The sequence below is a fragment of the Spermophilus citellus genome, assembly GCF_964194105.1.
Source record: "Spermophilus citellus genome assembly, chromosome: 9".
Classification (NCBI taxonomy): domain Eukaryota; kingdom Metazoa; phylum Chordata; class Mammalia; order Rodentia; family Sciuridae; genus Spermophilus; species Spermophilus citellus.
In genome coordinates, this window is record NC_138191.1 from 89,390,789 (window position 1) to 89,865,710 (window position 474,922).

Sequence of the window (474,922 nt, forward strand, 5' to 3'; positions counted from 1 at the left end):
TTTTTGGAATCCATAAGAGGGCTCTGAGCCAGGTGCCTAGGTCCACACCTGTATTCCCAGCAGTTCATAAGCTTGAATTAGGAGGATTGTGAGTTCAATGCCAGCCTAAGCAATTTAGCAATTTCTTGAAGCCCTGTCTGGAGATGTAGCTCATTGTTTAAATGCTCCTGGCTTCAATCCCCAGTACCAAACAAACAAATAAACAAAACAAAACAAAAGGCTGGGGATATAGCTCAGCTGGTCAGTGCTTGCCTCACATGAACAAGGCCATGGTTTTGACCCTGAACACCACACACACATGCACAAACCCAAAGAGGGTGCTGACTTTAGAGGAACATGGAATTTTGCACAGATATGGCTGCTGCACTCCCACAACTACTTACCTCTTCCTCAGCATTGGTGCACATACACACACAGTGTCAATGAAAAATCTCCTGAGGAAGTAGGTTAAAATGCAGATTCTACTTTTTGGTACTGAAGATTAAACCCAGGGGAACTCTACCCCTGAGCTGCAACCCACTTTTAATTTATTTATTTTGAGACAAGGTCCTTATACATTGCTGATCCTGGCCTGAACCTGCAATCCTCCTGTCTCAGCTTCCTGAGTTGTTAGAATTATAGGTGTGCGCCATCACGCTAGGCGAGGTTCTGTCTAAATATGTACCTGCCCCTATCCAGGATCCTAATGGGAACTGCTTATGAAACAGGCTCTGAGAAAAAAAAATGATACCACAATGGCTGAGGGTTTAGATCAGAGGTAGAGTGGTAGGAGTCTCACCTATCATGCCCATGACCCTGTTTAATTCCTAGCACCAAAACCAATCAATCAATAACCATCCCAAAACAACAACCACAAAACAATGCTATGAAGGCCAAACCTTCATTGCTTTAAAGGGCAAATCTGACTGAAACTCCCCACATGAAGACACCTCAGTGACCCCGTCATGCTGCAGGGGTGAACTGCAGGCTCCTCATGAGGACCTGCTTCTCACATCTCATGCTGGAGGCACATATGACTTTGGGTGGTTTGTGGAACCTGCTCTTCTCAAATGCTGCTGTTTTCCAGGGACACCATGTGGAAGCACACCCCCATCACTTCTCTGGCCACCTGGTTAACTCCTACTGCTCTGCAGCCTCTGCAGGTGGCTTTCCTGACCCTTGCTCCATAGGCATGCTCCCTAGTGCTGCTTCTTTGTATTCCAGCCTCTTCTGTAATAGCATTGTCTTTCTCTCCTGCAATCCCTGTTTCCCATCTGCCTCTGCAGATGACTCAGCAAGCTGAGCCCAGGAATTTTGTATCTCCTGAAGTTGACACATTGTCAACCTTTAATAAATTACTTAAGGCATGAAAAAACTGTGTTGTACTTCCTATGTGTTTTAAGCTTTTTAAGTGGGGGGCACTGGGGATTGAACTCAGGGACACTGTACCGCTGAGTCACATCCCCAGGCCTTTTTATTTTGAGACAGGGTCTTTTGCCAAGTTGCTCATGACCACACTAAATTGCTGAGGCTGGCCTGGAAGTTGTGATCCTACCTCTTCAGCCTCCCAAGATGTGAAGATTATAGACAAGGATCACCAAACCCAGAATTGAGTGTCTTTTTGGTTGTTTTTTTGGTTGATTGGCTGGGGTGGAAGGGATACAGATGGTGGTAGTACTGGGGATTGAACTCAGGGGTACTTGGCCACTGAGCCAAGTCCCCAGCCCTATTTTGTGTTTTAGAGACTGGGTCTCACAAACCTGCTTCTTGCCTGGCTGTTGCTGAGACTGGCTTTGAACTCAAGATTCTCCTGTCTCAGCCTTCAGAGTCTCTGGGATTACAGCCATGCCACACCACGCCCCACAGGAGTCTCTGGATTTTAAAGATCAGTTTTAATTACTGTTCAATTGTTAGTATTGGAGATCAAACCCTGGGGAACTTTGCCAATGAGCTACATCCCTGTCTTCTTCTCTTTCTCCCTCTCCTCCTCTCCCTCTCCTCATCCTTTTCTCCCTCATCCTCCTTCTTCTCCTCAGTGCACCTACAATTGCACTTAGTGCTATAAATACACAACAAAATAATAAGTTCTTTCAGGTCTTGGAAGGGGACAAGAGAAGGGTAGGGATGGGGACACCTGAGGACTGAAATCCATGCCCAAGCCCCGAAGCCTCACATTTGTATCCTAGTGCTCAGTGTCAAGGGCCAGACAAATGGATCTGAATGGCTAATGGAGAAATAGAGATGGAAGGCAATGGAACCCCACAAGTATGAAGATCATGGCCACCTTCCTGTACTGTCATTTAATGACTTGGCTGGGCAACTTGGCGGCACGGGAGGTCGAGAAGCCTTTCTTTACAGCCGGGGCTCTGGGCCATTCCTTTCTCTTCTCTATGTACTTTTACTACACATATATGCTGCCCTCTCTCCCCCTCCTTTCCAGTTCCCATTTGTTGTAGGGACAAATGAGGCAAGGCACCAAAGATAGCAGGAAACAGTTTTATTTGGCTGCAGCCAGGTTCAGAGGGCACAGCTTTTGGTGTAATCAATTAATCCCCTGAACCTCAAGTTCAGGAGTTTCAGAGTTTTATAGCCAGCATGCAAGGGGAGGGGCTCAGAAATTCACAGTCTGCAGAAGTTCACATAAAAGCAGCTTCTTCTTTCACTGTTTTGGGCAAGTTAACCCTTCAAGGACAACATCCGAGAAACGGAGAGCTTCTTCTCCCTTTTTCTTTCCTCCCCCTGCCAGCTGTTACCATGGAGCCCATTTGTAACTTATCTTCAAAATGTAGACATCTCTGTGAAGCCCAGCTCAAGGCCAGAAGCCTTGTTTGCACATTTGTACAAAGTACTATACTGGATATGTTTGTGAAAAACTAGTAAGGGGTGTCCAGCACCTGGAGTGCTGGTATCTTCCTGGCCAGTGGCCAAGTAAAACATGGCCACATGAAAATTGGAAGTTTATCTACATTGAACTATTTTTCAGAGACTCTTTTGCTGATGGCCGTCGTGAAGAGGGCTTTTCTGTGAAGAAAGGGGACGCCACTTCACATTGAGGACTCAGCTAAAAGCACTTTTTATTCTCCAACTGGAGGGTTAGAGTCCAGGGACCCAGAATTGCAGTGCCTCTCGTGTGCCCCCACGTGGCCATATAAAGCATCTCTGGCTGCAGCTGGAGGTCTTGGAGAAGTTTGTGGGAATTTGTGGCTCCGGTCTGGTTTCTATTCTACCCTGTGAAGATGCTTGAACTGGCACAAAGGAACCAAAAATCTTCATGATCTGAAACCCTCAGTTCTGCATTTCTTCTCCCAAAGGCCCACATCATCCTACCTGATTGAATAGAAAATACTGTTGCAATTGCCTGCAAGTCTTTAAGCAAAGTGTTTGTGGGATGCTCTAAAATAGTTATTTCCAACTCTGGCTGCACCTGAGCATCCTCTGAGGAGCTTCAAAGAAAACAAAACAAAAATTCTCAGAATCTTCCTCTATCTAGTTCCCATTTGAGTAGTCTGGGTTGTAGTCTGGGCATGGGAATTTAAAATATCCCCAAGTGATTTTAATGCATGGCTAAGGCTATGAATCACTGTCCTTCCAGGTGTGGTGGCACAGACTCCAGCTACTTGGAAGCTGAAGCAGGATCACAAGTTCAAGGTCAATCTAGACAACTTAGTGAGACCCTACCTCAAAAAAAAAAAAAAAAAGTCTGGGGATTCAGCTCAGTGGTAGAGTTCTTGCTTAGCATACAGGAGCCCCTGGGTTCAATACCCAGTACTGGGGAAAAAAATCTGCCTTAAACAAACAGGGTGGGTAGTTTACTGGGCTTTCTGAATAGGTGGGGGCTGTATGTTGTTCCTGCTGCTAATAGATGTTGATATAGTTGGCAGACTCAATGTGAAGCTGGCTCTCCAGTGTGACATACCCCTCAAGTAGGCCTGTGTTTCTATCTGCTTCTATAATTGATGTCCACTGGCACTTCTCAAAAGTGTGCACTTGCTGGCAATTGTGAATGGCCACAAACTGGAAGTAGAAGGGCAATGGGGGCCTAAAGTACTCAAACTTAGATGATCCTCAGAGCACCTGTTAACACCTGTCTGTTAACGACCTGGTTGGCGGGGTCGCCAACATCCTGAGGCTTGGTGGCAGCGGTGGTTGAGAAGCTTTTCTTTACAGCCTGGGCTCTGCGGTCATTCCTTTCTCCTCTCTGTATACTTTTACTACATGTGTGCTCCCCTCCCTCACTCCTCCTTTCCAGTTCCCACTCTAGAGGTTGTGACCCAGTAGTTTTAAAGTAGGGCATACATGTACTTGTCTCCCAAAGACACTATGATGGTGGTCCATGCTATGCCTGGAGAACTGCCATCAGTGCTCAGGGATAGTGCTCGCAAAGGCCTATGGTGAGAGAGCTCAGCTTGTCCTGGGTTGTGTTTTGTGAGACAAGAGTTAACCTACTGCTGGAGACTCCCATGGAAGTGAAATCATGGAGGGCCCCTCAACTATGCTGTGTTTACACATTGCCCCAACTGTCTGACAAGCCACCTGATTAGTATCTAAGGGTGTATAGGATCCCTGGCTGGAGGGATGGCAGAGGCCAGGTCTCCAGCTGTCTGCTCTGGGGTTCTGAGGAGGTAGAAGAAGTGATCATATCCTACAATTGTGGATAGTAGAGAGGCAGGGATTGAATGGGGGTGGAATATAAGAATACACAATACTTCCATGCTTACCTAAGGCAAGGCCATTCCTAAGGGGGTCTGTTCTAGGTTCCATGATGTTGTGGGAGAGTTCATTTGATGTGTCAACTTGGAGGGTTGTTTTTGGATGAGATTTTACTTTAAATCAGTGGAATTCTATTGCCTTCCATGATGTGGATAGGGCTTCTCCAACTAGTTTAAAGCCTGAATAGAAAAAGAGTAGTAGAAAAAAAATGGAATGGAGTGGAGAGTCTCCTATTAATAAGCTACTTTCTTGTCTGCGAATTTCAAGGGTCAGTGCAGAGCCCGGTGACCAGTAGGACTCTGTAAATGACCACTGAATTAAAGTGTATTGAGCTGGACCAGAAGGACAGTGAGGGAAGAAGGGACCCTGCGTCAAGCAGAGGGGCAGATGGGAAGGCAAGCTGCAATGCCATTTGGCATAACTGTCAGTTGGGGAGAGGGGTCTGTATGGAAATTCATGGTTGGTTTCATCCAGTGAACAGCCATTACCTTGGGGCTGATGAAAACACACCAAAAATGCATACAGGCTTCTCTGGAAAGATATTTCTGGGTTCCAGAGAAGTGGGGACTAGGACATCTAGTAATGAACACCACAAACTGGACAATTGCCATACACCATCTCCAACCCACATGAAGACCCTGACAGATAACACATGCCCAGGGCTTGCTGAGGGCCCCATTCTCACCACAAGTCCACCAGACCAAGAATTCTTGTCATTCCTGTCTTCCCTGATCAGGGAGAGATATGGATGATATTTCGCACACACTCATGTGGGTCTTAAGTGGCAGAACCCAGATTTTTCTGATTCCAAGTCCCCTTTCTTTTTTCAAAGCCCTAGGGTGCTGAACAGGGTAGCAGAATGCACAGGGACTGCAGATTGGAGTTGTAATCAGCCAGCACAGCAGCAAACTCGTCCTCAGCACTTTTTAGACATGGCATTCAGAGCCACAAGGTATCTGCAAGGAAAGAAAACACAGTCTTTGCCTTATTCTTGCCATCTTACAAAGCCCAGTATCCCATCAGAGAGAAAGCACTGACCTGCATGGAACTCAGGAGAACCACAGGGGCAAAATATGATCAATTCCTGTAAGAGGAAAATATTGAGTGTAAATAGTATATAAAAGGGGGATGGGAATGGGAAAGAGTAGAATGAATCAGACATAAGTTGCCTACATTCACATATGAATACACAACCAGTGTAACTCCACGTCATGTACAACCACAAGAATGGGAAGTTATACTCTGTATATGTATAATATGTCAAAATACTCTCTGCTGTCATGAGAAACTAAAAAGAACAAATAAAAAAATAAATAGTGTATACAAAAAAATCTATGGAAAATAAGAAAATGTCTGTTTTTAATCAGAAAAATTACCACCACACATTACTCTATTTACATCCTTTATCTTATGTGATTCCCTCAAAAGTCCTGTGAGATACACACAGAAAGGCCATTCATTTGTAAACGAAGTTAGGATTCAGGGAAGGCAGCAAGGCAGCCATAGTCCCAGCTTGTGGCTGGCAGAGCTGGAGATGGGACTTTCTTTCTGATTCTCTTGCTGTGTCCGCTGGTGATCACGGGATGTCAAGGACTACAAGTTAGAAATAGCCACAGGAACATGAGATCTTATTGAATCAAAGGCTTCTATGTAAAAAGACCAGAGGCATGGAGCAGACCAAGGCTTCCTGGGGAAGGCTGGGCCAGGGCGGTGATAGGAAGGCAGGCCACTGAAGCACTCAACCTTCATCTCCCCCATGGCTCCACATGTATCAGTACTGGGTGCCAGGTACTGTGGAGATAGAGACAAGATGACAGTCCCTGCCAACAACTGTACAGTCCTTGAGAGCAGGAGAGATTGACAAGCTGTGATGCCCAGTGTCATGAATCCCACCTGGGTGGTGGTGGCAGGTTGGAAAGCCTTTAGAGCAGATGGAGTACCTGACTAGCACCCTGGGGAAGTAGAATTCTGCCAGACAGAGAAGGAAAACCACGTTGGAAGGAATGGTCACTTTCTTGAGGAGTCCCTGCTGAGCACCCCAGCACCTGCAGCAGCCTCATCATATCCCCATTGCCCTGTGTGCAGGGAGGACAGACCACCCTGATGCTGGGGGTCAGCCATGACCGGGAGGACATGGTCCAAGTGCTACTGAGCTGCCAGGCAGAGGTCAACCTGCAGGACCATGATGGATTGTCGGCTCTCATGGTGGCTGTCACCATGGCAACACCGACCTGGTTCACCTGCTCCTGGCCCACCAGACCTGCAACAGCAGCCTGACTGATAAGGTGAGACTTATGGACAGTTAATAAGTAGGCTAGTGTTTAACTTCTGGTCCCGAAAAGTGCCACAATGGCCAGCAGAATCCAATGAACCATATGGTGGTAGCAAAAAATAAATAAATAAAAAAAAAGTCAACCTCACAAGGCTGTTGTAGATTTAAATGAGGCAATACAATGCTTAGAGCCTGACTACTGAGAAACCCACGGCTCTGGACAACTGGATGAAGGAGCAAACTTTACAAAGTCATCTCTCCTTGTTAAACTGGAAATAGCTCTCTCATATTGATCTACTCTGCAAACTGGCCCATTCCACCAAGCCAGCCTGCCAAGTAGCCCTGCTAGACCCAGGCTTCTTAAATAAAGATCTCAGTAATGTGAGGACATCCACGACAATGATAATGATGATGATGATAACTGACCTGTTGCAAAATTATTTAAACCCCACGATGAACTTCTGAGGTTGATATAGCTACTGCCATTTTGCTAGAGGAAACTGACGTCCTAAATAGAAAAGTGCATTGGGTAAAGTACCCAAGATCACACAACTGGTGGAACTCACCTCCCTTGAACTCCCGAGCCCAACATCCAGCTCTTCCATCATCCTCATTGTTGTCCCATGGAAGCAGCATGTCTCTAGTTTTCACAAGTGAATCTTTGCACCTTTCAGAGAGCTTACCACATATCAGCAAATGCATCAACAATTGAATAAGTGAACCCCAATGCTTGGAGACCAATCTTCAGAAACTACAGGAGGTGTAGCTAGGAGGTTCAATATCCTTGAGCTCAAGCCCAGTACAAGAAAAAAAAAACTGCTTTGGGCAGTGGGAGCCAATGAAAAATTTCTGAATAATGGGGGCCATTTGATCAGATTTGCTTCTTCTGATGATCACAGGGGGAGACTGGAAGAAAAGGGATCAGTTGGAAATTTCTTATGAGACACTGGATATAGAGCAATTTGGGTGGGGATGAAGACAGAGCCCTGCAGGAAAAGAATCAGGAACTGGGGCATGCCAAGATGGGGTGACATACTAAATGGTGGAAAGGCATCATAAAAGGGTGACAGGAGAATGGTGGTACCATTTTGCTTATATCTATGTTCTCTTCCTCCTTAGTAACACAACTCCCAAATTTTAGCTGGGCACATAACCACCCACAGGACGGAATCCAATTCCTAGCCCCCCCTTGCTCTTTGGTGTGGCCAAGCAACTAAGATCTGGCTAATGAGCTATTAGCAAGGCAAAGGGTACAAACTCTGGCTCCTGCATTTAAAGTGAAGGGGATGCTTTTTCCCCCTCCCACTGTCTGGAATATGGTGACCAGAGACTTGATCCATGAAGATGACGCCCACACCTGAGGGATGATGGAACAGTGAGTCAGAGCAGCTCGTCCCCATCCAATCTGCTCTGGACTACTCATTCCCTATTTGATATTTGAGCAAGGAATAATATTCTAACTTGTTTAAGACACTGTACATTTGGATCTCTGTTGAGTTGAACAAATGTCCTCAGCACCCTATGGCAATCTCAAGGATCTAATGCGATACCATAAGTGGACTTCAGAATAGAAAAGCTTAGGAAAGCCTTTTGGAAGGAGCATCATGGCAAAGCTAGGTACGGTGGATGTCTCCTCCTGGTACCCTCCCCTGTTCATGCCCACAGTGGAAGCACTCAGCCCAGAGACCTACAGAAATGGGTCACCCAGCAGATGCCTGAACACAAACTAGGTCCCTAAGGCAGCCAGTCCTTAAGCCAATCAGTGAGTTTGAAATAACCTGGTGTGGAAATCTATGCAAAGCCATTGAATTATCTGAGCATTTTGAATACAAAAACATGTAGAGTTTCAGGCAATAGTGGTGGATTATTGTCAGAGACTGCAACCACAGAGTGCAAGAGACATGAGGACAGAAGCTGAATTTGCATTAGTAGAGGTCAAGACAAATTGAAGGTAGGAGCAAGAAGGAACTATGAGTAGGGATCAGATCAAGAGTAAAGAATAAGCTTATGGACTAGCTGCCTCCTGGACTACCTACCAAGTTCCCCTGGCCTGGAAACCTCCCTTTCTAGACCCATCACTCATCCCAGGACTGCACCAGTAAGCTGCCATGTTCCTGCAAGAGAACTAACTTGGCCTCTGGCTCCCAAAAGACAGGGACCACACACTACCTGTGCCAACCAGGAACTTAGGAGCTGGGATTTAGAAGAGGGCTTCAGCTCCCTTCTGGTGTCCAGGTTGTAACATGTGGATCTCAGAAGCTACTGGTGCCAGGGTCAGTCATTTGGGCTGAGGACCAAAAGGAACTCTTCAGATGGAAAGACTGGAGCAGATGCTCAGAGCAGAGCAGCAGTGAGAGACTACTTTCTGATATGACCAGGGCAAACCTTGCTCCATGAAGGCTCCAATGCATACCTCCCTTGCCTTCAGTAACTGCCCTAGGTGATTGTCTTTCCCATGCCTCCTCTGGGTATGCAGCCTGCGGAAGCCAACCAAGGCCTGGTATCTACTCAGATGTCTCAGGGTTTGGATCCCAGTGGGCCACTTGGGCATTCAGGCTCTTGATCTAAAAACTGGGATGGCAGTTCCTCCTCTGTTCTTGCAAGCATTTAATTAGCTAGAGCCCTCAGCACAGTGCTTGGCTCAGGGCAGAGCTCTGCAGAGAGCTTCCCCTTCCCCTAGACCTGGCCATGTGCTTAGCAGCTTGACTTCCCCAGGTCTGCCAGCCCTCCACATCTGAGGGCTTCACATCTGTGGATTCAATCAACTGTGAATTGACAAATGTTTAGAAAAACGTATTTCATCTGTAGTAAACACATAGGCTTTTGTTCTTTTCATGAGTCCCTCCACAATACAGTAAAACAACTACTTACATAGCATTTAAATTGCATTAGGTATAAGTAATATAGAGACAATTTAAAATATATGGGAGCTTGGTGCTGTGGCACATGCCTGTAATCCCAGAGGCCCAGGAGCCAAGAGGATCATGAGTTCAAAGTCAGACTAAGCAACTCAGTGAGGCACTAAGCAACTCAAGCAACTAATAAGATCCTGTATCTCTCAGTTGTTAAGAGCCCCTGAGGTCAATCCTTGGTGCCAAAAAATGGATAAATAAATACAAAGTATATGAGAGGTTCAATCTCCAGCATTTCAAAATAAATAAATTAAGAAAGTGTCCAGGGAGATCCAACATGGCGGTGGGCGCAGAGAGATCAAGTCTCTGACCTCTTTAGCTGCACGGGCATAGGGAGTCATAAACTGTCTAAATGCTGTTTGCTCAGGATCACTAGGCAATGCTGAGCTGACGTGGATCTGGGTCGAACAGTCTGGGCCTGTAGAACACACACCGAGCCCGGATCGGCTGCATTCAAACTCCCATTCGTCTGCTTCTCCTGACTCAGCACTAACGATCCCGCTGAAATAACTGGTCAGCCCTTCTGAAATTACAGAGGTAAAAGCCAACAGAGCCTTGATAGGCTGTGGCCACAGGATTGAAACAGGGCTTGGGAGAGACAGTCAGGACCCACCCGTTGCATTGGGCACCCAGCAAAGGGAATGAACGGTCACCGTTTGCATGGGATACCACCATGGCAGAGAACTGACGTCACGGGCGGAGGAGATAACTTCATTGAAACCAGCGGCCACAGGTGTGTAATCCCCTAGCCATCCATCTCCACACAGCGGGGAAACCTTAAGGGCCCCTCCCAGCTCTCCCGTGAGTGCGATAGCCAGACCGAAGGAATCAGGAGCGGCGTGGGACTCGTGGTGCGGAACTCCCGGCTACCGCTCCCACCAGGGCTAACAACTGAGGTCTCTTGCACCAGCTACCGGGGGCATGGCTACCAGAGGGCAAGCAAATTCGCTGGGGGTTCTCAGCCCCAAGCTCTACAAACTTAGGGTCTGAGGGAGGCAAACAGGGAGAGTGTGCCCAGGCGTTCATGAAAACAGGGCTCCCAGGAGCAGCAGACCTGGCGTGTAGCCAATATTGTGGTGAGCGTCACCAGTGAGCGGGGCCTGGCTTGAGGAAACACAAGAGAAGGCCCTGGGCACTCAGGATTGGAGACATGCCCAGTCTGGGAGGAAGAGCTGCTGCACAGTGATTGGTTCCCACCTATTGAGAGGAGAAGCTTGGCCCAGTGGGCACAGCTCCACCTACTGGAAGAGAAGTTAATCAAACTCTATGACTGCATTTATTATTATTATTATTATTATTATTATTTTAAAATTTGGGTTTTTTTCTTTCATTTTCATTTTTTTGTTATTCTTTAACTTTTTTAATGCTTTTATTTTTTTAATATTTTAATTTTATTATTATTATTCGTTTTTAAATTTTAATTTTCATTTTTTTATTATCATTATTATTTTTTAATTTTTTTTCTTTCTTTCTTTATTTTCTATTTTTTTCTTTTGTCTTTTCATTTCTTTTCAATTTTCTTATTCCCCCTTCCTTGAATTCTACCTGCCTAATCTCATTCTCTTTAGTGACTTCTTCCCTTCCCTTCTAATATCTTTCCTCCCAAGCATCAAATAAATCTATAAGAGTAAACAGTAACTCAGCAGTCAAACAGAACAAGAAGTAACATGAGCAGCATAAAAAATCAAGGAAGAAAAGGAGTACAAACAATGAAGGACAGCCTAAATATTCAGGAGGACCTAGAGTCATCAGAAAAATGGTCGTATAAAGAACTCAAGGAATACCTTAGACAGATGGAGTGGAACCTTAAAGAGGATACGAGACAGCAAATCCAAACAGCGAAAAAACACATTGAAAATGAATTACATAAACAGATAAAAGAAGAAGTTAAGCATCTTTGTCAGGAGATAGAGATTATTTTAAAAAAATCAAACAATAATTGTAGAAATGAAGGAAACGATAAACCAAATTAAAAACTCAATTGAGAGTATCACTAACAGAGTGGAGCAAGTAGAAGCCAGAACGTCAGATAATGAAGACAAAATATATCATCTTGAAAAGAGTCTGGCCAACACAGAAAGGCTGGTAAAAAATCACGAGAAAAACATCCAAGAGATATGGGATAACATAAAAAAAAAACAAACTTATGAGTCATCGGGATAGAGGAAGGTATAGAGATTCAAACCAAGGGAATGAGTAACCTGCTGAATGAAATAATTACAGAAAACTTTCCAGAAATAAAAAAAGGAAACAGATATACAAATTGTAGATGCATACAGGACACCGAGCACACAAAATCACAGTAGACCAACGCCAAGACACATTGTTATGAAGATATCCAATATACAGAACAAAGAGAAAATATTAAAAGCTACAAGAGAAAGGAGGCAGATTACATTCAGGGGTAAACCAATAAGGTTAACAACGGATTTTTCATCACAGACGCTGAAAGCGAGAAGATCCTGGAACAACGTATTTCAAACACTGAAAGACAATGGATGTCAACCAAGAATTCTGTATCCAGCAAAATTAAGCTTCAGGTACGACAACAAAATAAAAATCTTTCATGATAAACAAAAGCTTAAAGAATTTGCAGCCAGAAAACCAGCATTGCAAAGCATCTTGAGCAAAACACTACCTGAGGAAGAAATGAAAAACAACAACCAAAACCATCAGTGGGAAGCGCCTTGGTAATGACAGAGGGCTGGGGAAAAGCTAATCATGGAGAAACAAACTAAATTTTAAAAAAAGATAAATAATCAAACATGGCTGGCAGTACAAACCATATATCAATAGTAACTCTAAACGTTAATGGCTTAAACTCTCCAATAAAGCGACATAGGCTGGTAACATGGATTAAAAAAACAAATCCAACAATATGCTGCCTCCAGGAGATACATCTGATTGGAAAAGACATACACAGGCTGAAGGTGAAAGGTTGGGAAAAAATATACCACACACACGGTCCTCGAAAGCAAGCAGGGATGGCCATCCTCATATCGAATAAAATCGACTTCAAGACTAAGTTAATCAAAAGGGATAAGGAAGGACATTATATACTGTTAAAAGGAACCATTCACGAATAAGACATAACAATTATCAATATTTATGCACCAAATAATGGTGCTGCAACATGCATAAAACAAATTCTCCTCAAGTTCAAGAATCAAATAGACCACAACACAATAATTATGGGTGACTTCAACACACCTCTCTCACCATTGGACAAATCCTCCAAACAAAAGTTGAATAAAGAAACTATAGAACTCAATATCACAATCAATAACCTAGACTTAACTGACATATATAGAATATATCAACCATCATCAAGTGGATATACTTTTTTCTCAGCAGCACATGGATCCTTCTCAAAAATAGACCATATATAATGCCATAGGGCAACCCTCAGTAAATATAAAGGGGTGGAGATAATACCATGCATTTTATCTGATCATAATGGAATGAAACTGGAAATCAATGATAAAAGAAGGAAGGAAAAATCCTACATCACATGGAAAATGAACAATATGTTACTGAATGATCAATGGGTTACAGAAGACATAAAGGAGGACCGGATGGGTATACAGCGGAGTTTTACAAAACATTTAAAGAAGAATCAATACCAATACTTTTCAAGTTATTTCAGGAAATAGAAAAAGAGGGAGCTCTACCAAATTCATTCTATGAGGCCAACATCACCCTGATTCTGAAACCAGACAAAGACACCTCAAAGAAAGAAAACTACAGACCAATATCTCTGATGAAACTAGATGCAAAAATCCTCAATAAAATTCTGGCGAATCGGATACAAAGGCACATCAAAAAAATTGTGCACCATGATCAAGTAGGATTCATCCCTGGGATGCAAGGATGGTTCAATATACGGAAATCAATAAATGTTATTCACCACATCAATAGACTTAAAGATAAGAACCAGGGGCTGGAGATGTGTCTCAAGCGGTAGTGCACTCGCCTGGCATGTGTGCGGCCCGGGTTCGATCCTCAGCACCACATACAAACAAAGATTTTGTGTCCGCCAAAAACTAAAAAAAATAAATATTAAAATTCTCTCTCTCTCTCTCTCTCTCTCCCTCTCTCTCTCACTCTATCTTTAAAAAAAAAAAGATAAGAACCATATGATCATCTCGAGAGACGCAGAAAAAGCATTCGACAAAGTACAGCATCCCTTTATGTTCAAAACTTTAGAAAAACTAGGGATAACAGGAATTTACCTGGACATTGTAAAAGCTATCTATGCTAAGCCTCAGGCTAGCACCATTCTGAATGGAGAAAAATTGAAGGCATTCCCTCTAAAATCTGGAACAAGACATGGATGCCCTCTATCACCACTTCTATTCAATATAGTTCTCAAAACACTGGCCAGAGCAATTAGACAGACGAAAGAAATTAAAGGCATAAAAATAGGAAAAGAAGAACTTAAATCATCACTATTTGTGGATGACATGATTCTATATCTAGAAGACCCAAAAGGGTCTACAAAAAAACTACTAGAACTAATAAATGAATTCAGCAAAGTGGCAGGATATAAAATCAACACGCATAAATCAAAGGCATTTCTGTATATCAGCGACAAAACTTCTGAAACTGAAATGAGGAAAAAGACTCCATTCACAATATCCTCAAAAAAATAAAATAAAATACTTGGGAATCAATCTAACAAAAGAGGTGAAAGATTTATACAATGAAAACTACAGAACCCTAAAAAGAGAAGTAGAAGATCTTAGAAGATGGAAAAATATACCCTGTTCATGGATAGGCAAAACTAACATCATCAAAATGATGATATTACCAAAAGTTCTCTATAGGTTTAAAGCAATGCCAATCAAAATCCCAATGGCATTTCTTGTAGAAATAGATAAAGCAATCATGAAATCCATATGGGAAAATAAAAGACCCAGAATAGTAAAAGCAATTCTAAGCAGGAAGTGTGAATCAGGCGGTATAGCGATACCAGATTTCGAACTATATTACAGAGCAATAGTAACAAAAACAGCATGGTACTGGTACCAAAACAGGCAGGTTGACCAATGGTACAGAATAGAGGACACAGAGACTAATCCACAAAGCTACAACTATCTTATATTTGATAAAGGAGCTAAAAACATGCAATGGAGGAAGGATAGCATCTTCAACAAATGGTGTTGGGAAAACTGGAAATCCATATGCAACAAAATGAAACTGAATCCCTTTCTCTCCCCATGCACAAAAGTTAACTCAAAGTGGATCAAGGAGCTAGATATCAAATCAGAGACTGTGCGTCTGATAGAAGAAAATGTTGGCTCCGATCTACATATTGTGGGGTCACGCTCAAAATCCTTAATAGGACACCCATAGCACTAGAGTTAATAACAAGGATCAACAAATGGGACTTATTTAAACTGAAAAGTTTTTTCTCATCAAGAGAAACAGTAAGAGAGGTAAATAGGGAGCCTACATTATGGGAACAAGTTTTTACTCCTCACACTTCAGATAGAGCCCTAATATCCAGAGTATACAAAGAACTCAAAAAATTAGACAATAAGATAACAAATAACCCAATCAACAAATGGGCCAAGGACCTGAACAGACACTTCTCAGAGGAGGACATACAATCAATCAACAAGTACATGAAAAAATGCTCACCATCTCTAGCAGTCAGAGAAATGCAAATCAAAACCACCCTAAGATACCATCTCACTCCAGTAAGATTGGCAGCCACTATGAAGTCAAACAACAACAAGTGCTGGCGAGGATGTGGGGAAAAGGGTACACTTGTACATTGCTGGTGGGACTGCAAACTGGTGGGGCCAATTGGAAAAGCAGTATGGAGATTCCTGGGAAAGCTGGGAATGGAACCACCATTTGACCCAGCTATTGCCCTTCTTGGACTATTCCCTGAAGGCCTTAAAAGAGCACACTACAGGGATACTGCCACATTGATGTTCATAGCAGCACAATTCACAATTGCTAGACTGTGGAACCAACCCAGATGCCCTTCAATAGATGAATGGATAAAAAAAATGTGGCATTTATACACCATGGAGTATTACGCAGCACTAAAAAATGACAAAGTCATGGAATTCGCAGGGAAATGGATGGCACTAGAGCAGATTATGCTTAGTGAAGCTAGCCAATCCCTAAAAACAAATACCAAATGTCTTCTTTGATATAATAAGAGCAACTAAGAACAGAGCAGGGAGGAAGAGCAGGAAGAAAAGATTAACATTAAACAGAGACATGAGGTGGGAGGGGAAAGGGAGAGGAAAGGGAAATTGCATTGAAATGGAGGGAGACCTTCATTGTTATACAAAATTACATATAAGAGGTTGTGAGGGGAATGGGAAAATAAACAAGGAGAGAAATGAATTACAGTAGATGGGCTAGAGAGAGAAGATGGGAGGGGAGGGGAGGGGGGATAGTAGAGGATAGGAAAGGTAGCAGAATACAACAGTTACTAATATGGCATTATGTAAAAATGTGGATGTGTAAACGATGTGATTCTGCAATCTGTATTTGGGGTAAAAATGGGAGTTCATAACCCACTTGAATCTAATGTAGGAAATATGATATGTCAAGAGGTTTGTAATGTTTTGAACAACCAATAAAAAAACCTTCATCTTAAACATCCAGTAAATAAATTTTAACAGCCTTATATTAAGAGTACTGGGCTTTAATGTCTATACCTTTATAATTATTTATCTTTTTTATTAATTAAGGTCTGTATTATCCTATCTGTCTTGTAGGTGATGGCTTATTTTCTTAAATTAACCCAGGTTGTGTGTTTTTAATGCAGTACCTCTGTAAAATATGTGAAGAAGGGCTTTGCAAATGTGGGACCCAAGGAGAATCAGGTAGAGAGAAGGACACAGTTCACTCATTACTGCTAGTCCAGAGGGGTCAGGGTACAGGGAATAAAACATGGGAGAAATTGCTTAGTGTCTTTAGAAATCTCTCTTGCCTTGTAGCACAAATCTGCAATGCCAAGTACTCAGGGGAGGTTGAGGCAGGAGGACTGCAAGTCAGAGCCCAGCCTGGACAATTAAGGGAGACCTTGTCCACAAATACAAAGAGCTGGTGATGTAGCTCAGGGCTAGAGTGTCCCTGGCTTCACTTCTTGCCTGGACTTAATTTTGAAATTTGCTTTAACTGTCTTTTGAATATATACATCTTTTAAAATACAAATTTTCTAAATTAGAACTCAAATTCTAGAATAACAGAGTGTAACACTTGCCTATCTTTCCAGCACAGTCTTAGTCTGGAGAGACCTACTGTAGGGCAGCCATACCCAAATTTGGAATTAGATTACAAACAGATTACAGTTAAAACTCATTAGTCTTTTGCCCCTGGTGCACCTGGGCTATGCTCTGAACAGAGGCCTCCACTTTTTGTTTTTTTTCTTTTTTCATATACTAGGGGTTTCAACCCAGAGAGGCTTAAGCACTGAGCCATATCCCCAGCCCTTTTTTAAATATTTCCTTTAGAAACAGGGTCTCACTGAGTTACTTAGGGCCTCTCTAAACTGCTGAGGCTGGCTTTGAGCTCAAAATCCTCCTGCCTCAGCCTCTTAGCTGCTGGGACTACAGGCATGCACCACTGCGCCCAACCCAGAGGTCTCCACTTGTAAGGCTCTGGACCTGGAGATAGAGTGTAGGAATAAAGAAGAGGATTTGTTGAGGCAGATCCCAACCCCCTTCATCTTAAGGGATCTAGCACATTTTGCTGGAGGACTTAGGAGTTTTGCATCAGGTAATTGCATGTTAATTTCTCAACAATTTGCTAGCAAAGCCCAAAATGTTTCAATAGATTGAGTCCATGTGTTCATGGAGAGGTGGAGAAAAGAACTTGCTGTCAGCCCCATCTAGGTCACTGTCCCCCCACTGCCAATACCTGAAGGTTCTGTTGACACTGGGGGAAATGAAGGTTTCTATTGATTTCAAGAGAGAAATCCTTACCAAACTCTGAACTCAAAAGGTATGCAAAATTCAAAAGTGACTGTTCTGCAGTGGTTAGGAATAATCACACTGTGAGCAGCTACTAAATTCCATCGTGGATAAGATTATATTAATGCTTTTGATTTTATTTCCTCATAGCTTCCTTTGTGGTTCAGTGTTGAGTCTGTGTGTTTTACACTTGTTTTATAAGAGTTTTAAGTCCAAGGAGTGTAAACTTGCATCAAGCTTGGTAAACACTGAAGGATCCCATCAGCAGCTAGTAATTCAATCAACAGGTCTGAGGGGTGTAGGTCAGTGGTAGAGTATCTGCCTGCATGTATGAGGCCCAGATCTAATCCCTGCACTGAGAGAGAGGGAGAAGAAGGAGGAGGAGGAGGAGGAGGGGGGGGAGGGAGGGAGGGAGGAAGGAAAAATGTTGTGGAGAGAAAATGTGATCAGCAGTGAGATTCCCCTCTTGCACTGCACTATCCCAAGAAGATGCATGCAGATTACTTGGAGGCAGGTATTCAGGTCTTTTTATTTAGTAGAGCAGTGGGCTTTCCAACCAGAACCTGCTTTCATACGAAACTTGCTTGCTTTTGATGGAGGTGACTCTTGGAGGCCCACTACGTTAGCCTCCTTGGGACAGGATGAAAAAGGAGATCAAAGAAGCAGTCTCCAGGCTCAGGAAGGCACGGACCAGGTACCCCACTCCTGCTGGCCCCAACTTGTGGGGCACATGTGAAGTCAAGGTATGTGCATGGGTGCAGCAGTGGTGCTGGTTGCAAATGACATGGGCAGGCCAGGTGGCCAGGCCTGGTTGCAGTCTGAGCCAGAATCTAGAGCCTCAGGGGGCTCCAGCAGCAGCATGTGAACCTCCACGAAGGAGAAGGAAAAAATTACTCATCAAAATCTTCTTTAAGCCAGGCATAGTGGTGCATGCCTGTAATACCAGTGACTTTGGAGGCTGAGGAGGCTCTCAAGTTGGAGACCAGCCTGGGAAACTTAGCAAATCCTTGAGAAACTTATCAAGACCCTGTGTCAAAATAAAAACCCAGAGGCAGTTGCAAATGTAAAAAAATACAGCTACTATGGAAAATGATAAGGAAATTCCTCAAAAAACAAAATAAACAAAAGTAAAACTAAAATCTGAATTATCATATGACCCAACAACTCTACTTCTAGGTATATATAGACAGCAGGACCTCAAAGGGAGTTTTACACACTCATAATGTTGGCAGCATTATTCACCATAGCCAAGACATGAAAGAAACAGAAATGCCCATCTATGGATGGATGAATGAAGCTGCAGTACATCTGTACAATGGAATATTCCACAGCCTTTTTCAAGGAGATGCTGACACCTACTACATCACAGATGAGCCTCAGGGATATTATGGAAGTGAAATGTCAGTCACAAGAGAACTAATATTCTATGATCCCACTCCCATGGGGTATCTAGAATAGTCTGAATAATAAAAACAAGAAGTTGGCATTTCTGGCGAGTGGGAGGGAAGTTGTGTTTAACAGGCAGAGTTTCAAATTGGCAAAATGAAAACTCTGCGGCTCTGGACATCATGGTACATGCCTGTAATCTACCAATTCAGGATGCTGAGGCAGGAGGATTGCAAGTTTGAGGCCAGCTTCTTTATCAAAGAGGCAATTTAATGAGACCCTATCTTTTTTTTAATATTTATTTATTTTTTTAGTTATCGGCAGACACAACATCTTTGTTGGTATGTGGTGCTTAGGATCAAACCCGGCCGCATGCATGCCAGACGAGCACGCTACTGCTTGAGCCACATCCCCAGCCCGAGACCCTATCTTAAAAAAAAAAAAAGCTAAGGCTGTGCTAGCTTAGTGGTATAGCGCTTACCTCAAATGCAGAATCTTATATTCCATACCCAGCACAAGAAAAATAAAATAATAAGTACTTGGAGGAATTTTACAGAAATGCAAATAGCAGATGTTGGCCTTTCTGAATCTATCCTCCCTCTCCCTTAGTGTTTATTTTCTATGTGATAGGCCAAAATATAGGCCGTTTCCTCATCTAGATTGCAAAATCTTTCTTCAAGCTTTTCTATACTACTCCACAGATCATCTATTGAATTCTTAGTTTCCAAGATATCTGGAAGGCATTTTTTAATTTTTCCAATCTCTTCTCCCATCTCTCTGAGGACACCGATCACAGTTGTTCTATAGTTTGTTTCTGTTTCCTGGATTAGGTCTGCCTCTTTGGATGTTTGTGTTTGAAGATTCTTCCGCATAGAAAACCCTCCTACTTCCTCTTCCTCCTCTTTCTCAGAATTCTGTACCTTACTGAACACCGTAATCTCTTCATCAGCTCCCATCTTTCCCATCACACTTGTCCTTGTTGCAGGAACAAGGCGACAGGTTGAGTCCTGTTTCTCACATAATATTGAGTCATCTTCGCCCTCCTCCTCCTCCTCCCACCACTCCTCCTCCTCTTCCATGGCACAGGCCCCTTCTTCCTCTTTTGCCCTCACATAAAAGATGTTTTCCTTGTGGGTCCCTGATTCTTCTCCTGTCACCTCAAAGGTAGGGATTCCTTTATCCTTCCACTCTGAAAACTCTTCCTCCCGAGTCTCTAAGTTCTTCACTTCTGGCATAGTGACTTTTACCTCTTTGGTGAATAAGAAATGCAAGCCATCACTTGCTGTTCCTCCAGCTTCATGTTTTGAATTCACAAGAGCTTTACCCTGAAAGTAAAAAAAAAAAAAAAAAAAAAAAAACAATTTTTTTTTTTGTAAATTGTATGTCTCTAATAGAATTAAACATTTTCACTTCACTCTCTAAATTTAATATGACTACCACTTTGACAATGAGCAAGTACTAGGAGAACTGCTTCAATTTTTTTTTCTTTCTTTCTATTTTTTTTTTTTTTTTTTGGTGTGTGTGTGTGTGGTGCTGGGGATCAAACCTGGGGCCTTGAAGTAATTACATGCTTATGAAGCACTAGTCCCAAAGCAAGGCAAGTGTCTCTATGATTATTCCAACACACTCATAGCTACTTTATAGTACTCGCAACAAACTTTCATGATGTCTTTATCCCTACCTTGGTCCTTCTACATTCCTAACCCTTGATGCTTTGTACATAACAGACTCTAAATGACAATTTTCATCAGTTGTCTGTTTCTTGCAATAAGTCCTTGTAACCAGGCACAGTGGTGCTTGCCTATAATCCTAGCAGCTCATGAGACTGAGGCAGGAGGATCAAAACCAGCCTCAGCAAAAGCAGAGGCCTAAGCAACTCATGGAGAAGCTGCCTCTAAATATCTACAAAAAAGGGCTGGGGATGGGGCTCAGTTGTGGAGCACTCACCTGGCAGGTGTGAGACACTGAGTTTGATCCTCAGCACCACACACACACACACAAAGAATTTAAGAACTTAAAGACAAAAACAGGGGTGGGATGTAATTCGGTAGTAAGGTACCCCTGGGCTCAGTTCTCATCACCCCAAATAAGTAAATGTAAATAAAAATTGTAAAGAAATGTCAAAGTAATTATTTTTAATGTCATGCTTTTTCTTTAATGAGATTGTTTCATAAATACTGATTTTCTAGGCTGGGGATACAGCTCAGATGGAAGAGTGTTAACCTCACCTGTGCAAGGCCCTGGGTTCAGAGCCCAGCACCAAAAAAACAAAAACACAAAAACCCCACAAAACTAATTTTTTCCAGAATAACTGCACCAACTACTATTTCCGCTTTGCATATAACTTGACATATTAATATACTTACCCCTTTTACGGGGAGCCCATATCTTCCTCCATGATTTGGTTCTTCCTTCTGTGGGAGCACATGGTTCAGTAATTCTTCTAAGACAGGTTTTTGGCTGGTAAATTGTCGTAAACTCTGCAGGTCTGAAAATGTCTTCATCTCATCATCACATTTAAATGCTAATTGGACCTCACACTGAAACTCAGGTTCAAAGTCATTTTCTCTCAAAATGTTGAAGATGTCACCCCACTGCTTACAGACTTCCAAGGTGGCTGATGCCAGAGGGTCTGCAGCCAGGGTGAGCACGGCTCCTTCCTCCATCAGAGTTTCTTCTTTTGATGCTTTGACGGTCTTCTCTTTGTTACTGAGGCTCTGGTGGTTTTCTTTCTCCATTGCTTTTACTGCTCCACCCTCCCTGTGCTTTGGCTTCTCTTTGTCGGGCATTCGTATGTGGTGACTGCCATTTCTACATGTGTCGTCGTTCATATCTGAGGCTTCTGCCATCCCTCCAATGGCTTGGTAACTTTGGGGCTCATTCTGGGATAATTCCTTCCCTTGATTGCTAGTGGACATCTTGGCTTTGTCCAATTTACAACTTGGCTCGTCTATTTCCTCTTTTCTAAAAGATAAGTTTTCAGTACACTTAGCGAATTTAGAATTTTTTTCTTCTTGTTTCCCAAACTCTGTTTTTTGTGAAGCTAAATCTTTCGCTTCCTGCCACTCTTCCCTGCTACTACAGTGCTCTTTATCTTTTGTTTCAGATATCTTACTTTTTACCAGCATTTCCTTTAGGTCATTTTTCAGGGTTTCCCTCATCTCAAAAAACATCAGGTCCTGCATTTCCATGAAGACCTTAAATTTCTCCACAATAGTTGTTGATATATAATCTTTGTACTTGAAATCTAACATCTGAGGTATCTCCTCATCAGTTCTTCTTAGCTGAGTTCTTTTCACACAGGTGGTTTGCTCCTGTTCCCTTGCATATCTAGACATTTTTGACTGTACAGTTGACAGGGTGTCTATATTGTCCAGATCGTATTGTTTTCGATTTTGAAGAGTAATTTTAGTTCTTGCACAGTGGCTAGGCTCCAGAAATCTAAAATCCTTAAAAATAAAATCCTGAAATATAAAGAAATTAAAAAATTATTTACCAATGAATTTCACTGAGAAACTCAGTAATATGAGCTTCATTAACAATATGTACTCCATAAAAATAAGTAGAGGACAACTAATGAGATGGGCATGTGAACACTAGAATGAGAAGTCAGTATTCACAATTTGCATGATCATTAAAACCTATTGACACGCTGTGTGGTGGCATATACTGTAATTTCAGTTACTCAGGAAGCTGGGGAACTTGAGGCTCCTCAGGAACTTGAAGATCACAAGTTTAAGGTCAGCCTGATCCATTTCACAAGATCCTGTCTCACAAAAATATATATAAAAAGTGTAGGGGATGTAGCTCAGTGGCACATTACATGTGTAGCATAGGAAGGCCCTGGGTTCATTTCCCAGCACAGGAAGAAAAACAGATGAGCCTGACAGCTGATAACTAAAACTAATGGAATTAGTTTATTTCCCATAATATTAATTTTTCAGTTCACATTCTGCATAACGAGCAAACAAATTAACCAAAACAATCATTTTTTTTTAACAAGGTACCATACCAACCTGGATGGAATCCTGCACAAAACCAAGGAAGAGAAGTCTTTTTAATTACAGAGATTGGTAGCATTAGGACCATTCCTCAAAATCAGCTGACAAACTGTATGTGGTGATGTCAACCTCAAATCTCAGCTACTTTGGAAGCTGAGGCAGGACGCTCATAAGTTCAAGGCCATTATAAAGGGAAAGGGGGTTGGGGTTGTGGCTCAGTTATAGAATACTAGATTAGGATGTAAGGCACTGAATTTGATCCTCAGCATCATGAAAAAAAATAAAGATATTGTGTCCACCTACCAGTATAATTTAAATGTCAAAAAGAGGAGGGGAGGGGAGGGGGGATAGTAGGGGTTAGGAAAGGTAGCAGAATACAACAGACACTAATATGGCATTATGTAAAAATGTGAATATGTAACAGATGTGATTCTGCAATCTATATTTGGGGTGAAAATGGGAGTTCAAAACACAATTTGAGTCTAATGTATGAAAGATGATATATCATGAGCTATGTAATGCTTTAAATAATCAATAAAAAATTTAAAAAAAAGATGTTGTGTCCACCGAAAACTAAAATAAATAAATAAATATTAAAAATTTTCTCTCTCGTAGTATTCTGCAGAATACAACAGACACTAATATGGCATTATGTAAAAATGTGAATATGTAACAGATGTGATTCTGCAATCTATATTTGGGGTGAAAATGGGAGTTCAAAACACAATCTGAGTCTAATGTATGAAAGATGATATATCATGAGCTATGTAATGCTTTAAATAATCAATAAAAAAATTAAAAAAAAAAAGAAAAAAGAAAAGGATAGTGATATGGCTTAGTGGGTCTATGCCCTTGAGTTCAACCCAGAGCACCAAAAAAAAAAAAATTAATTAATTAATTAAAAATAAAAAAATTAAAATTAGCTGTCAAGTCAATGAAGAATATTATTTTTCCAGAGTACAAATATTAAAATATCAATGCAGAAGTAAACCACTCCCCTCTTCCCACCTCCTGCAGGACCCATCTTTGCTTAAGGAGCCTCAGTTAAATTGAATATACATATATATTCTTAGTTGTTCATAGAACTTTATTTATTTATATGTGATGCTCAGAATCAAACCCAGTGCCTCACACATGCTAGCAAGTGCTCTACCACTGAACCACAGCCTCAGCCCCTCCCCTTTGGTTTTAATCATTATATACACTGTATTGTGCAAGTGCCTGACCTCAGCAACAGGCCACTCCATTTCTGAATTGGCAGCTAACAGGCACAAGGGAGGAAAAGCACAGAACAACTGGATTGATTGACAGCAGAGATGTGTCCCACCCTCTTCCTGTTTGTGGCCTGGGTTGGTACTCAGGTCTTATCAGTCCAGTTCACCACTGCCAACAATCCCCAAGCTGTTAAAAAATCATATCCTTGGGCTGGGGAAATAGCTAAGATGGTAGAGTGCTTGCCTAGCATGCACACAGCCCTGGTTCAATCCTCACACAACCAAAACAAAACAAAAAACAAAAAACACACCACCTTGCAGGGGTTCAGTGGTTCTTGGAATGGAGATCAGGGTAAATTATCAAAAGGAGTAGGAATTAACTAGGTATGTAGCCCTTCGTGCTTGTGATCCCAGCTGCTAGGGAGGTTGAGGTGGGATGAATATTTGATCCCACAGGTTCCAGAAATACCTGGGCAACAGAGACCCCCATCTTAAAACAAATAGCTGGGTGCCATGACACACCCCTATAATCCCAGCTGTGTGGGAGGCTGAGGCAAGAGGACCACAAGTCTGAGGCCAGTCTGGGAAATTTAGCAAGACCCTGCCTCAAAATAAAACCAAAATGCCGGGGAAATTGGGCATGGTGCACATGCCTATATGTTTTCCCTCAGGTGGAAGCTAGAGAGAAAGAAAGAAGAATTATCAAAAGATCTCACTAAATTAGAAGGGAGACCACCAATAGAGGAAGGAAAACAGGAGGGGAAGGGGGAGGCATGGGTAAGTACCAGGGAGCAAAACTGACCAAAGTATGCAAGGCCCATGTGCATAATTGTCACAATACACCCCACTTTCCTATATAATCATCATATACTAATTAGTAATAATGGAAGGTAGCTCAGTAGAAAAAACAAGAGCATGGGGAAGGGAGAACAGGGAAGGTACTGGGGGATGAGATTAATCACAATGTTATGTGCATATACAAATATGGAATGATGCATCGCACTACTACGTATAATTATGTCCCTGTAAATATAGTTACTGTAAAAAAAAATAGTTACTTTAAGAGCCATCAATTCTGCTTCTGTGTATATGCCCAGAAGAAGAAAAGCAGGGACTCACAGGTATTTGTTCATTCATGTTCATTGCAGCATAATTTTTTTTGGCGGGGGAGGCATATACACACTGAAGATTGAACCCAGGAGTGCTCTATCATCCCAAGCCCTTTTCAAATTTCATTTTACTTAATTTTTTTGCAGGACAATGGTGGGAGGTGGATACAAAGGTTTCATTAGATTGCTTATGGCCTAAGTTGGTAAGGCGGACCTCAAACTTGGAATCCTACAGCCTCAGCCTCCTGAGTTGCTGGTAATACAAGTAGGTTCCACTGTTCCTGGCTCCCAGTCCACAGCATAACATCATTATTTATAGCAGCCAGAGGTAAATAACCTAAATACGTAACCATGGGTTAATAGGTGAATAAGGCTCAGCGTATACATGCTGCGGAACATCACCCAGCCTTAAAGGAAATTCTGACACCGAATACAACAGAGAAACCTTGAATACAGCCAACAAAAGCAGACTGGAACTAAGAAATAGTCCATTGTAGCTAGGCTCCCTTAGTAGTCAAATTCATAGACAAGTGATTGCTAGGAGCTGGGGGACAAAGGGAATGTGGAGTTGTTGGGCAAATCTAAAACAAACGAACTGGTTGCAAAAAAAAAAAAAAATCACCTTCTTAATGAAATAAACTAAGGACAACCCAGCACCAGGAGTGGTGTACGAATGAGGAAGCAGCCACACAACCCACAACACAGAGCCTTTTATAGGACTTAAATTCACACCCAGGCAAGAGAGGGGCCTTCTCTAGCTCACAATAACAGAACTTTCTATATGCAACATGTGTGCCTTATTTGGATACTAATTGGAATAGACCAATTTTTTTGTGTGTGTGTATGGCTTACTTTTAAAAATTATCTTCAGTTTGATGAACTCTCAGGCTTAAAAATCTTATCAAAAAATCTGTTGAAAAAGAACAACAGTTTTTACATGTGGCTTGTGACAGCCATATACTTAGACTTACCAGAATGTTCCAAATGCATTGTAATATTTGTTTATTCTTCAGAATAGATTAATTATAAAGCAGCAGAGATTTTGGATGTACAGAGTATTAACTGATATCAAGGAATATTAATTTCACTAGTTGAGTAATAGTCTAATTGTTTAAGAATGTGTAGCTCAATGGCAGAGCACTTGCCTAGCACTTGTGAGGCACTAGGTTTGATCCTCAGCACCACATAAAAAATAAAAAGCATTGTGTCCATCTACAACAACAACAAAAGAATGTCTTGTAGGGCCTAGTGGCATGCACCTACTACCCAAGAGTCACCAGGGTATAGCAGGCTTCCAAGTTCAAGGCCAGCCTCAGTAACTTAGTGATTAAGCACTCCTAGGTTCAATCCCCAGTACTAAAAAAATAAAATAAAAAACAAAAAACAACAACAAAAAAAACCCCACAAACAAGGTTTTGAATACTGAGGGTGTTGTGACTAGAAAACAATGACCTCTGATAAGACAAAAGTTGATCCAATGACAGTTTGTACACATCATGTAATTCTATATAATATCTATGACACACCAATTATATAACTAAAACTTGCACATTATTTTGTATATATGTAGTTTGAGCATTCCATAATCAAGATCCTAAATCTGAGATGCTCCAAAATACATATTTTATAGAACACCAACCCAAAACCAGTAAAATCCTTCACATCATTATACTTTGTCATCTCATTTTATACACACATAGACAAACACGCTTTATTCCAAAATCTGAAAATAAATCTGAAACACTTCTACCCCCCTCCAAATTTAAGATAAATAATATGAAATCTGTTCGTATATATACATAGATTTACACACAAACAAATGACTATGCCAGAACAGCATGCCTGTAATCCCAGCTAAAGCTGAGGCAGGAGGGCTGAAGGTTCAAGGCCAGCCATGGTAACTCAGGGAGACCCTCAGCACCTCGGAGAGACCTGTTCTCAAAAGAAAAAAAGGGCTGGGGATGTAGCTTGGTGGTAAAAGGAACCTAGGTTCAATCCTCAGCTTAAAAAAAAAAAAGTGGCAGAAAAAATATATACTGCAGTCGTGTTCTTTGTAAGCATATACACAAAAGTCACAGAGCGTAAATACAAAGATGCTCAATTTTATTATTTGGGAATGCAAATCAAAAGTTTCCTAGAGCTGGGCGCAGGGCACTTGGCTGTCATTCTGGGCATTCTGGAATTCAAAGCCAGCCTCAGAACTTACCCAGGCTGTCTCAGAGTAAAAAATACAAAGGGGTAGGGATGTGGTTCAGTGCTTAAGCGCCTCTGAGTTTGGGTTCAAACTCTGGTACCAAAAAATAAGTTCCCTAGAGTCAGGGCTCAGTGGTAGAGTACTTGCCTAGCATGCCCAAGGCCCTGGGTTCAATTCCCTAAACTCCCCCAAATAACACACAAAAACCCATATCCCTGTATTTGAAAGACCCTACAGCCAGTACTAGGGCAAAAGTCCACTGTTCCTGCAATTAAAGGGACCCCAGGAATTGTTAGATCTTGGAGTAAATAACCTGGCAGAGGCCCTGTCACCCAACACTCACTTTTTAGGGTAATGTATCCTGAAAAAGCCACAGGTACCATGAGAAAAAAACTGGAAATTACCCACATTCCCACTTCTGACTTGGAACAAAGACACCAAAATGTCCAAAATATGGAAGAGTGCACAGTAAAGAGAAGAGATCTGTGGAGAATAAAAGGTTTTCAACCACCTGGCCTCAGAATCAGAACCAAAGGAGAAAATCATAACAAAAATGTGAAGTCATTAAAAAATGAGAAAGGCCCCTGACCCAAGGAAGCATACTCATTAACTAGAACTGAACTTGGCACTCTACCTTATTCTCTTACCCTGCACCCCCTAAGTAATAGCCCACCAAACTGAGTGGCTAAGGAGGCCAGAGCCTATACTAAATGAAGTGGAATTTGGTGTTTTGTGAGACACTGGGGATGCAATGGAGGGCCTCAAATACAGAGCCTGACCCTCTAGGCTCCTACCCCCAACCTGGAGTGGGAAGTTCATTAGTACTGTCAGGAAAAAAAAAAAAAGGCCTCTTTTTAAGTCATTTAACTTAATGACTTATTGCAGATAGCTAATAAACCTATTGGAAAGAGGGAGGCCATAAGCCAAGAAACACAAATCAATCTTTTCTTTTCCCATTCCTAAAACTAGGGAAGGGGCCAGGCTGTGGCTCAGCAGTGGAGCCCTGGCCTGCAACCAGTACAGCCTTGGACCTTGGCTTCCATTCTCAACTCTTCATATAAATAAATAAATGAAAATAAAGGTTCATCAACATCTAAAAATAAAGACTAGGGAGAATTCACCTACCCACCCAGCCCTAAGGCCCCTGGCCTGTGAATTGCTCAACAGTCTCACTTCTTTCTAAGGATACTGCCTCCTATTGCATAGTTACTAAGAAAATGAGCTTAAAAATAAAGCTCAGTTTTTCAGTTCCTTAGGTCTATAATGCTAACCAGAAATTTTGCTCAACCTGTTTTACCTTGCTTTCCTAGGGACTCTCCACCCAGAGTGCCTGTGGGTTGAATTCAGAGTAGCTAGCATCTTGAGTGGGAAATTGATCACTGATCACATTTATTTTCATTAATTAAACTGGAATTTATATTTAATTGTTATAAACTCGGTATCTAGACTGAGTTTTTAGAGGTGGACAGAATATCTTTATGTGGTGCTAAGGTCTAAGGATTGAACTCAGTGCCTCAAGAAAGCCAGGTGAGCTCTCTCCCTCTGAGCCACAATCCCAGCCCCAAGCTAAACTCCTTTTATTTATTTTGGCAAGGAGGTTGGCATTGATCCTTGGGGGAGAGCTCTATAACTGAGACACATCCTCAGTGCCCCCTCCCAACCTTTTTTTTTTTTTTTTTTTTTTGGTACCAAGGGATTGAACTCAGGGGCACTAGACAGCTGAGCCACATCCCCAGCCCTATTTTGTATTTGATTTAGAGACAGGGTCTCACCCAGTTGCTTAATGCCTCACCTTTGCTGAGGCTGGCTTTGAACTTGCCATTCTCCTGTCTCAGCTTCCCTAGATGCTGGAATTACAGGCTTGCGCCACCGCAAATGGCCCCTTTTCGTTTTTTGAGACAGGATCAAACTAAATGTCTGAGGCTGGCCTCAAACTTTTGATTCCCTGGCTTTAGCCTTCCAAATCACAGGGATTACAGTGTGTGCCATGGAGCTAGGCACTAAAGTTCTAATCTAGAACTCCTGAGATTGTAAAGGGTCACTTCACCTGATTCACTCTAAGATACTCTTCCCCCACCGTGGGCTCCCCTAAACCTGTAGACCTGCCCGCCACTGTCCAGTCCCCAAACCCTTGGCCAAGCCTCAACTACTCACCCACTTGGGTGCCTCTGCCAGGAACAGACCAGTTTCACAGAGCAGATGTGGTCTACAGGATGTGTGCAGCAGTCTCTACCTAGAAGTCAAGGCCATGATATTGAAGACAAGATTTAAGTTTATGCAGGAAATCACCATCTTATCAACAAGGAAAAGAGCAGTTACTTGTCTACTTATGTTTCCTTAAAAAGACAGGAGCCGAGCGCGGTGTCACATGCCTTTAATCCCAGAGGCATAGAAGACTGAGGCAGGAGGATGGAGAGTTCAAAGCCAGCCTCAGCAATATCGAGGTACTAAGCAGCTCAGGGAAACCCTGCCTCTAAATTAAATATAAAACAGGTTGGGGATAGTTGGGTGCTCCTTGGTTCAATTCTCAGTGGAAAAAAAAAAAAAAAGAGTTCAAGTTCCCCCATGGGCAATGGAGAAAATGGTAAACCAGGTGCCTGCTCCACAGCTCTGGCTATTACACTGCTCCTGAAAAAGACACTATTAATTTCTCACCCCCCCACCAACTTTTTACAGATAGGACCTGTATGAACCTCTTCACATGCTTCATTTTCTTCCTGCTAGTTAACTACCCCCACTTTGAAATTAGAGATTTAAAAAATGCTGTTTCCTAGCACCCCACAACCCACAGGGAACTAAGCAAGGCAAGACGCAAGAGGGCCCAACTGCAGGGCCTACTCCTGGGCCAGGCTTACCTGAGAGGAGATCACTACAGCAGCACTGTGCAGTGAACAAAGGTGGGAGACTGTCTCAGCCAAGGCTATTTCACTGCTCACCTCTTCCTTGGCTCCTCCCCTCCTGAGAATTTTGAGATTTTAGGTCCAATCCCCTCTAGATCTGCATTCCTCCCCTCCCTGGAATCCCATCCCAGCCAAGGCCCCTCCCTAGAGTCTCACCCTAAGCCTGCCACCGAGATCTCCACCCCACCTATCCTGCCTGCAGACTTGTGTCTCTGCAAAGGTACCTGTTCACGTGGCTGCACACCTGTAGTCCCAGCAACTCTGGAGGCTGAGGCAGGAAGATGATGAGTTTTAGGCCAGCCTAGGGATTTAGTGAGACCCTGCCTCAAAATAAATAAATAGATAGATAGATAGATAGATAGATAGATAGATAGATAGATAAGTAAATAAATAAATGGGTCAGGGGATGCAGCACAGTGGTAAAGTGCCCCTTGGGTCAATCTCTGGTATCAATAAAATAAAAATAATAATTTAAAAAAGCAACTCCCAGTGCCTAACTGCTCAGCTCACTCAGGATTTCTATCTTCTTTAATCCCATAGTTCATCCATTCCTATATCCACTTCCATCCCTCTCCTATGCACCAACTCTGTGCAAGCCCGTCTTCCCTTGATCACTGAAATAACCCCCAACTGGTCTGGCTCCACTCAGCCCCTCTACAAAGATTAAGGCAGCCTCTCAGCTTTAATCAGCCTGTTTATGGTGCACCTCCCATATAGCCAGCTGTCTGGGGGGTAGGCTGCCATTGGGGTGAGGGCTCCTTAGAGCAGAGGTTTCAAATTGCAGTGTGCTGTCTGTGGGGCACACTGACCCCTCCAGAAGGAAAGGACCTGAATAGCTTTGTAACAGGGGTTCACTTGGTGCTTTGACTATATCCCTTGTGGCTTTGAAACAATTTTTCTTTTCCCCAGTCTTCATCTCCCTGATCTTCTCCTCCCTGATCTTCTTTCCCCTAAACTTCTTCCTGATGTTCTCACCCCTGATCTTCTTTTCCTTGAACTTCTCTGATCTTCTCTTTCCTAACCCCTCACCTCCTTCCTGATCTCTCCTCCCTAATCTCCTTTTCTCTGAATCCCCTCTGTAAAAGTCTCTTATTCTTGCTGATGGGCAGAAGCACAGCCTTTGGGACAGCAGCCCCCTGTGTTTATCTTTTGCTGGTAAAGCAATCAAACTTTTTTTTTCCTTTTTCTCAAAACTGTGTCTTTGTTATTGGATTGGAATCAATGGGGACAAGGAGTAAGCTTTTGGCAACAGATTTTTGAATACTTTGTCCATTGAAATATTTTGTTTTGCCAGGCACAGTGACACAGGTCTGTAATTCCAATGGCTCAGGAAGGTCAATATTTCTAGGCCAGCTGGGCCTGGTGGAACATGACCTCTAATTCCAGTGGCTAAGAAGGCAGACACAGGAGGACCAAGATTTCCAAGCCAGCCTCAGCAATAACGAGGCCCTAAGCAATTTTGCGAGACCCTTTCTCTAAATAAAATACAAAAAAGTCTAGAGATGGAGCTCAGTGTTTGAATGCCCCTAGGTCCAATCCCCAGTACCAAAAACAACAACAACAACAACAAAAAAAAAAAAAACAGGAAATGCTTTGGTTTGGTATATATTGCATCCCTAGAAAGAGTCCAGGGTTTCCCCCTCTTATGTTTTCCTTTTGCTTCTTCATGTTTCCCCTGAAATTATCAGTACAGTGAAGCCAACCTGACAGGATGGGACACATTATTCTGTTTTTCTAGATCTTTGAGTTGCACATCAAATCTGGAGTTGAGGACTCCCCAACTGTTTAACCTGCTTGTGAATTCACAATTTTCCCAGCTCTGTGATCATCAGTGATTTCAAATTCCTTGATGCTATACCTCATCATCACAGAAACCAGGCAACAACCTCTGATCAAGCCCCCAAAGAACCTGATGTTGGGACCTGGAGGTGCAGCTCACTGCTAGAGCATATGCTTAGCATGTGCAAGGCCCTGAATTCACCCAAGATCCAAAATGGGAATAACTAACTAACTAACTAACTAAATAAATAAATAAATAAATAAATTTTTTAGAAAATTAAAAACAGAATGGGGGTTGTGGTTCAGAGGGAGTATGCTTGCCTATCACATGAAAGGCCCTGGGTTTGATCCTCAGCAACACATAAAAATCAATAAATAAAATAAAGGAATTGTGTCCAACTACATCTAGGAAAGAAAAAAAACCTGGTGTTTGCTTTTCATCTTCGCATCATTGATTTGTTTTTTGTTTTTTTTTTTTGTTTTTTTTGTACTAGGGGTTGAACCCAAGGGTACTTTACTACTGAACTATATCCTCAGTCTTTTTTATTTTTACTTTTTCTTTTGAGACAGGGTCTTCCCAAATTGCCCAGGCTGACCTCAAACTTGGGGCTCTCTTGCCTCAGCCTTCTGAGATCCTGATGTGTCTGAATATTTGGCCCATGTCCCCAAAGATGATACACTTTTGAGAAAAAGGAAAAAGAAATTTTGTTGCTTTGGTAGCAAAGACAAGCACAGAGGACTCTGGTCCTAGAGGATTCTGCCAATCAAGGGGAACAGGGGGCTTTTAAAGAGGTGATTCAGGCGTTGGGCCTGGGGCTCAGTGGTAGAGTGCTCACCTAGCATGCATGAAGCACTGGGTCCATCCTCAGCACTGCATAAGAATAAATAAATAAAATAAAGATGTTGTGTCTGTCAGGTCAGAGGCAGTGACTTAGAACAAAGCAGCAAGCTTAGGAAAGAAACAATCAGGGGACCATAGAAACTCCTGTCAATCAGCGGGACCCCTGGTCAATCCTGGAGCATAGCCAGCTCCACCAACCAACTCCAGTGAGACAAGGGACAGTAAAAACACCTTTTCCTGTCCCAACCCCTTCCCTTCCTGCTGTAAGCCTCATAAAAGTCCAGTCCTGTCAAGCTCCCACATTTTTTCTTCTCAGACCCTTCTTCTGTCCACTCTGTGGGTCTGATGAGTTCTAGCTTACATAGTATCTTCACGAAGATTAGTATATTTTATTTATTTATTTGTAATATTTATTTATGTTTTAGTTGTAGTTGCACACAATACCTTTATTTATATGCGGAACTCATGATGGAACCCAGACCCTCACACATGCTAGGCGAGCTCTCTACCATTGAGCCACAACTCCAGCCCCAAGAACAGTACATTTTATTTTATTGTGTTTTTTTGAATGCATACTTTTGTTTATATGATTTCAATTGTGTGTTAACAGGAAAAAAAATAAGTTGAAAATTTCTGCATATCGTTCACTACAGAAGCCACAATCCACTGATCCCTGCCATTTTCATCAGGTACACAGGCAAACAAGCCTCCATCCCCAGAGTGAAGCAGGTGGCATTACTATCCCAGAACTTAAATGATAGTACAGAGCAATAGTAACAAGAACAGCATGGTATTGGCACCAAAATAGACTGGTAGATCAATGGTACAGAAGAGAGGACACAGAAACTACTCCAAAAAACTACAATTATCTTATAGTAGACAAAGGTGCCAAGAACATGCGTTAGAGAAAAGATAGGCTCTTCTACAAATGATGCTGGGAAAAGTGGAAATCCATATGCAACAAAATGACATTAAAGCCCTTTCTCTCACCATGCACAAAACTCAATAGATTGAGGACTTAGGAATACAACCAGAGACCCTACGTCTAATAGAAGAAAAAGTAGGCCCTAATCTCCTTCATATGGGATTAGGCCCCCACTTCCTTAATAAGACTCCTGTGGCACAAGAATGAAAATCAAGAAGCAATAAATGGGATGGACTGCTGGGTTTTGTTCTCGGGACTAAAAGGCTCAGGGGTCACTCTACATAAACTGGACTAACTGGGCTGCACAAAATAACCACACAGGAGCCACAAATACCTTTTTCTTTGGGGTAGCTGTGATGCCTCATCTGACCTTAAGGGTCAGCAGGAAGAGAGAGAGAGAGCATAAGCTGACCCCTTTCATTGAAGAGATGCTATTCAAATGAGGCAAGGGATCAGGTTTCAGAGGACTGAGTCTATCTTCTTGATGTCCACTGTCAGCAGGTTGACTGACATCTGGGTAGGCCACACCCAAGGGCCAGTAAGAGAAGGGGACACACACAAGGCACTTCCATGGAAGATAAGATCCTGAATAGGGCAAGGGATTACATTACAAAGAAAAAGGTGAGTGTAGCTTCATCTATGGAGCTATAGCAAGACACACTCATGCACTAGACACCATCCCTCCAACCCAGGAAGGGTGGTGATAGCTCTGCCACATTTCTGTGACTGAGAACCTCAGTACCTAGCCGGGGAGTATGACTCAGTCACATACAAGTATGGTCGCCAGCAATGGACTCAATCTAAAAAGTTTCTTCTCAGCAAAAGAAACAATCTGTGAGGGGAATAGACAGCCTACATCTTGGGAGCAAATCTTTACCCCTCACACATCAGATAGAACACTAATCACTGGGGTATATAAAGAAATCAAAAAGCTAGATATCAAAAATAATAAATAAATAACCCAATCAATAAATGAGCCAAGGATCAGAGGGACACTTCTCAGAAGATTATGTTCAATCAATCAAGAAACACTTGAAAAAATGTTCATCATCACTTGCCGGGGTCCAGCCCCAGCGGGGTCCAGGGAGTCCTGAAGGATGAGTGGCATCGGCGAAAAGATGAGACAGGAATCGTTCTGTTCCAACAATCTCCAGAGCTTTCTCTGGGTCCCCTTTTTATTACAATTTTTCTCATCATTATAGATTCACAATACATCATTAATTATTTAATTTAAAACTTTGCCAAGACATGACATTCCCTTAACCATGATTGAGGGCACACCAATCTACATCCTTCCAGGATATGACCCCCAGCCATACAATCATCAAAAGTACAGAATCATCAATAAAACATGTCACCAATTTACACCCTTCAGATTTTCCCAAGGTTTACTATTTTTCCCAAGATATGTTATTTTCTTATTAACTAATGCCAAACTACGTAACCAGACTCTAAGTCTCCTAACCAATCATTAACCTAAAGTACACTTGTACTTTATTTTTAATCTAAAACTCCCATCTAAAAAAGTCCCTTTAAATCTTATATTTAAATATCCTAAAGTTTATGAATCATCCTTAAAACATATCAGAAACCTATACAACTAAAGACTTAAGAATTTCTAAACTTAAGAATCTAAATAAAATAATATTTCTAACATTATTCTAAAACTGTGTCTTATAAAGCTATTTTAATTAATTCCTAAATTTATTCTCATAAAACTGGTTGAGCTGCTTTCTCAAAGAGTTTCTTTGTTTTTCAGTCAAGGTACACTAGTTCTCAAAGAGTTTGTTTCTCAGTCAAGGTGCACTAGTTCTCATGTCCTTTCAGAGGATGACTGTTGTCCGTTATTAGGTTTGTCCACAATGTACTAAGATAGAAGAATAGCCTTCTGTGGAGATGAATGGCTGTTCCCACCTATTATGAAAGAGTCTTTCTGAGGCTGGGGTGCAGCTCAGGGGCAGGATATGTGTTTAGCGCTCAGGTAGACCTGAGTTGAATCCCCAGCACACCCCACCCAAATACCCACAGTCTTTCCGGTTTCTTGTCTGTCATCACAATTTCTGGGGGGCCCTCTGCTGGATTTAGGCAGGGAGATCAAGCAATGTCTTTTGAACAAGATTTCCATCTTTATAGCCACTCATGAAATCAGTAAATGGAAAATCTGAGCCATCTTCTGGTCATGATGATGTGAGATTTTCTGTAGATTTCTGGTTCTTCAATTATTAGATGCAGGGTTTCCTCTGCTTTTCCAGTTGCTAAATCTGAGGTTCTTTAATAATTTGGTGTTTGTATGTATGTGTGTATGCTGTCAATGAAGAATGACCTGAGAAACTAGGTTAAAATGCAGATTCTACTTTTTGGTACTGGGAATTAAACTTAGGGGAACTCTACCACTGAGCTTTTAATTTATTTAGTTTGAAACGAGGTTCCTACAAATTTCTGATCCTGGCCTGAACCTGCAATCCTCTTGCCTTTGCTTCCTGAGTTGCTAGAATTACAGGAGTGTGCCATCACGCTAGGTGAGATTCTGATGTCTAAATGTGCACCTGCCCTTATCCAGGATCTTAATGGGAACTGTTTATGGAACACACTCTCAGGAAAAAATGATACCATTAGGGCTGAGGGTGTAAATCAGTGGTAGAGTGGTAGAAGGCTTGCCTATCATGCCCAAGACCCTGGGTTTAATTCCCAGCAACAAAATCAATAAATAAACAAATAACCATTCCAAAACAAGAACCACAAAACAATGCTATGAAGGCCAAACCTTCATTGCTTTAAAAGGCAAATCTGACTAAAACTCCCCACATGAAGACACCTCAGTGACCCGATCATGCCAGGGGTGAACTGCAGGCTCCTCATGAGGACCCACTTCTCACATCTCATGCTGGAGGCACATATGACTTTGGGTGGTTTGTGGAACCTGCTCTTCTCCAATGCTGCTGTTTTCCAGGGACACCATGTGGAAGCACACCCCCATCACTTCTCTGGCCACCTGGTTAACTTCTACTGCTCTGCAGCCTCTGCAGCTGGCTCTTCTAGCTCCATGCTCCTTAGTCCTGCTTCTTTGTAGGAATAGCATTGTCTTTCTCTCCTACAATCACTATTTCCTCATCTGCCTCCCCAGATGACTCAGCAAGCTGAGCCCAGGAAATGGGTCTTATTCAGTTTTGTATCCCTTGAAGTTGACACATGGTCAACCTGAAATGCATTACTTAAGGCATGAAATAATTGTGTTGTACCTCCTATGTGTTTTTACTTTTTTTAGAGAGGAGCACTGGGAATTGAACCCAGGGACCCTTTACCACTGAGATACATCCCCAGGCCTTTTATTGTGAGACAGGGACTTTTGCCAAGTTGCTCATGGCCTCACTAAGTTGCTAAGGCTGGCCTGGAAGATGTGAGCCTACCGACTCAGCCCCTCAAGATGTGAAGGGACAGGCATGGGCCACCAAACCCGGAATTGAGTCTCTATTTTGGGTTGTTTTTTTGTATGGTGGTGGTGGTGGTACTGGGGATTGAACTCAGGTGAACTGGGCCACTGAGCCAAGTCCCCAGCCCTATTTTGTGTTTTAAAGGCAGGGTCTCACAGAGCTGTTTTGCGCCTGGCTGTTGCTGAGACTGGCTTTGAACTCATGATTTTCCTGTCTCAACCTCTAGAGTCTCAGGGATTACAGACATGCCCCACCAAACCCCACAGGAGTCTCTGGATTTTAAAGATCAGTTTTAATTACTGTTCAATTGTTAGTATTCGGGGTCGTATCCTGCGGCACTTTACCAATAAGCTGCATCCCCAGTCTTCTTCTCTTTCTCCCTCTCCTCCTCTCCCCCTCCTCATCCATTTGAAAAACAATAGTATAAGAAAAGGAGATGTTTGAAAACCACAATGTAGCCTCCCAGTGTCTCCCTGGGTCCCAGCTGAGGGGGCAGCTGGATCCTGCTGAGAGATGCTCTCTTTTCTCTGGGTCTTCTGGCCACAGCAGCTTCCAGACATGGTGATCCAGGGGGACCTGGAAGCAGTTTTATCCTCTCACTGGCCTCACAGGAGTATCCCATGTCCACTCTCCAGAACCTCCAATCTTTCCACACCATTGCTGATGCAACTAAGGGTTCTGACTTACTCCAGGCAGGGACTGAGGATTACTTTCTTATTGGAATCCAGCAACCTGCAGCAGGAAGGGAATTGCAGGTGATTAGAGCAAAAATAAACTGAATCTGGCTAGGTTATTCAGCTTTAAGGTGACCAAAAAAAAAAAAAAACAACAACAACAACAACAACAACAACAAAAAACCATTTGCCAGTGTCTCTCAGAGGTTGGTGTTGTCAAGAAAGAGCAGCTTAAAGCTCATGGATTCTAACAAGAAACTAAACACTTAAAATATTTGAAGAATTCCTCTCCTTCTTGTTGAACATAAACACCTAAATATGTGGAGAATTTCTTCTTCTTCTCATTTCTTCCTCCTCCTCCTCCTCCTTCTTTACCAGAGATTGAACCCAGGTTGCTTAAGCACTGAGCCATATCCCCAGCCCTTTTTTGTGTTTTATTTAGAGACAGGGTCTCACACAGTTTCTTAGGGCTTAGCTAAATTGCTGAAACTGGCTTCAAACTGCATCCTCCTGTATCAGCCTCCTGAGCTACAGGGTTTACAGGCCTGGGCCATGGTGCCAGTCTCCAGCTTTATTATAATGCTCTCTGAGCCCATGACCTGCAATGTCAGGAACCCTATGCTCTTCTCAAGCAGCCTGTCTGTTACACCAAGCAACTCTGATAAATGTGTAAAGTGACCCAAAATCGGTAAGGTAGAAGTTGTTTGGAGTTCACAGCAAGAGAGATCTTGTGAACAGCAAAGATATTCAAGACAATCAGAGCCTTGGAGCCTAGAATCCTTCTCTTGAGAACACAGGGAGGGATGTGGTCTTTCCTAGTAGGGTTTGAGTTGGACAATGTTCTGCATAGAACAGCGAGGACCCCTGGAAATGTCACTTGCTTTTCTGGTTGTATTTGGGCACAATAGCTTTGTTTTATTTATTTATCTTTATGTTGTGCTAAGGATCGAACCCAGGGCCTTGCATGCACTAGGCCAGCACTCTACCACTGAGCACAACCCCAGCCCCTTTCCTGTCTTTTTGGAGTGAGCATAGATGATGGCATAACTGTCAAGGACTTTGAAGTACCTCGGATTTCATCTTTTTTTTTTTTGAACCAGGCATTGACTCAGGGGTGCTTAACCATTAAGCCATATAGCAGACGTTTCTTCTTTTTTAAAATTTTAGTTTTAGATGCAAACAATCTTTATTTTATTTATTTATGTGATGCTGAGGATTAAACCCAGTGCCCCACATGTGCAAAGCAAGTGCTCTACCACTGAGCCACAACCCCAGCCCCTCTCCAGCCCTTTTTTCTTTTTTATTTTGAGACAGGGTCCTGTGAAGTTGAGGAGGCTGACCTCAAATTTGAGATCATCCTGCCTCAGCCTTTTATCTCTTGTAATGGGCAGTAGGAGAGTCTGACCCTGGTTTAGGAGAAGATACCACCTCTATCTTCCAGGGCTGTTTGCTATACAAATGCCCTAAACTGGGTGCACATGCCTGTCATCCCAGCAACTCAGGAGACTGAGTGAGGCAGGGGGATGACAATCTGAGGCCATCCTGGATAACTTAGTGAGAGTCTCAAAATAAAATAAGGAAAAGGATTGGGGATGTAGCTCAGTGGCAGAATGCTCCTGAGCTCATGGGTTCAATCCCTAGTGCCAGAAAAAGAAAAAGAAAAAAGAGAATAAGCAGATAATATTGAGTCTAGATATGCAGAAAGGTAAGAAACCCCATGGAAAACTGACTCCCAACAATATTCTCAGATGCACTGTTCCACACTCCCCCAATGCAACTGCGGACAGGGACCTAACCTGATGGCAAAGCCACTTTGGACACTTTGTCCATCCAGTAGTCATCCTCCTAATAGCCACACACAGATATTTGTAGATCACTTTCTGGTTTTCAAAGTATTTTCACTCACCTACAACTCCTATTCCACAAGACTCCCTATAGCTATTTTCATTTTAAATAATATTCTTCCCATAAATGTGATTTTTTCTCTAACCTGGCCTCTATTCTTATTCCAGAGGAAATATGTGTGCTCTAGGATAGAAAGGGAGTTACCCCAGCTCCCCCAACAAGGGATGGGAATTCATAGCTGCAGCTGTCCCCTGTGGCTATTATGGAACCTCTGAATATGAGGACAGGTGGAGAGGCTATGTAAAATGGAATGAAGTGGAGAGTCTCCTAGGAATAGGGTACTGTGGGAAGCCATTCTGACATGTGATTGGGTGGCTCCCATTAAGGGTCTGAGGCATTCTGGCTGTGTCGGAACTTTCCTGGCCCTTACCTGATGAGAGAACCCATCCGTGTGGGGGTGTGCCTGACCACTGACCCCGGGGGCCCAATCACTGACCTTGACCTTGGAGTACAGTCCCTCCTCAACCTTCATTGGATGGAATTCTCCCCTGAATCTCTTGTTCCCCAATAAAAAGCTACTCCCAGGCTGTTCACTCTCTCTCTCTCTCCTGCTAGACCTGAGTAATCCTTGCTGCCCTGCTGGGCGGTTAGAGGATGGAACCAGAGAGGGGAGCCGTCTCGGACCTGGCAATATAAATAAGGTAACTGGGATTCCAACATGGCGGCGGGCGCGGAGAGATCAAGTCTCTGACCTCTTCAGCTGTGCGGGCATAGGGAGTCGTAAACAACCTAAATCTGTTTGCTCAGGATCACTAGGCAATGCTGAGCTGACGTGGATCTGGGGCGAACAGTCTGGGCCTCTCAGAACACACACTGAGCCCGGATGGGCTGAATTAAAGCTCCTGTTCACCTGCTTCCCGCAGACAAACAGCTGTGACTCAGCACTAATCCATCTGGCTAAAACAACTGGTCAGCCCTTCTCATCCTACGGAGGTAAATGCCTACCGAGCCTTCATAAGTAGTGGCCACAGGTTTGAAACGGGGCTTGGGAGAGACAGTAAGGACGCACCCGTTGCATTGGTCACCCGGCAAAGGGAAACGAACTGTCGCCATTTGCAAGAGACACCACTATGGCAGAGAACTGACGTCATCAGACTGCGGCGGAGGAGATAACTTCATTGAAACCTGCGGCTACAGCATCAAATAAATTTATAGGAGTAAACAGTAACTCAGCAGTCAAACAGAACAAGAAGTAACATGAGCAGCTTCAAAAAGCAAGGAAGAAAAGGAGTACAAACAATGCAGGACAGCCTAAATATTCAGGAGGACCTAGAGTCATCAGAAAAATGGTCATATAAAGAACTCAAGGAACACCTTAGACAGATGGAATGGAACCTTAAAGAGGATACAAGACAGCAAATTCAAGCAGCGAAAGAACACATTGAGAATGAATTTCATAAACAGAAAAGAAGAAGTTAAGCATCTTTATCAGGAGATAGAGATTATAAAAAATAATCAAACAATAATTCTAGAAATGAAGGAAACGATAAACCAAATTAAAAACTCAATTGAGAGTATCACTAACAGAGTGGAGCAAGTAGAAGCCAGACGTCAGATAATGAAGACAAAATATATCATCTTGAAAAGAGTCTAGCCAACTCAGAAAGGCTGGTAAAAAATCACAAGAAAAACATCCAAGAGTTATGGGATAACATAAAAAAACCAAACTTACGAGTCATTGGGATAGAAGAAGGTACAGAGATTCAAACCAAGGGAATGAGTAACCTGCTGAATGAAATAATTACAGAAAACTTTCCAGAAATAAAAAAGGAAACAGATATACAAATTGTAGATGCATACAGGACACCGAGCACACAAAATCACAGTAGACCAATGCCAAGACACATTGTTATGAAGATATCCAATATACAGAACAAAGAGAAAATATTAAAAGCTACAAGAGAAAGGAGACAGATTACATTCAGGGGTAAACCAATAAGGTTAACAACGGATTTTTCTTCACAGACACTGAAAGCGAGAAGGTCATGGAACAATGTATTTCAAACACTGAAAAACAATGGATGCCAACCAAGAATTCTGTATCCAGCAAAATTAAGCTTCAGGTATGACAACGAAATAAAAATCTTTCATGATAAACAAAAGTTAAAAGAATTTGCAGCCAGAAAACCAGCATTGCAAAGCATTTTGAGCAAAACACTACACGAGGAAGAAATGAAAAACAATAACCAAAACCATCAGTGGGAAGTGCCTCAGTAAAGACAGAGTTTTACAAAACCTTTAAAGAAGAATTAATACCAATACTTTTCAAGTTATTTCAGGAAATAGAAAAAGAGGGAGCTCTTCCAAATTCATTCTATGAGGCCAACATCACCCTGATTCCAAAACCAGACAAAGACACCTCAAAGAAAGAAAACTACAGACCAATATCTCTAATGAACCTAGATGCAAAAATCCTCAATAAAATTCTGGCGAATCGAATACAAAAACACATAAAAAAAAAATTGTGCACCATGATCAAGTAGGATTCATCCCTGGGATGCAAGGATGGTTCAACATACGGAAATGAATAAATGTTATTCACCACATCAATAGACTTAAAGATAAGAACAATATGATCATCTCGATAGATGCAGAGAAAGCATTCGACAAAGTACAGCATCCCTTTATGTTCAAAACATTAGAAAAACTAGGGATAACAGGAACTTACCTTGACATTGTAAAAGCTATCTATGCTAAGCCTCAGGCTAGCATCATTCTGGATGGACAAAAATTGAAGGCATTCCCTCTAAAATCCGGAACAAGACAGGGATGCCCTCTATCACCACTTCTATTCAATATAGTTCTCGAAACACTGGCCAGAGCAATTAGACAGACGAAAGAAATTAAAGGCATAAAAATTGGAAAAAAAGAACTTAAATTATCACTATTTGCAGATGACATGATTCTATACCTAGAAGACCCAAAAGGGTCTACAAAGAAACTACTAGAACTAATAAATGAATTCAGCAAAGTGGCAGGATATAAAATCAACACGCATAAATCAAAGTCATTTCTGTATATCAGCGACAAAACTTCTGAAATGAAAATGAGGAAAAACACTCCATTCACAATATCCTCAAAAAAAATAAAATACTTGGGAATCAACCTAACAAAAGAGGTGAAAGATTTATACAATGAAAACTACAGAACCCTAAGGAGAGAAGTAGAAGAAGATCTTAGAAGATGGAAAAATATACCCTGTTCATGGATAGGCAGAACTAACATCATCAAAATGGCGATATTACCAAAAGTTCTCTATAGGTTTAATGCAATGCCAATCAAAATCCCAACGGCATTTCTTGTAGAAATAGATAAAGCAATCATGAAATTCATATGGAAAAATAAAAGACCCAGAATAGCAAAAGCAATTCTAAGCAGGAAGTGTGAATCAGACGGTATAGCGATACCAGAATTCAAACTATATTACAGAGCAATAGTGACAAAAACAGCATGGTACTGGTTCCAAAACAGGCGGGCGGACCAATGGTATAGAATAGAGGACACAGAGACTAATCCACAAAGTTACAACTATCTTATATTTGATAAAGGGGCTAAAAGCATGCAATGGAGGAAGGATAGCATCTTCAACAAATGGTGTTGGGAAAACTGGAAATCCATATGCAACAAAATGAAACTGAATCCCTTTCTCTCGCCATGCACAAAACTTAACTCAAAATGGATCAAGGAGCTTGATATCAAATCAGAGACTCTGCATCTGATAGAAGAAAAAGTTGGCTCCGATCTACATATTGTGGGGTCGGGCTCCAAATTCCTTAATAGGACACCCATAGCACAAGAGTTAATAACAAGAATCAACAAGTGGGACTTTCTTAAACTGAAAAGTTTTTTCTCAGCAAGAGAAACAATAAGAGAGGTAAATAGGGAGCCTACATCCTGGGAACAAATTTTTACTCCTCACACTTCAGATAGAGCCCTAATATCCAGAGTATACAAAGAACTCAAAAAATTAGACAATAAGATAACAAATAACCCAATCAACAAATGGGCCAAGGACCTGAACAGACACTTCTCAGAGGAGGACATACAATCAATAAACAAGTACATGAAAAAATGCTCACCATCTCTAGCAGTCAGAGAAATGCAAATCAAAACCACCCTAAGATACCATCTCACTCCAGTAAGATTGGCAGCCACTATGAAGTCAAACAACAACAAGTGCTGGTGAGGATGTGGAGAAAAGGGTACACTTGTACATTGCTGGTGGGACTGCAAATTGGTGCGGCCAATTTGGAAAGCAGTTTGGAGATTCCTGGGAAAGCTGGGAATGGAACCACCATTTGACCCTGCTATTGCCCTTCTCGGACTATTCCCTGAAGACCTTAAAAGAGCATGCTACAGGGATACTGCCACATTGATGTTCATAGCAGCACAATTCACAATAGCTAGACTGTGGAACCAACCCAGATGCCCTTCAATAGATGAATGGATAAAAAAAATGTGGCATCTATACACAATGGAGTACTATGCAGCAATAAGAAATGACAAAATCATAGAATTTGCAGGGAAATGGATGGCACTAGAGCAGATTATGCTTAGTGAAGCTAGCCAATCCCTAAAAAACAAATACCAAATGTCTTCTTTGATATAATGAGAGCAACTATGAACAGAGCAGTGAGGAAGAGTAGGAAGAAAAGAGTAACATTAAACAGAGACATGAGATGGGAGGGAAAGGGAGAGAAAAGGGAAATTGCATGGAAATGAAGGGAGACCCTCATTGCTATACAAAATTACATATAAGAGGTTGTGAGGGGAATGGGAAAATAAACAAGGAGAGAAATGAATTACAGTAGATGGTGTAGAGAGAGAAGATGGGAGGGGAGGGGAGGGAGGATAGTAGGGGATAGGAAAGGTAGCAGAATACAACAATTACCAATAGGGCATTATGTAAAATTCTGGATGTGTAACTGATGTGATTCTGCAATCTGCATTTGGGGTAAAATTGGGGGTTCATAACCCACTTCAATCTAATGTATGAAATAAGATATGTCAAGAGCTTTGTAATGTTGTGAACAACCAATAAAAAAATAAATAAAAAAAATTCCCCCCCCCAAAAAAAAAGAAAATAAATTATTCCATCCAAGAAAAAATAAATAAATAAATAAGGTAACTGAGTCTGTGTGTTTTATTTTGATCTCCTCTAGCTAACTTTATGCCTAGAACCTCATTAATGAAACCATTGCGCTGGCTGCATGGTGGAAGGTACTTTTTTGTCTTTGTATCTCTATGGTCAGTGCAGAGCCTGGCGACCAGTAGGACTCTGTAAATGACTACTGAATTGTGTGTGGAGTGTATTGATCTAGACCACAAAGACCGTGAGGGAAGAAGGGACCCAGAGTCAAGCAGAGGGGCAGATGGGAGGGCAAGCTGCAAATGCCATTTGAATTAAAAAACAGTTGGGGAGAGGGGTCTGGATGGAAACTCACAGTTGGGTTCATCCAGTGAACAACCATTACCTTGGGGCTGAGTAAAACACACCAAAAATTCATACAAGCTTCTCTGGAAAGATGTGTCTGGGTTTCAGAGAAGTGGGGGACCAGGACATGTAGTAATTCACACCACAAACTGGGCAATTGCCATACACGATCTCCAACCTGCATGAAGACCCTGACAGGTAACACATGCCCAGGGCTTGCTGAGGACCCCATTCTCACCACAAGTCCACCAGACCAAGAATGCTGGTCATTCCTGTCTTCCCGGATCAGGGAGAGATATGGAGGATATCTTATACACATTCATGTGGTCCTAAGTGGCAGAGCCTGGATTTTTCTGATTCCAAGCACCCTTTCTTTTTTCAAAGCCCTAGGCACTGAACAGGGCAGCAGAATGCACAGGGACTGCAGATTGGAGTTGTAATCAGCCAGCATAGCAGCACTTTTTAGACATGGCATTCAGAGCCACAAGGAATCTGAAAGGAAGGAAAACACAGATTTGGCCTGATTCTTGCCACCTTACAAAGCCCAGTATCCTATCAGAGAGAAAGAGCTGACCTGCCCGGAATGCAGGAGAACCACAGGGGCAAAATATAATCAATTCAGGCTGGGGTTGTGGCTCAGTGGTAGAGCACTCACCTAGCATGTGTGACATACTGAGTTCAATCCTCAGCACCCCATAGAAATAAAATAAAGATATTGTGTCCACCAATATCTAAAAAATAAAATATTAAAATACATATTATATATAATAAATTCTTGTAAGAGGACTATAGGAAAATATCAACATGTAAATAGTGTATACAAGGAAGATGGGAACGGAAAGAGTAAAATGAATCAGACATAACTTTCCTTCCTTCACATATGAATACACAACCGGTGTAACTCCCCGTCATGTACAACCACAAGAATGGAAAGGCACACTCCTTATATGAATAATATGTCAAAATATGCTCTAGTGTCATGAGAAATAAAAAGAACAAATAAAAAATTTTTAAATAGTATGTACAAGAAAATATAAGGGAAATAAGATATTGTTCATTTTTAATCAGAAAAATTACCACCACACGTTACTCTATTTACATCCTTTGTCTTATGTGATTCCCACAAAAGTCCTGTGAGATACACATAGAAAGGCCATTATTGGTAAACAAAGTTAGGATACAGGGAAGGCAGGGAGGCAGCCAGGGTCCCATGTTGGTGGCTGGCAGAGCTGGAGATGGGACTCTCATTCTGATTCTCTTGCTGTGTCCACCCGTAATCACAGGGATGTCAAGGGCTACAGATTAGAAAAGCCACAGGGACATGAGATCTTCTTGAACCTAAGGCTTCTGGGTATCATTAATCTAAAAAGACCAGAGGCGTGGAGCAGACCAAGGCTTCCTGGGGAAGGCTGGGCCAGGGTGGTGATAGGAAGGCAGGCCGCTGAAGCACTCAACCTTCATCTCCCCCATGGCTCCACATGTATCAGTGCTGGGTGCTAGGTCCTGTGGAGACAGAGACAAAGATGACAGTCCCTGCCAACAACTGTACAGTCCTTGAGGATAGAAGAGATTGACAAACTGTGATGCCCAGTGTGATGAGTCCCACCTGGGTGGTGGTGGTGGGTTGGAAAATCTTTAGAGCAGATGGAGTACCTGACTAGCACCCTGGGGAAGGAGAATTCTGCCAGACAGAGAAGAAAAGCCACGATGGAAGGAATGGTCATTTTCTTGAGGAGACCCTGCCAAGCACCCTGGCACCAGCTGCAGCCTCACTATATCCCTGTTGCCCCGTGTGCAGGGAGGCCAGACAGCCCTGATGCTGGGGGTCACCCACAACCGGGAGGACATGGTCCAAGCGCTACTGAGCTGCCAGGTAGAGGTCAACCTGCAGGACCATGATGGATTGTGGGCTCTCATGCTGGCCTGTCACCGTGGCAACACCGACCTGGTGCATCTGCTTCTGGCCCACCCAGCCTGTGACAGCAGCCTGACTGATAAGGTGAGACTTATGGGCAGTTAACCAGTAGGTTAGTGTTTAACTTCTGGTCCTGAAAAATGCCTTGATGGCCAGCAGAATCCGAGGAACCATATGGTGGTAGGAAGAAAAAATCAACCTCACAAGGCTATTGTAGATTTAATGAGGCAATACAGTGCTTGGAGCCTGACGGTTGGGAAACCCATGGCTATAGACAACTGGATGAAGGAGCAAACTTGACAGAGTCATCTCTAGTTGTGAAACTGGAAATACCTCTCTGATATTGATCCACTCTGCCCATTCCACCAAGCCAGCCTGCAAAGTAGCCCTGCCAGACCCAGGTTTCTTAAACAAAGATCTCGGTAAGGTGAGGACATCGACAATGACGACGATGACGATGATGATGATGATGATGATGATAACTAACCTGTGCCAAAATCATTTAAACCCCTCGATGACGTTCTAAGGTTGATAGAGTTGCTGCCATTTTGCTAGAGGAAACTGAGGTCCCAAATGGTAAGGTGCATAGGGTAAGGTACCCAAGACCACACAGCTGGTGGAACCCACCTCCCTTGAACTCCTGAGCCCAACATCCAGCTCTCCCATCATCCTCGTTGTTGTCCCACGGAAGCAGCGTGTCTCTAGGTCTCAGATGAATCTTTGCACTTTTCAGAGAACCTACAGCTTTTCAGCAAATTAATCAACAATTGAATAAACGAACCCCTAAGTTTGGAGACCAATCATCAGAAACTATAGGTAGTGTAGCTTGGAGGTTCAGTAGCCTTGAGCTCAAGCCCAGTACAGGGGAAAAAAAAAGCAAATTGCTTTGGGCAGTGGGAGCCAATGAAAAATTTCTGAATAGTGGGGCCATTTTATCAGATTTGCTTCTTCTGATGATCACAGGGGGAGACTAGAAGAAAAGGGATCAGTTAGAAGGTTCTTATGAGACACTGGATATAGAGCAATTTGGGTGGGGTGAAGACAGAGCCCAGCAGGAAAGGAATCAGGAACTGGGGCATGCCAAGATGGGGTGACATACTGAATGGTGGAGAGGCATCAGAAATGGGTGACAGGAGAATGGTGGTACCATTGTCCCCATATCTATGTTCTCTTCCTCCTTAGTAACACAACTCCCAAATTTTAGCTGGGCACCTAATGACCCAGGGTCAGACTCCATTTCCTAGCCCCTCTTGCAGTCTGGTGTGGCCAATCAACTAAGTTCTGGCTAATGAGCTATTAGCAAGGCAAAGGATGCAAACTCTGTCTCCTGCATTGAAAGTGAAGGGGATGCATTTTCCCACTCCCACTGGCTGGAAAGTGGTAACCAAAGAGTTTGATCCTTGAAGATGAGGCCCACACCTGAGGGATGATGGAACAGCGAGTCAGAAGCAGCCTCGTCCCCATGCAATCTGCTCTGGACTACTCATTCCCTATTTGATATTTGAGCAAGGAATAATATTCTAACTTGTTTAAGACACTGTACATTTGGAACTCTGTTGAGTTGGACAAATGTCCTCAGCACCCTGTGGCAATCTCAAGGGTCTAATGTTATACCATAAGTGGACTTCATCATTGAAAAGCTTAGGAAGCCTTTTGGAAGGAGCATAATGGCAAAGCTAGGTATGGTGGATGTCTCCTCCTGGTACCAGCCTCTGTTCATTCCCACAGTGGAAGAACTCAATCCAAAGACCTGTAGATAGGGGTCACTTGGCAGATGTCTAAATAGAAACCGGGATCCCTAAGGCAGCCAGTTCTTAAACCAATCAGCGAATTTTAAATGACCTGGTGTAGAAATCAATGCAAAGTCATTGAATTATCTGAGCATTTCAAATATAAACACATGTGGAGTTTCAGACAATAGCGGTGGATTATTGTCAGAGAGTGCCACCACAGAGTGCAAGAGACATGAGGACACAAGCTGAATTTGCATGAGTAGAAGTCAAGACAAATTGAAGGTAGGAGTAAGAAGGAACTAGGAATGGGCCCCAGATCAAGAGCAAAGAATAAGCTTATGGAGTAGCTGCCTCCTGGACTACCTACCAAGTTCCCCTGGCCTGGAAACCTCCCTTTCTAGACCCATCTCTCATCCCAGGACTGCACCAGTAAGCTACCATATTCCTGTAAGAGAACTAACTTGGCTTCTGGCCCCCAAACGACAGGCACCACACACTACCTGTGCCAACCAGGAACTTAGGAGCTGGGATTTAGAAGAGGGCTTCAACCCCCTTCTGGTGTCCAGGTTGTAACATGTGGATCTCAGAAGCTACTGGTGTCAGGGTCAGCCATGTGGGCTGAGGACCAAAAGGAACTCTTCAGATGGAAAGAATGGAGCAGATGCTCAGGGCAGAGCAGTGGTGAGAGACTACTTTCTGATGTGACCAGGGCAACCCTTGCTCCATGAAGGCTCCAATGCATACCTCCCTTGCCTTCAGTAACTGCCCAAGGTGATTGTCTTTCCCATGCCTCCTCTGGGTATGCAGCCTGCAGAAGCCAACCAAGGCCTGGTGTCTACTCAGACGCCTCAGGGGTTGGATCCCAGTGGGCCACTTGGCCATTCAGGCTCTTGATATAAAAACTGGGATGACAGTTCCTCCTACCTTTTTCTTTCGGGTTGCTATGACGGCTCCTCTGACCTTAAGGGTCTGCAGAAAGAGAGAGAGAGCGAGAGCACGCGCTGACCCCTTTTATTGAGGAAAAGCTATTCAAACAAGGCAAGGGGTCAGGTTTCAGGGGGCTGAGTCTATCTTCATGATGTCCACTGTCAGCAGGTTGACTGACACCTGGGTAGGCCACATCGAAGGGCACAGTAAGAGGAGGGGACACACACAAGTCACTTCCATGGAAGATTCTATCCTAAACAGGGCAAGGGTTATATTACAAAGGAACAGGTGAGCATAGCTTCACCCATGGAGCTGTAGCAAGACACACCCATTTCTGTGACTGAGCGCCTCAGCACCCAGCTGGGGAGTGTAACTCAGTCACCCGTAAGGTTGGCCTCCCACACTCCTCTGTTCTTGCAAGCATTTAATTAGCTAGACCTCTGCAGAGAGATTTCCCTTCCCCTAGACCTGGCCATGTGCTTAGCAGCTTGACTTCCCCGGGTCCGCCAGCCCTCCACATCTGAGGGCTTCACATCTGTGGATTCAACCAACTGTGAATTGAAAGATGTATTTCATGTGTACTAAACACATACAGGCTATTTTTCTTCTCATGAATCCCTCCACAATATAGTAGAACAACTACTTACATAGCACTTACATTGCATTAGGTATAAGTAATGTAGAGACAATTTAAAATATATGAGAGCCTGGTCTGGTGGTATATGCCTATAATCCCAGAGGCCCAGGAAGCTGAGGCAAGAGGATCATGAGTTCAAAGTCAGCCTCAACAACTCAGCGAGGTACTAAGCCACTTAAGCAACTAAGCAAATCTTGTCTCCTAGTGGTTAAGAACCCCTGGGTTCAATCACTGGTAAAAGAAAAAGAGAGAGAGAGAGAGAGAGAGAGAGAGAATGAATGAATATGGGAAGTTCAATCCCTAGCACTTCAAAATAAATAAATTAAGAAAGTGTCCAGGAGAGTGGGGGGGAGGGGGAGAGGTTATTTGCAAATACTATACCTTTTTGTTTGTTCATTTGTCTTTCTTTTCTGGTGTTGGGGGTTTATCCTAGGGCTTCAAACATGTGAGATAAATGCTGTACCACTACTGAGCCACATCCCAGCCCTGACATTTTTTTTTTTAAAGAGAGAGAGAGAGAGAGAATTTTAATATTTTTTTTTAGTTTTCGGCGGACACAACATCGTTGTTTGTATGTGGTGCTGAGGATTGAACCTGGGCCACACGCATGCCAGGCGAGTGCGCTACTGCTTGAGCCACATCCCCAGCACCCAGCACTGACATTTTTAAAAACTAATATTTATTTATTTATTCTTTTTTTTTTTTTTTACAAAAACACAAATTTTCATTTCTCTGCTTGTACATGAGGTAGAGTTAAATAATTTGTGCATTCATACCCATACATAGGGGTAATAATGTCCATATCGTTCTACCATCTCCCCCCCCCCCCGACTCACCCTCCTCTTCCCTCCCTCCCTTCCTTCCCCTCTGCTCAATCCAGAGTTCCTCCCTTCTTCCCTTGGCCCCTGACCATTATGGATCAGCATCCACTCAGAGAAAACATTTCACCTTTGGTTTTTGGGGATTGGCTTACTTCACTTCGCATGATATTCTCTATTTCCATCCATTTACCTGTAAATACCATAATTTCAGTCTTCTTTAAAGCCAAGCAATAATTCATTGTGTATATATGCCACAGTATCATTATCCATTCATCTACTGAAGGGCATCTAGGCTATTTCCACAGTTTAGCTCTTGTGAATTGAGCTGCTATAAACAGTGAGGTGCCAACCCTGCCATTTTAAATTAGGCACTTGAGCATCCACAGATATTGGTTTCCTCAGGAATTCTTAGAACCAAGACCCCTCCAACACCAAGGACAACTGTACTTAGAACTGCCCAGGCATTGATTCTAATGACTTCATACACAGCCATGTACTTCTCACAATAACCTTATAGAGTAAGTACTGATATTATTTCTGTTTTCTATATGAAGAAACTCAAGCACAGAGAGGTTGAGTAACTCATCTGAGGCCACTTGCCTAGTAAAGAGCAGGTCTGGAATTTCAAGCCAGCTGATCAGGCTTGGAGACTACACCCCACAGTCATGCACCAGAGCACTTCTTGCTCCCTTCTCAGTGCCCCAGGCTGGGGAAGGAGCACCTGACAGCAGGGGGCAAACACTGCTGAAAGAACAAAGCTGCTTCAGGGACCCAACATTAAGTCAGTTACTGACCTGCAGGTCCTGCTGGGTGGCCACTGGACAGAGAGGACAAAGAGGGAGAGTGTTTAAGACTGGAACTGTTGAGATGTTGAAAGCCCCATATGCTCAGTGTTTCTAGAAAGAAAGGGGCCTCTATCCAGAGCACAAACGTTTGAACCCACATTTCCTCAATCGCTCCTAAGGAAGAAATTCCCAATACAGTAGTTTAGATCAGTTTTTTTTTTACCACCACCCCCCATCCTGGAGAGAGATGGACCTAGAGATCCAGGGAGCCCAGCTGGTGTTCCGGGGGGTCCCTGACATCCTCTCTGTCTCTACCTTTGGTCTCCATCCCACTTCCATGCTTGGGGAAGGCTGAAAACAGGTCCTAGGCCTCTGATCCAAGGAAGTCCACTATCTTGTTGGGTAGGGGGTGACTGGGCAGCACCACATACCCTGTGAGACTCACACCATCAGAATCCCTTCAGCCCTGGCCAGGGCAGTGGTGTATCCCTTGATCTCAGTGATGCAGGAGGCTGAGGCAGGAGGAGAGTGATTCAAGGTCAGTCTCACAAGATCCTGACTCAAAATAAAGAATGTAAAAAAGGACTGAGGATGTAGCTCAGTGGTGTAGCACCCTGGTTCAATCCCCACTACCCACTCACCCTCCAAAATCAATCCAGTCTCCTTGAATGCCTCCAGGCTCCTGAAGGTAGGCCAGGGAGAAGAGAGGGAAATCCATGGGGATGGCACCCACCTTCATAGGAAGTCCAGAAAAGTGTCAGTTGGCTCTCCAAAGCATGGGCCAGTTTTGAGCTAGGTTCTCAGATTAAGGGCTCTCGCCAATTCCAAGGTATAAGAAAAGCCTCACCCAATGCCGTTCCCCCTGTATTAATTCTCCCCATAACCCTATAAGGCTCAAAGCCACACGGCCAATACATGCTGGAACCAGGATTGACAGAGATTGACATTCACACCTGGATGAAAGGCCATGAAGCTACCACACCACCCCTGTTCAGCCTCACTTCCCTCTGACTAGCCCACTGGAAAGTCAAATGCAGCATGTCCCAAACCAACATCAAGAGATCAACACAGGGGACCCCCTGAAACCAACCCCTCCTCTAGTATTTTTCTCTCCCAAGAGCCTATTCAAAACCTGCACAATCAACATAGAGCACTCTGATGTGTAGAAGTCATTCCCCCGCCCACCAAGCAATTCTCCAGGAGCTACCAATGGTGCCCATCTACCTGGAGTTGAGTCAGATCCCACAGGTTAAGGGCTCAGTGCCAAAGGCCTACAATCTGTGGGCTTCTCTGGTGTCTGATTTTCATTTTATTTTCCTATTAACTCATTTTTACTGGGTCAGTGGGTTGAATGGTGGCCTTTAAAAAGATGTGTTCACATCTTATTTCAAATTCACTGTGAATATGATCTCATTTGAAAAACGGTCTTTGCAGATGTAATAAAGGATCTCAGAATGAATGACCCTAGATTATCCAGATGAAGCTTAAGTCCAATGACAAATTCATATAAAAGACTTTCAAAGGAGAGGTACTTGGAGGCCATCTGAGGATAGAGGCAGAATTGAAACAAAGCAGCCACATTGCATGGGAAACCTGGAGCCAGGAGCTAGTGTAGACAGAGACCTAGAACTATGAGAGTAAATTGTGTGGCTTTAAGCCCAAAGGTGTGTGATAATTTGACATGGCTGTCCAAGAGAGCTCATAAAATGGTATTTATGAAAGTATTGATTTGCCACATATTTTGAGGGGAAGCATTTTTTTTCTTTGCATATATGGTAGTAGAGATTGAACCCAGGGGTGCTTCACGAATGAACTAAGTTCCCAGCACATTTTATGTTAAATTTTGAGATGAGTTCTTGCTAAATTTCCCAGACTGGTCTTAAACTTACAATCATCCTGCTTCAGACTCCCAAGTTGCTGGGATTAAGGTTTGTGCCATTTTGCCTGACAGCATTAGTCTTATTTATTTATTTATTTATTTATTAATTATTGTGCCAGGAATTGAACCCAGGGGCGCTTAATCATATCCCCCTTGCTTTTTTTTTTTTTTTTTTTTTTGCGGTGCTGAGGATTGAACCCAGGGCCTATGCATGCAAAGTAAGCACTCTACCAATTGAGCTATATCCCCAGCCCCACATCCCCAGCCCTTTTTATTTTTTGAGACAGGGTCTCCCTAAGTTGCTCAGGGGCTTGCTAAATTTCTGAGATTGATGATTGACTTTGAATTTGTGATCCTCGTGCCTCAGCCTCCCACTCTCTGGGACTACAGGTATGTGCCATGGTAACTGGCTAGATTTGTTCTTAATGCAATTTGAGAAGCTGTACTCTACATAGTTTCCTTGGGTGTGATGAATCATATTTTATGGACATAGATGTATCTCCATCACTAAACTCTGGAGGGAGAGCAGGCATGGAGATTTCATGGTTTTTTTTTTTTTTTTTCCAGCTCTTAACTCCCATTACCTAGCTCTTGACCTCATACAGAGCAGACAGGAATAAACCTCATTAACCTGTAGGTCCAAGCTAGATTTCCTACACTTATATTGAACATAAGACTAAAACCTTCCCCTGTGACCAGAGTTCCTCTAACCTAGACCCCATCTGTCTGAGTTAGAATGGGTTCCAGAACCTGGAGAGAGGCTGAGGTGAAACTGTTGAATGATGACCTCTCAAAAGTGCTACCAGAAAAATATATTGATAAGACACAGTTGAGTTCATTTTTGTCTCAATGAGATAGCTAGTGGCTTCTTACTGGGGGAAAGTTGTGATATACAAAAGGCTTTGGAACCTGGTCTCATGAGGATTGGGCATGATTAGGATTAAGAAAGTCTAATAGTGAGACATGGAGCATGCTGGTGACCCCGACTACTTGGGAAGCTGAGGCAGGAGGATCACAGGTTAGGGCCAGGCTGGGCAACTTAAAGAGACCCTGTCTCTAAATAAAATTTTAAAAGGTCTGGGGGTGTCTTTCAGTCATACAGTGCCTATGGGCATGCCCAAAGTCCCCAGTTCAATGTCCAGGTACAGTGAAGAAGACAAAAAGAAAAAAATATATGATATAATAGTTTAGAACTGGTGAACACAGCAAGGGGAGCATTTTTGAGGTGAGAGATAACAAGAGTATAAAGAAGTAAACAATTTTTATTTTTATTTTTTTTATTTTTTTTCTATGGAAATATGTTATTTTATTGCATGTTTATGAATACTAATTCCAAGCTGGATGATAGCAGAAAACAAGCAAAAATAACTACATTAATGACTATATTTGATAGCTCCCAACATCAACATCTTGCTTAAAAATCATCTGTAGTAGTTTTTCTTTTTTTTTTATTGTTGGTCGTTCAAAACATTACATAGTTCTTAATATATCATATTTCACAGTTTGATTCAAGTGAGTTATGAACTCCCATTTTTACCCCGTATACCGATTGCTGTATCACATCAGTTACACTTCCATTGATTTACATATTGCCATTCTAGTGACTGATGTATTCTGCTGTCTATCCTATTCTCTACTATCCCGCTTCCCCTCCCCTCCCCTCCCCTCCCCTTTTCTCTCTCTACCCCTCTACTGTGAATCATTTCTTCCACTTGTATTATTTTTCTCTTACCCCTCCTTTCCTCTTATATGTAATTATGTATAACCCTGAGGATCACCTTCCAATTCCATGCAATTTCCCTTCTCTCTCCCTTTCCCTCCCACCTATCATCCCTGTTTAATGTTAATCTTCTTCTCAAGCTCTTCCTCCCTACCCTGTCCTTGGTTACTCCCCTTATATCAAAGAAGTCATTTGGCATTTGTTTTTTAAGGATTGGCTAGCTTCGCTTAGCATAATCTGCTCTAATGCCATCCATTTCCCTCTAAATTCTATGATTTTGTCATTTCTTAATGCAGAGTAGTACTCCATTGTGTATAAATGCCACATTTTTTTTATCCATTCATCTATTGAAGGGCATCTAGGATGGTTCCACAATCTTGCTATCGTGAATTGTGCTGCTATGAACTTCGATGTAGCAGTGTCCCTGTAGCATGCTCTTATTAGGTCTTTAGGGAATAGACCGAGAAGGGGAATAGCTGGGTCAAATGGTGGTTCCATTCCCTGCTTTCCAGGAAATCTCCATACTGCTTTCCAAATTGGCTGCACCAATTTGCAGTCCCACCAACAATGATTCTGTTGAAGAATCAAATACATTGAAATTTGCTTACTTTTTTTGGGAAAATTCCTAAAATAAATTATAGTTATTTGCAATTTTTATCTTCCATGGGAAAAGTTTCCTGAAATAACACAAACTGAGCATCCTGAATCTAAAAATCTAAAGCCCTAATTGCTCCAAAGTCAGAAACATTTTGAGTTCTGACATGATGATACAAGTAGAAAATTCCATAACATGAAACTTGGATTCATGCAAGAAATCATTTAAAATGTTATGTAAAATTCCCTTTGATCTATGGGTATAAGGTGTTTATGGAACATTAATGAATTTTGCCAGGCATCATGGCACACTTTTGTAATCCCAGGTACTCAGAACTTTGAGGAAGGAGGATTACAAGTTCAAGGCCAAACTTGGCAATTTAATGAGAGCATATCTCAGAATAAAAATAGCTGGGAATGGAGCTCAGTGTTAAAGCATCCCTGTGTTCAATGTCCAGGACCCCCCCGCCCCCTGCTGCAACACATATACACAAATTAAAATTTCATGTTTAGACTTGGTTCCCATTCCAAAAACATCATGTGTATGTTATTATTCCAAAATCTGAAAGAATCCCAAATATTTTTAGTCCTAGGCATTTCAGGTAAGTATCAGAATAGCCAAGTACCATGTCTATTCAGGGTACTCAACCTGAACACCTTTCAGTCATTTATCAACACAGTAAAAATAATCCTGAAAACCAGAAACTGATCCCTCACACCACACAACATGGTGATGCCTTTGAATTCATGTTCCATCAAGGGCTAGGAGAGTTGTTCAAGACCTGGACAGACTTTTATCTACTAGAATCAACCATGGTTTGGATGAGTGTTCGTTGAAAGACAAGTCACAATTGATGACACAATGACCTTTCCACATGCCTCCTGGTCTATGCACAGTCTGGAAGCAAGAGGACTGTTGCAGACAGGCAAAGTGAGCCAGGCACCCTGGAGCACACCTGGAATCCTGGAAGCTGAGGCAGGAGGATCACAAGTTCAAAACCAGCCTCAGCAACTTAGTGAGGCCCTAAGCAACTCGATGAGACCCTGTCTCTCAATAAAATATAATAAAGTATGGCTCAGTGGACAAGTGCCCATGGGTTCAATCCCTGATACCAAAAAAAAAAAAAAAAAAAGGACACAAAGAAGAGAGCAGGCTTAGCAGAGGTAAATGCTGATGTGCCTGGAAAGGTCAACCCAGGCTGGCAAGCACACAGCCTGGAACTGGAAGAGAAGCAAACACGTCTGGCCCCCAGGAGCACACTTGATCTCCTTCCTAATCAGGAATAACCTACCTCTTTAGAGTGGAACACTGAGCCTAATTTACCTAGAAAGTACTTGGAGAGAAAGGTGGGGTGAGTAACATTTATTGAGAGTCCACAGGTATTTGTTAGACCTCAGTTGCATGGAAAAGTTCAACATATCCACAATCTTTATAAATCAAATATTCCAAATACCTTTAGAGAGACCTCTTATTTATAGGAAACTTGAAGCAAATCTCTAACATGAAGGAAATACTCCTTGGTTTTGATTTTTTCATCTACTTGACTTCTCTTTGCCAAAATTAATTATCTAAAAGAAAGCACCAGGGGATGGGGCTATAGCTCAGTTGGTACAGTGCTTGCTTAGCATGCACAGGGCTCTGAGTTCAATCCCCAGCACCACACACACACAAAAAAAAAAAAAAAAAAAGAAAGAAAAGAAAACAGTCAATATTTTCACCAAGTGTGTGCTACCCAGCCAGACAAGGAAAATTCTGACCTCCCAACAACAGTAAGAACCCCCTTTTTCTAGAATCTACTTCCCATCAGTGTTTCCATTTGGCTCCTTAACACTCCTTTGCAGGTTTTGTGCCAGAATGAGGGAGCCCTCTACCAGGAACAGTCCCTCCCATTCTCTCTTCCTCTGTTTTGTCACTCCTCCACCATGTGCAGTGCTAATGCAGTGACTTCCTGAGCTTAGTGCTGCTCTGTCCTGGGCTTCTGCCATGCTGCTCTCCCTGGCTCTCCTCCCCAGGGCTCCATCTCAGATCCTCTCTCCTCCTACCCATTGAAAAGTTTTCATTCTCTTTTCTTTTCTTCCCTCCTTTCCCTTAGGGACCCAGAGCCTCTCCAAATACTTTCATCCCAAGGACATCTGTACCTAGGACTCATCCAAAGTGCTCCTGAGTTCCAGCACACCCTGACTTTGAGAACTGACCTGGCAGGAGTGCCCACCACCCAGCTGTCCACTGCATCTGGTGAACCCCTCTCAGCTCATGGCATCCTGCCCTCAATAGACCCATCAATAGCTCCCTGCTGCCTACAGAAGTTCTCTAAACTCCAGCCTTGGATTCACACTCCAGTGTGGTCTGGCCCAGCTTCCTCACTTCCAAACACCCACCACTCCCAAGTGGGTCACTCCCTCCTGCTAGACTCCTTTTCTCCTCCTCTAAGAATTTCCCATATGGTGTCTTCTGCCTCTTTGAGGTCTCCATGCCCAGTATCTGCATGTCCTCATCTTGCCCAGGATTCTCTAGTCTTTTGAACATAGGTTCCAAAATACCTTGAAAAGTAGTCAAGTTTCAAAAGGACTTCTCCAGTGGGCATGCTGTCCCAGAAGGTCAACAGATGGCGCAGTTGAGCCCAGAGAAAGTCATTAACTGCCACTAGAAAAAAAATCAAAAAAGTATAAAAAAAAAAAACCCAAAACAACAATTTCCCCCCTTCCCCCCTACAAAAAAAAAAAATCACCTATTTGAAGAAGTTAAAAAAAAAAAAAAAAAACAGCTGGGCGAAGTTGTGCACATCTGTTATCCCAGTGGCTCAGGAGTCTGAGGAACAAGGATCATGAGTTCAAAGTCAGCCTCAACAATTTAGGGAGGCCCTAAGGGACTCTGTCTCTAAATAAAATATTAAAAAGGGCTAGAGATATGACTCGGTGGTGAAGTTCCCCGAAGTTCTATCCCTAGTACCAAAACAGAATGAAACAAACAAAAAAAACCACAATACATTATGAGCCATGCTTGGTGGTGAATTCCTGTAATCCCAGTAATTCTCAAGGCTTCGGCAGGACAATTGCCAGTGGAGGCCAGTCTTAGCAACTGAGTGAGATACTAACCAATTTAGCAACACCCTGTCTCAAAAAATTTTTTTAAAGGACTGGGGAAATGCTTCAGGGGTTAAGTGCTTCTGGGTTCAATCAATCCCTAGTTCCACAAAATAAATAAATCCCCCCAAGAATAGAAGAAAGAAGATAAAAGTGTTATAAGTCAGAAGTTAATGATTAAGAAAATTTGAAAATTTAATTTGTAAATATAAAATCTGCATCACTGAACAAGGTGAGGATTGGTAACTAGCCTAAGAAAGAAAGGGTAGAAGAAGAAAAAGGAGAGAGCAAAAACACAAAATTAGGAATAATAAATGGAAACTTTCTCCATATGTAGAGGAAATATAAATAGACTTGAGAGTGTTACGTATTACTTTAATAAATTTGAAACACTACATATGGATGATCTTTTATAAGCAGGTGTATTAGTAAAATTAGATTAGAAAAAGATATAAAACATAAAGATTATGAAAGAAAATTTTAGAATTCTCGGGATGGGGAAGTGTCTCAAGTGGGACTACAGGCATGTACCACTGCACTCAACCCAGAGGCCTCCCCTTATGAGATCTTGGTCTGGGGATAGAGTGTAGGAATAAAGAAGAGGATTTGTTGAGGCATATTCCAACCCTCTTCATCTTAAGGGACCTACCACATCTGTTGGGGGACTTAGGAGTTTTGCATCAGGTAATTGCATGTTAATTTCTCAACAGTTTGCTAGCAAAGCCCAAAATGTTTCAATAGATTGAGTTCACATGTTCTCAGGAACAACTGATTTGTGTTTCAACTTGGAGGGCGGAGAAAGGAGCTCCCTGTCAGCACCATCTAGGTCATTGTCTCCCCACTGCCAATACCAGCAGCTTCTGTTGACACTGGGGAAAGGAATGTTTCTATTGGTTTCAAGAGAGAAATCCCTACCAAACTCTGATTTCAAAAAGGTATGCAAAATTCAAAAGTGCATGTTCTGCAGTGGTTCGGAATAATCACACTGTGAGCAGCTACTAAATTCCAGCAAAGACAGCCTCATGGATAAGATTATATTAATGCTTTTGATTTCATTCCCTCATAGCTTCCTTTGTGGTTCAGTGTTGAGTCTGTCTGTTTTACAGTTGTTTTATAAGAGTTTTAAGCCCAAGGAGTGTAAATTTGCATCAAGCTTGGTAAACACCAGAGGATCCCATCAGGAGTTAGTAATTCAATCAGCAGGTCTGGGGGTATTGCTCAGTGGTACATATCCTGCATATGAGGCCTGGATCTAATCCCCAGCACAGAGAGAGAGAGGAGAGAGAGGGAGAGGGAGAGGGAGAGGGAGAGAGAGGGGGGGGAGGGGGAGAGGGAGAGAGAGAGAGAAAGGAGGGAGGGAGGAAAGAAGGAAAAATGTTGTGGAGAGAAAATGTGATCAGCAATGATATTCCCCTCTTGCACTGCACTATCCAAAGAAGATGCACGCAGATTACTTGGAGGCAGGTATTCAGGTCTTTTTATTTAGTAGAGCAGTGGGCTTTCCAACCAGAACATACTTTCATATGAAACTTGCTTGCTTTTGATGGAAGCAACTGTTGGCAGTTCACTAAGTTAGCCTCCTTGGGACAGGATGAAAAAGAAGGAGGTCGAAGCAGCTGTCTCCAGGCACAGAAAGGCACTGGCCAGATACCCCAGTCCTTCTGGCCCTAACTTGTGGGGCGCACATGAAGTCAAGGTGTGTGCACAGGTGCAGCAGTGGTACTGGTTGCAAATGACATGGGCAGGCCAGATGGCCAGGCCTGGTTGCAGTCTGAGCCAGAAGCTAGAGCCTCAGGGGGCTCCAGCAGCAGCATATGAACCTCCACGAAGGAGAAGGAAAAAATTTTAGTCTACACGTCCAGTAAGCAAAAATTATGTGTGGCTGGGCTCATGGGTGCACACCTGTAATCCCAGCAGCTTGGAAGGCTGAGGCAGGAGGATCACAGGCTGGCCTCAGTGACTTAGCAAGACCTAAGCATCTTATTGAGAATGTCTCAAAATAAAAGTACAAAGTGCTGGGTGTTGCTCAGTGGTAAAGCACCCCTAGGTTCAATTCCCAGTAACTCAACCCCCTAAATAAATTATGGATGAGAAATGGAAAGTTTGGCTTTTATCTTATGTCCCAGGGTGGAGCCATTTGCATGTGTGCAGGCTAAGTGGATGTTCTACCACTGTTACTCCCCCAGCCACTGTGTATACTTTTTTTTTTTTTTAAAGAAGGGCATTGTAATTAAACCCATAATTTGCTAAGCTCTGAAGGTAACAGTAAGTATGAGTCTCCACACACGTCACCCCACACCTTCACAGAGAGGTTGGGATACCCAGTTGCCTGAATGTTCAGCCTGGAGGGCGGTCAGAGTACTTGCTTATTGATCATGCTCACAGAGTAACACAAGAATCCTTCCTCGCCCTTTAGATTTGCTGGTTGCTGGGCATACAGGGTGTCCCTTGGCTTGTGGAGCTATCACTCCAAGCAACCCCACCTTGACATACTCTTGTGTATCTTTCAAAGACACCAGTGATTGGCTTAAGGACAATTAATCTAGTATGACCTCATCTCAATTAACTGAATCACACCAACTTTCAATGTTTCCTTGAGATTCCAAGGGACTTAGAGTTGGGAGGAGGGATACTATTTTATCTATAACCACCCACCCCTTCAGCTTTCACAGAGGATGACTAGAGATGTGTGAAGAGTGGCTTTGTCAGCATTTTGTCACCTCCCACAGCCTGTAGGTCCCCAAGCCATATTCTTCTTCAAAATACCCAGCGGGGAGACTGAGGCAGGAGGCTCAAAAACTGAGGCCAGTTTCAGCAACTTAAATAAAATAAAAAAGAACTGGAGGTGTAGCTCAGTCAGAGAATCCCATAGTTCAATCCATAGTATTGGAGGGGGAGGAATCCAGCCCCCATTTTGAGACCCTGGACTTACTACTTATGTGGCAAAAGGGACTTTGCAAACTTGACCAAATTATCTTTTGGACAAGAGAAGATGATACTGAATCATCTGCATAGGTTCTAAATGCAATTGCAAGTATCCTTATGAGAGGGACAGAGTTCCTGCCTCTGGGAAGAATAGCCTTGGGGTGACAAGGGTAAACAGCAGTAACTTGGCACCTGACCAAAATCCAAGGGATGCCAGCAGCCACCTGAAGATGGAAGAGTAAGAACACATTCTCCCTGAAGCCTGTAATAGTGATTTCAGTCACATGATAGTGATGCTGCACTTCTGGCCCTCAAACCTGAGAGTCAATTTCTATTTTCAATTTTATTAATTTCTTATAGTGGCCTTAGAAACCTAATCATCTAGTTAACAATGTCACACTCAATATTAAAGATGTTACTATGAGAAGCAGGCTGAGTAGTATGCAGGACATTTGTTTTTCAAAACTTCCCATAAGAAGTTTTTTAAGTGTGGGAATTCTGTAAAACTGTCAAGGCAAAGTGCAAAGATAATGGGGCAACTCTGACTAAGGGTCCCATCTTCCCAACTGTTTACCAGGACCAAATGCCTTAACCCTTGGTGGTTTCTCATTTTCTAAGATCTGCATCAGGAGTGGGGCTGCAACTTCAATGGTAGAGGGATTTTCTCGCATGGGCAAGATCCTGGCTTCAACCACCAGTACTGCAAACAACAAAAGCACAACTATTGAAAACACAGGGAAGAGAGTTGATCTGTATGGAGTTAAGCAGTAAAATTCAAAAACTATTCAACTACATACAGTAAGGACAAAGTACGTTGGAAAAGGTAAAACTTTTAATAGCAAATTGAGTATATTCAAATGGAAAAAGCAGATTCGCTACAGAATGATAAAATTATGAAATATTCTTCCCCATACATTCAGCATTTGCAATTTTTCTTTCTAATACACCCTGCAACTTTTCTCCTATACATTTCTATTACTTTCCCCATCTGTTCCATGGACAGATTCCTTCCTCCCCTCCCCCCCTCAGTAATACAGAAACTTCCCTAGGAAAACTACAATGACTATCATTAAATTTTTTAAATATGCCCTTTAACCTTCCTAACATCTGGGTAATACCACTCCTTTCCCCTCATCCCCAGTTAGCTCCCAGTCTTCTGGACAGACATGATGTTGTATTCGTCAACTTTCTAGATCTATGTTGGGGTGATGAGAGTGTAAGTTGCAGCTACCTATGTTGTTTTCTCCAATAATTCTTTCAAAGTGGGTACACAAGAAACAAACTTCCTAAATTCTTCCATATCAAAAAATATCTTTGTTTGACCCTGAAAATCAAATGCAATTTGGCTGGATACAGGATTCTAGGGTGAAAGCCTTTCTCCTGAAGCACTTTTATGATATTGTTCCATTGACTTCTTGCATCCAGGGTGCCCAGTGATAAATCGGCTGTCAGTCAGATTCTTGTGCCTCTGTAGGTGATTTCTTTTTTCTCTCTACAAGCCTTTAGGATTTTCTCTTTATCACTACAATTCAAAAACTTCACTAAGATGTGCCTAGGAGTGAGTCTGTTTTTGTCAATCATGCTGGGGATCCGGTGTGCCCTTACTATCCCCAAACAAGAATCCCAAAGCTCTGGAAAATTTTCTTCAATTATTTCCTGTACTATGTCCTCTGCTTCATTCTCTTCACTCTCTTTTTCTGGGATTCCAGTCAAATGGAGGTTGGCACTTCTGAATCGATCCTCCCTCTCCCTTAGAGTTTATTAATTATCTGCTTGGCCATCTGTATGGTATTCTTAGACAATTTTTTCATCTCATCATCTAGATTGCAAAGTCTTTCTTCAAGGATGTCTATTCTACTCCTCAGATCATCTATTGAATTCTTAGTTTCCAAGATATCTGGAAGGCATTTTTTCATTTTTCCAATCTCTTCTCCCATCTCTCTGAGGACACTGATCACAGTTGTTCTATAGTTTGTTTCCGTTTCCTGGATTAGGTCTGCCTCTTTGGATGTTTATGTTTGAAGAGTCTTCCCCATAAAAAACCCTCCTACTTCCTCTTTCTCCTCATTCTCAGAATTCCATACCTTACTGAACACCATAATCTCTTCAGCTCCCATCTTTCCCATCACACTTGTCGCAGGAACAAGGCGACAGGTTGAGTCCCGTTTCTCACATAATATTGAGTCATCTTCACCCTCCTCCTCCTCCTCCCACCACTCCTCCTCCTCCTCCCACCACTCCTCCTCCTCCTCCCACCATTCCTCCTCCTCTTCCATGGCACAGGCCCCTTTTTCCTCTTCTGCCCTCACATAAGAGATGTAGTCCTCTTCAGTCTCTGAGTCTTCTCCTGTCACCTCAAATATAAGGATTCCTTTATCCTTCCACTCGGAAAACTCTTCCTCTCGAGTCTCTAAGTTCTTCACTTCTGGCATAGTGACTTTTACCTCTTTGATGAATAAGGAATGCAAGCCATCACTTGCTGTTCCTCCAGCTTCATGTTTTGAATTTACTAGAGCTTTACCCTGAAAGTCAAAGGAAAAGTTTTGTAAAATGTATGTCTCTTACAGAATTAAAATTTTCACTTCACTCTCTAAATTTAATATGACTACCACTTTGAAAATGAGCAAGTACTGGAAGAACTGCTTCAATATTCTTTTTCTTATTCTTTTTTTTTTTTTTTTTTTTTTTTTGGTGCTGAGGATCAAAACCAGGGCCTTGTAGTAATTACATGTTTGTGAAGGTAGTTCCCGAGCAAGGCAAGTTTCTCTATGATTATTCCAACATTCATACATTCTTTAGTAGTACTGGCAACAAATTTTCATGATGTCTTTATGTATACCTTCGACCTTCTACATTTCTATCCCTTGATGATTTGTATATAAAGGACACTAATTGACAATTTATTTTCATCACTTGTCTGTTATTGTAATAAGATCTTGTAACCATAGTCATAGCAACTCAGGAGACTGACACAGGAGGATGTGAGTTCAAAGCCAGCATCAGCAAAAGCTGAGGCCTAAGCAACTCATGGAGAATCTGCCTCTAAAGAAAATACAAAAAGGGCTGGGAGGGCTCGGGCTGGGGCTTAATGGAAGAGCACTCACCTAGCATGCATGAGGCACTGGGTACAATCCTCAGCATCACATAAAAACAAAATAATATTTCCACCTAAAACTAAAAAAATACAAATATTAAAAAATAAAAGGGCTGGGGATGTGGCTCAGTTGTGGAGCGCTTGTCTAGCAAGTGTGAGGCACTGGGTTTGAGCCTCAGCACCACATAAAATAAAAATTAAAAACTTAATAAAAAAATGGTGGGGGCTGGGGATGTGGCTCAAGCAGTACTGTGCTCACCTGGCATGCGTGAGGCACTGAGTTAGATCCTCAGCACCACATAAAAATAAAAAAAATAAAAATAAAGATGTTGTGTCCACTGAAAACTAAAAAAAAATTATTAAAAAAAATCTCTCTCTCTCTCTCTCTCTTAAAAAAAAAATTGTGGGATGTAACTCGGTGGTAAAATACTCCTGGGCTCAATTCTCAGCACTCCAAATAAGTAAATGTAAATAAAATTTGTAAAGAAAATGACTAAGTCATTATTTTTAATGTCATGCTTTCTTTAATGGAATTGTCTCATAAAAACTGATTTTCCATGCTGGGGAATATAGCTCAATTGGTAGAGTGCTTACCTCGTCTGTGCAAGGCCCTGGGTTCACTGCCCAGTACCACAAAAACAAAACAAAAAACCCTACAACACTGATTTTCTCCAGAATAACTGCACCAACTACTACTTCCACTTTGCACATAACTTCACATATTAATATCCCCCTTTTTTGGGGATCCCACATCCTCCTCCTTGATTTGGTTTTTCCTTCTGTCGGAGAACAGGGTTCAGTAATTCTCCTAAGACAGGTTTTTGTCTGGTAAATTGTCGTAAGCTTTGCAGGTCTGAAAATGTCTTCATCTCATCATCATATTTAAATGCTAATTTGACCTCACACTGAAACTCAGGGCCAAAGCCATTTTCTCTCAAAATGTTGAAGATGTCACCCCACTGCTTACTGACTTCCAAGGTGGCTGATGCCAGAGGGTCTGCAGCCAGGGTGAGCACGGCTCCTTCCTCCATCAGAGTTTCTTCTTCTCTTGATGCTTTGATGGTCTTCTCTTTGTTACTGAGGCTCTGGTGGTTTTCTTTCTCCACTGCTTTTACTGCTCCACCCTCCCTGTGCTTTGGCTTCTCTTTGTTGGGCAGTCGTATGTGATGACTGCCATTTCTATGTGTGTCGTCGTTCATATCTGAGGCTTCTGCCATCCCTCCAATGGCTTGGTAACTTTGGGGCTCATTCTGGGATAATTTCTTCCCTTGATTGCTAGTGGACATCTTGGCTCTGTCCCATTTGCAACTCGGCTCATATATTTCCCCCTTTCTAAAAGTTAAGTTTTCAGTACACTCAGCGAATTTAGAATTTTTTTCTTCTTGTTTCCCAAACTGTTTTTTGTGAAGCTAAATCTTTCGCTTCCTGCCACTCTTCCCTGCTACCCTCATGCTCTGTATCTTTTCTTTCAGATATCTTACTTTTTACTAGCATTTCCTTTAGTTCTTTTCTCAGGGTTTCCCTCATCTTGAAAAACATCACGTTCTGCATTTGCAACAAGACGTTAAATTTCTCCACAATAGTTGTTGATAAAAGATCTTTGTACTTGAAATCTAACATCCAAGGTAGCTCCTCATCAGTTCCTCTTAGCTGATTTCTTTTGACACAGGTGGATTTTTCCTGTTCCTTTGCAAGTCTAGACATTTTTGACTGTACAGGCGACATTATGTCTATGTTGTCCAGATCGTATTGTTTTCCTTTTTGAAGAGGAATTTTGGTTCTTGCACGCTGGCTAGGCTCCAGGAATCTAGATTCCTCAAAAAACTCTCATCTTAAATATAAAGAAATGTGTTAGAGTCTGTGAACAAGTCAAGATGGCACCTGGCATTTTGCAGAGGGAGTGGTTTGTGAAGTAACGCCAGGGAGCCATTAAGTGTGGAGATTCCTTATTGGTTGACTGCTGTATCTAGTTTATGTTAATTAAGATAAACTGTGTGGAATGTACACATACCCCTCCGGTCCTACAATAAACAGCTCCCACTCCTGCTGTATCAATCTACACAAGTTGCTCGTCACCCCCCAGTTATTTTGCTGCCAGCCGGCCTGCGGCACAAATGAAAAATTATTTACCAATGAATTTCGCTGAGAAACTCAGTAATGTGAATTAGATGAAGCATGTGTACTCCATAAAAATTAGAAGAGTATGACTAATGAGATGGGCATATGAACAATAAAATGAGGAAAATCAGTATTCACAAATTGTGCATGATCATTAAAACCCATTTACACTTTGGGTGTGGTAGCATATACTATAATTTCAGTTACTCAGAAAGCTGGGGAACTTGAGGCTCCTCAGGAACTTGAAGATCACAAGTTTAAGGTCAGCCCGAGCAGTTTCACAAGATCCTGTCCCAAAAAATATATATATAGAAAGTGTAGGGGATGTAGCTCAGTGGCACCATACATGTGTAGCATATGCAAGGCCCTGGGTTCATTCCCCAGCACAGGAAGAAAAACAGATGAGCCTGAAAGCTGATAACTAAAAATAATGGAACTAGTTGATTTCCCATAGTATTAATTTTTCAGTTTACATTCTGCATAATGAGCATCAAACAAATTAACTAAAACAAACATTTTTAACAATGTACCATACCAACCTGAGTGGAATCTTGCACAAAACCAAGGAAGAGAAGTCTTTTTAATTGCAGAGATTGATAACATTAGGACCATTCCTCAAAAATCAACTGACAAATTGTATGTGGTGGTGTCAACCTCAAATCTCAGCTACTTAGGAAGATGAGGCAAGAGGCTCATAACATCATAGCCATTATAAAGGGATAGGGGGTTGGGGTTGTGGCTCAGAGGTAGAGCAATAGATTAGCATGCCTCAGGCACTGAGTTCCATCCTCAGCACCTCCTTAAAATAAAGGTATTGTGTCCACCTACCACTAAAAAATAAATGTCAAAAAGAAAAAAGGATAGGGATATGGCTTAGTGGTTCAATGCCCCTGGGTTCACCCCCAGCATCAATGAAGAATATTATTTTTTTCAGAGTACAAATATTAATATATTAATGCAAAAGTAAACCACACCCCTCTTCCTACCTCCTGCAGGACATATCTTTGCTTAAGGAGCCTCAGTTAGGTTGTGTATAGGTGCGTGTGTGTGTGTGTGTGTGTGTGTGTGTATATATATATATATATATATATATATATATATATATATATATATATATATATATAGTTGTGGATAGAACTTTATTTATTTATATATGGTGCTCAGAATCAAACCCAGTGCCTCACATATGCTAAGCAACCACTCCCCCACTGAGCTATACCCCAGCCCACCTTTCTGGTTTTAACCATTGTATACACCATATCATACAAGTGCCTGACTGAGCAAGAAGCCACTCCATTCCTGAATCAGGAGCTAACAGACACAAGGAAGGAAAAGCACAGTACAACTGCTGGCTCCATTGACAGCAGACATGTGTCCCACCCTCTTCCTCTCTGTGGCCTGGTGGGTACTCAGGTCTTATCAGTCTAGTTCACCACTGCCAACATTCCCCAAGCTGTTTAAGAATTATGTCCTTGGGCTGGGGAAATAGCTCAATTGGTAGAATGCTTGCCTAGCATGCACATTGCCCTGGTTCAATCCACTGCCTTGCAGGAATTCAGTGGTTTATGGAATGGAGAACAGAGTTAATTATCAAAAGTGATAGGAAGTAACTAGGTATGTAGCCCTTCATGCCTGTGACCCCAGCTGCTAGGGAGGCTGAGGTGGGATGAATATTTGTGCCCACAGGTTCCAGACAAACCTGGGCAACAGAGACCTGCCATCTCAAAACAAATAGTTGGGTGCCATGACACATCCCTATAATCCTAGCTATGTGGGAGGCTGAGGCAAGAGGATCACAAGTCTGAGGCCAGTCTGGGAAATTTAGCAAGACCCTGCCTCAAAATAAAACAAAAAGGCCAGGGAAATTGGGCATGGTGCACACGCCTGTATGTTTTCCCTCCGGTGGAAGCTAGAGAGAAAGAAAGAAGAATTAAAAGATCTCACTAAAATAGAAGCCAGGCCATCAATAGAGGAAGGGAATCAGGAGGAGAAGAGGGAGGCATGAGTAAGTACCAGGGAGCAAAACTGACCAAATTATGCCATGGCTATGTGCATATATGTCACAATAAACCCCACTTTCCTATAAATTATCATAAACTAATTAGTAATAGAAGAAGGGAGATCAGTAGAACAAGCAAGAGCATGGAGAAGGGAGGATAGGAAAGGTACTGGGGGATGAGATTAATCACAATGTTCTTGCATATACAAATATGGAATGATGCATCGCACTACTATGTATAATCATCATGTCCCAGTAAATATAATTACATAAGAGCCATCAATTCTACTTCTGTGTATATGCCCAAAGAAAACCAGGGACTCATATGGGTATTTGTACAGTCATGTTTGTTGGACCATAATTTTTTGTGTGTGGGGGGGGAATTGAACCCAGGAGTGCTCTATCACTGAGCTATATCACAAGCTCTTTTAAATTTTCATTTCATTTCATTTTTTTGCAGCAATGGATGGGAGGTGGATACAAGGGTTTTTTTAGATTTCTTACAACCTAAGTTGGTAAGGCTGGCCTCAAACTTGGAATCCTACTGCCTCAGCCTCCTGAGTTGCTGGTATTACAAGTATGTTCCACTGTTCCTGGCTCCCAGTCCACAGCATAACATCATTATTTATAGCAGCTAGAGGTAAAAACCTAAATACGTAACCATGGGTGAATAGGTGAATAAGGCTCGGCATATACATGCTGTGGAACATCACCCAGCCTTAAAGGAAATTCAGACACAGAATACAACATAGAGAAACCTGAATAGAAGCTAAGTAGGCCCAAACTAAGAAATAGTCCATTTGAGCTAGGCTTCATAGTAGTCAAATTCATAGACACACAGGTGATTGCTAGGAGCTGGGGGACAAAGGGAATGTGGAGTTGTCGGACAACCTAAAACAGACAAACTGGTTGCAAAACAAATCACCTTCTTAATGAAATAAACTAAGGACAACCCAGCACGAGGAGTGGTGCACGAGTGAGGAAGCAGCCACACAACCCACAACACAGAGCCTTGTACAGTACTTGAAAATTCACACCCAGGCCAGAGAGGGCCTTCTCTAGCTCACAATAACAGAACTCGCTATATGCAACGGGTATGCCTTATTTGGATATTAATTGGAATAGACCAATTTTTTGTGTGTGTCGCTTACTTTTTAAAAATTGTCTTCATTTTGATAAACTCCCAGGCTTAAAAAAACTTATCAAAAAATCTGTTGAAAAAGAACAATAGTTTTTACATGTGGCTTGTGACAGCCATACATTTGTGGACTTCTCAGAATGTTCCAAATGTATTGTAATATTTGTTTATTCTTCAGAATAGAAAAATTATAAAGCTGCAGAGATTTTGGATGGACAGAGTATTAACTGATATCAAGGAATATTAATTTCTCTAGCTGGAGAATAAAATTGTTTAGGAATATGTAGCTCAATGGCAGAGCACTTAGCTAGCACTTGTGAGGCACTGGGTTCTTCCTCAGCACCACAAAAAAATAAAAAGCATTGTGTCCATCTATAACAACAACAAAAGAATGTCTTGTAGGGCCTAGTGGCATGCACCTACTATGCCAGAGTCACCAAGGTATAGCAGGCTCCCAAGTTAAAGGCCAGACTCAGTAATGTAGTGATTATGTTAGACCAGGACACAAGAAAAGACCACTGATTCCAATTAAAATCAAATTAAAGCAAGCTTATTATTTCGACTGGCTGGGCTGCCTCTCCCTCCCAAAACGGCGGGAACAAGACAGCCCCCCACCTTTCCTACAGCCCAGCTTTATAGCCCAGAAAGTTACACAAAAAGGGGTGTTACAGATAACAGAACTCTGACAAGCATCACACTAATGGTAGTTTACATTTCTTTTTTTTTTTTTTTTTGCTGGCCCCAACATCAGAATTTATGAGGACCATTAGAGCCTCAGAGAGGGTCGTTGTCTGGCCAGGAAAGGCCAATATTTATGAGGTGTCACTAAGTTTCAGAGAGGGCTGCTATCTGGTCAGACAGCCAGGCATGGGTGAGTTCAAGGCACAGGCAGGCATTCCAAGCAGGTTCAGAATTTGCAGTAATTTATAGTAAAGCCGAAATTATCTTTTCATGGTTTTGTGGCGAGATGCCCAATTTTAAGAAAAGATCAGGTTGGGTCTATCAATTAAGCACTCCTAGGTTCAATCCCCAGTACTCAAACCCCAAAACAAGGTTTTGAATACTGAGGTTGTTGTGACTATAAAACAATGACCTCTGATAAGACAAAGCTTAATCCAATGACAGTTTGTACACATCACGTAATTCTATAAAATATCTGACACACCAGTTATATACCTAAAACTGGCACATTATTTTCTGCATATGTAGTTTGAGCATTCCATAATCAAAATCCTAAACCTGAGATGCTCCAAAATGCAGGTTATTGAGCACCAACCGGAAGCCAGTGAAAAAGTTCACATCATTACATTTTGTATCTCATTTTATACACACATACACACACGATTTATTCTAAAATCTGAAAAAAAAAACTGAAACACTTCTGCTCCCCTCCAAATTTAAGATAAATAATATGAAATCTGTGTGTATATATACATAGATTTACACACAAACAGATGACTATGCCAGAGGGGCATGCCTGTAATCCCAGCTGAAGCTGAGGCAGGAGGGCTGAAGGTTCAAGGCCAGCCTCAGTAACTCAGGGAGACCCTCAGCAACTCAGTGAGACCTGTTCTCAAAAGAAAAAAAAGGGCTGGAGATGTAGATTGGTGGTAAAAGGCACCTGGGTTCAATCCCAAGCTTAAAAAAAAGTGGCAGAAAAAAATACATACTGCAGTCATGTTCTTTGTAAGTGTTGGGAAAAGTATAAATGGCAGCCGTACCCCAGAGAAAAAACCCCAACATGGCGCCTAAGGACTTCTTCTTCCTACCTTCTTCTTCTCTGCAGTGGCGTGAAAAGTTCCTGCCCTTGTGAATTCTCCCGCCGGCGCCAATTTCAAATCTCCGTGGCAGGGAACCTTAGCCCCAATGAGAACTAATTCCTGGGCGCGGGAGCTGATATCTGGAAGAACTTGCCAATAAACGGGTGGCCCTGCCATTTATCTAAGCCCTACCATCTCCCCTTTAGTTCTATATAAGCACACAGCTTTTTGCAATAAAATTGGAATTCTCCTGGCGAAGTGTCTTTGCATGGGGAATTCTTTCATTCTGGTGCCCCGTGTGAGGATACAGGTGAGCTCTTTCCAACAAGAGCCCCGTCCCCTGCTCCGCCGAAGACACTCCGCCCTGGTCTGCTCTTTTCAGATGCCAGCTTTCCTGCACTCACCATTGATCCGACCGTAGGTAAGGTTCCCTTGACCCCAGCTCGCCAACTCCCTTCGGGCTAAAAGCTGGTACTGTGACCGTGATCGACCGGCACACTCCAGACGCCCGGTGGGGGAGGGAATTCACACCACTAAGACCTTTACTGGTTGCAGTGGACCCTCTGGTGATCCATTTCCCCTTGGGGCATGAGGCTTCTGAGTTTACAGGAGGTTCTATGGTTTTTTTCCTCCTCCGCTGCCGCTGCCACTGCTGCCAGCTAGAGTTGCTGTTTCCTGTGGGGCTCCTGTGTCTGGCTAAAGCTGCCTTTCTACACGGGAAAACTGAACTCCCGGCCTGGAACTTCGTTCCGCCAGAGCTGGAGTTCTGTTTTCATTACTGACTTTTTCTGCTGCGGTCGAAAACTTTCCTGATGTCAGGTTGCCCGTGGCTCCGACCCCATTGGGTCTCACAGATCGCACTTCACTGGTGACGACCGGGTAGTGCCCTCTGTAGTTCCTGGCCATGGCTGGTCATTTTGGGGACGCCCACCTGACCCCCATTCACCCTGGGCTTCCTGGAAGCCGTTCCAGCCCGGGTTTTCCCTTTGTCTCTCTCGCTTACGCTTATTTTCTCTATCTCTCTTTCTCTCTTCCATCTCTTCCTGTGACTATGGGCACCTCTTCGTCTGTACCTGAAGCCTTGCCTCTCAAATGTTTAATAAAAAATCTGGCCACACTCTCCCTCACACCAGACATCAAGCCCAAACTTTTAATCAAATTCTGTACCCAATATTGGCCTACATATCCACTGGATAATGGCAATCATTGGCCTCCAGAAGGCTCCTTAGATCCAAACCTACTTCGAGACCTTTTTAACTACTGCCAGTGTCTGAAAAAGTGGAGGGAGATTCCCTGCATTGAAGGTTTTAGCCCTCTCGCACAGCACCCTGCTCTCTGCTCCTCCTGCTCTCCTTCTCAAGTCCTCCTTGCTTGCAAACCCCTCCCTTCCCCTACTTCTACTCCTGACTTCACAGATTCTTCCTCATTCGACCCAGCAGATGAGCCCCCACTTTATCCCCCAGCCCCATCTGCTCCTTCTCTCCCGCTATACCCTCCTCTTCTTCCGCCTGGTTCCACGGATCCTCAGCCTTCCGTTTCATTCCCCTACCCTCCACCCTCTTCTGCCTGCTCCACCTCCTCCTCCGCAGAGACACCCCCTTCCCCTCCCTCTCCTTCCTGTCCGCCGCCTGCCTCTTTCAGTCCTCCTGTTACCAGGTCTAAGGGACTCCTTCCCACCCCCAAGACAATCGCACCCCTTCATGAGGTAGCTGGTCCCAGGGTGTCATCAGAGTCCATGTGCCCTTCTCCATGTCGGACATTACTCAGCTAGAGAGGAAGCTAGGCTCATTCACCACTGACCCCACCACTTACATTCGGGAATTTCAATGGGTCCTGCAAGCATATAGCCTCACTCATCATGACATCTACATGCTCTTGGCCAATACACTTCTCCCCGAGGAAAGGCGACGGGTCTGGGAGCTAGCCCAAGCCCATGCTGATGAAAATCATAGGACCAATCCCAACCACCCCACGGTCCCTCATGCTGTCCCAGAGCAGGATCCCCTATGGGATTACAACACCCCTGAAGGCTTGCAGTCTCATGACCTTTTTACATCCTGCCTCTTGGTGGGCCTGAAAAAGGCCACCCGAAAGGCTGTTAACTTTCAAAAGGTGCAGGAGGTCATTCAAAGAAAGGAAGAAACACCTTCAGAATTCTTGGATAGACTAACCAAGGCCCTTCAACAGTACACAAACCTCGACCCAGAAACCCCTGATGGCCGTCATGTCTTAATGACATATTTTCTGGCCCAAAGCTACCCTGACATTAAAGCCAAGCTTAAAAAGCTTGAACAGGGCCCTGCTACTCCTCAGACCGAAACCCTCACTGTCGCTTTCAAGGTTTTTCATGGTAGAGAGGATGAAAGCGAATGCCATAGGCAGAGGGCTAAAAATGCCAAGTTCCAAATGTTGGTCCAGGTCATTCAGAGAAGGTCATCACCACGCCGTCCTAATAAGACACCCCCTGGAGCTTGCTTCAAATGTGGTAAGGAGGGACATTGGGCCAAGGATTGTCCTTCGCCGAGGACACCCTCCCCCCCTGCCCAAAATGCCACCAAAGGGGACACTGGGGGGTGGACTGCCCAACAACCCGGAAGGGAGGTTGGTCAGCCACCCGGCAACCCCAGCCTCTCCTGAGCTTGGCAGAGGAGGATTGACGGAGCCCTGGGCCTTCCCTCCCGACTATTACCATCAAGAAGCAAGAGCCTAGGGTCACCTTCCTGGTAGATGGACGCTTCATTACCTTCCTCTTAGACACTGGTGCCGCTTTTTCGGTCTTGAGGGAGTATTGGGGTCCTACCACACCCTCAAAAACTCCTATTGTTGGGGTAGGAGGTAAACAGATTTTCCCTCGAAACCCCCCCCCCTTATCATGTTATATGCAGGGATCCCTTTTGTCCTTCACACACTCCTTTCTCGTTATGAGCCATTGCCCCACTCCCCTTCTGGGAAGGGACATACTCTCACTATTGAAAGTCACCATTCACATATCACCCCACATCTCTCCTACCTCTCATTTCCTCATGATGTTCCTAGGGGCAGATACACCTCCTTCACACACTCTTCCACAACTATCTAAACCAGTTAACCCTGAGGTTTGGGACACAACTACACCCTCTATGGCTAAATGCAGTCCTATTCATATTGTCTTATGGGACCCTTCAAGATATATTAGTCAAACACAATATTCACTCACAACCACAGCCCTCCTCGGATTAGAACCCATCATCCAAGATTTATTACGAAAGGGATATCTTAGGCCTACACACTCTCCTTTCAACACCCCCATTCTGGCAGTTAAAAAACCTAACGGGTCCTACAGGCTGGTTCAAGACCTTCACCTTGTCAACTCCTCTGTGGTCCCCATCCACCCGCTAGTGCCCAACCCTTACACCCTCCTTTCTCAGATCCCTGCCACTACTACCCACTTCTCGGTCCTAGATTTGAAAGATGCATTCTTTTCTATTCCCTTGTCCTCAGAATCTCAGGATATATTTGCTTTTATGTGGACTGACCCTCACACCCGCCATTCTCATCAGCTTACCTGGACTGTCCTCCCACAGGGATTCAGGGATAGCCCCCATCTCTTTGGCCAAGTTCTTGCCCAGGACCTCACATCCTTTCACCCCACCTTTCCTGACTCTACTCTCCTTCAATATGTCGATGACCTTCTTCTATGTAGTCCCTCTTGGGAACACTCTCAATCCCACACCGCCCAGCTTCTTAATTTCCTAGCAGACAAGGGATATAGGGTGTCTCCCTACAAGGCCCAGGTTTCCCAGTCTTCTGTCACCTATCTTGGTTTTCGCCTTACACCCAGGAAAAAGGAAATAACACTGGATAGGAGGCAACTCCTCTCTAATCTTCCAGTGCCCCATACAAAAGCCGAAATACTATCATTCCTAGGACTAGCAGGTTATTTTAGGGCCTGGATCCCAAATTATTCTCTTCTAGCCAAACCCCTGTATGACCTAGCAAAGGGACCCCCTAGTGAATCTCTTGCCTCCTCCCCCAACTACCACTTCCGCAGGCTTCAGCAACTCCTCTTAAAGGCACCTGCCCTTCACCTTCCTGATCTTTCAAGACCATTTCATCTATATGTTCATGAAAAAAGGGGGCAAGCACTTGGGGTCTTAGGTCAAAACTATGGGCCTACATTTGCACCTGTGGCATATTTGTCCAAGCAACTAGACCCTACCATCCGTGGGTGGGCCCCTTGCTTAAGAGCTCTGGCTGCTGGACAAATTTTACACAAAGAAGCCTCTAAGCTGACTTTTGGGGCCCCTTTAACTATCCACTCCCCACATCACTTGAAGGATCTTTTAGCTTATAAGGGCCTTCAAACCCTTCCTCCATCCAGAGTTCTGTCACTCCTCACTTCCTTTCTGGAAAACCCTAATATTACGTTCCTCCCCTGCTCTGCACTGAACCCTGCCTCACTGCTCCCAACGACTCCCACGTCTGACACACCAACTCATAATTGCTTGGAAACCTTAGATGATTTCCTCCCCTGTCATCCTTCCATTTCTGAGGGACCACTCACCAAGCGTGACCTTATCTGGTTCACTGACGGCAGTTCCTTTAGACAGAACGGCACTCATTACTCTGGATACACTGTAGTTTCAGCCACTGAGATTATAGAGGCCAAAGCTCTGCCTTCAGGAACTACCAACCAGCAGGCTGAACTCATAGCAGCCACTCGTGCCTGCATTCTAGCTCAAGGCAAATCCCTCACCCTTTATACTGACTCAAAATATGTCTTCCATATTCTATTATCCCATGCTGCAATATGGAAGGAGCGAGGCCTACTTACCACCAAAGGTAATGTGATCACTAATTCGGCTCTTATAACCAATCTGATAGAGGCCTCCCACTTACCCACCCAGTTGGGAGTTGTCCATTGTAGGTCCCATCAGAAGGACGGCTCTCTTATCACTGAGGGCCAAGGCTGACCAGGCGGCACGAATGGCTGCTACCACTTCCAATTATGGCCCCCCTGGGGGACATATAATGGCCACTTTAGACAGCTCATCTGAAGCCCCTACTTCTTCCAGTAAGAACAAGGATCTTTTCAAGTTCCTTCATACTCTATTCCATTCCAACTCTCAGTCTTTGACCCTCTTTTTACAGAGCTTCTTTTCCCTCACCCCCTCTGACAAAGCCATGCTACAGAATATAGCCTCTAATTGTCAGATCTGTCAGCGGACCAACCCTCATACTCCTTTAAGGCCTAAACCTTTCCCCTCCCACCAAGCTCGGGGACACAGTCCTGCTGCTGACTGGCAGGTAGACTTCACCAACATGCCCACAGTATGGCACACTAAATACCTCCTTGTCTTTGTGGACACCTTCTCTGGTTGGGTTGAGGCATTTCCCACTTCCAATAAAAAGGCTTCCACTGTAGCTTCAATCTTACTGACAGACATCATCCCTAGGTTTGGTATGCCCAATTCCTTACAATCTGACAATGGTCCTGAGTTTATTTCTAAGATCACACAAAAGGTCTCTCAAGCCCTCTCCTTCAAGTGGCATTTCCACTGTCCATATCACCCCCAGGCTTCAGGGAAAGTGGAAAGGGTAAATCGGACTCTAAAGGAAGTCCTTACCAAATTGACAATGGAATTAAACTTAGACTGGGTCAAACTCCTTCCCTTGGCTTTGCTTCGAATCAGAGCTCTCCCTAAGAAACCATCTTTACTGTCTCCCTTTGAGATAATGTATGGAAGACCTCTTATACCCCCTGGGTTGGTCTTTTCACAAGGACCTCTCACCCGAGATTTGTCTTTGCCTCTCTTGTTTCATCTCCGCTCGGAACTCTGGAAATATCAAGACTGGCTTCTTCCGGACCCAGTCTCCTCTCCAAACACTCCTCCCTTAACACCTGGAAGTTTAGTCTACTATAATACCCCAGAGGAGAAAGGGCCTCTTACCCCAAAATGGGAAGGCCCCTATCCTGTCATTCTCTGTACCCCCACCGCTGCCAAACTCTCCTTACCAGACAACCGTCTCACTCCCTGGATTCACATTTCTAGGTTGAAGCCATATCACCAGGAGGCCCCACCTGCTGATGACAGGACCACCCCAGAGGAACTCCAAGAATCACCTCCTGAACCTCCCCTTTACTCCTGCTCTCCACACCCATCTCACCCCTTTAAGTTGCGGCTCACACAGTGTTCCCCGCAGCCCAATTCCTCTTAAAGAAGGCACAATGAGCTTTCCCAACACTCAGTCTTCTCTCTCTGCTTGTTTTTTGTGCTCTGCTTCTTTTCTGTGCTCTGTCGGGACCGGTCTTTACCCTCCTCTCCTACCATGTATCTATTCACTCTCTGGGAACGATACTCAGAACATGGCATGCTGAAGGTCCGTGAAGTGGATGCAACTACTTGCTTCATCCACAACTGCACCTCTATTTCCCTAAAATTGTCACCTTCCAGGACCTTCGTCCCTGGTAGCTGGAACTGGCCTTTCATTTGCTTCCTTTTTGATCAAACCAAAGGCTATTGCCATTGGTGGTCTGAGATATATCATGGGTGCCCCTATTGGTCATGCAGGTTCCATGATGAACGTGGTAGCTATTCTTACCACTCACTTGGTTACCCTGTAGGATGGACTTCTAGTTATCTAAAATGGCATAAAGGCTCTTCATCCGATAACCATGGATGGTATACTTTAGACAAGGCCAAACGTTGGGACTATGTTGAGTTTGCTGTCTATGCTCGGACAACCTCAGCCAGACCCACAGGGTGGATGACTGTTGGCCACACCCTGATTACACCACCTAAGGCAACCATCCAGGTAGTCAAGCACATCAAGGAGTCAGAATCAAAACTTCAAGATCTTATCCATAGCCCATCCAAAGAGGATTCAGAGCCTTCAACTCCCTCAGGCCTCCCTCCCACATGGCTCAATTTGCTACACCAAACTCTTCGATTATTAAACTCCACCCCTCTTTCTGTGCCTACTTCTCAGTGCTTTTTCTGTGCTTCACTTAGTCATCCACTCCTAGCAGTGGTCCCATTAGCAGCAGGAAATATTTCAGCAAAAACCTACAATTTCTCTAAGAAAGGACAACCCCTACACGTGACACGTATCCCACTATGGGAAAGTTATTCCACCAATACTTCATTTCCTTTCATCTGTTTCCACCCACCAACAATGAATCCTTTACCCATTTGTTCCTTGAGCTATAGCACCCCATCGAGCCCTGCGTTTATGCAACCTGGACATTTCCTCTGATGTAACGGGTCTTTAAGTACCTCAACAATTAATGTCTCTGGCACCTGTTTCTTAGTTACTGTAGTTCCTCAGCTGTCTTTGTATACTCCCACCGAATTCCGACAGTTTGCCCTACCTTTCTGCACCCGTAGGGCAGTCTTTCTGCCAGTTCTGGTAGGCCTCACTTTAACAACCTCAGTGGCGAGTCTCAGACTCTTCGGTGGAGCTATAGGTCATGCTCTATGGGCATCCAATGACCTGCAACAAAAACTGCAGGAAGCACTCGATACCACTGCTGAGTCTCTGGGCTCCTTGCAGTGGCAGGTTACTTCATTGGCACAAGTGGCTTTACAGAACCGAAGAGCGATTGATCTTCTCACTGCAGAAAAAGGGGGTACATGCCTGTTCCTCAGAGAGGAATGTTGCTACTATGTTAATGAGTCTGGGCTAATAGAAAAAAATGTTGTTAAATTGCAGGAATTATCGACCCACTTGCTCAAACCCACCTCCTCTAATCCCATAACGGGGTTCTTCCAATCCTCTCTTGCCACGTACTTACTACCTATCTTGGGGCCCCTTATTGGGATGCTCCTTTTTTGTGCTCTCTTGCCCTGCATAATAAAGTTCCTTCAAACTCAATTGCAGAAAATTTCTAATCAAACTTTCAACCAGCTTCTGCTTAGGTACTACCAGCCTCTGATGACCGATGAACCCCCAACATCTCCAAGAGAACAGTTCACTCAGTGCTGAAGCTCCCTACCAGGCACGATGGAATGCAACGGACATCAGACAGTGGGAGACAATGAGCTCGGAGAACCTCTTAATCTGCCATCCTGGATTCATGAGTCTTTATGTCCTTTTAAGCCTCCTCATGGCCCTTGGCCTCTTCTCTGTCAGTCCCCCAACATGGAACTTCTGCCAAAAATTGACCTTTGCTTTAATTTTTATCTTCATTCTGTTTTTATTTGCTCTGATCTTCTTCAGGTGCTGGTGACGCCATGTCCAGGCAAGGCTTCCAGTATTTCCTAGAGTCTCTGTTACAGGACCAGTGGCTGATACCAACAATCTCCTCCATCCAGGACTGGTTCGATGCCATCGACGACTTGTGGCTTCAGGGAACTTTCATAGACTTCACCCCTACGGAAGTAGCTGTCTATAGCCACTGGGTTTTATTTCTGGCTGCCATGATATCCCCAGACCTGCCTCCCGAACATTCCTCCACTTCCCTTTCTAGGCCCTACGGTGCCCCCACACAGCAGGAAGCAGCCGGATCTGACTAACGATGCCCCAATTCCTAAGAAAACAAAAAGGGAGGAATGTTGGGAAAAGTATAAACGGCAGCCATACCCCAGAGAAAAAAAACCCCAACATGGCGCCTAAGGACTTCTTCTTCCTACCTTCTTCTTCTCTGCAGTGGCGCGAAAAGTTCCCGCCCTTGTGAATTCTCCTGCCGGCGCCAATTTCAAATCTCGCTGGCGGGGAACCTTAGCCCCAATGAGAACTAATTCCTGAGCACGGGAGCTGATATCTGGAAGAACTTGCCAATAAACGGGTGGCCTGCCATTTATCTAAGCCCTACCATCTCCCCTTTAGTTCTATATAAGCACACAGCTTTTTGCAATAAAATTGGAATTCTCCTGGCGAAGTGTCTTTGCGTGGGGAATTCTTTCAGTAAGCATATACACAAAAGCCACAGAGCGTAAATATGAAAAGATGCTCAATTTTATTATTCGGGGAATGCAAATCAAAAGTTTCTTGGAGCTGGGTGCAGGGCCCCTGGCTGTCATTCTGGGGATTCAGGAATTCAAAGCCAGACTCAGAACTTACCCAGGCTGTCTCAGAGTAAAAAATACAAAGGGGTAGGGATGTGGTTCAGTGGTTAAGCACCTCTGGGTTTGGGTTCAATCTCTGGTACCAAAAAAAAAATTTCCTGGAGCCAGGGTTCAGTGGTAGAGTACTTGCCTAGCATGTCCAAGGCCCTGGGTTCAATCACCTAAACTTACTCCCCCAAATAACACAGAAAAACCCACATCCCTGTATTTGAAAGCCCCTACAGCCAGTACTGGGGCAAAAGCCAGCCCTTGCTGCATTTAGAGGGACCCCAGGCATTGTTAGATCTTGGGGTAAATAACTTCACAGAGGCCCTGTCACCCAACACTCACTTTTTAGGGTCATGTGTCCTGCAAAAGCAACAAGTACCATGAGAGAAAAACTGGAAATCACCCACATACCAACTGCTGACTTGGAAAAAAGGCACCAAAATGTCCAAACTTGGAAGAGTGCACAGCAAGGAGCAGAGATCTATAGAGACTAAAAGGTTTCCAACTACCTGGCCTCAGAAACAGAACAAAACCCCAACTAGCAAGAAAGGAGAAAAACATAAGAAACATATGAAATCATTTAAAAATGTCAAAGGCCCCTGACCCAAGGAAGGAGACTCGTTAACTAGAACTGAAGTTGGCACCCTACCTTATTCTCTTACCCTGCACCCCATAAGTAATAGCCCACCAAACTGAGTGACTACTGAGGCCAGAGCCTAAAGGAATTTCATTGAAGAATCAGGGGGAAAAAAAGGCCTATTTTGATGTCTTTTACCTTAATGACAAGCAAATAGCTGATGAACATATGAAAAGAGGGAGGCCACAAGCCAAGGAAATGCAAATCATCAACATTTCCTTTTCCTATTCCTAAAACTAGGGGGAGGGGTGGGGCTTGTGGCTCACTGGTAGAGCTCTTGCCTAGCAGGTGTGTGGCCTTGGACTTTGGGTTTGATTCTCAGCACTGCATACATGAAAATAAAGGTTCATCAACATCTAAAAAAAGACTAGGGAGAATTCACCAACCCACCCAGCCCTAAGGCCCAGGCCTCTGAATTGCTAAATGGTCTGTGTTCTTCCTAAGCATACTGCCTCCTATTGCATAGTACTAAGAAAATTAGTTTAAAAATAAAGCTTAGTTTTTCAATCACTTAGGTCTACAATGCTAACCTCTTTTAAAGGCTATCATTGGGACCTGATAAGCAATTTTGTTTCAGCCTGTTTTACCTTGCTTTCTAGGGACTCTCCACCCAGAGTGCCTGTGGGTAGAATTCAGAGTACCTAGGATCTTGGGTGGGAAAATGATCACTGATCATGTTTATTTTCATTAATTGATCTGGAATTTACATTTAATAGTTATAAATTTGGTATCTAGACTGAGTTTTTATAAGTGGACAGAATATATTTATGTGGTACTGCCGATCAAAGCCCAGTGCCTCATGCTCTCCCTCTTAGCCACAATCCCAGCCCCAAGCTAAACTCCTTTTATATATTATTTTGGCTAGGAGCTTGGAGTGCTCCATTACTGACACACATCCTCAGCTCCCACCGCCCACCTTTTTTTAGGGTGAGGAAACCAAGGGATTAAACTCAGGGGCACTCGAACACTGAGCCATATCCTCAGCCTTATTTTGTATTTAATTTATAGACAGGGTCTCACTGAGTTGCTTAGTGCCTCAAGTTTCCTGAGCCTGGCTTTGAACTCAGGAGCCTCCTCTCTCAGCCTCCCCAGATGCTGGGATTACAGGCATGTACCACCGCAGGCCCCCCTTTCATTTTTTGAGACAGGATCTCACTAAATGCTTGAGGCTGGCCTCAACTTTTGATTCCCTTGCATCAGCCTTCCATATCCCAGGGATTACAAGTGTGTGCCACCATGCTCAGCACTAAAGATCTAATCTAGAACTCCTGAGATTGTAAAGGGTCACTTCACCTGATTCACTCTAAGATACCCTTCCCCCACCACGGACTCCCCCACCCTTCAGACCTGCCCACCACTGTCCAGTCCCCAAACCCTTGGCCAAGCCTCAGCAACTCACCCACTTGCGTGCCTCTGCCAGGAACAGACCAGTTTCACAGAGGACGATGTGGTCTACTGTGCAGCAGTCTCTACCTAGAAGTCAAGTCCATGATATTGAAGTCAAGATTTAAGTTTGACTGTGCTGGAAATCACCATCTTATCAACAGGGAAAAGAGCAGTTACTTGTTTACTTATGTTTCCTTAAAATGACAGGAGCCAGGTGCGGTGGTGCATACATGTAATCTCAGAGGCACAGAAGGCTGGAGCAGGAGGATAGAGAGTTCAAAGTCAGCCTCAGCAATAGTGAGATGCTAAGCAGCTCAGGGAAACCCTGTCTCAAAATATAAAATTGGGTTGGGGATAGTCGGGTGCCCAAAGGTTCAATCCCCAGTGCAAAAAAAGAAAAGTTCAAGTTCCCCCGTGGGCAAAGGAGAAGATGGTAAACCAGCTCTTGCTATTACACTGCTCCTGAAAAAGACACTATTAAGTTCTCAACCCCCACCGCACCAACTTTTTATAGATAGGACCTGTATAGACCTCTTCACATGCTTCACTTTCTTCTCAAGGCCCTGCTAGTTTACTATCCCCACTTTGGAAACGGAGGAGATTTAACAAAAGCTGTTTCCTAGCACCCCACAACCCACAGGGAACGAACCAGGGCGAGAAGTGAGAGGGCCCGACTGTGGGGCCTGCTCCTGGGCCAGGCTTACCTGGTAGGAGATAGCTAGCACAGTGGTGAGCAGGGAACAAAGGTGGGAGACTGTCTCAGCCAAGGCTATTTCACTGCTCACCTCTTCCTTGGCTCCTCCCCTCCTGAGGATTCTGAAATTTTTAGGTACAACCCCCTCTCGATCTGCATTCCCAGACCTCCCCCTGTAAGGGTAAAATTTCTAAGCTGATTCTAAGCTGCAAAAGTCTGAGTTAAAGTGTAAAAGACTAGGGCATTGTAAAGCTTCTAGATTACAAGGCCTGGGCTAAAAGGTAAAAGTTTATTGTTACAATTCCCCTGCTATCCCCGGAACCTGTAATGTCTGTAAAGTTGTTAGGACAATGCGAGAGCTGCTCAGTAAATATCTCCATTGATTCCCTGGTTGTTTAATAGCTAAGGGCTCCAGGTAACATGGCACGTACGCATATATGCCCCAGGACCAATCAGTTTGAATGTGTACCCCACTTAGAAGTGACCAATCACCCCTACCCAAACTGTTCCCGCCAATGAATGGACTAATCATGTATCAGAACTGTTGTTCAATTTCCCCGCGCCTCATGATGATTTGTTCTGATGTATGCAAAGCCCACCGCCCTCTCCAAAAAGTGTACTTAAGCTCTGCTTGACCTCTGCTCTGGGCTCTGGGCTGCTCTCCCTTCTTGAGTGAGCACAGAGCCCCAACGCGTTGGAACGGATCCCCCTAAAAAAATCCCCCTTGCCTTTGCATGAAGTTAGTCTTGTGTGGTCTCTTTCTCCGACCCTTACACCCCAAATCCCAGGCCAGCCAGGGCCCCTCCCTAGAGTCTCTCCCTAAACCTGCCACTGAGCATCTCCACCTCACCTATCCTGACTCCAGACAGGTGTCTTGGCAAAGGCACCTGTTCCTGTGGCCGCACACCTGTAGTCCCAGCGACTCTGGAGGCCAAGGCAGGAAGATGATGTGTTTTAGGCCAGCCTAGGGATTTAGTGAGACCCGGTCTCTAAATAAATAAATAAATGGGCCACAGGATGGAGCTCAGTGGTAAAGCGCCCCTTGGGTCAATCTCCAGTACCAATAAAATAAAAACAATAATTTAAAAAAGCATCTCCCTGTGCCTAATGCTCAGCCCACTCAAGATTTCTGTTTTCTTTAATCCCAGAGTTCATCCATTTCTAAATCCACTTCCATCCAGCTTCTATGCACCAACCATGTCCAAGCCCATCTTTCCTCTGATCACTGAAATAACCCCCAACTGGTCTGGCTTCCCCTCAGCCCCTCTATAAACATTAAGGCAACCTTTCTGGTTTAATAGAGGATTAGCCTGTTTATGGTGCACCTACCATACAGCCAACTGGCTGGGGGGTAGGCTGCAATTGCAATTGGGGTGATGGCTCCTTAGAGTAGAGGTCTTCAAATTAGAGTGTGCTGTCTGTGGGGCACACTGACCCCTCCAGAAGGAAAGGACCTGAATAGTTTTGTAACTTGGTGCTTTGACTATATCCCTTGTGGCTTTGAAACTTACTTTTTTTTTTCTTTTCCCCAACCTTCTCCTCTCTGAACTATTTTCCCTAAACTTCTTCCTGATGTTCTCACCCCCGATCTTCTTTTCCTTGAGCTTCTCTGATCTTCTCTTCTCTTTCCTAACACCTCACCTCCTTTCTGATCTCTCCTCCATAATTTCATTTTCTCTGAATCCCCTCTGTAAAAGCTTCCTGTTCCTGCTGATGGGCAGAAGCACAGCCTTTGGGACAGCAGTCCCCTGTGTTTCTCCTTTGCTAGTAAAACAATCAACCTTCTTTTTCCTTTTTCTCAAACTGTGTCTTTGTTATTGGATTGGCATCAATGGGGACAAGGACTGAGCTTTTGGCAACAGTTTTTTTTTTTTTTAATAGTTTGTCCATTGAAACCTTTGTTTTGCCAGGCACAGTGACAGAGGCCTGTAATTCCAATGGCTCAGGAGGATCAATAGTTCTAGGCCAGCTGGGCCTGGTCTCCCACATGCCTGTAATCCCAGTGGCTAAGAAGGCTGACACAGGAGGACCAAGAGTTCAAAGCCAGCCTCAGCAATAGTGAGGCCCTAACAAATTAGCAAGACCCTATCTCTAAATAAAATTTTAAAAAGTTCTGCAGATGAAGCTCCGTGGTTGAGTGCCCCTAGGTCCAATCCCAGTATATAAAAAAAAAAAAAAAAAAAAAAAAAAAACAGAGGAAATGTTTTGGTTTGGTATATATTGCATCCCTAGAAAGAGTCCAGGGTTTTCCCCTCTTATGTTTTCCTTTTGCTTCTTCATGTTTCCCCTGAAATTATCAGTAAAGTGAAGCCAACCTGACAGGATGGGAACACATTATTCTGTTTTTCTAGATCTTTGAGTTGCACATCAATGGAGCTGAGGAGTCCCCAACTGTTTAACCTGCTTGTGAATTCACAATTTTCCCAGCTCTGTGATCATCAGTGATTTCAAATTCCTTGATGCTATACCTCATCATCACAGAAACCAGGCAACAACCTCTGATCAAGCCCCAAAAGAACCTGATGTTGGGACCTGGAGGTGCAACTCACTGCTAGAGCATATGCTTAGCATGTGCAAGGCCCTGAATTCACCCAAGATCCAAAATGGGAATAAATAACTAAATAAATAAAATTTAAAAATAATTAAAACAGGGCAGCGGTTGTGGCTCAGAGGGAGAGTGCTTGCCTATCACATGCAAGGCCCTGGGTTCGATCCTCAGCGACACATAAAAATAAATAAATAAAATAAATGTATTGTGTCCCACTCCAACTAAGAAAAAAAAAACAAAACTGGTGTTTGCTTTTCATCTTAGCATCATTGATTTTTTTGTTTGTTTGTTTGTTTTGTACTAGGGGTTGAACCCAAGGGTACTTTACTACTGAGCTATATCCTCAATCTTTTTTATTTTTACTTTTTCTTTTGAGACAGGGTCTTCCCAAATTGCCCAGGCTGACCTCAAACTTGGGGCTCTCTCAGCCTTCTGAGATACTGATGTGACTGAAAGTTTTGCCCAAATCCCCGAAGAGGATACACTTTTGAGAAAAAGGAAAAAGAAGTTTTGTTGCTTTGGTAGCAAAAGAGAAGCACAAGGGACTCTTGTCCCAGAGGATTCTGCCCATTAAGGGGAGCAGGGGCTTTTAAAGAGGTGATTCAGGGGCTGGGGTTGGGGCTCAGTGGTGGAGTGCTCACCTAGCATGCATGAAGCACTGGTTCCATCCTCAGTACCACATAAGAATAAATGAATAAAATAAAGATGTTGTGTCCCTCAGGTCGGTGGCCATGACTTAAAGCAGCAGGCTCAGGAAAGAAACAATCAGGGGACCATGGAAACTCCTGTTGTAAGGGTCCGGCGGAGCGTCGGAGAAAGAGACCACACAAGAGACTGACTTCATGCAATTGGCAAGGGGGATTTATTAGGGATCTGTTCCAGTGTGCTGGGGCTCTGTGCTCACTCAAGAAGGGAGAGCAGCCCAGAGCCCAGAGCAGAGGTCAAGCAGAGCTTAAGTACACTTTTTGGAGAGGTCGGTAGGCTTTGCATACACCAGAACAAATCATCATGAGGCATGGGAAAATTGAACAACAACTCTGAGACAGGATTATACATTCATTGGCGGGAACAGTCAGGGTAGGGGTGATTGGTCATTCCTAAGCGGGGTACACATTTAAACTGATTGGTTTTGGAACCTAGATGCTTACGTGCCAAGCTACTTGGAGCCCTTATCTATTAAACAACCAGGAATCAATGGAGATATTTACTGGGCAGTTCCTGCATTGTCCTAACAACTACAGAGATTACAGGTTCTGGGGGTAGCAGAGGAGTTGTAACAATGCCTTGTCTTTTACTTTTTAGCCCAGGCCTTGTAATTTAGAAGCTTTACAATGCCCAGTCTTTTACACTTTAACTCAAGCTCTTGCAGCTTAGAATCAGCTTAGAAATTTTACCTTTACATTGTCAATCAGTAGGACCCCCTGGCCAATCATGGAGCATAGCCAGCTCCCCCAAACAACTCCAGCGGTTCAAGGGACAGTAAAAACACCTTTTCCTAGGGTACACTTGCTCATTGTTGGTGGGACTGCAAATTGATGCAGCCAATTTGGAAAGCAGTATGGAGATTTCTTGGAAAGCTGGGAATGGAACCACCATTTGACCCAGCTATTCCCCTTCTCGGTCTATTCCCTAAAGACCTAAAAAGAGCATGCTACAGGGACACTGCTACATCGATGTTCATAGCAGCACAATTCACAATAGCAAGACTGTGGAACCAACCTAGATGCCCTTCAATAGATGAATGGATAAAAAAAATGTGGCATCTATACACAATGGAGTATTACTCTGCATTAAAAAATGACAAAATCATAGAATTTGGAGGGAAATGGATGGCATTAGAGCAGATTATGCTAAGTGAAGCTAGCCAATCTCTAAAAAACAAATGCCAAATGTCTTCTTTGATATAAGGAGAGTAACTAATAACAGAGTAGGGATGAAGAGCATGAGAAGAAGATTAACATTAAACAGGGATAAGAGGTGGGAGGGAAAGTGAGAGGGAAGGGAAATTGCATGGAAATGGAAGGAGACCCTCATGGTTATACAAAATTACATACAAGAGGAAGTGAGGGGAAAGGGAAAAATAATACAAGGGGGAGAAATGAATTACAGTAGAGGGGGTAGAGAGAGAAGAGGGGAGGGGAGGGGAGGGGAGGGGGGATAGTAGAGGATAGGAAAGGCAGCAGAATACAACAGACACTAGTATGGCAATATGTAAATCAATGGAAGTGTAACTGATGTGATTCTGCAATCTGTATACGGGGTAAAAATGGGAGTTCATAACCCACTTGAATCAAAATGTGAAATATGATATGTCAAGAACTATGTAATGTTTTGAACAACCAACAATAAAAAAAAAAAAAAAAAACACCTTTTCCTGTCCCAAGCCCTTCCCTTACTGCTGTAAGCCCCATAAAAGTCCAGTCCTGTCAAGCTCCCAGGCTGTTTCTCCTCAGACCCTTCTCCTGTCCACTCTGTGGGTCTGATGGAGTTCCACCTGGGAGTGATATCTTGAATAAAGCCTCGTTCAGCGGCCTTTTTAAATCTGCCAACTTTGGTAGCTGCTCGCCTTTCCTGATGTCACAGTGTCCATCTACAACTGAAAAAAAGATTTAAAAAAGAAAAGAGGTGATTCAAAGTCTACATTCCAAGTCTTCTGTCTCGAATTGTAATCCACTAAAATTTGGGAGACAGTAATTTCTGAGATCTTCTGGTGCCATCCCCAAAGTCTGGATAACTTTGTTTCTGTGGTGGGTGTGTGCTCAGGGACAGAAAACTGTCCAGGAATCCTGTTTCCCTGAGAATAGGGAGGGGGATGAGATTAGGGAGGAGCAGAAAGAGAAAGAAAACATGTATGTCCATTTAAAACTAAATCAATAAATAAAAACCAGTCACAGTGGCAAAGCAGCAAGGCTGTATCCAAACCATCAATGGACCACTGTTACACTGGAATCACAGGTGTGAGTTACACACTGGCTCATTGATCAGCAGCCTGAGCAGGGCGTGGAGGTGCACATATCATCCCAATAAGGCTTGGGAAGCTGAGGCAGGAGGATTGCAAGTTCAAGGCCAGTCTCAGCAATTTACCAAGGCTCCATGCCATTAAATGAGACCCTATATCAAAATAAAAAGGACTGGGGATGTGACTCAGTGATTAAGCACCACTGGGTATGGAACTCAGTGGCAAAGCACCTTGAATTTCATCCCCAGTACCACTAAAAAAAAAAAAGAAAGAAAAGACCATCAGCTGGGACATTCATGAGAATCATTATGGAGGCTTAGAAGATGAAAAGTTGTTACTTTTTAAAAAATTTTTTGTTGTTAATGGGCCTTTATTTTATTTATTTATATGTGGTGCTGAGAATGGATCTCAGTGCTCCACCCATGCAAGGAAAGCACTCTACATTTGAAACACAATGCCAACCCAAGTTGTTACTTTTTAATGGTAAGACAATATTTTAAAATTATCTACATTTGAGAACATTTATATTATTCAGGAAACTTAATCAGAGCAATTCCATTTACAGTTTTGTGTTGCATCTCAATAGGAAAGCATCAAAATTATTCAGGTCAAAATTAAAATATCAAAAACATAAGACTGGACTGGTCTTGGTGGCATGCCTGTAATTCCAGAGGCTGGGGAGGCTGAGGCAGGAGGGACCAGAGGTCAAAAGTAGCCTCAGGAAAAGTGCTAAGCAACTCAGTGAGACCCTGTCTCTAAATAAAATACAAAATAGGGCTGAGGATGTGGCTTAGTGGTCAAGTGCCCATGAGTTCAATTCTGGTATTCCCCTGGTCCCCGCAAAAAAAAATAAAAAATAAAAAAATAAGATTCTCAGGTGAGATGGTGGAAGCTACCTGTGATCTCAGCAACTGGGGAGGCTGAGGCAGGAAGATCGTGACTTCAAAGCCAGTCTCAACAACTTAGCTAGGCCTTAAGCAACTTATTCAGATCCTGTCTCTAAACAAAATAAAACTTATGCAACTTATTTAGATTCTGTCTCTAAAACCAAACTACCCCCTAGGACTGGTGCCCAGTGGTAAAAACCTCATCTAGCATGGATGAAGATGTGCCTGGTTACAACCCTAGCACCCAACCAAGCAGACAAACCAACTTCCATTGTCTGTAGACATACAAACTCCAAATATTTATATATTTTTTTCTTTTTTCTGTTTTCTTTTTTTGTAGTGCTGAGCATTGAATCCAAGACCTCATGGCATGGTCGACAAACGCTATGCCTCTGAGCCATACCCCTAACCCTTTTAAAATTTAATTTAAAATTTTTGCAGGACTGGAAATTTAATCCTGGGCCTCACATAGGCTAGACAAGTAAGTGCTCCATTGCTGAGTTACATCCCCAGCCTACAACCGAATATTTGGCATAAAGAAATGGCATTTGATTTGCTTCACACATGGATTGTGTGTTTGTGCTGGCATGGTTCTTGGCATTTCTTTTGCTGTTGTTTGTAGCAGAGTTGCCTGTGATTTTATAACTGAAGTTGCATGGAGAGGTGCCTCTCACTTCAATTTTAAGGAAAGCACATAACTGATTACTGTAGTAATAAATACACACACAGGTAAACCACTGCTCAGGATTTTTTAGGCCAACAGTTTAAACCTGAAGATTTTAGCCAAGATTTAGGATTAAAAGCCCTCAAGAGATTTATAGCATGAAGCAAACTGGGAGTTGGAGAACTGAGCCATAAACCAGATGTGGTGGCCAGTTCTAGCTTACATAGTATGTTCCACAAAGAAAAGTACATTTTACTTATTTTTAAAAATGTTTATTTATTTTTTAGTTGTAGTTGCACACAATACTTTTATTTATATGTGGAGCTGAGGATGGAACCCAGGGCCTTGCTCATGCTAGGCATTCTACCACTGAGCCACAACTCCAGCCCCAAGAACAGTACATTTTAGCCATGAGAAGACAACAACAAAAAAGCTTTCAGTCTAGAGAGGCAGCAACTCTGTATGTGTGTGCAGGCAACAGTGGATGACTGGTAGATAACAGCTAGTTAATAAAGCTTATTAACATAGTCCTGGGTACTGTCTCCAGGCGGGCAAGAGTCCTAAATTGTGCACAGCAAGTTAACCTTTGTTCTGCCTGGTGCAAACAGGTGGGGGCAGCCAGGTGGGGTAGATATATTTGTCTTTGTAAATCTATGTTCTGTTTCTAAGCAGATAAGTGAGGAGCCTCCCACTTCTGCTTTTTTCTTTTCTTTTCTTTTAATATTTATTTTTTAGTTGTAGTTGGACACAATACCTTTATTTTATTTATTTATTTTTATGTGGTGCTGAGGATGGAACCCAGGGCCTTGTACATGCTAGGCGAGTGCTCTACCACTCAGCCACAACCCCAGTTTTTCTTAATTGCCTTCAGTTTAAGAGTCCTTCCTAATTTGGGGTGGCATATTTTGGACTCTCATATTTCCACTGGACTTAGAATCAGAAGTGAGATAGATGTGCCCAGGATGTACATATATTATTATTTCACTGAAATATGAAGCCCATCCTTTCCCCACAGAAAGTAGGGTTTTTCTGATATGACCGTCCACTGGGTGGGTTATATGATGACAATTTCCCAGAAATCCACTGGACTAAATCTGTTTTGACTAAAAAAAAAAAATACATTAAAGTGTGTTCATGACATAAAAAACACTAGAAAATTATATCCTTTGAAACTAAAAGTTATGAGAAAGAACATTTTTGAAACTGAGTTTGGTGCCATATACCTATAATCCTAGCAACTGAGGAGGCAGAGGCAGAAAGATCACAAGTTCAAGGCCAGTGTGGGCAACCTCTGAAAACCCTTGGTAACTTAGTGAGACTAGATTGTCTCAAAATAAAAAATAAGAAAGACTGAAGATGTAGTTCAGTGGTAGAACATTCTGGGCTCAATCCCCAGTACTTAAAGGAAGAAAGCAAAGGAAAGATAAAGGTGAGCAACTGCAACAGCAACACGGAACGGCAGAGGAGGCTGTTGGCCCAGTTTGCAGGGAAATCTGGATAAGAGTTTTTGGAATTCATCAGAGGGCTCTGAGCCAGGTACAGTGGTCCACACCTGTAATCCCAGCAGTTCAGAAGCCTGAAGTGGGAGGATTGTGAATTCAAGGTCAGCCTCAGCAATTTAGCCAGATCCTGTCTCAAAATGAAATATAAAGAAAAGGGCTGGAGATGTAGCTCATTGGTTAAGTGCCCCTGGCTTCAATCCCTAGTACCAAATAAACAAACAAACAAAACAAAAAGGGCTGGGGATATAGCTCAGCTGGTCAAGTGCTTGCCTCACACGAACAAGGCCATTGGTTTGATTTCTAGCTACACACACACACACACACACACACACACACACAAGAGGGTGCTGAGTGTAGAGGAACAAGGCGTTTTACACAGATATGGCTGCTGCACACCCAAAACTACTTACCTCTTCCTCAGCATTGGTGCCAAGGTGGTGGCTCTGCTTGCAGCCCTATGGATGCCAGGACTCAAATAGGAACTAGGAAAAACTGGTGGGGTGGATCACTAGGGACCCTGTGGAGCCATCTGCACTTGCCCTGGGTCTAGAAGCCTCTTCTTTTTCCAGAGCTAGAGGCCAGGAATTCTACAGAGACCCACCTCTTCTCACCCTGACTCTGCAGCCCAAATAGAACGAGATTAGAGATTTCCTTTGGGGCTTGGTACTATTCCAGCCTAGAGGACAGGTCCTTATGTGGTAATCTTTTTCTAAACAAGAGGCTTCTGTGGAGATGAATGGCTGTTTCCACCTGTTATGAAAGAGTCTTTCTGGGGCTGGAGTGCAGCTCAGGGGCAGGATATGTGTTTAGCACTCAGGTAGACCTGAGTTGAATCCCCAGCACACCCCACCCAAGTACCTACAGTCTTTCCAGTTTCTTGTCTGTCATCACAATTTCTGGGGGGCCCTCTGCTGGATTTAGGCAGGGAGATCAAGCAATGTCTTTTGAACAAGATTTCCATCTTTATAGCCACTCATGAAATCAGGTAAATGGAAAATCTACGCCATCTTCTGGTCAGGATGATGTGACATTTTCTGTAGACTTCAGGCTCTTCAATTATTAGATGCAGGGTTTCCTCTGCTTTTCCAGTTGCTAAATCTGAGGTTCTTTGTAATTTGAGGTGTGTGTGTGTGTGTGTGTGTGTGTGTGTGTGTGTGTGTGTGTGTGTATGTGCGCGCGCACGTGTGCGTGCATTGTCAATGAAGAATCACCTGAGGAAGTAGGTTAAAATGCAGATTCTACGTGTTGGTACTGGATAAAACCCAGGGAACTCTACCACTGAGCTGCAATCCACTTTTAATTTATTTATTTTCAGACAAGGTCCCTATAATTTGCTGAGCCTGGCCTGAACCTGCATTCCTCCTGCCTTTGCTTCCTGAGTTGCTGGAATTACAGGAGTGTGCCATCACGCTAGGCGAGGTTCTGATGTCTAAATGTGCACCTGCCCCTATCTAGGATCCTAATGGGAACTGTTTATGGAACACATTCTGAGAAAAAAATGATACCACAATGGCTAAGGGTGTAGATCAGTGGTAGAGTGGTAGAAGGCTCACCTATCATGCCCAAGACCCTGGGTTTAATTCCCAGCACCAAAATCAATAAACAAATAACCATCCCAAAACAACAACCACAAAACAATGCTATGGAGGCCAAACCTTCATTGCTTTAAAGGGCAAATCTGACTAAAACTCCCCACATGAAGACACCTCAGTGACCCCGTCATGCCAGGGGTGAACTGCAGGCTCCTCATGAGGACCCAATTCTCACATCTCATGCTGGAGGCACATATGACTTTGGGTGGTTTGTGGAACCTGCTCTTCTCAAATGCTGCTGTTTTCCAGGGACACCATGTGGAAGCACACCCCCATCACTTCTCTGGCCACCTGGTTAACTCCTACTGCTCTGCAGCCTCTGCAGGTGGCTTTCCTGACCCTTGCTCCATAGGCATGCTCCCTGGCCCTGCTTCTTTGTATTCCAGCCTCCTCTCTAATAGCATTGTCTTCCTCTCCTGCAATCCCTGTTTCCCATCTGCCTCCCCAGATGACTCAACAAGCTGAGCCCAGGAAATGGTCTTACTCAGTTTTGTATCTCTTGAAGTTGACCCATAGTCAACCTTTAATAAATTACTTAAGGCATGAAAAAATTGTGTTGTCCCTCCTCCTTTTAGTTTTTTTAGCGGGGAGCACTGGGGATTGAACCAGGGACACTTTACCACTGAACCACATCCCCAGACCTTTTTATTCTGAGATAGGGTCTTTTGCCAAGTTGCTCATGGCCTCACTAAGTTGCTGAGGCTGGCCTAGAAGTTGTGATCCTACCTCCTCAGTCTCCCAAACTGTGAAGGTTACAGGCATGGGCCACCAAACCGGGAATTAAGTCTCTACTTTTTTTTTTTTTTTTGGTGGGGTGGGGTGGGGTGGGTGGTGGTGGTACTGAGGATTGAACTCAGGGGCACTGGGCCACTGAGCCAAGTCCCCAGCCCTATTTTGTGTTTTAGAGACAGGATCTCACAGAGCTGTTTTGCGCCTGGCTGTTGCTAAGACTGGCTTTGAACTCCTGATTCTCCTTTCTCAACCTGTGGAGTCTCAGGGATTATAGCCATGCCCCACCTCGCCCCACAGGAGTCTCTGGATTTTAAAGATCAGTTTTAATCACTGTTCAATTGTTAGTATTGGGGATCATATTCTGGGGCATTTTACCAATGAGCTACATCCCAGTCTTCTTCTCTTTCTCCCTCTCCTCCTCTCCCCCTCCTCATCCTTCTCTCCCTCTCCTCCTCTTCCTCCTCCTCCTCCTCCTCCTCCTCCTCCTCCTCCTCCTCCTCCTCAGTCCACCTACAACTGCACTTAGTGCTTTAAATACACAATAAAATAAAAAGTTCTTTCAGGTCTTGGAAGGGGACAGGAGAAGCGTGGGGTTGGGGACACCTGAGGACTGAAATCCATGCCCAAGCCCTGAAGCTTCACGTTTATACCTTACTGCTCAGTGTCAAGGGCCAAACAGACCCAAATGGCTAATGGAAAAAATGCAGACTGGAAAGCAATGGATCTCGGTCAGAGGCAGGAACAAAGTCCCACAAGTATGAAGATCATGTCTGTTAGGTGCAGGACAGGCTGAACTAAGTTGTCTGCAGGGCATGCCAAAAAGTTAGCTGCAGGGTGACCGGGCCACTCAAACCCCCTCTGTCTAGTTCTTTATCACCTGTTTGCTTCAAGTCCAAATGCTCAAGCCCTGGCTCAAGGCTGAACACTTAACCCCCCTTGTGCCAACAATGCAGCTTGCAGACCCAGAGACCCCATTAGATTTGGGCTATAAAAACTCCCTCCTGCAGGGCCCCTTTCTCTTGCTCTTGCTCTCTCTGTCTCTCTCTCGCTCGCTCTTGCTCTGTCTCCCTCTCTTGCTTTAGCGCTCCCTTGCTTTTTCTTCTCTCTCTCTTTTTCTCCTCTTTTGCATTGCTGCAACAAAGATCTCTTGGTCACTTGAATGTTGTGATCACTTTCCTTTCCATGTCCACCTTCCTGTACTGTCTGTTAACGACCTGGCTGGAGGAGGAGGAGGCTTGGCGGCAGGGGCCGAGGAGAAGCCTCTCTTTACAGCCGGGGCTCCAGGGCCATTCCTTTCTCTTCTCTGAGTTCTTTTACTACACGTGTGTGCTGCCCTCCCTCTCCCCTCCTTTTGAGGACTGGGCTAAAAGCACTTTTGTTCTCCAGCTGGAGGGTTAGATTCCAGAGACCCAGAATCGCAGCGCCTCTCGTGCGACCCCGCGTGGCCATATGAAGTCGCTCTGGTTTCAGCTGGCAATGACACCCCAGCTGGAGGTCCTTGAAGAAGTTTGTGGGGATTTGTGGCCCCTGTCTGGACTCTACCCTGTGAAGATGCTTGAACTGGCAACCTCAGTTCTGCATGTCTTCTCCCAAAAGCCCCCTCCCCATACCTGATTGGATAGAAAATATTATTGTAATTGCCTGGGACTGAAGCCTTTAAGCCAAATGTTTGTGGGAGGCTCTAAAACAGTTATTTCCAACTCTGGCTGCACCCGAGAATCCTCTGAGGAGCTTCAAAGAAAACAAAACAAAAATTCTGTATCTCTTCCTCTCTCTAGATCCCATTTGAGTAGTCTGGGTTGTAGCCTGGGCATGGGAATTTAAAATATCCCAGGTGATTTTAATGCATAGCAGAGGCTATGAATCACTGTCCTGCCAGGCACCAGCTACTTGAAAGCTGAAGCAAGAGGATCACAAGTTCAAGGTCAACCTAAACAACTTAGTGACACCCTATCTCAAAAATAAATAAATAAATAAATAAAAAGGTCTGGGGGTTTAGCTCAGTGGTAGAGATCTTGCTTAGCATACATGAGCTCCTGGGTTCAATACCCAGTACTGGAGGAAAAAAAATATCAAAAACCATCTGCCTTAAACAAACAGTGTGGGTAGCTTGCTGGGCTTTCTGGATAGGTGGGGGCTGTATGTTGTTCCTGCTGCTAATAAATGTTGATATAGTTGCAGATTCAGTGTGATGCTTGCTCTCCAGGGTAACATACCTCCGCTAGGAAGGCCATGACTAGGGTTTACCTGTGTTCCTATCTGCTTCTATAATTGATGTCCACTGGCATTTCTCAAAAAGAACCTGGAAATTGTGAAAGGCCACAGACTGGAAGTAGAAAGGGCAATGAGGGCCTAATGTACTCAAACTTAGGTGATCATCAGAGTACCTGTTGACACTTGTCTGTTAACGACCTGGTGGGGGGGGGGGGTCGCCAACATCATGAGGCTTGGCAGCAGGGGCTGTTGAGAAGCCTCTCTTTACAGTCAGGGATCCGGGCTATTCCTTTCTCCTCTCAGTGTACTTTTATTACATGTGTATGCTGCCTCCCTCTCCCTCCCCTTTCCAGTTCCCATTCTAGAGGTTCTGACCCAGTTGTTCCAAAGTAGGGCATACATGTACTTGTCTCCCAAAGACACTATGATGGTGGTCCATGGTACTACAGGAGAACTGCCCTCAGTGCTCAGGGATAGTGCTCACAAAGGCCTATGGTGAGAGAGCTCAGCTTGTCCTGGGTTGTGTTCTGTGAGACAAGAGTTAACCTACTGCTGGAGACTTCCATGGAAGTGAAATCATGGAAGGCCCCTCAACTATGCTGTGTTTGGACATTGCCCCAAGTGCCTGACAAGCCACCTGATTAGTATCTAAGGGTATATAGGATCCCTGGGTGGAGGGACAGGTCTCCAGCTATCTGCTCTGGGCTTCTGGGGAGGTAGAAGCAGTGATCAGGGCTGCCCAACAGCTGTGGATACTAGAGGGGCAGGGATTGAATGGGTGTTGAATATAAGAATATACAAGACTTCCATGCTTACCTAAGGCAAGACCATTCCTAAGGGGGTCTGCTCAAGGTTCCATGATGTTGTGGGAGAGTTAATTTGATGTGTCAACTTGGAGGGTGTTTTTCGATGAGATTTTCTTTTAAATCAATGGATTTCTATGGCGTTCCATAATGTAGATGGTCCTTCTCCAACCAGTTTAAGGCCTCAATAGAACAAAAAGAGTAGTTTGGCCAGTTGCAGTGGCCCACATCTGTAATCCCAGTGATTTGGGAGGCAGAGACATGAGGATCGCAAGTTCAATTGCGGCCTCAGCAACTTAGTGAGGAACTAAGCAACTTAGTCCACTTAGTAAGACCCTATATCAAATTCGCTCTCCTCCCCCTACACATAGTCTTACTATTCTGGTTGACTTTAATATCTAAGTATAAATGAGCTATAAAGTTGGTGGAGAAAAACGGTGCAAAAAGTTTCAGTTGTTTAGAAAGTTTAAAAAACAATGGCATAAGAAAAGGAGATGTTTGGAGAACCACTCTCCCATGTCCCAGTGTCTCCCTGCATCCTAGTGATGGCGGCTGGATCCTGCTGAGAGATGCACTGTTTTCTCTGGGTCTTCTGGCCACAGCAGCTTCCAGACATGGCTATCCAGGGGGACCTGGAAGAGATTTTATCCTCTCGCTGGCCTCACAGGAGTATCCCATGTCCACTCTCCAGAACCTCCAGTCTTTCCACACCTTTGCTGATGCAACTAAGGCTTCTGACTTACTCCAGGCAGGGACTGAGGATGACTTTCTTTCTTTTTTTTTTTTTTTTAAACAGAATGGCAGTTCTATGAGTCTTACAGTTTTTTTTTTTTCTTTTAAAGAGAGAGAGAGAGAGAGAGAGAGAGAGAGAGAGAGAGAGAGAGAATTTTTTAATATTTATTTTTCAGTTTTTGGCGGACACAACATCTTTGTTTGCATGTGGTGCTGAGGATCGAACCCGGGCCGCACGCATGCCAGGCGAGTGCGCTACCGCTTGAGCCACATCCCCAGCCCTGACTTTCTTATTGGAATCCAGCAACCTGCAGCAGGAAGGGCATTGCAGGTGATTAGGACAAAAAGAAACCATTTGCCAGTGTCTTTCGAAGGTTGGTGTTTTCAAGAAAGAGCAGCTTAAGGCTCATGGATTCTAAAATGAAACTAAACACCTAAATATGTGGAGAATTCCTCCTCCTCCTTGAACCTAAACACCTGAATATGTGGAAAATTTCTTCTTCTTCTTTCCTCCTCCTCCTCCTCCTTCTTCTTACCAGAGATTGAACCCAAGTTGCTTATGCACTGAGTCACATCCCCAGCCTTTTTTAATATTTTATTTCAACACAGGGTCTCTGTAAGTTGGTTAGTTGCTGAGGCTGGTTTTAAACTCAGGATCCTCCTACCTCCAGAGCCACTGGAATTACAGGCATGTGCTGTCACCACCAGTTGGAGAATTTCTTGAATAATTTTGTTCTCTAGACTCAATGTAACTGCCTTGCAAAATGATTCTTTGCAGTGAACGGACTTTTCATATATTTAATCACTCAAACTTCCATTCACATTAGCATGATTACAGTAAACATGGGGTATGTAGGCTAGCAACTCAAAAGAAAATTGCAGTTGGATGGTAAAAAAGCCCTGCATTCATCTTTTTTTTGGGGGGGGGGCAGGGGAGGTGATATGGATTGAAGTCAGGGGCACTCCACCACTGAGGCACATCTCCAGCCCTATTTTGTAGTTTATTTAGAGACAGGGTCTCACTTAGCTGCTTAGCACCTTGCTATTGCTGAGGCTGGCTTCGAACTCATGATTCTCCTGTCTCAGACTCCCTAGGTGCTGGGATTACAGGCATGTGCTACTGCACCCAGCTACCAAGATGAAATTTTTCTTGGGAGTCTCAAACAAAACTAGCGTTGGGAAATTATGAAGCGGGACAATTCTAGCTTGCCTTTCTGAGATAAAGACTTTCTGAAGAGCCACAGAAAATTCCTTTCTGTTCTATACACACTCCGTGCTTCACACCCCTTGCGTGTATACACAGATTTCTGTAACAAAGTTTAACATTCAGATAAGATGCTCTTGATAGAACACTTGCCCAGTAACCTCCATCAATGAGCTGATGCCAATTCCAGCTCAGGTCTCCATGACCAATAATGAAATTTGTATCTAGTAGTTGTTGCAAATTTCTCCCCTTTGACCTCTAAAAACTTCCTCATGCCTCAACATCTTTGAAAATGCTCATGCTTTACTATAGCATGTGTATTATCATTGTAATCCCTGCTATCTCACATAAATATCACGAATCTTGACAGTGGCTTGATTTTCTAAGGCAAGAGTACTAGACAGGAGGAACCTACCCACAGAGAGGAGCTGTGGAGATCTGCTCTTTGTTGGATACTCATCTGAACATGTATGAGAGGAAATTCCTCAAGGCCAGGAAAGAACCACCAGGAAACAAGTCCTGGATAGCTATCAGCCTATTCCTCCTGGAAAGACCTCATACTATGCCTGGATTGGGGAAAAGTCTCAGGATAGTGCCTTAATAGTGGAGCAAAACTAACCCTAAATCATTAATTTTTATATTTTATTTTTGCAGTGCTAGGGATTGAACCCAGGACCTGGCACCTGCTAGGAAGTGCTTTACCACTGAGATAACATCCCAGCCCAAACTTTACCCTAAATTAAAGGCTACACTAGAGCCAACATAAGAAAGTTTTAAAGCAAAAACTTGAAAGGACCAAACTGATTGCAAGTAACTTAACTGCATGTAAGAAGAGTCTGATGCTATTTAAAGGAATATAATTATAGCAGCCTACAATATACATTTTGCAATGCCTGGCACTCAGCAGGAAAATACCAGGCATGCAAAGAAGAAAAGTAAGGTCAATCCATAATCAGAAAATAAAACCAACAGAAATCAAACAATAGAAGCAGACCGAAGATTGTCAGAATTAGTAGACAAGTTTTTTTTTTTTTTTTTTTTTTTTTTTTTTTTTTTTTTTTGGTACTGGGGTTTGAACACAGGGGTGCTTTAGTCCTTTTTACTCTTTGAGACAGGGTCTTACTAAGTTGCTGAGGCCAGCCTTGAACGTTGGTTGGGATTACAGGCATGTACCATTGTGTCTGGTGACCAGAATCTTTAGTATGATCAAGTACATAAAACAGAGGTCAGGAATGGCCTACAGACCAAATTTGGCTGTTTTGTAGTTTTATGGAACACAGCCAAGCTCATTCATTACATATTGTCTAACCTTCTTCCTATGGTGCTACAGTAGCAAATTTGAATAGTTGTGCCAAAGACTCCAAACTCCTATTAGATATTTATTATCAGGTTTTTTTACTCTAAGTTTGCTGGCATAAAGGAAAACTTGAAAATGATGAGGAAGGAAATGGAAGATATAAAAGAAATGACCCCAGGGTATAGAGGGTATAGCTCAGCGGTAGAGTTGCTTGCACAGTATTGCTCAAGGCCCTGGCTTTGATCCCCAACATTGCAAAACAAACAGAAATACCCCAGACAAAAAAGTAACAATACTGCCAGGTGAGGTGATGCATATCTGTAATCCCAGTGGCTCCGGAGGCTGAGGCAGGAGGATGGCAAATTCACTGCCAGCCTCAGCAAAAGTAAGGTGCTAAGCAACTCAGTGAGACCTTCTGAATAAAAAATAAAATAGGTTGGGGATGTGGCTCAGTGGTCAAGTGTGAGCTCAGTGAGCTCAGTCCCCAGTACCACACCCTCAAAAGAAAAAGAAAAACCCAAAACTAACAACCCTCCACCCCATGCCAACAGATGGAACATACAGTATTTGAAAAGTACATATGGAATTCACATAAAGATGAATCTGATATCACCTGTTTTCAAAGCTGATCATGGGACTCAAGAGGCTGACTTCTTTGACAGTGACAGGGAATGAAGAAAGGAAGAAGTGCTGTTGGGATTCCACCTGGGTTAAAGCCTTGCTTTGTTCCTTGGGAGTAGGCCTATGGAGTTGATGGCATGGCTGAGAGTGGAAGCCCTGGTTCAGTTTTTTGTTTTTTTTTTTTTCTTGTGGCACTGGGGATTCTACCCAGGGCTTGCTCATGCTAAGTAAGTACTCTACCACTGAGCTACATCTCTTCTATACCCTATCCTACCCTGTCTTTACAGGGTCTTGCTAAATTGCTCATTGCCGGGTTTCTGCTCTTGTGACTAAAAGGCTCAGGGGTCTCATTGCCGGGTTTCTGCTCTTGTGACTAAAAGGCTCAGGGGTCACTCCAGTTGAACTGGGCTAACTGGGCTGAGCAAAATAACCACACAAGAGACACAAATACCTTTGTCTTTGGGGTCGTTGTAACGGCTTCTCTGACCTTAAGGGTCCGCAGGAAGAGAGAGAGCAAGAGCACGTGCTGACCCTTTTTATTGAGGGAAGCTATTCAAATGAGGCAAGGGGTCAGGTTTCACAGGGCTGAGTATCTTCATGATGTCCACTGTCGGCAGGTTGAATGACACCTGAGTAGGCCACACCCAAGGGCACAGTAAGAGAAGGGGACACACACAAGGCACTTCCATGGAAGATTCTATCCTAAACAGGGCAAGGGGTTATATTACAAAGGAACAGGTGAGCATAGCTTCACCCATGGGGCTGTAGCAAGACACACCCATGCACGAGACACCGACCCTCGAACCCAAGAAGGGTGGGGAAAGCTCTGCCACATTTCTGAGACTGAGCGCCTCAGCACCCAGCTGAGTGTGACCCAGTCACGTGCAAGGTTGGTCCCCCACAGCCCATGTCGGCCTCTAACTTCTGATCCTCCTGCCTCAGCCTCCTGAGTAGTGGGATTACAGCATGCTCCACTGTCTGGCTCTAGTATATCATAGGATATGTTGTAAACTCTAGTTATGCTACTGTGCTACAGAACACCAGAACTAACTCATCCTCACTGCATTCTGGTACCAATTATTTGACTTCCCTATCCCTGTCCCTCTCCCTTTTCTGGTCTTTTTACTCTTTTCTTTGATGAGATTGACTATTTTAGCTTTCACAAGTGAGTAGAACCATGTGGAGTTTAGTTTTCTGTCACTGCAACAAATTACCTGAGATAAACAACTTAAAAGAAGAAAGGGTTTTTTGTGGGGGACTGAGGCTCATAGCTTCAGAGCTTTCAGTCCATGGTCACTTGGTGTTTTTGCTTTGGGCCTGTGGTAGCACAGTACATCACAGCAAGCACACATGACAGAAGTCTGTTTGCCACATGGCAGTTGGGAAGTGAAAAGAGGCTGGGGTTCCAATATCCCAAGGGGTTCAAGGACACGTTCTCGATAACCTAACTTTCCTCCAGTATGACCCATTTAAAGGTTCCACCACCTCCCAATAGTGCCACAGCCTGGTGACCAAGCCTTTAACACATGACCTTTGGGAGACATTTAAGATCCAAATTAACTGGGTGTGGAGGTGACACCTGTAATCCCAGCAATTCAGGAGGCAGAGGAAGAAGGGTAGAAAGTTTGAGGCCAGCCTGGACAACTTAGCAAGACTTTACCTCAAAAGTAAAAAGGGCCGGAGATGAGGTTCATTGGTAGAGCATTCATGGGTTCAGTCCTGGTACTGCAAATACATACATACATACATATAGAAATTAAAAATCCAAAATATTATATAGTATTTTTATTCCTATGCCTGGTTTGTTTTGCTTAACATATCCTCCACTCTCATCTATGTTGTTGCAAATGATAGAATTTCATTTTTTATTGCTGAATAATATTCCACTGTGCATATTTTTTCATTCATCCATTGATGGGCATCCATATGTTGGTCACTGTGAATAGTACTGCAATAAAAATGCAGTACTATTTTTTTTTGAGGGGGGTACCAGGGACTGAACTCAGGGGCACTTGACCACTGAGGCATACTTCCAGCTTTGTTTTGAATTTTATTCACATACAGGGTCTCACTGAGTTGCTTAGTGCCTCACTATTGCTATCTGTTTTTTTTTTTTTTTTTTTTTTTTTTGGTGGCGCTGGGGATTGAAACCAGGACTTTGTGCATATGAGGAAAGCATTCTATCAATTGAGCTATATCCACAGCCCCTGAGGTTAGCTTTGAACTTGCGACCCTCCTGTCTCAGCCTTCTAAGTCACTGGGATTACAGACCATGTGCATGCCACCACGCCTGGTGAAGCCATCTTTTTAATAGACTAATTTCATTTCCTTTGGAAATATACTCAGTAGCTGGATTACATGGTAGTTCTATTTTTAGTTTTTTGAGGTGATGCCATCCTGTTTTTTCATAATGGTTGTATTAATTTACATTCCCACCAAAAATGTAGAAGAGTTCCCCTTTCTTCACATTCTCACTAGCAAAACATACATAAAATGGAGAATGGGATAGACAGCAGAATACATCAGTCACTAGAAAGGCAATTTGTAAATCAATGGAAATGTAACTGATGTGACACAGCAATCTGTATACGGGGTAAAAATGGGAGTTCATAACCCACTTGAATCAATCTGTGAAATATGGTATATTAAGAACTATGTAATGTTTTGAACAACCAACAATAAAATAATTAAAAAAAACATACATAAATTTAAATGGTCAATACCAGGGCTGGGGATATAGCTCAGTGATAGAGTGTTTGTCTAGCATGAGAAAGGCCCTGGGTTCAGCCCTTAGTACTATGAAAAAACAAAACAAAACAACAAAAACAACAAAAAAAAAAAAAAAAAAGAAAAGAAAAAGAAAAAGAAAAAAGAAAGAAAGAAGGAAAGAAAGAATGAAAGAAAGGGTAATCACTGATTAAAACCACTAATTGCCAGCTAAGTTACTATTTTCAGGTCAACTTCATTAATGATACGCTTTTGCTAATACTTATATGACATTTACTATGAGCCAGGCACAGCACTAAGGTTCCACTTGGATTTTAATCATTACAGTGCTTGCCCCCACCTGCTTCTAATTGAAGAAACTGAAGCACAAGGTGATGAAATGACACGGACAAGGTCATATACCTAGTGAGTGGGGATTCAAACTCAGGCAGTGTGAGGCCAAGACCTGACCTCTGAACTCCTGCACAGGCTCCTTCGTAAAGCACCTATTCTAAAGCAGGAAATACATGGGACACTATTAGTGGATTCCAGATTTTAACAGGGCACTGAAAAACCCTGTGGAAATTTAAGTTCTTTTTTTTTTTCTTTTAAGAAACAAAAAACTGAAGAAAACACAAAATCAGATGCACAAACTTTTTCACCTATAAAAAGATTCTGCTCCTTAGTCAACTACATTTATTTAGAATCTTTAGAAACATCTCACACATGAATTTAGCAGTTTTATTTTCTAACTCCAATCAGTGATATCATCACTATAGTTAAATGACCCAAATGATGAGGCTGGAACAACATATGTGGCTCTAAGACCAATAATTTTATAAATTTCCATCTTCCTATCCTCTCACCTTGTCAGCAGGTTCTGATACAAAACCAAACCAAAACAGAACAATACAAGTAAAACTTTTTGGGAAGGCAATTATTTATTAGTGATGCAAACAGAGGCATAACCAGGTATGAGAAGGACTAGTTCTGCCAAGTTACAACAGCAAGTATCACAATTCCTTTAAGAGGCTTTCAATAGTGTGACCCCAAAGGATAACGTGTAAAGAAACACAACAACCATGGATTACTTTAAAATGTTTATTTAATGGCTATTCCATCAAAATTAAGCAGAATTAACTTTAAAAAGAATCATGTGCATATGTATCTATCTAAGGTGCATTTTCAGGTGTCATTGGGCTTCACTTCACTTTGGCTGCCTGAGGTGTTCTTACAGACATGGTTAAAACAGAACATTCTGAGGCTGGTGGCTTCTCATGCATTGGAAGGTGAGATCCTGGATATATGAGAAATTCGAAAAGCTGTGTATCATCTTGAAAAACTCAATACCAGTCATGAAATACATTTTCAACAGAAAATTTAGGCACTCTATACTTTGGAATAGCCACAAAGTATTCCAACAAGAGTTAATGCACTTTGTGATTACACCTACTCAAAGATAATTTTCAATTAAAATCTATACTTATTTTTGTGGTACTGGGAATTGAACCCAGGGTGCTCTACCACTGAGCTACATCCCAGTCCCTTTTTTTTTTTTAATTTTGAGATAGGGTCTCACTAAGTTGGTGAGGCTGGCCTCAAACTTGCCATCCTCCTGCCTCAGCCCCCCAAGTGGCTGGGATTATAGGTATGCACCATGGCACCCAGCAAAATCTATATTTATTAAATAAGATTTTAAATTAAAGCCCATTAAATTTTGGTAATTACTGTGAACAATTTGCAGCATTGTCTTATAGTTAAACAGTGCTGAACTACTTCTATTATTGACTCTGATACTTATCCTTCATGGTAAGTTTTTATAGAAGACCCTAGAACATTCATTAAGAAGCATCTTCGCCCTTTTCCTGCTAATATGTCAACAAGAAGGCCCATAATCAACATTATAGGGATTATATTTTCTGCTGTAGTTGCTTTCTTTGCATATCAAACTTCAGCAAAAGAGAGGCACCCTGGGGGCCAGGAAACATCAGCCAGGCGTTTTCTCCTGCTGGTTCCTAGGCTCACTTTGTTTGCTCAGTTATTAATGACAAAGCATGTAGTTCCACCTAGTTCCTACAGTCTGTGCTGTTGTGTGGGCTGGTATGGAGGTAAAGGGAGGATAATTCAACTAGTCATTGTCCTTTGCACAAGGCCAAGGCCACCCAGAGCTCATCTGACTTGAGGCAAAGCTTGGTGACCTCTGGGGCTTCTACCTCCTCATGTGAAGACTGAGGGGTGTGGATGATGCTGCCTGAGACACCATTAACTCCAGACGAACTTCACAGACTAGAACCTGTTAGCATTGTTAGAACTCAGAACATGGAGGTTAATTGTTCTTGTCAAGAAGGAGCACTTGCTCAGTGGTGTGCACTTTTGTAGCTCAGAAAGCAATTAGAAAGCCTTTCAGAATCTGTAGGAGATTACAGTCTGCAAATTGACTCATCAAAATCACCAATGACTAACATGTAAAGTTTCATCCAGAGAAATGAATTTGAGACTTAGTTGACTATAAGTCATCCAGAAGAGAGTACAGTAATTTCCCTTTGGAGAATATGGGTCTTTCGTCATGGGGGAATTAATTTCACTGCTAATGTTTGCTGGCTTACTTGAAGAGACAATTGGCACAAGTAAATCATGAGTGAGATGACAAGTGGCTTAGCATTTGCTTTTGTTCATCACATGAGATCTGAGCTGCTATTAGGCATCTGTCTGAACAGGGCGGGGGGAGAGAAGGGGTAAGCAACAGGAGGCTGTTAACTCCAATTTCAGCAAATATAATCAGAACCAGTTACTTCTAATTGGCAAACATTGATGTTACAGGCAAAACAGAAAAGACTTGTTCATTCAGACTTTAGAAATTAACTTCACCAGAGGTGACAGAAGATGGGAAAAATCAGGCAGATGACTGTTGGTTTGGGAAAAATCACTTGGAACCTCAGCCTGTCTCCTGAGCAGAGAGAACGAGATGGTAAGAACATTGTAAATTTTACTTGAGGTGGCCTTTTATCTTCACCCTGAACTTCGTCTTCCTGTGGATATTCTAAACAACAGGATCTGTCTTGTGATCAGGGCCTGTGGCTCACGACAGCACAGTTAAGGTTACAGTCCCTCTCTGGTGTTTTAGAATGGCGACAGCTTGCTCATGAGTGACACCTTCCAGGGTCTCACCATTAACAGCTAAAATCTGATCACCTCGCTTTAATCGGCCGTCATCTGCAGCTGCTCCCTACAAACAAGAAACATTCCAGTTTAATCCAGAGTGAAATGGTTTAATATTACATTAATATTAAAACCTCTAACTTGTGTCTGTGTGAAGGAGTAACTTAAAAAACTAAAGTTTTTTTTCTAGGCAATATTTTAAATTAAGAAAAATGGGGGCTGGGAATACAGCTCAGTTGGTAGAGTGCTTGCCTAGCATGCACAAGGCCCTGGGTTCAATCCCCAGTACCACCAGGAAAAGAGAAATGTAGGATATATTGTTTGAATAACAGTGGGTTTTGTATAGAAACTGTAGCTATGAATCATCTAAATAACATACCAATAGAAATGTACTGACACTTACATTCCCTTTAATAGAGGTAGAACCTTATTTCAATACTCAGCATTAAATGTGATTGGATATCATATCATGTCATATTCATGGAAGCGTAATATACAAGAGAAGGCAGATAAAATTGAGTCTGGTGTTACTCTTATTGCCAATACCATCTTCATGTAAGGTTCCTATTGCGTTATTAAGCCATCAGAACTGTCATCTGTCAAAAGCAAGTGTAGCCTTTAAATGGGTGAATTGCATGGTATGTGAATTATACCTCAATAAAGCTGTTATAGATATAAAAGTGTGGCATCTGTAAAACTTTGTAATCTATTCAAAAGCTTCAACTTCATATTTGATCATCTAAATAGGTTTTCAAATGACTACTTTTATTACATATCAGTTTTGCCTGGCTCTTCAAAATGGAACAAAGAACAAAGCAAGTGAAACATGGATTTTTTTTTTTTCATTCTAAAACTGAGTATCTAAAAATGCTGTGATATTACTAGAAATGTTCTGCATTAGAAAAGGGAATAAACGACCTAGAAAATAATTTATAGGAGGCTTTCTCTACCTGTTGGGATAACTGTTAAAGTTCCTTGAAAATCAGGGCCAAAAGTCCTCTACTGGAGGCCAAAGTGCTGGGGAAACAAGGGCCACAGGCACCGAGCCCTGGCCAGAGTCCATCAGAAACTGAGCCAGGAGGCTCTTGTGCTCCACGGCAGCATGGAGGGCCAGTGGTGCTCAGGCAGTTTTCTAGAACTTCTAAACAACAAAAAGGGTAGAAAATTCTTGTATGAATTGTACAATAAAGAATATTCAAACCAGGTCTACACTAGGGTAGAGGAATACCAAAATTAAATAATTTGCAGATTCATTCAAATTCTTTAAGAAAGTAAAGTGTCAGTGGCATTAAAGTAAAGACGGGATCCCATACGTGACTTCAGGGAATAAAATCAGAATTACTAGACAATTCAAAATTACTTTGGGGGAGCCAGATGAACCCATAATTCTAGCTATTTAAGAAGCTGAGGCAGGATGATCATAAACCCAATGTCAGCCTGGGTGACCATTGGGAAAAAATTTTTCTTTTGCTAGTTTTTGGTTTAATTCTCTATAGAAAACTTTAAAATTCAGACATATTGGTTTAGTGTAACAAAAAAAGGAAAGAAAACAATTTTTTTTTTGGCACAAGAGATCAAACCCAGGCTCTCTTGCATGCTAGGCAAGTGTTCCACCACTGAGTTACATCCCTAGGCCTCATTTTTTTTTTGGGGGGGGCAGTACCCAGGGTGCTCCACCACTGACCTACATCCCCAGTCCTTTTTATTTGAGACAGGGCCTTGCTGAGTTGCCCATGCTGACCTGGAACTTGTGCTCCTCCTGCCTCAGCCTCTTGAGTTGCTGGGATTACAGATGTGCCACTGCCTGTGGGGCTCTCTGAAAAGGCCATCCTGTGTGAGCTTCAATCCATTCATTAAACCCACTAGTCTTGTCCTATCGATGGCGGTTGCTTTTAAAAGCACACCAGCAACACACAGCTATTTCATTTCATGGTGATCTGGCTTCCTGTCCCACTGGCCTCTGTGAACATGCAGATAGGTACAGTGGGAACAGTCTGATGCACTCACTTTGGACTAACTAGCCCTGTCTCTGGACCATGGCTGATGTGGCCACAGTGAGCCGGTGATGAGGAACACCCTGGAGGGCCTCCATGGAGGAGAAGGTGGGTGGCAGGACTTGCCAAGTCATGGGGGGCCGAGCTCACTCTGTAGCCATCCCACCACCTTTACAGCTGACTCTTTCAAAAGCAAAGTATCACAATGACCACATAAGAAGCATGATCATGCCTCCTGCAGTGTTAAGCATGTCTTAGGGGAAGGATGGTCAGTGTGTGATTTAACTACTGTAGGTGTCAGCAGGTGGGGTTTCACCGTTATCCACAATGTTTCTGAGCTGCCTTCTCTCTCCACTTTCACCCACCTGCAGTTCAACAGTGTGTGTTTGGGAATAATAATAATATGCCTTCTTAACAGGCACCCCAGCAGGATGAAACAGATGGGGATATCTGCAGCTGCCCAGTGTGGTCCAGAAGCAAATGCTAAATGACTTAAGGGTTTATATTAGGCTTCAGGCAGGCCTAATTAAAAGGTGATGCTCTGCACATATAAAACAAGTTTATATTTAATGCATAATATAACTTTCTAGAAAGAGACCAGATCGACCTTAAGATAAAGATTTCTGCTTTTAAACACCTTTATTTGTGTGTGTGTGTGTGCATGTGTGTGTGTGTGCGTGCGTGTGTGTGTGTGTGTGTGTGTGTGTGTGTGTGTTATGGGGACTGAACCCAGGGAAGGTCTACCACTGAAAATAAAGCAGTCAGACAACTGGATCAATTAATAAACAAATGATTGTGATAAAACCCACGAGACAAAGGCTGCAATATCAACACCAAACACTTTTCAGAGATCTTCAAACTTAACAAATTCCAGTGTAAAAACTCTAAGTTAAAAATAGTGACTCTAAGAGCCTTCTAGAAGCAGCAGTAGAAGTGGACATCTCAGCCTCTTACTAATTAACTAGGATTTTTGGAAGTAGTTTAATGCCTGAAAACCATGGTGTTCCCCAGAATTAGTCTAACATGTTACCTCTTTGGCAGAGTTGTGGACCAAAGAAACCACGCAGATCTAAAGCATCCTGAGGTTTTCTGTGATGTGCAGCCATTTATATTCTTACACTGATCTGAGGCTTGTAGAGAGCTTTCTGCCTCAGACCTTTGGTGGCTGACACATTTCTCTTTCTTTTTTCTTCTCCTCTCTCTCTCTTTCGTTCTCCAGCACTGGGGATGGAACTCGGGTTCTTTCTAGTACTGAGCTGGCCATGGTATCTTTTCTTTAAAGACAATGCCAAATCTTTTTTCTAATCTAGACCCCTAGACCAATACTCCAGGGCCAGCTTCTAAAGAATGTGGTGCTGCTTCCTAAACTGTTGCTGAAAGAAGACACTCCTTAAAGTCTGTGAACAAATCCTGTAGAGAATCCGAAGACAATTTTCTTGATTCTATTACTGTAAGATATCTTTTCTCTCACTGGTGTAGAGATTTCTTATAAAACTCACATGAACTATGCAGACATGCACACATCAGGGGTAACCCAAAGTAAAGCAACACAAAGCACTTTAAAAAAATTCTCACCTAGTTTTGATTTTAAAAAAAAAGTACAGTAAAAAGGAAAAAAATACCTTTGCAAATATAGTCTTGACATAAATTGGCAGGTCTCCATGGGGACTTCCATAACCCCCTACAATACTAAACCCCAATCCTTCAGAGCCTTTCTCCAAAGTAATAATCTTAGGTGGAGGTGTTCTGAAAGCACAATGCATGCTGTTTAATTCGAGAATAGGTACGGAGAGGGAATTTCATTTTAATGGAAGAGCACAGATTTGAGAGAGGCTTTCATACTGCGAAGCTATGAAGGTAAGTTTACCATATCATAATATTAGCAATCTAGAAACTAATTTTTAAATTTCTCATGACATGCCAACTCATCAATAACATTCTTTTTTTTTTTTTATATAAGGGATTAATTTAGGGGCACTAATTTAGAGCCACATCCCCAGCCCTATTTTGTATTTTATTTAGAGACAGGGTCTCATTGAGTTGCTTAATGCCTTGCCAATTGCTGAGGCTGGCTTTGAACTCACGATCCTCCTCTCAAATTGCTGGGATTACAGGCGTGTGCCACCACGCCCAGATAAACAATATTCTTGATGGTTTAGGGTTTCTCTTGCATAAAATCCACTGTTTTCTAATTAGAAACAAAGTCATGATGCTGAAATTGTCCAAGCACAAGCACTCTCTCCCCCCATTCTTGGTTTTAAACTCTTAAATGCACTATTTAGAGCTGAAGGGAACTATCTTGAATGTGCATGGCACAGAGAGGGAGAGTGTCTCATCATCGAGGTGGGAGACTGCTGTCCTCAGGTGGCCTCATGTCCTTAACAGGTAATGTCAGCCTGTTAGCTCAGGAAACTACTGCCCCTTCCTGCCTGAGTGCCCTGGGCATACCTGTCCCACTACTTCCGCCTAGGATGGGAACTTTCTTCTCAAAACACACCTCCAATGGAAGGCCCTCCTACTGCCTCAAGGGGATGAGTTCTACCTGCTCCCTTTGCTTTTGGTTCAAATTTCCAGGATGGTCCTCATTGTGCCATATTGCAATTACGTATCTGTCTTGTTTGTTTTTGTACTGGTGATTGAACCCAAGAGTACTTTACCACAGAACTACATTCCCATTGCTTTTTATTTAATTTTGAGACAAGGTCTCATTAAGTTAAGGGTCTCTAAGTTGCTGAGGCTGGTCTCAAACTTGCAGTCCTCCTGCCTCGGCCTCCTGAGTTACTGGGATGACAGGTGTGTGCCTTATGTGGCCATCTTTCTCCTCTACCTGGTGTCAACTCTTCATCTCAGTCACCTGAGTACACCAATATGCTATATTTTGCTTGTCACAAACTCAGGATCATGACCATGTAGATGAGAACTAATGTCCAGGACAGAAGAGAGAAACCCAAATGAAGCAAAATGGATAAAGAATCTGTTTCAAATGCACAATTTAGGTTTTCAAAGCTTCGACCAGTGTGGAAGTCTTTTCTCTCAGAAACAACACAGCTAACAATTAAATTATCATTGTAGGCTCCAATAATTTAATCTAAACTCAGGTGATACTAATTTCTTATTCCCAAATGCTATTATTCAAAGAGTAAGAACCTGAAGAATTCTGGTATCTCAGGCCCCTATGATTTTTTTTTCTTAATTTTTGTAGTTGTAGATGGACAACAAACCTTTATTATATTTGTTTATTTTTATTTGGTGCTGAGGATGGAACCCAGTGCCTCACATGTGCTATTGAGGCAAGCACTCTGCCATAAGCCCCAGACCCACTATGATCTTATTGATGGTGGATGGTTCACTTTTTTTTTTTTTTTTGTACTAGAGATTGAACTCAGGAATGCATCCCTGGCCCTTTCCACTTTTTTATTTTGAGACAGTGTCTCACTAAGTGCTGAGGCGAGCCTTAAACTTTGATCCTCTTGCTTCAGCCTCCCGAGTAGCTGAGATTACAGGTATGTACCACTACACCTGGTTTGGAGGTTCACAATTGATAGGGCAGCATCATTTGTTTTTGTGGCAGCATGCATGTCTGAGAGGCAGAGTCATTTGATGTAAACTCAGCCATTCATGTATTCAGAGAAACTTGTAAAAATGGAATATAAGTGACCTTAGAATATTCGGTTCTGTCTGATTTAGAATATTCTTCCCTCTCTCCCTCCTCAGTTCTTCGTGGCTTGTTTTGGGGCTGACTTTCAGCTAGTTCCCTCTGCTGCCAGTTATTGATGTAGTCATGGTCTGAAGCAGGCATCCGCAGTAATTGCCATATAAACTGTTAACTGTTTTGAATGTCGCCCTGCTTATTCCAGTTCTTTCAAAACTCAGCCTAGGTATTAGCTTCCCCGAGTTAACTCCCTAATTGAGTTATACCCATATCCATGGTCACAGGGCCCTCCCTCACTGCATTCAGGTCTCCTACACTGACCCCTCTTTCATAACTGTGGATTTATGGCCTATTTTTCCAATTCTCTGGCAGCTCCTTAAGGAGTAGGGCAATATCTTTACCTATATCCATGTTGGAATCCTTGGGACCTAGCATTTGTAAAGTGCCTGGCCTTAGGTGCTCAGTAAATGTCTGTTGAAATAAGGATGAATTATCCCCTTGGCTGAACAGTAATGACGTCATGAATAAGGCTCCACCTGTCTCCACTTTGTGGCCTTGTGAGCACTCTCAGTAATGCCCGCTGGCTAGACACGTATTTGATTCATGTTTCCTCTTTCAAACACAGCCCCCATTTCCAAGGATATTGGAATGGGAACCTAGGTGCCCAAAGCCAGTGTTTGATGCCCTGGGGGCACCAAATCATTAAAGCCTTCATAATTGTGCCCATTTACAATGAGGATTGTGTTTGCAGGGGGAGGGGAGGAGCCAGGCTCTATTCTTTAACTGGTAACATCACATGGAGTCTGTCTCCATTTATCTCACCGTATCCTAATATTTCCAATCAATTAGTTTTCCTTTTTAAAAAATCTCCAAATGTTAGCAGTGGGGGATTAGGAATTTTTAAATTCTTTTGTGCTAGTGTGGTTTCTGACTTTCCAGGAATCAAGAGTACAAGGGTTGGGAGTTCATAACCCACTTGAATCAAAGTGTGAAATATGATATATCAAGAACTATGTAATGTTTTGAACAACCAACAATAAAAAAATAAAAATAAAAAAAAATAAACTGAAAAAAAAAAAAAGAGTACAAGGGTACCTCTATTTCCATAGCCACATCAAAGGATATTAAGACACACTATTCTTCTATAACCATCCCGATTTTCTTTTAAAGGGCTGTTGTACCTTGAAAATGCATTTTTCTTGTCACACTTTTTAATGGCATATACTGCTTTTTTCAAAAAATTGGTACTGGGGCTTGAATCCAGAGAGCTTTACCATTGAGCTACATCCCCAGACCTTTTCATTTTTTTGATTTTGAGAGAGGATCTTGCTAAGTTGCTGAGGGTCTTGTTAAATTGCTGAGGCTGGCCTTAAATTTAGTATTATCCTGCCTCAGCTTCCCAAGTGACTAGGATTACCAGCACATGTCACCATGTCAGGCAATGGCATATGTTACTCTTATAGTTAGAAGAAAGTAGAATGAACTTAATTTAACAGTCTTTCAAAAAAAAAAAAAAACCTCAAAGATTATTTAAGTTGATGAAACTACCCCTCAAAAGTTGCAAATGGCTGTGATCATGAGATGCTTCAAACAAACTACTGAGAATAATCAACAAACATTTATTGAGCACCTCCTAGTGACCAGGCACTGGTAGTACTAAGGAATAACATTAGGTGGACTTCTCAAAGCATGCATATTCTTGCACTGCTTCAGAATCACCCTGGGGAAGTTGTTAAAGCAGGTTTCTGATTCTTCTGTAGACCACCTAATCAGATCTTTACAAATAAGGCCTGGAGAAATACTGTCTGCAAACCCATTTATTTAAACACCTCTTTAATAAACAATTATAACTGTAATGATGAATCTTAATGAAATATGGCAGCAAATGAGACAAGATTTAATCTCAGAATAAAATTTTAGCTTAGAAAGTTGAGGGAACATGGTTCCTTGCGCAAGAAAGCTGGTACACTGGGAATGTAGGTCTGTGGTTTCTTAGGGAGGGAGACACAGGGACCATGTTGAAGTGGCCAGAGCAGTGTGTGCAGGCCCTGCAAAGATGCTCTTTTAAGAGCTTATATGGTGAAACAGAGCTTTTTGGGAAGCAAGGGAACCCTAATGCCTTCTCTAGGAGCTGGAAAAAGGACCATGCACTTCCTCTCCTCTCTTTTGAGGGCATATTTTGGCATCAGGGAGAGTCCTCAGGAGCTTGGCCCACACACAGAAGAAGCCCTCTGCATCTAGAATACTCACTCTGTGTCTTCTGAAGGGTGGTCAGCAGTGGGTGAGCCACAGTGGTGGCCTGTAGACATGTTTTCAAGCTGAGTGGCAATGGCACTTATATTGGTATCTGCTACAACCTGGAGGGGAAGTTAGAACACGATATGTCATCATTGGCAGAAGAGAATTAGGGAGACCAGGCTGCAACTTGGGCAGTCCTCAGTCCTCATCTCATCCAACCTATAGCACCTAGATATTCACAAGGGATATCTCTCTCTCTCTCTGTCTCTCTCTCTCATTTATATATAACAGTGGAATGCATTACAACTCTTATTACATATATAGAGCTCAATTTTTCATCTCTCTGGTTGTATATATAGTATACTCACACCAATTTGAAGGGATCACATCATCCTCTCTTAATAATTCTCAGGAATCACACCTTCCTAATTTCCCGTCCACCTTTCTGGCCATTCCTTCATATCTTTCCAACCTTGAACTATCCAAGTGTCACACGGCTCAGTCCTCAAGCATCTAGTCTTATCTTTCCCATCTTAATATGTTCCTTCAGACATCTGTCTGGTTTCACGAATTTAAGTACCACCTAAGTGATGATAATCCCTGGATCCTCCTTTTACCTACTTCCAAACCCATATAGCCAAGCACCAACCTGACATCTCTAGTGGGTGTCTCTCAGGTAGCCCAAGCCTGATTCTTGGGCTGTTAGGGCCTGCAGCCTTCTTCCTCTCAAGTGCCTGCTGCTTGATTCCAGTTTCATGAGCACCTTGGTGTTCACAACCCACATTCAACCCTCAGAAGACTCTATAGGCCTAATCTGCAAAAGCATCCCCCCACTTTTTTTGGTACTGGGGATCGAACCCAGGGTCACTGTACCACTGTGTTACATCCCCAGTTCTTTTTGTTTTGAGATAGGTCTCACGAAGTTGCTTAGAGCCTTGGTAAGTTGCTGAGGCTGGCTTCAAACTTCTGATTTTCCTGCCTCAGACTCCTAAATTGATGGGATTACAGGTGTTCGCCAAGGCACCTGGTCAAAAACCTTTTTTTTTAAACTTTATTTATTTATTTTTTATGGGGTGCTGAGGATTGAACCCAGTGCCTCACACATGCTAGGCAAGTGCTCTACCCCAGAGCCACAACTCCAGCCCTCAAAAATATCTTTTGTCTGGAGTTGTAAAACTCCAGACAAAATAGAGCAGGTTGTCTCTCTGCCTTGGCCCCAGTCCACTGCAGCTAGAATGGTCCTGTTAAAACACAGCAGATTATTTCACTCCTCTGCTTAAAACCATCTAAAGGAAACCAGACTCTCTTAGATCACAAGCTGAAGTCCTTACTATGACTGACAAGCTCATCTGTGGGTGATCTGCTGTGACCCCTCTACCCTTTCTCCTAATGATCTCCTCTGCATTCACTCTGCCCCAGTAGCTGGCCTGCTTGCTGCTTCTCACAGGCCAGACCCCTTCCTGCCTCGGCACAAGCTACCCTGCCCTACCCCTGAAATGCTCTGCATGGGGCATCTGAATGTCCAGCTCCTTCACTTCCCTCTGGGTACCGGGGATCAAACCCAGGGCTACTCTATCAGTGAGCCGCATCACCAGTCCTTTTCATTTTTTATTTTGAGACAGGATCTCACTAAGTTGCTTTGGGCCTCACTACTTTGTTGAGGCCAGCGTTGAATTTGTGATCCTCCTGCCTCCCAAGTCACTGGGATTACAGGTGTGTACCACTGTACCTGGCTGCTCCCTCAGGTCTTCAAAGTCACCTTCTCTGAGCACTCTAAAATTTCCGCACCAACATCCTGGTCCAGCTTTTCATGTCTCCTTTTCCCTGCTTCTGGTTTACTTCTTACCATCACTGCTACCCGATAAATGGTGTAGGTTTTACTTCATTCATCTTATTTATTATCTATCAATGCATATGAGAATGTGAGGGTGGGACAGTTGTCTGCTTTGTTCACTGCTGTCTTCATATCGCTAGAACAGTGCCTGGTATAAGGAGGTGTTCGATAAATAGCTGGTGAGTGACAGAATGGACGTCTCTGACTTCCTGCGATTTGCATTTTAGATGGTCCTAACCAAAGGTATAATAGGATAATGACATTTAGATTATTTACATTGTGTTTGTATTCTGCAAATAACATTCTAAGGCATTGAGAAGAAATAAAGCTCCGAGAGCCTGTACTGGGGCTCAGGATGGAGTTCCAGCACTGAGTTTCTGCCACTTAATGATGCTGGGCTTCCTTATCTATTAAATGGGAATCGTAAAAGTCCGCCTTGCCTCCTTCTCCTGGAGTTGTCTTCTACCTCAACTAGGGACACACCTTCATTCTCAGGAGCTCCTTGGTTACATATTTCTGACTAGTGGTCCTGCTTCTAGGTACACAGTTGTCCCTTGCCATCTGTGGATTATGTCTAGGATCCTTCAGGATAGCAAAATCTGCAGATGCTCAAGTGAAATAAAAAAATGGTATGATGTATGCATATAACTTATGAACATCTTCCTGTATATACTTCTAGTGACCACGGCCACATCTCCAGCCCTTTTTAAGATTCCTTATAATTATTTGTAATACTTATAATCCTAACGCTGTGTAAATAGTTATACTACATTGTTAAGGGCATAAGGACAAAAAACAGTCTGCACATGTGCAGTGCAGAAGCAACTGTCCTAGGGGTAAATGCATTTTCAATCTGAGGGTGGTTGAACCCAAGGACACGGAGGGCTGACTGCAGGGCTCATTGTGAATACTGAGGGGACCTTTGCTGACGTATGAGCTGGATTTGGTAGCAGTTTCAGAATCGGTCAACAGAGGGCAGAGCTGCCTAATCGTTACAACTGCATTTGTTGAGTAGAAGAGCACAAGAAAGGCATGGGGGGTTCAGCACCACATAAAAACAAAAACAAAATAAAGGTATTGGGTCCATCTACAACTAAAAAAATAAAAATAATTTAAAAAGGTAACAGGTCTTCCTCAGGTGGCTCAATACCTGTTAGGTGGAGCATCCTACCTTGGGGGGAAACTGCTATACAAGTTAGAGGATCCTCTGGAAACACCACATATGAAGAATGACAGCAGGAACTCAAGACAACAGGCTTGAGGAGGAAATGTCAGATCCTCCCTGACCACAAGTCTCACCTCACCATCAGCATTTTCTGCCGTCTTCCACAGCAAGTTTACTGGCAGTGTCATCTTGGCCCATGATCTCTGACACTCTACCTATTCTTATTGTACACTGTCTTCATAAACCTGCTCTATTTCAGCTTCCAGCCCCTTTACTTGGCCCGGATGTCCATGACCCCTTCCCTCTGGCTTTCCTCCTGCCGCTGAGGTTTGCTTTTCCATCTCTTTGTTGTTCTCTATTCACTTCCTGGCTCAATTGTGGGCCTACTTCCCATCTGCACACTCAGGGTCAAGAGACAGCACATGCATTCCCATGGCTTTAAGTGCCAGCAGTATACTGAAGACACCTGCTTAGTCTGCTACACCCGATTGACAATTTGAGATCTGTATTTTACTATCTCAAAAGGTAACAAAATTAACACCATAAGCCAGGCATGGTGGCACACGCCTGTAGCTCGGGAGGCTGAGACAGGAGCATCATGAGTTCAAAGCCAGCTTCAGCAAGAAGGGAGGCGCTAAACAACTCAGAGACACCCTGTCTCTAAATAAAATACAAAACAGGGCTGGGGATGTGGCTCAGTGGTTGAGTGCCCCTGATAGAATCCTAGGTACCCACCCCATCCCACCACCCTCCCCTGCCAAAAAAAATTAACACTATAAAATTCAAATTAAAAAAAAAAATTAGCATACTGGGGCTTAAACCCAGGGGTGTTCTATCACTGGGCTACAATCCTCAGTCTTTCCCATTTTTATTTTTTTTAATATTTATTTTTTAGTTGTAGTTAGACACAATACCTTTATTTTATATGTGGTGCTGAGGATCGAACCCAGAACCTCACACACGCTAGGTGAGCGCTCTCCCGCTGAGCCACAACCGCAGCTCCTCTATTTTTCATTTTGAGTCAAGGTCTGGCTAAGTTGCCCAGGCTGGCTTCAAACTTGTGATCCTTCTGCCTCAGCCCCCTGAGTGGCTAGGATTACAGGCCTGTGCCATTGTGCCTAGCCAAAATCCAAACTCTTGATCCATCAGCCCATCCCCTTCATTTTACTTTTCCGCTAGCTTTTTTTCATTTAGCTACTCCATTAGAAATTTACTAGGCATAAAAATTTGGCTGTGGCTGGTGCAAGTTCAATTGGAAAGAAAGCCAAGCTCTAGTCACATTGGTGCTCACTCTGAATATCCATCCACCTGGCACCTTCAATGCTCATCTTTTAAAGTCCTTGCTTAGCATCTGAATGGCCATCTTAAGTGACTGCTGCCATTTTAAGGAAAAAAGTTTTGCTTTCCGCACAAAGGCCTTTCTGAGAAGGGCCCACCACTCTCTCATACCAACCCAACCCTTAACTGCCCCAATTAGGACCCGCCGGCTCTGATTCCTGAGCCTCCCCGGTAAGAGTCCCAGAACTCAAGCCTATTTTGCTTCTCTCTCCTAGAGAGATGAACTAATAAACTCTCAGGTATATCTCTGCCTGGTTTCTTTCATTTCTCGCTTACCAGTCTCTTGTTTGGCACTTTCCCTTCACATCTGCCATAGTAATTCACCACCAAATTCTCCAGATTCCACCTCTAAAACCCTTCTCCAAGCCGGGTGCAATGGCACACACCTGTAATCCCAGTGACTCAGGAGGCTGAGGCAGAAGGATCACAAGTTTGAAGCCAGTCTCAGCAATTTAGTAAGACCCTCAGCAACTTAGTGAGACCCTGTTTCAAAATTAAAAAAAAAAAAAAAAAGAAATAGAAAAGGACTGGGGATGTAGATCAGTGGTAGATCACCCCTGGGTTCAATCCCCACTACGAGTAAAAACAAAAATAAGGGGCAGAGGATATAGCTCAGTCGGTAGACTGCTTGCCTTGCATGCACAAGGACATGGGTTCAATCCCCAGCAACACACACACACACACACAAAATACATTCCAATGTTTCTTTCTTATCTACAGGCAACCATCCTAATTTGATCTACCATCAAGTGTCTTATATCTGGGACTCGGCCTCTTCTAATCTCTTTCCACAGTACTCAGCCGTCTTTTCAAATACAAATGGATAATGGCAGCCCTCTGCTTAAAAGCTTTCAGTGGTTTCCCCTTTTACTTGCAATAAATTCCAAGCACATGAAAGTCCCTCCCTAGCCTGCCCCTCTAATCCCTTCTATCTCTTTCCTCTCCTCTTTGCCTTTGCAGTTCTCTCCTAGAATCCAACCTACCCCATAACCAGTCAGCCTGGAAGCAGTTAAAACATCACTTCCCCCCACCCCCTCCTTCTTACCGGGGATTGAACCAAAGGGGCACTTTACCAATGAACTACATACATCCCCAGCCCTTTTTATTTTTGTGAGACAGGATCTTGCTAAGTTGCTGAAGCTGGCCTGGAACTTGCAATCTTCCTGTCTCAGCCTCTTAAGTCACTGGGATGACAGGAGTGTGTTACCACACCCAGATGACCAGCCCTGTTTAATTTCTCCATAGTATTTTTAGTGTATTTCTCACAGATGGTGTCGATACACATCTGTTTGACTATTATCTGTCTCTCCCACCAAATCACAGGACCCATGAACACAAGGATTGCTTATTTGCATAAGGTTAATGTGCCTAGTGCATAAAGATTGCTCAGTAAGTACTTGTGAGTGAATGACTCAATATAAAACCTTGACCAGGAATAAGTATTCTGCAATTTAACTTTCGGAAATTCCAGAGCAGAGTAGGACTGATGGAGTTAACATGGAGAGACTGTGAATTCTGTTTGTTGTTGTTGTTGTTTTGGTACTGCAGATTGAATTCAGGTGTGCTCCACCACTAAGCTATATCCCTGGTGCTCAGCCCCAGGCCTTTTTTACTTTGAGACAGGGTTTCCCTAAGTCACCCAGGTTGGCCTAGAACTTGTGATGACCTGCCTCAGCCCCCGTTGTAGATGGGACTACAGGTATGCATGTACATCCATGGCAGAAAAACATCTCTTAACACAAATATATGGAAAAACTCACTTCCTGCCTCAAATTGCAGTTTTATTGCTCACCTCTTAGCTAGGAAATAAACACCCACTGATAACATTAAATCCTAGAGACCTCTCTGCCCTCAGGATTGGGAGCTGTACAAGCACTGCCGATTTAGTAGGAGTGGAATCCAAGTGGCTGAATGGGAAACATGAAGGACACTTGGTATTTTGTAGGAAGACCAGGACAACACAAATCTGTCACCCTCTTTACATCCCTAAGATGCCTGCACCAACTCTCTAGATCTTTTTTTTTTTTTTTTTTTTTTGGTGGTGGAGGTGGGTTACCAGGGGTTGAACTCAGGGCACTCAGCCACTAAGCCACATCCCAGTCCTATTTTGTATTTTATTTAGAGTCAGCGTCTCACTGAGTTGCTCAGTGCCTTGCTTTTGCTGAGGCTGGCTTTGAACTCACAGTCCTCCATGTCTCAGCCTCCCAAGCTGCTGGGATTACAGGCGTGCACCACCGTGCCTGGCTTTGACTCTCTACATCAATTGGCAATCCCATATCAATGTTCATAGCAGCTCAATTCACAATAGCTAAACTGTGGATATAACTTAGATGCCCTTTAATAGATGAAAGGATAAAGAAACTATGGTGTATACACACACATACACACACACACACACACAATATTACTCAGCATTAAAAGAGAATAAAATTATGGCATTTGCAGGTAAATGGGTGGAGTTGGAGAGTATCATGCTAAGCGAAGTAAGCTAATCCCCAAAAACCAAAGGCCAAATGTTCTTCCTGATAAGTGGATATGATCCATAATGGGGGCAAGGGGCATGGGAAAATGAAGGAACTTTGATTGGGCAAAGGGGAGGGAGGGAGTATTGGGGGCAGGGAAGATGGTGGAATGAGATGGACATCAATACCCTAGGTACATGTATGACTGCACATAGGTGTGATTCCACATCGTGTACAATCAGAGAAATGAAAAGTTGTGCTGCAATTGTGTACAATGAATCAAAACACATTCTGCTATCTTATATACCTAATTAAAATAAATAAACAAATAAATAAAAAGATAAAGTCAGACTGAATTAAAAAAAAAGAGTCGATTGGCAGATCAGATTGGGTTTTGAAAGGAGCAGATCTTCATTCACCCAAAAAAGGGTAGACTACCAACAGGAAGGGCGGGGGAAGCTGTGACCTGCCCTCCTGAGGAGGCGCCTGGGGGGGGGGCACCAACACAAAGGAAAAAGAGGGGGCAATCCCTCTACCCAAGAAACAGCAGATGTGTGACATGAAACCTTGTCCCAGGGCCTAAGAATGGTGGAAGGTATTTGCATCAGTGGGAGAACCAGTAAGCATGTCTCCCTCCACCCCCAGGCTCTTCCCCTCAGTCTGGTTTCCCCTACCACCACCACTACACTCACACCCCTGGGAGCTTCCTCCTCCAAATGAGCCCCTGTAAGAGGCTTACCCTCCTAACAGTCCTTCAGCTGTGCCTGCCTCTCAACCCATTTCCCTCAAGAATGTATTTAATCTGATACACTCTTTGGTGCCTTGGCTATGATGACATTTAATAACTTAGGTTAAAACTAAGCTCAAGGGCTGGGGATGTGGCTCAAGCGGTAGCGCTCGCCTGGCATGCGTGCGGCCCGGGTTCGATCCTCAGCACCACATACCAACAAGGATGTTGTGTCCGCCGAGAACTAGAAAATAAATATTAAAAAAAAAAAAACACAAAAACTAAGCTCAATTAGACTTTGTTCTGTAAGGGAACACTGTGCATTCATCATCTGAGTGATGAAGCACATGTCTTTGTTGCATGGACCCTAGGATGAGAACCTCTCCTTGAAAACAGGTTTGAGAATGGAGAAGTCGAAATAATTTGTAGTTGAGTGAGATATTGCAATGTACAAAACCTGGGCTCTGTGTACAGAGCTTTTCTGGGCTTCTAAACCTATAAAGAAACAAGGCTGGCCCTTAGATTTGTCAAGGCCTGAATCTTTTGGAATAAAGCATAAAACTCAGCATTCACACCCAGTGTGGATCCTAGACTGAGAGGTGCAGACGAGCTGTAAACAGACAGGAAAGCTGGCATCTTCAGAGAGGGATACTCTAGAACTACCAGGAAAACCCTAGGCCTGGCCTTTGGTGTGACTTAATGAAGTAAGAAGCACAGCTGCCTAAAGTTTTTATTTAGAATCTAGTGACATGAATTTCAGTGACATCGACTTTTATGTTTCTTAAGAATTGAATGATTTGAAATGTAAAAAGCTTGGAGGAAAATGGAAGGGCCAACTGATTGCTAGACACACTGCCACCTAATGGCATGCACCCCAAATGTCAAGTGGAAAACCACTCCAACTCCAGAAATTTAAAAGAAATTTTAGCATCCTTGGACTTCAAGCTGATGTTATTATTATTAAAAAAAATTTTTTTGAGATAGTGGGGACTGAACCCAGGGGTGTTCTACCACTAAGCTACATATCGAGCTCCTTTTATTTTTTGAGACAGGATCTCCCTAAGTTAAGTTGCTGAGGCTGGCTTCAAAATTCCAGTCCTCCTTGCCTCTGCCTCCTTTTGCTGGGATTACAAGCATATGCTACTGTGCCCTGAGAGGTGGATGTTTTATACATAGAGAATAATGCAGAAACTTCTCTTCATCCCTACATAATGCTCTACTCCAGCTGATCTCAGGGGTGGTCCAGAACTAGCAGCATCAGCAACACCTGGGAGCTATTAGAGAAGAAATAAAACTTCCTGAATCTACACCTGTTCTTCAGCATCTGAATCTCTGGGGGGACCCAGCAAATCCTGGTTAAGAAGCCCTCCAGATGTTTTTTGGAGCTACAGATTTGAGAAGCACTTCTATAGGTAACTCATTTTAGCTGCTGTCAAAAGGACTTGTACTCTTGATTCTTTTCTATTTTTGTGTGCACATGATAGAAAATTAAAACAAAAATGATACTACATGATAAAACAATTAGACACTTTTACTCTCTAGAGACACAGAAATTTTCTCTTTTTAATCCTGGAGGAATAAAATAAATAATATGCTTACATGGCTATTTTGAAAATGTATCACCTTCATGATGACTCCTTACTCCACCAGATGAAAATTTAGTGTGCTCGTGAAGATATGGAGAAAAAGTTACACTCATACATTGCTGCTGCAAATTGGTGCAACCACTTAAAAAGCATTATGGAGATTCCTTAGAAAACTTGGAATGGAACCACCATTCGACCCAGTTATCCCACTCCTTGGTTTATACCCAAAGGACTTTAAATCAGCATACTATAGTGATGCAGCCAGATCAATGTTTATAGCAGCTCAATTCATAATAGCTTAGCTAGGGAACCAACTTATATGCGCTTCAACAGATGAATGGATAAAGAAAATGTGGTATGTATACACAATGGAATATTACTCAGCCATAAGAAAGAATGAATTTATGACTTCTTCTAATAAATGGATGGATGTGGAGACTATTATGCTAAGTAAAATAAGCCAATCTCCCCCAAATCAAAGGCCAAATGTTCTCTCTGGTATGTGGATGTTAACACACAATGGGGGTGGGCATTGAATTAGACAAAGGGGAGTGAAGGGAAGCGAGAGAGATGGGAATAGGAAAGACAACAGAAAGATCAGATATAACTTTCCTATGTTCATATATGAATACACGACCAGTGTAACTCCACAACATGTAGAACTATACGAATGGGATTCTACTTAACATATATCACTATCTATAGTTATATATCTTTATGTGTGTCTGTGTGGTACTAGGGATCAAAACCAGGGTCTTGCACACATTAAGCAAGCAGTCTGCTGCTGAGCTACATCCTCCACCTATAATTTATATATTTTTAAGTTTTACCTGTTTCCTAACTTATATTTTCCTTCCACTAAAACATCACAAATTCCTATGTTTTTATTATCTCATGCATCAAAATATTTACTTCCATTGGTTTTATTATTGTAATAGGGATTCAGAGGCTGCTTTTGCTAAAAGCATGGGCCACACCTGTAATCCTAGCAGCTTGGGAGGCTGAGGCTGTAGGATTATGAGTTCAAAGCCAGCCTCAGCAATTTAGCAAGGCTCTGAGAAACAGATGAATGGATAAAGTCTCTAAGTAAAATATAAAAAGGGCTCTAAGTAAAATATAAAAAGGGCTGGGGATATGGCTCAATGGTTAAGTACCCTTGGGCTCGATCCTGGGTCTTTGTCAGAGTGTGGCCACATTGAGAATAAGCTCCTTTCCTGTGTTCGCCAGCACCTGTCTGTGACAGGGGCAGTGGCTGAGTCTGACCTGTGGGACCCCCAGGGTCAGTATCCCTCAGCCTAGGAATTCAGTGACACGACGACTTATAAATGTTTATGTAAATGTGATTCACACTGCACCAACTACTATACTATAAATATGTTTCCTTTTTTGGTATAAACTTATTTTCCCCAAGGTTAATGGTTAGCTCACACTTTATTTTATTTTTTAAATATTTATTTATTTTTTTAGTTGTAGTTGGAAACAATATCTCTATTTTATTTATTTATATGTAGTGCTGAGGATCAAACCCAGGGCCCTGCACATACTAGGCGAGCACTCTACCACTGAGCCACAAACCCAGCCCTCATGCTTTATTTTTATATATTTATCATTAGGCTTACACTTTCCAACTGTTCTTGGATTTCCAATCCCGTTACACATATTAGACAATCTGTCCCTCTTTTTCCTTTGTAACCCTTCCTGAAGCCCCCCTTTCCTCCTGTTCCGGTTGCCTATGTTTTCTCTTTGCCTTCCACACAGCTGTCATCCAGAAATTTTAATGCACTCCAGCACTGCAGCTACTGGCTTCCTTCATTCCTGTTTTGCTCATTTGTTGAAGTATATCCTAAAGGAATTTTCTAAGTAAAATATTGCTGATTAAAAAAAGAAAAAAAGATGCCACTGGGTGTGGTGGTGCACCTCTGTAATCCTAGACAGTTGGGAGGCTCAGATAGGAGGATCACAAGTTGGAGGCCAGCCTGGGCAACTTAATGAGGCTGGGGTGTATCTCAGTGGTAGAACACTCCTGGATTCAATCCCTGATTCCATGAAAACAAAAACAAAAAAATTCCTAATATGTTCTTTTCTTTCCCATGTCCTAAAGAAAGACGTAAAAACAGAAACAAAAACAATTTTCTAGCAGAGTATGGCTTATTTGAGTCTATCTAAAGTTTTTACAGTAATTTCATAGACAAAATAATTGAATGAGACAAATTATCAAACTACAGAAGCAAATAAAATTGGGAACATTTAAAAAGGCCAAATCAATGTCATTGATCAATATATAATTGGCAAGAAGAAATCATCAGACTTCAAGGGCAGAATTATCTACTGTTTATTGATTGACTGATTCATTCATTTACATGCTGAGGATTGAACCCTGGGGATCCTTACCACTAAGCTACGTCCATAATACTTTTTATTTTTTTGAGACAGTCTTGCTAAACTGCTTAGGCTGGCCTCCATCTTGCAATATTCCTGCCTTAGCCTCCCAAATCTCTAGGATAACAGGCATATGCAACCATGCCTGGCTTAGCATTAGCAATTTAAACTCTGGGGAGAAGCTTTCAGACATGATGGCTATCTCTCCCACTCATCTCTTCCACCCTGCAGCCTTTTGACCCAGTCCTTAGTCTTCCCTGTTGCCACCAGCATTTGCTGACTGCTTTGCAAGACACAATTATCTGACCTTTCCTGCTGCTCTGCCAGTTTACTGGCCCACCTAAGGATAAAAGTAACTGCCCAATGACAAGTCAGCTGTGATAACTGTATTGTTGGAATTACTCCATGCACAGTTTTAATTAAAACAAACACACGGAGCAATTGGAAGGCGCTGGATGCGGGACACGAGTTTCCTGGGTTTGTGTCTAAAGCCTTGGGGAGCACATATGCTCTGTACCCGTAAGTGTGAAGATTACAACTGTCAAAATCTCAAAGGATTCCATAATTTTTTTAATAGCACATGTTACAAAATAAAAACAGCTCACAAGATTAACAAGAGAACATTCTGAAATCACACTTCATCATCTTCTTAAAATACAGAAATAGAAAAAAGAAGGAACTCTTTCAAAAGTAAGTTAATAGTGGCAATTTGGTTGAAATGAAGTGTTAAATCTACATGGGAAAATGTGTGTGTGTGTGTATGCGCGCGTGCGCGCGTGCGCATATGCGCGTGCGCATTTGTGCGCGCATGTGTGGTATTGGGAATCAATCCCACAGGCATTCTATTACTGAGTTATATCCCAAGCCCTTTATTTTTAATTTTAATTTATATTTTTGGAACCAAGGATTGAACCCAGGGGTACTTAACCACTGAACAACATCCCCAGACCTTTTAATTTTTTTATTTTGAGACAGGTTCTTGCTAAGTTGCTTAGAGCTTTGCTAATTGCTGAGGCTGGCTTTGAACTTGCAATCCTCCTGCCTCAGACTCATGAGCCTCTGAGATTACAGACATGCACCACTGTGCCTGGATGCAAGTCCTTTATTTTTAAGTTTTTATTTTGGGACAGAGTCTCACTAAATTGCCCAGGGGGGCCTTGAACTTGTGATTCTACCTGGGTCTCAGCCTCCCGAGTAGCTGGGATTACAGGCATAAGCCAAAATGTCTAGCATGAGCTCATTTGCATTTCAGGTACTTTTAAAAATTTAGCTAATATTTTACTTTTAAACTATGTGTTTTGGGGGGTATGTGTGTGGGGGTACTGGGATTAGACCCCCAGGGCCTAGCATGTGCTTTACCACTCAACTACACCCCAGACTCAAATTGTGTTTTCCTAATTCTTTGTGAACAAGGTAGAGCTGAACAAATTATAGCAGCATGTGAAAATACCCACAATGCCAGATTTTGCTAAGAGACTTTTCTTGTGGTTCCCACAGGAGGTGATGTTCTCTTACATTCCCTGTGACTGACAACTCTGAAGCTCAGGCACTGCACTTGTGATGCGTGCCTCTAGAGGTCAGTAGAACTCGAAGGACAAGGGAGTACAGCAAACCAGCAAAGGGTTCTCTAGGGCTGGAGGGAGGACTATGAGGCAGCTACACACCTAAGTTCCCACAGAAAGTGAGAACAGCAACAAGGAGTTGAGGAGAAACAGAACCAGGCCTGTCCACACAGTGTTCTGCTTTGCATTCAACAGAAACTTGGAGACCCAAATAATAGACTGGGCCTACCATATAAATTCCCTTGAACTAATATTGGGTCTATCACATAAACTCCCTTGAAACCAATGACAGTATTTTCGTGATTTCCCTCATACATGCTAACGCCATTTGCGGTTTTTAACATCTGCCTTAGCACTTGGGGCCTGCATCACTCAGACGTCAAACTTAAACACCACAAACTGGTTCTCCCAAATGGAATGGGTTTTCAATCCAAGCTTCTTATTTTAAGGTTAGACTTATCTGAATGGCTGGTGGTGGGTTTTGATCTTTTTTACCTATAAACCATTTTACACTACCCCTGCAGAATAGTGGTGATTACAATCCTATGTATTTGGGGATGCTCACTAATGAAACTTGCTGACAGTATGCTGCCTCTAGACAGCTGAAACATAAGTGGAGGTAATTAATGGTACACTTTGCTTTGACTTCCTGGTACATTTCTCTGTGCCTCTGGACAATACTCGTGGGGACCACAGCTGATCAATAACTGTCCGCCTTAATTGATGACCACCATGCACCAAGAGCTTAACCATGTTGGCAATCATGTACGCTACTGGAAAAACAGTATTGTATTCTTCTTCTCCTTTAGAAGGACAGGAAGAAACAGCATTTGGACAGTCTAGTACAGTCTTTGGATATAAAAAAGGAAATCATTTCCTATTTCTTGCAAACTTGGATTTACAAAAGAATGCTGGAAATTAAAAGCCTTGTTGATTTATCATGTGAAGCAAAGAGTAATTTCTCTCCCCTTGTTATGCTTTCATATAATCATGCTCACTGCCTGTACGGGTGGCATTACAGAATTTCTGAATAAAAATAATACTTTCTTGCTTTCAACCTTCATAATTCACATCAGCAGCCACCCCGCTGGGCGGTGATGCCTACTGCCAGTGACGCTCAATCTTTTCTGCCCTCCACTTATCTGCCTCGCGCAGCTGCACGTCCCATTGATCACAGTACCTGCAGGATAATGCGCCCATAGGCGTTCTTCAGCAGATTAACCACATCGGCATGAGACAGCCCATCCAGAGGTTGCCCATTAATGCTGACAATCCGATCTCCAACCTGGAAATATAAAAGTGGTGGAAAATCACTATCATTAAAAAAAATTAAATTTGAGAAGAATGCTGAAAATTCTTTGTAAGTCATATTTCCCATTTGTGGCTATTGTGACGACTCTGTGTTTCGACTGTGTGTATGCCTGTTAGAGAAGCACGAGGAATTTTTATGGCTTTCCCCAAATATAGATGAATTGGAGAAACAAGAAGGGGGTCAGATTTGATTGCTGAAAGGCACAGTAGGTCACTTTTGTGTTTTGGGAATTGTGGTGTTTCATACCTCCACTTGCCAGTAATAGTGGGGTGCACAAATTAACTGTTCAATAAAGCTCTAATGAGGGAGCCAAATATTTTCTGCTTTATTTTTCTACTTCAGTTAAGATTAAGGTGGAAAAGGAAAAAAAATCATAAAAATGTTGATTCTTTTGGTTGGGGGAAGATTCTAAGGTCAAGTCTCTCTGAGCTAAAAACCAATTTTGAGTAGAATGGAGTGCTAAAATGGGTTTGGGGAGGTTTGCAAAGGGGCTGCAATTTCTTCTTTTATGGAGAAGCTTTGATACAAACAATAACATTTTTATATGCCCAGGGACCTAATGATCTCAGGTTTAAAGTTTCTCTATTGCATTTTGCCCTCAGCACAGGTCTCTGATGGCTTTTGGATTCCAAGTTTCAACGAGGTCCCCGTGGCTGCACCTTCCTCCCCCTACCCCATCATGTGCCGTGCCGTCAGCCCTTAATCCAGTCCGCCTCTTGCTTACTTTAAGCTTCTGTGTACGTGCGGCCACTCCGCTGGCCTGAATCATGGCAATAAATATAGGGATATCTCCCAAGGGACTCCCTTTTCCTCCTGCAATACTGATTCCAAGGGCATCGCTGAGCTCCTAAAAAAGAAAGAAAACAGAACACTTGAATGTTCAGTAAAAAGCCACAACCTGATTGTCCCCCAAATGCTGTTGAACAAAACCCCTCCGTGACACAGGAGGCCAGGAGAACATGTGAGTTAAGCACGGGGCCTTTGGAGTCAGAGGTACCGAGATTTCAATTCTAGCGCTTAGCTGCAGGGTCTTGGAGAAGTCACTCTCTTAGGATTCCCACCTCTTCGTACAAAATGGGAAGAAGACTGCAGCGATGGCTGAGGGTTAAATGGAGTGTGGTTCTGGCCTACAGAAAAGGCTCAAGAAAAGGCAATGGTGGGAGTAAATTTAAAAACAAACAAAAACCTAAGCTACTGCTCAGTACAGTGGCCAATTCTGAGGCAGCCTTGGCAAGGGTGCTCTCATATGGTGTTTATGATTAAACTGCCACACATATGCTCTTCTGGGTGTGAACAAACACACTTGGCTCCAGAAGAGCTGTGCAGTTGCATTAAAACAAAGGATCTTAGGGGACACCCACTGCTGTGACAACAGTTTGGAGAGGGAAGCAAAATGTTACAGAAAGTGCTCCCTAAGATGGACTCTGGGGAAGAGACTTGGCTTCTAGACTTATTTGTACCACAGGATTAATATTTTCCAAATCACTAGAACAACAAATGACAAGCCCCTGTTCTGGCGAGGTGGCATACACATGTCTCTTCTGCTCATTACAATGAAGTCTTGTCAAAAGTATAAAGAACAACTACCTGAAGCCTCTGAAATGTAAAGAAACCAATTAAATTGTGGTGGTGAATGAGAACTTGGGGGAATGAGAACATTCTCCTGGAAGCTCTGCCCAGAGGGTGGTTCCCTGTCAAGGAGTGCAAAAGGTGGGGTGAACGGCTGAAGTTCTGGCTAGAGGAACAAGGAAAAGGATCTTCAGGTGGCTGGGGAATAAGGCAGGAAAACCAGCATGGAAAGAGCTGGAAAGCTGGGACTCCCAATTCTGCAAATAAACTCACAAAATTCTCAGGCTCAATTCTAAGCTACGTATGTGTGGGACGGTCACAAACAGGCATAGCATGGTTTCTAGAACATAACTAGGATTTGAACCACCACCTACAAAAGGTGAGATGGAACTTGCATTCTGCATTTTTGTGGGATTTTGTTTTGCCATGCTGGGGACTGAATTCAAGGCCTTGCACATGTTAGGCAAATGTTCTATCACTGGGCCACATCCCCAGGTGGAACTTATATTATGATAGCTAAAACATCAGCATTTTTTAGCATCCATACAATGTAATACTCATAAGGTTCAGGGTAAAATACTAAATTACTCAACCTGCAAAAACCCAGAAAAATGTGACCAATTTTCTTTTGATGTCCTTTAGAATAATGTAATACTCATAAGGTTCAGGGTAAAATACTAAATTACTCAACCTGCAAAAACCCAGAAAAATGTGACCAATTTTCTTTTGATGTCCTTTAGAATATAAAGGACAGCTGAAAGCAAAATTTATTTATTTGTTTATCTGTTTATTTAGATGTATTTAGCATGCATGAGGCCTTGGGTTTGATCCTTAGCACTATAAAACAAAAATACAATCAAAACAATTTATAAAGATGTGAACATATGACAAATTTGGTCTAAATGTCAGTGGTGGTGTGATAAAAGGGACTGGATGACTGCAAGGCTTCTGTAGTTTAAATTAATCATTTAAATATATACACAGATTAAGTTGGGTACAGAGGCACACACCTATAATCCAGTGACTTGGGAGGTTGAGATAGGAGAACTTCCAGTTCGAGTCTAACCTCTTCAATTTGGTGAGATACTATCTCAAAATAAAATATAAAAAGGGCTGGGGGGAGTGGCTCAGTGGCAGAGTGCTTGCCTAGCGTGCATGAGGCCCTGGGTTCAATCCTCAGCACAAAAAAACAAACAAAAATTCACCAAACCAAACCTTACATCATATGTATTATAAATTTTAAAAAATAGTATTTACTTTAAAAAATATTTATTTTGTTTATTTATATGTGGTGCTAAGAATTGAACCCAGTGCCTCACACATGCTAGGCAAGGGTACTGCCACTGAGCCACAACCCCAGCCCCCTATACTTTGTTATTAATATCAGTGCTGCCATGTCACACCTGTAATTCAGGATGACGGCAATGCTGCCCTCTCATCACAGGTAGCTTACATCCTGTTGTCACAGCATCTGTGTGTTACATATACTTCCTGATTGTGCCCATAGTCAAGTCTTGTGTACCAAATTATGATGTGTGCTTGGACATTTTATTATGATGTGTGCTTGGACACTGTGTGGGAGAATAGGGGTGGTATAAGCAGGACTTATTAGAGAAGCCTGTAAAAACAAAAGACTGAAATATCAAATGTTTTTAAAATATTGGAATGATGAGAAATTTATAAAATAATTTGGGTTTAACTCCATTGTAATGTGTCCTTAACTGATCCATAATTATGTGCTTTTTGGTACATTTAACTTCCCCATCATTGGATAATCTGAGTCACTGCTCTGGTGAAAAGATACTGGAAGCAAATAAGACTGACTTAGTCCAACAGTGACCATAATAACCCATGCCACTTTGTGGGCATTCACGGTATACTATACCATGCGCATTTCCCCACTTAGTCCACACAACTATATGGGCATTCAAGGGAAGTCAGTGTTATCATCCCCATTCTATAGATGAGAGAGTTGAGGTTGATCATAAAGCTAATGTTATGGACTAAATTGTATTTCCCTTAAGACTCATATTTTGAAGGCCCAAGTACCAGTGCCCCCAAATGTGAGTGTATTTGGAGAGATCTTTAAAATGAAGGGGTTGGGTGGGCCCTTGTCTTTATGAGGATGCTGACTCCATGGTCTCTTTGTGAAAGAATAGGTTAGGACATAGGAGAGAAATGGGGGTGGATGATGAGACAGAGAGGTCACTGAGAAGGCCCCGGGGGGGGAGGGGGACCAAAACTGCTGGCACCTTGACCTTGGACTTTAGCCTCTGAAACCATGAGAAAATAGATTTCTGTTGTTGAAGACAGTCTGTGGCATTATGCTATAGCACCCCCCACAAACAAATACAGACAAATGAATAAACATAGCACTCCTCAACAGAGATATGAGAGAGTTCAGAGAACAGTCACGCTGGACATTACCTTACTGTGGTTGATTACTATGATTATAACACAGTCAAAAATTTTTAATTATTTCCTAGTGTAACAAGTTTATAAACTGAGATGCATCTTATGCAATCTTCTCAAAAGGGCAATTTAGCAACACATAAAAACCCTAATTAAGAAGCATGGCATTTCTTTTGGTGATGCTGGGGATTGAATCCAGGACCTTGTGCTTGCTAGGAAAGTGCTCTAACACTGAGCCACGCCCCCCAATTCCTAAGCATGGCTTTTGATCTAAGAGGTTCAAGTAGAGGAATTAATCTTGAGATTATTAAAAACAGTGAAATCACTTACTCTGATTATCTCAACAGTCCTTGGTCCCATATCTGTGCCTATATAAATAAAGAAGCAAGACCATTAACTTTGTAAAATTCAGAGACAATACATTTAGGATATATAATACTCTTTCACAAAAAATGGCACTGTTTTCTAGTCCTTTCAAGAGAGGATGCTGGGGCCTGCAGGCTTTCCCTGCTCTCCACTTCAGCCTCGCAGCAAGCCCACAGGGCTCTGTCCTTTATTTTAAGGAAGTGCTCTCCATTTGAGATAGATGTGGCCATCATCATTTGGACTGCAGTAGCGCTGCCTGAAGCACGGTGATCAGGGCTGGGAGGTGAGCCCCAGGAGTACTTGGTTGTACACTTTTCTACCCTAATCAAAGCTAGCCCTCCACCCAAGGAAAGACTCACCAAGACCCTTGTGTCTGTTATGTCCCCAATGGAATATGCACCCTCCTTTGCCCCTCCCCAAGTACTGGGGATTGAACCCTGGGGCATGATACCATTGGGCCACATCCCCTGCCCTTTTTACTTATTGACACAGAGTCTCACTAAGTTGTTGAGGCTGGCCTTGAACTTGTGACCCTCCTGCTTTAGCCTTCCAAGTTGCAGGGCTTGGGGCATATGCCACTGTGCCCAGTTGGCCATGTGCACTTCTGACCTCCCCCTAATGACCTGTAATTTATTATTCACTTTGCAAAGAGCTGCACACACTTTCCTCATTATTACAGTACTAAGGATTGAACCCAGTGTCTTGTGCATGTTAGGTAAGCGCCCCACCATTCAGCTACACCTCCAGCCCAATAGCTGTGCTTTTTGATGCACTTTAGTTCTGCTTCTGTAGTTCATGTGATCTGTGTACTCTTAAGGGCACACTCCAAACAGGAATCTTTAGGGTTCTCTTCTGGCTAGGATAGACCTTTCTGAAAAGGTGGCTTATGTGGCTAAACTCATATTCAACATTTAAAGACAAGATTTTTTTAAAAAATCCTAATATTTTTTTAAAAAACTGGGTAACAGGAAGTTTCGGCTGGTGGTGTGTCCACATGATACCTGAACTTCTCTGGGAAGGATCTGGAGTTCTTTTGGTGCCAACCAGGTTCTGTAGGCCAGCGATGACAGGGGCCAAGGAAGGCCGACAGCTGCTATGTGTGCCGTGCGGATCCCCCTAAAAAGGAGAACCAGTGGTCACTGAGGGCAGATGCTGATTTGACCCTGACAATTCATGATTATCATTAGTGAGCCTGTTGCTGAAGTCATCAGAGCCATGAAACAGAATTCTGAAGAGGCCAAGACAGACAACTAAAATATTCATACCCAATCTTTCACCACTAAAGCCCAGTCCCATCTGATCCTTTCCTCCACTGTTTCCTCTATTATATGTATTTTTATATGTGATTTCAATCAGGGGAGAAAAACTGCAATCATTTGAGCTCCCCTTATTCCACATAAAATCAAAAACATTTTCCTTGGTTGCCACATAGTGTTTATAATGGCCAGCTAATGTGTCATTTGTGGCTACAATCAGCATGTACTCTCAGATTACCCAAACTGTCTTATGTATTTTGCTAAAACAACTATGATAAAAATCTCAATTAACAAACATTTGACCACATGGAGCCCTTGATTGTAGGAGAAAGCAGCAAATACAAAGGGAAAAAGGTTTATTTTAGGTATATATTACTTTTTTCTCAAAAAAATTCCCTAGTAATTTAATCTAATCTGCTGTAACTATGTTACCTGAACTTTTAGTCATTTAAATAAATATTAAAGGTCTACAATACATAGTCATTTATGGCTAATGACTCTTAATAAAATTTCAAAACATAGTGAAGACCCTCTCTAACATAAACTATTTCATTAATAATGAATATTTTCCATACCAAATTATCGAAAACCATGTCTAACTGCATTGACATTTTAAGATAAGCCTAAAATAACTATTATCAATTGATACATTATAATCTGATTCATTTCAACTCTATGGTACAAGATGTTTAATATCTTAACATTTCTTAAGTATGAAAAATTTCAAATACATCAAAAGATTGGAAGAATTACAGATATCCATATCCATATTACCTAGATTCCATAATTGAAAATTTGCTATATTTTCTCTCCCCAAGCCCCTCTTTTTTTGTGTGTGTGTGTGATGGTACTGGGATTGGACCCAAGGACAGTCTACCTCTGAGCTAACATCTCTAGCCCTTTTCATTTTTTACTTTTGAGACAAGGTCTTGCTAAGTTGTCCAGGCATCCAGGCTATTGCACCAGCTATACTTTCTTTATTTCACATCATCTATTCATCAATTGACTCATCTATTTGTTTGTTTGTTTGTACCAGAGATTGAACTCAAGGGCACTCATCCACTGAGCCACAAATCCGGCCCTATTTTGTATTTTACTTAGAGACAGGGTCTCACTGAGTTGCTTAGCGCCTCGTTGTTGCTGAGGCTGGCTTTGAACTCATTATCCTCCTGTCTCATCCTCCCTAGCCGCTGGGATTACAGGCATGTGCCACTTCACTCAGATGACTCCTTCATTTTAAAAAATTCATTTCAATGTAAATTGTAGATATTAGCACACTTGAGGATGGATACATTAAGGAAGTACAGCACATTGTAACTCCTGCCTCCAAACAATCTCAGAATAATGTATTTACCAAGGCCTTTATTAATTTGGACTTGTCTGGCTGTATTCCCTCAGTTACATGAGGAAAGGATTTCTCTGATTATCTCAACAAGATTTTTCTTAATACCTACTTTCCTCTTCAGAATGGCAGAAAACCCCATTTTTAAAGAGTGTCAGTGGCCCAAAGGCTACAAGCTCTCTCCTGAGAAACCCACTTTATGGAGTTACAATTCTCCTTAATCCCCAACAGGTGGCATCTTTCTCTCTACCTTATAATTGCTCAGAAGGAAAGCTGTGCCCCTGGAAGGTCCTGACTGCGCTCAATAGGTCTGGAAGTGAACACGTTTGGGAATGGAATCCTCTTTTTCTCCATCAGGGTCATGGGCTTTGACTCATGATAATGGAAAACAGTTCCTTTTCACAGTCAACTACAATCCTACAAATAGGGTGGATTCTCATATATTTCACCCATAATTAGAAGGACAAGGTGATGACAAAATACACTTTTAAAAACATTGAATTAAATTTCTATCCTCTAAACTAAAAATTCTGTGCAAGAAAGTTAGGGAGAAGCATTTGAGGGCTGGGATGTAACTCAGTGGTAGAGCGCTTATCTAGCAAACGTAAGACCTTGAGTTCAATCCCCAGGACTACTGCCCCCCTCCCTTCCAAAAAAAAAAAAAAAAGAAAGAAAAAAGAAAAAAATGTATTTGACACTTTGTCCCAGGTTTTCAAATCTGATAACTTATATATCAATTATGATGATGCTCACATATTTTCCTCAAGAAAGTCAGAAATCTAGCTCTTCCTACCATCCCAGCTGTCATTCCAAATTTCTCTTAAAACACACAACCTCCCCTTACCTCAGTGGGCCTTTGCATACTACTCTGTCTAGGTTGCAATCTTTTCCCCTCAAACTCCTTTAGAAGTGATACCCAGTGGAACCTCCTCTATAGCTCTCTCATAATCTGGCAAGAAGAAAAATCTCATTTCCAGAGTGGTTCATTCTGCGTTCTAGTCTCCTGTGTACAATGAGGCTTTAATGAAATCATTCAACAAACATGAGTCTTCCATTCAGGGAGAGGCCTGAGACAACTACTTGCACCCTCAGTGCCCACTGTCTATACAGGCATGGTCAGAAACATCACCAACTAGTCACTCATGGGATTCCACAGCAGCACCACATCTTTCTTCCTATATTTGCTGCCCATTATGTATGCCAGAAATGACAGGCCAGTCTGTCTGTGAGCCCATCTGAACAATATTTTTCCATGTCCATTTTGGGATAGCTAATATCCTTCTGGAAGCACCTACTGTGCTAACAAAATCAGAGCATCTTCTGAACAAAGGTCTGGGAGAGGCTCTGTGTCAAAGGTGACCAAGGAGGGACTAAAAGCCATGTTTTTAACTTCAAAACAAAGGCCTGTCCACAAGTAGACCAAGGGCACACATGCAAGTTTGTATGGCTGCACTTTGTATCAATGGGACTAAACATACAGTCTGCAATCTTGATTGTATCAGCCATTATACAGAAAAAAATACAGTGAAATATACTTTGTTTAAAGAAAGTGGCACTTACATCAGCCTTGTACATAAACACAAGCTGTTTGCTAACCCACAAAATATCACCCACTAAGGCCTCCCTCCCCCGGGAGAAACCCCCACACTTCATTCTCCTAGGACTATGCCATTAAATGGCCTCAGCATGTGTGAGGGGCTATTCACAAGTTAACTTTATAGCAATATTTAATTGAATGAATAGAACAATGTTGTGCTAATGAGGGTCAAATTGCTACCAGATGTTGCCTTTTTTTTTTTTTTTTAAGTAAACACAGCTGTGTGCCTAGGCAATATAGGACTAACAGAGGGAGAGGAAGGGTTCTAAGAAACATTTGCAGGCAATTAAGGAGAGAAAAATCTAGGGATTAATGAATTTCCATCCCACCTTTCATTTTTATTTCAAACACATGAAAACACACTGCACTTGGCGTTGTGAACACGCTGAATATTAGACATTATTCTAACAATTGTTTATGAAATGAGGAACTTTCCCCCAGCGGGAGCAGGAGAGGGAGTCAGTGTGCTTCGAAGCCATGGACCACCTGACTGTTTGGCGATGTCTTCCTCGAGGAGGCCCAGGAACCGGCTCGGAGTCTTCCAATCTCGAGCTGCACAAGCCCCTGTGCACACTTGGGAAGACAAGAACGGAACAGAAATGAAAAGCAGTAGCATCAGGTTGTCAATCACCAGAGCGGAACCTCTACTCATCTCTGCAGCCAGAGTCATGAAAGAGTTGCGAAGGCAAAAGGCACAACCGAGACACCATCACCCAAAAGCCTAGCGGAGTGACGGTTCTAGACACAGTGGCATTCACGTCATGGCTTCCCACATGCACAGAAAAGGACCAGATTCTAATTCACCTCTTTTCTTTCTCCCTTCTGATGAAAGTACTCATGGACAGAGAAATCATTCAGAAAATGAGGTGAAGAGGACAGAAAAATCAGGCATGGCAGCCCAGGGACTCACCTTGAGGACGGTGGCCACCGTCTCCTGAGAGGCATTTCTCATGTCCTCTCCATTCACAGATAAGATCTGATCTCCCTGAATCAACCTCCCATCCAGGTCTGCAGCTCCACCTTTCACGATGTCAGAAATAAACACTCCGCTTCCATTTCTGTTAATAACATTAAGTGGTGGGGTTACAGGCAAACCTCATACTTCTTAGTTAAAATCTGAGATGGTTAACTTTCTTTTTTTTTTTTTTTTAATCCCTCCGCGATATAGGAAGGTTTCCTTATATGGTAGAAAAACTTCCTTCCTTCCTTCCTTCTCTCCTTCCCTCATTTCTTCCTTTTTAAAGGAGTTAATGTAAAATCTTTTGCATGCATACTTGACTTAAAAACTATAAAATTAACCTCATCATTTTCTCCCAATCAATACAAGAATTAGAATATTATAATTCCAAGTGCCTCTCCTATCTAAATAAAATATCACTAACATTTTATTTCAACTTGTTTTTAAGGTCTACTAAATTTGTGGTTCTTATTAATTTTAAAAATCAGTAACTATTAAGATGTGATTATATATTCACTTATATACACATGTATAAGCATATATATGTTTAAAATACATACTACATATGTTTAAATGTATATGTGATATTCATTGCTTCTTTTATCCAACTTCTGCCTTCAAGTTAAATGTCCTTCATGAAGTGTATCCTCCTTTCTTCAGGGGTATATGACTGTTAAGCTCTCTTGATCATTGAAAATTCTTTGTTTTGCTTCCATTCCTAATGATAGATTAGTGGTGTAATGAATTTGAAGTTACTTTCCTCAGCATCTTGAAGATGTTATTCCATTATGTTTTATCTCCCATTATTGCTGTGGAGAAGTGTGCTGTCAGTCTAATTGTTCTCTTTTTTGTAGGTAATGGGCTTTTCTATTCTGGTTGGTTTTTAAATATTTTCTCTTTGTCTTTGAAGTTCCCATTATGAGATGGTTAACTTTCTATATAGATGCACTAAATCCTAAAATTTGGCAGAAGGGCCCTATCAAACGATCAAAGCCAATGCTTCCACTTACTTCCCAAATAATAAACTGCAGCACACCACTCTTTAGTTTATGCTTATTTATTCTGCCTACTGCATATTAATTTTTATTGGTCCAAGGACATACTTTTTTGCAAGGTGAAAATTTTAGTGGAGTGAAATGGAAATTTATTTTAAAAGATGGAGATAAGTACTCTTAAAATCAACAGGTTATTTCTCTAGAGAAGATAAGCTAACATTTGATGTATTCTATTTGATCTAATTCTAGTCTTTTCACTTTTTTCTTGCCTTTATTTTTAAAGACCTAATAACATGTATTTGATGAATACACAAATTTATATCTCAAAATTCGACAGGTTAAAAAGTATAAATCTTGAAAAGTTTTCCTCTCACCTGTTACCAAGTTCCTTTCTCAGAGGCAACCCACATTACCTGTTTCTTGGGTAGGTAAAATGAATATTTTGTTTACATATAAGCAAAATGCCCATGCAAAGTACATAAGTGTATATGAGTGACCATATACAGATTTCTTTTTTTTCTTTCACTTAATACAGGTTGGCAATTGATTTGTGTGTGTGTGTGTGTGTGTGTGTGTGTGTGGTGTGTGGTGTGTGTATGTGTTTGTTTTAAAGATTAAACCCAGGACCTCATACCTGTTAAGCATCTGCTTTACCACTGAGCTACAACCCCTGCTCCAACTGATCTTTATTAGCACTTGGAGCTTCCTCATTGTTCTGTGGCTACATACTATTCTGTAGGCGTTCCATAATGGACAAATGGGTTATTTCCATTCTTTAGCTACTGCAAACAATGCGCAATAAATACCTGCAAGCATATTGTTAAGATAAACTCCAAGGCATGAAATTGTTAGTGAAAGGGAACTGAATTCTTAGAGAGATACACCTGATCCTTTACAGTTCAAGTTTTTGTGCTAAGAAATATAAATCTCCTTACAAATTCAACCTGAAATGGTGATGCTGTATGAAGATAATTATTCCATCAATCTACCACATAATAATAAAGCAAAGTCATTACTCTAAATGGAAACTCCCCAGGTATGTGTATGTCTCAAGACAAGAAAGCAAACTTCAATATTTCTCTGTCAGTTGCTTTGCACCCACATGTGCATTGCTTTTTGTTTAGAAATGTAAGAGATTGAGCATTTTTGTTTTGAAATGCATTTTCAGAGTGATGGTTTTATTGTGCTGAAGTAAAAATGTCATGGTATCATGACAGCACAGAACTAAAAAATGGGGACTAGCTGGGTGTGGTGGTGCACATCTGTAACCCCAGAAACTCAGGAGACTGAGAAAGGAGGCTCATGAGGTCAAAAGCCAGCCTGGGCGAGTTAGCAAGACACTGCTTCCAAAACAAAATAAAAATACAACATAAAAAGGGCTGGGGATGTGGCTCGGTGCTTAAGTGCCCCTGGGTTCAATCCCAGTACCAAAAAAAAAAAAAAAAAAAAAAAAGGTTGTGGGGACAGCTAATACTGCTGTGCATTGGACTGCTGCATAAAGGCATGAGAGTCACCGGAGGTCTTTGAGGGCACATTCCATGACATCTATAACATGGACTTAAATTCTTCCCATGACGATGTTCAAGGCAATCTAAGGCTATACAGGCATATTACCTAGAAGTTTTGCAGGCTAGATACCCAAACCAGTAAACCATGGAAGCTAGGACGACAGTTTTGTGATATTACTTTCCTTTCCAATTCAGTGTAAGAGAAACTTCCTAATGTCATCCTGGAACAATTACTCTAATTCCTATCACATTGTTAAGCAGTACAGACTTGGAGCAACCTAGCCACCAGGATCCATCTGTATTTTTGGTGCAAACTATTATTTTGGGGACATCTTTTCTTTCTTTTCCCTTCCTCCCTCCCTGCCTTCCTATCTTTTCTAATGGCATTAGGGATTGCTCTCTACCATCCAGCTATATCCCTAGCCCTTTTTATTTTGAGACATGGTCAATTTGCTGAGGTTGGCCTCCAATTTGGAATTTTTTTCCCACAGCCTCACAAGTAGCTAGGGTTATATGTGTAAGCCATCACATTTGGGGACTTCTTTCTGAAAAGAAAACTACTATCATGTTTGCCACTCAACTATGTCTACCAACTAGTTTAACACAGTATGAAATTATCATGATGCTCCATGCCAGATCAATTTTCTTAATCTAACATTGTATGAATCAGCCTCTTAACATGAGCTGTTTCCTGGAAAAAGTTGTATTAACTACTCTCTACAAGCCTCATCCCTAGGTATTTCAAGTAGAAAAGACCTTGCTAGCTGTTTTTACTCTAGAAGGAAATAAAATAGATTGGGTTGTTTGGGTTTGGAGTTCTATCATGATATGGTAAGTTTTTCTTTTTTGGTAAGATGTTTGGAGGTATGACCTATGAAGTTTACATATTCATAATTATTTTAGTTTTGATTTTTTGGTATTGGGGATTGAACCAGGGAAGCTCTACTATTGAGCTATATCCCCACTCCTTTTTCATTTTTTATTTTGATACAAGGTCTTGTTACATTGTTCAGTCCGGCCTAGAACTTGTGATCCTCCTGCCTCAGCCTCCTGAGACACTAGGATTACAGGCATGGGCCATCGTGCCTGGCTATAAGCATCTTAGTTTAGAAATCCCATAATTACTTTACGTCAGGCTTTACCCTTCAGTGTCCACAGGCATTAGTTCTAGAGGTGTGAAGGGAAAGGTCAGTGCTGACCTGCACAGTAGTCCTTACCGTTTCCCAACAATGCTCAGGCCCAGTCCTCGGCCGGCCTTCTTCTGCAGATCCACAGGGAAGATCTCTAAGTTCTCCTCATCCCTGTAGTGTGCCTCATCGCGGTACACCACCAGTCGCACCTTCTGCGGGGTCTGCCTCAGGGCTGTGATGGCTTCCTCGTGGCTGGAGGTCCTCAGGTCAACCCCATTAACCTGCAACAATGGGCATCCTGTGGTGGCTGCTGACACAGAGCCCCCTCTGCCTTCGGAAGCTCCCTGATCCAACCAGTGAAAAACCTCTAGGAATTTCCAGTCTTTCCCAAAACACACAGGTGTGACCATTAGCAGCACGAGCTGCTTGAAATATGAAGGAGGGGTAGTGGGTGAGTGCACATGATCATGCAATTCACATAGCTGTGAACTTGACTGGGGAGAGGGGGAGAGGACTGAATTATTTGAATTCGGTTAAAGGGAAATAAACAGTGTCAGCAGTTTTAGACTCAGTTCACTCCTGATTGACATCATTACTATTTTTATAAAAATGTTTTAGTTGTAGATGGACACGATATCTTTATTTATTTATCTTTATGTGGTGCTGAGAATCGAACCCAGTACCTTATCCATGCTGGGTGAGTGCTCTACCACTGAGCCATAATCCCAGCCCCCACCGCCCCTCCACCCCTGTTACTCTTAATTGCTGTCATCACAACTACTTTAGAATAGTCCTGGAAGAAATGAGGGACTGGTATCTCCAACAGTATCAAAGACCCAACATCAAAAAAAAAAAAAAAAAAAAAAAAAAAAAACAACCCTGAAGGGAGAAAAGAGAATAGACTGTTCCTCAAGAAGGTGATATTGGGCTATTGTTTAAAGCTGATTCTATGAGCCAAGAAATTGTTTTAAAGCTGACTTTCTTTGTTTTCACAGTACTGAGGAAGGAGCACAGGCCTCCTGTCAGGTTGGCAAGTGCGCTACCAACGGGCTACAACCTTAGCCCTTTTTATTTTGATGCAGGGCCTTGCCAAGTTGCTGAACTTGCAATTCTCTTGCCTCAGCCTTCTGAGTAGCTGGGTTTATGGGCACGTGACACTGTTCCTGGCTTAAAAAGCACAATTTTCAAGCTGCCTTTTCTTCTCTGGTGTATCTCAGTGGCCTCTTTACTCACTTAGACTAAATACAACCAGGATAATAGTGGCTAAGGACCTGGGTATTGAATATAGATGGATTTGGAGACAATAGTAATGTCTATTTAGTGTTGTGATGACTAAATTACATAATCCCTATAATGGCTGGGCACGGTGGCACATGCATGTAATCCCAGCAGCTCAGGAGGCTGAGGCAGGAGGATCGACAGCTCAAAGCTAGATCTCAGCAATTTAGCCTTAAGCAACTCAGTGAGACCCTGTCTCTAAGTAAAATACATCTTTATTTCATTTATTTATTTTTATGTGGTGCTGAGGATGGAATTTTTGTTTGTTTGTTTGTTTGTTTGTTTTGAGATAGGGTCACACATGCAAGGTAAGCACTCTACCACTGAGCTACAACCCCAGCCCTCAATCCCTGGTTTAAAAAAAAAAAAAAAAAGTCCTATGAAGCATTTGGCACAGGGTTTGGCACATAGTTATGTTTAATGTAAGTTAGAAGTTGATGTTTGCAAGGTATTGAAGAAAGCTCAGCCAGAGCTATTTTCTGCATGATAATTCCATTTTATTTTAGACCAATGAATGCATTCTCATTGTTTGCAAGATACACGCAGGGAACAAAGGGGAAACAATGTCACTAGAAAATGTGCTCTGAGCTGGTTATTTTCCTGTATTCCAATAGATGGCACACAAGATCACTCCTGTTACTCAATTAAAAAAGCGGGGAGGAGGGGATCCTCACTGATGGAAGGTGAACTTTCTAAGCCTCTAAATTCCTTTTGAAAGGCTCTAACAAATATACTTTTAATTAAAAGCATTACCATTACTCTCTAATATTACAAAAGCAATTACTAAATTTCTTCATAAAGGTGTCTGCTCAGATCAAAGGGATCTCAGTTCACAGTTTTCATTTGCTCCTCTGCTTATCAGGAGGCCACTAAATGTAATAATCACAACAGAAATGCTGCAGTGCAGCCAGAGTGCTGTGGCATGATGAACGCCCCTGAGTGCCCCACACAAGCACTGCACTGTTTAGCACACTGATCACAGAAGAGGAGCGGTGGTAATAGGCGGCTCCCTATTTGAGAAGGATCCTCAAAAGTCCCGGATGTCAAGAAGAGGGCATCACGTCCTGAGCAGGATGGGAAAAGTGGGTGAGCCACTACTTGAGAAGAAAAAGATAGCCAAAGCAGGAATGTAGTTCCCCATTATTTTATTCCACAGGGAAAATTAGGCATCAACTCTCTTTCTTTTCCCACTTACACCAGCATAGAAGAGATAATGGTAGTAGGGGTGGGATAAGAGGAAAGATGGACCCAAAAGGAGAATCAGAAAGAAGAGAGTGCACCCTCATAGATTCATTAATCTCACCATGCTAAAACATTATTTGACAATATCCTTGGAGGCGAAATCTGCCTTGTCCTAACTTTAACCTGAGGATAGTACTAAAACCATAAGACCAGCCTGCAGAATGGAATCCCATGAGCAGAAGGCCACGGGAAGGTCCTCACATCAGTGCTTGATGAGGGGAACTTATTTCCTGGTCTTAAAATGTCCCACCCAAGCTGGCCAGTGGCTGACTGTGTAGTCTGCATGTGTGCATACGGCCAACTGGAACCCATCCAAGTGTGGGGGCTAAGGCTGCTTGGAAAGGAACACGCAAACTCAATTTCCCAACTATACCTATGATATACTATGATGAATTAGATCCTACACTTCCCATCTTTAATGAGAAGTATAGAATCCATCCAGATCAGACAATATAATTCTGTAAAATGCCAGAAATGGTAACTTTACCTTCAAATTCTTCTTCTATCTAAAACAAATTTGCCTTCTTCATGCTGTTTTTTTTTTTTTTCCTGGTACTGGGAATTGAACCCAGGAGCATTCTATCCCTGAACTATACTAGCCTTGAATTTGTGATCCTTCTGCCTCAGCCTCCTGAGTAGCTGGGATTATAGGCGCCACCGCACATGGCTGCATGTTAATCGTTACTGAATGTTCACCTGTATGTGAATATACTATATGGAAGAGAGCACCTCTTGCCGAAGATCTATCCAATACAAATAGAGATGGTTAATATTTTTTTTTTTCTGTTGAGGTATAATTGCTGAAAACTCTATACATATTTAAAATACAATTTATTTTTTGGTTCTGAGAACTGAAACCAGGAACATTCTATCGAAGAGCTACATCTCCAACTTTAAATTTTTTTTAATTTGTTCTAATTATTCATTCCCAACTTTTTGTTGTTGTTTGTTTGTTTGTTTTGAGATAGGGTCTTGCTAAATCACCCAGTCTGGCCTTAAATTTGGGATAAATCTGTATCAACTTCGTGAATAGCTGGGATTACAGGTACTTAATGGTCAATTGTGTTTGTGTGTGTGTGTGTGTGTTGGGGGGGAGGGAGAGGAAGGGAGGGAGATAGAGGATGTTGCTATGTTGTCCATGTTGGTCTCAAACTCCTGGACTAATTGATCTTTCCACTTCAGCCTCCTGAGTGCTGGGATTCTATGTGGGTATCCTTGCACATGGCTGTAATGTGTACAGTTAATAGTTTTATTTTATGCAGTACTGAACCCTGGTCTGCAAGCTTGCCAGTACTCTAACACTGAGCTCTAGTCTCAGTCCTTTTAACTTTCATTTTGAGACAAAGGTCTCACCAAATTGTTGAGGTTGGCTCTGGATTTGTGATCCTCCCATCTTAGTCTCCCAAATTGCTGGGATTAAAGGCATGTGCCACTATGGCTAGCTTGATGAATTTTGACATGTGTATTTATGCTTTGCAGCTATTGCCATACTCAAAGAAAATGAGCATATCAGACTTTGTTTCAAGTGACCATTATAGGACATTGATGAATGTATAGTCCATATAAATATAAAGGCATATTTACATCTGCTTATTTTTAAACAGTTAACCTCCTCATTCTCAAAAGCCAATTATAAAAATACCAAATAATCAGAAAATCTAGGGAGGAAAAAATAAAACCCCCAAAACCCCACAACCTCTGTTCACAAAAATATTGTGTTATAGCTGGGTGTAATGGCACATGCCTGTAATCCCAGCAATTTGGGAGCCAGAGGCAAGAGGGTCACGAGTTCAAAGTCAGCCTCAGCAACTTAGTGAGGCCCTAAGAAACTCAGTGAGACCCTGTCTCTAAATAAAATACAAGAAAGGGCTGGGGATGTGGCTCAGTGGTTAAGTGCCTCTGGGTTCAGTCCTTAGTACTAAAACAAACAAACAAACAAAAGTGAAAAGGACTGGCTCAGTGGTAAAATGCCCCTGGGTTCGATCCCCAGTACCAAAGCCAAAAAACGAAACAAAACAAAACTGTATTTTATGCTAAAGTTGTCAGGCCATTTCCCAAAGAGGCCTTGCTTATTTTTGTAACCCCACACACTTGTGCCTTAATGAATGTACTGGGACTATGTCTTGATCCAACTCTGAAGCACAACAAAGTCTGCAGAGAAACCCAATAACTTGGCTTCAGTTTAATTTGTAGTTAGGTTGGCCTTTCCTTTAACCCCTTCTTGTCTACATTTTCTGCCCTTAATTATATCTCTGTTTTCATCTTGGGAGGCAGGAATGAACCACCAAGGGGGAAAATAAAACTCTATGATGTCATTTGTAATGTGCTATATTAAAGTTGCAAAGCAAAAATGCACATGCCCACCATAAAATGCTAACTATTTCATTAAATCCATCCAATGAAAGAAATAAATGATACCTTAAGGTTTCACATCACTGGAAAAGCTCTTTAGTTCCACCTACCAGAACGCCTGGCATTGGCTTCCTATTCAATCCCCAGTGCAGACACTGCCTATGTTGGCAGTTTTAAGGCTTTAACAACTTTGCTAAACGAAAGGCAATTTGAAAGAGTCAAGTTCAGCACTTCTTTTTTTTTTTTTTTTTTTTTTGGTGGTGCTGGGGATGAAACCAACAGCCTGGCATATGCTAGGCAAGTGTTCTGCTGCTACACACATCCCCAGCCCTAGAATTTCAATTTTTAATAAGGACTATATACAGGAGAAGATTCTACTTTTTCATCAACTTGAAAATGCTGATGGCAAGGCCTGGGCTTCTGTTAGGCATAAAGGTTTATTAAGATTAAGAAAATAATATTTAAGCTGCAATTAAAGTTTTCAACATTTCAAGCATATATGCTTATGTGTACGTGCGTCTATATGTGTTTTCAGGAGGGAATTTAGTTAAGGTACAATGGAGAAGCAAAAAAATCTGGTTGCCATATTATATAGGGCCATGGATATTAAAATGATAGAACAATAAGATGTACTTCCCTTTTAATTAGGTTGGTAATCTGTCATGATTCTAAACCTGTGAGTTGTTCAATATACATTAAAAAAAAAGAACATGATATATATTTTGTTAAATGTGTGAGAAATCAGAAAGGGTAGAGTTGAGTAGAATATGGATAAACTGACTTTGTAGATCAAAGTCAGGAAAGGAACTATAAGGAACTATATTTGTTTTTGTTTTTTTTTTTTTTTTTTTTTTTTGTACCAGGATCGAATCCAGGGTACCTAATCACTGAGCCACATCCCCAGTCCTTTTTTGTATTTTATTTTGAGCCAGAGTCTTGCTGAGATGCATAGGACCTCCTAAGTGCTGAGGCTGGTTTAGAAATTGTGATCTTCCTGTCTCAGCCTCTTAAGCTGCTGGAATTACAGGTGTGTGCCACCCCACCCAGCAAGGAACCATATTTACTGGTATAAAATGAAACTCAAAATTATATACCTCTAATATCTGGTCACCAGCCCAAAGTCTTCCATCTCTGGCTGCTGCTCCTTCTTCATAGACTTCATGTATGACTATAGCATCCTGCAAAAAGCAAACTCTTATTAATTTTCTTTCTTTTTATTTTGAGACAGGGTCTTGCTAAATTGTTCAGGCTGACCTCAAACTTGTGATTCTCCAGCCTCAGCCTCCCGAGTCACTGGGACTGTGCCCCACTTTCACCTTCTAATTAATTTTCAATAAGCATAAATGCTTCCTTAAGCAAGCAACCAAACCGCAGGCAGCAACTTATGATTTGTTCATAATGCCACATTCTATCTATTTGACATAAGGATAAATAAGATACATAGTTATCATATATTTGGACGAATAATTAAGCTTTCTTTCCATTATTTTAGTTCTTAAGCACTGCCTTTGCCTGGTATTTCATGTTAAACTTCCTGCTTGTGTTTCACTGTTAACTTTAAACACTGCTGCTATGTAGGAACTTAGGGTGAACTATGTGTCATTCTTATTTATATTTTATGGTGTATTTTGAAACATAGTTTCAGGTATTTATTGGTATTCAAGGATTTGGCATAAATGTGTGGCCTGATGAAGGGGGTTTGCCAGGTCTTGTGACTTGGCAATGAAAGAAAAGGCCTTAGTGGAATGAACCAATGTCCTCCCTTGCTGGAGGATAAAGCCTAGAGGAGAAGAAAGAGCATTCAGGGACTGAAGTGTAACACAGCTGTGAGTTTGAATCCTGCCACTATGTGATCCTGGGCAAATTTACTCCTCTGAACTTTATCCACAACATTAGGACAAAATTATCTACAGTAGAAGCTTTGGTTAAAGAACATATTTTGTGGTTAATGAATTAAAAATAATGTGCAACTCTTCAAATTAATAACCTTATATTTTTTAAACACCACCAAAATGACATGAATCTGGATACAAATATCATCACAGGGTGCCTCTCATCCTGACCTCCCAGTCCCACTCTCCAGAGGCCACCACCACTGGAAGTTTCCTAAGGACCTCTGCAGACAATTTACATATGTACACAACGAAGAGTTATGTATTCAGGTGAGACGATTCTAAAAACATTGAGTTGTTCACATTATCTTTGCCTCTTCTCCCTCCTGTTTAACAAGTAGTCAAGGTTTGAAATTCTCTGCCTGTGGGATCTTGTGGTGCTAAAAACTGAAGCAACTGAAGTCCTGGACTCTTTCTAGATTTGAGAGAGTCAAAGGCACCGAAAGGATTATGTTGAATGGATTATGCTGGGTGTCTTGAGGGCTCTGGAAGAGGGAAAGAGCTTTTGTGTGGAGATGGAAACAGAGATCTATGGGTCCCACAATAATGATCTGGGACCTGCCCTGCCAAGGGTTTCGCATTCCCTTCCTGCAGCACACATAGGCTAAAGATCCTACAGGCAATGGTCAAGGTTGAATCCTTTATGGCAGACTCCAGGCATAAAGTGTCTCAAGCACAGCCCTGCAAGCAATAGGACTTCTGGATGTACAGAGATCTTATAGGCTTGGGTTAGTAAGGGCTTGTTGGTTACCAGGGTGGACTGACAGTAATGATCCCAAAGGTCTGACCAATGTTAGGGTGCTTTGTTAACAACCCTGAGAGCTAATGAGCCAGCCAAATGGCTGAGGCTGGATTTTACATTAGCTGAGAAGTATGGAGTGTTTTCATTTAAGCTCACATGAAATGAAGAAAAAAATTAAAATATTTCTTGTAAAAATATAACAAGACAGAAAAAACAAAAACACACTAAACTATATTCTTAAAAACAAACACATACACAAATGGTTCTTATACACATTCTGGAGTAGAGAAGCAACAAAATAAAATAAAAATTTTATAACCAAATAACTCATCTGGATTCCAAATATCTTTACAATACTTTCATTTATCACTATACAATTCAGAAGACATTTTGCATTATAACAATTATCGAGGTAGTCAGCTCTCAAGAGCCAGGAAAAGTTACCCTGATCCAGGTAATATATCTTTCAGATTCTGTACCAGCAACAGATTGTTTTAGATTATTCTTTGTTTTAATTCTGACATGAATTTTGCAGATCTAGGGAGCATTTAACTACCAAGAGTTTGTTTTTTTGCACCTTTCCAGGGAGACTCAGGATCTTGCTGAGTCAGTGGTTTGAGATGATCCCAACTCTACCAAGATCCCACCCCGGGGTCTAGTTTGAGGCAGGGCAGGAAGAAGTTAAAGAGGGCTCCTAGGAGCACCTGTGTTGCAAGGCAGGCCTGCAAGGTTTGTGCCCAATGCCCCATCTTTCCTGGGCTGGAAGAATCACACAATGAACCCAGACCACAAGTGGGTTTTTCAGAGCTTGCTTTTCAGTATAAAACCCTTTGATATTGTAAAATTATAAAAGTCAAATGGGAAATTTCTGTTCATTCATAGTCAAAAGGAAGAAAGAGATCCCGTGGAGTTTTTATTCCATAAAAGTGGTCCAAATCTAAAACCCTTCCATACTTTCTGGTGCTCATGAACTACCATACATAAAGGAAAGACACTGTTAATAGTCTCAAATACATGCTGAGTTCATTGATAAGGATCCCTTTTCAGTCCATAAATCTTGCTCCATGAAAAACTCCCCATTCATTTCTTTCCTTTTGCTTGACTACTGCTATAATTTATCTGAATCAGTAAAAATGCAATAAAACACAAGACACTGTGACCTGTTGATTGAAAAGGCTTCCTTTCTTACTCTGTGCCCTTGTGTTGCAAAAGCGTTCTATGAAGCCATCACTGTGGACCGTTGCGTTGAACAGGGGTAGCAGAGGTGAGGGGTTGGGGGCCCAAGAGCTAATTAGAAATGTAAGCTGATGAGTTGAAAAGAAACATGGATTTGATTATTTTTTAAAACTTATGTACTTAACAGGGTAGATCAGCTTAGAAAAAAGGATACTAAGTTGGGATATTTTAGGCATCAATTTAATAAAGCAATATTAAAATTTTACTTCTCTCTGGCTCTGAAAAAAATCTGATCAGATGAACTCATGGGTCATTAATGAAAGAATGACATTAATTTAAATAAAAAATGTGGAGTTGATCATGCATATGCTTATCTCCACTGGATATCCTCCTAAATCCCACCCCCCCTTTTTTTTCTGGTGCTGGGGAACAAACCCAGGGTCTTATGCATGCGAGGCAAGCACTCTACCAACTGAGCTAAATCCCCAGCCCATCCTCCTAAACTGGAATGCTCCTAAGCTCTCTGAGCAAAACTGTGGCTCTGGGTGTTTCTCCTGCATACTTCCTATCTCTGCTCCATGCATATAACATTGCTCTACCCAAAATACTGCAGTGACTCTCCGTCTACCAGTCCCAAGGTTTCTAAAATTCTTTATTCCAGAATCTATCTTCAACTGTGAATCACCCCATGGGTGGCTGCTGGCTTGTTCTGGGCAGAGTCCCTAGAGGTAGTAATGATGAGCCAGCTCCTGGGCGTCAGACTTCCTCGGTCCAAATCCTGCCCTGCTACTGCTGGCCATGGGCCTTGGGAAGACTGGTGACCTCTCTGGGATAACATTTTTGTTTTTGTTTTTAATGGTATTAAAAATAGTGTTTATAGATAAGGGTTTGTGTACAATGCCAGTACATGGTACTAATTTTATTAGTACTTATTTATTTAATATCTATGTGCCAAGGATGCTATACACTTACAACTCGTAACAACCAAGCAAGTTCAGCACAATTAGTCCCATTCTCAGGTGAGTAAATAGAGGCTCATAAAGATCCAGACTTCAACAAGTCTTCGTAGCTTCTGAGCAGGAAGAAGTTACATTCCAACTCACAATGGTTTCACACCAAAACCTGGGCTCTCACCAGGACAGCAAGTGTCACATCTGGTTTGAATAGTTTATTGTGTACTTGTACAAAAGCTAACTCGAGATTTTCCATATGGCATCAATTCTGTTGAAATAGTGTCACCTCAACTCTACAGCAAAAACCTTGAGGCCATGAGTTGATCATTTTATAGAGCGAGCAAAGGAACAATGCACGGAAGTGGAAATCGAAGCCCTTGGCCTAATGAGGTGGTGAAGACCGATGGGTCTCCCGAGCTACGCTGGCACATGAGCCATGGCCTGCAGTGCATGGGCACGACTGGTAGGCCCCCTCCCCACCTCAAAACAGTCTCTTCATCTTTGAGTTCTGTTTCTATGCACTTATATCATTCATCAGATGGTGTGTTTTTTGATCCCTATAGGAGAAGATATAAACCAACTTTAGCATAGATATAAGTGACAAACTTATGTTCAAAATAAAGAGCTATTCAGCCCAAGAAAGTAGATTAATTTCTGTTTCTTAGTGGCACAGACCTGAGGTTTGTTTCTAGAAAACCAAGAGAGGCAGGGCCCAGACCTAACTTGTGCCTGGTAGTTGTAATAGTCATTGGGATGACAGGACTTTAAGTAAGACAACCTGTTTGCCCACTAATTGACACAAGATGGATAGCCTCCCCTGGACACCTTAACTTGTTTTTTGACTTAATAACTCCAGTCAGAGAAGAACTTGATCTTAGAGTTGGAGTCTCTTAGGGTCAGGTCAGATTTCAGAGACGTGGGAAGAGGCTTCTGCTTACAAACGTATTTCTGAAACACCTTTAACTGAGGAACACTCCTTTATTTCACAGTTAGAGACGACTTAAAAATAGATACCCAGGAAGCAGTGGCTGGCTAACAAATTCATCACATTGTTTAAGAGATTAGTGTCTTAATGTTTCTACTCCTAAAAGAGTAAGTATTTATTTATTTTAAAATAAAGATAACACAGGCACAGGGAAGTAAACTAAAACTCATCCATGGAAAAGCTTCTCTTCAGTCCTGCTCCTCCCCCACTTAACCTTCTGGTCTAGAAACACACAGCATCAAGCTGCTCAGACACTTTGACAGAGATATTCTACACCCTCTATATTTGGAAAGTCTGAGGGCCCCAAGTGCTTGAAGGTCATGTCCTCTTTTATCTGCTGCCTCCTGTTTCATGGAATTCTATCTGAGTCAACCAAGCGCTACCTCTTCTATGAAATCTTCTCTGACTCCCTGCTCTGGCCAAATTGATCCATCCTTCTTGTGGGTCACCAATGCCTTGCCCAGTATTGAACTTATCCCTACCAGTACAATTGCCTGTTTATGGATCTGTGTCCTCCTATACCCACCCACCTCGGGGAAACTCTTCAGGACCAGGGCTGCTTCTGACTCATCCCTATATCCTGGTACTAAGCCAAGCATAGGCACTAAATAAATTTTCACTAGGTGATTATGAAGAATTGGTTGGAGACAGAAATAGGGATCAAAATGACTCAGAAAGGGGAAGAAAGGATGCTGGGTGTGGTAGTGCATGCCTGTAATCCCAGCGGCTCAGAAGGATCTCAAGTTCAAAGCTAGCCTCCATAAAAGTGAGGTGCTAAGCAACTCAGTGAGACTCTGTCTCTAAATAAAATACAAAATAGGGCTGGGGATGGGGCTCAAGGGTCGAGAGCCCCTGAGTTCAATCCCTGGTACCTGTACCCCCCAAAAAATAAAAATAAAAAATAAAGGGGGAGGTAGGAGGGGTTTGTATGCCATCATTTGTCCCAACCCAAGCAATCTTCTGATGGTAAAGGATTAGTGATACACAACCAAAATGCTCATCACAAATGGATCTTAAATCCTTCTGTACTCCCAGAGAATTCACTTTCACTCAGAGAGCAATTTAAAGGAGCCAAGTACAAGAGACTTAATTATCATTGAGCCCCACAGAAACCCCAAACTCTTCCAAGGGGATTTAAACTCTGAACTGCAGGAAAAGAATTTCTTAGCATGTAGTAGTGTATGCTTAGACAGAGGCAGAGTCATCAGGCATTTCAGCCCATCAATCAACATTTTCTTTATTGTTCAAGCTGCCAACAAGTAGATAAAGTAACTCATCACCACACCAATCATTCGGCAAAAGGCCCATAACACTTAAAGAACCCATGTGTTAGGAAAATTAACTAAAAATTCAACTGTGGGTTGTGAAGGGAGACCCTCATTGCTATACAAAATTACATATAAGAGGTTGTGAGGGGAATGGGAAAATAAACAAGGAGAGAAATGAATTACAGTAGATGGGGTAGAGAGAGAAGATGTGAGGGAAGGGGAGGGGGGATAGTAGGGGATAGGAAAGGTAGCAGAATACAACAATTACTAATAGGGCATTATGTAAAATTGTGGATGTGTAACCGACGTGATTCTGCAATCTGCATTTGGGGTAAAAATTGGGAGTTCATAACCCACTTCAATCTAATGTATGAAATATGATATGTTAAGAGCTTTGTAATGTTGTGAACAACCAATAAAAAAAAAGATATCCATAAAGACCCTTTAGTCACTGAACTATTTTAGAATGAGTTTATGCTTTTCACAATTTTAGATATTCAGTAGATTGCTTTATCAAGCAATGTAAGAGAAAACTTTGACCAAGAATTAAATGGTAGATAATTACAGAAGACTCTGTACACATGGCTTAATTTTACTGCTTCTAGGCACGTTGACTTAATTTGGATCACTCTGGGATTAAGACCAATCTTTGCCACACTCATAAAAGCCCCCATCCACACTCCTCATAAAAAAAAATCCCAACGGACATCATTTTTTTAACTACAGAAAAGTTTTGCATTAAATTTCACGTTTAAGATGGAAAACCTATTTATCGATGATCCCAAAAAAGTGTTCTGTCTTATTACCTTGCTTTTAGGGAAAAACCCCTCCTAATAAAAAAGACCTTCAAAGACCAAAAGAATATTGAAGATGTTGTATTGTAAAATGGGCATTTTTCTTTTCTTCTGAAAGAAACCACAGTTTAGATTTGTGCTTTAGTAGAGGGATGCTACTTTCAAGCACCGATTAATGGAGTTCTCTGTGGCTGTCACTGGAAGGTCAGAGAGATGAGACAGATGTGCCCTCTATGCTTCGGATGCCTTTTCAGCCGGAAGGCCACACCAATAAGGGGCAATAACACAGAAAGGAGAGTGAAACCCAGACCAAAGCTATGCTCAAATCTATATTGAAAAGCACATGGTTATGGACTAAGTATCCGATTTGTGATGTCTACTGCAGTTACAGAGTTTAAAAAAATGTTGGGCTAACACTTAAGGTATACCTCATTTTGAGCAATGTTGTAAGAGTAAACTGTATTTATATAAATGAAAAGATCATGATTCTCGTAACATGATTCTTATTCATCCCAAATCCTTTGTGACTAAATTTTTAGGGATTTTTTTTTTTAATGGTGGATATAAAACTCAAGCATGCTAGGCAAGTACTATATCATTAAGCTACACCCTCAACCTTGTGACTAAATTCTTTAAGTACTAAAAGTACTTTCTCTGGGCATGATGGTATATCCCTGTAATCCCAGCTACTTGGGAGGTAGAAGTGGGAGGATTGCAAGTTTGAGGGCAGTCTGGGCAACTTAGTGTGATCCTGTATCTTTTTTTTTTTTTAAGGAAAGGGCTGAAGATGTAGCTATGTAGATCAGAAGTAGAATGCTTAGTACATGCACAAGGCCCTGGGTGCAATCCCAGCACCGCAGGAGAAAAACAAAACCCCAAAACTCAAGTTTCAATTAGGATGTAATTCGTACAGTAGTGTGTGGAGAAATGGGGGTCAGAGGAGTTAAATTTTCTGACAGTTCTGGAGGTAACCAACTGGTTCACGTTGTTCAAGACACCTAAAATTATCAGCGAAGCGCTAAGCAGACCTATATGACATTGAACATCATTCCAGCTCTAAAATTCTAGGCCTGTACGAGGCTAAGCAGTGTGCAAAGTGGTCTTGCTAAGTTGCTGAGTCTGGCCTCTCTCCCTCCGTGTGGTCCCTCATGAGGCATCCCACCCTCAAGGGGTGCAGTCTAAGCCTGTTCACAGAATGGTGGAGCTTTAGGAGGTCCAGGGCTACAGCCACAGGCCTACTGGAGCCAAGGATTAGAAGTCACTCAATGCCGTTTCACACTATTGGTCAGTGCAAGTCAATGGACCAGGTCGGACTCACGGAATGTTGGAAGAAATTGCATAAAAATTAAGGTCAATTTTAACCTTTCACAGCCTCTGTCAAGTTGCCAGGGGGAATTTTCCACTCTGTAAATAGTGAAAAGCCACAATGCCAGATGGGATGAGCCCTGGTTTGGCCAGGGAAACCTGCATTCAGATTTGAAATCTGCCACTTATCACAACTTTATTTATTTTTTTGTTTGTGGTGCAGTGATTGAACCTAAGGCCTCACACATGCTGAGCAAGCGCTCATCTATATCCCTAGCCCTTTTTATTTCATTTTGAGACCAGGGTCTTGCTATGTTGCTGAGGCTGACCTCCAACTTGCAATGCTCCTGGGTCAGCCTCACGAGTAGCTGGGATTATAGGTGTACACCATTGTGTCTAGTTCATTAAAACATTATGATCAATGCTCTCATTGAGTTATTAAAAATCTCTGAGCTAGTATTTCTGCCTCTGTAAAAAGAACTAATAAATCCTACATTTCAGAGTTTGGGTATAAAATAAGGTTTTATACATTTGAAATGTCACGTGTAAACTGTGAACCATAGTAAGTGCCGAACAAATGCTAACAAGGGCCCCCAAGATGATGAAGATATCTAGGTTTTAAGGGGCATATCTAGCAAATAAAGGGAGGAGAATATATACACACACACACACACACACACACACACACACACACACACTTGAGTGGTCAAAATTGATGATTTTAAGGAATAACAACAATTTTGGTCCATACTTTCATTTCTAATTTTCCTGTTATCACGAAGATTCCAAAATATAACTGATTTTTCCTTTTTAAGAAAGATTGTGTTATAGGAATATTTGAGCTAATCCTTTCTCAAGTCAGAACTAAGCTCAAAGGATCCTTTGAATGCCAACCAGCTCTAAGTTAGTCTATAGGAATCCTGCTCCCAGACATTTTGATTTCTTTTTTATTAAGTATAATCTTTATTGTTCATCAAGTCCATATTTATTAATTTTCCTATTTGCTAAAATGCATTTGTAACCCCTAAATCAGTGCTTAGTACTTTCACTGTCATTTACAGACACATGCAGTGTTGAAAATATTGAGTTTTCTAATTCCTTGATCCCTAGTTCTTATCTTGTAAACAAGTACCCATTTTGTGGTCTACTTAGTGCTTTTTCTTGCATTTTTGTGGGTTTTAGTTGTGATTTTGCTGTTTAAAGCAGTCCTGGTAGGTTGAGGAAGAAGACTGCAAGTTTGAAGAAAGCCTAGGCAATTTAGCGAGACCCTGTCTCAAAAGAAGAGAAAGGGCTGGGGGTGTAGCTGAGTGGTGAACACTAGCCTGGCATGTGCGAGGCCCTGGGCTTAAACGCTAGTACTAGAAAAAAAAATTAAAAAGTAAAAAAGAAAAAAAGCTCCCCAGGCATAGGGCTGAAATGCCATTTAGTGCTCCTAAGTGAGAGAGGCTGTGATGTTCCTTAAAGAGAAAGCCTGTGTGTGGGCTAGGCTTTGTCCAGGCACCAGTTAGTGTTGCTGGCTCAACATAAATGAGTCAACAATACACAGTAAATAAGATCTCTTTAAATAGAAGTACACAAAAAACAAGGCTGTGTATTGATTGACTGTTGAAAATGCTGTGATCAGAGGCTTGGAGGAACCTCTCTCTGTGCTTCCCTAGAAGCCGTGGTTCAGTCTTCCGTAACTGAGTGTTTGCCTGGACTTGATAGAACAAATAATGAGAACTGCCTCTCCTGCCCACCACTGCTTTTTCCTGGTAATCCTTCACTACAAGAAACTGGGAAGCCTCAAGTGAAAGCTGGTTAAGGTAGAAAGGAGACGCATACTATCTGTGATAGAGATGACAGGTTCCCTTGACAAACGCAGTTCTCCATTGTACTTGCCACCATAGGGCAGGGATGGGAAATTTAAAAACATGTTGTGTTTGTGTTGTTACACTGATACCTACATGAATTTAATGAAAAAAAATTTTTTTGTGGGTGGTACTGGGGATCCAACCCAGGAGTACTTTGCCACTGAGCTACATTCCCAGATCTTTTCTAATTTTTATGTTGAAACAGGGTTTTGCTAAGTTGCCAAGGCTGGCCTTGTACTTGTGAGCCTACTGCCTCAGCCTCCCAATGGCTTTCCATTCTTTGAACCAATTACAAAAGTAAGATTCAGGAGCTGGAGGCAGAGCTCAGTGGTAGAACATTGCCTAGAATGTTCAAGGCCCTGGGTTTGATCTCCAGCACTGCAAATAAGGAAGGAAAAGAAAGCTGGATACAAAGGTAAAGTTCAGAAATGATTCAAGAGGAGTGGCAAGCTGCTGATCTTCCCTACCCGTAGAACAAGAGTTTTTTCCTTTGTGGATGCAGAGAATTTGACAGCATCTTATTGATTCACGAGATGTGAAAGATTTAGAGGCTACTTAATTTTAAAAGCACACAGGACTTGAGGAAGCACCATGCTTTCCTTACTCTAAGATAACATGACGAATCTCACGGTCAAGTGTTTATTTAATGTACTGCTTTCCTATCATCACAATAAAAGACTATTACTTCAGAAGAAATATGGTATTTGTCAAATTGTTGTCATTTTTTACTTGCTAACCTCATAGGTTGAATATATATTGTTTCTATTCACAAAAACCAGAGAAATTATACAAAGGAAGCCAGAAAGAGGGAAAGGAACTTATCTATCACACTTGAAACGATAAGTTTTAATAATCAGGATACTCAATGGACATGGTGGCACATGCCTATAATCCCAGTGACTTGGAGGCTAAGGCAGGAGGATAGCAAGTTTGAGGCCAGCCTCAGCAATTAAGTGAGATCCTAGCAACTTAGCAAGACCCTATCTCAAAATAAAAATAAAAAGGGCTGGGGGGACTGTTGTTGTGGCTCAGTAGTAGAGTGCTTGCCTTGCATGTGTGAGGCCCTGGGTTCAATCCTTAGCACCACATATGAACAAATAAAATAAAGGTATTGGGTCCATCTACAACGAATATATATATATATATAAAATATTATTTTATATTATAATATATAATGTTTTTATATTATAATATAATATATATTTGTGGATGCAGAGTATTTGATAGCATCTTATTGATTCATGAGATGTGAAATATGCATTAAAAATATATAAAATATATTATATATAGTATATATAATACGTGTGTGTGTGTGTGTGTTTAGGGCTGGGGATACAGGTCAGCGTTAAGTGTCCTGGGTTCAATCCCTGATTAAAAAAAAAAAGTCAGAATACTCTTTTCTGCTAATAATTTGAGTTCACTTACACAGATTTTGAGAATCTTGGAACATAGGCTTCAATTAACCCATACAAAACTGACATAAAAGGAACAAATAGAGTCTGTATTCTAATATGCACTACAGAAGAGGAAGAAAATGGATCAAAATGTTCCCTATTAATTTGGAATACTGTAACATTCTTAGGCAAGAAGCTATAGATAACAAAAAAGCAGTAAGCCAGAAATAGGTAGAGTGGCTCTTTTGACATAAAAGAATTAAATGCTCAGTTACTCTGGAAGAAATAACACACCCATGTGTGCAGGTGCATGTGTTTTAATGCAATTGACTATGTAAGCAATTCTAAAATGTAAACTCAGGAATTGCAAACTCTTGCATACATTTACAGGTAACTAAAATTTAAAATGAAAATCATAGCAATAAAAGAGCTAATATAAGAATTGCTGTGAATACATAAAATGTTTTGCACTTCAAGATTGTGAATAACTTTCCCAAGCTCAAAAAATGAAACCCTTTCATATTTACTCAAGGTGGAGTTCCCTGGCCAAGTGTGATTTAACAAAAAGTTGATACTCATCAATATGAATATAATTTTTCATACTGAAATATAGATTTATTTAAGGAAATGGGATAATATTTGCATTGTATTTTATAAGTCCCTATAGTTCCATCTGGTCCTTATTTATTTAAATTTTACTCAGCTTGCATAATATTTTTGCTTACAGTCATATTCTTTAGGACCAGAAATGTCCAAATCTGGAAATTCAGAGGTACTATTCATTAACATTCTTTCAGTGTGATTCATAGACTTTGCAAACTCTGCTTTGATTTGAAAGTAAAACTAAGGTAATAAGATGTTTTCTATAAAAATATATGACTTAAGCAATAACGATAAAAGGAGCTTGGCTTTGGGGATTACATGCCAAAGCAAACCACACTCCTCATGAAGTAGACTGTACAAAGTTCACATGAAGGGGAATAGCAAAATAAAACACTTAATCAAATGTATAATAGCTTTCCACTCTGCTTACTTTAAAAATATGTAGTGGTTTAAATTGCCGCAGTCCACTTTTAAATCGTCAAAAGCAGTAATAAGGACACGATAGCATGCAATGTGATGAGGGGTTAAGTGAGGTCACTTCAGAACATGACAGATGGTTGCAGTGGAAGGACAGGCATTCTTCACCTCAATTTCTAGACAGATGAACTCTGTCATGTGACATCCAAATGGGAGAGTCCTTCTACCTCGAGGGGACTTACTAATGTATCTGTCCCTAGAACTTTTGTTTCACAAGAATGAAATACATTGGTATTGCTCTGTAGAACTTCCGTGTAATAAGAACAAATTAAACGGGCCCCAGAGCAGGGGTACAGCTTAGTGGTGGAGCACAAGCTCAGCACTCATGAAGCCTTAGGTTCAATTCCCAGCACCAAAATGAACAAACTGGCATTAAGTCCAATGGTGAAAACATTCTGACCTGAAACTTCGAGAGAAATGATCAGATTCTAAATTTGACATTCCTAGGCCTTTTTAAAATTGAGAATATCTAAGTTTTACAATTGAACCTGGGAATCCATGGACTTCATTCACCACGGAATAGGACAAAAACATGAAGACAAGGCCCTTGTCTCATTTTTCCTCTTGCAAAGAGATTTCAAGGTAACACAAGTCTAGAAAATAGGGATTTATAAACTTTCACTTTCTGGTCTTCCCCTTTGCAATCTAGTCAATTCTTCTTCAAAGGACGTGGCTTCAATGCTGTTTTTTTAGAAATGGACAGGACACTCCAGCAACAGTGACTAGAGGACCCCCTGACTGAGCTCAAGCAGGCTAAAGCCTAGCAGCAGGTGGGAGCAGGACTGGCTGGAGGTCAAGGTGGCCAGCAGACTGGAATTCAGAGGCACAATGAGGCCGGAGCAGCTGTGTTTCTAAGTGTGCAAGGCATTGCTCGGGGTACTGCAGATACACAGGCTTGGTGGGCAGGACACAGAGGACAGGGGACACATGGTGGTACCCCTGGGAAAAGGGGCAAGTAGGGTGGCTTTCACATCAGGTGGACTGTCTGAACCCCAACAGGCCAACAGCTGGCGTCTCTCGAGTCCACCTTATCCTGCATCTGATTCCTCATTTGTAAGTGGGGAAAACACTACTACTTGTCCTCTAGGGTGGATTGAGGATTACCTGAGAGGACACATATATGTCAATTACATATCCAGAACAGAACTCAAATCAGATGTCAAAAAGTTTGATGCTGCCGGACATAGTGGTGCACTATCCCAGCTGGTCAGGAGGCTGAGGCAGGAGGATTGCAAGTTCAAAGCCAGCCACAGCAACCTATCTCAGAATAAAATATAAAAGGACTGGAGATGTAGCTCATTGTAAGAACACCCTGGGTTCACTCCCTAGTACCTCTATCTCTCAAAAAAAGAACATGATGCAGAAAAACAAATACGTAACTGTCTAGGAACAGTCATGTTGCAGTGTGCAGATAACACACTGAGAAGCTCAGATGAGGAGAGCGAGGATCTGCTTTAATGCAATGCTCACTGGTGATCAGCAACAGCTGGGCTTACTATGATGCATACTAAGCAAAGTCCATTATATTCATTATCTTAATCAATCCACAAAACAACCCTAAGTGGTAAACACAGCAGATTTAAATTGAAAAAGACGTTGCCTGTCCAGAGCCACGCAGTTAAGGATCTGAGATTTCTGATGCCAAAAAGTTGCACCAATGCTCTGCAGTGCTGCCTGCTGCATTTCACAGAACACACTGCCCAAAGCCTGGGACATCTGGCAATGCTCATCAGAAAGAGGAAAATACATAGGGAGAGGGTCCTTGAGATATTATCTTCATTCTTTCTCCACTTCCTTTGTTCAATCCTAAGAACGGTTCAAGTCTGTGGGTATTCCAAGATAAAAGATTTACTTCCTACATTTTTCTTTTTCTTCTCTAGAATTCCCAAGGTCCGTAACATAATAGCCTCAATGAATCAAGGGGGCTATATCTTAATTCTTCTGAGGACATTGGTAATAAGTCCTCATCAGGAAATCTTTCTGAGAAGGGGACACAAGGGGGACCGGGAGAGGCTTAAGAATATGGCACAAATGTCAGAAGAGATAAGAGCTCTTGGTCTTTCATCTGGCAGATTGAGTCCTCTGAGATGTAGGATTTCATGTAAATTAATACCCAAACAAGGCCAAGGGGAGAGTGAAATGGTAAGGGTGAGGAAAGACAGAATGAAAGGATGGACTGGAAACAAAAAAATATGAATTAATATATTACCTCTGCTCTACAGCATGCCTTATTCTGGCTCCTGAGTTTACATAAAACATAACAAACAGCCTATATTGATTAAATCTGGAAAGTTCTTACTACTTTTTTTATGCTTTCCAGAGATTTTAATAGTCCCTATTACGATTTTTCACTGGTTGATTTCCAATATTAGATCATAAACAATGGGGCAAAGTGTTGCACACCCGTAATCCCAGTGACTCAGGGGGCTGAGACAGGAAGATCACAAGTTCGAGGCCAACCTCAGCACCTTAGCAAGACCCTGAAATGAAAAGGGCTAGGAATGTAGCTCAGTGGTCAAGTGCCCCTGGGTTCAATCTTCAGCATCACATAAGGCGGGGGGTGGGGGGGCGTAGAGAGAGAGAGAGAGAGCATAAACATTAAAGGCAGTATAATTAAACATGAATGAATGTGTGCACTCTTTGAGAACAGTTATCTCACTCAATTTTGCATCCTCAGCACTAAGCAAAGGACAGACTTTGAACAATCATATGCAACCTACTGCACTATCGCAGAAGAGCCATGCTCCCCAGAGGCAGACCTGGGAGTGGCATCTTAGATGAAAGCATCTGAGCTGGAAGGCTGTCACTGAGGACTGGGTCCAGGTGTGCTTGTAAACGACCCTGAAATGCTCACCCTCATCATTATCTTGGTACTTAAAAGGCTGGCCTGGACACCCAGCTGCAGACACAATGGGACAGTGAGTGCGATCTCCCCTGTGATCTCAGGAGCCATCTGTCTTGGCCTGAGAGAAACTATTTATAGAAGAGACGACTGATGTGGTATCAAGACTAGGTCCCAGAGACTTAATTCCTCTAAAGATGCCCCAGATATCTGCTGGACACACAACAAAGAGGACTTGGAAACCCTAACCGGGAGGGTGGGGTGAAATTCAGAATGTACTTTTCCCTGCTACAGAGCTGCAGGGAGCGTGTATCACATAAGCTCATGTGCAAAGTACTTTTGATGCTGGGCCTCAACACTTTGTACAAGTCCCTTTCATAAGCTTTCATTTTTGTTTGTGAATTTCTTGCTGGCTGGATGCAAACCCAAGACCTGACTGAAAAATGTGACCCAGAGAGTCAATTAGGTTGCATGTTCCATACTGAAATTTAAGGGGGAATAGAAAAAGAAAAAAATAAAGATCTTCATTGTGGGAACAGTGGATTTATTTGTTAAAGTACCTTCCATCTCCCTGCTTTTCTCTCTTTAAAATGACAGGCCAATCTATCTTCTTGTGAGTCTAACTTATAGGTTTTGATGAGGTACATGAGGTTAGGAAATAAAAACTATGTCCCATCCCTCATTTTTAAGTGGTGCTTATCCTTCCAAGGACAATGGGATTTATGGTCTCAAAAGGCAGAACTATATATTATGAACCTCATGATACTTTAAAGAATTTTCTTTTTGGCTGCCTCATGGTGATAAAAGAAGCATTCAACAAAGGCTTCACACCCAAGTTGCAGGAGGTGACATGGCTCAGCGAATGTCCACAGGTTGATACCTGGAGTCCAAGCAGATTAGATATTACAGACCCAAGAACAGCATGGGCACATCTTGTCCACAAATCTGAGTAATCCACAAGAACAAAATTGTACCAACAACAAAGACTGAAACAAAAGCCACAACTTATTCAGCCAGGCCAGCCATGCTGAATGAACTCTGATTCCTATGGCACATCTAGTTGTGCCTACATTAAACAATATAAGAAGACATATTTACAAAAATTAAATCAGAGACAAAGACACATCAAGGAAAGAAAATTTCAGACCAATATCCCTGATGAACATAGATGTAAAAATTCTTAATAAAATACTGGCAAAACACCTACAAAAATACATTAAAAAGCTAGTGTACCATGATCAAGTGGGGTTCCTCCCAGGAATGCAAGGTTGGTTCAACATGGAAATCAATAAATGTAATTCATCATATCAATAGACTTAAAAACAAGAATCACACGATTATCTCAATAGATGCAGAAAAAGCACTTGACAAAATATAGAACAAATATAGAACCCCTTCACATTCAAACACTAGAATAGTAGAATGGATAGTAGAACCATACCTGAGCTACATCATTCTAAATGAAGAAAAATTGAAGGCATTCCCTCTAAAAACTGGAACAAGACAGGGTTGACCTCTTTCACCACTTTTAGTTAACATAGTCCTTGAAATTCTAGTCAGAGCAATTAGAAGAAAGAAATTAAAGGGCTACAAATAGGAAAAGAAGAACTCAAACTATCCCTATTTGCCAATGACATGATTCTATATTTAGAAGACCCCCCCCCGAAAAAAACTCCACTAGAAAACTTTTAGAACTCATAAATAAACTCAGCAGAGAGATAAACTACCCATAAATCAATTGCATTCCTATACACCAGTGATGAATCAACTGAAAGAGAAAGTAGAAAAACTATTCCATTCACAATAGCCTTAAAAAAAGAGAATATTTGGAAACAATATAACAAAAGAGGTGAAAGACCTCTACAGTGAAAACTACAGAACTCTAAAGAAAAAAATTGAAGAAGAAAATAGAAGATGGAAATATCTTGTATAGGCAGAATACTGTCAAAAATGGCCATACTAACAAGCATTATGCAGATTTAATGCAATTATTAAGGTTCTGATAATATTCTTTATAGAAATAGAAAACAAGTTATGAAATTCATTTGGAAAAATAAGAGACCCAGAATAGCCAAAGCAATCCTCAGTGAGAAAAGTGAAGCAGGAGGCATCACAATACCAGACCTTAAGTTATATTACAGAGCTATAGTAATAAAAATGGCATGGCATTGGCACCAAAAGTGACATGAAGACCAATGGTACAGAATAGAAGACACAAAGACAAACCTACATAAATAGCTAGAGGGGAGGGAAGGGAGTATGGGGGAAAGAAGGATAGTAGGATGAATCTGACATTATTATCCTATGTGCATAGATGACTAAATGACTGGTATGTGGCCACATGCCAGGATTCTCTAGATCAGGCCAGTGAACAGGGAAGAGACAGTAAGAGTGGGTTTCTGCAATACCTGCAGTTCTTGGACTCTTCTGTTGCTTTAGGGGATTAGTATTTATTACAGAAGAACAATAGAATCTCCCCCTCCCAAAAGCACAGCACAGAAACATTATACTCCTGCCCAAAATGGAAAAAAAAATAGTTCGTGGATCATGCATTTGTTTTATCTGTAAACCAGGCCCATATACTTCATGCCTTACTGGATAAATGGGCAAAGGAAATATCAAAATATTCATTTAAGGGGTTGGGGTTGTGGCTCAGTGGTAGAGTGCTCGCCTAGCATGCACGAGGCACTGGGTTCGATCCTCAGCACCACATAAATGTAAAATAAAGATATTGTGTCCACCTAAAATTTAAGAATAAACATTAAAAATAAATATTCACTTAAATATACATTCATGATAAAAGCGATTCCCTATTTTTGGGGGGTTGGGTGGGTGGTAAAAAGCAGGCTGAATAGAGCTGAAGAGTGGGAGGGAGATTTGTTTTTCATTTTACAGCCTTTCATGCCAATCTAACTTGGTTCAACGTGCATGTATTACCTGATTCTAATACGTATGCACTGATTAATCACATTTTGAGCAAAGTAAAAAAAAAAAAAAGCACACACACAGAAAGTTTTATATTTCAATGCATTATTGAATAGTGACATATAAAAGGTACTGAACAATTAAAAAAATCATCCTAGGAAAAGTTAAGAATCTAGACTAGTTTTTCAAAAAAAATTATCAGTTTATACAAACTCTATTTTTTTTGGCTCGAATAATTTATATATATTTTTTTAATTGGTACTGGGGATGAAATCTAGGACCCTGTGCATGCTAGGAAAATGCTCTGCAATGCTCTATACCTGTAGCCTCTAATATTTATGGTTTTTTTTTTTTTTGAACCCCAAAGTGCTTTACCACTACATGGTGTCACTCAGTTACTTAGCATTTTGCTAAGTTGCTGAGTCTGGCCCTGAACTTACAATCCTCCTGCCTCAGTCTCTTGAGTTCCTGGGATTAAAGCATGTGCCACTGTACCTGGCTTGTTTACTTTTTATCTATCATCCCATTAAATAATAATGGTGATGGAGGACGATAATAATAGTTCCTATTTACTGAACACTTACCATGTGCCAAGCACTGCTCTAAATATTGTTTTAGTACTTCTAAATGCTGTGCTCCTATAGGTCTAATTAGTCTTTACAAAAACCCTCAACATCCTAGATGGAGAAACTCCTGGTGAAAATTACATGTTCAAAAAAACTTGAGGGGCTGGAGTTGTGGCTCAGTGGTAGAGCACTTGCCTAGCATGTGTGAGGCCTTGGGTTTAATCCTCAGCACCACATAAAAATAAATAAATAAAAATATTGTGTCCATCTACAACTGAAAAAAAAAAAGAAAGAAAGAAAAAGAAAAGAAACACTTGAAAACTGGCAATTATATGGAAGCACATGATATTTCCCATAATATTAAAATGCTGAGTCTTCCATAGATGTGTTCCAGGGCCATAAAGAGCCCCAACAGTTAATTCTGGGATAATCGATATATTTTACATAGAAACTTACCAAGGGTGTATCTCTTCCTCCCACAATGCTGAGACCAAGGCCTGAGCGTCCCTTGGATATTTCTATAATCATTTCCTGGCCAGGGACAATGGGACACGTTGCAGGATCCACTGACAGAGGAACCTGGAAGCTACCTGGCGGGAGGAAAGAAAGAAAGAATAATGAGAGGCAGTCTGGCCTGCATGCTCCATTACTGGCAGAGCACAGAGTTTGCATGTGTTTATCATTTCACTCTCCTCCTGCCAAGAATCATGAAGGAAAAACCTTGGTCATTCACTCAGGGATGAAATGCGACATTCCTATGACTTTTTTTTTTTTTTTTTTTTAAGTGATGCTGGGCTTGCACCAGGGCCTCACACATGCCAGGCCAGCGCTTCACCACTGAGTTACATCCCCAGCCTCTTGAAGCAAACCAGAGACCCCAGATGGATCTTAGATCTGCTTAAAGTTGTTTAAACCTCAAAACACATCATGAGAACCATCAGGGGAAAATTTAACATAATTAAGCCATTGGGTACATAAAGTCATATGTTATAATGAGTAAAAAAAGTTTGGTATGCCAGAAGATCCTGAGTTATAAAACACTAAAAGTGCTTAAATACTTTCAGTTAGACACAATATATGGATTATAATATATAAAATATTTACTCAATAAAGTATGTTTTAACTGAATCCAATACTTATTTAAAATTTATCTTCAAATATATTACAGGTTGAGCATCATTAACCCAAAAATCTGAAATCCAAAAATTTCTGAACATTGACAAGATGCTGGCACGAGTGGAAAGTTCCATCTCGAATGCATGGGGTCATGGGTTGATCCCCAGTCTTGTCAAAAAATTAAAAGAAAAAAGAAAATTCCATACCTCTCTTCATAGGATGGATAATAGTCCAGTTAAAATGCAGGTACACTAAAAACACTGTATAAAGCTATTTTCCAGCTGCATATATAAGGTAGATATGAAATGTAAATGAATTTTGTGTTTAGACTTGGGTCTCATCCCAAGCTATCTCATTAAGTATATGCAAATATTCTAAAATCCAAAATCTGAAATACTTCTAGTCCTAAGCATTTTAGGCAAGGGATACTCAACCTGTAAATAGAATAGTAAAAAATAATTTAAAAAAAAACTATTATAAAAATACACTCAAGAATACTTCCTGGGTCCATTAGTGAGAATTTTTAAAAATATTTAATTTTTTTGTTGTAGTTGGACACAATACCTATTTTTTATTAATTTACTTTTATGTGGTGCTAAGGATTGAACCCAGGACTTCAAACATGCTAGGTGAGAACTCTACTGCTGAGCCACAACTCCAGCCCCTAGTGAGAGTCTTTTAAGGAGTTACTGCTGATCTATAAGTTTCACTTTAAAAAAAAATCATTGTGTTAGTGCCAGGTATAGTATGCACACTTGTAATCCCAGCAATTCAGGAGGTTGAGGCTGGAAAATTTCCAAGTTTGAAGCCACCCTCAGCAAATTAGCAAGGCTTAAGCAACTTAGTGAGACCCTATCTCAAAATGAAAAAAAAAAGGGCTGGGCATGTGGCTCAGTAGTTAAGCATCCCCAAGTTAAATACACAATACCAAAAATAAAACAAAACAAAACAAAAAGAAATAAAGGAAAAAAATCATTGTTTAAGAATGGATTTTTCTAAAAACTAAAAAAAAATATATGCAAGAGAAGAGGTTTAATAACACTCCTTGATCCACTTCTATATATGTGCATTTACCAGACAAATAAACCTAGTCTATCAAACAAACAAACAAACAAACAAAAAACACTCTTCCAGACATGGTAGCACAAACCTGTAATCCCAGTGACTCAGACTGAGACAGGAGGATCGTGGGTTCAAGGCTAGCCTGGACAACTTAACCAGACACTGACTCAAATAAAAAATAAAAAGAACAAAGATGTAGCTCAGTAGTAGAGCATCCCTGGGTTAAATCCCCAGTACAAACACACATTCTCTCTCTCTCTCTCTCTCTCTCTCTCTCTCTCTCTCTCTCTCTCTCACACACACACACACACACACACACACACACACACACAGAAAGTCAAAACATTCAAAATATTAGTTTCAAGAGACTCTTAGTAGATAGAAATTTCTACACAATGCCAACTTTTCTGTTAATTACTAAGACTGATCATCTTGAGGACTGATTCCTACATTGTGATAAAATTTAAAAGGCTGAGAAAAGAGGGCCCCATCTGCTGGTGAGCTGTAGTTAGTGCACAGAAACCAAGATGAAATCCACAATGCTTCATTAGATTATATAATAAGCAGGGGACTGCATACTACAGCCCTTTGGCCAAAACTGGTTTTTACATTTTCAAAATGCAAAAAAAAAAATTAAAAAATAATATTTCCATTCATGTAAAAGGTATATGAAACCCAAGTTTTGGTTTCCATAAATAAACCTGTATTGGATACAGCCTACTAGCCCACATATGTATAGTCTATTGCTGCTGTCATACTACGAAGGCAGTTGAGTAGCTGTAACAGAGAACATCTGGCCTGTGAGGCTAAAATTTTAACTACTTGGTTCTTTACATTGGCTGTCCTGTCCACATGGAATTTATTAATCTAATGGTCTCCCAGTTAAAAGCAAGAAATTTAGTGATACAACCTCAGTAACAATAAAAAGTGCCCTATTAGAAGAATATTAAATTGTAAACCTAATCTGTTTCTAGATCTTTGTGAAGCATATATAGTTCACATTGCCACTCCTGTTAATTTACAATAAAAATGATGGACAATACTGGCACAATTTCACAGATGCTTTTAAAAGTTTATATTGCTTTTGTAAATGACCAGCTTACTCTTCCGAATGAGGAGAGAATACAGTAAGAGATATGGGAGATGGCATTTCTTTCCCTCCTCTGCTCCTTCCTCACCCTAGCGAGTCCTGAGTCAGTCTTTGAATTTATTTCTCTTAATAGAATTCGGTCCAAATCGGGATCATATCAATTCTTCAATAAATGTTTGGAAAGTGGGTGAGAAATGAATAAAATTCCCATAAATTAAAATGTAGAGTCATAAATTTATCTTATTTGGTATAGATACTGATATATATTACCAAAATTCAACTGTCTACACATCCAGTCAGCAATTTTTCTTGGTCAAAGTCCAGGTATACATATTTTGCAGATTGCTGGCCATACAGTCTCAGCTGCAACTACTTAACTCCATTTTTATAGTGTGAAAGCAGCATGCTGTTTACTCATTTGTGTAAATACATGAGAGTCTCAATAAAACTATTAGTGAACATGGAAATATGAATTTCATATTTTCATAAATAGGCTTTTTTCCCAACCTTTAAAAATGTGAAAACTAAAAAATAAAAATGTGAAAACCTGGCTGGGGTTGTAGCTCAGTGGTAGAGCACTTGCCTAGCATGTGTGAGGCCCTGGTTTCGATTCTCAGCACCACATATAAATAAATAAAATAAAGGTCCATCAACAACTAAAAAATTATATGGAAAAATAAATAAATAAAGGTATTATGCCTATTTTAAAAAAGTAAAAACCATTTTAAGTTCATAAACTAAACAGGAAGAGGTAGTAGGCTACATTTGACTCACAGGCCATAGTTTCTTGGTCATGTTCATTAATTATTTTACTATAAACACAGTGCTTTAAAATAAAACCTACTTGTTAAACTTTTTATAAAAAAGTTAATATTTATGAAAAAAATATACTAAAGACAAGCTGGACATGTTATGCACTCCTGTAATCCCAACTACTTAGGAGGCTAAGGCAGGAGGATGGCAAGTTTGAGGCAGCACTGGGCAACTTAGCAAAGCCCTATCTCAAAATAAATTTTTTTAAGAAAAGGATTGATTATGTACTTTAGTGACAGAATGCTTTCTAGCATATTCAAGGGTCTTTGGTTCAATTTTCAGTACTACATACACACAAACATTAAAGACAAATAATACCAAAAGGTATCAGGCTTGCTGAATTAACACAGGGTCATGTTTTGCCAATGGTGAGAGTAGTGTTTCAAAGCGTCCATTTTTCACTGATTAATATTGCATAAAACCAAAGTGGAAATATCTGTTGTTCATTTCAAAGTTCTGTGTTCAACCCTCAGTCAGCATGATTCAAGCCAGGAAGTTAAAGAAAGAAAGTACACATCAATTTCTTTAAGCACTGAAAATAAATCTTCAAATGGCTTACATCAACATGTAGTGCTAAAATTTGGGTTCAATATGATTTTTTAAGATATTAATCATGACCTAAATATAATCTTTTGCAGTGACTAGAGACTCATCTATCAGGCCAGACTCAAATAGCAATTACTGGGCTGGGGATGTGACTCAGTGGTACAGTATGTGCCTTGCATGCACAAGGCTCTGGGTGATCACCACCACCAAAGCCAAAACAAACCAACAAATAGAAAAACAAACAGCATTTACTACGGGCCTTGTCTGTTCCAGTTCTTTTATATTCCACCAGTAGTAGGCAACACCAACGGCACAGATGGAGAAATGGTTTAGGAAGTACAGTGATCTATCCAAGTTCCAAAGCTGAGGAATGGAGTAGGGGTGCAGAGCTCCCTGTCTCTGGTCCAGTTGTCTTTTTAGGACACCATGATCCCTTCCTTCTCTAATATTTCATGAGTCAATGCAGCTCGGGGAAAAGAATCATACCACAGCTGGTGAAGTCGGTATCTGATGAATGATATGATGGAGTTGGCGCTAACGGTATCTCTTGTGAACTGAAGGAGGCTTTTGTTGAATATTTTTGCTCTTTCATCTGGCTGGCAGCCTACAAAAGGAAGGAAAATTAGATGAACAACATCAAAGACTGACAGGAGTGGTAACATGATACCAAAATAAAGATACATTCCAATACTGTTTTTTGAGACTTAAGGATGGGGAAGGTGGCAAGAGTAATTAGGTTGATTTTTGCCCCATGCTTCCCTGTTAAACGTTATAGGTAAGATGCTTTAGTGAAGGAAGAAAGGAAGGAAGAAAGCTGAAGGTACTCTATCATTGTGATCTGTATATGAAGCTGGGCTGGAGAAAACCAATATCAAGTCCACATGTCTGTCTGAGCTCAGTGAAAAACAATCTATGCTGCAGATTTTCTGAACACACAACACTGTCTTTCTCTGCAGGATACACAAATAATAGTCAAAGATACATTAGGTAGGTTAATAAGCAACACCAGGGGAAGGAAGGGGAAAGAAATATCCAGTGAATGCCTACTAAATGCCAGGTACATCAATTACATTTAATTCATCTAAAGGAACTGTCCCTTATTCACCTTTGATACCCGGTGCCTGGAAAATAGCAAGTACTCAATAAAGGTTTGATGAATGAATGAATGAATGAATGAATGAATGAATGAACAGGTACAGAAGATCAAAACTAAAGAGATGGGAAACTCAGGGTTGGAAGTTAACATGCAATTGAGTGACCTATAGGGACTTCTGTGTGAGCTTTGGAAAATCAACTTGTAATTCTGGATTTTGCTAATGATACCCCCAATGAATATTAAGACACTGAGAGAAGACAAAAGGACTCCATGCTTGCTTAACAGGCAGTTAAGAAAGAGGCAGTGACCTGACCTGCCTTCTGGATTTGTAGTTAGTCAGGGAACCCATCCCCAGCTGAAGGATTCTGGTGGACATAGTGAAGCACCAGGCTGATCCTGGAGTCTAGAAATAGGACCAAGAACTGCTCCAGAACATTTCAAGATTCTGCCATGGAAGGGCTGTTTCTCAGCACAGGGCATCACACTTATAGTTTTCAAAACACTTGTATATCTGTGAACCCATCAATCAATGTACAGCCCTGAGAGTTAGTCGATAATATTTTGTTTTGATAAATCAAGACACAAATGTCAAGTGACAACCCTCAAATCACATAGCTAATTTGAGTAAGAGGTAGACTGAAAGTCAGTAGGTGAAGAACACTACAAGTTTCAAGCATTTACCAAAGAGCTGCTAGGCCATAATTCTATGGGGGTTTAGTTTTTTCCTTGCAGTTTTTCTATCATGATCATTTAATAGTGACTGTACATATATTTTAAAAGACTCAGTTATATACTGAGCAGTGATTTTAAAGAGAGAAAAGTGGAAAAAAGACAACGAAAGGGTTAGTACCAGAAAACTGAGCACTGAAATAACTGAGATAGCCAGCTGCATAGAGGACCACATCTACCAGCCTTCTTAAGGCAGGTGTGCCCAGAAGTCCTGGTCAGTGGGTGTGTAGTTTCCAGGTCATTCTCTTAAAGAGAAAGATCCTGCCTTTCCCTCCAGCCTGGCTGAAATGCAGCTGTACTGGTAATAAATACAGCAGCCATCTTAGACCAGAAAATAGATGTCATGATTGGATGGAGGTAATCCAGTAAGAATGGTTATCAGATAAGAGGTTCCATGACACTATGGAGACACAACATCATGCTGAAATTGATCACACCCAGATTGCCTTGTGAAATAGAAGCTTCTTGCAGCAATTGAGTCTATATTTTACATCCAGTACTTTATTTTACATCAGTACTTTACATCCAGCTTTCACTTTGTATCATCTCAAGAAAGAACACGCATTCCCAACAAACCCAAAGGCAAACTACAAGTTTTGTTGTTGTTTTCTAAAAAACCATATGAATTTTATAACAGAAAAGTACAGAGTAAACAGTTACTAGAATAGAACTTTTATAAAAGCAGGGAATGTTTGTAGCTCTTCTCTGTAACCCAGTTCCATGTAGCCTCTGGTGCTTAATAAATGACCAATAAGGGTTGGGGTTGTGGCTCGGTGGTAGAGTGCCTGTCTGGCACATGTGAGGCACTGGGTTTGATATTCAGTACCACATAAAATATATAAATAAAATAAAGGTACTATGTCCATCTACAACTAAAAAAATATTTTAAAAAATACATACAGGTAGAATTGAATTCCATTTAAAAATAAGAAAATAGGGGCTAAGGATGTAGCTCAGTGGTAGAGCACTTGTCTAGCTTGTGTAAGGCCCTGGGTTTAATCCCCTGCACTGCAAAAAACCAAACCAAAAAACAATAAGAATAAGGACACAGTCTATGGAGATCAAATGGAACATCTAACCATAGATGCAGAGGCAGAACAACTGCTGGTAGGTGTGGTGACAGGTAAACTTGGGTCTCCTGTGGCTCATCCATTAGTACAGAATCAAACTACTAAGTATGGAGGAGAAGAGAATGGATTTGCTGTCATGTATCACTATAATAGATTATAAAGCTGGAGTGGATTTTGCATGTCATCCAACCCAATTAAACCAGTGATTCTCAACCCTGTCTCACAACAGGAATACCTAGGAAGTTAAAAAAAAAAATGGATCTGGACCCTTCCCTCCATTCCAGACCAAATAAACAGCAAAGGGTACGGAGTCCAGGGAAAGTGTTCCTCCCTCTTCCTTTCTTTCTTTTTAAAAATTGAGACTTATTGTTTAAAGTTAAAAATGATGGTGTTTTTGTTGTTGTTGTTGTTGTTTTCCTTTTTGGCACTACAGATTGAACCCAGGGGCACTCTTAACACTGAGCTATATCACCAGCTCTTTTTATTTTTGATTTTGGGACAGGGTCTTGCTAAGTTTCCAAGGCTGGCCTGGAATGTGTGATCCTCCTGCTTCAGCCTCCTGAGTAGCTGGGATTATAGGTGTGTGCCACTGACACTGAAGAATCATGAATTAACTCAGAGCTTCTGAGAGATTCACAGAAACCTCTCAGTTGTAAAACCTCTGTGGTTGTATCAAAATTATACTTATTAGGATTTTTTTGAAGAAAAGTGTTCCACTTTTTCAGGTCCCCAGGATAAGAAAAAAAAAATCACTACTTAAAAGAAGACATGAATTGCTAAATTTGCTACCACTAACTTTATGACCATAGACAAGTCACTTAACCTCCTCATCTGTAAATTGAGAGTGATGCATCTGTATTTTGCAAGGTTATCATGAAGGTTAGGGATAAATAAATAAATCTAGTACTATGCCAGGAATAACCTAGGAACCCAATTAAGAATAACTATTAATTTTAATTTTTATTTTTTTCTGAAGGGACAGGTCTTCCTGACCTGAGCTGGGTGGAGATGGAACCCAGGGCTACATACATGCTGTAACCCAACCCTATTAATGCTTTCTTTTTTTTTTTTTTTTTTTTTGGTCCTCTTTTAACATGCTAATAAGCTATCGGGAGCTTCTCACTGATAATCTTCAGGGATGGAAAATTCCATTTCCATGAAGAAGCTCATGCCATTTGGAGCAGCTTGAACAGTTGGGAAGATCTCTATAATGAGCTAACCTGGCCTCACTGCAGATGCTGCCCCACTGATCTCTGATCATTTCTCTTCTGCAGCCACAGAAAAGGCTTATCATTTTCCCAGAGGAAAATGCTTTAGACACCTCAGTGCACATTTTTAAGAAGGGAGAAGAAAAGCCAGATCATGTTAGGATTTACCTCAGCTCAACAATTCAATGGTTATGAAATTTTAGAGATGCTTTATACATGACTTGAGATGAACAATAATATATAAAATGCTAACACATTAGCAGGATTTGTAAACACATTACATAACACAAAAATCTGGTTTTAAATGAAAAAAAAATGCTTATGAGTTTCCATTGAACTTAATTTGATTATTTTGCAAGGTTCTTTTTACATTTGTTGATTGGTTGGTTTTTTGAGGTGCTAGGGATCAAACCCAGGGCCTTATACATGCTAGGCAAGTATATAACCATGGAGCTATGTCACTCCTGAGCCTAGCTACATCTTTTTTTTTTTATTAAATTTAGGCTTTTAGCATAGAATCTCAGAGAATTTTCAAAGGGATTTTCTTTGGCAGTGTTTGAAATATCATACACTCCTTGTGAGCTCTAGTTACCTACAGTTTCTGAAACATACAAATAGTGAATAATGGAAATTTTATTTTTATTTATTTATTTATTAAGTGATAAAGGATTTGATCTTATGGTAATCACCTCCACTTCTTCCAGAATATAGTTTATATTGCACACCACACCAGTAGAGCAAAACCTAAGCACAAGTTACATACATCATCAGTTGGGTACTCCAGTGTCTTCTGATGGTCTGACACGGCAACTTGACCAATCACCTGGGACAGGTCTTCCTGAAACATGAAAGGTGAGATCAATTAGTGACATAGTAGGGCTCAGTAGCATTTTCCAACTTTGGCAGTTAGTTACCATTTAACAGAAAAGAAAATTACCAAGACACGTCAGAATCCAATGCATAGGCAAAGGACAGCTTATTAACTGAAATGATACTTTATAAATTGGCCAGAATGTTAAAGTCTGCCTCCCACCACATCTTACCCTTTTATTATAGGCAAATTTTTAGGGGAAAGTATCATCTGATTATTTAGTTTAAGGCATGAACTTTTGCAATTGGGCGGGGGTGGGGGGCAAGGCAGGAAACATGGAGAGACACTGATTTGGACAAGAGAAAGCATTAGTCTGCTCTGGTGCTTGGAAAATCTGAGAGAACACTGGCTGGGGTCTAGCACTCAGAAGGTGGGATGGGAAACTGATCTGGAAATGAAAAGAAATTCCTTGACTTAAGAGTTCTCTACACACCTGAGCAGATTACTTGACCTCTTTAAGCCTCAATTTCCTCATCTACAAAATTGGAAAAAAAAAAAAAACAGTAGTCAGACTATAGGGCTACTAAGAGGATTAAATGAAGCAATATATGAAAGCACTTGGCACAGCATCTGGCAAATATCAGCATTTGATAATGATGCTTGTTATGACAGTAAATGGAATTGAGCTATGTTCCCAAATGCAGGGTGAATTGGTCAGAACAAAACAATGACCTGGACAGGACACTTTCTCCTGTGGGGAACGTTGGAACAAATATCTGACATTCCCTACCCTGACTTCCTTTTCTGGGCTTATTCACACACCCATTCCTCAATAGACTCCCGCCAGATTTGTAACAACACATAGATAACAATTGGGTTATGCCCAGCTGCTCCTTATGAGATTAGGTAACAAGCCATCCTGCCTCACTGGTTCTCTATTGGTTTACAGCCTGAGAAATTTAACCCCAGCACACAATCCTGAGACTGAAACCTAGGTCCCCTCGATGGTTGTGACTACCTTAGCTGACTTATTTTATAGGGCTGGACTCTTCTCACTCATCTAAATTCTTTTAAATTTTCTTCTTATGGGGCAAAAATATTAGAATCCATGTCTCCCTCCCTTAAACTTTGTTCCTGAATAGATCATAAGACATAAAATGAACTTATGATCACACGTAAGTTCATCACATCCCATAATTCTTCCCTGAGCCCTTGGGAGGTAGCCCTTCATGATCATTTATCATTATTTATGCAGTATTATACTGTTTCCTTTTATGTACATCTCCCATGCACAATATGAACATCTTTGCTCCCTCAGGTAGATTTTGGAGCCAGACAGGAAAGAAAGGGTTAACAGTGAATGTAACTCCTTGTCCTCTATTTTATAAAGGATCATAGTTAAGAACAGGGAAAAAAAAAACACAGAAAGGTTGACAAGGCTAACAGGTGCTTTTTTAGAGTAAAAACTCCAAATGGCCCTATAAATAGAAACCACTGATATTTTTCCTTCTCGTGTGAATCAAACAGAGGGAGCAAAAGTAAGAGTCTCCTACAAAAATGTAGAAGGAGTAAGTGAGGAACTGAACTTCTGAAAAGGTGTTAGAAATAACCAAGGTGCTCAGGTGCTGCAGGAAATCAAACCTAGGTCTGATTGTACTTGAAAGCGGGTGGGCAAGGCATTTACTCCTGCCAGAAGGGTGTGCTACAGGGACCTGGTTAGCAAGTGGGCTACATCCCTAATGCAGCACTGCCCTTCACCCCAACTAGAGGAGCTTGGGGGTACCGTCAACATGATTAGCTCATTTTAAACCTGGGGTGGACAAAGGGCTATAATTAAAATGGCTAAAATTGAATACAACTAAGGCTAAATGTTATATTCTGAAAATGGACTATCTTTCTATTTATCACAATGTCTGGGCCAATCTCATTTCTCAGGCTGGCTACCCTCAGCCCTCTGAACCCAGGGAAGGGGCTGGTAGTACCGAGGATGAAAAATGACGACAGCTGGTTTCTACTGAGCACTGACTCTGTCCCTGCTTCTGAGCTAGGCTCATTACACATTTACTGATGTACACGATAATGTACTATTATAATTTCTTTTTAGAGTAGCAGCAACTGAGGCACAGAGAAGCTAATTATTTGCTAAGCCAGAAGTTAACCCAGACACAAGTTGCTCCCAACCAAGAGCAAATGGCAAGGGGAAGGGAAAGCACTTCTGACCTCCAACAACACAGGAGGCTCTTGGTCAGCGATTCCATTATTAGGTTCAATGCTGGGTCAGAACAAGTCATGCCTGCCTGTTTTGAACTTGGGATGGGGGAAGAAAAATCAAAACCATCAGAGTGGGGCAGGGAGAGGGAGCATGAGAGGAATAGACGAACTTTAGATAGGGCAGAGGGGTGGGAGGGGAAAGGAAGAGGCATTGGGTTAGAAATGATGGTGGAATGTGATGGACATTATTATCCAAAGTACATGTATGAAGACATGAATTGGTGTGAATATACTTTGTATACAACCAGAGATATGAAAAATGTTGCTCTAGATGTGCAATATGATTTATAATGCATTCCACTGTCATATATAAGTAAAAAAAATAATAAATAAAAAAGAATAAGGAACCATAAAAAAGAAATGAAAGAAAGAGAAAACCCATGGCCACCACAGTGACCTTGGGTCACTTTCTTTTGTGTTTAAATATCTATTTAGAATTTGCTAATCTCCTATATGTCAATCTCTCAACTATAGGAGATTACTGAGCCAGTACTTGATATTATGCACCAGTGGACTCCTAGTGCCCTAAAAGCTGAGTCTGGAGACAATCCAAGATGTTAACTTTGCACAGAAAGCTCCTTAATAAGAAGACTGAGGAAGCATATGGAAAGATCATGTTGTTTCATGAAACAGACTGATATGACACATTCTTTGGTATTATGTTATAACCCTCAGGACAGTACTATGAGCTCTTAAAAGATGATGCTTTGTGGGCCAGGGAAATTATTTTCATCAATAGAAAGCACGTCTGAGCTGGGCATGCCTACAATCCCAACAACTCAAGAGGCTGAGGCAGGAGGATTGCAAGTTCAAAGCCCATCTGAGCAACATAGTGTGATCCTGTCTCAAGATAAAAAATAAAAAGGGCTGAGGACATAGTTCAATGGTTCAATTTCTAGTATCATCAAAAAAAAAAAAAAAGGAAGACACTTCTGAATTTCTGAGGGATAGACATAACAGGCAACAGGGAATATATGTGATAGAGGTAATGACAGAAGTATCCTGCAGCAATGCCTACAGCTGGTTGACTTCAGTCCCAAATCTGGGTAATCAAAACACCTCTTCTAATTGTTCTAAGGGTAGACATATGAATCAAAAAAGAACATCCTACAGATTTTCCAAAGTGGGCCCAAGGGAAGAGTCAGCTCCTTTGTGTTGGACAGGCTTCTGGTAGCCACAGTCACACCATGCTGAAGAAGCATGTCTGCAGCAGAAAGAAATCGACAGAAAAGCAGAGAATCCCCCTTGCAGATCTCTGGTTCCAACTGTCCCTGAGGCTCAGTGGGACAATCCTGCCCTTCCTGTGTGGGGGTGTAAAGAGGGAAATCTGTAGCTTTTCAACAAATTTCCCTTTTTACAGGAAAAGAAAAGTGGGTGATTTTATGAAAATCGAAGGGATATCAGTAGACCAGAGGAATGGGACCAGGGAAAAGGGAAGGGAAGGAGGAAATACTAGGGAATGATATCAACCAAATTATATTATTATATTGTATGCACATATGAATATGTAACAACAAATACCATCATTATATATAACTATAATGCACCAATAAAAAATGTGGGAAAAAATTTCCCCTTTTGCTTAAATAAGGTCAAGTTAAAGTTCTGTCATTTGTAGCCAAGAGATTCCTGATTAAATTGGGGTGAAGACTATCTCTCCCAGAAGGGACTTGGGACAACAAACTCAGATGCATTCAAATGGCAATGAATGAGGTGAAATGAGTATAAGCAGCACACTAGTGAGGGAGTGCTCAGACCAAATAATTCATATTCAACAAGTTTTAAACGTGCCCATTAGACAAACAACAAACACAAATGTCTGCTGTTGAGTTTTGGGCTTCCACTTTGTAGCCCTTGAATAAACTAGAAAAAGATAACCTTTGCCTGGATCAGTCTCAGCCTAATTCTGACTCATCCAACCACCTAGATTAGGTGAAACTGCCTTAGCACAACACCTTTCTTTGCCTTTCAAAAATACTTGTTAACAACAAGAATTACTTATTTACATATTTATTTACCTATTTATTTTGAGATGGGGTCTTGCTATGTTGCCCAGGCTAGCCTGCAATTCCTGGGATCAAGTAACCCTCTTGTCCCAGTCTCCAGGTACCTAGGACTACAGGTATAGGCCATTGTGTCCAGGCAAGAATTACTTATTTAGCAGCTGGGTGGGGTGGTAATCCCAGTGCCTTAGGAGGCTGAGGCAGGAGGATTTCAAGTTATAGACCAGCCTCATAAATTTAGCAAAATCCCATTTCAAAATAAAAAAACAAAAAGCAGGGACATAGATCAGTGGTTTAAAGTCCCATCCTCAGTACCACACCCAACCCCAAAATATATATGTGTATGTGTATGTAAAACTTATTTAAAGTTGGATGCAAATCCTAGCTGCAACATTCAATAGTTGAATATCTCTGCCCCTCAGTTTCCTTATCTACACTATAGGGATAGGAGCAGATCAATCTCCTATAACATATGAATTAGAATGGCGCCCACTGCAGTGCACGGTACATGCCCAGAAAGTCGGCTACTTTATTCTCAGTAGTTCTGAAGGCAGCACCCGGGTCTTGTCCACTCCACAGGCACTGTGGCTAGCTAGCACCATGCTCAGGACATAAGGGGCCCTCCATACAAACTCTCCAGAAAACAGAGTGCCATAAGATCGTGCCTGAGCAGTGCTGGCTTCCATGGGGTCTGGGACTCAGAAGTTGGGCCCTCAGCTAGGGGTGAGAAACGATGAGCTCTGCACTGAGTGTCACATCATTTCACTTCTTTGGAGTCTTAATGCTAAGAATTACGATTATAAGATTACTTTCCCAATTTAGAAAAAAAATCTGATAGTAAGTAATTCCATCCAGGCAAGCTAAATTTCAAGTTGAATAACAAGTCTCCACAGCCCCTGTTAAAGGGAGTGGGAGTAAAGGTGAGCAGATGTCAGAGGTGTGACTCTGTTACAGATGGGCACCTGTATTTCTACTGTCTTTGAGTTCATGAGGTTACTTTCCTTGTCATCCTCATGTCTCCAAATTATCTTCATTTGTCACAAAGAAGGGAACAGAATGGAAGAAAAAAAAAACAAAAGCTTTTCTTTCCTTTTTTTATTCAGTGCGGGAGATTGGACTCAGGGCCTCACGTGCAAGTTTTGCTCTGCCACTGAGCTACACCCCTGCCAAAGCTTTTCTCTTATGATTTTCATGAAGGAAGTAAATTTGACTGTGAATCTACCAAATTTTTTATGACCAGGAAAACAGAACTTATCCTACACGCAAATCTCAAGTGTTTTTCAGAAACAGAAAAGATAAAGAATGATGAGCTGTGAAAAATGTCACATATTTGAATGCACTTGAACTCTGCCATTGCCAATTTGCATACTGTCACAAAAGAGAGGTTCCTGCTGACTCAGGCACATTTTCCTGCCCTCACAGGGAACTAACTCTCAGACCCTTGCTATAGATTCCATTTTCATAGTGGGTTGAAACAGAAAATAAGATTCCCAGTGACATCTGCTCCCAATAGCCAAAGCAGAAATCCAGCAGTTCTTGATGGACTGCAAATTGGGGGTCAAAATGGATTTTAAATATATAGTTCAGGACCTTGTTTTAAAAATGAACAGGATATTACATTTGGGAATTCCAACCTTGAAGTAAAACCTAACAAGGAGCTATAAGCATTAGAAACACATTTTAAACTTGAATGCCAGCATTTTCAAAAAAGGAATATTTTAAATTAAACATGGGAATCAAAATTGATAAATAAGCCTATATCAAAAATCACATGCCATATTATTCCCTTAAAAGTTAAAATTCCAAACTGAATTCATTATGGTCTCCTACAAATCTGGTTTTACCTTTTTTTTTTTTTTAATTGTGACAATATCAACCTCTTGCCCCTCCAGGTTTAAAATCACAGCCTGATCTTGCTGACTTCTCTCATGCCTGCTTTCATTGAATCATTTCTAAGTACTCTTAATTCTAGGGACACAACATGAAGCAAAGTAGATTCTTCTCTGACTGCAATTTCAAAGGTCAGAAACCTTTGGAGTAAACTTTGGGGATGCAGAATTACCTCTTAAGGGGAACAAGTAACTAAGACCAAAGAAATATTAAGTTGGAGCAAACTAATATTGTTCCAGCATAATTCATAATTTGCCACTTTGCAAGTCAGGAAATGGTTAAATATCAGCAATGTCAAAGGATTCAACACATTATAATTGTGCAAGCTATCATCACACATTATTAGAAAAATGTCATATAGGAAGAGTCATTTTAACACTAAAACTTTAGGTAGGACACAAATTAAAAAGAAGTCCTTCAAATTGAATAGATAAAGCTTTATGAAGAATGCTATATGGTTATCACTTTTCATTCTTCTCAAAGCCACACATGGGTCTAATAACTTTAGTAGTATTTGGACAGAAGAAAGAGGTTAGGTGTTGGAGTCTGAGAGTGGTTCATATCCTGGTTTTCCTATCTTAGGTTATGTACTCTCTGAAAAATTGACTTCTTTAAGCTTTATCTACCACTGAGCTACAACCCACAGATCTTTTATTTTGTTTTAATTTTAAGACAGGGTCTCACTAAGGATGGCCTCAAACTTGTGATCCTCCTGCCTCAGTCTCCCGTCACTGGGACTATAGGCATGCATCATGGCCCCCAGTGGACTTCAGCTTCTTTATGGGTTAATAGCAACTATCTCTTTGTAAAGCATTGTGGCTATGCTGCCTTTCATTCTTTGAAAGTCAGTGAGTCCAACACTGAAGGCTTTGAGTCCTTTATCATGGCATTTACAGGCTCTTAGCCTTTGGGCAAGTAAATTCACTTCTGGAATGCTTAGGTCTCTCATCTGCAAAATGCAGGTGGATAATAAGAAAGCTTTCACTCACGGGAGACGGAGATAACACTCTGTTTAGTTCCTTAAAAAAAACAAAAACAAGTGCTTATGGTGGACTGTACTATTTCTGTCAGGATAAATGAGATCATATGTAAAGTACTTTTCAGAAACAGAAGAGATAAAGAATGGTGAGTGACAGGTACCTACTAAGAAGGCATTCAGTTATTGTTCCCTGTATTACAGAGACCTACAAACAGTCAAGAGTGAATTTATCATCTGTCCACACAAATCTCTTCTTCCTCCTGTTTCTTTTCTTAGTAAACAGTATCAACTAAACTGCCAGTTAGCTGCCCTTGATGTACCTGAGAATCATTCTTGACTTCTCCTGTTTTAACTTTGACACCCACATGATTGTTAACTCCTATTAATTCTAACACCTGTATATACTGAAAATACTGTCCATATTTCTCTGCCCTCACTACTAGATCCCTGGTTTGGGTCACTATCAACTTTCATTTTGATTGTTCTAATAGCTTTTTAACTTTCTCCTTGACTTCAGATTTAATATCTTCTAAATGATTCTTCACAGGGCACTCAGAAGCCCTTCAGAAAGCTAATCTCATTAAAATCCTATCAAATTCCACCTCCAAAGGTTCCCCTGGGTATAAACACCTTTCTCCTGGCCCACAAGGCCCTCCACCATCCAGCTCCTGAGTGCCCAGGGTGGTCTTGAGTACTAGCCCAGGGATGCAGACTTGGTTACCTACCAGAGATGGGGTTAGGGAAGGAAGGCTGGGGGTGGGCAATAAGAGCATGGTAGAAAAGTGGGACTGAAATAAACTGGTGGTACATAATTGAAGGGTAGGCTTAGAAGGCTGGTCCATTTTTAGTAAAAAATGGAAACCAGGATTTTTATGTAGAAGCTCCTCTCTATAAATTTAGCTCAAACATCTTAAGAATATTGCATAGGCTTAGGGAAACATGTCTGTGGGCTGATTCTGAGTCCCCACAGCTGGTTTACTACCTCTGCATTAGACGGGATACAGTGTGTTCCTATACATGAAAGTACCTTATTTATCTTTATATTTGTAGAGCTTGTCCCATCACAGCCTCTCCCTAGAGGTGTGTACTGAATAACAAGAGCCCTGGCACACCTAGATTTTCTATAGTCAACATTTGGTATAATGCTAGTTGTCATTTATGGAGTCTTGCTGCATGCGAAGTGTTGTGCTAAGAGTTTCACGTATAAAAATCATTCTCGCTCTTCACAACATAAAGGTGGGCATCATCCTTTTCCACTATGGGATAAAAAAATGTAGACAGACAGCACAGGCCACTTTTCCAGGTAGGAGCTTAGGAGTGGCATCAGTTGTTTCTGATGCCTTTTTCAACTGGGAAGGCAAGTACTGCCAGTTCATTTAGAGATCCAAGTATCCCTGATCTTTCATTAGTATATTTGAAAACTGTATGTGGATCAAGTATATCAGGTAGAGAGAAGGTCAAGAATGCTCTTATGATGTTGGTATTCTAGCTGGTGGGGACTCTGACATGGTGAAATGTGCTGTCAGCTGTGGTGTGAGTTTCCATGTCACAGCCCACTTAAGTTAATTCCAGAAACACTTCATGCTTCCCCAAGCATCTTGCTACCCTGTAAATTCTAAAATATCCACAGAGACTGCAGATTGGATGCTACCTTGAGTTGACATGAATATGTTCATTTTTCTAGTCCTGCACAAAGGGTCAGAATTATATTTTGCAATGAAAAGATAACAGTAAAGACAGACACCATCGACAGTTTGAAAATTCAAACAGTTTTGAAAAATTGTAGAAAATTGAAATGTTATTGAGGCTGCTATATACAAACCAGGTGTGTAATGACAACTGTCCTTGACCCACAGACTGTACTACTACTGAGCAGTTATACAAAATGATGAAAGAATGCAAGGCACATCTGTTGGGGCCATTTCTAGCAGGGTAATAGTGGGCTGCCAGCCAAGCCCTGGGATACTGCTTATTCTGAAGACCCAGAGATTGAAACTATTGCCATTTAAATAGCTCTAAACCTGCAGTCACAGGCAGGTTTACCGAACACATGCAGAAGTGGGTTTGTACACTGGGAGCAAGAAAAGCAAATCCTTTTACAGGCAACTTTTATGGTACTTAACTGGTAAACACAAACACTTCCTTGCTGGAGAGGAAAGCATATTCATTGTATATGGTCTTTGCAAAAACAAAATCTGAGAATACATACTGCTGCCATCACCGTCTGACTGCCATTTCTGCCATAAACTCCCATCTAGTCTGTTGGCTTCCACTCTGGCCTGGGCAGTCTGATCACCTCACTGAAGCCCCACCTCCTACAGTCCTACATGGCTTCCCCTTGCTGTCAGCCTTGAAGCCTCCTCCTTGATGTGACCTGGCTCCTGCTGACCCCTCTAATTTGGCTTCCAACTCACTAGTTCTGGCACCCATGGACTTACAGTTCATGGACTCCCTGAGTCTCTAAGAGCACCTAGAAATTTCCTTTGATTCTTTTTGGCCACATTCTCAATTATAGTGGGTCCTTGTTGTGTATAGGTTCTGCCTCCAGGGATCCAACCAACCATGGATGAAAATATTAAAAATAAAATTACATCCATATTAAATATGTACAGATTTTTTCCTTGTTGTTATTACCTAAACAATATTACAACTATTTACATAGCACTTACATTATATTAGGTATTATTATCCACAGATGATTTAGAGAGAATGAGATGATGCACACAGGCTATATGCAAACAGTATGCCATTGTAATATAAGGGACTTGAGCATCCAAGGATTTTGGTATTTCAAAGGGGTCCTCGAACCAATTCCCTGAAGGTACTGAGGAATGACTGTATTGTCAACCTCTCCTTCAAATCTCAAGTCAATTATCCTTGGGTGAATCTCCCATGACAAGATCAAATCCTATCATACACCCTCTGCAGTAAGTATCTCTAGTTCTCAGCTTTGATGCAAGTTGAAGTGTCAATCTATTTGTGACACCATCTGAGTAACATCTCTCTCTGTGAAGACTGTAAGCAACATAAGAGACTATGTTTGTTTACCTTCAGTAGCATCTTCCCAGGATCTAACACAGGTATAATAACAGCAGAATGAAAGAACTTATAGCCTTTAATTCTGGTGGACAAAGACACTGAACCTTTTCTACTAAGATATAGATTACTGAACACTTGCAAAATATTCCGGAAGGTGGAGACTTTTTTTAAGGTTGTTTCAGCATTTCTGATTCAGTTTGTGGATTACTTTTTTTATTCCCCTCTTTCCTCTTCCTTCTGGTTGTAGCTTTTTTTTTTTAATCTTTATCAAGACATAATTAACATTACATAATTCACCACTCTATAATATGCAATCCAATACGACTAGCTACAGTATATTCACAAGGTTGTGCAAACATCATCACAATCTAAGTTTAGAATATTTTCATAACCTTGAAAAGAAACCCCATACTCTATTCCTCTGTCCCCTGTCATACACAGCAACTAATCCAATCTCTGTTCCTATAGATAAGCCTCTTCTAGACACTGCATATAAATAGAGTTATACAATTATGTGGCTGTAACATCATGTACCTTTTTCCTTTTCATTGTTAAATATTACATTGTATGCATATGCCACATTTTATCTATTCAGTTAATGGATATTTGAGTTCCTTCTATTTGAGGAGCTGCCATGAAAAATACTGCTCTAAAATTCATGTATAAGTTTTGTATGTTTCATTTCTCTTGAGTATAAAGCTAGGAGTGAAAGTGAGTCATATGGCAACTATGTTTAATATTTTGAAGAATCACAGTTTTCCCAACCACAGATACCACTTTCCATTCCTATCAGCAATGTATGAGAGCTCCAATTTCTCCACATCCTGTCAGCAACTGTTATTATCTGTCTTTTTGATTACAGCCATCCTACTGGGTGTAAGTAGCATCTTATTGTAGTTCCAATGGGCATTTCTCTAATGGTGAAGCTGTTGAGCATTTTTTCATCTGTTCATTGGCTGCTTGCATATCTTCGGAGAAATGCATATTCAGACCTGTACCCACTTTTCACTTGGGTTATTTTTGTTTTTATTATTTTGTTGTAAACTGGTTGCTTTTCAATTACTTTGCTGACTATTAGTAATTATCACAGCATGGAGAAGAATGGCCAAGAATAAAAGAAGAGGCAAATTGGCTTTACATCAAAGCAGAAAATTATGGACTCACACAGGGTCAGTGATACAAAGGCAGAGGTAAGAAAGCAGTACTGTCTCTTCCTTCCTTTCCCTCTCCTGTATTCTGAAGTAACTACTAAGTTTCTAAGGACATCGGGCTGATGTTGAGCTCCAGTCCTCCTCCACTTCAAGCCCTGTCAGAAGCTCTGACAGGGCTGCTCATTGCTGAGTCCCCAGCACACACACCATGTCTGACACACAAGAGTTAACTGGTTAGTGTGTATTGTTTAAACAAATGGATCACACAATGGTATTTCTTCTATTTTACGAAAGGCTGCCTACATGAACTATGTAGGGGAGAGCAGATGGGCTGGAGAGGCAAAGAGAACTGGGGTTAGTCCTAACCATGCCACCCAGCAGCTGTGGGATCTCCACAACGGACGTGCTATGTTCAAGAGTCAGTTCTTATAGTCAAGTAGGGCTAATAACGTGTGCAGTGGGGATAGCTGTTAGGAGAACATCTGGCACAGGTTTGTTTCTTGAAACAGTTTCCTTCCTTTTATGAAACATCTGTTTGAGATCTATACATAGCTTTAATTCTCAGTGTAAAAGGTCTGATAGGCAAACTTGACTCTTTACCAGTTTATATGCCAGTCTCCTACATTAAGAGATCAAGATGAAGACAAAGGGAAATGAAAATCACAAAGTTGAGTGCCAGTGTAACTGTGTTGCTATTCTTTGTGTGTCTGGCTGACAGGTGGCACTACCAGGTGGTTTAGAGCTCAGCCCCTAGTCCAGAGCGAGAGTGATTTCAGGCACTAATTTAATGTTTCAGTGCCTCGGTTTCTTCATCTCTTACATGGTGATAATACTACCGATAACTTCATAGGGCTGTTATGTGAATGTGTGAAAAGATTAGAACAACCTGGCACACAGGCATTCAACTGATGCTGTCTACTATTATTAGCAGGAACTGTTAATTTTAGGTATCAATGTGGCTGCATGAAGGGAAACCCGGAGAGCTTGTACAGCATTGTTACTGAGTATGTCTGTGACCATGGGTCAAGAAAAGACTGGCCTTTGAATCAAGGGAGTAAGTAACATCTGCCCTCAGTGTGGCACATCCAACTGGTTGAGGCCCTGGATAGAACAAAACGCCAGAGGAAAGGCAAAGTCTGTCTCCTCTGGAGTCGGGACACCATCTTCTGTCCTTGGACATCAGAACTTTAGGTTCTGCAGCCTCTGAACTTGGACTGAGACACGAAACTGGTTTCCCTAGCTCTCCCCCTTGCTCACAGCCTGCTGTGGGGCTTGGTCCCCATGATCTGTTCCCCTAATAAGTCTCCTCTCATGTATCTATATATCCTGTTGGTTTTGTCTCTCTGGAGAACCCTAACTAATACATTAAAAGTACATGTTGGGGGTTAAAAAGTTTACTTCAATTTTCATATTATACCTTAATGCTTCACTCAGAATAGCTAATCCTTTTATGGCTAAACCTTATTCCTTTAATCAGAATTACAAAATCATCGTTAACAACAACTCACTCTTAAACAGTGATTACATCGTACACTGGCATGTTCTAAGTATACTTAACATTAACTCCTTTAACTCTTACAACATCCCTTGTTTCTTTCCCTCGTTTTATAAATTCAAAAGTGGAGGCATAGAGAGGTTGAGTCATTTCCCTAGAAATAATGGAACAAGGGTATGAATTCAAGAAGTCTGGCTCTAGTGTTTGTACTACTAAAAAAGAATCATATGAATACGCATATCCTATACATTTGAAAAACACTAAGTTTAACCATAGATTAAAATAATTATTTTAGGGATCTATTAGCTTCTATGCCAGCAAGCTTCAAGGAGCATAGGGCCCTTCAGAGTGAGCCTTGGCTTCCTCAGTTCCTAGTTTTATTATACTTCACTGAGCAGATAAGGTCTCATCTATAAATTTTGGATAAATAATTTCTGCCCTACTTTTATATGCAGTTATTTTGGGAATAATATTGAATAGATCATGAACCCACTTAATACCATTTTAGAAAAAATTGAGATATTTAAAAATCAAGCTAATGAGATAGATGAAATTTTGTTTCATAAATTGCAAAGTTCTGTGTAAACCTTTTTTTTTAAAATGTTCTTTCCAAAGGCTTAAAAAATAATCTTAACAGGCTCTCACCTAGAATTCTGAAATGGATTCCAGATGCTTCCCTGCCTGCCTCCCGTCTCTCACAATTGGAATCCATGCTTCACAACCATCGCGTGATTCACCAAGAAGTTACATCCCCCTTAAGAATATCGTAGAGATGGAATACCTTCTGCAGATATGACAAACGCCTTGGCTGTGTGCTAAGGAATCACTGAGATGGACCACAGCCAGCCTCCACTGAATGGTGGAATAGCACTGGAGAATGCACAGGCCCAGGGAATCCTCTTAGCTCTGAAAACAGTGAGTAGCCCTGCAGAGGTGGGGGATAGCTCTCTGGAGTGCAGTTTCTCTCAGGTAGCAGATTGTGTACACACATAATCATCCCAGCTATCCTCACACATTTAACAAGCACTGAAGATAAAGAGATGAATAATCTTTTAATTTGATAAATTAAATGAATTATTCTATAATTCGCAGCATATAGTCTCTTCAGTTCTGTGATTCCACTGTTCAAAGCTATTGTCCGTTGCTGTTCTACAAAAGCCTACTCCTTACCAGCTATTCCATAATCCAGATTGGTTTTCTGGTTTGGTGGTAGGGATCAAATTCAGGGCCTCGAGCATGCTAAGCATGTGCTCTACTACCACGGAGCTGCACCCCAGCCCACCCAGACTATTTGATTTATCTGGTAACCCTTCTCGACTTCATGCTAGCCTCATCATTCCACTGCCTAATCTTCAAAGGTTCACCTTAAAGGCCCTTATTCTAAGAAACTGTCCCTAATTCCTGAATGAAATGGTTTTCCTTCCTCCTTTAAATTCCCATAACATATCCCCTACTCCATGCATTTCAGCCCGGTATAATTTTTCAGATACAAATTCTATTATTCTGACTGATGATGTAAAGAATAAGATCAAGGCCTAAGTTCTATTCTTAGAGACAACTGTGGCATCCTGCACTGTACCCGAGGAGACATTTGCCTCTCGGAAAACAAGGGAGAAACTTTGAGGAGTTACAGCTTACTGTTTCCAACTAAGGGTGAGAATAGTCAAGGCCTGTATAGATCAGATGTTGCCCTTGGACAAGGAATATTCAGTAACAATCTTAGGATGGTGCAGCAATATTATAAGAGAAGTAGTCAAATAACAACTAGTTATTCACAAACAAGTTACTTCCCCCTTAAGAATATAGTAGCAGATGATTAATGGTTATCAATATCCTATTATAAGAAACATGTATATTAGGTTTATATTTATAATATATAAAATTATTTTTCCCATAAAAGGGCAATTTCATGATTAAATCTAATATTTTGCCAGTTTCTGTGTTACCCATCTCTCTTCTAATCATCACCCTGGAATTAGTTTATGGGGGAGGCATTTTTTTTTGTACACTTTCCAGTCTTTGGAGTGTAGTGACATTCGGAAAATATTTGTTGAATGAATAAACTAAGTTCTGACACTCTGCCTTATATTTTTCTATGGATTTATTCTGAAGAGTCAGTCCATTTGTTTCCTTCACAACATCCTGATAACTGCCATTTGTCAGGGGGGGAAACTGAGGCTTAGTGAGGTCAAGTAACTTGCCCCATGTCATATTCTTAACTAATGCTTTTTGCTAGCCATTTATGTTTATACTATAAAAGCTGTCAAAGTCAAGCTATCTTTCTTCTCCTCAACTAGATCGTGCACGATTCCTTTGGAAATAGTGACAAAGAAATTTGAGGCTTCCAAAAGTTAAGGAGGGGAAAAGGAAAGAAACAATGGGGATAAAGAGAAATAGCAAATGGCTTGGGGGAGCCTGTTACCCTTGGTGAAAAGCAATATGAAGCGATACCTAGAGCTGAGCCTCAGTCCTTCCGGCTCTTCAACTGTGTGACACTTGAGCTCATCACTGTTGTTGCCTGCTTGGGAAGGGAGTGAATGGAGGAGGCTTTGGCCTGCAGGCTACCTGGGAATGTCACTGGGACTACCAGAGTCTTCCAGGAAGCAAGGGAGTGCTCCACCTTCTACATTTCCTATGAAATGAAACAGGGGGACCCCTACTTACAGAATCATGCTGCTTTAAAAGACTTTTCCTTAACCTATCTGGAGATATGGTACCCAAAAGAACAGGCTGCAATATTTTTAAGTGAAGGGCTTTCAGTGTGAAATTTGCTGATATCACACAGCCCTCTTTGGGGCCAATGTGTGTTCTATGTGGGAAAAGGAACGGTTTAGCCTGTGGATGCCTTTTCCTTGAACAATGGTCCTATTCTCAATGCTTAGGTCCCAGGTAGCTTTGTTCAGGCGTGGCCCATTACAATTTCTACTCTTGCTGATGTGTCTTTTCCTTTTGACCTGAAAGAATCAGTTCTAGGATATGGAATTTAAGCCAGTAATCAACCTATTGATCTTTCTATTTTTCTTTCTTTTGTTTATCTCGCGGGCTAGTCTTAAATGACCTTCTTGCCTCAGCTCCTGTGTAACTGGGACTGTGGCACATGCTACCATGCCCAGCTTCAAAATATATTTTCTAAATGGTGAAAGAAGACAAATGGGTGATTTCTCAAATTCCCTGAAGCAAAATAAAACTTTAAGCTGTCTAAAAATCAGAGTGACTTCTAAGTGATGAATTCTTTGAGGGTTTTTGTGGGTTTTTTTTGTATTGGGAATTGAACCCAAGGGTGCTTTACCATTGAGCCATACCCCACACCTTTTTATTTTTATTTTTAAATTTGAGACAGTTTTTGAGGTTGGCTGTGAACCTGCAATTCTCCGGCTTCAGCCTCTTGAGTTGCTGGGATTGTGGGCATATGACACCTCTTGATATTTGAGAATTTTGAATCACAAAGAAAAAAGCCTCAATATTTCTTTCCAGAACTTATAGTCCAACCCTGGAAGTTCTTGGCTGCAAAACAGTACCAGATACACAGCAAGCATTCAACAACTATCAAATATAATATCAAGCATTAAACTATGTAAGGAGGGAGAGTTCTCTAAACTTGCCTGGAAGGCTTGAGCCTCTGGTGAATAGGTATCTTTTACCATGAATCAATGGAAAACATTTAATGTCTCTTTCTGTGTCTCCAGGATTTACTCAGCACAGCCCTAGCTAAAAAACAACACTAAGCTAGATTTAAAGGGGGCAATTGCTTCTCCAGCGCCAGACAGCACAACTCAAGTGTGAAGATGGCAGGATATGGTGCTATTCAGTGTGAAAGGGTGATCTGCTATGTGGAAAGCTTCTTCTGTCTCAGAGATTAAAATTCCAAGGAAAGCAAACACAACAGATGGTCCTTTCCGAGGTGGTACAAAATTCAAATAATACAATCCCCCAAAAGAACATCGAATGAAAGACACCCAGGATTCTCACCAGGTTGGAGCTATCACTTCCAGGCAATTGTTTAACACCAACTTCCTGGTTGCCATCTTCCTCACTACTAACAGGTTCTGTGCCACTCTGATCCTGTGGGACATTCAGAAGAAAATGGAAGTCATTCTTCGCTCACATTGTGGTATGAGTACACTCACCTTGCCCCCAATTGTGCACAGTTGCTGCGTTTATTAACATTTGGCTTCTGCAGAAGTCATTCCTGTTGTATTTCTAGCAGAAGGCCATTTGGTGTTTGGTTGCTTACTTTTATTTATTTACTTTTTGGTAGGTATCTATCCTGCTGCCTACAAATATGCCTTAGGGAAAGCTGGGCCCTCCTTTCTGTTCCAGGCAAAGTCCTGATTGCCTAAGGTCAATCTCATTCCTTTTTCCAACAATTTTGTCAGGAATGGGTACCTCAGGCATGGGTCCCACCTCCCCCTACCCCCTGCCCCACCTCCCAGGCCAATGAGACAAAAAGAGAGAGGTTTGTTTGTGGAAACTTGTAGAAAGTTCTTCCTTAATCTTAATAGAGCTGTAAGATGCCCACCTATCTCTCAGAAAGAAAACAGGGAGCCCAAATTGCCACAGGCAGCCATCACATGAGGATGGAGGAACCGGCCTTAGGAAGAAGCTGAAATAGTGGGTGACAGAGTAAAGACAGAGATGGAAGGAACTGGTCCTTTAAGGGAGGGCAAATTTAGAGGCCAGCCCTATCCTTAGCCACCTTCTAGAATGATAACTAATAAATTTCCTCATTGCTTTAGCCAGTTTGGGTTAGCTATTCTGTTACCTCCAACCAAAGCTTTCTTGGTGAGGCAGTTGTTTATTTTATATACAAGACTAAAACTCTTGAAAATGTGTTTATTTTGCTTATTTTATTTTTGCAGAGCTGGGGATTGAACTCATGGTCTACACATGTTATGCAAGCACTCTACCTCTGAGCTACACAACCAGCACTATCTTGTTTATTTTTCTGAATCAAATACTTAGCACTGTGCTTAGCAAGCACTGGTTAGACCAATAAATACATTGCTTATTTCCTTGATGAATTTTTTCCTGCAAAATTCTAAAAATATGTATTTAGCATAAATAAAACATCAGGTAATAATAAGCCCCATTAAAATTCTAAAACACATTAGGCATATTCAATTGAATTATGACATACTAATTGTTATAATTAATTAACTACTGCACCATCCTGGGACTACTACAAATTCGGGTGCGATAGTTTGTAGAGAAAGTAGTTTGGGTTTTGGGACATTCAATCTCATTTGTAATTTAATAAATGCAAATTAAAGCAAAGATACAGTATTCTTTCAGATACAGAATGGACAACATAACAGAAAAAGAACATTCAGCCTTGATAATATTGCAGGGAAATGGGAACTTTTACAGCATTGAGAGAATGTAAATTATGACAAAATTTTCATAGAAAGTATGAAATGACAATGAAATTATCTATAAGCATAGAGAACACATTTTAAAAATCACTTATAAGGAACGGGATTAAGAAATGGGTTATTTTTCATTTTTTAATTGGTGCATTATCGTTGTACATAATGCTGGGAATCGGTGTCACGTGTTTACACATGTACACAATATAACAATACAATTTGGCCAATATCATCCCCCAGTATTTCCCCTTTCCTTCTCCTTCTCCCTTCCCCTGATTTCTTTCCTCTACTCTAAGGATCTCCCAGAATGGGGAATTTTTATGTTAGTTATTTCTGTACTATTGGATTAGAGAAGAATTACCATGTATAAAAATAAATTAGCATGTGTAAAAATAAAGGAAAAAGAATGAAAAGAGGGCTTTGAGTACCTAAAAGAAAAGGTCATCTAAGGGGGGAAAAAAAAGCAGTATGGACTTTGGAATTGGTCACATTGTGGTACACATCTCAACTCTGCCATTTAGAATTATATGACTTGGGGCGAGGAGCTTTCTAAATCTGAGTACAGTCGTGGGCTGCATGACATTGTTTCAGTCAATGACAGGCCACGTATACGATATGGTCTCATATAACAATAATGGAGCTGAAAAATTCCTGTTGCCTCCTGATGTCACAGCTGTCATGATGCAGCACAGGGCGTTAATGTCTATGACGATGCTGGTGTGGGCAAACCTGCTGCACTGCCAGCTGCAGGAAAGTATATGCACAGCATGTGATATTTGATAATGGTAGTAAACAACTGTTATTGACTTACATATTTACTGTACTACACTTTCTATTGCTATGTCTATCATTTGTGTTAATTATACTGTAATTTCTAACATTATAAAAATTATAAAAAAGTTTACTGTTAAACAATATGCTGTTATGCTAGCAATTTCCTTATATATCTCATGTTTACTGTGTCTCCTGATTATGACTACATCATCTTATGATAGATTTAATTTCATGTTATTTTGCTCATCACGGCCTTAGGAGCAAAAGGCTATACTAAATACATACACACACCATATAGCCCAGGTATGTAGTAAATTATGCCATCTAGGTTTAGGTTTATATTCCAAGACTTTTGCACAATGATAAAATCACCCAATAATGCATTTCTGTTGTTAAATGACACATGGCTGTACTTGTATTTAAGTACAGATAAGCCTGTAATCCCAATGACTCAGGAGGCTGAATGAAGCAGGAGGACTGAAAGTTAGAGACCAGGCTCAGTAATTTAGCAAGACCCTAGGCAACTTAGTAAGATCCTGTCCAAAATAAAAAAAATGAAAAGTGCTAGGGATGTGACTCAGTGGTAAAACACCTTTAGGTTCAATTCCTAACACACACACACACACACACACACACACACACACACAAAAGGCACCCATAAAAATGTCAGATTAAAAATACTGACTTTTCTGGGCAGATGGCACACATCTACTATAATCCCAGCTTCACAGGAAGCTGAGGCAGAAGGTTCTCAAGTCCAAGGGTAGCCTGGGCAACTCAGCAAGGCCTTGTCTCATAATAAAAAATTTAAAATGGGTTGGGGATGTAGTTCATGGTAGATTGCTTGCCTAGCATTCATGAGGCTCTGGGTTGGATCTCTGATACCACACAACTCTTCCCCCATACCCCACACCAAAAAAACTCCTACCCTATCAGGTGTACAGAGCTGACATGAAACATCAGTGGGCACAGCACCAGCTACAGTTAACTTCTGTTTCTGGCTTTTTATTGAGGCAGCTTCTTTATCTATGTCTCATGTAGCCTTCCTAACAACCCTATACAGACTTACACCACTGTGATCCCCAACCCTGGATCAGGACAATGATACTAAAGGACTCGAGCTAGCAAGAGATAGACCCAGCTAGCAAGAGATAGACCCAGGATTCAAAGCTCAAAAATACTGCCACTAAGGGCAAGGCTCTTGGCACCTGTGCTAGACCTAAATAAGCTCCCTTGTTCCTCCATCAGTATTGTTAACAACTAATCTTACAGAAGACAAGATCCAGTCTTTTAAACAATTACCGTCAGACCAGAGATGTAGCTTAGTTGTAGAGTGCTAGTATGTGTGAAGTCCTTTTCCATTCTTGGCACACACACACACCAAAATAAAAATAAAATGATTGTCATTAGACCACGAGACTGTGGATTTTTTTAAAGCATTTCAGTATTTGTTAACTAGAAAATTTCATTAGCTACAACATTCTTCTCTCAGTAAATTTTGTGTAAAGCTTGCCCAAGTTAAGAAATCTTAAAAATGTTTAGATTTTCAGCATGTTAGACAGTAGGTTAAGTTTTAAAGACAAAAAAAAATTCTGAACAAATGGATTACCATTTCAAAAACTCAGGACTTAATCTATGGAAAACATTTAATGTCCAAATTTCTTAGTGAGTCTGGTTCTGTGGACTGTGTGCCCCTGAGGAGGCTGTGGTATCCAAACATAGCACATTAGAAAGATGCAGAACAGACCCACAGGCAGCTCTTCTAGAAGCCCTGCAAAATGGCCTCTGCTTCTGGTCGGAGATGAGAACAGATATTCAATAGGATGGTCATCAACTGATGCTGTTCATCTAATCTCTCTTTTCTCTTCCTTGGGGAGAGGAAAGTGTTCCTTAAACTAATTTTTACTTCTACATTTATCAGCAATGTGAGTATAGAAGATGAGATTTTCTTGAACTTCATAAAAAGAATACTAAAATGGAAAAGAAACAGCTATTTAGTTGATACTTCATCTTGGAAGACTTAGGAAAACATGGGCAAACAACATAAATTCCAAAAGGTCAAGGCATCCTTTAAGACGTAAATAGAAACAAAAACAACACCCACTACCCCTACATCCAAAGGTACATTTTGGAAGTAGAGGCTCAAATGAAGCAGTCTGTCATACCAGCCAGGTCTCAAATGCTACTTATTCCATTAAACCCATTTCTTCCCCCTCAGCTAGGAAAAATTCTCTTTTCTCTATGGTCACCTAATATCTTACCTGGTCTTCTTGTGTCACGTGTCATCATCTCTTTTACATCCTAACTAGTATATTAATTCTCATCTCTTTGATGAGAATCAAAGCCCTCTGAATCTAACAGCTGTGCCTTATCGGTTTCCTTTGTCTAGGCCATTCTGATATTGCTCCTAGGTCTGTCTCATTTCCACGTCCATGCTCTTTCCTACTTTACAGTTAAATGTTCTCTTCTGATTTCAGCTTGATATGATTCCACTGAGGAGGTTATGAAGTCCAAATCCAGATGGAAAGGAGACTCGGCAAATAGGAAAGTGGAATTGAGAGTGGACAGCGTTGGAGCATTACTTTTGGGGGGCTAAAGACGGTAAGCGTGTTTGTGCTGAAGTGACTGCACTGTGCATTCTGCTCTGTTAACAGAATGGTTCACAGGGTGACCCACTAGCCAGGAGCTCAGAAAACAGCAAGCAGTCAGAGACAGGAAGAAGAAATAGGTCATCATCATGAATCCTAAGGCACTAGTGGATCCCAGGGGCCTGAGGACCATCTGGCTGATGGATGGTAGCCACTGACACCCAAGATGACTCAGCTAATCCGGATGGCTGGCGTCCCCCTCCTGCTTGCTCATCATCAAAGCCACCTGTCTAAAGCTGCTGGCTCAGCCAAGCCTGCTCAAGGAGAACCTTCCCCAGGAAGACCACAGTCAGCAGACTGCATGGGGAATTGCCTTCCACAGATGAACCCATGCAAGAGGCAGGGCTCATGGTTGGACTTTTAAGGGCCTTCACCCAAAGACAGACTGGTAAGCCACAGCGCCAGTCCCCATTAAGGCCAGTGTTGCTGAAACCTTCAGGATGTTCTACTCTCCTTCCAAAATCTCCCAAATAAAGCAATGATGGTTATTATTTTATTTTATGCTACTTTATAGTCTTCATGCCTACTATTCACCAACAGTTTCCTACAACTGGGAAATGAGAACCTTAGCAGGAATGATGTTTTAGAGTCAACCTTCAATACAAGTTAAATTCATTAAAGATGGTATTGTGGATTGGAAAAGCATTTCTGATTAGACAGGTGTTCAGTGTTTGTTGCTACCCTGTTCCCTCATTTAACACCACAAACAGTATATCAGTATATATAACTGTTTTTCCCTTTGATTTGAGATGTTACTAAGCAAAGTAAATTAAAAAAATGCAACCATACCTCTTGATACAATTAAAAGTTTTTTTACAAAGTTCTTTACCTTAAAAATAAATCTTATTTTGGTTTAAATTTTTCATCCCCATATTTCCTAAGTCCAATTCTGTTTTCAAAAACACTATACATGATTTATTACTCTCATTGCCAGCCTAAATCCACAAATATTTCTTTCTGAAAAACCATGTTTAAAATATGTAACAAACTGAAATTCTTGTTTCTACCCCCAATCATGAGCGTATTTATTAGGCTACTCAAAATTCTAGAAAGTCAGTGCACAATTGAAAATAAAATGGAACTCATGCTGACAGCATTCCCTGTGTAATCCACCTCCTCATTCTTCATGAGGCCAGTTCTATCTCACTTAGGATTCAAAAGAGCACAAGTTCTGAGCAAAAGGGAAAATGAAAGTTCTTGCTTATATGAAGATATTCTAAAAGAATATCTTCTGGTCGAGGAATGGAGTATATACACCTTACTAAACCCCAGTTCTATTTGAGCCCTTAGCATCTCTTAGGAGACCACTGCAGTGGCTTCTCAGCATAGTTTCTCCCTCAGGACATCTTTACCAGTCATTGTTCCACTCACCTGCCTGAAGTGGAACTTAAGGAGACCATTTGAGGGTTGAAAATGCCTCCAGAGCTCCAAGTACCTAATCTGTGAAATTCAAACCTCTGACATTTAAAATCAAGTCTCTCGGTTTCACTTAGATTATCTTTTTGAATTTCATCTTCTATTACTATTACACCCTTCACACCCCTCATGTTCTCCCTATTCCACGCTTTTTCTTTTGCTTCGGTGATTCTGTTTGTGGAACTCCACCTAAGCACACACATATTTCAATGTCCAATCTATCCACCATAAATAGCTGATTCCCCCATCAGGAAAGAATATTCATCTTCTCTGAGCTGCTCGTAAAGCTTTATTTTACCTCTTAGGACATGCTGCATTTTAGTATTGTACATGTGTGTCTTATTCTCCCTAACAGACTCTAAAGTTCTTTGAGAATGGAGACTGTGTGATTAATCTATGTTCTACACAAAGTAGACATTTGGTAAACAGCAGCAGAATGAACTGAATCAATAAGAATTAATCATTCAATAATGAAATAAAGCATCAAGGATACAGAAAAGCCTGCACAGTAAAGGTATAGAAAAGCAACAATACTGTTCCTGTCATTCACCCTTTCAACAAATATTTATGAAATCAGTACTATGTGCTAGGCATTGGTGATTCTGTGGTGATGAAGACAAGAAGCCCAGACCTATAGAAGAATACAATTTAGTGGGTGCTTCTAGTACACATCCTTAAAACACTGCGATAATGAGGTAAATATTAGGAGCAGAGCCCTAGCTGAGAAAACCATTTGGAAATGGGTTCCACTTTTTCCATGAGGCCCATGTGACATCACACCATGGACAAGGGATAATTTTAACTTGCTAAATAAGTCATGAGTATCACACAACCACAAAGGGTGTGAAGATTACTGAAGGGAATGGTGTGGAACAAAGCCAGTCACCATAATAGGATAACACACTTGAGCACCTCTTATATTCTAGACACCAAGGTCATTACTTTCTGCACATTATTTTTTATCAAGTTGAGTCATTGAAAATGTGAAGGATAATCTTCCAAAAGACAATCCTTCAAAGAACCAGGATGTGAATTAATAAAGAGGAAGTGGGAAGGCGACCCAAGGGGAAGAAACAAAAGGAGCAAAGACATAAGGGTTACAGAGACCAAGGTGGGTGTGTGGAAGGGGTGGGGTCGGGGGATACAGAGGTGCATGTGGAGTAGCTAGTGCTTTATTATACATTAGTAGGAAAATAAAGTTGGCAAATTGTGGAGGTAAGTATAACTTTAACCTTGAAGTAACGGTTTGCGCTTGTAGGCAAGAAGGAGTTATTAAAAGAGTTTTGAGCACAAGGATAAGTGCTCAAATGGTGTAAGAAAGAAATCCTGACAATCTAGAGAATGTGAGAAAATATTTGCAAACTACACAACAGTTAAGGGTTGATATTCAAAATATATAAGGAAGCCAAACAACTCAATAACAAGGAAATGAATAATATGATTACAAAACAGGCAAGGACCTGGATGGACATTTTTCACAAGTGACTATGAAAAAACTGCTTAATGTCACTAATCATCAGGGAAATGCAAATTAAAGCCACCATGAGATATTACCTCATACCTGTTTGTACGGCTATCATTAAAAAGACGAAATATATGTGTTGGTAAGAATGAAGAGAAAAGGGAACGCATGCACATTTTTGGCAGTAATGAAATTTAGTACAGTTATGATGGAAAATGGTATGGAGGAACCTCAAAGAATAAAATAGAACTATCACAAGATCCATCAACTGTACCACTTGATATACCTTCAAAGGAATTGAAATCAGTATGTTGAAGACCTATCTATACTCCCAGGTTCATTGAGCATTAATCACAATAGCCAAGTATGGAATCAAAATATGTGTCTATAAATGAATGAATGGATAAAGAAAATGTGGTGTACATATACATGATGGGATACTGTTCAGCCTTATAAAGAAGGAAATCCTATTATTTATAACATGAATGAACATGTCAGTCACAGAAAGTCAAAATCAAATGAACTCACTTATATGTGGCATATAAAAAAGTTGAATTCACAGAAGAGACAGCAGAATGGTGGTTACTAAGGGCTGGTGGTGGGCACTGAGGTGATGTTGGCCAGATGATGCAATATTTCAGTTAGATAGGAGGAATAGTTCAAGAGACTAACTGTACAGCACGATAACTATAGTTATAGTAACAATGGTATGGGATGTATTGTGGGCTGGGGCTGTATCTCACAAGATGAGTACTTGTGAAACATGTGTAAGGCACAGGGTTCTAACCCCTAGAACTTCCAAAAAAGAGGAAAAAGCATTATATTGTATTCTTGAAAACAATTTGAGACTTTTTTCCTCTAATAGATTTTAAGTGTTCTCTTCACACACACATACACAAAAGATCAGTGTGTGAGGTAATGCATGTTAAAGCTTTGATTTAGCCATCCCAGAATGCATACATATTTCAAAACATTATGTTGTACCTGGTAAATACTTATAATTTCTATATATCAATTTAAAAAATTGACTAATTTAAAAAGGAAAGAGATTCTGTTTGTATCTAAATGTTGTATCTAAATCCAGGTTCCAGAGCCTGGCAATTCTGCTAGAAGGTTGTTAAAAATATAATCACAATCAAAATAAATTCTTACTGTGTGTCAGGAAAAAGTGTTAGGGATTTATAAACATTATTTAATTCTTCCAACAAATCCACAGAATTAATTATTTTTACCGAACCCACTTTAAATGTGAAGAAACTGATACAGAGCTTAACTGGCTAAAGCTCACTCTGCTAGTAAATGATGGGATAAAGATTAGGACTTGGACCTGTCTGACTTCTGATGGTATTAAAAATTACCAACAGTAGCACAGTAGAAATGCCAATAATCCCTTATAAATACATTTAATGTGTGGATTATCAAACACTTTTACCTATATTTAGTACTGATCCTCATAAGTCTCATTGGACACCCATCCGGGAGGCTACTACCCGGCTTCATAGAAATACAAACTTTGGAAGGTTAACTGCCCTTCCCAAGGCCATATGCCCAATAACTAAGTGGCAGAGACAGAATGAGAACACACTGGCAAGCTTCTTGTTCAGCTGATAGCTTTCTTTTTCACTCTACCAGCACACAACCGCATGAAGCAATTTTGTTCTCTGCTAAACCCTTGGTGTCTAGAACACTGCCTGACTCATACTAAAAATTCAATAAACATTTGCTATATAATAGGATAAATATGAGGTATGATTAGTACACAATAAAAGTGCTATTCAATCATGGTGAATTATTATTATTAGGTACAACTTAATAATGATATGGCAACATTTTATTGTTTGGTTATGATTAAAATGGGTGCTTTCAGTCTTATGCCAGATGTGAGTTATGCTTAAACACTTACGAGAAACAGTTGAGGGGCATGGGGCAGAATGAGAAGGGCCACACAGGCAGAGTGGAAGGGAGGAGGCTGTGGGGAGGAGGGACCAGATCACATCTATGCACTTCAGACACACAACCCAGGAGGGGTGGCTTTGATATTTGGTGGCCTCTACTGGAGCCAAAACTCCAGAGGGGAACTCAAGAGTCCTCTTGAGAATGTAATCCAAATTGTAGTGGTGCAACAGAAACAGAGCATAACCTTTTAGAAAAAAGGATTTATTATACTTATATAAATGCCCAACTGTGGTTAATAATTTTTGAAAATGAAATGTAAAGGATGGCACGCTACAGTAAGATTCAGCTATTTTACTTTTTTCTTGGCAGTACTGAGAACTGACCCTACTATACTCCCAGTCCTTTTAATTTTTCCTCCACATTTTTTAATTGATGCATTACAGTTGTACATAATGGTGAGACTTGTTGTTATATATTCCCACAGCACATAACACATAACAATATAATGTGGCCACTATTACTCCCCAGCACTTTTTCCCTTCTCCCCCATCTCTTACTTTTTGGTTCCTTTCCTCTACTGATTTCCCTTTGAATTTCATGAGATCCCTGCCCCTCCTACCTTTCCTTTTTCCTCTCTAGCTTCCACATATGAGAGAAAACTTATGATTCTTACCCTTAACCTCCTGAGTTTGATTAATTTTGCTTAACATAATGGTCTTTAGTTCCATCCATTTTCCTGCAAATGACATAATTTCATTTTTCTTTATGGTTGAATAAAACTCCATTTTATATATATATATGTATATGTATTTCTTTATCCATTCATCTGTTGATGGACACCTAGGTTAGTTCCATAGTTTGGCTACTGTGAATTGGGCTGCTACGTAGATGGGTATGCATGTATCACTGTCGTATGCTGACTTTAATTCTTCAGGATAAATACTGAGGAGTGGTATAGCTGGATCATAGGACGGTTCCATTTTTTTAAATAATTAAAAAATATTTTCTAGTTTTTGATGGTCCCTTATTTTTTATTTATTTATATGTGGTGCTGAGGATCAAACTCAGTGCCTCACACATGCTAGGCAAGTGCTCTGCCACTGAGCCATAACCCCAGCCCCCCATGCCTATCTTTTGAGGAGCCTCCATGCTGATTTCCATAGTTGCTGTACTAATTTGCAATCCCACCAACATTGTAAATGTGTTCCTTTTTCTCCACATCTTCTCCAGCATTTATTATTTGGATTCTTGATGACTGCCATTCTGATTAGTATGAGATGAAATCTCAATTTGATTTGCATTTCCCTGATTGCTAATGATGTTGAAAATTGTCATGTATTTCTTGGCCATTTGTATTTCTTCTTTTGATAAGTGTCTGTTTAATTTATTTGCCGATTGATTAAATTGTGTTATTTGAGTTTTTGGTGTAAAGTTTTTTGAGTTCTTTATATATTCTAGATATTAATCCTTTGTCAGAAGAATAGTGAGCAAAGATTTTCTCCCATTCTGTAGGTTCTCTCTTCACATTCCTAATTGTTTTTCTGCTGTGCAGAAGCTTTTTAATTTGACACTATCCCATTTATTAACTCTTGATTTTTGTATTTTTGTTTTTCAGTACTGGGGGTTGAACCCAGGGGTTCTTTACCATGGAGTCACATCCCCAGCCCCCCCCCTTTTTTATTTTAAGACAGGGTCTTGCTAAGTTGCATAGGGTCTGGATAAATTGCTGAGGCTGGCCTTGAACTTATAATCCTCATGCCTCAGCCCCCTGAGTAGCTGGAATTATAGGGGTACACCAACCCACTTGGCTTGATTCAGTTATTATAAGGTTCCTAATGCTTAAGACTGGCATTATTTATACTTTTCATATATTACCAGCATGTTTTATCTAAAGATAAAATCAGTTTTAATTTTTCAGATTACAATGATGTTATTTTGAATGAGAACAAGTTATTCTTCTGGATGATCCCTGATGCTGCTAGGTTAAGGTATAAGTAAAATTTTTTATAGGTGACAGAATGATTAGAACCATTTCTGTGGTTAGTACATTTAAAAGTGAAAACAATAGCTAATGTTATACAACATAATGAAAGTTAAGTACACTTCAATATTTTTATAAATAAAATAGTTTACACTTAGTAATTTTTTTGTGCCATAAACTATACCAAAGGCTTTATATGCAGTGCTCCCTTTACTCATTATTTTATATTTTACATTTTTTGTGGTATTGGAGATCTAACCCAGGGGTGTTCTACTACTACTTTTTATTTTGAGACAGGGTCTTGCTAAGTTGCTGAGACTAGCCTGGAACATGTGATCCTCCTGCCTCAGCCTCCCCTTGGGTCTTTATAACGAGTCTCTGAAAGCTTGGTGGTAACATGCCCAGGTACAGACGAGGAACTGATGCTGTACTGTGTACCTGCACGTGGACACACGGGAAGGTTATTTACCTCTTTTAGCCCCAGTCTCTTCTGTGGAATGAAAATCATCATGTCTCCCAGTCTGCATACAAGTGAGACATGAAACTAGGTATGGAAAGCATCTAAGACTGTGCTCGACAGCACACGCTGAACCATTCTCTTTAAGTGCTGGCCTGTGAGCAGGAAGGCCGCAGAAACCAGCTGGCTGGGAACAGCCTAAGAAGATATGTAGCTGGTATCCAAAGTCATTCCTGACAGAGAAAACCAACAGAACTAAACAGAAACCTCAGAAATGGTCCTCTTGAAACTAAACACTGACACCAACAGTATACATTTCTCTGCTCAAAGACTAGATATCTCAGAAACTCCATAATTTAAATACAGCCAACTTCTCTTGGCTTTATAAAAGTACTTTCATTTTGCATGCAGAAAACAATATTTATAGTAAAAGACAAATTCACTTTCTACAGGATATTTTGGTGGAAACATACATGGTCAACAATTTTTCTAAAATACTTCCCGCCCTCAAAAGATTGATGTGACTTTCTGTAAATATGAGAGAAGAATTAACAAGCGGTCACTTCTATTTTCAAGATGGGGTCTCCCTATGTCGCCCAGGCTGGCCCTGAATGCCTGGACCTGCCTCAGCCCCATCGCAGTAGCTGTTCCCACAGGTGTGTGCCACCAAGCCTAGCTTAATATTTATTGAGCAGCAATCATGTACCAGACACAAGATCTATATAAACACATGCAGTAGTCTCTCCTTATCTGTGGTTTTGCTTTCTGTGGCTTTGGTTATCCACAGTCAATGGTGGTCTAAACATATTAGATGGAAAATTCTAGAACTAAACAATTCATAAGTTTTAAATTGTGCACTGTTTTGAGTAGCATGATGAACTCTTGTGCTGTCGTTCTGCCTTGGATGTGAACCATCTTTTCGTGCAGCATACCTGAGCTGTGCGCACTACCAGCCTGGGAATTGCACAGCAGCCATCTGAGTTATCAGAGTGAACTCACACTATCATAATGCTTGTATATAGAGTTTAGCAATGTTTGTGGCTTTAGGCATCCATTGGGGGTCTCGGAATGTATTCGCAGATAAGGGGACTTCTGTATATTTTAATCATAATAACCTCATGAGACTGAAACTACTGCAATGTTCCTTTAGAGAAAGGAAATGTGGGTGTTACCCACTGTCATGCTACCTGTCTATCTCTCCTAGTTCTTCATTGAAATAAAAAATCTTTAGTGCTGGCAAAACTGTGGCAGAATGGCTCTTGGTGGTCAATATAGATTAAAATTTTGAATTTGTATAGCCTTTACTCAGAAATGGTACATTAGAGACATATGTGCTATAAAAATAAAAGCACTGGTTTTTAATGCCCCTCTCTCGTACACATGCACATACATTTTGGTGCTCTTTTAATGCCAAGATATTGGAGATCATCTGAATATCTATAAGCCAGGGGAAAAAAACTCTGATAGAGCATATTGAAACATTTTTAAAGTGAGAATACACTTGGGCAAACAGAGTAATATATTTTTTTAATGCATAGACTCTATTCAGAATGATGAGTACGACATATATCAAATTTAACCTCCTAAAACAACATCTTAATTTGTATCTCCTTATTGAGGAAAAGCAATTTTTCTACAAACTATAGTAATTGGCACCATAATCCACCTAGAAAATGGAATCTGTGATTCTCTATTTCCCCTCATCTCCCACATTTAACCCATCAGGTCTGACTCAAAACTCTGAAACAGCTGGATTCTGCTCACTTTTCTTTGCTTCTAATAACCTGTACCATCCAAGCCATATTCAGGTCTTGCCTGGGCTTCTGCCTTCCAGCATATTATGTTTACCTTCCTACCGTCCATTCCTTACCTAGAAATTGTAGGAGACTGTAATATATACCCCCATATCCCCACAGAAAATAAGAAGAGCTTTTGAGCTGAAGGCAATTAAAAAGCAGATGCAGGAGAACTCCCTGCCTTTCCTATATGGGTCTAAAAGCAGGACTTAGATAAACAGCAAAATGTCATCCCCCCACCCCCCCAATCACCAGGGAGAACAAAAGTTAGCCACTGAAGACAACTTTGGATCCTTACTGGTCTGGAGATGGCACCAGAGGAATCTTGCAGCAACAAGCCTTACTAATTAGCCTTTATTTACTAGATATTTGCCTTCTTCTAAGTTGCCAACCCTAGAGTCAAAGTCTTTTGCCATTGTCTTGTCACTTCTCTGAAAATTCACTAATTTTTTCTTGGTAACTTGGAAGGCCAAGACAGGACATTTGAGGCCAGCCTCAGCAACTGACTGAGACCCTGTCTCAAGAAAATTAAACAAACAAATAAATAAATGGGATTAGGGATGTTGCTCAGAGTATATCAACTCTGGATTCAATCCCAGTACAAATATTACTCTTTTTTGGCGAAGATGCTATAAAAACTGGAATTCAAAAGACTTTGAGAACTACTCATTCCTGGGTGTCTCTCATTATATGTGAAATAATATACTCATAAAATTCTGTTTTTGTCGTGGTAATCTGTCTTTTGTTATAGGAGTCTGTTCTAACTAGAAACCTATGGGGGCCAAAGAAAAAAAATTATTTTCCATCCCTCAAATGACCAGATGGATATCTAAAAACTGTGTATCAGGCCACTTCACTTTTCTGTTTATAACTTTTCGCTGGCTTCCACGGCACACAAAATACAACCCCAGCTTCTTGCTCTGACTTGAGGCCTCTCCGCCTCCTTCCTCCTTCTCCCTCAGGCTCATTCTCACTTGAGAGCTATTTCGGTCCCCTCTCCAGGGCAAGCTCTTCCTCCTAGCTTTTCTGTGTCTGGCTCCTTCTTTTTCAATGCTGAGTTGACTTCACAGGTATATTTTTGTCTCCCCACCATTACCGCAGCCGACCACCACTGTTACTATGTCCTATCATAACATTCCCTACGTGCTTGAGCCCAGCAAATGGTGGAGTTGCATCTTTTAAAACTAAACAGGGATTTTGAACAACATGTTCTTGGCAATGGAACGTGGACATAATTTATCAAACACGGTGGAGGAAGTTTTCACTTTGCATTAAAAAAAAAAAGCCAGATATCAACTGTTGCAGACATGGAACAAGACAGAACGTTTTGAAGAAGTGTTCATTTTCTTAGAGAGACTTCCTCCACAGCTGGAGAGCTCAAATAGCCTACTGGGCAGTCGTCTGGAAGCAATTCTTCACAAAATCATTAAACTTGGCTTCCACTTTGGAAGAAAAACTGCCTTTTCCTCCACTTGGTTGCATTTTTACTTTAATGTCTTCTACTGCACTACATCCTTTGGGTGTGTTGGGGAATTTATCCTGCATTTTGGATTCTTGACCTTCATTTTAGTATTGATGGCTTCGACATCTTTTCCCTTCTGGTTTGGTTTTTGTGCAATTTTGGCTGGATTTTGTATAGATTTTGTATAGATTTCTTCACTGGAGCTTTTTCTTCAGTTTCTTCATCATCAAAACCATCATCTTGTGGTCTTCATCTTCATCACTGCCCTCCTCCTCCTCAATGTCAGAACGTTGTACTTTCCTCTGTGGAACTGTATTACCACTTCCAGGGGCAGCTGGCTTTCCAGAGACTCAAGAGTTTTCCGTTCTCCTCCTCTTCATCTTCAGACTCTGCATCTTCCTCCATAACTACTAAGTGCTGTCCAGTAATGATCAGTCCCTAAATCACATTTCACCCTTAAGACTACAGGTGGTGTAATTTCAAAGTCCCCAAGTGAAACTGTTGATTGTACAGACATTGTCACAGTTGCCAGTATTTTTTAATTTGGACTGACTTCACAATTTATTGCCGCTTTTTCAAAAATGTGCAGTTTGTCCTTTGTACAACAGCTCCTAAGCAGACTCTTTTTTTTTTTTTTTTTGGTGGTGGTGGTACTGGGTATGGAACCCAGGGGTGCTCTACCTCTGAGCTACAGCCCCATCCTTTTTCTTTTTTATTTTAAGACAGGATCTCACTAATTCACTAAGTTGCCCAGCCTGGCCAAAAACGTGCTATGCTCCTGCTTGAGCCTCCCTGGTTGCTTGGATTACAAGCACATGACATTGTGGTTGGCTCTAAACTGTTCTTAATGATAACAGGTGCTTTTTACACCATCCACCCAAAAATACTTATCAGCCTTTAATTCACAACCAAAGAGCAGTTTAGGAGGGTTCACATCTATGTGCATTAAATTTTCCATGGGGTGGTGGCACGCACTTAGTAGGAAGAGAAGGCAGAGATAAATGACTGCTGCAGAGAAGAGACCTGCAGGACACAATCATGCCAGCCTGGCTCCTTATCATTCCAATCTTGTTTGAATTTCACCTATCCAAGAGGTCTTCTCTATGATCAATGAAAGTGGTTACTGGGCCATGTTCTCTATTTTAGTTGTCTGCCAAGCACTGACCACTATCTGGTAATTTTTTTGGTGTATTCGTTAGTTAATTTAAATTTCTTTCCTCATTAGAATGTAAGCTGATCCATGGCAGTGAGCCTTATTTTATTCACACAAATATATCTAATATCCAAAATGGTGCCTAATACCATAGTATGAACTTATGAGATACTTACTGAATGAATGAGAAGAATGTGTTATTTTATTATTAAATTTTTATTAAAAAGAACATTACTTATATATAGTTACATATTTTTGTTGTAGAAGCAAAGAAAAAAGTATGGAAAGATATTTAATAGTAAACATTAATTGGTAGTGAAAGGAAAATTAACTTTTTTCCTAATAATTTCACATCTATAATTACAAATAAGTATGTATTTCTTCTTGGAATGAAAAAAAGTAATTTAATAAGTAAAAAATTAAAAAAATGTGAAAGGAATGAATATTCTCTCATCTCAAGAGACGAATTGATTATGCAGGTTGAGCATCCCTAATTCAAATATCCCCAAATCTACAATGCCCCTAAATCTTTTTGTGTTTGTTTGAGCATGTACATAAGGCCATAAGTGGACAATTTCACATCTGATCTCATGTGAAAAGTCATAATCAAAATATTGGCATGCTAAAAATACTGCCTAAAATTATATTTAGGCTATGTGTACAAGATATATATGAAACATAAATGAATTTTTTAAAAAAATATTTTTTAGTCGTTGATGGACCTTTATTTTATTTACTTGTATGTGGTGCTGAGAATCAAACCCAGTGCCTCACGCATGCTAGGCAAGCATGCTACCACCAAGCTACAATCCCAGCCCCTCGCAAATGAATTTTGTGTTTAGATTTGGGTCCCATTCTTAAGCCATTTCATTATGTATATATAAATATTCAAAATCTGAAACACTTCTGGTCCCAAGCATTTCAGATAAGGGATACTCAACCTTTATAACAATAGTTATCTCTTTCTCTCCAACTCTAGAAGCATGCCAATATTATAACAATCTTGTTCTAATAATTTCTCCATTAATAGATGAAGTAACTGTTTGAAGACATTTGTTATTGCAGGTGTTGAAGTGCTTTGAAACCATAAAGAAAGGGTACAGTTCAGCCATAAAATGATCTTCTAATAAATTCTGAAATATCTAATCAGAATAAAATTATAGAACTTGAGGAAATCTTAAGCAACTTTGAAGATGATAATATTCATATGGTTAAGTTCTGATATGCTTGTTTAACATAGTTTATATTACTTTTTGTTCTAATTAGTTACACATGACAGTAGACTATATTTTGATACATTATTCTTTTTTTTTCCTATTGTGGGGAGGGGAGAGTTCTGGGGATTGTACTTGACCACTGAGCCACATCCCCAGCCCTATTTTGTATTTTATTTAGAGACAGGGTCTCACTGAGTTGCTTAGTGTCTCATTTTTACTGAAAGTGGCTTTGAACTCATGATCCTCCTGTCTCAGCCTCCAGAGCCGCTGGGATTACAGGCATGTGCCATTGCACCTGGCCATTACATTACTTTTTAATAATACCTCAAATGTTTTCTATATTAGTCAGGGAAATTTGCTAGTTAATACACATATGATGTGTTTGTAATACTAAATGCTGAAAATCCCAAATGTCAGATTTGGGAAAGTGCTCATGGCAAAACCACATAATGCACTAAGAGCTCATCAGGAGCAGCCTTACCTCAATAGAAGATGGGGAGCTTGATGGTAATGGGAAGGGAGGAACAGCCATCTGATTGACTGCGTCTTCATTTCTGCAAAATGTTAAAATAGGCAGAATCAGTACAGAGTAAATCCTGAGTTCCTGGCTCAAATTACAAGTGCTTCCTTACTTCTCAATTGAAAATGCACATGCATCGCACAGAATTAAATACATATTTAAATATATAACTTCCAAGCACATGGAGCAATTAGACACAGAAAGAGATGTATTACTCAAGGGATTCTCAAATACAATTATTAGTGACAAAGAATGATGATGCTAGGAGTTCGCCAAATCTTGCTTGTAAAGTCAGGTGCTGTGGAAGATAATTTTGGAAAGGCGTCAACTTGCTTAGCGAGGTGGAATAGAAATTTTTCAAATGGGCGTATATGACCTCTAGGCCCCATTAATGTCTAGAGCATTTTGTTCTTTGAGCTGGAAAGGTTCCCAGCCTCCTCTCTCAGTTTCTAACTTCCTTCTGCCAAAAGAAGGATGGTGGATGTCTACAACAGGCCCTGCATAGCGGACTGTGAAGAGTGATGGATTGGAGTGTGGAGCTTCCTGCAGACAATGACTTGTGAATTCTCCTCATTATCCTAATGGAGCAGAGGAAGTGGGAACTGCAACCTTGTCACCAGGGCAACAGGCACACAACTCCTAGAGCAGCAGTACTGATTATCTGGGCCTATTTCTACCATATTACTAGCAAATGTTGAAGTAAGTGGTTATGTGGGAGATGGCTGTCCTTCACCATTCATGATGTAGGACCAACATAATTATCTCAAATTATGCAAGCTTTATCATTTTTTCTTTTTCTTTTTTCTGTATGGGGGATTGAACTCACAGGCACTCTACCACTGAGCTACAACCCCAGCTTTTTTCTTTTTTTTTTTTCTTTTAAATTTTGAGACAGGGTCTCAATAAGTTGTTGAGATTGGCCTCAAACTTGTGATCCTCCTGCCTTAGACTCTTGAGTTGCTGGGGTTAAAGGTATACACCACTGTGCTGGGCTTTGATTTATCTTTCTTAATATAAATCAATAAAGCTTACAAAAAGGAGTCTTGTTGATATGTAAAGGTCTAAGAGTTCATATAGATCTCTGCTCATATAACCAATGTACGTAAGGGAAGCCATGGCCTGACTCAGGAGAACACTCAGTGACCAACCCCATTTTACTTCTGATTTCTCTCTGATGGGGTAACAAGTCCATTGGTCCATGTCATTTCTGTTTTGGTGCTTTCATCATATTGCCATACATGAAATGCCAGTATTTATTCAATTTATACCTCAAACCCAATCCTTCTCCTTTAGTGTCAGTTCAATAAACCACAAATAGGTGAATCACTCCCTCAAAATCAGAGACTATTTATATACTGACATCCTCCACATTCACATATTTACCCTACATCAATTTCGGAGCTGAAGAGCTATATATTCAACTCCTCTTTTATGTCTTTTCCACTAGATGTCTTACGAGCATCTCAAATGACATAGAGCTTTTTATTCCTCTCAGTTCCCAGATGGTTCCAAGGCCAAGTCTCCTCACCTTAGTACCCATCAACAATATCTGCACCTGTCATTCAACCAGTAATTAAGCATTAAGACCTCTCATTCCTCAACTGTACCTTCAAGCCATCAACTAGAAATGTTTATTCTGTCTTTAAAATGTTATCTTTCATCTTTCCACTTCTTTCCATCCTACCCTATTGTAAGTCATTATCATTTCTCATCTGAATTAATGGAGAGCTTTCTACTCATCTCCACACTTCCGTCCTTTCAGCAATCCTCCCCAATCCATCCCTCATCCAGCAGAGCTGTTGTGGTACTAGCATACAAATCTGATTATATTTCTATCCCTTGCTTAACATCCTCCCATTGCACTTAGGATCAAGTATATTGTGTAATTTTATGAGAGAAACTCACTCATTAGAGTTGAGCTTTGGGAAAATCGCTTCTTATAGCCTCCGTTTCCAGAGTGCTGATGTAGGTAGGTTCAACTACAAGAATTCTGGCGTAAATTCCTTGTGGTATGAGGGAGCATATAAAGAAATGAAGTCTAGGTATCACTTCTTGGATTCATGGATTATCTAGTTAGTGAGCCAAACCAAAGCAATTGGAAGAAAAACTAAAACTATGAAGTGCCAGAGAGGATGAAAAATGTATCTATTCTTTCCTGACAGCATTACAGATGCCTTGAGCATACACTATCATGTAAAAGATGGCTACTGGTTTTCAGGGGTTATAATCCATTCCTCAGCAGTTTGCTCATACATAGAAAAAGTAGTCAGTTACCCTGGGGTGAGTAATTCCATTTCCCCCGGTGGTAATACTCCTCCCAGTTTCTTCCATAGAATAACACAATAGAGCTCAGCTCAGCTAAGAGCCTAATACCAATGGGACATATCTGCTCCAGATTTGGAACTCACACAGCAGAGTGCATTTGGCAGTAATTAAGTAGATGCTTTTATATCTCTTTCAAAGGTTACCAGCAGTGAAAATGACTACACATAAATTCTTATTAAGAAATCCTGATTAATGAGACCAAGTTAGCTCAAATCAGCCAAGTTATCCCTTCATAATTTAATGATTTTCTTCAAATTAGTATGACTTCAGTGCCCTTTAAAGTCCATTTAAATTTTTAAAAATCTCAAGTAATAGGAAACCTACACTTAGTCTCAATGGAGACAGGAAAGCTGCTATAAGAAGTTACAGTTCATAATTCTTTATAATCTTCTTAATAGTGAATTTTCACACACCTCAGCATCAAGCTGTGGAAAGCTGACATACTAGCAATTTCAAGAGAAAATAAAGAAGAGGGAAGCCAAAGGACAGAAGGCACTTATATTGTAACTGAGCAGTTAGCCTGAATGACTTGTAGGGAATCTTTGACCCCCTAAGAGTCATATAAGGAATGAAATCTGTTTGCTTTATAAATAATCGTTCTTTCCATAAAGTTAATAAGTTTCTTAGAAGTGGTGCCCCATACAGAATGCAATCCTTGATCACCATTGTTTGGTAGTGTTCTTATAATTATCTTTCATAGATGCTGGAGAGACAATGGAGTTGGACGGCGGATAAGAGAACTGTTTTCCAGGGTGCAGAACTCTGTGTGTACGAAGTCCTCCCAGTCCTTGAGGAAAACATTCCAAGGCCCCCAGGGGATGCTGGAAACCACGGATAGTATTAAACTTGACATTTATTCTACTTTTCTCTATATACACATAGCTAAGATAAAGTTTAATTTTATAAACTAAGCACAGTGGGAGACTAAAACTAATAGAATAATTATAACAATATAATGTAGTGAAGTTACATGAAAATAGTCTATCTTCAGAGTCAAGACAAACACAGGTATTTTTAGAAGGGTAACTGAGACCACAGGAGTAGGTGACTGCTGTGTGATTTTCTCTCTATACTTGCCATGCTATTCTTTCTCCCTCTCCAAGAACAAGGGTGGGATCTTATTTCTTTGAATCCCAGCTTGTAGCAGGGTACTGAGCCAGAGAGAAGGCATGCTGCACATGTCCATTGAGACAGAGGGGCCTGAACAAGGCAGGAAAAGGAGAGCAGAGCCATCAAACTACGCCCTGTGCTTTCCATGCTGCTTCAATAAGTTAATAACAATGTGCTGTTAGTGGTAGACCAGCTCTCAGAAGTACCACATGTGAAGGCCATTCTTTGGAGTTTCTGCTCAGCTCACAGTCAGTCCCTGGATGGGTCATCATGTCTACACCAGCTAACTCAAATAACCCTGCCTCAATCTGAGTGGATGGAGGGGGCAGGCACCAGTTTTAGTTTGGGGCCAAATTCTCTCTCCAGGACTCTTAACTCTAGAGGAGACACACAGAGCTCAGGACTGTGGTGTCAAGACACTACCAAAGGAAAAGCTCAAGGCTAAGTGGTTCAGAACTCCCTTCTGCTGGCAGCTCTGGGGATGCCTGGGTGCCTTCCCTTCAGTCTTAGTTGTATGACTCCTTTCATAAGAGTCTGTGCGATATCCTTGTATTCTTATGACACATTCTCCTTTTGAGTTAGGCTGGCTACAACTTACTTTAATTGCTTGAAACTCAACAATATAGCTCTCATTTTATTTTGAACACATACATTTATTTAACAAATATTTGTACTGTGGATATAAAAACGTTTAAAACACATTTCCTGCCACTGATGGTATTAGCAGTTAGTGAGGAACACAGCAGAGTAGACCTCTTGCCAAATCTCAATGTGTATGTAACATGGGAAAGAAATAAATCTTTTTTGTTTTAAGTCACTGAGAATTAGGGCTGTTTGTTACTGAAGCATAACTGAGTCTATTCTGAGTCAAGCTACACAAGTTTACAATCATTTTTAAAAAGCTATATTTATTTTGTTTTTTTGGTTTTTTTTTTGGTTTATGTACCTTTTTTTTCTCTTTTTTTTATTGGTTGTTCACAACATTACAAAGCTCTTGACATATCATATTTCATACATTAGATTGAAGTGGGTTATGAACCCCCAATTTTACCCCAAATGCAGATTGCAGAATCACGTCGGTTACACATCCACAATTTTACATAATGCCCTATTAGTAATTATTGTATTCTGCTACCTTTCCTATCCCCTACTATCCCCCCACCCCTCCCCTCCCATCTTCTCTCTCTACCCCATCTACTGTAATTCATTGCTCTCCTTGTTTATTTTCCCATTCCCCTCACAACCTCTTATATGTAATTTTGTATAGCAATGAGGGTCTCCCTTCATTTCCATGCAATTTCCCTTTTCTCTCCCTTTCCCTCCCATCTCATGTCTCTGTTTAATGTTAATCTTTTCTTCCTGCTCTTCCTCCCTGCTCTGTTCATAGTTGCTCTCATTATATCAAAGAAGACATTTGGTATTTGTTTTTTAGGGATTGGCTAGCTTCACTAAGCATGATCTTCTCTAGTGCCATCCATTTCCCTGCAAATTCTATGATTTTGTCATTTTTTTATTGCTGCATAGTACTCCATTGTGTATAGATGCCACATTTTTTTTATCCATTCATCTATTGAAGGGCATCTGGGTTGGTTCCACAGTCTAGCTATTGTGAATTGTGCTGCTATGAACATCGATGTGGCAGTATCCCTGTAGCATGCTCTTTTAAGGTCTTCAGGGAATAGTCCGAGAAGGGCAATAGCAGGGTCAAATGGTGGTTCCATTCCCAGCTTTCCCAGGAATCTCCAAACTGCTTTCCAAATTGGCCGCACCAATTTGCAGTCCCACCAGCAATGTACAAGTGTACCCTTTTCTCCACATCCTCGCCAGCACTTGTTGTTGTTTGACTTCATAGTGGCTGCCAATCTTACTGGAGTGAGATGGTATCTTAGGGTGGTTTTGATTTGCATTTCTCTGACTGCTAGAGATGGTGAGCATTTTTTCATGTACTTGTTGATTGATTGTATATCCTCCTCTGAGAAGTGAAAAAGCTATATTTATACCTTATTCATAATAGCTAAAAATTAGAAACATCCCAAAATGCCCATGGACCTATACATGAGAATGGATCTACACAGGATCCACAGAAGAACGGATCTACACATTTTGTATATTACAGCAAAATACAAAATTACTTTAAGAAGGAATTTTAGGAAAAAACTTTTGCTAAATACAACATGGATAAATCTCAAAACCACTATGTTGATTGAAAGAAATAAGACGTGAAAAAATAAATACTATTTGATTCTATTTGTATTAAGTTCAAAAACTGTCACAACTAACCCAGAGTGACAGAAATCAGGAAGCTCTTTATTCTGGGGGAAGGAGGGAGTGATTAGATGGTGGCACCCACAGACTTTGGGTGTGACTAAATACTCTGTATATTTGTTTTGGGTGAAGATTACACAGGTTATACAATTATCAAAACTCAACAAACTAAACACTTAAAATCTGTTGTGCTGAGTATAAATTATGCTACAACAGAAAAATAGACCTGTGATTATATGTAGTAAAGGAAAACAACTAGGCTATCCCAGAAAGAAACCTAGGCAAAAGTACAGAGAGATTGAGAAAAAATACAGATTACATCACTGATAACTTGTAGATAAGATATAGAACAGCTTTAACAATCTTGGTTTCTTAACCTATAAAATTGGGTCTACTAGCTGAGTTGTTGTGAGCTAATGCAAAGGGTAAAGTGCAATAACAGTTAAAATTTTATGTTTTATGGTTTCAAGATATCGAGCCTTAAATGCTTAAACTTCCAGGCTCCATGTCTTCAGTCACAGTGAATTCATTCAGCCATCAACTAAAGGCACCAACACTAATGGTTTCATTCTACAGGCTTTATTCTTTCTCCTAGTTCCTTAGTCCCCAGCCTAATTCTTGTACCTTTTGAGTTGCCTGGATCATAAAAAGAGCATCCCTACTGGTTTCCTTGTTCTGCTTTTTTGTTTTTGCATCTAAATCAATTGAAATTATTCCCTTCTCAACTGTGAAAACTATCCCCTAGAAACAAGCCTGAAGATGGAGCCTGAAGAACCCATGTCCAAGAGCTCCCTTTATTGGTTCTTGTTTTGTAATTACTTATTTGCACGTCTTACAGTTCTTGGAGAACTTCATAACTTGTGGCTTTGCATAGCATCTACCATACAATAGGTCCTCAGTAAATATTTGCATTTGTTCAGGAAGTTTGGACTCAGTTCCTGCCCAAGTCACTCTGCAGGTTCTTGCTGCACCTACTTCTCTAACAGCAGCCACTACCTACTGAATTTCTAAACTACTTACATGGTTTCTCAGCAACTGCATCCTGTTTTTTTAAGGATAGTTTACATTTTTAGAGGCGCATACATGTCATATACAGAGATTTGTTGATTCAATTGTAAATTTTTTATCCATTAAAATTATAACCACAATTCAAACTGTAACAAGGGGTTTATTAACATGTCTTTAAAGCATTACTTCAACAACCCTTGACTAATTCCCAAAGAGAAATACAAAAGATGCTCTAAGATAAATTCTAGAGGAACATGACAAATTGTGGTCAAAAGAAGAATCAATGGGCTATAAACACAACAAATTTATGTTTCTGGAAGCTCAGTGAGCAATTTCTGAATGAAGAAAAATAAAAGATGCTACCAATGTAAATGAGGCGTGTTTGTGTGTTTGTAGAATGCCATACTTTTCATTTATCAAGGTCTGAGATTTCTCCAATGGTTATTTCTACTTTTAAAAGGGAAAGTGTATCCCATCCAAAAATTCGTAGAGCCAAACAGCCAAAACAATTTTGAAAAAGAACTAATTTGGAGGAGGTCTCACGCTTCCTGCTTCAAAACTTAATACAAAGCTACAGTAATCAGAGCCATGTGGTACTGGCATAAAGATATATGGATGCCATAGAACAGACAGCCCAGAAATTAACATTTATATGATTAAATGATTCTCAAAGAGAATAGCAAGACATTCAACAAGGGAAATGAAGATCTTTTCAACAATTAGTGCTGGAAAAACTGGATAATCACATGCAAAAAAATAAGGTAGATCCTTCCTTTATACTATATATAAAAATTAGTTAAAAATGGATCAAAATACTAGGTGTAGTAGCACATGCCTGTAATCCCAGCAGTTCAGGAGGCTGAGGTAGGAGGATAATGAGTTCAAAGTCAGCCTCAGCAACTCAGTGAGACCCTGTCTCTAGATTAAAAAAAAAAAAAAAAAATACACACACACATAAAAGGCTGGGGATGTGGCTCAAAGGTTAAGTACTCCTGGGTTCAATTCCTCAAAGACCTAAAAAATAGAAAATTCTTAGAAGAAACACATGGAGAAAAAAGCCTGTGACATTGGATTTTAATAATGATTTATTCTAAATGACACCAAAAGCATAGGCAACAAAAGCAAAAAATAGACAAATGGGATTACATCAAAATTTGAAACTTTCCTTCATCAAACACAACCAACAGAGTGAAAAGGCAACCTACGGAATAAGAGAAAATATTTGCAAATCATGTATCAGAATACAGAAATACTTCTACAACTTAATAACAATCATAGCAAAATTAGCAATCTGATTAAAAAAACAGGGAAAGGATATGAACAGACATTTCTTCAAAGAAAATATACAAACAACCAATAAGCACATGAAAAGATGTTTAATATCTCTAATCATCAGGGAAATGCAAATCCAGATCATGATGAGAAACCCCTGTTCACTCATTAGGATGGCAAAAAAGGCAGAAAACAAGTACTGGCAAGGATGTGAGGAAACAGGAACCTTGTACATTGTTGGTGGGAAAAATAAAAATGGTGCAGCTCCCAGGAAAAACAGGATGGAGGCTTCTCAGAATATTAAAAAATGAATACTCATACAACCTAGCAATTTTACTTGTGGGTCTATAGCCAGAGGAATTCAAAGCAGCATTTCAAAGGAAATATTACAAATGAATGTTCACAGCAGCATCATTTCCAACAGCCAAAAGGTGAAATCAACTCAAGTATTCATTAAAGGATGAAAGGATTTTTTTAAAAAAGTGTCATATACACAGGATGGAATATACATACAATGGAATATTATTGAGACTTAAAAAGGAGGGAAATTCTGATAGATGCTACAACATGAATGAATCTTGTAAACACACTAATGAAATAAGCTAGTTAGGCAAAGAACACATATGGCATGATTCTGCTGTGTGGAGGTACCTAGTATAGACACATTCAGAGACAGACAGTGGAACAGTGATTGCCAAGGGTGAAGAAAGGAATGGGAGGTTTTGTCATGGATAAGGAATTACAGTTTTGGAAGATGAAAATGTTCTGCAGATGGACGGTACTGAAGGTTGAACAACAATGTGTATGTATTTAATTCCCCTCAACTATAAACTTTAAATGGCCAAGATGATAAATTTCATGTTATATGTATTTCACCACAATTTTTTAAAATGAACTGATAAAGAAAAAGAAAGTAGGGGTTGGGGTTGTGACTCAGTGGTAGAGCACTCAACTAGTATTTGTGAGGCACTGGGTTCGGTCCTCAGCAACACATAAAAAATAAATAAATAAAAATAAAGATATCGTGTCCATTTACAACTACAAAAAAATTAACAAAAAGAAAAAAAAAGTAAATGGTGATGGGAATAATGTTGGACTTATTGAGATTACTATTTAAAATCACTATTTTCTTTAGGACTGTTCTGGTCCTACCTCTTCAAAATGTACTCTCACCAAACCTAGAGGATTTTATTCTGTTCTAAAAATACTATTACACCAAAAGCAGAAGTTTGGGGCCTGCATTTATCATGAAATGCTAATTAGGTTGGTTTAGGTGACTTTTTTCCCCCCAACCTCTTCTAAAACAATTCCAACGACAATCTAAATCTAGATGCACACACTACAAAAATGTTGAATAAACAAGGACAGAGGAACCCAACAGGCTCAAATATTATTTTCTGACTACTAACTTGAGTGATTAGAGACACTTGGGAAAACAAAAAAAAAAAAAAAAAGCAAAAACAACTTTACAACTGGAACATGACATTGAATTAACATTCAGCCAGAAAAACCTCATACAAATGACCTGAAAGTAACATATAAGACAAAGCAAATCATTACAGCTCAATGGGAATTAAATTCCTTTCTGAAAAGATGCCAGGAGCTATCCCTAACTATATGAACAGAATGAGTAGTTTCCAACTCACAAATGGAAGCAGCAATCAAAAAGCTGGCTGTGCTGATCAGAGACAAAGTTCAATGACAGTGGAATTATGAATTCTATTTTCTTGGCATGCCAATGTCAATCACTAACAAGAGCTGCTGAGAGTAACTCAGCATCCAGACCCACATTTTAAAAGGTGCCCCCAGGCAAGTTCTAAATTAATTGTTACAGTTGCACAGAGGAAAAGGTGGCTTAAAAAATGTTTGGCAGTACAAATTGGCAGGAAGGTTCAGGTAGGGAGTCTAGGACTGGATGGGGTGGAGGAGTTAGCCAAATAAGCTTCTCAGAGACATTCTTTCTAAAAGATAGTATAGTAGATGCCCTTAGCCATTCCCCTCTTATGCCTGCCTGGAAAAGCCCAAATGTTCAGATATCCAACCCTTGATACAGGCCATGTGCTGGGAAGGTGACCCTCCCCACAGAGATGAGCTCAGGATAAGTTTTGATTCCTCTGCCATAAACATGGTGATCCTGTTTCCAGAGCCAATAAACGGTTTGGCAATAGGAGGCATGCTGTGGAGACTTATTCAGAGGTCCTATGCTCTGCTAAAGGTGTTTCAAAGACAAAAACTTCTGAGAATGGAGGCTAAACGCCTGCCTGTGACAAGAAAATGCACAGAGGAAACTAAATTTCTCACTCTGGTTACTCATGTCCTGTTCAGAAAGCTCTACTTTTACAATCCTTCCTATTCAATAGGATTCTTTGTCAGCAAGCAAGAGAAATGAATTTGGGCCAATGTAAGATCCCAATACTGGGATCTCAAAATAAAGAAGGGCTATAGGACCAGGCTGGGAATAGTTTTGAACTAAGAGACCTCCAGAGGACAAGGAAGCAAGAAGCAAAGTGACGTCATTGCAGGAACATTTGATCAGGACACTGTGGTCAATGGGAATAAACACCATTCATATACAAATAATTCACATTATTAGCTTCCAATTCTAAGCCTAAGGTCTCCCATTGTCCAAGCTGAGGTCACATGAACACTTACTGGCTGCAACTCAGCAGTGAAAGAAGGAGCGGGCTCTTTCAGCTTCCCCTGGGAGATAGGCATCTGGATTTGCTATTTTTACTGTCCCACCATGTGTATGTGCACGCACATGTGTGCTTATGCTGTGAACACGTGTGTATACACATGTCTGCATGTGGAAGGTGCACTAAAGGAAACAGGCAATTTCCAGGACAAAGAACATACACACATATACACTCAGAGATATGTATATTTGCATATGTATGCATGTGTGTGTATGTCTATGTGGATGGACAGAGAGATAGTGTGTGGTGCTGGGAACTGATCCCAGGGCCTTGCACATGCTAGGCAACTGCTCTGCCACTTAACTGTAACTACATCCTCATAGGCATAAACATCGACTAGCAAACAAGAAAAAATGCCCATATCATCCCTGATGACCATACGTGTTTCTGAGTGCCAAAAGGAATGAAACAAATAGTCATAATTCCCATAAGCTATATGCTGGTACTGTTAAGGAATGGGCATATCAAATAAAAATTCTCTTTATAAAATAATAAAACTGATTTTCAAAGATACTTTATGAGTTATCTAAGAAAGATAAGGGATAGAGCGATTGCCTAGAGGTATAAGGTCCTGGGTTCAATCACCAGCACTGTATAAGAGAACATTAGAGAGAGAGAGAGAGAGAGAGAGAGGGAGAGGGGAAGACTTTTTAGTTTTAGTACTTTATCTAATTCACTGAATTCACCTAACTCATAAATGGCCCTATAAAATATTTGTTCAGTCCAGATTGGCTTAAATCACCCTCAAAAGAAAATAGCTATTATGGATATTAGAAAGAATATGCCATAGGCTTAAGATGATTCCAGAAATGTATGACCAGTGGAATCATAACTATATTAAATGTACAAGTTTCCCAGGTTAAAGTATTTCAAAGGGAACAATGCTTCTCACTTGGATGTATACATTTCAATGTCTGACAAAATATGGAAATACAAAACATTCTAACTCTACCTTATCCTTGATGACATGCCTATAACTTCTAGCTACAACAGTTGATAGTTTGTTATTATTTAACATGGATAGTGCTATACAGGAAACAAGTACTGCAAGAACTGAGGTGAGAATGGGCATTTCAGAGCACTCCGAGAGACTCTGGGGGTCTCCCACATGGTGTCACTAACCAGAAACAGAAGATCCTTGAAGCCTCCGGAGTATCTCTGCTTCCTTCCTCCTTGCAACTCCTGGAAGGGTGCAGGGATAATGACAGGCCACCTCCTCAACACTTCTGGTCAAACATACCACGTGTGTTATTTTATTGTGCATTTGAAAAATGGCACTGCATTCTTTAATGGTGCACGAAAGTCAAGAAGATGTTTCCTTCCCAGATTCCAAATAATGAACTTACATAGCTGAACCATTTAATGGTTCTCTCCTAAGGAAGGACTGCTTTTCTCCTACAAGTACATGTTCAGATGCACTGGACCTAACACCTAGTTCTGGAAACTTTGGGTTTCTATACGTGCTGTGACTTTGCTTTTATCCTTCAGGTCTTAGTTAACCTGTTGAGTTCTATCACCACAGATGTGGGACATGAATAAAAACTTAAATTGAATAAGTACATCACTTATAGTAACTTTTGAAGTGAATATTATGCATTTAGAGTTCTGTTCTTTTGAGAAAAGAAATAGGTGAATGATTACAGTGTTTGAATTATATATATGGTAGGCATATCATATGAAAAGATATATAAAGGATACGTAAGATTATGATTTCCACCCTATTTTAAGGCTCCTGTGTTAATTTCACTGACATGTTCACAAAATCAAACACTTGGGGCTTAATGTGTTAAGCATCTGTCTCTGTGACTTCTTCCCATAGGCCCCAAAGACAAGGTTAGCTGCGTCTTCTGTGCATTCCTACAGCACAGCAGGACCTACCTCACTGGATAAGGCACTAGATCGTGGCTTGTTCTCTGTCTCCATTTTTTTAAAATATATATATTTTTAGTTGTAGTTGGACATTTATTTTATTTATTTTTATGTGGTGCTGAGGATCGAACCCAGTGCCTCGCATGGCCAGATAAGCGCTCTGCTGCTGAGCACAACCCCAGCCCTTCGGTCTCCATTTTTAGCAGAGACTATGTTCTCCGCCTCACTGACTTCACACAATCAGCACAAGCAGGCAGATACCTGCTGAATAAATGAACGACTTTCTTCATGAAAGTGAAACTCGTGCTGTGCAAACAGTCTTTTTTCCCTATTTATCAAAGCTAGATTTCATGAATAAAGAGTATAATACAGGTTTTAAAATCCAGCATTCAAGTTCCATCTTCAGAGGGTCATCATCCTAGTGATGACTCTGACAGTCACATTAATTTCAACTCAATATCCTCTTTCAGGGATATGGCCAGAGGACAACAGGCCACACTGTGTTTTTAATTACAAACAAGACATATGTTCAATCGATACAGTAAGGTGGACCCCCTGGTGAGTTCACTTTTACTCAGGAGGGCTTGACAGCCAGCACTAAATCTTTCCGAGGGTTTCAGTTTCATTTGGCCTCCTTTAGCCCCAGGAGTTTTTACACAGTACACATTTTCCACATGTAATTAAGTAATGGAGAGTGAGTTGTTATACATGACATTTAATTTTCGATAGTGGGGGAAGGTATGACAAGAGCTGCAGGCAAGATCATTAATCTCCTTGGATCCCTGCACTGCCAGATGCAGCAATTCCTTCTTCATCGTACTGATAGAGGTCTCCTTCTGTACTTAAATTGGTTTGCTCATGTAGAGGGGATAATGCCAAACAGGAAAACCCATAGAATTGAATGTGTGGTACACTGTAAGAACACAGACTGTGATACACATCTGGATGACGCAAAGTTAAATATTTTAGTATATGAGAATTGACATGTTTAGGATACAATATACAGGACTGTGGAAATCTAATGATGTAAAAAGAAAGGGGAAAAATGACGATGTAAGCTATGTATATATAACTTGTTAATTTTCACTAATGACCCATAGATCCCTTGCAAATGACAAATCAATTAGTGTATGAATAAATACATGTGTTAAGAGAATATGACAAGGACATGATCACACAAGTGTACATCACTATAGACGGCCTTTAGTTAATTAAAGTGTTGTCCACAGCAGAGTCTAACAGCTTTTTGAGATTACTGCTAATCTCACTTCAAAACCTGTGGCCAGTGTCTGTTTTTATTTCAGTTGTCAAAAAACTTGAAAAAGAGCTGCCACGATATAAAAGGCAAGATTTTCTGTATAATGAAAAGGCACAGTGAATAATAATTTCAACTAAGGAAGGAAATTTTGCCAGTAGAAACACTAACAGCTTTAGAGACTAGTTTTCAAAGTAACCTTGTAACACAGTACAAGTGACACAGAGTTCATAATTATAATCCCATTTGTGGTGCCAAGATGATTCAAGTGTCTAGCTCCTGAAACTTGTTAAAAAATCAATTTTTACTTGTTTCTGGATTTGGTTTCAAAATAGGCAAAATTGGGGTTTTTATAACAATAGTTGGAAAGTGGTAACATATAAGGCAGAGGTGAAAAGGTACGTATCTAGGTACATAATGAGCTAGACAAACAATCTGAATATGCAGGCCACCAAGTATAACAGGATGCAAATTTATCATTTTAACCCTATTGGTTAATACAGGTCCCAATGTATAAATAGGACAGAAATCTACCATGTGTCCCCAGAGTATCCATAAAGGTCACTACATATAAAGAGGATGCAAATCTACTATTATTACTCCATTAGTTATATGCAGACTTGAGGAACAATAAAATATTTTATTCTTTGCATTAAGTGCCTCAAATTCTGACACTATTTGATATTACTCACCCAGGTAAAATCTATTATATTTTATAATAGATTATATTTTATAATAGATATGGGGATTCCTTTGTGTTAATTAGGTTTTTCTTTATGAATGTGATTCACTTAAAAAATATTCAACACTATGGAGTTACAAAAGTAAACAGAGTGGAAAAATACATAAGAGACAATGATTCTTTTTTTTTTTTCCTTATCCTCCTTCCTTTTTTTCTGGTTTCTCTTCCTTCCTTCCTCTTTCTTTTCTCACCTTTTGTTGCCATAATCATAATCATCACCATAGTGGCAAACATTGTTGAGTCCATGTGGACTAGTAATTTATATGAACTAATACATTTAAGAGTTTATGAGATGGCTATATCAGACCCATACTAAGGAGTCAGGAAATTGACCACGCTTCCTTAGCTGGGGTTCTATAGAGCTGGGATTCAAGTCCAGATAGAATGAATCCAGGGTTTCTTCTTTCAATCACGAAGTCTTTTAATTCAGCCAGGCTTTAGGAAAGAAAGCTGTCTCTTTAAGGAAAAAAGAGTTGTCAGAAGAACAGTTCCTCCTTTATGGCAACTTAAGCATTAATTAAATTTTGGCACACAAATTATCAGATACACATCTACTCAACAAAAAGCTATCAATTGTGTGTACGTCTCTCCTGGTTCAATTTAAACTCATGGTCACAAAGTGGATATGACAATTGATTTCTCAGAATCACTCCTATGTCTTTTTTCTTTCTATAAAAGAATACATAAAGATCTTCCAAACTTAGTGAATTTGGTACAATAATAGGAAGAGGGACTGAGTCCTGAAGAATTTTGTTGAATACTGAGTTCAATAAATAAGTAAATAAATGTATATATTTAAATCTGTACAATTATAATAACAGTAACTAAACTATGATTGTTGCTTTTGGAAATAGACAATCTACAATTGTTTTGTTGGAGCTAAAAAGGAAATTTTTTCAATAGTTTTCTGAATGTTCATTATTTGCAGGCATTATAATTGAATGACTTTGTTTTTGCTATTCTGGGTCTTTTATTTTTCCATATGAATTTCATGATTGCTTTCTCTATTTCTACAAGAAATGCCATTGGGATTTTGATTGGCATTGCATTAAACCTATAGAGAACTTTTGGTAATATCGCCATTTTGATGATGTTAGTTCTGCCTATCCATGAACAGGGTATATTTTTCCATCTTCTAAGATCTTCTTCAATTTCTCTCTTTAGGGTTCTGTAGTTTTCATTGTATAAGTCTTTTACCTCTTTTGTTAGGTTGATTCCCAAGTATTTTATTGTTTTTGAGGATATTGTGAATGGAGTGGTTGTCCTCATTTCCATTTCAGAGGGTTTGGACACCCATAGCACAAGAATTAATATCTAGAATCAACAAATGGGACTTGCTCAAACTAAAAAGTTTTTTCTCAGCAAAAGAAACAATAAGAGAGGTAAATAGGGAGCCTACATCATGGGAACAAATCTTTACTCCTCACACTTCAGATAGAGCCCTAATATCCAGAGTATATAAAGAACTCAAAAAATTAGACAATAAGATAACAAATAACCCAATCAACAAATGGGCCAAGGACCTAAACAGACACTTCTCAGAGGAGGACATACAATCAATCAACAAGTACATGAAAAAATGCTCACCATCTCTAGCAGTCAGAGAAATGCAAATCAAAACCACCCTAAGATATCATCTCACTCCAGTAAGATTGGCAGCCATTATGAAGTCCAACAACAACAAGTGCTGGCGAGGATGTGGGGAAAAGGGTACACCTGTACATTGTTGGTGGGACTGCAAATTGGTGCAACCAATTTGGAAAGCAGTATGGAGATTTCTTGGAAAGCTGGGAATGGAACCACCATTTGACCCAGCTATTCCCCTTCTCGGTCTATTCCCTAAAGACCTAAAAACAGCATGCTACAGGGGCACTGATACATCGATGTTCATAGCAGTACAATTCACAATAGCAAGACTGTGGAAGCAACCTAGATGCCCTTCAATAGACGAATGGATAAAAAAAAGGTGGCATTTATACACAATGGAGTATTACTCTGCATTAAGAAATGACAAAATTATAGAATTTGGAGGGAAATGGATGGCATTAGAGCAGATTATGCTAAGTGAAGCTAGCCAATCCCTAAAAAACAAATGCCAAATGTCTTCTTTGATATAAGGAGAGTAACTAAGAACAGAGTAGGGAAGAAGAGCATGAGAAGATGAATAACATTAAACAGGGATGAGAGGTGGGAGGGACAGGGAGAGAGAAGGGAAATTGCTTGGAAATGGAAGGAGACCCTTAGGGTTATACAAAATTACATACAAGAGGAAGTGAGGGGAAAGGGAAAAATAATACAAGGGGGAGAAATGAATTACAGTAGAGGGGGTAGAGAGAGAAGAGGGGAGGGGAGGGGAGGGGAGGGGGGATAGTAGAGGATAGGAAAGGCAGCTGAATACAACAGACATGAGTATGTCAATATGTAAATCAGTGGAAGTGTAACTGATGTGACTCTGCAATCTGTATACGGGGTAAAAATGGGAGTTCATAACCCACTTGAATCAAAGTGTGAAATATGATATATCAAGAACTATGTAATGTTTTGAACAACCAATAAAAAAAAAGAACAAAAAAAATAATTGAATGACTTTGTAAGAAATGTGCTGAATGCTTGTGTTTTCCTCCAAGTTCATATGTTGACACCTAATCCCCAACATGAAAATATGAGGAAAGAGGTGCAGCCCTCAGGAAAGGGATTAGTTCCCTTGTAAAAGGGGCCTCAGGGAACCCCGCCTGCCACATGAAGAAGACCCAGCAGAAGACACCTTCAATAAGACAGGAAGCGGGGCCCTCAGCAAAAACCAGGTCTGCCAGCACCTTGATCTCAGACTTCCCAGCATTCCTAACTTTGAGAAATAAATTTCTGTTGTTTAAAAGACACAGTTTATGGCATTTGTCATTGCAGCCAGAATGAACTAATATATTTCATAATTAAGTATTTTGAATGTACATGGATATTTCTAAATCGCTGAAAATCACTTCAATAAATAAGTATTTAGCAGCACCCTCAATCTTACAGGCACCGTCAATTTACTCAGCAAATTATTTTCTTGACTGATTCTGCTCTGTTCTGAACAACTGAAATTGAAATCTGACACTAAATCAATGGGGCTTTATTGTGTTGATTAAAATTCTACTCAGCTTTCTCTTCTGTATTCTATATAATTTCAAATCATTTAAGCTTTCTTCATGGAAGGAAAGGGGTTCTCTTTCCTAAATACTGCATTTTATTACATTATTTCCTCTGGATCTGATTCAATTTTTTTTTCTCTATTAAAATAGGATAGCCCAGAACTGGGAATAAAGACCTCACAGATGCTGAAGAGGTAGCAGTAATGTCAACAGCAACACTTGCAGCAGCAGCCACCACTCAGTACTAAACCCTATAGTGTGACATTGTTAGAAACGTATCTTAGTCCATTTTCCATTGCCACAATAAAATATCTAAGAATGGGAAACTCATAAAGAAAAGAGGCTTGTTTAGCTCTCAGTTTTGGAGGCTGAAAGTCCAAACAGCATTATTCTGGCGGCTCTGACAAAAGCTTCGTGACAGATTGCATCACAGTGGGAGTGTGTAAGAGAAGGAGAGATCACATGGGGAGGTAGGATACGTCTTCTTCCTTCATTTTTTTCATTTTTCCTTTTTTCCTTTTGCAGTGCTTGGGGTTGAAACCAGACCTTGTGTATGCCTGGCACATAATGTACCACTGAGCTATACCCCCAGCCCAGGCTTATTCTATGATTTGCTTTCAAGAGAACTACCACAGAGTCCCTTGAGAACCACCTTAACTCCTCCTGAGGGTGGGGTCCCCAGTGACCTATCAATTTCCACTAGGCCTCACCTTTTCCAGGTCCCCCTTCCTTTTAACATATCCACACTGGGGTCCAAGCTTCCAACCACGATCCCTGAGGGAACACTCAAACCACATCCAGACCACAGCAGTGCCTCACACACCTTCTCACGCAGTCCTCACACAGCTTTAGATGACATCCTCACATCTAGATCCATTACTTGTGTGGACCTCTCTTGCAGACAACATCTAGTATGGCTGAATTTTCTTCAAAACTGTTTAGGCTTTCATCATCTAATTCTCATTCAACCCCTGACAAGAGGAACAAGGGAACCAAAAATGGAGAAGGTGACAATAGAGCACATCAAGGTGAGCAAGCCTGAAGGGGTAGCCTGAACATACAAGGGCACATGAGAAGGAAGAAAGCTCTCCCGCTTTATTTTTTTTTTTAAACAGGGATTTAAACCCAAGGGCACACTTAACCACTGAGCAACTTCCCCGGCCCCCACCCCCCTTTTTTTAAAAAAAAAAATTATTTAGAAACAGGGTCTTGCTGAGTTTCTTAAGGCCTCACTAAGATGCTGAGGCTGGCTTTGAGCTCTTGATCTTCCTGCCTCAGCCTCTCAAGCTGCTGGGATTACAGGCGTGTGCCACCATACTTGACGTTTCCTCCCTCGTTAGTAAGGTAGAAAATTAGGAAGTCAGAAAGGACCACTAGGTAGGAGACAAGGACTCCAGAGCAGGACTGTTTCAGGAGAAAAGTAGCAAGTCCAGGTAAGGCTGAAAATCGACATGGGAAGGAATATTTCAATCCTGGGAACAAAAGTACCCTCTAATCCCAGGGTTCCCTGTGATTGGACAGATCTTATCACTGGCAACTAATGAGAAAGGGAAGAACAAGACAAATTATAAAATAGCAGCTAATATTACTATATGTTCAACATTGTGTTGACATTTAAACTTTTTGAAAGAGGTAGGGCTTTGCTATTCCCCACTTTACAGATGATAACCAAGGTCTAGAGGGCGACATTAATGAATAGGGCTAGTTACATCACCTAAAAACAATTCAGATTTACTTATCATTTCATCCAAATAACAGAGAATTAAAGAACCTCATTCTACTGCTGATGTGGCAATAATGGCTACTCTGATTCATTTACACCACAAGGGCTCAGTCAGGTAGGAGGTCAGATTGGATAATTGCGGACCCCCAAACACAAACCAGAGTTGACATCTCCTCACTCTGGATCTCTCACCAGCACTCTTAATAAGCTCCCCAAACTTTCCTGGGTTGTTTCCTGCTGATTCTCTGATGAAGACGTTAGTGAGTCTATAGATGGTACCAGGAGAAATTAGAGGGCTCCATTATATTTATATACACAGTAACCAAATCTAGTAAGGTAAGAATTTTTAATAATGGAAACATAAATACTAACCTCAACTCCCAATTCTATCAGGTAAAACAAAATAAAACAAAACAATCAAACAAGAAAAAACCCATAGTTTAAAACAACTGTACTTTTCATAATGTGACAGAAAAGGAAAAGATATTTTTAGAAAAGACAGCGATTTTCTTACACAAACCAAAAATAAAATAATATTACACCAATAAAAACATCTTTAGAAGAGACTATAGATTTTAGAAAACCAGACCTATCTATATCTTACCTGATGAAAACAAGTTTGACCTTGGATGGGGCAGTCTTAATAATGGCAGATGCATTTTGGTGACTTCTTCCATAGAGGATCTGATTATTTATCTGTTTGAGAGAAAAAAATGTACTTGTACAAACACCATCAAGCCACACTCCCATCCCAAGACTATTAGTTTTCAAGGATTATATGTAGGTCTGAATAAGGCTAAAAATCTTTATTCTTTGTAGTACAAACACTAATTCTAAGCAGCCATAAGAATCTCATAAGTTCAATTTTGACTACAGTTAAAAAGAACATAAATTCTTGATTGTTTCACTAAACTTTAAGAGAACAGTAGTTGAGCTCAATGCAAAAACTTTATGATAGGTATTTCATTTCCTACAGCTTTCCAGATTCCTAAAAAATGCAGAAAACAGACTAAACTGTAGTATTCACCAGAGCTCTGGAGGACCCATTAAACGTGATTCTGTAAATGTGTCAAGGTTATTACACAGAATAAATTTTGCTACCCCCGAGGAGATAAATATGTATTCCCGTTTTAAGTCAAATTGTAGATCAAATGCATAGAAATATTTTACAGTAGACAATCAATGAGCCATCTGTTCATGTCCAAGATGAGGAATTTTTAAACTTGATTGCTTTCACCTACATATAATCTAAAATCATGAGATATAAAGTTTTCCATTCTAGATGCTCCCACTGATAGACTGTGAGGATAGCTATAATCATTCTCTTATTTTATTTCATTGAATTAATAATTGCTCTTACATTTTGGCTTTATCTCTCTCTAATGAGCAATTAATAATAGTATACTATTATAGTAACCTTATTAACTGTGACCTTGATAATTTCTAGTTTTTAAAACATAGTACAATATACTCTACAAGGGCTAATAAAAAGGTATCGAAGACTTTAGTAATTAGAACCTACTTTGTCTGCCCTTGATGTCTCTGAAATTTTGTATTTGAAAATACACCTGACAAACCTTTGAAGATACAGAAGTATCTTTTTTGTCACAACAGTTAAAATGAGAGAGCAGATATAAGTGAGCACTTCAAAAGCTGGAATGAAAGTATAATGTTTGTAACTGTCTTGAAAGAAGCTTTTCCATCACCTTGCCCAAAGAGGCTGAGCCAGGCTTCACACCCAGGGCTGTTGTGGTGACCAGCTTGAGTTACCTCTTCATTCTACATGCTATCTATCAGGCCTCCTGCTTCACCAAGCTCTCGATCTCACAGGAATCTGTTTTTTCACAATGTCATTTCTTTGGGACTCAGTTTTCTCCCCTCTAAAAGGAATTTAAGTACCTACTTCACAGAACTGTTTTGAGAATTAGAAAGGGCAATGCTTTTGCATTTTATTTATAGTGTTCTTAATACCCAATAATTCTTTTTTGTGTTCAAAACCATTCATCTGTTTTTAGTTATAATATCATGCATTTAGAAATGTGTCCACTCTCCAGATTACATATTTTCTACAAATATTTTCTATTTTCATGGTGTAATTTTTATATAATTAGTTTGTGTGTGTGCATGTGTGTGGTGTGCAAACCAGGTCCCAAAATAGCATGTTATATGTAAAACCTAATTTTATATAAATTATATGTATATGCATTATACACACACCCACACACACACATATATGCAGACAGATATCTTTATATCAATCTATATCTTTTTATAAGGGATGCTGGAGATTGAGCCCTGGGCCTTGAAAATGCTAAGCATGTACTCTACCATTGTGCTACACACCCAATTTATATATATCTTCTTACCTAACTTAGTTATTTAACTAAGGGAAATGGCTGGAGAAATAATGTAGTCATTAAAAGTAATGTGAAAAAGCATACTTAATGACATAGGAAACGTCCAAAATGTATTAAGCAGCAAAACCAGGTTCCAGGATAGTATGTCTAGTCTGATCATGTTTTTTGCTAATCATATTTTCCAACGTCATTAACTTACAAAGAACTACAAACAAGAGTCATTAAATCATATTTGTAAATGAGATGATATGTGGGACAAACCTGATTCAAAGCCTGCACTCAGATAACTGTTTGCGAATGTTTTCTCCTTTGTGCCTGGCCTCTGCATCAAGTGAGCCTTTTCTAAACCAAACCTATTTAAGCCTGCTTTTGAACTCCATGACACTAGGCTTAAGAAAATTTCTTATTGTGCTTAAATGCCGGCAGAACATGGAAAAGCATCAGTGCATGTACACAACATTTATTGAGTTGAGCTAAGCTCCTGAGGGCAGAAATTGGCATGTACCTCTTGGTATTTCCTAGATTGGTATGAACAGCTTGTACACAGTGGTGCTCAGTGAGGATATGACGAACTGCAGAGCCCTGCGTGAAAGTGGCGCTTAATCAACTGCCAGTATGCTTCCTTTGACATGGGCTCCAGCCTTCAAAACGATTGAAGTTTTAAAAAATTGGTTTTGATCAGCAAAAAGCTTGAGCATTTTATATATATCTCACACTGTTTCAGGTTCACAGCCATTCCTACTTTTTAGCCATGAACCTCCATTTTGACAGAATAGACTATATGGTACTATAATCTTAAGAGGGAAAAATAATATCCCAAGTGAAGAAAGCAGTTCGTTAATTTTAATTTACTTAAGAGTGAACGCACAGTTCTGCCTTTCATGGTGTTATTTGCAAATGCTCAGAGGCTCTGGCAGGAGGAAGGCCTTCGCTGCTGCTGTTTCTGCCAGTGCCAGCTACTGTGAACAGGGCTGCTCCCTGCCAGTGCTCAGAGGCTCTGGGAAGCTGCTGTGCAGTGGGAAACTGGGAACAGAGCAAGAAACTCAAGACAGAAAGAAACGTGCCCTTATGGATTAAATCTCTGGGTAAAGAATATCCAAGACAAAGCCTCATTCTGGCCTTAAAAATGACACATGAGCAACTCTGAGTTTTAGGAGAGGCAGCTTTCCTTTTTGTTTTTGTATTGAAATTAAAGGTAGATGGCTTCCAACTACATAAGCAGTTTTTATATTCCCTCCTTCCTAAATGAAAGTACTCCAGAGAAAATTCAGTAAGCAATTAGAAAGAATGATTCATTTTGTGCACAATTAACTTTAGACTGCCTCTGATTACTAAGAAACTGCTGTTTTCTGAGGGCACTATTTAAACAACAGATGTCGGTGATCTTCTAAGCACAGCATAGGCAAAAAACAAAGTCCTCTACACCTCCCCCCATAGTCTTTCAGGTTAAAGATAATCAATGAGGGCTTACTGGGGCACAACACTGCCAGACTCTTCAATGGGTAGTATCTCATTTTAAATCTCAGACCAGCCAGGGTATTATTTACTTTAACTAAATTATGAAATTGAAACAGAAAAGCTGAGCAATTTGCCAAGGTAATTTAGTGATGAGCTTAAAAGATTATAATCCTAGGGCACACCAAGGTCATATGGCTGTAAGGCACACTTCAAAAGAAAAAAAAATCAGATGATTTTTTGAGGCCATCTTCATAACATGCCTATAAACTTTGATCAGTAACAGAAGGTGCCAGACAGGTCCCATTTTAGGCCCTGGGCTTCTGAGATCAAGAGGTCAACACCAGTAGAGGAAATGTCCAGTGGCTGACTGGGAGGCTTTCTAAAGGCCCAAATGTGGCATGGAGTCTTGCGGGCTGTGTTTTTCTCTTCTGATGAACAGACTACCCCCTGAACAATTATTTAACCTCTTGACATTTTTTTCCCACTACATGTATATATACAGATTGAGCATCCTTATGGCTTTTTCTGACCCAAGCCAAAGGAAAACAATTAAAATATTTCATTTGGGGGCAAATACTGCCCCTGTCCCTTCATAATCTTAGTGACAATTCAGATTATCTAGACAATGAGCAAACATCATTAAGTTCCACTTATTTCAAGTAAACAGAGAAAGAGAAGCTAAGTGCCTTTCCCAAAGTATTTTCCTTTTAAAGGTGAGTCAATGATATAAGGGAAGAATAAAAGCACTGTTGAGACGTGTCCTTATCTTTAATATTATTCTCTAATCAAATTGGAACCTTAATGAATTGGAATAGGATCCTTATAAGAGGAGACACAAGGAGCCCATTTGCAAACTAGGAAGGGGCTTCACCAGGAAACAAACTGACCAGCATCTTGTTCTTGGGCTTCTAGCCTCCCAAACTGTAAGAAATAAATATCTGTTGTTTAAGCTGTCCAGTGCCTGACATTTGTTACAGAAGCCCAAGTTGACTTATACAGCCATTTGAACTAATTTCTGTTCCTTACAATTGAAAAGTCTCCACTGATACAGCTCTTGAGGCCCTTTCTAATTCTGAAAATTAATTTATATATCTAAGTGACATAACTTATCTCTCAGATATTCAGAAATTATCCTTAGCATCCTTAAGGTAAAAGAAGAAGAAAAAGGAAAAAGGCTCTCTGTCCAAAGGGGCTTTCTGTGCTTTTCACCTAGATACTGGATTTCTTTTCTTTTGGACTTTCTCTTCTGATTACTGTCAAAGAGGGCCTTCTGAGACTTCCAGATAGATAGTAACTTTTGTCTCAGCTCCATGATCCCTGGTCCCAGAAAGGTGATAAGCTTTCATCTTATGGGTAAGTTAGTTCACTTTTTTGCAGGTTCTAAATTTTCAATTCAGTGAGTAAATTATAACAGCTTTGGATAACGAGGTCCACAACCCAAAATGAGATACACCTATATTTGCAAAACTTGTATAAAACAGGTTTTCATTGCACTTAATTTTGGCCCTTGTGGCTTGGTTTCTGCTACTGTGGAGGGAAAGAGAGCAAAGGCCTGTTATAAGGTAAGTCCCTATATATCAAATATGGGAGACTTAACTGAAATATTTCAGTTTGTGTTGGAAGTAGAATGAGGGTTAATCCAGCAAAGATTCAGCAAAGTAAATGCTGAAAATCCTTTTCTAATACTACATAAATTTTCACTTTAAAGGTCTTTAATGAGATTTGTTTCAATAAAATTAATTATTCAAAAAATATTACGAAGAGATAGTTTTAAAATACTCTTAATTTTCCATAGTTCAACTGAACATGAATATAAATTTATGCTGAAAAGCAGCTCAATTAAATCTATTTAAAAGACATATCAAGTTGGAAGTAAAAGTTAATTGAGCTAGGGTTGAAAATATTAATTATACAAAAATTAAAATTTAGTTCAAGTAACAGATCTGCCTGAGGTTTGAACATCATGTCATAATTTATTACACTCAATAATAACCCTGCTGGTGCTTTTTTTCAAAGCAAAGGGCTTTACTATGAAAAGTGATAATTATTAGAAGCTGAGTTGAAATTCACATTACTTAAATTGCTGATAATGATGTTGAGTCCTTTTCCCTACTTCCAAATATCCTGAATTTCACAATTTAAGACATTAAAATATATAGTTTAATTTTGTCTTTGTCTCTTTTATTAAATAAAACACACATGCAGGAAAACCCAAACAAATCCTAAGTGCTTAAGATGAAGAATAATCTCACATATTAACTTTTAATCTAATTAATTATACTACTAAAGATTTATCCTAAAATATTAAAAATTCAAGACATCAAAATGTCTATCATAGTTATACTTTTAATAGGGGAAAAAACTTACATTTCTTCAACAAAAAGCTTGTTGTATTCATGGTCAAATGTCAACAAATGGAACATCATTCCATTAAAAGGAAGTGAGGGGGGTGCTATATCTCTGGATGGGTTGCTGCAAAAACAACACTTTGGGGTGAAAAAAGTAATGAATATCATGTGACCTACTTATTAGTCACATGATTGTCATAAAAGTTCCTGTGTGGATGTAAAGGAAGCTTGTGACTGCCTTTACTAGGTCAAAGCCAGTATCTCTGATGGTGGGATTTCCACAGTTCAATACCAATTTCTTACAATTATAATTACACCATTTAATAAGCAATATACAAGGCACACATACTACACACCTGCACATGTACATGTACACCTTAAATATACTACTTCATTTATCTCACTAATCAGCAGAGGAGTGCTTTATTACATCTTTATACATGGAGAAATTGGGGCTTAGTAAGTTCAAGGAATTTGACCAATGTAACACATATTGAGCCAGAATTTATAGCCAGTTCTCTTTAAGTCTAGAAGCCTAGCTTGTTAATAATAAAAAACATTCCTTGAGGGTATTTATCTGGGGTGAAAAAAAGAAGCCATAGGCTAAGTAACTCATTTATAATCCTATGAAATATTAATTCCAACTTATAAGGCTCACAAAATAGAAACCCCAGAACAAGAAATATTCCAAAAAAGTGTAATAGTCATGTTGTGTACCTTGTATTTGCTCCCTTATTCAACAGTCACTGCACACTTGATAAAAATACAGGAATTTCTGTTGCTGTCATCATGATAGCTGCCATATACTGAACAGATAACAGATTTTCTGAAAGCTACTTTGTAATAATGACTTTATTGAGTCAGATAGAGTACCAGGTGCTTGAGGGCTGGGACCATAACAAGTGACACAAATCCTGGAAACAAATAATTGCATTGCCCTGGAAACAAATAATTGCATTGCCATATGGTGGATGTGGCGTAAAGCAAGCAGCAGCCATCTCTTCTCAGAGCAGACAGCAGGACAGCGGGTTAGCAGGCGTGGAAGGAGGTGAGTGGCACTAGGTTGGGGATAAGCAGGTGAGACGAATGCAGGTGTGAAACTTGTCTCTTTCCAGGAAACACAGATACCTCAGTGCAGCTTTTTGGGCAGGCACAGAGAAGTAGACTAATGTATAAATAAAGACTTCGCAGACTTTCAGAATATTTTTTCTTCCCCAAAAGCTGGGCTAGGAGTCCCATGATGAAGACACTCTCTTTCCAAATCACTGCTTCAGTTTTGGGAGGAGGAAAGGGTTACCAAGGCAAGGGGTGGAACAGGGAAGGTGACCAACACTCACAGGAAAACATAGTTCCACAATAATGAGCAAAGAATTTTGGAGAATTTATCACATTTTTTTTCTCAAAAAAGAAAAAATTAATATACATCAAGGAGCAAGTTCTTAGTACTTTGGACAAAATAGCAGGCTTTAAGGACACTAAATATAACAGATACAGTGCTAAGATGAGATTTGCCACAACTTTGATTTAATCTATTGCTTGTTCAGGACAACATTCCCAAAGGATCATATTCATTTAAAAGGCTTAAGCATGGGAGATTTCTTTTTTCTCAAACATTCAAACACAATTAAATTGAAATATTTTCTATTTTCTCTTCTTCTTCCTTTTTTTTTTTTTTTTTTTTTTTTTTTTTTTTTTTTTTTTTTTTTTTTTTTATACCAGGCGTTGAACCCAGGGCACTTTACCACTGAGTTACATCCCTAGCCCTTTTTAATGTTTTACTTTGAGACAGGGTCTCACTAAGTTGCTTAGGGCCTTGCTAAGTTGCTGAGGCTGGCTTTGAATTTGTGATCTTTCTGCCTCAGCCTCCTGAGCCACTGGGATTACAGGCATGTACCATCATGCTTGGCTCTAAATTGAAATATTTTCCAATGGCAGATTAATAGTAATATGTAACTCATTTCTTTCTAAAGATGTATTTGCTGCACTGGAAAAATAGTAAGATACTCTTTTGAATCCTAGACCACTGCCATAAGTAGAAAAATATTAACTTTAAAAAAGTGAATGGAGAAATAGGTTTATATATTGCTTTGATTTTTAGTGTTTCTGTAGAACTTGCCTGAATTACTACAGGTTGGTTCACTTGAACAAATAATGTAGTTGCCTACTGTTAATTTCCTGTTGCCTTGGGGTTATGGTATGTAGTTCAGTGGTAGAGCAAGTGCTTAGCATGGGTGAGTCCCTGGGTTCAATCCTTAGAAACAGAAGGAAGAAAAGAAAGGAGGGAGTAAGGAAGAATGCTAAATACAAATCCAACTTCAAAACCAATTAAGAATTATTTTGATCTAGCAAATCTTAGCATCAGTGCACATGTAAAAATCTTATCTTTGGGAGTGGTTTTATTCCTCCTACCACAGGTCTACTTTACAAATCCCTATTGGTGCAAAGTGACTAATGTCCCCCAAAGAAGGACCTATAAACTCAGTACCAGGACCACCAGTATCCTGGTGGGTTCACTCAGCTTTGGTACATGTGATTGCAGACTTTGAGATAGATACAGGGTAAAGAGAACGGATGAAAAGGCACCTCAGCAAAGCAACTATCACAACACAGTGAAAAACAGTGCCATAAAAAATTAACAAACCAAATACAAATCTGACATCATTCTGCATTTTCAGAACTTGGTTTCATATTTGCCCAATGTCCTTGGTCAAGCACCACCATGCCCGGCAGCAATTTACTTTTTGAACATCCTCACTTCCCAGCTCTTTCAAAACCACTTCCTGAACCCTAAGCATAGTTGTAGATGACCTGGACTCCTGACCTGGGGTGGGGAGGGGGTGCCTTCTACTGTATCATTGGAAAAACTGTCATCCTAATCCCCAATTTCTTCCATAGCATCATTGGAGATAATGGGTGTCAGCAGTAGCTCCAATGGGGAGGTTTATTTTGAGGTAATACTCTTTGGCCATTATTTTCATTGGGACTAGACAAAACTTGCTTCTTAGAACAGGGTTTAGCCAAAAATTGGATAGCAAGAATCTGATCCAATAACATCATTAACATCTTCCTTTTTCACAGAAATCTCTGCTGTGTGCATGTAGCTCAAGACCTCTTCAAATTTATCAGAGCAAAGAAAATTTGTATTACTGAAGAGTTATGTACTTCAAACATCTTGAGCTTTTTAAAGGAGGCACTGCAGGCAGTGAGAACACATCTGTGTGCTCTGAATTTCACATCTTCAACCACAATAGCAATATCACAAAATTCTCCTTCCAGGCATTATTCATTTGGTGTTTTCAGAAACAGTGCTTTATGATCATTATCATTATATTTAATGGTTTCAGATATACTGATGAAAAACTCCATGAACAACCTAGGCAATTATCTTAACGCCTTAAATACCCAAATCTTCAGATCAGAATAACTGATCAGGGGCACACCTGACCTGCCTCCTGGAACAGCCAAGGACACTCATGTGGACTTCCCATGTTCACTAGCACACAGCAATTCTCATTTCATGTGTTGTAACTGTTAGCAGAGAAAACCTCAATACAAGTACCAACACTAAAAACTGACCAGAGAATAATACTATTTTCATACTTTCTCAAGTGAATATGTATGGCATATGTATGAATAATTTTCTTCAATTAAAAAAAAAAAACCAGCACCTATCAGGTTGGATGGGGTCTAATGTTATCCAGGGTTTGCTAGATCTGGTGGGGAAAACAGACTCTCATATACAGCAGCTCCTCATAGCCACAGTTTCATATTCATGGGTTTCAAGTTGCCTGTGGCTAAGTGCAGTTTGAAAACATGTGTTGAAAAATTCCAGAAATAAACAGTTCGTAAGTTTTAAATTGTGCACCATTCTGAGTAGCATGATGAGTAGTATCACACCATCTCACTCCATCTCTCCCAGGAGGGGAATCAAATGCAGTGTGTCTATCCTCCTGCCTGTTGTTCAACTGGTAGCTGTCTCAGTTGCCAGATCAACTGTTCTTGTGTTCAAGCAACCTTATCTTACTTAATAGTGACCCCAAAGCGTAAGACATGCACAACAGAAGATATGAAGAATTTTTCTTAATATAGGATAATAGAGTATTATAGTATATTGTTATAATTGTTCTATTTTATTATTGTTGTTGTTAATCTCTCAGTGTTCCAAATTACCATATGTATGCACATACAGGGGAAAAACAGTCTATATGAGGTTCAACACTATCTACAATTTCAGGCATTGGGGGTCTTGGAATATATCTCATTTGGACAAGGGTGGACCACAGCACTGTTAGTGAGGTGGAAATTTCTTTTGTGCAAATAAAGCAAAATACAGAAATAAATTACATGTTGCAGCTGATATTAAGAACACTCTTTGAAATAATGCATAGTTTTCCAGCCTACATTTCCATACAGTCATTACAATAGCAATGGGAAGGACTGGGAGACAGAAGGAAAGATGCTGGACAGAATGGGGATAGTTGCCTGGAGAACCGTCCTAAGCCACCATGCAAGAGGTGAGGAAGAACTGCAGGCACCAGTTCTTCAGAGACACATTGCTAAAACCAGTCCTTCCAATGGCACATTTCTTCCCAGCTCACCTCACCCCTACCTTTCCGTTTCCCCCTGTAATCTCATTTTCTTCAATAACCTTCATTTTCACTTTCTTTCTGGGATTTAAAAATAACTTGGCTCACTGGAGAGATCCCACATAAAGCTTTTTTTTTTTTTTTTTTTTGGTATAGGGTCTTGAACTCAGGACTCACACATGCTAGCAAGTGCTCTACCACTGAGCCACATCCCCAGCCCCCAAATAAAGCTTTTGTGAGAGCAATAACAAAGATGGCAGAAATAAAAATTAAATGATTGTCATTCCTTCAAAAGAACAGTAAGAATACAGATTTTTGGCTTAAGTATTTCAGTGACATAAACACATGAAGTTTAACTAGGTCTTGCCCTAACAAGCCAGGGCCAGAAACAAAAAAAAAGCAAAAATAGAGCTAAAAAACTTCACAGCAGGAAACAGAAGAGAAGGAGGCTGCCCAATATGAATTAGGTTTTACATAACAGCTTCTGTAGCCTGAAAACAAAGTCCTGCCCAACTCCAGCATGAAAATGAAGGGGAAAGTGCTTTAATCATTAAGTTCACAAAATTTCTTGTACTGTACAAGGGCAAGTTTAAAAAAATGATCATTTTTCTCTTTGGTTCTTAAGAGATAGGTATAATTTCACCAGCTGCACTATTCTTTTAACAAAATTAAAGTGGCATTAAATTTTAAGATGAGCCATTAATCCCAGTGACTTAGGAGGCTGAGGCAGGAGGATCACAAGTTCAAGGATAGCCTGGGCAACTTACAGGACACCTATATCAAAAAATAAAAAGGACTAAGGAATGTGGTTCAGTTGTAGAACACCGTAGGTTCAATCCCTGGTACTGCACACACACATACACATGCAAAAAAAAAAAAAATCATACTTTATAAACTTACATCCAGGTATACTATTAAAACCTAATTCACCCGCTTGCTGGGAATGGAACCCTATGGCCATATGCATGTTAGACAAGTGCTCTACCTCTGAGCTACATCCCCTGCCCTAAAAGAGTCAATCTAAATGACAAGCTTTTGATTGTAAATTCCAAGTAACTGTATCCATGGATGCACAAAATCTAGTGACTTATTTACTATTGTACCATACTTCCAAATCACATCTAAGTCTTTCAAGATATTTCAGAATTAACTCACTGGCATCAGAGAATGAAGGACAAGCTGTTGGCACTAAGGTAGGAGTTCTGCCTTGAAGCAGTGGCAAATACCTGGGTCAGTCCTTTAACTTTTATGATTTTAGCTTTTTCTCTTATCAAATTAATATCCTGAGACAATTACAATCTGAATTTACCTGTGGTTCTGTCTTTATCCCCTGGTAAGCATAGCAAGCATCCATGCTTTTCCAAGGTTCTTTTGTTTAGATGGACAGAATATCTTCATTTATTTATTTTTGTGAGGTGCTAAGAATTGACCCAGTGCCTTACACAATCGAGGCAAGTGCTCTACCACTGAGCCACAACCTCAGCCATTCCAAGGTTCTTAATACCATATTATACACATACAGAATGATGAGACTCAGTTTAGGCTCTACTGCAGGTACAGTTACAAAGGGAGCAATCCTTGCGCTTCCTCTTATCTTGGAGGTCTCAGGAGCCAGAGGGGCCCAGCTCCACACACCAGCCTCATCAACTGCACACTTCTCGTGCCACCCACTCTGTTCCTCCAGGCTGCTGCTGTAACCTGACAAATCACTCCAATTCCCTGCACAGCACTATCAGCTCTCTCTTCCCACACTTGCACTGTAGGGCAGACTATAAATAAATCCGATATTCACGTGACAGCTCCATGCCCAGGCCTGTGTCTTTTAGGGGACTAATTGCTCAGGGAAAGCCAATACTCTAGGGTAGGTCTCATTCCCATCTACATGGTAATTATATGCTAATGCCTTTTGAAATTAATTCACTAACCCCACACTAGCATGGAAGTAAAGGGTAAAGAAGCTGAGATTTAATCACAGCGTCTTCTGGAGGCTTAATGTAAAATTTCTTTTATACATAAACTGGGCCATTGATCGACCAAACTCAGCGATGCTCTTCCATTGTAACAATGCAATCCCACTGCGACAAAACTGCTGGCAAGTGTCCTGACAAGAATCAGTCACACGCAGGGACTGGCAGAGAGGCAGTGTCTGACTTAAAAGAAGCCATGGAGTGTCTGAACATTTTTTCCCCTTCTACATCTTAACCTCATTTAGGGTCTTAAGCAAATAGGATCAACTATAAAGTAAAAGCAGGCAGTGAACAAAGAAATAATATGAAAATGTCAAAAAAAGTAATAATGAGAAATAATACAAGTGGTTGGTAGAATTTTACTTGAAAACTTGAATTTTAGAGAGAGACCACAAAAATAAATGCATTTGGGGTGGGTCAGGAAATACAAGATTTGCCCTATCCTAGAAATCCAGTAAGTATGATCTAAAAGCCCATTTGCAAATGTTTCCTACAGAATGCAATGTTTTTCAACAATCTACTATACTGCAATATCCAAAAAAAAAAAAAAAAAACAAAAAACAGCTACAGTAATACTGGCTTTTAACTTTCCTGGCTCTCATCATTAAATCAATTTCCTATTCTCAGCTAACAAGCATACTGGATTTGATATTGTACTATAAACCAGTTTCTTACTTATCAAAGAGAAATGACAAGAAACCAAGGAACTGTTTTTCCACATTTATTCCCCTGTCATCCTTGACCTAAGGTCAAAAAAGATGGGTTATAACTGCTTAAGAATCTGGTATATTTATTTTTTCAATCTTCAGAATAGTGCATGAAGCTATTAAAGAATAAGAAGATAACTTTCTTCTAGGACATACTTTCAGAGATGAAAGTATTAGTATAACAAACTAAAACTGATGTACACAAATTCACACAAAAATATTTTATGAATACTATTAGCTAAAAGAATTCAGGTATTACTGTGTGCCCGAGATTGTGATATATTTTCTCTTATTCCTCCCCATGACAGCTCCTGAGGTTGATGCTATCCAATCACTGGGTTGTGAGCTCTGTAAGAACCAGTATCAGCACCACAGAACCAATCAACCCTGTTAACATAGTGCCTGCTACATGGCAGGTGCACAATAAGATATTTTCTGAATGAATTTGAAAAAGCAGACGGCTGAGGCTTAGGGATGATGAGACAGAATGCTAAAATCTGTGTTCCAACATATTTTTATTTGTTGTCACCTTTTAGAAACTAGAGAATCTTTGGGGGGATGGTGAAGGGGAATTAAGTTAATTGACATATTTAATCTTCTTGCTTTTTCCTCTCTGAATGAAGATAAAATTGCTGAGTTGCAATGAAAGGACCAAATTCAGAGCATTAAAGGAAGGAATAGGAAGGATCCAAAAACACAGGCTAATATTTATTTATTTATTTATTTGCTTCTTTGTTTATTATTTAGGAGAGCTCCTCCAGCCCCCAACCTGGTAGAAAGATACCTGAAGTTTCTGTCCACAAGGGAGGAAATGTGATTGAATTAACAGTTAACTATTTGCCATGATGCATCATTGTGATATTATTAAAAAGATAAATTTGGTCTCTATCATCAGTTCTTAAAACAGAGCTAACATACTTGCAATTCCCAATTCCCTACGTCCATCTATTGTTCTAATGTTTAGTCTCTGACCCTGTTCCTGACACCGAGCAGCTATCTAATTCCTTGGGATTTCCTTGGTGAGAGCAACATGTTTTGTTCTAAGGCGGCACATTTTTCTTGGTTTTTGGTTCAGGGGATTGAACACAGGGTCTTGAGTGCTAGGCAAGTATTCTACCAAAGAGCTACACTCCCAGCCCCAGGCAATGCTTGGTAGGTTCCTAGATAGAGGGAGGCTGGTCAACAGAAAGACCAAGCCACAATTAAAAGCTTTAAACTTTCAGCCTTTCTGATGGGTAGAAAGCTAGAGATGGAGTTAATGATGGATCATGCCTATGTGGTAAAAACCAGTTCAAACATTCTTGAACTAAGACAGGCCTGGTGATGTGTGCCTACAGTCCTTGCACTTGGGAGGCTAAAGAGGAAAGACCACTTGAGTCCAAAGTTTGAGACCAGCCTGGACAACATACTAAGATATTTTCTCAAAAACAGAAACAAAAACAAAATCCCTGGACTACAGGGTTTGGAAAGCTTTGGGGTAGTTGAACACAGGGAGGTACCTGGAGGATACTGTGCCCAGAAAGGGCATGGAAGCTCTGCCCCACTTGCCACACTCTGCTCTATGCATCTTTTCTATGGGGCTATTCATTCGTGTCCTTTGTAATATCATTTATAATAAATGGGTAAGCATTAAGTATATCTCTGATTTCTGTGAGATGCTCTGGCAAATTAATCAAATTAAAGAAAAGGAGAGCATGGGAGCCCCTAATTTATGGCTGGTGAATGAGGAGTATAGGGCATAACCTGGGACTTGTGAATAACATCTGCAGTGGCAGGACCCAGTCTTGTGGGAGTGTGACCTGTGGAATTTCCACTGTCTCCAGGTAGACAGTGTCAGAACTGAAATTAATTCTAGGATGTGCATTTGTGTTCACTGGGGAACTGCTTGTGTTTTTCTTCTTTCAATACATCTGGCATCTGTTGGTGTTGTAGTGACAGTGTAAGAGAAGCATTGTGCTAAACCTCTTCTAAAACACAATTACCACCCAAAGAACTGGGTTTTTCCGGTCTAGTGCTCATCCCCTTGTATCGTGTTGATCTTTACGCTTGGCCTGTAAGATACTCATTACTCTGCAGGTATTGTTTGTTATCATCTAATCAAATGCCAGATGGAGAGATAAAACATCAGTGCTCCTGTTAGTCTAGATTCTACAGGAAATTCCATCTTGAGTCTTAATAAGGTAGAATCTTCATGTTCCAAATTATCACTTCTGGAGTGTTTCCATGTACCATGCCAGGAAGTCTATGTCTAGATATGAATAACAAGTAGAGAGGCTTAATAGACATGATTCCCTAAAGACTAGAACATCATGCATTGGGAATTTCGTGGATCTAAACAAATGGAGCACAATGGTTTGACTGTGGTTCCTCCTATCCAAAACGCATGCTGACACTTAATCTCAATATTAGGAGATAGGATTAGATAAGACCTTTAAGGGTGATTAGGGCTCTGCCCTCATGCACTGGTTAATCCATTCATGCTACTGGTAGGTGAATAGGTTATCTTAACAGTGTGTCTGGCTGGGGCTGGTGGCCCATGCCTGTAATCCCAGTAGCTTGGGAGGCTGAGGCAGGGGGATCTTGAGTTCAAAGCCAATCTCAGCAGAAGTGAAGTTCTAAGCAAATCATCGAGACCCTGTCTCTAAATAAAATATAAAATAGGGTTGGGATGTGGCTCAGTGATCGAGTGCCCCCGAGTTTAATCTCCAGTACCAAAAGAAAAAAAAAGTGAGTCTGCTATGAAAGCTAACTTGGCTTCATTTCTAGAATGCTGTGCCATCTCAGGACTCTGCCAGCAAGGCTATTACTAGATGTGGCCCTTCAACCTTGGACCAGAACCATGAGTCCAAATAAATCTCATTTCTTTATAACTCAGTCTGTGGTATTGTGTTATTTGCAACAGAAAACAGACTAAAACATGACATGTTTGTCAACGGAACACCATAGGGAACACAGTACATGTCAATGGTTATAGTACAAGTCTTGGGGTCTGTTAATTCTGGGTTATTATTCAAACTTAAGACACTTGGTTCTATAATATTAGGCATATTACTTACCCATAAAATGGGAATAGTAATAGTACTGACCACATAGGGCTCTAAAGAACATTGAATACAAATGTGTAGGATGTATAGGTACAGTGTTAACAATAACTCAGTAAATTAGCTCTCACTTTTATCATTATTATCAGTTTAGCCTCATCTCTAAGAAATTCTCTTAAAAGTTGCCAAAGGAAAAACTTGAAGCAATGAATTGTATTAACTATAATTATACTAATTATATTCACTAATGAACAAATCACCTTTGACTTATTTATTAAATAATTCTTCTAGTTAGTGTGTCTACTAGTGTGGGTCTCCTTCATGATGCTATGTTACAAAAGAACAGGAACAGCAAAGCCATCCTACAAGTGACGTCTTTGTAGAAACAGATTTTAAGTGGGGAGAAGCTGCTGACATTTGACAGGAGAGGCCGACTGTCTCACAGTTGCATCTGACCAGCTTTCCCTCCAGATATGATTAGGCAAATTATGGATTTACTGTAAATTCTACTCTGAGTTGTACTGTAAATTCTGAGTTGGAATCTGGGGAGGAAATCCTTCATTTCAAGTAAGCAGTCTGAAACTCAGTGTCCTTGTGACTAGCCTCTCCTAAATGTCCAAATACGGGGGTATTTTTTCTAAGAGAGCTTAAAGCAGAATGGCTAACAAAGAGCTAAAAAGTCTAACTGCCAGATATTGAATCCCAGCACAATTATTTAATACTTTGTGACTTCAGTGGTGGAAGAGATTCCTGTGTCTGGTAGTAAGTGTATATTGGCTGTTAACTTTTATTATTATTATTATTATTATTATTATTATTATTATATTTTAAATTCTGGAGTGCAAAGACCTCTTGAACTATCTGAATGAAAGGACTGGATGTATTTGTCTTTTTCTTTTTGGCGGTGCTGGGGAATGAACCGAGGACTTAACCCATAGTAGGCTGAGCTACATCTCAGCCCTATTCATTTCTTTTTTATGTCTGGTCCTGACAATCAAAAACTGGTAGCCAAAAGAATGAGTGACCCAGCAAGCAAATGAATATCAAACTAAGAGAAACTCAGAACAGAAGACCTGACTTTAAGAAAATAAGAATAATCTTTTCAGGTTGTTGATGAAATCATCTAAAGAGTAATATCAGAAGATCAGTCTTCTCCTTAGCTTCTTTGAGTTCTATTCATAATGAACCTTCACGGTCTTAACCCACATCACCAACCTGACAGGCATTAACTAATCCTGACAAATTCACGGGCTTCTGTTGGCTCTAAAAACTTCCCCCCAAGTAACAAACAGTTATGTTTATGGTTTATTCCAACCCCAAAGATAACTGGGTCTTGCACATGCTAAGTAAGATTTTACCCTTGAGCTATTCTCCCAGCCCCAGTCCTGTGCTTTTAATGTTTCCATGAAATTTCTACTTAAGGGGTCTTAAAATAGTTTCTGAGATTAGTCCCTCCTTAAGCAGCAAATAGTATTCGAAACAGTATTTTCTATTTTTGTTTTGGAAAATCATTTTAAATATTTAAAGAAAATATAATTTGTCAACTTCTTCCCCTTCACTTCATTTTCCGAACCTCTCCACGTAACCAAAAGAGAATTCAACACATACGCCTCTCACCTCTAACAGTTCATCTCCAATTCGCATTCGTCCGTCCATTGCAGCGGGTCCTTCTGGGTTAATTCCTACTACAAATATGCTCATCCGTGTCCTGTCTTTATTGCCAGCAAGGCTGAGTCCCAGCCCATTCTTATCCTTTTCAAGTTCAATAATGTGCAGTTCTCCAGGTAGGTCTGCATACCTTTGCCTGATTTTTTCTGTAAGGGGGAAAAAAAGTAAGTTAAAAAATTAAATAGAGCAGTTGACTATTATGGAGACACCAGCATTTCCCTCATGTACTCCTCTCCAAGGGTCACTCTTTTAGAATGAAGTAAATTAAGGGTAGTACTTAGTTTGGATCTGAAATGACCCCCAGAGGCCCAGAGGTTAAAGGCTCAGTTCCCAACTAGTAGCACTACCTATAGGTGGTGGAATCTTTGAGAGGTGGGGCCTTGTTTGTGGAAGTTAGGTCATCGGGGGCAGCCCCTGGAAGGGGAAATTGGGACCCAAGTCCCTGCCTCTCTCTTTTATTTCCTGGCCACCATTAGGTGAGCAAAACCCCCACTATGTGTTCCCATCATGATATACTGTGCTGCTACAGGCCTTAAAGCAAGGGGCCAAGTGTCCATGGACTGAAACCTCTGAAGCTTTGAGCCAAGATAAAAATTTCCTCCTTATAAGCTGATTACCTCGGGTATTTTGTCTAATCAGTTAGCATGGCCTAAGAAGTTCAGCTCAACCATAAAATCCTCATGTTGTTCTGGTTCATACTGGCCTAGACTTTCCATGGATGGATTTCTTATTTAAGATGGTCAATACACTGGGGATTCTAGCCTCCTCATTGCCTCCAAAAGGGGGAAACAAAGGCTATTTCCTGAGCAAGCAAGTAAAATGTTGGGTCTTGAAGACACAATGCTTCCTCAGTCATGGCTTCTACTTCATGCATTCATGGTCCAGCAGGAAAGAAAGTCAACAATTTATTCTAAAATACACTGAAAATATATTTACTCTAAAATATATTCTTGGCATAATGAATCCCACTATTATATATCATGACAAAACAATAAAAATTAAAAAAATACATATATTCTTTATACAAAGGGTACAAAATAACATTGGGTTAGGTGAACAAAAACAAGGGAATTAGGGATGTTGGTTTTGCTGTTGGATCTAAACGCAATCCACAAATCTCACACTTACTCAGTATCCACAAATCTATATAATGTTTTATCTTTACTTCTCTGACTCTAAAATGGGTATGATAATACTTGTTTCCTGGATGTTGGGGAAAATTAAATAAAGTACATGCTGAAGGACTTAACTGTCCACAGTTGGCAAGTGTTCCTTTTTCTCATCTCGTGTCTTACCCTGCTACCTCTCTCTCCTTACCTACATTTTAGGATTTGGCCTGCTGCATCTCCCCTGTGCTGGTTCAGTGCAACAAGCCACACTACAGGACCTGCTTAAGGCAGGTCTTGCGGCCCATGCTACTCGGCTCAGGCTGGGTGTGTCCCTGAGCCTCAAGACTGCGTAAATACTGAGGTTTGCAGCCACAGTCTCATCTGCTGCATAACAAATTGCTAGATTCCAACCTTCCTGGAACTTTCCATGTTCAGACGAATGCTTCACTTATATTATGGTGACCCTCTAAAGAGGGGACCTTGCTAATTAAAAGCTTAAATCAAATAATTAGTCTTAAGGTAGAGGAGAAAGGAAGACAGCCTCCTCCATTGTATCACTTTATCAACCTTAACAAACATGGTTTTATAAGCAAGTAGATAAACTTAAATCTGTAAAAACAATTCTATGCATAGATTTATATTACAAGAACTAGCATAAGAGGCTGCTTATTTAAGATACAGATTATATCTGTCTGCTTTAGAAGGATTTTGAAGAGAAAGAACTTGCAAGGACAGCTTGTTAATAAAAAACATGTAGCAAAATACAGTAAAACAAAGGACTTGTAATGTCATAAAACTGTCCTCTACATAGGAAAAACATTAAGTTGTATTCACAGTGAGGTAAATTACCCCAACACATTTTTGTTTTTCAGCTACCAAGAACAAGATGCTAGCTGGGAACTTTAGTGAACAAAGATCTACATTATCCTCAAGATCTTTGCACAGCGCCAATAACACAACAGATATTAAACAACCTCAATTACTTAAATGAAAGGTCTGACTACCACAATTCCTGGGCACCAAGAAAAATTAATTTATTAGTGAATGAAGTTAGTGAATAAATACTACATCAATTGTGGTAGTGATTATTGCTTTTAGAATTCAAAGACTAATATGGCTTTAAAAGATTTCTTGGAAGACTCAGAATTTGATCACGAGAAGACTCCTGGTGGGTGAGACGGCAAGAGAAAAAGCACATGAGCAGGTGGAGTGAGGAGGGAAGCAGCTCTGGTGGGCTAAAAATTGAAATCTCTTTGGGTTAGTGGTGGGTGATAAGAAATAAGACTGAAAGGTAAAAAGGTTAATCGATAGATTGTTTCCACAAATAATACTGCAGTTTAGGGGTTGTGCACAAGTGCTTTGGGGTAGAGATGGGGCCTTGAGAGAGATTCGATTAAAGACCATTTCCCCAGAGCACTTACACTTGGCTGCTTTGTTTATTGGACTTAAAGGGCAAACTGGTTAAGGAATAATACCAAAGCTAAGAAAAGACCATGAGACAAGCATTTTAACACACCCCTTTCGGAAAATAATAAGGTAGAAAATTTTTCTAAGAAAGATACTGAAGACTTTAATAAGACAATAAGCTCAAGATAACAGATAAAAGAATTCTACAATTTAGACACACAAAATGCATTTTGGAAAATCACACAAAGAACAATTATAGAAATGGACTGTGTTATTTGGCCATAAAAGAAATTTCAGTAACTCAAAGAATCAGTATCAGACAGATTTCTGTTCTTGGAATATGGGACAATAAAACCCAAACACTACAAGTTAGTAATAAAAAAGATAAGTTTAGAAATAAATTAATATTAGTAAAAGTCCAAGATATAAGAAGGAAATTGAGAAATACAGTATTCACAATTGAAAAAAAATAATTCTAGATATCAAACCTTTGAGAGAGACAATACACAACACAGAAGGCTATTCACAATTTTGAATTATTCATCACAAAACAAGAAAAATATAAGAAATGATAAGTTCAGCATTATACCCAAGAAGTTGGAAAAAGAACAGAGGAATTACAAAGAAAAAAGAAGAAAGAAAACAGCAAAGAGAATCTATTAATCATAATAGCAATTATCAATTTTTTTGTAATCTAACTTTGGAACATAACGTGAAGAATGGTGTCCCAGGAATTCAAAGAGTTAAAAAATCGGGATACTTTTTCAAGAAAAATTACCATATTAGTAAACTAAAGGAGAAAGTTCAAAGATTATACCAACAAATGCAGAAAACCATTGGATTACCTACTCCTATTTAAGATTCAAAATGAAACTTTTCACAAAACAGTATAGAAAGGTACTTTTTGCATTTAAATTTACAGATAGGAACTAAAACACAGCAAGATACTTTCAGTAATTTAAACCAACAAAATTAATATGCAGGGAAGTTCTACAGATATAGCTTAAAAAGATGCAAACTCAACAGAAATCTGGCCAAAGCATTCATACTCAAAAGTTTCATAGATATGTGAAGAAATGCTCAGATTTATTAGTAAGTTCAGAAGTGCAGATTAAAATGAGATATCAAAATATTAAGTGAGACAGTAAGTAAACGAGATATTAAAATGAGACATGTCAGACTGGCAAACATGAAAACTGGATTAGTAAGACTTAGAGGAGGCAGAAAGATGCACGGTGGCTGGGTATGATGATTTAGTGTCTATGCTTCAGTTATGTCGAGGTTTTAAACATCCTAAGTCGATGACAAAGCTCCCTCTTCTTCTTAAATTTGTCTATCTTGTGGAAAATTGAGACTTATGAAAGTGAATAAAGCTTCCCCCGTGTTGATTTGAAAAAAGCCACACAGCCCCTTGGGAAGCAGGAGGAAGGGGTGAGCTCCATTCTCCCATAGGTTCTCTTCTCTGAGTGACACATGCTGAGGAGTCCCCCCACACTTCTGCAAAAAGTGCAAAGAAAACACCACCGGATTGAGTGCTTTCCCAAGAAAAGTAAGCCAGAGAGGCAGCTTTAAAACCATGTGATAGTCAAGTGTAGAATCAAAACTCTTTCAGTAGCTCAGTTAGGGAAGATGAAAAAGTTCTGGGGCTGGATGGCAGGGGTGATTGCACCATGTGAATGAACTCAACAGTACTGAAAGATACAGTTACAATGAAAATTTTTAAATGTGTATTTTACCATAACCGGGGTGGGGGGAAGCCTGTCATTAAAATACCCTCAAAAACTTGGTACCTTTATTTATATCTCTTCAAGGGATAGAGTTAGAGATTTATCCTCACTTTGAAACCACCAGCTTTATTTTTCTGGTCAATGTTTTTAATGATACTATTACGATCCCATGTATTCAATGAACGATTATTTGCTGAATTCAAATTCATGGCAGGCTTGTGAAACACAGGGACTAATAACTAAATTTGTTTTCTAGAACCTCAAAATCTATCAGCAGGGACAAGTGTACATAGGACTCTCATTCGTAGAGATGAGAGCAACGAGAAAAATGCCAGTAGTTGAAGACACCCATCCATTTCAGTGAATCATCAGGAAAACCAACTGATGTCTGCAAACTGCCTGAATATTAGATACTGTGGTCAAATTGCAATCTGTTGGTCAGCTATATCTTGTGCTGCACAACACCAAAGCCTCATTAACATTTCCACAATTCTGCATCTGGCTTGTTCCAGTGTCATTTTCCTAAATGCTAACAAATGAGTTGTTTGGCTTTCCTTAACTTCATTTTATTGGTTTTTTCCCCTCATCTTCTGTAGGAAATGAGGTAAGCTAAATGAATAGAAACTCAGAAAAAAAAAAAAAACCCTGGATCATTAAAGATGAGCATATTTGCACAGTTATGAAATTTTACTAACAATATATGGAGGACTTGTTAAGTTGCAGAAACTATGCCAATATCTTTCAATTAATATTCTTTCCTTTAAAAACCATCTTACCAGGTAAGATCAATCCAATCTGCATGCCAGATGTGGGATGTAAGGCTGATGTTGAATCACTTGCCAAAAGTCCCTACGTAGTCATTGATACAATAATGATGCAAACCCAGTTCTTTGCATTTGTTTTCACAGTATTATCTGAAAGTATCTTTCTAGATTTTTTACTTCCTTCTACTTTTCTCTCCTTGAATGTAAACTCCATGAGGGTCTACCTCACAGCTGTCTTGTGCATCTACAACAGTGCCAGGCACACATCAAGTTCAGTCTAAAACTGTTGAAAGCATAAATAAATGATGTCCATTCATTGCTAGGCCATGCTGTTCCAACTCCTTCCAGTGATACAGAAAACCTGTCTGAGACCTAGAATCACAAAATACATATTTTTCCCAAAGACAATGCATTCCTTCAATTAAAGGTAGAAGAAATTTCTTCTCTATATTTCACAGTTAATAAAGCCCATTAGTGCTATTAGAAAACAAATTACTATGTGTACATTTTCTTTAAAAATCCACTCTATTAGGGGCTGGAGCATACAGCTCAGTGGTAAAGGCATGCTTAGCATGTGCAAAGCCCTAGGTTTTCAATCCCCAGCCACCTCTGAAAATAAACAAATAAATACACTAAAATAGACTCTTGAAATGAAGAGACTCAAAATGCAAATAAGGCTTACAATTTCTCATTTTTCAGTGAAACATAAAGCACAAAGAACAACAAGACAGTACAAATACCACATGCTCTGTAACACATGCTTCAGTTGAATTTGTATTATTAATGCTTTCAGGCCTCAGAATTTGGGCTATCCTATTATTTTATTTAGACTTATAGCTGGAAGAGGTTTAAAATAAGTTCCACTCCTCAAATTGATTGCTATATTTTCCTGATCTCATGAAATCAGAGACTTTTAATCCAGGCAAAACGAACTAAGACATCATGTAATGTTACAATTTCTTACAGTCCCACACCTACTTATGAATTCTATTTTATAGATAAAGAAATGACTGAACAATGAAGATCTCTTGTAAGGTTATATAGGCAATTTATAGCCAGAAATTAAGTCTCCTAGTATGTAGCTCAATGATTTTTCCATCAAATCATGTCACATTTTTATGTGTTTTTGTTCGTTTGTTTTTTGTGTGTATATGTATGTGTGGTGCTGGGGATGGATCCTAAAGACCTCAGGCCTACTGGGCCTATCTGAACTACATCCTCATCGCCTCCAATAACACTTTTTTTTTTTTTTTTTTTTTTGGAGTGGGTAGCGGGGGTAACCAGGGATTGAAGCCAGAGGGGCTTAACCACTGAACCATATCCCCAGCCCTTTTTATTTTTTATTTTGAAATAGGGTCTCACTAAATTTCTTAGGGCCTTGCTAAATTGCTGAGGCTGGCTTTGAACTTGTGATCCTCCTTCCTCAGCTTCCTGAGCTGCTGGGATTACAGGCATGCACCACCATGCCCAGCCCCTACAATAACATTTTTTAAAGGATTTTTTATTTGTTCTAATTAGTTATACATGACAATAGAATGCATTTTGATACAACACACATAATCCAATAACATCTATTTTTTGGTACCTGGGATTGAACTTAGGAGCATTACACCAATGAGCCATATCCCCAGCCCTATTCTATATTTTATTTAGAGACAGGGTCTCACTGACTTTCTTTTGTTGAGGCTGGCTTTGAACTTGTGAACTTCCTGCCTCAGCCTCCCAAGCCACTAGGATTATAGGTGTGTGCTACCATAACTGGCTCCTATAACATTTTAAAGAAAAAAAAAGACTTCAAATTTTTCTTCAGTTTAAGAAGCTATGTTCAATGGCCCTTATTGTACCATAATACCTCCTTACACAGCTAGATATTCTCAGCCCACTATGTTGTCAAATCTTCTCACACCTCTGCAAATGCCTCCACTTTGCAGACGAGATAACTGATGCTCAGGAAGTTAAGCTGATCCAGCCAAGGTCAAGTCAAGTGTGCTGAATTCCAGGGCTGTGACCTGCTCAGCACCCCACAGCTGTCGCGTCTACCCGCCGGCAGGAATGACGACAACAAACAGGATTCTTCTCTAGCACGCTTTATTGGGAGCTTCCATTATGGTTCGTTGAGAGAAAGGACCCTGAGCCCGAAAAGACCACCCCTAATATACTAGAGCCGTGGCCTAAGTCTCACGCGATTGGACAAAAGCGCATAGCAACACAGCAGCAGCCAATAAGGCAAGGAATTCAGCACTGGCGCCCAGAGCCAGGAAGTACAGGTCAACTGGTTCTTACCAGTTTTTACCGGTTCTTAGAACACTCAGCACATTATCATATCGGCTCGCTCCAGAACTGGCCGACCACAAAGCACTGAGTTATTGTCCAAGAACTAAGCCAACACCCACACAAGGCAGTGCAGCAAAATGGCTCACCACAGTTCCCCCTTTTATATTTTGTTTGAACCATTTAAAATTCACCCGATCTAGGAAGTGTCCTCATGATGACCCCTCCGATCAAGGGTGGCATTCAAAGGCCAAACAAGGAAGTCACCTTTCTGAGTGCAATGGGCAACATTTACCCTTCAGAGTGCAAAGGCTGTCTTCCTAAGACATGGAAGCCTTCCAAGGTGCAATGACAACAAGGTCACTTGGTGTGCAAAGGCCATCCACATCAAAACAGGGGTTTTAGGATTTTGCCAAGCTGGCTAGCCAAATTTGTGGGGAGGCCCCAGCTTCCAATGCAGCGAGTGCCTGAACCACCTTGACCCTATCACTTTGCTGCGTGCGTCGCATACGACAAATCATCCAAAGGCATAAGACAAGGCCAAAAAGAAGCATAATACCGAATAACCCAACTCCTACCCACTCTTTAAAGTAGGAAAATATAGAAGAAGCCCAAGAGGCAAAGTCTGCAACAGAAAGAGGCTCCACACGTGTTCCATTCAAGTTGGCAATCTGAGACAGCAATTCTTGAGTGAGCCGTACTCCTTCTTTAGTCCAGTTTCCCTGTAAAAATCTAGACAATCTGTTACTTTGTTCCACAGAAGCAGTCATATTATAACGTAAAGGAGTAACACACAATTTGATTCCTTGTAAAGCAATACTAGCCACCATGGTTGGATAATGAGCTATAGTCTTATGAGCAGTAGAAGAATGATGAATCCAGAGCAGTGGCCCATCCTGCCACAAAACTCCAGTAGGAGCATTTTTTGATGGCAAAACTAATAGTTGAATGTGCTGGTTGGGCACTGCTCGGAGTAATTGTGCAGAGCGAAGAGCTTGCTCAACAAGGTGTAGAGCCTTTCGAGCCTCAGGCGTCAGCTCTCGCGGAGAGGAAAGCTGTGAATCACCTTCTAACAAGGCAAAAAGAGGTTGTAATTCATGTGTAGATATTTTTAAATAAGGTCTTATCCAATTTATATCTCCAAGCAATTTCTGAAAATCATTAAGAGTTTGCAGGTGATCAGTACGTATAGTGATCTTTTGAGGTCTAATAACTTTGGAGTCTATTGTAGCTCCTAGAAAATGTCCAACAGCACCTTGCTGGATTTTATCGGGTGCTACATGAAGGCCAGCTCCTTCCAAATATTTAATCATAGAGGCAAAAGCTTCCTCTAATAGAGCATCATTAGGTGCTGCAAGCAAAATATCATCCATATAGTGACATATTCTCAGTTTAGGAAATTTGTCTCTGATAGGTTGTATGGCAGTTCCCACAAAAAGTTGACACATAGTGGGACTATTTGCCATGCCCTGAGGCAAAACCTTCCATTGATACCTTTTATCAGGTTTTTCATGGTTAATATTAGGCAAAGTAAATGCAAACCTTTGACAATCTTGTTTGCATAAAGGAATAGAGAAGAAACAGTCTTTGATATCAATTATAATTATAGGCCATTCTGCCAAATTTGTCTTAGTAGAATTTCCAGTTTTTCTGGAACCAGAGGACTCTGGCAAGGAGTAAACTCTGGCGGAAAGGAATAATCGGGTGAGCACCGTGGCCCAGGTCTCATTTTGGTAGCATTTGGTGTCCCCTGATATGTTGGAACGGTTACATAACTAACCATAAGCAGGGTGGTAACAGGGACACACCCTCCGTCAGAGGAATTTCCTGAACCAGACTGTTGACCATTGATGACCTGTGAGAGGGCTGCCTGAAGCATACGGGCGACAAAATCTGAAAACGGCTCAGTAGGGCCTTGTATGATTTTTGTAAGATTCCCCGTTGTTTCACCTCTATTAGGGAGAGCCTTCCAGGCACGTAAGGCCAAAATATTAATCTGTTGATATACTAATAATGGATAAACATTTTGATTTTCGGCCCACTGACCTGTCCCGGTCAGCATCTCCACATCCCAGGCTTGTTGACCATCAGCTGCATTCGCATGAGCCTGTTGTGTAGCGGCATCTAAGTATAATGCCTTAAAATCAAGATATTGTCCAATGGAGAGACAGGCCTTTGCTAAATGATACCAATCCATTGGTGCCATAGCACTAAGATGTAAGCGTTCAAGCAATGCAATTGTAAAAGATGCTGTAACACCATTAGTCCTGACAGATTCAGCTATGTCTTTAACTAATTTATAAGGAATGGGCTCAAAATATCTCTGTCCCTGTGCATCCTCAAAAACAGGATATGCACCAACAGGATATGCACCCTCCTCTTCCAGCTTCCTCCAAGTACTGCGTTTTATGAAGCCACAAGATCCGCCTGGAGCAGTGGGTGGAGACCCTTTACGTGGCAACAGTTGTTTAGCTACAGAATACGCCGGAGGCTTCGGAGGAAGAAGGGCGGCGGCCATTGCCGCATCATAGCGGCCATGCTCATATTCAGCCGCCATTTTCTCTAAGCTTTGTTCTTCTTCTGGGGTAAAGCCTTCTGACTCGCCTTCCGATTCAGACTCATCTGAATCAACTGTCTTTAATTTACGGAAGGCAGATAAATCTGGATAAAGTTTCGGGCGTGCTCCTAATATTGGAGTCACATCCTTTTGTTCCTTGAGTGCACTTTCACTTAACTTTGCATTAGATCCCCTTTTTTGTTTTGTTTCATGTCTTTCTTGCTTAGATTCCTCTGACTCTGACCTACTATCCTGATGCTCCATCAAAATCTCCTGTCCCCTTTTTAGTGGTTTCAGGAAAACAGACTGATATTGACCCATGATAGAGCACTATACTAAGCCAGAGCCACCGGATCAGGGGATTACTTACCGGCGCCACCGCTCCGCGTGTAAAGTTCTGAATCCTCCCGCAAAATGTCGGGGGTCCCCTCGTAGCCGACAGATGACAATTCCCGGGTTTCGGCACCACTTGTCGCGTCTACCCGCCGGCAGGAATGACGACAACAAACAGGATTCTTCTCTAGCACGCTTTATTGGGAGCTTCCATTATGGTTCGTTGAGAGAAAGGACCCTGAGCCCGAAAAGACCACCCCTAATATACTAGAGCCGTGGCCTAAGTCTCACGCGATTGGACAAAAGCGCATAGCAACACAGCAGCAGCCAATAAGGCAAGGAATTCAGCACTGGCGCCCAGAGCCAGGAAGTACAGGTCAACTGGTTCTTACCAGTTTTTACCGGTTCTTAGAACACTCAGCACATTATCATATCGGCTCGCTCCGGAACTGGCCGACCACAAAGCACTGAGTTATTGTCCAAGAACTAAGCCAACACCCACACAAGGCAGTGCAGCAAAATGGCTCACCACACACAGCTCTCTCTTAAACCAGTAAATCTTGAATGGTAAGAGGTTCTCTTAAGGGAGCTGAAGCCATGGTTCTAGGGTCTAATTCCCATTGATTATTTGTCAGGCCTAGATTTATTGCAGGCTCAGAAGACTCCAAATATGGCCCTTTGACCTACTGATAATTATGCTGAAGGAGACTGAAATCTCAGAAGCAGAAAGGTCTCTTCTGACCTTCTATCATCCACTCTCTCCGGATATGGGTTGTGGGCCACAGAAACTAGAATTCCTCTCATTTCTTCACTAAAGCAGGCCATAAAATGAAGGAAACTCCGTTTCCCTCCTCTCCTCCCTGAATACCTTCCTGTGGCAGGTATCTCACCCTATACCATCAGGGAACAAGTGAACAGGAAGCCCTTAAAAATCTGAACCAACAGCTTGTGCCAAGTTTCCCTCAGTGAAGTACCATCAGATCATATGCTTTGGTCTACCATACTTCTGCATTATAGTCTATAAAAATACAGTTTTCCTTGGGTTTTTAGGCATTCATTTCATTTCTTTTTTTTTTTTTTTTTTTTTTTTGGTGCTAGAGGTTGAACCCAGGGCTTCAGGTGTGCTAAATAAGCACATGCTTTCCGACGAACTACACCTTCAACCTCCGGGTCTTCATTTCTGTAGGCTCTTGTGTCACATAAAATGTTGCGTAAGTAAATTTGTTACACTTTTCTCTTATGTCTTCAGTTATGGGGGTCTCAGTCATGAACCTTGTGACACCACACACACACATTATTTATCACCCCTGGAGCTTGTAAGATAGAAATCATGGCTGTTCCAGGCAACTGAGATTCTGAGCCAGTGAGTCTCTTTGTGACAAAGTGTTCAGGTGATTCTTGTGGGTCACCATCTTTGTAACTATAGAATAATTCTTATTCAATGAACTAATTTTTTTTTCTCCAGAGACCATGACAGTCAACTATAAAGTTTAATTTAAGACAGCCTATAAATGTGCCTTCCACAAGACTAATTTCATCTGGAGGTTCTCTCAGTCTCCATAATCATGACTCAGGATTAACAAGAAGTTTGTTTTGCCTGTACAGCAGAGTATTGTAGAACCTGTCATTCTCTCTCCTCCTTCACAGCTTCCCAAATCTAAAGGGTTTCCTGTTATTTTCATCACAGTTGCTTCTCTTTGGTAGGTATAACAAAAGGCTAACTACAATTTCAAAGGGGGAAAGAAAAATAAAGTTAGTGTGTGTGTGAAAAACAGACTCCGATCCTCATCTTTGAAAAATTAAGACAACACTTGTCAGTTTATTTTTTGATTCAAAACTGAAGAGAGAAAAGCAGCAGCACTGCGCCTGTGCTCCGCTGAGTCAGCACAGACTGCTCTGCAGCATAAGGGCGGGGCTCCACCATAGGGAGTCCCACACTGCAGGGCCTTTGCTCTAGGGGCTGCAGGCTATCGTTTCCATGGCAACCAATGGGATGGGGAGGGAAGAAAATGTATGAAGAAGAGTTTTATTAAAATTAATTAAAACTATTTTAAAGAGGTGGGGGGTTCTGGTTTGGATATGAGGTGCCTCCCCCGCCCCTGCCAGCTCATGAGACAGACAATGAAGGAACATAAGGAGGTGAAATGATTTGATGATGACAGCTGGAACCTAATCAGTGGATTATTCATTTGATGAATTACTGGTTTGAAAGGACTACCATACCAGGTAGTAACTGTAGGCAGGTGGGGTGTGGCTAGAGGAAACAGGTCACTGGGGGCATGCCGTTGGGAATTAATTATATATCTTATCCCCAGCTCCTTGTGCTCTGGGTCACAACAGTTGTGAACTGAGTAGCTTTCCTCTGCATGCCTTCCACCATGATGCTCTTGCTCAATTCAGGCCCAGAGCAATGGAATCAGCCCAATATGGATGACATCTCTGAAACTTGTGAGCCCCAAATTAAACTTTTCCTCCTTTAAATTGTTCCTGTTGGGTATTTTGGTCACATGACAAAAGTTGACCTACACAAGGGGTAAAGAGTATTCTTTTACTTAAAGCCAATAGGATTTTCCCCTAGAATTAAGATACAAACAACAACAACAAAAAAAAAACAAATCCAAAGAACCTATATTTTGTTTTCCATACACAAAAACACATGCAAACACCACACATGTCCATCTATAAATATATAAATACTAGCTTTTAGCAACAAAATATTATAAGTGTTATAATGATTCAGAGTTTTACCACAGCTGTTTTTGTTTTCCTGGGAAACATTTCTAATAGCCAATCTTTACACTGACTTCTGTTGACTTTCCATGGGCTTCACAACACTCCACACCCAAAGATGGCACCTTAGCAACTGAGAAAGAGCAGAAGCAGGAGGTCACTCTTACCTCCTTCTCTTCTTCCCTGAAACAGGCCTTAAAAACTAGAAAAGATTTTTCTGATCTTCCCCTATAGCATGTTATAAGATTCTCACATAGTGAGAGGAACATCTTTCTTTCAAGAGACACAGAAAAGGATCCGAACAAACAGGCCTGCCAAATAACCCCTCGGTTATTATCATTAGATCATGACCCTTCTGTCCATCACACTTGGGCATTTCTACATCTAACCTATCATAAACAATACACAAGTTTACTTCTTCCTTTGGGACTTTATTTCCTTATGAAGACTCCCATGTCACATCAAACATGTATTAAATTGTGTTTTTCTCTTTTTAACCTGTCTTCTATTATAGGGCCTCAGACATGAACCTAAGATGGAAAGCAAAGACATTTAATTTCCCCTACACTTCTACAGTGTGCAAGTCAAATGGCAGTAGTTAATATTTCAAATAACCCCATCAGCTTCCCATTTCTTTAAAAAAAAAAACTTGAAAATCTGAGAGAAGGAGATAAGCAACCTACTTCTTTCTACATCAGGTATCCCTGAATGAACAGTGGACTAGAATAAATGGACAGAAAAGAGAATGAACAGTGGACTAGAATAAATAAAGACTTTTGACCATTCTTCTCTTTTGAATCCTTTGAAAATATGCTTGTTTTAAACATGGATTTTCTAGTCTCGTGACAATGTTATCTGAAGAAAGGAATCCCAAGTTGCTCATAATTCTCAATCAAAGCATCAGTGCCTTTTCCTTGTTGGAAAAAGCCAATAAGATTTCTCCAGTAGGTCTCAGAGTTGTTTCCTCTCATCATAGGATATTATGTGTTGCTAAGTAACAGAGCCTTTCTCCCAAGAAAGAAGCTTAATTCAAGTCATTGCCCAGTATTTTAATAGCAAATGCTCAACACACTGGAATAATGACTCAGTACAATTTCAGAAGCATTTAGTTACTCTGTCTATTTCCAAATAACAAGAAACATTTGGTACAGAGAAAATATTTTGAACCATTTTTCCTATACAGTGGGTACGATAATGCCACATAAAAAATCAGGTAAGATAAACATCTCAAACTAATTTTTCTTATGCATTAACCAACTTTTAATTCTCTGATAGTACATGCAAATTTGAGAAGTAAAAATATGTGAAGCAAAACCATAGCATATCAGAGGAAAGAACATATGAACTCAAATAGGAAGGCACAAATCTTAAGTGAATATTCAGATCAAATAGAAAAAATAATGAAGCTACATTTGATATTACAACACAGCAAACTTTTCCCTCTAGTAGTTATTTTTGTCAGTATACAAACTTGATAATATCATGAACTGACAGAGAGATTAACAATTAAAATAAAATCATGGAACTAAAATAAAGTATAATAATGTCTAACATTTATATAATTCTTACCTGCTAGACATTTTTCTAAATGCTTTCAGAGCTTAACTCACTTAATCTTCATGAAAACTAGTAGGTAGTATTATTATCCCCAATTTTAAAGATGAGGAAACCACAGCACAGAGAGGTCTGGTATGGCACACAGTAACACAAGCAGTGCAGTGGTGGGGATGAGTGGGGAAGCTGGGCTCACCCCAGAAAGTTTGGCTCTGGAACCCACTACCTTACATGAGAATCAGGGTTGGAATTAAACAAAAAATATCATATGAGAATCTCAGACAATCACAAAGATGTTAAATCATTTCCTTCCTTTCTCTCTCATAAAAATTCAATCCAGAGAAATTATATCCCATGTATGTACGATATATCAAAGTGCAAAAATGCATTCTACTGTCATGTATAACTAAACCAAATAAAAAATAATTCAAAAATAAAAATTTCAATCTATATTAGATATAAAAATGAAAAAGAAAAATCAATAACAAATTTAAACTTTTCTCATTAAATGAACCAACATTCAAACCAATGAGCAATCTTTAACACGAGGCACAATCTTAATGGTAATAAAGTGAACTTCCTCTGTTAGACATTATTTTGACCTCTTAGTAATAAACCTAATTATAAAATATAATCTTCAAGATATCCATTTAGAGTAGAAAGGAGAAACAAACTATTGCATATTCATACAATGGGCATCATATAACAATGAAAACAAACTACTTCCACAGTTAACGACATGGGTAAATGTTAGAAATACACTATTGACCTAAAGAAACCAATACAGAAGAGTGTGCACTGTCACATGATTTTTGTGGAGCTCAAAACCAGCCAAAACTAAACTATGGTTTTAGAAGTCCAGATAGTGATGACCTTTGGGAAACAGGGAAGAAATAACGAATTGGATGAGACACAAAGTGACTTTTAGGTGCTAACAGTATTCCATTTAATGACCTGGATGGTGGTTAAATGTTCTTTGTGAAAATTCAGCAACTATAGTACACAGTTCTGCTCATATATATTTCAATGACTTTATTTAAAAAAAAATAGCTAGAAAATAATGTAATATAAAAACCTGGTCTGAGTTCAGATTTGAACATATCTACTGTATTTTGAGGTAATAAAAAAATTTTTTTATGAATTATATATTAGGAAAAAAGTATTATTGTGCTGAGCATATTAATGGTATTATAGTTGTGTTTTTAAGTGATGCATATGTGTGGACAGAATGACAAAATGTCTGGGAAGAGAAAAAAAAGAAAAATAAGACATGGATGAAACAAACATAGTAAAATCTTGGCAATTATTTAACCTGGAGGAATAATAATACGTGTAAATTCATTGACTTTTTATGTTTGCAAATGTTAGAAATTTTTCTTAACTAAAGAAAACAAAACAAAATTCCTCGACAATTCTATGAGATACAACCATCCTTTCTTACAGTGATGAAAACAGGCCAGGGAAGGTGAGCCTCAACTTTAAGTTCATAATTGGGGTTCAGATCCATATGCTATCACCCACAGCAAAAGAAAGATAAAGATGCATGTTGTATTTGCACCTGCTAGGGGAACAAAACAAAGTCCGAACTTTGCCTCATTCATTTTGCAATTTCCAGGTTGGATGTTCTGCCATGATGTTCTGCCTCCCTTGAACCTCAGGGAATGAAGCCGGTTTTCTATCAACTACCATATCTGAAACTGTGAGCCCTTAAATAAACCTTTCTCCTCCACAATTGTGCCAGTTAGGCCCTTCAGTTGCAGCAGCGAAAAAGCTGACTAAAACACCTTTTCTAAAACAGACCTCTGTGTACTTCATACGCATACTAAAGAATACTGTCAGGATAAGGGTGTAGATCAGGGGTAGAAAATTTTCCCTAGCATGCTTGAAACTCTGGGTTTGTACCCAGCACCACAAACAAACAAACAAATAAAAACCAAAATAAGAACAAAGACTTTTCAAAAAACTGAAGGCAAGTCCCTATGGCAGCTCAGAATGCCTTTATGACCCTGAGAGATGCCTGAAAACAAGGAGTGAAAAAGGTCTGTTATTATCTCAGAATTTTTAACAAGTCTTGAGAAAAACCAGTAAAAATATTTTAATTTTGAAACAGCGTTAAGAAAAGCCAAATGTAATTTTAAGTAGCAGGAGAACACAGTAATTTTTGTTGTACATTTTAAGTAGCAGGAGAACACAGAATGTGGTCCTTTAATCATGACTCCAGTATGGAGCGGCAAGCTGACTGTAGTTGCAGCAGGGTAGAAATGAAGGTGTGGGCAGATTTTGCTTGCTGATCACTATCCAGCCATGCAAAAATGTTCAACCAAAGCTTCAAACTGGCACCACATCATAGTAATCAGCAGTGGCAATGACAGCTTTAGGTGTTCAATTATATTTTGTAAAAGGGAAAAAATGATTTCAAATAGTTAAAGGAAACTACAGAAGAATATAGAAAAGGGATTATAGAAAATGTACAAAAGGGATTGTAACTGAACGGTGACCTGAACCCATAGTGACAGATATTATGAAAGCCAACCATATACCAGTTTGGAAAGCTCTCAGGCTGATTGGCCAGGACTCTGAACATAGGTATTACTTCTAATAACCATCAGAATAAGGTTCAGAGAAAAAGGAAGTAGAACTCCAGTTGAGATTGGGCAACAATTTGTTGAGCTGTGTTTAGTTGTTTATTGCTCATGTTCCTCACTATCTTTTAGCTTCATGAGAGAACAAACTATGTTTGCTAATGTAGGAAGAGTTCCTGGCTCCAAGCAGGTACAACAAAATATATAAAAAAGCTAAACAAACACAAACTTCAAATTCTTCACTATCAAAAAACAGGTTTTCTTCACCATCAAGAAATAGGTTTTCCAGGTTGAATCAAAATTTCTAATTGGGGATGGGCAGGTAGAACACTGGCCCATCCTATGTGAGGCCCTGAGTTTGATTCCTGGTACTGCAAAACTACAACAACAAAATCACACTGAGTAAAAATTTGTTTTTTCAATTAATATTTTTATTTTTCCTAATAATGAAATTATTAAAAAAAGACTCTAAGATTAACCTGACAAAGATGTCTTTTCTGGGTAATGTGGATGTTTCCTTATTATTAGAAATACTATGTTTTAGATATATTGAACCAGAGTCAAATGGAAAAAAGGTACAGAAGCTTTAGAGTCAAAGATCTTCACCAAAAGGTATGTGGACGTCAAAAAAGAATGGTTCCCAAATTTCATTGGTTCCATATTATTGTACCTGTTGACCTGAAAATTATTTAACTTCACATTCCCATCTTTAAAATCTAAAACAATCATTTGTCCAGCCTATGGAGCTTGAGCACATAGAATTAAAGAGGATGAAGTGTTTTGCTTAAAGCCCAGCACCCACAGTTGTGTGCCATGAAGGTTGTTCCCTCACAGGCCACAACTCTCCTTCTTTATCTCTGATACTTTATTCCCCAAAGTACCATGTAAACCAGCTTTAATTACACAGCATGTGTTAAAATTATTGCTATTATTGTCTTTATCTTACACATGAGGAAATGGGCTATGAGGGTTTAAGTCAAAAGCCCACAGTTGCACAGCACACAGTATTATTTAAATATTTAATTTTTAAACAATGGCAAGAAAATATCCTATGAGACTTTTGAAAACAGTTTTGTGGCAAAAAAAAATCATTTGTTAGAAGACTTAAACGTAATTCACGTTCAAATAATTTTAAACAGCAACAAGTACTTCTGTTGAACAATTTCATCCCACATCATGTCAGATTCAATGATGAACAGAGGGCTAGGGGTGTAGCTCAGTGGTAAAATGCTTGCTTAGCATGTACTAGGCCCTGGGTTCAACTGTAGTACTGCAGAAATAAATAGACAATCAGACAAAGCTTAGGCAAGAAACCAGTCACTAGCAAGATCTCATTCACCATAGCAAAGACTATTTCCATTTTCACATATTTCTTTGGCCAAAAGAAGAGGCAACGTGGTGCACTAGAAAGACAGCAGATCTGGGATTAAGATTCTAGACTCTACTTTCTAGACAAGAAATCCTGGGCAAATCACTCACTTGAATCCAACTTTTTAACTATTTGACAAAAAGGATGCAAAGAAGCTGGCAATTTCTTAAAGTTTTGTGGATTTGAAGCTTTTGTTCACAAAGATTGATTGTAAGAAAGGGAACATAATCATGATTAAATTTCTACTTCAAAAACTATTAAACCAGGTGACCCAAAACCTTAGAGGTAACTTACAGTTCTGCAATTTGGGTATCAAGTGATTTAATAGTGGTATTATCTGCACAGTACAAATTTTCTTGATTAAAAATTAACTGCTTAGAGGCCATGAGTTCAAGTCCTCGAACCACCAAAAGTAAACACATAAAAAGAAAAAAAATAGCCAGGGATGGTGGCACATGCCTGTAATCCTAGCAACTGTTGAGGCAGGAGGATCACAAATTTGGGTAACTCAGTGAAAGACTGTTTCAAAAGGAATGGGGAGAGCTTGCCTAGTGTTTCCAAGACTCTGGAATCATTGCCAGTTCTACCCCCCACCAAAAAAAAAAAAAAAAAAAAAAAAAAAAAAAAAAAAAAAAGCCCCTTCACAGGGAGCACAGGAGAGAAAAATAGGCAGAACATTGATGATTTTTAGAGTGGTGAAAGTATTCTGCATGATACTATAATGGTTTTTACAGGTCATTACATATTTGTCAAAACCTATAGAATGTACAACACTATCAGTGGTTCTGACACATAAATGACATAGACTCTGGGTAATAATCATATATCAATGTAGGTTCACTGACTGGAATGAACATACTCTGACACAGGATGTTGATAGTGGGGGAGAAAATGTAGGAAAAGGACAATGGGAATTCTATGTTTTTTTTTTTTTTTTTTTTTTTTGCTCAATTTTGCTACGACCCTAAAACTGTTCTAAAAGAGAGTCAAATAAGTAAACAGTGTATTATACATTTTTATGACATTTCAAGAAGAAAACACTGGGGGAAGGCTTGGTGACACTGGATTTGGCAATGATTTTTTTTAATATGACACCAAAAGTACAGGCAATAAAAGCAACAATAGACAAATGGGACTGACACTATCAGAACAGACCACTTTCATTTATCAAAGAATACAACCAACAGAGTAATTTTGCCATTCAACAACAAAAAATCAAATACTCTAATTTCAAAACGTGCAAAGGACCTGAATAGACATTGCTCCAAGATGACATATATAAATGTCTAGCAAGCACATGAAAGAGGGGCTAGGGTTGTGGCTCAGCGGTAGAGCGCTCGCCTAGCACGTGCAGGGCACTGGGTTCAATCCTCGGCATCACATAAAAATAAAATAAAGGTATTGTGTCCAACTACACTAAAAAATACTTTTAAAAAATGATGCTGATGCATGATGAAGTTGGAGAATCACTGGTTTAAAATCAGCTTTAGATGCCCTTGAAAAACCTGAAAGTAAGGGGTGGTATAGGTAGTACAGTCTCTAGTTAATGATGGTAATGTTTAGAAACAGGAAAATGTTTGACCTTAATATTAATCAAAAAATACAAATTAAAATATCAATAGGATATCACTTTCAACTAATTGGCACAGATCAAAATAAATAATGTACATTGTTATAGAGGATATAGAGCCAGGTGTGGTAGCAAACACCTGTAATCCTAGCAGCTTGGGAGGCTGAGGTAGGAGGATGGAAAATTCAAAGCCAGCCTCAAGGGCTGGGGATGTGGCTCCGTGGTCGAGTGCCCCTGAGTTCAATCCCCAGTACCTGCCCCCCCCACCCCCACCCACCGCCAAAACAAAATACCACCATCAAAGTCAGCCTCAGCATCTTAGATCCTAAGCAACTTAGTGGGACCCTTTCTCAAAATGAAACGTAAAAAGGGCTGGGTATGTGGCTCAGTGGTTAAGCGCCTCTGGGATAGATCCCTGGTACCAAAAAGCAAACAAACAAACAAAAAACAAAAAAGCACATGAAAGGGTGCTCAGTATTACTATGATTAGAGAAATACATATCAAAACCACAGTGAATTATCATTTCATACCCATTAGGATGGCTATTAAAAAAAAAAAGTGTATAAGCATTGGTGAGAACCCTTGTGCCTGGTTGGCTGGATTGCAAAATGAGGCAACTGCTATGGAAAACAGTACGGCACTTCCTCAAATCAAACTACCATATGATCTAGCAATCTCATATTGAATATATATCCAAAGCGGGGTCCATATTCACAGCAGTCAAGAGGTGGACACAACCCAAGTGCCCACTAATGGATGAATGGACAAAGACAACATGGTATAGACAGATAACGGAATACTGTGCAGCCTTTAAAAGTAAGAAAATCCTGTCACATATTACACTATAAATGAACCTTGAGGATGTTATGCTGAAATAAGCCAGTCACAGAAAGCCAAATACTATGTCCTTCCCCTTATATGAGGTATCTTAAGTAGTCAAAGTCATAGAAATAGGAAATGCAATGGTGGTTACCAGAGGGATGGGCAAGGTAGGGATGGGGGAAAAGAGTTGTTATAAAACTTGTAAAAGACAAGGAGCTGGGCTGGGGATGTGGCTCGGGCGGTGGCGCACTCGCCTGGCATGCGTGCGGCCCGGGTTCGATCCTTAGCACCACATACCAACAAAGATGTTGTGTCCGCCAAGAACTAAAAAATAAATGTTAAAAATTCATTCTCTCTCTCTCTCTCTCTCTCTCTCTCTCTCTCTCTCCTCTCTCACTCTCTCTTAAAAAAAATTCTAAACTTTAACAACAAAAAAAAAAAAGACAAGGAGCTAATGATGGGTACAGAATTTCAGTTGGTGAAGATGAAAAAGTTCTGGAGATCTGTTGTATATCAAACAGATATAAATATGAATGACACCAAAAGTACAGGCAATAACAGATTTACCACTACTATACACTTAAAAATGGTTTTAACCATTTTAATGCCAAATTTTATAATTTTTTACCACAATACAGTAAATAAAACAAGACAGCATCTATTAAAAAAAAAAAAAAAGTTAACCCCTGAAAATTCACTTCAGGTGATGCTGTGACCTACATCTTCATTTGCCAACAGGACAACTGAGTCAAGAGAGGTCCTGTTTGTGTTCTTTGAAAAAGCTGCTGGATGAGAGGAAGCATGTACCCACATGTAGAACCTAACAAGAGAAGGCAAAAAGGATTCTGAAAGGCTGACAGTGAGGATGCTTTTAATAAAGAGATAAAGAAGATGCCAAAGACTGTCAAAACAACCCGACAGTGACATCATTCGCATGTTCCCACAGAGGAGCAGACTTTTCTCTGTGGGGTGGTGCTTCTGCATCATTCAGAACTTTACCCCTTGGGCTTTCGTATCTTTTTGGCTCTTTTTTAGGCACAGTTGAGATGATAACAAGGAAAAGAAATTATTTCAGGCATCGGGGCAGCTGGCTCTCATTTGTACCTTGTCTTTAAATTGACCATGGCTCTGAAAGCAGCTGACAGCTGGAACCTGGACAGGATCTTGCACTTCAATGAATATCTGCTTTTCTCACAAGATAAAGGGAAAGATAAATGAGAGGGGATGGGCCTGACAGGAAAAAGCAAGCAAAATAGATAAGAGGATTGGTACAGGAGGTAAGTAGGCAAGGAAACATGCATTTGAGGCTAAGCCCAAGTCTCTGAGGGGCCATTTTGAACTCACACTTACAATGGTAGCAGATACTGCCTTTTGAGTGACAGTTACCTTCAAATGAATTATCTCACTTAATACCTCAACAGTCTTGTCTAGAAATAAGCAACACTGAGGCTGGGATGGATCAAGTGAACTGCCCAAGAACATTAGGCAGGAAAAGTCAGAATCAATATTTTAACATCAATACATTTCTCTTTTTACAAATTATAAATTAACATTCTTTTTTTTAGAGAGGTAATACAAAACTGTACATAGCACTCTTCTTATCTTTTTTCTAATGCCTGTCAAGTCAATCTTATGAAGAGCAGGTGTGAATATTTGTTAAAGGTATCTTTCTTTCTGTGAATAAAAAGTTCGTCTCTTTTAAGAGGACAATTTAAGGGGCTTGGGGTGTAGCTCAGTGGTAGAGTGCTTGCCCAGCATATGTGAGGCCCTGGTTTCAATCCTGAGAAGCACACATGAGCCTGAGCACATGTGTGCGTGTGTGCACACGCACACATGCACGCACGCACACACACACAATTGTACTTCTTAGAGAAGATATAAGGTTAAATTGGTAAAACTACATTATAACTATCAAAAGCAAGTTTTTTAAAATTATGATTTTAGGAATAAAAGATCATTAATTTAGCATAGACAAATTAAAATAAAATAAACATATTTTCAATAGACTTATGAGCCCATAACACTCCTAGCTCCATACAGATGCATAAAAATGTTCAGTAAATATTTCTTCTGTAGCTCTAGTTTCTGCCACTCCCCTACACAATGCACTGTGGCCACACTATCGTGTCAAAGCTTCTATTTTCCATGCCTTAGTGACGGTGTGTGATGTGCTGTTCCCCATCTCAATGGCCCACAGAAACCTTGAAGCATCCCTCAGAAGGACCAGGAGTCTTCTTATCCACAGGGTGCTCTGAGCCTTCCTCTCTCATGGCTCCTCCTCCCTGACTTAACCTTCCCAGGAGGACAGGGCTCACAAAGAACCAGAACTGGGTTCTATTTACTTTGTATCCCTAAGGCCAGTAAGGGTGTTTGCCACAGTGAGCCAATTAATTAACCAATTAATATGTGTTTTGTAGCCTCAAGAAGTTAAGGATGAGAAACTGAATATTTTTAATGCTTTTTGCTTAAATTTTGACAGAATTCCATGGACCTAGCAGACGACCATTCAAAAACAAGGACATGGAGGAACAGCAGATTAAAGTCTAAGCAACTCAGTACAAAGGACACCCAAAGTCTACCAGCCTGTATAGCAATTTTCAGGATGAATTTCCAGGTGGATGCTTCTGGGAAGCCTGGATCATCCTATCTCACCTTCTTAAACTCTCCTGCCGTGCTCCTAGTATACACATCAGCCAAAGCATGGCCTCCTCAATTAGATCAGGCAATAAAACCTAGTGACTAACAGTGGGCTCTGGAGTGCTAATGTGGGTTCAAATCCTTCTGCCTTTTGCAGCTGGGAAACCCTGGGCTGCCTAGGGTGATCCTTCCTCATTCACATCATGTATAGGATAAAAATAATCAAAGTGACTGTGTGTTTGGTTTGTTGGACAAATATATGCGGAAATGTACCTGAAGTTTAACAAACACCTGGTCCTAATACTTCCTACTCTTTCCTCTTGACTTTGCAGAATCCCTGAACTCCCCACGTCTGGGAGCTTCCAGTGTGATAATTACAACCCACAGGCCACTATGCCCTCTCTACTTCTTGCCTTCTCTTCCTGTCACTAGGTTATTCTGACTCTGGCCAACTGAACTGATCACTTCCTGATCCCCATCTCCCTCCACAGGATCAAAGAATAGAAATAAAAAAGGTTCCTCTGCTTGACTTGCCTATGGGGGAGAAGGGACTAAACTTTGAGAACCATTTTGTTCACTAAATAATTATGTAGGGCTGGGGATGTAACTTAGTGGTAGAGTCCTTGTCTAGCATGTATGAGGCACCCTGGGTTCAATCCCCAATACTAAAAACAAAAAGCCAAAACAACTAAATGATTATGCAACTGTTGGCTTCCAGATATTGAAAACAGTTGCAAGATGGATGCAGAAGTAAAGATAATCATTACTGTATTTGACTACACATAATCTCTCTTAAGAACAAGTTTTGTATTAGGCACTGTCCTCTTCCATGTCCCTTCCTTATTTACTCCTCACTCCCACATGCGAGGCAGGCATTTGCCACATTTAATAAATATGAATGAACTGAAGCCCAGAAACTCAAGAGGCTTGACTGGCAGAGTACAGACATAAAGTGGGTGTGCAGAAACTGGAATCCAGTTCTTCTGGCCCGACTCACAAAGGCTCTTTTGACTATACTACATGGGATTTTTAATTCCAAAGACAAAAGGTGAGTAAAAATCATGTACTTTTCTTGACCAGGAGCAGTAAGGTGAAAGTGAGCTTTGCTTAGCTCTCCAGTAGGAAGCCACAGGTCTCAAAATAAATAAATAAAATAAGATAAAAATAAATTAAAAAAATAAAAAGGCTCACACATTCATTCATTCAAAACAAGTTTTCAGTGCCACTCATCATGTAGCAGGCATGGTGCTAGGTGCTGATGGGCAATGGAGACCTGGCCCCCATGCCTACTACTTAGTGAAAGAGACAGGATGCAATGATCAGACAAGGAACTCAGGTTAAAGGTATAGAGAGCAGCATGGAGAGTGTATAGGACAAGAATCAGTGTCTGAACTGGACACAAAGGAAGCAGGGTTTGAGTTAAGACAGATGGAAGATGAACAGTATTAGGCAGCAGAAAATTGTATAAGGACCGTGAGGTCAGGAGGAAGGAGGCGTGTTGGAGGACCTGCCACTGTGCATGGAACAAAGAAGGCATGGAAGGCTCTGGAGGGTCTGGCAGAGATCCTGAGGCCAGACCACGAAGACACTTAGTGTAACAGGAAACCCCTGAAACTGTCAGCAAAACAGGATAAATGACTTACCTACAAAGGTATCCAAATGTTTTCTTAGCTTGATCATTATATATAAAATTTAATTAAAACTACTACATTGTTAATTTCCAAAAAAGTTAAGATTTTATAGTAGTTGAAATAATAAAAAGCAAAGAATATTTTAATATTTCAGGCACAGATATAAAGTCCTATTCAAACATGGAAACATGAGTGTTTGGTTTTTCTTTCTTTCTTTTTTTTTTTTGTAAATTAACTTCTAATATCCTATGGCAATTTTATACTACTCCAAGCACATACAAAATATCAGGTTGCTAGGAGCCACAAGCAAATAATATGATGCATGGCACTTTCGGTTGAAAGGTGACGCCAGCTAGCCATTGAGATGATATGATTATGTTAAGATTTACATTCATATGGAAATTGGACTCCTGCTGTTCACCTTGGCCTGCTATGGGACTCATGTTATGGGACTCCTGGAGAGTTCCCATTGGTTGGGGAAGGATAGTAGGAGGGAATTCCGGGGGAGGTGGGGAGGGGGCCGGGTTCCGTAGATGTGTGCGTGGGTGGACTGGTTTTGGCTTGCCAGCGCTTAAGGAGTATTGGCGGTTTTTTCAAAAATAAAGTTTTGTTCCTGCTTGAGTGGCTCGTGATTCTGTGCCCAGCCGGACTGAGGCATCAGGTAGTAGAGTACATGATACTTATAAATTATTGACTTTTACCTCTAGCTTACAAATTCCATTAAGAGAACAAGCTGCCTTCCTTTCTTTTCAAATTATAACTATGGCTAAATTTTAATACCTTTTCCATATGTCAAAGAAATCTCTTCTGCTTTAATCTGCCAACCTACCATGTTTTCAGTTAACTAGTTATTTTAAGAATAGCCAAGAACGCATAAGATACTATATTGCTTTTTAACATGCCTAAGTGTGAGCCATAATAAACAATAATAAGATATGCACAACCTTCTAGAAATCATTACATTAGAACAAATAATACTCAATTAAAATCAAAAACCTTTAAAAATAGCACCAAGAGAATCAAAAGATTATGTAAGCCAAAATTTTCACTCTTTCCTGCTTTAAATAGTTAACTACAAGCAAACAAGTAAATGAAGTTTTAAAAGGGATGATGCATGCTACTTTTTATTCTATACTTCAAAAATAAAATGCTTGAAGTACTATATGAAAAAGTATATTTTGGTTTCATTCCATAAATTTAAAAAAGTGCACCTTATACATCATAGGTTTCTCCCAACTCTTATTTGTAAAATTTCAAACCTATAAAGTGAACATGAAGTAATGATTAGGGCCAGCATCAAAAAGAAAAGAAGTTACTAAATGATAAGGTGATAGGGCAGAAGGGAGAGGGTGGTAGGCTCACTCTGATGGCCCAAGGTCTCTGGTCCCCCTTGGGAAAATGAAGCCCTCCATCTTAGGAAGGTCAACGCATCACCCCTCTCCCACACTGGCTTAGCTGTGCTGGAGGTTCCGCAGATATTCCTTGGGGCTGGGTGCTAAGCCTTCTCCACTCTCCCTGTCAATCACTTCTGCTCTCACTTTTATTCCTGGTTCTACATTTACTCTACACTGGCTCTATGACAGCTCTAAATAAGTGCCTGTTAATGAAAGCCTGTACACCTTGCTTTCTAAGAAACATTCTACTTACATTAGCTTATGGCCCTCTTTCTATCTTTCCCGGAATATTAAAAAACCACCAGTGGAAAGATTGCTAATTTGTTCTCTGATATCCATTCTACCTTTTTTTCTGGAGTACTAGAATTATATAATTTAAAGTAAGCAGGGGGACCGGAAGATGGCGGCCAAGGGAGTGCAGCACACCAGTACGCTGCGCCACTGTGTGGGAGAAACACGAGGTGAAATGGCTGAAGGCTACCTTGGTGGGAATCCCCAGTGAAATTGAAGTGCTCCAGAATCTAGAGGTCAAAATTCCAGCGCGCGGGATTCGGCTGCAGGGGCTTGGTAGCGGGCGATTTCTCCGCACGGAGCGAAGCAGTACTTGGTCGGCGGACCGCCCCGTGGATGGAGTCTGGGACGCGCCCGAGTTAATTAGCCGCGAGTTACCAGAGAGGGATTACAGCGAAGCGGATTCTGCAGGCTCCTGCCAGTGGCACACTAGCCGAGCTGAGTGCTGAATTCCAGCTTTGAAATACAGGAGAGAATCGGTCCAGTTCGTTTCCCGACACCGGTCGGAACACGCAGGAGAACTGCAGCCGCCATCATGGAGAGCTGACGCAATCATCCCTGTTTTCTACTGATCTCAGCTCATTCAACTACAGAACAGGTGATTCCAGGCTGGTATTTGCCTGCGTCGCGCAGACAGATCGCTCAGGCTCGGGATTGGAAACTCTGAGGAGAATACTCTTCAGGCCTCACCCCTGGCAAGGCGGGCGCCGGGCTTTGAGCGGCCAGATTCTAGTTCCCCGGGTTGCTTTGGCCCAGGGCGGGAGATCCTTCTTGGCCCGGGGCTACGGAACCCGCGGCGACTGTGTCTTTGACCCTGCCCCTGTCTGAGCGTACACTGAGCTGGGAGAGGTTGGAGCTGCCAGGCCCGGGCGGGGGCCGCCTGGGCCTGAGGCTGGGGTACCTCTGTGGACCCTGCTCCGAGCAGAGTGTGGCAGGGATCGGAGAGGCTGGGTTCTGGCCCTCGTGGCTGCTTGAGCCCAGGGCCGCGGAGCCTGCGGGGACCGCGAGCTGAGGCCAGCCACAAGTGAAACTTGCGACGAGGGGCAGCGGGACTCTGTCTCCTGGAACAGTTTTGACCCGGAGCTGGAGAGCCCGCGGAAAGTGCGTCTTAGACTCTGCTCCAAGGGGAGCGTACACCGAGCAGGGAGAGTTTGGTGCGGCCAGGCTTGGGCACCTAGCAGGGAGAGTCTGGTGCGGCCAGGCTTGGGCTCCCGGGGCGGCTCTGGCCTGGGTTTGGGGAACCCGCGGCGGTTGCCCTGAGGAGCCTGCTCCTAGCAGAAAGTGGCGGGGATGGGAGAGACCGGCTCCTGGCTCCCGAAGCGGCTCTGGCTCAGGGTTGGGGATCCTACAGGGACTGCTTCTTGGTCCGGGTCCTGCTGGGTACTGCGGGGGCCTGGAGGGCAGAGTGGAGCTGCCTCCTGTGCCCAGAGCAGGCTAAGGGTCCCGCCGGTGTGGTATCGCGACACCCCAACTGCAGCTGGGGCCGAGGAGAGTAGCCGCCCACGCCTGGAACAGGACCAGCGACCCGACGGCAGGGTAGCCAAGTCAACCCACTTGGAGTAGAGGCCGTGAAGAGCTGCCGTCTGACCCTGCAAGGTAGGCAGTCCTGCGTCCCACACGCAGGACAGGCTCGGCAGCCGGCCAGTGTAGTGGACGAGTAGCATCGAGGCAGTCACGTCACACTGGTTGGAGTGGGGGTTGAACAGAGCCGCCGCCAGCATCCGGAAGGAGCCCAGAGACCCGTTGGAGAGGCAGTTAGGTACCCCCACTGGGAGTGGGGGTTGAGCAGAACTGCAGCCCAGGCCCGCAGGGTGGGCAGATCTGAGACCCACCGGCGGAACAGGCTTGGAGGCTGACCAGCGTGGTAGACACGTCACATCAATTGGAGTAGGGGTGGAGAAGAGCTGCTGCTCACGTCCGGATCAGGACCAACGATCCGAGGACGTGGTAGGAACGTCACCGCAATTGGAGTGGGGGCAGAGTAGAGCAGCCACCCGTGCCCGCAGGGCGGGCAGACCAACGACCAACCAGCGTAGTATATAGATCACCCTGATTAGAGGAGGATCACAGCCACTACCCGCCCTACAAGAGAGATATCCCAAATATACAAGAGCAACAAAAATAAACAGGGGGAAAAATTTCAAAAACACAACAGTTTCACGAAGCAGAAAGAAACGCAAGCAACATGAAAAGACAAGGAAAGAAAGGACCACAAGCAATGCAGGTCAACTCAACCCTAGAAGAGGTAATAGCTGCAACAGATGTTATGTCAGATAAAGAGTTCAGGATATACATGCTTCAGATGATCTGGACTCTCAAGGAAGACATGAGACAGCAAAATCAGACAATGAAAGATCACATTGACAAGGAACTACAGAAACAAATCCAGGAAGTAAAAGATCAATTTCACAGGGAGCTAGAAGTAATAAAGAACAAACAAATAGAAATCCTAGAAATGCAGGAAGCAATAAACCAACTTAAAACCTCAATTGACAATACTACCAGCAGAATAGATCACTTAGAAGATAGAACATCAGACAATGAAGACAAAGTATTTCAACTTGAGAAGAACATAGACAGTTCAGCAAGACTGCTAAGAAACCATGAGCAGAACATCCAAGAGATATGGGATAACATTAAAAGGCCAAACTTAAGAGTCATTGGGATACAGGAGGGCACAGAGCTCCAAACCAGAGGAATGAACAATCTATTCAATGAAATAATACGAGAAAACTTCCCAGACTTGAAGAATGAAACAGAATCCCATATCCTAGAAGCCTACAGGACGCCAAAAGTGCAAAATCATAAGAGATCCACACCTAGACACATTATAATGAAGATGCCCAACATACAGAATAAGGAGAGAATTTTAAAAGCTACAAGAGAAAGAAAGCAGATTACATTTAGGGGCAAACCAATCAGGATAACAGCTGATCTCTCAACACAGACTCTGAAAGCTACAAGATCCTGGAATAACATATTTCAAACACTGAAAGAAAATGGGCTCCAACCAAGAATCGTGTATCCGGCGAAATTAAGCTTCAGGATGGAAGATGAAATTAAAACCTTTCACGATAAACAAAAGTTAAAAGAATTCGCAGCTAGAAAACCATCTCTTCAAAAAATCCTTGGCAAAACATTACAGGAAGAGGAAACTGAAAATAACATTGAAAACCATCAGTGGGAGATAGGACAGTAAAGGGGGGAAAGTAACCAAAGAGGAAAACTAATCAGGTTTAGTAACATAAATAAACAAATATGACTGGAGGAACAAACCTAATCTCAATAATAACCCTAAATGTTAATGGCTTAAACTCACCAATTAAGAGACACAGGCTAGTCGAATGGATCACAAAACAAGATCCAACAATATGTTGCCTACAGGAGACGCATTTGATAGGAAAAGATATACATAGACTGAAGGTGAAAGGCTGGGAAAAATCATTCCACTCATATGGACTGCGGAAACAAGCAGGAGTGTCCATACTCATATCAAACAAAATAGATTTCAAGCCAAAATTAATCAAAAAGGATAAAGAGGGACACTGCATACTGCTCAAGGGAACCATACACCAACAAGACATAACAATCATAAATATATATGCCCCAAACAATGGTGCACCTACGTTCATCAAGCAAACTCTTCTCAAGTACAAGAGTCTAATAGACCACCATACAATAATCATGGGAGACTTCAACACACCTCTCTCACCACTGGACAGATCTTCCAAACAAAAGTTAAATAAGGAAACTATAGAACTCAACAACACAATTAACAACCTAGACTTAATTGACATATATAGAATATACCACCCAACATCAAGTAGTTACACATTTTTCTCAGCAGCACATGGATCCTTCACAAAAATAGATCATATATTATGTCACAGGGCAACTCTTAGACAATATAAAGGAGTAGAAATAATACCATGCATCCTATCTGATCATAATGGAATGAAACTGAAAATCAACGATAAAAGAAGGAAGGAAAAATCATGCACCACGTGGAGAATGAACAATAGGTTACTGAATGACCAATGGGTCATAGAAGACATCAAGGAGGAAATTAAAAAATTCTTAGAGATAAATGAAAACACTGACACAACATATCGGAATCTATGGGACACATTGAAAGCAGTTTTAAGAGGAAAATTCATTGCTTGGAGTTCATTCCTTAAAAAAAGAAAAAACCAACAAATAAATGATCTCATACTTCATCTCAAAATCCTAGAAAAAGAAGAGCAAAATAACAGCAAAAGAAGTAGAAGGCAAGAAATAATTAAAATCAGAGCTGAAATTAATGAAATTGAAACAAAAGAAACAATTGAAAAAATTGACAAAACCAAAAGTTGGTTCTTTGAAAAAATAAATAAAATTGACAGACCCTTAGCCATGCTAACGAAGAGAAGAAGAGAGAGAACCCAAATTACTAGCATACAGGATGAAAAAGGCAATATCACAACAGACACTTCAGAAATACAGAAGATAATCAGAAATTACTTTGAATCCTTATACTCCAATAAAATAGAAGATAGTGAAGGCATCGATAAATTTCTTAAGTCATATGATCTGCCCAGATTGAGTCAGGAAGATATAGACAACCTAAACAGACCAATAACAATAGAGGAAATAGAAGAAACCATCAAAAGACTACCAACTAAGAAAAGCCCAGGACTGGATGGGTATACAGCAGAATTTTACACAACCTTTAAAGAGGAACTAACACCAATACTTTTCAAGTTATTTCAGGAAATAGAAAAAGAGGGAGAACTTCCAAATACATTCTACGAGGCCAACATCACCCTGATTCCTAAACCAGACAAAGACACTTCAAAGAAAGAAAACTACAGACCAATATCTCTAATGAACCTAGATGCAAAAATCCTCAATAAAATTCTGGCGAATCGGATTCAAAAACATATCAAAAAAATTATACACCATGATCAAGTAGGATTCATCCCTGGGATGCAAGGCTGGTTCAATATACGGAAATCAATAAATGTTATTCACCACATCAATAGACTTAAAAATAAGAACCATATGATCATCTCGATAGATGCAGAAAAGGCATTCGACAAAGTACAGCATCCCTTTATGTTCAAAACTCTAGAAAAATTAGGGATAACAGGATCATTCCTCAACATTGTTAAAGCAATCTATGATAAGCCACAGGCCAGCATCATCCTGAATGGAGAAAAATTGAAGGCATTCCCTCTAAGATCTGGTACAAGACAGGGATGCCCTCTCTCACCACTTCTGTTCAACATAGTCCTCGAAACACTGGCCAGAGCAATTAGACAGACGAAAGAAATTAAAGGCATAAAAATAGGAAAAGAAGAACTTAAATTATCACTATTTGCAGACGATATGATTCTATACCTAACAGACCCAAAAGGGTCTACAAAGAAACTATTAGAGTTAATAAATGAATTCAGCAAAGTGGCGGGATATAAAATCAACATGCATAAATCAAATGCATTCCTGTATATCAGCGACAAATCCTCTGAAACAGAAATGAGGACAACTACTCCATTCACAATATCCCCCAAAAAAATAAAATACCTGGGAATCAATCTAACAAAAGAGGTGAAAGACCTATACAATGAAAACTACAGAACCCTAAAAAGAGACATAGAAGAAGACCTCAGAAGATGGAAAAATATACCCTGCTCATGGATAGGCAGAACTAACATCATCAAAATGGCGATATTACCAAAAGTTCTCTATAAGTTCAATGCTATCCCAATCAAAATCCCAACAGCATTTCTTGTAGAAATAGATAAAACAATCAGGAAATTCATATGGAATAATAAAAGACCCAGAATAGCAAAAACAATGCTAAGCAGGAAGTGTGAATCAGGCGGTATAGCGATACCAGACTTCAAACTATACTACAGAGCAATAGTAACAAAAACAGCATGGTACTGGTACCAAAACAGGCGAGTGGACCAATGGTACAGAATAGAAGACACAGTAACCAATCCGCAAAACTACAACTATCTTATATTTGATAAAGGGGCTAAAAGCATGCAATGGAGGAAGGATAGCATCTTCAACAAATGGTGCTGGGAAAACTGGAAATCCATTTGCATCAAAATGAAACTGAATCCCTTTCTCTCGCCATGCACAAAAGTTAACTCAAAATGGATCAAGGAGCTCGATATTAAATCAGAGACACGGCGTCTGATAGAAGAAAAAGTCGGCTATGATCTACATACTGTGGGGTCAGGCCCCAAATTCCTCAATAGGACACCCATAGCGCAAGAGTTAACAACCAGAATCAACAAATGGGACTTACTCAAACTAAGAAGTTTTCTCTCAACAAAAGAAACAATAAGAGAGATAAACAGGGAGACTACATCCTGGGAACAAATCTTTACCCCACACACTTCAGATAGAGCCCTAATATCCAGAGTATACAAAGAACTCAAAAAATTAGATAATAAGATAACAAATAACCCAATCAACAAATGGGCCAAGGACCTGAACAGACACTTCTCAGAGGAGGACATACAATCAATCAGCAAGTACATGAAAAAATGCTCAACATCGCTAGCAGTCAGAGAAATGCAAATCAAAACCACCCTAAGATACCATCTCACTCCAGTAAGATTGGCAGCCATTAAGAAATCCAACAACAACAAGTGCTGGCGAGGATGCGGGGAAATGGGTACACTTGTTCATTGTTGGTGGGACTGCAAAATGGTGCAGCCAATTTGGAAAGCAGTATGGAGATTTCTTGGAAAGTTGGGAATGGAACCACCATTTGACCCAGCTATTCCCCTCCTCGGTCTATTCCCTAAAGACCTAACAAGAGCATGCTACAGGGACACTGCTATATCGATGTTCATAGCAGCACAATTCACAATAGGAAGACTGTGGAACCAACCTAGATGCCCTTCAATAGATGAATGGATAAAAAAAATGTGGCATCTATACACAATGGAGTATTACTCTGCATTAAAAAATGACAAAATCATAGAATTTGGAGGGAAATGGATGGCATTAGAGCAGATTATGCTAAGTGAAGCCAGCCAATCCCTAAAAAACAAATGCCAAATGTCTTCTTTGATATAAGGGGAGTAACCAAGGACAGGGTAGAGAGGAAGAACTTGAGAAGAAGATTAACATTAAACAGGGATGATAGGCGGGAGGGAAAGTGAGAGTTAAGGGAAATTGCATGGAACTGGAAGGTGAGCCTCAGGGTTATACACAATTACATATAAGAGGAAAGGAGGAGTAGGAGAAAAATTATATAAGTGGAAGAAACGATTTATAGTAGAGGGGATGGAGAGAGAGGAGGGGAGGGGAGGGGAGGGGAGGGGTGAGGGGACAGTGGAGAATGGGATAGACAGCAGAATACATCAGTCACTAGAAAGGCAATTTGTAAATCAATGGAAATGTAACTGATGTGACACAGCAATCTGTATACGGGGTAAAAATGGAAGTTCATAACCCACTTGAATCAATCTGTGAAATATGGTATATTAAGAACTATGTAATGTTTTGAACAACCAACAATAAAATAATTTAAAAAAAAAGTAAGCATGTTTCTGCACCAAAGAAAATGACATTTTTCAGCCTAGTTATAGACTAGCTATAACTGTAGCTAATTATAGAACTAAACTCTTAACAATGGCATATAAACTAAAGACTTATGTGCAATTTTAGGAAGCTTTCCAGAAGCTTCCTAAAACGAAGGAAGGCTGCCCTTGCCCTTTTCTGGCTCCTTCCCTGGTGGATGGAAGGCAGGATGGCAGGGGAGCTAGTGTGCTCCTGGCACTGAGGTGAGGTAGGGAAAGCAGGCTGTGCTCAGGACAGCAAGAGCCAGAGAAGAGCCCAGGTCTGGGTACCGTACAGTGACCACTCCCAGATATAAAAACACAAGCTTGATCTCTAAAATAACTTATTTCCAGGTTTCTTCACTCATGTACTGAATGTATCTTCATGTATGTGTTGCAACTTGTCAAGAAATTAAGTCTCCTTTCAGATCACAGGTTAGTCTGCTACTAACCATAAGAACAAGTCTTACTTCATTCACAACACTGCCGCCTCACCCCACAAACTCTGATTAATCCACACCTCTAGGTTAGTTTGCCTTATGTTTGGTTTGTCAACTATGAAAAGCTTTGTACAAGTAGCTTGAAAATCAATTCTAGAAAGGGCATTCAAAACGACTATTTTAAGAAAAAAATTTCAAGAGACTGAAGAATCCAGTCAATGTCCGAATCCTCTACACTCACATGCCTTCTGTATGATCTTATATATCCTGATATTCATCTATTTACTGATTTGTTTCATTATCTAATGCATCCTCTGTGCAAAGCATTCACAAGACATGCTGCATTAAAAATTAATAAAGACATACTATTCTCATGAAGCAATAAATATCATGAAGAACTACACATGAAAAGTGAGACTTGTGGTAGCCTGTGGAAGTAAAAGTGAAATAACAGAAGCAGCAAAAGAAAGAGGTATAAAAGACCACTCCTAGTTAAGATGGTCAGGAAAGGGTTCTTTTCTGAGTAATAGCAGATGAGCTGGGAGCACAGGTGTTGTCATATTCATATCCATATTGCCTAGGAATCTCTTCTGATCATTTTTTTTTTTTTTACTTTATACTTAGGCTAGAGTTCTGGTTTGAATGCGAAGTGTCCCCTCAGAGCTCACATGTGAGACAATGCAAGAGATTTGAGGGAGAAATGATTGGGCCACAGCCTTAACCCAATCACTGAATTAATCCCTGAGGGGATTAACTGAGTGGTAACTGGAGGCAGGTGGTGTGGCTGAGGAAGTAGTTCACTGGGAGCTTGGCTATGGGGTATATATTTTGTATCTGGAGAGAGGAGACTCACTCTCATCTCTGTTTCTTATCATCATATGAGCTGCTTCCCTCTGCCACACTGTTCCACCATGATATCCTTCCTCACCTGGAGCCCTGAGGAATGGAGCCAGCCTTTTATGGACTAATACCTCTGAAACTGTGAGCCCCCAAATAAACTTTTCCTCCTAAAATTGTTCCAGTCAGATCTGCCAGCCACAGCAGCAAAAAAGCTGACTAAAACAGCTAGAATGGAGAAGACATGAGAGGACCAAGATTCAGAAGGTCTAGTAATATAGCCAACCATGTTTGGTTTTGCAGCAAGTACACTGAACAGGGTACCAGGCTGGGACAGCGAATGATGGTTAGTATCTATTCCATGTGCCACTCATGGACCTCTGGCTTTGTGATGTACTATATCCAAAGGATATACTGGGTCCTTCTTCCTTTGATCAAAGACCTTTTACCTTACCTGTGTCCTTATTCAGTGTCTTCCTGAGGGGATGGGCTTTCTCTAGTTCATACAAAGACACAGATCTGGATAGTTCATAGAATTAATGGTAGTAAAGAGATGACTCAAGAGACTTCAGACTCGTTTGATAGCTTACCCATAATCTTGGACTGTCTCTGTCTCTCCGTCTTTAAAACAGGCAGCCCTTTCCTTTTCATCTCAATGTTTAGGTACTGTTACATGGTATCAATTTTTAACTCTTTTGATGAAGTTGCAACATGCTAAAATTAAAATATCAGAAATCAGTGCCCCCCCCGTCCCTTATCTAAAACTGAATGAAACTAAAAATGCTTAAAAAAAAAAAAAGAGTTCACTAAAATGATCTCTTTCTAATTGGCATCAAGATTTTCGGAAATTTCTAAAATGATTAAGAGGGACTCAAAAGCTTCTCTATAAAAATCGTACTTTATGAAAAGATTAAAAATGTTTTGCTGAGCTCAGATCTGTGCAATGGAAGGCATAGGGAAAGGATGGTCACAGAAGCAGAAGGTCCTGCATTTTATATGGATGAGACACTTGGTCCCCACCACACTTCAGTGAGGGAGATGCTTTCCTCAGCTTCTCAGTTCAGGAAAGAGGTTCAGAGAAACTGAATGAAGAGATGATCTGGGACTAAAATTAAAGGACTCCAGATCACAATCCTGAACCACTAAGTTATGGATGACTTACGTAGTCAAAGACGATTAGACTTTCATTAGAACAAAATCCAACTAATATAGCTATTGAACAAACAACTACAATAAATAAACTTTATTTATTCTTTCATCCAACCTTAACCAATTATTGTCAAGCAACATAGTACAAAGGACTATGTTGAAACCCATGTGATAAAACCATTTTGTAAGCAGTGGCCAAGTTCTTTAGAGAAGTATAAATTGCCGCTTTCCTAAAGTTTGAAAATTCATTTACTTAGTTTTCTTAAGTTTTGTTGCAGTTTTGATTAATTTGAGGAGATAAAATATTGTATGTACTTATTATCTGCTATGTAATTGCTGGCCCCATTCATTCCTTTCAAAAATGCCACATTGCAATGTAGCGGTCTAGCTGGCCTATGCTGGTTTGAAGTGTCGTCTATTCATCCTTCCCTTACTGATTTTATAGAACAATGGTATTTCATCTGCCTTTAGATATGAGTTGCATGGATAATATTATAAAGACAAGAATGTCCCCTCCTCCCAAGAAAACCCATATATTCCAAATGTACATAGAAGTCCAGATACTGGAAATGTTCCTGAATTGATGGTCTCCAGGCTATAAAGCCCAATTTAGGTTCTTGGTGCTTATTAACTGAAAATAGTTATCTTCAAAGTTTTGTCTGTCCTAACCAAAGAAAACATTCCCTACCTCTAAAAATCACTGGTCTAGAAGGAATCTTAATGACTTAGTCTAATACTTGTTTCAGAGAGTAAGAAAGCACAGGTCTAGAGAAGGTCAGTGGCTTGAACACTTGGTCACAAACTAACCCCAAGCGTTGAGGTCTGGGCCTTACCCCACCATCTCTCTACTTGGTGACACTCTGGACCTTATTCCCAATGGGTACTCCCAAGGGCAGAATAATCTGGCAAATGAACCAGAAGACATTGCTTAAATCTTGAAAAAGTAAGTGTTCAAGGTGAATTTTTCTGGCTCTCAAATCATAGGGACTTTAACCAGAGAGACTTTAGGTCTTGGGTGTTACCTAAATATATTAAATAATCATGTAGGGAAGGACAGAATGACATGTATTTTACATTAAAATATTCTGGTCTGATAACAGTATTTGGTACTGTTGCTTGCCAGAGGAGAGCCATGTTTTAACTACAAATTAACTTAGGGCTGGTACAGCTGACATAGAGAAACCTAAATAATTAACCAGGTTGACAAAATGTATGGCATCCAAATACAGAATTAGAAATAATGAGTATGTCACCAATTGTCACAATAACCATGTAAACAAATTATTTCATAGTTAAGAACATACCACAATAAAGGTAACAACTTCCCATCTTACACAAAGGAAAAACAAACTTCTCAATTGATATATCCATGTAAATGTGTGCATGCACATGTTATCAAACTCATCTTTTCAGAAGGTAAAGAACAATATATTAAATACTTCATATATTTTATGCTATTTAATCACCAGGAAAACTTTATTAAATAGGTGGTTTAAAGAAAAGGAAATCACCATTCAGAGAATTTCATAAGAAGAAGATAGTAGATAGTTTGGGCTTTGTGGGTTATATAGTCTTTGTCACAACTATTTAACTTTTTTGTTATGTAGCCTGAAAGAATGGCTGTGGCAGTGTTACAATATAATTATAACAACATATAATTATACAAAAACACACCAGGCATGGTGGCACACATCTATAATCCCAGTGGCTTGGGAGGCTGAGGCAGGAGAATCACAGGTTCAAAGATATCCTCAGCAACTTAGTGAGGCCCTAAGCAACTTAACAAGATCCTGTCTCAAAAAAAGTCTGAGGAACAAACAGTGGCTCAGTGGTTAAGTGCTCCTAGGTTCATCCCTGGTATCAAAAAAGAAAAAACAAAAACACATTGTGGGCCATACCCTGCACCAAATATTCACTCTTTCCTAACTGGTTAAGAAACTATCCTGTTTCTTGTCAAGCATGTTGCAATACATAAATCATACTAGAGATTGAGAGCAGGAAAATAACCTCATCTGCTTATCATTCTACTAGTCACTTTCCCCAAATGCATAATCCCTTATGATTATGGGGAAAAACATCTTTTTTTCCAAGGAAAACAACTGGTCCACTGGGAGAGATGTCTTTTTCTTATATACTATATTTGCACTCTGTGGCCCATAAAAAGATCAATTTTTTTCCAATTCATTTTTTAAAAATTATAATTATTAGTGCATATTAAACAATGGGTTTCTGTGTGATATTTTCATGTATATATAATACTTTGATCTTATCTACTTTCCTCATTACCCTTTTTTAATTCTCTTCCCCAAAAGAACCTTCTTAGCAATACATGTAGATGCTAGAATGATTTCATTGTCCTTATTGAGCCACAGTTCCAAGAGAATGCCCATTTATAAACTGAATATATTTGGCCATGCCTTCATGAATATTCATTAAGTTACATGCAAGAATGGCTTTTTCTTATCAATTCAAAATATTTATTGGGAGCTGGGGATATAATTTTGGGTACAGCACTTGCCTAGTGTATGCAAGGCCCCAAGTTCAATCATAGTACTTACTCAAAACAAAACAAACCATTTACTGAACATCTAAAATGACCTAAAACTCTTGCTATATAGAAGACACCAAAACTTATACTCCTAATCTCAACATAGCACTGTAAGGACATTAATAGCCATGTTCACAAGGGGAAGTGATTATTAAACACAAAAGGAAAGAACAGCACAGACAAGGTGGAAGTCACAGTTTCCCGGGGAATGAAGACGGGAAAGTTTGATTTTGTAGGTCTGTGATCTGTGAAAACCCAGGTTATCGATCTACCATACTGGTTTTTCTTAAAGAGCAACCAAAATGGGCAACTAAACAACTTGCAAATTATTATGAAAGTGACTTAGCAATAAATCAAACCCAATGTCTTCCAGTTAAAGAACCGAAATATTTAATTTTACACAAAAGAGAGATGTTTTCAGAGGCTTCGCCAGCATAGATAAGCAGCCATAACAAACATAATTTTGTTTTTAGACCATCACTGTGGAGGCATGTTTTATCCCTGCAGATACAAGCAAAACATTTCCAGGAAGCATGGGGTATATTCACCAGAACACTGGGCTGGGCAGCTACCAAGCCACCCATTAGATATAAACGTCTCTCTCTTTTAAACCGAGTACACCCCATGATCTTTTGCCTCGTGCTGCCTTCTCACCCCCAGCATGCTCTTGTGTCTGCACTGGCTTTTTTTTAAAGATTTAAGACAGCAGATATTGACTACCTTGAAGCAGGTACAGGCAATGCTGAGCCAAAACCCAAATGTGATTCAAAACATTTCACAAAATTTGAATACATTTCCATCTCACCTAGGACAAGCCTAAAAACACTGAGTGACTTAAAATACAATTTTGCAAAATTTCACCTGTCTCTTATACCTTCGAAACTCACCTATCCCCATCTGGTTAGCATCAAGAGACTTGCTATTTCTTCTCTGAATGTAGAAATTTTTCAATGATGGAAAAGAAATTTGTTTATGCCAAGAAGCCAAGTTCACACTGTGCTGGGTGCTGCCCTGGTGAAGTGTCTCTGTAAGCTGGTAAGCCCCATGGCACACCTACGTGACTGTATTTTTCTGCAATTTAGCCTCATTTAGCTTCTGAATCCCCCCCCCCTTTTAAATGGAAATTTTCAGTATTAAAATGTGCTTTGCCAAAAAATACAATAAACATTTTTTAGAATTTTGAACTTCAACATGCTTTTTTAGGGGTAAGGTTTCTTAATTATATATCTATCTGTCCAAAGAGTGGAGATAAAAAATAAAAGATAAAAAGAGAATAATAATCAATCTGGCTTTGCAAATGGAATTAGATTATGTGAGCAGATCCTTGAAAACATGCAAAGTTAAAACTTGGTAAAAGTTATCTAGATTTTACCTAAAAAAATTAAGACAGAAAAAAAACCTTATAAAATTATATTCATTGAAGAAAATAATGTGTGTAAAGCATTTAGCATAATGCCTGAAAGATAAATATTCAAAAAAGTAAAGAAATGAAACTATAAATTTTATTTCATTGGCCTAAAATGTTGTCTCCTTAACCTAGCCACCACTATGATTTGTATTTCAGAAAATACATTATTAAACTTAAAAAGTTTTGAAACTCCATCTCACTGCATCCCCTCTTGGTTGAGTTTCTTTCCTCTCCCTCCAGCCCTTGCTTGTAGCGCTGGGCTCTCTGTGGACGCCATGGGCAGAGTTACCATTTTGACACCAACCCTACCAACTCTGCTCACTTAGCCTCCTCCAAAAGGCCCACAGGTGCATTTGTTCCTGTGCCTACATGTTTCCTCATTCTAGAAAAGACTGTAAATTTCTTGAGGGCAAAAACCAGTTACATGGTGTATTTCTCCTCCTTAGGCTTAGGGATCTTCAAGATGAACTTTTTTAGGAACTCCTTGATGATATATCACCATTGGAACTGAAGCTATGTCAAATTTTCACCAACCTCTAGGTAAACCACTGGAAGCTTTCCTTAGAAGACTTAGTAGCTACATAATGGGAATAACATTATTGACTGACTTGGGAGATACATTCAAAATACACAACATGAATTCTTCACCCTCTGCAATTATCTCAGAATCTAGGCATATCATAAATATAAAGAGAAATGAGAGAATATTTTTAAACTACATAATTATCTAAATAAGAAAACATACTAGAGACCTAGGAGTGGTATTTCTTACTTTATACCAAATGTCTCTACAAGGAAGTAACTTTCAATGCTACTTAACTTTTGTTACATTATCTGATTAATTCAAATTATAATGCTCTTTGTTCTGAATTATATCAATTAAAATGATGACTACTTAACCTAAACTCATAAAGATAAAATTAAAATATTCTAAAGTGACATAAAACTTCTAAAATCAAAAGCAATATAAGCCCATTCAAATAGCATGTTTCCATGCAAGTACAAAAAAAAAAAAAGTAAATCCTCTGCAGATAAGACCTCATCTTTGAGTCTACTACATGTTAACTAATATTTGCAAGATGTGTCAAAAAGATACAAAATAGAAAGATGCTTTTAAAATTAACTGAATGCAGAAGCAGTAAACATAATATTAGATTAAGACATAAAAATATTATCATGTATGAACTAGTTGGAATTAAAAACAGAATCTTTTAACAAGTGAAGATAATTATACGAAATTATAAACTTTAATCCTGAGCAGAAGCTCTGAAAAAGTGACATATACAATACATAAAGTGTGTCAACTGTGGGACATGTATATAGGGTTAATAACAGGTTTTTGTTTTTGTTTTGGGGGGGTACCAGGGATTGAACTTAGGGGAACCTGACCACTGAGCCGCATTCCCAGCCCTATTTTGTATTTTATTTAGAGACAGGGCTCACTGAGTTGCTTAGTGTCTAGCCATAGCTGTGGCGGGCTTTGAACTCACAATCATCCTGTCTCAGCCTCCTGAGCAGCTGGGATTACAGGGGCACACCACTGTGCCTACCTAATAACGGTTTCAAAACTGAGTTCATATATGATTTTGATAAAATGCAGAGGACACAGTAATTCCTAAAGACCACAAATAATTAATATAATTTCTGGGAAATTGCTGTGGGGGTTCCTGAGGGTTCTACTGTGGTTTCTGAAACAGGGACAATGGCAACTTCAAAATGGTGAGGTAGAGATCATGGAAGTGGTCATGGATGGCAAGTTATCCTGAGAAAACTCGAGCACACATGTACTTAAAATCTGGAGAAACAGATCTTAAAAAAAATCAAGAAACTGCCAAAAATAAAAGGAAAATGAACTCATTGCTCCAGGGGTCTGAGGATCAGGTAAGATCCGTGAATACTCAGGATCATTTCCATGGTTGCTTTGTCAATGTGAGTTTGAGAAGTAGTACTGAAAAGATGACAACTTCAAGCAACTCCAACTATAGAACAGCAGCAGACACAATACGGACAGTTGTCACTACAGGGAATCTGTGACGCATTCCACTTAAGAGCTATAATCTTTTCTCTAAACCAAATTCATAGCACTGGATACTAGATACTGCTTAGGACCCTCAACTTAAGATCTTCAGAAATTATATGTTAGGCAAACAAAAAAGTTCTTGCTTGATTTTTTTTTTGACAGCATAGCCAAAAATAAGGTTTACTACCTTAAATCAGGAATGCAGCATATATCCTGCTGTTGCAGTAGAAATAACCTAATTTGCATGTGCACTGCTGAAAATAAAAAGAAAGGCTATAATGTGATGTCTAACTCAGTGAGCTTACAATTGACTCCCCTGGGCAAAAATACTTAAACAAGAAGACCTCTATTATGTATAAATATTCTATATCTTACTGTGATAAAAAGCAGCTCTGGTTCTAATAATTTTTCATAGCAGAAGCATACACTAAAGAGTGTGCCCTATTACATAAAATTACATTGTCAATCTAGAAATAATTTCAAGAACATATGTTAAAAAGGAAGTCAATGGTAAAATTTCCCAATGCAGAGTCCCCATCCTTAATGAATTTTAATTTGTAGGCTTAGATTAATGGAACTTCAACCACAATCAGCAAATAATAGTTAGGGTGTTATTTTACAATTTAGAAAAATTGTAAAAATTTGTGCTTACTGTTATGACTTCTTAATAATATTCTGCTTTCATTTACAACAGAATGCTGAATAGTCAGTTTTTTAAATTAATCAGAATAACTTTGTTCCAATGCAAATCATTTTTTTTTTTTTAATGAAGACACAAACAGCAAGAATGATGATAATAAATGTCCAGGAGAACTACTTCTCAATTACAATTCTGAAAGGAGAGGATACTGCATGAACAGAGTGTTAAGAATTCTGGCACCGAAATTATCAGTATATTCTTGACAGTGTGACAAACTGCTCCACTTTTCAAAAACATCAAAAGGATGTTACAAGCCACGATACATATGAAAGGAAACATGAGAGGTTTGCTTCTAACATACATTCACCTTGCACATGCATATGTACCCTCCCTTTCTTACTTAAGATAAATGCCTTAGCTTACTATTGTTTAAACAACACGCTGCACCAGCAGGAAAACAGCCCAGGGTTGCATTCAGAAAGCCCCACAGATCATGCAGACAACAGAATCTTACCTGGGAAACCCCCCTGGACCATTGCTGAACCTGTGCTCCCTTCAGGGTATCTGCATTCCTGAGAAACATTCAGTGCTGTAAGCAGCTCAGATCCTCAACACAGACTCTGTCCTCTCTCTTCTGATGACCTTGGGCCTATTTTTTTCCCCCTCAGATATTATTCTCTTTAAGGGCAACCTGTCAGTCTTTCCATCCGGAGAAGCAATCAATTAAGCTAATTTCAGGCTAGCCCTCAAGCTAAAGCCACATCTGTCAGCAGGTGAAAGCTGCCTGGAAAAGTCTGCCCGGAGAAGCAAAATTCCTGGTTTCCAACATCTGACCCTGGATGCCTCCCGCTGCCGACTGTGACACTCAGTTACCCTGCTCACATCAGGATGATAGCTCCATTCCAGAACAGGAGGCAATATAAACGCGACCATTTATTTTGTGGCCAGCTTCAATTAATATCATTTTAATGACCTAGTTTCCTGCTGAGAAACAGTGCATTACATTAGTGGCATCTTTCTAATGCAAATTAAAAGGAGCTGGCAGTTGATTTCAGCCTGTCCGAAGTGAGGGGGAACAGTCATCAACTTCTCTCTTCCTTACAGATCCCAGCATTGAATCCTGTCTGTAACAAAGAAACTGGTGCATGCCATCTCCCCGGAGCGAGATGCATTTATGTCTCAGTAACATTTTAAATGCGCAGTAAAGATTCCATTTAGGCAGTCAAGTCTTCAAGTTAGCTTTTGGGAGGTAAGAATATGAAAAAAAAAAATGTATAACTTTGGAGAAATCACTACAAAAATAATCTTAAATTTCAAAATGCTTCTTTGCATCCCATACCCAGCCCTACTTCAGCACACCTGAATAAGCTTATCACCAACAGCAATTACTTCAGAATTACCTATCAATTACTGCAGGATCTTCTAACCTTTCTCTGTAAAATGTAGAATAAAAATATCTGTGATCACTGTATGAGGTGATTACTGTATGAGAAGTAATATTTAAAAAGTCAAGAACACCAGAACATAATTTAAATGCTACTCAAAGGAACTGAACATTTTATTTATTTACAATAAATGCATTCAAATTATATCAAGGTTTGTAGCTTAGAAAGTTTTCAGAATGAAAAAAATGTTAAAAATAGCCCAACTTCACCAGGGACCTCGCATTATAAGGCTAGTGTAAAAATTCTACTTATTTAACTTATAAATATGAAGAGTCCATAAAAAGATGATTAACTGTGCAGGAAATGAGGAAAAGAATTTACATAAAACTAAAAAATTATATCTTAACCTTTATTTCTTATAATTTCCCCTCTGTTTTGCACTGTCCAAAAATAATAATAAAGAGCATATAACTTATTTCATAAAAATGAACACGTAAATGCTGCTAGAAGTTATTAATGCTGATTGTCAATTTAAAGTGCACATTCTTAACATTCTTTAAATGCTTGGTAAATTGCCGTTGATTGTAGTGACATCTATTGGCAAGGCAGAGATCAACCACAGAGATACATGGATTAAAAAAAAAAAAAATAGACAAAAATTGTCAAGAAAAAGCTACTAGTTGCTCAATAAATCTTTATTTCTCATGAGTTTACGTCATGCTAAAAACTGGCCTGGCACACAGAGGAACCTACATGTGTCCCTGCACACCCAGTGACCTGGCTTTTAGGCCAGGCCTCATAAATACCTAATTTTGTAGTTCTAGACTCTTGGCCTTATTCTCAACTATAAAATGAGACCAACTGAGCATAAATGAGGAAGATATTGATCTATACACCATAACTCCTTTCCTAAGGTAATTTACCACTTGACAACTCCCCTACTCTTTTTTTTTTTTTAAGATAGAGTGAGAGAAAGAGAATTTTTTAATATTTATTTTTTAGTTCTTGGCGGACACAACATCTTTGTTTGTACGTGGTGCCGAGGATCGAACCCGGGCCGCACGCATGCCAGGCGAGCACGCTACTGCTTGAGCCACATCCCCAGCCCCTCCCCTACTCTTAATGTAGACTTTTCATAAGTTTTAAAAAATCCCTTACCAATGATTCTTTACTTTAACTGTGAAATACTTTGAATAGCTTTTTAAGGTGTGAAATTGTTTTGAGTGAACTTTCAGAGTTGTGAGACCTACCAAAATTCCATCAAGCCTGATTGTAGTCCCAACCTGGGCTGTTTTCTACCTCTCTCTAGATAGATAGATAGACAGACAGACAGACAGACAGATAGATAGATAGATAGATAGTATACACACACACACACACACACACACACACACACACATATTTTAAACTCAGGGCACTCAACCACTGAGCCACATCCCCAGTCCTATTTTGTATTTTATTTAGAGACAGGGTCTTACCAAGTGGCCTAGTGCCTCGAAATGACTGAAGCTGGCTGTGATCCTCCTGTCTCAGCCTTTTGAGCCGCTGAGATTACAGGTAATTTTTAAATCTTTTTTTTTTAGCTCTCAATGGTCCTTTATTTTATTTATTTATATGCGGTACTGAGAATCAAACCCAGTGCCTAGGCAAGTGCTCTGCCACTGAGCCACAACCCCAGCCCCATATTTTAAAAAATATTATATAGATTTTTTTTTCATAGTATGTTTATGATTTCAGTTTTTAGATACAAATTAATTCCAAAAGAATTACTCTAATTTTGATGAGAAATGACATCTCTACATTTTCTCTCCAAATGATTACATACTTCATCCCTTATTAATAATTTATTTTCACTATTTCAAAAAAGCATTTTAAATTATTATTATTATTATTATTATTATTATTATTATTATTATTAATTGGTGGGTTTCTTTTTTTCATTCTTTTTTGGAACTAGGGGTCAAATCCAGAGCTTTATGAATGCAAGATAGACACTTTGCCACTAAACTACATCCCAGCCCTCAAAAAAGCATTTTCTATTTTCTTAATTCTTTATAGATACTTGGGTCTATTTGTTGATTACTTTTAACGTAAACAATGTAATGATTTAATTACCACAGTTTGGATGTTTTTAATCAGGTGTGCTACTGGCTCCTGGACAGGATAATCCTTCATTGTACGGGATTATCCCTTAATACTCCAAACAGTAAGTGAAAGTAGAATCTCCATTTCCATGTAAACCAGGGAAGATGATAATAAGTAGAGATGTTTTGACCTGTCAGAACCAGAACAGGAATCTAGTGGGCAGAGACCAGGGATGTTGCTTAACATTCTACAATGCAAAGGACAGCCATTCCCACCACAAAAAAAAAAAAAAAAAAAAATGAACCAAGCTGGCGACAGTGTCAGGGTTGAGAAAACACTGCCATTCACACTTACAAGCTCTAGACTGATTTTGAAAGCCATCAGTTTAGAACAAATTCAGATACTAGGAGAAGCTAAGTTCCCTGTTCATTATTTTTGTTTTCCAAAATTGTCTAGCATTTAATTTCCAAGTAAATTGTCAATCAAGTTATATTTTTTTAAAAAATTACATTAAAGATTTTAATTCAAATTACATTAAACTTATAGACTGCCATTAAAATCTACAGTCTAAGTTTTCCAGTTGTGAAAATAGTATGTTCATCTTTTCCCCAACTATTCTTTTATTAAGTTCCAACGTTTTGTTTTAAAAAAAGAAACTATAGGGGTTAACAACCTGTGATCTAGGAAGTCTTAAATGGGGTTCAAGATTTCCACTAAACAGTCAAAATGATGCTCAAAATTGTGCGTGTGTGTACACATGGGTGATGATGTTTTTGTATCAGCACACATTTTTCTGGAGAGTGGTTTTGTAGCTTTCATGACAGTGCCTATTAATAAGTGACTCAAGGTGTTATGGCCCACTTCTACAAATTTTACATTTCTTTTTTCTGGTGCTGGGGATGGAATCCAGGGCCTCTACCACTGAGCTATGCCCCCAGCTTGAGTTTTACCTTTCTAATTGCAGAATTCCTAAAGGCTATTGGGCTAGCAACTATCCTCTTATTCCATACCTGAATATAGTTCTTTGTTGTTTTGTTTTTAGGAGGAGGTTTAAAACAGGTTTCCCAATTCACTCCATTCCATGGGAACACGTGAGAATTATCTAGAAAGACTATTTCTTTTAAATTTAGATATATATTTTATATATGCATATAAAGAATTTTAAATAAATACAATGATGTGAAGTGACTGCTAATATATAGGCCTGTAGAGAAGATTATGATAAAAATGTGCTGAATGTTCTAAAATTAATAGTGGTAATGGCTGAACAACTCTGTGAATATACTAAGAACTACTGAAACTGCATACTTTAAGTGGGTAAATTGTATAGCATATAAACTATATCTCAATAAAGTTTTCTTTAAAAAGTCATCTTACCTAACTTACAGATATTATGACTCCAAGTAACAGATTTGGGAATAAACCATATTGCAGAAGGCCTTAGCTAGTATTTCATCTTTTAAAATAACTGAAATAAAACAATAAGAATTAAAGTAAATCAAGATTATGCAAGGTATTGGCAATTTAATTTTTATTTGCATGGGCCAAATCGCAGGCTAATTTTATCATTGTTTCATAACTCAAATATACCCTTAATATAAATATTCCTTTATAACATAATGGAGGAGGAGAGTCTGTGACAAAGCCCATAAAGATGTATTTCAGTCACCAATTAAGCCAGGTTCTTTCAGAGAGAAAAAAAAAATTAAGGTAGAAAAGCAAAACACTTAGGAGAGGCTTCCATTCAGGAATTAAGGTAGAAAAAAGGGGCTTCAGGATTCTTTTGGTATAGGGTTCCATTCATACCTGTGCTCTCCACTTAAAATCCCAGGGGCAACAAATAGGCCAACTGCATTCAGAGTTTCTAGGGCTTCATCTGAGTCGAGAAACAAGCCTACCATGTCATTCTCATTGCTTCTTTTGATCTCCCTCTTATATCTTACCAAAAGTCATTCCAAAACCTGCTGCTCCCTGTAGTTTGAAAATGTAGTTGAAAGAATGAATGCCCAGAAGTCAGAAACACGTGGCTGGTGTAAAAGTATTAACTTAACCTCTGAGATCAAAATTGGGCTTTATGGAGATAGAGACTTCTCTAGACTTTGTTCCCATGGGATTGAAATGTTTAGATAAATTGGAGGACTGCCTGCTGAGAAAGAAAAAGCCAAGCTGTTCTGCACACAAAACTCTAAAGGGTGGCTCTGGACAGCAGAAAAGGTCTCTCTGAAGCACCGCCACCAAACCTCATTCTCACTTTCATCCCCACTGTTGACCATGCAAGCCACATACCCCTGCCGCCCATTTGTCCCCAAATCTGAACTTTTGTAATGTGTCAGGCCAAAACACAGAGAGGGTCAGTAGCCTCATGGAACTTAGAGGGTTTAGTGGGGAAGACAGACATAAATCGAATAATCACATGAAAAGCAACATTTTTTTTTAAGTGGTATAAAGAAAAATAAAGGAATTTGTACTGGATTAAGGAGTCAGGCAAAGCTTTCTAGAGGAGTCATTGAGCTGAAACTGGCAGAAGGTTTAATATCTCCTTTAAAGAGTCTTCTAAGTATTGAGAATGCATTTGAAGACTTAGAATATATGGCATATGGTAGGTACTCAGAAAATTCTGACTGTTATCATATAGTTACTAAAATTTTGGCAATAAACATGTAAAGGAAAGTACAAATGTGAGAGAGACAGGGAATAAATAGTGATGGAGTTTATTAAGATTCATTCTGGGGTGGGAGATGAGAACCTCAGTAATGACTTTACCTAAAACTGAGAATAGAAAGTAAAAGGCCAGCCTTGGGGAAAACAATTTCTTAACCTGGTGAAAGGATGTAAAGGGCTAGTGGAAAAAACACTTTAAATGTTTTCCTAAATAAATTCATCAGCATGACTTTAGCATCCTGATTGTTTTCAGAGTGTGATTCTTGGGTAGCAGAAGCAATGGCACCAACCAGAAACAAATTAGGAATGCAAATTATTGGGTCCTCACAGATCTAAGGAATCAGAAATTGGGGATAGGCCTTATCGATTACTATTTTAACAAGCTTTAATGGTGTTCCTGATGTACTCAGACGATTCAAAACCAAGGATCTAGATTAGTGTTTTTCATAATATAGTTTGCAGTTATCTGTTAGTTACGAAATAAACTGAATTGCTACCAGCATTTTAAAAAATAAAATTCATCACATTATAAAAATAAGCAATAGTTTGTGAAACTTTTGTTTCAATATATACGCATATTCCTACATATATGCACCTACATTAGTTGTTATAGTTTGGGTTTTGTGTCCTCCAAAGGTCCTATTGGAACCGGTAGAACCATTAGGAGCCAGGGCCTAGTGAAAGGAAGTTAAGGTCATGGAGGCCATGCCACTGAAAGGATATGGGGATGACGACCTCCCCCTAATTCTCCTTCTCTCTCTGCCCCCAAGAGGTGAGCAGCTCCTTGGCCATGATGTACTGAGTCACCAAAGGCTCCAAACAAGTAACTGAGGACTGAAACTGTAAGCCAAAATAAAATTTTTCAATTAAGCAGATGTTCTCAAATATTCTGCCACATGATGGAAATCTAACTCACACAGTTGTTAGATTTCCATCATGTGACAGAATATTTGAGAACATCTGATTTGTTACGTAAAATTTTAAGTTACCATGAGTACAGACCAAAAACAAAAAAACAAACTTGATGTAAATGATGACTGTAAGAGCCAGACCTTTGTCAGTTTGATCTTATCTTGGCCTTTCTTAACCATTCTACTTAACATTGCCACATCCGAGGCATTTATTTTCTCATACAACCTTTTTGTATTTTATCTTAAATTTTATTTATTTAAATCTAGTTATTTTATTCACAATGTTTATCACTATTTAAACTATCTTATTTATAATCTTCCTCCTCTACTGGAATATCAGCTAATGAAAGAATGACCATGTTCCTTGCGACATTCCAAACTCCTAGAACAGTGTCTGCCCACTTGTGACATCCACTTGACAAACACTCCTTGACTGGACGAACTTTTTAATTAACGACCTTTTAATACCTTTAAAGTGAGGTGTGCTTCACGTTGGTGATCTTGCTAAGAAAGGTTAGGGTCATGGGCCTAACCCTTGAAGTCAAGCTGTTCACTTCAGAGTTGTGGACCTCAGGAAAGTTATATAATCATATTTCACCACTATTAAAAGAAATATTTAGACTAGACAGTAAAAATCTGATAAAACAGTGACCTGGTTTACTTTCAGTTTTGGATAGATGAGCAGAGTATTAATTTAGTAAGAGTTAAGAAACTAAGAAAATCCCACGAGATCATCCCAAAGGAAATATACAGTGGCCAGAGACATTAGGCTTGCCTGTATTATAAATATGAACCATCCAAGAAATACTCAATAAAATTCAAACTTTTTTAGAGGTTAACAGTGAAATCAAAGGGATTTAAACAGGAAGGGAATATACATTGAGAAGGAAAATATCAGAGACCAAAATAAATGAAGAGAAGAGTCACCTATACAACCCAAATAGGTTTGTTGGAGAATATGTGGGATGTCACAAATTTAAAGTCAGAAGGTATCAGGAGTCTTTTTATGCATTTAGTGTAAAGAGCTATCTTTTCTGAGCCTCAGGATGCCATGCATTTGTGCCTGTGCATGTTACGCATACCTGAGGGTGCCATAGTAAGGAGGAGGAGAGGATGCTTGACCTTTCTCCCGGCCCGAGAGTGCCATTCACAGAAGAACCCCACATCACTTTGTACCTATCTCTGCTATAGTAATGTGTTTTAAGCAACAGCAAGTGTACATGATAATATTGGCTCTGGAGTCACAGTGCCTGGGTTTGAACCCCAATTCCCACTATTTATTAGCTGTTTGTGACCCATTTCTTAATTTTTCTAAACATGTTTTCTAATTAGAGTCCTCACAAAATGTCAACTGTGTTAATAATATATGTAAAGGCCACACCTAGTCACCCAGAGCACTTACCAGGTAACCCAGTTCTTATGCTGAGCTTTCTCACTGTTCACAACAATCCTATGAGACAGGTTATTCTATGACAGACCCTTGTTCCCTCATTGATAACTAGTGTGTGCCTTGAAGAAGTTAAATGACTTATCCAAGAACACACAGCTACTGCGTGGTAGAACCAATATCGGAACAGTCTTAGTTGCACACTTATGTCAGGTTTCCCAGTAATTAGGTGTTACTGACTTCTAGCAGCCAGGAATTATGGAGAGTCAACAATCTATTGCCGCTCTGTGCAGCTGCCTTCTCCTCTCTATCAGAATAAGGGAGGACATCAGGACAAGCTCAGGTATACTCTTCAAACAGGTTGAGAATCACATCACCAGAGTCCACATCTAACTTTATCCTCATGCCTTTGTGCCTTCCCTTTGTGGCTGGTGCTTCTACTACATAAAGGGAACTAGCTCTATTTTACCCATTTAACAGCAGACTCACTTAATACTATCACTAAAAGACAAAATGGTATTCAATTAAGATGTGAATAAATGAAGAAAAAAATGCATGAAAACAGGTTCTGTAAAACTGAAGGATCAAATTTTTATAAAGTTATCTCAGTTATAGATTTATCTATCTATTTATTTATTTACTTTTGTGTCAGGGATTGAACTTAGGGATACATAGCCACAGAGCCACATCCCCAGCCCTTTTTATTCTTTATTTTGAGAAGGGTTTTGCTAAGTTGCTGAGAGCCTTGCTAAACTGCTGAGGCTGGCTTTGAACCTGCCAGCTTCCTGCCTCAGCCTCCAAGCTACTGGAATTACAGGCACGTGACACTGAGCCTAGCAGTTTCATTACTTTTCATATTTTATTTCTATTTATTTATATATTTACTATTATATTTAGAAAAATATAAAGTTAACTTAATAATTATTACTAACAATAATAAAAGATATAATATAGTATTCTTTGAATATTAAGTGGCAAGCTAAAGACTGTATTGCTTTATTTCAATCCTCCTCACAACCCTATGAACTAGGAACCATTATTATATCCTTTTTATAAAACAGGTCAATCTTAAATGCTGCAGCCAGAATTTTTAACTTTTAATTTCTATATAAAAATCTTTCATATATTTTAGAAAAATGTTTTCATATATTTTATGGTGTTTCACATACCATAAAATTCACCCATTTAAAATAATCAAGTCAGTGATTTTTAATATATCTATAAATTGTACAACTATCATCACTGTCTAATTTTAAAACATTTTCTTCACTTCCTAAAGAAGTTCTGTATACATTAGCAATCGGGTCTAACTCCAGATACTATACATTCATAAAAGAAATGCAAATTCTTTCAAATAAAGTCTCAGCTAAATAATGTATGAATGTGTATTTGATGCAATTAGTATAAAAAATTATGAGTTCTAAAGGATTAAATAAGACTTGGTGGGCCACCAATAATTTTGCGTTAGCAATATCAACATTACTTTGAGTAAGGTAAATAATCAAGAGCTGGCATCAATGCCCAATTCAGATTACTGGTCAAACTTGAGTTAAAAGGACTTTTTAACAGTTTTGTATTCACAACCAAATAGCAAAACTGGAAGGGAATACAGGTAAAATAGCGTATAACAAAGCTTCCTTCAATATTCCCTCTGTCAATGTCAAAGAGAAAAGCCTAGGAAATTAGCCACAAAACTTTCAAATATAAATTTTCTTTTTTGGCATATATTCATGCACACATTTTTGAAGTTTCCCCCTGCCCTTTATTGAAAAATATACAGAAGTCATTAAAGCATAATTTAATAAATCCTGCATTTATTAAACAAAAAGGAACTCACTGTCAGTAAATGCATTTTCTTCTTCATTTTCATCACTGTCTACAGACGGTGCTTTGTAAGGAGGAGGCAGCTTCATAGGAGGTGGAGCTGTTCCTTGCCTCTGAAGATGCAAAATTTGAGAGAAGAGTTAATTGCTTTTGTACAATCCTTTTCTTTGCTGACAAAAACCATAAAAAAAGAGTCTGGAAATATTTGACTGTAGCCAACTTCAGTTATAATTCAAGGATTCAAAAACAAATAATTTATTCTCGTATGCTTATGTTATTTTATAAAGGTGCCTCTTGGGATGTAAACATAGGAAGGCAGAACAGAAATTCAAAAGCACACCTATGAAGGCTGCTGACCCACCTAAAAGAAAGCATTCTTTCCCAGTGAAAAGGCAAGTATGTACATTTTCTTTACATCATGGGGAGCTGAATCTTTTTTGTTATAAACAAAATAATTCAAATGAAAAACATTTCTAAAATAAACCTAAAATAAAAACTGCCCAATGTGTTAATTCTATAATTATTTGATTTTTTTTTTCATTACAGAATCTACAGATTTCATTCTTTAAAAAAATAATGAAACATCAAGGTTTCCCAACTTAAAAGGTATTCTTCTGTATGTAGATGGCCAAGACACATTTTAATATTTTAAAAAAGAAATCTCTGTGATGCATAAGTATTTCTGTATAAGTATGCTTTCAGTTTATATTCCAATGATAGAGCACATCACCATTTGACTTATATAGATAATTGAAGTAGAATAAAACTCTATGATCAGATTACCTTCACAGGACGGAGACATTTTCTTAAACGTGGAGAAAAATAAAACATGCCAAACTTTATAGAGATCCAAGCTGTTCAGAAGAATAGGAGCCAACATACCCGAGCCCTCCACGAATACCAAAATAACTGGATTAAGATTTGCTTTGCTACAGGACCTCAATAAAGTACATTCAATTATCCTTTATAGGACAAAAGCGCTAATGGCAGGATATACTTCAGTAAGTGGACAATGCCTGCTCCATTACAGAGAGCAGGCACACGATAAATTCCTCCAAAATAGAAAACACTATTTGAGACTCATGAAAGAAAACACAAACCCATTTTTATTTAAAACAATGTCTAAGCAAAGCAGCCATTATCCACATTTGTAGAAAATTCAGAAATGAATAAAATACAAGAGCAAAAAAGGAAGAAAAGATGCCAAGTACAAAATGCTTATTAAACAACAAGAGAATCCAGAAGGGTGATCGTTGTGTCTTTAATTTTTTTGAGTGCAAAAATGCATGTGAGTGAAATGGAGAGTAAGGGCAAATGAATTCTTTTCAAGAAACCTTTTTCTCAGAATAAGGTTATTCTTTGTCAAAGACAACATCTAGAACAAGGATAGTTGGATTTGAAAATAATGTTAAGGAGTATGAATTTTTATTAATAACATTTAAAATATATTTAAGGGGAAATTATACATTATTTGATTGGCTTCTACCAACTTGAAAAGAATATAGAATATAGAATAAGAATAAAAGAATATAGAATAAAATAATATAGAATAAGCATATCCAGATCTGCCTACAGTCTAAATGTGGGTTGCCAAATACCTGGGCATCCTTCTGCTGCACATGGGAGAAAGGTGTGGATAGCACCCAGCTCTCCCTGCAGTAATGAAGGCTGGAGCAAGGTCTATCCAGCTTGGCCAGGTAATGACCATCCCCACGAGGGCAGAGAATAAGACAGACTCAGTGGCATCTTTCAAGGCACATAGTAGGCCTCCCTTAAGTATTTTCTGAATGACTAAATAACTGCTTGTCATTGATGCTGTCCAGGCTCCCTGATAAACTTTTAGAAATGCAAATGATTCTTAGTACTGCATATTAATTTTATCTGATAGAGATACAAATGATTTTAATCCTATAGAAAAGATAACTCCGAAGATTGCAGTTTTCTTGCCATATACAACATTAACCAATTTTATACCTAAATTGGAGTCTGAAGCATTTGTTCTTTAAGTAGTTATTTCACTCTTCAATTTTCTCTGCACCAGGCTTACGATCTCTTTCCCTCATTGATTGAGTTAAATAAATACCTGACACCTGCACATTTTAATTTTTTTCTTAAATTATACTTTGACAATTTTGGAAGTCCCACTGAGATGCTCAAATAGACTCACCTTCCAGAACAAATTTAAACTATGATGCCTCATATATGCAATTCATGAGCTGTTTAAATCCACTTACATGATTTCTAGGCTCCCATAGTAAATTCAAAGTAATAAAAGAATTTTTTCCTTTTTTACTAAAAAAAAATTTCCAATTCTATGTTTTAATTTCTGATAGTAGATAAAAGCTGGTTCTTTGTATTTGGGCTATAACTTATTTCCCATTAGTAGCAGCAATAAATAGATCTGGTTTTATGGTCTGCCCACTTAGTGGCATTTGTTGGAAGAAGGAGATTGTTTCTGTAAGAATCTACTCTCCATGAGCTAAGAAGTAACAGAGAGCATGCTTGTTATTCTCTTTTCTTTGCCTGTTTGTGGTTTTGAACTAAAAAAAATGTCTTGTGTCTACTGGAAACAACAGTGCTTTGACAGATAGATGGTGGGTTTTTGCATTTTTTTAGCGGGGAGGATGCTGGGGATTAAACCCAGGGGAGCTTAACCACTGAGCAATATCCCTAGCCCTTCTTATTTTTTGAGACAGGGACTCACAACGTTGTATAGGGCCTCTATAAGATTCTGGGTCTGACCTTAAACCTGCAGTTCTCCTGCCTCTGCCTCTCAAGTTTCTGAGATTGCAGGCATGAGCCACCACGCGCAGCTGTGTTTTTGCATTTCTGGGTCTGCATTGTAGGACAGACATTGAAAGCTGTCTGAGTGCCTGTAGGTAAGAAATGTCCTCGATTCTCATGTTCAAAATATAATATTTTCCTATCTTCAGTATATTAATAGAGTACATCTCTCAAAACAAAACAAAATCTGACTGGCTTATAGAGAGCAATAAACATTATGGAATCTCATATTCCCAGAGTTTCTAGAAAATAATAAAAATAAACTATGACTTTAGATGTGCCAGCCTTAAAAAAATCCTATCTTCACAGAAACCAACTCAGAAGCATTTTAATGTAAGAATCCAGATTCACATGGTCAAAGTGATTTGAGAATTTAGAAACAGCTATACTTCTTCCTGATCTCCTTGATCTCAGTGCAGATTATCAAACAACCTTATATATAGGACTATGAAAACAATGCTACATGACACCCGCATGACCATATGCTAGGTCTGTACTCACATGTATATGTTCGAATATATATCCGAATTCACAAATATTTACATATCAACCTGAATATTTTCAGTGTTATGAATTGGATATGAGATGACTCCCTACGACCACCACCAAAAACTCATGTTAGGCAATGAAGCAGTGTTCAGAGGTGAAATGATTAGAGTGTGAACTGTCAACTAATTAGTGGATTAATCTATTGATGGATTACTAATTTGAAAGGAGTACTGAACTAGGAGATAACTGTTGGCAGGTGGGGCAAGGCTGGAAGAAAACAGGTCACTGGGAGCGTGCCTTGGGGTTTATGTTTTGTCCCTGGCCCCTCAATCTTTTGCTTCCTGGCTGCCATGAGCTAAGCAGTTTTCTTCCTCTGTGTCCTTTCAACATTATGTTCTACCTCATCTTGGATTCTGAGTGATGAAGTCAGACAACCATGTACTGAACATCTGAAACTGTGAACCCAAAGAAACTTTTCCCTCTCAGATATCCTTGTCAGGCATTTTGATCACAGTGACACAAAGCTAATACAACCAGCCAATTTGAAGGCCTAGCATAATGTGAAATATCACTGACTGAACACTGTATTATTTGTTGCTGTTAAGAATAATCAGAGCATATATTTTTTTTTTAATATTCTAGGTACCATCAGGAGGTTCACAAGAAATCATTTTGTTCACAAGGTCCCCCTTAGACCTGAAGTCTAGATCTTTACTGGGACTAGAAGAATGTTATAACATCAATCTTACTGAGTTATAATACATAAAAGAAAATGTTCTCATTTTCAGTACAGCTGGTCCCCAAAATATGATGGTTTGACTTTACAGTGGTACAAAGGCAATACACCAACAAGAGAAACAGTACTTTGAATTTTGATGTTTTCATGGGGTAAGTGACATGGTACAGCACTCTCTTCAGAAGCCAGGCAGCAGAAGCAGCAGTGAGCACAGCTCTCAACCATGGGACCACAAGAAGCAGCAACTATACAGTACGTAGTGTGGCTAAGCTATCATGTTTGCTTAGGTGTGTTAAATGCACTTTCAACTTCCAATATTTTCAATTTATTATGGGTGTCATTATTGGGTGTCATGACCCAATTGTAAATTGAGCAGCAATTTACAATGCATCTTTTTTATAAGTCTATCATTTTTATGAGTTTAAAAATCTTCATTTTGGGGCTGGGGATGTGGCTCAAGCGGTAGCGCGCTCGCCTGGCATGCGTGCGGCCCGGGTTCGATCCTCAGCACCACGTACAAAGAAAGAGGTTGTGTCTGCCGAAAACTAAAAAATAAACATTAAAAAATTCTCTCTCTCTCAAAAAAAAAATCTTCATTTTTAGGGTCTCTGCCAGAGACAACATTTTCCTTTCATGATATTCGGGGGGGAAAAAATGAAGTTGACTAATTGTCAAGGACTGCTTCTCTGGTAACAAATCTCCCAGCTGTGAAATACATTCAAAGAATATACAAAATAAAACTTTAAAAAAATTGGGAAGAAAATATAAAAGAGTTGTTATAAACCTTTAGTAATTTTACTTTTTTTTTTTGGTAGCAAGATTGAACCCAAGGGTGCTTTACCACTGAGTGACATCCCCAGTCCTTTTTATTTACTTTGCGACAGGGTCTCTCTAAGTTGCGGAGGCTGGCTTCAAATTTGTGCCTCAGCCTCTGGAGTAGCTGGGATTATAGCCAAGATCTATGATCTTGATTGCCTCTTCTTTCAGGCTCTACATAATGCAAAACAGGTCAGAAAATACTGAAATGAGGCATAAATGAAAGACAAGGAGTTTGAGACCTGCTAATTGATCCTTTTTTAGTTTTTTAGTAACTCTCTTATTAAAAAAAAATTAATGGAAATGACCTCAAGCTAAAACTTCTATTTCTAACCTACAGTTATTAGGAATGAGTTCTGGGTGATTTTTTAATTGCCTTCGTTTGTTTGTCCATAATTCTAGAGAACATATATTGCTTTCATCTTGAGAGAATAATGCATAAAAGAATTTCTTCTGATGGTGATAACTTTTGAAGAGATGGATCACTCACTATTTGAGCATACTGACTTTGGAAAGGGTGTGCTCCCATGGTTCCCTGGGCATACTTCTATTAATTACTAATTTTATTTCTGTTCATTTTTTCTGCACTTTGCCCTCATCTGTGTGCCTCTTGGAATGCAGGTGCTTCATCATTCCAGAATGCAATAAGTGGCTTGGCACATGAGATGTGATTTCAGAGAAAAGGAAAATAGCAAAGAGCATTTTGCAGCCACTAAACACCATTCTGTAATGGACATGTAGATTGGGATACGATTTCATATAGCCTCAGCTTAGTGGTCAGTTGTTTTTCTCTATAATGAGGAACTTAGCTGAAGAGACTGACTGCTAGTAGCTCTGGACTCCTACTGGATTCTCACTGAACACAGACAGCCTTGCTATGTATTTGGCTTAATGGAGCTGGCCAAAATTGATATCAAACACTTAACATTTTTCTTCCTGGGATCTTATGTGGGAGTTTCCTGAACTGACTAAATTACCTGCCAGAAGTAATTAAATTAGTAGCCTCTTTATTTAACTCTGTGGTGCCCACAGACACCATGTGGGTTTCATTTTAGGTATATCCCTGGACTGCTACACAGTAACTGGCTGAGGTTTCCAACAAATATTTGATGAATAGTCAGACCTTCAAGACAACATTATTAATCACTAAGATTCCAGGAATAAGGTAGACTAAATATTCTGAGAAACTCTTCTTACCACATAATAATGGATAAAATTTCTAAAAAGTGATTTGGTAACTTTTCCAGGCCCAAAACAACCATAAATCTTAAATGGGGAGGTTTAGTGGAGTACAGGAAGGTGACACCTGCCTGGAGGATATGCGTCTGTCCCTGGTGACCTAAGACCAGAGATTTTTGTGTTTCGGATTCTGTATTCATTCAGTAAACTTGTACTTCATGCCTATTAGATGCCAGGCAATTGAATGAGACCATCATGTCCTTGCCCTCATACAGCTCACATTCCAAACCCAAACCCTCTCATACATGGGCCTGTCAAGTAGCAGTCACTGAATTCCATCTTGTCTGTCTTGCCTTGCTGGAACGTAAGCTCTAGGAAGGCGGACGATTTTTGTTTATCTTCAACAGCTTTACTGTACTATACTGAGGCATGACTGACATATGAAAAACTGTACACATTTTAAAGAGCACAATTTTAAACCTCAGTACAAGCAAAATAATGAACATAAATGTCACCCCCAAAAGTTTATTTATGTCTCTTTTTAAGTCCTTTCCAGACCTTCATCTGGCACCCCATTCCTAGGAACCACTGATCTGTTTTTTTATTATAGATTATATTTTCTAGACCATCAGAGAAACACAATTATATATATCTACTCATTTTTATCTAATGAGAGCTAAGAATTTATTGAGTTCCAAATGTCCCTTTGAGGTCAAGAAAGATGGGAAGTTGGACTAAAAATATCATCTTCCCCAACCCTATCCCTGAAAATAAAGCCTGTAACTTCTAAAAGGTTGAGGAAATATTCTGCCAATGATTACCTGCAATCTGTACCAAATACTTTCACAAACAATAACAACAGTCTTTTAGAATCTACATATTATTTGTGGAAAACCACAGAATCTTGATCACACAATATGTGCTACTGCCAACCCAAATATAATCTTTGTGATTACAATCTGAACTCAAGACAAGAGTCAGCTGTCTGTTATTCTTTTCAAGAACCGTTTCCGAAAGTCCTCATCAAAGTTAGCATCTTCATTGTCCCCATGTATACATCTATAAAGTTTTCCTATGTGTACAATTTAATTATGGCTTTAAAAAAATCTACATGGATAAAGATAAAAACAGATCTAACAAATTAAAACATCTGATCACACAAGATTGTAGGGATATTTACTGGCTTTGGCCTTGCTTAAGGTAGAAGAGAAAAGGAGAAGAAAGATGTTCCTTATCAATTTCATTCAAGTCCAGATTCACCCAGGTTGGGAGACTTGAATTCATTTTGTATGTTCAGCTCAAAAAATTCCAAGCCAAAATATCAGGTAGACACAAAAAAGAAAGCCATCATGCTTTTACTAATATTAGATGAAATAGCTGCTGGGACATCACTATATAACATATCTACATATTAATACACCCATCTATTCCTTAGGAATGTATAACAATTTTAAACTTATAGGAACCTAATAAACTTATTTGAAAATGTGTAAAATAAAAATTTTAAAGGCTACATAAAAATAGACTAATTTTAACATCAAGATGAATGAGCATTAAGTTATGCTACCAACAACAAAAACTTAAAGTATATATCTGAATAACTCAGTTTGACCCAACAACTTTTGATAAAAATCTGAATCTAAATAACATATTATAGCCATTCTTCTTAATCAAAAATAGAAGGACATTTACAATAACCAACTACGTACTGGGCCACAAAAAGGTCTCAACCAATGTCAAAGGACTAATATTTCATAAACAACAATCTCTGATTATAACTGAAATGTTAGAAATAAAAAGTCCTTTAAAATATTCATATAGACAGGTAAAATACATTTGTAAATAAACCTATAGTAAAGAGAAATCATGCTGGAAGCCTAAAAAAGATTTAGTACTGGGGCTGGGGTTGTGGCTCAGTGGCAGAGTGCTTGCTAGCATGTGTAAGGCACTGGATTTGATTCTCAGCACCACATATAAATAAATAAAATAACTATTAAAAAAGTAAATACTATTACAAAAAACTACTGAACAACAGAAATTCTTAAAATCTCAAAATGTAGAAAATGTGGGACTTAGAAAAAATTTATGATCTTAAATTAGTATTTCAGAAAAGAGAAAGGGTAAAAATTAATTAAACTCTGCAATTTGGTAGGGGTTGGGTAAATGGATGGAGCCCAAACCAAAAGGGCAATATAAAAATGAGAGCAAAATTGTGGAAAATTGACAAAACAGAGAAAATCAACACAGTTCAAAGGTACTTCTTAAAAAAGAAGAATTACATGAAATATGTCTGAGATTGAGAAAAAGATAAGGCAAATCATTATATTCAGAGTAAAAAAGAACTATAGCTGGAGCAAAGATGATGAAACTTATGAATACATATGAATAACTTTACGCCAACAAATATTTCAAAATGCGGGGGATATCAAAATTCCTAGGAAAAAGTTAATAACCAAAGCTGACTCTGAAAAAAATAGAAAATCTGGAATGGTTCAACAACTATTCAAGAACTGAATTACTACTTTAAATTTTTCTCATATAGAAGACACAGGCCCACAATGGCTTCATAGTTTAGTTTGACCAAACAATAAAAGAACTGGTACTTAAGATGTTATACAAATTCTCAGAAAAGTGAAAGAGGCAAATATTTCAACTATTCCTTTTAGTAGTTTAGCATAACCAAAGCCATATAAATGAAAATTTCAAGGCCAATCTCATTCATGAACATAGATGCAAAAATCTTGAAAGAATTAATACTAGCAATGGTCAAAAAAAAGATCATGATCAAAATAAATTTAATTCAAGAATTCAAGGGTAGTTCAACAATCCAAAATTTATAAATGGAATTTACCACATTACAGGATTCAAGAAGAAAAACTTATACACACACATAATTATTTCAGTGAATGCAGATAATATGTTTGATAAAATTCAATGTCAATATCATTCATGAAGAAAACTCTTATCAAAACAGTAAAGAAATTCTTCCTTAACATGAAATATCATCTACAAATACCTACTGCACATGATATTCAATAGTGAAATATTAAAAACATCTACTTAAATATTAAGAGGAAAAGTGACAATGCTAATATTACTTCTATCAACACACCAAAAATTTTAGCATATTCAAAAAGAAAAACAATGAAAAAAAATCTTTTAAACACTGTCTTTTTCCAAAGAATACATCATCTGTATAGTAAATCCAAAAAAAAAAAAAAAATCTTCAGAAACAGTGGTAGAATTTGAGATTTATATTCTTATTAAAAATATTATATGGAGTATATAAACAAAGATACTAGAGGGCCATACATAAAATGTTTAAAAGATTTTGAAGACACAATTTAATAGCAACATGAAATGAAAGGAATAAATCAAAAGATTTGTAATACCATTTTGGACAAAATTTTATTACAAATTGAAAAAGCATATATATTTTTATATAATATACTTTAATGTTAATATAAATGTTAAGTGGTACATCTTTTATTGTATATTTATTATATTTATAATTTAGGTAGGACAGCATATGTACAGGGATAGAAAAGTGACCAAATGAAACAAAGATGAAACTCAAAAAGAGACTCCCCTTGTAACCCAAGTATTGACAGAGTTGCAATGTAAATCAGTGGGTAATGGAGGTCCTATTTTAAACAGTGGGACAACTAGTTATCTTTATGGGGAAAAAGTGAAAATTTACCCTACCTGATACCATATCCTAAAATAATTTTTAGGTTAACAAATTCTATTTGACTACAGGTGGGAAAACAGGAATGGGTGATTAACTCTGATTGAGAGTCAAGTGTTTCATAACAGAGATGACCTTTGGTCTGTTCCTTGAAGTATAAAAAGGATTCTTTAGGAAAATTAATGTGAGAATAAGTTTCCAGGCTGAGAGAACCAAGTCACAGAAGCTCCCAAGTGTGAGCAGCATGTTCTAGGAATGGACCAAACACTGGTCCAGCTGAATGGAGAGAGAGATACAGACAAGGATGGCTGACTGGTCATTTATAGTATTTTTCTACCTATGTTTCCCCAGGTTTCTGGCCTTCGTCCAGGTGAGAACCAGCTATGTGCACAGGGAACAAATACTTACACAATACGTCTACACTGACACTTATCAAAAAACAAACAGCTCAAATATGCAAGAAGAAATCATAAATATTTTTAGAAGCTTGAAAGGTTCAAGTTACCTTTTCCTTTTTTTCTGGAGTGTATTGGCTCTGGTTTTTGGCGATTTTGTTGCCCTTATTATGTATGTTAGGAATGACCTATGATCACAAAAAAAAAAGAGGGAGGAAAAAGAATAAGTTTAAATGCCAGCATCATTAGAGTACTTACTACGCTGTTACTGTTTTTCAATTTTATTGATCCTATAACATTAGGATTCATTTTGACATAATTATAAATGCATGAAATATAATTTGCATTAATTAGTCTCTAGTACTTACCCTTACCCTCCCCTCCTCCTTGCCTCTGTTCCCTTTCCTCTACTCTACTGATCCATGTATTATTTTTTTTAAAATTAGTGTCTTGTGCATATACATAATGATGAGATTCACTGTGGTCTATTCATATATGTACATTGGAAAGTTAATCAGATTCATTCCACTATTTGTACCTTGTTCTGTCCTTTCTACCTCTCCCTCAAATCTCCTTCTACTCCCCTGATCTTTCTTTTATTTTGATGGAATTTCCTAACTCCACCTTCTTTATCTTCTCTTTCTTTTTTTCCCCCCTAATTTTAGACTACCTTCCACATATCAGAGAAAATATATGTCCCTTCACTTTCTGAGTCTGGCTTATTTCACTTAGCATTATAGTCTCCAGTTCCATCCATTTGCCAGCTGTTGCTGTTGTTTTGTGGTGTTGAGGATATAACTCAGGGTCTTATACAAGGAAGGCAAGTGCACTATCACAGAGCCACAACCCCAGTCCTTCTTACTCTACTTCTTAAAACAACAAATACTTAATTCATCTAAAATGTAAAGATATGAGAAGTGCAATTCTAAGCAAACAATAAAAGTTTGGAAATTTGTCAAGATAAATGACCTCAAAATACTTTAAAATGTAGATAGATAGATATCAGGAATAGAAATTAAAAGGTTTGTGTGCATGGATCCAGAAGATGAAAATAAAGAAGACTTCATTTCATTTTCCAAAGTAAAATCTGAGTGCTGACCTTGGTGTTCTAAAAGGAACTAATATACAGTTGCATTCATTAAATGTTTACAAATAAATGAAGTTCAATTTTATAAGAAGATTTTAATTCTTAATGATGCCAACACAGACTACTTTTTGACTCATTTCTTTTTGTAAAACTATAAAAAATCTTAGAAAAATATAATATTTTTGGTTATTCTTTTAAAGCTCTTCAAATGGTTAATACCAATAGTCACCCTGATGACAGACATGAAAATTAAAAAAAAAAAATCACTCTGCTTTCTTGGAAAATTAAGAACTGCCTAAATGCCAATCTAGACCAAATTTAAAACAAAATAATCCACTTCTTTCTAATTGCAATTTTAATATATATATTTGTAGATAGATACAATACCTTTTTTATTATTATTTATTTTTATATGGTGCTGAGGATAGAACTCAGTGCTTCACATGTGCCAGGCAAACACTCTACCATGAGTCACAACCCCAGCCCTCTAAATGCAATTTAAGATTAAATTTTCTTCACTTTTACTATGCTAAAGAAATAAATCAATTCAGAATGAGAATGAGAAACTCTCAGGAATATTTAAAAAGAATATAATAGTAATGACTTATTAGCATATAAGTCAGTGTTTCCTATCTGAACAGACACTATAATAGTGCTTAGTATTTATTTCTCTATTCAATGTACACAACAACCTAAATCAGAGACTGGCAGGTCTATAGAAATTCATTTCTTATCCCGAAAAATCTTAAAATAAAACATGCTAGTCTAGTTTTGTTTTTTGAATAGAAGAGAAATATTCTGTATGCTTATTATTAAAATTAAATTGACAAAATGCTCACAAAAAGACTACAACTTTTGAGAAAATAGAAGACAGCATATTTCTTATAGAAGTAAAAAAAATATATATTTGTATGAGATTGATAATGCAAAACATGCATGTGCCAAAAAAAAACAAGTGCCATTATGGTATTAAGTAAGTACAACTGGACTATAAGAAGAAAGAATAAAATATGTGATGATAAACTTAATGAGCTGAAGTTAAACCCAATTCAAAAAATTTGTTTTGGAAATTTAAAAAAATGAGATGCAGTTATGTTATTAAGTAAAAAAATAATGTCTTGGCATATAAACTTCCTATAGAGGAGTACAATATAAGTCATGGGTTCTGCTCTCAAATAAGCATTTGCCAAGTAAATTCTAAACACATACAGAAATTTTTCCAGCATACTGAAAATACAGTTGAGAATTTAGAGAGAGGTTTAAAAGGGAATGTGTTGGCGATGCTCCTGAAAAGCACCTGAGAATGTACACATAAGATGATCACCACTCAATTCATAGTATCGTGAGAATTTTTATGTTACTATGGCACTTTTAGATATTGGGCCTTTGATGGGCATAACATTAGGATGACTTTTTAGGCTTTGAGGGAATTGTTCAAAATTTAATGCAAACGGGTCAAAATGATTAAGGTAGCCAGGCACAGTGGAATATGCCTGCAGACCCAATTACTCAGAAGGCTGAGGCACAAGCATCACTTGGGCCCAGGAGATTAGGGACGGCCTGGGCAACAACATTGTGAGAACCAATCCCAAAAATTAAATACAACAACAAAAAACTAAGGCATTGCGTATATTTTTTATTCCTGGATGATCTATATGACTTGCACCAATAATTAAGCCAAAAGAATCATTTTGCGAAGTATTAAACTTGACTTGTTTCCTTGCCTCATTCAACAGGAATCCTTTTGTGCTAAAACCGAGTTAAAAATAGAACAAGTCATAGACATAGTTTTAACACCATCCACAGGATGTACTCCCTTGGCTGGGACCACAGACTACGGTTCAATGCTTGAGGATGGGAGTGCACAGTGTGGCAGCCTGTTACAGCGCGCGGGGGGGGGGGGGGGGGGGGGGGGGGGGAGTGATGTGAGTGTGGCATGATGATTAAGAGGTTTTCTTTTTCTTTTCTTTTTTTTAACAATTGAAAGAAATAGCACTGTTCATGTCCTCCAAGCAAGAAATTTCCACTTCAGCTCACTAGCAAAGGCTGGATTGAAAACATGGCCTTTTTGGCTGACTCTATAACCTGTTTAAATGCTTTGAATATTTTTCAGCAGGGTATTCACACAGTTGGCCACATAAATGTACAATTTGATTGACTCGTTTTTACTCAGAATTTATTTCTTGGGAAATGAAATTTGGCAAAGAATAATCTGGCCAATTTTCCTATTGAATTCAGTTTCCAGAAATAAAAGTGATGGCCTCAACTACATTCTCAATAGTAAAAGAGTTAAAAACTGAATTCCAAAAAACCTAATTAAATTTCAGATTTTATGAAAATGAGAGGACTTTATTCAGTTCACCCTCTCAGTTTGAATGGTGTAAGAACAGCACTAAGAATGGAAGGCTGTGTACTGTGGCGCAGCACACAGCCGCTGATGGGAGAAGGCTGAGGCCACTTCATACCAACAGGTTACAAGAATGCTGACCTACCCCATCAAAGCCTCTGCTGGGGCAACCAACCATCTACCTGCCAGTTCAAAAGGTTCAAAAGCATGAGACTATATTGAAAAGCAAATAATTTTTGTTAAATATGCAAAATTTTGTACTGTTCAGAAGTGCCAAATTTTGAACAACTGTTCTTCAGTTATAGGATTTAAGGATAACACATCTGCGGCACATTGCAATATAATGTGATACAACCTGCCATTGACACTTTCATGTCAGAGTTCCAATTCCATACCAGATAACTAATTACAGAAGAATATTTTTAGAATCAAATTCATTCTTTCTTTCTCTCTCTCTCTCTCTCTCTCTCTCTCTCTCTCTCTCTCTCTCTTTCGCGGGGGGTGGGGGGTAATGGTACTGGGGATTGAACCAGGGGCTTCACCCGTGTTCTATTATTTTGAGACAAGGTCAAACTAAGTTGCCCAGACTGGCCTTGAACCTGTGATCCTCATATCTCAGCCTCCGGAGTCACATGTGCCACTGTGTCCAGCAGTACTGTCATTTTTTAATTCAAATTTCCAATAATAGAACATGCAACATTGTCAACATGTCTGTATTTTTATATGCTTTAATAAATATATAGAACATTTGGTGGTATCTTTAGAATGTGTTTACACCTGACCTTCTCTATATTCAAAGCATTTCATAAACAGAGTAACAGACTTAGAAAAGTGAAATAACTTGCCTTCAAGTTAGCAAAGCTGGTAAATAAGGAATTGAGAAACTAAAAACAGGTCTGTTTGCCACCAAAGCCTGTGACTAAGCTCAATGCACAATGTAAAAACTGAAATTTGACCAAGAGATCAAAATTGGGATGAAAAATGAAAATTGAAATTAATGACTAAATTTGTATAAAGCAAATACCTTTTTCTCAAAAATAATGTAGCTAAATAACAAAGAAAACACTTATAAAATATTTGGAGGTAAAGCTTGATTGGAGAAAGAAAGAATATTATTAACCTTTTGGAAACAGAAACTAAAACTTACTCTCGGAGTAGGTGACAAGCTCTGAACCACGAATACCACGGGGTTCCCGGAGTTCTTAATGGCCTCAACTGCTTCATTGTGCGAGGCGTTCTGCAAATCTACTCCAGACACCTGAAACACAAGTGATTTAGTCTTACTGGAAAGGCATTAGATATTGTTGGTAGGTTAATTCAAAGTTCATGTAAGTTGAGAATAGCCAGAGTCTATTGATTACACCACAGCCAGGAAAAAAAATAAGATTGGCCCATAAAATGCTTTGCCTTTTTTAGAAAAATAACACTTCAACTTCAGGAAAATTAATATGAGAAATACATTATTAACAATGGCCCTGGTTAAATATAATGATCCAAAATTGGTAGAGCATGGTACATAATTAATTCCCTTTGTATGGCAATTGTGAAATAAGTTATTGTGTATGATAGAACTTTAAGTTCTCACTCTGTCATTAGCACAGTACACAATTCTGGGGGTGTGGAGATGGTGGGGAATCTCTTTCTGGACTTTTGCCATCTCACCAGTAAACTGACAGGAATATTTTAAACCAACTGCCTATTATCACAATTGAGAAGTTGAATATTTTTCAAATTGTGTTAAAATAGAAGTACCCTAACAACATAGAACACTTTTAGTAAAAGAGCCTGTGTTCAATAAATTTGGGTAACTCTAAAGGGTTCCTTATTATAGAAAGTGGGGAAACCTAACTTGCTAACATGGTCTACGTACCTCCAAGAACACCATATTAAGCAAACATAGTTAACACTATCAATGTTAACGCTGAAAGGGGAGGAAGTTTTGGTCATTTTCTTCACTACCATATTATTACTGTGTTTAAGAAATGTATTTCACAAGCACAAATACAAGTCGAACACTCCTCATTCAAAAAATTCAAAATCTGAAACTCTGTAAAGCACTGATGGGTTACCGCAATTAGAAAACTCCATACCTAACTAAGCTCATGCAGCAGGTTAGAATTACAATTGCATTAAAAATATTACATAAAATTACCTTCAGGTTTTGTGTGTAAGGTATAAATGAAACAAATGATTTTTGTGTTTAGGCTAGAGTCCCATCCCCAAGATAGTGCAGCATGTATATGCAACTACTCCAAAACCTGAAAAAATCTAAACTCCAAAATACTTCTGGTCTCAAGCATTTCAGATAAGGAACACTCAATCTCCATAACCCCAGATTTGTCCACACAGAGCAAGTTGATGTAGTTCTTTGATTTAATCTTCATGATGATGTCAGTAGGTTTGAACTCTCAATTCCAATTTATTTGGAAACTAAGAATAAGGCGGGACTAATAATTTATTGGACTTTGACCCATGACCTCCAGGGCCCTTTGCATTCTACCAGAAACCATAAATCAAGGACAAGCAGATTCTTGGATAAGAGATACCAACTATAATGTCATCTAATAAATCTAGCACAAGGAAAATCACATTCCAATCCTATGACATTCTCTTTGCTTTGATGTGCCTTAAAATTTGGCCCCTCCAAAGCCCACCACACGTAGACCATGGATCCCCCCTTCCCTTGATGGAGGCTTCAACTTTGAAGGGTGGACTCCTTTCTCCAGGCAAGCACACATATTCCGTTGAAACACAATTATAAACTTTAGAGCTCATTAAAGACTTGGGAGAAGCATAATGCTCACCATCTGCCCAATTCTATATAGAGCCCCTTTTTAAACTGTCATTTTCAATCAGCTGAGGGGTTTTGTTTTATCATTTTATTTGTTCTTCTCTACACTTGAGAAACTCACAAATTGTAATACAACATCTGAACTAAGGCATATAAATAGAACAGACCAATTATATATACATGCACCAACACGTGAGGAAAGGTCTTCTGGCTACGATTCTTTTACTGTCTCAAATATATTTCAAACAAAAACAATATTTTAGCATCATTTACCTCAAGGATTTTATCCCCAGTTTTAAGTGCATTTGTTTTTCCTGCTGGACTATCTTCTAGCACTTGTTTGATGAATATACCTTTAATTTCCTCTCCATTCTTCAGGCGTTTTATAACCGTTTGTCCACCAACAATACTGATACCAAGAGACACGTTGGGTTCTCTAAAAATCTCAACACTACAAAAAAGAGAAAAATAAAATCCACTCGTGAACGAGTTAATTTTTTGCACTGTAATCATCCAATGTATGCCATATTCTTGTGACTTGTTTTATAAAAATAAATTTTCTAAATATATTTTTACAAATGTTATAGGAATTGTACCTAGTTCCAAAATTACAAGATGCTATCAATTTATGACAAGTGAAAGTTTATGTTCTAAAATAGATAGATCTCTAAAACATAAAAACAGCTCTTGAAGTTTAGAGAAGGTTTAGCTAGGACTCAAAGCTTCCATCTCCTATTACAATATGTTTTCTGTGATTAGTCCATCTCCTTTATATCCATTACATTAGCAGAGAATGGACTGAGAAAATGAGATGGGTTAAAACATCAAGAAAGTCACATATGCCATTTTAGTAAAAAGCTCAGACTTCTAGAATAAAATAAACTTATCACTGAGAGGTTCACAGCACAAAGTGCTACTGCAAATCAAATCAGAATGTTAACCTTGTGGTTCTTCAGACATAGCACAGATGTTATCTGCTCCTAAAGCCAGAAAGTTTTCTTTTCTTTCTACCACCATGTCATTTTAAAAAGAACATATGGAATAAAATTTGCCTTTGTAAATATTATGGATTTTGCTTAAACCATAGAGATATGACCAGTAATTAACTCATATAAAAACGGAACTCAAAAAACAGCTCCTAAGAGTTTTAAAGACAAAACTCAGAATTCAATTGCAAGAAAAGAACAGACGGGCTGGGTGGTACTGGAAGAATTAATAATGCATAAAGAACGGAGAAAGCAGCTAAAGGAAGACTTTTACCTTCTTAAAACACGGCCCTGGTGAGTACTTAAAACAATAACCATAATCAAGGGAAGATCAGTTTACACATTGTTAGTTCAAACAAGGCACAGACTTGAACTCCCCACCAGGGGAGGAAGGAAGAGAAACCTACAGCCGTGGTCACTGCTGTTTACATGAGGGCAGCGTCACCATGTCTGAAACAGTGCCACCCAACCCACTGAAAGAGGCAGAATAAAGTACATGTAGTCCATTAGTTTCTACCATAAATGGATATTAAACTATTTCCTCTGAAAAAATATCAAAGATTTTCCTAATATTAGTCTTTTATTCTGGCTAAAAATCACTAGATAAGACAAAATGAAACTAAAATTTAGGCCATCTTACATGTAAATTACCACAATTGTGCAATCATTAGAGTGTGACTAAATAATGCAGAGAATGTGCTTCTATATAGAACGCCAATAATATCACCCACGTACATTCTTGGTGGACCCCAGTGGCTGAAGTTTGGTGTTTCTTCTCCTTCACCTTCTTCTCTCTCAGGTAACTCACTGAGGGGGAGAAAGGGGAAAAAAAAAAAACACAACTTTTAAGACGTACTCTTATTCTGAAAGCTTTGTGGAAAGTTTTGAAATTGCACAATCTATACAGTGCTGTTTTAGTCTGCTTTTTCACTGCTGTGACTAAAACACCTGACCAAATCAATTGTAGAGCAGGAAAAGCTCATCTGGGGGCTCACGGTTTCAGAGGTCTCTGTCCATAGGAGGCTGGCTCCATTCCTTAGGGCTCTAAGTGAGGGAGAACATCATGCCAGGGAAGAGTGGCAGAGGGAAGCAGCTCACATGATGATCAGAAGGCAGAGACAGACTCCACTCACGAGATACAAAATATATACCCCAGAGCCACGCTCCCAATGTCTACCTCCTCCAGCCATACACTATCCACCTTCAGTTACCATTCAGTTAATCCCTATCAGGGATTAATTCACTGATTGGGTTAAGACTCTCACAACCCAAACATATCTCCTCTGATCCTCCTTTCATTGTCTTACACATGAACTTTTAGGGGACACCTCATATCTTAACCATAATTACTGCTAAATGGTTCTTAATTTGAAGCTGTATGTGTGTGTGTGTGTGCTACGGGGGATTGAACACAAGCCCTCACACATGGTAGGGAAGTTCTCTACCACCACCTCCAGTTTTTTTGAGATAGGGTCTTGCTAATTTGCCCAGGCTGACCTCAAACTTGTGATCCTCCTGCTTCAGCCTCCCATGTAGGCAGGATTACAGGCATGTACCACAATACTCAGTCATTTTTATGCTTTCAGAATATTTCCATCAATAAATATACAAAAGAAACATATATTGTTTTAACATTCAACACAACAAATCCTCATATATAAGAAAACAATAGAATGATTATGGGTGACACTCTACATGTGATTTCTCTTTTAAAAAAAAAACTGTTCGATTTGTACAATCTCACATTTGTTTATCAACAGGTAAAATGTTTCTTAAAACTGAGTATTACTTGGCAAGGGCTATGGGTTATTGATGAAAAAGCGGCATATAGGGGACTACTAGGGTGCTGGTAAAGTTCTATTTCTTAATCTGGAAGCTGGTGATACAGATATGTTCACTTAACTAAAATATTTATTTTTTATACATTTTTCAGTATGCATTTCATACTTTAAAACACATATTTAAGATAGAGCACTAATCTCCAGGATATATAAAGAACTAAAAAAACTTACCATCAAAAAAATAAATAACCTGGGGCTGGGGTATGACTCAGCGGCAGAGCGCTCGCCTAGCACATGTGAGGGCCTGGGTTCGATCCTCAGCACCACATAAAAGTAAATAAATAAACTAAAGGTAATGTTTCCAATCAACTACAACTAAAAAGTAAACATTTTTTAAAAATAACCCAATCAGGGCTGGGGTTGTGGCTTAGTGGTAGAGTGCTCGCCTAGCACGTACAAGGCACTGGGTTCGATCCTCAGCACCACATAAATGTAAAATAAAGATATTGTGTCCATCTAAAATTTAAAAAAAAACAATCAATAAATGGGCTAAGGAACTGAATAGACACTTCACAGAAGAAATACAATTGATCAACAAATATATGAAAAAATGTTTATCATCTCTAACAACTAGAGAAATGCAAATCAAAACTAAGAGGGACTGTGGTTGTGGCTCAGTGGTGGAGTGCTTATCTCACATGTGTGAGGCACTGGGGTTTGATCCTCAGCACCACATAAAAATGAATGGATAAAATAAACGTATGCATCCATCTACAACTAAAAAGCAAACTAAGATTTCATCTCACTCCAGTCAGCATGGCAATTATTAAGAATATAATCAATAATAAGTGTTGGCAAGAATGTAGGGGGAAAGGTATTCTCATACATTGCTGGTGGGACTGCAAATTGGTGCAACCATTATGAAAAGTGGTATGGAGATTCCTCAGAAAACTTGGAAAAGAACCACCATTTGACCCAGCTACCTCACTCCTCGGTTTATACCCAAAGGACTTAAAATCAGCATACTACAGTGACACAGCCACATCAGTGTTTAGAGCAGCTCCATTCACAATAGCTGAACTATGGAACCAACCTAGAAGCCCTTCAACAGATGAATGGATAAAGAAAATGTGGTACATATACACATGGAATATTACTCAGTTTTAAAGAAGAATGAAATTATGTTATTTGCAGGTAAATGAATGGAACTAGAGAATACCATGCTAAGTGAAAAAAGCCAATCCCAAAAAACCAAAGGCTGAATGTTTTCTCTGATAAACAGATGTTGATCCATGGGGGGATTGGGGGGGGAGATAGGGAAGAATGAAAGAACTTTGAGGGCTAGGGATACAGCTCAGTTGGAAGAACTTTGAATTGAGGAGAGGGATGGGACGAATGAGACAGACGTTATTACCCTATATACCTTTATGATGAAAAGCAAAGTGAATAGTCCAATCAATATAAATGGACATAAACAGGTAAACATACCTCTTTCATAATCCTTTGTAAATCATTCTAACCTTAAATAATTCCCATTTTTGTATTCCATGAATATTGTGTAGTTTACAGAGAAATTTTGTAATTAAAAATCACATAGTTAAATTTATCTATTTGATACTCACATACTCCCAGCTACCACTCTCATATTTTCATCTGTCAAGTTATGTCAGTACTGAACCACTGAACTGGGTAACACAAAATGCTGAATTACAGAGTAACTGGTTATAACAGAAATGCGATCTAACAGGCTATAAAGATTATCTGAAGAAGAGTTGGGAGTCCTAAGTCAAGTCTAACCTGTTTCATGAAATGGGTGTGTGACTTTACACTATAAAATAAAATAATGCCTGATATCATGAATAGTGTTAGCCTACACAAAAAATATAGGCACTACCTCTTCTGTTTTATTTTCATAAAAACCCCCTGAAGGAGCAAAGCTGGATGGATTATGTTGTTTTACACATGAGGAAGTGAGATTCAGAAAATGTTCAGGAATACCACATAATCTCATAACCTTTGGACAAGTATCCAAATCTTTGTTTCAGCACATACTGTCAATGCTCCAATTTTCTCTGAACTTTCAAGTCCTATTAAAAAATGCAACACACTATCTACCTGCTGCTACACAGACTTTTTAGGAAATAATAGCCATAAGCCCACGTGGAAAGAAGCTGAATGATATAGATCATTCAAACATCAATTGTGGGATCATTATGCCGCAGACACTCCTGGTTATTTCTTACCTTAGCCAGTCTAATTTTCATGAATTAAAGGATCATAATATTAGGATGGGGAAACACCTTGAAAGACATTTGCCAGTTACTTATCTAGTATCTTTTTCTCCCTTTTTCCTTACCAACATAACCTCTCCTTTATTTCAGGTGACACCATGTCCACCTTGGGAAAAGAATACAATTTCTGAATCCCTTCAGCTAAGGGAACAGTGTGCCATGTCCTGATAAGCATGTGAAAATGGAAGTCTTTGGACGAGGTTTCCAGGAAAAGCTCACTAGAGAGAGTATTGGCCGGCAAGAGCCTTCTGCTCTGTGCCTCCCCTTCCTCTTGTGTAGAATGTAGAGGTCCTAATGGGGAAGTGACCATCTTCAGATCCTGAAACAAAGAGGACTGATTTCATGTGGAGCAACGAGGAAGAGGGGGAAAAAAAAAGAGTTGGAGACCCTAACAGCAGTAGCACCATATCACCTAAGAACACCTTCTGTGGCCCATTTTACATGAAAAAAAAAAAAAAATGAAGGCCCTGTTTGCTCAAGCCACACTATGTGGGTTTCTCTTTATGAGCAGCTGTATGCAATTCCTAAACAACACACTCACAATTCCACAAATGTATGTGAATTGTAACTTGTCCTATCACGATTGTTCTTTATACGTGTACGTGTATATATTCATTTGACAGTCTTAATCCTGGCATAAACTTTCATATTTTGATGATCTTCTCTAACAGTAACAAAGAATAAATGAGATATGATTAACATTTAACCGACTCTCAACCAATATTCATATAATTTTTTTCACTTGAATTCATATAAAATATTTCCACCTTACCATAAATACATCATTTTATAAAATTTAGTACCATCTTAGTTCATGGTATTGATATAATTTAATGTATATGTTATTTCAATATATAATACACTTAGATTATGTCCTGTTTTTTTGGCATATGGACATTACTGTAAAGAATATCTTCATGTTCTGCTGTATTCTAGAATTGAAGTCTCCTTTAAATAAATGTTAATTGAAGTGGGAATGAAAACAAACAATCTTAAAAATCTTCTCCATTTTCCACTTTTCTTTTACACGGGGAAAGGAAAATAAAGTAAACATTTTTACTATGGCACATTTATACTATCATAAAAATTAATTTCATCGATTAAAAAATCTAAAATAGAAGGGAAACTAAGCTTTAATAAATATTACAGGATATTTGTTTTTCTAATTTAAATAGTGAAAACCAAAAAGTTTCTGAACAGCTGGCTCTCACACGCAACATAAGGGAGTACAGGAACCACTCTGTCTCAAACATGAAAAATTGAGTTTTGATAAAGTATGTAACAAAAGGATTATTCTGCTCAAAGAGACTAATTTTTTTTCACAGTTTACTGCCCTTCTTCAGGGAGTGTGTCTACACATATTTTATTCAGATTATTTCGTACCTAAGGAGAGATGAAACTTGTGAAAATTTATCCATACAGTACAATTTGTTCTACAAGTGCAGTCATAACAGATGAGCAACTATACACACTAAAGGAGTCAGTTTATATTAGTGAACTCAACTACCTTTCAACCTGAATTAACATTTAACTAAGAAAGTAAAATACTTACACTGTACCCATTAAGATGCAAATCTACACAAACATTTGAAACATTAACAAGAGATTTCTAACCTCAATTTTTATAAACTGTATTGTAATTAAAGATGATAAATAGTCCTATCAGTTAAAAATCTCACATCTTAAAATAATGGAACTGGGCTGGGATTGTGGCTCAGCGGTAGAGCACTCGCCTAGCACGGGCGGGACCCGGGTTTGATCCCTCAGCACCACATAAAAATAAAATAAAGATATTGTGTCCACCTAAAGCTAAAAAATAAATATTAAAAAAATAATGGTAATGATAAGTTATTGATTTAAGAGGATGAAAGTTACCTCTATAATCCAGATTTTTCTTAATATGGATTGAATTCTAGCATTCTATCAAAAAAAAAGGAAAAAGCAGCTTTACATGTATGAAGACATGAATTGGTGTGAGCATATTTTATATACAAACAGAGATATGAAAAATTGTGTTCTATATGTGTAATAAGAATTGTGATGCATTCTGCTGTCGTGTATTTAAAAAATAAAAGCAATTAAAAAAAATAAAATAATGGAACTTTTCAAACTCATATAACATAAAACAGCAAGAGTACTCTGGGTGATAATGATGTGTTCATCTAAGTTCATCAGTCACAACAAATGTACCGCCCTAGCAGGCAATACTGATAATGGGGAAAGTGACACACGTGTAGGTCAGGAGTATATGGGAAATCTCTGCGCCTGCCTCTCAATTTTGTTGTGAACCTAAAACTGCTCTAGAAATTAAAGTCTTAAAAAAAAAAAAACTAAACTTTTGCCTCTCACATTCAACCAGAATTTTCCCCCCAAGGTTATTATTCTTTACAGATTGGGGAGGAAAGATGGAGTACTCACTTAGTGAACAAGCAGACATTAATGGCAAGACTTGATCATAATATACAATCTCTTTGCAAATAAAATTTTCATCATCATACAAGATTCCAGATAGTTAAGTACTTCATAGTCTACATAGTAAGCCTTATGAGGGTCCAAAAAACTCAGCATTCCAAAACGGCAGAAGCAGATAGAGCTCTGGTTATAACTAAGCAATCTAAAGATTTCTTTTTTCTCTTTAAATCTAGATTCTATATGGCAGCTTTCTGTGATATATCACAGGGAATATGAATGTTTGGAAGCTGGGAGAATGAGCACTGGTGTTTTCCAAACTTATATAGGTTTATTTATACTGATGCTGCACTATGCTTTTCAAGATGCAAAGCAAATTATTACCTGAGACCAGTACATAAGGAATTAGGTATTCCCTTACACTCATATTTAGAATGACACTGACATTATACTGTGTGAAAGAAGTCAGACACAAAAAAATATCTACTGTATGACCAATTTACATTTGTTCTAGAACAGGAAAAACTAAATTACAGTGTTTGAAATCAGATTAGTGTTTGTCTGGTGTAGGACAAAGGAGGAGGAGGGAACTTTCAGGGTGATGGAAATGTTCTGTGGCTTCCCTGGGGTGTGGGTAACATGATTATACAGCTCTCTCAAACTATATCCTAAAATATGTATATTTTTATTAATATGCAAAACTGTGCTTGAGTGTTAAGAAACAAAGTTGAAGTCATACATGGCAAACTGCTTCCTCGGGTCAACCTTACTTCTCTTCCAATGTTCTGTAGAACCTGGATTTGTAATTAGACATCTAATTTCTATTTTCAATGGCATTAGTGTATTATTTCTATATAAATCTTCATCTTAAATTTTCACTCTCATCTTGGCCTGCAGTAGCATTTTAAGAACTACAATGTGTCACGTGACACAGCAGATCGTGCCTAAATCCCAGCAGCTCAGGAGGCTGAGACAGGAGGTTTACAAGTTCATAGCCTGTCCCAGAAACTCAGCATCTTAACCCTAAGCATCTTGGCAAGACCCCGTCTCAAAATAAAATATAAAAAAGATTGGGGAAGGGGCTCAGTGGTTAAGTGCTTGTAGGTTCAACAATGGTACCAAAAAAAAAAAAAAAAATCAGCAAGAAAGAACTGCAAGTATCACATACATGAGGCTATAAACTGCCTGGTAACCCCCTTTTTTTGGAGTACTGAGAATTAAACCCAGGGCCTCATGCATGCTAAGCACTCACTCTACCACTGTGCTACACTCCTGTGCTTCACTTTCCCTTTTCCTTCCAACTTTGACATTTAAGGGTAGCCCTCTCTCAAATATACATATTTATCCTTAGATTTCTTACCAATGTTCTGGATTTACACATAATTTTGGGAAGTTGAATTCAAAGATAAACCTATTAGATAGCCACCACTCATTTAAAAGGCACTAAATGCCAGGTACTGTATCGGGGACGTAAAATATAACATTAATTTATTTAATTCTTTCCCCAACTATGACATCCTGTCTCCTGCTCCACCTTCTATGCATAATAAAGTTTTAATCCCCAGCCCAATAATTTTCAATTTTAAATACAAGTTTTTCATCTTAAGTTCATTATCCTTCCCGTGTCTTTGACACTTTCCCTTACTATGGTTTGATCTTCAATTTAAAAAAGAAATCTTCAATCTCCTTTTAATAAATTCAGCAGCAATCAACACTACCCAGAGAACACATCAAGGCCCATGAACCAATCATTGTTATTGACACCACTATTACCGCCAGCCTTTTATTGAAAGTTTACTATGGGCAAGGCATTGCATTAACCTGTTATATACATTTTTCCCAGCTTTACTGACATACAGTTAGCAAGTAAATAATGTAAGTCATGTATTTATATTCTTATTTAACCTATAGAATGGCTTACTTTACAGGCAAGGAAATACAGGCACACAGGAAAATCTCTCAGAGTCACGCAAATAACAGAAGAAAGGTTTGAACGGTATCTATGATGTATTCATACTGTAGACCTATTAGTCTGAGAAACACCCTTGTCCCCCACTATGGGCACCCATATGCCTTTAGGCAGCAGGTGATGGCAGAGATGAGGAAGAGAAACTGAAACCTAGGAGTTCTGAAGACATGTTCTCAAATAGCCTAAGGAAAAGGATACCTGGAGCAAGTTCATCTAGATTCCCTCCCATGGTGCCCACTGTAGAAGTCACTAAGCTTCAAGGTACTTTGGGACTCTTAATCCTATTTCTGCCTCTAAAGGTAAGAAGTTGGCTTGATCAATAGCACAGTACACACTAAATATCAGTCACTGAATCCTTACTTTTAGCAAACACACAAGCATAGGTGTACACACACACACACACACACACACACACACACACACACACACACCTCTGCAGAGTCCTACAAAATATTAAGGCAAAGAAGAAACTCTAAAAATGCCATTCAGTGCTACATAATACCCTGATTATCTTAAAGACCATCCTCCAAAAGAATCTATGGGATTCTGAGTGGCAATAAATATTCACCTGTGAACCTAACTCCATGAGGCATACCTTGCAATATTAAGAAGGGGGAGTATGATTTACGGGAACTCTTCTAGAACCTGCTGAGATTTAAATATATCCTACATCTCTGACAGCAAGCCAAAAAAAAAAAAAAAAACACTTTCAAATGCAAGACTGATTTCCTAAGACAAAGGTCACTCTGGAGTCCTTAACTGCCTGTGCCTGCATATGAAATCAGTTTGTCAAAGTATTCATTCCAGGAGAAAAAGCAACGGGACAGGAGAAAAGCACAGCTTCCTTCCTGAGGCTGGGAGAATTGACAGCCTCAATTTTTTCTCTATGCAAGGAAGGTGGGTGGGCTTGGACGTGTGTTTAGATATTTTCCAGTTTCTACAGTTTAGAGAAGTAGTTTCATTTCTTGAGTTCTTCTTTGAGATTCAACTATTTACACTAAGTACAAGAGAAATCAAAGAATCAAGTGTATGACATTTGAAGAGTAATTGGGCTGCACAGAAATTTATAAACTATGCTCCTAACTTTTTTTCAGGCATGTCTCTTAAGGAATGAAATCCATTATTTGTCACCATGTATTCCTCTGAGGACTGTCAGGACTTTTCACTTTAGGACACTGGACCTGACAGTACTTTTCCTGTGACTCTGGCCTGTTTCTACTGAGTGAAAAAGCCAACAGATCCCTCTAAGTAGCTGGGCCTTTCTACATCCTTCATTCTCTTCAGAGATGAGTTATGCATAGAAAACAATTTGTTATGAATCTTCTATCTAAAACTCTGTTGCAGAACAGTGAAATGCACATCATTGAAGTCTAGGATGCCTCCTCCTATGCCAATACGAAAACAACTCCTGAGGCTTGTCCTCAGATGCTCTCCCTTGCCATATGACATCCCAAGGCCTGCCCCACTGGGCCATCACACCATGGCGTCTCTTCAGTCTGTAAACAAAACTCCTATCCCCTGCCATCTTGCTGTGTGTGATTTACAGCCCTCTTCGACAGTTCTGGCTCTTGTCAGAGATTCTACACTCAAGTGGCTGATGCTCATTCTCCCACTCCCTGGGAGCCAGAAAAGAGGGTCAATATTTTTCTAACTTCTATCCTTGTTTCAAAAGCTTGTCTCCATCACCATAACTCTCTCTCTCTCTTCCCCCCACTCCCCTGTGATGCTGGGGATTGAACCCAGGGACTTGTGAATGGAAGACAAGAACTCTCCCAACTGAGCTATATCCCCAGCCCCATATCTCTCCTTTTAACACCCACTTTAGTAGCACCCCACCATTCTTAGTAAATAGCCTCTCAAATGACAGAAAAAAATACTCATTGGAAAAGAATCTTAGATTCCTGTCCCAAGTTATTTTAAGTACCCATATGTGTATCTTCGTTTCAAGCCTGGCCCCTTTCTCAGTGGAGAAGGTAAGCTTCCCTTCATCAAATTCTAACAGGTGAATTTCTATAGGTATGTAATATCATCCCCTCCTAGCACCATCTTCAAAGACTGTTTAATCACCCCTTTCTAGCATCTAGATATTCATTTGCTAGACCTTCCCACAAATAAAATGCTCTCAAGTTTCATTTATCTATCCATGTATATATGAATTAGTAATACTTAATGAACATGTACTTACATACGTATGTAGTTATAGATATGTAAAACCTACCACTTGCCCTAAAGTTATCTAGGTAACAGCATTCTATCAGTATTTTCTCATGACAAGGATTCTTAAAATAGTCTACTCTTACAATTACCAATTTCTAATATTCTGTTCCATTCTCAACCCATTACTCACTGATGTAAACTCTACTGAAACTGTTCTATGCTTACCAAGGGCATCCATGTGACCCTGAAAACTTCTCTATCTATCTTGACCTGTCTGTAGTTTGTGACCATATTCTGTGGTGATCCTTTTGTTAAAGTGCTCTTGGTTTCAGATTCTACCAAAAGTTCACCAATTTCTTCTACCTTTTATTCACTCTCCCTTATTCTTTCCTTCCTCCAATCATGTCTTAAATCCTACTGTTTTGTTGGACTTTGATCTGGGCCCTATGTTCTTACTGTCTGAGCTTCCCCTTGATGACCATTCAAATGCTGGAGTTTCACATACATTTGACCTTGCTGCCAATTATATGTATCAGGACAGTTGTCAATAATAGTCCCCAGACTAATGTGTCTAATGGTCTTCATTTCACTTTGTGCTCCTATGGATATTTCTACATGTGACATGTCCCACAGGGAAGTCATCATTTTTCTTCCAACCATGAGCTCCTATGATCTTGATCACAGAATTAATGTCCCACTGTCCATCCAGTTTCTTACTCTAGAAACAAAAGCCATACTCACTACTTCCTTCTACTCATAACGTGTATGAGTAGGAAGTAGTAGTTACTCACTTACTCACTGATGTAAACCCTACTAAAACTGTTCTATGCTTACCAAGTTGCCACCTCCTAGAAATTCTTTAAGTCCACCCTCTCAATTTGTCCTCAATGTATTTGCCTGTGCTATTAACATGAACTATGAATTAATCTTCGTTCTATAAGAAAATATTCTTTATAATCCATTGTGTGCACAAAAACATAAAATTATGTGCATGGCCCAATTTTGGTTACTATGTGAAATCTCATAGTAATTGTCTAGTATAATAGACGTAGTCATAATTTTCATTTTATTTTCCAAGTGTTTTATTTTCCATGCACCAAAATCATGCATTTTCTAGAAATCACACGCTCACAAAAAAATCCAAAAATGAAAATCCGGAGAAACCCTATTTTGTAACATAAAAACAAGGAGAAATGATACTGTACCATGCATCGGTGGCATATCTAGAAGACAGCATTCCTGGATAGACAGAGGCCTTTGAAACATCTCGGGTCCTGGGCAGTTGGTATAAAGGTAAATCTTCTTGTTCCCTTCTGGGAGCCACAGCAGGAAGATCAGTGAGCATACTAGGACCTTGGACATCATTTGGAATCATCATATCTGAAGAGCAAATCCAGACAAAAGGAAACATAAGACATAGTCACTTATCCTTTGGGCGTTCAATAAGTTAGGGCAGCCACTATGGGTAGGCACGATTTCAGCTAGGAAATATTAAACAAAGATGCAAAGTCAGGTGGAGGTAAGGACTAAGGTGAAAAGTGAAAGGACTGCAGAGTAGAAAAAGGTTACAATTTAAATGTGGTTTCACTCAAAAACATGTATACCTAAATATATTATATATACATATATTTTATGTATATACACAAATATACATATATGATATATATACATATATGATATATATGTAATAGTATTATTTTATCAACATAATTTCCTATGATAGTTTTCTAATCTTACTGCAAATTTTCCCTTTATCAATGTAGGCTGTCCCAATTATAGATACTCTGACACTTAAAAAAAAATCAGTCCATGGAATAACAAATAACCAAATTAAAACATTTATATTTTTAAACATTACATTTTTAAAAGTTACCTTACTTAGTTCTCACATTGAACTAAAAGGAAGAAAAGTCACCATCAACTGTCTTATAGGAAGAAACTCAGGTTTGGAAATTTTTGCCTGGTGATTAAAATTGTATGGTATGTAGGTGACCATAATTTATTTAAACGTTTACCACAAAACATTTTTGCAAAATTCTTATTAATTTTGTTTTCTTCTTAGGATGGTTGGCATAATAAGCTTGGGATGTGCTGCTGGGAAGAGGGGAACAGCTTTGGAGCTTAGTTCTTACATTCTTCCCTAGGTCTAGGCATTATATTGTAGAATTTCCATATTAATAAAAAAAAATTTTTATAAGTCATGCTTTTCTCCTTACATTTGCTGTAATAAACTAGAGGGAGCTCCGTTTGTCTCACCACAACAAAACAGAACATGTGCTGATGTAGCAGGTTAAGGTCAGCATACTGTGAAGCACAAGTGTATATGTAAGTCTGCATAGATTGTCTACACACATCCTCACATGCAACTATATGAACATAAAATAATGCACAAGGTATAAAACATACATGAGATTCCACACAACAATTTTCCATGAATAGGAAATCAGGTTGCAATTTAATGGTTTTATTGTATTAAAAAAAAAAAAAAACAGATCTGGGATTTGGAGGGAGGAAGCTGACAGAAGCCAAAGAAGAGGTATATCAAAATTTTTTCATGTGGACTAGAAAAAATTGGAGGGATATAAACCAAATCACATATGCCTTTGCAGATAATTTTTGTATCTACTTTGTGCTGATCTGCACAGTTTTATTGTTTTTCTCGTCTTACCCAAATATCTTCACAGAAGCCTCACTTATTTATTCACTTCCCCATCAAATGTCACTCTGCACCCCTCTCCACTCTGTATCCACTTACATCACTTGATTTCCCTCACCACCCATACCATGGCACACACAGATGTGTTATGTTCTGCCCACACCAGAGCGTAAGCTCTAGGAACAGACTTGACTTTGTTCACAATTCTACCCTCAGGATTCCTATACAGAAACCACCCAGCAAGCACCTTTGTATTTGAGTAAATATGACACTGGTTTAATAAACGAAAACTGAGTTTTTAAGTTAAAAAAAAAAAGATGAATATATTGTTTTCCTAAGTAGAAAGCAAATCAAAAAAGTTCACAGCTAATGTTATTATTAGCACAGATAACAGTCATTTGCATCACTCTGCCCATTTAAAGAACATGTATATCTTTTATAACCTTGAAAAGTGGTTTAAGACTTCTTATTAAACACCTTCTGTGATCTGGGAAAGGTATTTATTCAAACAACATTAATATGGAGCCTAAAATAGCTCTGTTTAGTCAAACAATGCAGAGAGAGACTAAAATCTACATACAAAGTGCTTTGTAAGGTATTGGCAAATCTTACAGAAACCTAAGGAATTATTTGTTGTTCTCCATTTTCTTCTAGAAAATACGATAATTACAGATAGAAAAGCAGTGCTGTTGAAGAGGTGAGTGTGCACAACTCAGCGCAGAGTGAAGTACAAGATGAGCAATGGAGAACCCAGGAGGGCCCAGCGGCAGGCAGCCTTGGTGCCTGGGGAGGACCCTCAGGAGTCTTACCCTGGAGTTTATGGCACAGCTTCACAAGATGCATAGGTAAAAACAGTTTTCCCTGCAAAATATTTCTTTGAAATTTTTGTTCTCTGAAGAAATTTTAAAACATCACCAATTATGTGATTAAAGTGTTGATTGAAAGCTCAAATATAAGGAAGATGATGAAATACTTTTTTACAGGATTGATATGTTAGTCAACTTTTTGTCACTGCGACAAAATACCTGAGAAAATCAATTAAAGGAGGAAAGATTTATTTGGTCTCATGGTTTCAATCCATGGTTGACAGGGTCCAGTGCTGTGGGCCTGTCATGAGGCAGAGAATCCTGGCAGGTGAAGTCGCTCACCTCATGGTATCTAGGAAACAGAGACAGAATGAGTCTGGGGACAAGTCCAAAGGCACACCCCCTAAGGACCCATGCCTTTCAACTTGGTCACATCTCCTACCAATAGTCCATTCAGCAATGAATCCATCAGTAGATTAATCCATCAGTGAGGTCAGAGTTCTCATGATCCAATTACTTCCTAAGAGCTCCACCTCTGAGCTGTCTCTATCACAGTCTGGGGACCAAGTCTTCAACACATGAGCTTTTCTGGGATATTCCAGGTTCAAACCATAGCCCTTGGATAATAGTAAATAGCATGGCTTTGATCGAAATGATAATAAGTAAATTGTAATCCTTATTAAGATTATAGACATCTATTATTTGATTTGATGCTTCTTGTGGATTTTTAAAAATTTCTTACAGAACTTAAGCTAGAAAATGTGATAAAGATAAAAGGTCTAATGTAGCTTCTATACTTTATTTTATTTTGAGAAAGCACAAACACTGAAGAGGGCCTGGAGGTGGGGGCAAGACTCAGGCAGGATGGCCTAAAACCAGAGACCAAGCCTAAGACCAGGGATCTGGTTCTATTTGCAGAGCTATTTCTCATGCAGCTTTGTTGGTAAAAGCAGTCTGTTAAATTACACAGTTGGGCTGCACAGGTTCTGCAGTTTGTTTAAACTTTTCATTACCCACTGCATGCAAAGGCTGCCCGTGCCCTTTGCTCTACTGCCTCCTCGATGGACCCTTGTGGGTGCTCAGGCACACATTTCTCACCTCTCACAGTGCTTGACACACACTTTACAGAGCTGTTCTCCAAGTGCACCACAGGACCCAGGAGCCCATAAAATAAATCACGTCCTGGAGGGCCTCTCCAGTTGTTAGGTAATGGCCAAAACAGGGGCACAGAGGTTAGAAAAACAGGGAAGCTTAAAAAAAAATAAATAAAACACTTCTGGATAAATGCAAGTTAATGCTTACAGGAAAGGAAGGGGGTAATTTTCAAAAGGTTTATTACTTGGTCAGAATGGTACCAAAAAAAGGCAAGAAGAATCCAAGTAGAGGGGGGTTTGGGTGACTGCCTAACTGAGCAAATGAAAGAAAAAAAAATTAGAGGGCTGGCATGCTGTGGAATAACTCCAAGAGCAGTATATCACTTTCTCATTGAACAAACGTTTCTTGAGTGCATACTATGGTAACAGAATCAGATACATCCTGTCCTTCAGAAGCTTAGGATACAGCACAAGACAGGCCTGCAGATGAGTACATGCACTGGCTCTTGGGGCCAATGATGGAAATTCATCCAAGGCCACTGTAGGTACAATCCAGGACAGGGCAGTAGGAGACAGGAAAATGGAATTACTTTCTGTTTGAAATCCTGCTACACCAAGTGTATTACTCTTTGGAATTTAGCTTGTATGCCTTATATTATTAGCCATGTGATTTTGTAGGTGTAGTTTCATAGCTCATGAAGAGTATAAGAACCTTAAAGATAACACAATATTGGTTTGGGTTTTTTTTATTGTTGTTTTAGTAGTGCTAAGGCTTAAACCCAGCATGCATTTTGCCACTGAGCTACATAACCAGCCCATAGTTATACATCATTTTGGATTAATCTCAGGGTCAAGAATAGTCCTTAACACACAGGTTCTCAAAAATGGTGTTTAGATTGGCCTATAGATAAATCTAAAATTGCCTGTTACTAAGAGAATAGATAACAAGCTATGGATTTGAAAGGGGCCTCAGAGAACACTTAGACCAAATCCTTCAGTTCACAACTGAGGAAATGGAAAGGTGTGGAGAGGCCAGGGGCTTGCCTGGTGATATGGCAGGTTAACAGCTTAGTACAGAGGGGTCTGGGACTGAAGTAGAGTCATATTTGCTGGACAGAGATCTCAAGAGGAAAATGACAATTAGAACAGAATTAACTCAACATACATGCCGATGAAATTTTTAACAACTCTGTACCAATAATCCCTTAACCCACCATGGTTAGCACTAATCTAAATATTCTTGCCTAATATTTGGCATTGTGGAGGTTCTCAAAGTTTTTCCTAAAAGTAAGTGCTTCTTTAGTGAGGACGGGTCTAAGATGTATGAATTTAGCATCATTCCCAAAGTTACAATCTCGAAGAATGAATACCTAGGGTCTTGCAAAGTAACAGATTCAGGCAATGTAGTGGTTGAATGGTGCTTCCCACCCAAAAGATATATCCATGTCCCAGACCTAAAAAGGTGACCTGATTTGCAAACAGGGTCTTAGCAGATGAATGTTAGATCTTGAGGTGAGATCATCTTGATTACACAAAGGGGCCCTAAATCCAATGACTGACGTCCTTTAGAGACAGAAGAGAAGAGCCAGATGAGGCTAAAAAGGCTACATGAAGACAGGGGCAGCAACTGCACTGATGCAGCTGTGAGCCAAAGAACACAGAAGCCACCAGCATCTGAAAGAGGCCAAGAACAGGTTCTTCTCCAGAGCCCTCACAGGTGTTGATGGCACCTTGAAGCAGGACTTCTAGCCTCCAGTACAGTGAGAAAGTAGGCCTAGAGTAGATTGTTACAGCATCATAAGAGACTAACACAGGCAGCAGAAGGCACATGAAGGAACTCTGGACTCACTCAGAAGATATACAAAGCAGGACTCAGATCAATGGGACTGGATTATCCAATTAACTGGATCATCCCCTATCTTCTTCCCAACTACCCCTTGCATCACTCCCCAGACACCCACCCATATATCCAGTCTCCTCCTCTCAGTCCTGAGGGTATAAAGCAGTGGTTACAACCACAGAGGCAGTTTTCCCTCCAGGAGACATCTGGCAATGTCTGGAGACATTTTGATTTTGATCAAGACTGGGAGAGGGACTGTCACTGCCCTCCGTGGTGGAGGCCAGGGAAGTGACTACTCATGCTGCAATGCACAGGGGAGACGCCCACCCCCACACAAGAAGATCCGGTCCTAAAAGTGACAAGACTGCCACAGAGAACCAATGGAAGTCAAACAGATAGCCTATTCATTGATGTTATTTTATGTCTCATGTCCAAGGATTCAGTAGTCAAAGAATCATAGAAATGTGAATTCACAATGTAATATGCCTGGAGAGTTTGAGAGCCAAAAAACAAAAGGCACTTTTTTCACCCAAGTATATATGATCTTGAAAAATTGGATAGACACATCTAGTCACAGACACTCAAAAGTAACCACCCATGCACTGTCTTGACCCACAGGGAACTGACAGGTATTACCAGCTCATGAGAACTCCACTCTGCAGATATTACATAACAGAATTCTGATCTCATATAAAACAGTTACATCACTTTCTACAGCTCTCCCCCCTCCATCTCTTAATAGGAGAAATGCCTGTAGAGGAAGAATCTTTCTTACATAGAGCTGTAACAGGTAAAAGATAGCATAAATCCTGAACAGTAGTTCTGTAAATCCCAGTGCATGGAGGAACTATACAGCTCACCCAGGGATGTTAATATTATAACGACATTCAATATTTCAGTGTTGAATGAAGAACAATTATGTTTTAAAATCAAGTTTTCAAAAGTAGCTGAGAGCTGATATTAAAGAGAGGCAAGGAGAGGCACAATATTTTTAGAAATCTTTAATGGAAACTAAGTTGTTAATGTACTAAAATTGACTGTAATATATGGCTATAAAATGTATCATAAATGTTTAAAATATGCCTCTCTTTATTAATATTTAACCACCCCATTCAGTGATCTAACAATACCACTTAATAGCATTAGAGATTTTAAAATATATTAGTAGAAACTTATTTCAGTGTAAGGAACTAGTTTTAGTTTTAATCCATACTTCTAATAAAAAGAAAAATGAGGTTCAGAAAATGTAGCCCTCTCAGAAAACTGAATCTGAAAATTCTAAGTTGAAATCTGAGTCATGGTTATTCTTTTGCATATTCTGAAGCAGATTAATAAACAGATTTAAATTTAAAACATCATAATGAATCAAAGTATGTCAGTGAAATCCATTTTGTATACAAAATAAAGATTGCAAATAATGTAATTTGTGTTTATAAGAAGCAAAACTCACATACCTAAATCCAGACTGCTTTTGGCTAATGAATTAAGATTTTCCATGTCATCAAATCTGCTATGTTGACAATCTCCATCAGTTGAGGGTATGGATGGGAGGGAATCAATGCCAAAATGTTCTTTCATCTTGAGAGGAAGAAAAGTAGAAATGCATTAGCACTTTATGAATAAATCCGGAACATCATAATGCTATTCAAACCAGATAATAAGAGTGGAGAACTGGACCTAAAAACAGTTTTGCTCATAGGATACTGTATGCTGTGCTAAGCAGTGACAAATCCTGGTTACTTAGTGTCTGTAAGGCTAGTAAAACTTATTCTTTCCAAACACTAGATTTCCAACAAAAATTTTGTTTTGTAAACATTAATAAGTAGGTTTAAATAAACATATACCAAGATGGAGGAATAAAAAATCCATCTACCATCACAAGCACAATCAATCGTATAGAAGCACACAATCTCCTGATCATGCTGCTCAGATGCCCACAACTTAGCTTCACTGTTGATCCCAAAAGACAACTGCAAATTTTCATATTTCTAAGTCTTTGCTCTGCCTCTCCTAGCATTCTTATCTGCCTAGTGAACATCTAGTTACCAAAACCTAAAACCTGGATATAAACCTAACTCACAGCACTTTCCTTTTATATACGAACGCTTTCTTGGTTCTCTGAAGTTACAATCTGCCAGAAAGCTAAAACTGTTTGTGACCCCCTAAAACTCATACATTGAAGTCCTAACTTAGGAAGGGATTAAAATATGCTCTTCTCATACATTGACTATTTAAATCAAAAGGACTTGAGACACAGAAGATCACTGTGTCCTTCATGCTGTTTTGTGGCAGCAGAAGACAAAAACAGATATTTCAGTGTGAAAGATGCCATTCTCCCTAAACTAGAAGGAAAGTCAACATCTGTATCTTCAAAGATGAGACATTGAGACAGAATCCCTTACAGACCTCATTAGAAGAACTTATGTTTTAAGCCTCCTCCCATGATCTGGTCACATTTTCACAGTTTATTACCCTTTACCAACCCAGGACACAAATAATAGATTCTAAGTGCTTCTATGAGTCTTCATTTCTTTATGAGGGCTCCTGTGCCACATGAAATTTGTGAAATAAATTGGCTTTCATTCCTTCTGTTAACCTAGCCTATGTTGATTTAATTCTATGACCCTGCTAGGATGATAATGGAGGTTTTCTGCCCCTGTAGCCTCAAGGTGAAGGTGTTACAGGGCGGGGCCTTTGGTGAGGTGACTAGGTCATGAAGGTGGAAGTTTCATGAAGGAGATCAGTGCCCTCATAAAAGAGACTTCAGAGGGAGGGCCCTTGCCCCTTCCATCATGTTATGAAGCAGTTAGAAAATGGCATTTATGAACCAGAAATCAGGCCCTCCCAAATACAGAATCTTCCAGCCCCTTGACGTTGTACTTTACAGTCTCCAGAAGTGTGTGAAAAAACAAATTTCTGTTATTCGTAAGTTACACAGGTAATTAACGGTATTTTGTTATAGCAGTACACACAGACTAAGATATAGAACATAAAATTTTCATACATACTTTATTATACATTTTTAAAAATTTGTAAGCATGAATTTAAATTCTATGGTCACCATAGAGATCTATCTTAATTAACTTAAGATGAATAACACCATTATTATTTATTTATTTATTTGGGGACGTGGGGAGGATTACCAGGAATTGAACCCAGGGGCGCTTAACCACTGAGCCACATCTCCAGTCCTTTTTTGGATCTTTAGAGACAGGGTCTTGCTAAGGAATTTAAGGCTTTATTAAGTTGCTGAGGCTAACTTTGAACTTATGATCCTCCTGCCTTAGCCTCCTGACCCACTAGGATTATAGGGCATGCACCACTACTCCTGGCCAAATAATACTTCTTCATTGTTAGAAATCTTGCTTATGCAAAACAAAAATATGAATTACATTTTTTTCAATGGTCCTTTCTAAAATTTTTTTTAATAAAATCATAACCAGACTTCACTGAACCTTCTTTCCCTTTAATGGTAAGAGAAGGTTTTCTTGTGAAATGGTATATTAAATACTACAGGCTTTTTCCAAATAAATTTTTAATATAAATATGGACATAATCACTTCAGATACCCAAAGGAGCCTAAAGAACATAGAATTCAACCCAAATATTATGTAGGGGTAAGAAAGGAGATTAACTACTTAGTTGTCTTGAATAAAATAAATAAGAATAAGCTATTAGCAGAGACCTAAACCAAAGGCCTGACTCTGGGGGACCCACTTGCCCCCCCAAAAAAAAAAAAACAAACAAACAGAAAAGGTAATGGTGAAAAGCAGTAAAAAACTTCAGTCAACATGGCCATGCTGGGAAGGCAAAGAAAGAGCCAACATCTTGGCCCTGTCTTGGGGTGCTGACAGGAGTTTCAGGTTTAAACAGAGAAGAATTGGGGCAGGGGACAAGGGTCAAGCAGTCTTGGTCAAACGGTGGTCTGGTGGATCGAGGTTTTGGTTTTGGTTCTGAGAGGTGGTTCCAGAGAAGCCCTGAAGCTTCCACTTGTTGCTTGGGATGCTGATCTTTGGGACCTAGGACCCTGGGTGGGGGAGGGGCAATTTGGTCCCCATGATTTGATCACTCCTGTTTGGGGGGGGCTGCATATCATCATAGGGTGATGGGGTGATTTTCTGGAAGGGGTAGGACAAGGAATGAAGTCTTCCATGTGCCACTCCAGGGGTCTAAAACAGGATGCAGCAAATCCTGCCTCGACCTTGAAAGGGAATGAGATAGGTTAGGTAAAGTTAGAGCTAATAAACTCTATAGCCTGCTGTTTAGGTGAATACCCATTAAATGATTAACAAGCCTATGTGCAGAGCTGAACAGGGACCTGACCCAAATTTTAAAGTAAAGGAGGAAACAGATTCAAGATGGAGGCAGAGATGCCAAGCTTCATCCTGCTTTCAGCTACCCACTGGGCACCTGCAGACCTAAGTAAATAATCGGGGATTTTATCAAAACCAGCTTTTTTTTTTTTTTGAAAAATTAATGGCAGTCCAGGCATAGTGGTGCATGCCCAGGAACTTAGGAGGCTGAGAAAGGAGGACCTCAAATTCAAGGCCAGCCTCAGCCAACTTGGTGAGATCCTATCTCAAAATTAAAAATGAAAAGAACTAGATGTATAGCTCAGGGGTAAAACATCCCTGAGTTCAATCTCTAGTACAAAAGAAATAAATAAAATAAAAAGTTAATAGCAATGTAACTGATAAATAAAGGATTGATACCCAAACCTAGGTTCCAATATGGTACATTTGAGAGGCTCAATCTTTAAGTAAACAAATTCAGTATTTTCCTTCTAAATCACGACAAAAATAACAATTATTCTTTCAAGTAAATAATCCTGAGGCTAAAAAGATATTTTTAGATGAAAATCACATTATGAGTTATTACTCAGATACACAGAAACTGAGAACCATATATTTTAAAATTGGCAAAGGACTATAATAAATATTTTTCCAAAGATTAAATAAAAATGGCCTCTAAATACATGAAAGATTTTCAACATCATTAATAGTTAGAGAAATACAAACCCAAACCACAATGAGATGGTATTTCACACTCATAAACACACACACATACACACACACACACACACACACACCTAGCAGACAAGTATTGGCCAAGATGTGGGAAATCAGAAAACTGCACTGCTGGTGGGAATATGAAAGACAGAATGGTGTTTCTTCAAAACAAATATGGGATCATCATTCGACTGCACAATTCCACCTCTCCTGTATACTGGTGAACGTCCAACACCTAGACCAAAGCATTCTTGTCAAGACTCAGACAATGTGGAGTTGAGAAGTTAAGAAGGAGGAGGGCTCTTCCCAGTCTGAGAGAAGGGCTTTTTCAAAGACTTTCTAAAAACCCCCAAAGATATTTCCCCTTCATTCTAAGTGCACCCCATGCTTTACATACCTTACAAGGAGACACAAATTTCAGTTACAGAGTTTATCTTGAACATTCTTTAAGACCGCAACAATTTAGATAAATAACATGCTGTTAACAGAATGTTTGCCTCTATCAATGGGCATCTCCACTACTGAGCTGACCAACTCCTGCTTTGGGTCTCCAAGACCAGTCAGTGAACTTTGCATTCAAGTAGACTGTGTCAATTTGTCCCCCCTTTTGGGGGGTAGAGGGGCAAGGGGAAGTATTAGGGATTGAACTAAGGGGAAACTTGACCACTGAGCCATAACCCCAGTCCTATTTTGTATTTTATTTAGAGACAGGGTTTCACCCAGTTTCTTAGTGCCTCCCTGTTGCTGAGGCTGGCTTTGAACTTGTGATCCTCCTGCTTCAGCCTCCCAAGCCGCTGGGATTACAGGTGTGTGCCAAACAATTTCTCCCTTTTTAATAGCTTCCCCTTGCCTCAAACTCCTTGCACTCACTAACAGTTTACTAGGACAAATGCATTCCCATTGCAATGCTCTGTCATTCCCAAATAAATAACACTGTTCTTTGGAGAGGCACTCTGATCATTTAGTTTGACAACCCAGAAGAGCAGCAGGAACTTGAACAGATATTTATTCCCCAATGTCCAAAGCAGCATTATTCACAGGAACAAAGATGGAAACAACCCAACATCCATCAACAGATCAAAGAAAGAACAAAATGTGGTGTATACATGGGGAACTTCTTGGATATAAAGATTATTTTAAGCGGGGCTTGAGGTTGTGGCTCAGTGGTAGAGCACTTGCCTAGCATATGTGAGGCACTGGGTTCAGTCCCCAGCACCACATAAAAAAACTAAATAAATAAAATAAAGGTATTGTGTCCATCTACAACTAAAAATATTTTTTTAAAAAGATTATTTTAAGCTAAAGACATTTGTAATTTGGCAGATGCAGGAAAAAAGCAAAACAAGGCTTCTTACAGCTTCCCTAACAGGATTTAAAGTAGCAACTTCTGGAATAGGAGGCTGTCATCAACTCCCTTGGACTGGGCCTACCCCAGGACTCACACCCGCAGAAATCAACATGCTCACTAACCTCCTTATTTCTTTTTTGTTCTAACACCACATTTGCCCTTTCTAAGCAAACCCCTTTGTTACCCCCATAGAAACTCTTTCTTTTTCTCTTGTTAATGCTTGTAAGTCTTAATCACTAGCATAGAGGAAATTTTTTTTTCTCCTTGACATATACATAAAGGGAACATGATTCAGCCCCAAGAAAGTAGTTCTGACACCTGCTATGACATGGATGAACCTTGAAGATATTGTGCTAAATGAAATAGTCAGATGCATAATGATAAATATTATATCATTCCACTTGTATGAAGCAGTCAGATTCTTAAGCAGAAAACAGAATGGTGGTTGGTGTGATGGGATGAGAGAGGGGATAAATACCAGTTATTGTTCAGTAGGTGAAGTGCTTCAGAGTGGGAAGATTAAAAAGTTCTAGAGATAGGGGCAGTGGTCGGCTAAGAATAATCTAAGTATATTTAAGGCCACTGAATGTTATACCTAAAAATGATTAAAACATTCAATTGTGTTCTATGTATCTTACCAATGATTAAAAACAAAAAAAACAAAACAAAAAAAACAGATCTATAAACTTCATGATTTACCCTTCAACTAAGTTGAAGTATGAGAGTGATGGAGAAAGAGGAACTCCAAAGCAGTTAGGTACAAATACTGCTAATATCTATGGCCTAAAATGGACATTACAACCAACATAGAAATGATAATATTTAATCTACCCTTTTGGAGGGCACCCTCTAAGTAGATACTAAAAATCACATATTTATCAGACACTTGAATGTATTTCTAAAAATATCTCAGGGCTTGCAATATTACATAATGTAACAGGTGGTGTATCCCTAATCTGAAAATCTGAAATCCAAAATGCTCCAAAATTTGAAAAATTTTGAGCATGAATATGGTACAACAAGTGGAAAAACCCACATCTGACCTGACAGTCTCAATCAAAATGCAGGCATACTAAAAATAATAGGCAAAATTACCTTTTGGCCCTCAGCAACTTAGCAAGACTCTGTATTAAATTTTTTTAAATAAATAAAAAGAAGTGGGGAGGTAGCTCAGTGGTAAACAAGCACTCCTGGGTTCAATCCCTAGTACCCAAAATGTAAATGGATTTGATTTTGACTTGTGTTTCATCCCCAACATATCCATATCTATATCCAAATATTCCGAAATCCAAAACACTACTAGTGTCAAGCATTTTGGATGTTCAAACTGTACCCAATGATAAATTAGATTAAATTATCATTACAGGGTTCATCAATAATGAAAGGTGGACAAATGAAAACCCAAGCCCACCCTGATAATGTAGGTATAAACTGTCATCACTGTGGAAGGGAGGAAAAGAATCAGTACCCCAAGCAAGAATCCAGAATTATTTAAAGAAAATAAAACTGCTCAGGACACATTAGGGCTGAAATAATCAATGTTCTATAACCTTAAATAATATCATTAATTTAAAATAGGCCAAGAAATGAACATTTTACAGATTTAAAAATATGAATGTTTAAACATAAAAAATATGGCTATACATTTAAACATAAAAAAATTATCACTACACAATTTATCTATAAAAGTTTATATATTAAGTGGGACTGATGTTTCAGATTGCCTCTTATTTGGGGAAATAGAAAATTTCCTTTTTGTAGAAGAAAACAGCTGTAACAAGCAAATATGGCTGAACTGGTAAAGGGGGCAAAGGAAGTTTATCACAGATTTAGTAATTAGGATGCAAGTCCTTCAATTGCAAGTGCTAACTGTTGAATAAGGTTTTAAAGAACACAAACAATGCAGTAAGTGGTTACATTGGGAAAAGCATTTATATTACCTGATAAGGATTTTTTTAAAACAGTAATGTTATGCAAATGAGTACTTTAGATAAGGATAAAATTTTGAGTGACAGTATGTATTCAAAAATGCTGTCTCAAATACCTAGAAAGATGATACATTTGTAAAACTGTGTTAAATTATCAAAAAAGTGATTGTAGTAAATGTATGACTTTGAAAGAATTTGAATAAAATAATATTAAATGTGAGAATAAGAAAAAAATTAACATGTTTTAAAATACAAATGTTTAACTAAATTTATTAAGTAAATATTATGAATATATATTCAACTATTTCATCTATAACCTTAAAAGTTTATATGTTAAAAAGCACTGATATTTCAAGTTGCCTTTTATTTAAAGGAAAAGAACATTTTCTTTTACAGAGGAAAAAACAGCCATAACAAGTAGATATTTATGAATTTTCAGTGATCTCTAATTCTGACTTGCTAATATAACTGCATAATTCATCTGGGGCTGAGCACTTAGGATGTAGGAGAGGAGCTGGCGAAGACAGAAGGCGGCAAGCAGGGTCAACGGCACACACTGGTCCATTGTGCATCACCTCTTCCCTCTCCAGGACCAACACAAATTCCAAAAACATCTGTTCCCTGGTAGAGTGCCCAGGGCCCTCTACTTCAGGAGTCCCATAGATGCAGCTAGCAAACAATCTTGCCCAGAAGATTAGCAGGAGGAGAAAGGAGGAAATCTTTTTTATCTGAGGGCAGAAGAGGAAGAAACCACCTCCATTGGCCCTGTAGGAGAGAAAAGAAAAGCCCTTCTGCACATGGCCTTGGGAAAGATGCCAGCCTCTGCAGGCAGTGCAGCCCACTGCATCTGAGTACACTGCTAAGCTGGTTTTCTAAATGCATCCCTGTTCATAACTTTCTTTTCATTTTCCTAAAAATTAATTCAGGGTGGGAAATTAAAATAAAACATTAATAAAAGTCCCTAATAAAAGATTTCAACTTGAGTCTGGCTAACTATAATTTTATAAAAAGTAAAGTTCACTGGTGACTTAAAAGCAAGGACAAACCTATTAAAATATAACACTCTCCTGACAGGTTATACATAGACAGTATCTCAAACGCAAAGATGATTTTCTAGTGTACACTGCTTTTGAGTCACATAGAACACAGAGGACACTGAATGGCCAAGATACAGAAAATGTAGATGAAACCTGGCCGGCTCCAAGCTGAGCACATAGGTTCCCCAAGGACTGCTGAGGCACTGCAATTTAGAGAAACATGGGAGGGGCCTCAGCAGCCCCTAAAGGCTGCTACTCCTTCCAGGTATACAGGAGGATGTGGACACCTTGACCCAGGAGCCTCTGAGGCCCTCCCTCCATCTTTGGAACACGCTAGTAATTCATTGATAACAGGAAAGTATGAGGGATCTTCTGAGTAGCCAGTACAGCTCCTTTCTTTTCTGGAGGATGCCTATATCAGAACTGGATTTGTTGGAGCTGGAAGGCCTGGGGCTGTCAGATATATGCACCTACAAGATCAAGGACAGCAGCATTGGCAAAATGACTGGGCAAGCATCAGGAGCAGAGCAAGAGAGAAACCCAGGAGGTGGTACCCTCCTAGAGTATAGAACCTTCAACTTCTGGAGAGCTCCCGTTGCCAGCATCCACTTCTTGGAACTGAATTTGCTCTAAGGCCAAGACTTATCTCTCCCACCACCTTGCCCTTATTGTCTTCTCTTTCAAACCCCTTCCTTCTCATTCCTTTCCCAAATTAATCTTATTCTCTAGCCTCTATTATGTGGTGGTGCTGATGAATCTGCCAGTTGATTTTTATTTATTTATTTATCTATCTATTCCATTTCTTTCAAAAGCCCTTAAACTAAAGTAAAGGGTTCAAGCAATCAAGTATTGGATCATAGAAATCCCATACCCACTCCCTGGATTATTAACCCCAGAAAACAGACTTTGTGGAGGCATCAGGGAGTAGTAGAGAAGTACAAAATGGAAGACAGTTTTGATTCCAGTTTTAATCAGCTTCAAAGATTGCTCAAATCAGAGGGTAAAGCACTAGCTTGGCACATGTGAGAACTTGGGTTTGATTCCTAGCACCATACAAAAGAAAAAGATTGCTCAAACCTTTATAGTTTCCTATGGTTACCAGTAAATTAAGTATTTTTCCCAGAGTTAATGAAAACCTTCTAATTTTTAAGATGATTTGCCACAACAGAATGGTTTCCAAAATGCTAAGGTGATTATCTTCTTTTTTAATTCTGTTCCTTCTTATAATACATTATTTTCCCCAGAGAAATTGGAGGCAAAGGTATAAAACAAGAGGAAATAATACATTATAAAAAATGCAAATATGGGAAAGCACTAAAAATAGTTGAAACTTTTTCCTTCCAAAAAGTGTTCTTTGTTTTCTACAGTATTGAGGATTCAACTCAGGGGTGTTCTACAACTGAACTATATCCTGGCCCATTTTATTTTATTTTTTTTAATTTTGAGATAGGGTCTAAGTTGTCCATGCTGGACTTGAACTTGTGATCCTTTTTTCAGCCTCCATAGTCCAAAAGGATGTTCTTCAGCTTAATCACTTACAACTTTGCCTCTAATTGTGGGATGATAATTCTAGCTTAGGAAAATCAGATTTCAAATCTTAAGAAGAAACCTTGCTATTAAAATAATTTGTAAGGTTCTGATTTAGCCTTCTAAAAGGCATAAGGTTTGGTCCTGAGTATTTAGTCTTGCCTCCTCCTCATTTGCAATATAGGATACCACTAATCAGTGGGCCTCAGACACAATTCTAAAGCTACGTTAAGACCATGAAATAAATAATGACATTCTGCCCCTACACCTTGTTCCCACTCCTTCCAAAATTACTGCTGCTGCTTTGTGCTGCTGTTTACTCATTTATTTAATAAAGACATTCAATCCCCCCTAAAAAAAAGATACAATGTGTTTTTCATTAATTTTGCCTTGATTTTCCCTGACAAATATACCATGTAAGAAACACACAGCCACTTTCTCCCATAATTGGAATTTAAAAGAAAATCACAAATGTTAAAAGAATTCTTCTTTGAAACAAGAAACCAAGAGAAAAACATCACTAAAAAGCAAAGCAGAAAGAAACCCACTTTGACACCAAAGCAAGTGAAGCTCACAGATTCCCAAGAGACACTTATGCTCATGGCCACACACAATGTGGTACATCTTAGAGCAATCATCCATCATAAAAAGATCCGTTGATTTTTTTTTTTTTTTTAACAGCTATGAGAGTTAGGGATAGGCGGGGGGTGCAGAGGGGAGGATGTGGGAGCAAAGTCACAATGCCTCACCGTGTGGTCAGGGCTGTAGCTGTACTGCTGTGTCCCCTGGGAGTACATGCTCATCATGGGTCCTGCATTCTGAGCCTCCGGTGGTTCGCCAGCTGAGTGGCTATCATGTAACCACTGTGTACCAAAGTGGAGTTCCTGCCTGGAGGGCACAGGAGTGGCCTCTTGAACATTAGAAGAGGTATATAACTCCATAGACTGAAATTGATCTTGATATAGTTCATATTCTTCATCAACAAGCATTTCTCTTTCTCCACCCATTTCCTGCAATTGAGGAGTCAGAAATTCGTGCATTTCCCAGGCTTCTTGGCTACTGTCTACTTCTTTTTGTTGAGATTGGTAAGAATTTCCCAAATCTAGAAATGGCTCGTCCACAAGTTCTTCTTTAAAATAGGGTTCATCTCTAAATCCCTGTAAGGAAAAGTTGCAAAAAATGTTAAACTACACCCGTCTTAGAGCTGCAGCATGTACCTTAACTGGAACATTAAAATGGTGCCATAGCTTCAGTACATCACCTCATAAGCACTGCATGGCGGACATGATCAGGAGCTATATTTCTCCATCAAAAAGAAGAAACAGAAGCTCACTTCCAAACAACCCGCAACCCAGAAAAAGGACAAACAGTAAAATAAGAGGTAGAAATCTGCCCTTGGCAAGGTGAATGACTACTCTAAAAGGTTCATTATACATTAACCACCTGAAAATTCTCCACTGGAACTGGGAACTTTGTCAACTGCCACACTAAACATTTGATCCATGTACTCAATATAAAAAGTAGTACATAAATACAAAAACTAATACTTAAGAAAGCAAAGACTAAAAAATCAGGATCATCAAGCTTAAGTAACTTAAAAGAAATCACAGCTATTCAATGTTCAAAAAATAGGAAGGATAGTAAAATGAAATAGACATTATTATTACTATGTATATGTATGTGAATGCATGACCAATGTGATTCTGCAACCTGTATACTCAGAAAAATGAGAAATTATATCCCATCTGATTCAAATGTATGATATGTCAAGATCATTGTACTGTCATGTGTAACTACGTAAAACAAAACAAAAAAAATTATAAAATAAATGGGCAGTATATTTCCACTTTTAAGTATGATTCATTTGTATTATATAAATATATTTTTCATCTATGCTGCAAATGCATAAGAAAAACAAATGAATACAATATGCTTTTCAATTAACTTATAATTTCACTAATTAGAAGCCAGTACATACCACTGAAAGTAAATAGTTCTACGTGTGCAGAAATTTTATTGAGTTTCTGGCTAATGCCTAACGTATATATGGATTTGCAGAGCCCCTGACTTAACCCTGGGGAACCTGTCAGTGCTGAGTCCAGTGAGGCCCAATTCCTTCTAAGACATCAATGATAATTCCTATCCTAAGTATTACGAGATATAAATGCCTGGGATAATTCTACTCTTTCCCATTGCTTTCTTCACACACCTCAACATCATCACAGTGAAGCTTTTAAATTAATATAAATTTAATATCAAATAATGCAATCTGGTTATGTGAAAAAATAAACTTTAATTAGAGGGTATATTTGAACATATCACATAGATATGAAATTTTAACCAGAAAAGTCTAGCCTTTTAAAAAAAATGTAATGGACATTACAGGAATACCCATCAGTGTGAGACACTGTCAACACAGTTGCCAAGAATGTCACCAGACATGAGTTATCAAGCAAAGCAAGCCATACTTTAATTGCAAAGAATAAAACACAATTTATTTTAAAAATCAAGAGGAAAACTTCCAAAATCACTTTCTACAATTATAGCCTAAAGTGGGGTTTGACTAAAGAAAGTATTCAAAATGAAATTTTTTTGTATAGTTCCATTTTCTACAGCATTTAAAATACACGTCTATTTTCAACAATATGTTCTCCTCCCCAAATTTGAGGATTATATTAGTGATACAAAATAAAATGTTCATTCTTTGGAAATGCCTTACATATTCCTTGTATCATTTTAAAGAGTCAAAGTAATACAGGAAGGAAAAGATTTCACTTTAATAATAGTAACAAGTGAATGGGGATTCTTTAATTTGTATCTACTTAACCAAGGGAGTGGGACAAGCTTTGTCTTCTTTAGAAAAACCTTAGCTCACAGCAAATCATTCAGATGGGAAATTCACTACATACCTTGGGTGCTTCAAGTATTAAAGATGAATTCATATCAAGAATTGTTCCTGGAGGTTCAGTCTTGTCTTCATTACTGTTTGAATGTAAAATGTAACAACCTTCTTCTTTCTCATCTTCCTGAAAATATAAACCACTTTCATGAATTTAGCTTCAAACTTTCTTCAGATTAATTCTCATATTGTACAAGTACACAGCAAAATTTATGCAAATTGTTTCATTAGAACAAATTTACTTTCGTAATTAAAAAGAAAGATGGGCCGGGGTTGTGGCTCAGTGGCAGAGCGCTTGCCTGGCATGTGTAAGGCCCTGGGTTCAATCCCCAGCACCACATAAAAATAAATAAATAAAATAAAGATATTGTGTCAAACTACAAATAAAAAATTAATTTAAAAAATAAAAAAAGGAAAGAAATATTTAGGTCAGGGCTTCTCAACTTTAAGTATCCCTTAAAGAAAAATTACTTGGTAATTTATATATATAGCTATACACCAGGTATATGTTTAAGTACTTTAAACATACTTAACACACTAATTAATGTATTGATACATGCTCTAAAAAGTGGGAACTCATACTAACTCTATTTTACTGATGTGGAGAAGGGAGCACAGCCATTTGCCCCATATCCCACAGCTGGTCAGTTACATATCCAGAATGTGAACTCAAGCTGCCTGTCACTGAGCTTTGTGCTCCCAGTCACCATGCAGTCTCCAACTTACAGATGAGCAAGGTGGGTGCTAGTGAGACAAAATGATTGGCCCAAGAACACAGAGCCTTGCAAACCACAGAGAACTGAGCAAAGCCCACAGCTGTCTAGCTCAGAGTTCCATTGCCTGTTCTGTCCTCTTCATTCTGAGAATGATGCAATTTTTAAAGTCAGCTTATTCATTTTTTTTCCTTTTTTTTTTTTTTTTTTTGATCTGGTATATTCAATGTAAATTTGCAGAAAAGAGGAGACAAATCACATTTATGGTTAAGATGAAAATGTATAACTGAAACTATACAGGTCTAAGTATTATATGTCATATACCTTAATAAAAATAATTTTGTTCTCATAACTATTATATGTATATCTTCTTATTTACATTCTCTATCTGTTTCTTCTATGGGTTGAGTAAATCCTCAGTTAACATTAGCTACGCAGCCACCATGTACAATAAGAAAGGGACAGGGACACAGACCTCAGAGGAGATCCGTTTCTGGTTTCTTGAATCTACAGCTCCTGAGTAGTTTTGCTAAAAGAACCCAGATGCTAAAGAAGGAATTACTTAATGGTTTAAAAAAGAAAAAAGTCTTGAAATTGACCTTTCTCTCCATCCCTTTACTGGCCTCCCACTCCTAAGTCTGCTGGCAGCCTTGGATCCACTAAGGGAGTCCTGGGCAAAGTTCCACTCCACAATTATTATGTTCCAAAACACTCTTAGAGCAAGGCCCTGGAGTCTGAGGTTTCTGCAGCTCTGACTGCCAGAAATCACCCAAGAATCCACACCCTTTTGGTACTAAGTCCCATTATTGACACTGCTTCAGAATTCCTAAAACTGCTTAATGGTATAGGCTGGGCTGCTTAAGTCCTATAGGACTAACTATCTTGGGATTTTTTTCCCATGTGGTGACAAAATTCTAGCAAATAATCACCAGGGTAATCTAGACAAAGTTCCTGCTACCACCGAAAATAACAATGAGATGAGGTCCCATGAACATATTCTTGGTTTTCCCTTCCTTAATTTGTCCAAAAATCAAACCAAGCACTTCATGGTGTGTTACTTACGGGTTAAGATAACACACCAAATACACAAAAAGTCAAGAACCTGATTTAGTTATGTGTTAGATTATATTTTGAAACATTTAAAGTTTCTGTTAAGTGTAATATACAGGCCTTTTTATGTGTATTACATGAAAAATAAAAAAACTTACTGGGGCTACAGGAGCAGCTCAGTGGTAGAACATGTACTTAGCATGAGTAAAGCCTTGGATTCAGTCCTCAGCAGCAAAAATTTTAAAAAGTAATATACTGAGGTTTCTCAGAGCAAAAATAGGTGTAATACATCAACCTTTATCTATATATAAATATAATTAGTTAGCTAGCAGAGTACTTATGTCATTTGGGCAGTATATTAAAGTATTTCATAGATTAAAGAATTTAGAGTTCAGAAAGACCTTAGAAGTTCTCTAGTCTTATTCATTCTTCTAAGAAATGAAAAACTTAGGTCACTAGAAGAAAAGTAGTATACCTGTTGATCAAATTACAGAGGTGACCCACTGAAGAGGGAGATTTGTGAATAGTACATCAGAATTTCTCAATCAGAATCTCTTGAGGGCAGGACTCAGAAAATTGCATTTTAAACATCTCCCAGGTAATTTTTATGTAAAATTACATATCTTTGAGTTTGAAACCCACTGGGCATTATAACTCTGAGCAAAGCTAGAAACAGAGTTCTTGTTTCCTAAAATCCAGTCCAACAACCTATCACAACCAAGCTGTTTCAGACATGCTACCTACAAATTAAAAAAGGAACAATACAATCAAACAGCAGCACGTGTTCCTGTAACCAGGAACACAAGGTCTGAAGCAGCCTGGCCGAGTTCATATTCCAGCTCTGCTTCCTGCTAGCATATGACCTTGGGTCAGCTACTTGACTCTCTGTGCCTCCACTGACTCATTTGTAATGTGAGTACAAAAGAGTGACCTTTAAAGTTGCTTCAGCTACTACTACATGTGGCTTCTACATGTAGTAGACTTAAAATATTGTCATTAGTAAGCACTCTTTAATATTTTAACATCGACTGAAATTATCAAGTTGTTTTTTGTTTTTGTGTGTGTGTGTGTGTTTTTTTTTTTATTTTTGTACAGGGGACCTTAACAGCACCATAACTGAGGTACCCTTCTGTCAGGAAGACTGACCTGACATAGTACATTAAGCAATAAGACGGCTTGATCATATAGAGGTCTGGGTGCTAGGAGTCATTGGGTACTCTGATGATAGTTGGAAAAGCATTAATGTCTCACTGTCATAATGTTAAAATGATGTGGTTGACTGGACTTCAACTTATTGTACTATCTTAACATAATTCCTTAATAAAAGTTAACATGTAAACATACTTACTTTAATTTGCATTAAGGAATATGATGGAAATAGATTCTGTGTGCAAAACATGAAGATGAAAATAGTAAAAGTGGTACTAGTAAGACTAGAAATGCTAACAGCTAGCAGATATATAGTAATGTGCTCAGTAAGCACCTACTGAATATAATATTCTTTAAATCCTCAAACCATATGAGATAGACATTATTTTTTCTGATTCTATAAGTCAAGGACATTAAGAAACTTGACTATGATCAAAGATGCATTAAGCAGTGGAACAGGAATTCAAGGTCAGGTGTATTTGCCCCCAAAGTCCATGTTCTTAACTGCTGCAATAATATTTCCTATGTTAACAAATTTCAACACTTAGAGGCCAGACATATTTATCTCCAAAATCCAGAACTACTGCATTATCATTTCTTCTTATATTAACAAAATTCAACACTTACCACCAAAGGCTTACAGATGCCAAGGTGTACAGTGCCTGGAGGCACGGCCTTCAGTACCTCCACAGCTTCAGCAAGTGTGGTATTGTCCAAACAGTATTCATTGACTGAGACCAGGCGGTCTCCAGGTAAAAGTTCTCCACTTCTTTCTGCTACACCATCTGCTACCAGGGAACGGATCACAATCACTGATCTTGTGGGATCTAAAGGGTCCTGTGAGTCAAGCAAAGAACAATGAGCTGATTCCCTGTAAACAAATATGCAGGTTGCTATGGTTTAGATGTAAGGTGTCACTCAAAAGTTCATGTGTGAGACAATGCAAGAAAGCTTAGAGGCAAAATAACTGGGTTATGACAGTCTTAACCCAATCAGTGAATTAACCCCCTAATAGGAATTAACTGAGTGGTAACTATAGGCAGGTGGAGTATGACTGGAGGAGGTGGGTCATTGGAGGCATGCCTTTGTATCTGATGAGTGGAGTCTCTCTGCTTCCTAGTGCCATGTTCCCAACTGCTTTTCTCTGCCACACCCTTTCGCCATGATATTCTGCCTCATCTCAGGCCCTGAGGAATGGAGCTGCCTGTCTTTTGACTAAGACCTTTGAAACCATGAGCCCCAAAATAAACTTTTCCTCCTCTAAAATTGTTTTTTGTCAAATATTTTGGTCATAGCAGTGAAAGAGCTGTCTAAAACAGGACTTAGGACAGTGTATTTTTAGTGAATCTCATATATTTATTCCATATATTTATTCTGGTAACATTTTTCTTAATCTCTCTATACATCCACAAAAATATTAGCTTATATCAAAGTAAAGATATACCTAAACAGTTTCAATTTAATTTCTGCATGCTCAGTCACATATCAAAGTCTTTTTAAAACTTTTGGTGACTGACATTTTGTTGGACCATGAGAGGTCAGCAAAGAGTTGGGCAAGACTATCTGATATGCTCAAGCACTGTCACACTGTGGATCAAAGACAAACCCATCTATGACTTCCAACTATGACTCCTCTTAGGCCATAAGTAGGCTCTAAGAGAAGCATTATGAGAAATGGCACTCCATTCTTAAATCCTTATCAGTAGAGCATCCTCTCATGAAACCACTTAAATTCAGAAAAGGCATGGAAACAATAGCATATTTCACTGTATTTAAAATATATATATATTTATGTCAGGCATGGTGGTGAATGCCTGCAATCCCAGTGGGCTCGGAAGGCTTGGGCAGGAAGATCATGAGTTCAAAGCCAGCCTCAGCAAAAATGAGGTGCTAAGCAAGTCAGTGAGACCCTGTCTCTAAATAAAATACAAAATAGGGCTAGGGATGTGGCTCAGTGGTAAGTATCCCTGGATTATTCCCCAGTACCAAAAAAAAAAAAAAAATTATATATATATAAATACACACACACACATAAAAAACAAAAATAAAAATATTTATTTATTTAGGGTTAGGGTTGTAGGTCAATTATAGAGTACTTGCCTAGCATGAACAAAGCCCTGCATTAAATCCCCAGCAACATACAAACACAAAGTATACTGAAAAATAACATGCAAAGTTATGACATGGTTATCTGGCCCTGCATCAGAACTTTTCTAATACACAGAAATGAACTCGTGGACAAAACAAATGTATGGATCTTTTTTATCCAGTGATAGAATCCCATATTTCTTTTCATTAAGCACTGAAAAAAACCACTGATGCTATCAATACATTTGGTTAATTTTAAAAAAAACAATTCATAACTCCTTTAATGTTTACTTTATCCAACAAATAGGTACAAAGCATTTGCTCTGGTTTGCTTTGGTCTGTCTCTATTGTCTCTGCATGCACGTATTGTCCCATATAGGGAAGAGACTCTACTTCTGCCAGCTTTTGTTAAATACTTCCTGAGTGACTAGAGGAAAACTGCCAGGTTTTATGTAGAATTATAAGATTTTGGAATTAACAAAGTGAAGATCTGTCACATTCCTGGCTCTTTTTGAAGGGGCTGGTGGCTTTTTTGAACTTTTCTGATCTAGTTTTCTATACCTCTATGTTTTAGACATATAAGGTTCATTTCTAATGCACTGCACTGAATTTTAAACAAATCTACCATATTTAAATCAACAAAGACTATAGAGCTAACTCCTTGGGGAAAAAAATAATGTCTTCAGTTTATTTTGCTTTTCTCAACTAACCTTGCCTTTCCACCCCCAGCTAAGAGACCCTTGGTAATTTTCTACATGCTCTAATATTTAGTGCCACAATTTATGAACAGAATTAAAAGTAAAAAAATAGTCAAGGGAATGCACTAATAAAGTACACAGTGTTAAACTATAATTACACCAATATTTTCAAGCAGAGGGAGCTATTGCACAGGAAGAGAACAGAAGGAAAAAAGAGTGTGGTGGCATATCAGCAAGCAATCAGTACAGTAATATAAAAAGAGCTGTCTATTTTGTCACCAGGAACCATGAATCACAACACACTTTTCATTCTGAAATATGAAACCATTACATTTTAAGTTTGACACACTAATAAATAAGCTGTACAATTATGTCCTTCATTTAGGATGTCAGTTTTTGATGAAAGGCTTTTTTATTGGGGGGGAAGGGAAACTACATAATAGCTTATTCCTCTCATGAAACACAGAAAGCAGCTAGCAATACTTCATACAATGACTAAACTTTCTTAGAGAAAATTGCAACAGTAACATAGACCAAAAGCAAATAAATGATTTCCCTAAGTTGGCTGCAAGCAACCTCAGTAGTTACAGTAGTTACATATAGCATTGAATAAAAAAGGACTATTTTTAACCTGAATAGGTGAATGAATACATTTTCAAAATACTACAGGCTGAAATAATTAGAAAGATTCTAATTGTATAATTAGGAAGATTCACCAGGACATGCTGGAAACAGTACTCTAGAAAGAGTAATCAACTTCATTTAATGTAGCAGGGGCAGGCGATCACCCATTTACACAGCAGTCTTCTTCAAACCCTAAACCAGAGCCAGGTGGACTTGCTTACTAAAGTTTATTCAGGTTAGACGGCTAGTCAGTCTAAACACTGGGTCTCAACTACCCCTACTCCCACTGAACCCAAAGACAGCTTCTTTGTCCCTGGGAGGGAAGGGAGTGAAAAAAAAAAAAAAAAAGAGGAACTACCACCTCTGAAGATGCCCCACTTTGTGCAATCACTGCTGCATTTTCTGGGATGACTTTTCTGACCATGTAACCACAGAGCTGAATAGAGTCCTTTAATGAGGAACAGTCATCTCCTTTCATGGCCATCACATGGCAGCCACCCTCTGGAAAAACAGCAGCTGTCACTGACTATGGGGCGGATGCTATTCTTGAGGCTTTGCTGCGTGAAAAGTGCTGGAACACCAGCCTGACTCAGGCTGCTGCTCTTCGGAAACGTCCATTTCCTGAAAATACAGCCCAGGCTGCCACAGGCATGCTATAGCAAAGAAAGTGTCATAAAGACATTTCTCAAGACCCCTACCCAATCCCAAGGCCCCTCAAACATATTTTAAAGCCACCATCAGATTTCAGCATATTTTGTCATGATTTTTAAATCTCTAATTTTCCTTTTTTGGCAAGAAACACTTTTGTGTTTCTTGAATCAAGATGTTGCTTTAGACTAAATAGCCAATAGAGGGCACTAAAGACCAATCATAGTATGTAAGGACTATCTGTGCAAGCTATTTTCTTCCAGAGGAGATTTTTCCTCTTTATTCAAAAGCTTTATATTATTACACATGCTCCTAACAGTGTCCCATATGTTTGCTTCAACTCAACCATTTATGAAAGTTGCTCCTGATAGCTCTTAAAAATGTTACCAAACTCCTTTACCCAGTTAAGAATAACAAAGTTTCATCAGAATATAGCACCAGGGGACAGGAGAAGAGAACAGACCTGCATTCCACACCTTTCCACTCCACAAGGAAATTTGAGGACCACTTACTTGTCTCACATGTGAATGAAACCACCACACCTACCTCAATAAACCTGCACAACAGGGCTTTTTCCTCAGTGTCTCGAAGGGATGCTAACATTTGATATTTATTATAAACATAGGGTGCTTCAGTGCTCAGGGAATTGACAGACTCCTCATCTGCATCATTCCCAAGTGGCATCAGCGTACCCAAGCACTCACTTTCCCTCCTCTTCCGCTGAGATGCTCGCTGAGCCATTGGATCTTCTCCCTTTTCTATCTGATCTTTACTCTCCATTTCCAGCATCGCTACCTTGGTTCAGCTTCTCATTATTCCTTGCCTGGGCAAATGTTATGGTTTGCTGATTGGTCTACCATCATTAATCTGACCATCAGTCCACTTTCCTCAGAGATAATGGAATCCTCTTTTTTTTTAAAACAAATGAGCATAACTTCTCCTTAAGGTAGGAATTAAAATACTTAAAATACTTTAGTGACACCCACTATGTCCTAACTTATTTATCCTTTATGGAAAGAGTTCCTTCAGATCTACATTTCTGTCCCATCTCTGCTCACTCTCCCCTCATGTACCACTGCCTGCTCCCATGCACCCCACACCCTGTCCCAACAATACAGTAGTACTGAAACTTGGGAATTGTGACACGCTTTGGTTTCCGCTCTGACATGGTGCAGAAGAAGCCATTGCTTCTGCTAGGAATGCTCTCCTTCAACCACTGCCACGCAAGGAAACAAAGTAAGAGAGAAATTAAATGATTTAAACAAAGCACATGATAGTAAGAATTCAAACCAGCTGATTAAATCCCAGTCTTTATGCTTTTAGCCACTAAGCAATGCAGCTTCTCTACCTGAAAGTTAGTTTCTGCTAAATGAAGACTGAAAGAAGACAAACATGTTAGGAAAGAACATTTATCACCCTTTACAAGTGTGTAAAACTGAGTCCTTCAAATATCACACTTGGCCACTAGAGGTTTATATTTCATTACGTAGCAGAGGAAAGCGAAGAATGCACAACATGCTACACATCCAGGTAAGTCACCCACTTCCTTAAGTTTAATTTGTTTACTTTCTTGAGAAGCTACTCATTTGGGGAGCATAAGAACACCTTTTCCCGGGTGAAGGCAAACATGTGACAATCATTATGCCCAAACGGATGGGAGTCGAAGTTTCTGAAGTGTCTATAAAATGTATTATGTGAATATTTGTGTACACTCCCAGAGATCAAAGGGACCAGATCTCACATAAAGTAAAGCAGAGTGCAGGGGCGTCACCTGGGGCGGGGAGTGGTTCCACTGAAATGTGGGCTGTCAAGACAGCACCTGGAAGATGTGGAGGGCTATACCTGCAAAGTTCTCCACAACCTAACTACAAATATAAGCAAGCAGCTCAGACATACTCCCTGGAAAAGCATGAAGTAGGGGACTCCATATAAAGAGGGCACAGAGGAACGAACAAGAAAAGTAGTTACACTTTTTCCATTTTTAACAAACTGGCAAAAGTATAAAGACGAATTTTCTTAAATAAGAGAAATGTGACATACACGCAGAGGCCTGTTCTAACATTTAACATCTCTATGCTTTGCAGTACTGCCCCAATGAAGAAATTTTTTTAAAAAAATCAAGGTGTAATAATGATTTAACCACAATCAAAATAAATAATAATTTTCAGTTTTGTTTTTTTAATTTTAAATCTACTCTGCATTTAACACCCAAACTTAAGATATTAAGAAAGAACAGGGATTCAGAGATGATACAGCAAGATAGCCAAGAGATGGACCCCAGATTATTTCAGACAAAAATTTGGCTGCAAATTTGTTTGCCTTTGATAATTTTAACACTGTCAACTGAGTGTATTAAAATATAAACTCAAGAGGGGTAATATGGTTCATTCCCAAGGCCTTACTTGTATGTCATCAAAGTTCTGCACTGTGTTGTAGAGCAGCTCATTGTACCAAACACCTGCTCTGCAGCTGTATTTCAGAGTCCCTCACCAAGAATGAAACAATTCCAGGGAAGGACCAGAAAAACATCAGCTAGCTCTGAAACATCAGCTAGCTCCACAAAAGAGACCTCCTCCCAACCAGGGAAGTCAGGATGGGTACACACTATTGCAGAAGTAGGCTTCAAGCTTCCTGTCACAAGTATGTGTTTGTGAGGAAGTTATGTTTCAGAAATAATTCTAAAGGATCTACATAGTTTCTGAATATTTGGCTATGTAATATTAAGTTGAAAGAGTATTCCAAATAAGCAATAGTAAACCAAGAAGAAGCTATGGAACAGCCAGCAACCAGGTATGAGTTTCTTTAGGAGGCAAGTGTGGCTGTGATCACCTGAGCTAAGTAGTATTAAGTTATGATATAAAACAATTAATAGCTAAATAAATTTTCAAAATAATATCTCATGGAAGTTGCTAAAATGGAGATTACAGATTAAAAGGAAGGAGCTAACCCATTCTGGAGGGAGGCAAAAGAAGGAATGGAGTAAGAGCAGCAGCGAAGGCAACGTTTTTTCACACACACACAGATGCGTACATCTTAAGAAGTAAGAGTCTTCTGGAAAGGCTCTGGTGCACAGCTGACATGAATTAAAATTTCCACTGTGAGCAACGCCAGTCAGAAAACAGGAACTAAGACATTTTTTAAAAGGAGAAAAATGAGAGAAAGAGACAAAGAACACAGATATACAACCTACGAGTTACAGGATGAAGGTGGACTGAATTCAAGAGACAAGTTCTAAGGACTCGGGAATGTGGCTCAGTGGTAGAGCATTTGCCTAGCATACACAAGGCCCTGGGTTTAATCCCCAGCACCACAAAAGAAAAAAGAAGGAAGGTGGTGGGGAGCAAGTTTTAAGCTGCAGGATTGTCCCCAACAGGCTGTATACAGTTTCACAAGTGTCTTCATTTCTCTAAGTCTGTTGCTCCAAGTGTAAAATGAGGAAAGTGGATACAAGTGTTATGATCCCCCCCCCAGCTCTATGATCCTATTAACTAAATTTAACAGAATATCTTGAGTCAATTTTGTCCTTAATTTCTACCAAACAGTCACAAAACTACTGGAAAAACAAAATAAAACTAGGGATAATGGGCAGGTACTGTGTTGTGTACACATATTTCTACCTACTCGAGAGGCTGAAGTAGAGGGGCTGGGGATATAGCTCAGTTGGTAGAGTGCTTGCCTTACATGCACAAGGCCCTGGGTTCAATCCCCATTACCACCAAAAATAAAATAAAATAAAATAAAAAGAGGCTGAAGGATCATTTGGAGGAGGATCATTTGGGCCCAAGAGTTCAAAGCCAGCCTGAGCAACATAGAGAAGTCCTGGCTCAAAGAAAAGAAGAAGAAAAAAGTAGATAAAGATGTTAATTCAAAACACTGCATTGACAATGCATTAACACTATGGTAACAAATATGGTATAATTTTAGTTAATGCCAATGTTTAGAAATTCATAAAAAGACCATAACTATAAGACTAACTTCCTGGGTATTGTCCATCAAAACAAAACAAGCAAACAACAAAATATCTATGATAACATGTACCCTCCTTTTCTATTAGACAAAACGTAAAACACATTTTTCCCTGATTGCTATTTTAAGATAGCAACAAAAAACATGTCAGGGACCATTAGTTGAAATGAAAATTACTAGAATAGTTCTGGTTTAAGAGAGTGGGATGTAATTAATTATTTCAAAAAGCTTCTTCTGTATTTATAGTGAAGTAAGGTAATAACTAAATGATTGTACTAAATAATGGGCAATCTAGACTCCAACTGTATTCTTAACTATTCTACAATATAGCAAAGTATTAAACTAATCATACCAATTACCACAACACCATCATGTCCAAAGTGTGTGCCCACAAAATACATTCAGTCCACTCAAGATAGATTAAACAGATATGGTTTCTGGCTTCTTGTGTATTATTGCTTCCTAAACACTATTAGACATTAAGGATAGATTTTTTCCACGCATCATACATAGAACTAAATGGTCCCTGAGCAGCACAGTAAGCACAGCATATAAGGCAATTAAAGTACAATGGAAAACAAGTGGGCATAGAAACTTGCAGATCAAAAATATATCCTAAGGAGGAAACAAAAATCACAAAAGCTTGTACCTCATTTTATTCTGTATAACTTGGGACTTTAAAAATCTATTTTCAACATAATAATTAAATTGGTTTCAGCAGATGTCCCAAAGAAATCAATTCTTGAAGGGGTTATTTCTCTTATCCCCTTCTATACTCCCATTAGATATTTTCCTTGGTCATTAGATATGTTTTTTGAGTGTTTCATTTCTTGAAAATTTTACACTATACTGTAATAGTTTGTCTGTTTATCAGTTACTCCTGGTACAGGACATTTGCTTGGTTCTAGGGAAAACAAAATGAAACAAAACAAGTCAGAAGTACCTTTCATTTGAAAGCCCTATCATCTGGCTGAAATGCCTGAGGTACCACTAAGCAGACAGTTAACAGCAGTATAATCAAAATGACATCAGTTGAAATGTGAATATACTTAACATTACTGGTCTGTATTTAAAAGTGATTAAAATGGTAGGTTTTAAGTTATATACATTTAACCACAATATTTTTAAATGTAGAAAATGAACTGATATATTAAAAATAGCTTTGCATATTCAGAGGGAAAAAAATCGATTGAAAGTTGCTGTGAAACAGGGGAGGGGGAGAGTGCTGGGGCACGGTACTGGCCAAATTATATGGCTATTTGTGTTCATGCATGAATACGTAACAAAAAATCCCATCCCAACTATAATGCACCAACAAAATGTAGAAAAAAGAAAGTTATTAAGATTCAGGGAAATTATAGACATGTGAAACTTAAAATTTTTCAAATGTTAATTTTGGAATTTATTTTAATTTTCTACACAAATCACTCAACTTCACCCAAACAAATACTCGTTGAGTGATATTGGTCAAGTTGTTGATTAGATGAGACTTGACTTTCTCATCTGTAAATGGAAATAACAATACCGTAGATTTTAGAGTTGTTAAAGGTATTAAATTAGATAAAGCATGCAAAGTTTCTAGTAAGTCCACAGTAATCAATTCATAAACACTGCTATTATTATCACTGTGAAGGATAGAAAAGAAGCTAGTAAGCCAGTCAGGATGGTGCACACCAACTCAGGAGGCTGAGGCAGGAGGAACAGAATGCAGGGAGGAAAAAAAAAAAGTTAGCAGGATATATGGGTTTGAGGAGTTATCAGTTTCCATCTCATTTGTTGCATGCTAAATTCAACTGAACATGCGTGACTGAGACCAACAGTACTATCATTTGTGATGTCACACTTAAATGTTAATATATGATATAATATATAACATATATATAATATATGTTAATACAGAGCTGAACCTATGTTCTCCAGATTTGTGACCTCTAACCTCCAGATTGTACTAAAAAAGTGGCTCACAACAGCAAGGCACCCTCAGTCCTCATTCTCCTTTAGCAGAAGTGAAGGACAGGAGCCATCTTCAGGTTGGGAAGCTGACAACCACAGCTACCACATCAAGGACATAGGATGCCCTTCATTCTTACAAAGATTCTATAGTGTGTTTTTTTTTTTTTTAATCATTGAAAGGTCAACCGATACTCTGTGATATATGGCACACAATGCATAGAATACTTTGCTAACTTTGAAACTATATAGGAAAAAGGCCAAGGAGTCCTACAGGGAAACTCAAAGCACACACAGTTTATACTCTGGCAGCAAAAATCATCAAATCTCTGCAGAGCTTTGTCCCAGGTGGGAGGAGTAAAGGAAAGGTATCATAAACTTCAAGGATAATGTGAAACAAAGCTTTCAGAACTGTTTTGTCTCTCCAGGAAAATAAAATGGAAATCTCTACCATTTTTCAGTTTAGCCATCATTAGGAAGGATCGGTGTGGTTTCTGGCCTGAGGACCATACTTTCACTGTTCCATACCACAGACTCAGGAGCTCAGCTCTACCACTTCCTACTCAGGTGGTCCTGAGCAAATTCCTTGACTTCTCTGTGTGTTTGCTCATCCATCACACGAGGATAATTACAGGGCCTACCTCCTGGGGCTGTAGAAAAGGTTAAATTAGCTAATATATATAAAGTGCTGTAAACATCACTGGACAGAGAAAGCAGTACATAATTATTGCCATTATCATCATACGGTCATGTTTTCCAAGTAAAAAATTAGGACATAAAGTTTCTCAGAGGAGGGCTGGGGATGTGGCTCAAGCGGTAGCGCGCTCGCCTGGCATGCGTGCGACCCGGGTTCGATCCTCAGCACCACATACCAACAAAGATGTTGTGTCCGCGGAGAACTAAAAAATAAACATTAAAAAAAATTCTCTCTCTCTCTCTCCTCTCTCACTCTCTCTTTAAAAAAAAAAAAAAAGTTTCTCAGAGGATTTTTCATTAAACAGAATAAAATTTGAAAGACTTAAGCACTTCACAGATACCAAATAAAACAAAGACATGAAATCAGGACTAACATCAATTCCAGTCATTCTCTGTGCCTGGAATATCCACTACCCACTTGTCTACACAGCCAGCCTCAATGCCTTGTGAAGCCACTTTGGCTGCTAAGAAATAATCCTCAGAATCAGATCTTACTTCCATCATTGCTAAAACCATAGTGTATCCTACAGAATGGCACCTAAGATTATTTCCTTTATTACAGTGCGACATGTGGCTATTTGTCTACCTCCTTCTCCTAACTGAATTCCAACTCCATGAAGACAGAACTTTGTTTTTTTTCACTGCTAGCTCCCTGATGCACTGGAGATGCTCAATAAACATTTGTACATAAGATATTTAAAGGGAGCATGCTTTTTCCATCTATATATCCTCCATACCAGCTTGCATTATGAAAACAACAATTTCTTTGAAAGCTAAGAATGAATGACAGACAAAGCAGTTCTGTGCTGAGTTTATATTTTAAAAATTTTCATCACCACCACCACCATCATCACCACCACCACCATCATCACCATTGTTTTTTAGTAAATGGTAACATTTACCAACGTGTTGTCATTTTGCGCAGAAAAAAATATGGGTATTTATAAGTGCTCCTTTATTTAGTTCTTATAACTTTTGTAAAGAAAATATTGTTTTATTTTGGAGAGTATTGTTTTAGTACACTGAGAATAAGAAAAGACTTGTCCAAAGTCCTATGTCCTCTGGGTCGTTCCTAACTGGAAAGCCAGTGCTCTTAATATACTACATGTTCACCATGGTATAATGCTAAGTGTAGTACCTGATTAGGGCTGAAAGGTGAACTTGAAACCTAGAAATGGCATGTTGGAATCAAGCAGCCAATCCCCTCTCATGAATCATTAACAGAGTGAACCTCTGGTACTAGGAGGAGGTAGCACCACTTCCTGGTCTCACTTGGAAAGCTTAGCCTTCCTAGATCACCACCTGGGTCCAAATGACATCCACAAGCAAAAAGAGCAGTACTGACCACCCTGCCTTGGAAAAAAGAGATTCCCAGTACCTGCTTGTTGATTTGCTTCAATCATTCAGCCACAGTCTAGGAAAGGCTGGCTTTCATCTACTGTGGGCCTCAACACTGACATAAAAATCAAGTGGGAATTCCAAAATAAAGCCATGCCTGGAGGCAGGAGAAGGATGGCGATGAGACACCTCTGGAGACCAAGTTTCTCCTTTAGATCCAGTCTTTTTTTTTTTAAATAGTTGTTCTGTTTTTGTTTTTGTTTTTGTTTTATTACATGGGAGACACAGATGCATTGCAAGACATATCCACTAACTTCCTGGAATATCTTGAGCACTTCATAGGAGAGTTGTGATTACCAGGTATTACAGTAAATCTGAGCATCTTTATGCCCATGTTTTGGCTCTCCACGGTCATTTCATCAACACTAATATTTATAGTTGTCCACTTCTGAAATACTCACTAAAGGTAATACAGCCAATATATCACGTTCAGGCTTCTCTCCTCAGCAATGCCTTCAAGGGTGAAGCAGAAACGATTGTGGAGACACATTAAATGGAAAGCTACCCTATGAGCACGCACCATCCAGCTGACAGGCATTTTGCTGCTTGCCTGCTATTCTCTTTCACTCCCATTACACACAATGAGATTTTTTCCCAAATTTGTATTCCAGAGCCATGAAATTCCCGCAAAGTTCAACATCAGGCCTGACTTAAGATCTTTGAGGCCTCCTGCTAACTTCATCCCCCTGCAGCTGCCTCACTAAGGCAAGCTTTTGATCTGTACTATCTGGATTTCAAGCTGATATACACACAGCCTCTTTGATCTCTTATTAAGTGGCTTCTGGTCTCCTGATGCCTTTAGTCTTGCTGCACTGAGGGTTTTGGAAGTCAGTCGTCATCCTGAGCATACTACAAACTCCACACACCAGGAGTGGACTCCCTTCATTCACCCACTTCGCAGCCTTGAAAAGCAATATTTAAGCCATGAGAGAATTTCCCCAGTAGCCACAATCAATCCACTCCATGAACACACTACGAAGAATTATTTTTCAAATGAAGCAGCTTAAAATGATTTAAAGGATACAGAACTTTCCCATAGAGGGAAAGGAAGCAAATCCTCTGTGAAAAGAAATCTTCAGCCCAGTTGGCACTGGAGCTTACAGTACTTTGATGTTAATAAAAATAAATGTGGACAGGAATCAGGGATGGGCAAAAAGTAGCCTTTATCAGTTCCCCTAAGTTCTGTTAAGCAAAAAGTGACCTTTAATCGCAGCTGTGTGATTTTTCAACACCATGCTATATAATATATGTGTAAGAATATGAATGCTGCCATTGGTAGCAGATTGACCGCCTTTTGCTTATACCAATCTCTTACATGAGTGAAATGAAGCCAGAGAAATCTAGGGGTGGGTGAGACAAAAACAAACAAAACCCATAAACCAGACGCCAGTGACCACATTACAAGACCACTTGAGCACTGAAGTGAAACTGTCTGACTTGCAGCACATGACTATCCTCTATATTTAGATTCTGGAGAAAGTATTGCTTCTTATCAGACTTCTCAATGGCACTACTTTGTGTTCTGCTGTATGTTAAAATTATGTCAGTATCTCTAATTCCATACCCTGGATTCTGTATGCTAATCATCTAAGATGATCATAAAGACATTGGGCTTCCACAAGCTACCAAATGCTACCAGCCAACACCAGGACTCCTTCAAAACCTCAAGTCTCTTGGCAAAAATTCAAGTCCTAATTCCCCCCACAACATTTTAAAACTCAAATTTCTGATAAACAAGGTTAAAGTTGGAGGAAACAGGAATAGACTTTGAGGCACTAATATCATGGTGTGAATACAAATACTTTATAGCTTCCTAGCTACAAAGGCAAATAAATTAATTACCACTATATATAAAGCTGAAACAAAATTGATAGCTATATATTGCTATCACTTAATCTGTCTATATTATAGAAAACCATTAGCAAATTCATGAATTACACACCTGCTCACACTATTTTCCAAGAGAGTTATTTAAAGAAAGAAATGATTCTACATAAGTAGTATCAACTTTAAGTGATCTGAAGATATATGTCTCATAGTTATGTTCAAATAATTTGTACCAAATTTTAAGATATATGTTCCTTTGATGAGTAATTCTACTTTTGGGACTTTACCATAAGACACTGTCACTTTTTTAACAAAAGAGCATGACAAAGATATCTACCTCAGCCTCTTTTAAAATACAAACTAAGCTAGCTGGACAAGGTGCCACAGGCCTGTAATCCCAGCAAATCTGGAGGCTGAGCCAGGAGAATCACAAGTCCCAGGCCAGCCTCAGCAACTCAGGGTGAAACCCTGTCTCAAACAAATATAAAAGAGGACTGGGGATGTAGCTCAGGGATTAAAGTGTTCAGGTTCAACCTCCAGAACCACAACAAAACAAAACACCAATTGGGCACAGAAGACTGGTTAAATAAATTATTGTATATCAAGACTGGTTAAATAAATTATTGTATATCAACACTAAAATACTATGCAGTCATTTAAAGTAATTAGGTAGCTCCAAAAACACCAAAATGAAAGAAGATATAACTGAGAAAAAAAGCAAAGGGTCCATTTATGTGTCAAAAAATAAAAACCATTACAAAGCAATAACAAAACTATTACCTCTATAACCATATACATATAAAATATTTGTGCAAGGACAGACGTAAAAAACAGTCATTTTTACCTGGAACAGAAGTGAAGGTTTATAGTCAAAGGAAGATTTATTTGTCACAGAATCTCTTTATGTACCTTTGAATCTTTGTGCATGTATTACCTGTTTTTTTTCCTGTAAATTTGAATTTATTTTTTAAATGTTTAGAAAAGACAAAAGGGAAATTACTTTATTGAAAAAAGTAAAGATTCATTAATCACATCACAATAACATGAGTGTTTTCATATTTTACATTTTCCTTCCCACATGAATACATATTTTAATTTAGCCATACTCATGTTGGACAGAACATTTAGTGTGCTCAGAAAGTCAGTGTGTTACACAAATAAAGCCAACTTTAAGACACATTTGTGGAATTTACATGATCCCTGCATACAACTTTCAAAAATCTTTTGTAAAGAAATTTCTAGGGAATCGGGCCTGATGGCACAAGCCTGTAATCCTACAGGCTCAGGAGGCCAAGGCAGGAGGATCAAAGCTAACCTCAGAAACTTAGTGAGGCCCTAAGCAACTCAGTGAGACCCTGTCTCAAAATGAAACTAAAAAGGGCTGGGGATGTGGCCAGTGGGTTCAAGCCCGGTTTAAAAAAAAAAAAAAAAGACTTAGCAATACTCCAATATTTTACCTTCATACTATTTTGGTTTTCTAACCCACTTCTTCTGTTAAGAAAAATTGATAACTTAATTTTTATAGAAAGGGAGACTTTCACTATTATTCTTAATGAGTCATCATTTGTCTTTGGACTTTCAAACAAATCTTTAAAGCATTACTAACAGTATTTAAATATGAATCACCTCTAAATTGCTGTACTATGTATGATGCTTTTTATTTTTATCTCTTCCAATGTCTGAGACAAACCCAAAGTCTTTCAAAAATATCTGCTTGGGTAAAAACTGAGTCAGGAGGGGAGAGATAAGAAGAACAGGATGTGGGAGGAAGGAGAATTATTAGTTAATAAATTTTACCTTCTAAATCACTGAAATTCAAAAGTACCAAGGATGGCAATATCATGGCTAATGTTCAAAAATTGGCTAATGTCAAACATTTCCAGTGAATTATAATCATAAGGGGTTATTCAAAGTTCAGCATAAATCAAAACACTAGAAAATATCCACTTGCCATGTTTAATTTATAAGGTCAACTGAAGATAAAATCCATATAGCTTAACATTTTTTTCAAGCTTTTTGGTAGAAATTAAAAATTACACTCTCAGACTACCTAATAATTGCTTCATTATTGAACATTAACCCACAACAAATTACTTGCACTAATTTAGGATTCTTGAATTTGCAATTATTTTTTTTCTGAAACAATAAATACTAGCTCTTACACAATGTATATGAGCACACTACATTAATTAATTTTTAATACTTACTAAACTTTCATATAAACACTAAAAATGAGAATACGATTTAGCAGCTTAGTCTTTAAAATATGAAAATTTTACAAGCTGGAAAAACAGGAAGATCTGCTGTAGTAAGTTGACTGTAGTGATGCCCTATAATAAAAGGCATATGAAAATACTATTCACAAAGGAATAACAGGGCATTATGATTAAAAGCATTAAGATCTGGGGCTTGGGCTGGGGATGTGGCTCAAGCGGTAGCGTGCTCACCTGGCATGCGCGGGGCGCTGGATTCGATCCTCAGCACCACATAAAAAATAAAGATGTTGTGTCCACCGTAAACTAAAAAATAAATATTTTAAAAAATTCTCTCTCTCTCTCTCTCTCTCTCTCTCTCAAAAAAAAAAATTCAAATTCCATTTTACCATATACTAGTAGTGTGAACTTGGACTAGTTACTTAACCTCTCTGTGCCTGTTTCCTCACTTCTAAAATGAGGGTCATAATTCTACCTACTTCATATTGTTCTTATGAGGAATGCAGGAGCTAATAAATATAAAGCAATTAGAACAAGGCCTATTAGGGTTTACTAGCACATAACACTCAATAAATGTTACCTATTATTATATTTATATTAATGTTAGTATTAATATATTAATAATATTCCATGAAGACAATATTCTGAGGAATAAAAACATCACACATAATATCACACTAGGAAACTGAAAACCAAAATATAACGAAGGCATGATGTAGAAATCTCATCTTAAACCTGGTGAGAATTAAGCTATAAAAACTTAAAACCAAGTTCTGATGAGTTAAGTTGTGCAAAAACAGAGTAGTCATGCCATAATATTAATGCTCTTGACAGATTACATGCTTCATTGTTTTCCATGACCTAATCCTATAAGGCATGAAGTTAGTTACACAGGAACCAGTGAATTTTCCAGTATGGTACACATACCAGGCAGGATTTTAATGAATTACTACACAGAGTAATGCCTAGGTATATTTGAGACAAATGAATACTCTACCTCTATTCAAATCAAAGCCACAAAGGCTACTACACTAAAATCTAAGGAAAAACTTACAATGTGCATATTTATTGTCTTCCCTGCTATTTTCTCTTTTCCCTTTGCCCCAGTCTAATTTAAAATGCCTTTCATGGAGAAGAATTTCTACTTTGCTCTTTGGCCATAGCACTGACTTGTAGAACTCAAGCTTCTTCATTTCAGGTAGAAAAACTGCATGGTTTGGAATGTGAATTGTCCTCCAAAAGTTCATGAGTGAGACAATGCAAAAAAAGGTTAGAGGTGAAATGACTGGGTTATGAGAGCCTTAAATTAACCAGTGAATTAATCACCTGATAGGGATTAATGGAGTGGTAACTGGAGGCAAGTAGGGTGCAAATGGAGGAGGTGGGTCTTTGGATCCTGCCTTTGGAGTTTATATTTTACCCTTGGTGTGAAGAGAACTCTTTATCTACTTCCTGGTGTTATGTCCTGAGCCTCTTTCCTTCACCACACCCTTCCACCAAGATGTTCTGCCTCACCTCAGGCCCCAAGAAATGGAGTCAGCCACCTAATGCCTAAAACCTCTGAAACCAAGAGCATCAAAATAAATTTTTTGTCTTCTAATTGTTCTTGTCAGGTCTTTCATTGCAGCAATGGAAAAAGCTACTAAAACAAAGGCATGCTTTTTTTCTTTGATCAGCTACGCAACTTCTATCAATATTCTGAATCACTGACCTGTGCAGTCAGCCACCCCATCATTCCATGGACAGATTCAAGATCCTTTATCTTGCTCACTCATATTTTCCTAAAGTTCTTCTCATTTATGTAAAAAGCAAACTTCTGCCCAATAATCCACAACTGGGTAATTCACATATGGCTCATCAAGAGTTGGCTGTATTTTAGAATGCAATTTTACAATTAAATTTAGACTCCACTAAACAAAGCCTTTTTTCTTAAAATAGGTAGTTAAAAACGGATAGAGTTCAGACATTGTTTTATGGCATAATCTTTGAGGATAGTTTTTAAAACTTTGTGTTCATTTTCTAAATCAGATGATGGTAAATAATACATTTCCACAATAACATAACATTTCCTACTTCTTACACATTAATTCACTTAATCTACACAATTCTTCTAGCTAGATGTTATAATCCCCATTTTAAAGATGAGAAACTACATAAGCATCAATGAAACAGATGTACATAATTTTGCCAGGCTCTTCAGTAAGTTGCTATTCTTGAGAAAAACCCATAGTGAGGAAAGTGGTTAACTGAAATTAATATTCCAAGATAAAAGTACAATCTGTTTACTGCTGAGAATGAACAACCTGGATGCTCTACCACGCTAATACTTTCTCCTTGTGACTAAAATTTTCCTACCTTACTTCTTACACTAAATATGCTAAGCCTGCCAGGGCAGGAATCTGCAACCTAATAAATTCATTCAGGACACATTGAATACGGTAATAGCAGGGAACACGGCCTTTCTTTGGCTTCTGCCAAACCTCTGTCTGGCCTTGCAAAAAATATTCTTGAACTTTGGAATTTATTACCTAATTACAACAAGAGATGGCATAATCGATTAATTAACTTGCACAAAACCAAATTTTAAATTGTGTTTACCTGTCATCTGAATGTCATAACGGATAACAGTTTTACGTACCATTGACAAATGGTGAAAAAGTACTAAGCCCATCTGTGAGTATACTTAAGATTAAACTTAAGAAAAACATTCAATTTAAAATTTAAAACTGACTGTTCTTTCTTACAAGGTTTAGCTTCAGAAATAAATAAGGTGAACCCTTTCACTTGAATCAAAATAACATTCAGGGGATATGGAGTTGTAGCTCAGCTCACTGGTAGAATACTCAGCTAGTATCCAAGAAACCCGGTTCCAGTCCTCAGCAACACACACACACATACACACACACAGATTTAAGAGATTATGTATTTTTTCTATCAGTTTTCCAAGAAACACAAAGGCAAGTAGAATATTTAATACTATTTTGCATGGAAGTTATTTTATATAATTTGTGTAGAAATAAATAAATGTATGTGTGCCAATGATTATGAGGAATATGAGAAAAAAACAAACCTAAACTTTTATAAATAAAGCAATAGAAGTTAGAATGCATACCTATACAGATGCAGTGAAGAAAAAAAATTCCAGTTAAAAAAGTCTACACTTTTTTTTAAAAGTATAAAGCACAGAGCTGATAAAGGGATGTTCCTGCCGACTAGGGATTAAAGTAATAAGCACTATCAAGGGAATTTTGTTTTTTCATCCTTCATTGAAATTTTATTTTTTATATTTTGAAACATTTGTTTTAATATCTATGATATTCAAACTATAAAACTTGCAGAAAATGTCCATGAGAAAGTAAAAGCTTAGGATGTAAATACTTACTGTATAAAAGAATACAAATACATAGAATCCTATGATAATGGAAAAGTAGCTGAACATCTAAGACCATATCTGAAAGATGCTTTCTAAGATAAATCCTAGTTATCAGAATAGTTAACAAATGCCCATTGAATTTGTGCATCCAAATTCAATTAATTTTGGCTAATCTAAACTTTATTATTGTACAAATATTTATAAACCACTTACTAGATGCTAGATAATAGGGCTACAATGGGAAGGGGAGAAAAGAGATAGCCCCTGCTACTTGCTTTATGTGCCCTAATATTAACCATTATGTAAACTTCCAGAATTCTACCATATTGATATTTCTTGATAAAAATATTTTCCAAAATATTCATTTGGAATCACCAACTCACAATTCAATAATACTCCAATAATACTCCAAAAAGTAATTCTAACAACATAGAGGGTTATCTGGCACAGAAATATGCCAGCAAAAATGAAATACATATAATCTATTTCAGTACCTTTAAATCACACTTACAAAAAAAAATTTAATGTTCTGACATAATGCTCAAAGTATTTTTCTTTTAATTTGTTCCCAATTGCCTTATTGTATTTTAAAAAAACTGATTTTTATAACACTGGCATTCTATGTGTCTCAACAGAGGACATTTTGCTTTATCAAACCACACTGTGTTTAGGAAGCACTAAAGTATTAAAATATGCATCTAAAGAGGTAAAAGACTTTTTGCTAACAGTTTTAATTCTTCCAAACAATCAGAAGTCTAAAAACACAGCAGCAACTGATAAACTGTATAACATATAGATAGATGTTCAATCATGATCTTTCACCTCCCTTCCAAAAGGGAGCAGTAACTTTAGTTAGAACCAGAGTGATTGTAAGTATGTAAATGCATAGATGTTATATATATATTAATAAAAACATGTAATCTCACCAAGAATATTTCTACTTATTCATTGAGATTAATAGGTGAGCTCTATGAGAGCAACTGATTTTAAAAGTAACAATTGGAAGCATCATATCCCTTCTTTGGGATTCAGTTTTGCTTAAGTCAAAATAGGTACCTGAAACAATTGCTACTTCACAGAACTTTAATATAAACCAAACCAAAACAGAAACAGAAACTACCACCAGCAAATCAAATCAACCTCTATACAGGCTCTTTTACCTGGTAATCCAGAATGCTGAACCCCAAGCCTTTATGGTCTTTCACTAGCTCAACAATCTTGACTTCAGGAGCCCACAAAGCTAATTCCCCATCATCCTCATCTTCAGGACTGACATCTATCCTGTTTTCAACCTGAAAAACCAAAGAAGATAATTGCTTCCAAACAGTCCTTTCTTTCCTGAAAAGAATGAAAATATTAGGAATCTCACAGCTTATTTTCAAATTGGGAATTCTCTTTGACATGAGTAGTTTTCCTTCTTGTTCTTTTAAAAAGGGGCATGCACCAGGCATACACAATTTAGGATGAGATAGATGTTCTTGAAAATTCAAGCATTTAAAAATGCAGATTGTCCATACAATGTTTTTTTTTTAATGTAAAATATATTTTTCATTGAAAGTATTAACACTAACCTCTTATACTTCAATGAGTTCTGTCATCCCATTAGAAGCATAAAAGGAAAAATATGCAATTTAAGTAAAAACAAAAACATCACATAAACTAAGAAACATACAAGATATTTAAAAAGCAATACCTAGATTCATAATTATAATGAAAGACAGAAAACAATGTCAACACAGAGAGAAGCCAGAGCAGGACACAGAGAAATCACTTCTGTTGAGTCCTTTCAATAAAAACCAAAATAAAGTTTTCCTCCTTTAAGCCCTTCTGCTTAGGTATTTTGACACAGTGACTGAAAGCTATTACAATCACTGAGTTGAAATAATGAAAATCTGATCTTAGAGGAAAGGCCAGCCCAAGTGTCTAGCATACTTTTCTTGACTTGACAACCCAAAGTCTTTTATTCCAGACTTCCTGTCCTTTCAGGAAGAATAGCCACAGCTATGTGGAATTCCAGGAAGCTAAACAAAAAGATCAATGAGTCCACTATGCAGGAGGACAATGCCTACTTCATAACCCTTGTTTTTTTTATTTATAGCATTATATTGTTGTCATCCAGTTTATCTTCCCCAACATAACTCTGACCTTTTGCATAACACTCAAGAAATACCTTCTTTTGCTTTATGGCCCTCACAACTAACAAAAAGGCTGGCTCCTGGACTAGAATGGAGGCTCTGCGAGGGCTCCTGCAGACTGCCACTTGACTCCTACTGCCTGCCTGCACTGGATAAATATCTGTCCAATGCATTATTTAATCATCTACTTTTGAGTGTGTTTCTCTTAAAACTCCTTCTTAGTAAAGTTATATACTAAATAACAAGTTTTAAAAGCAGATTTCTTGAAATTTTGGGTTTGTTCTCAGAATATAAAATGAAAATGTATCATTTCTACTAACATAATTTTGAGTGACCCATATAAGAAAACTCATTTAATTGAATTAAAGGAAGGGAGGCAGAGTCTATAATTTGAAGAGGAAGTCACCACAGTTAGTACAAAAACATTCTTATGCAGGGCCTGGCCGCCCATGCCTATAATACCAGTGACTAAGGAGGTTGAGGCAGAAGGGCAGGAGAATTACAAGTTCAAGGCCAACGTCAGCAACTTAGTAAGACCCTGTTTCAAACTAAAAAATAAAAAGGACTGGAGATGTGACTCAGTGGTAAAGAATCCCTGAATTAATCCCCAGTTTCCAACCCCCCAAAATTAGGACTGGTCCAAATGCAAGTTGCTGGTAGGACATGGAAGATCAACACCCAGTCCATGGAAGATGGAATCTGAACGTAGGAACAATTTCCTTGTTCTTAGATTATATAACCTGAAATAAGTAGAAATGTTCTAGATCAATAACCTCTGCATATTTCAGCCTGATATGATGAAGTGATATAGTTAAAAAGAAAACACTCATATCTTCAAATAAAATGCACAGTTTCAATGGCTAATACAATATGATTAATGTCTTACTGGGAACTTAATACCCTCACTGATTAATGAGTGTTTGAATTTTGGCTGAGCCACCTAACCAGATAGTTTAATAAAATAATATGGTATCAGCATAAGTGAAAAAAGAGATAGATGGAAAAGAAAGTCAGGACTTTAGGAAACCACATACAATTAACACAAGTTTGTAGAAATTTCAAGGCATCCCAGGTGCATAAGATATCATGCAACAACCGGAAATATATCACTTTGATATAATCAATTTTGCATAATTCTTATATTTACAAAATGGAAAGCAATCAACTAATGGGCAGCCAGTTTGACGTTTGGCATAATTCAAGCTGTTGTTCACCCATTGTGGTAAAGCATGACAGATGGGAGCACAGAGTCAGCAAGATGGGTTAGTGATTTACACACCTTATAGGATTAGATTAAAGGCATTTTTATCAGCCCTCAAAGGGAAGCCACCACCCATATTTCATTTCATTAAGGATAGCAAGTCACAAAAGTTTGGCATTTGAGTTCCATACTTGATTTTTTTTTTCTTTTTGCAAAAGATAAACATTAAAAAAAAAGATTGTCAATTATCAAAAAATTTCCTTTTTATTTGCTCAGTACAGAATAAAAGCATTATGAGATAATAAAAAATAATAATTTTAAGAGTTGGCCTCTGACCAACTGACAGTCTTCTTGGAAAAACAAGATGGATACATACTGACGGATCTGTGACTGTAAGTTAGTACTAGATTCCAATGTACTTTAGAAAATCAGAAAACAAAGATTGGTGGACTGCAGCAGTCAAGAAAAGTGATCACTAACTTTTGTGGCGTACTTTCCACACTCAAGCCATCACAGGAAGGTCTTTGCACATATTATTTATTTTGCACATTTATTGCTTTTTACATAAACGCATGAGATGTGTAAGTTCTAATCAGGGCACCATTTTTCAGAAGAATATGAAGAGAAAACAAGGTTATTGTCCCAAGATTCATGAATATTAAGTGCTAAAGGCAGGATTAGAGTCCATGTAATTTGAAATCCTGACCAAAGGCAGGTAGAAAGGAAGCCCGTGCACCTAAGCTGGTATGAATGGAATTATAACCTAAGCGTCTGGAAACAGGAGAAGTGGCACAAACATGAAATTACCAAGGGCTCATGATGGCAAAATATGTGCTCAAAACTCTTTTTGAAATTACAATGCTCTTAGAAAACGTTCCAACAGCAGATAAAGTTATTTCATTCTCTGGCCTTCTAAAAGTTTTTATAGCAACTTTTAGACTCACTTCAAAACTGATCACACATCTTCTTATTTTTAAGGCTCTGAGAAAGAAAAGATCATTAGATATTCAACATCCACCAAAATCTTAACCTTATTAAGATAAATTGAGTTGAACCAGGAGCCAAAAGCAATGAGTGCAGGCAATTACTAAAATCAAAATGCATGCACATCAATGTCACCAACACTTTGAGGAAAAGAGTTTTAGGATGGTAAGTGAAAATAACAACCTGAAAAGTGATGCACTGTTTGCCTCAGTTAAATATAAAGGAGTAGAGCAGGGTTGGTCCTCCTCTCTTAACCCTGTAGTACCTTCTTTGGGGTATCCTTACTGAATGTGCATGCCTATGGGAAGTGTAGTATATGCATTCAGTACCTCCATCTCAGGAAGAGGGGTTTCAGTAGTCATTGGTTCATCTACAGAGGCTTCATCGTCAAATAGCCGCCGACAGCAAACCAAGGTAAAAGGGGGTGGCACTTCTTTAAGAAAGGAAACTGCTTCTCGACGAGATTTTCCATAAAGCTGCACACCATTGACCTAGAAGGACAAGGGGTAAGTGATCACTGAGGAGGCCCCAAATGAAGAGACAAAAAAAATCTCTTGTTATCAATCTACCAGAATTTGAATGGGATATCATTTATGCTCTCTTTAAACAAAGGACCTAGTCATATTATCTCAATAGTCCCTAAAAATGTTAGAAATCCTATTTATCAAAATTAAGACTGAATCTTTACTGAACTTGAATGAATGAATTGTAAAATGTGTGCAGAGTACAGCAGTTACTAGATGAGTGATCCGATTCTTCACAGCTCCACGGCTTCTCCTACAGGTGCACCAGTATTGTGTTCTCTCATCTACTTCTACCTACCTCTCCTAAAATGCACTAAATATCACTTACAGCCTTATCAAGACCATTTCCTTTCACAAGAATAATAATATCACTATAGATGTTAACACTAAACTTAAGATTGTTAAAAACTGCTCACCTTACAATATTAGGTGATAAAATCTTAGATGCATGGCTATCAAAATTTAACATCGGTTCAACATCCTTTCACTCTTAATACCATCCTAGAAAAATCGCTTCTATAGAAAAGCAATATGCATAACTTGCTCCATTCTTGTAAGTTTTGCTGATGCAGCCATCAAGTTATGTAGGAAGTGTCAATTTCAAGTTATTTCATTCAAGTGTTTCATGTTTAAAAAAGAGAACTATTCCCTACTAATGATTAATCTTCCTCATGAAAACTTATCCACATTTTATATCATTTTGGTATATAATGATAATAATACTTTGCACCAAAGATGATTTTAGAAAGATTACATTTATTACTTTAAAGAGTTCTCTCGCTTCTAACTATTGGTCACTAAAAGCTAACCTGTCTGTTCCTCCCCAAAAGCTGAGGCATGGACAAAATTCAGGCACAATAATCTTTTCATATCTGACTTCTACCTTCCTGGGAGGGGTTAGCAACATTATTAGTTTTAATGAAATTTAATTTCTGACAGGTATAGTGCTAATGTTCAGATAACTGACTGGGCCAACTTTACTGGGAACAGCCTTTCCACAGACCTGTCATGGCACCAGAGAATTTAAGTACATTGGGTTGCTGGAAGCATCTCATCAGCAGCGGGAGGAGTCTGGAGACATCATCCCTGGGAACCACTCTCAAGCCTGTAACCTACCCAGCACTTAGCCATCAGACCAGACATCTCCCTGCCACTTAATTATTTACAAAGAAAGCACCACATGGTAGAGGGACCCACATGCACTTTAGGGAGGTGTCTCTACTGGAAAAGTAAATATCACCTCCCCAGTTTTTACGACAATGAAGGGGTCCAGGGGACAGCAGGTTTGTCAGAAGACAAAAGGTTTTTCCTTGGAAGAACTGTAAGTCAACCTTTATGCAAGAAAGGGCTCGGAGGTACCCACCATATCCATAGTACCAATTGATGATATAAGCACAGAAAGACCTAAAGTCACTTAAATGGATAGCAACCCATATTAAAAATAGCAAGTAGATATGATCAAAGCAGGAATTCTACCCATACACAAGTATTATTTTGTGTTTCACTTCAACAAATTAGAAAGTCATTTCTTGGGTTTTTATCTTGGAGTACCTTTAAATATTTATTTAGCTCATTATTTATTAATTTGAATTGTCTCCAATTATTACAGCAGTGCCTGGTAGTCCTCCTCACTACTTTCTCTTGCTAAAGGGATTGGTCATATTTCCCATTACCAACTCCTATCTAAGGGGATTTATGGCTGTTGTAAACGGCTGCTCTGGGCTGAGACTTGGCACAGTGTTCTAACCCCAAAGCATATTTGTGTTTCTGGTTTTAAGCTCTAAGGAGTACATTACACACACACACACACACACACACACACACACACACACAAGTCAAGGACTTTATTTGGCTAATTTTACAGAGGCCTTTATGTCTATATTCAGTTACTCAGAAGCAGCCAATTATTATTTTAAAATTAACAATATTTCTCAAGGTCCCTCAACTTGAGACCTTCTTAAAAGCTGTAAAGTCTCAATTATCCAACTCTTTTCATCAGAAAAATGCACATGTGTATACACACTTCCAGAACACAGAATTCTGCCCAAGTGCTGTCACCTTATACTACCACCTTCAATCCTCATCTCAGGCCCCAAGCTTGTTAACATGACTTCATCATGGGGATACTGAGGCCAGCTCTTCACAGTAAGGTTAGGCTGTGTAGCATACACGGATGGCATTTTGTTAGATCATTACAAACACATAGTGAAATGGCATTTAATGAAGAAATGGACTCCTCAAAATGTTAAGTGATGGGCTGGGGTCGTGGCTCAGGGGTAGAGCACTTGCCTAGCATGTGGGAGGCACTGGGTCCTATTATCAGTACTGCATATAAATAATAAATTAAATAAAGGTCCATCAACAGCTAAAAAATACATTTTTAAAAAAAGTTAACTTACATGCCAAGAGACACAGGGCAAGTTGTGGCAAATTCAGAACCCAAAGGAGCTATTCTGACTTTCAAACCTGGGTTTCCTTCCCTACCCTAAGTTCCTTCATCGGAAATCTGTATTTCAGAATTCAAAACACAACATTTTATTTTGGGGTGGAAGGCCCATGCATTCTAATCTCAGCTGAAGCATGGAACCTTCAGTTGATGGCTGGGATCACCTATACCTGCTCGATCCCAATCCAGCCAAGGTTTCTTTAGCCCAGATCACTTACTAGTAGTGATTAATACTTTGTGTCATTAAATTTTACACTTAAAAAGTTTAAAGTTAAAATGGTAAATTTTCTGTGACATAAACTTTATTACCTAAAATAATAAAATGAACTAAGTTGGTTTAACTCATGCCTCACACCTCCCAAACATATCTCATTTCTCACCACCTAACAACTACATATGATAGCAATAGCCTTCAATCCACAGATTGCGGAATCCTCATTGCCCATATCCTGCCAACTAGCAGAGGAAGACCCAATCCCAGCATCAGAAAGCTAAATCAGCTAGTAAAATTGAGGGCATGAATCTATAATAAGTAGCCCAAGATCACTTGTCAACACCTCTAAGATGCCCAACTCTTGAGGAGATAAATATGTTGAACCTGACAAACATTATACAATGTATACATCTATCAAAACATCACTTGTTGCCCCATTAACTTTTTTTTTTTTTTTTTTTTTGAGACAAGGTCTTGCTAAATTGCTGAGGCTGGCTTTGAACATGAGATCCTCCTGATTCAGCCTCCCAAACCACTGAGATTACAGATGTGTACCACCATGCCCACCCCACGTGTAAAATTTTAATGTTTTGAATCAGTAAAAAATTTAAATTCAAAAAATAAGCAACTTTCCACATCTCAAAAAAAGGACTCCAACACCCTGTCCTCCAACACTATGTCAGAAGTTGATAACCAGTCAAAGCACTCTTCCCTTTGACCTTGAAATTCAACCCAGAATTCTCAATATACTCCCTTAGGTGGGAGGACACTACAAACAAACTGTAATTGCACCCAACATGAAAACTATGTACAATCCTTGTCATTTTGCTTTGAGCAAACATAAATTTTAAATAGAAGTCAGGGTCCATGAGAGTCTGATCTTGGCTAAGGCTATTAGGTTGTTTTTTGTTTGTTTGTTTGTTTTGTTTTTAAACAAGGGATTGAACCTGGGGCGCTTAACCACTGAGCCATATCCCAACCCCTTTTTATGTTTTGTTTTGAGACAGGGTTTCACTAAGTTGCTGAAGCTGGTCTTTGAACTTGCCATCCTCCTGCCTCAGCTTCCTAAGCTGCTAGGATTATAGGAGTGTACCACAGTGCCTGGCTGTTGTAAATCCTAACTCTTGAAATAACCCTCTTCTCTGTAGTCTTCTTGCTTGGCTGTTCCTATATCTCTTTCAGGAGCTCAGGAGATAGTATGTTGTATTTGAAAAAAAACAACAATGAAATAGGAGTTAAGAAACATGAGCTAAAGTTAACATTCTACCACTAATTTTGTGTATAAAGTTGGGGAGTTAGCATCTTGTTTTCTTATCTGTAAAAGATGGGGTTTCGTGATTATTTTGTTTGTTAACACTGAATTTTCCAATTATTTAAATCTCTAGGGAAAATCATTTCAAAGCTACTATAGAACTTCTTTGAGGAGAGGCTTGGGAGCCTGAGCAAGCCCACTGGAGGCCACCCTGTGGACAGGGAGTTTTAAGCAGACTATCCCAAAAGCATCTACATGTAAGTCAACTGTACATGTGCCTGAAGTTGTTCAGCTCTAATCCTTATTAGAAATTATCAATGTATAAATGTGACTACGTGTTGCAAACACCTAGGGTCAGGGATTGGATTCTTAATATTTTGCTTAGAAAAAGACAAATTATGCTGTCAAACTCCTTTCTTAGTACATCATTTTGATACACATTAAAAAGGATATCTCAGTGAATGGATAAAGAAAATGTAGTACATATACACAATGGACTACACTCCCATAAAGAAGAATGAAATTATGGCATTTACCAGTAAATGGATGGAACTGAAGGCTATCAGGCTAAGTGAAATAAACCAATCCCCCCCAAAAAGGGACAAAAGTTCTGATATGTGGATGCTGACTCAAAAATAGGTGGAGGGGAGAGATAAGTGGAGGTTCACCAGATTGGAACAGAGGGAAATGAGGGGGAAGCTAAGGGGGATAGGAGAGACAGTAGAATAAAATGGACATAACTTTCCTGCATTCATTTATAAATACATGACCAGTGTAACACTACATCATGTATAACCACAAGAATGGGAAGCTGTACTCCATATATAATGTATAATATCAAAATACATTCTACTATCATGTACAACTAAAAAGAATTTTTAAAAATTAATTTTTTTTAAAAAAGGACCTCTGAGGAGCCTTAGCATGTGGCAATAATGAACTGATGGAGTGAAACTGGTTTCCTTTTGTCATCCAATTTACTCTGTTTTCCAATCTAAGGGGTTCACATTACATTGGCATTGGTGACACTGTAACTCAGTGGACACATTTGCCTAGAATTTAAAAATTTCGTGCTTGGTATCTTTCTTCCTCACATAAACTTTACCTCAAGAAGCTCATCCTCTAGCTGTAGAAGGTTCAGCATATCAACAGGACCACCAGGAACAATTGAAGAAATGTAATGGTGCCCATCAAAGGAATCCACTTCCACACCAAGCCTCAGAGTATGGATAGGCAGCAGCTATAGCAAGACACAGAGGGACATATTACACACGAGAGGACACAGATGAGTGTCAATCCTCTAACAAGTATCAATGTTGACATGAAAACACCACCACCTGAATTAGATCACCAAACTCCCAAAAGAAGACAATAATGGGAAAAGCAGCCTCAAGTAAAATTATGAAGTTCTTGTTCTTGAAGTTCTTGTCTTCACTCCAATTTTCCTTACCAATTCCCTGGAAATGAAGAGACAGACTTACAAAGTTCTATCTTCAATTTTAAGCTCCAGGTACCCCACGATTTCTACAGTTCCTAGTATGTACACTGTGTTTCTCTTTTTTTACAGGGCTCACCAGCCCCAGAATATCTCTAACTCCCCCGTTTCATAAATAACTTCCATTCACACTTCAATATAAAAGCAGTGTCATTTTCAGGAAGCTCTTAGTTAACCTGCTTCCATCAGGAGTTCGAGACCACTCTATCATGACTCACAAGTACTGCTTAGAATTCTATTTTCTTTGTTTCTCCCCTACCCACCTGAATGTCAAGTCTGTACCTTTAATCCCTATAGCCTGAGGCCTAGAACAGTTTCAGGCACTGAATGTGGGCACACTGAAGATGTCCTTTTCCATCTTGCTAATTTAAGTGATACCATTTCTGATTTGGTGACAACATTAACCATTCTAGGATTGATTCTGTTGATTTATAAGGATTTGTGTGGGGTATGATATGAGTGAAGGATCTAGAAACTCTAGCCAATGTTAGAGAAAAGAGCTGACTACCTTTGTTGCTCTCATCTTTGTTGGTTGCAAAGGACAAGACATTCACCATATCCCCAAAATTTGAAAGATGGAGCTCATGATTTCTCATTGTGGCTATATAAACTAAAAAATGGTAAGTACTACTAATAATATATTTTCTATATCAATCACCTATTTATCTAAACTAGCAGGGATGCCTCTATCTACCCATCTCCAGTGTGGCTTCTTCCCTCATTCTCCCTACAATCAGATTCCTCACCCCTGAGTTGTCACCTCCCCTCAGTCATCTGCTCTGAGTCCCCAGAGTTCCACGGGCTTGGTTCAGACACCATCTGGGGGCTCATTTACATCCCACAACAGACATGCAGACAAATGTGAAGTGGCAAGTGGTCTAGCTGACTACGACCTGAGTGACTTAATATAGGCATGAGGGACTTCTGGCCCTGGGCTAATTTTCTGAAAATGAAGTGCCCTTGACCACCAAGCACTCTGGGATGTAAAACCAACTCTGGCAATAAGATGTTCCACTACCCTAAGTGGAAGGTTAAAGTTATTTCCACTGCTCTTCCCTCTCTGTGATTTCGTTATTTCTCACTGCTGCCACCTCATTCTCTTGTCCAGTCACTGAACCAAGTCACATATATCAAGATAGGAGACACTCATGCCATTTTCTTTGATAGTATATTTAATGGAAGTAAGAACTCTCAGAGAAATCCACCCATCTCTGCCGACTGCCTTCCTTCCTTTGTTTATAAGCCAAACACTACAGGGCAGAGAGGTAGTTGTCAGTGTCCACCCAGAGATCACCTCCAGTGGGGTGCTGGAGCTGGCTCACACTGGCATGTGAAAGCAGATCATTCAATTTCTAGCAAAGTTGTGAGCCAGGTTATTAAACCTGGCCATTATTTAAAATTAAGTTTATAAAATTATAATTAATACTAAAATGAATAAAATAAGAACTCAAAATCCATCAATTCATTATTTCTTTCTATGTTTTCCCACTATTTTCTCAAAGTGATTTATATCCATATGGTAGACATATTCTCTAAGACATCAGAGATACCAACGCTGTGTACAACTGAAAAACACATTAGAAATAGTTGATTTGTGTAGTTGCTAAATGCAGGTAATTAAACAGTCCTACTTCTGCAGAGGAGCCTAACAATGAAGTGCTACTGTGCACGGCTTCCCAACTCAGCAATAAATGATGTCACCTGATAGCTGGAAATGGCCATGTCAGGGCACTCACACCACAGATATTGGTAAGTGCTACAACTGGGGCTGCCCTTCTTTTCTTGAGAGCTAGACATTTACCAGCACCTCATTGACATAACCACTGAGGGTCATGGCATAAGGACACAACAGTGAAGGTTAGTCTGGAAAGGTGGCCAGTATAGGCTCTAAAAAGAAAGAGACATTTGAGGTGAGACTCAAAAAGATAAAATGAGTCTGCCCTACAAAAAGCCTTCTGGGGGACTACTTATAGGAGGTGAGTGAAAAAGATAATTACTAAATTTTTTATGTGAATAAATGAACAGATGGTGGTGACAATCTCTCCATGGAAATAAGTGCCCAAATTACGACAAAGACATGCTGTAGTTATAGAGACACCTTGGCTACTACAGAACAATATGCTACATCGAAATTAAAAAAGATAAGGAGGGAAGTGGTTCCAGTCTCCCCTTCCAGTATTCCCCACCCAACCTACCCCTCCAACTCATCCTCATCTAGTCATATGGCTAACCCCATCTACCCCATCTACACCTCCAATAGAACATATGAAGTCAGGAACGAGCTGGGGCACCGAGGACTGGCAGAGGCTCACTCCTGGCATCCCTTACCCTCTGGATATGGGGCTGTGCCCTTCTAGGCCACTCCTGCAGATATCTGTGAACACCACATGCTCCCTAGAAAACTTAAACCACAAACAAAACACAAAGGCTTCATCTTCAACCATGCTGAACAAATAAACCAGAAATGATGTTTATGAGATCTGTCAATCTGAAGGAGGCCTACCTAATATTAGTTCTGAATCTAAATTTGAGTGCAGCTGGGTTTCTGAGACATCATGTTACATTGCTGCAGGCTTCTCCGCGGGAGCGGGACTGTTTAATTACCTGTCCCAGCTGCACTTAGCAACTAAACAAATCAACTATTTCATCTGTCTCTTTCAGTTGTCCACCCCTTTGGTATTCTGAGTTCTTTGAGAGGGGAAAGTGCTGAAATGACAGGAGTGGGTGCAACAGATGATTGATACCTTCACACACACCCATGTCATGCTTCTTGATGTTTATTCAATGTGCTTCGTGAGGGGTCCTATGGAAACTGACAAAGCTAATGAGCAGCAGGATTTTCATGATCCTGATATGACAGGTAAAGGATGGAAGGAAATGCATCCAAAAAGTGTGACCATTGTGTGATTTACTGTCACTGTTGAGATGAGGAAGGTCAACCAAGATCAAGAAAGCTAGAGGCCTTCAACCCAGGAGTAGAGAGACCTGTCATGAAACAAATGGCATCCCATTCATTTCTCTAAAAGCTCTGCTTTTAGGATCCTAAAATAAGATATCAAAATGCTCATGTGGGAATATAAGTGCTATGGCTTCAGGGGGAGGAAAAACTTCTGGAAAGAAATGCTCCAAAGATGTGTCAGTTGGATGGGGGAGGACTTCCAAAAAAGTTGAACTCAAAATAAGAACACACCCCATGGCGGGTTCTTGCCACACACATACTCCCAGAGTGAAAATATTAAATAGCCATTTGTGTTTAATGATTAGGGAGTAACTAATGTTTAAAGACTAGGCGGTTACTAAATCTACCAAAAACAAAAAAGCAACTTCCCAAGAATGAAGCTAAATGTTTAAAGTAATGATGAGCCACAAGCATAATGGCCACAAAGCTAATTGTGCTCACTCAGAGGTTATGCAAGACCATCAACTAAGCCATTAGAGCTTCATTTATACATTTTTTGTTTTTCTCACTCCTTCTAAAATGTTAATTCTGAATGTTCAAAAAATATGTAGTTGGTTGTTCAAAACATTACATAGTTCTTGATATATCATATTTCACACTTTGATTCAAGTGGGTTATGAACTCCCATTTTTACCCCGTATACAGATTGCAGAATCACATCAGTTACACTTCCATTGATTTACATATTGCCATACTAGTGACAATAAAAAAAAAATCTCAGTGAAGAAAAAAAAGTGTATACCACGGGAGTGTGGGATTGGATACACTCTTTAGAGTTTGTCAAAAATAAAATAAAATAAAAAATATGTAGTATGTACTCTGTGGTACAGGATAATGAGAGTTCTCTCAGAATCCTAAACCCAAGGTCACAGGTCAGTTGGCAGTTATCATTTTAGATATTGTTTATGTTATCTTCTTGGCCCACAGGATATGGGAGTTTTTTACACCTGATCTAACACTGTACTTGACACTCTCCCACCTCTGCTCATAGTATTTCTTCCACCTGGAATATCACTGCACTTGTTTCTCCAAATCCATTCTTGAGTATAGTTCAAATGCCATCCTCCCAATATGCCTCCTTCATCTGTCTTAAAGAAGTAGTGTCTATGTCCGTGAAAGTACATTATGCATTTTAGCAATACAGGCACAGTACTCTCAATGCAATGGGGCAAGGAAGAGACCGAAATTCCCTTAGGGGGTCTTACCCAAAACCACAAAAGCAAAATGAATGTGCACTTTGAAAAAGCGCCTTTGATGCTTCTGATAGAGACCCTGCCCAAGTGGGAAACTACTGCTACTGCCACTTTTGACTCTGTGTGTTGTTCTCTACTTAAAAGAGAGCAGCAGAGTATAAAATTAAGTGCTTGAGAACTGGTTCACAGTGGTTGCCTCTAGGGAAGAGAAAGCAGCAACTGGGATGGGAGAGAAACTTAATTTTCTGCACCTGTATCTTATGAATTTTTTTCTTGTCCACACATTATCGATTAAAAATTAACAAGAGGGGGGAGGGAAAAAGAGTGCAGGTCTAGAAGTTGTATAATCCTTGATTTCTTATCCACTTCTTCCACTTACAAGTTGCATCTTATTTGGGGCAAGTTTTTTTTTACCTGCCTGATGCTTAATTTTCTCATATGAAAAATACGAAGGAGGAAATGCTGCAGACCAACAGAATCATCATGAAAAACGAAGAACATATATTTAAAGCAAAGACCAAACCCTGGTGATGGTGTAATGGCAACACTATTGCAGCCCCTGGAGAGCCCTGCACATCCCACAACCTTAAAATTTCATTTTCTCATTACAGAAGGAAAGAGAAAATCACATTTTAAAGTTCCCTGGCTCAGGGAACATAATTCAGGGGAGAAATGAAGTGAAATCTGTCAATTTGTTCTGTCAAAACCAGAGGACAGACTTGCCTGCTATTTCTGCTTCCCATACTGTGCATATTACTAATGCTCATTTGTATTACAATTGATGGCCAGCAGAAAGGTCACAGAATGAGCTTAATGCTCTTCTCTCATAGCACTGTGATTATCTTAATAGTAAACACTTGCCAAGAAAGCATCCCTAAAAGTGCAAGTCTCCCCAGATGCGGGAAAACTGTTCTTGTGTCATGATTAACAGCTTCCTAGAAATCGTGCAGCTAATGCTCAAGCCACTGCAAATGGCTTTTGCCTCCCTTTTTCCCACAACTCCACCCATAAGAAAACCTTATCTATGAAGGCAAGCCCATCACACATGAAGATGCTCCTTGAATCTTTAAGAGTGGAGGCTACAGGGTGGCAATGATCTAAAGACAACCAGACCCTCAGCAGCACCATGAAACATGAACCTCCTTCACAAAGGAGTGGCAGAGGCAGATCCTTGGCATCAGATCATGCCATGACACCACATCAAAACATCCATTGCTGTCACCTGGTACAGATCACCAGGGCTCTCAGAGCCCTGTGGCACCTGGTCCTCCCCACCAGCCTCATTTAACAACGGAGTGTCCTGAGTCGGGCCCAGACACTCTGAAGCTAACAACTTTCATTCCTCCCACATGCCAGCCCTTCCCCACAATAGGGCGGCTGCACCTGATGCTCACCTGTCCCCAGCTTTTCACATTCTGACCTTTCAAGCCTGTTTCAAGAAGCTGCCACTCCCCTGTGAGGAGGTTCATGTTTCATGGCTGTAGCTGGTGCTGCTCAGGGTGGTTATCTTTAGATCATTGCTACCCTGCAGCCTCCACTCTTAAAGATTCAAGGAGCATCTTCATGTGTGATGGGCTTGCCTTCATAGACAAGGTTTTCTTATTTTCCAAGCAGCTTTCCCTGACTCCCTCTCCAAAGTATCCTCCCCTAAAAAAGATAGCTACACAGGAGAAGGTAGGATAGAGGTCACTAGAGGCATGGAAGGGGAAAGGACAGTGACAAGGTGGATAATGGGTACAGTTAGAGGGACAGAAGTAGGTTCAATGTACTATTACACAATAGGGTACCTACAGTTTATTACACATTTCAAATAAACAGAGAAGAGTTTAAATGGTCTCAATTCTAGAAATGATAATATTTGAGATGGAAATACTGAGTATTCTGATTTGATCATTACATATTATGTACACTTATCAAGATTTAATACTGTGCACCATAAATAAGCACAAATGTCAATTAAAAATTAAATATAAAAATACTATTCACTAATAAAAGTGAATAAACATCATACATGCAAAAAGAAGAGAATTGCTCCCTTAAGTAAAACAGAAAAACTACAGAGAATTGTAAGAGCTATTTTCAATGTTCCTCATCCCCACTGTTCATCGTGTCTTAGAATATATGTTCCATGGAGAAAATTGAATTAAAATTAGAATAAATTTTTGAAAAATTAAATAATAATAATAAAGTGGTCTTCTCCAGTTATGTTCTGTTCACCCTGTTAATTCATTTATAGAACATCTCCCAATCTACAAGGCATTAATAAGTTTATTATGCAGTTATCTTTCAGTTGTCTATTACTATGTCTCTACCCAAACCCAGAATCCAAGCAAGGTCTTACTACATTTTGCTCCTCAGAGATAGCAGCACAATGTTTGGCAAATAGTAGGAGCTCAGTAACTATTTCTCAGTAACTATTTCAAGAGTAAATGAAAACACTAACAGTCCACTCTCTGCTGCTATACAGTTGTATAATTTTGGGCTAGTCAAACTGTGCAACTTTTAGCATTCGCTTCTGTGAAATGGTTGTGATTGGCTACACTTAGGGAGAAAATAAGAAGTTACTGACTTATGACCTAAACTTCCAATTACAAGGGGATTTGAAAAATTATAGGGTTGAGGATGTAGCTTAGTGGTAGAGCAACTGCCTAGCATGCAGAAGACCCTGAGTGCAAGCCCTAGCATCACCAAATTAAATGTATGTATGTGTGTGTGTGTGTGTATGGCTTATCAAAATGAAGAATTATTCTATGGACATTTTCAATTCAGAAATCAATGTAGGAAAATGTATGAAAACATTATACACCCCTTCTCTCTCATATGCCTGTTAAACAAAGGAAGAGTATACTGGCTACAAAGATATATACAAGTAATAATGAAATATGAAAGGAAGAAAATAAAATTATGGGTGATTCTCTTCCAGTGTGTGGGGGGTAAGCTTTTTCCAAAACAAAATTTCAATTCAATAATTAGATGTTTTAAAATAGCACATTAAAAGAAGTGGGGGGTTGGGGGGCTGAGGCTATAGCTCAGTGGTAAAGTGCTTGCCTTGCATGTGTGAGGCACTGGGTTCAATCCTAAGCACCACATAAAAAGAAATAAAGATACTGTGTGTTCAACTACAAGTAAATAAATATTTATAAAGAAAGAAACAAAGAAAGAAAAAGGGCTTTGAAAAGTCTAAAAAGGACTAGAGGTATACCTCTAGGAAATAAAATCTGCATTTATTGGCCATTTCTGATGTGCTGTCCCTGCCCTATATTAACTAAGGCACATATCACATGTGTTTATTTATTTTTTTATTTAATTTTTTAAATTTATATATGACAGCAGAATGCATTACAATTCTTATTACACATATAGAGCACGATTTTTCATATCTCTGGTTGTATACAAAGTATATTCACACCAATTTGTGTCTTCATACGTGTACTTTGGATTATTACATGTATTTATATTTAATCTTCTGCAACACAGGTATTATTGTTCATACTATTTAGAAGAAAAATTAGGCAAGTATTTCACCTAGTGTTTCCTCAAATGTCATCTTAATGAGGCCTTGCAAATTTACCCCACTCCTGAATTCCCTGTCTCCACGACACATGTCACCAACACTAAGCAACTTATTTATTTTTGGTCTCCCCCAATGAAATAGATTCCACAAAGCAGGGATTTCCCCCCCCCCACACACACACACACCCCTTGCTTTGTTCTCTTCTGGAATCCCAAATGCGCAGAAGACTTGACACCAAGTAGACTATTTGATGAGTGGGTGAATTAATGAATGAATGAACAGCTGAATGTACTGGAACACTTCACAAGGGGGTTCTGAAGCTCTGTTCACTCCTCCCCACCCTGTACACCAGCACTACTGAATACAAATATGTATACTGCATAGAGGCTGCTCAGGAGAGAAGACACAGTGAGTAAGGCTAGCAGTAGGCAATGAGGGAGGACAAGACAGAAGAATACCTTCTGCTGGGACAGAGACAGAATCACGTTCTTGAGAAGTGAACACCAAGTCAGTGTGCTTACTGTCCTTTCTCACATATCATGAAATATGATGATTTTGGTCACCATGGCTTTGAACATGCATAAAAGGACAGATAACAAACCTGTACCATATGATGAACTGAGCCTAATCCAGGACACATTTTCTGGCCAAGGACAACTCCCCAAAGTCTACAGCTATATGGCACAGGACGTTGAAAAGCGAATCTGGAAACCTCTGAAAAGCAATATAAAGTTTCCAGCAGCCCCACAGTGCTGAAGAGATGGTCCTACTGGGTTGAGGGGACAGTAACACTCCCTGCACTGACCTGGAATTCCTGGAAGGCAATATCCTAAAAACGAGGGAAAACCAGAAAGAGTCTGAACCCTCCCAGAACTTCCCCTGCCTCCTCACTGACAGGGTGGCCCACCAGCATAAATAACCCCCCATTTATCAACAGATAGAGTGAGACATCTCTGGACAGAGAAAGCTAACATCAGCAGAAGCCCTGAACCCCTCTGTAGTTGTCATTCATAATGTTGGACATTCAAATTATGGCATTATGGAAAGACAACCAAAAACCAATAATAAGAGAAAACACCAAACAATAGAAAACAGATAAAAAATTCACCTGGATATTTGAATTAAAGTCCTTATAATCTATGATTAATATGTTCAAGAACAAGAAGATGGCAAATATAGTTGCTGTTGTTGCTTTTGCATTGAGAACTTCACTTCAAAATTTTACTCTAAAATGGAAAATCCAAAATAGAAAAATAACTAAAATTAAGCATTCTGTAGATGGGTGTTACAAGTAGAATAGGCACAGGAAACCCCGTAAATCAGAAGACAGTTATATAGAAACTTTCTAATATCTGAGTTTAGTATAAATTAAAAACTAATTTTAGGGCTAAACATCAATTGATTTGTATGGTAAAGACAAGAATAAAAATAAAACCAACAAGGGGCAAGTGGTAAAACATTGCAGTGTGCACATGGTCCTGGGTTTGATCCCCAGAGTCATAAAAATAAATAACAGCCTACTATGTGCTTACAAATATTCTAGATGCATTCTTATGCAAATCATAAAGCAACTAATAACATTAATAACCTATTGATATCTCTCACTCTCTTTGAAAAAAAAAATAACCTATTGATAGTCCTATTTTACATGCACAACTGAGATACATAATTTAAATAATTTTCCAAAATCACCCAGCTATCAAACTCTGGGTAAGGTAGGATTTGAACTCAGGCAGTTTGGTTTTAGGACTCAAGTAAATGTTCAACCATATTATAGTAATTAAGAGCAATTGAAGTTTGAAGAGGTATTCAATTTCTTCCTGTTATTTTGAATTAAATCTCCCTAAACATCTTTAGATGGAATTATTTAATCAATGACTTATCTAATATAAAGCTGACTTGGCAAATAATTTAAAACTAACTACAACGTGAGCCATGTTGCTTTTACATTGTGCATCTAAGGAAAGCTTGGTCAGTTGGTCAAAACAGTCATAACAAGTGGCTCAAAATATAGGAAAGCTTAGAAGGAAAGAAATAATCTCCAGTGTCAGCCTTGAAAATACAAACCAAGAGATAAGAGCACATGTAACAAAATTATGAAAGAAAAATATTCATCACAAATACACAAAGGCAGAAACAGTAGAACTATCTAAAGAGATACTCCACTTCTTACAAAACCCAGATGGGGCCCTGAAAAATCCATGCTGAGTACTGCATCTGACTGCAGAGTTTAAGGTGGGCTCAGCTTTTATCTCTCATGTGGAATTACAAAATGTTTTTTGAAACTATTCTGGCAGGAAAATCTTGCCTTGCATATCATTTGCTGAGAAAGCCACCAGGAAGTTTTCTCCAGGTTTAATTGCCCTGGCCCTTGACTATCTACATCTGAAACTATAAAATTAATTTATAGTGAGAGAATACTAAAAAAAAAAAATGTCAAAAAAATCTGTCAAAGTTACCTTCCCACATTTTGCCATTAAAAATAAAGATAACAAAAAATGTTTTTGAGTTCAAGAACAACCACTGCCTGTACTCAGAAGATGAACATCTGGACCTGAGGCTTTTTTAAAGTCTATGTTCCTGGACTTGATTTTCATGAAACATTATTCAAAACACTTCTTATGATACTTGAAAAGCTAACATTCTCTGTTACCTGTACTACCTCTCAGGTGGGCCAGTGAGTCACACCTGGGTGTGTGGCTTCTAAAAGTGGCTGAGGGATCTCACTCTCCCAGGCATATCCAACCATCACCTTTCATAGCAATGAGAACCCATGACAATTCCAGAAAACATCGATGACTAAGTTTTGGAAACTGCAGGTCACACAGTTTCTTCAGCAAGAATTTTTTTTTTAATTTTTATTATTGGTTGTTCAAAACATTACATAGTTCTTGACATATCATATTTCATACATTGGATTCAAGTGGGTTAAAATGGGAGTTCATAACCCACTTGATTCAGCAAGAATTTAGAGAAGGTTCTTCACGACTATAAGAGACTGGTAACGTTCAAAATATAGTGCTTACCTTTGAATACTTCTGTAACTCAGCATCATCGGCAATCTGTGTGTCCAAAGTAGCAACCTAAATTTCAAAGAAAAATATTTCCATATTTGTCAAAGCACAATTTTATTTCTTCCTAGGTTTTCTGAAAACATCTGCAAAACCTATAATATGTTGACCACTCCATCTGAAAACCTCTGTCCTGTATTTCCGAAATCACATATGTATAGAACTTAATATAAAATTGTTATATTTTTGCTCAATATTAATCCTTTTTCCTAAATTATCCAAAAGTTAAAGGAAGGTAGAGGCAAATAAATATAATTGTCTCTCACTTTTCTGCTGGGGATTAGTTCCAGGACTTCCAAGAATACCAAAATCCAAAGTCCCTTACATAAAATGGTATAGTATTTGCATATAATCTAGGAATATACTCTCATACACCCTTTAAGTCATCTCTAGATTAATCGTAATACATAATGTAATGTAACTGTTGCATAAATGGTTCTTATGTGTTTAGGAAATGACAAGAAAACAAAGTACAGATGCAAATTGTTTTCAATATTTTTGATCCACAGTTGGTTGAAAAGAATGTGGAATCTACAAACATGTAATCAACAGATACAGAGAGCTGACTCCACCATTTTTAAAAATCCTCGATCCCTAAAATGTTAATATAATCCTTCATTATATTGAATCCATAAAAATTATACTCTTTTGACAAAAGCAAGAGCATGGCCATTTTTACTTTCAAAGTTGGTTCTTAAAATTTGCAAGGTCAGTAAAGTCAGGCAAATTTGGTAAAATAGAGCATCTGACTTTTTATAACAAGCTCACTTCCCCAGGAGAAATAGCTGGCAAAGGCACAAACACAAAGATCTGGTCCCTTGTGGGAAATGTGGGGAATACTTAAATCTTTAAATCCTGGCCTAAAACTATTGTTCTGAGCTTCAGTGGTGGACATCCAGAGAAGCAAATTCCTTGCAAGCAAAAGTACTTCATAGACCATTTGCATCTGTAAGTTGTTAATAAAATATGCTGCATCTGGAGGGAGGGGATAAGTTAAATAATGATCCAACTAAAGCTTCTAAAAGTACATTTCAGATAAGTAGACCCTTGAAGAAAATAAGAAAGAGTAGAATATGTGCATTCATTCATCTTGCCTGGCTTCCTCTTTTTGCCCCTCATTTCTCAGAACAAGAAGCCAACAAGTTTCAATGAATAAGCTGTCACTTTAAAGTTCCAACTTTAATTTCCATCTCCTCTTTTTAATCCCTCGGTTATGACTTCACCATAGAATCAATAAAATCTGGAAAGGTAGTTATGAGGAGGATAAAATTTTAACAAACAAAAGCCTATCACAATACTGGCCATTGGTGAATACTGGTAAACCACATTCTTTTGAATAACAAACTACTAAGGATAGGGGGGAAAAGGCCATTTGCTAGATGGTAGGCTAATGACAGGATTCTCAGTCTGTGGAGTAGAGAAGCAACAGTTATGAGAACTGACACACAAGCACAAAATTAGCAAAGGCAGTTTAAGTGTGAACCATTTGGACTCATCTTAAGGACACTGGAAATTTCCTGACAATAGCGACTGGATATTCAAAACCAAGAGAAAAAGAGTCTCCAGGAAGTATTAATGATAAACATATGTAAGAAAATGTGAATGACAATAGAAATTTAAAAGAATATTTGATTACTACTGCATTTGTGAACCTGGCCTGGGATTTTCTAACACCACTTTCTGCTTTCATGTGGATTCATATGGGGAAATGTAACCAATCCCTTACTGGATGAACCTAATAACAGGTGAAAGGAAGCCTAATGAACCACTGGCACTATAAACTTATACCTCACCTAAATTACTTCCTGTTCTTCTAAATACATTTGATAATTATTCTTTCATTTTTCTCATAAAACTGTAAGATTCTTTGTGAAACATAGGACTAATATCCACAGTCCTTTCGGTGTACAATAAAACAAACAGATCATAAAAGCAATCATAAAAATGCCAACAATTTTAAGCAGCTGATACAGGTTATAAATTTAAAGGCGAGCCCTCTCTCCCCTAATATTTTTCTGCCTATTGTCAACTTAAATGATTTCAACATGAACTAAGTGTCTACTAATTGTAACTGAAGCTTATGTACAATCCTTAACTATTTCATATAGCTTAAAATGATAAAATTAAAAAAGGAAAAGGGAAAAAAAATCAATTGATCCAATAGAGAACAAGGCAGGATAAAAAAACAATTAAGGCAGGCTAGTTATTATTTGGCTCTCCCATTTCTTTCAATTGTACTGTTAGGAGCTTGACATGAAATGAGACATTGAATGTTTTTTATTAGAGGATTTTAACATACCATTACTTCATAATCAGGGCCCAGTAGGTTTTCCCATTTGGATTTCAGCTCATTTTCTGGAGTGTTTGGGACTCTTTCTGGACATTTAAAAAAAAAAAAAAAAGAACGTTAAAGCTACTGTGAGCCAAACACACTTAACTACTAAATTCTTCAACAACAGCACAGTTTCAGTAAGTAAAGGGGAAATGAATAAAAAGGAAAATGCATTAACTTAGGTCCACTAGGAAAACTAAATCAGAGGTAACTTATAAGACTAATGTTAATGTAAAGACCAGCTGTGACAAAATTGTGATGGGGCTTTTGTTGTTAAGGAATATCTTGAAGGAAAGAGGAAATGATGACTTATAAGTGAAATTTGAATTATACAGAGTTTATATGTAAACATTCTATAGTTTAACAGTAAAATGCATCTGGCTTTGTTTTATTTGTTTATGGCATACAAGGATTTAATTTAAAGGTTTATCGTTCCAAAATAGTGCCATTACTCCTACCCACTGGAAAAATAAAAGCTCATTGAGACATCTTTACAATCCAGTGTACCGACACGATACGAGCGGGCTTCCACCTCTGCAGATGGATACACAGGCTTGTCTGGTCTGACTCCAAGCTGTATGAGTTTTAACAGAACACAACCTTTGGTCTGACACCAGTCTTCTGTCCCTGTTATTAGGATCTGTGTATCTTTATGATTTGCTTGATGTAATATTGCCTTTCTTGCCTCGGGAAGATCATTTGAAAGTGCTAAGACAGATTTTAAGTGCCTTGCCTGTCCTCCATGTGGTCTTAGCCAGATGCTCAGAGCACAGTTTGTAGTCTGAATAACGTTGACCAGAAAAAAGCCCAAGTGGAAAAACTACAATTTTAACTTATATTCACATAAAGAAAGAAGGTGGAAGTTTTTTCATTAAGTTAAACTCTCAATTTGGTCATAAGCTTGGACCAGTTACAGAACACTTATCACAACTGACATGACCATCTGCCTAAAATCAGACGTCATATGCAGCATCAGCTCTTTCAGTCTTCAGCACAGACAGCTCATCTCAGGTGCATGTGATGCTTGATCACATAACACAAATCATTAAGTAAAACAGGCTAACCTCAGAAACCAGGGTCTAAGACTAATGAACACTAGAGAACTTGAATTAACAGATATACAAAAGAACATCCATGAAATAACTATATTAACTGACTGATATGCTAGATTACATTTAGGCAATAACCAAAGATCCTATTAAAAACAAGATATCAAATTCACTTGGGCTTTGCACATTTGTGTCTGTGTGTGCCTGTTAACATTTCCTTAAGAAATTCTAGGAGTTCTTTAGAAATTTTTAAGAGAATTCTAGCATCTTGCCTGATAAGTTACCTCTAGGCATTAATTTCTTATGTGTAAATGAATCTGAATAAAAATCTGCAATGTACTGTCTGAATTCTAAGCCTAAAAACATGATAGTTAGATGACAGTTCATACACATATATAAAATAATGTTGATATTTTACTAATAATTCTTTTGACTTTCCACCTTTCAATTATATAATAAAAACACAGGGTTGGGGATGTGGCTCAAGCGGTAGGGCGCTCGCCTGGCATGCGTACCAACAAAGATGTTGTGTCCACCGAGAACTAAAAAATAAATATTAAAATTCTCTCTCTCTCTCTCTCTCTCTCTCTCTCTCTCTCTCCCTCCCTCCCTCCCACCCTCCCTCCCCCCTCTCTCACTCTCTCTTTAAAAAATAAAATAAAATAAAATGCACAAACATGACTGCTCCAATTTAAAAAATAAATAAATAAATAAAAATAAAAACACAGTTATGCTTTATAAGGCACAGCACAAAGGACTACATGTCAGAGGAAAGAGATTAATTTACTTTCAGAGCTGAATAAATTCTAGGCTACACAAAATGATCAAACAAATGATTAACATGACTATCTTAAACAATTATTCCAAAAGCAAAAAAGAAAATAACTTTATAATAGTTAGAAGATCTGAGTTTTACTACTGAGTTAAAATTGTTCATATGCATGAAGAAAAAAATGTAGTGAAGTTGATCCAAAAAGCATGAATAGCCTGGAACAGTGGCTCACACCTGTAATTCTAGCAACTTAAAAGGTCAAAGTAGGAAAATCGCAAATTCAAAGCCAGCCTCAGCAACTTAGAGAGGCCTTAAGCAACTTAGCAAGACTGTCTCAAAAAAAAAAAAAAAAAAAAAAAAACTAAATAGGGTTGGTGATGATGTGGTTCAGTGGTTAAGCACCCACACCCTGAGTTCAATCCCTAGTACCAAACCAAACAAAAACAAAACAAAAATACATCTAGCCAGTGTGATGGCCTATACTGGAAATTCAAGAGACTCAGGAGGCTGAGGTAGAATGATCACATGTTCAAGGCCAACCTCAGCAACTTAATGAGACCCTGTCTTAAAACAGAAAATAAAATGAACTATGAGTATAACTTAATGGTAAAGCATCCCTGGGTTCAGGCCCAATACCAAAATATGTAAATATGTTTGTTTATTTATTTATTTATTTCTAACTTCAGAATGTATTTTACTTTCACCAGACATCTCACTAAAAATAATCTGAGCTCAACTGAATTAAAATAGCAAGGATTAACTACTATTTACCTAGGTCAAAAATAAGAAAGGTAGGTTTTCAAATCAGGAATTTTTTTTTTAACTTAAGTGAGGGGCTAACTCCTTCCTTGAGGCCATTCTTTCATGAGGCAAGACAAAGCTAAAATGTCTCTGGAAAATAGTGATAAGTGTTCCAAGGTGCTTCACAGTTGACAAGGCCTTTCCTGAGCATCTGTGTGTGGGAAACTGGATGAAGCTGTGACTCCATATCTATGCAGAATATTGTCGACTGTCATAGCTGACATATCAAAGTACAAAGTCAAAGGAAGAAGTGCAGAGCAATTAAAAGGAAAATCAACAAGTAATATATATAGCATCCTGGAACTTTGATGCAATATAAAAATATATACATTATTGACTGGGATTGTGGCTCAATGGTAGAGGACTTGCCTAGCACATGTGAAGCACTGGGTTCGATTCTCAGCACTGCATATAAATAAATAAAATACAGTTCCGCTGACAACTAAAAAAATATTAAAATATATATACATTTACACATTATTAATTTTTATGGTGAAAGGGAAATACTGCTACATGTATAGATAGCTATAATCTAGGAATATTCATCAATGCTAATATACAAGCTAAAGTATGCAATAATTAAAAATGCTAAGAACAAGATAAAACACAGTCATTACATACTAACAAATATGCACTCAAAATTAATGGAATTAACAGATTAAACAAGAACATGCTTGGTCCCCAACTGTCACAAACATTAAGATTTTGATATTATGAATACTCCATTTTAAATCTTCAAAATGTCTATGATTACTCAGATGAACTATAAAGAGAGGAAGTGGTTAACAAATGAAAAAGTCAAAGTGCTCTGAAATAAATGCTTTGGGCCTACCCAATTTTTCTAAGGCTTGTATACTGTCCTTTTTTTGATTATCCATTCTTTCTTCAATATCCTCATCTTCTGCATCCAAATTAGTTTCTGTTTCCACTGCTCCAGTTATAAAGAGAGCTGGTGATTTGGGTGGTTCTACAACAGTTCCTAAAACAAGAACAGAGACTTGAATCGCCAGTAGCCGAGATGCATATTTAAGTAAACATATAGGTCACTCCTATTCTCCCTTTTCAAAACTTTATTAAGGCCATCTCAGGTAACTTATACCTTTAATTTCTTTAACCTAAAATGCCATGTGTAAGAATCAAGAGATTCCAAAAGTAAATTTGTTGATAGTATTAAAAGAAAAAGGAATGAAGCAATGTAAAAGAAAAAAAAGGGGAAGTCCATGACAAAGCAAGGGCAGATGACCTTCAATACAGCTTTAGAATAGGAGAAATGTCAAGGCTTGATGCTCTTGCTGTTGTGGTGGGTAGGAAAAAAGAAATGCACAATAAGCTAAACCAATTACTCTGGGCTCCACTAGATTCTAGCATGTAACCACCATATGTATAACAGATTTATTAACTGCAAGGGACTGGGAGGGAATTCCCCTGGGTGCAGACCATTCCTCTCTCTTCACTCAGCTGAGATAAGTAAAGTACTAGAACAATCCAAAGTCATCAGAAAGTCACTATGTCTCTCAAATATAAGAAAAGTTGAACAAGTTTCATAATAGTTATTTTGAAAATAACTGTACATTATTTATAAAGTATTCTTATTAAAATGTTTAGCCTGAATATCATTCTGACCTAACTTCTTCTTCATTTGTTCCATAGAGCTGTCAAAAATTGCCAATGCTGACTATATTTCAAATTGTCATGGTGGGATATTGGGAAAAATATTTTTTTTTCCATAGTGGTTGTACTAATTTACAAATGCCACTAAGAGTAAAAAAGTGGTTTTTTTTTCTCCCACATCTTCTCTAGCACTTAGTATTGTTTGTAATCTTGATGGCTTGCCATTCCAACTGGAGTGAGAGGCAATCTCAGAGTAGTTTTGATTTCAGTTTGCAATAATCTTGCTGAGGGTAAAACTCATTGGCTATGATACTGCTACTGCACAAAGCTAGCTCTTCTTTTCTTCCAAGTATTTTACTGGTGTAATAAAATTATACGTAACAGATTCATTATTACATATTTATAAATAATACAATACAAAATATAATTTGGTCAATATAGTCCCTAATATCTCCCCTTTTCCTTCCCCTGGTCTCTCTCCTCTACTCTCCTGGTGGTCTCCCTTCTATTTTCATGAGAATCACCCCCGCTCCATTTTTTTTCATTTTCTCTAACTTCCATGAGAGAAAATACAACCCTTGACTTTCTGAGCTTAGCTTATTTCATTTAACATAACAGTTTCAAGTTCCATTTTCCTTCAAATGACATAAATTTATTCTTCTGTGTGGCTAATAAAATTCCATGTGTTTATATATCACATTTTCTTCATCCATTCACCCACTGATGGACACCTAGACTGGTTTCATGCTTTGGCTATTATGAATTGCGCTATTAGCTTGGGTATGCATGTATCTCTACAATTCTTCAGGATAAATACAAAGGAGTGGTATAGCTAGGTCATGTGTGGTTCCATGCTTAATCTTTTGAGAAGCCACCATGCCGATTTTCCATAGTGGTTATAGTAATTTATAAATCCCAACAAGAGTTAAAAAAAAAAGTGTTTTTTCCCTCCCACATCCTTTCTAGCCCTTATTATTGTTTGTAATCTTGATGGCTTGCCATTCTAACTGGAGTCCTAGTTCCTTAACTATGTAACTCCTAACTCAAAGGAAACATAGGTAGAACAAATTAAATAACACCACAAGGAAACAAATTCAGAATGTGGCATTCTAGTGACATATGGACTAATCCCTTCAACAGGTCTATGCCAGAGAAGAAGGGAGGGAAGGAAATAGTACTGGAGACTGAAATGGAGAAAACTATTATATGCATTTCTAAATACGTCAAAACAAACCCCACTATTATGCATAACTAATGCACTATTTTTTAAAATTTTAATAAAAGGTTAGGCTATGGGGGTGGAGGTGAATTCTTCTAGATTAATGACCCCCCCAAAAAAAAAAAACATGACAAATGCAATGAATACAATGCATGACTGGGCCATGGTTTGTGGCAGTTTTGGGGGGCACTGGAGTTGGGAAGGAGTAGAAAATTAAAGTGTAAAAGACAGTTTCAGGAAATTTGGAATTTCAAGCACATATTGAGTATTTGATATTAGGAATTACTATTAATTTCCTTTGGTGTGATAAAAATATAATTGTATAAGAAAATGTCCTTATTTTTATAAGATAGACTAAAGTTTATAAAGTGTCATGTCTACAACTCACTCTGATATGGTTCAGCGTAAAAAAGATAACTAGATAAAGAAATACGACAAAACAGTAACCATTGGATCTAAATAGTGTGTTCTTTGAAACTCATTATATTATTATTTTTCTGTTTGTTTAAAATTTTTTTAACAATAAAAAGTTAAAAAATATAGCCAGTTAAAAGTTCTTATGAGGGGCTGGGGATGTGGCTCAAGCGGTAGCACGCTCGCCTGGCATGCGCCAAGGCGCTGGGTTTGATCCTCAGCACCACATAAAAATGAAATAATGATGTGTCCACTGAAAACTGAAAAATAAATATTAAAAATCTCTCTCTCCTATTAAAAAAAAAGTTTCTATGATCTTAACATGAAACTTTAAGCACTATGTTATATTTTTTAGATAATGAATCCATTCATATCCACAAATGCACAGCCAACTACTAGAATAAGAAATGCCAGCCAGGTACGGTGGCACACGCCCATAATCCCAGTGGCTCTGGAGGCCGGGAAGGAGTTCAAAGCCTGCCTAGCAATTTGGCAAGGCCCTAAGCAACTCAGGGAGACCCTGTCTCTCAATTAAATATAAAAAAGGGTTGGGGATGTGACTCAGTTGTTGAGTGCCCCTGGGTTCAATTCCTGGTACAAAAAAAAAAAAAATGCCAACCATTCATTGCAACATTATTCACAGTAACCACCAGGTATAAATAACATAAGTGTACATTAAAAATAAATACATAGGTATGAAAAATTGTGCTCTATATGTGTAATATGAATTGTAATGCATTCTGCTGTAATATATAACAAATTAGAAAAAAATTTCTAAATGACTATTTAAAAAAAAGAATAAATACATTTTAAAATGTAGTACAAACAGTGGAACATTATTGGTCTTTTTTTTTTTTTAAAGATAGAGTGAGAGAGGAGAGAGAGAGACAGAATTTTTTTTTAATATTTATTTTTTAGTTATCGGCGGACACAACATCTTTGTTTGTATGTGGTGCTGAGAATCGAACCCGGGCCGCACGCATGCCAGGCGAGCGCGCTACCGCTTGAGCCACATCCCTAGCCCCCATTATTGGTCTTAAAAAAGTAATTGGGCTGGGGCTGTAGCTCAGTGGCAGAGTGCTCGCCTAGCATGTGCGAGGCACTAGATTCGATCCTCAGCACCACAAATAAAATAAAGGCATTCTGTCCATCTACAACTACAAAAAAAAATTTAAAAAAAAAGAAAGCAATTCTGTCACATGCTGTATATAGCATGGTGAAACTTGATGACATTACACAAAGTGAAATGGTGAAATGAGCCCATGGTAGAAGAACAAATGCCACCGGATTCTTCTTGCTTATGTGAGGTAGCTAAGCAAAGTCATAGAAATGGAAAACAGAATGGTGGTTGCCAAGGACTGAAGAGGGAGAAACAGGGATTTATTTAATGGGTATGCAGTTTTGATTATGTGAGAGAAAAGTTCTGAAGATCTCCTGCACACAATGTGCAATAGAGTTAACAATACTCCTCCTGTATACTTAAAAATTTGTTTGGAGGGTGAATTTAATGTTAAGTGTTTGTTACCACAATTTTTCTTTAAAAATGCTAATCAGAGCTGCTAGTATAGCTGGGGAAAAGTGTTATACACCACCAAATTTTACAATACAAAGTAGTATGACTGTATGCCTCTAGGAGTACACAAATAAGTACAGGAATGCATATTGAAGGTATATGAAGCATAGCAATTTAGAGGAAAACGGTGGTGACCAGGCACAGTAACACATGCTTATAATCCCAGGGACCCAGAGGCTGTCAGGAGGATCAGGAATTCTAGGGCAGCCTGAGTAATTCAGCAAAACCTGGACTCAAAATAAAAAATAAAAAGGGCTGGAGATGTGATTCAGTGGTTAAAGTCCCCTTGGGTTCAATTCCCAGTAATGGAGGTGGGGAGGAAGGGGAAAAAGAGGAAAGGAAAAAGGAAAGGAAGGAAGGAAGGAAGAGAGGGAGGGAGGAAAAGCAGGAGGAGGAGGAGGAGGAGGAGAAAAAAAGGAAAAATTAAAAAAATAAAAAAAACCTGAAGTTTGTAAAATGTCAAAGTATTCGACAAGTCGAGTGTCTCCCTGTTTAATTTTGATAAAGAGTGTCAAAGCTTTATTTTTCAAATACAAACAGTAAATGAAATTTAGAAGCTCTTTGGATTCCCATCTCTATTTTAAAGAAGCTCAAAAAGCTTAGTGCATATCAAGATTTGTGTCCTAATATTTGGATTGACACATTATAATAAGCACTTAAAACACTTCTTCAAGGTACAAACAAGCCGATTCATTTCTCCATCACTGCATTACTCAAAGTGGACAATTTTTCCTACTCAAACTCACAGAAAAATTTCCATAACTTTGCTATTCTTCAAACCTAGACTCCATGAGGAATGAGGGATGCCAACATTATTTACCTCTGTCTGTAGGCTGTTCCAGGAAAGAAGCAGATGATGGCGCTTTCCTGCGAACTAGGGTTAGGTGGACCAACTGCCCTGCATTTCGTAACACTTCAACAACCTCGTGATTTGCAAAACCCTGAATATTTACACCATCAACCTAAAACATTAATAGACTGATTAAACAGAGGTTTCAAATTAGCTGCTATTTTTAATCCTGGCAAAGTTGAACAATACAAAGCAATTCATGTTATCCTAATTTGTACTAAACCTTAAAAGTACTTTTGAATAAAGAAGTAAAACAGGCTGACAAACTTTTACACACACTAAAAAGCAAATTCAAATTTGTACTCCTAAATTACACATTTTAACTAATAGCCTGAGAGGTAGAGGGTTTTATTCTCTGACACTATTCAAAATTCAAAATTCCATAAAGGATGGTCAGTTGTTACACAAGGCTCAAGATGTGTTAATAAAAGTCATTATTATCAAAATCAAAGACATTATCTAATACTTCATCTTTCTATGTTAGCACTGTAATATTTCCCAAAGAAACACACTGATGTCCTTCCATTAGGTCTTCTAATGTTCTGAAAAAGTATATGCAAAAAAGGTATTCTTCATCAAAGTCAAGCCCAACTCCACAATTCTGAAGTTCATCAGGACCATGAGGCCTTCTCTTTCAATGTTCTGCACCTTGGCCAAACCTTTACTTATTTATCCTCATATTTTCTCAAAGCATCTGCTACTGCTGGCCTCCAGACTCTGGAAATCACCAAGACACTTCCAAAGCCCATTAATGTAAAAGCCAAGAGCCAGAAAAGGTGCTTCCTTAGATGGACTGAAGACAAAAATTCAAATCATACCTTCCAGCATTTCTTTCCATGTAAATCACTGTGTGTGTGTGCGCGGGTGTGTGTATGTGTACAAATACAAAAAATATATATTGACAATTTATTTCCTATTAAATGGAGAAAGAAATTTTAGTAAAAGGTTATATTCTCAAATATATAAAAATTTCAATTTTGGGTGTATTCAAAATTACTGTTAGTAGCAAAATTAGTTTCACAAAAAGATGAAAAGAGCTGGCTAGTGGCCTATTAATTATATATAAAATGAGTGATTTTAAAAAACACAGAAATACTTCAAAAGCATTTTCTAGGATAATGCTAAAACATATTCTGACTACTCACAAGCATACAACCAAACATTTGTGTGATTCCCCCCTATCGATATGGTTAGTGAATTGTGTTTTTACTGGCTGTGGGAAAAAAAGTTAACTTTAAGGCCATAAGAGGTCAAGTTAATAAGACTTCACTGTACTAGTAAACTTCATTTTTTTCAAAACCTTAGCAAACTAGATTAAGTCATTCTCTCAAAGATATAAAGATCAACATGTTTTTCAACTTGATTCGAATCTAAATAAGAGGTCAGTTACTTACAGCAACTATTTTGTCATTCTCTTGGATTTGGCCATTGTAGTATGCAGCACTGCCAGGTATTATACTTTTCACATAAATCCCTGAAGCTTCCCCTGAAGGTACACAGCCATATGGAAAAAGAAGAAAGCTCTAATTAGGCCTTGATTGCAAAATTCACATCAAGAGGTTAATTAGCTGAAGAGGCTGACTGGAGGTTTGATAAATACTATTTTGAACACAAGCAGAGAAATTGATGGATTATTTCAAACTGTCACCATCACAAGTGACCCGAATTCAAAATGATTTGACTGATGACTACTCTTCTGGAAAAATACTCAGTAATGGAACCTTGATGAAATGCGCTCGAGTCTAAGCTGGAATACAGGAGAGCCCAGGGTAGTCTTGGTCCATCTCCATTCTCACTGCTGACTTGGCATGAGGCATCGTCATTTTTCACCAACACTGTGACAAGGGTCTCCTAACAGGTCTTCCTGCCTATGCTTAGTTGGTTCATTGCTCATGTAAGCTATCCAAACACAGAAGAAAGAAAAGTACTCATGCTCTTTACAAAACCAAACCAGAATGAGCTCAGAACATGAAATAATCCTTATACCATAAAATAAAACAAAGGCTAGATAAAAAGAAGGGAAACTAGGGGAAAAAAACATGGCTTGGACTAATTTTGTATTTATTTATTAGTTTTCAAATGAACTCAAAACATTGCTTATTGAAGAAAAATACACATCTGTGGATTCCCACTGCCTACTAATATATGAATTTCACAGAATTACATTCAAGGCCCTCCTGATAAACTTATTTTTCGATGTCATCTTCTACTATATCCCTTTAAAAAAAAATGTCTACACACACCAGATTCTGACATTCCATCAAAAACTAAGTACTGTCGTGATTTTATATTTTCTCTCATTTAATTTTTCCATCCTGTTAACCTCATCCCTTTCATCAAAATCTTTCTTCTTAACTCATAGCTTTCATCAAAATCTTCCTTTTTAACTCCTAGCTCAAATACCTCTTTCTTTGTGAATTCTCCATTTCCCTTCATCAAACTGAATCTTTCATCTGCTATACCATGACAATTTGCTCATATCTCTACTAAAACATACATTTCAGTTATTCTCAAACATTTAAAGTTTTATTTTATTTTTTTATTTGAGACAGAGTCTCACTACCTTGCCTAGGTTGTTCTCAAACTCCTGGTTCAAGTGATCTTACTGCTTCCACCTCTGAAGTGGCTGGGACTTCAGGACTACCCTATAGAACTAAACAAGGGTTGCCTAAAAAGTCCAATAAATAGAATACAGTAAAACTTATTTTTTAAGATTACCTGCATAAAAAGCATGATGAGTTTTAAATGGTCTAGTTCTTTTGATTCACCTGTCCACCTTCCCCAAACCATACAATTTCAAAAACTTCTTTTGATGGTAAAGTAGTAAAATGATTATTTTCCTTATTCAATAACATAAACATCAGATTTCCTCAATTTCTATCAGTCACTCACTTTTATTTACAATCTAAGCCATAAGTTTAGAAACTAAACTATTATTTTTTAACCAGGCTTATCATATTGACAACTACTCAATATGGTATTTTTGCAACATTATTATAAAACCCAGACTTAGCTCTTTTAGAACTTATTTAAATTCTGAATCTAAAAAGGTGGCATTTAGAATAACCTAAAGGTTTGAAAAAAAAGGCATTTCATTAGGCTGAAATAGCACAAGGTGGTCTGACATGAATTTCATTCAGGACTTTGAATATATTAGCACACTTAATCTTTCTCACCTGCTGTAAGTATGCAAAATAACAATTTTTTTAAAAGAAATTAACACTCTAATCTTGCTATTTTTTCAGAAAAAAAAAAAATTTTTGAACTAAATTCTCATGTAACCCATAGATATAAAAATTTACTTTTTTTTTACTTTAATAATTCTCTTGTAATAAAAGAAAAACTCTTACAGTGAAAGTTACCAAAGTTAACTTTATAGGTCAAAGTTGAGAGAACGTCGTTATTCAGAGATACTTGAGCCATGTATTTATCCTCACAACGCATAAATGTATTTCCTTTATGTAAAAGGAAAATAATTCTAACGAAATACTTCTTTTGTGTTTCTTTAGCAATTAAACATAAGTAATATTTTTCACAATATGCAATATATGCAGTATTTATCAGACATAATACCTTAAGATATTGTTAAATATTACAATATTTAAAATATATCTATTTTAGAACACAAGGAGGTTCACTTCAACTGTTATACACTGAATTGGACAATTAAATTTTTTGTTAATGACTATCAAACCAGTTATTAAACTACTGAGATAAAAATGTGATTCTCTGATCACTGAAAAGTAACTGCCTGCTATTACAGATTCATGGTTTTATTGTTCAAGGTTTAAATTAAAATGTGCAGGCACTTAATTTTAGTGTCTGGAAACCTTTACTTCCTTCACAATTATTTCCAAATATAAAATAGAAATGATTCATTTACCTGTATGAGATGTTCCAACATAGCCAACAATTCTAATACCAAGACTCTGTCCATCTTTTTTAATGAGTTCAACATTGTAAGTTTCAAAAAGAGAAGAATTGTCCTAAGAGGAAATAAATTATATATGTTTAGTTATATGACTGTGTGGACACACTCAATTTGTGAAAGATTTGCCAAGTTTCTTCTGTGACAAGCTGCTTTGTAAGATGGTTCCTGTGACGTTCAGTCCCTGGAGGTACCCCCATGTTTATATTACATTACATGGCAAAAGAGAGATTACCAAATGGGCCTAATCTAATCACAAAAGCCATTTAAAAGAAGTGCTTTCTTCCACTGGTAGCAGAAAGAGAAAAAGATTTGAGGTCTGGGGATGTGGCTCAAGCGGTAGTGTGCTCGCCTGGCATGCGCGGGGCGCTAGGTTAGATCCTCAGCACCACATAAAAATAAAATAAAATGTTGTGTCCACCGAAAACTAAAAGACAAATATTAAAAAAAAAAAAAAAAGATTTGAAACATAAGAACTCAACTTGTGGTTTGAAGATGGAAGGGGTCATATAAGAAGGAACTGGGGGTGGGGAGCTTAAGGAGCTGAAAGATGTTCTGGCTGATAGCTACCTAAGAAAAGGAGACCTCAGTCCCCCAGCTGCAAGGAGCTGTATTCTGCCAACAATCTGAATGCACTTAAAAGTGGATTGTTCCAAGGATGTCCAGGAAACAGCCCAGCCAGGTCAACACCTTGATCTTGGCCTTGTAAGAAAAGAATCTAAGCAGACAGCCTAGCCAGGCCCACCCTGAATTCTGATCTACAGAAATGTGAACAACGAAGGGTATTGTTTTAAGCTGCTAAATGTGTAGTAATCTGTTATACACTAGAAAACTAACATTCACTTAGAAAAACCTCAGTAATATTGAAAATACTGACCCTAAACATTTTTGTGGGGAGGTAGGGGAAGCAGGAATTTAACCCAGGGGCACTTAACCACTGAGCCACATATCCAGGACTTTTTACTTTATTTTTTAAATTCTGAGACAGTGTCTCACCAACTTGATTAAGGCCTCACTAAGTTGCTGAGGCTGGCTTTGAACTTTTGATTCTCCTGCCTCAGCTTCCTGTGTGACTGGGATTACAGGCATGTGTCACCAGCAAATTTGTTTTTAATACTTCTCATTAATAAAAACATTTCTGTAAAGAAGTAAGGTATCTAAACATATAACACTTTGCTTTCAATTCAAAATAAGAATATTAAAAAGTAAAGTGCTGAGGGCTGAAGATATAACTTAGTGATAGACTGCCTACCTAGCACATGTGAGGTCCTGGGTTCAAGTCCCAGCACCAGAAAAGGAGGGGGAGTAAATAATTGATTGGCTCGAGTTCTCATTTATCACACAACTTCACTGGTCCTTCACTAAAGAAAAAGACTAGGTAGCTAGAGTAAGAGAGAAAAGACATGGTTATAACCACAATTTGGAGAAATTTTCTAAAAATTAAAGCTCTAATATTATAGATTTTAAAAGTTTCATTCCTATGGTTCCAAGTAGGAAAAGACAAACAACTTCCCAGAAGACCCTGAGTGACACCTCACAATGGCCTTCCACCCTCAGGGTCACTTCTCTTTTCTCTCCTCCTCCTCCTCCTCCTCGCACCTCCTTTTTAAAGTTATTTCTTTGCTTTTGCCTTATTCATTCAGAGTCTGTAAGATAGAGAGTAAGGAAAACCTTGGAATGGAATAAAAGGATCTGTATTCAAATAATTCCAGCTTTTGCAGATTTACTCTCTATAATGCCTTCAATAAGTTCTTTAGTTTTCTCATCTATTAATGGATAAGACCTAACTTGTAGAAGTACTGCGAAGATTTCATCATGAAGCACCTAGACATTGACTAATAATTATCATTATTATTTTATAACTATAAGAACTACTTGTTAATAATAAGCATTCTTATTAGTATCTAATTCCCTGTGGCCAGTGTGTTTCTATTAGTGATACTTCTCACACATACAATGATCAGTATTTATAGCTTCCCTTCCATCATCTAGATGTCTACCCACTGATCTAATAAAATCGAAATTTGGAAAATTTAAAACTTTCCAATTTACAAATCAGTAGCTGAGGCTCAAGGAGACTAAATGACTTGGCCCTAAAAACAGCAAAAAAGAAAATCAGGTATATATGGTTGTCTCCAAATTGGGGTCTCCTCTGCTTCACTCTGAACAATGAGATGCTGCTACTCGTGCCCATGTGGCACTGTGAGTAGAAAGGATTTCTTATCTTTCATTGTCTCATACCTCATGCCTGATTTAAGAAGGATTAGAGCACTCACAGAGGAAGGGCTAGTGTTGGCAACAGCAGCAGGCAGGGCAACCGGCAAGGCCGCAGGAGTAGGAGGCGGTTCTGAAATTTCGCCAATTGGGTCTCTAGCCACAAGCATCCTGACTGAATTCCCACAGTTCCTGAGCACTTGGGCAACTTGCTCACTCGTCATTCCCTGCACATTCGTGCCACCAATCTTCAAGATGTGGTCCCCTGTCTGAAGTCTTCCATCCTTTAAGAAAAACAAAATTATTCAGAGAAATCAATCTAATTCACTAATTGATAACAATTCACCAGACTTTCAATTCTGACAAAAAGAAGCATCTAAAATGTTGAGCAAAACACAGTATTTTTAACGAATGGCTGACTTGGCAAAACTAGAGCCAGGGTGTTAATGACAATGTATTCAAGGAAGAGATCAAAAAGCCTTGACCTCAAGGGAGGAGGGTCAGAACAGAAGCCTCTAACACAAAGCTAAGGAACAGGAAAGAACAACTAGCTCAGCCCACATCTGCAACAGGAAGTTGCCAGTGTGAGCAGAAGAGAATGAGGAAAGAGGAGAGTAGATGAAGAGATGAACTACTTAACAGCAGGTATTTCTCTCATGATGGGCATATTGTCAGTGTGACTGGGACCGGTAGTCATTGGAGTGTTTTAAATGGAGGAATGACATTATCTGATTGACTTTTTACAAGATCCACCAAGATTCTGTGCTTAAAATAGATTATAGGAGGAACAATCAAAGCAGAGATACCAATTGGGAAGCTTTAGCAAAACTCTGGGAAGAGGTCACAGCTTGGACTTGGTTAGTAGTTGAAGTGTTGAAATGGCAGATTCTAGACTTATTTTTAATGAACTGTCAACCAAATCTGCTGATAGTTTCTACATGGGGTATGAAAAGAGAAAAAGGAATCAGAACCCCAAGTTGTAAGCCTAGAAAAGATAGAGTTGCCATGAAATGAGATAAAACTACAGAGGAACAGATGAATGGGAACGAGTCTGGAGTTCCAAGCCAGAGTTACACAGCCTGAATGCCCGTCAGACATCCAGGTGGAATTACAAGTTATACAGCTGGATTTACAGGGCTGCAGTTCAGGGGATAAATCTAAACGGCACATTTGAATTTGGGAGTCAAAGCACATAGGAGACATTTAGAGTCCTGATCACAGACTTTTCTGGGTTTGGGTTGTTTTTTGTTTGTTTTGTTTTGTTTTTTGGTGTTTTTTTTGTTGTTTTTTTTTTTTTTTTTTTTTTTTTTTTGGTAGTGGGGATTGAACCCAGGGGCATTTAATCACTGAGTTACATCACTCAGACTCTTTATATTTTTGAGACAGGGCCTTGCTAAGTTGCTTAGGGCCTTACTAAATTGTTGAGGCTGGCCTCAAATTTGCAATCCACCTGCTTCAGGCTCCTGAATCACTAGAATTAGAGGTGTGAGCCACCAGGCCCAGCAACGTGATCTCTTTCTTAAGCTGGATGATAAGTACATTGGTGGTTATTATTGTGATTATGACATTAATATGCACAGACATTGTATATATTCTTTTATGTGTATGTATATCATAGAAAAATTTGATACAGCTTATGAAAATGTATGTCAGTTCAAAATATTTATAATTTGTTTGTGGAATTTGTGAAATAGCTGATTCATCTGCAGTTTTACCAATTTGTTTCATCTGAAATTTTGACTTCTCTTTAATTACCATTTTTACAGTGTATGAAAGATAATAAAATGTCAACATAGTTGTTTTCAAAAAAAATTATGCAGGGTTAAAAATCACTTTCTCATATTATCTCCTTCAGAGAACAATCAGAAATTGAGATTCAAAAAGGGTGACTGACTTGACCAAGCTCACGAAGCAACTAAGTGAAAGAACCAAAATTCAATCCAATAGACCACTGATGTTTCTCCTCATTTAGTTATATTTGCCCTGTATTTTGATATCTCCAGAGTAACGTTGTTGTAGCAAAGTGATCTCTCATACATGAAGGCTATTATTAGACAGAATATTTACTGTTTCTCAAGAAATTGTAATTGCCAAAAAGTTCAAATGGAATGAAGATGAAAAAGTTATTTTGCAACTGGGAGAGCAAGACAGCTTAGAATAGAGCATAACCATTGGGTTAATTTGATTTTAAGCTTCATAATCCTGCTTCCAGGTGGCACCTTCTATAGGCCACAGACGAAATTCTGAAGGAAGTTTTTAAAAGCCTTAAACTGAAGTCCATTCACCATCCTTCCTTTTCTCCAATTTTGCAGGATCCTGAATGAAAGAGGTCTTCAGATCAAAATAATGAGTACAAAACTCTGGGCTTTAGTATAAATACTGCAGAAGGTGCTAGAAGTAACTGCAAGTGAAGATAAGCAAGATTGCACATATACAGTTGAATTCAGACACATTTGGAAAGATCTGAGAAAGGAAACAGATGAAAGGAGAAATTATTAGAGAAAAAGGAATTAAGAATTGCCTTATTCCATTTTCCCTAATAAAAAATCATACTTTAATAATGATAATTTGATATTCTGTTCTCACCCATTCAACAAAGTTGAAGTAAAATAAACAACTGCTCAAGAGAGTCAGTGTCCTGTGAATCAAACTACTCTTGAACAGAATTATGAGCTGACTAAAAGAGTAAAGAATAGCTAATAAATGTTTTCATACTTGACTTGGTAAAAGAGGGGCATTTCACAATAAAGTATATATTTAGTCACTTCATAGGCACTCTTTTTTCCTATTTTACCTCATCTCTTACTTTAAAACGATGTAGATCATTTGCATCTGTCACTAAAAGTCAAACATTTTCTTCTTACAGAAAAACAGGTGTTCTGGAGGAATTCATAAGTGCAAAAATTGTCATTAGATTGATAGGAAAGACACCAAAATGACAGCTACCTTGTCTAAGTCCATCAGCCCCAAGCACTGCACTTTATTGATATATTCTGATCAACATTCTCCTTCCATAACCTGTCGACTGAGTGAGGGAACCAAGATGCATAATAAATTATATCTTGTTCTTTAACAGAAATCATGAATTAATTAAAGCTAATAAACAGCTATGCCAACATTCAAGCATAGGATGCTAATCAAATATTCATTTTATTTTAACCCAAAGATTCTTCTAAAAGGAAAAATGATGCATATTGCCAAAGATAATGTGAAAGGCAAAAAATTAAAATGTTTGATGCAACAGGATATCACACAATCATAGTAAAAATACTAATAATATCACTTATAACCTAAAAAGAAAAAATTCTTTAGTCCAAGTTAACGTCTTTTTGCTAAAAAAAAAAAAAAAAAAAAAAAATTCTATGTTAAGTTCTCTGATACATTGCTGCAGATAATTTCAATTAAAAAATATTTAAAACAGGGCTGGGGATGTGGCTCAAGCAGTAGCGCACTCGCCTGGCATGCGTGCGGCCCGGGTTCAATCCTCACCACCACATACAAACAAAGATGTTGTGTCAGCCAAATACTAAAAATAAATAAATATTAAAAATTCTCTCTCTCCCTCTCACTCTCTCTTTAAAAAAAAAAATTATTTAAAACAGGCATAACAGTTCATGCCTGTAATTCCAGCAGCTCAAGAGGCTGCGGCAGGAGAATCTCAAGTTCAAAGCCAACCTCAGCAACTTTGAGAGGCTGTAAGCAAGTCAGGGAGACCTCAAAATTTAAAAAAGAAAATGAGATAGAGATGTGGCTTACTGTTTCACACCTCTGGGTTCCATCCCTGGTATCAAAAAAATTCAAATTAAAAATAAAAATTATTTGAAAGACTATAGGAATTCAGAGCTGAGCTACAAAAACAGTCAAGAGATCAAATTTATTACTCCAAAAACTTAAAAAGGGACCAAATATTTCCATAACTCAGAAAATGAAATCATTATTATCTTTGCTTACAGGCCGGTTCTATTATGGGTCAAAAGGCAACATGTCATTAACAGAAAACAGTGACTTTATAAAATACACACTCTTTCTATCAACAGATTAAAGTACTAAACCCAAGTCTTCGTTTCCTATCCTACTGAAATCCCCAGAGCACGCATCAACTGGTTTTTAAGGATAAGGAAAATATCTGTCTACAGAATCACTCAAAACAAAACTGCTTGGGGAAAACCACCAGTTTAGTGGCTAAACCTTGCTTACTCTTGACTAAAAGTCCTCCATAGTCCATCCACACCCCTGTCTAACCCTTCCTTGGTTCCATTCCTTCTTAATAGTAAAGGTTACTAGATAATTGCTATGACTCATACTACAAATGTCTCATGCCAAGATGTCAATGATTTATGACAACTTTTAAATAGATTGTGTTATCACAGTCACCTTCTGAACACAATGGGATGACCAATGGATCTTACTTCCCCAGAATTCCTCCAGACCATGTGAAAGAGGTTTCTACAAAACAAAGAAGTTTTACACCACCTGTTATCAATTTCAAAACAAAATTGAAAACTAGTTTCTGAAAAATTTTTATACTTTTGCCATAATGGAGTGCTCTAAGACATGTCTCTCAGGCACTATGGATACTAAAATACTCTCCAGTATCTAAGAGTATCTGAGGATTACTAATAGAAAGGCCTTTCAGTTCCCATTGCACAATATCATGTATTTTCCTACCCACTAAATTGGCCCTAATTATATTAACTGACCAGTCATTATAACTAACTAGATCTCAACAAATACTTTCAAAAAGCTTCGTAAACATCAACTTTTTAAAAACAATGACTGCATGCCAGGCACGGTGGCATATGCCTATAATTTCAGCAGCTCATGAGGCTGAGGCAGAAGGATTGTGAGTTCAAAGCCAGCTTCAGCAATTTAGTGAGGCACTGAGCAATACGGCAGGACCCTATCTCTAAACATAACATTAAAAGGCGGGGGGGGGGGGGGGGGGGATGTGGCTCAGTGGTTAGGCACCCCAAGTTCAATCCCTGGTACCAAAAAACAATAAAAACAAACAAAAAAACAACAATGAAGCCTATTTTCTACCTAACTTCCTAACATTCAAGGTAATACACAGGGAAAGACAGGAAGAGCTTTGGAGTCAGACACACCCAAATTCAAAAGCTAGCTACTTTGGCCAAGCTGTATAGTCAAAGGTCAGTTACTTATCCTAATCTAAACCTTAAGCAATATATGAATAAATTCCTTTCTCATAAGACTGTGGTCATTAAATTCAACAGTACATGTAAAATGTCTAGCCTAGTGCCTTGTTTATATCAAGTCACCAGATGTACCCATTTCTGATGATATTTTAAGCTGCAGTGATCTCAATGTTGTCACACCTTCTCAACTCAAAGAGCTATTTTATTAAACCCCTTTAAAGGAGAAATACTGAATTTCTTTTCTAATTTCATAATACAACAATATTCTTTGAAAAAAGCAGTATTAGTTAACGCCTTTAAAAGGATCACTCTATGATCACAAGTAACCTCGATCATGCCTTCACATTAATGACCTAAGACAGCCATATTCCCCTATTAGGGAAATCACCACAGGCCTAAAACTGCTAACCTTGGAAAGGCTATCTTATAAGGATGGCACTGGCTGACATCCGGGAGCTCAGATTCTATGGACATTCCCACTACATTGTTAAGAATGGCTCACTGTGCTTGAATGATTTGTTCAACATGCTTTCTCCTGAATACCTGCTTTTGTCTGCAAGTCTGGGACTTTGGTATGTCCTGGACAGTGTGTGCCTACGTGACCAACACCTGGGCTCTGAGTCTTCGATGGCTTCCACGCAGACATTTCTGATACTTCACTTCATGTACCACCACCCCCCCATACCAGGGATTGAACTCAAGGGCACTCAAACACTGAGCTACATCCCCACCCCTATTTGTATTTTATTTAGGGACAGGTGTCTGAGTTGCTTAGCACCTCACCATTGATGAGGCTGGCTTTGAACTCACGATCTTCTTGTCTCAGTCTCCCAAGACACTGGGATTACAGACGTGCGCCACCATGCCCGGCTCATGCCCCTTTTCTGCTATTGTTTTGGCTTTGTATTCTGTCATTATAACAGATCACAGCCATGAATCCAACTCTATGTTGAGTCCTATGTGTCCTCCTAGCAAATCCCAGGAGGTAGTCTGGGACACTATTTCAGAATCATGAAATTACACTAAGAAGTAATTTGACCAGAGTTAGTAGTGAACCCACGATTCAAGCCTTTATCTGAGTCTAATGCTCCCATGCTATGATGCTATGCTCTTTCCTTTCAGAGATGCTTACTCAGGATGTAGATCAGTTGAGAAGAATCTGCCCAGAGGAAGCTAACAGAAAGTGTATAAACCACATCTTGTGCCATAGACTGGTATATTAAAGGACTACAGCCAAAATGAGTTCATGACTTATAACAAGCCTAACAGAAAAAAAAAATTGAGGCCAGGCATGAAATAAATGGGTTATAGCCATAAGGTTGAAGGAATTTTACCTGCCATCAGCTGAGATGAGATAAAGAAGCAAACACAAAACTGTCCTCCTGTGTATACCTCACCTTATTCCCTCTAGAAAAAGTCAAAAGTTCTGCTCTTCTTAGAGCTGGCTATTCTCTGTTGATAGATTTGACCAAGACTGCACAATGTTCATCAAGAAAAGGAAAGCATTAGGATCAACTTTTGATAAATAGACTTAAACAGCAAAGCATAGTTGAACAGATATGGGCTCTATCTTGACTTTGTCACTTCCCAGCCATGCAACCTTGGGCAATTTCTTAACAGTTCCCCCATGTCAATAACTTGGAAATAAAACTCATAAGACTGCTCTGAGGATTACATTAGAATAATGTATATTAGGCAGATGACAACATCTGCCATAAGTATTTGCTTCTCCATTACAACTCTGTGATGGGCATAACCCTATCCCCTCCTTGATGATCTGAAATAGTGACGATCCCTTCCAGTAAAGGGCGAAAATCAGACTTGGGCTTTTCCCAATAGTGTGTCAATGGAATTAATCTGGGAAACTCTGCACATCATATTGTCCTTGTGAAATTCATAATATACATTAGTATATTTAAAAGCCAGAAAATTGTTATATTAAAAAATATTTGATTTTATTCAAATTTATTTGACCCTTTGTTTTTCAAAATCACTACTTTGCACTTTGAAAAACACTACTCCAGCAAACAAGCCTATTAAAATTTCTGATGGGGTGGGAATCGAAATACTCCAAAATGTTTCATCCCTTTGCTAGTTACAAAAAAATCCTTTCAAAAAAAAAACCCTCAGGGCTGAGTTGTAGCTCAGTGGTAGAGTACATGGTTAACATGCAAGAAGCCTGGGTTCAATTCCCAGCACATACATACATACATATACACACACACACACCTTTAAGAATATTATGTTTTGTGCCACAGATGTGTTTTAAAGACCCATAAAATGAATATTTTGTTATCAGACCCTTTTACATTGCTTAAAATTGTTGAGGCCACAAAGATGGGGATTATGAAATGGCACAAGAAACTACTGGAGTGACAGATGTGTTCATTATCTTAGTGGTGATGGACAGCATGACAGTTAAAATTTTACATGTCACTTGGTTAGAGTGCAGCATAGAGCTGCTTGGCAAAATGCTAGCCTAGATATTGCTACAAAGGTATTTTGTAAATGTGAGTCTCATCTACAAACTAGATGTGACGTGTTTGTGCCTAGTGTGTGCTATGTGATCAACAACCAATAAACCCTGGGGTCTGAGTCTCTGATAGCTCAGATGATTACAGGGTAATAACCACTGATAATGTGAATGAACCTCATCCAATCAGTTTACAACTTTAAGAACAAAAACTGAGGTTTCCTAAAGAAGAAACGAAACTGTCTCATGCCTGGTAACATCTCACAGCTGAATAGCATCCTGCCCTGGTCTCCTAAATATCTTGCCAGTTTATCTTAGAGATTTCAACCTCAGAACTACATTAATTCCTGAGTTTCTAGCCTGCTGGCCTGCCCCATAAATTTCAAGTCTTACAATGCTGTGAGCTAATCCTTAAAATAATCTCTTACTATATACATATATCCTATTGGTTCTATTTCTCTGAAAAAACTCTGACAAAAATGAATTCACAAGTATATACCTATGTCAAAAGTTATTAAATTGCAGGCTTTATATATGTGCAATTTATTGTATGTCAGTTTTACATTAGTAAAGCTCTAAAAAATAACACTGAAAATTTCAGTTTTCATTTATGAATTATCTGTCAATATCTACTGAATTAGAAATTAGCTCCAAGAAATTTTTAAATATATAATAATATAGTAACATGTATTAAAATAATTAGTGTATATATTTTTAATTTTAAAAAGAGTTTTATTTTCCCAAACAAAAAATAATAGTGAGAAGAGTGTTATTTTTCACATTTGTGCAAAACTCTTAAAAGAAGACAACTAGATTCTCTTGTCTCATTCAGTATTCAATAAGTTGTGAGATGTTTGGGTTGAAATATATGAAGAGAATCTGGCCTCAATCAGATATACACTTGGAAAAGAGAGTTGTATTTTAATAGTCCTTTCAGCCAATTCTTCTTTGATAACACACCCAAACCTGACAAGTTGCGGTTTCTTAAGATCAGCTGTAATGTGGAATCTAAAGCCACATCAAAAAACTTTTAGACACTGTTTCATTAAACCCTTTGATCTTTTACACATAAATTACTTTGTCATATCACATATTGATCTTCAAAAAATATTGATTCACAGAGTATACAGATCTTCCAAAATACTGCCATATTTCATTATACATATAAAAAATCACATTGGTGACTATCATTAATAACGTACTCAAAAAACTCTTTAAATACTGGCAAGTTTAAGCTCATGAACAAAATTTTTCAAAACTTTGATTTTTCTCAAAAGCTGAAATTTTGTCATTGCCGTCAGTATGGTGGCACACGCCTGTAATCCCAGCAATTTAGGAGGCTGAGGCAGGAGGATCATGACTTCAAAGCTAGCCTCAGCAACTTAGTAATGCGATAAGCAACTCAGCAAGAACCTGTTTCTAAAAAAAATATTTTTTAAATGGCTAGGGGTGTGGCTTAGTGCCCTTGAGTTCAATCCCCAGTACAAAAAAAAAAATTTGTCATTGCCAACACTGCCAAGAGTTTCTCCTAAAATAGGTTCACTTCATTAATTGTCAAGGAAATGTCCATCAAATACCTAAGTCTGAATAATCACAATTTTTCTGTCAGTTATTAGTTCAAAAATAAAAAATGCTGTTGCATATGAAAAATGGCTTCTTAAAAAGAAAAATATCATTTGATTATTACAAAGTGAATGTTTCTATGCATAATGATACTGTTACTTATCTGTAGAAAGTCTACTATGTGCCCATTTTTATCATCTTTATAGAAATTTTTATTATATATATTATCCTTTTACAAAAATTTCAAAATAAATCCCATTTGGATGTTTTTAAAAAATGGCTTCTTTACTTCACAAATGCTTTTTCTCAAGATGACCATGCTTTGGTACACAGGAGTGTATGCATACCTCCCATTTTGTCCTTCAACTGTAAATAGACATGTACCAAAAGGTCAAAATTTTTACTAAATTTTATTGTTTCTATTGCATCATAAAGAACCTTACATGGACCTGGAATTTTTTCTTTCTTGTTGCAAGAGCATGGCCAGAAAGAATGCAGTGACAGTCAGTAAAGAATGAGGCCACCACCTTGTTTTGCACTACAACACCAGCAATTCTTGTCAAACACTATTTCTGAATCATCAGCACAAATGTCAATGGTGTAAAAGGGGATAATAACATTTTATAATAACACAGTAAGATAATAACATCTTAGTATTTCTATACAAATAGTTTTGATTTCATAGACCCCCTATGCAAGTCTAAGAGACCCCCAGAGGCCAACCAATCAAAACTACCGCTTTAAATAAACACTCTCAGGTGCTGGAAGGACAATGGAAACATCAACAATTCCACAGTTTGTATATAGTAAAAGTAATTTTGATCAGAAACAAGGGGCTAAGGAACTTATCTCAAAGCTACATTTGCACAGCAAGTTTCTGAGTTTTAGAGGCTGAGGTTGTGGCTCAGTGGTAGAGCACTTGCCTGGCATGTGTGGGGCCCTGGGTTCAAATCTCAGCACTGCATATAAATAAATTAAATAAAGGTCTATTGACAACTAAAAAAAAGAAATCCAAAAAAAATTTTTTTTTAAAAGTTTCTGAGTTTTGTTGTTTTTCATTTTATGTGGTGTTGCAGCTTTTGAAACCCAGAGCCTCTTGCATGCTAAGCAAGCAATTTACCACCGAGCTATACCCAGAGCCCTGTCAACTTTATTTTCACTTATATGTCTATTAGAAAAAATAAGTTTATATCTACCTGGACAATTATCAGTGAAATTTTATTTATTATTTGGATTATGGAAATTAAATTAAAGTTATTTATGATTTATCATGGATGTTCTATATAATAGGAGCTCTTTATTCAGTGGATTTACAATCAAATTTCTAAAAACTGAATATGTCTGGGTGTAGTAACCCATGCCTATAAAGTTAGCACCTTGGGAAGCTGAGACAGGAAGATTGCAAGTTGGAGGCCCACCTCAGAAACTTAGTGAGACCTTGTTCCAAATAAAAACTTAAACGGGCTGGGTGTGTAGCTTAGGAGTAGAGCACCCCATAAAACAAGCAAGCAAAAAAAAAAAAAAACATAAAATGTGATATTTAACATTTTCTTTCCTCTAAAATTAAGTAAAAACAGTGGCTAAATGTTTAAATGGTCCACTTTCAGTTTAAGCACTGCTAAATAATAAAGGACAGAGATTTGATTTATAATAGCAGAAAATTTTAATTCAAGCAACATCTTACATGTACAATATTAGGAGAAATGTTTATTATAATCATCAGACCTTCTGATTTTATCATTATACCTTTGAATTATACTCTGGAGGAGAATAATACAGATGTTCAAAATGTACTAACAACTATTTTCAACAAGAAATATTATCCTTTGATAAATTTAAGAAGGTTGTCAACTACAGGTTCCCCCCACCCACCAAAAAAACATTGCCCATGTAAAATAAAGCAGAATACACATTAGTATTTATGGAATGAGCCATTTTTAAGCTATAATTAAATTCTACTTATTGAGTCATGTCCTAGTAACTCATGTTAAAAAATTACAACTCAAGTCATACAATTTAAATTTTATAAAACCAAAATGATAAAAGGAGATCAACTTACTCGATCAGCTAATCCTCCAGGAACTATGGTCCTCACAACTACGCCACTTGACTTTCCTCCAACTATTCCAAATCCTAATCCAGAGCCATCGTTAATGAGTTCAACATCCTCAACATGGCCCCAACAAACCTATGAATTAAAGGCAAGTAAGAACCACAATATTGGTACAACACACAGATCTTAACTTTCCAATACAGTCACTACTAAAGTGATAGATTTACAAGAAAATGAATATTCATACACTTAATTAAGGCAGCAATCCAGAAGCTAAAATTGATAGGCCCTGACCTAAGGATCTTATATCCAGGAGAGAAAAAGCTAAAACACAATTAAAATGCAAGGCAGAATATCAGACAAAACATTGTAGCTCTAAGAGGACAAGAAACATTCCCCAGTCTATGACCAATATCTAGCAGAAGGCCTGGCTTGTATAGGAACCAATAAATATGTGATTGCTTCAGTTGAAAGTCACAGGGCTGGGAATGTGGCTCCATAGTAGTGTATTAGTAGTAGTGTGTTCACCTAGCAGGCACAAAGAGCATCAGGGAAGAAAAAAAACCCTTAACTTGAATTGGAAGTCACAAAATGTTAGGAAGACTTCAGAGGTTTGGGGGAGAGAAAAGCCATAAGAAATAAAATCCAATGAGAAGAGGGAGCATTTAAATCGTACTATAGGGGCTGGGGTATGGCTCAGTGGTAGAGCATTCTAGCATGTAGGCACTGGGTTCGATCCTCAGTACCACATAAAATAAAATAAAGATATTGTGTCCACCTACAACTGAAAAATAAATATTAAAAAAAAACATAAACTGCACTACAAAGAAGGAAGACAATCAAGAACAAAGTTGGACCAGATAGTAGAATGGGTCAAAGATACAGTCAATAGATTGAGTTAACTGGGAAGACAAATGGGAATTCAAGGTTTTAGAAGATGGAATGACAAGAAGGCGGCAGTGGCTTGTGAAAATTAATCTGGCAGCAATGTAAAGAATGAAATGGTAAGAACATGATGAGGTAAAGAGACAAATTTAGGAGGCATTAATGAGGGAAAAGAAAGGCAGACCCAACTGAAGATAGTGTTAATATAATCATACAAATCAGACAAGACGAAATAAGCACTTTTCCTCCAATTAGCAGGTTTCCATGAGAAATGTGCATTAAATTCAACAGCAGAACAATGTCTCCCTCTCAAGATCATGAGGGCATAATCATTATTTAGTTCTTTTTTTTTTTTTTTTTTGAGAGGGAGAGAACTTTAACATTTTATTTTTCAGTTATTGGCGGACACAACATCTTTGTTTGTACATGGTGCTGAGGATCGAACCCAGGCCGCACGCCAGGCGACCACGCTACCGCTTGAGCCACATCCCCAGCCCTATTTAGTTCTTCTATTACATAAAATTGGAAAACTACTATGCAATGTTAAAATAAACAGGAATATAGGGAATATTTAATAAGCTCATGTCTGGAACAATACCTAGTAACTAGGAAGCATGTTTGTTAAAATAAGAACCCTGGCTGGGGGCTAAGGTTGTGGTTCTGTGGTAGAGTGCTTGCCTCACATGTTTGAGGCACTGGGTTCAATTCTCAGCACCACCTATAAATAAATGGAAAAAATAAAGGTCCATCAACAACTAAAAGAATTTAAAAAAAAAAAAAAAAAAAAAACAAGTAGAAGAAACCTTGCTGGGCACAGTGGCACCTACCTGTAATCCCAGCAGCTCTGGAGGCTGAGGCAGGAGGATCATGAGTTCAAAGCCAGCCTTAGCAATGTAGTGAGGCCCTAAGCAACTCAGTGAGACCCTGTCTCTAAATAAAATACAAAAAGGGCTGGGGGTGTGGTTCAGTGGTTAAGCACCCCTGTTCAATCCCTGGTGCTCCCCCACCCCCAAAAAAAGAAGCCTGAATCAATGACAGCAGCTACTGCTCACAGAGTGTTAACCGGCACCAGCCCTACGCTTGGCTCTTCACACACCTCTTTCAATCTTTACGACCATTACTAGTTTTAAGTAACAGAGAGACTGAGGTGTGGAGGAGTCAAGGACCTGCTGGTGTCACACAACTAGGAGAGGAAGAAATGGACTTGAACCCACCAATGCATGACTCCAACACCCTTATTCTTTATATGCTAGACAATGTCCTACTTTGTCCATTGTAGTTATTATGTAAATTGTGCTGTATAAATATTACAGAGTGTAACAGGAAAAATGCCTATACTTTAATTTGTGTTGTGACCTTGTAATGTACCAGACAGTTTTTTTCTTTTGTTCCGAGGAATGAAAATTATATAAATCAGCTAGCACTTAGTGTTATAAGAAAATAAGATTTATTAGCAGGCATTCTGAAGACGCTGGCCAAAATCTGGTAAATGTTACAAAGCAGCTTTAAGAATTCCTAAAACAGACATACTTTTTTTCTTCTAAACTGTGAAGTATATATCCTTACATGAAAAAAAAAAAACCTACTATAATTTTGTAGCATCAATAACCTACCCATAAACTCCCATTATAATTCATAAAAGTAATGTTTTTGAAATGTTAACTTTCTATAAAGTTAACTTTCTATAAAGGAACACAAGACACCACCACCAAATAAACTACACCTAACACTCAATTTGACCCCTATATTAAATAATAATCTTAAATTAAAAGTCCCACAGGACATTGAAAAGACTAAATAAATAGCCCTTCATGAAACATCTTGTTTAAATATGATGCACTTGGAGATATGATGCACTTGGAGATATGATCATCCCTCTTGACCCGTGACAAGTAAATGACACCTGAATATATACTTCTTATCACCAATAGCATAACTCAAAATTATTTTCCCAAGTTTGCAACTCACTGTTTCAGGCAGAGTTGTATCAGCTGAGCTGGTAGAAGTCCTGCTTTTTGTGTGGACTGGTTCCCTGGCTACAACCAGATGCAAAGATCCACCCGTTTGTTGTAATAATGCAATTGCTTGCTGGTGAGAAATATTGTGATCCAGTGGTGTGTGATTAATGGCCAAAATCTGGTCATTTTCCTTTAATCTTTGATCCCTTAATCATATAAGAAAAGAAGGTTATGTTTAAAGTGATCTAATAACTTGACTTTTAAATATCTGTTATTTAAGTTCAGCAGTTTATTGCTTATGTTACTATTTCACTCAATACATTTACCTGAATAATTATGTAGATATATAACAGAGCTCAGAGTGCCTTTTCATAACACTTAATAACTAATGTACTAATTAGCTAGTGCATCCCTCTATACACACTTACACACACACATTTTAAAAGTCACTTGGCTAGAAAAATAAACCAAAACACTTTAGAAAGCCCTACTGCCAAGGGTTAGCAAGTGTGAATACTGCATGAACCCTGCACTGTCGGAAGCTTTCCAATCTGATTTCTATCCATACTATACTAGGATAACCATTTTCTGAACTTCACCAAGAGCCTCCTCGCTAGCAGGTTCACCCCATCTCCATTTTCTTTACTTCTTTATCATTTGTCAGTAGAGGCCAAATACTCCTTGAAAATCCATGGCGATTACTTCCAAACCTATATCTAATCCCTTTTTTCTCTCCCAAACCAATCTCCCAACTACTAACAAAGGTTAAAAGGACAACTAAAAAAAAAAAAAAAAAAAGTAATAATCTCTAAAGAAAAAAAAAGCACTACTATAATTAAAATTGATTGAGCCCTTAGGAGTCAGGTACTGTGTTAAGTGCTTTACATGCATTATTATCTCTATAATCATCACAATCACCTTTTAAAGTAGTTAAGTTTTACATACAAAAACTTAAAGCTCAGACTACCTTAATACCTTATCTGAAGAGTCTGACTCTGAAGCATAGTCATCACCTGCTATGATAACATGCATTCTAAGGATAGTCTACAATTTACTGTCCTGGTTTACTGCATTTGACTGTTATCTTCCAAGTACCACTGAAATAGTATTCCTGCTGGCAGAGCAACAGTACCCTAACACTTCCTTGTCCTTCTTTGTCTCTTTTGGATCCACCCATCTCCTCCTTTCCATTCCTACTCTCCAGTTGGAATCCTCGCCTAACATCTAAAATCTAATTTGCAAAATTCCATCAGATTTACATTTCTAGGCTCTCTTCATGCTGGTATCTTTTCCAGTTCAAAAATGTGTAATGATCAGCTATTGCTAACCAATAAAGAAAGCAGCAAAGAAATGAAAACAAACTCCTGTCATGCCCGTTTCATAAAGGAACATTTTTACCTCTTAAAATACAGCAAGGGATTTATTTCAGAATAGAATAATCCTTTTCACAAATACAATTTTGAATTATGAAGGGTCCATTATATTGCCCCCTGCCTCCTTTTTTTCTCTCATTTCATAGCAGGTCAGGAAAACCTTGTCATGGACCAGAATATCAAGAATACTGACCTCTAGGACAGAGGGTAAACTTGGCTGGTCTTGAAGGCCTCAATGTTCTGCCCCTAAGTACTCTTCCTACTTGGATTCTGTCCACACAAACTATTTCTTCAACTACTCTGACTTATGACTTCTCTCTCAAATATGTCTGGCATTTCCTGCTCTGGTATAAACTGTTCCCTCCACATCTAATACCTTTCTACTCTACTCAGCCAAATTCAATTCCATCCGTCACCATTCAGTTGAGTCTCATATCTCAGTCCACAATGTTCTGAACCACTCGTTCACCACTAAATACTCAGGTATGTTAAGCATGCTGCCTACAGAGTTAGCTAAGTCCTTCCCTGTTGGATTTTAAGTTTCCTGGAGACAGGTACTCATGTTTTGGAGTCTTCCTTGGAAAGAGCAAGTTCAATATATCAATTTATTTATTTATTTATTTTGAGGCAGTAGTGGGGATTGAACATACTGGCACTCTACAACTGAGCTATATCCCTAGTCCTTTTGTTAAATTTTGAGATAGAATCAAGTTGCCAAGGTTGGACTTGAACTTTCAAGCCTGTCTCAGCCCTCCCAAGTATCTGGAATTACAGGTGGGTACCACTATGCCCAGTTAATATTCCAATTTTTGATACTAAAATAGTCTTTCACAATAAATCATGTAGCATTAAAAATGTTGTTTAAAAATCTTTTCATTAATATTAGGAATGACATATTAAGGTGAGAATAAGATGTAAAAGTGTATATATTCTATGACCTTGTCTTTACAAAAAAGAAAACATTATGGACTGGGGGTATAGTGCAGTAGTAGAGCGCATACAGTGTGAGAATCTGGGTTTGATCCCCAGTATTGGGAAAAAAGAAAAGAAAGCATTCTAAGATATTTCTCAGTTGTATCGGGATGCTCAAAATTCAAATGTTTCAGCACTAGGGTATAAGCTCAGTCGTACAGCACATATTTAGCATGCACAAGGCCCTGGGTTCAATCTCAGCATATCTCCAAAGAAAGTTTCAAGTACCTTGAGACTTTTATTTTTACTTACTATTTTTACTAACTATATTTCCATACTTTATAGTTTTTTATTATATGCATAAGATTTCCATAATTTTAGAATATTTTTTGAGAATGCTGCTTGTGAAGTATCTCCCCAGTACTAAAGAAACTTCTTCTTAAATGTAGATACTACAGGACAATATCCAGGAATCATTTCCATTCTTCCATCTCCATGTCCCCCTTTCTCTAACTTCTTCAACTAAATTTCTATTCACAGCATGTTCATCCACGGAATCTCTTAATTAATCCTAAATGAGTGAGATACATTTAAGTCTTTTTAGCCCTGATCTAACTCATTTTTCATAAGTCCTTAATTCACCCGTGGATTTTCTATTTTCTAGAAATCAATCTATTTTAATCTACCTTTTCCCCTACCCAATAGTCTTCAAGGACACCTCCTTTCTCTCCAAGTTAGAATCCATTCTTTCCAAGATAAAATCTGCTCTGGGAACATAAACTCAATCCAGGATAAATAAGCTACAGAGGAAAATTTGGATTTTTTTGACACATTCCACTTAATTCCTCCATGTAATTACTTATACATATATATTAATATATAATTATACTACATATACAATTAAATTCCCCATACTAATTTGTATTTTATATAATTATACATAATTATACCATATAAACATATATGCAATTTAGCTCCCTCATACTAATTTTTATACACACACACATATTTAATTCACACTTTCCATTCAAGAGGAAACAAGTTCTTGTGTCTCCATCACACAACATTCAGAAATAGTGGATTTCCATGACTTTGACAGCCAGCAGGTTAGTCAAGTTTCTGTGTGGAAAGTCCTCAGAAGAAAGGAAGTACTGATCAAGATCATGAAGACCCTTTAGCATATCTAGAAGGTCCTATATGGCTGGTACCTACCTCTCCCTCTGCCCCTTCTGCATCATCTTATTATTCTCCTCCAAATAAATACCAGTCATGCTCCAAGCACTGGACCTGTGTTCCATCTCTTCATGGGGGTAATGGCCCATAGTCTCGCTATTCCACTCCCCAACACATTCTGCTCTCTGCAGACCCTGCTGTCTCTCTAAGTCTCCCATTGCCTCTGAGAAGCCACCTTACTCCTTGCCATTGGTCAAGGTTCTTATCCACTCAAATCATCAAGCTCCTCTTTTTTTTTTCTTTTTTTCTTTTTTTTTTTTAATTGGTTGTTCACAACAAGGCTCCTCTTTTTGGAAACATTCAATTTGTAATCACAGACCTATTACTACAAAGTACTGAGACATAATAATTGACTACAAGCAGGATGGAATAATGTCTCTTTTGTTTAACATTTTATACCCAAAACATAGCATACAATCAAAATTCAATATTTGTTAAAAGCCAGGCATGATGGCACCTACAGTTCAGGATACTCTGCAGGCTAAAGGAAAAGGATCACAAGAGCCCACAAGTTCAAGACCATCCTGGGCAAAAATTTTAAAAAGTTAAATAATGAATAGGCGGTTGAAGATATACTGCCCCTGTGCAGGGAAAGCTTTCCGGCGCCTCTCTAATTATTTTGCTCATGGCTTCTTCCTCCTATGCTATACATTCACTGCGACCTTTTATTACTACTTCTAATTCCCAACTTTTTCCAGCAGGTGTGTAACAGTGCCATATGGAACAATGTCTATTAAAAATACAAGCTGCTCCTCACAGAAAAGCTTCCATTTTGTTTCTTCAAGAAAACTTAGAGGAGCCAGGTGCAGCGGTGCACACCTATAATCCCAGTGGCCTGGGAGGCTGAGGTAGGAGGATCATAAGTTCAAAGCTAGCCTTAGCAACAGCAAAATGCTAAGCAACTCAGTGAGACCCTGTATCTAAATAAAATACAAAATGACCAAAAAAAAAAAAAAAAAAAAAAAAGACACACACAAAAAATGTCTGTACCCATTCAGTACAAACATGATTTTCAGCTGGGGATGTGGCTCAGTGGTTGAGTGCCCCTGAATTCAATCCCTGGTACCAAAATAAAAAAGAAAATGAAAATAAAGCTTAGGGGAGGCCTGGAAGTGTGACTCAATGATAGAGAGCATACCCAGCACATGCAAGGCCTTGGGTTCAAAATTAAGCAACAAAAAAGAAAAAACAGCTTGCAGGGAGAGTACCATGGAGTGTAAAACAAAAAGTAGTTACTAAAGCAGCAGCAAAATAACATACTTAAAATATTTGTTTTTCTTAAATTTGGTAAACCATCTTTATAAGTTACTTTAATTTATCATGGAAAAAATATATATATATCTGGGGATTTTTCTTTATCCACTGAACAAAAATGGCAAAAATTTGTTTCTACTTGGAAAATTTTCTATGTTTATTTAGAAAATTTTATTTATTTATTTATTTGGATTGAACCCAGGAGTATATAACCACAGATCCACATCCCCAGCCCTCTTTTTTGTTTTGTTTTGTTTTGAGACAGGGTCTTAATAAGTTGCTGAGGCTGGCCTCAAACTTACAATTCTCTTGCCTCAACCCCTCAAGTTGCTGGGATTAGAGGTATGTACCACCATGCCTGCTAGGCTTTCATTTGAAAGCATTAAACATCAGTTCTTTCCTCATTATCTTCTAGTCAGCAAGATGAGTTGGTAAAAATTTGAGAAGTTCTTCGTAAATGTTTTCTGTATTCCTATATATTACACGTTTCCATATCTTCCCTATCATCTGTGGGAACATTAGCCATATCATTTGTTATATATTTTTTAATGTATTTTGGCAAAGAATATTAAAGTCACCATCTACAGTATTTTCTCAGGTTATTAGCCTACTGCATTACTTTGTTTTGTTTTGTTTTTTTCCCTCTATTAATGTAGTGAAAGCAAAAGTTCAAACATACAGGCACACAAACTTTGTTCTCTGATTATTCAAAATCCCAATAACACAAATAAATGAGAGCTCACTTACTTATCATTCATTAAACAAATAGATACTAAGCCACTACTATATGCTATTTAGTATGTTGGGAGCCACAGAAATAATGATGTATATAAATCATCAGGCATCCCACAATGAATCAGTACCCTATTAATGGGAGGAAAATAGGAAGATGTATATAGTGTCTTAAAAACTTATTAAGCCAGGCAGTGGTGCTCAGGAGGCCAAGGCAGAAGGACTGCAAGTTCAAGGCCAGTCTCAGGAACCTGGTGAGACCCTGTCTCATAATAAAATTTTTAAAAAGGACTGGGGATGTAGTACAGCAGTACAACACCCCTGCATTCAATCCCAATATGAGGAAAGAAAAAAACTGTATTAAGTAAATCATGCTACTTTGTATGTTGCCAGAAGAGGAGCAAATACTATTATTCATCCCTCAAAATCCATGGGGGTGATGGGTTCTAGGACTACTTCATACCAAAAAGCCCATGATCCTTAAATCTTTTATATAAATGACACAGTATTTGCAAATAACCTATGCATACTCTCCCATATACTTTAAGTCATCACTAAATTGTTTATAATACCTAATACAGTATAAATGGTATATGAAAAATTGTTATGTTGTATTGTTTACAGGAAAATGACAATACAGACATGATTTTCAAATATTTTCAATCATGGTTGATTAGATCCATGAATAAGGAACATGTGAATACAGAAGCCCTTACTATGTGTTGAGCACTACTCAACCAGCTTTATTAATATTATTTCATCTGTATCTTACCGTAACATTGCCATTTTACACATCAAAGAAACAAAATTTTAAGCTGGGCATAGTGTCACACGCCTGTGATCCAAAAGCCTTAGTAGGCAAAGGCAGGAGGATCTCAAGTCTGAGGCTAGCCCCAGCAACTTAGCAAGACTGTCTCAAGATAAAATAATAAAAAGGCCTGGGGATATGGCTCAGTGGTTAAACACCCTTGGGTTCAATCTGCAGTTACCCCTCCTCCCCACCCCCGAAAAAAAAAAAAAAAAAAAAAAACACAACTACTAAAATTTTTAGCAAAATAAGTAACTTGACCAAGGTCACACAGCTAGATAGAAAACCAACATTCAGACTAATACTATAAGACTTCTTTGCCTAATGAAACTATAAGTTCCTTTTTTTTTTTTTTAAACAATACTGAAAGCCAGTACTGAACTCAGAGGTACTTTAATAGTGAGCTACATCTCCAGTTCTTTTTATTTTTCATTTTGAGTCAGGATTTCCCTAAGTTGCCCAGACTGGACTTGAACTTACAAATCTCCTACCTCAGTCTCCCAAGTTGCTAGGATGAGAGGCATGTGCCAAAGTGTGCATTGGCTAAGTTATCCTTTTCTAATGAAAGATTCTCTACCATAAATAACCTTGCCTCATAGCTACTGGTTCTATTTCTGTGCCCTTGGGGTCAAAGGCTACATGTATTCAATTTCCTATGTGGTAGATCAGGGAAATATGATAGGGATATTGGATAGTAACATGTCGATAAGGTATTTGACAAGCTTGCTGCTGTTTGAATGTCTGTCCCCTCCAAAACTTATGTTGAAATTTAGCTACCATGGTAACAGGATTAACAGGTGGGACCTTTAAGAGGCAATCAGGCCATTAAGGATTCACCCTCATGGTGGGACTGATTCTTTACAAAAGGACAAGCCAGCTTGTCCCTTCCTTCTGTCTCCTCTCCCCCTCTGGCTTCCACCACATAATGATACAGCAAAAAGACCTTCACCAGATGTGAACACCTTGACAATGCACTTCCCAGCCACCAGAACTATGAGCCAATAAATGTGTTATTTATAAATGTGTATAGTCCTAGGTATTCTGTTATCACTGCACAAAACATACTAAGACAGCTTCTTACAATTATCTTATAAAGGAATGGAGATGCCGATGCTGAAAAACAGGACAACTGTATGGATCACTGACAGACATGCCTGAAGATTATGGGACTAGAAGGTTAATTTGTAGTGAAGACTCAACCCCCATGCCATGGAATGCTGCTCAACGTTTCATCAAGAGCATTCATGCATCTAAACACCAAGTATATAATAACACAGTCAGGAAGGACAATGATACATTAGGTCAGTACTTTCCAAGGTGTTACAAAGAACTTAATACATGTTGTTTAAAGAAAGTAGATTGGTGGGGCTGTGGCTGTAGCTCACTAGTAGAGCGCTTGCCTAGCACGTCGATCCTCAGCACCACATAAAAAACAAATAAAAAATAAAGATAAAAAAAGAAAGAAAGTAGATTGGTGCTTGCCAGGGGATGGAGGGAGAAGGAAGTAGGTATATTAAAAGGTCCTTTTTGGGTGGTTGAAATGTACCGGAATTAAAGAGTGGGAATGGCTGCAGAACATTGTGAATATAACAACACCCATGACCTTGTACACTTTAAAATTAAGTTTATATTAATTATATCCTAATATTTAAAAGGAAAAAAAATTGAATTAAAAAAAAGTTGGCTAATCAATATTAACTGAGCTTAATGTTAAGCAATTATAAGTCTAGATATATTCTGTATTGCCTAAGAAGAGTTCAAGTTTATACCTACTATCTGTTTCATTGTTAACAGCATACCACTTCAACCCAAAACCATCCTAACTTGAACAATAAATCATAAGATCACCCTAACTATGTACACCCAGTATTGAAGAACAGACAGGATAGAGTTTCTAAAATATATCTGACCACAGCTATGGACCCACAAAACATTTGAAATGCAACATTAGATGGCAGAATAAAGATGGAAAATCATGAAAATCCATTATATCCATTTTAATTGGGGAAACTAGAAGTAATCACCATAAACAGAGAATGTGAGCTCGAAATTATATTATTGGCTGAGAATTTTTATAATCATACACTGTGACATCGCTTTTATTTAACAGGCACATGTGAATAGTATTATTTATTAAATGAATAATAAACCAAAAACTGGAAATCAAATAGAGATAAAATATAAGGCCTGCATATCACTCTTAAAAACCTAAAGAAGTGCAATCCATGAAGGATAACATAGATTGAGGGGCCTCTTAACAATAAGCATAATAATCAATAATGTGTTATAACTATCAATTTAATAAACAATGTAGTATGCAGAATGAGAATGATGATTCCCATACATTGAGTGATGCACACCCATAATCCCAGCAGCTCAGGTGGCTGAGGCAGGAGGATCACAAGTTCAAAGCCAGTCTCAGCAACTTAGCGAGGCCCTAAGCAACTTAAGTGAGACCCTGTCTCTAAATAAAAACATTTAAAAGGGCTGGGGTGCTTAAGCACCCCTCAGTTCAATCCCCAATACAAAAAAAGAAAAAGATTACCATCCTAGTGATCACCAATTGGGTGAGAGTGATACAGTGGAAAGAGCACTAGCTGCTTTGCAGTTACTGTTAGAATCATATCATGGTCCCAGCATTAACAGCTCTGTGACTACAGGAAAACCACTGACCCTCTCTGAACCTCACCTGTCTCATCTATGAAATGGAGTAGTAACACCTACACTGCTGGACCGCAGCCACAAGTGAATGAAAGAACATCTACAAAAGGCCTGACGAATGCACAGGAAGTGCTAAAGGAATTGTTAGCTGCTATTGTTACTGCTTTTAGCACTAGTTTCTTATACTCTTGTATAATAATGATTTCAGAATCATCAGAAAAAAACTAGCAGAGTATAAAATGAACACCATCCTTACCTGTCTGCTACACTCCCTGGGTGTACTTCCTTCACAAAGATATCAACTTCTCCCTGATTTTGACTTTTAAGGGCCACCACGCTGAATCCAAGGCCTCCAGTTGAAGGCCGTTCTATATCTATATATTCAATTTCCCGGCCCTAATGAAGGGGGATAAAAGAAAAATATAAATGTCAATGAATCTACATTTAACCAATGCACCCTTTCCACAGAACTGAAATTGCTTAGCAGAAAAATAGCTTCTCTAAGACATCTCTACAAAACCAAATAAACTCAAAATAACTCAGCATTTCAGTAATACATTATTCCAGGAACTCTCCAACTTGATTATTTTCAGTAGAACACAAAAGAGAGTGTGCAGCACTGTAACCTTTGGGAATTGAAGAGGTATTTTCACACTTCATTCACATTTCGCGATGAATCCCAAGCTGGATGAGAATGCCTAAGAAAAATGCTCTTTCCCACAGTAAATTCTAAATTACTTTTTTATATTGAATTTCCCTAAATTCTCTTGATGCAAAATACAATTTTTTAATGAGGAAAAGTATATTGGATATATCAAAAATACACTAGCATTAAGCCTACACAGAACCAGCAACTCTTTAGGGTTCTGTTTTTAATTCTATAGTGATGAATTACTATTCCATTTATTCAATCAATTCAAAAGACTATGGAAAGGCCACCATTCAAATTGGTTCTACCTGTGACATGTAGGTATTTGATTACTTTAGTTAATAATTGCTTTTATGTGAATTTATAAATGTAATCAACTAACAAGGTCATCACATGAAGGGACCAGAACTATTAAGCAAAAAAAAGTAGTCCAGAACACTAGTTAAATATCACATCTTAAACAGATTCTTTTTAATTTTCAAACACAAGTTTCATTTTTAAAGACTGCTGAACAAACACAAAACATATTCAAAAGTTCGACTATTATTTAATTTTTAAGGTAGCAGAAGCTACAACTGTTAATTTTCCCCCCAATTTTCTAAATTGTATTTGTTCCAACTCCCACTAATTCTGTTTTGATATAAAACTTAAAACTGTTTCAATGTTTCATCTTGTGATCAAAAAGTAGTCCAGAACACTAGTTAAATATCACATCTTAAACAGATTCTTTTTAATTTTCAAACACAAGTTTCATTTTTAAAGACTGCTGAACAAAACATATTCAAAAGTTCAACTTATTTAATTTTTAAGGTAGCAGAAGCTACAACTGTTAATTTTCCCCCCAATTTTCTAAATTGTATTTGTTCCAACTCCCACTAATTCTGTTTTGATATAAAACTTAAAACTGTTTCAATGTTTCATCTTGTGATCAAAACCAGTAAGAATCTTCTTCCTGCTGGATACAGTGGCACACGCCTATAATACCAGAGACTCAGAAGGCAGAGACAGGAGGATCACAAGCTCAAGACCAACCTGGGCCACTTTGCAAGACACTGTCTCAATATAAAAGTAAAAAAGACTGGGGATGGAGCTCAGTAGTAAAAGTATCCCTGGGTTCAATCCCCAGTATCAAAAAATAAATATGTCTCCTTCCTTATAAGAATACAGATGTGTTCAATTGAAGTCTTTTCCTAAAAGTTCTCCTCCCTCACACATGGACATTTTCTTGTATGATTTTAAGATAATAAAATTCCAACACACAGGTTAGAAAAGGGTGCCAATTCCTCCTTTCAACATAAAAACAAAAGCAAATACATAACACATGTTAAGACAAAAAGAGTGGGTTTCTTTCTAAACCTGAAACAGAAAAGATAAAGCTAAATATTCTCATGACAAGGTATAACTTTACCTGAGCCATCTGTTGAATGATTGAGTTAAAGTCTTCATTTCCCAACTTTGCGGTCCACGGAAACAACCCAGATGCAGTTAAATTATTACAGGGCCTGTGGGCATTCCCACTTGTAATAGAACTATCCGTGAACACTAACAAACCTTTTCTAGAAAAATCAAAGTTGGCTGAACAATCCGAGGGTATATGGCTGAGCTGGTGGAGAGAAAAACAAGAGAACCATCAAAGAAACCTTCAAAAAAGAAATCATTTCTATTTATTACATATTCTCTTTTGCTCATTATGGGTATAATTTGTATGTTAAAAAACACGTATGAAAGAAATAAGGTGCATCAAACGAATCTGTGTGCTCATAAGGCTAAAATTTCTAAATTTAATATTACACAAAAATGTCAAATACCTTAAAATCTGTTCTTGTTTCCTGCCTTCTATGACTACCCCAAGTTCATAGAATGTACACTAACATCTCATTACCCTTCACACACACAGATGCAACCCGTAGTATAAGTACAAGACACTAAGCCCTATGGCATTTATCTGTACATTTCCACGTGTAATGCCACAAAAAAAAATCCATAGATAGTATACATCAATAACAACAACAGTACTTTCTGAATACTTACTAAGGGCTAAGTATTGTATTGAGACTCTGGTATGTTATAACCTCATTTAATCCTGACAATAGTTCTATGAAATATCATTATCTCATTTTCATGAACATGAAAAATGAGGCACTCAGGGGTTAAGAAACTGACACAAGATTAATAGCGAGTGAGTCACAGAGCCACTTAAACATTAATAGAAAAAAATCCTATAATGACAAAAAAAACAGGATTTTAAAAATATCACTGGCTGATACAGCTGTCAACATAATGGAATAAAGGTAACATTTTATCTTTATTCCATTATGTTGACAGCTGTATCAAGCCCAGAGCAGTGGTGCACCCCTATAATCCCAGCTACTCAAGAAGCTGAGGCAAGAAGGTGCCAAGTTCAAGACCAGTCTTAGCAACTCATGAGACTCTGCCTTAAAATAAAAAATTCAAAGGACTGGGGATATAGCTCATTGGTAAATTGCCCCTGGGTTCATCCCCACTACTAAATAGAAAAAAAAAAAAAAAAAGAAGAAGAAATGTCAAAAGGCTTGGGATATATAGCTCAGTGGTAGAGCACATGCTTAGCATTTGCAAGGTCCTGGGTTCAATCACCAACTCCAAAAGAAAAAAAATTAAATTAACCATCATTTTATAATTTTGAAGAAAATGTTCAGAATTCTCTAATCTAACCTTTATATGTTTACAAAACCCATATTCCAAAACTCAACATAAAATTTATTATCAACACCGTTTTTAGTTTTTATCTTATTTATTAATTGATTGATTGGTACTGAGGATTAAACCCAGGGGCACTTGATAACTAAGCACATTCCCAGCTCTTTTTATATTTTTGAGATGGGTCTTGCCAAGTTGCTCAGACTGGCTTTGAACTTGCAATTTTCCTGCCTCAGCCTCCCGGGATGCTGGGATTACAGGCCATGAGCCACCACACCCGCTTGATTATCAACATTTTAAAACTAACTATGCTAATGCTACCCACAGGCTGCAGGCCCATGTCTGGTCTTTGCTGAGACAAGATTGTCACAGACAGCTTGTCCTTGATCGCCTCCTCCTGTCTTTTCTCACTGGTTTTACACATCAACACAGAGCTCTTCCATGCTAACTTACTTGCCCCTTCAGTTGCTTGATGGACTGCTGCAGTGTGAGTATCTGGTTGAAGAGAGGACTCCTTAGTGTCTCATAAAACATACTCAGTTTCTCATTCTGTGAAGTGTCACCCTTATCCTGCAATTTCATTTTCAGGCGATCAAGGACCTGCAGGACCTGCAGTTTATCTTGGTTGAAGAAGAATAACCAGAAGACAGGTTAAATACTATCTCATATTCCATTTATGAATCAGTCATTAATTTCATAACAAAACTATATGTCTGGTATACCTGTGGCAGGATTTTCAGGCATTTTGGATTAATTGTTTCAATCACCTTTAAAGAAACCTAAAAAAAAAAAATTAAATACAAATATAAATTCCATTAGTAAATATGTCTATAGTCCTGCAGAAAAATTAAAGAAAACTTTAAAAACATTCACCAAAAGTCCCTGTGAAATTTAAATTAAAACCATAGTGAGGTACCACTACCTGTCCACTCAAATGGCTTAATTTTAAAAACCAAAAAAAGAGACAATACCAAGTGTTGACAAAACTGCAAAGCAACTAAAATTATATTTTGCTAATTAAGGGATATAAAATGGCACAATCACTTTGGAAAATTATTTGGTAGTTTTTTTCTTTAAATGTACAGAAAAATAATTTCTTACAAAGTTAAAAATACACTGGTACTCCCATTCATAAATATCTACCCAAATAAAATATATGTCCACAAAAATACTTGTACATCAAAGTTCATAGCAGTTTTATTTATAAAGGCCCCAAACTAGAATACCCAAATTTCTAATAACAAATGGATAAATAAATAAGAGTATATAAATAATTCAGAAACAAAAAGGAAAAAATAGAAAACAGGAGTCTTCATAAGGAAATAAAAACCCAAAGAAGCAGTTAACCCTGAGCATTTTAATACTAGTTTTGATAAAGAGAATTTCAGAAAAATGTGATAGGGCAACAGGGGTCTGAGCTCAGAGGAAACTAGGGAAGACTTAGGCCTGTGTACTGAGCTTTCTCGATGTGCCCATCTTTGGAGATACAGATGCTTTCGTCCTCTGGGCAGAGGAAGGACACCACCACCTTTCAGGTAAGGAGCTTTTGACCTGCTTCCGAGGAAGTCTTTCCTGCATCTGTTATTTCTCACATTGCTTCAGCTGATGATCATCAACACACCAAAGCATGGTATTTAGGGGTAGCATGTTCTGAACCCCATTACTAGTCAACACTCTTCCACACTGCTCCAGTAAACAAATCTATAGTTATGGTTAGTCTGTGAGTTATCCAGCTTCTCATGAATGCAGTCATTACAGTTTGTCTGGTTTTCGTCAGTTTTCTTCCCTCCCCCTACAGGGTTGGATATAGGACCCAGGCCCTTGTGCATGCCAAGCATGTGCCGGCCACACAGCTATAATCCTAAGTCCCCAGCATATTATTTTGGGGATTCAAACTTATTATATATTTTTCTACAACTCTACTCTTCATCAAAACTAGTATTAAAATGTTGAGGTTTAACTGCTTCTTTGGGTTTCATTTCCTCATGAAGACTCCTGTTTCACATAAAACTTATATTAAACAAATGTGATTTTTTTATTGTTTTTTTAATATGGAACACTTCACAAATTTGTGTCATCTTTGCACAGGGGCCATGCCAATCCTCTCTGTATTGTTCTGACTCCAGTATATGTGCTGTTGAAAAGAGGTACTGGGGTTGGGGGACAAGGTCTCTGTTGCCCAGGTTGATCCTGGGCTTAAGGGATCTGCCTCAGACTCCCAAGTAGCTGGGACCACAGCTGTGCACCACACCTGGTTTATTTCTAATTCATTATTACAGCGGCCCTACCTGAGAACATAGAAGGGTAGAAGGAAAGATATTTTTCCTCCCCTACATTGGGATGGGATTCAAGGGAGGTTTTAGGTAAAAAGGAAATGCTCTATGGTTTGATTGGGATACTTTTTATACAGATGTATACATTTATAAAAATTCATTAAAGGGTATACATTATTGTATGTAAATTTTACTTTTTTTTTTAAAGGAAGCCGAGTTGGAAAAGAACACTTGAAATAAGGCACAGTGGCACACATCTGCAATCCAGCTACACAGGAGGCTAAGTCAGGATGATCACAAGTTCAAAGCCATCCTAAGTAATTTGGCAACATGTTGTCCCAAAATTTTAAAAATTAAAAAAAAAAAAAAAGCCAAATAGTAGACCACTTGCCAGGCACAGTGGCACATGCTTGTAAACCCAGAGGCTCAGGAGGCTGAAGCAGGAAGATTTCAAAGCAACTCAGTGAGACCCTGTCTCTACATAAAATACAAAATAGGGCTGGGGATGTGGCTCAGTGATTGAGTGCCCTTGGATTCAATTCCCAGTACCAAAAAAAAAAGTAGCATGTGCAAGGTCTTGGGTTCAATTCCCAGTATCAGCTGGGTATAGTGACACACACCTGTAATCCCAGTGACTTGGGAGGCTGAGGTGGGAGGATCACAAGTTTGAGGCCAGCTCCACAAGTTAGTGAAGCCCTGAGCAACTTAGTAAAACCCTGTCTCAAAATAAAAAATAAAAAGGATGAGGGATGTGGCTTAGTGATTAAGCACCACTAGGTTCAATCCCTAATACATAATAATAACAACAACAATAAATAAATCCCAGTACAATAATAATAAAGTGTAAAATTTTAGAGATTAAAAAAAGTATCCTAGACTCTTACTAGTCATCAGAATTTCCAGAAGGAAGCCACCCAAAACAGCACTTCATGGATGATGATTTTTAATTCCAGTCATTTGTTCAAATTAGCCTAAAATGTAATGTCATCAAGGCTCAAAAGGCTAACAATTCCCTTTGCTATAACCAAAATGACATTTTGTCGCCAATCCTTTTTATTAGTGATACACTGCTGAAATGAACCAAAGAATGAGTATTATACAATCAAAATTTTCTTACATCAACCTGGATACAATGGTTGAATGAGATCTTATCTTCTAAATTAAGCTCGTTAAGCAAGAAATCATACTAAAAACCATAAGGGGGCCCGGGGTTATGGCTCAGTGGTAGAGTGCTTGCCTAGCATGCATGAAGCACTGGGTTTGATCCCTGGCACAACGTAAAAATAAACAAACTAAATAAATAAAAAGTATTGTGTCCATCTACAACTAAAAAAAAATATTTAAAAAAAAAAAAAAAACAGAAGGGATGTCATCAGCATTGATAAAAGGTTCAAGCAGTCCATCCAAATGCTCACTGGATTCAATGGGAACCTCCAAAAGAAATGCTAAACAGGGCATCTCAAGTTGCTTCTGATGTGCTCTCTGACTCACTCCGGCAACCCTTACAACTACCCCTTGACAGGTGACTGAATAACAGAGGCAGCCAGGATGGCACTATACTTTTCTATAACAGTATACAGCCCAAAAACAGTGACAAGAGCAGCTTGGTGGTAATTAACATATCAACCTCTCTAAAGCAAAGAAAAAAAACTAAAACATAAAACAGTTAAGATGCCATAAGCTTGACATTTATTAATTTATTAAAGATCAACAATACCCTATGCTCCAGATATCATGGAAAAAGAGATTGGAGTATAAATCAGCATAATTTTTTAGGAAAAAGATTTAGCAATGTCAATAAATGTATTAACATATATTTAATTTTCATTTCTTTTACCCAGAATGTCTACTTCTGAGTGTCTCTCCTAAAGAAATAATTGCAAACAGACACTCTGTATGGCAAGCATATTTACTGCCTTTTTTTTTTTTTTTTTTGGTACTATGGATGGAACCCGGGAGCTTTATCCCTGAGCTACATTCCCAGTCCTTTTTTTGAGACAGGGTCTAAATTGCCCAGGCAGGCCTTGAACTTGGTGTTCTCCTCCCTTAGCCTCCAGAGTTGCTGTGATGACAGGCATGTGGCACCAGCTACTGCACTGGGTTTTTTTGGTTTAAGGATTTTTTTTGTTTGTTTGCTTTTTGTTTTTAATATTTTTTTAGTTGTAGATGGACACACTACCTTTATTGTGTGTGTGTGTGTGTGTTGCTGAGGATCAAACCCAGTGCCCCCCACATGAGAGGCGAGCACTCTACCACTGAGCTACAACCCCAGCCCCTGCATTGTTAACAGCAAAACTTTTGAAAAATTTAAACTATCAGTCATTATAATAATAAAGTAGGTCCGAGTATACCAAAAGGGAGTGAAGAGGAAACATTTACAGCCTGCCTGTGGCCCACTCTTTCAACTTGAGAGATTCCCTCAAAACAGACCTCCCAACAAACACACTTAAGGTTGCTGATAGATAACAAAGTCCCTTCTTTTAAAATGTCAGGCTATACCTGCTTTTTGTAAATAATCTGAGAATTTATGGATTTATGGGGCATGGCTGGCTGGGAAATGGGATACTCAAACATTTTCTATTTGTGTAACTAAAGGAGTATAGAATTAGAGTCCCAAGACAGAAAAGGCTTCTTAGGAAAAAAAATATTTCTGTACAGATCGCTCAGAATTTGTCTGTTAATCCCACCCCACAAAAAAGATGTCTCTGGGTGATCCAAAAATCAAAAAAAATAATTGGTTGGAAGGAGACAAATCCCCCCCAACTAATCCATCAGATTTCTTTAAAAAGCCATAGTCATGTGATAATAGGTCATGTTTGGTCAGCAGGTGATGACAACTATACCAAAATATATTACTTTACAAATTTCAGTGGTGTGTGTATGTATATACACACATTCACATACATGGCTATAAATAACCCAGTGAAAAGTCTCTAGATGTAGCAGAAAGCCCGGAAAAAGTAATTTAGACCAGCGTTCCAAATACAAACTGCAAATTGATGCTTGGCCCACAAATAAGTACCAAAATTGTAAATAAGCATTTAGAAACCTTCCTGCAAAATGGCACAGTAAAAGATGTCCATTATATTTAGTAATTTTTTTAAAATGGCATTGTATTTTGTGTATCTTTTTATATTTCATTTTTAAAATGATTTCTTCTTAAAAATCAGTCTTTGAAAGATTGAGGAGAAGAGATCATGACCTTTCACCACTGATAGTTTGAGAAGCACTGATTTAGATGGACAGCTTTGAGAGAGTCCTTCTAAATAATGCTAAGCAGACTGGTCTTTATCCTGGAGGCAACAGGAAGTAATTAAAGGCTTTTAAGTAAGGAAGTATTCAGTTCAGATTCCTATTTTTAAAAAGTAATTCTGATAATAGTATTGATCAGTGTAGTCTTCTAACTTTTTTAAACACACATTTCCAGAACATTGAAAACATGCTGGGCTAAAAGTGTATATAGCTCAGTGACAAAGTGCTTGCCTAGCATGCACAAAGTGCTGGTGGTTTCATCTCCAGAAAGGGGGGGGGGGGGTAATATTATTATACACACACACACACACACACACACATATACATACATACATACACACACACACACACACACACACGCCTGGAAAACTACTATAATTCCATGATTTTAGGTAACAACTAGGGGAGAGGACTAAAGCTCTAAGAATATATGAAAGAAATGCAAGTAATCTCCACAGCTAAACACCCAGAAGGTAGCACTTGGGTTAAATGGATCCTGTTTCTCTCTCATGGTATTATCATAGAAAATCTTTGGCCAAATTTAATATTCTTAATAAGAAACTAGCAGGGCTTACGGAAGGGAATTTAAAGTTTGTTTAAACATTGTAAAGGAGAGTCCAGCAGGTCATCAGTTACCTACAATTGGCAGGAGTTAGACATTAAAACGCCACAGCGTACCACTGTCCCCATAGTCATAACAGCCTTAAAAGAATGAGAAGTTTATCATGCTCAGCAGTTTCCACTCCATCATTGATCAAGAGAGTTCAGGCCATGAATTTTTCATATCTGATTCACCGAAGGATTTGATTGAAGGAAATTCTTATAATATTGTGGCTTTATGAAAAATCCATGTTTTTAGCCAATACCAATTAATGGAATCATTTGCGGGGGGGGGGGGGGGGGGGCTGATAGAGATAGAAATTTAATTTAAATTTCTGCTTGAAAACTCTTTGGAAAGATTTATTAATCTCCTTAGATCAAGAATTTAGGCAAATTAAGGACCCCAAGAAACACACTTTTCTGACCCCCAGTTACTCACAAGAATGTAACTCCCCACTGATTTAACAAGACATCTGATTTGCTATCTTGAAATTTTAGGAGAAAAAGATCCTGGCTACTTCCTTGGGGAAAGCACAGGTATTCAGTCTCTAATGCATGTGTGAATTGGACAGATCACAATTAGACTACACATGACTCCTAAATGGAAATTTCCCAGAGCTCAATGAATTAGGCAGTTCAAAGAATCGATGAGCCATTAAATATAAAGTCATGATTTCAGAAGTCACTCAAAAATTGAAGTCCATGAACAGCTTTAAGTTTCTATCACTTCCCTTGGAGAATGAAGCTCAGGGTCGTCTAATTGTCATTCCCTGTCCTCAAAGTTCAGCATTTATGAGGTACTGATTAAATGGAAAAAGAACTCCTAGCCAAACAGCAATGTGTTTCCCCACCAAGACTCCACATAAATACATCTGCTGCCATACACACACAGATTCAGGTGTCCTCGCCTTGGCTTCCTACCAAATGATCAAGGTCTTTCTAAACCCTTTAGATACAAAAATAATGTGGTTTTTTTTTAAACACTGTCAAAACACTATATCCCTAGAATTTTGGAAACAGATATAAATTCCAGAATGATACTGACATTTGGGGCTAAATGCTTAAGCCATATGCAATGCTGAAGTTCATTTGACACTGAACATTCAGGAAATGTTGGAATCAAAATTGAAAGACATGATGTTAATTCAAACTCAGAACTAAAAATTGAGTCAGTTCTTCGGAATATTTCAATTAGCCAAATACTAATTTTATGAATCTCTTCAATCCATACACTCCCTGTAACTTGGCCAATTTTGAATAAAGTTAAAACTGCTCTATGGTATACTTCCACATTCCTCTTGGTGACAGTTTTCTCCCACAAGCAACAATTAAAAAAAAAAAACTGGGGAAATTTCACACTTATGGTTCTCTGATGATGCAGCCAGTCCCCCACAAAAGAAGGACCTTGGGCATTCAGACTCTTCACTAATGGTCAGTGATTAATGACTAATTTCCAAAAATTCTGTTCCGTTTCCAGCACACTACAGATGTGTGCCCTAACTTTTCTCCAGAAATTCTGGTCATACAGTTTTTGGAATGTTTCTACTATTCAAAATAATCCTAGCAAACTATGGAATAGGCCACTCTAGGTTTTGGATGTCCTATCCACCAGCCTTCACCCCCCCGTTTTTCTCCTGCCTTTCCCCCAAAATCATTCTCCTGCATTTTTTTAATACCTACCATGTATAATACAATACAATGTCACTCTGTATAAAATTATCCCATTGATATTCTTAACAATGTATTATCATTTCCATTTGTAAATACAGAAACTCCTTACAATTAAAAAAAAAAAAGAGGGAAATGCTATGAAAAAAAAGTTAAAATAGAGGAAACATAGAGGACAATGGGGGGTGTTAAGTTGGGGAGCGGGGTTCAGTATCCAATGTTAATGACCTTTTCAACAAACAGCTACATTAAATGTGAGAAGAGGCAGCATGAGAAGTAGTGGTGAATGCCTTGTAACCCCAGCAGCTCTAGTGGCTGAGGAAGGAAGATCATGAATTCACAGCCAGCCTCAGCAACTAAATGAGGCCCTAAGCAACTCAGCAAGACCCCATCTCCAAATACTGTCCATCTACAACTACAAAAAAAGGCTGGAGATACAGCTCAATGGTAAAGCACCCCTAGTACCAAAAGGGGCAGGGAGAGACTATTCGAATTATAAACAACAGGAACATATGTCAACAACATTGTCCCTCAACATTCACTTATCTCACCTCCTTCTCCTAACACACTCTGTCTTGGATCTTCATAAGAAGTTTCAGAAAATTACTCCAAAGTAGCATGGGCCAGAAGTCCTTCACAGTTCCTATCATCAAAGCCTTGTGCATTAAGGGAAATAAAAACTGGAAATCCATATGCAATAAAATGAAACTGAATCCCTTTCTCTCGCCATGCACAAAAGTTAACTCACAATGGATCAAGGAGCTTGATACCAAATCAGAGACTCTGCGTCTGATAGAAGAAAAAGTTGGCTCCGATCTACATATTGTGGGGTCGGGCTCCAAATTCCTTAATAGGACGCCCATAGCACAAGAGTTAATAACAAGAATCAACAAATGGGACTTACTTAAACTAAAAAGTTTTTTCTCAGCGAGAGAAACAATAAGAGACGTAAATAGGGAGCCTACATCCTGGGAACAAATTTTCACTCCTTGAACTTCAGATAGAGCCCTAATATCCAGAGTATACATAGAACTCAAAAAATTAGACAATAAGATAACAAATAACCCAATCAACAAATGGGCCAAGGACCTGAACAGACACTTCTCAGAGGAGGACATACAATCAATCAACAAGTACATGGAAAAATGCTCACCATCTCTAGCAGTCAGAGAAATGCAAATCAAAACCACCCTAAGATACCATCTCATTCCAGTAAGATTAGCAGCCATTATGAATTCAAACAACAACAAGTGCTGGAGAGGTTGTGGAGAAAAGGGTACACTTGTACATTGCTGGTGGGACTGAAAATTGGTGCAGCCAATTTGGAAAGCAGTATGGAGATTCCTAGGAAAGCTGGGAATGGAACCACCATTTGACCCAGCTATTCCCCTTCTCGGACTATTCCCTGAAGACCTTAAAAGAGCATACTATATTGGGCTGGGGATGTGGCTCAAGGGGTAGCGCGCTCGCCTGGCATGTGTGCGGCCCGGGTTCGATCCTCAGCACCACATACAAAGATGTTGTGTCCACCAAAAACTAAAAAATAAATAAATAAGTATTTAAAAAAAGAAAAAGAAAAAAAGAGCCTACTATAGGGATACTGCCACATCGATGTTCATAGCAGCACAATTCACAATAGCTAGACTGTGGAACCAACCTAGATGCCCTTCAATAGATGAATGGATAAAAAAATGTGGCATTTATACACAATGGAGTATTACACAGCACTAAAAAATGACAAAATCATGGCATTTGCAGGGAAATGGATGGCATTAGAGCAGATTATGCTAAGTGAAGCTAGCCAATCTCTAAAAAACAAATGCCAAATGTCTTCTTTGATATAAGGAGAGCAACTAAGAACAGAGCAGGGAGGAAGAACATGAAGAAAAGATTAACATTAAACAGGGACAAGAGGTGGGAGAGAAAGGGAGAGAGAAGGGAAATTGCATGGAAATGGAAGGAAACCCTCATTGTTATACAAAATTACATATAAGAGGATGTGAGGGGGAAGGGAAAAAAAACAAGGGAGAGAATTGAATTACAGCAGATGGGGTAGGGAGAGAAGATGGGAGGGGAGGGGAGGGGGGGGAAGCAGAGGATAGGAAAGGTAGCAGAATACAACAGTCACTAGTATGGCATTATGTAAAAACGTGGATGGGTAACCGATGTGATTCTGCAATCTGTATACAGGGTAAAAATGGGAGTTCATAACCCACTTGAATCAAATGTATGAAATATGATATGTCAAGAGCTTTGTAATGTTTTGAACAAGCAATAAAAAAAAAAAAAACTGACCTATCCCTGAAAGGCTACGGACCAAAAGCTATCTACAAAACCAGGCAAGAAGTATCAAAGCGAATGGCAAGACTTTTAAGGGCAAGACCTACATTAAAGAGTGCTCATCTCACAGAGAATTTACTAATTTCTTTTAACCTTAAGAGAAAAAAATTTAAAAATAAAAAAAAAACCTTAAGAGAGTTTCCCAAATACATGCACTTAATATTCACAGGTTTTAAATCTGAAATTCTTAAAATAGTATCTCTATTTGCAATAATATTGTCAGGTTTTTAAAACTTTATAAATGGCTTGCTATGTATTTATTCTTTGACAATTTCCTCAATTTCCAGTCTTTAAAATGTATTCATGATGATAAATGTAGTTCTTTCTTAGTCATTGTAACAACTAAATAACATTCCACCATAGGAATACACACCCAATCTATTAACAAGCATTTTAGATTGTTTCCTATGGTCACTAACACAAAAACAGGATTAGAACTAACTAGCCGATGTAAAACCCGGTGACTCAGGAGGCTGAGTCTCAGCAACTTAGGGAGGCCCTAAAGCAACACAGTGAGACCCTCTCTCTAAATAAAATATATATTTTTAAAAATGGGCTGGGAATATGGCTCAGTGGTTAAGTGCCCCAGAATTTAATCCCTGGCACAAAAAGAAAAAAAAAAAAAAAGAAAGAAAGAAAGAACTAAATATCTGTTTTGATAACTAATTCTTGAACTAAGGAGTTTCTGTAATCTATGAGCTTTGTTAAATTAAAAAAAAAAAAAAAAGTACAACCAGGCATGATCATTCACATCTATAACCTCAGCACTCAAAAGAGGTTAAGGCAGGAGGATCAACTAAGCCCAGGAGTTTGAGGTCAGCCTGGGCAACACAGAAGATACCATTTCAAAAATAAATAGTAAAAAATTTGCAACAGGAGGGAATTAACATGGGGGGAGGGTTGTCAACCTGACCCTCAATATTCACTTATTTCAACTTCCTCTCATAACACAGAGTCAATAAAAATTATTTAGATAGTTTTTAAAAAATTAATAGAAATTAATACATTTGTAGTAAAAAGGGCTAAATGAGATACAGCAGAATATTTAACTGGTACACATTCAACAAATGAACAGCTTTTTTCATTCAAAATGATATAAGATATTTTGGGGGCCTCGAGGAAGCTAATAAATTGTAGCTGAGGTTTTGCTGTGTACTTAATAACAGTCATTTCTGAGAAGACTGAACAATAAAATTCTTCACTGTTGCAATGAATACAAGAGAGGAGATTACACAGAGACATCCTATAAGTTAGAGTTAAAAAATCAGTTTATATGTAATCTATGAGCTTTGTTAAATTAACAAAGGGTAAGAGGGTAAGTGCTTCAGTAAACTAAACCATCTTAAGGACTTTTAAGGATAAAAACGTACTGAATTCTCACCCAGTGTTACTCAACAAAAATGTAATGTGACACACACATTTAAATTTTCTAGTAGACTCATGAAAAAGGTAAAAAGAAACAGGTAAAATTAACTTCAAATACACTTCATTTAACCCAGTACAGATAATCATCTCAATATTAAATAATATAAAAATTTGTGAAGGTATTTTAAATTGTTTCTATACCAAATCTCTTCAAAATCTAGTGTGTATTTTACATTTACACTCTGTCTAAAACCAAATAGTCCCATTCAAGAGCCCAGTAGTCACATGTGCGAGTGGTTTACTGTGTTGACAGGAGTATTAACCTAGACCTTTTCACAAAAATCCCTGCACAGTGTTTTCAGAAAAGACTTTTGTTTGTCAGGTCATATGGTCAAAGCAACTGGGAGAACAGAATTGAGCTTTATGCATAAAAAGATTGCATCTCCATAATTCTATCAGAATTAAACCTCAGAATAGAGGAGCAAAAAGTGGGAGAATAATAGCTTACCAATTACAAGGCACATTATTTTCTTTCTACCTACCCCAAATCTCAGAAGATCAACTACAAATGGGAAAATGGAGGACCAGAATCAAACAACTTGCCAAAAATCATAGGGTAAGTGGACCTAATTCCATGTCTTCAAACTATGCAGGCTTCACAGCTGTATAAACAACAACAACAACAACAACAAAAAGTGAGCTCTATCTCTTCAGCATTGATACATCCCACCTACTAAAAGAAATGATATTGGTTGGGGGTTATAGCTCAGTGGTAGAGTGTATACCTAGCATGCCCATGGCACTGGGTTTGATCCCCAGCACCACAAAAATAGATGAAAATAAAAGAAAGGGAACTGAGAGGCACTAAATTTCTCTCCATTTTCACCAGAACCTAAAATGGGAGCTTTTAAAAAGTCATCTAAATCTACACAAAAACCTCTAAGTAAAAAAGAAGAAGAAAGACAGAAAGACGTAGCCCTAGTCTTACAATCTCAATATCAGAGCGGAATAGTCCTGTTTTCTGAAATGAACTTCCTCTACTATCAAAGTGAGTAAGTATTAAGTAAACAAACTGAACTCCTTTGTGTAAAAAAAAAAAATTATTATTAAATACTTAAACACAATTTTAAGGATTAGGAAATTCTGAGCCACTCAAAGTCTCAAGTGTATTTAAAAGTGAACTGACTACAAGACAATACACAGATATTTCTAACTTCAAAATGCAAATAGAAAAAAATGTTATTAGTGATTTTCTTTCAATAGAGAGTGGGCTTCTGGGTGCCTGTAGGTGCTCTTCTGATAATTCTCTACAATTTTCCTACGATGAATATGCTAACTTCATAGTTACAAAAATATTAAGGGTCTGGAGTTGCAGTTCAGTGGTAGACCACTTGCTCAGCATCCACGAGGCCCTGGGTTTAATTCCTAGCACAACCATCATAAAAAAGACTAATGATAAATACATGACGTGATTTTAAATACATAACAATGCCTAATTAAGGCATTGTTAAACACAGACAAGAGCTCAATACAACTGCTTCTCAATTTTAAACAAAACTATTTTTCTGGTGATAAGCCCCATTTTCTGTGACCGCTAAAAGCATCTAGACAGGGTAAATCTCTTTGAAACTCATTTTATAAATTCTACCCATTAATTACCTTTCGTGTCCACATTTATTAACTTTCTAATTACTTTAAATTTTTTATGATCCTTATAAAGGCCATTAGGGTACTGGAAACATAAATCTCATTTTAACTACAGGTCACCACCTCACCTGACATTTTCTGATTCTGCAAAATAACCACATTTGTTTTTAACTCCCTCCTCTATTAAAGCTTTCCTTTAAACCAGACGCATGCAAAAGAACCGGCAGCCAATAGGGGGTTTGTCCGCCTTCAATGTGGTCTACCACTCCCAGTGGAACTGAGATTTCCCTTCTAGGTCTCCAGAAGGCTTCTTCATTCAGGAAACGACTGAGGGGTTGCGCACCTACCAATGAGCAGACCCCAAACGCAGGTGAGAAGCAACCTAGAGAAATCAGGCCGTGTAAAGCGCACCTCAATCACAGAGACAAACCAGTGAACTAGAAATTCGAATCCGAAGTGATAAGGGCCTTCTAGGGAGAGATAAAAGTGCCAATTGAACACACCAGGGGGAGATTAATTTGACCCGCCGCGTGTACCCCGAGGGATGGTGCTTTGAAGGGCGGGAAGGATCTGTTGGGAATGTTTTCCTGAGCTTGACTTGAAGCAGGAATCCTGTAATTTTCCCAAAGGCCAGAGCCCTTTCCGCCCGGTTCTGCGGATGTGCGCAGTGGGGCTGGCAGATCCTGGCCGCGACCTGGCCGGAGCCAAGTCGCCCAGTCGGCCCGCAGCTGGGCCCCGCTTCTTCTCGGGCTCCCGAGTCGGGGCACCACTTGTGCACCCCCTCCACAGTCACTCGTGGAGGAAAAGACTCCGCCCAGCTCTGGGGGCGCAGCGGAAGGCACCGATCTGGGTGCACAATCCAACCCCTGCGTCCCGGAGCGCAGCCGGCCGGAATTGAGGCCGGGGAGGCCTGCGGAGACTGGGCGGCTCCCTTGCCCCGGCCCTGCCGCGAGCCTGCGCGGCGGGGCGGGGTCCGCGGTGGGGTGACGCCGGACCAACGCAAGAGGACTGCGGGACCCCAGCGGGTTCCCGCACGCGCCGCAGCCCCTCCGAGCGCCCCGCGGTGTCTGCAGCCTCGGGCCCACCCACCTCCGGGCAGGCGAGCTGGGAGCCGGGAAGGCAGGTTCGGGAAGCGGGCGAAGCGCCGTCCCCGCCGGCCTCGGGGAACCGGGATCCCCGGGGAGCAGAGCGCGCCCACAGTGCTGGGACCCCCACGCTTTACCTGTTCCTCCGGATGCGCGGGTGGGAGCCCGTGGCGGGCTCGGCGGCCACTTTCTCTCACCTGGGCGGAAGTGAGAGGCCCAGAGTGAGGGCGCCTCACCTGCAGTCCCTCCCCTAGCCGGACCCTCCCCGATCGGGGCGGGGCGGCGGGCGAGAGAGTCTGGGACTGGGGAGGCCGCTTCCCCGCGGGGAGGCCAGCTGGCTTCACTGTTTTGTCCAGGTGTGGTTCCACTGGCAAAAGATGTTAAAGAGCCCGAGAGGTGGAATGTGGGTACCAAGAGGTCAGATGAAACTCCTCGTGGTGGGGGCACCTGGCGCTGACCGAGTAGGAAGATGCCAGACAGGTGTGGTGGGGGGGGGGGGCTGAGAGCGAGACCCAAACCAAGGAAATCGAAGGTGGATATTGCTGAAACCACGGAGTCAAATCCACCTAGCACTTTGTCCTTTGGCCCCTTTGTTTCCCACATTTTCTATTCCCACCTTGTGTTTTCTATATCTGATGACACAACATAAAATTTACTAAGTGTCAATCCGCAACCTTCTTCAGGCAGAGAAGAATACAATTGTAGGAGTTTTTTATTATTATTATTTAGTTTTTTAAAAAATTAATCGAGTAGTATTGGCTAGCTATATATGCAAGATGCTAACTTAAACATTATCACATTTATTGAAAAAACTAGGCACCTGGTAGATTTAGTACCTCAAATTTAGCACCAGCCAAAGTCTTTCGACTCTATTAAATACAGTATTGATTTTACAATACATTTTAACATTTCCCTTGTTTTGTTTTGTTTTTGTAGGTTTTTGTTTTTCTTTGTTTTTGAGACAAGAATCTAGGTCTGATAGGAAGATAGACCGTTTTTTTCTTCCAAGATCTGGAACAAGATAAGGATGTTCACTTTCAGTGATAGGGAACACACAGCCCTGAGCAGTAGGAACACGAGGCTAAAGGAATATCTATAAAAGGGACCCACTGTGAGCTGGGGATATAGCTCAAGTTGGTAGAGTGCTTGCCTTGCATGCATAAGTCCCTGGGTACAATCCCCCCTCACCACAAAAAAGGACCCACTGTGCTGATCTCCATATACTTTCCTTAAAAAAAAAAGCAATTTACCTGCAGCCTTGCCTGGCTTGAATCAACAGGATATGTTACATTCCTCAGCAAACAACCTATTATCTACTGGAGGCCTACAGGCCCACATGCTATAAAAGCACAAATTACTCTTAAAGGGGTTGGAGGGTACTTCCTTGACCCTTACACAGACCTATCTCCCAGATTATTCCCCCTCACCATAAAATCTGTAAAAACAGGTTCCAGTTAAAACCAGTCAGATTGGGCCAAATTAATCTAAAGCTCTCATGCACAGTGGTAGCTTGAAAGTCGGATGTTATCTTGCTGTCAGTCAAAAGTCAAGAGGTAGACCTGAGCAGGACTCTTTGGAAACTTCCCTGGGGCTCCCCCATTAAACTGGAGGTAGAGGGTCATGCTGTCCTTCTTTGCTCTGAGAGTACCCACTCTGCTTAAAGAATGATCCCTTTTCCCTTTTCCTAGTCCTTCAATAAGCCCTTTAAGCCTGCAACTCTGAGCAAAATGTCTCAAATTTGGGGGGCATGATTTCAAAAATTGGGTTATAGCGGGGGGCCTCTGGGATGCCTCAGCTTCATAGCAGGCCTATGCCCTACATCATTAATCTTATTCCATATATTATTGGAATCTTTAGCCAGAGTAATAAGACAAGAGAAAAAAATAAAGGGCAGCCAACAAGGAAAGGAGATGTCAAATCATCCCTGTTTGCAGATATTTGACTTTATATATAGGAAAACATGAAGACTTCACACACAACAACTTTTAGTCTTAAAAAACTAGTAAAGTTGCTGAATACAGAAATCAATAGCAACTATCATCATATAGTGGCTAGTACTATGTGTTTTGCCACTAGCAACCTCAGTTTGCATCTGAGTCATGCCACCAATAATAATAATCAGTAGTATTTTATACCAAATAATGAACTCAGCAAGAAAAAAATTAAGAAATGAATCCCATTCACAGTAGTTTAAAATACTTTAAAACACCTAGGGATAATTCTAAGCATCAAAGTGAATTATCTCTGCAAAAAAAAATTAAATACTGATGAAAGAAATTGAAAAGAACACACACTAATACACAAAAGGAAAGACAACCCATGTACATGAATTTGAAGAACTAATGTTGTTAAAATGTCCACACTACCTAAAAGGTAGTATATAAGTTAAACAAAATTTTTATCAAAATGTCAATGGTCATCTTTACAGAAATAGGAAAAAAATCCTCATATTCATATGAAACCAAAAAAAAAAAAAAAAAACCAAGAGAACCCAAAGCAATCTAAAGCAAAAAAGAAAATTAAAGATGGAGGCAGAATTGCCAAGGCAATTCTGAGCAAGAAGACCAATGCAGGAGGCATCATGATACTTGCCTTCAAATTATGCTATAGAGCTATAATTAAAAAAAAAAAAAGCATAGTATTGGCATCAAAATAGACATGAAGACCAATGGAATAGAAGACACACAGACCATCATATATACTTATGGTCATCTGATAATGATGTTGAAAAAAAGATAGCCTTTTTTAAAAAGATAGCTGGCAAAACTGGATATCCATATGTGGAAGAATGAAACTAGATCCCTATCTCGCACCCTACACAAAAGTCAAATCAAGTGGTTCAGCAACTTAAACCAGAAACTTTGCATCTGTCAGAAGAAAACATAGACTCAATACCAACATATCGGTATAGGCAGACTTCCTTACAAGACCCCTGTTGCTCAAGAAATAAAACCAAGAATCAATAAGTGGGATGCTATCAAATGAAAAAGCTTCTGTACCGCAAAGAAAATGATTAAGAGAATGAAGAGAGAATTTACAGAATGGGAGAAAATCTTTGCCAGCTACTCCTCAGACAGGAGATTAAAATCCAGAATACATAAAGAATTCAAAAAACTTACACACACAAAGCCACAAACAAGTCAATCAATAAATGGAAAGAAAAACTAGACAGACATTTCTCAAAATAACCAAAAAATATATGAAAAAAAATGTTCAATACTTCTAGCATCTACTGATACCCTGGTCTCACCATGTCCCTCATCAGTCCAGGACCCAACAGGGAAATGCAAATTAAAACTACACTAACATTTTATCTCCAGTCAGAATGGCAATTATCAATAATATAAATAGTAATAAATGGTGACAAGGATATGGGTGATATTGCACATCCACTGTTGGTGAAAGTGCAAATCAGTATACCTACTCTGGAAAGTAGTCTGAAGACTCCTCAAAATACTAAGACACATATGATGCACCTATCCCATTCCCCAGTATTTACCCAAAAGAACTAAAATCAGCATACTATAGTGATAACAGCCATATCAATGTTTATAGCAGGGCATGTCACGATAGCCAAATTATGAACCAGTCCAAATGCATGTCAACAGATGAATTGATAAAGAAAATAAAGTATATATACACAATAAAGTTTTACTCAGCATAAAGAAGAATGAAATCATGGAATTTCCAGGGAAATGGATGGAAGTAGAGAACATGATGCTAAGTGAAATAAGCTAGGCTCAGAGAATCAAGGCTCAAAAAATTTTCTCTCATATGCAAAAGCTAGAACAAAATTAGGGAAAAGGGGGAGAGGTCTAATATCATAAAGGTATAGGGTGGAAATGGTAGGAGACCTTCAATGATACATAAAATTATAAGAGGTCATGAGGGGCAAGGGGGAGGGAAAAAAAGGGGGGAGAGAATTGAACAGCAGGGGAGGTAGAGAGGGAAAATGGGAGGGGAGGGGAGGGGAGGGGGGATAGTAGAGGATAGGAAAGGTAGCAGAATACAACAGTCACTAATATGACATTATGTAAAAATGTGAATATGTAACAGATGTGATTCTGCAATCTGTATTTGGGGTGAAAATGGGAGTTCAAAACACAATTTGAGTCAAATGTATGAAAGATGATATATCATGAGCTATGTAATGCTTTAAATAATCAATAAAAAAATAAAAATAAAAAAAATAAAGGTATAGGGAAGATCAGTGGAATAAAAGAAGGAGATCAAGAGAGAGGAAGGAAGGATGAGAAAGAGGACAAAATGGGAAATGAATTTGACAAAATGATGCTATGTGCATGTGTGAATTCCACCTTTATGTATATCTATAAAGCATCAATCAAAAATAAATGAATGAGTAAAAGGAGGACCAGTAAAGTAGAGACAGAAGAATAGGGAGCAGGAGCAGAGGAGGGAAGGGTAGTGGGTAGAGATTGAGGTACTGAAATAGAGTAAATCAAATTCCATTCATGTATGATTTTGTCAACACAAACCCAACTATTATGTATAACAGTGCACTCATTAAAAAAAAAAAAAGAATAAAGCCAGAGGTATCACAAAACCTGATTTCAAAATATTCTGCAAAACCAAAGTAACCAAAACAGCATGGTACAGGCATGAAAATCAAGACATGAACCAATGGAACACAGAGAGAACCCAGGAATAAATCTACATACTTATAGTCAACTGGTCTTCAATAAAGATGCCAAAAATGAATTGGAAAAACATACTGTCTCTTCAATACATGGTACTATGAAAACTGTATATTCATATGCAAAAGAATGAAACTAGATCCCTATCTCTCACCATAGACAAAAATTGACTTAAAATGGATCAAAGAACTAAATGTAGGACCTAAAACTACTGGAAGAAAGCATAGGAGAAACATTTCAGAATATTGGCATAGGCAATAATTTCTTTGGATAAAACCCCAAAAGCACAGGCAACAAAACCAAAAATAGACAAATGGGATCATATCAAACCAAGAAACTTTTGCATAGCAAGTTAAATAATTAATAAGATGTAGAGACAAACTTCAGTATGGGAGAAAATACTCATAAACTATTCATCCACCAAATAATTAATAGTCAGAATATAGCTGGGCATGTTGGAACAAATTTGCAATCCCAGCTACTTGGGAAACTGGGGCAGTAGGATCAAAATTACAGCCAGCTTCAGCAACTTAGTGGACCCCTGTCTCAAAATTAAAAAAAAAAAAAAAAGTTATAGATCCATAAAAAAAAAACTTAAATTTTAAAAGGGTTAGAAATGTAGTTTAGTAGTAAAGCACCCCCTTGGGTTAAATCCCTAGTATTGGGGAAAAAAATACAGAATATTCAAGGAACTCAAAACTCAACAGAAAAACAAAGCAAAATAAAAATGCACAAAGGATTTGAAAGACATTTCTCACAAGAGCATACACTAATAGCCAAAATATATATTTTTTTAAATGCTCAATATTCATAATCATCAGGGAAATGCAAATCAAAATCCCAATGACAGGCCACCACAAGGCCCTCCACCTCCGCACGGCCTGCCACCACTGCCTCATCTCTGAACACAGCCACCTCCATCTTTGAACACTGCCACTGCCATCACCATCTTAAGACTTGGCAGTCTTGATCTTGGGACACCAGCCAGGACCTGGAAGCCCAATATCAAGGTGCCTGCAGGTTTTCCACAGCCGCCACCATCTCAGGACAAGGAAGCCACCATTTGGGAACACCAGCCAGGGCCTAGAGGTCCATTGTCCAAGTGCCTGTGGGTTTGGTGGCACCTGAAGTCTTCTTGCTGATGTGCTGTTGGCCACCAACTTGGAGCAGAGGCAGGAGGGAGGCAGTCTCTCCCCAGTTCCTTGAGTCCTGAAGTGCTCAGGGACAGTTGGGTGTGGCTATAGTAGGTGGGAAGGTTGGAAGAGGGTGTGAGGTTATCTTGCTGTCAGTTCACCAAGCCAGCCAGTCTGGCATGCACTGGTTCCCAGAGCCCATTTGGGCTGGCACTTGCTGGACCCTGGTACAAGCCTGGTCTCCAACTCCCTCCCCAGTTGAGTATCCACTGATACCCTGTTCTCACCAGGTCCTTCATCAGTCCAGCACCCGACAGGACCATCCCCAATTCCCAATCTGCCAATCCTTCCCTAGCCACCAGCCCACTCCAGTACTCACAGCTTCATGGTAGGCCTGGACCTCTCAAAGCCTGGTCCTGATCCACCCAATGGAGAACCGCTCTCATGACAGGTGCACAGGTCAAGCACTCAGCCTTCAGGATCACCTGGGAGAGAAGTGCCTGACATCTTTCTTTCTTTCTTTTTTTTTTTTTTTAGTTTTACATGGACAAAAATATCTTTATTTTGTTTACTTATTTTTATGTGGAGCTGAGGATCAAACCTAGTGCCTCACATGTGCAAAGCAAGCACTCTGCCACTGAGCTACAGCCCCAGGGAGCTATTTGGTTTAAAGCTGTATATTGTTTGCATTGGGTGCTGTTAATATGGACTCCCCTATAAAGTCAAGGAATTGAAAACCTTCAGGAACATTATAAGCCTACAGGGTAAAAACTGTACTACCTTAGATCTACACTGCTCGGTAGGAAAACACAAGAATAACATGAAAAAACTAGGGAACAAAGCACCCTAAACAAAACAAGATGCTCTATAATAGAATCCATTGACAATGCAGTACAAGAAATGTCAGAGCAAGTGTTCAGAATGTACATAAGTTAAACCGATTCACAACTTAAAGGATGATGTAAGGAGTGAAATCAGAGATAAATTTCAGGAGGTAAAAGATCATTTCCATTAAGACGGGGATTATGAGCAGAAATCCTTGAAATGAAGGAATCAATAAACCAAATTAAAAATTCAATGGAATGTATCACCAACAGTGAAGACCACTTAGAAGGCAGAATTTCAGGCAATGAAGACAAAATATATAATCTTGAAAATAAATTTGACCACAGAAAGATGTTAAGAAACAATGAACAAAACTGGGTGTGGTGGCTCACACCTATAATCCCAGCAGCTAGAGAGGCTGAGACAGGACGATCGAAAGTTCAAAGCCAGCCTCAGCAAAAGCAAGGCACTAAGCAACTTAGTGAGATCCTGTCTCTAAATAAAATACAAAATAGGGCTGGAGATGTGCCTCAGTGGCAAAATGCCCCTAAATTCAATCCCCAGTACCCCACACACACAAAATAAAGAATTTTATAAAAATAAACAATGAACAGAACTTCCAAAAACTACAGAATAACATGGAACGACCAAATTTAAGATTTATCAGGATAGAGGAAGGTGTAGAGATACAAACCAAGAAATGCACAATCTTTTCAATGAAATAATATTATAAAATTTTCCAAACCTGAAGAATGAAATTGAAAATCCAATACACAAGGTTTACAGAACCCCAAGTATACAAAATTACAACAGACCCACACCAAACCACATTATAATAAAAATGCCTAACATACAGATTAAGGATAGAATTTTAAAGGTCACAAAAGAAAAGTATCAGATTACATAGAGGGGAAAACCAATTTGGATCTCAGCTTATTTCTCAACCCAGACCTTCAACTCTAGGAGGTCCTGGAAAAACCTATACCAAGCTCTGAAAGAAAATGGATGCCAACCAAGAATCGTGTATCCAGAAAACTTAAGCTTCATATTTGAAAATGAAATAAAAGCCTTCCATGATAAACAAAGTTAAAGGAATTCACAACTACAAATCCTGCACTACAGAACATTCTCAGAAAAATATTCCATGAGGAGAAAAAGAAAATGAAAACCACTAAAGGAAAAGGCAATCAAAGAGGAAACGAAGTCAAATTAAAAACCAGAGATAAACCAAAATGAACAGGAATACAACTTATATCTCAATAATAACACTGGAGTGTTAATGACCTAAACTCATCAATCAAAAGAGAGAGACTGGGGTTGTGGTTGTAGCACAGTGGTAGAGTGCTTGCCTCACACATGTGAGGAACAGGGTTCAATCCTTAGCACCACATAAAAACTAAATAAATAAAATAAAGTTATAAAAAAGTGTTGGTGCATGTGATAAAGATTAAAAAAAACTGACATAGACTGGCAGATTGGATTAAAAAACAAGACCCAACAATATGCTGTCTTCAAGAGACTTACCTCACAGGCAAAGATATCCACAGACTGACGCTGAAAGGATGGGAAAAAACGCACAACTCACATGGACTGTGTAAACACACAGAGGTTTCCACCCAAAGTTAGTTAGAAAGGACAAAGAAGGACATTTCATACTGCTTAAGGGAATTATATATCAACAGGACATATAATAATAAATATTTATGCCCCAAACAATGGAGCATCTATATACATCAAATAAATTCTCCTCAACTTCAAGAATCAACAGACCACAACACAATAATACTGGGTGACTTTAACACACCTCTCTCACTACTGGATAGATCTTCCAAACAAAAACTAAATATCTCATACTAAACAAAGGCACCAAAAACATTCATTAAAGGAAAGATAGCCTCTTCAACAAATGGTGCTGGGAACACTGGAAATCCATATGTAAGCAAATGAAATTAAACCACTATCTCTCACCCTGCATAAAACTCAACTCAAAGGGGATCAAAGACTCAGGCACTAGAATATAGACCCTGTGCCTAATAGAAGAAAAATAGGCCCAAGTCTTCACCATGTCAGCTTAGGGACTGACTTCCTTAACAAGACTCCTAAAGTACAAAAATTAAAATCAAGAATCAAAAAATGGGATGGATTCAAACTAAAAAGCTTCTTCTCAGCAAAGGAAACAATAACATGAAGAGAGAGCCTACAGAATGGGATAAAATCTTTACAACATGCACCTTAGATACAGCATTAACCTCCAGGATATATAAAGCTCTCAAATAACACCAAAAGAACAAATAACCCAATCAATAAATGAGCTAAGGAACCGAACAGACACTTCACAGAAAAAGATAGACAACCGATCAACAAACATGAAAAAAATGTTCATAATCTCTAGAATAAGATTTCATCTCATTCTAGCCATAATGGCAATTATCAGAAATACAAACAATAATAAGTGTCAGTGGGACGAATTTGCAATTGGGGCAACCACTCTGGAAAGGAGTATGGAGTTTCCTTAGAAAATTTGGAATGGAACCATCATTTGACCCAGTTATTCCACTCCTCCATTTATAACCAAAGGACTTAAAAATCACCATACTATAGTGATGCAGCCACATCAATATCTATAGCAGCTGTATTCACAATAGCTAAACTATGGAACCAACCTAGATGCCCTTCAACAGATGAATGGATAAAGAAAATGTGATACATATATGGAATATTACTCAGCCTTAAAGAAGAATGAAATGATGGCATTTGCAGGTAAATGGATGGAGGTGGAGAATATCAAGCTACATGAAATAAGACAAACTCAAAAAACTAAAGCCTGAATGTTTTCTCTGATATGTAGATGCTAATTCACAGTAAGGGGGGTGGCTGGGAAAAACTAGAGGTACTTTGGATTAGCCAGAGGGAAGTGAAGGGAGGGGAGGGGGCTTGGGGATAGTAAGAATAGTAGAATGAATTGGATATTATTACCCTATGTACATATATGACTACATGAATTGTGTGATTCTGCATCATGTACAACCAGAAGAATGAGAAGTTATATTCCATTTATGTATGATGTGTCAAAGTGCGTTCTACTGTCATGTATAACTAATCAGAACAAATAAAAAAAAATTAAAAAGAACTGCTTCTCTAAAGTGGAAAGAGCAATAAAAGGCAAGATGTGTCAATAAAAAATCCCAGTGACAACCTCTGGAACTTCAAGGAAATAAATTTGTTCATATTGGTATTGGGTGTTGCAGAGTGGCCCCACCCTTGGAGCCAAAGTTGCCAAGAGGGGATTCTCAGCCACTAGTTCTTGCATTCTCACAGGAAGAGTTTCAAGTTAATCACACATAGGAACAGGGAGGAGTTTATTAGAAAGATGGAAAATATGGACATTCAGGAAGAATTAAATCGATTACTTCAGAGAGGTCCACATGGACTGTACAGAATGAAGATTTTCTTTTAAATTTTTAGTTGTAGTTGGACATATACCTTAATTTTATTTATTTATTTATTCATTAATTTATTTTTATTGTTGCTGATGATCGAAACCAGGGCCTTGTTCATGCTAGGTGAGCACTCTACCTCTGAGCCACAACCCCAGCCCAAGAGTCAAGATTAGAAAACCTTCCTCTCTGAAACTAAAAAGTATAGATGCCGAAATCTTGTTCCTTTTGACATGGTAAGTCAGGAGTTAAAACCCAAGTGAAAACCTCTTTGAAACCTATAAAATTTCATCTCTTGTCCAAAACATCCCTTACTCCTTCTAAAAGTCCTCTTCCACCCAGAGCTTTTGGAGATGGAACTTTTGAAACAATCAATTTTTCCCCATATTCTCTCAAAATGGCTTTGAGTAAAATCTACTTTCTCACCAATTTGACTTTGAATATCTCTGGAGCAGAGTGTTATGGTTTAGCTTCCTTCTTCCCAGGACAGTATTACAGCTGCCTGATGAAGTTCTCTATTATCCCCAGTTCTATGTTCTATGACCTATGGGTTCTCTTTGATGAATATGTCTGCTTTCCTCTCTATAAATTATCACTCCATCACTCTTTACTCTCCTTCCCCTATCAATGGCTGGCTGACCAAACTCACACTGGGTGTTGGACCCAGGAGGTGTAAGTTGTATCTTCTTGACCACTGAGCTATGTCTATAGTTCTTTATTTTTTTTTTTTTGAGACAAGGTTTCATTAAATTGTTGGGAGGGTCCCTCAAAGTTATCAATGTTGGCCTTGAATTTCTGATCCTCCTGCCTCAGCCCCTGGGGTCTCTGAGATTTATAGGCATGTATCACTAGGCCCCGCTAAATTTCTGTCATGCATACACACACACACACACACACACACACACACACACACACACACCCCACCAGGAGATATCATCATTCAATCATTTAACACTAGTTAGAATGATTATAATCAAAAAGACAAAAAATGTCAAATGCTGGAGGAGATGTGGAGAAAATGGAACTCCTATTCACTGTTGCTGAGAATATAAATTAGTTTAGGATTATGGAAAACAGTACAGAGGTTCCTCAAAAACTATAAATAGAGAACTTCCATATGATCTAGCTATCTACTGGATGTATATCCAAAGGAAATGAAACCAACTCACCAAAAGGGAGCTGCACTAGGTGTGGTGGTTCATGATTGGAATCCCAGCCACTCAGGAGGTTGAGACAGGAGGATCTCAAGTTTGAGACCAGCTTAAGCAATGTAACAAGACCCTCTCTCAAAAAAGGAAAATGACTGGGGATGTAACTCAGTAACAGCCCACCCTTGGGTTCAAATTCACAGCACACAAAAATAAAACAAAGAGAACCCCAGCACTCATGTGTTTATTGAAGCACTTTTGATGATAATGAAGCTATGGAATCAGCTAAGATGTCTACCAAGAGATGAATGGATAAAGAAAATGTGGTGTATATACACATGATGAAATATTATTCAACCTTTAAGAAGAATGAAATCCTTCACTTGCAGTAACATGGATGAAACTGGAAGACCTTATGTTAAAAGAAATAAGCCAGACACATAAAGACAAATGCTATGTCTCATTCATGTTGAAGCTATGAAAGTTGACTTCATAGGACAGAAGACAGTGGGGAGGAAGGGACAGAAGGGGGGTGAATAACAGGTACTAAAATAGATTTACATTTCTCTAATTGCTAGATATATTGAACATTTTTTCATGTATTTGTTGATTGATTGTATATCATCTTCTGAGAAGTGTCTGTTCAGTTCCTTGGCCCATTTATTAATTGGGTTATTTGTTTTTGGTGTTAAGATTTTTGAGTTCTTTATATATCCCTGAGATAATTGCTCTGTCTGATGTGCCTGTGTTAAAAATTTGCTCCCATTCTGTAGGCTCTATTTTCACCTCACTGATTGTTTCTTTTGCTGAGAAAAAGCTTTTTAGTTTGAATCCATCCCATATATTGATTCTTGTTTTTATTTCTTGCACTACAGGAGTCTTATTAAGGAAATCAGGGCCTAATCCAACATGATGAAGATTTGGGCCTACTTTTTCTTCTATTAGGTGCAGGATCTCTGGTTTAATCCCCATGTCCTTGATCCACTTTGAGTTTTGTGCATGGTGAGACATAGGGGCTTAATTTCATTTCATTGCATATGGATTTCCAGTTTTTCCAGCACTATTTGTTAAAAAGACTATCCTTTCTCCAATATATGTTTTTGGTGTCTTTGTCTAATATGAGAAAACTGTATTTGTACGGGTTTGTCTCTGTGTACTCTATTCTGTACCATTGGTCTACATGTCTATTTTGGTGCCAATACCATTCTGTTTTTGTTACTATTGCTCTGTAGTATAGTTTAAGGTCTGGTATAGTGATGCCACCTGCTACACTCTTCTTCCTAAGGATTGCTTTGGCTATTCTGGGTCTCTTATTTTTCCAGATGAATTTCATGACTGCTTTTTTCTATTTCTATGAGGACATCATTGGAATTTTGATTGGAATTGCATTAAATCTGGATAGTGCAAGAGCTAGTCAGTACATCCTAGTTTGAATGACTGTGTGCCAAGTATAGACAGGAGGGACAAGAATGGAGTAGGTAGGTAACTGGGGCATGCACTCGAAGGGTGCATTTTCCTTATGGCCTCTTCCCACCACCACCACCCCTTCCCCCACTTCCTGATCATGGTATAAACAGAGCAATTTTTCTACACTAGACCCCTCCCTCATGATGTACTGCCTCACCTTGGACCCAGATCAATGGAGTTGGTCATCTATGGGCTGAGACCTCTGAACTCATGAGCAATTAAATTTTTCCTCTTGTTGAGTATTTTTGTCACAGTGGTGAAAAAGCTAAATAAAACAGAAATTGGTACTGAGATGTGAAATTGATTTTGCTGTGATTAACCTGACCATTGGATTCAGAAGACTTTGGAGCTGCTTTTCAGGAGGGATTTTGAAAAGTTTAGAAACGTAAGCTGGAAAGCTTTAGAATATTTTAAGCAGAGCTTAATGTGTGATTCTGGTGGAAAGTCAGAAGATGAGAATATCAATAGTGATGTGAACTGTGCTCTTGAAGTTTCAGAAGGAAATGAAGAATCTGTTGGGAATCAAAATAGAAGCTTCTGGTGTCATATTCTAACAAAGAATGTCCTATGTCCTCAGACTTTTATGAAGTTGAATTTTAAAAGTTATGGACTAATTTGTCTGGTAGAGAAATTTTCAAGGTAGCACTTCATTCAGTCAGTGGCATGGATATTGCTGGCAGCTTTGCCAGGTTGACTGTGAGAATTTGGGGCAGAAAACAGAGTTAAAGATTTTAAAAACTTACAGCTTGACCAGAAAAATGCATGTAAAGCTGGGGTGAAAGAAGGTGTGGTTGTTGAAGAGATTATAGCTCTGAAAGAGATACAAGTACTTTGCACAAAGACAATGGGAAAGTTGCGTGGAGGGCATCTCAGGAATTTGCAAGATCATTCCCATTGCAAACTCAAGGATGTAGAAGGGAAAAATTCCTTTGAGAAGAGATCCTGGGGTGCCCCACTTCAACAGCGGGGGGGCTAAGAAGTTGCTTCATCTTATCCAGCCATGCAGGCATTTGGTCAACACTGCAACTATGATCCTAGGGGACCCAAGTATTACATGAACTGGCAGCGGATCTTGGCATCGTTCACATGGTACTGGTTCTACAGAAATTCAGGATGCTGAAGTTAAGAGACTATGAAAGTTTGTACTGAGATTTTAAAGGAAGGCCTGGGAGGCCGGCAAATTGGAGCAGGGTTCGTATCCCTGCTGGTTGCTCCCAAGAGGGCAATGTATGACATTGTACAGGTGAATTCAAAGCTGGAATGGAGACCCTAGTAATTAAGGGGTGCCAGTAATGTGGATTGTGTTGAGAAAAGCTGCTGGCTATAGAGAGAACCGGGCTAAAAAAGAGCCCATGTTCATTGCAAACAGCAAAGGGCAGGGCTTCCCAAGCCCTTTGGAGGTGTCTTCTTACCACCATATGTCCTAGATGCTGTACACAGAATTATTGAACCTGTTTGCCCTGCCATTTTTCAGTTTCTCTTTGACTCCATTCCTTCTTTCTATGCCCCATTCCTCTCTTTTAAAATGGGAATGTTTACTCTGTGCCATTGTATATTGGATATATGTAATTTGCTTTTGATTTGTACAGGGGCTCAACATCAAGAGTTTGCTTTGATTCTCAGAGGAAAATTTGAACTTGGACTTTTGGGTAATGCTGAAACTGTTAAGATTATGGGTCTCCTGTAGATGGGCTAAATGAATTTTGCATTATGAGACAAACATGAGCTTTTGGGGGCCAGGGGTAGAATGTTATGGTTTGAATAAGACGTGTTCTCCCCAAAGCTCCTGTGTTCATACAGGAACGTTCAGAGTTGAAATTACTGGATTGTGAGAAGTGTAACATAATCAATGCACCCTGATTTGAATGGCTGGGTGGTAACTGTAAATAGGTAGGGCATGGTTGGAGTGTATGGGCCACTGGTGGTATGCCCTGGAAGGGTGCATCTTCCATAAAACCCCTTCCTCACACTGCTTCCTGATTCCGCCATGTGCTGAGCAGCTTTCCTCTGCTGGGCCCTTCCCTCATGATGTGCTGCCTTACCTTGGGCCCAGAGCAATGGAGACTGAGACCTCTGAAACCGTGATCCCCAAATAAACTTAAATGTTGTTCTCATTGAGTAGTTTGAACAGAGATGAAAAAGCTGACTAAAGCAGGATTTACTTAAATAAATGAAGAAGACAATACTTCCCAAATCAGGGGGTGTCATAAAGAAAGACGGGGACCAATTATTTCTAAGCATCATCTTAACAAATGTTGGGTTGTTTTTTGTTTCTTTTCTTGACGTGCTGGAGATTGAACCCAACATCTGGCACAGTCTAGGAAGGTTCTCTACCACTGATCTACATTCCAGCTCATGGGTGTCTTTCCACTTCAAATTTTGATGTTAGGAACATTATTCCTCCTTTCTCAAATAAAAAAAAAAATGCATCTTTGAATTGACCATAAAATCAAGTTCAAATTTTCTTTCTCAATATTTAAGTTCCTCCAAACTCTCCTCTCCTTACTCATTCTTCAACCTAATCTTGTCTTTCACCTCTCCTTTATTGTACCCTGGCCAAATGTTCTACTCTATACCAATGGAATCACCACTCCGTGGCTTTCCCATTGATTACTCATCCTCATTCCCCTGCCTGGAAAGTCCTATAGTCCTACCCTTCCTTCAGGGCTTAGGCTTGAGTCTTAAGGGAAATTCCCTCTCTGACCACCCCAGCAAGTGTCCATCTCCATCAGATTTAACCTAATTCTCTCCATATTTTTGTGTTGTTCTTTTAATGGAAGGATTCCTTTGATTTTTACTTGGAATTAAAGTGTTTTTTTTTTTAATTCACTCTATATATTTTTAAAGGAGCTTACGCTGTGTCAGAAGATGTTTACTTCTGGGAATCCTCACGAGTGTCTTATTCATAGAATGATGAAGATGAATTTAATTTTTAAGAGCATGAGCTCTAAAGTCAGATATAAGCTTGAATCCTGACTTTACCATTTCCTAAAACATGTGCTCTCTGCAAGTCAGCCCTTCTAATTCTCATTAGTGAAACTGGTAACAGTGCTCACTCCATATGGTGGTTTTGAGGGCTTAATGAATGCATATGTATATTGCATATACCTGGCACATACAACGTATTCAATAAATGAAGCAGCACATAGATGGGAGTGCCATGGCAGAAACTGGTGAAGGTAAGGGGAAAGCCTCGAGTAGCAGTAAATAAACTGACATCACAGCAGGTGATGGAGGACCTGAGACTAACACAGAGAACTTTAGGTTATAAAAATTTCCTTTCACTTCTAAGAAATCAAAGAACTACTGAAATTTCTTTTAAGTTTTCTTTTCTCTCTCTCTTTCTTTTTTTTATACTGAACTCTGAACCCAGGGGTGCTCTACCACTGACCACATCTCCATCCCTTCTTATTTTTTTATTTTGAGACAGAGTCTTGCTAAGTTGCACAGGCTGGCCTCAGACTTACGGTCCTTTTGCTTCAGGCTTCCAAATTGTTGAGATTAGACATGCACCACCAACCATGCCCAGCTCTGAAATTTTGTTTAATGTTTCTTCATTTATTAATTTTCCTCACTCTTCTGTTTCCCAGTATTTTATAGCATCTCTCTTTCTAGCGTTAAAATTGTTTTGAATAGGATTTTGAATAAATAGACTTCTTATTTTATATGAGAGATTTGTTTGGAAGCAATGTACAAAAAATGGATTGAGGAGCTGGGTGTGGTGGTGCATGCCTATAATCTCAGAAGCTTGAGAGGTTGAGGCAGAAGGATCACAAGTTGAAGGCCAGCCTCAGAAACTTAGCAAGACTTTGTCTCTAAACTAAATATATGTATGTATATATATATATATATATATATATATATATATATATATATATGTATGTATACATATTTTGTATATGTGGATAGAGGATAGATAGATAGATAGATGTGCGGCTGGGGATGTGGCTCAGTGGTTAAGTGCCCTTGGTACAAAAAAAAAAAAAAAGAGGTATTGGTCATAAATTTGAGAAAATTCGATTTATTTATTTATTTTTTTCATGACAGGCAGAATTCTGATAAAATCCATTTTAGATCTTCTATTTGACATTCAAGATAAAATATATTTGGCATATAAGAGTGGACCTTATTAAGTGGTGAATCAAAGTTAATTTAGTCAGAGAGCATGCTGGTAGTTATATCAGTGCACCAAAGAGAAGATGATCAGAAATAGTTGGGGGCCAACAGTATGGTTATAGAATTCTAAATGTGGTGTAGAGGTGTGTAACGAAGATCTGGCAGAGGCCTGATGTTATGAATTTATCACAGGGGCTGGGGTGGGATGCCCATGGTAGTCAAATAAAAAGGAAGTTTCAGAGTGACAATCTTTTATCTCTTATGTTTCTGTCTTACCCATGGCAACAGGAGTTAGATCAGTTTCCTCAGAAAGCTTTGCTATGGGCAGAACCATCTGCTAATGTAATTAGTTGTGCATGAAATGAAAAGTCCAACCAGCAGAGCCTCTGAGTCCAGAGGAAGCCTTGCTTCCGCCTTCACTGGTAATCCTCTTTCCTCATGTTTCTATACAGTTTCCACTGTGAGTTGCTTTATTCATAGTCTTCACTTTTTACAGAATTCTATAGACTTTCTGTAGTGCTTTGTGTGAAAATAAAATTTACCATTAAGTTCTTACTAAATTTAAACAATGATAGTAATCATGGGATCTGAAACTGCTTGTAAAGAAACAGAGTAAGTATATTTTACTGAGTCATGAGAAAATGGATTAAGGGGCAATATGAAATAATTTTTTAATACATCATCAGTTCAAGAGTCAAAAATTTTGTATTTCTTTATTTTCACAGGAAATCTTCTCATTGTATTTAATTTATATCTTGTAGAAGAAAATAATCACTAAGACCATAAAAATAGATTTTGTAATGGGATTAATCAGCAAAGCATAAGCATTTTCAAAGTTAATTGTTCAAAATCTATGAAAAAATTGACACAAATACAAAGATCAGCAATATTCTTGAGTCAGTAGGGAAACATCTAATTTTATCATAATTTCAACAAACTGAAAGCATACACTTGCTTTCTTTAAACTCTTGATTTTCTTAAGGTATTTTAAAAATCAAACCAGACTATGCCAAAAGAGTCAAAATAGTAATCAAAATGCAAAGTTGCTATAATAGATATTACATGACTTATGATATACGGTAACCTATTCTGATCTTTATTCTTGAGTTTGATTTAATCCTCAACCACTATTCCTTCCCTAACTTTTATCTCAGGATGAGGTTGTGGGATGGTATTGAGCTGTATAATGCACATATTACTGGGGGCTTTTGTGTGTGTGTGTGTGTATTTTTTAGGGGGAGGTACTGGGGATTGAACTCAGGGGCACTCAACCACTGAGCCATCATCCCCAGCCCTATTTTGCATTTTATTTAGAGACAAGGTCTCACTGAGTTTCTTAGTGCCTTGCTTTTGCTGAGGCTGGCTTTGAACTTGCAATCTTCCTGCCTTAGCTTCCTGAGCTGCTGGGATTATAGGCATGCGGCACTGTGCCTAGCTTTTTTTTTTTTTTTTTAAACTCACAGTTAATGATTAGTTTTCTAGGCTGTACATTCTCAGGTGGTCATTAATTGTGTGAAGATACATCTCTGTCTGAGTTCTATGATGCACACCTGTAATCTCAGGGACTAGGGAGTCTGGGGTGGGAGGATCACAAGTTTGAGACCAGCCTCAGCAATGTAGGAGATCCAAAGCAACTTACCGAGATCCTGTCTCAAAAAAAAAATAAAAAATAAAAAATAAAGGGACTTGGGTGTAGCTCAGTGGTTAAGCAGTTAAGCACCCTTGGATTCAATAGCCAGTACTTAAAAAAAAAAAAAAAGATACATCTCTGATAATTCAGTTTGGTCTGGACTTTTAACTATTCTGAGGTGAATGACTGTGCTTCCTTTGGCATCACTTATATTCCTTTGGCAGCATATACACTAAAATTGGAATAATTCTAATGACAAAATATGGTATTTGAAGTTTTTCTGGATTTTCCTTGGTGCTGGGGGTTCAGACCCAGGACCTCAAGCATGCTAGACAAGCACTCTACCACTCAGCTACAACCTCAGCTTTCAAATACTGTTTTTTTGTTTTTAAATATCTTAATCAAGCCCCATGTCCTAAGGCTGAGGGTGTAGCTTGGTGATAGAGTAAGCACTTGCACTATGCCTATAGTCCCAGCTACAGGGAGGTTGAGGCAAGATTTCATGAGCTCAGGAGTTCAAGGCCAGCCTGGGAAACAAGTGAGACTCTGTCTCAAAACAACAACAAAAAACCCCTCCATGTTACCATAATTAGGAGGTGTTTTTTATTTTTATTTATTTTGTATATATGTGGTACTGTTCGGGCAGACAGATGAGGATGGTGGGAATACAAGGTTAAGAGAATAATTCTATACAATGGACCCACTGTGCTGACCCCCACATGCTTTCTTTTCCAAGAGGAAATTCACAGGCAGCCTTGCCTGGCCTAAATGGATAGGCTATGTCACATTCCTCAGGCAAAGGATCTTAAGGTAAAGAAGACTTGTATTATGGGATCTCTCCATTTTCCTTCCTTGTGCCCAAATGTAGAGAATTAAAAATACCCCAGGAAGCAGGGTATCTCCCTACTTCCTTGGTCCATCAAACTCCCTTAGTGCATCCCCTTATTGTGGAGGTGATCCCTGCATCCTGGGGCAATGTATTGTCTAAGGCAGAATGCATACCTCTTAAGGGTGACTAAAGGGTCCAGGACCTGGTCTAGCCTGACTTTCCAGATCCCCTGTCTTTCCTGTTCTTTAGCATTAGGGAGGAACTTTGCAGAATCCCAGAATAAAGAACAGACAAAACAACCATTTATGTCCACAGCAGCTTGGATTTAAAAGTGACATCCTACCCTCAAACTGATTTGGGTACCTGCTCACATAGCTTACATTTTAGATGGGTATCAGGCAGGTAAAGAGTAGAGAAAGCTGTCATTTAGAGCATAGGAGGTAAAAACTCATACACAGAGCAATTTTTTAAATAATTATTTTAATTGTAGATGGGCACAATACCTTTATTTTATTTATTTATTTTTATGTGTTTTGAGGATCAAACCCAGTGCCTCACGCATGCTAGGCAAGCACTCCTCCACTGAGCCACAACCCCAGCTCCATAAAGCACTTTTTGACCATTAAAAAAAAAAAAAAAATTCTCCCTTTTTTGTAACACCAGTCCCTTAAGGTCTGGTTTTAAAATGTTTCCCTCTGGAGACCATTTTTCTGTTCCCTCAATTGGTAATCAGTCCAGGTTTGGATGTGGAAAGTTCTCAGGCATCTCCTGTTTTCTACTGTGATTAGGTCATCCCCTGGTATTACTTTTGAGGCTGAAGTTTCCCTCTGAATGAATGAATAAATGAGACCAGAACATGAGCATCTGCCCTGAGGAAACTGTTTCTTTGGCTAGGGGACATCTCCCCATTCTGTACCTTCCAGAGGCCAGCAGTTCCCACCTCTCCTTCCCTGACCCCTGGACTTAACCTTACCAGCATAGTCATAACTTCTCTCTTTCTTCATGGGTGGTCATGAAAAGGGTGCAAGCCTCTGGACTATCTACTCTTACTGGGTGACTTGTTACTCTGGGAGACTGTGAAGCCCTTAAATGACTTCTATAATAAATCCTGCTCTGTCTGTGCTGAGTCTACCATCACTTAATAAACTTTCAGGGTAGAGAGAACTGGGTCTCACTCAGAATAAAGGATACTAACTTTTTGATAACTATTTAATTTAAGGTAGGACATTTGCCTTTAAAATTTGTCTTACATGTTCTCTTTGTCCTTTTGGGTCCTCATACTCACAGGACCAGGATTTCATATCAAGCTTCTCAATCTGAAGTAGGGGGCAAGCCCATTAGTACTCTGGGTGATAATCCCTCGTGCTTCTATCATCCTCATCTGTTTGTCTCCTTACAGTACTAAGGATTAAACCCAAGGCCTCCTGCATGTTGACAAGCACTATCCCACTGAGCTATATCCCTATTCCTTTTCATTTTATTTTGATATGGGGTCTTGCTCTTTTGTCCTAACTGGGTTTGAACTGGTGATCCTCCTGCCTAAAACTTTTGACTACCTGGGATTACAGAGATTATAGGCATGTGCCACTGTGCCCATTCAGGTGTTTCTACTGTAACATTTACAGACAGTATTTAAAATTTTTGGTATCAGGGATTGAATTTAGAGACACTTAGCCCAATTTTGTATTTTATTTAGAGACAGGATCTCACTGAGTTGTTTAGCACCTTGCTTTTTTTGCTGAGGTTGAAAAATTTTTTTAGTTGTCAATGGACCTATATTTTACTTATTTATATGTAATGCTGAGAATTGAACCCAGTGCCTTACATATCTTAGACAAGTGCTCTACCACTGGGCCCCAATCCCAGCCCTCAAACAGTATTTTGGTTATCATTTTCCTACTACACATAAGTGCTTTTTAGAGTTGCTAGGGGCTAGCTTAGCCTAGGGCTGGGTATATAAGAAATGATTAGTAAACATTTTATTTTTGGGGTAGAAATAGAAAGAAAGAAAGGGGAAAGAAAAAGTGAAGGAAAGAGAGAAAAAGTGAAGAGAGAAAAAGTTCACTTAAAACAGGAAGCTTAAAATTGAACTAGAATAGTAAATTTCAAATTTCTTATCATTTAAACTTGATTTTTTTTTAAACATGGGATTGAACCTATTGATGCTTTACACTGAGCCACATCCACAGCCCTTTATATTTTTTATTTTGAGACAGGGTCTCGCTAGGTTGCTTAGGGACTCCTTAAATTGGGGGCTGGCCTCAAGCTTGCAATCCTCTTGTTTCAGCCTCCATAGTGCTGGGATTACAGGCTTGCTCCACTGCACTGGGCTTAAAAAAGCATAAGTTAATTATTCATAAGTTAATTATGCATGAATGTTTTAAATTAAAAGCAGGCCATTAAAGCTAACAAACTTGTTTACTGAGAAAAATGTATTTACAACACTTACTATTACTTGAAATTGTTTCATGTCTTCCAGCCCATAATCCAAAATGATACTTCTCATAAATACATTCTACCAGTGTTTTCAAAGTTTAGTCCCTGGGACAGCTATATCAGCATCCCTTGGGAACTCCTCAGAAATGCAACCCCCCCCCCCCTAGAACTTTTGGATCAGAAACTGCAGGCAGGGTTCATCTTCTGAGGCTAAAGTTGGAGAACCAGTGCACAGTTTTTCTTCCAAACTTGCTGATGTGGATGAAGAAGCACCACTCAAAAGCAAATATTCTTAGATGTTTAGACAAGAAGGATTAAATTTTCACTAAAATAAATTTTTTATTATGAAATTTCCCCAATACAGAATTTTAGAAAAAGAAACTTAGAAGAGATGAAGGGAAAAACCATTCCACTTTCTACTTGATTTAGTCTTAAATGTCTTGTTCTCCTTTTGTTATGGGTCCCTACCCTCTTAAAATTTCCCTTTATTTCCCACTATTAAAAAAGCCTAGCTGTTGGGGTGGCACAAGCCTGTAATCCCAGTGGCTAGGGAGGCTGAGACAGAAGGATCGCAAGTTCAAAGCCAGCCTCAGCAATTTATGGAGGCATTAGACAACTCAGGGAGGCCCTATCTCTAAATTAAAAAA

At 39.2% G+C, this 474,922-nt stretch overlaps 2 protein-coding genes across 7 annotated transcripts; one reads left to right on the plus strand and one right to left on the minus strand.

The window, feature by feature from the left end:
- Positions 1-105,882: 105,882 nt before the first annotated feature.
- PATJ (PATJ crumbs cell polarity complex component) lies at positions 105,883-452,867 on the minus strand. 6 transcript variants are annotated; one of them, XM_081306344.1, is made up of 45 exons: positions 452,737-452,867; positions 439,092-439,148; positions 438,823-438,989; positions 437,099-437,293; positions 435,298-435,437; positions 426,079-426,274; positions 423,232-423,360; positions 412,043-412,264; positions 409,722-409,824; positions 407,233-407,324; positions 405,809-405,950; positions 401,004-401,150; positions 397,517-397,593; positions 395,173-395,229; positions 384,091-384,225; positions 378,879-379,040; positions 375,390-375,521; positions 355,376-355,585; positions 351,847-351,963; positions 349,687-350,094; positions 339,543-339,666; positions 332,898-333,072; positions 321,821-321,892; positions 320,373-320,550; positions 318,456-318,566; positions 313,985-314,062; positions 303,801-303,900; positions 250,131-250,327; positions 232,654-232,745; positions 212,615-212,687; positions 194,475-194,567; positions 177,630-177,704; positions 173,250-173,367; positions 168,593-168,726; positions 149,456-149,539; positions 143,577-143,770; positions 139,809-139,956; positions 139,385-139,471; positions 135,705-135,819; positions 134,668-134,705; positions 131,081-131,203; positions 130,225-130,329; positions 116,004-116,110; positions 111,724-111,847; positions 105,883-108,174 (listed from the first exon to the last, which is right to left on the minus strand). In XM_081306344.1, exons 2-45 carry the CDS (start codon positions 439,111-439,113, stop codon positions 108,028-108,030), a joined length of 5,745 nt encoding a protein of 1,914 aa, XP_081162470.1. In that variant the 5' UTR covers positions 439,114-439,148; positions 452,737-452,867; the 3' UTR covers positions 105,883-108,027. The 6 variants fall into 6 exon arrangements, with proteins under 6 accessions (XP_081162470.1, XP_081162474.1, XP_081162471.1 ...); XM_081306348.1 differs by lacking the exon at positions 375,390-375,521; XM_081306345.1 differs by lacking the exon at positions 313,985-314,062.
- On the plus strand, positions 346,460-349,598 carry LOC308655924 (protein AF1q-like). The gene has a single exon (XM_081306373.1). The coding sequence runs from the start codon at positions 347,771-347,773 to the stop codon at positions 348,041-348,043; it is 273 nt and encodes a 90-aa protein (XP_081162499.1). The 5' UTR covers positions 346,460-347,770; the 3' UTR covers positions 348,044-349,598.
- Positions 452,868-474,922: the final 22,055 nt, after the last annotated feature.

Bases quoted from the DNA above. Each gene is read 5' to 3' on its own strand.
- LOC308655924 (XM_081306373.1), top strand. From the start codon at position 347,771: ATGAGGGATCTTCTGAGTAGCCAGTACAGCTCCTTTCTTTTCTGGAGG.
- PATJ (XM_081306344.1), bottom strand. From the start codon at position 439,113: ATGCCTGAAAATCCTGCCACAG. The intron at 405,951-407,232 runs GTAAGTAACTGA...TTAATGTTTTAG, and splicing joins AGAATGACAAAATAGTTGCT to GTTGATGGTGTAAATATTCA. The intron at 321,893-332,897 runs GTACAGTATCAT...TCTCCCCCTCAG, and splicing joins AGATATGCCACCGATGCATG to TGAGTTACCTGAGAGAGAAG.